Raw genomic sequence first — 506,382 nt, 5'->3', positions numbered from 1 at the left:
TTTATTTTATTTCATTATTTTTATCACAGTGAAATTTTTAATTTTATTAAAATAGTTCTAAGAGTCACACAGTAAGGACAAAACTTCTTTCTCCTGGTCCTGCCCCTCCCATCCCTAATTCCTATTCCTCAGGGGAAAACATCTTGGTAGCTACTTTTTCAGTGTTTACTTCCATATTGCTTTTTCTTGATTTTTAAAAATTTTGACATCATTGTTTTTATTGTAGAAGATGAAGGGCTAAATCTCTTATAGTGCTTCTCCCCTACAAACACATGCACACAGATACATAACATGCACACATGCCCCCCCGACACACACACCCCTTCTCCCATTCAATATAGTTGTATCAACTATTTCACAAATTTTGATTAAATCAATAATGTGTTTAACATATCAAGATTGCATCACTGCTAATCATGCAGAATGCTTTATTATATTTTATTTCTCATCTAATTATTGTATTCTCTTCAGTTTATAATTGATTTTTTGTTTGTTTGTTTGTTTGTTTACTTAACTGTGACAATCACAAACTCATTCCCAAACTATCCTCCAGCCCTGTAAAACCTCAGGACAGTCAAGCCCATGAGGTATTCTATCAGCTCCCTTTTTCCCTGGAGTCATCACTCCTGGTGTTCTCTGCTCTTCTACTCCAGTCTGGGCAATCTGCTTTCCAAGTTTGCTGCAGAGCTGTTGTCCTGAACTTCCCTTCAGCCTCATTGGAGACATTGCTTCATCTCTGTCCTATACTAGACTCCCTCTTTATAGGATCCCATGTCTTCCTCTTGACTGGTTTACTCCAGCAGCTTCCTGAAAAACAGTGCATGGGAAGTAAGTTGTTGTTGTTGTTGTTGTTGTTGTTGTTGTTTGAGGCCTTTCATGGCTGCAAATGTCATAATTCTACACTGTGCATGTTAGTACAATCCATTGAGATTGAAAAATTATTAGAATAGGAAACACCATATTGCAATTATTCATCCCCAGGTCTGGACAAGTGCGACAGGAATTCCAAAATAACAGTGACTTGAACGAAATTGAGGTTTTACCTCTGTCACATGAAGTTGCCAGGGCTTTTGTGCTCGCTCCACAGGCATCCTTTGTTTCATGGTTCAGGATAGCTGCTTCAGCTTCCGGCTTCACATTCTCAGTCTAACTTACAAGAATAAGAAAAAGGAAGGACAAGGACAGGGACCACCCTTTTGGGACATTCCCTAAAAGTTGCATACCTGACTTCTACTTCCAACCCATTGACCAGAATGCACTCATCTGATTGCATGAACAGTCTATCCTTCTTTTACCCTTGTGTTTAACCTTACTTTAATGACACCTCCCACAGATTTTATTGTACCTATATGTCTGTATCATTACTATTATTAGATTTTAAACATATGGTGTGATGTAAACATGCCTCTTAATTTTTATTATATCTTCACTTAGTAACCCAGATGTTGGGTGCCACTAACCACTACTTCTGTTTTGTAGGCTATATTAAGTTTGAAATGCAATATTATCATACTCCCCCAGAAGAAAGTTCACTCCACAAATCATTAATAATTTTTGAAGGTTAGCCTTTTGTCTTCCTAGGGAACTTTGTCCATATTGGTAATTTATGTATGTATGTATGTATGTATGTATGTATGTATTTAGAGACAGGATTTCCCTTTGTTACTGAGGCTGGAGTACAGTGTCACAATCTATAGCCCACTGCAGTCTTGAACTCCTGGACTCAGGCTCAAGTGTTCCTCCCACTTCAGCCTCCCAAGTAGCTAGGACTACTAGTATACACCACTACATCCAATTAATTTTTAAAAATTTTGTGTAGAGATGGGGTTTGTATTAGTCTGTTTTCACACTGCTAGAAAGATGCTACCTGAGACTGGGTAATTTCTAAGGAAATGAGGTTTAATTGACTCACAGTTCTGTTCTGCATGGCTGGGAGTCCTCAGGATGGAAGGTGAAGGGAAAGCAAGGCACCTCTTACATGGCGGCAGGAGGAGCAGATGCAAGTGCCACACTTTTAAACAATCAGATCTCATGAGAATCCACTCACTATCATGAAAACGACATGGGGGAAACCACCCACATGATCGAATCACCTCCCATCAGGTTCCTCCCTTGACACATGGGGATTACCATTCAAATGATATCTAAGTGGGGACACAGAGTCAGACCATATCAGGACCTTGCTATGTTGCCCAGGCAGTGGTGCAATCATACCTCGCTGTAACCTGGAATTCCTGGGCTCAAGTGACTTTCCCACCTCAGCCTCCCAAAGTGTTGGGATTATAGGCATAAGTCACCACACCTGGCCAATATTGGCAGCTTTAGGCTTCAGAACTATTTTTATCTTTTTTGGTGGGGAGGTCATGTAATGTAAAGCAGGGGAAGTATTTTGTGTTTCCCACCATGCAGAGTAAGGTGGTTTGCATCAAGAGAAAATAAATTCTACATTAATAAAAGGGCAGAGAAGAAAGAAGTTTCTTGGATTAGATTGATTTAGTCATTCCAAAATGTATACATATATCAAAATATCAGCCTGGCATGGTGGCTCACCTCTAATCCCAGCACTTTGGGAGGCCAAGGCGGGCAGATCACTTGAGGTCAGGCGTTCAAGACCAGCCTGTCCAACATGGTGAAACCTCATCTCTACTAAAAGTACAAAAATTATCTGGGCATGGTGGCGTGTGCCTTAATCCCAGCTACTCAGAAAGTTGAGGCAGGAGAATTGCTTGAACCCAGGAGGTAGAGGTTGCAGTGAGCTGAGATCGTACTGCTGCACTTCAGCCTGGACAACAGAGTGAGACTCCATCTCAAAAAAAAAAAAAGAAGAAGAAGAAGAGAAAAAACTATCAAGGGTGCACCACCAAAACTATACACAATTTTTACTTGTCAATTACAAATAAAGGACCAGGCAAGGTGGCTTATTCCTGTAATTTCAGTACTTTGAAGACCAAGGCAGGTGGATCACCTAATCCCAGGAATTCAAGACCAGCTGTCTCTACCAAAAATACAGAAAATTAGCCGGGAGTCATGGTATGCACCTGTGGTCCCAGCTACTCAGGAGGCTGAGGTGGCAGTGTCACTTGAGCCTGGGAGGCTGAGGTTGCAGTGAGTTGAGACTTCACCACTGCACTCCAACCTGAGTGAGAAAATGACACCCCATCTCAAAAAATAAAAATAAAAAATAAAGGAAAAGCAGGGAGGAAGAAGACTCTCGGCAGCATTCGAGCCCCTCATTCTGTTTTACAATCCAGCTGCATCTGTGCTCTTCCCATGGTTTGGTTGTTCAATAGTTCCATGGATCCTATTAGTCAATGTGTGAGTCAGGGTTCTCCAGACCAACAGAACCAATAGGATGTGTCTGTGATATGTGAGTGTCTGTGTGGTGGGAGAGGGGGGTGGAGAGAGATATTTATTATATGAAATTGGCTCATATGATTATGGAAGCTGAGAAGCCCCAAGATCTGCAGTTGCTAAGCTGGAGACCCAGAAGAGCCAATGGTGTAGTTCCAGTCCAAGAGCCAGGAGGCTCAAGACCCAAGACAACTAGATGTTTTGGCTTGAGTCAGAAGACAGAAAAAGACTGACTGCCAGCTCAAAGTGGTCAGGCAGGAAAAGTTCCCTTTTTTATCTGGGGGAGGGCCAGCCTTTTTGTTCTATTCAGGCCTTCAACTGGTTGGAAGAGGGCTACTCACATTTGGGAGGGCAATCTGCTTTACTCAGTCTACTGATTCAGATGTTAATCTCACCCAAAATCACCCTTACACACAAACCCAGAAATAATATGTAACCAAATATCTGAGCCCTCCAAGGCCCAGTTGACAAATAAACTTAACCATTACAGTCAGAAAATTCTCCCTTTTAATCCAAGATCATTTAGTCTGGGTTTCAGTCACTTGAAAACAAAGTAATCCTTGCAGTCGGGTGTGGTAGCTCAAACCTGTAATCCCAGCAATTTAGGAGGCCAAGGCTGGAGGATTGCCTGGGCCCAGGAGTTCAGGAGCAGCCTGGGTAACATAGTGAGACCTTGTCTCTAAAAAAAAAAAAAAAAAAATTAAAATAATAATAATAATCCTGACATTCATATTCAAAGTTGCTTATTGTATTTGCAACAGAGCTTTCTTATTGTGCACATGGCTAGTTTCCTATGCAAGTGTGTGTTGCAGGGGGTGATGAGGGCAGAGGATGGGAGGGTAGGGGAGGTTAGGGAGTGATGGCAAAAGGGTATGGATTTTCTTTGGGGGATGATGAAAATGTTTCAAAAGTGATGATAAATATACAACTCTGTGGAAATATGAAAAGCCATTTGTCCTGCAGCAGATTTAAACACAGTTCCTAAAAAAGGAGTGGTGATGGCAATTAATATCCCCACAGAGGACCAGACAAGCCATATTCCTGTAGCAGCAGAGCCAGAAGTGCCAACAAAATTTATCCCTGTGGCCAGAGCCAAGAGGGTTTCTCAATGAGATTAAAGGGCATCAATCACTTTGGTGCCCCTAAAGTAAAGAAGGTCTGCCTGAACGAACATTTTCAATGTAGTAAAAATAAAATAAGAAAGTTTTAAGAAACATTGAGTTCATATCCTAATGTGAATATTAGGTTTTCTTTCACTTAAACTTATCATCAAGAGCACCATCCTAGCAGATTCTTTTAAGGTTTACTTAGAAGGCATGTCTAGGAAATAAAAAATCTACATTTAAAAAAAATGTGTGGATCATTCAACAGTTTCTTGGATAGATATATTTTGACTTAGTCATCCCCTGAACATTACCTGAGAGCCCTCTGTGGGTGAGGAGCTGCCATTATCCCTGAGTACATAGAGATGAGCAAGACATAGTCCAGGAGGAGCTCATGGCCCAGAAGTGGAGTCAGCTCAGGTGATCACAGTCCAACAGGATAAGAGCTGCCTTCGGAAGGGGTTGGGGGCATGAGCTGAGGATCTGAGGGCGTGGAGGACAGAGTGTGCCTGGGGGCCCCAGAAGCAGAGCTGCGATGGTCTACTTATGAATGGCGTATTGTGGTGCTCATTTACCTTCCTGAGCCTCCATTTTCCCACCTGCAAATTGAAGTCAATTAAAGAACGACTGCATCAGTGCACTAACCGGTCTGACTTGAAAGAAACCACAGATCAAATGCAACTTACATAATGCTGTGAGTTAGCTCCCTTGGAAAACTGTGACTCGAAGTATAAATTTCTAGAAAGAGTTACCTAATACAAGAATTCCATTAGTATTATCAGATTTCTCATTCATTTCTTCATTCAATAAACATTTCTTGAGCATCTACTATCCATGCTTCTGAAACTGGAATACACGACATGGGTAGGTGGCAGTGTATCAGATGGTATAGACTCAGCAATTCAACATTGCAGATCTTCTTGCAGCATTAGGTTTACCCAGGGTAAGCAATTCATAACATTTTTATGTTAAAACAAGCACGGATATACTACAGAGAAGAATGCGAAATGCATATGAAGTTTTAGGATAAAGCATTTTGAGTTCATAATAGACTTCTCTGATATGTGTCTTCCAGAATTTGGGGGGAAACTTGTGCATTCTCTGTTGCTATTAATTAAATATCAGTTGTTAAGTATCTTAAAAGATACAAAACATACATCTCTCCAAAAGTGTATAATCTGAGTTGAAACAAGATATCTAAAACTATAAATCAAATAGATATACGTATGTGTATTTTGAGAAGTATGAGATTGCTTCTGTGCCTGTGAAGTCATTTTATATCAGATGCCTGACATGACAGAACTATGAAAAACCAATTCGGGGCCCCACCAGAGAGAATTTGGAGAAGAAAATGAATTTCAGCAGATTGCTCATTAAAGAAACAGATTCAAGAATAGCAGAAGAAGGGTCCCTGCAAAGTAAAAGCTCATATCTACTCAGGCAATCAAGGCAGATGGCTTGGAAGGATGGAGAGGATCACAGAGGGCAGGGATTGGTAGAAGCCCATTCCAGCTGAACAGAGTGACACTGAGAAAAGGAACAAAGTAAAGAAAAGGAAAGTTGTATTTGGGGTTCAAGGATTAATCAGTTGGTCTAAATCAGAAGCTTAACCAAGCATGCCAGTACAGCCTAATGAAGGAACCTTGAAACCAAGGACAAAGAATGTGAAATGTACCTGCCATTTAGCACATGCTCAAACGGAATTTGTTGAATTAAATGAGCAGGACCAGGCAGATGAGATAATGCCCTCCACTGAGCCCTGGCAGGTTACAACCAGTTAGCACCAGAGTCTGCCTTGAAGTGTTTCCAGTCTGCTTGCTCCTCCCCTTTCCTCACCTCCCTGTCTAATCTCTCCCATTCCAACACACATACAGAAAAAAAAAAAATGTTGCAATGCCACTCTCAACATTAGCTTCAATATATGTAGTTAAGTCCACAAGTAGTCCTGTGTAATGGCTCATCCAGAGGGTGGAGTAACTTGTGCTGGGTGAACAAAGGGGTAGAGAGTTGTGACTCCCCAGTTTTGGGTGTGCGCTATCCTTGCAAGTTTGTCATTTTGGGGTCTTCATAGTTGCCAAATAGTCCATTCACCTTGCAAAAGAACTGTGTCTTGGCTAATTTAGCTTCCTGTGGCTAGCACATAGTGTGGAGGTTTGAGAGTGTCAATACACATAACACCCTTCTTCCCCACTCAATCTCTGAACAAACTGAAAGATATAAAGGAATCAAGCAGATAAAGATGTAAAAATCAGCAGCTTAACTGCTCATAAAAGCTGAAAGGGAGTATGTGGCTTAGGTATGCAACAACAATGGGTGTCCTGATAACTGAACCCGAGAATTAGGCAGACTACCCAAGCAGCCACAGGCAGCCCTGGAAAAACCACAGGTCTCACCCACAGGTGCAGAGCCTGTATTTCATAACCTACTGCAGAACAGAGTGTGTGCTCTGGGGCAGGCCAATCCCAAAAACAGAAAAGGAGGGGAAAGGCCTGAATGAAGCAGGCCAGCAACTTTTTCCCAAACCACCAATACCTCCTGAGGGAGACTTAAGCCAGTTGGTATGATAGGCCAGAAGTGTTACCCTAGTAAGTGTCCTTAGGGGCTAAGAGTTTCCCCCAATGTGTGGCATCACTAGCCATACATCTGCTTCATTGTCTATGTAATGGGGAACTTACTAAGGCCAACTTCAAACAAGGCGCCTATTCAGAGAAGGTGTTCAGTTATTCCAGCTGGTCTACTCCCTGCAGATGGAGGCTGCAGCACATCTTCTTGTCCCAGGAAGAATCATTTGATCAGCCCCTCTTGGTTATGAAGTGTGTTGTCCAGGAGGCATTGGAGGATGATAAAAGGTGTACAAAAGAACCCCAGCACTGTTCCTCTTGGAGATCTCTGGAATGCAAAGCAGGTCACTGGGGAGGGATGGTGTCAATTTGCATAAGGGCCTTTGGGGAAAGAAAGAATGGGGCCCAACACCTGCTTTCACAGATCCAAAAACTTAGAAACTGGCTGGTTGCAATACCATGGTGACAATAGCGTCAACCTTTCCCAAGAAACAATAAAACTTTGAAATACAAAGTAGATGACAGCAAATGACTTTTATCTTTTATTTATTTTTAAAAACATACATTTCCTAGAAGGTACCAAATTTTCAACAACAGAAAAGAAAGTCTATTGATTCAAAGGATGCTTTTGCCAAATACTGTATATGTATACATATACACTTATTAATTTGACAATACGGAATCTGTGGTAATCACCACAAAGAGGACTATATGAAAATTGCATAGTATAATAGATGTATTTGAGGTTTTAGGCCAATTAATAATATGCATGACATAGTGACTAGTTCAAACATTTAGTCTATTTACTAAAACCAAAATATTCCAACCTAGTAGCACACTTATAAAATATAATTACACTAATTACAAATAATTACTGCAAGTTCATTTTTAAATTTTAAAGAGGCTTGATGTGCTGTCTTCTTGGAAACAGCCTAGTGTGTATTCTACACGCATATTAAGTTCATAGAGTTTGTTGATGAAAAAAGTCAAACTCTGTAAAATATTTTAAGGGATTTATACTGAGCCAAATATGAGTGACCCGTGACACAGCCCTCAGGAGCTCCTGAGAACATGTGTTCAAGGTGATCAGGCTACAATTTGATTTGATACATTTTAGAGAGGCAAATGACGTAAATCAATACAAGTAAGGTATACATTGGTTTGTTCAGGAAAGGCAGGGCAACTAGAAGCAGAGGGGCTTCCAGATCACAGGTAGGTTCAAACATTTTCTGATTAGCAATTTGTCGAAAGATTTGTTAAGTTACTGTCTAAAGACTTAGAATCGATAGAAATGTCTGGGTTAAGATAAGAGGTTGTGGAGACCACGGTTTTATCATATAAGGGGAAGCCTCCAGGTAGCAAGCTTCAGAGAATAGATTGTAAATGTTTCTTTCCAGACTTAAAGAGTCTGTGCTATCAATACTTCTAAAAGGTGAGGCAAGTATAATGAGGCATGTCTGGCTTCCCCTTCCCAACACGGCCTGAACTAGTTTTTCAGGTTAACTTTGGAATGCTCTTGGCCAAGACGATGGGTGAATTAAAATGACTGGGTGACTTAAAATTTTATTTTTGGTTTACAAGATTTAGAGTTAGAAGGGATCTTAGAAATTATCTACTTGTTTACTTCAGTAGATACTCTAGTCCTCTGATTTTATAAATTAGTATGTGATTTACCCAAGGTCAAGTTATTCCAGGAACAAAACCAGACCAGTCTTTTGTTTTCTAGTTTGTACCTTAAAAAGTATATTTTTAAAAAAAATCTAATTCTGAATTTTTTCAATTTAGACTGACTTTCCATCCACCTGATCTAAATTAAAATAATTTTTTTGTACAGACAAGAACAGCAGAATGGAACCAGTAAGTCATACAAAATTATCCTCAAATTCTGGCACTTCCTGGGGAACAGAAGAATTACAGTGAGATGTGGCAGATTTCCTGTGGAGCTAATGACCGTTTCAAGGGGTCCCAGCAATGTGCTCACCTGGTCATACGTTTACATAAAATTTTCAAAAGTAAGGTATTTTAACCACAATTGGTTGAGACAACTGTCTCCTTTCACTAGAACTTCCTGTCTTTCACATTTGCCTGATGTCTCTGGCATTAGAATGGCTGCAAGCAGTTTTGGGATCCTGCTAAGGAGAAATGGACCGGGGAATGTGCCATTTTAAAAGAAATTTGGAAAGTTCCAGTAAACCAAGTGAAAAGTGACAGACATCATTTGACTTCTTATTATTTGTTTATTGGTTTATTTATTCATTGGTTTCACCAAGTAAAAAGTGACAGACATCATTTGACTTATTATTTATTTATTGGATTTTTGGCTTTTTAATTTTGTTTTGTTTTGTTTTATTTTAGAGATAGGGTCTTGCTGTCACCCAGGCTGGAGTGTACTAGAGCAATCATAGCTCACTGCAGCCTCAAACTCCTGGGCTCAAACAACCTGCCCACTGCAGCCTCCCAAGTAGCTAGGACTACAGGCACGTGCCACCACGCCTGGTTTTTTATTTTTGTAGAGGTGTGGTCTCACTGTGTTGCCCAGGTTAGTCTCAAACTCCTTGCCTCAAGCAATCCTCCTGCCTCAAGCAATCCTCCTGCCTCAAGCAATCCTCCTGCCTCAACCTCCCAAAGTGCTAGGATTATAGGTTTGAGCCACCATGCCCAACTTTGTCATCTACTTATTAAAGAAATGGAAGAAAATTCAGGGAAAAAAAATGGAATGTGAAGCAAAAATGGTTACAATAAAGAATGGAATCAAGAGAAAGTCTAACATTGAGAAGGAAATTATGACCAAAAAATTTCAGATCATAGCACAGAGGAGGAGATACATTTCAAATAGAAATAATAAATAGTTTTTTGGATTGTTTGATAATCCCATTAACGAAAAAGAGCAGACAATATGAACACACTGGGAAAATATTTAAATTTCTTGCTAATTTGACATGATACTGCCATCTTAAAAGATAGAAATCATAGTATTCCACTACAAGGAGGATAGGGAAACAAACTGGGAAATGAATGCTGTCAATGCAAACAGAATTCAATATTAGACACTGCACAAGAAAACTAGAAAACGTCCTGAAATCTTATGGCTAATTACAGAGAGTGCCCCAAATTTGACCACAAGCCTCAGAATGTACATGACATTACCTGTGAATTGTAAAGCTCAAGGAAACTCTTCTCAACTGTCAACAGTAAACAAATTTTGATGAACCATGATAGAGGAAAAGCCAAATGGTCTTTCTATTCTAACTATAAAAAATATTGCCTGACTGGGTATGGTGGCTCACATCTGTAATCCCAACACATTGGGAGGCTGAGGCGGGCAGATCACTTGAGGTCTGGAGTTTGAGACCAGCCTGGCCAACATGGCGAAACCCCTTCTCTACTAAAAATACAAAAAAATTAGCCTGGCGTGATGGCATATACCTGGAGTCCCAGCTACTCAAGAGGCTGAAGCAGAATCACTTGAACCCAGGAGGCAGAGGTTGCAGTGAGCCAAGATCACGCCACTGCACTCCAGCCTGGGTGACAGAGCGAGACTCCAATCTCAAAAAAAAAAAAAAAAAAAAAAAAAAAAAATTGCAAAATTATTTTTATGACGAGACAAAGACAAAGATTTTTTTTAAGTTTAAAGGAAGGATGTGTGTGAGACAGTTAATCTACAAAACACATTTATTTTTCTGTCTTTTGTGGTGTGCGTGGTAATTGTCACCTTTTTGAAATTTGTAACTTGTTGCAATTTTGTTTCTCATTCTGAAATACATATTCTCTTCCATACTTGATATTATGTTTGTAATTTTATATTTTTTCATTTTAAAAAGGAGTCCTAAAATTGAATATGCTACAGTTCCCACAAAAACTTGGACCTGCCTCTGGATATAAGTTAAAAGGCAATGTATTTACTTAATAGGAAGAAATTGGGGCCTGTTTTTGCAACATGGAGGAGGCATTCATTCAGATGCTGACCAGTATGGCCACCAGAACGTTAGTTATACTGCACCATGACCAGCAGGTGGCAGTGAGGTAGAGCAATTCAAAATAATGCCTACATTTGCCATCAAAAATACCAGCAAAATAAAAGATTATTTTTGTATTCTGCCTGGTACCAGATGTTTCACTTTGGTGCTTTGGATTATTTTAGAAGAATGTTACAGGAAAGACATGAACCATAAATATAGCTTCCCTATAGAGTTGAAATGTACCAAAGGAGTTTTACATTTAATAGTACATCAATCTTTACCCATATTTTAATTACTTGCTTTTACTACTGTAAACTAAAAATAAAATTCTAAGTGCCCCCCCCCACCCCATTCATCTAAAGGGACCTCTCCTCTCAGCCAAGGGCATTTCAAAGTTAACCTGAAAAACTAGTTCAGGGTCAGATGCGCTCATGCCTGTAATCCTGGCACTTTGGGAGGCCAAGATGGGATCTTGGTTAGGAGTTCGAGACCAACCTAGCCAACAAAGTGAAACTCCATCTTTACCAAAAATGCAAAAACTAGCCAGGCCTGGTGGTGCACACCTGTAGTCCCAGCGACTGGAAAGTCTGAGGCAGGAGAATCACTTGAACTCTGCAGTGAGCTGCAGTGAAGTCAAGGCTGCAGTGAGCTGAGCTTGTACCACTACACTCCAGCCTGGGTGACAGAGTTAGACTCCATCTCAAAAAAAAAAAAAAAAAAAACCCTAGTTCAGGTCATGATGGAAGGGGGAGTCAGACATGCCTCATTATCTCCTCTTCCCTTCAGAATTCAGGCACAACTGACAAGCATTAACATTAAAACAGAGATCTTAAGACTTTTGTAGCAATAAGACACCAAATTCCAAATAAGCCTGACTCTAGTATAGCATACATGACAGATAGCAGGCCCTGAAAGAAATCAAAGTATTTTACCCCAATGTGTATTTCTTTGACATAGTTTGAAATGGTCCTGCAAACTGTATTTTATGGGGAAAATCTACATTCTGTAGAGAATCCCTTTCCCTTTCCAGGTACTTTCCCTGATCCAAGAGAGAATTAATTAAGGCTCTGTTACCTTTTTAAGTCTGATAAGAAATATTTACAATCTATTCTCTCTGAAGTCTGCTACCTAGAAGTTTCATCTGCATAATAAGAACCTTGGTCTTCACAACCCCTTACCTTAACCCAGACACTCTTTTCTATGGATTCTAGGTATTTAGATAAACTCTTTAAAGCAATTATCAATCAGAAAATCTTTGAATCTACCTATCAGCCTAAAAGCACCCCCACCCCCCAACTTCCAGTTGTCTCATCTTTCCAGAGCAAGCCAATGTACATCTGAAATGTATTGATTGATACCTTATGTCCCCCTAAAATGTATAAAATGAAACTTCAACCTGACCACCTTAGGCACATGTCATCAAGGACTCCTGAGGCTGGGTCATGGGCACATCCTTAACCTAGGCAAAATAAACTTCTGATACAGGAGATAGAAAGAAATTATTTAGGCAGATAGTGAGAGTAAAAGAGTCCTCGATGGAATTTCCCTTTTAACAAAAAGCAGCCCCAAAATCATTCTTTTCTAACAAAGAGCAGCCTGAAAAATAAAGCTGCAGACATAGAAAAGCAAGGTGGAAGTTTGCACAGGTAAATGCCAGCAGCTGTTCCAATAGAAAAGGGCTATCCAAGGGCCAGGTATATTCAACACGGAGGCTCCATCTCCCCTTTTCTATTTCACCGTGTGTACGGTAAAGAAATAGGCAACATGGCCAGGCAGAGAACCCATGTGCAAAATACAAGATTAGGGTGGGGGCAGCCAGATTTTTGTGTGCTGTGCAAATGGCACACCTAGGCCTAAACAGTTTTTTGTGCCTTATGCAAATGGCACACCTGGTCCAACCAATATTTTGTGCTCTATGTAAATCAGACATCGTCTCCTCAGGCTCATCTATAAAACCCCTCACATTTCACTGCAGACCAGAAAACCGACTTGGGACGTCTTTCTCTGCAGGACAAAGTTCCTCTTTTTCTTTCACCTATTAAACCTCCACTCTTAACCTCACTCCTTATGTGTCTGCCTCCTTGATTTCCTTGGTGTGAGATGACAAACCTCAGGTATTACCTCAGATGAACGATGTCACTTCACTTTTAAATTGGTTGAGACTTGCCTAATGCTTTCTAGTTTACACCATCATGAAACCATGCTTCAGAGTTTACTCCAAAAAGGTGTTTTCTGCCTCTTTTTTCTGTGGGATAAGCCATTATTTTTCCATCTAAGAAGAGTCCCTTCTTTTAAGCACAATACAGCAATTTATGCAGATGCTTAAAATGAATACAGAGGGAAATAAAGATCACAAAATTATACATACTACAACAGTGTGTCATATATTAGATGGTATAAATGAATACACCAGAATGGTGTTTAACTAAAGATAAAACTAAATATCCAAAATGCAGCACTCACTGATTACTTGCTTCAACACAACACCCTTTTATACAGATCTAAAAGGTGTCAACATGAGTAGCTGCTGAGTCAATTCTTGCATGTGATTTTAGCTTAAGAGATGTCAGAAAACAAATCTACAATAGCAGTTTTTGCTTTTGACAGCTGTAATCTCAAGATATTCAGAACAAGAAAAATCCTATAATACAAAAGAGTCCAGATGTGTGAAGAGGCTCTTTTAATCTTGAAAAACAAATACTAGTTTGCAGGGTCTGTCACATGCAAAACTAAAAGAATTTCATGCTGATAAAGAACAACCAACGTGATCATAGCAACAACTAGGGCCAGCGGCTGGTACAAAGATTATGATCAATTAAACCCAGGGTACTCTCCAATGCTGATACTCAAGATCCTTGCAGTAACTATTAGTAATAAGAGTGAATACAGTCATAGGGCCATGTAGGGCTATGTAGAACTAGGCATAGTTCCAAGTTCTACATATTATTTTATTAACCTTAATAGTACTTGGCTGGGCGCATTGGCTTACGCCTGTAATCCCACCTCTCTGGAAGGCCGAGGCGGGCTGATCACCTGAGTTTGGAAGTTCAAGAGCAGCCTGACCAACATGGAGAAACCCCATCTCTACTAAAAACACAAAATTACCCAGGCATGGTAGCACATGCCTGTAACCCCAGCTACTCAGAAGGCTGAGGCAGGAAAATCACTTGAACCCAGGAGGCAGAGGTTGCGGTGAGCCGAGATTGCGCCATTGCATTCCAGCCTGGGCAACAAGAGCGAAACTCCATCTCAAAAAAAAAAAATAGTACTCAATCCTGTGAGGTGGCATTATTATTATTGTTGCTTTCAGATGAGAAAACTGGACCACAGATAAGTTAAATAACTTACCTAAAGTCACACAGTAAGTAACACAACTGGGCTTTGGATCTAGGCAGCCAGGCTCAAGAACTAGGGCAATTCACCACCATGCTATATCTTTTGCTACAAATCCAGTCCTATTTTCTTCTTTCCCAAGAGAACATCTTTATAAAATAATCAGTAGGACGCACCCCAAGAACAGCAATATTGCAATATTCTAGTCTTCTAACAATGATAAAAGGGATGTGGCTATTAAGTTTGATTCCTTCATGCTAAGAATACTACATGCATTGTACAAGACTGGAGGAGAAAGAACTCAGCTTCACTCACTTTTCTCTTGTAGTGACTGACCAAGACAGCTGCCAGCTTTACAACTCCACATGAATCTCATAAAGATCTTATTCCACTCGTCCCTAAGGTTATCCAGAGCCTCTACTTTTCTGACTCTTAAATTCTTCGAAAGAATAAAATGAATTCACTTTCCCTACCACTGAATCATCCACTGTCTCTTCAGCCCTCAACCCAGCTTCTGCCCCTTCTACTCCTGGGAAGGTGATCTCAGCGAGGCCACCAAGAACCTTCAGTCAGCCAAACCCACCTCTTCTAGGCCCTTCCCTTGGCATCCATGATCCTTCTCCCTCTGGCTCTCCTCCTACATCTCTGTCCTTTCTTCCTTTGTCTCATTTGCTGATTCTTTTTCCTCTACCCACGCCTTGCCCTCCTTCCCCTCCTTTTCCCACCCTATTCTCTTCTCTCCTACACCTTTCCCTGGTCCTCTCATCCTTCCGGCCTCAGCTGTCCCTTAGAGGCTGCTGATTCCCAGCATTCTCTTATTCCAGTTGCTCTTCTATGTTTTCATCTTATAGCTCCCCCTGTCCATTATACATCTCACTTTAGATGTCTCACTCAAAATGTCCAAAATATTATCTTCCGCCCACTGACTGCATTTTCTTTCATCCTTTGTTTCAGCTAAGGGCATCATCATTCAACGAGGCTGGCAATGCCAGCACCATCTTGCACCCCTTCCCTTCCCTCTAATCCATTTGGTCAATGACTGGTGGTGTATCTTCCTCTGATATGTTTTCAGCCCTTATGCCTCTTCTTCTCCATTTCCACTGCCATTATCCTCGCTCAGTCTCATATTCATCCATATTAGCTCTGAGCAATAGCGTTTCCTAACTCCTCCAACAGCCTACGCTCGTCACTCCCGCATCTACCCCTGTCTGCAGGTTCCATCCTGTTACACTCATCTTCCTGAAAGACAGACTGATGACATCATTCCCCTACTTTAAGATCTTTGGTAGCTTCCTTAAATGACCTTCCATGTTCCCTAGAATGTCATCTTAAGGACTGCTATAGTCCATTCTGACTTGTGTTTCTAAGTTTACCTCTGGCCATAAAACCCCCTTTCACTTCCTCACCTAGGCATCTGATACTTTAAACCACATGTGAGCACTTTCACCACACATCTGGACAAGGGAAAGAACATAAGCTTGTTAGGCAGGCAACTTAGGAGTCAATATTTAACTCCACAACTTCTAGCTACGTGACTTTGGACAATCTCTCTGTGCCTCGGTTTCTTCATCTGCAAAATGGCTACAATGACATTTTCCTAACAAGGATGCCTAGTCACTGAACAAATATGTATCTACTGTGTACCAAATAGTGTGTTTAGAACTCTTCAAATATTAGTTCATTTTCTCTATGTCTACTTCCTCCTCACCTTTGTCAATGTAGTTCTTTCTTACCCGAGCAGAAGAAGCTCACTTCAAAGCCAAGTTCAGAAGTTATTTATGACATTGGTGAAGCCTCTCCTCAAGGCAAGGCTCCACACACTCTCCTCAGTAGTTGGAACCAGTATCACGTAGTGTATTTTGTTACCTTTCTGATATATCTGTTTCCTCCTATAGGCTCTTTGCAAGTAAAAGTAAAAAAGTAACAGTAGTCTCATATATCTTTGCATCTTACACATCTAAATATGCACATAAATACACTGAAGAGGAAAAAATTACAGTGTTATCTATTGTTACCAAGACTTTCTGACCCAGCATGATTATCTGGAAATTAATTATAAATATGTTTTGGGTTTAAGTGTCCCAGACATTTTCAAATTGCCTTTCATATTTTGCTAAATAGCTTTCTGCCTTTGTTACAGGAAAGGGGTCCAGATCCAGACCCCAAGAGAGAGTTCTTGGATGTCATGCAGGAAAGAATTCAGGGCGAGTCCACAGTGCAAAGTGAAAGCAAGTTTATTAAGAAAGTAAAAGAATAAAAGAATGGCTACTCCATAGACAGAACAACCCCGAGGGCAGCTGGTTGCCCATTTTTATGGTTGTTTCTTGATGATATACTAAACAAGGAGTGGATTATTCATGTCTCCCCTTTTGAGATCATATAGGGTAACTTCCTGGCATTGCTGTGGCATTTATGAACTGTCGTGGGGCTGGTGGGAGTGTAGCAGTGAGGACGACCAGAGGTCACTCTCGTCACCATTTTGGTTTTAGTGGATTTTGGCTGTCTCCTTTACTGCAACCTGTTTTATCGGGTTTTATATTTTGTGCTGTTTTATCAGGTTTTGTATTTTGTGCTGACTCCTATCTCATCCTGTCACTTAGAATGCCTTGACCACCTGGGAATGCAGCCCAATAGGTTTCAGGCTCATTTTACCCAGCTCCTATTTAAGATGGAGTTGTTCTGGTTCACATGCCTCTGACACCTTGATAACAATAAAACCTTATTAATTTGACTTCTCTTCTAGAGAAGCTAGGCTTTAAATTCAGAATATTCGAATTTTTGAATATCTGTGTCAGAAAACAGTTGGTGATCTAGTTAGCTAGAAAATAGTCATTATTTATGTTCATGTATTACTTTGAATAGTTTTGCATTAATGATGTTTAATTATACTTGTTTCTGCCACTATTACACACATTTCTGTTTCTGTTACTTTTTTTCTGTCTCCCCCGGCTAGAATGGACAAGTTCAAAAATGCAGGAATCTTGTCTACTGTATTCACTGTTGTGTCCCTAGAGTTTAAAATAATATTTAAATAAGATTTGTCAGCTAGAAGATGAAGAAATGAATGTATACTATATTTTAATTTTTAATAGAATATAAATTATGAAAATGTAAAACATTGTACATAACACTCTACCAAATAAATTAGTTGAATTATAACTGAATGTCTACCATTTGTAGGTATCTCCATTTGTATGACCAACTAACATCTCAAGATCTTTTTTTTTTTTTTTTTTTTTTTTTTAAATGTAGTCTCACTCTTGTTGCCCAGGCTAGAGTGCAGTGGCATGATCTTGGCTCACTGCAACTTCTGCCTCCCGGGTTTAAGCGATTCTCCTGCGTCAGCCTTCCAAGTAGCTGGAATTACAGGCACCTGCCATCATGCCTGGCTAATTTTTGTATCTTTAGTAGAGACGAGGTTTCCTCATGTTCGAGTCCCCAGGTCTCAAACTCCTGACCTCAGGTGATCTGCCTGCCTCGGCCTTCCAAAGTGCTGGGATTACAAGCATGAACCACCACGCCAGGCCTACAAGACCTCATATCTTAATGTCTTTGAGTGTCTAACCCTCATCCTACAGCCAAACCTTCTCCACACTCCTTTAGACCCACATTCCACTCCTATTCCTTTCCTTTTTTGAAGACAACCTTGTTTGTTTCCTTACTCAGAAGGTAAGGCCACCTGATGAGATCCTTTTCAATGTTCCTCATTCTATTTCAAACTCTATTTCAAACTCGTCATTAACTTTACTCAAGGTTCCCTTTCCATGCCTCACACTATTTCGTGTCTGTACATTTTCTTTTTTCCTGTAATTCTCTTTTCAGCTCTTCATGCCTGGATCTTACTCATCCTTCACAGCCTGACACAGAAACCATGCTCTCCATGAAGCCTTCTTGGATTTCTCCAGCCAGAAGAACCCCATCCCTCCTGTGACTTTCCTCAGCAGATTATGTGCACTTCCTGTAGGACATCCTAAAAAATATGGCCATTTTATGCAAAGTATTGTAGGCATTGGGAAGGTTAACAGATGGTTCCAGCCTTTGAGGGGTTTGCTATCTAGGAGTGTAGTCCAATAAACAGCTATGAAGAAATATGTGAGAATGTTTGAGATCCCTTGTTAGAATATAATCCAGCAAAGCAGGTCTTTGGTTTTATTCATGTTTATATTCCACAGAGTATTGTATAGATCCATGACTGGATAAATGCATATTTCAAGATTATTTAAGAAATTCTGGCTTTTGGCTGCACTCAGTGGCTCACACCTGCAATTCCTGCACTTTGGGAGGCCACGGTGGGTGGATCACTTGAGGTCAGGCATTTGAGACCAGCCTGGCCAACATGGTAAAACCCCATCTCTACTAAAATTACAAAAAATAGCCAGGTGTGGTGGCGCATGTCTATAGTCCCAGCTACTCAGGAGGCTGCGGCAGGAGGATCACCTGAACCCAGGTGGTAGAGCCAAGATTGAGCAACTACACTCCAGCTTAGGCAACAGAGTGAGACTTTGTCTCAAAAAAGAAGAAGGAAGGAAGGAAGGAAGGGTAAGGAGGAAGGAGAAAAGAACGAAAAGAAAGAAAGAAAAGAAAGAAAATAAAAGGGAAAAGAAAAGAAAAGAAAATTCTGGCTTTTTGCACTAAAAGTGCTTACCTGCCCTTCACATAACATTATCCAGAGAGGAAACTCTTCACTGTCATGCGCAGAAAAGGAAATCCCTATGATTAGTCAGCAGATACAGAAGAGAAACCTTTCTGCTAAAAAAAAAAAAAAGAGATTTTGTGTGTGTGTGTGTGTGTGTGTGTGTGTGTGTGTGTGTGTTTTAATTAGCCTGGAAGAAATGAGGCCTGGAGCAAAAACGGGGAATGAGGTAAAGGACATGATAGTTAAGATGTACTAATGTCAGAGGTATCCTAACCAGAATGACTTCATCTGGATAAAGGCCAAATAAAGCCAAATCTACTGGGTGACATTCCCAGGAAGTCAGGCACTCTTGGTCACAAGATGGTTGTGGTTGAGGGAATGAGTTAACAATGCTCGCTAAGTAAGACCCAGAACTTAAGGAAATGTCCTGACCTTTTAAGAATAAATAGCATTCTTAGTTTAAGAATAACTTTTGCTTTAAAAATAATAGTACACCCATAAATTCTTGCTGAAATCAATAGTGACACAACAGATGAAAATCCTAATAGCCTGTCACAAGCTGATCACAAGCCTTTATAATAAAGCACATTATTCTTAACCTTAATATCCTATGTAAGCAAACATTATGTTTCAGGTAGGGGTGTTCCTCTCCTTGCTTTATGAGCATGCCTTACTCTGTAATAAAAGCAGTCTCTACTAAAACTCTTAACTTCACTACGTTCTGTGACTCACCCTGAACTCTTTCCTACGCAAGGTCTAAGAACCCACTCTTGAGGTCTGGGATGAGACCCCTTTTTCAGTAACACTGAGACCTGGAGAACAATGAAGAAAAGGAAGATAGTTATTTTCCATAAGAACGAAAGAAGAGAGAGAGAGCAGAGAAAGGGAGGGGAGGGGAGGAGAGAGGAGAGGACAGAAGGGTAGCTAAGAAACCAGAATTTACCCCATAAAGCAAGGCTGAGAAAAGGTACTTTTCTGGGAGGAATGCATGGTTGCTGTGCCTGTTGGGAGCTATCTAGAAGTTGTATTTTTTCAAATGAAGAAGATAAGTGGTTTTTGAAAAAATGCTTTCCTAATATATGCTACAAGATGAACAAACCTCAAAAAAAATCACACTAAGTGAAAGAAGCCAGTCACAAAAGGCCACATGTTGCATGATTCTACTGAAGTTAAATGTATGTAGAATAGGCCAGAATAGGAACATCCATAGAGACAATACTGCTAATGGGTATATAGTTTCTTCGAGGGGGTGATGAAAATATCCTAGAATTAGCGTTGATGGGCGCACTACTTTGTGAATATAATAAAAAAAAAAAAGAAACACTGAAATGTAAAGTTTAAGGTGAATTTTATGGCATGTAAATTATATTTCAATGGGGCTGTGCTTTTTTTTACAGTAAAAATGAATAATGTTTAACATCTCTAAAAGAAAATTTCCAAATATTTACAGAATGCAAAATATGAATATCCTTGTTATATAAACATCTCTTACAAATCAATAAGAAAACATAAATAAAAATACACAAATAACATAATCCTGAATTCTACATAAGAGAAACATATTTGTATTAAGTATGAAAATATGATAAAATTCAAATGAACTGCTAAATAATTTGGAATTATAATTATGTACTATTTTTCACCTACCAAATTGGCAAAGGCTTAAAGAATATTGGTGATAAGTGGATGAAACAAACACTCTCTTATACAGGGGAGGTAGGGGTGCGCCTCCCCTTGCTTTATGAGGATGCCTTACACTGTAATAAAAGCAGTCTTTTCATAAAAATTGGCACAATTTTTATGAAAAGATATTTGAGAAGAATTAAAATTATTAACTACATTCCAATGAAGTTTCACTTACAATTGATTTTAAAAATGCAGCACTAGGATAAAAGGCCATATGCACCATTATAAATGAGAGTCTTAAAATATGTAAGGATATTAAGGAATGTTTCCTTGCATGTACAAAGAGCAAGTTATGAATAGTTTGTACTGAATGATCTGCATTTTATTTTAAATAAAGAAATATATATTAAAAATTAGATACACAATAAAGTGTCAATCTAAACAAATATCAGGGTAGTAAGATTATAAGTAATTTTCTCTGATTACTTAAAGTATAATTTTAAAAAAGATATGTAACATCATTTTTGAAATGAAAAAATAAGTAGGGGCTGTGCTTTTTAAAAAACTATTTCCTTTTTTTTGTTTTTTGTTTGTTTGTTTGTTTGTGTTTGTTTGTTTGTTTTTTGAGAGAGTGTCTTGCTCTGTCACCCAGGCTGGAGTATAGTGGTGCGATCATGGCCCACTACAGCCTCGACCTCCCCAGGCTCAAATGATCCTTCCACCTCAGCCTCTCTAGTAGATGGAACTACAAATGCATGATACCATGCCAGGTCATTACTTTTGCATTTCTTTTTTTTTTATAGTAGAGATGGGATTTTACCATGTTCCCCAGGCTGGTCTTGAACTCCTAGGCTCAAGTGATCTTCCTTCCTTGGTTTCCCAAAGTACAGAGATTACAGGCATGCACCATTGCTCCTGGCTGATTTTTTTCCTTTTTGCTTGAGAAACTATGCTTAAAGTCTACAGAGATTTCTTCACTAGTTTTTACTTGTTTTTAATTGAACTGTTAGGTAATCTTTAGTGATCATTGGGTGGTCTTTAAAAAAAAAACAACAATTGGTGTAAGTATGACTTCTTTTCTCAAGGAGTTTACAATCTGCTTTGATAATGGATAATTCATTCACATGCCAAATGGTAAATAATACAAGAGTTAAACAGTACAGGAGATGACAAAAGGCACCACACAAATACCTCTATTAATAAAGAGGGTATTTCTAACAACGTTACTAGCTGTCCAAAATACTGGGTACAACCTAAAATTCAATATTAGGAATGATTAAATTATGGTACATCCCTCCAAATGGAAAAAATATTTGAGAGAATTTGGAATACATGTAATATGGGAAAACACTGAAGATATTATTATACCATAATGGTCAAAGAAGGTACAAAACTATTTACAAAGCACAATCTCCACTTTATCAAATATATGCATGTACAAGTAGAGAAAAAACTAGAAAGAAATGCTCAAAATATGAACAGAAATAGAATTACAGGCTTTAACAAACTTTTTGATTTGAGCCTGTGGTACTTTAATTTACATTTTTAAAAATTTATATTTTAAACAGAAAATACAAGCATACCATAAAGAATATAAAAGGTATAAATCAAAATGCAGTTTTAAAAAAAGTCCTTTCCCATGACTGTCCCTGCCCCAGAGGCAACCACAGTTATAGGCTTCTTGTGTGTGCTTGGAGAAGTAGTCTATGTACATAGAAGCCCGTATGACCTCCAACCATATTTGGGTTATGGTTTCCTGGGTGAGCAGTTACCCCGGGAAAGAAGAGACTAAAGACTATTTTTCCTAGCTTCCTGTCTTCCCCACAAATTCACTCTAAGAGGATCATAATCAGACAGTAGAATAGAGTTTGGAGACCAGGAAACATAAGGTCTTCAAATGGAAACATTTCAAGTACGAAAGGAAATATCCTCTCCATTTACATAGAGCCTATGCTGAGTAAATGACTTTGTAACTTTACTTCATCCTTTTCATTTACATAGGGTATACACACACCAAGTAACCTCTAGAGGGTGTTTAAACCCCAAAAAATTCTGTCACAAGGTTCTTGAGCCCCTATGTTCGGGCCCTCCCCCACCCTGTGGAGTATGCTTTTATTTTCAATAAATCTCTGCTTCTGTTGTTTCGTTCTTTCCTTGTTTTGTTTGTGCATTTTGTCCAGTTCTTTGTTCGAGATGCCAAGAACCTGGACACCCTCAACCGGTAACAGTAGCATTTGTCTTCCCACAATAAAAAGGCCTGTCCTGGTATTTTGGGACTTCTCTTGTCCTACAAATTTTCTCCATGTTGCTCCCTAATCCTCTGACCAAAGTTTTCATGCACCAGTGAAGATAAAAGGCTAGACATTAAGTTTGGGGTAAGCTGAGCCCTGCAAACTTATTTGAGCTGCCTGCACAGAGGTGAATCAAATGGCTGTTAACCAATAACCAGTCCCCTACTGTCTTGCCCCTCTGACCCAGTGCTTCCCAAGCTTTAGTCATTTACATGCCCACTTCAGGGTTTTTGCTTATCCACCTATTCTCTTAATTTTTTTCTCTAAATTAGCTAACTTTTTCTTCTTAAATAAATATTTTAAAGGAAAATTTTATATTACAAAGTAGTTTTTTCGCATTTGTTTTTTAAATATATAACTTTTAAAATTATTTTAAAAACCCTTGAGTCCTTGGATTGAACTCAACTCAAGGGACCCTCCTGTCTCAGCCTGCTGTGTAGCTGGGACTACTGGCACACACCACTGTGCCTGGCTTTACAGTAGTTTTCAAATGCACATAGGAATATAATTATCAACATTTTAAAATGTGTCTGTATACCTAGTGGTCATATTTGAAATATTTAACAACCCAGAATGATGGAGGCAACATGAACAAGCAGTAGGGCTCTGTTGGCTCTTCCTGCCTGGGTGTCAGCCTACACTGCCTATGTAAAATCACCCTCTATGCCACCAGTGTTGCATTTAGCATATTTTAGAAACCCTGCTAGAATCCATGCAACTTTCTTTTGCTAAATTAATCTTCCTAAAATACAAATCTGATGTTGCTTTCCTGATCAAACATTGTCAATGCCAACTTCTCCACATTGCTTAGAGATGAAAGTTCAAACCCCTTAAGTTGGCATTTAACGCTTCTGAATTTGACTACAGCCTACCTTTCCTTTATTCATGTAGTGGTTATTTATTTATAGAACATCTATTATGTGTCTTTCCAGCTTTATCTCCTACTGTTACCTTTAACATATCTTAAACCCTAGCCATGCTTAAGTCCCAGAACATACCCTACTCCTCATCTCTGTTCTTTTGCTCATACTATTCTATTCTTCCCTGCTATAGCACCCTTCCACATCCAGCCATCTGCGTCTGTCAAAATCCTACATAAACTTCAGGACTCAGTTCATGACTTCTCCTCCATGAAACCATCCCACACACTTCTGGACCAGAAATAAGTCTCTCCCTCCTCTTTCCTCCTATAGCCTTTGTCCATCTACAAAGTATTAAAGCATTATCAGCCTTTGTCCATCTACAAAGTATTAAAGCATTATCAGAGTTACATTCATGCCTGACTTCACTTCCTTGCAAAAACGAGTATGTTCCCAAAAGTGATTTCTTCCCCTGTCCAGCATCTAGCCTACTCCCTTGCCTTATTTAATCATGTTTCTTGAACTAATATGAACTGTCTCCTAGCAACAGCCCTGCCTATCCTACAGTATCTCACATTACAGAAATGGAAATTAGCCCTGGGAACATACATTTATTGCGTTGTCACTTGTGCAAAGATACCTGCACTGGGAAGTTTTCCAAAACTTTGCAATTGCTTTGCAGGCCACCGTGTTCTATTGTTCCATTGGGTTGCATATTGGTGACTAGATAGATTATTTCAAAAGACAAGGGAAGGAAAGTGTTGGAAATAGAAAGATTTGTAAGTTTTATCTGCGTCAACAAGTTGCAACTAGCATTCCATGTAAAAGATGCCAAGAGAGGGAGTCCCTTGTGAGTCAACCATGGTGCCCATAAAAACAAGGGGAAAACATTTCCAGATGCTTAGGCCCTAGGAAACTACACCGTCATTCTCCCTTAATTTCTTATATAACTGGAAAGATCATAAAGTATATTGCATGTCCATTTCTTGGGCTTTTACCCTAGATAGTTTTACTCTTTACCCTTTGTATTTTACCCTTTGTATTTTCTTTCCCAGTTAAACTTTTACCAGCTAAACACTATGAAACTCGCCTTTAATTAGGTCCTTAATTAGCCCTCAATAAATGGATATGGCATTTATTCAGAACTTCTTAGATATGCACCTGCCTTATAGGGAAAAAATCCAGAAACTCATAGGAAGAACAACATAAGCAAAACTACCATGCCTTCTTAAAGTGTCAAACTCTTTGAAGAGATCTCCAGGTGGGAAACAGCTCTGAGTTTCATTTTCCTTTAAGATTCTTCCACTTTGATTCCTACGACACCAACTCCAGCAGCTGCCAAGGCCTGCTTGTTCTTTCTTTAAGGACCTGGTTTATGCATATCCAAGAGACATTTCCTTACCCTTTAACACACTTAAGACAGGAAAGAACTTTCAAAAAGACTTTGCAAAATGCCAAGGGGCACACAGAGGAAGTAAATATAGACAACATAAGAAAAGTTTGGGTAAGTAGTTCTCAACCAGTGCTCCTTTAGGGGGCATTTGGCAATGTCTGGAGACATTTTTGACAGTCACAACTAGGTAGGTACTACTGGTCTCCAGTGAGTAGAGCATCCCGTGTCTCCCTGCTATAGTACCTACAGCAGAGCTGCTGCTAGCCCTCCAACAATGCTCAGAATAGACCCCTGCAACAAAGAATTATGTCAATAGTGATGAGGTTGAGAATCCCTGGTCAGTTTATATGATTCCTAACTCTAGGGAGCCACTTTCTGAGTCCCAGTCCTACCTTATTCTAATTGCCATCTGAGACAACTATGTCCTGGCTCCAAAAGCCTGGGATCTCTTTTTTCTCGGCTCTTAACCTGTCCCCACATGAAGGGTATCATCCTTCTCATAACCCCTCCCTTCATCATCCTCATCTCTCTCTGCTGAAGAACAGAAAAGGAACATCCTCCTGATGTTACTAACCTACACATTTTCCATGCAATTCTGGTGTACGGGCCCCTTGCCTAGTTGATGATGCCATGCATAATCTCACCCTTCAGGTATGACCTCACTCCTTACACCCATGACTATGGCTTTACCCTCCTATCCAAGAGCATAAACACACATTATGCAAAACAATCACAACACCCACTTAACACCAATGCTCCGTATACGGCCCCAGGTAAATCATTCAGATACAAGCTGCCTCTAACATCAACAGTTCTTGCAGCTGAGGAGCAGTGGCCCAGATATTGTCATGGAGAGGAAGAGTCATTCAACAAATCCTGGTGCTGAGCCCTGTGCTTGGTGGTGGAGATAGCACCATGGAACAAGATAGATGCAGACTATACTATATAGATGAATCGATAAACTGGCAGTTATAATGAACTATATGCCAGGCCGGATGCTGTCTGCTTTATGTATGTAATCTCTGTGATGATAATTATCCTGCAAGTTAGGTACTTTAAAGTTGAGAAAATAGGGTTTGGCGGTTAGAAACCTTTCCCCAGTCACACTTTTCTTGAGTTATGGAAGCAAGGTTCAACTTCATATCTATTTTATCCCTCCTGGGATATATCAAGAGGTGTTTTTAGAGCCCAAGCCCCATATTCTCTTCTGCCCCCTTCTGGTTAGCACAAATTTCATATCCTGCAGGAAGAAAAGTGAGAATGGGAGAAAGACACTGACTCGTGTTTCTCCCTGCTCCGCCAGCAAATGCATTGGCTCATTTGCCTGGTGGAAGAATTGATTATTTGTGCTGCAGATTGTATCACAAAGGAGGGATTGGAGATATTTTCCAGCATGGACCTCCATCTGCTATCCACTTTGTTAGAGTCAAATGAAATATAGAGACAAATCTCTAAATCTAAAATATTTCATTGGGAAGCAACAATTGCAATTCAGGGCAGACACACAGACCAGGGGGCCTTCAGTATGTCCAAAGAACAAAGAGAAGGTTGGAAGTTTTATCAGAAAGACAACTGTTACATATTGTTTTGAAAAAAACTCTCACTGACACTGAAGAAGCTTCTGGGAGCTGGCCAGCTCTGACTGGTGAGTGACAGAAGTAGTCTTAGTGTCCTTTGTTTAGGCAGTTACTAGGTAAAACCGATCACAGGGTTACAGCAGGCCATTTCATCAGCTGGGCTTGTGGAAAATTTAATTATTGGAGCAGATACTATATGATCCAAGTACTTTTCACCCAGCCCTCAACTCTGATTTAGTTGGTGATATGGTTTGGTTCTGCATCCCCACCCAAATCTCATCTTGAATTGTAAACCTCACATGTCGAGGGAGAGACCTGGTGGGAGGTGGCTGGATCATGGGGGCAGTTTCCCTCATGCTCTTCTTGTGATAGTGAGAGAGTTCTCACAAGATCTGATGGTTTTAGGGGCTCTTCCCCTTCGCTCACAGTTGCTCTCCTGTCGCCATGTGAAGAAGGTGCCTGGTTCCCCTTCTGCCATCATTGTAAGTTCCCTAAGGCCTCCCCAGCCATGAGGAGCTGTGAGTCAATTAAACCTGTTTCCTTTATAAATTACTTAGTCTCAGATATTTCTTTATAGCAGTGTGAAAATGGACTAATACAGTTGGGTATAACAAGAATGATTCAATTTATATAATCAACCTTCACATCTACTAGCAAGAGTATAATGCTCTGCTGGAAGATCAGAAGATGAGAAATTAAAACGTCTTTACATTATGACCAGACTCAGACAAGAGGAGTCATTAAAATGTCAGACAAGAGGAGAAAATGAAAAAATAGAGACTTGAATCTGCCAGCAAACACATTTATTAAATGGAGCCCAGGAGAGACTTGCAAAACTCCATCCTCACAAATGTCACAAGAATGGTCCAACACGATCATCCGTGGTACAGGGAGCATAGAGCCATCAGGTCTGGGCCCTGTTCTATATCCCAAAGACATCACAGTCAGGAGCAGTTAACCCTGTACTCTGGACCAACCCAAGATGGTACAATTGCTCCCTGTACTTGTGTAACTGCCTTTTCAAGTCTGGAAAAGATTAGAATTGAATAAAGATGAAGAAGCAAATCAAAAACTTAAAAAACTAATAGCATTATGTTCGCTCTAGCAATCAGGTCTGTACTCATTAGGACAACTTAAAGGCTTAATTAAAGGTTTTTGAGAATATAGCAGATTAGAAAATCCAATGGATTAGCTTTGTGACTTTCATTTGAAAAGTGTAATTGACTTTGACTTCTAATTTTAGGTTAAAGAGCATAAGTAATCTTGAACAAATATTTAAACAGCATTTACTATTTAAGAGAACAAAAGGGTAACTATACTTTATAAATATGATTTATTGAATGTACAAGAGTTAATCTAAGTACTTAGAAAGATTTTTGCTTGTTAAGTCATAAATTTTCCTCGTCAGGCATTTGAAGCACTTACAAAAATTAAATTGTATGTATAAGTGTAGTTTCAAATGTTTAAGGAAATTTAATTAATCTTGTAAGTGGGAACAATGTTTAGGGGAACTTAATCTGTTAATGTTGAGTTACTCTAACATTAATCTGAGGCCAATTAAAGGTGATTGTTCTTGTTTCGTTCGCTTTATAAAAAGTCTAACATGATTGCTAAATTTAACATAAAGGCTTTAATACTGTTTTAATATTTGTAATTTTATAAAACATTTTAGTTTTAAGTACAAACAAGAAAATCCTAAAAATAGTTCTTTCCTGACAAAAAGACCCCTCCCTGAGCATTTTTTAAGAATGTAGGTGACAGATAATGTGACTAGGAATGCTTCCCAAACTTTTTCAAGGACTCTGGAAGGATGAGAGATTATTTAAGTTGCCAGCTGCAAATATACATTGGCTTTGACATCTCAAATATTATCTTTAAAAATAAATTTTGTACTTCATTCCATATTAACACTGTACTCTCAACGGACCCAAGATGGTACAATTGCTCATCTTTTTAACATGAAAATATTTTCCCTAAACACCTTTCAAGTACCTTACAAGTACCCTTGCTAGAGAAGCAAAAGCTGAGACCATGAGCCCAGTTCAGCTGGAGAATATGGTTCTTATGACACATACTAACAGGTATTCTCCAGTCCCACCGCCCACCTCTCCATCTCCACCCCAGGGTTACTATTGTGAGAAAGCTGCCTTTCAGATGCCTTGAGATCTTAGATCTTTTGTATAGCAAAGAGGGAGTTTAAAATAAGCCAGCCCTCCCACCTCCCATTTCCTGCCACTGTTAGAGCCCTTCAAATGAGCTTGGGCGTCTCTGGTTTGCACTGGAAACCACCTGTGCTGGTTATTAAAGTATTGTTTCTCATCTCCAAACCTGCCTTTCATAAACTGCTTTGCGATGCTCTGGCTGAACTTGGCAGAAAAAAAAAAAAAAACAAACAAAACTCTGTTCTTTGGCCTGCTTGCTACCCTATTCGGTCCTGCCAATAGGGGGCACTAGAGAGACTGCAAGATTAGCAGGACACTTGTTGCAGACTCCAGCTTTTGTCAACATACCCGGAGCCAGCCTCATTTTACCCTCGCAGTGGTGCCAGCACCACCCGGATACGGCTTCCTCCCCAGGGATCTGCATCCCAGCTCCAAGAGGCTCCTCCTCGAAATTTCTAGATTCTAATAATCCCAGCAACTTCCTTTTGTTCCCACAGCCCTGTGGGGCGGTAGCTACTTCCTGTGGTTATTTCTCTGTTCACACCGGTGTTCCCTTTGCTCCTTTAGCCCTCCAACACCGATACCTCACATTATCTTCTCTCTGTTGTAGTAGCCAATGTGGTTTCTACTTTCCTGACTAGATCCTGACTCATACATTAGATTACACTCCCTGTTGCCCACTCACCTTGTTCCATTGATCCAGGCTCACAAGGAGAAAAGAGGAGTCGCCTCAGGCTCCAGGCCTACATTGAATCCAACCTCATTGGCCAGCCATATTCTGTGGGCACTCAGCAGCAAGCCCCAGTGTGTAGGGTGGTGCTCTGTTTCTTTTAATGCTACCATAGAGAAGTACTTTCTGGGCCTGGCACCATGGCTCATGCCTGTAATCCCAGCACTTTGGGAGGCAGAGGAGGGAGATCCCTTGAGTTCAGGAATTCCAAGCTGCAGTGAGCTATGATCACGTCACAACACTCCAGCCTGGATGAGATAGGGAGACCTTGTCTCTAAAACAGAAAAAAAATATATGTTTTTTTTTAAGAAAAGTACTTTTTGTATATCTTTGGATGTACAATAAAGTAGAATCTTATAAAAGTCCCTGAACTCATATTTTCATAAAGATTCTGTTCTTCCTGTCTTATATTTATACCTCATTTGAATCTCCCAACAAACCCATGAGGGAGGCAGGGTGGCATATCATGTCCATGACCAGGGAGAACCTGAGAGGGAGCTCCCTCTCCTGTCTGCTCTCACCTAGACCAACTAGTGGCAGAACTGAATCTCTTTATTTCTTCTCTCTTCTGCTTCCAAGATGTGCTTAACACAATGATTTTTCTATTAATTTTCTACTGATGCATGACAAATGCCACAAATGTAGTGGCTTAAAACAACACTCATTTATTAGCTTGCAGTTCTGTCCATCACATGTCCAGCATAGAGTGGCTGGGGTCTCTGCTCTGATATCCCACTGATGAAATCAAGGTATCTGCTGGGCTGACACTGAGGAAAATTCATTTCCAAGATGATTCTTGCCATTGGTAGAATCCAGTTCCTTGCAGCTGTAGCCTGAGGTGCCCATTTCATTGCTGTCTGCCAGGCAGGTGCCACTCTCTGTTCCTAATGCTGCTTACGTTCCTTGTCATCCCTTCATCTTCCGGCCAGCAACAGTACATTGAATCTTCCTTGTACTTCTAACCTCTGATCTCTTCTTCTGCCGTCAGTTAAAGAAAACACTCTCCTCTTAAAGAGTTCATGTGCTGGATACAGTGAATCCCACCTGTAATTCCAGCAGTTTGAGAGGCCAAGGCAGGAGGATCGCTTGAGCCCAGGAGTTTGAGACCAACCTGAGCAACACAGCCAGACCCCCATTTCTACAAAAAAAAAAAAAAAGGAAGGAAGGAGGGAGGGAGGGAAAGAGAAAGAAGGAAAGAAGGAAGGAAGGAAGGAAGGAAGGAAGGAAGGAAGGAAGGAAGGAAGGAAGGAAGGAAGGAAGGAAGGAGAAAAGAAAGAAAGAGAAAGAAAGAAAAAAGAAAGAAAGAGAGAAAGAAAGAGAAAGAAAGAAAGAAAAGAAAGAAAGAAAGAAAGAAAGAAAGAAAGAAAGAAAGAAAGAAAGAAAGAAAGAAAGAAAGAAAGAAAGAAAGGAAGGGAGGGAGGGAGAGAAAGAAAGAAAAAGAGAGAAGGAAAGAGAGAGAGAAGGAAGGAAGGAAGGAAGGAAGGAAGGAAGGAAGGGAGAGAAAGAAAGAAAAAGAGAGAGAAAGAAAGAGAGAGAAGGAAGGAAGGAAGGAAGGAAGGAAGGAAGGAAGGAAGGAAGGAAGGAAGGAAGGAAGGAAGGAAGGAAGGAAGGGAGAGAAAGAAAGAAAAAGAGAAAGAAAGAGAGAGAGAAGGAAGGAAGGAAGGAAGGAAGGGAAGGGAAGGAGAGAGGAAAGAGAGAGAGAGAAAGAAAGAAAGAAGGAAAGAAAGAAAGAAAAGAAAGAAAGAAAGAAAGAAAGAAAGAAAGAAAGAAAGAAAGAAAGAAAAAGAAAGAAAGAAAGAAAAGAAAGAAAGAAAGAAAGAGAGAGAGAGAGAGAGGGAGGGAGGGAGGAGAAGGAAGGAAGGACGGAAAGAAGGAAGGAGAGAGAGAGAAAGAAGGAAGGAAGGAAGGATGGAAGGAAGGGGAGAGAGAGGGAGAGAGAGAAGGAAGGAAAGAAGGAAGGAAAGAAGCAAGGAAGGAAGGAAGGAGAAGGAAGGAGTGGGGAGGAAGGGTTCATGTGATTAGGTCAGGCTCCAGGCTTGCTGGGATAATCTCCCTAATTTAAGAGGAATTATGCTTGTTAACATTATCTAATCATGGGGGTAAAATCCACTAAATTCACAGTCCTGGGATTATGCAGGTCTTGTGCAACACAGGTGAGAGATCTTGGTGGCTTCTTAATTCTGCATACCACAGGACTTGTTTCCCATGGTGTTTTCTGCAGACTCCACCATCAGAATAGCTGAAGATAGCGCATTAAAAATGAAGATTCTTTGGTCACAACACAGACCTCTGAATCAATCTCCAGGGAGACTGGATCTAAGAATCTGCACCTAACACAAACTTCTCACATGATTCTGATGCTCAAGAAAATTGAAGAACCTAGAATTTCAGAGTGGCATTTCACAGGCTGGGTTAGAACAGAGCATCATCTCCACTCTGTGTGGTGTGCCACCCAAATGCCATCAGGACCTATGCACTCGCTTCTCCAGCTGGAGAAGGAGAGTATGAGCTCTTCCAGCTCCCAGGTGAGTCCCTCCAAAGGGGTTGCCCTCCTATGAAAGGAGCAGCCTTGTCCTCTCTCTGGAAGCCGCCCATTTCCAATGAACTGTCAATGCGGTGGGTACCAAGACCTACTCTCTCCTTGCTTCAATGTGGGGCATATCTGAAGGGCCATCCCAGCTTTTGCTTTTCCATTGAGATCACCTGAGGCCTCTCCTGTTCGTGCAGTTCAACTTTGTCTCCCCCACCGTGCACCCCTTGCTCCTGTACAGCCATCCCAAGGGCTCTCCTTAAGAAACCTCACACCCAAATCTCCATCTCAATCTGTTCCCAGGGAGCCTGACCTAAGACATACACATAGAGTTTACTGGAGATCTGTCTTTGTCACTCTGTCTCAAATGATATACCCAATCTGTCATCATCTCCATGGCTACCTCATCCAAGCCGCCATTTCTCTTTCTTCTCCTCTCCCACATTATATGCCATTCTCTACACACCAACCCCAGGGAACCCTAATAGCCCTTGATGATTTCTTTGTTTGCTGCCTACTTCCTGCATTAGATGTAAGCTTGAGGAAGGCAGAGACTGTTTTTTGTGGTTGTTATTGTTCACCTCTGTCTCTCTGGCATAGAATAAAGGCTAATAAATGCTTGTTGGATAAATTACTGGATTAAAGCACCAAACTCTCGATGATATGAAAAGATACCATCAGTCAGGTATAAGCAAATTCAATTTTTTTTTTTCAGTCCACCAGTACAACGGGAAGGTAATCTCCCATTGTAGCCAATTAAAATTAGAAAATGGACCTTGTAAGAAGACATTCATACAGCCAACAGACACATGAAAAAATGCTCATCATCACTGGCCATCAGAGAAATGCAAATCAAAACCACAATGAGATACCATCTCACACCAGTTAGAATGGCGATCATTAAAAAGTCAGGAAACAACAGGTGCTGGAGAGGATGTGGAGAAATAGGAACACTTTTACACTGTTTGTGGGATTGTAAACTAGTTCAACCATTGTGGAAAACAGTATGGCGATTCCTCAAGGATCTAGAACTAGATGTACCATATGACCCAGCCATCCCATTACTGGGTATATACCCAAAGGATTATAAATCATGCTGCTATAAAGACACATGCACACGTATGTTTATTGCGCCACTATTCACAATAGCAAAGACTTGGAATCAACCCAAATGTCCATCAGTGACAGACTGAATTAAGAAAATGTAGCACATATACACCATGGAATACTATGCAGCCATAAAAAAGGATGAGTTTGTGTCCTTTGTAGGGACATGGATGCAGCTGGAAACCATCATTCTTAGCAAACTATCACAAGAACAGAAAACCAAACACCGCATGTTGTCACTCATAGGTGGGAACTGAACAATGAGATCACTTGGACTCGGGAAGGGGAACATCACACACCGGGGCCTATCATGGGGAGGGGGGAGGGGGGAGGGATTGCATTGGGAGTTATACCTGATGTAAATGACGAGTTGATGGGTGCTGACGAGTTGATGGGTGCAGCATAGCAACATGGCACAAGTATACATATGTAACAAACCTGCACGTTATGCACATGTACCCTAGAACTTAAAGTATAATAATAAAAATAATTTAAAAAAGAAAAAAAATAATAAATAAAATGGACCTTGTACATTTTTCCCCCAAATTAGGTATATGAAGTTCATCTGGAAACTTTCCTTAAACATGAGGATTTTAGGTTACTTTTGGAAAATGTCAGGGAAAGAAGAAACTGGCCTCTGAGTCATTTTGGATCCCACTATCCAACTGTCATATCTTTTCTGTTACAAAATAGTTATATTCCAGCAATATGAGTTATAACATTAATATCTGAAGAGTAAATCTCATTCTCTCAGTGACTACCAAAATTAGTGGTACATTTTCTGAGTGGGGAGGGAAGAATAATTTCTTGATAGATTCAACTGAAAACTCTTTAGAAGACACATGAGCCTCGTTCTGCATAATTCTGTAAGTTCTAATGCAGGTCCAGTGGATTTATTTAAAATGAGGGATCTGTATCACATTACTTGCCAAATGAGCTCGAGAAATGAAAAACACATAAATCATTCTTACCTATTGCTTCTTTTTTGGAAAGGTACTAATCTTAGCTGCAGTGATTAGTGAAGAAAGGAGTATATGTTCTCTGAGCTAGTAATTCCTGAAACAGGATTCAGGAAAGGGCAGTTCTGTGACTCAAGTGCAGTTTTGGAATGACTTTTATGAAGAAAAAAAGCAATGTTTTCCAGGTAGTCAGAATAATTCAGACTCCAAAAGTATTACATGATTTATAAGAAGTGATTTGCCAGCCTTGGCTTCTTCAGAGGAGAAAAATCCTTGAAGGTATGTATGTATATTATGTATACATTTTTAAGTGCCAAAAAGTGCAAGACATCATAGTTAATTTAAAAGCAAAAATTCAAGATCATAAAAAGAGAGGGAAAGACTTATTCGTTGACCAGAGCAGACTTATGTGACATGCAGAGAATGAACTCTTGCCATATACATTTAGAGACCAATCATTTCAAGCCCATTAATAGTGCAATTGAGTACCCATGGGCACAGAGAGCCTTCCTAAGGTATTACAGCAAGTCACAAAGTCATAAACAAAACCCAAAAAATACACATCTTTGTGTCTGTGTCTCATGGACCTAGTTATTCCTGCCTAGATGCCAACATCAGATTGAGAACCATAAAAATTTATTCGAACCAATAGCCAAGGAAGAAACTGAAAATATTTTCAAGAATTGCCTCTATATATGGGTTTTGGCATCGAGCAGTCATACTGCCTATAGTCTCACACTTGCAAAGAACAATTAATTCCAATGCAATATAAAATGTTCCAGGATTTAAAAAAGAATTACCCAATTTATTTTATAAAGCTAAAATAAACAACAGCAAACCCCAACATGACCAGCACAGAAAAGGAAAATATGAAAACAACATTTATTTTGGAGAGACTTCTAGCATTACATAGCCAAATTAAGTACGCAGGTGCCCTCTGACTCAGAAATTCCACTGTTGAGCACATATCCTGGAAACATTCCCAGGCAGGCTCAAGAGGGAAATGTACATGATGGATCATTGCAGCATGATGGTGGCAAGGAGATGGCATCACTGGGAGAGTAAATGGGTAAAATGTGGTGCAGGCACACCACAGAGTATTTTGCTGAGGGTAGAAGCAATTAGTTGGACATAATTAGAGCAGTAGAAATTGATTTTAAAATATGGTACATAGTGAAAAACACAAGAAACAGAACAATATAAAATATAATATAACTTAACAAACAATATGGCAAATCAGTAATATAAGCTTTTCAAAGACACATTCAAATAGAAATAAACATACTCATTAAAAGTATTGCTGATTGGAGACAATGGGACTAGGATATAAAATAAAGGAAATAAATAAATGCATGGCTGCATTCCAATTTCCATAGTCCCGAGTCCCTTTTGCCTTCATGGGTCCTTTCCTCCATTAGAAAAGTATTTAAAAATCATATTTTACAACTGTGTTGGTATAAAGATAAATATATTAATATTATGTATTAAAACATTTTATCTGGGCCAGGGATGGTGACTCACACCTGTAATCACAACACTTTGGGAGGCCAAGGCAGGAGGATTGCTTGAGGCTGGAAGTTCAAGACCAGCCTAGGCAACATAGTGAGACCCTGTCTCTATTTAAAAAAAAAAAAAATTTCTTTGCCCTAAAAGTACATTTTTACTTCTGACTTACAAGAAATTAAAACACTTTCCTGGGCCCCTAAATGTATCATGAGCCCTAAGATACTGTGCTTTCTGTGCCTGATGTGACTCTGAATAAATGAATGAATGAATGACAATGGGTCCTTGTAGGAACCACTGATAATCGTGTGTCAGGAACTAAGAAGTATGATTCATTCAGTGCTCTGCATTTTAGGTCCAAAAACCTTTACAGAAACAGCAGTTCCTTAAGTGCATTGAAGAACTCTGACTTATGAAAGAAGGATATTACTAAGACTTATGAAAAAAAAAGGATGGTTTCCCAAAAATGTATTCCATGTGGAAAATGCTGAGTTAAACAAAGCTAAGCAGGTTTTTATATCTCACGATCTGTCAGAATCTTTACTATATAGTGTAATATAAGTTATGAATCCCCAAGGAGGTGGGCAGGGAAGTTAACAGGCAGGGTTTCCCAAAGCCATTTGACAGTGACATTCTTCTGCTTTGATGGTAGAGGCACTGAGTGCTGAGAACTCCCTGAGAAGCTTGACCTAGGTCAGTCCCTGCCCCAGGCTCAGGCAGGTGAATTCACTCACAGCTGTCTGAGCCTGGACCCCCATCTGCCCTGCCTGCCCAAGCAGAGCTGTGCTTCCACTCAAGCTAGCAGACTGTGGCTCTTTCAACCTCTAGGTTGCAGGACAGTCTCTGGGAAGCACCGTGGCCCATGTCAGGACGAAGCCAGAGATTGTGGGTATGGTTTAATTTACAACCTCTGAATACTTAGACATAAAGTATGCAGGCTTTCATTTGTACAATCCACTTCCTTGTCTTTTTCAGTTTTAGAGGCTGCCTGCATTCCTTGGCTTGTGGCCCCTTCCTCACATCACTCCAACCTCTTGCTTCTGGAGCCACATCTTCTGCTACTGCCTTTGACTTTATTCCCTCCTTCTTGTAAGGACCCTCGTGATTACATTGGGTCCACCTGGAAAATCCAGATAGTCTCCCTATTTCAATATCCTTAATGTAATCACACCAGCAAAGATCTTTTTACCACGTAAGGAAACATATTCACTGGTTCCCAGGATTACAAGGTGGATATCTTTGGGGGTCATTGTTCTAACAATCCTTGAGAGATTTCATTGAGCAGAGCTCCACCTGCTAAGCTGCATTAGACATGCAGTGAGAAAAAAAAATTAGGGGTGCATTGACTCACTGAGATTTAGGAGGTTGTCTATTACTACAGCAGAATTTAGCACACATTTATACCTCATTTCATTTTTGCCTCCTGTTTATATTTTGCAATAACTCTATGCATTAAGTATGACTTTTTAAAATAAAGTACACTTTTAAAATAATATACTAGGAATAATCAATCTATGAGCAAACCAAAGGGTGTTTTTGTTCTTGAAAAAAGTAACTTTAGAACTGTAGACTTAAAAATAAATATTGCCCACATTTAATATCCTAACAAAATTCTTCCCTGACTCTGAAAAATTCCCTTTGGTCCAAAAGAACTAACAGGTGGCCGGGCACAGTTGCTCATGCCCATAGTCCCAGCACTTCAGGAGGCCGAGGCGGGCAGATCACGAGGTCAGGAGGTGGAGACCATCCTGGCCAACATAGTGAAACCCCATCTCTACTAAAAATAAAAAAAAAAATTAGCTGGGCGTGGTAGTGCCTGCCTGTAATCCCAGCTACTCCGGAGGCTGAGGCAAGAGAATCGCTTGAACCCAGGAGGCGGAGGTTGCAGTGAGCTGAGATCGCACCACTGTACTCCAGCCTGGCGATATAGCGAGACCTCGTCTCAAAAAAACAAAACAAAACAAAACAAAACAAAAAAAAAAAACACAACTAATAGGTTAGCAATGTTGATTTACTTAGATGCTGAACCAGGTGAAAGTAACAAAGAAAACAAACTTGATTGGAAGATTGTTAAATCTAGTCCTGTTTTTCCTAGAAGTTGAGGGGTGAGGATGGAGGGAGTTTTTCCTGATAATGGAAATGCAAATACATTTATCTGACTTTCTAAAGCACAACCCTTTCCCTAGTTCATGTAATCGTGTGTTATAGGTCATAAAACATAGAGTGAGAAATGTTTTACAGTCATGAATTACAGAATCCAAGCTGCGCCACCACCCACATGTCTTCTTCATAAGTTGGATGGACTTCTGGACATGTCAGTCTCAGTACAAATCAGTGGTCACCAGCTTTTTGATTGTGCCCCTCTAATCAGCAAAACATGTTCAGCCCATACTTCCACTATGTATACTTACCAATGTATTACAAGCATTACAATACATGCACAAAAAAGACACTAAAAGATGATATAAAAGTGAGATAAATAATATTATTATTTATTCATTTTGGGGGGGTAGGAAGCAGGTTTTATTGGTGGGTGTGAATAAGGAGGGGCAAACCAGTGGGAGCCCCCATAAGTACACGGCCTGCCACTTGTCCAGGGGGCCATGACTGGGGAGTGTTTGACCCGATAGCTGTCTAGGATGAGCTGCTTCACAGTTACCATGTCTTCAAATTCATCCACATTAATCTTGATAAAACCTTGCTTCTTTGAAATATGGATCTTCTAGCAGCTAGGGAACTTGAACTTGGTCCTGTGTGGGGTCTTAATCACATACTCCTTGTTCTGCAGCTTGGTGCAGATGAACATGAATGACTTGGCCAATGTGGACCTTTCCTCCCATGCCCTGGGGCTTTCAAAGGCACCCTGCATACCTGTCTAGAGCCTAGACTGGAAACATCATCAGGTCAGGGACATGAATATCCATTGGAAAGGGCTGTCTCCAAGGCTCCTTAGGGCAATGCATACAACATACAAGCAACAGGGTGCACACACTACTGAGAAGGCTGCTCTTCACAGCCATGGCACACCGGGCCCTTACAAGGAAAGGAACATGATCGGCTTAACTGACTATAGGAAATAATATTTTTAAATATCTTTCTAATCATGGCAGCATCATGCTACAATCATTAATATTTCAAGGCAAAATATGCCCTTAAGTTGCAGTTCCTCATTAATGATAATGGATGTGAATACAACCTGCAAGCCATCTCCTTGATAATTTTGACTGACTAAATAATTTTGTCAGACTTTTCCTCACATCTCATTTGACCCTTACTGTTTTTGCTTTTCAATGTGGGTATCAAAGAGTTTTTTCTAGGAGTAGCACTGTCTGCTCTATCTTTTTGTTGTTGCTGTTGTAGTTGTTTATTTGTTTGTACTCATGCTATTGTTTTCACCTCAATCCATGGTTTCTTTGCAGGAAATCTTTTTGAGTCATTTGTCTGTTTTTATAAGAGTTAATTTAATTAAAATTAGAGACTGTTGTCTAAAAAACAGTTATGACAATATAGCTGACCATACATAAACTGTAATGCATCACACTGTGCTGAAAGAAAGAGTGAGGAAACCACCATCAACCCATCTTTTCTGGAACTCCCACTCTTCCCTCGGGTGCCTCCGTGTATGGTACAACCACCACACAAAGCCAGGTGACATCTGGATAAAGGGAGGGTGCCATTGTCGATCCATATATTGACTTTCATAATGCTTCTGGGAAGCATGTGCCATACTCTGTAGAACTCTAATATAAGTAGCTGAGGCCAGGCGCAGTGGCTCACGCCTGTAATCCCATCTGTTTGGGAGGCTGAAACAGGTGGATCGCTTGAGTCCAGGAGTTTGAGCCCAGCCTGGGCGACATAGTTTTCATGTCGATGGGGGTTTCATGTAGAAACTCCATCTCTACAAAAAAAAAAAAAAAAAATAGCTGGGCATAGTGGCCACGCCTGTAGTCCCAGCTCCTCAGGAGGCAGAAGCAAGAGGATCACTTCAGCCTGGGAGGTCCAGGCTGCAGTGAGCTGTGATTGTGCCACTGCACTCCAGCCTGGGCAACAGAACAAGAACCTGTTTCCAAAAAAATAAAATAAAGTAAGAAGAAAGAAAAAAATAAGTATCTGAAATGCAAGTTTCTAAAGAGGCTTTTACATGAGCAATCAGTTTAGGTATGTGGCAAAAGACACAGTTTAGGTATGTGGCAAAATCTATTCTAATAATGTTGCCATTACAAAACAAATTACAAAGAAACTGAAGCCAGAAAGCCTAATCCCATAGACGGTTTTTGGAAACTGGGACCAGAAACCAGATAGTCTGAGTCTCGGGCCAACACACTTTCCGTTACACCATGAGATTATGAATGAGTGAACTTAGAAATTTCATGACCGAATTAAGTCCTCCTGGCCTCCCTTCAGCATGCTGTGCCCTGTGATGAGGGGGAAAGATGCAAGCCAAGAACAGGGAGAAGCCAGGAGGCAACAGGTCCAGCCCTGGATGAGGATTTTTAGTTCCCTCCAAGATAATTATAAAGAAAAGATATTTATTTATAAGAAAACATTGAAAGAATACAAGAAACTACTAGAAGTGGTTACCTTTAGGAGTAGGGTGAGGGTGGCAGGAAGGTAGTGGACAAAAATAGGGCTGGGGACCAGACTTCACAGTGCATACCTTATATATAGCTCTAATTTCTTTTTTCTTTTTCTTTTTTTTTTTTTTTTTAGAGGGAATCTTGCTCTGTTGCCCAGGCTGGAGTGCAGTGGTACAATCTCCACTCACTACAACCTCCACTTCCAGGGTTCAAGCAACTCTCCCATTTCAACCTCCTGAGTAGCTGGGATTACAGGTGTACTCCACCATGTCTGGCTAATTTTTATATTTTTAGTAGAGATGGGGTTTCACCATGTTGGCCAGGCTTACCTAGAACTCCTGAACTCAAGTGATCCACCCGCCTCATCCCCTCAAAGTGCAGGGATTTTATGCGTGAGCCCCTGCACCCAGCCTAGGTCTGATTTTTGAGCCAGGCTAGTGTATTACCTATAGAAAGGTATTTATAAAGGTCATGGTTTGCCTCCCATTGTATCTCTAGCTGTATGTCTCACTGAAAAGGATATTCAGATAGAAGAACCTTTAGAAGGTTCTTCTGAAAAGAGTTATGCGTGCCTTCTCTACCAGAAGTTCAAGGATATTATTAATATGGTTTGGATTTGTGTCCCTGCCCAAATCTCATGTTGAATTGTAATCCCCAATGTTGGAGGAGGGACCTAATGGGAGGTGATTGGATCATGGAGGCAGCTTCCCCTATGCTGTTCTTGTGATCGTGAGTTCTCCCAATTTCTGGTTGTTTAAAAGCATGTAGCCCTTTCCCCTTCACTCTCTTTTCCTCCTGCTCCAGCCATGAGGATGTGCTGGCTTCCCCTTAGCCTTCTGCCAGATTGTAATGTTTCTGAGGCCTCTCAAGCCATGCAGGATCATGAGCCAATTAAACTTCTTTTCTTCATAAATTACCCAGTCTCAGGTATTCCTTTATAGCAGTGTGAGAATTGACTAATATATTATATTCAGGGCTACATTGATTATATTGATATATATTGATTATATTCAAGAACAGCCAGCCAGGAAGATGTCTGGTGTGGCGACCTGTAAGAAATGATAAAATGTTCCTGGAAACGTAATAAGATGAAGGCAATTATAGTTCCCTCCTGTACTGGTAGAGTTCAATCAGGGAAGCAAGACCATTACGAGCACTATGGGGTAAGTTATTTACTATGGAGTTAAACTTTCCACAATCTGGGGAAAAGCTGAGGAAGAAAGGTCTGAAAAGCACCAGAAAAAGTCACTAATCAACCCTGGAGCTGGTGAACAAGTCGAGGCTTGCTGGATATGAGGTGCCAACTGACTGCTGGAGGGCAGCCATGAAGGCGCTGGCATACAAGTCTATGGAAGGCTCTTTGTGGCTTCCACCTCTGTGAGTTCACAGCAGAGCATCTTATGGTGGGCCTGGTTCATGGCTGATCAGTAGGGCCAGCAGTCAGGAAGAGCTGGACATTGAGTGGGAAAAATTGAAGACAAGGTGGCACCCACAGGCACTGTTTTGGTTTTGTTGTTGTTATTGTTGTTGTTGTTTTGAGACGGAGTTTCGCTCTTGTCACCAGGCTGGAGTGCAATGGTATGATCTTGGCTCACGGCAACATCTGCCTCCCGTGTTCAAGCAATTCTAGTGCCTCAGCCTCTGAAGTAGCTGGGATTACAGGCGCCTTGCCTCGGCCTCCCAAAGTGCTGGGATTACAGGCGTGAGCCACCTCTTCCGGCCCCCACAAGCACTGTTAACCACACCTACCAATCATGGCCTTCAAAGTGCAATGGCTGCTGCGTCATTCCTGATCTCAAATTTCACACAAGGCACTCACTTCAAAATTGGAATGATATAGAGAACATTAGCATGGCCCCCGCATGCGGTGATGCACAAATTTATGAAGCATTCCATATTTTCAGCTTCCTTTTAATATCATGCGGTTATTTAGGTAATAAGAAATACTAAGTAATTAGCTTTAGATTTTGTAATTTTCTCCCTGAGTTTCCGCTAGATCTTTACATTCTAGTAGTCAATGTATTTTCAGTGAAATGTAAAAATATTCCTGTTCTCTTTGATCAGTATTAATTTCTTGAAATCATATTGTCACTTGAATCCTGTAGCTGTCATTCATCTCTTTTATAAGCAACATTTGATTTTTGATGTGTGTAGACCAGCTCTTCTTCATTTTTTCATCACATTTTCAAGATGTGATTTTACATTTCTGCATCTTAAAAACAGTTTGGTCAAAATTCTAGATACGTGCTACTAATTTATGTACCTACACATGTGACCTTTGTGAACAGAAATTGCCATGTCCAATCTGTGTTTATACACAATTTTCTGGTTATATACTCCTTAGATCTGTGGATTCAAGTTACTGAAGTGAATACCATTAAAATCCTAGGCCATGTTAATTGATTATACATGTTTAGAATGTTAAACAAACAGGCCAGGCCCAGTGGCCTGTAATCCCAGCAACTTGGGAGGCCAAGGCAAGCAAATCGCTTGAGGCCAGGAGTTCGAGGCCAGCCAGACCAACATGGTGAAACACCATCTCCATTAAAAATACAAAAAATAGTTGGATGTGGTAGCACGCGTGCCTATAATCCCAGCTACTTGGGTGGCATGGAGGTTGCAGTGAGCGGAGATCATGCCACTGCACTCCAGCGTGGGTGACAAACAAACAAAATCACACAAGTTTCTCTTGTGGCAACTATAAGTTTGAACCATACAAGGTATCTCTGTATCTAAGTTATCTGGGAAATGTAATTCCAATTTAGCTACCTTGACATTGTACAAAGTCCCCATGGCTCCTCACAGGGACAAATGCAGTGTGGCTAAAAGCAACTTTGATAAGCTGCTTGGGATAGAGTGTAAGACATTCAAGACTCCAGCTCCAGCTTCAATTAACAATGACTACGCTTCCTTCTAAGGATGTGGGGCTGTCTGCCTTCACGGCTTCGGCTCTATGGGTGAAATATGCAGGTTTGGAGCTAGACCTGAATTGCTGAGGACTGTGGAGGAGAGGCAGCAAGGTGCCCCCAGCAGCTCAATGTTGCTTTTGCTGGCAGAGGGCTCAGCTTTGCTAGAAATAAACCTAGAATCATTTGCAGAAAATAAACTTAGAGGCTGGGTGTGGTGGCTCACACCTGTAATCCCAGCACTTTGGGAGGCCAGGGTGGGTGGATCACCTGAGGTCAGGAGTTCGAGACTAGACTGACCAACATGGTAAAACCCCGTCTGTACTAAAAATACAAAAATGAGCCAGGCATGGTGGTGGGTACCTGTAATCTCAGCTACTTGGGAGGCTGAGACAGGAGAATCACTTGAATCCAGAAGGCAGAGGTTGCTGGCAGGTAGAGGTTGCAGTGAGCCGAGAATCATGCCACTGCACTCTAGCCTGAGCAACGGAGTAAGACTCTGTCTCAAGAAAAAAATAAAAGTCAGAGTTTAGCAAGCTATAGAGGCACCAGCATGCCCCCATTGTGTAGTTTTTCTTTAACATTTTTCAGATGCACAAGTATAGACTGAAAACACTCCAGCCCTTGTCATGGCTAAGCTTCTGTTCCTGGAATGTAGCCAGATGGACTCATTAAATTCAGATTTGAATCTTCTGGAACTATGACTTGAAATGTCTACAAGTCCCTAGAAGAAGCAGCTTCATCTCCTGTAGTGTGTACTGCTATGTCCTGCCCCGATTCCCTTCCCCAGGCCACCTCCAGCTACTGCCAGTAACTCACAACTGCCCCTGCTAATGAGAACTGCCCTTGTCCAATGGGAGCCACCTCCCCCAAGAGACCCCTGCCAATCACTGGCTGATGTGTGGAAACAAGAAGCCAATCCATTTGTCTCAAGGGGGAACTCACTGTGGTGCAGTCCACACTCCAGTGCTCCCCCTGGGGCTAGGCTGTACCTGCCGGGGCCACATCCTTACTTAGCTCTTCTGCTCTCTCTTCCTTTCTTCCCTCGTTTTTTCCTGAGAACACATCCTCAGGAAATCAACGGTATTTGAATTCCTGTCTTAGGTTCTACTTCTAAGGAGTCCCAATCTACTATCCCTCTCTATTGTATTCTCCTCCCCAGCCACACTGCCCACTTGCCAGTCCTAGAAGCGAGGCATGTGCCAACCTCAGGGCCTTTGCACTTGCCATTCCTTCTGCCTGGCAAAGCTTTCCACCAAATATCTGAGTGGCTGACTCCCTCAGCTCCTTCAGATCTTTACTTAAATGCCAGCTTTTCATCAAGATCTTGTTTTGGATGTTTTTTTCACAACCCATTTAAAACTACAAACCCATCCAACACTCCTTTATCCCTTTCTTGTTCTTGTACCATTTAGTATAATAACAGCAAGTACTTATGTTGTGCTTAAAGTGTGCCGGTCACAGTTCTAAGTGTTTAACACTGATTAAATGTAATCCTCACGAAAAATCTCAAAAGATTTTATTAACCCAAATTTACTGATGAGGAAACCGAGGCACAGAGAGGTTAAGAACTTCCTCAAAGGCCATAAAGCTTGTAAGTGATGGTGCCAGGCTTTGACCCCAGGCTGTCTGGCTCCAACACTGTGTCACTACACTGCACTATCACATTCACTGACTTTATTTATTTATTTGCTTATTTACTTATTTGTGTTGATTAATGTGTATCTCCTTCCACTAAAATACAAGCTCCTTGAGGATACAGATTTTTGTCTTCTTGGTCCACTGCTGTGTCCCACAGCACCTAGAGAAGTCTGGGTACCATACTCAGCCCTCAAATATTTATTAAACTGTGTACCTTCTGTGTCCTGAAGCCCTTCTTCTTTCTGGATTCAAGAGAGAAAACAAATTATTATAAAGTAGATTGGTTCTTCTACTTTTAGCCAATGTTCAGATTGATAAAATAAGAACCTCTTCCTTCCCATCTTGATTGAGCTCTGTAACAAATTGGATGCAATATTTCATGGCTCACAGTGATAATGTTTAAATATCTGGCTTCCACTGTATAACCATGAGTGCCATGCAGCAATGTTATTGCTGGTTGAGATAACGATCTCTAGCATTCTGATTACCAGAGTTTGCAGTGATGTTGTCAAGTTTTTTTACCAGAGACAATCGAAACTGAGAGAAGACCTGTGTAAATCTAAGCAGAAAGTTCATGGCCAAAGTCATTTATTCACACAGTCTAGTACTGTTTGTTGGGACTTCAGGGAACTCCCAAAATAGCATCACATTCAAGTTCTGAACCACCTGAGAAATAGGCTCAAAAAATAAGATGCATGGAAATCAAAATATCATGTTTACTACTAAAAAGCTGATACTGCAGAAAATGGCTTAGATTTAAGAGCCAACTGGGTTTGCTAACACTAAACCCCCAAACTAGACAAACTTGCCCATGGATGGCCACAGACCTCCCCAGGGAGGGCCCTGACCCTGTAAATCTACAGCATGGAGGAGTAAAAGCAGACACATCTTTTCTACAGGTTTCCAGCTCCCACGAGGACTCAAGAGGACACATTTTACCTTCAGGTCAACAGCTCTCAAGAGGAATTGAGAGGAAAGGGCTGCCATTCTATCCAACTTCTCCTATGCACTCACTAGTTAGACAGGTCACTGCATATTCCCAAAAAACAAAGAAGAGGAGCAAAAAAGAAAGAGCAATGCTAGGCATGTCACATTTACGGATACTCCTTCAAATGAAAGGAATCGTCAATAGTGGGCATTTTATTTCACAGCAAAATGGGCAGTTGGACTACTAAAGGAACTAAAGTTACATTTTTACTTTATGAATGTGGTGTCACCAAATATCTAATAGTTAGATTCTTAGGATTACCATTTTGTTTCTTAGTTATCAGAGCTAAAGCTGTATTGAAACTGTAGCATTATACAGTTAGGGGTAAAACTTCAAAGATAATCAGTCAACTGCTCTCCTTAATGCAGATGGCAAAACAGAAGGGTTTGTCCCATAACAAAAATCTAGGCAGGTCGGAACCAGAACTACATCCCTGTTTATTCTCAGCCCAAATCTTTTATCCATCCAATGGCTGTTTTCAGCTTGTTATCAAATTGTCTCTAGTGTCAAGAAAGAGAGGAAAAGGAAACCCTTCACTAACAGAAAGCAAAAGCATAGCATACGTGTCTATTTCACAGCCAAGATGACAGGGTGGCGCTAAGAAGATGAGGTGTTCAAGAATACAGAAATCATTTCTCTAAATGATGTAAAATAAGGGCTTCATTAGCTTTCACTGTACTTTTCATGATTTGATACCTTGCACTAAAATTTCCCGTCAGTCTAAGTTCATGTGCTGTAGCTAGCTAAGTCTCTCTGTTTTGGGAGAACTTGCTTTTTATTTTCATTGAAGTCAAGAAAACTAGATAGTTCTCTACATAAACATAAACTACAGTATCCTAATGATTTTTGAGTTATATTATTTACATATAGCTCAAACATCCTGGGCAATTTTTTAACTCCTACATATGAATCATATTGTAGCTTTTTTTTCCAATGAATGATAGAAGAAATTAGTGCTAGTCTCAGTATCTCAGAGGAGAGGGAAATCTTATTTCAAGATTCTTTCACTTTCTAGGCCAGGCACGATGGCTCATGCCTGTTATCCCAGCACTCTGGGAGGCCTAGGCGGGTGGATCACTTGAGGTCAGGAGTTCGAGACCAGCCTGGCCAACATGGTGAAGCCCCATCTCTACTACTAAAAATACAAAAATTAGCCAGACGAACCCAGGAGGCGAAGGTTGCAGTGAGCCGAGATTGTGCCACTGCACTTGAGCCTGGACGATAGAGCAAGACTCCATAAAAAATAATAATAAAAATAAAAAGATTATTTCACTTTCTATAATGCAATATGTATGCATAAGAGCTTTAAAATAGGGCACAATGGCCGGGCATGGTGGCTCATGCCTGTAATTCCAGCAGTTTGGGAGGTGGAGGAGGGTGGATCGCCTGAGGTCAGGAGTTTGAGACCAGCCTGGTCAACACGGTGAAACTCTGTCTCTACTAAAATACAAAAATTAGCCAGGTGTGGTAGTACATGCCTGTAATCCCAGCTTCTCCAGAGGTGGAGGCATGAGAATTGCTTGAACCCGGGAGGCAGAGGTTGCATCAAGCCAAGATGGTGATACTGCACTTCAGCCAGGACAACAGAGCAAGATTGTGTCTCAAAAAAATAAAATAAGGCACAAATATAAAGATCAGGAATAACTGGGTTTGAAAATTAAAATAAGGAATTCAGTAGAACTATACAGTATGCTAATAGTAATGGTTTTGATTTTATATATCCATGGTTACTGCTGAAGGTATTTCATTTCTTTGTTTATCCCCATACTTTTCAATTATGAAAAGCTAGTGCTATATTTCAAATTATAGAAAGTTTACATAGATACAGAAACTAAAGGTAAATCTCAACTGTTTTAAAATTTCTTATTGAACTCTTGCCTGTAACTTAATAAGTTACATCCAACCCATGAATTGAGGGTTTGATGTACCCGTGGCTGTGATGTAAGAAGATGAGGGTGCCTCTGTATGCTTGCTCTGAACTGTCAAATAGGTCAGACCATTGCAGAGACTGTCATTCACTGAGGGAAGAGAGCAATTTGGTTGCTAAAGGAGTAAAAGCCTTACCTGATGAACTACAGGCTCCACTAGCAAATACAGTCTATTTTATTATGGAAATGCACTGTGGTGTTCCTTTGTGTGGCAATTATTGCACATATCTATAACAACAACAACAACAACAACAACAAAGTCCAGTGGCCTGGTGATCCTGAATTGTAAAAGGTATGGCCCCATGTTTATAAAGTTTGCCTAGGATGAATGATGCTTCGAAAAGATATCAAGAAATGTGTGTGTGTGTGTGTGTGTGTGTGTGTGTGTGTGTGTGTGTGTGTGTGTGTGTATTGGGGGAATTTAAGGAAATGGTTGCTTCAAAGAGAGTGTGGGGGGTTTTTGGTTTGTTTTTTATTAGAGACAGGGTCTTACTCTGACACCAGGCTGGAGTGCAGTGGTGCAATCACTGCAACCTCAAACTCCTGCGCTCAAGCAATCCTCCTGCTTCAGCCTCCCCAGTAGCTAGGACTACAGGCATGAGCCACCCTGTGGACTAGCTTTTCTTTCTGGATGAGTCCAGATTTAGAGCCAAACTTCTACTCTCCAGGGGACTTATGATCAGCTTTGAGACCTTTGTTTCTTCTGGAAAAACAAATCAGTTTATAGGGTTAAATTTCTAAGTAGAGGGGCTAAAACACTGCCTAATAGTGGAAAAAGTATTCACCAATTCTAACCGCTAGCCTCAACTGTGTGTCAGTAGTTCATAATATTCAGAGCAAAGATTTTGATGTTTTCTTCACATTACTATCTCCACACCTAGAACAGATCCTGTTGCCTAATAAATGCTCAGTAAATATTGGCGGGATGAAGAAGTCATCATTGATTCTAAATTTCAACCTCGCCTTATCACAGCTGCAGTGTGACCTTGAGCCAGTCATTTGTCCTGTCCATTTCAGTTCTCTCAAGAGAAACGAAAGCTTGAGCAGGCCCTAGGTAGTTGTGAGAAGTAGATGAGACATTTCATGTAAAGCACTTTAGCACAGTACTTGCATTCAATGTCAGATTTTAAAAATTATTTATATGTTATTTGAAATAATGTTTAGCTTTAACAAAATTATAATGTAAGCCAGGCGCAGCGACTCACGCCTGTAATCCCAGCACTTTGGGAGGCTGAGGCTGGTGGATCACGAGGTCAGGAGTTTGAGACAAGCCTGGCCAACATAGTGAAACCTCATCTCTACTAAAAATACAAAAAATCAGCCAGGTATGGTGGCATATGCCTGTAATCCCAGCTACTCGGGAGGCTGAGGCAGGAGAATCACTTGAACCCACGAGGCAGGGATTGCATTGAGCCAAGATCACACCACTGCACTGCATCCTGGGTAATAGTGCAAAACTCCAACTCAGAAAAAAAAAGAAAGAAAGAAATTATATTGTAGTATCATCATAACAGATAATGTTCTAATTTCTGAAGTTGTGATTTTGGTATTGCAGACCGTATAAGATAAATGGTTCTCATAACTTTTTATGACTGTAAACTTTAACTCAGCCCTTTAGAATTTGCTCTAATACACACCATCTAATCTTGAAAATTTCAGTTCACTCTAAAATCAATTGATAATAAATTGTGCTGTTGTAACCGGCCAAAAAGTGCTTGCAACTTCTAGAGGTCAAAGAACTCCCTGTGCTTATGTAAGGGAAAGAAAGGAATAGAAAAAATATTATTAATCTGTACTAAAAATCTAACATTGAAAAATTACATGGAGCACTAAAAGATAAAGTCGTTTGTAATTTTAATTAGAGTACAGCATTTCTCCAACTAAAAACCTAAGACACAGTTGTAAAATCATATTTACCCTCTTTCTATTTTGTTGGTGACAAAGATAAATTTTAGTCCTAAATCATCATGTATCAGATTTGCTTGAAGGAATATATTTATAAAGACGTCTTATACTGTGTTTGTTGATTTTTTAAAGGAAAAGATGGATTCTAGACCAGTATTCCTAATGAAGATGTTAAATCTTCTGCCAGAATATTCTAGATCTAGGGGTATCTTCAACTACCTATTGTTTAATCACACTTAAAACTTTAGATTTTTGATGGAGCACTAAGCCAAAAGCCCCATTACAAACAATAAGAGAAGATGCCTTTATGTCTTACCACTCTTCACCAGCCCCTAAAACATGGAGTGGAACACTTCTCAATGTAGTGTAAGAGAAGACTCAAAAATGAGTCCCCAGAAATAAGGAGTTCCCATGGCTACTAGAAATGTACCAGAAAACCCAAGAAGCTGCACTGATTTTATCAGTCTATGCCAACCCTACTAGGATCATATACCTGAATAACTAAAACAAAAACAATGATAATAGGTAAGTCTTATGTATTACTATGTGCCAGGAACTGATTTAATGGCCTTGTGTGTATTAAGTCATTTATCCTCACAATCATCCTGTGTGGTAGGTCTACTAAAGATATGATTTGGCTTATCCCTACCCAAATCTCATCTTGAATTGTAGCTCCCATAATTCCTACATATTTTGGAAGGGACTGGGTAATTGAATCATGGTGGTGGTTTTCCCCCATACTGTTCTCGTAGTAGTGAATAAGTCTTGCAAGATCTGATGGTTTGATTAGGGGGAATTTCCCTGCACAAGTTCCCTCTTGTCTGCTGCCATGTAAGATGTGCCTGTCACCTTCCACCATGATTGTGTAGCCTCTCCAGCCACGTGGAACTGTGAATCCATTAAACCTCTTTTTCTTTACTAATTACCCAGTCTCAGGTATATCCTTATCAGCAGCATGAAAATGGACGAATACAACGAATATACCTATCTTATGGTTGAAGAAACTGAGGCACAGAGAGGAGAAGTACTTTACCATGATCACACAGCTAGCAAAGGGAAAGACATAATCCAGATTTCATGCCCTTTCCCCACCCAAGTGCTCTCTTTACTCGTATACTGTAGTAAAGCAGGCTTTGGGTTGGTTGGGTCAGCCAATAAGGATCTAACGTGTGAAATAATTCTATTCTTTCAGATTTTATTCCTTCACATTCACTTTATTTTGTTATGCTAAAATACTGTAAACTACAGACATCATGACATTTCATCCCTAAATACTTTAGTATGCAGCTCTAAAAAATAAGGACATCCTCCATAACCAAAATCAAGACTATCATGCCTAACGAGCCGTAATAATAATCTTAATGAGTTTTAATATCATTTATGACCCAAGCCATATTCCAATTTCCATAATGTTTCCCAAAATCATTTTTATAGCTATTTAAATCTGCGTAAACTGGAATCTAACCTAGGACCACATGTTATAATACATCTGATGGTTGGGTCACTTAAATTGCTTTTACTCTATAAATTCACTGTTTCTATGATGTTGATTTGCTAAGAGGCCAAGACAGTTGTTCAGTGGAATATCTCACCTTCAGGATTTGCCTGATTGCTTAATCATGGTGTTGTTTAGCTTGTTCCTACTTTTCCAGTTATTACCTGTCTTTTAAATACCCTTCTGATAGTTACAAGGTAAAGAAAATAAATCTACAACACCAAAGCTCTGAGCTATGAAAAACCGATAAATCAAACTTCACTAAAATTTAAAATGTCAAGGCCAGGCACAGTGACTCATGCCTGCCTGTAATCCTACTGCTTTGGAAGGCCCAGGCAGTAGGATCACTTGAGCCCAGGAATTTGATGCTACAGTGAGCTATAATACTGCACATCAGCCTGGGTGACAGAGCAAGACCTTATCCAAAAAAAAAGCCTGCCCTGGCATGGTGGCTCATGCCTGTAATCCCAGCACTTTGGGAGACTGAGGGGGGTGGATCATAAGGTCAGGAGATCAAGACCACTCTGGCCAAACATGGTGAAACCCCGTCTCTACTAAAAAATACAAAAAAATTACCTAGGCATGCTGAGGCATGCCTATAATCCCAGCTACTCGTGAAGCTGAGGCGGAGAATGGCTTGAACCAGGAAGTCGGAGGTTTCAGTGAGCCAAGATTGTGCCACTGCACTCCAGCCTGGCAACAGAGCAAGACTCCCTCTAAAACAAAACAAAACAAAACCAACCTATTCTACAGAAGACATTGGCAAGAAAATGAAAAGACAAGCCACAAACTGGGAGAAAATATTTGCAAGACAATCTGATGAAAGACTACTTTAAAAATATACAAAGAACTCTTAAAACTTAACAAGAAGAAAACAACTCAATTAAAAAATGGACTCAGACCCTAACAGATACCTTACCAAAGATGATATGTAGATGACATCTTTGTGTATGTGTGTGTATATATATATATATATATACACAAACAAATATATATACAAATCTTTGTGTGTGTGTGTATATACACACACACACATATATACACACACACATATATATATATAAAGATACTGAACTTCATATGTTTTCAGGGAATTGCAAATCAAAAGAACAAATGAGCTATCACTATACACCTATTAGGATGGCCAAAATCTAGAACACTGACAACACCAAATGCTGGTGAGGATGTGGAGTCACAGAACGTCTCATTCACTGCCGATGAAAATGCACAATAGTACGGCCACTTTGGAAAATAGTTTGGAGATTTTCTAGGAAGCTGAAGACACTCTTATTATATGATTCAGCAATCACGCTCCTTGGCATTTACCCAAAAAAGTGAAAACTTATGTTCACACAAAAACCTGCACAAGGATGTTTATAACAGTTTAATTTATAATTTCCAAAACCTGGAAGCAACCAAGATGTCCTTCAATAGGTGGATGGATAAATAAACTGTGGTCCAACCAGATAAGAGAATATTATTCAGCACTAAAAAGAAATGAAAAAGCACTATCAGCTCTATCAAGCCATGAAAAGACACGGAGGAAATTTAAATGCATATTAGCAAACGAAAGAAGTCAATCTCAAAAGGCTACATACTGTACAGTTCCAACTATATGACATTCTGGAAAAGGCTACAGTAAAAAGATCAGTGGTTTCGAGGGGTTGGGAGAAAGAAGGGACAAATAGGGAGAGCACAGGGGATTTTTAGGGCAGTGAAACTACTCTGTATGATTCTACAATGGTGAACCATGTCATACATTTTTCCAAAACCATAGAAGTACAACACTGTGAGTGAACTCTAATGTAGACTATGGACTCTGGCCAAAAATGTGTCAATGTAGGTCCAGTTTAGGTCCATCAGTTGTCACAAGTGTACTGTTCTGGTGAGGTATGTCGATAATGCAGGAGGCTATGCATGTTTTAGGGCAGGGTTTTATGGGATATCTCTATACCTTCTGCTAGATTTTTCTGTGAACCTAAGACTGCTCTAAAACAAAAATCTATTGAAAGCAAAAACAAAACAAACACAACAAAACCTAGATAAAAGAACGCTGAAAGAAGTCAAGGGTGAATTCTTGAGAATTCTGGTGGGGGGGAAAAGATAATAAATTGAATCTGCAGCTGGTATAGCAGCCTAGAAAAAACGTCTGAAGACTAGAGGGGAGAATGAGCAGAAACTAAGGACTAAAAGAATGTTGTTTAATTATCTCTAGATTTCATTCATTTAAGTGATCCCTGTATGAATAACCACAAGTAATTGAGACTAGAAAAAAAGTAATAGCCCAAATAACTTACATTCTGAGCAAGAATTAGGAATTGTAGATACAAGGCAGCTTTGTGACATGGATATCAATATACAAAATAAGATTTTGGGTTTTTGCCTTCAAGGCTTTATCGTTTTAGGTGGGGCTTTGTGATGCAAGTTCTCATTGGAGACTTCAATCTATTCATAGACAAAGTGTAAAGTAGCAAGGCTTAGCCACGTTAGCAACCAGCAATGTAATACTGGGGAGATATAAATTCAGTTTGTTGCTAGCTTGCAGTGATAAAAGTCTTTTGAATCCTTGTTCAAAGACAATTCATTCGCATGTGCTTTAAATGCTCAGGAAATGGCCATGGAAAACCTTTATTAAAGGTAGGCAAATAAAAAATGTTGCTATGGGATTATTAAAATAGTCTGGAGAAATTTCAGGGTACTTCCATTATTTACTGACTCACCAAATATTCTACGTGACCTACCTCAGCCAGGACCATGGACACGCTGTAGATGTGAATTTTAGTTCACTTCTTGAGGGTTTCCAAAAGGCCGTGTTCTTTTGTGTCTCTAAATAAAGTTACATTTGTTCAGAGTCCCCTTTCACTCAGGAAGTTCAATCTCAAGAATTTGATGGGGATGGAGAGCAGGAACCCTTATTCCTAGGGTCAAGTGAGGGGATCTGGCACACTCTGGAACATTCTAGAAGATCCTCTGACCTCTTCTGATCACACTGAACTGGTTGACGTATTCAGTGTCAAAATCCACGTGGTACCTTGAAAGCAGTGGCCCAGTCCCAGATCTTTCGATGGCTGGGAAATTAAAGATTTAGTGAACCTTCTCTCTCAGGGGACCATGCAGCTTTTCTGCCGTGAGGTCCTGCCACAGACCAGCTGTGGGAGGGAAGTGCTGGTCTCCAGTACCACAGGATCTGCACACCTCTGTCCCACTCCCAGTCTCTCAAAAAGCTTTCACAATCTTCCCTCCAGAGTTGGCCCACTTCCTCTCTCTGTTGAGGCTTCTTTTTTACAACAAAATTCTATATAGGGGTGACATTCCAGATCCCTGTTTCACACTTTGTCCCTGAACTCTTTGTTTATCCCTATAGTGCCAAAGTCATTAATCCTGAAGTTAAGGACACTTGGTGACTTTCTTGGAATGGAGAAGAGAGAATCCTTACCATTCTTTCAGGCTGCTGAAAGAGTACATAACTCAAATTAAAATCTCAATGTGGTTTTCTAGTCACAGAAGTGAAGGTAAGAAAGACAGCCCCTGCCTTCAGGTATCTACATCCTAGAATAGAGGCAAGTAAAGAGGTAATAAAAATACAGCACACAGGAGAGATTCCTGCCTCAGGAGCCAGGGAGGGAGAGTTTCCCTGGAGGAAATGGTTATGAACACTTAAACAACACTTCCTATGTGCCAGGCACTGTGCCAAGCAATTATTTATATAAAGATATGGAGTGGGGCTATAATTGAGCCCAGGTAGTCTGGGTCCCTGCTTCAATTCCTAGGCTGTAGGGATATCTTCAATGGGACCCAAAGAAAAGGCATAAGCTTGCCATGGCAGAGCGTGTAGGTGCCTGGCAGAGGGTATAGGGTAGACACAGTGCGAAGATGCCCTGAGAGGCACTATGAAGAGGGAAGCTGGAATTGAACTGCCTGAAGGAGTTGCAGCTTAGGCCCCTCCCCAAGTGGACTGCCAGGATACTGAAGTTTGTTTCCCTAATGCTCAGAAAAGTGAATCAGAAAAAGTGGGCTGACTTGGGTAACAAGGGGATTCTCAAAAATTCCTCTGTGAAAGCAAAGCTTCCCCCAACATTCTATCAAGATCTTGATTACTAAGCTTATTAGATTTTGATTACTAAGCCTCTCATCTAAAATGGAATTATGCACTGTAAGGAGCTAAACCTGTGGTTCTCATTTACATCCTGCTGTGAGTCATTTTCACCAGCAAATCAAATTGCTTTTCTCCCATCCTCACCATAGCCAGGTAAGAAGCTTGGTATCTAAAGAGAGGCTCAGGACAGATACCAGGACACAAAACTGACAATGCACACTTGTGATGGGGTGAACAAATTTGCCACAAAATATCACTGACCTCTGCTTAACCACATATTCTCTCTGCTACACCAGGAACATTCTGTTTTTTGCATTCAAAGGTTTTGCATATCATGGACTACGGAAAGCAGTTTTGGAATATTAAAGTAGTAAATTTACTTTCAGAATGTCTATTATCAGCAGTTGTGAGTTAAATAAAGGATAGCCTCTGGGAGGCCTAAGCCAGCAGATCACCTGAGGTCAGGAGTTCGAGACCAGCCTGGCCAATATGGTGAAATTCCAGTCTTTACTAAAAATACAAAAATTGGCCAGGTGTGGTGGTGCACGCCTGTAGTCCCAGCTACTCTGGAGGCTAGGGCTGGAGAATTGCTTGAACCCAGGAGGCAGAGGTTGCAGTGAGCCAAGATTACGCCACTACACTCCAGCCTGGGCAACAGAGTGAGACTCCTTCTCAAAAAAAAAGTGATAACAAAGGATAGGCCTGATGCAATGCAGACTGGAGACACAAGCAAATCAAATATTCACTCATCTTCATTCTTCAGCCTTTCCCCATGTGAGTCAAAATTATGATCACTGGGGTCTGTTTCACCTCTTGCTGAGTCTGGCATTCTGAACATCAAATCCAGATGAAGCTGAAGCAGCCAGAACTCTGGGTTGACGGCCCAAAAGCTCAAGCTGAGAACTGGCAACATGCCTCGCCCAACAGCCATGCCAGTTCATAAGGGAAAGCAGAACCTGCAGTCCATCTTTGTGTGACACCTCATTTAAACCCAACTGCTCTGCTTTTGTGAGACTTGATATAATTTATTCCTCAGAGAGGGAATGAGTGACTCATGAGATCCTGTGATTCACAGAGCCTCTCACAGAGGTACGCAGATGGCAAGTTGAGCTGGAATAAGAAAAAGAATGGCAGGATGCCGAGGGCTGCTCTTGCTACCCCATGAACACCCAAGATGCCCCCGACACACACATGAAACCTCTCCACATCAGGAATCCAGCCAGATCCCCTTTTAGAGAGCAGGAAGAGGTGGTTGTGGGTGAGCTCTGGGCTCCTGCAGGCATCAATCTAGATTTCCACTTGCTTTTTTTTTTTTTTTTTTTTTTTGAGACAGGATCTCCCTGTCACCAGGCTGGAGTGCAGTGGAGCGATCATAACTCACTGCAGCCTCAACCTCCTGGGTTTGGGCAATCCTCCTGCCTCAGCCTCCTGAGTAGCTGGGATTACAGGTGTGTGCCAATACAGCTGGCTGATTTTTAAAAATTTTTTTAGTATTTTGTACAGATAGGGTCTCATGAATGTGTTGCCCAGACTGGTCTTGAACTGCTGGCCCCACATGATTCTCCCGCCTCAGCCTCCCAAGGTGCTGGGATTACAGGTTATGAGCTGCCTCATTTTGTTTTTAATCCATCCCCATCCCTCCCCTACTAGGGCTTGCTATTCTGCCAACCACACTGCACAGCACTCTCTCCTACCCCACCAAGCTGCTTGTCCAGGTCTCTCCAGGTGTCTGTAACTATCTCTTGTTATGCATCAGTCTATGTGTGTCCTCTGCCCAATAAGGCACTGGAGACGTAACATATTGTAGAAGTTAAGAACATGAGCTCTGGGACCAGGCCACTGCAGTCTGAATCATGGCTGTGCCCCTTTCCAGCTATGACCTTGGCCATGTTATTTAACTTTTCTCTGCCTCATTTTTCCTACCTATAATGTTGGGATAATAGTACATATTTTTAGGGTTGCTTAAAAGGCCTTACAACTAATCTGTTAAGAAAGAAAGGAAATTGTTCAGCTCCCTCTTACAAGTGAGAACATGCGGTGTTTGGTTTTCTGTTCCTGTGTTAGTTTGCTGAGGATGATGGTTTTCAGCTTCATCCATGTCCCTGAAAGGATGTGAACTCATTCTTTTTTATGGCTCCATAGTGTTCCATGGTGTATATGTGCCACATTTTCTTAATCCAGTCTATCATTGATGGACATTTGGGTTGGCTCCAAGTCTTTGCTATTGTAAATAGTGCTGCAATAAACATATGTGTGCATGTGTCTTTATGGTAGAATGGTTTATAATCCTTTGGGTATATACCCAGTAATGGGATTGCTGGGTCAAATGATATTTCTGGTTCTAGATCCTTGAGGAGTCACCACACTGTCTCCCACAATGGTTGAACTAATTTACACTCCCACCAACAGTGTAAAAGCTTTCCTATTTTTCCGCATCCTCTCCAGCATCTGTTGTTTCCAGACTTTTTTCTTTCTTTTTTTTTTTTTTTTTTTTTGTTTGAGATGGAGTCTCACTCTGTCACCCAGGCTGGAGTGCAGTGGTATGATCTCAGCTCATTGCAACCTCTGCCACCCGGGTTCAAGCAATTCTCCTGCCTCAGCCTCCCGAGTAGCTGGGATTACAGGCTCCTACCTCCGTGTCCTGCTAACTTTTGTATTTTTAGTGGAGACAGGGTTTCACCATCTTGATCAGGCTGGACTTGAACTCCTGACCTTCTGATCCATCTGCCTCAGCCTCCCAAAGTGTTGGGATTACAGGCATGAGCCACTGTGCCCAGCCAATGATCACCATTATAACTGGCATGAGATGGTATCTCATTGTGGTTTTGATTTGCATTTCTCTAATGACCAGCAACAATGAGCTTTTTTTCATATGTTTGTTGGTCTCATAAATGTCTTCTTTTGAGAAATGTCTGTTCATATCCTTTGTCCACTTTTTGACGGGGTTTTTTTCTTCTTGTAAATTTGCTTAAGTTCCTTGTAGATTCTGGATATTAGGCCTTTGTCAGATGGATTCATTGCAGAAATTTTCTCCCATTCTGTAGGTTGACTATTCACTCTGATAATAGTTTCTTTCGCTGAGCAGAAGCTCTTTAGTTTAATTAGATCTCATTTGTCAATTATGGCTTTTGTTGCAATTGCTTTTGGTGTTTTAGTTATGAAGGCTTTGCCAATGACTTCCACACAGGAAGGGGAACATCACACACTGGGGCCTGTTGGGGGGTGGGGGGAAAGGGGAGGCAGAGCATTAGGATAAATACCTAATGCATAAGGAGCTTAAAACCTAGATGATGAGTTGATAGATGCAGCAAACCACCATGGTACATGTACACCTATGTAACAAATCTGCATGTTCAGCACATGTATCCCAGAACTTAAAGTAAAATTAAAAATAAATAAATAAATAAAACAAAATTTTAAAATGCCATTTTAATATTTAACTTTCCTATTAAACGCTTTTATCTGGAAAAACAAAAAGAAAGAAAAGAAAAAGGAAGTGAGGGAGGGAGGGGCACAAGAGGGATGGAGAGAAGGGAAAGAAAGACAGTGAGCCTCTTGAAATAAATGACCATGTATTACTCACTTTTTATTTTGTGCCTCATTAAATTCATTCATCATCATTGCCATTTGTGAGTTCATACAATATACCAGTTACTGAAGAAGATCAGTGCTTGACTGCCCTCACCATCAAGGAGCTTACAGTCAAGACAGAATGCCAATGAATAACATCAGTTGTTGTAACAGTGTGAGAACAGCCAAAGGACAGCAGGGCCACACTGCTCTGAAGCTCATCACTCTGGAGCCCAGGTTAAAATTCTACTGTCACTTCCTGGCTGCATGACTGAGTAAGTTATTAGCACCACCCATGGGACTACTGTGGAGATGTAGTTAAAAGATGAGAGCCTGGGCAACATAGCAAAACCCTGTCTCTACAAAATAAATAAATAAATAATTAGTTGGTGTGGTGGTGCATGCTGGTAGTCTCATCTACATAGGAGACTGAGGCAGGAGGATTGCTTCAGCCTGGAAGTAGAAGCTGCAGTGAGCCAAGATTACATCACTGCACTCCAGCCTGGGCAACAGAGAGAGACCCTGCAAAAAGAAAGGGAAGGGATGGGAAGGGAAGGGAAGGGAAGGGAAGGGAAGGGAAGGGAAGGGAAGGGAAGGGAAGGGAAGGGAAGGGAAGGAAAGGGAAGGGAAGGGAAGGTAAAGGAAGGGAATGGAGGGGAGGGGAGGGAAGGTAAAGGAAGGGAATGGAGGGGAGGAGAGGGAAAAGAGAGAGAGAGGAAGGAAGGAGGGAAGGAAGGAAGGAAGGAAGGAAGGAAGGAAGGAAGGAAGGAAGGAAGGAAGGAAGGGAGAGAAGGAAGGAAAGGAGAGCCAGGCATGGTGGTACACACCTACAGTTTCAGCTACTCAAGAGGCTGAGGCAGGAGGATTACTTGAGCCCAGGAGTTCCAGGCTGTAGTGTGCCATCATTGGGCCTGTGAATAGCCACTGCACTCCAGCCTGAGCAACACAGCAAGACTCCCATCTCTAAAAAGAAAAAAAAAATAAGGTCATGGGAGACCAGAAGTGCAACTGACACATAGTATTTAATGCATATTAGTTATGAATATTACATTTATGTACATATATATGCATAATAGATACATATATATGCACACACATATGCATAACAGGTATCCACTGCAGAGTGCAATGGGAGCACAGAAGCTGAGAAACTAAACTTGAGTCTACAAGGCTTCCATGAAGAGATGACCTCAGAGCCCAATCTTCAAGAATGAGTAAGAGAGAGGTGGAAAAGCAGAGGAAGACTGATTCAGGCTGACTCCCCAGTGCACATAAAAACATGAAAGGAGAAAACATGAGTCACTCCAGACGGCCCTGGGAGGGCCTCCGATAAATGCATTGGAGAGGCAGGCAGGAGCTGAATCACTCAGGGCCCTGCTAATGAATTCAGACCTTGCCTCAGGTCGGTGTAGGGCTGTGGAAAGAGTTTAAGCTGAAACCTGCCATGGATGGTTTGGCACTTTCTAAATCAACCACATCTTTCACAGTATTAGCCAGTGATAACCAATTTCGGATCAGGTCATGATCCGGAGGCCCTGTAGGATGCTAAACTAGTTCAACTGTTATGGAAAACAGTATGGCGATTCCTCAAGGATCTAGAACTAGAAGTACCATATGACCCAGCCATCCCATTACTGGGTATATACCCAAAGGATTATAAACCATTCTACCATAAAGACACATGCACACGGATGTTTATTGCGGCACTATTCACAATAGCAAAGACTTGGAATCAACCCAAATGTCCATCAGTGACAGACTGGATTAAGAAAATGTGGCACATGTACACCATGGAATACTATGCAGACATAAAAAAGGATGAGTTTGTGTCCTTTGTAGGGACATGGATACAGCTGGAAACCACCATTCTCAGCAAACTATCGCAGGAACAGAAAACCAAACACCGCATGTTCTCACTCATAGGTGGGAACTGAACAATGAGATCACTCAGACTCAGGAAGGGGAACATCACACACCGGGGCCTATCACAGGGAGGGGGAAGGGGGGAGGGGGGAGGGATTACATTGGGAGTTATACCTGATGTAAATGACGAGTTGATGGGTGCTGACGAGTTGATGGGTGCAGCACACCAACATGGCACAGGTATACATATGTAACAAACCTGCATGTTATCCACATGTACCCTAGAACTTAAAGTATAATAAAAAAAAAAAAAAAAAGAAAGACTGTTGAGGGTCATAGACTTCTATGGCAACGTATATTTATTATAATTCTTTGGGAAGTGATAAATCCTTTCTTTGTGGAAAAGACTCATCTCTTTTTCTATTATCTTTGAAAGTACTAGAACAATACATGGACACATGAGATTTGCCCAACAAATACCAATTGGTCATAACCTATGCACATTACATATGATGACTTTTTGCTATTTAAGGTAGTTAACGGCCTCTTTGGTGGAAAGTAGAGATGAGGGTAGGGGGCTGGACTATACCATAGCAAGATGTTAAAGGACAAATGCCACTTAGGGTATTTGTTAGAAGGTTGACTTCAGTGTAATGGAGGGCTGTTCATTTAAATCACAAAACCTATTAGAAAGCTGTTCTGTTCAGACCAGTTGATTTTTTCTGATTTCTGGTAATACAATGTGGAATTAGCAATAGAATTATATTCCCTTTAATTTGGAGGTGAAAAAAGGAGTGAAAACAAAATAAGACACACTTTGGTGGGGAGAAGAACCAGTGAATCCATGGAGGAATGTGGTCTGGAGGATCTGCTAGGGAAATGAACCCTCCAAAACAACAGTATCTTGACAGTCATTGAACCCAGGCTCACTTATTCATTCATTCAACAAATATTTATTGAGCCCATTCTATATCCAAGATGCTACACAACGGTGAACAAAACTGACACCATCTTGTTCTGAACCTCATGAAGATTACACCGAAGCAGGAAAAATAGGCTTTATAAAAATGAACACACTAATAAGTACATAATGAGTTGTGATAAGTGCTATGAAGGAAAACGATAGTGTCCTGTGCTATGAAAAAGAAGAAAGGCCTGCCTTAGGCTGGTGTCAAGGAAGATTTTCCTGAGGAACAGTCAAAAATCAGGAGTAGGAAAAAGCCAGGACAGGACGGATTGGGAGAGGCTGCAGGCAGGGGAGGGCCTCAGGTGGAAAAGAGCTGTGTGAATGTGAGGAACAACAAGTTGGAGGTGTGGATCCTGGAGGCATGAGGAGGAAGGGGCCACAGGTACAAGGACCAATTTGTGCAATAGGAAAGAGTGAGAAATGAAGTGGGCCTTCAGTGGAGGTCCACAGCCTCTCTACCAGTCAACACACTCAGTCAGTCCTGGCAGCTCAGGCCAGAAAACATTGTCAGCCACGGCAGCCGTAACTGTGTCCAAAGGTATTTGAACCAGAGCCACTCCATCTTGAACAGGAACTGAGTAAAATAAACCTGAAACCTACTGGGCTGCCTTCCCAGGTGGTTTGGCATTCTTAGTCACAGGATGAGATAGAAGTTGGCACAAGGTACAGGTCACAAAGACTGCTGATGAAATAGGACTCAGTAAAGAGGCCAACCAAAACCCACCAAAATCTAGATGGTCATGAAAGTGACCTCTGGTCGTCCTCATTACTCATTAAATGCTAATTTTAATGCAATAGCATGATAAAAGACACTCCCACCAGGGCCATGACAGTTTACAAATGCCAAATGCCATGGCAACGTCAGAAAGTTACCCTATATGGTCTAAAAAGTGAAGAAACCCTCAGTTCTGGGAATTGACCACCCCTTTCCCGGAAAACTCATGAATAATCCACCACTTGTTTAGCATATAATCAAGAAATAACTACAAGTATAATCAGCTGAGCAGCCCACACAGCTGCTCTGCCAATGGAGTAGCCATTCTTTCTTGTTGTTGTTCTTGTTTTTTGTTTTTGGGGATTTTTTTTTTTTGAGACAGAGTCTGGCTTTGTCACCCAGGCTGAAGTGCAATGGCGCAATCTCGGCTCACTGCAACCTCCGCCTCCGGGGTTCAAGCGATTCTCCTGCCTCAGCCTCCCGAGTAGCTGGGATTACAGGCGTACCCCACCACGCCTGGCTAACTTTTGGTATTTTTAGTAGAGAGGGCGTTTCAACATGTTGACCAGGCTGGTCTGAACTCCTGAGCTCATGTGATCTGCCTGCCTTTCCCTCCCAAAGTGTTGGGATTATGGGGGTGAGCCACCGTCCCCGGCCTGTTTCTTTACTTCCTTAATAAACTTGCTCTCACTTTAGGGACTCCCCCCAGATTCTTTCTTGCGCGAAGTCCAAGAACCCTCGCTTGGCGTCTGGATCGGGACCCCTCTCTGGTAACAAGTAATGTCGGTATTAAAGGTACCCCCACATGTCAACGGCTTCCCTCCACAAGTCAGAGTTGGGGAGGGACAGGAGGCAGGAGGGAACCGACAAAGAGCAATGGAAAGAGAAGGCCTGGGAGCCAAGCAGGCCTGGGGTTGACTCCGGGCTCCCTTAGTGGCCTGCACGACTCAGATGACCCGTCTGTGAAGTGCAGGTCACAGTGGGCGCCCCACAGGGCTGCAGAAAGGAGTGCAAAGGTGATGCCCACGCCGGCCCAGGGCGGGGGCGCAATACACGGCTGTTGCTGCTGTGATTGCTGCAGGAAGGGAGTCATTTGGAAGGCACAAAGGAACTATAACCTACTTGGTGTCGGGACAAGCCTTAAGGACGGGGCGGGGATTCCAGCCAGAGCTAGGTTCCAGCCTGGGTTGCCACCAACAGCGAAAGTGACTGCCAGGTGGCAGTAGGGTGACTTCACCAGCTTCAGTGCTTAGCGGGCAGGCGAGGAGGCGGAGCAAAAGAAGAAAACACAAAGGACGGGGAGGAAGCCGGGGAGACAGGTGGGGTACTCGGGAGGCTGGAGCTGGCCGGCCGTGCAGTCGCGGAGGAGCGAGGCCTGCAGGGCTCGGCAGCGAGGGACTCGGCCTCAGAGGCGACCCTGACCACACAGGTGAGCCCCCGTCCCGGCGGGTGTTAACGGCGGGAGGGAGTGGCCTTGGGGGAACGCTGCTCCGCAGGGCAGTCCTTTGAAGGCGGCGCGGCGCAACGTTGGCCGCCCCCCACTCCCCCTTTGCTCGGACCCTGGCGACCCCGGCGGGGGCTAGGGGCTGGAGAGCGTGGGGTGGCGCTGGCTGCTTCTGGCCAGGGATGGCGGCGGACTCCAGTAGGCTGACTCCCGGCTCCCCCGACTGGACCAGAAAGTGCGGTGTCGCCCGCCCGCCGTCCAGCCGGGCAGGCGCCCCACTCCACTAAGAAGCACCCCCGCCCCCCATGCTGCGGCGCTCTTTTCTCCGCACGTCCGCCGGTCAGCACCCACGAACCCACGAACCCACGGGTCCCTTCCCCACCACTGAAGACACAGAGGGTCCCCGGACCACCCCGGCGTGGGGGGTCGGAGCTACACCTGCAAGACAAGACCCTCAGAAGGCTTGCTTTTAGGTGTAGACTGAGGACTAAGTGGGTGCCAGGGGACCTGGCCACCGAAGCTGAGAGGTATCTTTGCCTCCCAATATAGGGCAGCGGCCTAATGGCTAAGCAAAGATAATCTAATTTGGCCTGGTCAGCAAAGACTTCCTGGGAATGCTCAGGAAATGGAAGGCGTGCAGGGCCACTCTGACAGCCGCCCCTTCGTGCGTTCAGACTCAGCCTGCTGGGTGCTGAGCGGGGGGCTTTATGGAGCATCCCTCATCCTCATCCTCATCTTCATTCCTGCAACGGCCCCTCACCATTGTTGGTCCATTATGCCCACTTAACAGTGGAGAAAGCTGAGGCACAGACGGATTAAGTCATTTGCACCAAAGCGCAGGGATGGCAGGGGGAAAGAGTCGCGATTTGAACTCTGGTCTCTCTGATCCCAGTACTTTCCCATGCAGGGCACTGTGGTGCCCCTGTAATCACATTAGGCACCTGCGATGAAACTTGGTGTGAGTACGGGTCCCCTTGGCTCAAATGCCTGGAAGTTTAGTAACTGATGTAGGAAACAGAATTGTGTATAAGAGGTTCATTTTGCAGAAGAAAAGCAGAGGTAGTGGTGGAGTTCAGGGCTGCAGAATGCAGTGGCCACCGGGGGCAGGAGGAGGCTCAAAGTCCACCTGGATTATGTCCATAATTGCCAGATCCAGGGTCCACTTTTCTAAGCCATGTAATGATGTTGATGATTCACTGCCTCCTTCAGAAATTCCCTCCCCTCTATATCAGCTATTCCTTCTCAGTCATTTCCTTGGCCTGCTTTTTTTTTTTTTTTTAAATATTTCTTTCTTCTCTTTTCAATATTCCCTTGGGCTCAATGTTCATATTCTCCAATACTGTTTTTAGACACACTTGTTCAAGTTCCCTGCTTTAACTTTCATCTCTATGATGGCAGCTCCCAACTTCATTTCTCAAGCCTACCCCTGTTCTGGAACTCCAGACCCAAATTGTCATATATCAACAGTGGCTAATTCCACTGTTTTCCCCCACAGGCACCCAAATCCAACATTTCCAAACCCAAATTTAGCATCTCTATCAAAGATGCTAAATTCCCACCAAGGTCTTTGTTCAGGTTCCTGTAACTCCTTGCCTGCACTAGTGCACCACCTTCCAACCTCATCCTCCTGCCCCAGAGTCCATCTACCCTCCACAGATCGTCCTGAAAGCTTAGGAGTCCTAGTTCCTTTTGTGACCTGACTAGATGGAATGAACCCTGCTTTTTTTTCTTCCCTAGCATCCTGTGCACACCTCGAGGGAACCCTTTTCATGTTGTGTAACTGTTGACTTGTCTATCTCCCCTTTTGGACTGTGAATTCCTTCAGTGGTGATCTTGTCTTATCCTTCTTCATATCCCCTGGCCTGGCACATAATCGACACTCAGTGCACAGTGTGGTATTTCACTCTATTCTAAATCTGATCTGTCCCCATTAGTGAGTGAATGTGTGTGTGCTAGTGGAAGAGGAGCACTAGAAACTGAGTTTGCAGATGGACTAATGACAAAAGGAAAAATGAGTTTTCCAGATAACTCCAGTGGATCCTCAGGATGCTTTTAAGCTTGATACAAACATTCAGTCATGGCATAGTGATTCTCTTCTAGGTTCCTTACACACTGGGTCAAGGAGTAAGCAGAGGATAAACTACTGGAAGGAGAGCAAATACAAAGTCATCATGGCTTCAGCGTCTACTCGTGGAAACCAAGATAAAGATACCCATTTGCCACCACCAAGCAAGCAGGTATGCTTTTATCTTTATTGATCAATTCATTGATTGAGACACGATCTCACACTGTCACCCAGACTTGAGAGCAATCATGGCTCACTGCAGTCTCGAACTGCTGGATTAAATGATCCTCCTACTTGAGCTTCTCACTTAACGGGGATGAGAGGTACAGGCCCCCATGCCTGGCTAATTTTTTGGGGGGTTAGACATGAGGTCTCACTGTATTGCCCAGGCTGGTCTCAAATACCTGGCCTCAATTAATCCTCCATCTAGGCCTGCCAAAGTGCTGGGATTACAGGCGTGAGCCACCATGCCTGGTCAGGTATACTTTTAATTGCAGGACCTGCCATCTGAAAAAATATATATCATAGAGGATTTTGATTAAATTTCATCTTTAACCAGTCATCTTATTTTTTTCAGTCTGGCACTGTGTTGGATGGGCTCAGGGAAAACAGGATGGGGAAGGAAAGTGTGTTTTCAGCTGCTTTGAAAAGAAGCTGACATTTAAAATTTAAAATTTTATTTACAAAATCCTTTCTATACTCTTTCCTGTTTGGAATCCAGCCTTACTAACTCTTAGATGAACTGTCAGTAACTGAAGAGGTTTCTGAGAGCAGAGCAAAACTCTTAATAGACTCTAACAGAATTATGTATGTTGCTTATTTATTTATATTTATTCATTCATTTATTTTTTAGAGATGGAGGCTCCATTATATTGCCCAGGCTGGTCTCAAACTCCTGAGCTCAAATGATCCTCCCACCTCAGCCTCCCAAAGTGCCGGGATTACAGGTGATATTTTGCTTATTTTTTACATTTTTACTTATTTACATTTATTCAGGGTGGCAGAGTCCTTAATTACTAATTAGCTAGCAGATTGAGAACCGAAGTGTTAACATGGAAATAATTTTTCAATTTGTTAGGAATGGATACTGTGTATTTCAGGAATACGTCAATGAAGAAAAGAGAAAGCATTTGATGGGTCAATGACATTCATGTTCAAGCTAAAAATAGTGTATGGAGGCAGTAATTTTCAAGGAGCAAAGTTTAGGCGAGGCAAACAGAAAAATGATAGAAAGTCACAAGGAGAATTATTTGGACACCTGAGTTGCCTCTGTGAAATGGGGAGTCATCAAACATTCATGGCTATACAGAAAATGATAACCAGAGCTCCTTTTGTTTTTGTTTTTGTTTTTGTTTTGAGATGCAGTCTCACTCTGTCATCTAGGCTGGAGTGCTGTGGCACAATTTTGGCTCACTGCAACCTCCACCTCCCGGGTTCTAGCGAATCTCCTATCTCAGCCTCCCAAGTAGCTGGGATTACAGGAACCTGCCACCATGCCCAGCTAATTATTGTATTTTTAGTAGAGATGAAGTTTCACCATGTTGGCCAGGCTGGTCTTGAACTCCTGACCTCAAGTGATCTGGCCGCCTCAGCCTCCCAAAGCCTGGGATTACAGGTTGACTGCAGGACTGGAAGCAATTGTGATAGCCAGGGTGTGTGCATTTGTTTATTTAGGGGAGGCAGTCCTTATTTCTGCCCCAGGCACTGCCAAGAGCAAGAGCAAATATTCACCCTGGGCATCTGGAGGCATGCCTGTGCTGAGGAAGGAAGGTAGGTAGAGACTGAGAGCAACTCCTTCTCCTGCTGCTGTGACTCACCCTGTGACTTACAGCATCTTTGCACTGTGCCTTGGGGAATTGCAGGGAGAGAAGAGGGAGGTTGCCCACTTGGGCTGCTTGTAGAGCTCCACAGACACTGGTGCCAGAGGGTTTCTCCACCCCTTTCATTGACATCATGCATGTAAAGTGCTTGGCACAGGACCAGGCACATACAAAGTGCTCAAGAAATGGTGACCATCTTATATATTGACATCTATTTCACAGAAAGAGTCTAAAAAGACAGTGGCAAGATCAGCACAATCAAAGTACGCTTCAAGAGTTAAGGAGCTGCACCTCAACCAGAAAAACACTAAAACCCTGGAGATAAATAGCAAATAACCCACATAAATAATTCACAAACAAGGAAACACAAGTGTGACTTCTATAGTAAGGAACAAGTTAAATTAAAAAAAAAAAAAATTAATGGGGCTAGGCATGGTGACTCATACCTATAACCCCAGCACTTTGGGAAGCCAAAGCGGGACAATCACAATCACTTGAGGCCAGGAGTTCAAGACCAGCCTGAGAAACATAGTGAGAACCCCTAACCTATTTAAAAAATGGTTTTTTTTAATTAGTCAGGCATGATGGTGTGCACCCATAGTCCCAGCTACTCAGGAGGCTGAAGTGGGAAGTTAACTTGAGCCCAGGAGTTCGAGGCTGCAGTGAGCTATGATGGCACCACTATACTCCAGTCTGGGTGACAGAGCAAGACCCTGTCTCTAAAAAAAATAAAAATAAAAATAAAAATAAAATGGTCAAAACGGCAAATGTTACAATATGTTATAACATATATAAATGTTATATATGTATGTATTTTTCCACAAAAAAAATTAATGAGCCAATATATAAGAAAAGATTACAACCCAGATCCAATTACAGGAATTGCCTGACAACCAGAGGAGAAGAGCAGTGTAGCTGAAAAATATGTAGAGATAGTCAAACACATTCATTATCAAAGAAGTACAAACAAGATAATAAATATTACTTTATACCTATCAGCTTAGAAAACTGGATAATTCCAAGTGTTAGAAAATTCTTTCTTTAACTTGCTTGGAATCTTCTTTACCCATACCTAGCTCTTACACAGGCTACGTAGCCATAAGGGAATGTTCAGGCCCTGCAGGTAGGAGTGGAGACTGCAGTCATTGAAGAGAGTGGTCAGCAAGACTCTGTCACAGTGAGAATATGCACACCCTGAGCTTTACTTCTAGATTCATGTCTGAAAAATGTTCTCTCATGGGTCCATAGAGGAGCATGAGGTGGTGGGAACTTGGAGGCATTGTGCACAGTTATGTAGCAGTTAGAAGCAGCAGACTAGATGAATACAGCAACATGGGTGGACCTTAAAAGCAAAGAGCTGAGTTGAGAATGTTTTAAGAATAAAATATATAAAACAGTGCTATTTACATTAAAAAGATATATTCACCCAAAATAATGAACATTTTGCAAGAATGGACAGAAATAAAACATTAAACACTCAGAATGGTTGTGATGGGCAGAGGGGAAGGAGTGGAGAATGTGGACAAGAGCGAGTGATTAAAGCTATGTACCTACAAAGCGAAAGGAATGGTAAAAGATGGGAGTTGGTCTAGATGATAGCATATGAACTTGATTGAAAAAACACTGCAAGTCTGGCCGCAGTGGCTTACGCTTGTAATCCTAACACTTTGGGAGGCCGATGAGGGCAGATTGCTTGAGCTCAGGAGTTCGAGACCAGCCTGGGCAACATGGCAAAACCCCATTGTCGCTATAGTCCTAGCTACTAGGGGAGCTGAGACAAGAGGATTGCTTGAACCTGGGAGGTAGAGTCTGCAGTGAGCCAAGATCACGCCCTTGCACTCCAGCCCAGGTGACAAATGAGACCCTGTCCAAAAAACAAACAAAAAAAACACTGCAGAACCTACTATGTACCCACAGCAATTAAAATATTTTAAAATTTTTAAATAAATAAATTCCAAAAAATACTACAGAACTAATAAACATAGTTATGTCAATCATGTCGATAGTTGCACCATAAATTATGTGCACACCACTTATAAATGTGTAAAAAAAAAAGCCTCCAGACTGAAAGTAAACTATGTCAAATAATAAAAAGCAGTCCACAGTCTAAAAATGCATACAGAAGTTCGTGTACATAGGTTCTCTGAGTGTGATGCTCGATGTCTAAATACTGTGTGCTATAGGGAAAATCTCTTTCCTCACCCAGGAGACAATGTTCAGCTGGGTGTTAAGACCAGTCAGGTGACGAGAGTGAACAGCATTCTAGGTACAGTAAACCACATAGAGGCATGGAGGTAGGGAAGGAAATGTGGCCTCAGCAGGGATTCAACCTGACGACAAATTTGCTGCCTGCGCCAGTCAGTGAATCACTCCCACTCTCCAACTAGAATTCTTCTGCTGTCTAAGTCCATCAGTGTTCCCAGTGAGAAAGCACTCTTGGAAATTTATCATTGCTTTGGGCTGCCTCCGGTACAGAACACACATTGTGTTACAAGTGAAGAGACCTCCCTGTTCACTTCTGGAGAAAACAAATGGGTGATTTTCGGATGATCTCAGTTAGCTCACCATATAACTTTCCTTACAGAGCCTGTTGTTTTGTCCAAAATCAAAACTGCACATCCACAGAGCAGAGATCTCAAAGATTATGCGAGAATGTCAGGAAGAAAGTTTCTGGAAGAGAGGTAATTGTACTTAACATTGTATTTGTGGCAGTAAACTGCCTAAATATTCATATTAGAATTGTGGTAATGACTTACGTTTGAGCAGAGACTTTGCATAAATATCTGATGAACTCTGATATTCAGGGATGTTTAGAGTTTAAATCCAAGTTCAGACCTTTTTTAAGGCAGAGATAATATCTGATTAAGGAGCACTTTACCTCACTTAGCAAAAAATGATGCACATGTAATTATTCCCTTTACCAAGAATATGTGACCAAGAATGTGTACCAAGACAATTATTTAGAATTTGTTGATTCCCAAAGAGTAGACCTTCCTACATTCTGCTGGACTCTAAGTTTCACAGGGTTCAGAAATAATGTCAAGTTCATCTGGACCTTCATTCTATAGCCTAGCACAGTGCCCTGTTCATAGAAATACCTAATCGATATTTCTCAAATGAATGAAAAATGGCCACGTTCCATTAATACTTCTCTTACACTGTCTCTGAAATAACATTTTCAGCTGAGTCACTTCCTCTTTCTGAGCCTGCCTCACATAAGACAATCAGGCTGTGCATTAAGGTCTCTTCCAATTAAAAAAATGTGTAATTCAGTATTTGAAAATGGCATAGTAGAACCTGTAGATACAGTCTTGATATTTTGCAACATTGCTGATGTGTGGATAATGTATACTTTGAAATACTCATTTTGATTTCTTAAGTCATTCAAATTTAGTATCACCTGTTTGGGAAATAACACTAGAAGCTGATATTCATTATACATTATAGGATTACTGACTGTGCTTCTAGAAATTATGTGTTTTCTGACAACCTATGAGTTGTCAGAAAATTTAATTGGGCCCTAGTAGACTAACACTTCAGTATGACCCATTTGCCCACTATAGGGTAGCTATGAGTGGAAAAATTGGTTGCTATTTGATCTGTCTTGGTTGAACTAGAAAGAGCTACATGTTTATCACTACTCTCTGCTTTTGAAAGAAGTTATTTGACACATATTGATGGACAGAACTAGAAACTGCCTTTCCCAGACTAAATTTTCTGTTTTAAAATTATAGCTAAACATTACACGTTTAACATGAACATAGTCATCTTGTGATCTTTAATTTGGATCTTCAGGCAAATACAAATTGTAAGACAAAATGTCATGAAAAAGAAAAAGAAAGACAAGGAACTGTCCTAGACTAAATCAAATAGGAGAATATGTGTAATGTATGATCCCTGAATTTCTGAGTTGGAAAAAGCCCACAGCTATTGGGCCAGTTGGAGAGATTTGAATAACGATTGTGTATAAGTTAATATAATTTTTCTTGAGTACGAGTGTTCAAGAAATATAAATGTTTTGACCATGCTAATGGTGGTGTAATTACGTAGGGAAACATTCTAGTTTTTAGAAGACACCTGCTGAAGTATTTAGTGACAGAGTCATAATGTTTGCAAATCTCAAATGGCTCAGACAAAAAAGGAAAAATTAGATAAAGCAAACTTGGCAAAATGTTCACAATTAATGAATCTAGATGAAAGGTATGTAGGAGTTTATTATATTGCTTTTTAACATTTGTGTAGGATTGAAAATTTCAAAATACACACATAGCTAAAGGCAACTCCCAAATTCAACAGGTAAATGTACATATACCCTAATATGCCTTTATTATATGTAGTGCTTAGAATCTTGTGCATGATGGCATTCAGTACAAGTGGATGTTAGACATGAAGTAGAATAGGGTTCAAATTAATGCTGTGCCTCGGGGTAAGTGACTGGGGAAGATTCCAAGAAAATTCTCCATACTGCACTTAATAAATATTTGTTGAATAAGTAAAATAACAAATGAACAAAAATTCACTGCCAAGGAAGGTAAGAGAAAAAACTCAGAATAATTCTCCCTAACTTCTCGGTGAGGTGCCAATTTTTAAAATACCAATATTGAAGGACATTTTTGCTTTACAGCTCTGCCTTTTTCTCTTGTAAGCATGCTTGTCACCCAGGGACTAGTCTACCAAGGTAAGATTCTATATTTGTTAAATAATCTAATTTCAGAGAGCCCAGTTTTCTGTGACCCTCCTGGAAGCTTTTTGGCTCTTGACATTTATTTTTTGGTGAAGGATGTTTTTCCACAGACTTCTGTCTATTTTCAGCCTAAGTCCCTATCTCCCCAGAAAGCATCCTAATCCCCAGAATTAGTGAATATATTAGGTTACATGGCAAAAGGAAATTAAAGTTGCAGATGGAATTAAGGTTGTTAATCACCTGACCTTAAAATAGGGAGAGTATCCTGGGTGATACAAGTGGGCCCAGTGCAATTGAAAGGGTCCTTAAAAGTGAAAGGCAGGATCTGAAGGTAGAATCAGAGAGGTGGCAATGTGAGGCGTCAGCTCAACATTGTTAGCCTTGAAGATGGAGGAAGGGACCATTAGTGGAGGAATGTGGGCAGCCTCAAGAAGCTAGAAAGGTAAGAAACCCTCGAGCCTTCAGATAGGAATGCAGCCCATTTAAGGAACACAGTTAAAACCTTGGTTTTCATCCAGCAAGACCCATTTTGACCTCAAGAACTGTAAGATAATAAATTTGCTTCATTTACAGGAACAACAGAGAAGCAATCCTGTGCCTTTCTCTGTGCCGGAGTCCAGTGTCTCCCAGGGCCTCTGTATGTGGTTAGACAGACGGTTCCCTGCACAAATAAGGATGTTCCACGGAGAAGGTGGGGGAAACTGAAATCCACCCTAAGCTGTGTCCACCATGCCATTTCTTTTGGCAAGAGGCTGCATCTGCCTGAGGAGGGCACCCTGTCTCCTCCATACAAGAGACCGTAAGGGCCAGCAGCTGCCTTGCATCTCCCCACATAACCTCTCCCTGCCTCTTAACATTTTCCTGTTTTCCTCTCTGTTCTTCCTTCTTCATCTCCTCCCTGTCTCCACCTGACCAGAGAACCCAGAGACATTCCTTAGTCCACAGGTGGCAAGAAGGCACCTTATCCTGTTTAAGCCCATTTTATCAAACACTGTTGATTAACAGGATTTTACTTTATTCTTATTATTTTTTTTTAATGAGGCAAGGTCTTGCTATGTTGCCCAGGCTGTCCTCAAACTATTGGGCTCAAGCAATCCTCGCCTCTAGACCTCCTGAGTACCTGGGATTATAGGCACGTGCCACCATGCCTGGCTTCTGATTATCAGGATTTTATGGGGGTCTTGGGGTTTTGTTTTGTTGGTTTTTTTGTTTATTTGTTTGTTTTTGAGACAGGGTCTCGCCTTCATCCACTGCAGTGATATAATAATGGCTCCCTGCAGTCTCAACTTCCTGGGCTCAAGTGACGTTCCCATCTCAGCTTCCCAAGTAGCTGGGTCTATAGACACATGCCGCCACACCCAGCTAATTTTTTTTTTTTTTTAAATTTTTGCAGAGACAGTGTCTCACTATATTGCCCAGGCTGGTCTCAAACTCCTGAGCTCAAGTGATCCTCCCACCTCAGCCTCCCAAAGTGCTGGGATTACAGGCGTGAGCCATCACACCCAGGCTTGATTACCAGGATCTTAAAAGGAACATTTGTACCAGTAAATATGAGGGAAGAAGTCCTAGTTCTTTTCTGAGTCTCAAAAACTACATGTCACACATCTAGGAGAATCCCACTTTGACCAATATCATTCTTGTCCATAAACTCATGTATTAAATATGATTATATTTTTACAATTTGAAGATAGCATTTTTCAGATCATTTTTGACACAGATAAAAGTATCGGGGCTGGGACATCTATGGGGATTATGGGTTTTTTGTTTGTCTGTTTGTTTTTGAGACGGAGTCTCACTCTGTCACTCAGGCTGGAGTGCAGTGGCGTGATCTGGGCTCACTACAACCTCCACCTGCTGGGTTCAAGCAATTCTCCTGCCTCAGCCTCCATAGTAGCTGGGATTGCAGGCCTGTGCTACCACATCCTGCTGATTTTTGTATTTTTAGTAGAGACAGGGTTTCACCATGTTGGGCAGGATGGTCTCAAACTCCTGACCTCAAGTGATCTGCCCACCTCAGCCTCTCAAAGTGCTGAGATTGCAGGCAAGAGCCACCACACCCGGCCCAGATTATGTTTTATAAGTATTAAACTACTCCAAATCTACTGCTTGTGGTGTGAATGTCCCCTTCAAAATTCAGGGTGAAATTTATCCGCCATTGTAACAGTATCAAGAGGTACAGCCTTTAAGAGGTTATGAGGGCTCCACCCTCATGAATGGATTAATACCATTATCATGGGAGTGAGTTCCTGATAAAAAGGATGTGTTCAGCCTCTCCTCTTGCTCTCTGTTTCCTACACTTCCTTGCCATGGATAACCCTCATAAATGCCAGCTCTATGCTCTTGGATTTCTCAGCCTCCAGAAGTGTGAGCCAAGTGAACTTCTGTTCTTTATAAATTATCCAGCCTGTGGTATTCTGTTATAGGAGCAGAAAACAGACCAAGACATCTACCATTTTTTGCGTCTATGCTAACATATTTTTTCGGAGTTTAATATCAGTTTTCTATAACATCTCTAACAAATTACCACAAACAGAGTGACTTAAAACAACACAAATGTATTATCTTACAGTTCTTGGAAATCAAAATTCTGAAATGGGTCTCACTGGGCTAAAATCAAGGCATCACCGCAGCTGTGTTCCTTCTGGAGGCTCATGGGCTTCCTTTTCCTTTCCAGCTTCTAGAACCACGCATATTTCTTAACCGGTGGCCCCTTCCTATGACCGTAAAGTCAGCAACATTGAGCCAAGTTCTTCTCTTGCTGCCATCTCTCTGTCCTGTCATGTTTCCTCTTCCACACTGAAGGATCACATTGGGCCCACCTTGATCATCTCTCTCCTTTAAAGTCATCTGATTAGCAACATCAGTTCCATTTTCTACCTTAATCCCCCTTTTGGGACCTAATACATTCACCTTTTCCAGGAATTCAGATGTGGGTATCTCTAAAAGGCCATTATTCTAACTACCATGAGTTGTACTGTTTGCATTGTAAAATAATGATATACACTGTGAATCTCCAAATGGAAACTCTCTATGTTGAGTTACTTAAAAAGAAAAGAGGGTGCACATGTACCCTAACTTAAAATATAATTTAAAAAAAAAGAGGATGATGACTAATCTCTTTGAACACTGTTGTCAGCCCTACCTTTGCTTGATGTCTTTGAATCAGTCTTGAATTGTCTGTTTCATATTATTTTTCTACACATTACAGCTAATATTTATAATTTGGCTAAAATGACTATCTGGCAGTTAAATTCAACTGAGAGTTGAATCATAACTCCTTTAAGATCCTTTTTTTTTCGTTTTTCCTTTTTTTTTTTTTTTTTTTTTGAGATGGAGTCTCGCTCTGTCACCCAGGCTGGAGTGCATTGGTGCCATCTCAGCTCACTGCAACCTCTGCCTCCTGGGTTCAAGCGATTCTCCTGCCTCAGCCTCCCAAGTAGCTGGGATTACAGGCACCTACCATCATGGCTGGCTAATTTTTGTATTTTTTTAGTGGAGACGGGGTTTCACCATGTTGGCCAGGCTGGTTTCGAACTCCTGACCTCAGGTAATCTGCCCGCCTTAGCCTCCAAAGTGCTGGATTACAGGTGTGAGTGACTGTGCCCAGCCAAGATCATCTTTCTAAAGTCAGAATATGTATACATTTAAGAAATTATATGTCTTAAATTTTGGAGGCTTCTTTATACTTTAAGAATAACTTATAATTTAAGTTATAAAATGAAGTAATAATGTATTTCTGTATTACTCCTTAGGTTATTTGGCAGCTAATCCTAGATTTGGATCATTGCCCAAAGTTGCACGTAAGTCACAGAAATAAAAAAGCAAGCCAAGTGTGGTGGCTCACATCTGTAATCCCAGGAATTTGGGAGGCTGAGGTGGGTAGATTGCTTGAGTCCAGGAGTTCCAGACCAGCCTGGGCAATATGGTGAAACCTTGTATCTATTTTTAAAAATAATAATAAATAAAATTTTGAAAAAAAAAAAGACATTACTAGCAACTGGAGATATGAATGTCCAGCTTAACTAAACTGCCTGTATTGACTTTTTAAAAAATCAACCTCTATTTTCTGCTAGTCTGCATTTCTTAGTTCACTCAACACTTTCTGATATACAGCTTAGCAGTAGGGACTTCTTCTTAGACCATCCTTAAAGCATGGACTAAGAAGGACTGGAAGGATATATAATGAGAGTATCAGTAGCAGAGCCTCTGAATGATAGATCCTTTATGGATTTTTATTTTCCTCTTTTGCCCTGGCCAGTCTTTTCAAAATGTTTTCTACAATGGATATAAAAAATCAGTAATTTTTAAGAATCAGGGGATTTCTAATAATAGAGTAACCACAAACTTGGGGTTTCATCTTCCTTCACCTAGCATCAACAGATGTTTTATGTACAAAAAGGACACATTTTAGTTGATAGTCTGAAACCGCATTCATTCCTAGCAGGAAGAACAGATTTGAGATCTCTTCCATAGGAGGGTCCCTCTCCCTCGTAGGCAAGAGAGACTGAAACTCCCCACTACTCCAAGGCCATAAGGAAGATTAGGGGCATTTCTACCCAGTGATTTGGAAGCTGCCTATAGCCACAACCCAGCCACCTTCCCCTGCCCCAGTGGCCTCAACCATTTGCTTGACAGGTGGGCCCTCTCTGGCCATCTGTCTCCAGGACAGCACTGTGGCTTGCTCTGTCCTGCCCCTTCCACCACCAGTTCAAAGTTGAGATGGGGAAGTCTCCAGTTCCCAATCCTGTTCTTTTCTAATAGAGACTTCCTTCTCAGAGTCTTCATTCATTGATTTAGCATGGTCCTTTTAATTTTAAAATTACCAGCGTTAATTTTTAAAGCTCCGGAAGATAACTAATGGAGAAGATTCTCAACCTTTAAATGACCTCTCCCAACCTGCTTTTACAGTTGCTGGTCTCTTGGGATTTGGCCTTGGAAAGGTATCGTACATAGGAGTATGCCAGAGTAAATTCTATTTTTTTGAAGATCAGCTTCGTGGGGCTGGTTTTGGTCCACAGCATAACAGGTTTGTAATCTGTTTGGTTGAGGGATTGTAATGTAATTATAAGAAATTAAATGAAAGATTATTCATTATTTATAATATTAAACACACTTTTTAAAATTCACATGTTAAAAAAGTTTTAATCCTCAAGTTTAGCAATGACTTTGTTACTACACTTACCAATTTCATTTGTTTGATAAATATTTAATGGGAACCTACTGTGTTCAAACATTGTGTAAGTTTCTAAAGAATTCCTCAATGAGCAGTTATGGCTTCCACCATCACAGAGTTACACAAAACTTTAACAGGTTTCTTTACTGCAGGGCTTCTCAGAGCTTTTTCTATGTTAATACTGTATATATCATGATTCTCTATAGGGGAAATAGGCAATATGACTTTGGAGTTAATGGCATCACCTCTGCTGTTATAGTACTTGGGTTGAAAACCAGTTCTACCGCTTAACTAAGTTGTGTGACCCTGCAAGTTTCTTAAGCTCTCTGATCTTCAATTTCCTTATCTGTATAAAATAGTGATCAGGATAGTTTTTATGAGATGTAAAGAATAGAAATGAGTATTCGTGACACTCAGTAAGTGCTCAGTAAACATTAGCTATTTTTACTATAGTAGTTACCAGATTAGTGTTGGGAACACATTTCTCTAAAGACCCCTCACTGGTCACAGTGGGTTCTATCTGAGAAGCAGCACAATATGATGAAAACAAACTGGACTAGAAGTCAAAACACTCACGTTCTTTTTCTAACTATGTGACTTTGGAAAGCCATGTTCCCTAGTCCTGTAGTAATAGATGGGCCCTTCAATACTGTCTCTTTCTGATGAGCTGCATGAGACCCAAAGAGCTGTAGAGACCTTCTGAAGGTGACATCATTAGCAGTGGGTGGAAAAGGGTCTTTCACCTCAGATCATCTGTTTTCCAAACCTTTACTCTTCCCATTGCAGAAGCAAGGCCACCAGAGAATCATTAATTCCATTTTTACAGACAACACCAACTTCAGTCCATCCTTGCTAAGTTGTGTTTTAGAGTCAGCTTGCTGAGGAGGAATTGACCACATGATTCTGGTCTGTGTAGGAAAAGAAAGAAAAAGTATCACAAGTAAAGGAGAGAATTTTGTTGACTGCTTCCTCTTCCTCTTCAATTTCAGGAGTGTCTTTTGCAATTAACCAACTTTGGATTTCAGAATAATTATGAACACAAGACTGAAATCTACATTTTTCAGACAATGTCCATTGTGAAAGGAGGTGACTGAAGTAACTAGTTTCCAGGGCTCCTTTAAGCTCTGCGTTCTGTGGTTTCATTTTGCCTTCCCACTGCCAGCCACAGCAGCCCCACTCTGGGCTTGCATTCATAGCTGATAACCAATTGCTATGCCCTATGTGAAGGGCCATTATCAGCAAATCTGAGAGGCAATAATTCACAAAGCTATTTGATTTCTTAATTAAGGGAAAGTAGAGTGGGGCACTTAACTAAGTTGAGGTGGAGGGGAGGGTTAAGGAATAGGCATTAAGGACTTCTTGGAGTAGGTGATGATGCTTGACTTGAATCTTAATAGATTCAAGTAGCAGTAGCTACAGCAGAAGCTATGACAAGAGGAGATATAGCAGGAGCTATGGCTATAGTAGGAGCTATAGCAGGAGCTATGGCTATAGTAGGAGCTATAGCAGGGTTGAAGAAGGGGATTCCAGGCCAGGAATAGTATGTAGAGAAGAGAAATTTTCATTTTTAAAGGGAACCATAAATACATCCTACGGCTGGAGCATAAAGAGCTATTGGGAAAGGCAGAGAACAAGCTGGAAGTCCAGGCAGGTAGAAGTCAGCTCCTGAAGGAATTTATGCCATGCTAAGGATTTTCACTTCATTCTCAAAGCAATGGGGGGAAATAAGTGAGAGAAAGGGGTTCCTCATCCATCTCTTCAGGGTTTTACAGTAGCAGTTTCTGGCCTTGCTACCTTCGAAGTAATCCTTCCCACCCAGGCCAGATTGAATGAGTTTTCTATCATTCAAAACACATCCTATCACTGTCCTGCATAAAGTTATCTTGTTGCCAACTCCTCATAGTAGTAAATGTTTGTTGAATTTGTAAGATTATAAAACTTTAATGCAAGAAGGGACTCGACATCTATTCCATATTCAAATGTGAATATTATTCTAGAATGAAGCTGTGCATTTTCCTTGGTATCCTAAGGAAACTGGGACAAGTTCGGCAAACTATAAACCAGAAATTCTGGAAGTATCATTTTTTTAATTTAAAAAATTATGTGTATATATATATATATGTGCACATGTGTGTCCAAACCTAACTCCATAGGCATATAGTTTAATCCTGGATCAACATACTGTGTGTTTATAATTTTTATGCTATTGTTAGAAATTACTTGAATTCAAAAAGAATCAAGATGTTCAAACCCTGCCTGACCCTGACCACAAATACAACCATGTGTTTCAACATAAAGCTCATTATTGGCTTTTTGAGGGGTGAAATATTGGGGGCCATAAACCAAGCAACAACTCCTATTATTTCTGAAAAAACAAGGCTAGTGAACTTTAGCATAGACTATATATCTAATATTGTTTTAAAGGCAGGTGCAGTGGTTCATGCCTGTAGTCTCAGCTACTTAAGAGGGGTGGGTGAGAGGATCCCTTGAGCCCTCGAGACCAACCTGCGCAACATAGATAGACTATTCCCCCATCTCTATTTTTTAAATTATGTTAAAATAATAAGAATAATAATATTATGTAAAGACTAGAGCTTCCAGTGTCAAAGTACAAACCACTGTCTATTTTTGCTTCTCTTCTAGGCACTGCCTGCTTACCTGTGAGGAATGCAAAATAAAGCATGGATTAAGTGAGAAGGGAGACTCTCAGCCTTCAGCTTCCTAAACTTTGTGTCTGTGACTTTCGAAGTTTTTTAAACCTCTGAATTTGTAAACATTTAAAATTTCAAGTGTACTTTAAAATAAAATACTTCTAATGGAACAAAAATATCGTGTCTGTCACTCACTGAAATGTATTCCATGGAAGGCTCTGAAGTGAACTAAACATTACATGTTTTTCTACTCTTTAAGAACATGTTGGGGCATGGCGCAGTGGCTCATGCCTGTAATGGGAGGCCGAGGCAGACAGATCATTTGAGGTCAGGAGTTCATGACCAGCTTGGCCAACATGGTGAAACCCTGTCTCTGCTAAAAATATAAAAATTAGCCAGGTGTGGTGGCACATGCCTGTAATCCCAGCTACTGAGAGGGAGGCTGAGGCAGGAGAATCGCTTGAACCTGGGAGGTAGAAGTTGCAGTAAGCAGAGATTGTGCCACTGCACACCAGCCTGGGTGGCAGAGCTAGACTCCATCTCATACACACGCACACACGCACACACGCAAAACATGTTAGAAATCCTCACACATACAAATGACATTGCCCCCCCACCAACTTGCTTACAGCTAAATAAGATAATTAAGTCTTCTCAGATTAGCCTCTATCCTTTCTTTTACTCTGCTTTTTTTTTTTTTTTTTTTCAGTGTTTTAAGTTCTCTGATAGAGAACTGGAATTAATGTTGAAGAAGTTAGGAAGTCATGACCCCAAGAAAATTAATGTGTATGGAGATAGAAACAGGTCAAGACAGTCTTACAGCTATGAGGAGTGCTTCCTAAAATGTAGGAGCAACATTTTTAACTTAGTGAAAAGTGTTTCATTGGAAAGTGTCATAATATGAATCAACTATCCTTTCAGTGCTCCAGGTGACCTTATGGTTCAACAGTATGGTTCAGCAGTGGAGTCTGGAAGTGACTGTTATCTTTTTTTTTTTTTTGAGACAGGGTCTTGCTCTGTCACCCAGACTGGAGTGCAGTGGCATGATCATAGCTCACTGCAGCCTCGACCTCCCAGGTTCAAGCCACCTCCCACCTCAGCCTCCCTAGTAGCTAGGACTACAGGTGTGTGCCACCATGCCCTCTATTTTTGTAGTTTTGTAGAGATGGGGTTTTGCCATGTTTCCCAGACTGGTATTGAACTCCTGAGCTCAAGCAACCCACCTACCTCTGCCTCCCAAAGTGCTGGAATTACAGGTGTGAACCACCATGCCTGGCCTCATTGTCTTTAGGTTATCTGCTTAGCTAATGGGCACATGCTCGTGGGCAGCCCTCAAGAATGGGGTTCTTTTATATACTACTAGTTGCCTGAAACAAAAAACACAGCTTCCCAAACTGTTTCTCATTTCGCCCAAGGAACAGCTTATTTATGGGAGGAATCACTGGAATAATTAATACATGGAATGATAAATTTAGAATTCTAGGGAGTTCAGAGGTAGCCAATGCAACTCCAGGAGTTGGACTCCTATTCTCCTGTCAGATTTGTTGCATGAAAACAACAACAACAAAATCCGGCAGGGTATGGTGCTCACACCTGTAATCCTAACACTTTGGGAGGCAAGGCAGGCAGATCACCAGAGGAGTCTGAGACCAGCCTGGCCAACATAGTAAAACACTGTCTCTACTAAAAATACAAAAAATCAGTCGGGTGTAGTGGTGCATGCCTGTAATCCCAGCTACTGGGGAGGCTGAGGCATGAGAATCTCTTGAATTGGAGAAGCAGAGGTTGCAGTGAGCCAAGATAGCGCCACTGCACTCCACTCTGGGCAACAGAGTGAGACTGTCTAAAAAAAACAAAAATAGGAAAAAAAAGAAATTCTTCCATGTGGGAACCTTTTGTTTTAGGTATGACAGGTTGTCTGAGCCCTACAGAAACACTACTCTTGCTTCTTTGCAACTTCTCAGAAGAATACTTTATACATGTGTCACCATTTATATCAATATATAGGCAAGGTGCAGTGGCTCACGCCTGTAACCCCAGCACTTTGGGAGGCCAAGTGGATCACTTGAGGTCAGGAGTTTGAGAGCAGCCTGGCCAACATGATGAAACCCCACCTCTACTAAAAATACAAAAATTAGCCAGGTGTGGTGGCACATGCCTGTAGTCCCAGGTGCTCAGGAGGCTAAGGCAGGAGAATTGCTTGAACCCGGGAGGCAGAAGTTGCAGTGAGCAGAGATAGTGCCACTGCACTCCAGCCTGGGTGACAGAGCAAGACTCTATCTCAAAATAAATAAACAAATATATATATACACACACACTTATATACATAAGGGGTGTGTGTACGTACACGTTTGGGATATATATAAGGGGTGTGCGTATGTACACGTTTGGGTTTTACTTAATACATCTTGAACATGTATTTTGGAAGTTAAAAGAGAAACTTTATTAAAAGTTAATTGTTTACATGAAATTATTTTAAACCTCAAATTATACAGAAGTTTTAATTTTTACATGAACATTAAGTGTAAGCCTCTTTTTATATTACGTATCCTATTTTTTTCAGTCCATTAAGTTTTATTTCTGTAAATCGGAATGCAAAGCCAATATCCTAGCATCTTAAATGCAAGTTTAACTCTTGGCTCTGATAACTAGCAGTTGGTGACTCTTTGTTATCTCAGCTACTGGCAAAAATTCAGAATTGGGCACATTTATTTCCTACTTGCCAGAAAATGATTTCCCAGGGATCAGAACATTTCACGTTGCTTAGCACAGCAAGTCAATGTAAAAAATCTATTCCAAGGTACTCGGGAAAGATACATGTATTTTATTTATTTTTATTTATTATTTATTTATTTATTTATTTATTTATTTATTTTTGAGACGGAGTCTTGCTCTGTCGCCCAGGCTGGAATGCAGTGGTGCAATCTCGGCCCACTGCAAGCTCTGCCTCCCGGGTTCATGCCATTCTCCTACCTCAGCCTCCCAAGTAGGTGGGACTACAGACACCTGCCACCAAGCCTGGCTAATGTTTTGTATTTGTAGTAGAGATGGGGTTTCATCGTATTAGCCAGCATAGTCTCGATCTCCTGACCTCGTGATCCACCCGCCTCAGCCTCCCAAAGTGCTGGGAATCCAGGGGTGAGCCACTGCACCCAGCCGATACATTTATTATTGTTGAAAGGAGCATTGTTTTTACTGCTGACATCTTCGTATTTCTTCTCAATCAAATTGGGTTTATTGCTTGGGCTTTCTACTTTTCCTACGTACAGAAGTTATTCATTGAAGCAGTTTATCATGGCAATCTATCTTACAGTGAAAGAAAATCAATAAGGAAAAAACCGGAAGTTCATCCAAGAGGCTTTGATTATTCTGCTGCCTATTTTTGGGGTGGGGTTTTGTTTTGTTTCTTTTTTTGCTGGGGGGAACAGAATCTCACTCTGTCGCCCAGGCTGCAGTTCAGTGGCACAATCTCGACTCACTGCAACCTCTGCCTCCCAGGTTCAAGTGATTCTCCTGCCTCAGCCTCCTCAGTAGCTGAGATTACAAGCACACACCACCACGGCCGGCTAAATTTTTGGCATTTTTAGTGGAGACAAGGTTTCACCATGTTGGCCAGGCTGGTCTCCAACTCCTGACCTCACAGGCACGAGGCACCACGCCCAGCTGCCTATGTATTGTGCATATTGGAAAGCTAGTACCTGGTGGAGAATGTCTGTTTCTTGTGTTAAAGGAACAGCACCTGCCTTTTGACATTTCACCATTACCAACACTCATCACAATGCTGGTCACAAGCTTATGAAAGCAGTATCTTCATGATAAAACAAAACAAAACAAAACAAAAAAGCCTTGGAAAAGAACAGCAAGATAAAATTGTAGATAAACTCACATGAAGGAAAGAATGATGAGACTACACGGTAGTAAAAGTTGGATGTCTAACCAATTTTATTGGCAAACTTTCCCTAGGATGATATGGACTGACATTCTACAGTGAAGAAAATGCAAACCATCCCCTTATTTTGAATTTGATTAATGGAATTTAAAATGTAACATTACTTTGTCCATGGATGCACTTATAAGAAGAGACAAACTTGATATCTGAAATCAGCAAACCTTGTCTAACACATTTGTAGTTCCTCTAGATAACATAATAAAATGTTTTTAACAGAGGGTAATGACACCAATGAAAATAAGATTCAACCAGAAAACACCAAAATGATTTCCTTAATTCCATGCACCCCTGTGGCACTCCAGTGACACCTAGAAATGTGTTTCTTTCTTGGCTTACATACAAGTGGATAACTAGAAAGGATGCTTTCAAGATATTTTTAGTTTCAAAGGCATTAACCAAACATCCCACCATTAGCTATGGTGATCATTTGTTCTAAATTTTGCCTCAGTTTGTGTGATCCTGGAATTCAAAAGTTATTACTATAAACTGTATTCTAATGAAATGTATGTTTTATAATTTAAAAAATAGTGGAATAATCATTTTGTGTTTGTTTCTCTTATCAAAATAGATCAGTGTTTCCAGAAAGATTCGTATGTTATAGATATTATACTATATATTATTACATGTATAAATAATATATGTAGCATATAATATACTATATATAATGCTTATTATATTTTTTAAATTCTCATTTAAACAAAGATATTCTCTTCCTTTGCTGTCGAATAGTTCATCTAGTTTAACATTATGAAAGTAATAAAAATATATTGAGTGATTTGATTAAGTAACAGTAATAAAAATGTATCTTGAATGATTTGATTAAGTAACGAAATGTAATGTAAATGTTGTGTAGGCAATTTTCTTGATATTCAAACAATGCAACCTGTTAATTGACAGAAAACCTCTCCATTTTGGAACTCTGCTCCCAAATTTCAACTATAAAATTCAGTTTTGTTAGACACTTGGAGTTGGCAGAGATTTCAGTGATTAACTCAGAGGCTGCAAAGAACAGGACCAGATGGACAATGTAATTGAGTGAAGCTGAGCTAGTGCATATTAAACAAAGGTGTATTCTTCACTTCCATACACAAAAATAGATAAGCCCACTGTTGCCAAATCTTCCACTTGTTCAATATTCAATGCAAGCAAATGCAAGTTTTTATGTGAAACCTCCCATTTTTAAAATATTCACATTATTTCATATATTTAAATATTGAGCACTTATTCTGTACTAGGAACTGTCCTAGGTCCTAGGAATATAGCAGTGAATACAACCAACAAAATCTCATCCTCCTGGAACTTATATTCTCATCACCAGTTCGTGGCTTGGGATCCAATCCGACCCCAACCCCGACCCCCACAATCGGCAGCACTCACTGTGGTAGTCTCCTCTGTATTGTCCCAGGAGGTGAGATTTCAGGACCCACATATGTAATTCCAAGGGAAGGACACCTACTGCTCAACAATGCAACCCAGTACGCTGCCCAGCTGTTAAATTCTTCAGAAAGTCTTACGGAGAGCCCAAGTTTTCTTCCTTCCTGTTCTAAACTGGAAATTCCTCCAAGATAGAAAGTATACTCATTTTTTCTTATCTCTGAATCCTCAAGCAGCATACTTGCAGAGATGGGCATTTCATAAATGCTTGTCAACTTAAACCTGTAATTTGCCTATGGCTACAAAACACAATTCTCATTCCTCTTTTACAAAACAGCATTGAAATACCGGAAAGCATGCTTCCTGGAATTTGGCTAAAGGGCCCTAATTTTATTCACCATTGGAGTGGGTTTCCAGGCCTGTCACAACCTGGTCTTGGGACAGCTTTGGTCTATGGTGTCCTCATACACAAAAACTCCAAAAATGGACTGACCAGTTCAGAAAAGGGCAGAATTATTATAACTTTTGCTTTAGGCACCAGAACTGTTAGCAAAAGAGGCTCTGAATCAGGCCCTGTGCTTCAAATCCGGACTTCACCACTTACTACCTACTTGACTTTGGGTTGTTATTTATCTGCTCCAGGACTCAGTTTCCTCCTCTGTAAAATGGAAATAATATTAGACTTACCTGATATGTTTCTCACGAGAATTAAATGTGCTGATACTTACAAATTACTTAGAATAGTGCCTGGCTCAGAGTAACCACTCAATGGATGTTAGTTATTACTACTACTACTATTAATGAAATTTAAGAATATGTAATAAGATTGCATAGTAGATTGTTACTGGCCCTAATTATTAATACTCATCTCTCCTATACCCATGCCTTTTGCCATGCAATTTTGCATTACTTTTCTACTGTGAACAGGGGCATACTTACCTATCTTCTTGACCTTCAGCTTGTGGATATGACTTTAGGCAAAATATAGGCCCAAAATGAAGGTGTGCTGAAGTTCCAAACTTAGGCTTAAAGAGACCTTTTCTGTTTCCATTTCTGTCTCCATCATGGCTGTAAGAAAAACATGCCCAATACTAGATACAAAAGCAATAGCCTGAATGATGATCCATCACCTGTTGCCTAAGTTCTAATCCCTGTAATAAATCCCTTACTCTATATCATTGACAGCAGTTCTGCTGTTCTATAAAATCTTAATTCAAAAATTTGGTAGGAGGGCAGAGCAAGATGGCAGAATAGAAGGCTCCACTGATCATCCTCTCATCACAGGAACACCAAATGTAATAACTATCTACACAAAAAAAAAGCACCTTCATAAGAACTAAAAATCAAGTGAGCACTCATAATACCTAGTTTTAACTTCGTATCACCGAAAGAGGCACTGAAGAAGGATGAAAGATAGTCTTGAATTTCCAATGCCACCCTTCTCCTATACCCCTGAACCACCTGCGTGGCAAAGAGAGAGAATCTGTGTGCTTGGGAGAGGGAGAGCACAACTGTGAGACTTTGTATTAAACTCAGAGCTGTTCTGTCACAGTGGGAATTGGCTGAACTCAGCTGATGCCTGCCCACGGAGGCAGCATTTAGACCATCCCTAGCCAGAAGGGAATCATCCATCACCGCGGAGTTCCAGCAAGCCTTCCCACCATGGGCTGAAGTGCTCTGAAACCGTAAGTAAACTTGAAAGACAGCATAGGCCACAAGGACTGCAACTCCAAGGCAAGTCTTAGTGCTAGGCTGTGTTTGGAGCCAGCAGTTGTCAGGGGAGTGCAACTACTGAGATACCAACAGAGCAGCTAAAAGAGTGCTTACGCTACCTCTCCCCAACCCCAGGTAGCACAGCTAGTGGCTCCAAAAGAGACACCTTTCTTCTGCTTGAGGAGAGGAGAGGCAGGAGTAAAGAGGACTTTTGTCTTGCATCTTGGATACCAGCTCAGCCACAGTAGAATAGAGCACCACTCAGAGTCAGGAGGCCCCTATTCCAACACCTAGCTCCTGGCCTACATTTCTAGACACACCCTGCGACATACGAGAACCCATTGCCTTGAAGGGAAGGACCCAGTCCTGGCACAATCCATCACTTGCTGACTAAAAAGCCCTTGGGCCCTGAATAACCAGCAGTGATACCCAAATATTACGTCATGGGGCTTTGGTGAGACTCTGAGACATGTTGGCTTTAGGTGATACTCGCCATATTCTCAGCCAGAGTGGTTACAGTAAGAGACTCCTTCTGCTTGAGGAAAGCAGAAGGAAAAGTAATGGGGACTTTGTCTTGCATGTTAGGTACTAGCTCGGCCACAGTGGAAAAGAGTACTGAGCAGTCTCTTGGGATCCCCAATTCCAGGACTTGGCTCTTGGACAAAATTTCTGGACCTTTCCTGGGCCATAGGGGAGCCCACTGCCCTGAAGAGTGACTCCCAGGCCAGGCAGCATTCACCACAAGCTGAATGAGACCCATCGGTGGTAGTCTGGCAGTATCTTTTGTGTGCACATGGTGGTGGTGGCCGTGAGGTGAGGGTCCTCTGCCTGTGGAAATGGGAGGGAAAAGTGGAAAGGACTGTGTCTCATGGTTTGAGGGCCAGCTCAGCTGCAGTAGAACACAGGTAGACTTTTCATTTTTAACTGCAGTCCCTGGTTCCTGGACAGCATCTCTGGACCTGCCTAGGGCCTCGGGGGATTTGCCACCCTGAAGGGAAGGATACACATCTGGCTGGCTTCACCATCTGCATGATTGTAGAGTCCTAATGCCTTGAGCAAACATAGGCAATAGCCAAGTAGTGACTACAACAAGCCTTAGATTACACCTAGGGCTGTGCTGGCTTTAGGTATAACCCACAGACTCAGTGGTGGTGGCCACAGGAGTGCTTGTATCATCTCATCCCCAGCCCCAGGAGGTTCAGCACAGATAGAGAGACTCTGTTTGGGATAAAGTAAGGGGAAGGAAAAAGAGTATCTACATGGTAATCCAGAGAATTCTTCAGGATCTTATCTAAGACCACCAAAATAATACCTTTATGAGTCTGCAAGAACCATAGCATAACTGGGCTTGGGGTGCCCTCTAATGCAGATACAACTTAGATCACAACACCCAAGTCTTTTTGAATACCTAGAAAGCCTTTCCAAGAAGAACGGGTACAAACAAACCCAGACTGCAAAGACTACAATAAATACATAACTCATCAACACCCAGAGACCAGTGAATATCCACAAGCATCAACACCATCCAAATGAACTAAATAAGGCACTAATGACCAATGCTGGAGAAACAGAGATATGTGATCTTTCACAGAGATAATACAAAATAACTGATTTGAGGAAACACAATGAAATTCAAGATAACCCAGAGAAGGAATTGAGAATTCTATCAGATAAATTTAACAAAGAGATAAAAATAATTTAAAAGAATCAAGCAGAAATTCTGGCAGTGAAAAATGCAAATTTTGACATACTAAAGAACGCGTCAGAGTCTCCTGATACCAGAAGTAATCAAGCAGAAGAATTAGTAAGCATGAAGACAGGTTATTTGAAAACACATAGTGAAAGGAGACAAGAAAAAAGAATTAAAAAAAAAAAAAATGAAACATGCCTACAAGATCTAGAAAACAGCCACAAAAGGGCAAATCTATGAGGTATTGTTCTTAAAGAGGAGGGGGAGAAAAAGATAGAGGTAGAAAGTTTATTTGAAGACGTAATAACAGAGAATTTCCCAAACCTAAAGAAAGAGATCAATATCCAAGTACAAGGAGGCTATAGAACAACAAGCAGATTTAACCCAAAGAAGACTATCTCAAGGCATTTAATAATCAAACTTTCAAGGGTCAAGGATAAAGGATCCTAAAAGCAGCAAGAGAAAAGAAACAAATAACATACAATGAAGCTCCAACACGTCTAGAAGCAGACTTTTCAGTGTAAAACATACAGGCCAGGAGACAGTGGCATGACATATTTAAAGAGCTGAAGGAAAAATATTTTAGCCTAGATTAGTATGTTTGGTGAGAATATCCTTCAAAATTAAAAAGAAATAAACACTTTCCCCAACAAACAAAAGCTGAGGTATTTCATCAAAACCAGACCTGCCCTACAAGAAATGTTAGAGGTAGTACTTCAATCAGAAAGAAAAGGATGTTAATGAGCAATAAGAAATCATCTGGGGGGATTAGCCCAAGATGGTCAAATAGGAACAGCTCCAGCCTCCAGCTCCCAGCGTGAGCAACACAGAAGATGGGTGATCTCTGCATTTTAAACTGAGGTACCGGGTTCATCTCACTGGGGCATGTCAGACAGTTGGCGCTAGTCTGCAGGTGTAGCCCTACCAGCAAGAGCTGAAGCAGGGTGAGGCATCACCTCACCTGGGAAGTGCAAGGGGGAAGGGAAATCCTTTTCCTAGCCAAAGGAAATTGAGACACACAACACCTGGAAAATCGGGTAACTCCCACCCTAATACTGTGCTTTACCAAAGGTCTTAGCCAATGGCACACCAGGAGATTATATCCCACACCTGGCCCAGAGGGTCCCATGCCCACAGAGCCTCCCTCATTGCTAGCACAGCAGTCTGAGATCTAACTGCAAGGTGGCAGCAAGGCTAGGGGAGGGGCGCCCACCATTGCTGAAGCTTAAGTAGGTAAACAAAGCCCCCGGGAAGCTCAAATTGGGTGGAGCCCACCACAGCTCAAGGAGGCCAGCCTCCCTCTGTAGACTACTCCTCTGGGGACAGGACATAGCTAAACAAAAAGCAGCAGAAACCTTGGCAGAGGTAAAAGCCCCTGTCTGACAGCTTTGAAGAGAGCAGTGGATGTCCCAGCACGGAGGTTGAGATCTGAGAACAGACAGACTGCCTGCTAAAGTGGGTCCCTGATCCCTGAGTAGCCTAAATGGGAGACATCTGCCACTAGCTGCAGACCGATACCTCACACCTCACATGGCAGTGTACACCCGTGAGACGAAGCTTGCAGAGCAAGAGTCAGACAGCACCACTCGTTGTTCAGCAATATTCTATCTTTTGCAGCCTCTGCTGCTGATACCCAGGCAAACAGGGTCTGGAGTGGACCTCAAGCAAACTCTAACAGACCAGCAGCTGAGGGTCCTGACTGTTAGAAGGAAAACTAACAAACAGAAAGGACACCCACACCAAAACCCCATCAGTACATCACCATCATCAAAGACCAAAGGCAGATAAAACCACAAAGATGGGGAAAAAGCAGGGCAGAAAAGCTGGAAATTAAAAAATTCAGAGCGCATCTCCCCCTCCAAAGGAACGCAGCTCTTCGACAGCAACGGAACAAAGCTGGATGGAGAATGACTTTGATGAATTGAGAGAAGGCGGCTTCGGCTGATCAAACTTCTCAGAGCTAAAGGAGGAACCATGTAATCAGTGCAAAGAAACTAAAAACCTTGAAAAAAGAATGGATGAATGGATAACTAGAATAATCAAGGCAGAGAAGACCTTACAAGAACTGATAGAGATGAAAACCATAACACAAAAACTATGTGACAAATGCATAAGCTTCAGTAACTGACTCGATCAACTGGAAGAAAGAGTATCACCGACTGAAGATCAAATGAATGAAATGAAGCGAGAAGAGAAGTGTAGAGAAAAAAGAGTAAAAAGAAATGAACAAAGCCTCCAAGAAATATGAGATTATGTGAAAAGACCAAATCTACGTCTGACTGGTGTGCCTGAAAGTGACGGGGAAAATGGAACCAAGTTAGAAAACACTCTGCAGGATACCATCCAGGAGAACTTCCCCAACCTAGTAAGGCAGGCCAACATTCAAATTCAGGAAATACAGAGAACGCCACAAAGATACTCCTCGAGAAGAGCAACTCCAAGACACGTAATTGTCCGATTCACCAAAGTTGAAATGAAAGAAAAAATGTTAAGGGCAGCCAGAGAGAAAGGTCAGGTTACACACAAAGGGAAGCCCATCAGACTAACAGCAGATCTCTTGACAGAAACTCTCCAAGCAAGAAGAGAGTGGGGGTCTATATTCAACATTCATAAAGAAAAGAATTTTCAACCCAGAATTTCATATCCAGCCAAACTAAGTTTCATAAGTGAAGGAGAAATAAAACTCTGTACAAACAAGCAAATGCTTAGAGATTTTGTCACCACCAGGCCTGCCCTACAAGAGACCCTGAAGGAAGCACTAAACATGGAAAGGAACAACAGATACCAGCCATTGCAAAAACATGTCAAAATGTAAAGTCCATCGAGGATAGGAAGAAACTGCATCAACTAGCGAGCAAAATAACCAGCTAATATCATAATGACAGGATCAGCTTCACACATAACAATATTAACCTTAAATGTAAATGGACTAAATGCTCCAATTAAAAGACACAGACTGGCAAATTGAATAAAGAGTCAAGACCCACAAGTTTGCTGTATTCAGGAGACCCATCTCACATGCAGAGACATACATAGGCTCAAAATAAAGGGATGGAGGAAGATCTACCAAGCAAATGGAAAACAAAAAAAAGCAGGGGCTGCAATCCTAGTCTCTGATAAAACAGACTTTAAACCATCAAAGATCAAAAGAGACAAAGAAGGCCATTACATAATGGTAAAGGGATCAATTCATCGGGAAGAAATAACTATCCTGAATATATATGCACCCAATACAGGAGCACCCAGATTCATAAAGCAAGTCCTTAGAGACTTACAAAGGGACTTGGACTCCCATACAATAATAATGGGAGAGTTTAACACCCCACTGCCAACATTAGACAGATCAACGAGACAGAAAGTTAACAAGGATATCCAGGAATTGAACTCAACTCTGCACCAAGCAGACCTAATAGACATCTACAGAACTCTCCACCACAAATCAACAGAATATACATTCTTCTCAGCACCACATCACACTTATTCCAAAATTGACCACATAGTTGGAAGTAAAGCCTCCTTAGCAAATGTAAAAGAACAGAAATTATAACAAACTGTCTCTCAGACCACAGTGCAATCAAACTAGAACTTAGGACTAAGAAACTCAATCAAAACTGCTCAACTACATGGAAACTGAACAGCCTGCTCCTGAATGACTACTGGATACATAACAAAATGAAGGCAGAAATAAAGATGTTCTTTGAAACCAATGAGAACAAAGATACAACATACCAGAATCTCTGGGACACATTTAAAGCAGTGTGTAGAGGGGAAATTATAGCACTAAATGCCCACAAGATAAAGCAGGAAAGATCTAAAATTGACACTCTAACATTATGCAATAAAAAACGATAAAGGGGATATCTCCACTGACCCCACAGAAATACAAACTACCATCAGAGGATACTATAAACACCTCTACAAAAATAAACTAGAAAACCTAGAAGAAATGGATAATTTCCTGGACACTTACATTCTTCCTAGACTAAACCAGGAAGAAGTTGAATCCCTGAATAGACAATAGCAGGCTCTGAAATTGAGGCAACAATTAATAGTTAGCAACCAAAACAAGTCCAGGACCAGGCAGATTCACAGCTGAATTCTACCAGAGGCACAAGGAGGAGTTGGTACCATTCCTTCTGAAACTATTCCAATCAATAGAAAAAGAGGGAATCCTCCCGAACTCATTTTATGAGGCCAACATCATCCTGATACCAAAGCCTGGCAGAGACACAACAAAAAAAGAGAATTATAGACCAATATCCCTGATGAACATCAATGCAAAAATCCTCAATAAATACTGGCAAACCAAATCCAGCAGCACATCAACAGCTTATCCACCATGATCAAGTGGGCTTCATCTCTAGGATGCAAGGCTGGTTCAACGTACGCAAATCAATAAATTTAATCCAGCATATAAACAGAACCAAAGACAAAAACCCCATGATTATCTCAATAGATGCAGAAGAGGCCTTTGATAAAATTCAACAGCCTTCATGCTAAAAACTCTCAACAAATTCACTATTGATGGAACGTATCTCAAAATAGTAAGAGCTATTTATGACAAACCCACAGCCAATATCATACTGAGTGGGAAAAAACTGGAAGCATTCCCCTTGAAAACTGGCAGAAGACAGGGATGCCCTCTCTTACCACTCCTATTCAACATAGTTGAACATGGCTAGGGCAATCAGGCAAGAGAAAGAAATCAAGGGTATTCAGTTAGGAAAAGAAGAAGTCAAATTGTCCCTGTTTGCAGATGACATGACTGTATATTTAGAAAACCCCATTGTCTCAGCTCAAAATCTCCTTAAGCTGAAAAGCAACTTCAGCAAAGTCTCAGGATACAAAATCAATGTGCAAAAATCACAAGCATTCTTATACACCAGTAACAAACAAACAGAGCCAAATCATGAATGAACTCCCATTCACAATAGCTTCAAAGAGAAGAAAATACCTAGGAATCCAACTTGGCAAGGGATGTAAAGGACCTCTTCAAGGAGAACTACAAACCACTGCTCAGTGAAATCAAAGAGGACACAAACAAATGGAAGAACATACCATGCTCATGGATAGGAAGAATCAATATCGTGAAAATGGCCATACTGCCCAAGGTTATTTATAGATTCAATGCCATCCCCATCAAGCTACCAATGACTTTCTTCACAGAATTGGAAAAAACTGCTTTAAAGTTCATATGGAACCAAAAAAGAGCCCGCAGTGCCAAGACAATCCTAAGCCAAAAGAACAAAACTGGAGGCATCATGCTACCTGACTTCAAACTATACCACAAGGCTACAGTAACCAAAACAGCATGGTACTGGTACCAAAACAGAGATATAGACCAATGGAACAGAACAGAGGCCTCAGAAATAATACCACACATCTACAACCATCTGATCTTTGACAAACCTGACAAAAACAAGAAATGGGGAAAGGATTCCCTATTGAATAAATGGTGCTGGGAAAATTGGCTAGCCACAAGTAGAAAGCTGAAACTGGATCCTTTCCTTACTCCTTATATGAAAATTAATTCAAGATGGATTACAGACTTAAATGTTAGACCTAAAACCATAAAATCCCTAGAAGAAACCCCAGGCAATACCATTCAGGACATAGGCATGGGCAAGGACTTCATGTCTAAAACACCAAAAGCAATGGTAACAAAAGCCAAAATTGACAAATGGGATCTAATTAAACTAAAGAGCTTCTGCACAGCAAAACAAATTACCATTAGAGTGAACAGGCAACCTACAGAATGGGAGAAAATTTTTGCAATCTACTCATCAGACAAAGGGCTAATATCCAGAACCTATAAAGAACTCAATCAAATTTATAAGAAAAAAACAAACAACCCCATCAAAAAGTGGGCAAAGGATATGAACAGACACTTCTCAAAAGAAGACATTCATACAGCCAACGGACACATGAAAAAATGCTCATCACCACTCGCCATCAGAGAAATGCAAATCAAAACCACAATGAGATACCATCTCACACCAGTGAGAATGGCAATCATTAAAAAGTCAGGAAACAACATGTGCCGGAGAGGATGTGGAGAAATAGGAACACTTTTACACTGTTGGTGGGACTGTAAACTAGTTCAACCATTGTGGAAAACAGTGTGGCAATTCCTCAAGGATCTAGAACTAGAAATACCATTTGACCCAGTCATCCCATTACTGGGGATATACCCAAGGGATTATAAGTCTTGCTGTTATAAAGACACATGCACACGTATTTTTATTCAGTACTATTCACGATAGCAAAGACCTGGAATCAACCCAAATGTCCATCAGTGACAGACTGGATTAAGAAAATGTGGCACATATACACCATAGAATACTATGCAGCCATAAAAAAGGATGAGTTCGTGTCCTTTGTAGGGACATGGATGCAGCTGGAAACCATCATTCTCAGCAAACCATCACAAGAACAGAAAACCAAATACTGCATGTTCTCAGTCATAGGTGGGAATTGAACAATGAGATCACCTGGACACAGGAAGGGGATCATCACACACCGGGTCCTATTGTGGGGAGTGGGGGCAGGGAAGGATTGCATTAGGAGATATATCTAATGTAAATGACGAGTTAATGGGTGCAGCACACCAACATGGCACACATATACATATGCAACAAACCTGCATGTTGTGTACATGTACCCTAGAACTTAAAGTATAATAAAAAAATAAAAGTGAAAAAAAAATAAAGCCATTTCCATAGATTTAAAAAAAAAAAAGGAAATCATCTGAAAGTACAAAACTCACTGGTAATAGTAAGGACACAGAAAAACACAGAATTTTATAATACTGTAACTGTGATGTGTAAACTACACTTATGTAGACGGACTAAAAGATGAATCAGTCAGAAACAACTTTTCAAGACATAGGCAGCACAATAAAATATAAATAGATACAACAAAAACTTATTTTATATATTATATATATTTTATATGTATTACATATATATTACATATACTTTATATAACATATAATATATAAATTTATTTCATATATATTTTATATATATATTACATATTACATATATAGATATATTTGAGGCAGTCTCACTTTGTTGCCCAGGCTGAAGGGCAGTGGTGTGATCAATGTCTCACTGCAGACTCAACCTCTCAGGCTCAAGTGATACTCCCACCTCAATTCCCCAAGTAGCTGGGACTACAGGCACACACCACCATGCCCAGCTAATCTTCTTCTATTTTTTTGTAGAGCTGGGGTCTCACTATGTTGCCCTGGCTGGTCTCAAACTCCTGGGCTCAAGCAGTCCTTCCACTTCGGTCTCCCAAAGTAATGCGATTACAAGCCTAAGCCACCGTACCCAGCAAAACAATAAAAATTTAAAAAGCAGAGGGATGAAGTTAAAGTGTAGAGTTTTTATTAGTTTTCTTTTTCATGTTTAGTTTGTTTATGCAATGAGTGTTGTTATTCACTCAAAATAATGGGTTATAAGATAGTATTTGCAAGCTTCATAGTAACTGCAAATCAAAAAACATACATTAAGCTGCTAAGATCTGGGTTAATTTAAAAAATACAATGAATGCACAAAAAATAAAAAGCAAGAAAGTAAATCATGTCACCAGAGAAAATCACCTTCACTAAAAGGAAGACAGGAAGGAAGGAAAGAAGGAAGAGAAAACCACAAACAAACAGAAAACAAATTACAAAATGTCAGAAGTCCTTACTTATCAGTAATAACATTGAATATAAATGGAATAAACACTGCAGCCAAAAGACACAGAGTGGCTAAATGGCTTTTTAAAAAGACCCAATGATCTGTTGCCTACAAGAAACATACTTTATATGAAGACCCATGTAGACTGAAAATAAAGGGATGGAAAAAGATATTGCACATCAATGGAAACCAAAAAAAAGCAGGAGTAGCTATACTTATATCAGACAAAATAGATTTCAAGACAAAAACTATAAAAGAGACAGAGAAGATCATTATATAATGATAAAGAAGTCAATTCAGCAAGAGGATGTAGTAATTGTAAATATACATGCAACCAATGCTGGAGCACCCAGATATATAAAGCATATATTATTAAAACGAAAGAGATAGACTATAATAGCATAATAGCTGGAGACTTCAATACCCTACTTTCAGGATTAGAGAGATCTTCCAGACAGAAAATCAACAAAGAAACATCAGATTTAATCTGCACTATAGAACAAATGGAACAAATACATATTTACAGGCTGTTTCATCCAACGGCTGAAAAATACACATTCTTTTTCTCAGCACATGGATCATTCTCAAGCATAGACCATATGTTAGGTCACAAAATAAGTCATAAAACATTTTTTAAAAATTGAAATAATATCAAGCATCTTCTGTCACCACAATGGAATAAAACTAGAAATCAATAATGAGAAATTTTGCAAACTATATAAACACATAAAAATTAAACAATATGCTCCTGAATCAGTGGATCAATTAAGGAATCAAGAAGGAAATTGAAAAATTTCTTGAAACAAATGACAATGGATAAACAACACACCGAAACTATGAAATACAGCAAAAGCAGCACTAAGAGGGAAGGTTTTAGCTATAAGTGGCTAAATTAAAAAAAATTATATATGTATATAAATAAAATATGCACCCAGTACTGGAACTGTGATATGTAAACTACACTTATATATAATAATAATAACCTAATGATTCATCTTAAAGAACTAGAAAAGCAAGAGAAAACCAAACCCAAAATTAGTAGAAGAAATAATAAGGATCACAGCAGAAACAGAGATAAATGAAATTGAAACAAAGAAAACAATATAAAAGATCAATGAAACAAAAAGATTTTGTTGAAAAGATAAATAAAATGGACACACCTTTAGCCAGACTAAGAAAAAAAGAGAGAAGACTCAAATAAAATCAGAGATGAAAAAGGAGACATTACAACTAATACTGCAGAAATTCAAATGATAATGAGTGGCTACTATGAGCAACTATATGCCAATAAATTGGAAAATCTAGAGGAAATGGATAAATTCCTACACAGATACACAACTACCAAGATTGAACCATGAAGAAATCCAAGACCTGAACAGAGTGATAACAAGCAACGAGATTGAAGCTGTGATAAAAACCTCCAAGCAAAGAAAAGCCCAAGACCCAGGGACTTCACTGCTGAATTTTGACAAACTTTTTTTTTTTTTTTTTTTCCCAGATAGAAATACATTTATTCCACTGGCTTCCCCTCTCAGCCCCAAACAGCAGGTCAGGTGGAACAGGACAACATCTGAGGGATTCTGCCAAACATTTAAAGAAGAACTAATACCCATCCTACTCAAAATATTCCAAAAAATAGAGGAGGAGGAAATACTTCCAAACTCATTCTATGATGCCAGTATTGCCATGATACCAAACACAGACAAACACACATCAAAAGAACTACATGCAAATATTGCTGACAAATATTGATGAAAAAATCCTCAACAAAATACTAGCAAACCAAATTCAACAACACATTAAAAAGATCATTATGACCAAATGGGATTTATCCCAGGGATGCAAGGATAGTTCAACATATGCAAATCAATCAATGTGATACATCGTAACAACAGAATGAAGGACAAAAACCTTATGATCATTTCAACTGATGCTGAAAAAGCATTTGTCAAAATTCAGCATCCCCTTCATGACAAAAATCCTCAAAAAACTGGGTGTAGAAGGAACGTACCTCCACATAATAAAAGCCATATAATATACAACAGACAAATAGTATCATACAGAAAGGGGAAAGCTGAAAACCTTTCCTCTAAGATCTGGAACATGACAAGGATGTCTACTTGTATCACTTTTACTCACTGTTATACTGGAAGTCTTTACTACAGCAATTGGACAAGAGAAAGAAACAGTATACAAATTGGAAAAGAAGGAGTCAAATTGTCCTCGTTTGCAGATGATATGATCTTATATTTGGAAAAATTGAGAGACTCAACCAAAAAACTATTAGAGTTGATAAACGAATTCAGTAAAGTTGTACGATATGAAATCAACATACAAAAATCAGTATCATTTCTATGTCCTGACAGAGAACAATCTGAAAAAGAAATCAAGAAAGTAATCCCACTTACAATAGCTACAAAGAGAACAAAATACCTAAGAACTAACCAAAAACGTGAAAGATGGTCAGGCTTGGTGGCTCACGTCTGTAATCCCAGCATTTTGGGAGACGGAAGCAGGAGGACTGCTTGAGGCCAGGAGTTTGAGACCAGCCTGGACGACATGGTGAGAACCTGTCTCTGCAAAAAATTTAAAAATTAGCTGGGCAGCCAGGCGTGGTGGCTCACACCTGTAATCCCAACACTTTGGGAGGCCAAGGCAGGCAGATCATGAAGTCAGGAGATCAAGACCATCCTGGCCAACATGGTGAAACCCCCTCTCTACTACAATACAAAAAAAAAAAAATTAGCCAGGCTTGGTGGCATGTACCTGTAGTGCCAGCTACTCAGGAGGCTGAGGCAGGAGAACCACTTGAACCCAGGAGACAGAGGTTGCAGTGAGCCGAGATCACACTTCTCTCCAGCCTGGCAACAGAGTGAGACTCCGTCTCTCAATAAATAAATAAATACAAAAAATAAAATAAAAATTAGCTGGGCATGGTCGTGTGCACCTGTAGTTCTAGCTACTCAGGAAGCTGAGGTGAGAGGATCACTTCAGCCTTGGAGTTCAAGGCTGCAGGGCACTATGATTGTGCCACTGCACTCCAGCCAGGATGACAGAGTGAAATGCTGTCTCAAAAGAAAAAAAAAAGCGACAGATCTCTACAACGAAAACATTAATTCAAGAAACTGAAGAGGGCTCAGTGTGGTGGTTCATGCCTGTAATCCCAGCACTTTGGGAGGCCGAGTCGGGTAGATCACTTAAGCAGGACTTCAAGACCAGCCTGGCCAATATGGTGAAACCTTGTCTCTACTAAAAATACAAACATTAGCCAGGCTTGGTGACACACACCTGTAATTCCAGCTACTCAAGTGGCTGAGGCACGAGAATCACTTGAACCTGGGAGGTGGAGGTTGCAATGGGCCAAGACCATGCCACTGCACTCCAGCCTGGGAGACAGAGCAAGACTCTGTCTCAAAAACAAAAGGAAAAAAAGTAAAGTGAAGAGGACAACACAAAAATATAAATATTCCATGTTCATGGATTAGACAAATCAACATTGTTAAAATATCCATACTCTCCAAAGCAATCTACAGATTCAATGCAATCTCTATCAAAATACCAGTGACATTCTTCACAGAAATAGAAAATAAAAATCCTAAAGCTTATATAGAACCACAAAAGACCCAGAATAGCCAAAGCTAGCCTAAGGAAAAAAAAAAAGAAAAAATACTGGAAGAATCATATTGGCTGACTTCAAGTTATACTACAGAGCTATATAGTAACCAAAACAGCATAGTACTGGCATAAAAACAGACACATACACCAGTGGAACATAACAGATAACCCCAAAACAAATGCATACATCTACAGTCCACTCAATTTTCAATGAACGTGCCAAGAATATAATGGGGAAAGGACAGTCTCTTCAACAAATGGTGCTTGGAAAACTGGATATCCATATGCAGAAGAATGACACTAGACCCATCTCTTACCATATACAGAAGTCAAATCAATATGAATTAAAGAGTAATTCTAAGATCTCAGACTATGAAACTACTAAAACATTGAAGAAACACTCTGGGACATTGGACTGTGTAAAGATTTCTTGAGTAATATCCCATAGGCACAGGCAACCAACAAAAAAATGGACAAATGGTATCGCATCAAGTTAAAAGCTTCTCCATAGCAAAGAAAATAATCTACAAAGTGAAAAGACAACCCATAGAATGGGAGATAATATTTGCAAACTATCCATCTGACAAGGCATTAATAATCAGAACATAAAAGGAACTCAAACAACTCAATAGAAAAAAATCTAATAATCCAATTTTTAAAAATAGGCATCCTCTGGTGGATGCTGAGATTTAAAATAATAGGCCAGGTGCAGTGGCCCGCATCTGTAATCCAAGCATTTTAGGAGGCCAAGGTGGCCAGATCACTTGAGCTTAGGAGTTTGAGACCAGCCTGGGCAACATCGCAAGACCCTGTTTCAATAAAAAGAAGAAAAAAAGAAGAAAATAATATTATAATAAATGGGCAAAAGCTCTGAATAGACATTTCTCAAAAGAAGACATACAAATGGCAAATAGGTATATGAAAAAGTGCTCAACATTATTATCAGAGAAATGTAAATCAGAACTATTATGAGATGTCATCTCATGTCAGTTAAAATGGCTTTTATCCAAAAGACAGGCAATAAGAAATGCTGGTGAGGACGTGGAGAAAAGGGAATCTTCATACACTGTTAGTAGGAATGCAAATTATTACAACTATGATGGAGAACAGTTTGGAGATTCCTCGAAAAACTAAAAAAAAAAAAAAAAAAAAAAGGGCTATCATATAATCCAGCAATCCCACTGCTAGGTATATACCCAAAAGAAAGGAAATCAGTATGCACTCTCATGTTTACTGCAACACTATTCACAATAGCCAAGATTTGGAAACAACCTAAGTGTCCCACAGCAGATGAACGGATGAAGAAAATGTGGTACATGTACTCAACGGGGTACTATTCAGTCATAAAAAAGGATGAGATTCTGTCACTTGCAACAACATGCATGGAACTTAATCATTACGTTAAATAAGCCAGGCACTGAAAGACAATCTTCACATTCTCATTTATTTATGGGAGCTAAAATTTAAAATAATTGAAGTCATGGCAATAGACAGTAGGATGGTTACCAGAGGCTGGGAAGGGTAGTGGGTGCAGCGGGTGTATGGTTAATGGGTACAAAAAAAGAGTAAGATCTAGTATTTGCTAGCACAACAGAGTGACTATAGTCAAAAATAATTATACATTTTAAAAAAACTAAAAGAGTATAACTGGATCGTTTGTTACATGAAGGATAAATGCTTGAGGGGATGGATATCTCATTTACCCTGATGTGATTACGCATTGCATGATGCCTGTATCAAAATATTTCATGTAACCCATAAATATATATTCCTGTGTACCCCCCAAAATAATACATTTTAAAATAGAAATTTTGTACCTGGAAGTGAGGTTCTGCCATAACAAGAACCTAAGAAATATGGCATTCACTTTGGGACCAAGTAGCAGATGGATGCTGCCAGGATCATGAGGAGACTGCTAGTGAAATCCTAAAGGGCCTCAAGGAGGGCGTTAGCAGAAGCCCAAAGGGCTTCCAAGGAGGATGTCAGAGGGAGGAAAATGTTATTGAAAGCTAAGAGACCCTTTTTAAGCAGTAAAGCTTAGCAAAACTGTTACCTGTGGTATCACCAAAAATAGAAAATGTGCCTAATGATCTAGCTAAGATTTCCTGGCAGTGTTGAATCTGGGTCCATTTGGATTTTTCTACTTATCCAAAATAAAATGAGGAAGAGGTATAAAGAACAAATTATTCCACTCCCAAATGGAATTTGGAAGAAATATTAAGGCTCAGAATAGCCCTTTCAATGGCTCTCAGACAAAGACCTAATCCAAAGTGGGGCAATAAGATCCTTTGCTCAAGACCTCAGGAAGATGACAGTGCCATCTTAAGACATTTCAGACATGTAAATGGCCCACGTGCCTTACCAGCATGCCTTTTAGACCCTGTCCAAGGCTTAGAATCTCAAGGATGTTGTTCATCAGCCTCACAGGGAGCCCAACATAGAAAAAGGACTATTTCCAGTAGACTTTATGAGTGGCTCTTGTGTAATAGATTATAAATTTATACATGAGAAATACACAGGAAAAAGAAATATGTCAGCTTGGACAAGGGTAGTAGTAAAAATAGGCCTATGGACCTCCAAATTCTGTGAGGGAGTAGGCTTTACAAAACAAACAACAACAAAACCTACTCAGCTGCAAACACAAGTGCCTCAATAGAAAAGGAAAAATCAGAGGGCAGGGTCAAAAGCCCCAGGGAACCACCACCAGGGAATACACCTAGATCCCAAAGAATGGCCACATTAGGCTGGCTAGACTTCAGAATTGCAAGCCAAGCCTTTCCTTTTTTCTTTTTGAACAGGAATCTCCAGAGTAGTGATGTTATGCCTAACAGGTGAACAAAGCAGATAACTTCTTAAGTTCAGGCCCTCAGATTGACAGAAATGGTATTCATGACGCTTTTATTTATGAAGCTTTACCCAAGGAGCCTCATCTATACCTTACCCCGATTAGATGATCAGCTCCTAGACTTTGAGCTGTTGTAATGGCATAGGAAATGGAGGTCCTCGGGAGAGGGATGTGAATTACAGCGGCCAAATGATAGACTGAAAGATGGCTGTGGTATCTTCCATCCCACGTGTTCTTTCTAAAATGTGACTAGGTGGGGGTCTATTGGTCCAGGTTCCTAATGTCCACTATAAAGTAGTGTAGTATTTACATATAACCTATGTACATCCTCCTGTATACTTGAAGTCATTTATAGATTACTTGTAATAATGCTATGTAAATAGTTATTACAATGTATTGTTTGGAAATAACAAGAGTTCAGTACAGACACAACCACCCATTTCTCTCCCTCAAATATTTTCAATCTGCAGTTGATTGAATCTGCAGATATGGAACCCACAGATACAAAGGGTCATTGTATACCAATTTTTTTTCTTTTTAACATCTTAGTCTCGGTTATGTATACCAAATTTTTATTGTTTTAGAATTTATAAATTCTTTAAAAATGACAACTTGCTTTTGTAAGGCAATTCCTTATTACTCAATTTATCTACATAAATCATATTCATTATATTTTTACTTTTTTTAGACACAGGGTCTCACTCAGTTGCACAGGCTGGAGTGCAGTGGTGTGATCACAGCTCACTGCAACCTAGAACCACTGGGTTCAACTGATCCTCCCAACTCAGTCTCTCAAGTAACTAGGACTACAAGCACACAACACTATCGCCAGCTAATTTTTATTTTTTTGTAAAGATGGGGTCTCACTTTGTTGCCCAGGTTGGTCTCAAACTCCTGGACTCAAGCAATCCTCCCACTTCAGCCTCCCAAAGTGCTGGGATTACAGGCATCAACCACTGCCCACTGCCTCCAGCCATATATTATTAAATATTATAGATGACTTTATTTCCTTTACCTACATGATTATAACTAGCTTAAAAATAAATCAATAAATTACAAACAATAAAACCATAAAATCAAGGAAGATGAGGGCTGCTGCATGTTCCTTTACATTTTATTTGCATAAACATTAAGATAATACAGCAAATACCGGAGGAAAAAAGCTTTTTAATAATTTCTTAATGTAAAGCTTCACACTTAAAAATTATGCTTGCTCCCCCCACCCACCCCAATTCAACATGCAGATATCATTTATTTTCATATATGCTGATTCTAGAGCACTGTAATCTCTTGCTGGTTTTATGAGTGTCTTTGCCCTTGCAACAATTTCACAAACTGTATACAGTCATGGTATAATACCATCATTCAAATGAATCCCCAAGGTAAGGACATTTACACAATATTAACACTAAAAATCTGCGTTTTTTTTTAACACGCCAGAGAAGTCAAACCACAAAAATCCAGGATCTTGTTTTAAATGTGTTTATGAAGACTGCTGCTGATCTCAAAGCATGCAGGTAATCATGACCACCTAGATGAAGCGGGATGTTGAAACTCCTTCAGTAGGTCCAATGATGTAATTTTTCACTCATCCCAAGTATCTCCATATTTGTTTACTTTGACTAGGAAAAAAGCACAAATAATTGATGATTCCAAGCAATAATAAGTAAAAGATTATTTCAAGTTTGTTGCTATGATGAAAAGTTATGTTTCTCTCTCATTTGAATAAAAGCACATGAGAGTCAAATTATAATTACAAAAAGGGAATGGCAAGACTTTTGTCAACTTGGGGTTGGACAAATGCATTGTATCTAGAATTTTACATAAATAGTTAGTCCTCATAACAAACTTCTAAACACAATTCTCATTTTAATGGTGAGAGAACAGATTAGTAACTTGCCCAAGGTACAAGCCCTAACAAGAACTGAGATTTTAGTACAGGTCTGTTTAGATCCAAAGCCTGGGTACTTTTACATCTTTACTGTACTACCTAAGTAAGTGTGGCACATATTAAGTCATATAAAAAAAAAATTAGTGGGAAATAATAAAACAAACATTTGAATTTTCGTTTTTCACAAAAAATACAGCAGTAGAAATTGTCAAGTGTTCAAGTTGTAATTAATTCAATCTTCTCTCTCAGGGCTGTAAATACTACTATAAGAAGAAAATACTACTACATTTCACAGGTACTCTACATTTTACATTTTGAAACATGCTCCACTGTCTATTCTACTCCTTTACTTTTTTGCTCCTCTTCAACACAGCCTCTGTCTATGAGTAATCATAACAATATAAAGCAGCAGTTATCACAGTGTGGACTCTTTTCAGGGAATACATGAAGTCAAAATTATTTCATTATTATATTGACATTATATATCCTTATCCTTCACATTTTGCCTTTTCCCCTTGCTCTCATTCCCTCACGAGTATATGTTACACGGTTTTCTAGAAGCTACAGGATGTGTGGTGACATTGCTCCGGCAGTTAATAGAATACGTGCTTGAATTTTTAAAATTTCTGAGACTTAATTTCTAATTAGATAAGTATCAACCACATAAGCAAAAGGTGAAAACTTTAAGTGACACTTTCTGACCCTGTGAATCTACCCTGTACTAATTTCAATAATATTTTAGAAAATCACTGAAACTATTTCATAACAAGTCTTTTCTTTAAATTATATAAAGCACACAAAAAACCTTTTACCAAAAAAAAAAAAAAAAAATCATTTCACATTCTTGTGTCATGTAACAGAACTTGAAGACTTCAGTCAAAAATCACAAATGTCAAAATCCAGCAAATACTAAAGGTCTACAAAATTTCCTTTCTTAACCTCTATCACTATAGAAGCCTAAACCAAAATACTCAATTTCTGATACAGTGTAAGGTACTATGCTATGCAGACAATAATAGAAAAGATTACAAAAATAAGAAAAATATTACTTTCTGCCCTCACAGAGCTTACAATCTAAATCCTCAAATTAATTAGCAGAACAAAGTACTAACGAGTCTTTACTTATTACAGAGCAATGGCCACTAGATGCATAGTTTATGCTAAATGTTGTTTGATGACAAACATTCAAAAGTATGGTAGATCCCTAATTTATTTCAAAGGTTGATTTTTTTACATTAATAATATGATGCAGATATTATCTACCATTGTTATAAAAACAGAACTCCAAATGAAGCAACCACTAATGATTAAAAATAAAATTAGCTCTAAAAAATGATCATAACAACAAATACGAAGGACTTCCATGTATTTTTGCATTATCTGTGGCATATGACCTTCAAGAAGGTACCAAAGACCTATTCTTTCCATTTTTAAAGTAGTAAATAGCCGGGCGCGGTGGCTCAAACCTGTAATCCCAGCACTTTGGGAGGCCGAGACAGGCGGATCACAAGGTCGGGAGATCGAGACCAAACTGGCTAACAGGGTGAAACCCCGTCTCTACTAAAAAATACAAAAAAACTAGCTGGGCGAGGTGGCGGGCGCCTGTAGTCCCAGCTACTCCGGAGGCTGAGGCAGGAGAATGGCGTAAACCCAGGAGGCAGAGCTTGCAGTGAGCTGAGATCCAGCCACTGCACTCCAGCCTGGGCGACAGAGCCAGACTCCATCTCAAAAAAAAAAAAAAGTAGTAAATAGAAAACCTTGAAACAATGACACATACTCTGAAATTCCTTAAGAGAAAATCATAAAATCCTATACTGAAATAGCTACAAAACCCTATTCAAATGCCCTCTTCCTTTAGAGGTAAACTTATATCAAAAAATTTACTTTGGCTGATGTATAGCTATTTCAAAGAGACTTAAAAGAAATCAGCATTTAAAAATTCACAATTATTTTTCCAAAGTAGTTTTTTTTGCTTTTTTCCTCTTTAAGAAATGCCTTAGAAGCTGGTGTATATAGTATATAACTCTTTCAATTTCACAAATATACCAGAAAGGTCAGGCACAGTGGCTCCCACCTATAATCTCAGCATCCTAGAAGGTCAAGGTGAAAGGACTCACTTGAGCCCAGGAGTTTAAGACCAGCCTTGGCAACATAGGTAAAAACCCACTGTACCAAAAAAAAATTTTAACAGCCAGGGATGGTGGCATACACCTGTAGTCCCAGCTACTCGGGAAGCTGAGGTAGGAGAACTGCTTGAACCCAGGAGGTCAATGCTGCAGTAAGCCATGATTACAACACTGCACTCCAGCCTGGGTGACAGAATAAAACCATCTCAAAAAGAAAAAACAAACAAACAAAAAAACACAGAACAAAAAAATAAACAAGAGAAAAACCCAAACGTACAAAGAAAATCAATCTCATTACTCAATCATTCTGTGGTTAGGCCACAAGTGGTATTACAGCACAATGCCAACCTCAGGTCACTACAGCAACTTATGTGATAGGTGTATCATTAGGAAAATAAGACTATCAGATCTCCAAGGAGATTTTTTATAAGAGAAAAACAGTCAAATGAGTGTATAATCTCTACCTTGTGTTACAAAACTAATCTTGCTGTCTTAAGTCTTACTATTTGGAGTTCATTATTTTCTTTTTTTTTGGACACAGAGCCTCTCTCCATCATCCAGGTTGGAGCGCAGTGGCGTACTGTCAGTCACTGCAACCTCTGCCTCCTGGGTTCATGCAGTTTTCCTGCCTCAGCCTCCCGAGTAGCTAGGATTACAGGCATGCACCACCATACCTTTTTTTGTATTTTTTTTTTTTTTTTTTTTTTAGTAGAGACAGCGTTTCCACCATGCTGGCCATGGTGATCTCCAATTCCTGGCCTCAAGTGATACACCTAACTTGGCCTCCCAAAGTGCTAGGATTTCAGTCATGAGACACTGCGCCTGGTCTTGACTTCAGTATTTTCTAACACAAAATGGCTTTTGGAACACCTTAAAAATGGAAGAACTGGCAGGTGCAGTGGCTCACGCCTGTAATCCCAGCATTTTGAGAGGTTGAGGCAGGTGGATCATGAGGTCAAAAGATCGAGACCATCCTGGCCAACATGGTGAAAACCTGTCTCTACTAAAAATACAAAAAATTAGCTGGGCGTGGTGGCAGGTGCCTGTAGTCCCAGCTATTTGGGAGGCTGAGGCAGGAGGATTATTTGAACCCAGGAGGCAGAGGATGCAGTGAGCCAAGATCGTGCCACTGCACTCCAGTCTGGGGACAGAGCAAGAGCAAGACTCCGTCTCCAAAAAAAAAAAAAAAAAAAAAAAAAAAAGAGGAAGAACAGATAACTGTAAAGTACTATTTTAAAAATATTTTACTTTAGTTAACTGCTTGAAGAGTTAAATCACATATTAATTAATTTTTTATAGTACTGTTTTAAAGTAATGTTTTAGTTTCCAATCCTAAACAGTAAAGTGATTCAGACTAAACTATCATACCTTCTTTTTTTGGCACTCTTTCATGCATAGGCCTGACTGAGGGGTCAGTCTTTTGTGTTAAAGATACTTCATATGACTCTCTGTTCTTATTCCTTAATTCCTCATATGTAATATTTTTTCTTTTAGGACTTTCTTCAAGGTTGGGATCAGGTCCTAAAACAACAAACAGTTAATAAATGGTAATAAAAGGATTTGTATAACTCTAAAGCAACTAAATTTTACAAATGCTCCTTACCTACAATCAAAATAGTATAAAGAATCAAATTATTACCACCATTTCACAGGTACTATACTTTCACCAAGATAATTATCAAACTGAAATCTACTTCTGCCTATATTTTTAAGCTTTTATTTCTAAAAATTAAAATGGACATCAAAGATTTTAAAAACTAAACCACAGCCAGAAGAAAAATAGGTATCATAATATATAACCGTACAATTTAAACTCATTAAAATACCAGTGTTTTAAACTGGAGTTAGTCATACTGTATACAGAATTAAAAGAGAAAGATATTCTACTAGTGACAACTGAATAACACTTGACATAGTACAGATTTTACTCAATATATACTTAAATAGTCCTATAACCACAGACTCTATGAAAACAACTCCAGCTATTTTCAAAAATCATTTATTTTACCATTTTATGAAATTTAAACAAAAATACTTGAAAACAGGCCAGGCACAATGGCTCACGCCTATAATCCCAGCACTTTGTGAGGCTGAGGCGGGCGGGTCACCTGAGATCAGGAGTTCGAGACCAGCCTGGCCAACGAAAAAAACCCCATCTCTACTAAAAACACAAAATTAGTTGGGTGTCATGGCACACGCCTGTAATCCTAGACTAAGGAGGGTGAGGCAGTAGAACCACTTGAACCAGAGACGAGGAGGTTGCAGTGAGCCGAGATCGCGGCATTGCACTCCAGCCTGGGCAACAAGAGCAAAAATCTGTCTCCAAAAAAAAAAAAAAAAAGTTGAAAATAATTACTTGAAAAGTATAAAACATAGCCTTTAATCAGAATATGTATTGTTTTCATTCTGGTCTAAAAGATGCAACATTAATGCAGAAGAAAGTATCAACTGTTATTTTGGCCTGGGAATTAAAATTTATTCTTTATTTCTCCCAGAGAGTCAAAATGTGAATACTACATATTATCATAGGGTCAAATGTAAATATAATGCAGTGGTTCCTCCTAATATTGGCTGACAGGATCAAATAGTGAACACAGTTTGTAAAGTTTATAAACAGCAACAAAGGCCATATGAACATTAAAAAAAAAAGCTGCTAACATTCAGTGAACAACTATTTAACTTACAAAGTCTTACATACCACATACCACACCAAAAGTACTATTTTTCAAAGATGTTTTCAATGAGACATATAAATTGGGCATATAATTTTAATATTAATTTTTTAAAAAATAATTTTTGTGATACTTTTTTAGAACTCAAAGGTAAGATTCCAGTGAATAATTAGAATTTTCTAAGCAACATAACTATACATTAAATAATGTTTTCAACCATAAGCTTTCTTTTTTTTCTTTTTAAGACAGAGTCTCACTCTGTTGCCTAGGCTGGAGCGCAGTGGCGCGATCTTGACTCACCAGAACCTCCGCCTGCTAGGTTCCAGTGATTCTTCTGCCTGAGCCTCCTGAGTAGCTGGGATTACAGGCATGTGCCACAATGCCCAGCTAATTTTGTATTTTTAGTAGAGACGGGGTTTCGCCATATTGGTCATGCTGGTCTTGAACTCTGACCTCAGGGGATCCACCTGCCTCGGCCTCCCAAAGTGCTGGGATTACAGGCATGAGCCACTGCACTCAGCCGTTTTCAACCATAAACTTTTATTCTGCTAAACAAATATATACTGTACTGATATAAAGCAAAGATGATTTAAATTTCTCCTAATTAGTTCTTGTATTATTATATGATGGTTCAAAACTAAATTTTTCTTACTAAAAAAAGAATGTAAAGAAAAATATTGCAACCTTATATTGGGATTAAAACACTTCGCATAAGTGCATAAGTATTACTTATTACTTATTCAGTAATAAGTAATTACTGAACTCATTTCCCTTCACCATATATGTTATATTAATTCTGAAGGAAATCGTGGGTACTTCAGGAACCTTGGGTTCTTAACCCCACTCTGCTGACAATTAGGAAATGTCCTTGGGCAAATCACTAAGCTTCTTTGAATCCTGGTTTTCTCAATTGTTTAATATGGTAGTTTGAGTAGATGATCTCTGAAGTTCCTTCCAGGTCTAATACTTTTTCTTATAAAAAATATTTTACTGTTATAAAATTCTGGAACAAATAATGAAAATATAAATCAGACAGAAGAAGACAGAAGAGAATTTTCCACATTGTGGAGAGAACATGATTTACTATTTTGAGAAGGTTATAAAGAACTGGAAGGACTAAAAAATGAAAAATGTAAAGTAGCACTGATTTAAATGTAACTGTAATAAACTCTAAGTCTCCTAACAGCAACGAAGAAGTGCTTGCTATTTTAAAAGATTAATAACTCTCTGAATTCCTGGAAAAAAAAAAGCAGAACTAAAGTAGGACTTAAACCAAAGAAGATGCCATGGTAAGGGAGGACAGCATCTGGGACAAAGCAAAAGCAGGCCACTGCTGGCCCATGTGGAGAGCAGTAAAAAAGTAGCCACTTTGATTTTCTCTAGAAAAGTGGGTCAGAAGACAGAGCAGTGGATGGATGGATGGCTGCTGTGGAAGGCATAAAATAATATTAAGACATGGCCTTGCTAAGTAGTCTGTGGGTAGATACCAAAGGGCTTTTTGTTTGTTGGCTTTTGTATGGAAAAGAAACTATATAACAGAATTTCCTAATGCAAATGGTGGGAAGGATGCAAGTCATTACAAGGAGTTAGTGCATGTCTAGAATACAGTAGTGCCCCCTTATCTGTGGTTTTGCTTTCCAGGGTTTCAGTTACCTGCAGTCAACCATAGTCTGAAAATATTAAATGGAACATTCCAGAAATAAACAATTCATAAGTTTTAAATTACACCCTGTTCTGAGCAGTGTGATAAAATCTTGTGAGGTTCCACTCTGGTCCATCCAGGACTTGAATCATCCCTTCGTCCAGCATATCCACACTGTCTACACTACATTGCCTATTAGTAACTTGGTAGCCATCTAGATAAAAAAAACATAGAACATAAAGGATTTGGTAATACCTGAGGTTTCAGGCATCCTGAGGGGTCTTCGAACTTATCCCCCATGGATAAGGGGGGACTATTGTACAAGAATAATGGATTTGAACTTCAGACTGGTTAAATGAGACACAATGAGGAACAAGGACAGCTGCCTTTGGAGATAAGATAGTGACTTTAGCCATTCTCTCCTAATCTGCCCATTCCCTTCCTTCCTTTTCTGACTAATTTGATGCCTTTGCTTCCAACCATTAAAGAAAAAAATAAAAAATCAGAGTTGAGGATTAAGAAGCTCTCAGTAACTTTCATCCAAACTCTTTAATCATCTGAACTTCCATTCTTTCCTGTCTCTTCCTTAATACAAGGGTAATACTCACCCCTTTGCCCTGACTTTTGCTCTGAAGTAGTGCTGTCCAACATAACTTTCTGCAATGATGAAAATGTTCTATATTGGCACTAACATGGTAGCCACTAGCACATACGACTGTTGAGCAAGTGAAATGCTACCAGAGCAATTGAGAAATTGAACTTTAAATTTCATTTATTTTTAATTAATTTAAATAGCCACATATGGCTAGTGGCTACTCTATATTCTGACCTACCTAGAACCCCTTCTGCATTCTCTAGAACCTTCTCTGACGTATAATCAACTTCTCCCTTTCCACTGTATACCCTCCCCTCCCTTTAACTTCTTTCCCTCTAATCTTTTAAAATTTAAAGAGTATACTCTACAAAGGTCCATAATCCCTTATCCAAACCTTGGGGTCCGATATGTTTCACAATTCAGTTTGAGATTTTAGAAAAATACTATAGTAAATACCCCTTATATTACTTAATATCCATCCATTCAGAGGTTTAGGACAGAAATGAGTAAGCAAACACATTAATGGAAAAATCTTATCTGGCAAAGTAAATAAAGTCTACATTTATATAACTTATGTGAATTTAGGTCACGGTATTCTGCTAAATGAATTCAGGTCAGATTTTATTATCAGTTTAATTATTAAAAAACAAAAACAGGCTGGGTGCGGTGGCTCACGCCTGTAATCCCAGTACTTTGGGAGGCCAAGGTGGGTGGATCACGAGGTTGGGAGACCAAGACCATCCTGGCTAACACGGTGAAACCCCGTCTCTACCAAAAATACAAAAAATTAGCCGAGCGTGGTGGCAGGCACCTGTAGTCCCAGCTACTCAGGAAGCAGAGGCAGGAGAATGGCATGAAGCCGGGGGACGAAGGCTGCAGTGAGCCAAGATCGCACCACTGCAGCCCAGACTGGGCGACGGGGCAAGACTCTGTCTCAAAGAAAAAAAAAAAGAAAACTTGGCTTAAACCTTTTTGAATTTCAGGATTTTAGATAAAGAATTATAGACCTGTATTTCCTGTTTCTAATTCCTCATCTTACACTACAGACTAGACTGAAGGAAAGAAACTAATGTTTTTTGAGTCTATTATTTGCCAGGCATTGCCTCTGATTATTTCATTTAATTCCAACAGTTCATTAAGAGAGGTTATTATCATCTCCATTCAACTGATCAAGAAACTGAAAGGATTATAAAGTAGTTATAATAATATTACTATATTATTATAATGTAGTAGTAGTTTTACAAGGTCACATAGCTAGCAAATGTCAATCACGATTCAAATCCAAGCCTTAATCCAAAATTGATGTTGTTGCACTTATATGTGTGATCTTCAAAGCTAGTATTTACAAACTTCACAAAACATTTTCACATGGATTTTCTCACTTGACAACAGCTCTTTCTTATATTATAGACAAGAAAGTTGAAAGCCTTTAAAACCCAGCCTATCAAATGTAACCTTTTTAAATCGTTCCTGGAGCCTCTACTTCCTGGACATGATTTATCATTTCTTCTTCACTATTCCACTAAGCTTGCCTTAGTATTTTCAATTACTGGGACATACTAGTAATTTATCCTTGTATTTCTGTATCTTCTAACAGACTGAGAGTTTTTCAGGCACAAGAACCAAGCGTTATTCATCTTCTTCCACGACTAGCAGAGCCCTCAACATCTACTGGTCCTCAAGAAAAGTTGAATGAATGAAGAAACAAATGAACAAACATGCTGAGGTTAGGTTGATGATTGATGGTAGAACACACAGGTGATATCCAGCAGAAAAGGTCATCAAATAAAGTTTATACATACGTTGGACCATAAAATGTTGAAATTCATTTCAAGAGAAGTTTCTACCTTGGACAATATGATCAGAAATACCAGTGGGCGCAGATTCATTCATAGAAGAACTGAATGGAATTGGCTCATAATGAGGAAGCATTTCTATGTTGTCTGCTGCTGAGGATGTCACAAATGATTGACCACTCACATTTGAGTCATATTTTGACTTCTGGTAATAATGCCTGTAAATGAAAATCATATTAAGAAATATGAGTCACTGCCTATATCTTAAAGAAGTGTTAAAATAACTTCTTTCATATCTTATTTCCATAACTATATATACATATAAATTTTTTATTTTTTTGAGACAGGGTCTCACTCTGTCACCCAGGCTACAGTGCAGTGGTGCAGTCTTGGCTTATTGCAATCTCCACTTCCTAGGCTCAAGTGATCCTCCTACCTCAGCTTCCCAAGTAGGAGGGACTATAGGCATGCATCACTACTTGGTTGTTTGTAGAGATGAGGTCTCACTATAGTTGAGACTCACTACAGTTTGCCCTGGCTGGTCTCAAACTCCTGGGCTCAAGCAACCCTCCTGCCTCAACTTCCCAAAGTGCTGGGATTACTGGCATGAGCCACGCATCCGGCCTCAAAATAACTTTTAACACAGTTATTTATAAACAGTAAAATGAGGTCTGGTCTTTCTGCCAACAAAATACTTTTAAAAAGTCCTGACCCACTTATACATCTTAAAAGCCGTCGCTGTTAATATAGAAAAATAGGAAATGTATACTCAACTTTCTAACTATTAGCCTTTCAAGATAATTTTAACATGTTTGAAAGTTCTTGGAAAGAAAAAGCACTTTAAATCAGGTCTAATTTCAATAACCATGTTCATTTCCCATGTCAATTGAGAAGGTAATGTCACAGCTAAGAATCTATATAAACACTAATTTGCTAAAGCAGATACAAGTAATTCTCTCTCATGGGGATTACATTGCCTGCCTATCTGTTTAAGAAGCACTAAAATGAAAAGTTGAAATCTGTTAAGAGATGAATGGGATTGATAAGATTTGGGAATTCAAAATAAAAGTCCAAACTATAGTAACCAAAGGTCTGCCAAATTGAATCAAGATAAAATCCTTTATTCTAGAACATGTACTCCCAGTAGGATACAACTCTATATTTAAAACAATGAAGGCCAGATGCAGTGGCTCACTACGCCTATAATCCCAGCACTTTGGGAGGTCAAGTGGGGCAGATTGCTTGAGCGCAGGAGTTTGAGATCAGCCTGGGAAAAACAGTAAAACCCTGTCTCTATAAAAAATACAACAAATTGGCTAGGCGTGGTGATGTATGCCTGTGGTCTCAGCTACTCCAGAGGCTGAGGGAGGAAGATCACTTGAGCCCAGGAGGCAGAGGTCACAGTGAGCCGAGATCACGCCACTGTACTCCCAGCCTGGGAGCCAGAGTGAAACTGTCTCAAAACCAAACAAAACAAAAATGAAGACCCAGGCACAGTGGCTCAAACCTTTAATCTCAACAATTTGGGAAGCCGAAGCGGGAGGATCAGTTGAGCCCAGTAGTTCAAGACCAGCCTGGGCAACATAGTGAGACCCCCATCTTTATAAAAAAATTTTTTTTTAATTAGCTGGGTGCAGGGGCTCACGCCTGTATTCCTAGCTACTCCGGGAGCTTGAGGCAGCAGGGCCTTGTGAACCCAGGAGTTCGAGGCTGCAGTGAGCTAGGATAATGCCATTGTACTCCAGCCTGCGCAACAGAAGGAGGCCTCATCATTCATTCATTCATTCATAAATAAATAAATGGTGGCATGTCTTGCTCCAATTTTTGAAACAAACTACTTTTAGCCTACAGCAAATGGCAAGTATCCAGTGGTCCTTCAGGCAATGTTTTTGGGCCGTGAGTTGTAACAACATCTAGTTGTTTCTTAAAAATTAAAAATCTTAAGTAAAGATCAGAATCTGGCCTACCCAGGTGGTGAAGATCGTCGTCCTTGTCCTGATCGTAAAGCTTCTCCAAGGGGGGAATTTTCAAGGTTCTTGAATTTCTCTTGGCAAGTTTTCACATAAGAAAGTTTTCCAGCAAAGTATCCCATGATACAAGCAACTTATTTGTAAAATCAAACAAAAAGTGTAACTGAATGTGCCTTTCAGACAAAAGTATTTTCTAAAAGAAAAACTGAGTGTGATTCTAAATATGTCTTTGGTTTAGAAAGACTGAGATTTCCTGAAATAATGGTAGAGGAAACCAAAACTAAATCAGATCAGAGTTCATAGACAGAGTCTATGGATATAATTCAGTTTCCAAAAAAAAGTGTGCCAAAATAAAGTTGCTATAAATAAATCGAATATGGTATACTAATTACTTTGTAAAATATATAGGAAAGATTTAGTAAAGGTATAATGAGAAGAGGAATGGATAAGAAATAAAAGCATCCAAACATTTATTTATTTCTAGTTCTAAATAAACAGAACTAGATCACAAGGATTTAGGCCATTATTTTCCTATAAAACAGAAAATCATATGCACAGCCATTTTCACAAGATTGTTTTAAAATAAAATTAGGTGCAACAAATCCCTTAAAGTAATAAATTACTAACCATAACCTAAACGTGGCAATTACTGCATCACATGAGTTTCCAATACAAAAGAAAGGCTAACCTCAAAGACTCATGAAAAGCCTCAGGTACTTCTTTTGAAGAGCAATGTAGCTTCTTTTTCTATTAACTTTATTGCAATGTGTAAATAAGTTACGCTTATTTACATATTAAAATGTGAATTAGAGAGATTTCTTTTTAAAATTAAGCTTAATTTTAAATATACTTTGATTAATCAGAATATGTGCACAACTTTCTTTCCCCATAGACAGACCAAAAATTTATTTTCAAATACTTTATCCTTACAAAATAAATTTAAATTAATAGCTCTATTACATTATAAAGACACAAAAAATGCCTATTTCAACTAATGATTTTTTATGCTAACAATAAAATATCCAAGTAATCCACTTAATGAAATGCTTTAACAAACTGATTTATCACAGCACGTAACCACATAACTAATATAAGACATGATAAAATATTTGATAAAATAATTTTATTTAAGTTTTAAAAAGCTATGAAAACTACAATGTTGTTTATACTTACATATAAGTTTAGGGATGGAACCATATTTGGGATGACTTGAAAGTATTCCTAAAGAAAAGAGTTAAGTATTTCTTAGTAACACTGTTAGAGAAAGAAAAATCAGTAAAGGCTATCTTTAAATATAATCTTACAACATTAGCTTCTTCCATGACCCTAGAGAATCCTAGACTGTTTAATAGGGAAAACCAAATGAATTCAGTACCAACAGAAATATGACAAAAATCCAAAAGACTCTACAAAGTATTAGAACAGGTAAATTTAGAAAGATCACTTGATATAAGGTCAATAGACCAAATATATATGTGTGTGTGTGTGTGTGTGTGTGTGTGTGTGTATGAAAAACCATTTATAACAACAACAAACCAAAAAAACAAATGTTTTTTACAAGACAGAATTAATTATAGCACCAAAAAAAACACTCGAAGCCTAGGAACAAATCTAATGAAAGATATGAAAGATCTCTACACTGAAAGTTATAAAACTTACTGAGAATTGAAAGACTCAATATTCTAAAGATGGCAATTCTCTATAACTTCACCTATAAATACAATGCAATTCCAGTTAAAATCAAAGTTTCACAAAAATTGAAGAGTTTATTCTAAGAGTCATGTGGAACACAAAGGGCCAAGGCAACACTGAAGAATCATATTATAGAACTGACTACCACCAGATAGCAATATCTACATGATAAAGCTGTAGTAATTAAGACAGTCTGGTATTAAGTACAAGAACAGGTAAACTGACCAAAACCAAGAGTCCAGAAACAGATCCACACCTGCACACTTGATTTATGAGAAAGACAACACTGCAGCATAGTTTTTTCAAATACAGTGCTGGGTCAATTAATATTCATTAACAGGGGAAAATGTACCTTGATCCTACATCGAACAATAATCCAGATGGCTTAAAAATTTAAATATGAAAGATTTTTTTTAAAAATTTTACAGAAGAAAGCATGAGACCATCTTTGTGTCCTTGGAGTAGACAAAGATCTTAAAGAGTCAACAAAAAGCACTCATTAGAAAGAAGAAACCTGATAAATTGGACTCTATTAACACTGAAAACTACAGTTAAACACAGTGGGGAAAAAATAATCACCATATCTATATCTGAGAAAAGACTCAGTTCTAAAATATACAGAGAAGTCTCACAAAACCAATAGGAAAAAAGACAATACAATGGAAAAATGGTTAAGAGACTTAAACAGATACTTCACAAAAACAGATATGCTGAAATGAAGTATAAACAAATGAAAAGGTCTTCAACTTAATTGGTCACAGGGAACTACAAATTCAAGCCACAATGCAATCAATATTTGTGTTCATTTACCACAACGGCTAAAACATAAGACATAAAAATAGCTAGTGTTGGTGAGAATGTAGGAGTATAAATTGGTCTACAGTTTGGTAATATCTACTAAAGCTAAATAAATATATACAAAAGCTATGACCCAGCAAAATGTCTATCAAAAGGCACCATATTCTTGGCAGAACTAATTGTAACAGTGAAAACTGAAAACTACCGATTATCAATGTACAGTTCAGACAGATAAACTGGTGTATTCACACAGAGGAAAACTATATGGCAACTACATGCAACAACGTGGTTAAGTGCAATGATGTGCTGGTAAACCAGCACTCCCTATAAAAAGCTCTAATTTTAATGTTTGTCAGTTTCCATGGTGTAAAGCTACCAATTCTTTTTTTTTTTCAGATGAGTCTCGCTCTGTCGCCAGGCTGGAGTGCAGTGGCGCCATCTCAGCTCACAGGAACCTCCGCCTCCTGGGTTCAAGCAATTCTCCTGCTTCAGCCTCCCAAGTAGCTGGGACTACAGGCACGCGCCACCATGCCAGCTGATTTTTTATATTTTTAGTAGAGACAGGGTTTCACCATGTTGGCCAGGATGGTCTCAATCACCTGCCCTCATGATCCGCCTGCCTTGGCCTTCCAAAGTGCTGGGATTACAGGCATAAGCCACTGTACCCGGCCAACTACCAACACTTTAAAAATCAGCTTGCCGAAGTTCCTGAAAATTTAACAACCAATTCTCAGGAGCCAGTAGAAACCAGTTTCAGCACACTACTAAATAAATCTCACTATGTTGAAAGAACTTACATAAAAGAATACTTCAGTGTGTGATTTCATGTAATTAAAGTACAAAAACAGACAACTAATCTGTGCCTTTAGCCTCAGTTTCTTCATTTATACCACTGGGATGATAACAGGAAAAGGAAGATGGTAAGAATATATCTCTATTTTTACATTAAAAAGTTGTTCCTTCATACTGTCACCATATAGACCACTTCCAACATAAAGGCACTAAATATTGGATATTAACAGGAAACAAGACACACTCTTTACTCTCATGGAATTTACAATCTAGAGAGAGAGTTAAGACAAAGAGAATAGTGTCACAGTTGCTATCCATCCCCTCAAATATTTGAGTACTATGTGCACTATGTATGCCCTCTGTCAGGTGCTAGAAATAGCTTATTTTCCTAAGGAGAAGTAGCAAGAATGGAAGCAAACAGATTTGTTGAAAGTTAATGCAATACTCTTTGTGACATATGGTTGTGTTAATTATAGTAGCAGTACAGATGAAGGTAGATTGTTAATAAAGACATTTAAGAGCTAAAAGACATTAATTGGACAAGGCAGATAAGGGATAGATGTGAAGGATAATGTCCCAGTCTCCTGGGTAGTACTAATGCCACTCAGTCATGAAGGGAAAGGAGGAATTGGTTTTGTGAAAAATGATGAGTTCCGTTTGAGGAGCCTATAGAAGGGTCATCCATATTATATATTATATCCAGAATATAATAATACCAACATTTCCAAAACAAGTAGACAAAAAAACCCATACAAGAATGTAAGCACCAAGAGGTCATGAATTTTTGTTGTTTAGTTCTATACAACAATGTATAGTACATATCAGACACTCAAAAAACATGAAACAATGGAGGAATCGCCTGAGGTAGGAGAAAAATCTTAGGAATATGCCATCATGGAAGCCAACAGAATAGACTATTTCAAGAAAAACTGGTTAAAGTTATATAATGTTGGTCAAGAACAAAAACTGTCCATCATATGTAAGCAACAAACAGGTTGTTTGTTTTTGAACTTTTGAACTTATAAATGGTAGAATATATGGATAGTCTCACACTGACTGCAATGGGTTAAATAAAGTAAAAAGTGAAGTGCTCATTCATGAAGTCTGGCTCTGGCTTCAAATATGAGGCAGTTGGGAGTAGGTGGAAAAAGAAATGAGGGAGGATTTTTTTTTTTTTAATGTTCTCAAGTTAGAGGAGACCTGAGCATGTTTAAATGGTTTTGGTAGATCAGGAAGAAACAGAGGGAACATCTAAGACCACGTGGAGTATGACAAACTGTGAATGAAAGGAGATACAGGCAGCCCTCTGTATGCACACGTTCTGCAACCAACTGCGGATAGAAAATATTCAGGAAAAAAAAAACTGCATCTATACTAAGCATGTACAGACTTTTATCTTGTCATTATTCCCTAAACAATACAATATAACAACTGTTTACATAGTGTTTACATAGTCTTAGGTATTGTAAGTAATCTAGAGACGATTTAAAGTATACAGGCAGATATGCATGTAAACTTTACTAGGCCATTTTATATGAGACTTAAGCTATCGTGGATTTTGGTATCCTCTGGAGGGTCCTGGAACCAATTCACACAGATACAAAAGGACCACTGTACAAAATGTCAGGGATTATGATTAAATGCAAAATGCCTTGGTGGGTTCCAAATTCTTTTCTTAAAGTCTCTCCCAATTTTTACCTTTTTTTTTGAGACAGAGTATCACTCTGTTGCCCAGGCTGGAGTGCAGTGGCCCCATCACGACTCACTGCAGCCTCCGCCTCCTGGGTTCAAGCGATTCTCCTGCCTCGGTCTCCTGAGTAGCTGGGACTACAGGCACGCGTGACCACACCTGGCTAATGTTTTTGTATTTTTAGTAGAGATGGGGTTTCATCATGTTGGCCAGGATGGTCTCGATTTCTTAACCTCGTGATGCACCTGACTCGGCCTCCCAATGTCACTTCTACCATACCTTCAAGTAGCCCAAAGTCTTCAACTGCACCTAAACCCAAAATCTCTAAAAAACTTTCTCCTCTTCATAACCTAATCCAAATTATAATTTCTCCCGGCTCTACTTCAGCTATTTAATGGAGTTTTCACTCCTCCCTGAATGATTCTGTCTTTTCAGTTCAGTCCTGATTGCCTCTCCTAATAGTCATGCCTATTTGTCTTGATCATCAGGTCCCTCCTTCCTGGTATGTTCTTTCTTCTCTTTTAATCTAAATCCTGCCCATCCTTCAAAATTTACTTCTTTCAAGAAACTTTCCTTGATTACAATAGCCCTACAAAGATTTTTCTTCTTTGAACACCTACAACTCTTAGAGTCTCTACTATACAATTTAGTAGCGTATTAAGTATGTAATTAAATTTTCTATTTGCTTCAACGTATGTTCACATCTACTTGTTTCCTCCAGTGAACTACTAGCAGCTATTAAATTTCTTTTGTATAACCTTCTGCATACCTAGCTCCAATCATTATTAAAAGACACACTGGATTAAAACAGATAAAAGAAGCAGAACAATAATAAACACTGTAATTTCATCCCTGTGCCACTTTTTCCTACAAAGAAATGTAATTCAAGTGTTTTTTTCTCTCTCACAATACAGAACCAATCTCAGTCTATAAAACAGCTTAGTCTTAAGGACATATAAATGCATATATCTTGACTTGCTTCTATGTTTAAGATTTTTGTCATGGTACTATATTGTAATAAAGTTCTTCAGAAGTTCCTTAAACAAATTTTTACCCAAAAAAATCCTCTCATTTGCCTCCAAAACTACTTTTATCAACTAATTGTGTCAAAACTAAGTACCGTACATCATATCCTAATGTAAAAAGGCCATATATTCCAATCATTAAGTCACATTTTTGAAGTTGCCAGTTAATTAAAGCAATAGGCCTCTAGGTCATCCTAAGGTCACCATCCTTTTCCAGGACACCTTCCCATTACCAGATGGATAGTTCATGAAGTAAATGAAATAAGCAACTCTACTGCTTACTCCACTAAATTTTAAATGCAGGACTCAAGACATTTAATACTCAATCTAAACTCAATTCCACATGAATACACTGTACTATTTGAGCCAATAGACTTTAGGACAAGAAAGTCTCCTCGGTGGCTTGTTAAAAATAGATCACCTGCCAGACCCCTGAGATTCTAATTTTTTGAATAATGCTAACTCACCTCCACTCATCCCCACCAAGTGGTCAGACAAAGCTGGTTTAGAGAGCTACTGATCTTTAAATCATTATATAAGAATCACTTGGAGTTTGTTAAAACACAGACTCCTGGTCCCCATGAATGTGCATTCTAACAAGCTCCTAGGCGATAATGTTGCTATTGGCCCACCTAGACCAGATTTGCCCTGCTAATACTGGTGTTTAGTTACTTTATTGCTCTTGAAGGTTGTTAATGATGCTATTAGTGCAGGAGAAATTCTCAAGTCATGATATTTGAGCCAGTGGGTCCATAGAGACAAAATATTTAATATTGTAGAAATTCATCAATGAATTACTACATAGTGTTTAGTATGATACATTGTTACCTTTACTTTTTCTAAAGATCTGGAAAATACCACAAAACAAACATGGTATCCAAAACGCTAAATAAATTCAAATTTTAAATATTTACCTTTACTAATTAATCCTTGAGTAATCAACATACTTGTTGCAGCCAAAGGCACAGCTATAGGAGGAAAAAGACCTTGTTAACGTCAACAAAAGTAAAAGATTTTGTCTGAAGTTCATTAGATAAATGAGTATCAGTAAAACCATCTAGGAATTATACTGCAAAACTAAGATCTTTAAAAAAGACTTCCATTTTTAAAAGCTGTACTGCATACATAGTGGAAAAATTAAAGGAGCATTTTAAATTTAAGAAAACATCACAAAATATTAAACAATATAATTCATTAACCATCTAGGCTTAGGTTCCAAATAGCCAGCTGTTCATTAACAGCATCAATTAAGACAACATAGTAAAAATGACTAAAAATTACTTCTGAAGTTACAGAAGGGGAAAAAGTTAATGAGGGAGAGGTAAGAAACAAGTTACAAACAAGAACCACTACTGAATAATGACTAAATTTTGTGCATCATGCTAAGCGCCTTATGTGCATTATCTCATTTATTACACTTTTTATCATATTCTATAAGGTAGATAATGTTATTACCACCCTTTTAAAGATAAGGAAACTGAAGCTTAGAGATGTTAAGTAATTTGCTCAAGGCCAAACAACTAGTTGAATGGTTGGTCGCAGATTCTAATAAAATCTGTCTGATACCAGATCTCAAGCTTTTAAGCTCTGTATTACACTGTCTAAACCAAAATACAAAATATATTTGACCGTAATCATACGGTGGCTGGGGCAAAAATTAAAAAGCATATATTTTAAACACTAATGTTATTTCTTCTAAACTAGTGAACGCCTTAAACTATATGAAAATATTACATCTGTATATATGCCTAAAACCAAGAGTGAAAAATCCAAAACTCATAATCTTGAAGGGGATTATAACTTAAAAACAGCTATGAATCACTGTTCTGGACAACAGCACTGTCTAACAGAATTTTTTGTGATAATGAAAGTTGGTCTTTGAGTGACCAATCCTGTGATCAACTTGGTCTTGGTACTTGACTTATAAACAGTTCCCCCCATTGATATGTGTGTTGGCTCACTGTGCCCAAACTGTCTGAACAAATACAGTTCATGCCAAACACCTGCTTTCATTCTGGGAGTCTGGAATTTTGGTACCTGTTAGGCAGAGGGTGCATAAGTGACCAGACCCCAATAAAAACCATGGGCACTGAGTCCCTAATGAGTTCCCCTGGTAGATAAAACTTCACACATTGTTATGACTAGCTGTTGGAGAAATTTACACTTCCTGGGAAGTCTCTCCCTGGGGGGAGAACTCTTGGGACCTGGTTTCCGCTGGACTTCCCTCCATGCTCCCTTTCCTTTTATGATTTTGCTTTATATCCTTTCACTGTAAGTTATTTTAAAGTTAAATCACTACATGTGGCTACTGGCTGCCACACTGGAGGGTGCTGTTCCAGACCTGAGGTTGGCAAACACATTCTATGAAGAGCCAGATAGGAAATATTTTGGGTTTCGTGGGCCAATCTCTGTCCCAGTTACTCAACTGCCATTTTAAAGCAAAAGCACCCAGAGACAATCCAAAAACACATGAACATAGCTGTGTTCCAACAAAACTTTATTTTTAGATGCAAAAATACGAATTTCATGTAATTTTCACAGGTAATGAAATATTCTTCTCCTGTGATTTCTTAACCATTTTATCTTATTTTATTTTTTTAGACAGGGTCTCACTCTATCACCAGGGCTGGAATGCAGTGGTACAATCTCATCTCACTGCAGCCTCAACCTGCTGGCTCAGATGATCCTCCTGCTTCAGCCTCCCAAGTGGCTGGGACAACAGGTATGCACCACCATGCCCGGCTAATTTTTTGTCTTTTTTTTTTTTTTTTTGTAGAGATGAGGTTGTGCCATGTTGCCCAGGCTGGTCTCGATCTCCTGGGTTCAAGTAATCAGCCCACCTCGGCCTCCCAAAGTGCTGGGATTACAGGCTTGAGTCACTGCACCCAGCCTCTTAACCATTTAAAAATGTAAAAACAATTCTTAGCTCATGCATACAAAAACAGATTTGGTCCATGGTCTAGTTTGTTCAACTCTGGTCTAAACCATACATGGACAATTTAAGAACCAAAGTAATTAAGACATTTGAATTATTACACAGATTTCATGATTAAAATCCATCGCTTTGGAATAGGGCATTAACTTTGCCACCAGACACAAATTGCACAAACGCTAAGGTTTGAATTCATGCTATCCTACTTACTAACAGATTTTACCTTTGCTGGAAATACGGTTTCTTTAATGTTGGCTGGTTAGAATGCCTTCATGTATTATCATTTAAAGTTTTGCAAAGGACAAATCCCTTTTAATTACAGCACCAGTACAATTTGCAATCATTTTTCTCCAGCTTGACTCAAGGATTGCAACATGAAGCACTGAAGAATCATATAAGAATAAAAGGCAATGAGTTAGTTGTATCCATTATACAATGGATAATGCTTTCCCCATTTAATGCAGAGTAATTGTCTGTTCGAGGAAATTCTAGTACTAGTTCTGCCATTCACCACAATGTCTTTGCATAGCTTCTTCTCATGCTATAAGGGATAATGGAGTAAACCTAAGGTCTCATTCCAACTCAGGTATTCTACTTTATGTCACAGAAAAAGACGATGGTAAGACTGAAAGAGGCTTCAGAGATTATCTAGTCCTCATTCTAATCAGAGTACACTGACATCCAGAAAAGACACATCATTTGCTCAAAGCAACACAGCTGGTTAGTTTGTGGTAATGCTGAGATCAGAACCCAAGTCTCCTGACTCCCCAGTCAGTGGCCTTTTCCACTACATTATGTAATTTCTGTTTTGTTAAATAATCTGTTTCTATAGGCAAATCAATAATACTGCTGACCAAAACCTAGTGCACGTTATTACCACAGTCCCGAACTATATTCAATATGTACAAGAATTCCTACAATTCTTTAAACTCTTCTCCCCTCACAGTAACAAAAAGCTACTCTATATTCCTAACTATAGTCAATAAAAATTTTTATTTCATTAATCACAATAATACTGATAGCTATTTAATAAAGATAGCCAACACTTAATTAAATTGCATTAATCCCTATAATAATTTCATGAGCTAGGCAGTTATCCCCATTTTATAGATAAGGAAACTGTAGCACACAGACCTCAGGAACTTGCCCAAAATCTCACAGCTACTGTAAGTGGAGCTGGGATTTGAATCCAGCCAATCAGGCCCCAGAGTCCATACTCTTTTTTCTTTCTTTTATTTTTTTTGAGATGAAGTCTCGCTCTGTCACCCAGGCTAGAGTGCAATGTTACAATCTCGGTTCAGTGCAACCTCTGCCTCCCAAGTTCAAGCCATTCTCCTGCCTCAGCATCCCAAGAAGCTGCGACTACAGGCATGTGCCACCACACCTGGCTAATTTTTATATTTTTAGTACAGACAGGGTTTCACCATGTTAGCCAGGCTGGTCTTGAACTCCTGACTTCAAGTGATCCGCCCACCTCGGCCTCTCAAAATGCTGAGATTACAGGTTTAAGCTACCATGCCCGGCCCATACTCTTATCACTCTTATACCGTATCATTTGAAAACTAATAGTACACATGTATGAAATATTATTCATAGACTCCAGCTGATACAAATAGGAAATGATACATCTTTTCAGTAATTCTGGCGGTTGAGAACTATTTTAACATGAATGTGCAATAAACTGACCTTATATGTACAGGGTCTTCCCTACCCGTGTGTTTGGGCACAGACATAGTGATTTTAGGTCAGTGCATAGGGTCATGATTTTAAGCACCTAGAAATAAGATGCCTTCATAGTTGTATTTCAGATTAATGGAACGTAGGTCAGTATAGAAACAAAGTTATCTTAAGGAAAGAGAACGGTCCCTAGATCAACAAGTCTAATTTTAAAACAGGATAAGTATATTTAACCGACCTAAAAAATGTATAAAAAATTACCTTAGTAAGTGCTTTTTTATAAATTTGTAAATGCTTTTACCACCTTTTTCTAATCAAGTCACGAGGTGATACTCTCCAAAGTAGGACAGATGCCATTATTTGTTTGCATAAATATGTCACATACAGCACAGACTATCTAATTCGAAAGTACAAATGTTAAAGTACAAAATTTCATAATGCATGATTATCATCCTTCTGATAATTACACATTGAACTTCCTATCATCTGGTTACAATGAAGCTTCTACATTTCAATGTTTGATGCTATAATATGCAACACCTTGGTTATCTAAGAGTCAAATGCTACCTATTAATACAGTAATTTTTTGGCTGCTGTAATTTCTCAGTAATGTAGATAAGGTATAAAATTAACAAGCTGTCTTCAGCCTGTCCTTATTATATGCTTTTTGTCTTTTTGTTTGTTTGTTTTTTGAGATGGAGTCTCACTCTGTCATCCAGGCTGGAGTGCAGTGGCACGATCTCGGCTCGCTGCAACCTCCGCCTCCCGCGTTCAAGCAATTCTCCTGTCTCAGCTTCCCGAGTAGCTGGAATTAAAGGCACCTGCCACCATGCCCAGCTAACTTTTGTATTTTTAGTAGACACAGGGTTTCACCATGTAGGTCAGGCTAGTCTCGAACTCCTGACCTCAAGTGATCTGCCTGCCTCACCTTCCCAAAATGCTGGGATTACAGGTGTGAGCCACAGCACCTGGCCACTTTTCGTCTTTTCAATCTGTGATTTATCTGTTTTAATACACAGAAATTACTTAGCTTTGTACTATTCATATACCACATGTCCCACTATTAAGAGTCTGGTATACGTGAGCATTCTGACATTGTTCACTACCCTTTAATGTATTTTTGGCATAACCTCGTCACAGTTATTTAGAATATTAAACATGTGCAACAGTATACATTTATCAGCCAGAAATAAATCTGGCCACCTTAGCATCTATTTAACCATTAGCCCAACACTAAAATAATCCCAAACTCCCTCTATCGGACTTGTCTTTTTCTTAATCCTGTGTCATCAAGACTTGAAAATAGATCATTTTATCCTATCTACTCCATATAATCTTCAAAGATTTAAAAAAAACAAAACAAAACTGTTGCTACAGTATATAGCCACGTTCTCTAAGAAATTCTTCCCATTCTGGCCAGGCACAGTGGCTCATGCCTGTAATCCCAGAACTTTGGGAGGTCAAGGTGGGCAGATCACAAGGTCAGGAGTTCAAGACCAGCCTGGCCAACATGGTGAAACCCGGTCTCTACTAAAAATACAAAAACTTAGCTGGGCATGGTGGTGTGCGCCTATAATCCCAGCTACTTGGGAAGCTGAGGCAGAAGAATTGCTTGAACTCGGAAGGCAGAGGTTGCAGTGAGTCGAGATCACACCACTGCACTCCAGCCTGGGCAATAGAGTGAGACTCCTTCTCGGGAACAAAAAAAAAAAAGCTATTCCCATTCTATGAGCCATGAAAATTTTATAGAAGTCCTTAATGTATGATAACTATGCATCTAAAACAATTATTCTCAACTTGTTCCAATTATGCTTCCAGTTGAGAATAACTGTTTTAGATGCATAGTCATCATAAATTAAGATGGACACCATCACCTAATTCTTATTCAGGTTCTTTCTAGTTTGAAACATCTGCAAGTCTCTGAATATTGGAGGATAAAATGACAAAGATTCTATCAGAGCTCCTATATCTTCCTAACTGCTCTTGGTCTTTGTTGATTCTTTCATTATCACTTGTTCCCTTATCCATGACTATCCAAACTTTATCCTTTATTCTATCAATCCTAAGTATTAATCACATGGCAGAAACTATTATCAGTTTCACACTTTTATCTCTACACTTAATTTATAGGCGAATTCACCAACACAACTCCACAACAAACTAATTTTTCATGTATACTTTTGTTTCTATCTCTAGTTGCTTAGAAATCTTCCACAATCAAATGTTGCAGCATGAACTCAAAATGTCTGAACTAAACTCATCTTCAAACAAGAACTCCTTCTAACTGAACCTTTTATTCAGTAGTATCATCACTGAGTGTCCTAAGCTGGTTATCTTAAAGCTATTACCTCCCTCTTACCATTCCTTCATTCCCCCTTAGTCGAACTTTTAAAAAAATCCTGTTATTTGTCCTTTAAAAAAATCTTTCGTTGCCAGCTCATCTTTTCCAGTCCAAATGACACAATAATCAACTATATCTCATCGATGACTACATATATATGCCTAAGTTACTGCCAAAAGCTCAAAACAGATTTTACCTAGTACAACTTCTCACCCTTCTACCCATCTTGCACACTGTTAACTAACCTTCCTTAAAAAAACCTTACACATCATCCCCCTCTGCTCAAGAACCTAAACGATATAATGGATCAAATCTTTAACTCATTATTATGTTTTATGTTGTATCCTCAATGAAAGACCTCTGTTCCAATCAATTCAGACTCATGGCTCTAGTAGAGATAAAGTTATTGCAAACTCTGCCTTTGTTCACTACTCCTTTCATCCAAATGCTACTCTACCTTTCCTCTTCACTTCTCTACTATCAATTTTTTCATATTTTTTAAATTTTTTGAGGGGGGTTAGGGACAGGGTCTCACTATGTTGCCAAGGCTGGTCTCAAACTGCTGGTCTCAGGCGATCCTCCTGCCTCAGTCACCCAATGTGCTAGGGCCAGGTTCACTGGCTCATGCTTGAAATTCCACCTTAGGGAGAGGCCAAGGCAGGCAGATCGCTTGAGCTCAGGGGTTCAAGATCAGCCTGGGCAACATGGCAAAACCTAGTATCTACAAAAATAAAAAACAAAAGAAAACCAAGGTGCTGGGATTACAGCCACCATACCTGGCCTATAGTATTATTATAAAGTTGTTAAAGTATTGTTTGCTTAACAAATAAAGGTCTTTTTCCAACTCAGGTATGCTACCTTATGTTACAGAAAAACACAACTGAAAAACTGAAAGAGGCTTCAGTTTTTACCAAATTGAAATTTGGTAAAATTTTGAGAAAATTTTGAGTTTTAAAATGTGAAAAGTTATTCAAATTTTTCAATTTCAGTAAGTCAATTCTAATTAATTTATCTCTTTAAAAAGTCTTCTACAGTTACACACTTAATGTCTAAGTGTTTTACATATTAGTTTTGTCTCACCACATATAAAACTACTTCAGGGCTGGGCACTGTGGCTCACACCTGTAATCCCAGCACTTTCGGAGGCCAATGCGGGTGAATCAACTGAGGTCAGGAGTTCGAGATCAGCCTGGCCAACATGGTGAAACCCCATCTCTACTAAAAACACAAAAATTAGCCAGGTATGGTGGCGCACACCTGTAGTCCCAGGTACTCGGGACGCTGTGGTGGGATAATCACTTGAACCCAGGAGGATGTTGACATGAGCAGAGATCACACCACTGCACTTCAGCCTGGGAAAGAGAGTGAGACTCTGTCTCAAAAACAAAAACAAATAAAGAAAACTACTTCAGGACAAAGACTGTCTTTCATAAAACTTATCTTCCCAACAGGTACCTTGCACAGCTTGCACATTTTAAGCATACATATCAGGCTCACTGATGAAAACATACATCCTCCTTAATGGCTTAAGTTGACCTTTTTTTCTTTGAGACAGGGTCTGGCTCTGTCACCCAGGGTGGAATGCAGTGATGTAATCATAGCTCACTGCAGCAGCCTCTATCTACCCAGCTCAGGGGATCCTCCTGCCTTAGTCCCAGCCTCCCAAGTGGTTGCAACTACAGCTACCTACCACTACACCCAGCTAATTTCTTTCATTTTTGGTAGAGACAAGGCCTCTCTATGTTTCCCAGGCTGGTCTTGAACTCCTGGACTCAAGCAATCCTCCTGCCTTTGCCTCCCAAAGTGCTGCGATTATAGGCATGAGGCGCCGTGCCCAGCCAAGTTGCCTTTTTCAAAAAAAATCTGCTGGGTGCGGTGGCTCATGCCTATAATCCCAGCACTCTGGGAGGCCAAGGTGGATCACCTAAGGTCAGGAGTTCAAGACCAGCCTGGCCAACATGGTGAAATCCCACCTCTACTAAAAGTACAAAAATTTGCTGGGCGTGGCTGCACATGCCTGTAATCCCAGCTACTCGGAAGGCTGAGGAAGGAGAATCGCTTGAACCCAGGAGGCAGAAGTTGCAGTGAGCAGAGATCACACCATTGCACTCCAGCCTGGGCGAAAAGAACGAAGCTCCGCCTCAAAAAAACAAAAAACAACAATAAAAAAATTCATCCTCCTTTTTACCTGAAAGGACTACAGTTTCCAAGTAAAACAATACCAATTCTTTGTTCAATAGTGAGAGTATATTTTGGGTACTGCTTCCAACAATCTCTGTATTTAAAAAATAAAATCTTGATATACACAAAAATATATACGTTTTCCTAGTCAGAAATCAAGAGCTGGTAGTATAACAACATTTCACAATGATAAAATGGGAACTAACCTGTTATTACGTAATGGTTAAAAGCATTAAGAGTAAAATCTGTTTCAGACAGACCTGGTTTCAACTCCAAACATCGTAATTTATCACCGATGTAACACTAAAGTGTTGCCATTTAACATCTCTAAACCTCAATTCCTTCACCTGTAAAGTGTGGGTAATAATAGTTATCAAGCTTATTGAGTTGTTTTTATATAATCCATGTACATACAGTAAATGCTAACTATTACTATTATCAACAAAATTACCTCATGGTTTTGTTAAACAAAAAATCTGGAAATAATTACTTTAAAATGTGTGCAATTCCTTTATTTCCTTAATCAATCTCTTTTAATAACAACCACACTATGCAAAAAGTTTGCTAATTTGTTCTATACGGAGTTATTATAATTTCAGGTTCAAATTCAGGTCAAAATTTCAGGTACAAATTTTGGATCAAATTATATTAATTAGAAAATTGAACTCACATCTGAACCAGAAGCTTTCATCATTGCATTCTGCGAAGACTCTCCTTTCTTCCTCTGTTGGAATGTAATCAGGTCCTATGTCTTTTTACCAGAGAAAAATCAGGAAACATTAAATTATCCACAATAAAACTATGTCTGAAAAATTATCTTAGCCTAAATATTAACAAGAGGCACCCACTTTTTTTTAAACTCAAATAATAAAACAACTGGCTTATGCTTTTTTTTCTTTTTTGAGACAAAGTTTCACTCTTGTTGCCCAAGCTGGAGTGCAATGGCACGATCTCGCCTCACTGCAACCTCCACCTCCCGGGTTCAAGCAATTCTCCTGCCTCAGACTCCCGAGTGGCTGGGATTACAGGTACCCATCACCACACCAGGCTAATTTTTTGTATTTTAGTAGACACGGGGTGTCACCATGTTGGCCAGGCTAGTCTCGAACTCCTGACCTCAGGTGATTCACCCACCTTGGCCTCCCAAAGTGCTGGGATTACTATGAGCCACCAGGCCAGGCCACTTATACACTTTTAACAAACTTTGACTTCAAATAGAATTAATGCTACTATCTGCTAGTCAGGACTGGCTACCTAATGTGCTGGGTCCAGTGCAAAATAAAAATGTGGGACTCCTTGTCCAAATGATTACAAATTTCAAGATAACAAGACTAGAATATGAAACCAAGTATGGGGCACTGTCTGCACATGCCCATGAAGCCAGCCCACCTGCCACTGTTACTCAAGGCAGTGAAATTTCCTTTACATAGGAAGTGCTTCTAATTATAAATACTTAATAGATAGTTACGGGGAATTGGTCTTGGAACCTCTGCATTCGGCTCTCGAAAATCAGCCCTCCCATTCATTTTTCCTGTATCAGAAACATTACATATTAAGTATTAGAAACCATCACTAGATAGGTCAAAGTAAATCAAGACGTATGATATAGTAAAACTACTAGTCTATACAGCAACCAATCAACAAATATTTACTAAACACTACTATATCTTAAGTACTTCACATATAAATAGCTAGATGAAAAAATAACAGACTTACTGATTAATTTGGAACTCACTATTCAGGTTAAGTCCCTTAATTGAAAAAGCATAAGCGTTTTATAAGTTAATAATGTTTTTTACTATCTAGATATCAATAAAATAACAGACGTATCTTTTCCTCCTGAAAATGGGTTCTTTCACATAGTATGTTTTGGTTGTTTCTCAAATCTATGCCCAATGATTAGGATAATTCCCCAAAATAGAAGAGAAAAAAATTTCAAGTCATTTGTGAGCTTCCATATTAAAAAATGAAATAATAATGAGAAACATTCAACCTCTCCCACAAATGGGCACTCAAAAATTACGGAATAACAAGGATATCACATCCTTCTCTCTGTGATGTAAAACTAACAGCAAATTCTGTATCTCCAAATTTCCTTCCTCCCCAAGAATATTAAGAAAAAAATGCAAAAATTCCAAGAATATACATTTTTTTTATTTGGTTCGATTTTTAAAACTCATATATTGGGACTTAAATCAACAGATCAAGTAACTGCATTTTACAGAATGTTTACGTCGGATCATGATTATTCTCATTTTAAAAACAATTTGCATGGAAACAGGAATGGCATGCACAATGAGGATAGCAAGTGAGCTCTTCCATAATTCATTTAGTCAATAAGCCATGAGGGCCTACTACATCCCAATCCCTTAAAAAGAGAAAAGGAATAAAAAGGGTCAGCTGAATTCATGGATGGATGGAGCCTGCTGAATTAACTACTTTTACCCTACAATCGTATGAGAAAAAATGAAACCCTCTTATTTCCCATAACAGCATCCTTCCCAGAAACACCAGGAAGACTGTCAGGGCTGACAAGGCCCTTGAGACAATACCATTTTAAGTTCTCAACACAAAAGAAAGCTGGATTAAAGCCTAAGCGGCCTATAACCGCTGATTCCCGCACTCCATCCTCCACTACTGTGTCCGTCTCCCACCTGCTGTTACAGACTGAGCAACAACCCCACACGCATCCGTGACCACGAACTTCCCCGGCTCACACCCCCAGAAGCACTCCGTCGCTTCCTGCGGTCACGGGCACTCAGGAGGCCGAGACCCGAGCGATCTGTCCACCCTCACAGGCAGGAAAATGGCGGAAGGTGCGAAAGTCGTGGATGGCCGCGAAGGTGGTGAGGGGATACACGGAGAGCAACAACGGGGCTGTCTGGGGCACCTCACCTACCTTCCGACCACAGCAGCAGGCGATGGCAAGGCGAACCCAAGCGATCAGGGACAGAAGGCCCGGAGGGGGGACTCCAGAGGGGGCAAGGAGAGAGAAAAGTGCAAGGTACCGCGGGGAGGGGGAGGGGGCGGACAGCCGCAAGAAGTCACCCAGACAGGGGCTCAAAATGACCGCGACCCGGAGGCACAGTCTACTTACGGCAGGAAATGACGTCAGACCTCACTGCGGGGTCTAAGCGCTAGCAGCCAAGGTACAGACGCATGCGTATACTCGTCCCTCCGCCCTTCTCTTTCAGGCCGTGGCGCTCACGAGCCTTATTACGACTGCGCAGGCGACAGCGGTGGACCAAGAACCGCGCCCCGCCTGTTCCCTGGATGGCGGGGAAGGGCGTTGTGGGGAGGCTTCACTTTGGACTGTTGTGACGCACGTCTCTGGTCTTCTCCTGGCAGGCTGGCGGGGACGTTCTGGAACCCCCTGTTGTCCCTTTTTTCACAGTTAGCGACTTTATAAATTATCTCTTTTATGAGATAATTTCATTCTTCGAGCCTGGAGGCTACGTAGTAGAAAGTAATTTTTTTATTTTTTATTATCCTTTAAGTTCTAGGGTACACGTGCACAACGTGCAGTTTTGTTACATATGTATACATGTGCCATGTTGGTGTGCTGCACCCCTTAACTGGTCATTTACATTAGGTATATCTCCTAAAGCTATCCCTCCCCCATTCCCCCACCCCACCACAGGCCCTGGTGTGTGATGTTCCCCTTCCTGTGTCCAAGTGTTCTCATTGTTCAGTTCCCACCTATGAGTGACAACATGCGGTGTTTGGTTTTCTGTTCTTGCAACAGTTTGCTGAGAATGATGGTTTCCAGCTTCATCCATGTCCCCACAAAGGACATGAACACATCTTTTTTATGGCTGCATAGTATTCCATAGCATATATGTGCCACATTTTCTTAATCCAGTCTATCATTCATGGACATTTGGGTTGGTTCCAAGTCTTTGCTATTGTGAATAATAATAACACAATAAACATATGTGTGCATGGGTCTTTATAGTAGCATGATTTATAATCCTTTGGGTATATACCCAGTAATGGGATGGCTGGATCAAATGGTATTTCTAGTTCTAGATCCTTGTGGAATTGCCACACTGTCTTCCACAATGGTTGAACTTATTTACACTCCCACCAACAATGTAAAAGTGTTCCTATTTCTCCACATCCTCTCCAGCACCTGTTTCTTGACCCTTTTTTTTTTTTTTCTTGAGACAGAGTCTTGCTCTGTCACCCAGCCTGGAGTGCAGTGGCGCCATCTCTGCTCACTTCAAGCTCCACCTCCAGAGTTTACGCCATTCTCCTGCCTCAGCCTCCCGAGTAGCTGTGACTACGGGCACCCGCCACCTCGCCTGGCTAGTTTTTCGTATTTTTTAGTAGAGACGGGGTTTCACCATGTTAGCCAGGATGATTTCGATCTCCTGACCTCGTGATCCGCCCATCTGAGCCTCCCAAAGTGCTGGGATTACAGGCTTGAGCCACCGCACCGGGCCTCCTGACCTTTTAATGATCACCATTCTAACTGGTGTGAGATGGTATCTCGTGGTTTTGATTTGCATTTCTCTGATGGCCAGTGATGATGAGCATTTTTTCATGTGTCTGTTGGCTGCATAAATGTCTTCTTTTGAGAAATGTCCGTTCATATCATTTGCCCACTTTTTGATGGGGTTGATTTTTTCTTGTAAATTTGTTTAAGTTCTTTGTAGATTCTGGATATTAGCCCTTTGTCAGATGAGTAGATTGCAAAAATTTTCTCCCATTCTGCAGATTGCCTGTTCACTCTGATGGTAGTTTCTTTTGCTATGCATAAGCTCTTTAGTTTAATTAGATACCATTTGTCAATGTTGGCTTTTGTTGCCATTGCTTTTGGTGTTTTAGTCATGAAGTCCTTGCCTGTGCCTATGTCCTGAATGGTATTGCCTAGGTTTTCTTGTAGGGTTTTTATGGTTTTAGGTCTAACATTTAAGTCTTTAATCTATCTTGAGTTAATTTTTGTATAAGATGTAAGGAAGGAATCCAGTTTCAGCTTTCTACATATGGCTAGCCAGTTTTCCCAGCACCATTTATTAAATAGGGAATCCTTTCCCCATTTCTTGTTTTTGTCAGGTTTGTCAAAAATCAGATGGTTGTAGATGTTTGATATTATTTCTGAGGCCTCTGTTCTGTTCCATTGGTCTATATCTCTGTTTTGGTACCAGTACCATGCTGTTTTGGTTACTGTAGCCTTGTAGTATAGTTTAAAGTCAGGTAGCGTGATGCCAAAATCTCCTTAAAGCTGATAAGCAACTTCAGCAAAGTCTCAGGATACAAAATCAATGTGCAAAAATCACAAGCATTCCTATACACCATTAACAGACAGAGAGCCAAATCATGAGTGAACTCCCATTCATAATTGCTTCAAAGAGAATTAAATACCTAGGAATACAGCTTACAAGGGATGTGAAGGGCCTCTTCAAGGAGAATCAAACCACTGCTCAACAAAATAAAAGAGGACACAAACAAATGGAAGAACATTCCATGCTCATGGATAGGAAGAATCAATATCGTGAAAATGGCCATACTGCCCAAGGTAATTTATAGATTCAATGCCATCCCCATCAAGCTACCAATGACTTTCTTCACATAATTGGAAAAAACTACTTTAAAGTTCATATGGAACCAAAAAACAGCCCGCATTGCCAAGACAATCCTAAGCCAAAAGAACAAAGCTGTAGAAAGTAATGTTTAAGCATGCGTACCTGGTTATCTGTCACACCTTCTTGAGCCAAGTTTCCAACGAGTTCTACAACCTCTGGCAGGGTACCGTGATCTCTCTGAGCCTATGGTTTTTCTCACCTGAAAAGTGGAATTATGTATAGGGTTGTTAGAATTAAAACAACACATCTAAAAATGGTCTTACGTGCTCTACCAATGTCTATTAATGTGGGGTTCATGACTTCTGCTCATCAGACATGGTGCTGCCACACCCAGCCAATCACTGTTTACTCATTTTCATACATTCCTTCCTTAAGTATTTATTAGTGCCAGGTACTGGAAGTTATTAGTGACTAAACAGTGGGCAATCCCAGCCCTACTCATTTTATTAACCCCTCAAACCTCTCAGGTTTCTCATCTCTTTCTGAGCCCCTTTGCCATTTTATCATTTAACATTTACTCTCCTGAAGACATATTTAAGAGAGACAGTCATGTAAAATTAATCCAACCCTGTGTTTCCTTCCTTGGAGTCTCTTGATAGCTCCAGTCATGCACTGAATATAAGGCCCATCATGGTCTGGCCACTGTGCCTTTTGAGCGTCACTTTCTTTTATTGCAGTGTTCACTAACAAGAAACAGCCTGGAGGTCTCACAGTGTTCTCTGTGCACTGTTGCCCCAGCACAACTCTACTCCCTGCTTTGTCAATTCTATTGCTATTTCAAAATTCTGCTTTTGCATCACCACCTTTGTGATGCCTTCCCTGAAACACACCCCAAAGAATTAATCACTCTTCCTTCTTAGTCCTTAGCTTGTCCATATTGCTGTCACTGCAGTGTACTTTTGCACTATATAGTGATCTTTTTTATGTATGTCTGTCTCTGTTACAGAGCTCCTTTAGGGCAGAGACCTTGGCTTGTAAGTCTTTGTAGAACCAAATAAATCCCTGAGATAATCAGTATTAGTAACTAATACTCATTTTGTTCCTGGGACATGCTAAGTTCCTTCCAGGCCCAGGGCCTTTGCAATTGCTGTTCCCTCTTCTAGAACACTGTTCTTCCAGATGTTCAACATGGCTTCTTGCCTCAGACTTCAATTGATGTCACCACATCAGAGAGGCATTCCTTGACCACCCAATTAACATGGCACCCCAGTCACTCTCCATGTTACCTTGCTTATTGTTTTCATAGTATTTTTTATGATCTAAAACAATGATTTGTTTGTGTAGTGTCTCTCTCTCTTCACTAAAAAGGTCTATGACAGTAGGAGTCGCATTTGCCTAGCATCAAAATTATTGGCACATGATCATATGAAGTCAACAAGTACTTCTTAAATGAATTTGTTGAACACATTTTTATAAGAGAAGAAACAAAAATAAGAAAATTAAAAGACATTCTGGGTGGTGAGCTTTATGTTAAAGCAAAGTCTTTTTTTTTTGGACAGGTCCTTGGTCTATTGCCCAGACCATACAGTGGTGCCATCTCTGCTCATTGCAACCTTCGCCTCCTGGATTCAAGCAATTCTTGTGCCTCAGCCTCCCGAGTAGCTGGGACCACAGGTGTACACCACCACACCCAGCTAATTTTTTTATTTGTAGAAGGGACAGAGTTTCACCACTTTACCAGGCTGGTCTCCAATTCCTGGCCTCAAGTGATCTGCCCACTTTGGCCTCCCAAAGTGCTGGGGTTATAGGCATGACCCACTGCACCCAATCTTAAAGCAAAGTCTTTTTCTTTGCTTCCTGACTAGATTCCAGAATCCAGTTTTATCATATTCTTTATACTTAACTGAGCCAGGCCTAACACATAGCACATGGTAGATTGATGTCTATTTTCTGCTGCCCCCTAATTTCTCAGCAATTAATCAATAAGTTGGGTTTCTGTTGATAATAGGGTATGAGCTCTTTCTGTGGGAACAAATAGGATTCTAAAACATTCAAGTAAACTGTCATTTTGCATTTGTGCTGGCATTTAGAGGTTATTGAGTCCTTCGGTAATTTGGATAATGCAACAATCAGAGAATTCAAATATAAATTGGGCAAGATCCAAAGACTTACTGGAAGTTGATACATATTTGCTAGAGATGGGCTGTAGGATTTATTAGCCACCTCAAACTAATGTGTTCTAATCTGGAATGGTGAGATCACCAGAAATCAATCTACCTGGATTAAATTAAATCAACACAATTCATGATACCTCCCTTGAATTAAGATCTAATGAAATGTACCGTAAGAAATTTCCACTTATTAGACATCACTTTTTAAAAATTAATTATAAAAGGATAATTTATACTCATTAAATTATACAAACGAAATCATGTAGTGAATTTCTACTTGATTTCAGTGTCAATAAAAAATTTCTTTTCAAATGAACTCTTGAACTTCCATAACTGATAACTATTCAGTGATTATTCAAGCAATCATTATTCAATAAATTATTATTCAGTATATTTCTATGTTCCATTAGAGCAGAGAATGTGTTTTATTAGTTCACCAGACTATCTAGTTTAACACATATTTATTGTTCAAAATGTAGCGTCATAGAAGCCAAAGGAAAAGAATCTTATAAGAAGGAAAAAATGGTCAATTATATCAAATGCTGGTAAGGATGGAGAGCTATCCATTACATGCAGTAATAACAAGGTTATTTATAACTTTTGCAAGTGTAGTTTTATTAAAATCTGGATTACAATGGGTTGAGAAAAGAGTGATTGGAGATAATGTGAGGAAAAGTGTACATTACTCTTTCTAGAAGTTTAGCTGTTTGGAGAAAGCAAGACAGAGTGGTAGCTGGAGGAAAAAATAAAAATGGATGAAGGTTATTTTTTGTTTTGGGGTTTTTGCTTTTATGATTTTTAATTGACATAATAATTGTACATACTTATGGGGTACAGTGTGATATTTTGAAATACGTATACAATTTTATACATTGTATAAAATACATATACATTTAAACATTATAATTTATAATGTATAAATTATACATTTATACATTATACATTTAAACATTACCTCAATAGTTTTTGTTTTTTAATTCCATAGACTTTTAATTGTAATTCACAAAGGGAAAAAACCAGTAAAGAGAAGAGTTGAAAATATAGGAGAGAGGCCAAGCATGGTAGCTCATGCCTGTAATCCCAGCACTTTGGGAGGCCGAGATGTCAGGAGTTCAAGACCAGCCTGGCCAACATGGTGAAACCCCGTCTCTACCTAAAAGTACAAAAATTAGCCAGGCGTGGTGGTGCATGTCTGTAATTGCAGCTACAGAGAGGCTGAGGCAGAAAAATTGCTTGAACCCAGGAGGTGGAGGTTACAGTGAGCCAAGATTGCACTACTTCACTCCAGCCTGGGCAACAGAGTAAGGCTCTTGTAAGAAGGAAAAAGAGAAAGAGAGAAGGGAGGGAGGGGGGGAGAGGAGAGAGAGAGAAAAGAGAAAGAAAGAAAGAAAGAAAGAAAGAAAAAGAAAGAAAGAAAGAAAGAAAGAAAGAAAGAAAGAGAGAGAGAGAGAGAGGGAGGGAGGGAGGGAGGGAGGGAGGGAGGGAGGGAGGGAGGGAGGGAAAAGAAGAAAAAAGAAAGGAAAAGAAAAGAAAGAGAGAGGAAGGAAGGAAGGAGGAAGGAAGGAATGAAGGAAGGAAGGAAAGAAAAAGACAGAGAGAAAGGGAGGGAGGGAAGGAAGGAAGGAAAGGAGGAAGGGAGGAAGGAAGGAAAAGAAAGATAAAATACAAGAGCGATAAGGGATAATTAACAGCATAGGGCGAATTTCTTAACTAATATTCCCAAGGATGTGTTATAGGTATGCCACAAGCTATTGATCCACTCATTCAGCCTTTGCAGAAGTCTGTGGGCAGAGACGTTGGGCCAGTTTCCTGCATTATAAGCAACCTTCTTTGGGGGTCCTCTGAGGTGAGTTAGAGGAAAACAAAGTCTAATGGCATTCCTATGTACCCCACAAGTGATGAGAATGATAAGCAAAATTCAGCTCTTCTTTCTCCATACTAAATCTCAGAAAAATCAGCCAAAGGGCACGTTGCTGCCCAGCATGGGCAAGGGGTCTATGGGGCTGCTGGAGATATTCATGTGTCAGATACCCTGGATGCATACCCTAGATACCCTGGATGCATACCCTAGATACCCTGGATGCATGGGATGGCGGGCATCCCAAGGTGCAGCTAGTAGAGTGAGGGCACAAGGAGTCAGGATAGGGTCCCCAGGCAGGTGCAGCTCCAGGGAGTAACCCCAAGGAGCAACCCCATATCTCAGTCTTCATATTAATTGGGCATGTCTGGACTTTTCGGTTTGAAATGTCGTTTTTGTGGTGTCCACCTAGCTGCAGGGGATCTCATAATGCAAATTACAGTTCTATCATTATTTTGACTTTCTTGAAATTAAAAACTCCAGCCAGGCACGGTGGCTCATACCTGTAAGTCCCAGTACTTTGGGAGGCCAAGATGGGCTGATCATTTGAGCCCAGGAGTTCCAGACCCACCTGGGCAACATTGTGAAACCCTGTCTCTACTAAAAATACAAAAATTAACCAGATGCAGTGGTGCAAGCCTGTAATCCCAGCTACTCGGGAGGCTGAGGTGGGAGGACCGCTTCAGCCCAGGAGATCAAGGCTGCAGTGAGCTATGATTGCGCCACTGCACTCCAGCCTGAGCAACAGAGCAAGACTCTGTCTAAAACAAAAAGTTCATTTGAATTCAAAATTCACCTGAATTGTCATTCATGACATTTCTGTTACATTTCTTAATGAAAGAAAAGAGGCCAGTGCAGTGAGCGGTTCACACCTGGCCAAGGCAGGAGGATCGCTTGAGACCAGGAGTTTGAGACCAGCCTGGGCAACAAAACAAAACCCTATCTCTAAAATAATAATAATAATAAGCTGTGTGTGGTAGTGCATGCCTGTAGTCCTAGCTACCCAGGAGGTGGAGTCGACAGGATCACTTGAGCCCAGGAGTTCAAGGTTGCAATGAGCTATGATTATGCCCGTGCACTCTAGCCTGAGCAACAGAATGAGATCCCATCTCAAAAAAAGAAAAAGAAAAAAAAAAAAAAAAAAAAAAACAATTTTAGAGTCTTTGATGTAATTTCAATTGTAAATACTGAATGGTTATAGCATTCCAAATTTCTTGTTAATGGAAACTATTAAAAATTCAGGCCAGGCGCAGTGGCTCACACCTGTAATCCCAGCACCTTGGGAGGCCAAGTCAGGTGGATCACCCTGAGCTTAGGAGTTCGAGGCTAGTGTGGGCAACATAGCAAAACCCCATCTCTACAAAAAATACAAAAAATTAGCCGGGCATGATGGTGCTCATCTGTAGTCCCAGCTACTCAGGAGGCTGAGGTTGGAGAATCACTTGAGCCTGGGAGACAGAGGTTGCAGTAAGCCAAGATCGTGCCACTACACTCCAGCCTGGGCAAAACAGTGAGGCCCTGTCTTAAAAACAAAACAAAAATTCAAAGAAATCCAGGTGTAGTGGCTCACTCCTGTAATCTGAATACTTTGGGAAGCCAGAGCAGATCACATGAGGCCAGGAGTTTGATACCAGCCTGAGCAACATAGCAAGACTCCATCTCTACAAAAAAAAAAAAAAAAAAGTCAGGCATTGTGGCACCCCTGCAGTCATAGATAATCGAGAGCATGAAGCAGGAGCATCACTTATGCCCAGGGATTTAAGGTTCCAGTGAGCTATGATAATGCCACTGCACTCCAGCCTTGGCAACAGAACAAGACCTTCTCTAAAAAAAATTAAAAATAAATAAAAAGAAAAGAAAATTCAAAGAGATCGTCATTTAAAAAAGGAAATCTGTATAGCCATTTCAAATTGTTTTAAGTATGATAATATGTCTTTTTTTAAAAATTTTACTTTAAGTTCTGAGGTACATGTGGAGAACGTGCAGGTTTGTTACATAGGCATACAGGTGCCATGGTGGCTTGCTGCACCTATCAACCTGCCATCTAGGTTTTAAGCCCCGCATGCGTTAGGTATTTGCCCTAATGCTCTCCCTCCCTTTCCTCCCTACCCCCCAACAGGTCCTGGTGTGTGATGTTCCCCTCCCTGTGTCCATGTGTTCTCACTGTTCAACTCCCACTTATGAGTAAGAACATGTGGTGTTTGGTTTTCTGGTCCTGTGTTAGTTTGCTGAGAATGATGGTTTCCAGCTTCAACCATGTACCTGCAAAGGACATGAACTCATTCTTTTTATGGCTCCATAGTATTGCATGGTATATATGTGCCACATTTTCTTTATCCAGTCTATCATTGGTGGACATTTGGGTTGGTTCCATGACTTGGCTATTGTAAACAGTGCTGCAATAAACATACATGTGCATGTGTCTTCATAGTAAAATGATTTATAGTCCTATGGGTATATACCCAATAATGGGATTGCTGGGTCAAATGATATTTCTGGTTCTAGATCCTTGAGGAATTGCCACACTGTCTTCCACAATGGTTGAACTAATTTACAATCCCACCAATAGCGTAAAAGCGTTCTGATTTCTCCACAGCCTCACCAGCATCTGTTGTTTCCTGACTTTTTAATAATCGCCATTCTGACTGGTGTAAGATGGTATCGCATTGTGGTTTTGATTTGCATTTCCCTAATGACCAGTGATAATGAGCTTTTTTTTTTTTATGTTTATTGGCCACATAAATGTCTTCTTTTGAGACGTGTCTGTTCATATCCTTTGCCCACTTTTTGATGGGGTTGTTTTTTCTTGTAAATTTGTTTAAGTTCCTTATAGATTCAGGATATCAGATGTTTGTCAGATGGGTAGCTTGCAAAAAATTTCTCCCATTCTGTAGGTTGCCTATTCACTCTGATGATAGTTTTCTTTGCTGTGCAGAAGCTCTTTAGTTTAACTAGATCCCATTTGTCAATTTTGGCTTTTGTTGCAATTACTTTTGGTGTCTTAGTCATGAAGTCTTTGCCCATGCCCGTGTCCTGAATGATACTGCCTAGGTTTTCTTCTAAGGTTTTTATGATTTTGTGTTTTACATTTAAGTCTTTAATGCATCTTGAGTTAATTTTTATATAAGGTGTAAGGAAGTGGTCCAGTTTCTGTTTTCTGCATATGGCTAAGCCAGTTTTCCCAGCACCATTTATTAAATAGGGAATCCTTTCCCCATTGTTTGTTTTTGTCAGGTTTGTTGAAGATCAGATGGTTGTGATGCATGGTGTTATTTCTGAGGTCTCTGTTCTGTTCCATTGGTCTATACATCTGTTTTGGTACAAGTACCATGCTGTTTTGGTTACTGTATCCTTGTAGTATAGTTTGGAGTCAGGTAGCATGATGCCTCCAGCTTTGTTCTTTTTGCTTAGGATTGTCCTGGCTATATGATAGCCAGGGCTCTTTCTTGATTCCATATGAAATTTAAAGTAGTTTTTTCTATTTCTGTGAAGAAAGTCACTGGTAGCTTGATGGGAACAATATTGAATCTATAAATTACCTTGAGCAGTGGGGCCATTATCACAATATTGATTCTTCCTATCCAAGAGCATTGAATGTTTTTCCATTTGTTTGTGTCCTCTCTTATTTCCTTGAGCAGTGGTTCATAGTTCTCCTTGAAGAGGTCCTTCACATCCCTTGTAAGTTGTATTCCTAGGTATTTTATTCTCTTTGTAGCAATTGTGAATGGGAGTTCACTCATGATTTAGCTCTCTGCTTATCTATTGTTGGTGTATAGGGATGCTTATGATTTTTGCACATTGATTTTGTATCCTGAGACTATGCTGAAGTTGCTTATCAGTTTAAGAAGTTTTTGGGCTGAGATATGGAGTTTCTCAATATACAACTATGTCATCTGCAAACAGAGACAATTTGACTTCCTCTCTTCCTATTTGAATAACTTTATTTCTTTATCTTGCCTGATTGCCCTGGCCAGAACTTCCAATACTATGTTAAATAGGAGTGATGAGAGAGGACATCCTTGTGTTGGTTTTCAAAGGAAATGCTTCCAGCTTTTGCCCATTCGGTATGATATTGGCTATGGGATTGTCATAAATAGCTCTTATTATTTTGAGATATGTTCCATCAACACCTAGTTTATTGAGAGTTTTTAACGTGAAGAGATGTTGAATTTTATCAAAGGCCTTTTCTGCATCCATTGAGATAATCATGTGGTTTTTGTAATTGGTTCTGTTTATGTGATGGATTACATTTATCGATTTGCGTATGTTGAACTAGCCTTGCACCCCAGGCATAAAGCTGACTCAATCATGGCCGATAAGATTTTTAACGTGCTGCTCAATTTGGTTTGCCAGTATTTTATTGAGGATTTTCGCATCAATATTCATCAGGGATATTGGCCAGAAATTTTCTTTTTTTTTGTTGTGTCTCTGCAGGTTTTCATATCAGGATGATGCTGGCCTCATAAAATGAGTTAGGGAGGAGTCCCTCTTTTTCTATTGTTTGGAATAGTTTCAGAACGAATGGTACCAACTCCTCCTTGTACCTCTGGTAGAATTCGGCTGTGAATTCATCTGGTCCTGGACTTTTTTTGGTTGGTAGGCTATTAATTACTGCCTCAATTTCAGAGCCTGCTATTGGTCTATTCAAAGAGTCTACTTCTTCCTGGGTTAGTCTTGAGAGTGTGTATGTGTCCAGGAATGTATCCATTTCTTCTAGATTTTCTAGGTTTATTTGCATAGCGGTGTTTATAGTATTCTCTAATGGTAGTTTGTATTTCTGTGGGATCAGTGGTGATATCACCTTTATCATTTATATTGTGTCTGTTTGATTCTTCTCTCTTTTCTTTATTAGTCTAGCTAGTAGTCCATCTGTTTTGTTAATCTTTTCAAAAAACCAGCTCCTGGATTCATTGAATTTTTGAAGGGTTTTTCATGTCTCTATCTCCTTCAGTTCTGCTCTGATCTTAGTTATTTCTTGTTTTCTGCTAGCTTTTGAATTTGTTTCCTCTTACTTCTTTAGTTCTTTTAATTGTGATGTTAGGGTATTGGTTTTAGATCTTTCCAGCTTTCTGTTGTGGGCATTTAGTGCTATAAATTTCCCTCTTAACACTGCTTTAGCTGTGTCCCAGAGATTCTGCTATGTTGTTTCTTTGTCCTCATTGGTTTCAGAGAACTTATTTATTTCTGCCTTAATTTTGTTGTTTACTCAGTAGTCATTCAGGAGCAGGTTGTTCAATTTCCATGTAGTCGTGCGGATTTGAGTGAGTTTCTTAATCCGGAGTTCTAATTTGATTGCACTGTTGTCTGAGAGACTGTTTGTTATGATTTCCATTCCTTTGCATTTGCTGAGGAGTGTTTTACTTCCAATTATGTGATCGATTTTAGAATACATGCTATGTGGTGCTGAGAAGAATGTATATTCTGCTGATTTGGGGTGGAGAGTTCTGCAGATGTCTGTTAGGTTCGCTTGGTCCAGAGCTGAATTCAAGTCCTGAATATTCAAGTCCTTGTTAATTTTCTGTCTCATTGATCTGTCTAATATTGACAGTGGAGTGTTAAAGTCTCCCATTATTATTGTGTGGGAATCTAAGTCTATTTGTAGGTCTCTAAGAACTTGTTTTATGAATCTGGGTGCTCCTGTATTGGGTGCATATATATTTAGGATACTTAGCTCTTCTTGATGCATTGATCTCTTTATCATAGTATAATGCCCTTCTTTGTCTTTTTTGATCTTTGTTGGTTTAAAGTCTGTTTATCAGAGACTAGGATTGCAAGCCCTCCTTTTTTTTTTTTTTTTTTTTTTTTTTTTTTTTTTTTTTGCTTGGTAGATCTTCCTCCATCCCTTTATTTTGAGCCCATGTGTGTCTTTGCATGTGAGATAGGTCTCCTGAATACAGCACACTGAGGGATCTTGACTCTTCATCCAATTTGCCAGTCTGTGTCTTTTAATTGGGGCATTTATCCCATTTACATTTAAGGCTAACATTGTTATATGTGAATTTGATCCTGCCATCATGTTAGCTGGCTATTTTGCATATTAGTTGATGCAGTTTCTTCATAGTGTCATTGGTCTTTATATTTTGGGTTGTTTTTGCAGTCGCTGGTACCAGTTTTTTCTTTCCATATTTAGTGCTTCCTTCAGGAGCTCTTGTAAGGCAGACCTGGTGGTGACAAAATCCCTCAGTATTTGCTTGTCTGTATAGGATTGTATTACTCCTTTGCTTATGAAGCTTAGTTTGGCTAGATATTAAGGATGCTGAATGTTGGCCCCCACTCTCTTCTGGCTTGTAGGGTTTCTGCAGAGAGATTCACTATTAGTCTGATGGGCTTCCCTTTGTAGGTGACCTGACCTTTCTCTCTTGCTGCCCTTAACATTTTTTTCCTTCATTTCCACCTTGGAGAATCTGACCATTATGTGTCTTGGGGTTGCTCTTCTTTAGGAATGTCTTAGTGGTGTTCTCTGTATTTCCTGAATTTGAATGTTGGCCTGTCTTGCTAGGTTGGAGAAGTCTCCTGGATAATATCTTGAAGTGTGTTTTTCAACTTGGTTCCATTCTCCCCATCACTTTCAGGTACACCAATCAATTGTAGGTTTGGTCTTTTCACATATTCCCATATTTATTGAAGGTTTTTTTCATTCCTTTTCATTCTTTTTTCTCTAATCTTGTCTTCATGCCTTATTTCATTAAGTTGACCTTTAATCTCTGATATCCTTTCTTCCTCTTGATCAATTCAGCTATTGATACTTGTATATGCTTCATGAAGTTCTCCTCCTGTGTTTTTCAGCTCCATAAGGTCAGTTATGTTCCTCTCTAAACTGGTTATTCTAGTTAGCAGTTCCTATAACCTTTTATCAAGGTTCTTAGCTTCCTTGCATTGGGCTGGAACATGCTCCTTTAGTTCAGAGGAGTTTGTTATTACCCACCTTCTGAAGCCCACTTCTGTCAATTCATCAAACTCATTCTCTGTCCAGTTTTGTGCCCTTGCTGGAGAGGAGTTAAGATCATTTGGAGGACAATAGGCATTCTGGTTTTTGGATTTTTCCGCATTTTTGCACTGTTTTTTCCTCATCTTCATGGATTTATCTACCTGATCTTTGAGGCTGATGACCTCTGGATGGGGTCTTTATGTGGGGATCCTTTATGCTGATATTGATGTCAGTTTTCCTTCTAGCAGTCAGGCCCCTCTTCTGCAGGTCTGCTGCAGTTTGCTGGAGATCCACTCCAGACCCTGTTCACCTGCATATCACCAGGGGAGGCTGCAGAACAACAAAGATTTGTGCCAGCTACTTTCTCTGGAAGTTTTGTCCCAGAGGGGTACTGGCCTGATGTCAGCTGGCGCTCTCCTGTATGAGGTGTTTGTCAACCCTTGTTGGGAGGTTTCTCCCAGTCAGGAGGCATAGAGGTCGGGGACCCACTTGAGGAGGCAGTCTGTCCCTTAGAAGAGCTGGTGCGCTGTGCTGGGAGAATCCCTCTTGTCAGGATCAGCTGCTCTCTTCAGAGCCAGTAAGCAGGAATGATTAAATCCGCTAAAGCTGCACCCAAAACCGCCCCTTCCCCAAGGTGCTCTGTCCCAGGAAGCTGGGGGTTTTTGTCTGTAAGCACCTGACTCGGGCTGTCACCTTTCCTTCAGAGATGCCCTGCCCAGTGAGGAGAAATCTAGAGAAGCAGTCTGGCCACAGCTGCTTTGCCACACCCAGCCCAGACCTCCCAGCCTCCTTAGCTCTGTTATGAGAAAACTGCCTACTAAAACCTCAGTAATGGTGGATGCCCCTCCCCACACCAAGCTTGATCATCCCAAGTCGACTTCAGACTGCTGTGCTGGCAACAAGAATTTCAAGCCAGTGGTTCTTAGCTTGCTGGGCTCTGTGGAAGTGGGACCCACTGAGCTAGACTTGGCTTCCTGGCTTCAGCCCCCTTTCCAGGGAAGTAAATGGTTCTGTCTCGCTGGTGTTCCAGGCCCCACTGGGTTATCAAAAAATACTTCTGCAGCTAGCTTGGTGTCTGCCCAAACAGCCCCCCAGTTTTGTGCTTGAAACCCAGGGCCCTGGTGGGAATCTCCTGATCTGCAGATTGAAAAAACCTTGGAAAAAGTGTAGTAACCTGGCTGGGTAGCACAGTCCCAGGTGCCACTGGGGTATGAAAAAATACTTCTACAGCTCACTTGGTGTCTGCCCAAACAGCCACCCAGTTTTGTACTTGAAACCCAGGGCCCTGGTAGGAATCTCCTGATCTGCAGATTGCAAAAACCATGGAGAAAGTGTAGTAACCTAGCTGAGTATTACAGTCCCTCATGGCTTGCCTTGGCTAGGGTAGGGAGGTTCCTGGCTCCTTGCACTTCCCGGGTGAAGCGACACACCACCCTGCTTCTGCTCACTCTCCATTAGTTGGACCCGCTGTCTAACCAGCCCCAATGAGATGAACTGGGTGCCTCAGTTGGAAATACAGAAATCACCTACCTTCTGCGTTGGTCTTGCTGGGAGCTGCAGACCGCAGCTGTTCCTATTCAGCCATCTTGGCCCCTCTCCCACCCCTTTTTTGGGAGAGGAGGGAGTCTCGCTCTGTCACCCAGTCTAGAGTGCAGTGGCCCAATCTCCGCTCACTGCAACCTCCACCTCCCAGGTTCAAGTGGTTATCTTGCCTCAGCCTCCCGAGTAGCAGGATCACAGAGGTGCACAACCATGCCCAGATAATTTTTGTATTTTTAGTAGAGACAGGGTGTTGCCGTGTTGGTCAGGCTGGTCTCAAACTCCTGATCTCAGATGATCCTCCTGCTTCGGCCTCCCAAAGTGCTGGGATTACAGGCGTGAGCCACCGTGCCCTGCCACCATTTCAAATTTAAGCCTAATAGTAAATAGTAAGAAGTTGTATTTTGAAAAGCAAGCCCAAGTTTTAAAAGATATTATTTCAAAGTTTTATAAAATTCCATATTTATTCATAAAAGGCCAGTATTTATTATCTTTTATTATCTTCCTTTTTCTTTTCTTTTAAATGGACTCTTGCTCTGTCGCCAGGCTGGAGTGCAGTGGCGTGATCTCGGCTCACTACAACCTCCACCTCCCAGGTTCAAGCAATTCCCCTGCCTCATCCTCTTGAGTAGGTGGAACTACAGACATGTGCCACCATGCCCAGCTAATTTTTTGTATTTTTTAGAAGAAATGGAGTTTCACCATATTGCCCAGGATGGTCTCAATCTCTTGACTGTATTTTGTATTTTTAATTGCAATTAGCGTATATCAACTAAACGCTATATAGATGTCCCGATCACCTCCAGTTTATTCTAGTGAACTGCACAAAGATTATCGTTTTTCTATGTGTGCCAGGATATAAAAGATATTGGGACATATTGGCATAGAATGTCTAAACAGAGAGAGAGAGAGAGAGAGAGAGAGAGATGCACAGGTGGATAAATAGACATAAATGGGAGAAGGGCTGACCCATCCTGTGTGACTAGGAGGAAGACGGTAATGAAAGTTACAGAATACAGGCTACTTTATACATTCGTGATAGAAAGACAAAGTAGTTGAGGATATTGGCAAGAGAATGGTTGAAATTATGGGCAATGGAAGTGAAGCTGAGTAGGGATGAAAGGAAGATAATCAGATAGGGATAAAGTTAAGAGTATCGAAGATCTGGTAGTCAGTATGATGCCAAAGAACAGGTATGTGTGGGATTACCTATGTGGGAAAGCTGAAAGAATATTTTGTTGACTAGATGGTGGAATGTAAATATTTCATATTCAATGAATTTACGCCTTGGCCATGAAAAGCTTTGTTGTCATTAAAGCAGAGGTAATGGGAAGTGAAAGGGAAAGTAATGTTGGGACCCTGGGGGTTCTGAGCTGCTGGCTAGTTCAACAGTTTGATTTCCTCCAAGCCAATGAAGTAGAGATTTGAGAATTTTACAAGAACGGAGGCAGCCCTGTCCACATTGTTAGAACCTAGTTTAGTTCTTGAGCCACAGAAGTAAAGATTTGTTCATATGTAAGATCCACTATAGTTTTCAGACTCTTTATCAAAGTGCAGCACTTCTTAAAGACCCTCCAAAAAGCAGGCTTACGAAGAAATGTAAATTCCCTGGCAAGTTTTGCAGGTCATTCCAAAAAAGCATAGTTTCATGCAAATGAAGTTTCAAGAAAATTACCTCCCAGATATTTCTTGCAAATACATCGTCAATCCCAAGTGTTGTCTAGAGAGAAATCTTGCATCTGCCACTGTGTGAATTTCTTCTAGAAAAAATTTTTTCTTTGCTTTGCTTTTTTTTTTTTTTTTTTTTTTTGAGATGGAGTCTCACACTGTTGCCCAGACTGGAGTGCAATGGCATGATCTCAGCTCACTGCAACCTCCGCCTTCTGGTTTCAAGCAATTCTCCTGCCTCAGCCTCCCAAGTAGCTGGGATTACAGGTGCACACCACCATATCCGGGTAATTTTTTGTATTTTTAGTAGAGATGGGGTTTCACTGCGTTGGCCAGACTGGTCTCGAATTCCTGACCTCATGATCCGCCTGTCTCGGCCTCCCAAAGTGCTGCGATTACAGGTGTGAGCCACCACACCCAGCCTCTTCTAGAAATGGTTTAAGAGGACTTCAGAAATCCTGGACTCCCAGAATGTATCTGAATATATGGACTATTCTTTTGAGGTATATTTTGTTCTTGTTTTCCTTTTTTCGGCAGAAGATGAAGAGAAGCATCAATAAAATCATGGAGCCCGTGTGTCAGTATTTATATGAACCCAAGAAGAATCTATTAATATCTCTGAGATACTAAATCATATAAAGTTATAAAGTACCTAACACAGCATCCAGGACTTGGTTTGCATGCAGAAAATGTGAATTCTTTTTTGTTTTTCTTGAAGACTTAAAGTACTAGAAAGGAGTTTGGAAAAGAGAGAGACAGAGGTAAGCATAAAAGTGACACACCCTAGACTGTTAATTTAGAACCATTCCTGGTAAACTATTGCAAATAGTTTGTCTAACTTTGTGATTAAAATTTAAAACAAATAGTTCATTTTTAAAGGGAAAATAGGGCTTCCAATGATCACTATTCTAGCTCTAATCAATGCTGTTGTATAAATTATATTATTTTTGGTTTTGCCTTAATTCCAGCTGTATCTCCAGTATTCTGAGTATTGCATTCAAACACCAATCTGTCTACTTTGTTATAAATATGCAGAGTCAGCTCTTAGTTAAAAGTTAGAGAAGGACAGTTTTTTCCACATCTAGGTGACTTTATAAATTCACTACAACAAATATTTGAAGGAAAAAAAAGGCTTTCTGAATAGCCATCCCCTACTTCTCTTTCTTGGACAGTTTCATTTTCAGGCAGAAGCAAGGATTAAAAAAAAAAACCCTCCACAGGAGGGGACCCTTACTACAGTGCTCCTCATGCTGTCAATCAAACCGAGAACCATCTGTCCCACTTTAGATTTCAGGAGCCATCTTGCACATCTGCTGTGCCTTTTCTATTGCCACTTATAGAATGCACTAAGAGCTGTTAGATGAATTAGGGGAACCAGAGTGCAGCTGCATGTAACTGGTTTGAATTTTGCAGCTGGGTCCTACACATCAATCTCAGTCTTAAAAAAAAATGTTTAACGAGATTAGAACTACAAAATAATTTATTTATAATAGTAACTTCTAAGAAAGTGGGTCTTAAATTTTTGTTCTCTGAAAGTTTAAAATATATATTTTTACAACTCTCATCAAATGTTCAAAATTAAAGTCAACTGTAACATTTAAATAGTTATTATAGTTATTCACGAGCTCCTCTTAAGAAAAAGTGTCACATGAAAAAAAATGTTTTTACAACTTTGACTCAAGAGCCAAATACTTTCTGATATAGAAGCAAGTTTGATGCCTGTTATAGGAATGCTAGAAGTTTCCAGGCCACAAAGCTAAAATATTAGCAGCTTTAGGCCAGTTTTTGTTTGTTTGTTCCCGCTTTGGGACAGGGTCTCACTCTGTCACCCAGGCTGGAGCACAGTGTAGCTGATCGTTGGCTCACTGCAACCTCCACCTCCCCAGCTCAAGTGAGCCTCCCACCTCAGCCTCCCAAGTAGCTGGGACTACAGGCACATGCCACTACTCCCAACTAATTTTTTATTTTTTGTAGAGATGAGATTTCATCATGCTGCCCAGGCTGGTTTCGAACTCTTGGGCTCAGGTGATCCACCCACCTCCGCCTCCCAAGGAGCTGGGATTACAGGCGTGAACCACCACCCCCAACCAGTTCCTGCAGCATTTTCATATGCCTGTAAGATAACACTTACCACATCACAGTTGTGTGTTTACCTGTTTTGCCCACAATACCAACTCTTACAAGTAAAGGGACCCCCCACCATATCAACAGTATTACGTATACCAGGCTCTTTCGAAAATGTTTCATTAAATGAAAAATTATAATATGTAATAGAAAAAGTGTTGTGATATTTCTTGAAAGATGCAATTGGAATTCCACAGGCTCTTAACTTGACACCCATCCTGCATCATGCCGGATAGAGGTCATGACAAGAGCCTGTGGAATTCTTCTGCACCTGTACCCATATAGTATCTTTTCCTCCATGGCACACACAGCTCTTCTGCCTGTGCTCTTATCCAAGACCAGCCCTGTACTTGTGAGGTAGATTCCATCCTCTCTCACCTACTCAAGGTATTCACCTACTCAAGGTTGAGCACCTACTCAAGGTACTCATCTCCAGCAGTTCTACCCATTCTGTCTCTCATCCTTGATTTCTCTTCACTATAAGAAAATTCCCATCAGCTTACAAATGAGTTATGATTCTCACCCTTAACAGCAACAAGCAAGAGATCATGGTGATGTGAATCAAGGTGGTAGTGGGAGATCTAATGAGAAGGGATCAGGCCAGGTGCAGTGGTTCACACCTGCAATGCCAGCACTTTGGGAGTCCAAGGCAGGTGGATGGCCTGAGCTCAAGAGTTTGAGACCAGCCTGGACAACATGGCAAAACTCTCTCTCTATTAAAAACACAAAAAATTAGCCAGGCATGGTGGTGTGTGCCTGTGGTCCCAACTACTTGTAAGGCTGAGGTGGCAGGATCACACCACTGCACTCCAGCCTAAGCGACAGAGCAAGACTCCGTCTCAAAAAAAAAAAAGAAAGAAAAAAGAAAACTGCAACTCCTCTCTTCTTTTTCTCCCATCCTCAATCACTACCCATTGCAGACATTTCTCTTGTTCCAAAATTTGGCCCCCTTTTCTTTTTTCCCTCTATCTCACTGACCACTCTTTTTCAGTTTCCTTCGCTGGTTCTTTCTTGTCTTTCTGATTTCCAAATTTTGGGGTGCACTTGGACTCAGATAGACCTTGGACATCTCGGTATGTCTCGGGAGGATCACACCACTGCACTCCCGCCTAAGTGACAGAGCAAGACTCCATCTCAAAAAAAAAAAGAAAGAAAGAAAAAAGAAAACTGCAACTCCTCTCTTCTTTTTCTCCCATCCTCAATCACTACCCATTGAGGACATTTCCTGTCCCACTTCTATTCCCTGCCTTTTTTTTATTGCTCCACTTTGGTAGCACTTACTACAATCTAACCTCTCATTTTACTTATTCCTTGTCCGTCTCTAGGTAAACCCCAGGAGGCAGGATTTTAATTTTTTTTCACTGATGCATCCCCAGTACCTAGAACAGTGCCTGACACTCAGGTGCTCAACTAATATTTCTTAAAAGACTAAATAAATAAATAAATAAATAAATTATAGTCATTAGTGAGTATATATCATATGCCAGGGACAGATAAGAGTATCCCTTGAGCCCAGGAAGTTCGAGGTCTGCCTAGACAATGTGGTAAGATCTCCTCTCTTAAACACACACACACACACACCCAGTTCCTAAAAAGCTAACGCACTCTGCTCCTAAAAATCTAGATATTTTTGGCAGAGATAATAATAATACCTAATATTTCTCAAGCACCAGGCACTGTTCTAAGAATTTTACATGTATCATTTCATTTAGTTCTCAAAATAAGAGGTAGATACTATTAAATAATATTTTACAAACAAGGGGACCAAAGCACTGAAATTAAGAAGAACACTCAATGTCACAGAGCTAGTAACCAGTGATACTAGCATTCAACTCCAAACAGTCTGATTTTGGAACCCATATGGTTAAGTACTTAAGTCTGCAATTTATAATACAATAAAGTCACTACTGTGATTAAAGGGAACCTAGGTCATTAGAGGAAAACATAGCAGGGCAAACTTTCTGGGAGAGGTGATTTTGAGGGACTGCAGTTAGTTAGCCAAGGGAAGAATAAAGGAATGGGTGCTTAGGGCAGAAAGTGCAGCATATGCACAAACAGGTGAAAGAGTGGGGTGCTTGGGCATCCTACAAATGTTATTAGTAATAGCTAGAGAATAAGGTGGCAGAGAGAAGATGATAAGAGCTGATAAGGTAGACAGAGGCCATATCATGAAGGGCCTCAAATGTCATAATTAGGATTTTACACTTTAACTTTTTTTAACTTTTAAAATTTTTATTTATTTATTCATTTATTTATTTATTTATTTATTTATTTATTTATTTTTTGAGATGGAGTCTCACTCTGTCACCCAGGCTAGAGCGCAGTGGCACAATCGACTCACTGCAACCTCCACCTGCCAGGTTCAAGCAATACTCCCTACCTCAGCCTCCCTAAGTAGCTGGGATTATAGGTGACCACCACCGCTCCCAGTTAATTTTTTTGTATTTGTAGTAGAGATGGGGTTTAGCCATGTTGGCCGGGCTAGTCTCGAATTCCTGACCTCAGGTGATCTGCCCACCTTGGCCTCCCAAAGTGCTGGGATTACAGGCATGAGCCATCACGCCTCGCCTTTACATTTTATCTTGAAGGCAATAGGGAAGCCATAGATGGATTTTAAACAAGGAAATGGAAATAAAATAAGCTTTGGGCCAGGCACCGTGGCTCACGCCTGTAATCCCAGCACTTTGGGAGGCCGAGGTGGGCGGATCATGAGGTCAGCAGATCGAGACCATCCTGGCTAATACAGTGAAACCCCGTCTCTACTAAAAATACAAAAAAATTAGCCGGGCGTGGAGGCATGTGCCTGTAGTCCCAGCTACTCCATCTCAAAAATAAATAAATAAATAAAAATAAGATTTGAATTGTAGAAAAATCACTATGAGCTGTGTAGGTAACAGATTAAATTAAAGGAAAGGAGAACAGCTATATTAATTAAGGCTGTTTTAGTAATACAAGGAAAAAGAATAAAAAAGGCTTGAACTAAGATGGTTGAAGTGGTGATAAAGATAGGTGAACAGATTTAAGAAATAATAAAAACATATAATCAAAAGGATGTGGTTACCAACTAAGGAGGGTTGTTAAAGAGGAAGAGGACAAGAATGATTCTCAGGTTTGGTAACAGCACTGGGTGGTAGAACCCCTGACTGCCCTAGAGAATACTAGAGGGAGAAAAATTTGATTGAGGGAGAGAAGTATATCAGCTGAGTGTTGGATGTGCTGAGTTTACAATTGTCTTAGTTCCTTTGTGCTGCTATAACAGAATGCCGCAGGCTGGGTAATTTACCAAAAACGGAAATGTATATCTTGTAGGAGGCTGAGAAGTCCAAGATCAGTGCACCAGCAGGTTCAATTGTATGGTGAGGGCTGCATTCTTCAGAGGGAAGGAACACTACGTTTTCATGTGGAGGAAGGGGTTAGGGCAAGCCAGTCAAATGCTGGGATGCCTCTTCTATAAGGTCCTTAATCCCATTAATAAGGGAGCAGCCCTCAAGGGATCATCCCTTGAGGCACCATCTTTTTTTCTTTTTTATTTATTTATTTTTTTATTTTTTGGAGATAGGTCTCACCCTGTCACCCAGGCTGGAGTGCAGTGGTGCAATCACCATTCACCGTAGCCTCAAACTCTCAGGCTCAGGTAATTGAACCACCTCAGCTTCCTGAGTAGCTGGGATTACAGATGCATGCCACCACACTCAGCTAATTTTTTTTGTATTTTTTGTAGAGATGAAGTTTCACCAACTTGTCTAGTCTGGTCTTGAATTCCTGGGCTCAAGTGATCCTCCTGCCTTGGCCTCCCAAAGTGCTGGGCTTACAGGCTTGAGCCACTGCCCTCAGCTAGCCTCACCTCTTAATATCATCATATTTGCAATACCTGGGTTTTGGAGAGAGCATGCACAAAACATAGCAGAATACCCAAGTGAAGAGCTGTAGTGAACAGTTGGATGTATTGGTCTGGAGCTACTAGCTTTATGACACTGAGTGTGCTTTGGTCCCCTTGTTTGTAAAAATAGTATTTTAATAGTATCCACCTCTTATTTTGAGAACTAAATAAAATGACACGTGTAAAATTCTTCTGATACAAAGCGACAGTGCCTGATCTGGGGCTCAGGAAAACATCCAGGCTACAGACATCAGGCCACAGATGAAGCTGATGTCGTAGTAGCAAAAGAGTAAAATGAACCCTGGGAGACACCCACGTTTAAAACAGTGGCTTTGAGCATCCAATCACCTTGGGAAGTTTTTAAAATACAGATTCTCTTGAGCCCCTCCCCAAATCTACTGAAGCAGAATCATCAGAGATGAGAAGGAGGAATCTAAATTTTTAAGTGCTCTCAGTTGATTTTGCTTGGGCCAGCCTGCAACTGGAAACCAGTGATTAAAATGATGCGAAGAAGAGATCGAGAAACATACTTTTAAAAAGAGGCAAGAAAGGGAATTAATAATAATGCCTAACATTTATTACACACTTAGTGTGAGTCAGGTACTGTTCTAAACACTTTAGAGCAATATAATATGAATCCTTATAACAACCTGATAGATATTTGGTAGTATTATCCTCACTCTATAGATGAGGAAGTTGAGATACAAGGGTGGCATATAATTTACTGTAGTTCATATTGCTAATAAGTGGTAGATCCAGGATTTAGATCTAGTCCCTGCTCTAGATCAGTGCCTCTCGGATTTTTTTCTTTTCTTTTTCTTTTTGGAGACAGGAGCTTGCTCTTCACCCAGGCTGGAGTGCAGTGGCTCAATCATAGCTCACTATAAACCTGAACTCCTCCTGAGCTCCCGCTCAGGCCTACTCAATCAGAATCTGCATTTTAAACAAATTCATAAGCACCATAGTCTCAGCTACTCAGGAAGTTGAGGTGGGAGGATCACTTGAGGCTAGAAGTTTGAGACCAGTGTGGGTAACATATCGAGACCCTGTCTCTACAAAAAAAATTGAAAAAAATAGCCACCTGTTGGTGGTGTGTGCCTGTGGTCCCAGCTACCCCAGAGGCTAAGGCAGGAGAGTCGCTTGAGCCCAGGAGTTTGAGGCTGCAGTGAACTATGATGGCACCACTGCATTCCAGTCTGGGCAACAGAGCAAGATCCTACCTCAAAAAAGAAAGAAATGGGCTAGGTGCAGTAGCTCAGGCCCATAATCTCAGCACTTTGGGAGGCCGAGGTGGGCAGATCGTGAGGTCAAGAGATCGAGACGATCCTGGCTAAGATGGTGAAACCCCATCTCTACTAAAAATACAAAAAAATTAGCGGGGCGTGGTGGCACACGCCTGTAGTCCCAGCTACCCGGGAGGCTGAGGCAGGGGAATCTCTTGAACCTGGGAGGCAGACGTTTCAGTGAGCCAAGATCACGCCACTGCACTCCAGCCTGGCAACAGAGCGAGACTCCGTCTCAAAAAAACAAAAAAAAGAAAAAAAGTTAATTTAAAAGGGCAAGGGCAGTGATAATTCTGTGCTATCAAACAGAGTGTGATGAGCCCAATCAATCTTATGCTGTGTATCTGTGGTCTAATTTAAAAATCCAGAATTTGAAGTGAGTTGTAAACATTCTTTATAAATTTAAAACGGTAGAGTGTTCCTGAGTAGAAAAGAGAAAAAGAAAAAAAAATCATAAAAGTGATTTAAGAATGAAAACTAACAAATGGAAAGTCCTTTTCCAAAGTTGTCCAAAAAACTGTTCTAATAAAGCAAAAAACTGTAATATTTTCTTTAAAATGTTTTTCCAAATTTATTTATTTATTTATTTTTTGAGACAGTGTCAGTGCCACCCAGGCTGGAACACAGGGGCATGATCTCGGTTCACTGCAACCTCCACCTCCCGGGTTCAAGCGATTCTCCTGCCTCAGCCTCCCTAGTAGCTGGGACTACAGGCGCCTGCCACCGCGTGTGGCTAATTTTTGTATTTTTAGTAGAGACAGGGTTTCACCATGTTGGCCAGGCTGGTCTTGAACTCCTGACCTCAGGTGACCTGCCTGCCTCGGCCTCCCAAAGTGTTGGGATTACAGGCATGAGCCACCACCATGCCTGGCCTGTTTTTCCAAATTTAAATGACAAATGCTAAAGAAGCCAGACATGAAACTGAATGAAGAAAATTGAGATGGATTTAATTTTAGAAAACAAGAGTATGAATATTATCTTTTCTAGAGATCATTAGTTTATAAAGCCAGCACACAACTGTCTAATTCATATACCCCCAAAATACAAAAATAAAATTGCTCAGCATTAAACAATTTTTTTTTCTAAACAGCTGTTAACTAAACAGACTGGAATATACAATACAAAGGAAAATTTGCATAAAAGGGACAAGAGAGATTTCTGATAATTTTTTTTCTTTTTTTTTAAGAGATGGGAGTCTTGCTCTGTCACCCAGGCTGGAGTACGATGGCACAATCACAGTTCACTGCAGCCTTGAACTCCTGGGCTCAAGTGATTCTCCCCTGAGTAGCTGGGATTATTACCACATTATCAATCTTATGTCTTTTTTCACATTTATCTAAAGTAAGTTATAGAATTGACCAAACAAGGATTCAAATTGCTTACCATCTGTATAGTCCCTATATTAGTTATCCATTGCTGTGTAATAGAATATCCCAAGATTTAGCAGCTCAAAACAACATACATTTATTATCTCATAGTTTTTGTGGCTCAGAAATTTGGGAGTGGCTTAGCTGTGTGGTTCTGGCTCAGGGTCTCTTACCAGGCTGTGATCAAGATGTAGGCTGGGGTTACAATCATCTGAAGGCTCTCTTGGGGCTGCAGTATCCACTTCCAAGGCAGCTTACTAACATGATTGCTAGCAGGGGTCTCAGTTCATCTCCTTAGTGCTGGTTGAGTGTCCTCATGATCAGGCATCAGGCTTCTGCAGAGTGAGTGATCTGAGAAAGAGAGGAGGAAGCTGCAATGCCTTTATGACCTAGTGTCAGAGGTCACACGCTGTCACTTCCTCCATATTTATTTGCAGTGGGCTACAGTCACACCCCCGTACTCCAGCTTGAGCAGCAGAGCAAGACCCCATCTCTAAAAAGAATAGTTGAACTAAACTGTAATCCAATTGCCAAAAACAACTAGCTCACATCATAAGCAGATCGATATGTACCATAGCAAATGCTTATTGCTGCGGCTTCCCAGATGGCTCTCTTCCTTCTTTTGGTAGCAATGCCTTGATTTTCTTTTGCAAAACAAAGTGTTCCTCACTTTCAGTTAGTGTGGTGATGTTGAGGCTGATTCCACCCCTTGGTTCTACCTATGGGCTCACGACTCAAGCTAGGCTCTTGTCCACACTGAGATTTGAGCTGAAAGTATTGGCAAAAGGCATACTGCTTCCACTGGGATTGCTCAACTGTTAGTTGAGCCTGGGAAGGAAGTCACTACAGAGGAAAGCAGAGACCAGAATGGAAGAAAGAGGTTTCTTGATGCTGTCTTTAGAATAGTTGGATCTAGCTGCACATGGAGTACAGATATACCTCTGGACTTTGCAGAAAAGAAATCCTTTTTTAATCTAATGTAGTTTGAACTGGTGTCTAATTTTTGCTATAAAGAGTCCTGATTAATACATGGACCAACATGAAAAGGTGTCTGTGAAATACAGCAAAGCCAAAAAGGCAAGATGCAAGACACATATAGATGAATTCATTTTTTTGTCAAAAAAGAAACTAAAAATTGTACCTAGTGTGTACCCCCTAAAATTAAGGTAAAAACACTTCTAATAAAATAAAATAAAAATAATAATCCTGGAAGAATATATACCAAACTATTACGAGTGTTCAACTCAAAAATAGAGAGAAAGAGAGAAAGTGGATGGAGTTTCTCTTTGGAGAATGGCATACAGGGGATTTTTGCTTTCTATATATTTCCTTATTTAAACTTTTTTTTTATATTGAACATATATATAGCAGCAGGCGGCCAGGACTCAATTCCTAACCTGATCACCTGACCTATATGACTTTGAGCAAGTTCATGTCTCTGAACTGACTTTTTTTCTTCTGTGAAAAGTAGAACATGGTAATAGCACCTAGGTCACAAGGTTGTTTTGAAGAATAAATTAGATAATTCCTTTAAGGTGCCTGGAAAAAATATGAAAAAAATACACCAAAATTGTAATAGTTGGTTTTTTGGGGGGAGGTGGGGGGAAGGGATGGTGAAGTTACCAATACATTTTATTTTATCCTATAAGCTTTCTATATTTTTAAAATTATAATGAAAAAATGAAATTAGTATGTCTGGTTTCCTATAAAATGCAATAATGGTTGAGAGAAAAAAATGTTAGCAATAATATCAGTATCTCAGAGAACTTTAGCACAATTTCCCATTTAGATGGTAGGTCTGTAACAGCACTACTAGATTTACACCCAGATAAAAATGTGTGGGGCCAGGTGGGGTGGCTCATGCCTCTAATTTCAGGACTTTGGGAGGCCAAAGCAAGAGGACTACTTGAAGCCAGGAATGCGAGACCAGCCTGGACAACATAGTGAGACTCCCACCTGTATAAAATAAAAAACAAAAAATTAGTCAGGCATGGTGGCGCACACCTGCAGTCCTAGCTCCTCCAGGGGCTGAGGCAGGAGGATCACTTGAGCCCAGGAATTTGAGGATTCAGGGAGCTATTACAGCACCACTGCACTCCAGCCTTTGAGCGAGACTTTGTCTCTAAAAAATAAAATAAATAAAAGTGTATTAGGAGGGAAATCCTGGGAAAGTTCACAATCAAAAGAAAACACTTGAAGGAAGTAATAATAATCTCTTGTATTCGTACAGCACTTTTTACTTTACAAATGCCATTGAATTGTCCAAAAAGCCCATATAGGTATTGTTATTTCCGCTTTACCAACAAGAAGCTGATGCTCAAAGAGATTAAATGACAAAAATCACACAATTTGCAAATAACAAAGGTGGGTCTTGAATTCAGGTTTTCTAGGATAAAAAGAAAAAAAAAAGATGAAAAAAAAGGACATAGCATTAGTATGTTTCAGAATCTGGAGAACCTTTTTCTAGAAGTTGCCCATGATCATAACATTGGATATTTTTTCCTGTGACTTATTTATTTATTTGATGTGAAGTTTCACTCTTGTCACCCACGCTGGAGTGCAATGGCACAATCTTGGCTCCCTGCAAACTCTGCCTCCCAGGTTCAAGCAATTCTCCTGCCTCAGCCTCCCAAGGTAGCTGGGATTACAGGCATCTGCCACCACGCTCGGCTTATTTTTGTATTTTTTTTTTAATAGAGACGGGGTCCCACCATGTTGGCCAGGCTGGTTTTGAACTCCTGACTTCAGGTGATCCACCTGCCTTGGCCTCCCAAAGTGCTGGGATTACAGGCGTGAGCCACCACACCCAGCCAGCCGTGTGATTCATTTTGGAAGGTCTTTTCATGCCTTAGGGAAATTCCACACTGTTACTTTTATCCTTTAAAAGTACTTTGTTTTTGATGTTGTTTAGTTTTTAATCAGAAAAAAAATTTTAGTGCATGATTTCTTGTATAGTTTTTCAAAAATAATCAAATTTTGGAATAGCTCCAGAGGTTTTTAGTGTGTGTAGATTTGCGCTGGGATAGAGATGAGAAAGGAAAATAGCAGTAAAATAAGGAACTCTTATTGGCCAAAACTGGAGAAAATATTTACAATGTAAACATTAATGAACATAAAGAAGTCAAGGCATTGAAAGGTAATCAGTCTACATAGAGAGGGAAATGACATGTGGATTTGTAAAAATAGGCAGGAGCCTTAAATAAATCTGAGCCTTAAATAAATAAATAGTGTGTTTGTCCTAAAGGCAGTGCAAGAAGTCTGCCTCTCACACAAAGACCAACAGGGGCCATTAAAGGGAATTTTAGGAAGGGAGTGACATTGTCAGAATGGCAACAGAGGAAGTTGATTTTGGCAGCTGCTTTGGGAAAGGACTTGAGGAGGAAAAAAATCTGGAAACAAGGCTTTTCTCAAGGGGAGTAATGACTATACAATACACATAGGTGAAGTTATAAAGATGGAAAAGATTGAGCACAAAAGAGCCATCTATTTCAAACTTTTATGGAAATGTTCTGGTTTTTAAATCATTTTAATCAAATCTTATTTGTCATCTATCTCTCCACTATACTTTGAATATAGCTTTCATTAAGACTTACTCAAAATCACTACAATAATAGCATATTATAAAATTGCTTGGACCACCTGCACTGGTAAAATCAGCTCTCTTCCTACTATCATACCACTTTTAGCAGGATAGAAGGGAAGGCCACACAGCTGGCAAGGCTGCCACCTGCCTCTCTCCTACTTAGGACTAAGAAATCAGGTACAAAGCTGGGGCTATATATATTAACCGTATGTAGCATTCCAACAAGACTCAAGGAGGTTTGATCAGTATCCTAGTGCAGCCATCTGGGCATTCCAAACTCCAGTAATAAACGTTAACACTTGGACTTGAAATGTTAAAATAAAACACCCATTGTTTCAAATACCATTCTGTGTCATTAATTTATGTTAAGAGTATTGGAGGGTGGGTAAAAGGCTGTTAGACTCAGACTTTTAATACCTTTTAGCTTGTTGGGACATGAGTTTAAATTCTTTGAACTGTAGTCCTCCTTCTATTTATCCAGCACAGTTCATTGTTGGATAAACACTTAGCAGCCTGTAAGTTTTCACTCGGTTTGGTTTTGTTTTAAATCATTGCTAATTTCATTTGCTCTGAGCTGCTTTGAGTTTTTAAACAATATCCAGATAAATGGTGAATGTTAATAAATGTTTAACAGTTAGGAATTAATATTGCAACTGCCAAAAAGGAAATAATATAATAACAACAACTATTTTTTTCTCTTTTTTTCTTTTTTTAGAGGCAGGGTCTTGCTTTGCCACCCAGGCTAGAGTATAGTGGCGTGATCATCGCACACTGCAGCTTCAAACTCTTCGACTCAAGCAATCCTCCCACCTCAGCCTCCAGTGTAGCTGGGACCGCAAGCGTGTGCAACCATACATGGTTAATTTTTAAATTTTTTTGTAGAGATGGGGTATCTCCCTATGTTGCCTATGCTGATCTCAAACTCCTGGCCTCAAGCAATCCCCTCGCTTCAGCCTCCCCAAATGCTAGGATTAGGCCAGGCGCAGTGGCTCATGCCTGTAATCCCAGCACTTTGGGAGGCCAAGATGGGTGGATCACCTGAGGTCAGTAGTTCGAGACCAGACTGGCCAACATGGTGAAACCCTGTCTCTACTAAAAATACAAAAAATTAGCCTGGCATGGTGGTGGGCACCTGTAATCCCAGCTACTCGGGAGGCTGAGGCAGGAGAATCACCCAAAGCTGGGAGGCAGAGGTTGCAGTGAGCTGAGATTGTGCCACTGCACTCTAGCCTGGGTGACAGAGCAAGACTCCATCTCAAAAAAAAAAAAAAAAAAAAAAAGGTACATACACACCATGGAATACTACTCAGCCATATAAAATATTGAATTCACATCTTTTGCAGCAACACAAGTGGAACTGGAGGCCATTATCTTAAGTGAAATAACTTAGAAAGTCAAATACCACATGTTCTCACTTGTAAGTGAGAGCTAAATAATGTGTTCACATGGACGTAAAGAGTGAAATAATAGACAATGGAGACTCAGAAGGGTGAAAGAGTGGAAGGGAGTGGGGGATGAAGAATTACATAACGTGTACAGTGTACACTATTCGGGTGACGGTTACACTAAAAGCCCAGACTTCACTATGCAATATATCCATATAGCAAAACTGCACTTGTACCCCTTTAATCTGTATAAAACTAAAAATAAAGAAAGCATGCTTACATTTGTCTTTTATGGCTGTAAACTCATGTAATATGAACCAAAGAAGAAACATGTTTTTTTTTTTTTTTTTTTTAGATAGTCTCACTCTGTCACCAGACTGGAGTGCAATGGCATGACCTCGGCTGACTGCAACCTCCATCTCCCAGGTTAAAGCAATTCTTCTGCCTCAGCCTCCAGGATGGTCTTGCTCTCTTGACTTTGTGATTTGCCTGCCTTGGCCTCCCAAAGTGCTGGGATTACAGTTGTGAGCCACCGCACGGGACCACATGTTGTAATTTTTTAAGAAAAGAAGACTGATACCCACCTTCCCTTAGGTGACCACCAGAATTAATTCCATTATGCCAAATGTCATAAACTTCAGAGCAAACAGAAGTCCAAACCAGCTGCTTCATTCATTATCATTCAGACAGTTTAGTATATTCATAGATCTGAGCCAATTTCCCACTCCTCCCCAACCAAACAAATTCTTCCACTGTGTGCTTTGGAATTCATGGTTCCTCTTTCTCTAACTGAAGTTTGACTCACCTTTGAAGAAACTACATTCTCAGCTCTCTCAGTGGTCACTATGTTTTCTCCTACATCCTATTTTTGTAGGACCTAGAGGTGATATCCTTGTTTCTTGTCGTTGCTTTTAGGTATTTTTATGATTCCTCTCCCTAAAAATAGAACAAAAGAAAACAAAATAAATAAAACCCCTTAACTTTTTTGAAGCACATGTCAACAGACCACTATTCTTCTTTATTGAGTCATCTACCAGCCACTTACTAACTCTTGCTTATTCAACAACGATTTTAGCATCGAGTTTTCTCTCTCTCTGTCCATCACTATCCCATACTGCTATGATTGGTGACTTTAGCATCCACAAAAAAATAATCCTTGTAAACACCCTACCCTCTCAGTTCCTTAATCTTCTCTCTCCTTCCTTTCCTCCTTCCTCCCTTCCTCCCTTCCTCCCTTCCTTCCTTCCTTCCTTCCTTCCTCTTCCTTCCTTCTCTTGCTCTTTCCCTCTCTCTTTTTATTTCTCCCTTTTTCTCTCTTCTCTCTCTCTCTCTCTCTATCTCTCACAGGATGTTGCTCTGTCACCCAGGCTGAAGTACAGTGGTATGATCACAGCTTACTGCAGCCTTGACCTCCTGGGCTCAAGTGACCCTGTTACCTCAGCCTCCTGAGTAACTGGGGCCACAGGTGTACACCACCACACCCAGCTAATTTTTTCTATTTTTTTGTAGAGACAGAGTCTCACTTTGTTGCCCAGGCTGGTCTCAAACTCCTGAGCTCAAGCAATCCTCCTGCCTCAGCCTCTGAAAGTGCTGGGATTACAGGTGTGAGCTACCACACATAGTCTTCTCATTTCCAATATTATTTTCCTCCACTCCATTTCAACAAAACACCATCATGGTCATATATCTTGATAAATGGGAATTTATTATTACCATATCACTATATCACCCCCAAAATATTGTTTATTTATTTATTTTTCTCTTTTATTGTTCATGACCTAATGGGCAAGAACAAAAATCTTAACTTCTAGAATCCTATACTCTTATGATCAATAATGTGTTCACATGGATCTAGAGAGTGAAATAATAGACAATGGAGATTCAGAAGGGTGAAAGAGTGGGAGGAAGTGGGGGATGAAAAATTATACGTCATGTGTACAGTGTACACTATTCGGTTGATGGTTACACTAAAAGCCCAGACTTCACTATGCAATATATCCATATAGCATACAGCATGATATAGGATATAGCAGGATATAAATTCTCTCTAGTGTCCTCATCTTTTTTCAACTGTGTGGCACAACTTTCTTCAAATGTGGCATGTTTTCCTACTTTCTTTTATAGAAATAGTCCATTCAAAATGTCTATTTTTACTGTCTTTGTCACCTTGCATTTTCAACTTGATTCATTTCTTTTCCAGTATTACAGCGTCCCAACTACTCCATTCCAGCATTACCCTAGAAAACTGGAATGGACTATTTCTCCAAGCCTACTCTTGTCCAGATTCAACAGCAAGCAGGGCACAATGGCTCATGCCTATAATCCTAGCTACTTGAGTATGAGAGGATTGCTTGAGCCTAGGAGTTCGAGGCTCAGCCTGGGCAACATAAGAAGACCCTGTCTCTAAAAGGGTGGAGCTCTTTCTAGCTCTACCCTTATCACCACACTCAACCATACCCTTTGGAGTAGCCAATCCAGTGACCTACCACTTCTTCACTATCCATTCCATGCACATTACTTTCTTTTCTTTCTGGAGAAACCTAACTCTGTCTTAAATGTAATTCTCTGTCTACTTCACACTAGCACTGAGCAGTTGAACATTGCTAGAAAAAATATGTAGCTCCATCCTGGCTAACACAGTGAAACCCCGTCTCTACTAAAAATACAAAAAAATTAGCTGGGCGTAGTAGCCGCCTGTAGTCTCAGCTACTCGGGAGGCTGAGGCAGGAGAATGGTGTGAACCCAGGAGGTGGAGCTTGCAGTGAGCCAAGATCGTGCCACTGCGCTCCAGCCTGGGCTGCAGAGTGAGACTCCATCTCAAAAAAAAAAAAAAAAAAAAAAAAAAAATGGTAACTATGTTGACTGGTCTTCCTTCAAAAATGTTTTAACCATACATCTCAGATCAGCCCTGACTCTGTTTAACAACCTTGCTACATTTTCCCTGGCCTTTTCCACCCTCCCAGATAATTATTTCACACCTTCTCTTCTTTCTTCAAACCTCAAACATACTTACTCCATTTCTAACTTTTAGATAATGACCACCCTTTGAATTGGAGAAAATAGAAGCAATAAGAATAAAAACCACCTCATTTTTTCTTCACTAAATCTATCAGCCTGCCAGGATCTGTAGATATGCACTTTGCCTTCCCTTCTGCTACCTTGCATAAACCATCAGTGCTCCCATCTGAAGCCAACATTTCCACATTAGATCCCATCCCTTTGGCCCACCAACGATTTCAATATCCCCTGCATCCACAATTTTTTCTTCTCTTCTTGACCACTCCCATCAGGATACAGCAGGATATAAATTTTCTCTAGTGTCTTCATCTTTTTTCAACTATGTGGCACAACTTTCTTCAAATATGGCACGTTTTCCTACTTCCTTTTATAGAAATAGTCCATTCAAAATGTCTATTTTTACTGTCTTTACTTTGTCACCTTGCATTTTCAACTTGATTCACTTCTTTTCCAGTATTACAGCATCCATTCCAGCATTACCCTAGAAAGCTGGAATGGACTATTTCTCCAAGCCTACCCTTGTCCAGATTCAACAGCAAGCTGGGCACAATGGCTCATGCCTATCATCCTAGCTACTTGAGTATGAGAGGATTGCTTGAGCCCAGGGGTTCGAGGCTCAACCTGGGCAACATAATAAGACCCTGTCTCTAAAAGGAAAAGAAAAAAAAAAATTCCACCAGTGACCTCTATCTTGCTAAATCCAGCAGTGGCATGTCAGTTCTCATTCGGCTTGGCCTCTTAACAGTATTGGATTTGACGATCATTAATTCCCTCCTTAAACATATCTTTACTTGGCTTCCAGAGTCTCCATTCTTCTTGCTTTTTCTACTTCACTGGTCACTCCTTCTAAAGACTGTCTTTTCATTCTTTCTTTTCCTTCCTTTTCTTTCTTTCTTTCTTTCTTTGTTTCTTTGTTTCTTTCTTTCTCTTCTGTCTTTTCCTTAATTCCTTCCTTCCTTCCTTTCTTCCTTCCTTCCTTCCTTCCTTCTTTCCTCCCTCCCTCCCTTCTTTCTTCCCTCCCTCCCTCTCTCTCTCCTTTCTTCTCCTTCTTTCTTTCTTTTTGAGACAGGATTGTGCTCTGTCTCTCAGGCTGGAGTACAACGGCATCATCATAGCTCGCTTTACCCTCAACCACCTAGGGCTCGAATGATGCTCTCACCTCAACCTCCTGAGTATCTGGGCCCACAGGCAGACATCACCACACCTAGATAATTTTTTCTATTTTTTATAGAGACAGGCTCTCACTTTGTTGTCCAGGCTGGTCTCAAACTCCTGGACTAAAGTGTTCCTCCTGCCTTGTCCTCCCAAAATGCTGGGATTACAGGTCTGAACCACTGTACTCAGCCCACATCCAGTCTTTACCCATGTTTACAAGGCCCTAATGTTTTGATCCACCTCTCTGACCTCATCCTGATAACTCTCCCTCTTCTACTGCTCTTCTTTGAACATGCCAAACTTGTTCCTGTCACAGAGGAAAAACAAGGCTTGTAAAAAAATCTGATTTTGCTTTTAGGATAGACAAAAACTTAGCAGTGTTTGGGTTAATTAAGCATGCTGTGGCCCAAATTAATCTATCAGTTGATGCAAATTGCATTTATTTATTTTTTTTTAATTTATTTATTATTATTATACTTTAAGTTGTAGGGTACATGTGCATAACGTGCAGGTTTGTTACATATGTATACTTGTGCCATGTTGCTGTGCTGCACCCATCAACTCGTCATTTACATCAGGTATAACTCCTAATCTCATATATATTTGTGGATTGATTGTTAAGGTGATGAGACAATGAACTCCATGGACATGTCAGAAGACTCATAATCATATAGTACTTTGGTTGTTGCTGACACTAGTTGCTCTTTAGCCAAGTCCACCTTGATTTGGGTTATTCATGTCACAATGCACTACTTTTTTTTTCTCGTGGGATATGAGAAGGAAGATATTGCTGTCATGATTAATATATTAATAAGCATTCATGAAATCTATCTCGGGGTTATTTTTTAAAAAACTCAAGGCTCTGCTTCTTCTCTGCGCCCTTTTTCTTCATTCCTCCTGTGGAAAAATGCCCACAAATCACTTTTCCCCCTTCTTTTCTCTTCCCTTTATTCTCATTCTCCTCTCAAAACCTGTTAGGAGAATTCAACTTGCCTCTAATTCTAAGCTAGATTAGGCAATAAACAACCTGAGGGCAGAGACTGTGCTTGTGTTGTTTCCTGCATTCACAGTACCTGCCTAATCTAAGCTAGATTAGGCAATAAACAATCTGAGGGCAAAGACTGTGCTTGTGTTGTTTGCTGCCTTCATAGTACCTACCACATTGCTTTGCATATACTTGGCACTAAAAATAATTGTGGAATAAGCATGTGAATGGAAAATGGAAATTGCTAAGGCTGCAGACAGCCTTAGGAGCTAATAGTAAAAAAGATCTCATCTTTGTAGAAATCAAAATGTTTCCTGAAGAAAGGTATTGTCATGTCAGAAAGTCCAGCAACTGTCCTTTAAGAAAATTCCTAGGAGCATACATTACTCCTGTAAGGCTAAGGCCGAGACCTTTGACATGGCCATGATGGTGAAATTTACAACTATTAAATTTTAGCCTTAGCGTAGCCTTGCAGGCTCTGGAATCCAATGTTGTCAACATTCTAAGAAGAGATCCACTCTTTAGGACTGGACTGGCATTATCCAAACTTGTAATAATGGTGTATAAACCGGAATGCCAATTTATTACTTTATAATGAGAACTATAATGACTATAGGAATTGGAATATATGAAGTCTGTATAATCAGTTCATGCCTGTAGGTAGACCTTTATAAAAAGCCATATCAACTAAGAAGGTTTCCTGGTGAGCAGAAATTTGGAGACGCATTGTAGCATAAAGATTAGGACTCAGACAGATTTGCTTTTAGATCCTGAGTTGGCCACTGACTAGCTCTGTGGCCTTGGGCAACTTACTTATTTTCTGAATGCCTTCATTTTCTTATCTGTAAAGTGGGAATAATAATAGTGCCCAGCAAACCAGAGTAGTGGCTCATGCCAGTAATCCCAGCACTTTGGGAGGCCGAGGTGGGCGGATCACTTGAGGTCAGGAGTTGGAGACCAGCCTGGCCAACATGGTGAAACCCTCGTCTCTACTAAAAATATAAAAGTTAGCCAGGTGTGATGATGCATGCCTGTAGTCCAGGCTACTTGGTAGGCTGAGGCAGAAGAATGACTTGAATCTGGGAGGTGGAGGCTGCAGTGAGCTGAGGTTGTGCCACTGCACTCTAGCCTGGGCAACAGAGTGAGACTCCATCCCCCCGCAAAAAAAAGAATAGTCCCTACCTGTACTAGATACTTTTTGGGATGTCTTCACAGGACACCCTGGTTTACTTCTCTAATAATAAACACTTTCCCCCCCTTTCTCACTTCCTCCCTCTATGTGGCCCTCTAGTAACGCTATTTTTATGTTGTGACCTTGCACCACTGTTCACAGGGAAATAAATAAGGGGTGGACTCCTTATTTAGGTAGGGCCAATCAGGTTCCCTTTCATAGGAATTTGCAATTTAGACCCAGAGATTATATCCAGTCTGGTCTGTTTGCTTGAATGAAGTCATGTAAACTTGGGATTGGAGGCTGCCCCTGTGGAGTTAATGATTTCTGTTCACATTCGGCTAGAGTTAGTTGAGTCTGGGTCTGAAGAAAAATGGGAGAGGGGAAGGAAGCAGGCTTGCCCAGAGAAGCAGAGACTGGGACCATAAGCACTGGAGAGAGAGCCTGGAGTATTGCCTGCCACCTCCCTATTCCAGGCCCTTCTGAGGCTCAGCAGTCTTCCCCTATCTTAAGAAGTCCGTGTGTCCTCTCCTAATGCTCCCCTTCTTGCTTTAGCTAGTCAGGGTTGGCTTTTCTCATTTGCAACAGAAGAACCTTGACCAGCTAGGCATGGTGGCTCACACCTGTAATCCCAGCGTGAGGGAGGCCGAGGCAGGAGGATCACTTGAGGCTTTGAGACCAGCCTGGCCAATGTGGTGAAACCCCATCTCTACTAAAATTACAAAAATTAGGCAGTCGTGGTGGTGTGTGCCTGTAATCCCAGCTGTTTGGGAGGCTGAGGCATGAGAATTGCTTGAACCTGGGAGTCGGAGGTTGCAGTGAGCTGAGGTCATGCCACTGCACTCCAGCCTGGGCAACAGAACAAGATTCTGTCTCAAAAAAAAAAAGGAACCCGGACCAATACAGCACTACATGATATTTTGAAGAAGTCAGCAAGTGAACACATGTAAAGCACATGTAATAATAACATTCTTACCACTAGGATTGACAAACTGAGGCCTTCAATCGTGGCATCCTTTCTCCATAAGGGCTTGAATAAAGGCTGCCAGCAATTTTCTATGACTCTCCTATTTGTATACATCTGTAGCTAACCATTCCCATTCTGATGGACATGCATATCTTTTTAGATACAATGGCACATATTATCCTTGCCTGATAAGCCGTGTAGGGTTGGGAGCCATTCTGTCTTTTTATGGTGATTCTGGGCTTCTCTGATTCATTATGTGTTGGCTTTAAAATGAATTCCAAGATGACCTTTAGACCTCTCTTATTTCCAGAATCCTTAAGGATGCTTATGTGTGGTCCATAAATACTGATAATAGTTTGTGCCCCTGTGGGCCTGCCCATTGATAGATACCGAATACATTAAGAGGACTCTGTTGTCTGTCCTAATCTCACCCACCTCAGATTCATTAACAGGTTTCTTTTGAGACAGAGTCTCGCTCTGTCACCCAGACTGGAGTGCAGTGGCATGATCTCGGCTCACTGCAACCTCCGCCTCCTGGGTTCAAGCAATTATCCTGCCTCAGCATCCCGAGGAACTGGGAATACTGGCATCCACCATCTCACTCGGATAATTTTTGTATTTTTGGTAGAGACAGGGTTTCACCATGTTGGCCAGGCTGGTCCCGAACTTCTGGCCTCAGGTGATCCACCCGCCTTGGCCTCCAAAAGTGCTGGGATTATAGGCATGAGCCACCGCGCCCAGCCTTTACTTACAGGTTTCTTAGGGCCACTCGTAGGGGACACAGCCAGACTGTTCTGTCTCCCCAGCTGCTCTCAGTGGACTGGACTGACATTATTCAAACTTGTAACAATGATGTACAAACCAGAATGCCAATGATAAAATATTATACTCTTGCTTTCTCCAATTTTCTGTTAACTTTCTTAGATGGCAGTCTCCCAAGACCTTTCTCTGTGGTGTAGACAAGGGCAGTGAACAAATCTCGGGAATAGTATATAGGCCAGTTTGATTAAAATATCAGAGAACAGTGGGAGATGGCACTAGAAAAACAGCTTGGGTTCTGTAATGTAATTGTCATTAAAGCAAACAAACAAACCAATAATCACAACAACCACCCAGATTCTCTGAGACTGGCAGAGCCTTCATCTATAGATGGGCACGGTGGCTCATGCCTGTAATCCCAACACTTTGGGAGGCCAAGGTGGGCGGATTACCTGAGCTCAGGAGTTTGAGATCAGACTGGCCAACATGGGGAAATCCCATCTCTACTAAAAATACAAAAATTAGCTGGGCATGGTGGCAGGCACCTGTAATCCCAGCTAATCAGGAGGCTAAGACACGAGAATCACTTGAACCAGGGAGGCAGAGGTTGCAGTAAGCCAAGATTGCACCATTGCACTGCAGCCTGGGTGACAGAGCAAGATGAATTTATCTCCAAAAAAAAAAGAAAAACTTTCATATCCAGGGAGAAAGAGATGAACGTGAAACCCAGATACTTTCTCTCTCACAATCACTCAACAACGACTTCTGCCTCTGCTATCTTGGCCATGTGTTACTGCTGTCTCACTGGCACTGCCACTTACGTGCTATTGCCACCATTTTTACTGATTTTGTGGAAATTCTTCAGTCATAAGCTCCCCAATATGAAGGACATTTTTGATGTCAGTACCATTTTGGAGCCTAGAACAAATTGTTTCCTTACTTGCATGAAAATTACCAGGCTGACATTTGTACAGGCTAAAAATGTTCACATAGCAGGACTTCTATAAATAGATCCAAAATACTAAATTGTGTTAAGTGGGATTTCACAACAGCCACCAGATATGTACATATGGTTTGTAAAACTTGTCTATGGAAAATGTGACCTGCCAAAATACTGAGGCATGCAAAGCTGACAATTTTCCTGTGTGGGGTTGGCCCCTCACAGATAAAGATTTATATTGTTTCATTGATTGAGTGAAAGAGCAAAATTCTCTAGAAACATATCCTCCTGCCTCCTCTTTCCTCTTCACTGTTACCTGAGTTTACCAAATAGCACCTTTCATTCTTCTTCTTTTTTTTTCTAAAAAGATCAAGTGATGCTTTCAGCTATAACAAATTATGGCATGTTTACCAAACCCTTCTTTCTTGACCTTGAAAAGTGTAATCAGCTTTAATTCTGAATTAGATTTAAAGGCAAGGTGTCTCTTTGAAGGACAATTTAGATTATTGTTCAGTTATTGTGGATTTTTTTCTATGTTAAAAGGCTAATTTACTGAAAGAGGATTTTCTTTTTTTTAGTTTGTTTTAGTATGTTGGCCCTTTATTACATGTAGCAGATAAAAAATTTCTGGTGTGATAAACATCAGGAAAAAATGACTTCTCCATTATCATTTTGCCAGTCTGGCTACTTTATTACTAATCTGCTTATCGTTTACATAATTAATAAATTAGTATCATACATACATGTTTTCCCAAAGTCCGGCCTAAAATTCAGGCCAGATTTATACTTGCAGAAAGGTAGTAAAACATTAAGGCTTTTATTTGAATGGTTCGAACAAATGAAAAAGCACCCAAACACTACTCAATGGATGAATCTATTATTAATAATTTTCAGATAATTATGGTAAAGCTGTTTTTAAGAGGAGTATCTGGATGACCAAATTATCTTTGTCACTACATCTGTGATAGATGACATCACAGATATATTTATTTATAAGTCTTTGTTGAGTTATTATGCTAATTGGCTAGCAAGATTACTATGTCTGTATACCTTTATGTGGCTTTTGCAATATCTAGGAGCTACCTGGAAAGTGCTGATGAGTAAAGCTAAATTTAGAAGATAAACCTTGGAAAAGATCATGGACTAGGGTCTGAGTCAAGCCTCTGGTCCCACAGAGCCCAACTTCTTCATATCTTCTTGCCTCCTCTTTCCACCTCACTGTTACCTGAGTTTACCTGTATTAGTCTGTTCTCATGCTGCTGATAAAGACATACCTGAGACTAGGAAATTTATAAAGAAAGAGAGGTTTGATGGACTCACGGTTCCATGTGCCTGGGGAGGCCTCACAATCATGGTGGAAGGTGAAAGGCAAGTGTTACATGGCGGCAGTCAAGAGAGAAGAGAGCCAAGTGAAAGGGGAAACCCCTTATAAAATCATCAGATCTCATGAGACTTATTCATTACCATGAGAACAGTATGGAGGGAAACAAAATGGAGGCAACCATGATTCAATTATCTCCCACCAGGCCTCTCCCACAACATGTGAGAATTATAGGAGCTACAATTCAAGGCAAAACTTTGGTAGGGACACAGCGAAACCATAAAATTACCTAACAGTACCTTTCATTCTTTTTTTTTTTCTAAAAAGATCAGGCGATGCTTTCAGCTATACCAAATTATGGCATATTTACCAAAACTTTTTTTCTTTATCTTAAAAAGTATAATGAGCTTTAATTCTGAATTTAAAGGCAGAAAGACAAATAAACAGGCTTATCCAGAATCTATAATGGAATCCAAAATGCTGCCCGTTAGAGTTTTTCCTGAACTTGTATTGCACCTAGTCACAGGGCAAAAAGCAATTGAATGTCCTCCAGGAGAATGATGATGTAACTAATTCAAATGGGTCCCATTGGATACAACTGAAAGAGAGATCCTTCTTTTTCTTGCATGCTGGCAAAAAAATGATACCATTGTAATAATTTAATAAAAAATGTTATTGTCTTAACTTCTGGCATCAGAATTCTTCTCAGCAAGAATTTCAAACTGTTTTTGTTTGGAAGAATGTCTCAATAAATGATTAAGACCCTGAGGTCTTGGCTATCAGCTGGTTGCAAAACTTGAGAGAGGAAGTCAGAATTGTTTAGTTTAGGAATTTGTTCTCTAGGAGGAGAGACATTTTCGGCTACTGAGAGAATGTTGAGAATATGACAGAGGAGGGAAAAGGGTGTGTCAACAGAGTGAGCATGACCCAGAGGTTATGGCAGAGGACCATGAGAAACCATTGGTGCTAGGTGGCCAAAAGGACTCTAAAAAAGAGAATATGTTAAATCCTACCCCAACAGCGGCTGATGCCTGTAATCCCAGCACTTTGGGAGGCCAAGGTGGGAAGATCACTTGAGCCCAGGAGTTTAAGACCAGTCTGAGAACAAAGGGAGACTCCCGTGTCTACAAAAAAAGTAAACAATTAGCTGGGCTTGGTGGCATGCTCCTGTAATCCTAGCTACTAGGGAGGCTGAGAAGGGAGGATGGCTTGAGCCTGGGAGGTCGAGGTTGCAGTGAGCTGCGATCATGTTGCTGCATTCCAGTCTGGGCGACAGACCGAGATCCTGTCTCAAAAAAATAAAATAAAATAAATAAATAATAAATCCTACTTTGAGTTTTTTTCCAGGCTATGCGTGATGTGACAGCTCTCTTCAACTCCTAACTCTCCCGTGAAATCTGCCACACTTACAGTGTTTCTGTACATTGATTGGAAGAGTCTCAGAAGTGAGTCCTGAGGAGAGAGAGAATGAGCCTGGAGGCAAAAGTGAAAACATAATTCCTCAGTCCCACATTCCTGCCCTGGTAATTCACAAAAATCCTCCAGAGGGCTTTTAGAGTTGTTTAAAGTACACACTCTGGCTGATTTTCTAAATCTTAAGGGGCCAGGTGTCTCCAGCTTGCATCTAGGAATATGGGAAGGAATGTGCTTCCCTACGACTTCCAGATAAAATACAGGACACTCAGTTAAATTTGAATCTTGGATAAACAGAGCGTACTGTTTTAGGGTAATTATGTCCTGTGTATTGCATTGGGTATATTTTTGCATCGACTACAGATAGTCCTTGAATATTAATGGTTCAATTTATGACTTTTCAACTTAACTGGCAATAGGCATTCACTAGAAACTATACTTCGAGAACCAATACAACCATTCTGTTTTTCGCTTTCAGTATAATAGTCAATAAATTACATGACATATTCAACACTTTTTTTTTTTTATATGAAGTAGACTTTGTGTTAGGTGATTTTGCCCAATTTAGGCTAAGTACTCTGAGAATGTTTAAGGTAGGCTAGGCTATGGTGTTCGGTAGATCGCAGGTATTAAATGCATTTTCTATTTATGATATTTTCAATGTATGATGGGTTATTGGGATGTAACTACATCATAAATCAAGGAGCATCTGTACTTTCATAAGGGTGTCTTCTGATACCCAAGGCAGCTACCTTGTTGAATTTGAGTCTCTTTCCCAGTAAACAATATAATTTCTTGGAAAAGAGACTAGGATCTGAACGAAGGCTGTAGTTTCGTAGAATACATCTTCTTTATTTCTTTCTGCCTGTCTTTCGACTTCACTCTTATCTTTCTCCTGCAATTATTTCCCATAATTCTTTAAACTAGAGGCAACTGGGGCTATACTAAGGTAAAAAAATTGAAAGGCAGCCTGTAGTTAAGTTTCATCCTCTGTAAAGTAGTGGATAATAGTTCCTATCTATGGAATTGTGAACTTTCAATGAATTGGTATATTTAAAGCATTAAGAACAATAACTGGCATTGGTAAAATGCTAGTGTTGGACTCTAGAGCCTAGAGTCTAGAGTGCAGAGTCTAGAGATCTAGCATCTAGGGTCTAGAGGCTTTTGACTATTGTAATAACTACTCTTGCCTCCTCACTAATCCATTCTTCACATTGTAGCTAGTGATCTTTTAAAAATGCAAATCTGAGCTGGGTGTGTGGCATGTGCCTGTAATCCCAGCTACTCAGAAGGCTGAGGCAGGAGGGGTGGCTTGAACCCAGGAATTTGAGACTAGCCCAGGCAATATAGTGAGATTTCGTCTTATAAAAACATTAATAAAAATAAAAATGCAGACCAGGCGCAGTGGCTCACACCTATAAGCTAGCACTTTGGGAGGCTGAGGTAGGAGGATCATTTGAGCCTAGGAGTTCAAGAGCAGTCTGGGAAACACAGTGGGACCTCATCTTTACAAAAAAATTTTAAAATTAGCTGGGTGTGGTGGTGTGTGTCTATAATCTGAGCTAACTCAGGAGGCTGAGGTGAGAGGATTCCTTGAGCCCAGAAGTTTGAGGCTGCAGTGAACTATGATTGTTCCTCTGCACTCCAGCTTGTGTGACAGAGCTAGACCATCTTTCTGAAAAACAAAATAAAATAAAAATAAAATGCAAATCTGAACATGTCATGGCCTTGATATTAAGCTTTCAATGACCTTCTACTACTCTGAATAAAGACCTATTAGGTGCTGAAGGCTTTGCTTTTATCCATTTCTCCAACTTCACCGCTTTCCTCCCTCCCCTTCACTTTGCACTTTCCAGGCACACGCCTTATTTCAATGCCCCCAGAGTGCTGCACATGCTGTGCCTTCTGCCTGAAATACTTTCCTCTTTCCCATCTCTCACTTCACTCATTTTTCAGTCCTTGTCAAAGAATTATTCCTCAGGGAAGCCTTTCTAGATTGTCTGGTCTAGATACAATTCATAGTGTAGACCCTCTGTACTTTTCCCTCAGAGCCATTTATTATAGTTCTAATTATTACACCATAAGCTCCATCAGGACAGGGACTATGTCTATCTTGTTAAACATTATAGTCCCAGGTCTAGCATAGTGGCTGACACATACCAGGTACTCAACTAAAAAAAAAAAAAAATAGTTTTTTAAAAAGGATTTCGAGTTACGTTAAATCAGAGGTCCTCACACTACAGCTCATGGGCCAAATCCAGTCCACCATCTGTTTTTCTATGGCTGGCAAGCTAAGAATGGTTTCTACATTTCTTAATGGTTGAAAAAAAAAATTAAAAGAATCGTGATATTTCTTGACACGTGAAAATGACAAGAAATTCAATTTCAGTGTCCATAAATAAAGTTTACTGGAACATAACCCTACATATTAATTTATAAGACATTGTCTTTGACCACTTTCAGGCTATAGCAGCAGAGTTGAGTAGTTTTAACGGAGACCATATGGCCTGCAAAGCCAAAAATATTTACTACCTGGCTCTTAACAGAGAAAGTTTGCTGACCCCTGTGTTAGACAATAGTATTTTGGGTCTCTGGGGCAGTTGGTATTCAAAAGCACCTGGAGGTGGCTTTTCTCAATTGTCAACAGTTTGCTTCTGTTGCTGAAACAAGTGGTCCATTTATTTTGCTTAGTTCGTAAGATTAATTAATGAGGGTTTCCTTTGTCCTTTGTTTTTCTGCTTCTCTGTCAACAGACAGAAGCCCCCCAACAGAGATCAGTCACATGGCATACTCCTTTGCCAGCGGTATGCTCATGTAACTGATTTACCTCCCAACCAAAAAATTTCCCAGTTCTTTGGATAATTCATGAATTCTTTTTCAAATGGGATAATGAGTTGATAGGTGGTGGCAATACATTTAAATAGAGCATCTACTTTTTTTCATCTCTTTTCTGTCAACTCATAAACTAGGAACAGATTAAAAACTGCTTTCTGTCATCTTTTAAAGTTAGAAATTCATACTTACTAGAGCAATACTTCAAAGCATACATAAATCTAATAGATTATAAGACAGTTTCAAAATGATTTCACCGTAGTACTAGATAACCATTCAAACAGTGGCAGACTAGCTGAGCTCAGTGACTTGTGTTTGTAATGCCAGCTACTCAAAGAGACCAAGGCGGGAGGAACACTTGAGGCCAAGAGTTTTAGATCAGCCTGGGCAACATCGAAAGTCCCTATCTCAAAGCCAAAAGAAAAAAAAAGAAAGAAAGAAAGAAAAAGAGCAGTAACAGATGAACTGTTTATTCCTCTAAATAATTAAACAGTCTAATCTGAAAACCACTTTATATGCTCTTGGGTCCTGAATTCAAAGATATTTTTAGTAATAGGTAGACAAAGGGGGTTAAACTGAAATAGGTGTCTTTATTTATATAGTGCCTTTTACTTCTCACTCTGTTGTCTGGGCTGGAGTGCAGTGGCATGATCTCGGCTCACTGCAACCTCCGCCTCCCCAGTTCAAGCGATTCTCCTGTGCCTTTTATTTATATAGTGCCTTTTACTTCTCACTCTGTTGTCTGGGCTGGAGTGCAGTGGCATGATCTCGGCTCACTGCAACCTCCGCCTCCCCAGTTCAAGCGATTCTCCTGCCTCAGCGTCCTGAGTAGCTGGGACTACAGGCTTGTGCCACCACGTCCTGTTAATTTTTGTATTTTTAGTAGAGATGAGATTTCACCATGTTGGCCAGGCTGTTCTAGAATGCCTAACCTCAAATGATCCACCTGCCTCAGCCTCTCAAAGTACTGGGATTACAGGCATGAGCCAACACATCTGACCAGGAATATTCTAATTTCTAAACCATCCTTTAAAATAGATGCAAAGAGGCTGGATACAGTGGCTCATGCCTGTAATCCCAGCGTTTTGGGAGGCCGAGGTGGGTGGATCACTTGCAGATGAGCAAAGAGGGGAAAGCTATTCTACGCAAAGGGAATGGCATTGAAGCTTGAAAGAGCATGATAGTTGATATTGAGAGAACAGACACTTCCAGTGTCAAACGAGGGAGTGGTCACAGAAGAAATTTGAGAAGAAGCCCATAGTCAGATTATAAAGATACTTGTATGTTTTGCTGTGGTGTTTATATTCAGAATGTGCCTAGAGAAATCTCTAAAGGGTTTTAAGCAAGAGATAATTGGAAAGCTTTCTAAAAATGCATTAATATCCACTTTCTACCCAGTAGGTGACATATACTGAACACAATTGAACTTTTTCCCAATAATGACATACTCAATGAATATCAGTTCTCATTTTACAAAGCAAGACATTTAACTTTAGAGAGTGAAGTACTTGGACCTCCTCTAGGAGACCTAGGAGACTGAGGAAATATTTCCTGAAGTTTTTTCATTAAATAAAACTACTGTGTACTTATTTTCTTTTAACTTATTCTTGTCAATATTAATGGGACAGGTGAAGTGATTTTGGTTGACAGCTTCTATTAGTTGGATTTTTTTTTTTTTTTTTTTTTTAAAGACAGGATCTTGCTATGTCACCCAGGCTGGCCTTGAACTTCTGGGCTCAAAGCAATCTTCCCATCTCAGCCTCCCCACTAGCTGAGATTACAGGTGTGCACCACCACACCATGCTCTGGATTTTAAAAAATTTTACTATAGAAAAATCCCTGGTGAATACATAGTCTCCACACATGAGCTTTGAAGGAAATAAAGGGTAAAAACTGTGCCCCTTATAAGTGGAGATTCATGACCGATACTCTCTGTAGAATGGATACATATTCATCATTTTCTCCCTATTCTTTTTGTTTTTAGACGGAGTTTCACTCTTGTTGCCTAGGCTGGAGTGCAATGGCGACATTTCAGCTCACTGCAACCTCCACCTCCCAGGTTCAAGCGATTCTCCTACCTCAGCCTCCCAAGTAGCTGGGATTACAGGGGCGCAAATAGCTGGCATTACAGGTATGCACCACCACGCCCAACTAATTTTGTATTTTTAGTAGAGGCGGGGTTTTAACCATGTTGGCCAGGCTGGTCTCAAACTCCTGAGCTCAATTTAACTGCCTCAGCCTCCCAGTGCTGGGAATACAGGCGTGAACCACTGTACCTGGCCCCCATTTTCTCACTATTCTTAACACATAGTAGTCGTTATATAAATGCGTGGTGAACTGGAAAGAATTTCCAATAGGAATGGTAACACAATTTTTCAGAGGAAAAATAATTAATAGTTAAACTATGGTACCTCTTTGAGGGGTACGTTTGCATATAAAAAGGGAGAATAGTGATCATAACATATTTCACTTTTTTTTTCTATTTTTTATTTTTGACATGGAGTTACGCTATGTCGTCCAGGCTGGAGTGCAGTGGTGCAGTCTCAGCTCACTGCAACCTCTGTCTCCCGGGTTCAAGCCATTCCCCTGCCTCAGCCTCCCGAGTAGCTGGGGTTACAGGCATGCGCCACCACACCCAGCTAATTTTTGTATTTTTAGTAAAGGCGAGGTTTCACCATGTTGGCCAGGCTGTTCTTGAACTCCGAACCTGAGGTGATCTGCCTGCCTCGGCCTCCCAAAGTGCTGAGATTACTGGCCCGGTGAGAGCCACTGTGCCCGGTTGTATTTCACCATTTAGAAGACTCTAACAAACATCTATATACAAGAATTTAAAAAGCTTTATTTGCATTAGCACATTGGAGAAGGGTGTGTGTGTGTGTGTGTGTGTGAGACAGAGTGACACTCTGTCGCCCAGGCTGGAGTACAGTGGTGCAATCTTGGCTCACTGCAACCTCCATCTTTCAGGTTCAAATGATTCTCCTGCCTCAGCCTCCCCAGTAGCTGGGATTACAGGCCTGTGACCACCCCTGCTGGCTAATTTTTGTATTTTTTGTAGAGACGGGGTTTCACCATGTTGCCCAGGCTGGTCTTGAATTCCTCGCCTCAAGTGATCCACCTGCCTTGGCCTCCCAAAGTGATAGGATTACAGGCGTGAGCGACTGCACCCAGCTGAGAAATATTCTTTTTTTAAGGAGTGGGGATTGGGCTTAGAATGGGAAACTAAGGTAGGGAGATAAAGTCTCTCTCAATGAGAAAGTACAACTTGTAAAATTCTCCAGGGTTAGAACTGGGGCTGTGTTCATCAACACTGAACATTCTTAAGAATAACCTGTACACTGTAAGCTCCAGGTTTGTAGATTTTTAAAATTCTTCTTTGCTGTGAAATGCCAGTAGGAGTATTAGTACCAGGAAGTTGCATGTGTGGGCTAAAAAGTGATAAATGATCCTATTGTGGGCAAATATGAAATATTTAGAGAAAAGAATAACACAAATTTATATTTGAAAGGTGATGATCTCAGCATAGTTGGTTCAACACAAGTAGGAGAATCTAGAGGTTACTGTAGACTGCCTTCTCTAGTTTAATTGCCCAGTCTGCTAGTGCAGCTAAAGAGGGCAGCAACAAGTTGGTTATCATAGGGCAGGTGTTTTAGAAAGAACCTGAAAACATCACCTAGACCTTGAACAAAAGCTGCAGGCATGTATATACCTGAAATACTGGATATCTTTATCTCCAGAAGATCGTACTAGATATCAGTACATAGAATCTTCTTCTTCTTATATTCTAATGTAGAATATTAGAACCCAGAAGCAGTCTCAAAGTTTGAGAGTGGTAAATGAGTAAACCAGAAGTATTAGTTTAGCTTGGCTGCAGTTTTAATATACAGTACAATCAGAATAGGCCAAGCATAGGGGTTTAGTTACAGGGACTTAATAGGGAGGATGTGTGTATCTGTGAAGGCCATATAAATGCAACCCAGATGGTTCTTCGTCTCTTGCCCCCATTAGTGAAACCTAAACCACCTTCCTGCAACGTTCCCTTTTGTCTCCTGCTCTTTCATATTTTTGGGAATCCTCATGAAATTTTTCACCTGTACTTGGGGAAAAGTCCTATGGACTACCAACTGATGTTTATTTACCCTTCTCTGTCATCATCAAGCCCCTTTTCTAGGGTACTGACACTTCCTTGGCATCATTAGATTCTACTGTGGGTGTCACTGCAAATGTTCTAAACTCCCCGGAGTACACAGTCTTCCAAGCTTCATCCGCAAAGAGGGAGAGAACACATAACCATTTTCCATTAACTTTCTTAGATGGGTACCGAAGCTGTACCTGTACTCAATTTTAGCGGAAATAAACCTTTTAGTTCTTACAGCTTCCATGGGAAACTGGGGAAACTCTAATGCAGACCCCGCACTAGGCTTCCCCATAATTTCTTCTCTTTTCAATGGGTGAGGTTCCGCTCCATGGTCCAGCTTCTGGTATCAGACTCCCTCTTTCCCTTAGAGAGACGCGTTTTCTTCTGAGAAGCACTTCAGTCGTTCAAGAAACAGCCGTATGGTACCCTCTTGGGTTCAACTGACCTGGGGTGTTTTTCCTACAGTTCTAGCAAGGGGGAACGAAGTCCTACACTTTGAGGATGGCATAAGGGTACCATCTACTTAATTTTTTCAAAAAAGTAGCAGGTCTCGTGGAAACGCCGGAACGTCACAGAAGACGTGACTTAAACGGAACTTGTGATGGAAATGATTTTCTAAATTAACAATTGCGAGACAAGCAAGGAAATCTCCAGGTTTGCAGATAGCTTGATTAAAGCTCTTCCGGGTGGCAAAATGCCAGTGCAATCAATGGTATGAGTAGAGCGGACAGTGGATGAAATTTGTTGAGTACATCTCAGGACGAATTAGCACTGGACTTTCAGGTATTCTAACTCAATTCTAATCATTCCATTCACTGGATCATTGGATAAGGTTCCGCAGGATCCGGGCGCCAGCTCTGGATACATTACTCATCGGGAGAAAATTTCGAATTTTTCTCTTATCCCTTTCCAGCTTTCCTCAATATAGGATATGAGTTTGTTCTCGACCCCTAACAACATTTAAAGGGAAAGTCGCTCCTAGCAGGCAAAGCGGGGAGGACTTTGCGGCTGTGTTTCTCAAGCCCGTAAAGGGAGAGTAATAATGGTAGGGGGCGTGCAGACTAGCTCTTTCCTTGCCCAATCAAGTGTACAGGAAGATGTCTTTTCACCAATAAAAATAAAGTTCGCTTTCCAGGGGCGGGAGGGTGAGCCACTGCTCCGAAGCGACATTTGAGGCGAGGGCAGAGAATGATTAGAGGGAGGACCAACCCGGGAAAAGGGGCGGGGAGAAGGTGGGAGCAAGTTTGAGCGGCGGCTGGCCAGGCCAGTGGAGGGGGAGGACTGTGTTCCTGTTGTAGTGTCTCTCGCCAATCAGGAAGGCCAGAGGGTGGGCGGGGCAGGGAAGGGGTGGGAAGAGCTCGCAGCACAGCCGGGCGGCCGTCGGGCTTTGGGAGAGAGCGAGAGAGAAATCCGGTTAAAATCAGAGTCGGAGGGAGGTTTAACCAAAGATCGGTTCCGTTCGGATTATTCCTTAAAGGGGACGCGCCATTGTCAAGAGAACGGAGCCAGGGGCCCGAGGGCGGGGACTGGCGGCGCTGGAGGAGCGAGGCAGCTGTACTAGGACTGGGGACGGGTAGGTGTTGACTAGGGAAAGGCGCTTCATTTCACTTTCTCTTCCAGCTCGGGGGCAGGCGCCGGGATGCCCGCCGCCGGCAGCCCAGCCTGGGCGGGAGACGAGGTGGTCGGCCCTCGCCAGCTGCCCTTCCTGGTGGGCGCTGTGGGGAGGCGGTCCAGGATGGCTGGCAAGCGGCGCGGCCCGGGCCGGCGCTCGTAACGGACACCAAACCGCGGCGCAACCCCAGCCTCAAACGAAAGCCCGCCCGAGCTCCGGCGGTTCCGCGGGGACCGCCGCGCGCCCAGCTCTCCCGCGCGTCCCCTTCCCCTTCCGTGCCTGGCTCTTCTCGCGCGTGCCCGGGTCCCCCTTGCTCGCCGCCTTCTCGCGCGTCCTGCTCTGCTCGCGCGCCGCCTAGCCACCGACTCGCGGTAGCCGCCCCGCGGGAAGGAAGGCGGCGGCGGCTGCAAAGGTGGAGGAAGACCGGCGACCACGGCTCAGCTACCCCGGCTCCACCGCCCCGGCTGGGAAGGGAAGGCTGAGGAGCAAACTTAGCGCGGCGGCTGGTGGGCCCCGGCGGGCAGGGCTGCCGGGGACCGGCGGAGCGCGCCAGCCCGGCCGGGCATTGTCCGCCTTTTCCCTTGCTCTGGTCTCTCCGCCCACTGCTCGCGGCCCTGGGGAGGGGTGCGGGCGCTGTGCCCGCGCCGCCCCGGGCCGTTGGCGCACCCCGGGACCCGGAGCTTTCCGGAGCCAGGGCCAGCCCTGCGGCCACCGCCCGCGAGCTGACTCGGCCTGTGGAGTGCCTGCTGCTCTCAGTCTCGGCACCGGGCAGGGTGCCTGGGCGCTGAGCTCTTTACAACTTTTCTTTGCCGTTTGATGGAAGTTGTTGCTTCCGGGCGGCAGGTTCTTTGGGCATAGCCTGGTTTCCTGCGTTCTGGAGAGGCTGGTTTCTAGGGCGAAATGATTGGTTGCTGCTGGTATTTCCTGCCATCCTAGTTTCGTTCCTCGCCACCTGAAATCGCGTTTTTATGGATTTGCAATGATATGGTTGCATTAATCTTTCCTAGGCCAAGATTTGAAAAGAAAAAAGCTGGGGGGGGGGGGCGTTAGGGTGTGTGCTTGTGAAAAACAAGAGTTCTTAGTAGAGCTGAATTTGCCCTTACCTTTGAACTGCAGAAAATACTACCTCGATTCACTGGCTGGCGTTCTTTTGGAAGGGTTGGGGAAAAAAGACACAGCAAAATAGGTTGCCGGGGTCTGTCGGATTGCGGGGGGAAAGGGGTTTTGATGGAAATAAGGTTGGTTTTATAAAATGCTGTGCTGCCTAGGAGATATCGTCTGTAAAGTTGATTCTGCTACTGAATTTATAGGCATTATAATTCGTACCAACAGCTTTTACTATTGATAAAACTAGTATAAGACGTCTTTTCATCTTGAGTATTATCACTCTGCTTAACCTGTCAATACTTGCTGAGGAAATCAGAGATAGCACATTCCTTGTTAGAGGCCTTAGTGAAGAATGTTTTCATAAGCATTCATTTTTGACAGTTTCTCCTTGTGCAATACTTTGTCGAGTACCTACATGTGCAAGTTACAACCGTATAAACAAAGTAGCAGTGGGTGTGTTATTCTCTGGTCTTTTTTCTGCTACTCATTATCAAAAATAGCATTCCATCGTGTCTTTTCTTACACTCTGAATTATTTTGTAAAATTAGTTCTCTAAAAGAGGGAATTTTGTTGAAACATGTGACCCAGTTTTTTTTTTTTTTTTTTTTTTGATTAAAGCAATCCAACTTTTTAAAGTGTTCATTGATTAATTTGCTGTCTAGTAGCTTCCGAGTGGTGTGGAACATTGTAAATTCACAGGCTCAGCAGTAACAATAGAGAAACTACTTGGGAAATTGAAGGCCAATATCAGATAATGTTTGAAAGAAAAATCTATTCTTCTCACAGAATTTAGGAAATGAAGACACACAAAAACAAATTCTTTGGGTTCAAGTGATCATCCTACCCCAGACTCCGTAGTAGCCGGGACTACAGGTGGGCACGACTGCGCCTAGCTAAAATTTTTATTTTTTGTAGAGATGGTGGTTTCACCTTTTAATTTTTTATATAGACGGCTAGTCTCCAACTCCTGGCCTCAAGCGATCCTTCTGCTTTGGCCTCTCAAACTGCTGGGATTACAGACTGAGCCACCGTGCTTGGCCGTTTGTAGTAATCTTGATGGTATCTGGAATTGTTTCACCTAATATTCCTTCTTTTCTATTTTTTTCTTTGATCCATTTCTGTGATAAGGATATCAGGTAAGCAGCTAGGCATAATCTTCCTTCCCATCTCATAGTAAGTAGACGGTTAAACCAAGTTTTTTAAAGTCTGTTTTTGTTTACTTACTAATTTATTTAAACAATAAAAGAATTTCTCAACTTTTAAAAGAGCACATATAAATAAAACATTCAGAAATAATTATCTTTGAAATATCTAGACTGTATTTTCTGAAAAAGACTTTTTCCTCTTTTGTGCTTTCTACATTGTTTTAAACACATTGTTTTATATGAACACATTTCTTGAGTTATGAACTGTTTCTTGAGATCTTTGGGAGCTAGGATTATCCTCCATTTCTGTGCAGATTCACTGCATCACCTCGGACCTTTTTAGTACCCAGTAAATGTGTTATTTTAGGTCTTTGTGACAGAAAAAGGTAATGTCCTGTAAAGGCCGCTTCAGTTATTTAATTTTTTAAATAAACACCTTTCAGAAGATTTTATACTAAAGGCCAGCAATTGGCTTACTGTTGGGGGAAGATATGTCAATCTAGAGGTTCATTGTTTTTTTTTATAACAAAGAATTTTGTGAACAAAATTGTGATTTGTTTATAATATCTGTTCCACAGACATCGTTTGTGATGGTGAACACATTGTCACAATTATTCAGAACTAGGTTGTATCTGTCAATAACATCTGTTGAGTATACTTTTATTTAAACAGTACTATGTAAAGTAGAATACTCAATAACATCTGTTGAGTATACTTTTATTTAAACAGTACTATGTAAAGTAGAAACTGATGACAGAGTATTTCTGGAGATAAAGTATAACTGGATGACAGTCTTGCTCTCAATATTTTTTTTTTTTTTTTTTAAATTAGACCCAGAGCCAGCAAATCAGATGTATACAGTTTAGTGAGAAGGTGCAACATTAAGATTCTTAGGAAAAAGACAGTGGGTATGTCAGTGCAGTAACAAGTACAAAGTAACAGTGACACAGGATTCACGTAATTGAAATGATTGAAGTGGACAAGTTTTCATGGGTTTAGCAGATTTTAGAATATGTTTTTAAATACATTTAAATAAAGCAGTTTTGGGAGTAGACTGGGTTTATGTTCTCTACTAGAGCTATTTTTATGTATAAAATATTTTGGGGAGATACAGTATGTGCTCTGAATTTCAACTGTTGTTACATAGTGACAGGGATCATCCATCTGGCCCTGCTCAGATGTCACCTTGTCTGCAAGCTCTTCCTCTGTTCTCTTAATCCCAAGTGATTGTTCTTTGTTTTTACTCCTGTAAAATCCTCTTACAGTACAAGCCATGGTCTGACTTACAGTATGGCTGTGTGTATATTTCTTTTATTAGATTGTGGAGTTTGCTAAAATTAACAGAAGTTAGAGCCGTTTCATTTTTACTGTTGCCTAAAGTACTTGGGCAGTTTTAATAGCTCACCAGTATTCTGGAAAATCACTTACTGTAAAGAAGTTTAAATTTAGTTCTATTTGGGGGAAAGTGTGTATGTGTTTAAAGGAGAAAACGTTTTTCCTTATCAAAGTTTCACATGCTCGTTGTAAAATATTAATATGAAAGAAATGCATAATTTCAAAATTAAAAGTGGCTAGGCATGGTGGCTCACACCTGTAATCCCAGCACTTTGGGAGGCTGAGGCAGGAAGATGGCTTGGGCCCAGGAGTTGAAGAGCGGTCTGGGCAACATAGGGAGACTCTGACTCTATTTTTAAAAAGAAAAAGAAATGAAAAGTGTCACATAACACTGCTCCTATCACATTGTAACATTGTTAATGGTTGTTTATTCTTTCAGTTTTTTTTTCCTTTTCTTTTTTTCTTTTTTTTTTTTTTAACCTCTGTGTAGGACTGTCTTAAACTGTCTCTCATGTTTGCAAATTTTAGTTAGTAAATTATGTTTATTGGGAGTGGAGAAAACTAATCATTTTTTATATACTTATCTTTAAAAATAATTTCTCCAGGACTAGTAATTCCGATTCCTTTTACCTTTTCTTAGGATACAAGGCTGCCACTAGTATGTTTGTGTTCAAAATGTAGACTTCATAATCTTTGCAAAAATTGATCAAAACCTGTGTGCCTGAACAGTTTACCCCAGAATATTTTTGGAATACACACTTTAATTTCTTCTCATTTCTTGATTCTTCTTCTTCTTCTTGAGAGAGAGGATTAAAAATTGCTTTGAGACTCCCAGCAGGCACTCCTCATATTAGCCCAAGGAGAAATATAGATTTGTTCATGGTGGAATCACTCAAACGTTAGGTTGCTAATTATAAAAAGGGGGCTACAGTTTAGGCTAGTAAAGTAAGTGAGAAGAGTCTGTTGTTCCACGTGCTTCTTTAAGCTACCCCAGAGGGCAGAAAGGGTTTCCAAAGAATCCTAAATAGAAAACCCAGCTGTAAGCAGCCAGGCGGCCTAATCAGCTGAAAAAAAAATCTCCTTTCATTTAGAAGACTTTTGAGAACTGCACTTATAGTGTGTATCATGCTAGGCATTGAGGGTAAGATTAAGTTTGTCTCTGTCACAAGTTACGAGCTCCTCTGAGCAGGAACCTTAAATAGACCAGTGCAGAGTGGAACATGTGGATTAAAGGTAGCTTAGATGAAGTGCACCCTTTGGTGAACTTATTATTCACTCATTTGTTTATTGTTCTGCATAGCGTCTTCCAAAATAGCCTAGCACACAAACCTGGTCTTCCATGGAGGTGGGTTAAGGTCCATGGAACCTGTTGAATTAAACTTGTTAGCTTAGAATTGTTTTTTGGGATTGCAAACACTGCTGTTGCTGTGGGGCAAAATATTTCTGAAATTCTGCAAACGTAGTTGTGTCTTTCCTTATGCTTTACAGAAATCATGCATTTCAAAGAATATTGTGAGACTACATTGGTATCCTAGCAAATAACTCATATTTTGCTGACATAGTAGTAATACATTCTTTTAAGCTCAAAATGCTATAATAAATAGATGTCTTTACCAGGATTTGTGCTTTTTGTTATGAAAAATCATTGGCTGGACATGGTGGCTCACACCTGTAGTCCCAGCACTTTGGGACACCGAGGTGGGCGATCACTGAGTTCAGGAGTTCGAGACCAGCCTGGCCAACATAGTGAAACCCCGTCTCTACTAAAATACAAAAAATTAGCCGGGTGTGGTGGCACACACCTGTAGTCCCAGGTACTCTGGAGTCTAAGGCAAGATAATTGCTTGAACCCAGGAGGCGGAAGTTACAGTGAGCCAAGATCACGCCACTGCGCTCCAGCCTAGGTGACAGGGCAAGAGTCCATCTCCCAAAAAAAAAAAAAAACATTATTTGTATTAAAATTCAATGTGAAATATGTTTAACTTTGACAAAATAGACCCCCACCACCCTCCTTCCCCCATTCAATCTTTATATTTGTGGGGGAAAGATTGGAGTGTTAAGAAAGGGACCATGTAACACTGTCAGTGATGGCGTCAACTGGGCCAGGAATAATGTCTGACAGAGGGGTAGTAGGTCTTGTGGAATTTGACCATAATGCAGCAGTTTTGATTTAAGTTTTGTGAAGAGTTAGGATTTTAAAGTGACAGCTTTTTGAAATATAATTCATATGCCATATAATTTACCTATTAAAAAGGTACAATTCAGTGGTGTTTAGTATATTTGTGTACCATAATCTCAATTAATTTTAGAACTTTTTCATCCCATCCCCACCCCATCTCCAGCCCTAGGCAACCACTGATCTATATTCTTTGTTTATACATTTGCCTATTTTGGACATTCTATATAAATAAAAAGTAACATTTTATTAAATGTACATTCCTGTGTAACTTGTTCCCTCTCAATGTGTATAAGTATTGTGAATAGATTCAAGTACATCATTCCTTGATGTGGGTAGCTCCAAGTTTAGAAAGGTACTTATTTATGTATTTATTTGATACAGTGTCTCACTCTGTTTCCCAGGCTGGAGTGCAGTGGCACAATCATGGCTCACTGTAGCCTCTACCAGCTGGGCTCAAGTGATCCTCTCACCTCAGTCCCCTGAGTAGCTGGAACCACAGGCATGTACCACCACACCCGGCTATTTTTTGTAGAAAGAGGATCTTGCCGTGTTGCCTAGGCTGATCTTGAACTCCTAGGCTGAAGCCATCTGCCTGCCTTAGCCTCCCAAAGTGCTGGAAATACAGGCATGAGCCACCGTAGAAAGGTTTTAAGAGACAATTTAACCCATCGTTATTCTACTTAAGCCTGGAGAATAATAGGAAAAGATTTCTTTTTTTCCCTATGAAAATCATTAGACTGATTCTGGTAACACTTCCTTATACTAACATAATCATTTGATGACTCTCTTCAAGTAAACAATTTAGGTTTCAAGTTCTGTAGACTGGACTCAAATAAAGGGCAATACTTTAAAGGAAGTTAAGAGTACTTAGTTCTAATCGTTGATGAATGTGATGTGACATTTGCCCCTTACTGGTTAAAAAATAGTCCTTCTTAGATTGATCATGATGGATTTGTAATACTCTTGCGTATTGCTGGTGACCTGGTAGACCCTTAAGAAGTGTTTATTGATTGGCTGATCACTATGACCAGCAGATATTTTCATCAGCTTGACTAGTCTTTATCATCCATCTTATAATAATAGCTAAATCTGTTGACTACTTGCTAAGGAGTGTGATAAGTAATTTATATGTACTATCTTTTAAGGTAGGAGGATGCAGTTTACATTTCGAGAAATTTCTGTAGTTGTCTCTGTTGATTATACTTTTATAGGCTTCTGATCATTTCTTTGTCTTTTTTTAAGACTATTTTGAGTGACTATTTTTGATCAAACCTAAGACACTTTGATGCTGGTGCTTTCCTGATCTTTCCAGGAGGAATCACCCAAACGTTTTCACCAACTATGTCCTGCCATTGGATGACAGTAGTTGTAAGATACACCTCTGTTTCAGCGTCCATGCTTCAGAAAGGTTAAAGTGTTGTTGTTAAGAACATCTGAAAGTTGATGAAAAAGGAACATTAATTTGTTTACTTACTGCAGTGCAGCCTTGCTTTTTAGGATATAAACCATTTGTATGTTCTTTGTTGCCTGAACGAATTTCAGTGTAATATTTACACTTCTCGGAATTCCTCATTTTGTTCTTCTTTTTTTTTTTTTGGTAGGTCTCTTCATTTCAGGGTAAGCTTCAGATGTGATTTAATTTAATTCAATAGTAAAGAATGCTGGAAAGATAATTTGTAATTTTATTTTTCCATTTTAGAACTTAAGATGGGTTTTGCCATCTATAATACTGGTTAAAAATATTAGTTTGGTGAATGTACATCTTAATAAATGTACATTCCTGTGTAACTTGATCCCTCTCAATGTGTATAAATACTTTGAGTAGATTCAAATACATCATCCCTTGATGTATGTAGATCCAAGTTTAGAAAGGCGTTTATTTATTTTTTTGACATAGAGTCTTGCTCTGTTGCCCAGGCTGGAGTGCAGTGGTGCAATCACGGCTTACTGTTGCCTCTACCAGCAGGGCTCATGTGACTATCAAGTGAATGACTATCAAAAATAGTCATTCAAAATAATCTTAAAAAGACAAAGACTTGCTAGCCTATAAAAGTATAAAGCATAGTTAATGGAAACAATTACAGAAAATTCTCAAAATATAACCTGCATCCTCCTATCTTAAAAGATGGTACATATCCATTATTAATACTTATCACCTTACTTATTAAGTAGTCAGTAGATATAGTGACATTCGTATGTCTGGGATGTCAGTGAACTCACAATAATTTATTTGCAAAAGGAACTTCAGCCAATTAGTGTACTCAGCCAGCAATATACAGACAATCATATTTTGTTTGTGTGTTGGTGAAACTATTCCTTTCTAAATCATGTCTGCTTTTGGGGGTTGATTTGCTTATTACTTTATTGTTAACTGTTATCTCTTTGCTCTCATTTTGTTTGCTCTCATTATGCCTGCCCATAGTAGTCTCCTCTTTCTAATTCAATGTTTTTCGGTATACTGTGGGAACAGAACCCAATACAGTACTTGTTGAATGGTGGATAAAAATGACGGCATGTTCCTCTGGGTGAGGAACCAAAAGACTTCCTGTGCATGGAGCTTTAGTGCTAGGGACTTGTTTTTTACTGCTTAGAGGCCTTGTGCTTTTTTTCTGGTTTTTGACTCTGTTTTGGCTAAGTGATGCTTCTGTATAGCCGAGGGTGGTATTAACAGGATGGTAGATACTACCTTGTGGATGGTTAACTTCCTCTGAATAATGAACCTTTAAAAATTGTCTTGTTACATCTAACCAAGTGGATGGAGAAGAACTGTTTTTCCTGTTAGAATGACTTGCTAGTCTACTTCTTGTAAGAACCATCAAAACCCTAAGCGTGTATACCAGGATACTTAGATGTACTGGTATATTGTTTGTTACAATATAATTCAAAAAGCAGAAATTAAAAGTCTTAAAGCACTATGAGATTGCATGTAAAATAGCCAGATGTGTCTATTACTTAAATATTTTTATTTAAACTGGATCTTAATCTGTTTTCTTTGAGGTAAAATTATCTTTATAGATGCCTTTTTCTGTATTTGTGTTGATAGAATTTAGGCCATATTTTGTATGTAATATTCCTGACACTTCTGAGCCCTTAATATACTTTCAATAAATACTAGTTATAGTTTGTCATGCATTTTTTCATTGTTTCACTTTTTCCTGCCTTAGAGTTAATGTTTTTGGAGCTAGAATGTCCTTAGGAATCATACAGTAGAATTTCTGCATTTTATAGATGAGAATGAGGTTGTGACTTGTTTAGAATTGTTTTTTTTCTGCAGATGTAGATTTGAAAGGAAATAACAAAAAACGAACAAAAAAAAAATAATTGTGCTTTTGATTCTTAGTATTTTTCTTGTTCTAACATTTTTCCTGTTTTAATGTTCTTCCCCAAGTAAAAATTTTAAGGAATGGATAGTAGTTTGGAATTTTGTAGCCTCTGTAACAGAGGTCTGCAAAAATTTTATTTCGGCAGTATAAAAAATTGAGTCTTCATTCCCAGTATGTGTATGCTTATTTATTGTAAACTAGATACTATAAATTATGCTCATAATAAGACATTAACCCGGGCGTGGTGGCTCACACCTGTAATTCCAGCACTTTGGGAGGCCAAGGCGGGCAGATCACCTGAGGTTGGGGAGTTCGAGACCAGCCCGACCAACGTGGAGAAACCCTGTCTCTACTAAAAATACAAAATTAGCCAGACGTGGTAGCACATGCCTGTAATCCCAGCTACTCAGGAGGCTGAGGCAGGAGAATTGCTTGAACCTGGGAGGTGGAGGTTGCGGTCAGCTGAGATTGCACCATTGCACTCCAGCCTGGGCAACAAGAGCAAAATTCCATCTCAAAAAAAAAAAAGACATTAACAAAAAAACAATGTGATAAGGATGAAAAACATTTTTGAATAATTTAAAATGTATTAGTTCCATGTTTTTGATCCCACTTAAAATATTAGTAATTTGTAAAATAAGAAAAATGTGATTGAATGTCACCACTTAAAAAATTTTTTTTTTTTATCTGAAGTATTTATCAACTCATGGGAAGTTGTGAGAATAGTACAGGGAGTCCTGTGTCACCTTAATTCAGCTTCTCCCAGTTGTAACATCTTACGTAAGATACCATATTAATAACCTTAGACTAGGAAACTGATACAATATTGTTAATATTCAGATTTCATGTTTTTAATGCGCTCACTTATATGTATATGCGTGTGTACAGTTCTGTGCAATTTGATAAAATTTTTGTAGATGCCTTTAGATGCGTATGTACAGGTAGATTTGTATCACTGCCATCACCACAGTCAAGATATAGAACCACCACTGCCAAGAAACTCCCTCATGAAGCGCAAGGTTCCCTCCTACCTCCTTTTCCCTATTTACTGGCAGCCACTAATTTTCTTTTTACTCTATCATTTTGAGAATGTCTCATAAATGGAATCATACTGTATGTAACCTTTTGCGATTGACTTTTTCACTCAGTATAAAGTCCTAGAAAACCACCCAACCTATCTCACGCAATAGCTCATTTCTTCTTATTGCTGAGTAGTATTTATTGTATGAAGGTAGCACAGTACATAGTTTAACTCTTCACCTGCTGAAGAACATAAGAGCTATTTCCAGGTTTTGGCCGTTAACTGTTACAAAGCTGCTGGGAATATTTATGTACAGTTTTTAGGTTTTCATTTGTCTGGGATGAATGACCAAGAGTGCAATTGCTGGGTCATATTGTAAGTGTATGTTTAGTTATGTAAGAAACTGCCAGACTATTTTCCAAAGTGGCTGTATGTTTTCACCAGCAATAAATGGAAAGTTACATTTCGTATTAAAGTTTCTCTATATCCTTTCCAGCATTTCATATTATCATTATTTTATATTTTAACGGTTCTAATAGTATTGTAGTGATAATATTGTGGTTTTAATATGCCTTTCCCTAAATTAACTGTTTCCCTAAGGGGCAAATGGGATTGTTTTTTAGTGTAGAGTTTTGAGGATTCTTTATATATTCTAGGTAGAAGTTCTTTGCCAGTTATGTGGTGTGTAAACATTTTCTCTGCATCTGAAACTTGTCTTTTTATCCTCTTAATAGATCTTTCACAGAACAAAACTTTTGCATTTTCATATAGTCATCTGTTACTTATTTTTTTTGAAACAGGGTCTAACTCTGTTACTCAGGCTGGACTGCAGTGGTACAATCATGGTTCACTGCAGCCTCTACGTCCTGTCAAGTGATCTTCCCCCCTCAACCTCCAGAGTAGCTGAGACTACAGGCCTGCACCACCACCATGCCCAGCTAATTTTGTTTTTGTTTTTGGTAGAGACACGGCCTCGCTGTGTTGTCCAGGCTGGTCTTGAACTCCTGGCCTCAAGCAGTCTTCCTGCCTCAGCCTCCCAAAGTGTTGTGATTACAGGTGTGAGCCACCGTGCTGAGCCATGTAATGCATTAATCAATTTTTTTCTTTTATGAATTGTACCTTTTTTTTTTTTTTTTTTTTTGAGACAGAGTCTCACTGTGTCGCCCAGGCTGGAGTGCAATGATTTGTTCAACCTCCGCCTCCCAGGTTCAAGTGATTCTCCTGCCTCAGCCTCCTGAGTAGCTGGGATTACAGGCGCCCGCCACCACACCCGGCTAATTTTTGTATTTTTAGTAGAAACAGTGTTTCACCATGTTGGTCAGGCTAGTCTCGAACTCCTGACCTTGTAATCTGCCTGCCTCGGCCTCCCGAAGTGCTTGGATTACAGATGTGAGCTACTACAACTGACCGAATTGTACTTTTTGTGTCAAGTCTATGGACTCTTCAGCCAGTCCTAGGTCCTGAAGATTTTCGCCTGTTTTCTTCTGAAAGTTTTATGTTTTACAAAATAATCACTTTTTTACCTTATAATTTTTGATAAAGCACTAATATTGGTAACAGAGCAATTGCCAGCTCTGCCGTTTTCGTTCTGCTTGCTTGTATTTTTTTCTTTATTTTTGATGTATTAATAATATGCATAATATGTCCTTCTTTGTAAAAATCTTTTAAGGATCCATTTGTCCGTTTGTGAGTGCTGTGATAATTCAAATGAGATCTGCAAATCTACTTAGTTGGGCACCCGTAAGCTGCAATGTGTTGCAGTATACCAGAAGGGAACGAATGAGAGGACATCACAAGCCATCCCTCAGGGTGTGCAGCTGCCACCTTTCCTTTAGGAAACATTTATGTACTGTATTCATTGTCAGGAAAATAAACCCCCCTGAGTATTTTAAGCTAGAAGAGGTTTAATGCAAGGTATTAGGTGCTTACTGAATTATTAGAAGGGCCAAGCAGCAGGTTTTAAGGTGGACTGCCACATTTGACTCCAAATCGATCAGAGGTTACCCACAAGGAGAGCTCTGAGGGCACCGCTGGGGCGGTGCTGGAATCTGGAGCTTGTGCTGTTGCTGTCCTTGCCTCTGGATACTCTAGAGACTGGAGAATGGACCCGTAGTTGCAATCCAGGATTAGGAAGTTGGGTGAAGAAGCCTCTACTGCTGCCACCACTACCACACTGCTTCCCATCACCCAAGATGAGAAAACCCATGCTGTCCATTAGGTTTTCAAAACTTGCTCATCTTATAAACGGAAAGTTTGTACCCATTCACAAATATTTCCCCCTTTCTCCCACCCACCGGTTCCGGCAACACCATTCTACTCTGTTACTCTGAGTTTGGCTTTTTAAATTTTAGATTCCATGTATTAGTGAGATCATGCAGTATTTGTCTTTTTGTGTTTGATTTATTTTACTTAGCATAATGTCCTCCAGGTTCATCCATGTTGTTGCGAATGGCAAGATGTTCTTCTTTTTTAAGGCTGAATAATAATCTGTTGTGTGTGTGTGCATGATATGGTTTGGCTCTGTGTCCCCACCCAAATCTCATGTCGCATTGTAATCCCCAGTGTTGGGGGAGGGACTTGGTTTGAGGTGATTGGATCGTGGGGTCGGATTTCCCCTTTGTTCTTCTTATGATAGTGAGTGAGTTCTCAGAAGATCTGGCTGTCGTCATTTGAAAGTATGTAGCACATCCCCCTTCCCTCTCTCTTTGCTGCTGGCCATGTGAAGGCTGTGCGTGCTTCCTCTTCACCTTCTGCCGTGATTGTAAGTTTCCTAAGGCTTACCTGGAAGCAGAAACCTGTACAGCTCGCAGAATTACGAGCCTTAAATCTCTCTTCTCTGTAAATTACCCAGTCTCAGGTATGTCTTCTAGCAGTGTGAGAACAGACTAATACAGTGGAGATATATAAAAAATATATTATATATATAATAGATAGATATATATTATGATTTCTTTATCCATTGATCTTTTTTTAACATCCAGATACATAATTTTAATTAATTGAAAAACATTAAATCTATGGAAATCCATGAATCTACAGAAGAAAATGCTCATTTGACATCATTTAAGGTGACTCTTAAATCAACTCCTTACTTTGAAAACTGGTATTTAAAGGTAAAGAATTAAGCCTTTGTACTACTTGGTGAATGTCTTGACAAAAAAAAGATAAAAGAGTGAAGCCTTTGTTCTGACTTCCTAGCACTGATGATTTTGAGGAATTTAAATTGTATTGTATGTGATATTGTTTCAGTTGAGTAGGTAAATCTTCTTGGTTTTTGAGATGCATCCTGTGAGCCTGTTCTCGGTTCCTCCTATTCAAGGCCCCCTGTGGCTGCGTGGACCATGGCTCTTTGCCTTGCTCTAGCTGAGATATCGGAGCTGGTTGGAGGTGGGTGATGTTGGGAAGGCCAACAGCCTCAAAACCCTCCTGCATCACATCCCTGTACAAGGTCCTCTGAGTAGGCAACAGGCTTGCCCATTCTACTTAGTGAAGTATACCGGCATGTCCCCAAAAGTCACTGATTTTTTCTTTAACAGCCTGGCTGTTAAGGAAACGAAACAGCTGTCATCATCTGATCTCTTTTATTTGTGTCCTGAAGAAAGGTAAAAGTCTCAGGAGTATGGACTCTGACTAGCCCCTGCAGCTTCTCAGGGAACAGAGGTTGTAGCCATTGTGTATAGTTCCTCACAAACCAAACTCACAACAGCACGTTATGGCTATTGTGAATAATGCCACAATGAACATGGTGGTACAGATAATTCTCTGAGATTGTGATATTATTTACTTTGGATATATACACAGTAGTGGAATTGCTGGATCATTTGGCAATTATATTTTTAATTTTTTGAGGAACCTCCACACTGTTTTCCAAGATGACTGTGTGAATTTACATTCCCACCAACGTATGCAAGTGTTCCCTTTTCTCCACATCCTCACCAACACTTGTTATAGTTTGTCTTTTTGATAGTAGCCATTCTGGATGTGAGATACCTCATTGTGGTTTTTGTATGTCTTCCTTTGGAAAAATACCTATTCTGTACCTTGCCCATTTTTAAATTGGGCTTTTTTACTGTTGTTATTGAGTTGTATGAATTCCTTATATATTCCGAAAAATTAACCTCTGTTTGGATATATGGTTTGTAAATATTTTCTCCCATTTTGGGGTCTTTTCATTTTGTTGTTTCCTTAGTTGTGCAGAAACTTGTTAGTTTGACATAGTCCCACTTGTTTTGCTTTGTTGCCTTTGTTTTTGGTGTCAAATCCAAAAAAAAAAAAAAGAAATCATTGCCAAGACCAGTGTCATGGAGCTTCCCCCCTATGCTTTTTCTAGTAGTTTTATGGTTTCAGGTCTTATGTTTAAGTCTTTAATCCATTTTGAATTGATATATGTGTATGTATAACATAAGGATCCAATTTCATTCTTCTGCATGTAACTATCCAGTTTCCCCGAACCATTATTGAGGAGACTGTCCTTTCCCCCTTGTATATTTTTGGCACCTTTGTTGACAATTAGTTTACTGTATATTTATGGGTTTATTTCTGGGCTATTTTGTTCTATTGGTCTCTACCTGTTTTTATGCCAATCCCATACTGCTTTGATTGCTATAGCTTTGTAATGTGGTTCAAAATTAGGAAGTGTGATACCTTCAGTTTTGTTGTTTTTGGTCAAGATTGCTTTAGCTATTTGGGGCCCTTTGTGGTTCCATATGAATTTTAGAATTCCTTTTCCTGGCTGAGCATGGTGGCTCACTCCTGTAATCCCAGCACTTTGGGAGGCTGAGGTGGGGGGAATCACGAGGTCAGGAGTTCAAGAGCAGCTTGGCCAACATGGTGAAACCCTGTCTCTACTAAAAAATACAAAAATTAGCTGGGCATGGTGGTGTGCGCCTGTAATCCCAGCTACTCGGGAAGCTGAGGCAGGAGAATTGCTTGAACCCAGGGGGTGGAGGTTCCAGTGAGCCGAGATGGTGCCACTGCACTCCAGCCTGGGCAACAGAGCAAGACTCCATCATGCTCTGGGGACAAAAAAAAATTGTTTTTCCTATTTCTGTGAAAAATGCCATTGGAATTTTAATAGGGATTACCCCAAATCTATAGATTGCTTTTAGTAGTATGGACATTTTTACAAAATAATATTCTTTCAATTCATTAACATGGGATATTTTTCTGTGTATTTGTGTCATCTTCAGTTTCTTTCATGTACATCTCTATCCCTTCCAAGTTTAAATTTATTCCTAAGTATTTTATTCTTTTTGATGTTGTAAACAGGATTGTTTTCTTTTACAGATAGTTCATTGTTAATGTATAGAAATGCAGTTAATTTTTTTCTATATATATTTTTTGAAACAGGGTCTCACTCTGTTGTTCAGACTGTAGCACAGTGGCATGATCATGGCTCACCGGAGCCTTGACCTCCTGGGCTCAAGTGATCCTCCTGTGTCAGCCTCTCATGTAGCTGGGACTATAGGCACACACCATCATACCCGGCTAACCTTTTGATTTTTTGTAGAGATAAGGTCTCACTTTGTTGTACAGGCTGGTCTTGAATTCCTGGATTCAAGCGATCCTCCTGCCTTGACCTCCTAAAGTCCTTGGATTACAGGTGTGAGCCACTGTGCCTGGCTTCAATTAATTTGTGTTTGTTGATTTTGTATCCTGCAACTTAACTGAATTTATTTTATTTTATTTATTTGTTTGTTTGTTTATTTGTTTGTTTATTTATTTTTGAGATGGAATCTTGCTCTGTCGCCCAGGCTGGAGTTAAGTGGCACAATCTCAGCTCACTGTAACCTCCACTTCCTGGGTTCAAGTTATTCGCCTGCTTCAGCCTCCTGAGTAGCTGGGATTACAGGCACCTGCCACCATGCCGAGCTTAATTTTTATATTTTTAGTGGAGACGGGGTTTCACCATATTGGCCAGGGCGATCTGGAACGCCTCACCTCACGTGAGCCACCCGCCTCATACTCTCAAAGTGCTGGGATTACAGGTGTAAGCCACAAAGTCCAGCCTGAATTCATTTGTTAGTTTAATTTTTTTTGGTGGAATCTTTAGGGTTTCCTATATATAAGATTATATAATTTAAAAACATACAGTTTTACTTCAGCCTTTCCTATATGGACTTCTACTACGTGTCAAATGGAAGTAGTAAGAGTGGGTACCCTTTTCTTGGCTGATCTTAGAGGAAAACCTTTAAGCTTTTCAGTGTTTAGTATGACCTTAGCTGTGAGCTTGTCATATATGGCCTTAGTAAAGCTCAAATTTTAACTTTAACATAACAAATACATGTAATCTTCTAGGATTTTCTTTTTACTCATTGCCTTGATCATCTTACTTTTAAGGGGTACATGTACTCCACTTTGAATTTAATACATTTTGAATGATTAAGTGTTAGGAACATAGATCTGGTATGATTTTTTTTCCAAGTTTTTTTTTTTAAGAGACAAGGTCTCACTCTGTCACCCAGGCTGGAGTACAGCGGTTGTGAACAGAGCTCACTGCAGCCTGGAACTCCTGGGATCAAGCGATCTTCCTGCCTCAGTCTCCCGAGTAGCTGGGACTGCAGTTGCATGTCATCATGTCCAGGTAAGTTTTACATTTTTTGTAGAGACAGAGTCTTGGTAAGCTGCCCAGCCTGGTCTCAAACTCCTGGCCTCAAGCAATCCTCCTGCCTCAGCCTCTCAAAGCGCTTGGAATTATAGGCATGAGCCACCTTGCCTGGCCTCCAAGTATTTAAATTTATCCAAAATTTCTGAAACCGTATCTTTTTTTTTTTTTTTTTTTTTAACAAATATGTACAAATGTAAAATGTTGTTGTTTGGGGAAACACTCATCAAATTCAGTCAACATAATTCTTTCCTTACTGTTAGGACCTGAGCCTTGTCACTGTTTAACACCTGCGTTTTTCCTAGCTTTCCCTGGAGAATAGTATAAAAGGTTGGGTCTTTTCCTAGAACCATGCTTTTGTGCCAGAAGTCATATAGCCAGAGTCATCATTATTTTGGTATATTTTTGTTGAAAATAATTAAAGCTTGATTTGTTTTATTGTATACTTTGGATTTTATTCCTGGATGGAGCAACTTTTGGCACAAAACTAAAAATGAGACATGCAAAAATTCTTGCAAAGACTAGTTTTATATGGTCTGTGATGGTGATCAATTTAAAATCCAATAAAATAAGTTGTATGAAAAATTTTAGTGTGTGTTCATGTGCATTTTTCCAGTGAGAGGTTTGTGGTTTTTATCAGATTCTCAGGGCAGGGCCCAGGACACAGGAAAGATTAAAAATGGCTCCTCTAGAGGCATAAGTTACATCAAAGACATTTGCCAAATCACTTCAACACCAAAGCTTCTGCCATCTGTCACATACCCTCTCCCTGATTTCCATCCTGTGTCTGTAACCTTTCCTTAGGAACATTAAAAGTATAATTTATTGTTACCCAAGTGTTTAGGAATGGGCCAAGAAGCAACACAAGAGTTCATTATTAGAGGAGAAGGGACACTTGGAAGTCAGTTATATTACCCTAGTAATCATTTTTTAAGAAGGATGTTAATACATTCACATATGGTTGATGGGATCCTGCAAAACAATAGGCTCAATGTGTCAAGATATGTTAAAATGTTCGTAATCTTGAGGGCAATATATTAAACTTTGGGGAATGTCTTTGTCAGTTCTGGCTGCAGTAACGAAATCCCATAGACTGGATGGTTCATAAACAATAGAAATTAATTTCTTATAGTTCTGGCAGCTGGAGTCTGAGATCTGCATGCCAGCATGGTTGGATGCTGGTGAGGACCCTCCTCCAGGTTGCAGACTTTGGACTTCTCTGTGCATCCTCACTTGGTGGAAACAGAGCTAGTGAGCTCTCTTGCCTCTCCTGATTTGGGCACTGATCCTATTCATGAGGGCTCTACCCTCATAACCTAATTACTTCCCTCAGGCCCCACCGCCTGTCATCACTTTGGGCAGAGATGTAGCCATACGCCTAACAATGGGCATACATTCTGAGAAAGGTGTCCTTAGTGATTTCTATCATTGTGCGAACATCATAGAATGTACTTACTCAAAACCAAGATGGTACAGTTTGCTACACATCTAGGCTGTATGATATAGTCTCTTGCTCCTAGGCTACAAACCTTTACGACATGTTACTGTACTGAACACTGTAGGCAATTGTAACAAATAAGTATTTCTATGTTTAGATACTTGTTTAAATACTTTTCTATGTTTAGATACTTTCTTGTATCTAAACAAAGAAAAGTACAGTAAACATAGGGCATAAAAGATTGAAAAACCTACATAGGGCACTTATGAATGGAGTTTACAGGACTAGAAGTTGTTCTGGGTGAGTCAGTGATGGTGAAGTGAATATGAGGGCCTAGGATATTACTGTACACTTTTATATGACTGGCAATACAGAGGTTTGTTTATATCAGCATCATCTCAGACACATGAGTAGTGCATTGCCCTTCAGTGTTACTATGGCTACAGTGTCACTAGGCTTTTGGAAGTTTTCAGCTTCATTATAATCTTGTGGGACCAATTATAATCAATCATTGATATAACACCATTATACACCCACAATTTTATATAAATATGTTGGATAGTCACATCTGTGTCACCTTTTCATATAATTTTACACTTGTTTCTTAACTTATGGCCTCTTCTCATTCACCAAAGCCTACATGGAATATAGCATGGTGAAAAGTAGAAATGTAAAATTTTTCTTTCAAAGAAAATTATGCACAGAGATCTCAAATATCAGGAGACAGAAGGAGAAAGTGGTTTTGGTTGAAGTAGAAAGCAAGAAGATCCTTTTTGTATATTTTTATTTTCTCTTAGACACACACACACACACACACACAGTAATAATAGAGAGTAGTGAGGGTGGCTGGGGTGGCCGGGGGCGGTGATTCGCGCCTGTAATCAGTCCCAGCACGACTGTAGTCCCAGCTACTTGAGAGGCTGAGGCGTAAGAATCACTTGAATCCAGGAGGTGGAGGTTGCAGTGAGCTGAGATGGCACCATTGCACTCCAGCCTGGGCGACAGAGCGAGAGTCTGTCTCTAAATAAATAAATAAACAAACAAATCTGCAGTTAACATCATACTCAATGATGAATGACAACATTTTCCCCTAAGGTCAAGAATAAGACAAGGTTATTCTAAAAGTATTCAACATTGCCCTGGAGGTTCTAGTGCTTGCAAATAAGGCAAGAAAAACAAACAAACAAAACAAAACAAAACAATACAAGGCATGTGAACTGGAAAAGAAGAAGTAAAACTCTTTATTTGCAGATGATGTAATAGTGTGTATAGACAACCCTAAAATAAATTCTTCAGAATCTAGAAAAAATGATTAGAATAAATGAATTTAGCAAGGTCACAGGATTATAAAATCAATGTAAAATGAATTTATTTCTATATAATAGCAAAGAACAATTAGAATGTAAAGTGAAAATTAATACACATGCCATACTTGGGAGGTTGAGGCACGAGAATCTCTTGAACCCAGGAGGCAAAGGGTTGCAGTGAGCTGAGATTGCACTACTGCACTCCAACCTGGGCCACAGAGTGAGATTCTGTCTCAAAAAAAAAAAAAAAAAAAAAAGTGAGGGCTTCAGAAATAGACTGATGAAGGGTGCAGTCTCTGAATCTTGATTCTATTGTACTTCAGGTCAAGTTATTTAAAGTGTCCAAAAATAACATGGGTAGCCTTAGATTCTACATGTATAAAATGAGAAAAAAATTTCCTTTAGCGTTATGAGGATCAAATAAGATGTAAAGGATGCACATAACATACTGCTTGTGCTAGGCAGAATAAGAACCCTCCAAAGATGTCCACACCCTACTCCCTGGAACCTGTGCTTGTTATGTTCCATGGCAAAAGGAATGAAGGCACTATATGAAATTAAAGTTGCTCATCAGCTGACCTTGTAATAGGGGGGTTAGTCTGGATTACTGGCTGGGCGTAATGTCATCACAGGGGTCCTGAAAAGTGGAAGCAGAAGAGTCAGAACCAGCAAGACGAGACGCGGGATGCTCACACCTGGAATCCCAGCACTTTGGGAGGCCGAGGCGGGAAGATCACTTGAGCCCAGGAGTTTGAGACCAGCCTGGGCAACACAGCGAGCCCTTATTTTACAAAAATAAATTTAAAAAATGAGCCAGCCATCCCTGAGTCAAGGAAGTGGGGCAGCCTCTAAACTTCTAAAGCCAAGAAAATGGATTCTTAGCTGACATCTTGAATTTAGCTGTGAGACCTGTTTTGAACTTCCGACCTCCAGAACTGTAAGATAATATATGTGTGCTGTTTAAAGCCACTACATTTGTAGTAATTTGTTACAGCAGCAATGGGAAACTGGTATAGTGCCTACGACATACATATTGGTAGCTAAATAAACATTTTATTTCTTAACAACCTGCTAACCTTAACCCTTGTCTACTACAACACATCTAGTTTCCCTTTTTCAGAGAAAAAGGTGTCCATTTTCTTTTCACTTGAACCCCAGAAGGCTGTTTCTTTTACATTTTTCTTCACCTCTCATTTTCAGTTCTTTTCTGTTTCTTTTTCTTTCCCACTACCTTGAAATATGCACAGAGCTGCCTTGTCTTGGGGAGTCCTCTGCTTGAGCCTGCTTTCCCTATTAGTCACCACACTACAGTCACCCAGGTGAACCAGACAACCTTAAATGTCTTCAGAGATATCAGATGATTTTTACCTTAGAGTCTCACTCCGCAGCCCAGGCTGGAGTGCAGTGGCGCAATTATGGCTCACTGTAGCCTCAACCTCCTGTGCTTGAGCAGTCCTCCCACTTCAGCTTCCCAAGTAGCTTAGACTACAGGTGTGTGCCACCACACCTGGGGGCTTTTAAAATTTTTTTTAGAGACAGGATCTCACTGTGTTGCCTAGGCTGGTCTTGAACTAATGAGCTCAAGCAAACTTCCCACCTCCGCCTCTCAAAGTGCTGGGATTACAGGCATGAGCTACTTCTCCTGTCAATTTTAATTCTTTATTGGATTTATTATATGTGATATAAACTACTGTAAGTATTTGAGTGCATGTCCTCTAATAAACACTATGTTGGTTGTGGTGAAGTTAGAATAGTATGAGAGGAGTCACTTCTCTGAAGGATCCAGTTGTAGACAATTAGCAATTTATCAGACAGTTAACAAGCAACAAATACCAAACATCAGATGGCTTAGTGTCAGAGTGAGTGATAGAGACAGTAGGTATCACAGGAAGGGCAAAATAGAGGTCATTTTAGACTGGAACAATATCTGACAGTGTTGTGAGAGTGATTTGAGTGAGGAATGTGCTCTTAAAGGAATTAATGGAAATTGGTTTTAATAAAATCTACATTATTAGAAACAAAAGTTTACCAGTTAATTTTTTTTTTTTTTTTTTTTGAGAGAAAGTCTTGCTCTGTTGCCTAGATTGGAGTGTGGTGGTGCAGGGTTGGCTCACTGCAGCCTTGACCTCCCAGGCTCAAGCAGCTCTTCCCTCCTCGGCCTCCTGAGTAGCTGGGACTACAGGCATGTGCCACCAGGCCTGGCTAATTTTTCATTTTTTGTAGAGACGAGGTCTCCCTGTGTTGCCCAGGCTGATTTCAAATTCCTGGGCTCAAGCAATTCTCTTCCTTGGCCTCCCAAAGTGCTAGGATTTGATGGCATGAGCCACCAAACCTGGCCTTTTTTTTTTTTTTTTTTTTTTTTTTTATTGAATTTTTGATGTTGAGGAAAGACTCGTAGAATTTAAATATAAACTTAAGTTGCAATAAATTGACACATTTGTCTTGATAATCTCAAGTAGAATGCATGAGATAATTCCTTGTGTTGCCTTGAGTGATACATACTGTTTTTTTAAATTTTAATGCTGGTATAAGAATCACAGTATGTTTTGAAGCCTAGTATGATCTAATCTAAGGTTATTGTGCTTTATGTGCTAAAAATATTGGCTTTGATTACATTTTTAAAGAAAAGTATCACATGGCCTAAGTAAAGACAATTAGGTTAGCCTTGTTTTTAGAGAGGATAATTAGAGTGTGGGTCAGGAGAACATATAAGATACAGTATAACTGGATTTCAGCTGGAGATTTTGCAAAGTTTCTCTCTGACAAGGGAGATAATGTCAGGTGAATAATGTTGGCTGGCTGACCATACAATTAGGTGGAAGTGTGATTGGTTGAGGCATACCTCAAAAGTCAATGAGTAATGAATTGGTGACAACTGGAGAGAAATTTCTAGTGGCATGTGGAAATTCACTATTTTTTGTAATGATGTGAATGAAAATGTTGAGGCTATGTGTATCAAATTTCTGGATGAAATGAATTTTCTAGGGTTAACTGAATGGAGATAGTATTTCTGAGTGAAATAGTGGGCCGTGGCTAATGGGATAACTTACTGTGGAGCTGGATGTGAAGTTTCATATATGGGTTAAAAAATCAACTACACAGTTACAAGAGTGAGGGAGATGTGACTGAATACAAACAACTTTAATATTTTAATTAATAAACTCAATTTGGATATAAAATGTGACTACCAGAGGGCTTCACAGAATCATAGTCTAGACTAATAGAAGGAGGAGGTTGAGAAGAGGGAGAGTGCTAGTCTTACATTACTCTGCAATGTACATGATTCTGTACACAATGCTACACCCAGGGTATTGTGTTCAGTTCCAGTTGTCACAATTGAAAACGATTCAGGGCCAGGGGCAGTGGCTCATGCCTATAATCCCAGCACTTTTGGAGGCCGAGGCGGGTGGATCACCTGAGGATCAGGAGTTTGAAATCAGCCTGGCCAACATGGTGAAACCCCATCTGTACTAAAAATGCAAAAATTAGCAAGGCCTGGTGGCTCACGTCTGTAGTCCCAGTGACTTGGAAGGCTGAGGCGGAGGCTGCAGTGAGTCAAGATCACACCACTGCACTCCAGCCTGGGCAACAGAGTGAGACTCCGTCTCAAAAAAAGTAAAATAAAATAAAGAATAAAGAAATAAAAATAAACCCAGAAAATAACAAGTGTGAGCAAAGATATGGAGAAATTGGAACCTTACACATTGCTTGTGGGAATGGAGGGTGGTGCACTTGCTGTGGAAGACAGTTTGGTGGTTTCTCAGTTAAATGTGAAGTTATCATATGACTCAAATATTCTACCCTAGGTATATACTCCCAGATAATTGAAAACAGGTATTCAAAGAAACACTTGTACATGAATGTTTATAGCAGCCCTTATTTATGTTAGCTAAAATGTAGAAACAACCCAATGTCCATCAGCTGATGAATGAGTAACTGAAATAGGGTATATCCATGCGATGGAGTATTATTCAGCCATAAAAATGAAGTACTAACTGTTACAAAGTGCATGAACCTTAAAAAAAAAAATCACATATTGTATGATGCCATTCATATGAAGTATCCAGAGCAGGTAAATCCATAGAGACACAAATTTGTGGTGTGGTTACCAGCAACAAGGAAGAATGATGACTGCTTAGTATGCATATGGGGTTTCCTTTTGGGGTGATGAAAATGTTTTGGAAAGAGAGAGTTGTTGGTTGTAAAATGCGTGTACTTAATGCCACTCAATTGCACACTTTAAGATGGTTAGTGGATTTTACCTTCGTTTTTAAAAAGTGTCAATACATATAGATTAATTAAATAGCATTGAGAGTTTACAAATAAGTCTTTACATTTATGGTTCCTTGAATTTTTTTAATTAAGAATTTTTTTTCGGACAGGGGCACCAAGACAATTCAGTGGGGGAAAAGGGTGATCTGTTCAGCCAACGATGCTGAGACAACTGGATTTCCACATGCAAAAGAATGAATTTGGGTTCTTTTCTCATACCATACATAAAAATTAACAAAATGGATCATTGACCTAAATGAGAAAGCTAAAATTATAAAGTTCTTAGAAAATATGAGCAAATCTTGGTGACTTTGGGTTAGGCAAAGCTTTCTTAAGACATCAAAAGCACAGACAACAAAGGATTAAATATTAGACATAAATTGGATTTCATCAGAATTAAAAACTTTTGTGTTTCAAAGGGAGACTATCAACAAAGTGAAAATGGGAGAAAATATTTGTAAATCGTGTCTAATAAGGGACTTGTACCTAGAAAACTCTACAACTCAGTAATAAAAAGATGAATAGCCCAATTAAAACCCCCAATTAAAATGATGATTAAATTGGTGAATTTTATGGTATATGAATTATATTGCAATAACAACAGTTAAAAAATGAGTCACCTAGAATATGTTCAGAGAAGATTCCTAGTCTTGTGACGGGACTCAAATTGAAATCCTTCTTTTCTCCATCTTCCCCCGTAACTTATCTCAGTTGTACCTTTTATACTGACAAGCTTGTAAACATTACTTCTGTAACTTTGAAGTCACTGGTGCTTTATTTTTATGTTGAGCCTAAATTTTTTATGTAAATACTTATTGTAGAGCTGAGTAGTAAGTTATAGGCACATCCTTTACTTGTTTAATGTCATGACCCTGTGCCAGTAGAAGAAAGATCTCGTATTATCAAAGTCAATGGATTTTCTTTCCCTGCAATCCATCGGTTGTTAAAAATCATGTCATATTTTTTTCCACACTTGAATTATGACTTTCTTGAATAATTCGTCCTCCCCTTCTGCCCTGCCCACTCTCCCTGACCCCCCAACCACCATATCATGTTGGTTGTTTTTGGCTGCAGTTAACAGACTCTCCAGCGATAGGTGCCATCTGATTTCCCTAACCTTCTCTTACTGCTAGTAGCTGCTGTAGCTCCCAGCATCTGTTTCTCACATTGTGCTAAAAGGCAGGAAGAAGGGAATAGAAGACGTTGGGGGCTGCTGCTTCTGGATCTTCCCCTTTTGTAAACATACTTTTGAAAAACTTTAAAACTTACAGAAACGTTGTGACAATAGTAATGTGAACTCATCTAGCTTTCACCTATATTCATGAGTTATAAACATTTTATCAAGTTGCTTTTTTCTTTATCTTTGCCTGTATAACTAGTTGTAGATCTAGAGTTTTTATCTTGGTGAATCTTTTGAGAGACTTACAGATATCATGACTCTTTACCTTAAATACTTCAGCACATATCACCAAAGAAAAAGGAGTTTATCAATGTGATCATTTGTGCAACGATGATTAAATTCAGGAAATGTAACATTCATTGTTAATTGTTGAAGCAAATGCCAAGGCAGAATTATGATTGCACAAAAGTAAAAGGTGGAAGCAGGGTTGGACAGATGAGGCTGTCAGATTGTGATTATACTTTGTCTACCAGCTCCAGGGGCAGATCCGGAGTCAAGATGGTTCATTAGAGGAGTTTCTCATTGAGCAGAAATTGGTCTATACCACTACCTTTCTTAGTTATAAAACAGCTGGAGGCTGTCCAGAGAATGTGCAAGTCTCTTGAAAACTAATGCCAACACAAATAAAGCTAACAGCTAGAGCTCTCAGTTTACCCGTCCTCCTCACACCTGCCAGTGAGTCTTTTGGATGCGAGTGGTGCACCTCCATGTCCACTACAATATAATACTATTGTCCAGTATATAGTCCATATTCACATTCACTATTTGCCCAATAATATTCTTTATGACAAATCCCCCACACCCTCCATCAGATCTCTCATCTTATCCTTGAGGAAAGTCTTTCAAGAAGCTTCCCAGATGACTTTCCTGTATGTTTCATTGGTTTAAACCAATCACTGGCAAAGGAGAGTGGGATTTTCAGGATTAGTTCAGACCTGTAGGATTCATCCCATGGGTTTAGGGGAGAGGCTGCCTTTCCTAACAGGTGCTTAGGAAATCAAGTGACCAATAAATAAATAAATAAATAACAAATAAAATTGAATCTCTTTAGCAAGGCCTAAGGGAGGAAGGCTGTGGATATATAACCAGCAACATTCTGCTGCAGTTTTCTGTTGTGTGTCTTTTATTTTTAATTGAAATATGCGTTCCTGTCATTAAGCCAGCTTGCTAATTATTCTGTCTTTTGAACAGAATCCATTCCTTTTTTCCTTTCATGGAACTCACTCGTTTTCTGTTTTAATGGGATGAATTATTGTCTATTCCTGCTGCACAGCTGCCATTCTGGGACTTCTTTTTCATTATACTCTTGGATTATTTCCACTGTTTCTTTTGTATCTCTTGTCAGACTTCATTGGTTTCCATCCTTGTTTCGCTAAAGGACTCCCCAAAATGATGTCCTGGAAATGTCTTCATTCTGCCTTCTCACTTGTTTAATCGTTTGGGATATATAAGTTTAAGCCAAATTATTTTACTTTGGAAATTTTTCAGACAGTGCTCTCTGTCTTGTACAGTTGAGAGTTTCTGATTTTAGTCAGATTCTTAATTCATATTTTTTTCCTCTCAAATTATTTAGAATCTTCATCAGTGAAAGTTCATAGAAATTGTCTAGATTTTTTTTTTTTTTCACAGAATAGAGGGGAGGTCATTTGCTCTCATTTATTTTTAAGCTGATTCCCTATCTTATTTTGTACATGTATTTTATTACTGATTTTCTTTTTTTTGGGATGATTTTAGCATCTATATGGATTGTCCATCTAATACCCTTGGCCTGTCTAACAGGTATTGCACCTGTTAGTAATTCTTCTCTTTCCTTTGCTAATTTTGTCTAGGCATTTAGTGCTTGTATGTTTCACGTGCTCCTTCTCAGCCCAAAGGGGGCAATTATAAGTGTTGCTCAGCCTGAAGTCAGTTCCATTCCCCTTGCCAATGATTGGTTTAGGTATAGTGATACACAGGGGAAGTCTGCTGGGAGTCTGGTTTCCTAGAATTTATAAGGTATGCACCTTTTGGATATAGTAATGTAAGCTCATGATAATTGGAGCTGCTGTAGCCATCTTGGGTCATAGGGGAGAAAGTGAAATGAAGAATGACTCTTAACTCAAGATTAACTTGTCAAATGGAACTCTTGATCCCCAGCTCCCTCTCCATATTTTTTTGTTTCATCTTTCTAGTTGCTTGGGCCAAAAATCTTGCAGTTATCAATAACTTTTCTCTTTCTCTCACATCCCCCATTCAGTTCGTTAGAAGAACCTATAGGCTCTTCCTTTTAATTTTATTTACAGTCTTACTACTTTATTATTTGCACTGCTAGCATCCTCTTCCAGGCTGCTACCATTGCTTGCTTGGGTTACTGCAATAGAGCAGTGCCTACCCAGAGAGTTTTAATTTTCTTTTCTTTTCTTTCTTTTTTTATTTTCATTTTTTTTTTTTTTTTTTTTTGAGATGGAATCTGACTTTGTCACCCAGGCTGGAGTGCAGTGGTGTAATCTCAACTCACTGCAGCCTCAACCTCCCAGGCTCAAGCAATGCTTCTGCCTCAGCCTCCCAAGTAGCTGGGACTACAGGTACATGCCATCACGCCTGGCAGATTTTTGTATTTTTTGTAGAAATGGGGTTTCCCCATGTTGCTAAGGCTGATCTCGAACTCCTGGACTCAAGCGGTTTGTTCACCTCAGCCTCCCAAAGTGCCAGTATTACACGTGTGAGCCACTGAGCCCAGCCTCTTCCTCTTCCTCTTTCTTTCTCTCTCTCTCTCTTTCTTTCTTCTTTCTTTCTTTCTTTCTTTCTTTCTTTCTTTCTTTCTTTCTTTCTTTCTTTCTTTCTTTTTTCTCTCTCTCTCTTTCTTATTTTTTAATAGATGGAGTTGTCTTCTGTCAATCAGGCTGGAGTGCAGTGGTATGATCGTAGCTTACTATAGCCTTGAACTATTGGGATGAAGTGATCCTCCTGCCTCAGCCTCGTGAGTAGCTGGGATTACAGGTTCATACTACCATGCCTGGCTAATTTTAAAATATTTTTTATAAAGACCAGGTTATCACTATTTTGCCTTGGCTGCTCTTGAACTTCTGGCTTCAAGTGGTCCTCCTGCCTTGACCTCCCTAAGTACTGGGATTACAGGTATGAACCACTGTGCCTGGCCCAGAGAGGTTTCTTAGGGTTCAACTAGACAGACCTACGGATTGCCACAGACCACATTTGACATCAGATTCACTTGGGAGGATATGGGACATGAAACACGGCTTACCATCAGGGAAGCTCCAGGTCTTCTCTTTGGTGGGAGTACTTGTAGCAGTCCACAAATAGAACAGCCAGAACATTCTCTGTGCCACTCCCTGCTTCTGGGTGAAGCCCAGCTGTGAGTAATGAGGCTCACATAAGTAGGTATATCACTAACATGGCTTAGGAGCCCCATCCTCCACAAGTTATTATTTCGCTTGACAACCATGAGCTTCCAGGATCCTGACAAGGCACATGGCCAGTTACAGGAGTCCTTACAGTAAGAGAAGCCCTAAGCTATGGCCAGCGCCAGGTGCTTTATAGTTCTCCAAGTCCCTTCGCAGTTTACCAGTGGGTCATTTTTACCATAAGCAGTGTTGCCTAGTAACACAGCTGACATTCTGCCTGTATGGTTTCCAGGGGAACAGAGGTAATAGCTGGGTTAAACTGAATCCAAACCCAGTTTCTCGTGCTGAAAGACAAGAGTTTTGCTAACAGTTCAGTCACAAATAGCCTCTTATCCAGAGGTCTCCCTGCTTCTGTGCTTCTCTACCCTTTGCTTGGTTTCAGCAGCCAGAGTGATTCTTTCAAATGTATGGTGGATCACATTACCTGCTGTCCACCCTGCAGTGGTTCTCTCCTTCCCTCGGAGTGCAGTTGTCTACAGGCCTTACCTGATCTGGCCCCTCTCGGCCTTTCTGACCTTTTCCCCTACGGTTTTCTTGCTCATCTGTTATGATGTTGCTTATCACCTTGCTGTTGCTCTAATATGCCAGATGTGTTTCCACTTTCGGGCCTTCCTTGACTCTTCCCGTGGCTGGAATGTTCTTACTCCTGATGTCCACCTGGATGACTCTCTTGCTTCCAATCTTTGCTCAAATGTCACCTTTTTGACAACTTGTATTCTGACTACTTAAAAATTGCAACCCCTGCCCCATCTCCCGCACTTGCCACTGCATGATTCTTCTCTACTTTTTCTTCTGATAGCTTCACAATCTACTTATTATAATATCTTGCTTATTGTCTGCCATTATTAGCAATGGGGCTTCATGAGGGCAGGATTTTGCATCTATTTTGTTCATTGATACATATCAACTGCCTAGGACAGTGCCTGACACATAGTTGATGCTTGGGTTTTTATTTTTTTTCTTTTTATGTGGCTTAAACAAGGTAAATATCTACTTCCCATCTGTGGCTGGGGAGAGGTGGAGGGAAAAGTGATGTAGTTAACATGTGTCTTCCGTGTCTGGGCAGTTGTTGTCTTGTCAGGAGGAAGGAGGAAAGAGATCCCAGCCAGGAGGGTACATGTGCTCCTTTCCAGATGCCAACCTGCACTTTTTATCTTTGCTTGGCCAGAACATTGTCATATTGCCATAAGCAATTATAAGGAAAGGTGGGAAACGTAATGTTCAGGTGGCTAGCTATATCTATAGCTAAAACTTTGGAGTTCTGTTTTTTTACAGGAGTGGGGAACGGATGTCAGAGTCCAATTTGATGCATATATATATATATATATATAATTTTTATTTAATTATTATTATTTTTTGAAACGAAGTCTCGCTCTGTTGCCTCGGCTGGAGTACAGTGATGTGGTCTTGGCTCACTGCAACCTCTGCCTCCCAAGTTCAAGTGATCCCCCTGCCTCAGCCTCCCAAGTAGCTGGGACTACAGGCACACACCACCACACCCCACTAATTTTTGTAGTTTTGGTGGAGACAGGGTTTCACCATGTTGGCCAGGCTGGTCTCAAGCTCCTGACCTTAAGTGATCTGCCCACTTCAGCCTCCCAAAGTGCTGGGATTACAGGCGTGAGCCACCATGCCTGGCCTGATGCTTAATATTTTTAAGTAAGCCCATCCTTACAGAGGGCTTGCAACATTCTTAATCTTCATGAAACCCTCTTAAAATAGCACTTTTATTATCCCTTTTTTATAAGCATGGAATTTATGAGTAAATTTTCATGGGAAGACTGGTTTAAGTTGAGATCATGGCCATTTCTTTGATATAGCAATACATATGTTATTTTTTATTTCCCAACAATTTCACCCTTTTGTTTTAATGGCAACCAAAGCTGAAAACATGATTTGTAAAGATACGTGGGAACAACTGGAATTGGAGCCAGATGAGGTAGAACCCTACCTTGTCAAAAAAAACTGTCAGGATTCTTCACAACTTTTATGAACTGAATTCATCCTGTTTTATTTTCTTTTTCCTCAAGTTAATGAGATGATCTTTGGTAAAGTCCATATTGCTGATGTATCAAGAAATAGATTATGAATTCATATATTGATTTTAATCTGAGTAAAATATAAACTTGAAAAAATAATTGTAAAAGTAATATTCTATCATGACTGCTTTTTTCGCACTGGCATCCTGTTTACAACAGTACCAGTTTTTGTTTTAGGTGAGAAAAACATTTCCATACAATCCTCACTCCTGAGGATTTTTTCTATTTCTTGGGAAATAACCTTTGAGAATTTTTTTCCCCCATCACTCACTTTAAAATTATCTCCAACAAGTACTGTCTTATGAGGTTTTAGTTTAAGTCCCCAACATATGAATTACAAATGCAAGAGTGTTGTTACTTCTCTTCTTGGAATCTTTTTTTTCGGGGGGGATAGGGGAAATATATTTGTTTGAGGGAACCTCCCTGTCTCATTAACTAATCTCTTCTCCCCAATCTCCCAGCCCATTGTAGGATCAGGGAAGGGTTTTGCTCTTTTTCCAGCAGTTGGCTTGTCCTTGGTATCAATATTGCTTTGTGAAAAACTACCCTAAAACAGTCGTCTTTAAAAGACACAGTAATTTATTTTGCTCACAAATGTGAGAGTTGCCTAGGCTCCACCAGGCATTTCTCATGTGGGTTCTCTTGCAAAGCTACAGTCAGACCATGGCTTGGGCTGGGGTCTTCATGCGCATGTCTAACACCTGGCCTTGGAGGAGTCAAACAGCTGCGACTTTTCTAAATGTCTCTTAATGTGGTCTCTCTACATGGTGTGTGGCCTCAGAGTAGCTAGAATCCCAGCAGCCGTACGTGCATAGCAGTAGCTGTGTGGCGTTTTCTGACCTGCCTTAGAGGCTGGCACCACTTCTGCCACATTCTGTTTGTGGAGGCAGTCACAAACTGCCCAGGGTCAGGGGACATGGATCCAACTTTTGGTAGAAAGAGCGTTGAAGAATTTGCAGACCTGTTTTAAAACCACTGCTTGACTCTTCAACTGCTACCTGTCAAAAGTAGACCAGTTAGTACTAGTGAATTCCAGATCGTTAGAGAAGAGGGCTGTGCCGACTCCTAACCACAGTGACCCATCGTGTGGGAAATGCAAATGTACGTGCCTTTGCTGTTCATGTACGGAGGTGCTTGATTGATTTGAAACATTCATCAGTGATTTTTAATGAACTTATATCTTACCAGTAGTTCCAAATTTTCTTTTTGACATTGTACTTAATTCAGGACTCATGGAAATCAAGTCATCCCTCTCTTTAACCACCATATATATATTTTTTATCTACTCCAAGATACTGAGTACCTACATTGCATTAGACATCTTTAGATCGATCATCTTCTAAATGTCTCAATCTATTTTCCTTCCTTTTCAATTTCATAGTCACTGTCCTATGACAGGCCTTTATAATTTCTCATCTAATTATTGTCCTCTCTTAAGTCTTTCTTCCTCTAGAATCTGCCACTGTATATATCTTTCTCAAACTCAATTCTGATGATTTTGCTCCCCTGATTAAAAGTCCTCTTGGACTATCTAAATTCCTTGACATGTGCATTCCCATTTTTTGCTTTCTGATATATTCCAGCCTAGCTTTTTGACTTTATTTCTTGCCAATCCCTACAAGTGCACAATTTGTTCTAGCTATGCTGAATTTCTCAATGTAATCATAATTTACTGGGACATCTATTACTCTTTGTCTTCTTCTTTGTACATAGAAGCACTATTCATACCATATTCCTTTTTTAAAAAATCTGTTTTTCATATTGAGTACCTATCACTTAAGTTCACACTATATTATGGGTGGGAGATATTGAGGATTTCATAATATATTTTAATCTTTGCAAATAGTGTGAATATGGTAAATACACTAGAAACTTTTTGTTGTTTGAAATGATTCCTGTGATTTTACTAAGTATGGGGAGGATTTTTAAAACAGTTAAAGTTATTCCAAGTGAAAGATTTTAGTTCTCTAGTTTGGTTTTACATGTCACCGTTAACTAAGACATTTTTCCTTAATGCAGTTTATAGTTGATCTCTCAGATGTCACAGCTTTTATTTAACTGCGTTGCTGCCTTTGATTTAAGAAAAAGGAAAAAATCAGGCTTTTGCAACTATTTGTTGGTTTTCTCTGATTCCATTCTCTAACATTTCTTTGGGGCTCCCTGTGTAACTCAATGACTTTGAAAGAGTAAATATTAATTTATGAAGTAGTTGACATTTTTTCCTTGTCATTTATAATGCTTCTTAGTTTCACAGGCTGACTGGCTTTCTTTACTTCTTTTCTTCCTCCCTCTTCCCCCTCCTTCCTTTCAACAATATATAATAGCTTTATTAAGCTACAATTCATATACCATAAAATTTACCTTTGCAAAGTATACAATCCAGTGGATTTTAGTATTTTTACAGAGTTGTGTAACTACCACCACTGTCTAATTTCAGAACATTTATATCACCCCCAGAAATAAATTTTTTACTTATTAGCAGTCACCCCCCTGCCCCACTAATTCATATTATTTCTATATATTTAGTCACAGACTTAACATTCTTAGTAAACACATGTATATGTGGGTGGTGGGAAGACAGAGGGAAAGGGAGAGTTGTTAAATTTTTAAGAATTGGCCCAATTGATAGTGGAGGGTTGACAAGTCAAAAATCTACAGGGTAGACTGGAGACCCAGGGAAGAGTTGCAATTCAGTCTGCTAGCAGAATTCCCCCTTCTGAAAAGGTCTTTCTCCATCAGGGCCTTCAACTGATTGGATGAAGCCCACCCTTTTGGAGGGTAATCTGCTTTACTCAAAGTCTACTGATTTAAGTGTTAATCTCATGTAAAAAATATCTGGACAGAAACATCTAGAATAATGTTTGACCAAACATGTGGGTACCATGGACTAGCCAAGTTGACACATAAAATTAATCACATGAGTATTTACTGAAATGTTTAAAGGTAGAAAAGTAGAAAGAGCATTGAGTTAGGGAACAGGAGAATTACTTTCTGGTCTTGGTATTACCAGTGAGAGCTCTATCCATGGGCAAGTCTCTAAACATTTCTGGGCTGTAGGTTTCCCTATCTGTTAAATAAGAGGTTCATCTTGATCAGGTTTCCTTTCTTGAGTTCTTATATGGAAGCTTAATATTTAAACAAAAAAGCTTGAAAAAAACAAGCTAAGTCATCTCTAAGCCCTTTTGAACTTATTAAACACCTGTAATTGTTATGGTTCTGATTCTGGATTTGAGATTTTTAGCTGTGACATGCTTTTCTAGGAAAAGTAACACCTAGATAAGAATTTAGTGAAAGACTTGTAAATTCAGTATTCTTTCTACTTTTCTGCCTTTAAATACATAATAGATTAGCATTGCCCTAATTCAATTCTCTTTCTACTTTTCTACCTTTAAACATCTCAGATTGTCTGAGTGTGGTGGCTCACACCTGTAATTCCAGCACTTTGGGAGGCTGAGGCAGGTGGATCACTTGAGGTCAGGAGTTCGAGACCAGCCTGATTGACATGATGAAACTCCATCTCTAGTAAAAAACAAAACAAAACAAAACAAAATTATCCAGGTGTGGTGGCACACACCTATAATCCCAGCTACTTGGGGGGCTAAGGCAGGAGAATCACTTGACCCCAGGAGGTGGAGGTTGCAGTGAGCCAAGATCGCACCATTGTACTCCATCCTGGGCAACAAGAGCGAAACACTTGTCTCAAATAAATAAATTAAATAAATAAATAAAACAAATCTCAGATTACCCTCCAAAAGGGTGGGACAAGTAAAATCATTCTTGGCAAATTGAAATTTCTGTAAAAATTGGTATTGTATGTAGTTTTAATGATTGGAGTTTTTTTGGTGCTAGTGGTGGTACCTGAGAGCACTTTATTTTGTTCAGGCATGAATAATGCCTGAATTGAATTGTGCTAGTGCATGACTAATACTAAAAATGAATAGCAGTCCTGAGTTGGTCTGTTACAGTAGGGAATAACAGACAATATCAATCTGTTTTAAATACCATAAAGATGATATTCAGAGCTGTGAGGCTGGATAAGTTGGAGTATAGATAGAAAGGAGGTCCAGGGACTGAGTCCTGGGGCATCCAACATGATGAAGTTGGGAGAATAAGAACTAGCAATGAAGATTGAGAAGGACTGGCCAGTGGAGGAAAACTTAGGCAATGTGGCGTCCTGGATGCCAAATGAGGGAACGGTTTCAAGGTCAACAGCATTTTATGTGCTGATTGGTTAAGTAAAATGAAGACTCTAAATTGTGTTAAGTACAACTTCATGCTAATAAAAATTAACATCAGACTTTAAAAGGTACACAGGGTATAAAGTAAAAATTTCTTTCTCATTAAAAAAAAGACAACTTTTCAGAGTAGTTTCAGGTTCACCGCAAAATTGAGAGGAGGGTACAGAGAGTTCCTATTTCCTCCCTGCTCCCACACATGCATAGCTTCCATTGTCAACATACCCCTGCAGGGGGGTACATTTGCTACAATTGATGAAGCTATATTGATACATCATCTTTACCCAGAGTCCATAGTTTACATTAGGTCTCACTCTTTGGTGTCATACACTCCATGGGTTTGGACAAACTTCTAATGACATGTATCCACTATTATAGTATACAGAGTAGCTTCATTGCCTTAAACATTCCCTGGGCTCCACCTGTTTATCCCTCATCCCTCCTGCAACTACTGAAGTTTTAATTCTCTCTGTAGTTTTACCATTTGCAGAATGTCATGGAGTTGAAATCATCCAGTCTGTTTTCAGGCTGACTTCTTTCACTTAGTAATATGCACTTAAGTTTCTTCCATGTTGTCTTCTTTCTTCTTTCTTCTTCTTTCCTCCTCCTCCTCCTCCTTCCCCTCCTCCTCCTCCTCCTCCTCCTCCTCTTCTTCTTCTTCATTATTTTCAGACAGGGTCTTGCTCTGTCGCCTGGGATGGAGTGTAGTGGTGTCATTTCGTTTCACTGCAACCTCCACCTCCTAGGCTCAGGTGATCCTCCTGCTTCCAAATAGCTGGGACTACAGGCATGTCCCACCATGCCTGGCTAATTTTTCTTTTTTCCTTTCCTTTCCCCTCCCCCCTCCCCTCCCCCTCCCTTCCCCTCCCCTTCCCCCTCCCCTCCCCCCTCCTCTTCCCTCCCCTCCCCTCTCCTCTCCCCTTCCCTCCCCTCCCCTCTCCCCTCCCCTTCCCTCCCCTCCCCTTCCCTTCCCTCCCCTCTCCTTTTTTTCTGAGATGGAATCTCTCTCTGCTGCCCAGGCTGGAGTGCAGTGGTGCCAGCTCTGCTGACTGAAACTTCCACCTCCCGGGTTCAAGCAGTTCTCTTGCCTTAGTCTCCTGAGTCGCTGGGACTCCAGGCGTGTACCACCAAGCCCGGATAATTTTTTGTATTTTTAGTAGAGATGGGGTTTCGCTGTATTAGCCAGGATGGTCTCGATCTCCTGACTTTGTGATCCACCTGCCTCGGCCTCCCAAAGTGCTGGGATTACAGTCATGAGCCACCATGCCTGGTCATTTTTCTATTTTTTAAATAGAGAATGAATCTTCGCCATGTTGCACATGCTGGTCTCAAACTCCTGGGCTCAAGTGATCTGCCTACCTTAGCCTCCTAAAGTGCTGGGATTACAGGCGTGAGTCACTACGCCCGGCGTCCATGGCTTTTTATGGCATATTTCCTTTTAGTGTTAAATCATATTCCATAATCTGGATGTACCACAGCTTGCTTTTTTTTTTTTTTTCCCATCAAATCTATTCACCGACAGAACAATGTCTTGTTTGCTTCCAAATTTTGGCAGTTATGAATAATACTGCTGTAAACATCCATATGTAGGCTTTTGTGTGGAAATATGTTTTCATCTCCTTTGAGTAAATAACGACGAGTAAGTGCTGGATGAGTTAAGAATATGTTTAGTTTTGTTAAAAACCACCAAACTGTCTTCCAAAGTGACTGTTTCATTTTGCATTCCCACCAGTTTCTCTTCTCTCACATCCTCACCAGCATTTGGTTTGTCATTGCTCTGGATTTTATCCATTCTACTAAGTGTGTAGTGGTATTTCATTGTGGTTTTAATTTGCATTTCCCTGATAGTGTATGATATGGAGTATTTCTTTGCATGTGTATTTGCCATCTGTTTATCTTTGGTGATGTGTCTGGCCCTTTAAAAAAAGCAGGTTGTGACCGGGCATGGTGGCTCACCCCTGTAATCCCAGCACTTTGGGAGGCCGAGACGGGCAGATCACCTGAGGTCAGAAGTTTGAGACCAGCCTGGCTAACATGGTGAAACCCCGTCTCTACTGAAAATACAAAAATTAGCCAGGTGTGGTGGTGCGCACCTGTAGCCCCAACTACTCAGGAGGCTGAGGCAGGAGAATCACTTAAACCTGGGAGGTGGAAGTTGCAGTGAGCAGAGATCGCGCTACTGCATTCCAGCCTGTGAGACAGAGCGAGACCCCGTCTCAAAAAAACGAAAAACAAAAAACAGATTGTGTTCTTATTGTTGAATTTTAAGAGTTCCTTACGTATTTTGGATGCTACTTTATCAGATGTAGGTTTTGCAAATATTTTCTCCCATCTGTGACTTGTCTTTTCAATCTCTTGACAGTGCCTTTCACAGAGCAGAAAATTTTAATGAAGTCTGGCTATCTTAGTCTGTTTTAGTCTGTTTTTTATTGCTTCTAACAGATTACCTGAAACTGGGTAATTTATAAAGAAAAGAATATTTTTCTCAGTTGTAGAGGCTGAGAAGTCCAAGGTTGAGGGACCACATCTTATGAGGACCTTGTTGCTAGTGGGGACTCTCTAAAGAGTCCCAACGTGGTGCAGGGTATCACATGACTGAGTGTTCATCTGTCATTTAGAAGTGTGTTGTTTAATCTCCAAGTATTTTGGGATTTTCTACCTGTCTATCTGTTACTGATGTTTAGTTTAATTCCACTGTGGTCTGAGAGCAGATATTATATATTTGTATTCTTTTAATTTTGTTTTATGGCCCAGAATGTGTTCTATCTTGGTGACTGTTCCATGTGAGTTTGAGAAGAATGTGTAAACTGCTGTTGTTGAATTAGTCTATAGATGTTAGTTATATTCATTTGATTAATGGTGTTGTTGAGTTCAGCTATGTCCTTACTGATATTCTGCCTGCTTCTGATTCTGATCTGTTTGCTTCTGATAGAGGAATGTTGAAGTCTACAACTCTAATAGTGGATTCCTCTATTTTTCCATGTAATTCTATCAGTTTTTCACTCACAAATTTTGATGCTCTGTTAGGCATGCACGCACGCACATTAAGTATTGTTATGTCTTTTTGGATAATTGACCATTTATCATTATGTAATGCTAATCTTTATCTTTGAGAACTTTCCTTGCTCTGAAGTCTGCTGTGTCTAAAATTAATATAGCTACTCCCACTTTCTTTTGATTAGTGTTAGCATGGCATCTCTTTCTTCATCCATTTACTTGTAATCTATATGTGTCTTTATATTTAAAGTGGGTTTCTTGTAGACAACATAGTTATGTCTTGTTTTTTTATCCACTCTTGACAATTTTTCTTTTCTGTTTTTTTTTAAAATTACACTTTAAGTTCTAGGGTGCATATGCACAACGTGCAGGTTTGTTACATATGTATACTTGTGCCATGTTGGTGTGCTGCACCCATCAGCTCATCAGCACCCATCAACTCGTCATTTACATCAGGTATAACTCCCAATGCCATCCCTCCCCGCTCCTCCCTTCCCATAATAGGCCCTGGTGTGTGATGTTCCCCTTCCAGAGTCCAAGTGATCTCATTGTTCAGTTCCCACCTATGAGTGAGAACATGCGGTGTTTGGTTTTCTGTTCTTGTGAAAGTTTGCTGAGACTGATGGTTTCCAGCTGCATCCATGTCCCTACAAAGGACACAAACTCATCCTTTTTTATGTCTGCATAGTATTCCATGGTGTATATGTGCCACATTTTCTTAATCCAGTCTGTCACTGATGGACATTTGGGTTGATTCCAAGTCTTTGCTATTGTGAATAGTGCCGCAGTAAACATTCATGTGCATGTGTCTTTATAGTAGCATGATTTATAATCCTTTGGGTATATACCCAGTAATGGGATGGCTGGGTCATATGGTATTTCTAGTTTTAGATCCTTGAGGAATCGCCATACTGTTTTCCACAATGGTTGAATCAGTTTATAATCCCACCAACAGTGTAAAAGTGTTCCTATTTCTCCACATCCTCTCCAGCACCTGTTGTTTCCTGACTTTTTAATGATTGCCATTCTAACTGGCGTGAGATGGTATCTCATTGTGGTTTTGATTTGCATTTCTCTGATGGCCAGTGATGATGAGCATTTTTTCATGTGCCTGTTGGCTGTTTGCATGTCTTCTTTTGAGAAATGTCTGTTCATATCCTTTGCCCACTTTTTGATGGGGTTGTTTGTTTTTTTCTCGTAAATTTGTTTGCGTTCTTTGTAGGTTCTGGATATTAGCCCTTTGTCAGACGAGTAGATTGCAAACATTTTCTCCCATTCTATAGGTTGCCTATTCACTCTGATGGTAGTTTGTTTTGCTGTGCAGAAGCTCTTTAGTTTAATTAGATCCCATTTGTCAATTTTGGCTTTTGTTGCCTTGCTTTTGGTGTTTTAGACATGAAGTCCTTGCCCATGCCTATGTCCTGAATGGTATTACCTAGGTTTTCTTCTAGGGTTTTTATGGTTTTAGGTTTAACATTTAAGTCTGTAATCCATCTTGAATTAATTTTCATATAAGGAGTAAGGAAAGGATCCAGTTTCAGCTTTCTACTTATGGCTAGCCAATTTTCCCAGCACCATTTATTAAATAGGAAATCCTTTCCCCATTTCTTGTTTTTGTCAGGTTTGTCAAAGATACTCCAATCAATAGAAAAAGAGGGAATCCTCCCTAACTTATTTTATGAGGCCAACATCATCCTGATACCAAAGCCTGGCAGAGACACAACAAAAAAAGAGAATTTTAGACCAATATCCCTGATGAACATTGATGCAGAAATCCTCAATAAAATACTGGCAAACCGAATCCAGCAGCACATCGAAAAGCTTATCCACCAAGATCAAGTGGGCTTCATCCCTGAGATGCAAGGCTGGTTCAGCATATGAAAATCAATAAACATAATCCAGCATATAAACAGAACCAAAGACAAAAACCACATGATTATCTCAATAGATGCAGAAAAGGCCTTTGACAAAATTCAACAGCCCTTCATGCTAAAAACTCTCAATAAATTCGGTATTGATGGAACATATCTCAAAATAACAAGAGCTATTTATGACAAACCCACAGCCAATATCATACTGAATGGGCAAAACCTGGAAAAATTCCCTTTGAAAACTGGCACAAGACAGGGATGCCCTCTCTCATCACTCCTATTCAACATAGTGTTGGAAGTTCTGGCTAGGTCAATCAGGCAAGAGAAAGAAATCAAGGGTATTCAGTTAGGAAAAGAAGTCAAATTGTCCCTGTTTGCAGATGACATGATTGTATATTTAGAAAACCCCATCATCTCAGCCCAAAATCTCCTTAAGCTGATAAGCAACTTCAGCAAAGTCTCAGGATACAAAATTAATGTGCAAAAATCACAAGCATTCTTATACACCAGTAATAGACAAACAGAGAGCCAAATCATGAATGAACTTTTATTCACAATAGCTTCAAAGAGAATAAAATACCTAGGAATCCAACTTACAAGGGATGTAAAGGACCTCTTCAAGGAGAACTACAAACCACTGCTCAGTGAAATAAAAGAGGATACAAACAAATGGAAGAACATACCATGCTCATGGATAGGAAGAATCAATATCGTGAAAATGGCCATACTGCCCAAGGTAGTTTGTAGATTCAATGCCATCCCCATCAAGCTACCAATGACTTTCTTCACAGAACTGGAAAAAATTGCTTTAAAGTCCATATGGAACCAAAAAAGAGCCCGCATTTCCAAGACAATCCTAAGTCAAAAGAACAAAGCTGGAGGCATCACGCTACCTGACTTCAAACTATACTACAAGGCTACAGTAACCAAAACAGCATAGTACTGGTACCAAAACAGAGATATAGACCAATGGAACAGAACAGAGCCCTCAGAAATAATACCACACATCTACAGCCATCTGATCTTTGACAAACCTGACAATCTTTCTTTTAATCAGTGCATTTAGACCATTGATATTTAGAGTGATTATTGATGTAGTTCGTTTAATATCTACAATATTTGTTGTTCTTTTCTATTTGTTGCCCTTGTTCTTTGTTCCTATTTATGTCTTCTACTCTTTTTATGCCTTTTGTGGTACTAGTTGAGGATTTTATATGATTCCATTTTCTTTCCTTTTTTGATATATGAATTATATTTCTTTGTTGCTTTTTTAAGTGGTTGCTGAGAGTTTGCAATGTACATTTAGCGGTATAGTATTATTTCTAAGTTGTTAGTGGTATAGTGTTACTTTTAAGTGGTTGCTTGAAAGCTTGCAGTATGTATCAGTAGTGTGAGTACCTTATTATAGCGAAATAATCCTGATTCCTCCCTCCTCTCCTTTGTATCATTGCTGATACATGTCACTTCTACATAAGCATGTACATATATATGTGTATATATGTACACACATATGTATGCATATATAATTTAATACATTGTTGCTGTTGCTATTTTGAACAACTGTTTCCTGGTAAGTTAATTAGGAGTAAGAAAAAGAAAAGTTTTTATTTACCTTCACTTGTTCCTTCTCCAGGGTTTTTCCTTGAGGATCTGAGTTTCTGAGCTATGTAATTTTCCTTTTCCTTTTTTTATTTTTTATTTTTAAAGAACTACTTTTAACATTTCTTTCAAAGGAGGTCCACCAGCAACACATTCTGTCAATTTTTGTTTCTATGAGGAAGTTTTTATTTCTTTTTTACTTTTGAAGGATAATTTCACAGGATACAGAATTCTAGGCTGGTGGGTTTTTTTTTCCCTCATTTTTTTTATTTTTTATTTTTCTTGAGATGGAGTCTCACTCTGTCACACAGGCTAGAGTGCAGTGGCATGATCTTGGCTCACTGCAATCTCCACCTCCCAACTACAAACGATTCTTCTTCCTTAGCCTTCCGAGTGGCTGGGATTACAGGCGCCCACCACCAAGCCCAGCTAATTTTTGTATTTTTAGTAGAGACGGGCTTTCACCATGTTGGCCAGATGGTCTCGAAACTCCTGACCTCAAGTGATCTGCCCACCTCGGCCTCCCAAAGTGCTGGGATTACAGGTGTGAGCCACCACATCCAGCCTTTTCTCATTACTTTAAATATTTCATTCCACTGTCTTCTTACTTTCTTCTTCTTTCCTCCTCCTCCTCCTCCTTCTCCTCCTGCTCCTCCTCCTTCCTCCTTCCTCCTCCTCCTTCTGCTCCTCCTCCTTCCTCCTTCCTCCTCCTCCTTCCTCCTTCCTCCTTCTTCCTCCTTCTTATTCTTATTCTTATTCTTATTCTGGGTTACATGTACAGAACTTGCAGTTTTGTTACATAGGTACACATGTGCCATGGGGGTTTGCTGGATACATCAACCTGTCACCTACCTTAGGTATTTTTCCTCATGTTATCCCTCCCCTAGCCCCCAACCCCCCACAGGCTCCAGTGTGTGATGTTCCCCTCCCTGTGTCCATGTGTTCTCATTGTTCAGCTCCTACTTATGAGTGAGAACATGTGATGTTTGATTTTCTGATCTTTTGATAGTTTGCTGAGAATGATGGTTTCCAGCTTCATCCATGTGCCTGCAAAGGACATGAACTCATCCTTTTTTATGGCTGCATAGTATTCCATGGTGTATATGTGCCACATTTTCTTTATCCAGTCCATCATTGATGGACATTTGGGTTGATTCCAAGTCTTTGCTCTTGTGAATAGTGCTGGAGTAAACATAGGTGTACATGTGTCTTTATTGTAGAATGATTTATAATCCTTTGGGTATATGCCCAGTAATGGGATTGCTGGATCAAATGGTATTTCTAATTCTAGATCCTTGAGGAATCGCCACCCTGTCTTCCACAATGGTTGAGCTAATTTATACTCCCACCAATAGTGTAAAAGCATTCCTGTTTTTCCACAACCTCTCCAGCATCTCTCGTTTCCTGACTTTTTAATAATTGCCATTCTAACTGGCATGAGATGGTATCTCATTGTGGTTTTGATTTGCATTTCTCTAGTGACCTGTGATGATGAGTGTTTTTTCAAATGTCTGTTGGCTGCATAAGTGTCATCTTTTGAGAAGTGTCTGTTCATATCCTTTGCCTATTTTTTGATGGGGTTGTTTGCTTTTTTTCTTGTAAATTTGTTTAAGGTCTTTGTAGATTCTGGATATTAGTTCTTTGTCAGATGGATAGATTGCAGAAATGTTTTCCCATTCTGTAGGTTGCCTGTTTACTCTGATGATAGTTTCTTTGGCTGTGCAAAAGCTCTTTAGTTTGATTAGATCCCATTTGTCAATTTTGGCATTTGTTGCCATTGCTTTTGGAGTTTTAGACATGAAATTTTTGCCCATGCCTATGTCCTGAGTGGTGTTGCCCAGGTTTTCTTGTAGGATTTTTTTTGGTCCTAGGTCTTATGTTTAAGTCTTTGATCCATCTTGAGTTGATTTTTGCATAAGGTGTAAGGAAGGGGCCCAGTTTCAGTTTTCTACATATGGCTAGCCAGTTTTCCCAACACTATTTATTAAAAAGGGAATCTTTTCCCCATTGCTTGTGTGTGTCAGGTTTGTCAAAGATCAGATGGTGGTAGATGTGTGGTGTTACTTCTGAGGCCTCTGTTCTGTTCCATTGGTCTATATATCTGTTTTGGTACCAAAACCATGCTGTTTTGGTTACTCTAGCCTTGTAGTGAAGTTTGAAGTCAGGTAGCGTGATGCCTCCAGCTTTGCTCTTCTTGCGCAGGATTGTCTTGGCTTTGCAGGCTCTTTTTTGGTGTCATCTGAAGTTTAAAGTAGTTTTTTCCAATTCTGTGAAGAAAGTCTGTGGTAGCTTGATGGGGATAGCATTGAATCTATAAATTACTTTGGGCAGTAAGGACATTTTCATGGTATTGATTCTTCCTATTCATGAGCATGGAATGTTTTTCCATTTGTTTGTGTCTTCTCTTATTTCCTGTTATTATTGTGTGAGAGTCTTAAGTCTCTTGATAAGTCTCTAAGAACTTGCATTTTGAATCTGAGTGCTGCTGTATTAGGTACATATATATTTAGAATACTTAGCTCTTCTTGTTGCATTGATCCCTTTGCCATTATGTAATGGCCTTCTTTGTCTCTTTTGATCTTTGTTGGTTTAAAGTTTGTTTTATCAGAGATGTGGGTCTCCTGAATACAGCACACCAATGGGTCTTGACTCTTTATCCAATTTGCCAGTCTGAGTCTTTTCACTGGGGCATTTAGCCCATTTACATTTAAGGTTAATATTGTTATGTGTGAATTTGATCCTGTCATTATGATGCTAGTTGGTTATTTGGCCCATTAATTGATGCAGTTTCTTCATAGCATCGTTGGTCTTTACAATTTGGCATGTTTTTGCAGTGTCTGGTATTTAGTGTTTAGTGATTCCTTCAGGAGCTCTTCTAAGGCAGGCCTGGTGGTGACAGCATCTCTCAGCATTTGCTTGTCTGTAAAGGATTTTATTTATCCTTCACTTACGAAGATTAGTTTGGCTGGATATGAAATTCTGGGTTGAAAATTCTTTTCTTTAAGGATGTTGATTGAACCCCACTCTCTTCTGGCTTGTAGGGTTTCTGCAGAGAGATCTGCTGTTATTCTGATGGGCTTCCCTTTGTGGGTAACTCAACCTTTCTCTCTGGCTGCCCTTAACATTTTTTCCTTCGTTTCAACCTTGGTAAATCTGACAATTATGTGTCTTGGGTTAATCTTTTAGAGGAGTATCTTTGTGGTGTTCTCTCTATTTCCTGAATTTGAATGTTGGCCTGCCTTGCTACATTGGAGAAGTTCTCCTGGATATTATCCTGAAGAGTGTTTTCTAACTTGGTTCCATTCTCCCCATCACTTTCAGGTATACCAATCAAACGTGGATTTGGTCTTTTCACATAGTCACATATTTTCTTGGAGGTTTTGTTTGTTTCTTTTCACTCTTTTTTTCTCTAATCTTGTCTTCTCACTTTATTTCATTAATTTGATCTTCATTCATTGATACCCTTTCTTCTACTTGATTGACTCAGCTATTGAAGTTATTGTGTATGCTTCATGAAGTTCTCATACTGTGGTTTTCAGCTCCATCAGGTAATTTAAGCTCTTCTCTACACTGATTTTTCTAGTTAGCCATTCGTCTAAGCTTTTTTCAGAGTTTTTAACTTCCTTGCGATGGGTTAGAACATGCTCGGAGAAGTTTGTTATTACTGACCTTCTGAAGCCTACCTCTGTCAATTCATCAAACTCATTCTCTGTCCAGTTTTGTTCCCTTGGTGGCGAGGAGTTGTGTTCCTTTGGATGAGAAGAGGCATTCTGGTTTTTGGAATTTTCAGCCTTTCTGCTGTGGCTTCTCTCCATCTTTGTGGTTTTATCTACCTTTGGTCTTTGATGTTGGTGACCTACGGATGGGGTTTTGGTGTGGATGTCCTTTTTGTTGATATTGATGCTCTTCTTTTCTTTTTATTAGTTTTCCTTCTAATAGGCCTCTCAGCTGCAGGTCTGTTGTCTGTTAGAGTTTGCTGGAGGTCCACTCCAGACCCTGTTTGCCTGGGTATCACCAGTGGAGGCTGCAGAACAGCAAATATTGCTGCCTGATCCTTCCTCTAGAAGCTTCATCCCAGAGAGGCACCCGCCTGTATGAGGTGTCTGTCGGTCCCTACTGAGAGGTGTCTTCTAGTAAGGCTACACGGGGGTCAGGGACCCATTTGAGGAGGCAGTCTGTCCGTTATCAGAGCTTGAACACCGTGCTGGGAGAACTACTGCTCTCTTCAGAGCTGTCAGACAGGGATGTTTAAGTCTGGAGAAGCTGTCTGCTGCCTTTTATTCAGATATGGTCTGTCCCCAGATGTGGAATTTAGAGAGGCAGTAGGCTTTGCTGAGCTGTGGTGGGCTCCACCCAGTTCGAGCTTCCCTGCTGCTTTGTTTACACTGTGAACATAGAACTGCCTACTTAAGAGTCAGCAGTGGCAGATGCCCCTCCCTTCACCAAGCTCCAGCGTCCCAGGTAGATCTCAGACTGCTGTGCTAGCAGCGATCAAGACTCCATGGTCATGGGATCTGCTGAGCCAGGCACGGGAGGGAATCGCCTGGTCTGCATGGGAAAAGTGCAGTATTTGGGCAAGAGCGTACTCCTCCAGGTACAGTCACTCATGGCTTCTCTTGGCTAGGAAAGGGAAATCCCCTGACCGCTTGCACTTCCTAGTTGAGGCGACAAGCTGCCCTGCTTCGGCTCGGCCTCCCTGGGCTGCACCCACTGTCCAACCAGTCCCAATGAGATGTACCAGGTACCTCAGATGGAAATGTAGAAATCACCTGTCTTCTGCTTTTATCTCGCTAGGAGCTGCAGACCGGAGCTGTTCCTATTCGGCCATCTTGGAAGCGACCCCCTCTTCTTACTTTCATGGTTTCTGGGGAAAAATTCTGGGGATGTAAATCTTATCTTTGTTCTTCTATAGGTATGGTGTTTTAATCTTCTGGCTTCTTTCAGGATTTTGTCTTTATCTTAGATTTGCTGTAGTTGAATATGATTTGGCATATCTAAGTGTAGGTATTTTGTTGGCTTTTTTTGTTTTTATCAGCATTTATTGTGCTTGGTGTTCTCTTAGCTTCCTGGATGTCTGGTTTGATATCTGACATTAATTTGGGGGAAATTCTCAGTCATTATTATTTTAAGTATTTCTTCTGTTCCTTTCCTTTCCTTCTGGTACTCCCTTTTCACACATTACACTCTTTGTAATTGTCCCACAATTCTTGAGTTTTGTGTTTTGTCCTCTTTTTTTTCCCCACTCTTTTTACTCTTTGCTTTCCAGTTTTTGAGGTTATTATTGAGATATCCTCAATCTCAGATATATATATATATTTGGCTTTGTCATCTGCTTTATTGATTAGAGCTCTTAGCTTAGCATATTAACCAGAGTTGTTTTCAGTTCTTGATCTGATAATTCCAATGTCCTGCCATATTTGAGTCAGGTTCCGACGTTTGCTCTGTCTTTTCAAACTATGTTATTTGCCTTTTAGTATGCCTTGTAATTTTTTCTTTGTAGCTGGACATGATGTACTGTGTAAAAGGAACTGTTTAATGTAGGGTTTTATAATGTGGTGGTAAGGTGTGGAGGAAGGGGAAGTCTTCTATAGTCCTATGGTTAGATCTAAGTCTTTTAGTGAGGCTGTGCCTCTGGATTATCAGCTTCACAAATGCTTTTCAGTAAGCTTACTCCCTTAGGTGGGACAGTATAGTTAGAGTAGACTAGAGTTGGGTATTTCCTGTCTTCCACATGGAAGGCTAGAACAGGCTAGAGTTAGGTATTTCTTTTCCTCCACATGGAAGGCTAAAGCTGACTGGGATTAGGTATTTCCCTACCCCCAAGTTAAAACCTCAGCAGGATAGTCTCTGGCTAGATAGTTTTTCCTGAGGGCAAGCCTTGTTAAAAACCGAATGTTGTGGTATATTTCAAAATGGTTGTTTTTCCTCTCTCTCTGTTGGAAGTAGGGGGAGATTTTTCTGATATTCACTGTGAGAACTTAGGTATCGCTCCTGGAGGTCAAAGTAAGAAAAAGTGCGATAGGCCCCTTCTGACTGGGTTCCCTGGAGTTTTTGACTCTCAGACTTTCTTACATTGATCCTCCAACCATTTGTCAATTACAGGTCAGGTTTTTCTTCGCTGGCACTGGTTCCCTCAACCCTTCTGCTCATGGGTTGGTAAGTTGTGATTCTCTGTATCCTTCTGTATGTCCCTCCAATTTTGGGGGCAGTGGTTTCCCTTGTGACCTCTTTTCTTTTAAGGAGCTAAGATGAGTTGTTGATTTTTTTTTCAATTTGTTCAGGTTTTTACTTATTTTGGAGTGATGACTTCCAAGCTTCTTTCAGGTCAGATCAGAAACCAGAAGTCTCTTCTTCCCATTTTTTTTTTTTAGTTACTATACAGTATTCTTTGCTGGAGGCAAATGGTATTAATAAGTTTTAGTGCATCCTTGCAGAGGTAGCCTACTATTTAAACATTTTTAAACATTGAGATGAGATTACTGATTCCAAAGGCACATTCCACTAAGAAACCTTTGTTTCTGTAGTTATAATCCATTTCTCGTTATTGATGTCATAGTTACATGTTTTTCTGTCCATCTCTCAAACTACTAGCCCCTGTCAGATTTTCTTGATTTGCTGAATTTTGATAATTTTATTGGAATTTTCAAATAACTAACATATTAGTCAAGGTATGTTAGCTTATGCTGCAATAAGAAAATAATCATCCAATTATCAGTCGCTTAAAACACAAAGATTATTATTTCTCACGTATATCAAGTTTGTACCTTTCAGGGAAAGTTGTCTTTCCTGTAAAGGCACACATTGCACTTCTAGATGAAAAAATGAGTCATCGATTACTGAGACAGCAGTAGAGAGAGGTTCACAGCCAAACAATTAAATGCATCTGTGGAAGTTTTTTGTTTGTTTGTTTGTTTGTTTTTGGAGATGGATTCTTGCTATGTCACCCAGACTGGAGTGTAGTGGCATGATCTCGGCTCACTGCAACCTCTGCCTCCTGGGTTCAAGCGATTCTTATGCCTCAGCCTCCCTAGGAGCTGGGATTACAGGCACACGCCACCATGCCTGGCTAATTTTTGTATTTTTAGTAGAGACAGGGTTTCACCATGTTGGCCAGGTAGTCTCAAACTCCTGACCTCAAGTGATCCACCCGCCTTTGCCTCCCAAAGTGCTGGGATTACAGGCATGAGCCACCGCGCCCAGCCGCATCTGTGGAAGTTTATAGGTCACTTCTACTCACATTTCATTACCCAACAAAAGTCACATGACTGTGTCTAACTTCAAGAGGGAAAAAGAAAGTAAAATTCTTCATTGAGCCCAGAAGGAGAGGGGAAAATGGATAGTGTTGTTAATGGCCTCTGTATCTTGATCTTTCTGATTACTTTCTTTGTGTTTTCTTGAAAGTGTCTTATCATCTCTAACGCTGATTGCAGGTGCTGTTTTGGTAAGCCTGACCACCTCACCACCTACCGCCACAAAAAGAACTTCTATCTTAGAAAAGCAAGTAGTTTTGCCTTTCACATCTTTGTTAAGAATTTCAAGGTCATTATCTCTGAAATTCTGAGAATTTCACCAGTCTTCTGTCTTTGACAATTCATGTCGTAAGATTGGTGATTTTTTTTTCCTATATAGTAGTTTCCCCTTATCCTCAGTGGATGTGTTCCAAGATCCCAGTGGAAGCCTGAAACCTCAGATAGTGCCAGATCCTATATATACTACATTTTTTTTCCCATACATACATACCTCTGATAAAGTTTAATTCCTAAATTAGGTGCAGTAAGAGATTAACAACAATAATTAATAAAATAAAACAATTATAACAATATGCCAGCATCACTACTCTTGTGCTTTGGGACAGTTGTTAAGTAAAATAAAGGTTACTTGAACACAAGCACTGTGATACTGTGACAGTGGATCTGATAACTGAGACTGCTTCTAAGTGACTAATGGGTGGGTAGCATAGACAATGTGGATGTGGACACACTGGACAAAGGGATAATTCATGTCCTGGGCGGGCAGGATGGAGCAGGACAGTGTGACATTTCATCGTGCTACTAAGAATGATGTGCTATTTAAAACTTTTGAATTGTTTATTTCTGAAATTTTCCATTTAATGTTTTCAGACTGAGGTTAACTGAAACCTTGAAAAGGGAAACCCGGATACGGGGGTAAGGCTGTACACTTTATTTAGTGTTGATAAATAGCACAGGCTGTATCACAGCTTGACACGAGATTGTATTCTCTCTTTCTCTTGGAGGCTAGATGGAGTCTGTTGAAGATTGCAGTCGGTATTTAATGCAGAGAATTTGATGGAGGGGAGCGATTAAGTGTGGGCCATTTTCTTCTGTGCCTCACCTTTGTGGAGTAGACTGGCAGGCAGGCTCTTAGAGTATAGCACAGCAGATATGGCTGATGTAAGGGCAGATTGATTCTCTTTTCTCTTACCTCAAAATACCTTTGTGAAAATTCAAACGTTTCAGGTGAGGGGTGAGACTCCTTTCTAATTTCTAATGATGCTTGAATTTTTTCTTTCACATTGATATAATCATCTTGAGGGATAATGGAAAAGGGAACTAAGTCAAATGTGTATTCTTAGGTTTTCATCTGAATATTGCTTCTACTTTTAAGCTTGTTTGGATAAAGTTTGATTCCAGTATTTAACAGGAGTAAAAACAGTTTCAAATCTGTTATTTTTTTGAGACATTAGGTTCCATCTCAACGTGGATGTAAAATAAGATATTCAAATATATTGGATTTATGTGCTGAAGGCAACAAGTTTCCCTCCCTTTCCCTATTATTCTACACTACTCTAAGGTCCTCTAAAGGCAGCACGATGGAAATTTATGAAGTTGTTAATATGCATTTTATTGAATAAACTGAAAATACGCATATTGGTGTTTTTCTTTGATGCATGTCATTTGTTATCATGGGCATCGTTTGTTTAATCAACAAATGTTTATTGAGATGATGTTGGGGATTATAAATATCCACAAGACAGCTCCCCCCTCCAACTCCTGGAACTTGTTTTTTAGTCAGGTAGACAAACAGTAAACAAATAATGGATGATAAATTCTATGATGAGAAATTAAGTTTGCTTAGAGAGTGATGGTGTCCATTATTTTAGATAGGGTATGTGGGAAGTCCTCTTTGGGGGGTAGTATTTGCAATGATCTGAATGAAGCGAGGGAGCAGCCATGCCCAGGGGAAAAGCTTTCCAGGCAGGAGGGTTAGCAACTGCACAGGCCCAATGTGGAAATAAACTAGTGTGGCTGGAATAGGGGAAAGGAAAAGTCAGAGATATTTGACCATGGACTTTTTCCCCTGTATTTTATGTAAAACTAGTGGAGGACTTTGAGCATTGGTGGAATGAATACATTTATATTCTATTTATTTTTAAATTTTAATTTTAATTTCAATTTATGTTTTGAGATGGGGTCTTGCTGTGTCTCCCAGGCTGGATTACAGTGGCAGGATCATGGCTCACTAAAGTCTTGACCTCCTGGGCTCAAGCAACCCTCCTGTTTCAACCTCCCACGTAGCTGGGATTACAGGTGTGTGCCACCATGCCCACCTAATTTTTGTTGTTATTATTATTATTATTATTATTTGTAGAGTTGGGGTCTTGCTATTATGCCTGGGCTGGTCTCAAACTCCTGGGCTCAAACAGTCCTCCTGCCTTGGCCTCCCAAAGTATTGCGATTACAGGTGTGAGCTACCATGCCTGGCTATTTATATTTTTAAAAGATCATTCTGGTTACTATGTGGAGAAATGGGAAATGAGGAGATGCAGGAGTATCATCAGCTAAGAGTCTCCTTGAATTGTTTGGGCAGAGATGATGGTGGTTCTGTCTAGAGTGGCAGCAGTGGATTTGGAGAGAAGTGGTCTGAGTTAGGATATGGGGTATTTTGAAAATCGGGTTGACAGAACTTGTTGGTTTAGATGTGGGGGTGTGAAGGAAAGAAAGGAAGTACATGTGACTGTTAGGTTTTTGGCATTAGCAACTAAAATAAGGATAGCATTATTTAGTAAGGAGTTTAGTAAGGAGCAAGGCTGGAAGCAGACAAAGATTTTGGTATATTAAGAGTTAAGGCTGGGAACAGTGGCTCATGACTGTAATCCTACACTCTGGGAGGCTGAGCTGGGTGGATTGCTTGAGGCCAGGTGTTCGAGACCAGCCTGGGCAACATGGTGAGACTCTGACTCTACTGAAAATACAAAAATTAGCCAGGCATGGTGCCATATGCCTTTAGTTGCAGCTACTCAGGAGGCTAAGGTGGGAGGATCGCTTGAGCCCAGGAGGTCGAGGCTGCAGTGAGCTGTGATCACACCACTACACTCCAGCCTGGGTGACAAAGCAAGATCCTGTCTCAAAAACAAAGCAAAACAAAAAAACCAGTTAGGTTTGAGGTCCTTTAGATGTCCAGGAGGATATTTGAGTTTGCTGATGGCATGATCTCTTAGGAGGAGGGAAAAGATGTGAGATTTTTATCGCCTTGAAACTGATATTCTCAGTTTAGAAAGGTAATATTAAGTGATAATTGATGTAAGCTGGAAGTATTTTCTACTCCACTGTCCTCAGTGAGCCATTATAATTTTCTTTTATTTTTCTCCTTTTGGCTTACTTAGTCGTATTGTGTATCATGATGATTTTTTTCTTTCACATTTCTGGTAAATGGTGATTATTAGGAAGTTGAACCAATTGTGTATAAAATATGTAAAAGACATTTAACAGGGAATGTGCTTCCCAAGGCCCATTGTTTACCACATAAAGGAAACCACTGACTTTTTGTTACATCAGTGAAGATAACATTATTTTGTGAACACAGTACTCCTATAACTTGAGAAAGTAATATGTATTCAGTCATTAATTTCTTGGGTTTTAATAAAATGTTTTAACAAATGTTAACAGAAAATGTAGCAATGCATGGTAGTGGGAATATTCACTTTTATTCTGAAGCAGAGGAAGGAAGTCTGTATTTTGGTAAATATAGTTACTATTCTAGTGAGCATATATTTATGGTGTAAGTAGACTATCACAACTTAGTATCTGCTTCCCATTGTTAATTCATACTTAGTAGTAAAGTCCTCAGGGGCACTACCCTTGATCTTAGCCAGAAGGCAGAGAACAATTCCTTGGGTAAAGTTTGATGAAAAACAACAAAAATTCATAGAAGACAAGGATATAATAATAGAATATGGGCTCACTGGAGACCAAGGAATTTTATCTTCTACCCTTTACCCAACTTCCCACTCCAAAAACCAGAACAAAAACCCATCAAAATGGATCTTTGGCCATAAAAAAGCCTCCCCATTTCTGAGCATCTAAGAAACGTACATGTGGGCTGGGTGTAGTGGCTCACACCTGTAATCCCAGCATTTTGGGAGGCTGAGGTGGGTGGATCACCTGAGGTCAGGAGTTCAAGACCAGCCTGGCCAACATGGTGAAACCTCATCTCTACTAAAACACATAAATTAGCTGGGTGTGGTGGCAGGTGCTTGTAATCCCAGCTACTCGAGAGGCTGAGACAGAGAATTGCTTGAACCAGGGAGGCAGGAGTTGCAGTGAGCTGTGATCATGCCATAGCACTCCAGCCTGGGTGACAGAGTGACACTCCGTCTCAAGTGTACACGTGGAGGCAAGAATCTTAGAACAGCTAGAGATGATAAGATGTTCAAGTTTTAAGCTGTGTATATCATAGACACAATTTTGTTGTAAAAATGTGACCCTTCCACTAGTATAATGACCTCAACCTTTTATTTTTTTAATTTATTTTATTTCTTATAGAGATGGGGTCTTCCTGTGTTGCCAAGCTGGTCTCAAACTCTTGGGCTCAAGTGATCCTCCTGCTTTGGCCTCCCAAAGTACTGGGATTACAGGTGTAAGCCACCATATCCAGCCCGTCTCAACCATTAAAAAAAAAAAAAAAAAATCTGCATATAGTGTGCACGTGTGGCACATTTCCCTTATGACATTACTTGTTTTGTACTTCCCCATTCCTGCCCCTCCACTCTCTACCTCTCTGATTCTGAGCTGGTTAGAGGATACAGTGGCCATAGGTGCTTACGTTCTAGGTAGGGAGAAAGGCAATAAGGAATTAAATAAGTATATAAAACCAAGCATATATTAGTGATGAGTTCTATAATGAAAACAAAATGGAAATAGGATAGTGACATGGGAGGCCTGCTTGCTATTGTGTGTTCTTCTGAACCTTTTTCTCATTTGTCAGTTGGGAATGATAATCATCTACCTCCTTAGAGTTGTTTGGACTTAATTAGGTTCTGTGTGAAGTGCACCTAGCAGAGTAACTGGCAACATACCTAATTATCAAGTACATGCTATTTTCCCTTTCCCTTTCTTTCTGTAATTTGAGCCTTCCAAATCTGTGGTGTAGTGCCATAGAATGAATCTACCTTAGCTAGAGTATGTTTAAACTATGTCCCTGTGTGATTTTGGAGTTCTTACGGAAACAGTAAATAACGACATAGATGACTCTTGAGGACATCACACTTAGTGAAATAAGCCAGTTACAAAAGAACAAATATTGTATGATTTTACTTAGGCCGATAGAGACAGAAAGTAGAATGGTGACTATCAGACTGTGACAGAGAGAATGGGGTTGACCGTAATGGGTATAGAGTTGCACTTTTGTAAGATGAAAAGAGTTCTGGAGATGGATGGTGGTTATGGTTGCCCAACAGTGTGCATGTATTTAATGTACACTTTTTTCATTTTAATTTATTTATTTATTTTATTTTTTGAGATGGAGTCTTGCTCTGTTGCCCAGGCCTGGAGTGAAGTGGCGTGATCTCGGCTTACTGCAACCTCCACCTCCCAGGTTCAAGCAGTTCCCCTGCCTCAGCTACTCCCTGAGTAGCTGGGAATACAGGTGCGTGCCACCACACCTGTCTAATTTTTTGTATTTTTAGTAGAGATGGGGTTTTGTCGTGTTGGTCGGGCTGGTCTTGAACTTCTGACCTCCTGATCTCCCCGCCTTGGCCTCCCAAAGTGCTGGGATTACAGGCGTGAGCCACCGTGCCCAGCCTTAATGTACATTTTAAAATGGTTAAGATGGTAAATTATATGTGTTTTCCTGCTTCTTGTTTTCTTTTTTTGAGACAGAGTCTCGCTTTGTCACCAGGCTGGAGTGCAGTGACGCAATCTCGGCTCACTCCAATCTCGGCCTCCTGGGTTCAAGCAATTCTCCTGCCGCAGCCTCCTGAGTAGCTGGGATTACAGGTACACACCACCACACCCAGCTAATTTTTGTATTTTTAGTAGGGATGGGGTTTCACCATGTTGGCCAGGATGGTCTCGATCTCCTGACCTCGTGATCTGCCCACCTTGGCCTCCTGGGTGGGATTACAGGCGTGAGCCACCACACCCGGCCTTTAGTGCAGTTTTTAATAAAGTAAGTGATAAAATTATTACCTTGCTCCACTCTTCCCATTTTGGTAGATATCAGTGAATCAAGTTGTTCCTGACGAAATCATGAAATAGAGGGTGGTTGTTTTTGCATCATAAATCTATGTGAGAGTTCCAAAAAATGAAAATGTTGTTAGGAATTTTTATCATCTTAACTTCCAGAGGTGTCAAACCTTAAACTGTTAATTGGTGAGCAAAGAGCATAGTGTGGCTGGAAAAGATATTTCTATTGTTTTGTTTTGTCAATTTATAGTATATTTATTGGGCACTTAATTGTCTTTAGTGAACAAGAGTAATAACATTTGTTGAGTATTATCTACCAGCAATTATTCTAAGTTTATGCTTAACAATACTTGATACTAATAATGGTTTGTCATCTTTATATAGCAGCCTTGAAGGTGTTATTCTCATTTTCTAGTTGAGAAATCTGAGGCTCTGAGTGCTGAGTGACTTTCTACTTTAAAAATGATTTTAGAGGAATTTCAATACATAGAAACGAAGGGAGGGCATTCCAGATGGAATAAAGCATGCGTTAGATCTGTGTGATCTGTGTGTAGGAAGGCATGGGATATATTTGCACAGAGCAAAGAGTTCAGCCTGACTGAAGTCTGGATAACATTCGGGAGATGGGCTGGCAATTTAGTCTCTTCCATTAGAATCTTGATAAGGTGAATGAATTCCTGAACAATTTTCTGTAGGCATTGGGATACACCATTGAATTACCAAGCCTGGGGTAATCAGAGTTATGTGCTAGGAAGCAATATCTGAGGTGCATTGGAGTAGTGAGAGAGGGGAGGCCAAAGATCGGTTAGAGTGACCACTTGGAATTCTTTTGCAGTCATTAGGAAGTAGTTGGCGTCAGAGTGCAAATGGCTGGTAGTTGAGGAGTAAGTTGAGAGGTGAGAAGGAAGAAGCACAAATGTAAGTGGAAGTGAAGTGGAAGGGAGGAGTCTATGGAGCATGAGTGTAAGTAACACTTTTTTTGTGTGTTGGGGGAGCATAATGGTCACCTGAATATGTAGGTCAGATGTAGGATCAGCTTTGAAAAGGGAGGATTCTGAGAGATACTTGAAAAAAAAATGCCTTCACACATAGAGTCTATGAGCACAAGAAGGAGGGACTTTAGCAGTCTTGAATTTGAAGGGTTGACGTTGGGCAACCTTTTTCAGTTTAGCAGATGAAGATATCTGTAGAGAGTATGGGACTGTAGTGGGCCTGGAGACTTGAAGAGTAGACAAGTTTCAACTTCTGTAAGAGAGAATTCAAATTTAATAGGGTCAATTTTCACACTTTAGAGTGTGACGTGGAATAATAGTAGTGTACTTACGTTCGTCTTTTATACAAATAACGTATAGAGTAGAAGCTCTCTTAAACAATATTGGCTATATAATATACCTGCAGTTGGGTTGGCTGAATAGATGTTGTTTAAAATGAGAAAGAAAGATACATACCTTAAATGTTTTATAAGTGTATGAATGCTTATATTTCACCAGTCTTGTGATGCATAGCCAAGACATTTTCTTTAAAATGTTTTTAAAGTGGCTTCCCTTAATTAAATTACACGACCTAATGTTTAGCAACAAAACATTTTATTTTTGCACTCATTTTTGATGTAATATGCAACTAAACTATGTAATTATAGTAAATACAACAGACATAGCTGATTTTAGAATAAACACAATTTACTCTAGGATACTACTGTGTTATTGGGAGAAAAATGAGGTGGTGTACCAAAGAGGACTCCCCTTTCCCCTACAAGGAAATTGAAGCTCAGAACTTGTTACTTGACTATGGTTTTAGGATTGCCAATAATCTGGTTTTATCACTGAATTCAATGCTTTTCTCATTATATGGAGTTATAAGGTGAAATAGAATAATATGTCAGATATTGGTTAGTAGTTAGGAAGTTATAGACTGTAGTTTTTTAAAAGTAGCAGCTTTATTGAGATATAATTCACATGCTGTTGAAGTCACCAATTTAAAGTGTGCAATTTAAGGCTATGCGTGGTAGCTCATGCCTGAAATCCCAGTACTTTGGAAGGTGAGGGAGGAGGAACACTTGAGGCCAGGAAATAGAGACTGGTCTGGGCAACACAGCAAGACCCTATCTCTACAAAAAATTAAAAAATTAGTCGGACATGGTGGCATGCTCCTGTACTTCTAGGTACTCTGGAGGCTGAGGCAGGAGGATTGGTTGAACACAGGAGTTTGAGGCTACAGCGAGCTATAATTGCACCACTGCACTCCAGCCTAGGTGACAGAGTCAAACCTGTTTTCAAATAAATAAAGTGTACAATTAGAGCCTTTTTTATATTCCATTACTATAATAGACTTTTAGAACATTTTCATCACCCTCTGAAAGAAACCCTCTACCCATCAATAGTCACACCTATCTTTTGTCTCCTGGCCCTAGGCAACCACTTACCTGTTTTCTCTTTCTTAGATTTGTCTATTATGGACATTTCATATAAATGGAATCATATAATATGTGGCCTTTTGTGAGTGGCTTCTTTCAGTTAGCATAATGTTTTTAAGATTCATCCACGTCGTAGCATGTGTCAGTACTTTATTCCTTTTTGTGGCAGGGTAATATTCCATTGTGGATATACCACATTTTATTTATCCATTCATCAGTTGATGACATTTAGGTTGTTTCTGCCTTTTGACCATTACAAATAATGCTACTATGAACATTTGTATGCGTATTTTTATGTGGGTATGTTTTCATTTCTCTGGGATATATACCTGAGTGTGGAATTGCTGGGTCATGTTTAACCTTTGAGGAACTTGCAGACTTTTGATTAGTGATATATGGAAGCTGCTAAAATGTTAAGATGTTGTAAGCATGGCTGTTACTAATAACCAACCATATTTCCTATTTTTCAATCTTCCAGCCTAGAACATTCCATATTCTATTTCACACACGGTGACTCACTCACTACTGCTTTGCACCAGTGTGCCCACTTGAGTGCCTGTAAAGTACAAGCTCCAGATTGAAAAAGCTTCTAGATGGATCCTTTCCAAACTTGGTGTCTTTTCTACAAACTCTGTGCCTCAACAACCATTTCTAAGTGGTAAGGACATGTATAGTTCCTCTTTTCTAGGCCTTCTGTCCATTTTTATACATGAGTTAATACCTGCACTTTTTGTATTTTTTCTAAATCAAATATAAAAGTAGCAAAAACATCAGATTTTTTGAGACCCGAAAACATTTTTTACATATTACATTCTGTGCACAGAACATGCATGTTTATAAAGAATATAAACACATGTGAACAACTTTATGCCTGTGCACTTTATGTGCCTTATTTGTACTCTGTAGTCCCTTATTGTAAGGCTGAGATAATTTATCTTGTTACTGTCTTACCTATTTAGGGATTTTGAGCCCATTTGTTGAAGAATATCCTCCTACTTCCTGGCAATTGTAAATTATGTATACATTCATGGAGATGATAAGAGAGGTGTGCAATGCCAGCTCTTCTTTTTATATCATAGCACTATGTGTGCCTTTTCATATGCTGACTTTTTTTTGGAAGCATAGATGTCAGTTAGCCAACAAGTTTTCTAGACAACTCTGAGATTTACTCAGAACACATAGGGTTGGTTGGTGAGGGGAGAGTAAAATTGAGCAGAAATGGAAGACGTTTAAAAGAAAATGATTGAAATAGACTCATTTTGAGCCAGTCAACCAATGCCTACTGTTTAAGAATGAAAATATATAATGACATTTAGCATAATAAAGAAGTAAGTTACCAAATGGAAACTGTGGTATTAGATAAAGATGAAAGGCAGGTAGATAGAGTGAAAATTGGGGTACATTTTAGCTCTAGTTCTAATCATTAATTGCCTAGTTTTCTTGAATGCCGGTTAATTAGCCTTGGTAGACCCAGTTTTCTCATCTGAATTGAGTGAATTAGACTAAATGATTTGTAAGGATTTTTGGTGCTTTCATAATCCCAACACTTTATGAACTATAATGAACAAATTTATAGATTTTTGTTTTTTTTTTTGAGGTTATGCTTTCTTCCCTAACCTATCTGATAGAGACACTTTAGGTCTATTTTTGTTGAATTGTGGGGCAAGAATAAGGTCTCCACTGTCAGAACACTTTTCAGTTAATCTTTCTGTTTTGAAGTTGGTGTCTTTCATTCTCTTTCTTTGCCCATTTTTATCCTTTTCTCCTACTGACCTCAAGGACTTTCCTTCATTTCACTCAGACAAATCTCTTTCTGTCCACTCCTATGTCATATTAGTGGCTCTCATTATGCTTCCTTAACGTGTCTAGCATCCATTATTTTCACGTTAGCAATTTTCCAGGGTCACTACATCTTAGATCAGTGATTCTAATTCTGGGACCCTTTATAAAAACACAGATACCTTTTGAAGCTAAGTGTGATGGCTCATGCCTGTGTTCCCAGTGCTTTGGGAGGCCCAGGTGGGATGATGACCTGAGGCCAGGAGTTTTGAGACCAGCCTGGGCAACATAGCAAGACCCCATCTCTACAGAAAATTTAAAAATCAACCAAGTGTGATTGTTATACACCGTTAGTCCCAGATACTTGGGAGGCTAAGATGGGAGGATTGCTTGAGCCCAAGAGGTTGAGGTTGCAGTAAGCTATGATTGCGTCACTGCATTCCAGCCAGGGTGACAGAGCAAGACCCTGTCTCTTAAAAAGAAATACAGGCTGGGCGTGGTGGCTCATGCCTGTAATCCCAGCACTTTGGGAGGCCGAGGCAGGCTGATCATGAGGTCAGGAAATCGAGATCATCTTGGCTAACACGGTGAAACCCCCTCTCTACTAAAAATGCAAAAAATTAGCCAGGTGTGGTGTCACGTGCCTGTAGTCCCAGCTACTGGGGAGGCTAAGGCAGGAGAATTGCTTGAGCCTAGGAGGTGGAAGTTGCAGTGAACCGAAATTGTACCACTGCACTCCAGCCTGGGTGACAGAGTGAGACTCGATCTCAAAAAAAAAAAAAAAAAAAAAAAATAGAAATACAGATACTTTTTGAAACAAATTTGGGAGAAGGTTGTGATTCTTTGGCAGGTAGTTAAGGCCAGCACTAGTTTACCAGGACTGGAGCCTCAAAGTTCTCTTACTTCTCACTTCAATCCCTTCTTGCCTTAGACCTCATTATTACCCGGAACAGTTTCTTTTCTAAGGTCTTGGAAAGAGGATCTTCTTTTTATTTCAGGATTTTTTTTTCTTGTGTCTGTAAAAGAAATGTTTTGTCTTATTTATTTACAATTTTTATTATGGAAAATGAGAAACATATGCAGAAATAAACGGACTGGTATAACCAATCGCTTTGTATTCAGACACAGATTCAGTAATTATCAAGTCATACCCACATTGTTTATCTATACCCCACCAACTTTTCTCCCACTCCTGATATTTTAAAGCAAATTCTAGACATCATGTATCTTATTTGTAAGTATTTCAGTATGTATCCTTAAGACCCTTTAAAAAAATAATGATAAAGTTGCTATGAACACTCTTGTACATATCTTTGGGCATATCTGCGTACTTTTTTTTTCCTTGAGTATATACTCAGAAATATAATTTGCACTTCTGTATGTTCATATTATAAAAAATCATGAAGGGAATAAAAATAATTTAAAAATGAAAAAGAATTTGCAATATTGTTTTGGAATTAGCAGCACATTCTCTGAGCAATGTTTAGTCAAATTACTATATATATTATTATCTATTACTGTATAACAAACTATCCTGAAACTTAGTGGCTTAACACAATAACATTATTATCTCACAGTTGCTGTGAGTCAGTTTCTTTGGGGTGCAGCTTAACTGGGTGCTTTTGGCTCAGAGTCCTTTGTAAAGCAGCAATCCAAGTATCTTCTGGGGCTGCATTCATCCCGTGACTCAAGTAAAAGAGGCACAAAGGAGCAGCCTTCTGGGGTGCTTTCAAGCTCACTCATGTGATTATTGACAGGTCTCAGGTCCTTTCTGGCTGTTGGCCAGAGGCCAATTCCTTGACGCTTCCATAGGGCAGCTAACAACATGGGCAGCTGGTTGTTAGTTCAGAGCAAGGGAGAGAGGGCATCCAGATGGAAACCATGCTCTTTCTGTAACTTATTGTTAGAGTGAGAGCCCATCACACTTGCTGCATCCTTTTAAAAAAAATTATTGTGCTAAAGTGTGCAAAATGTAAACTGAACATTTTAACTATTTTAAGTGTACAATTCAGTGGCATTACATACATTTACATTGTTGTGCAATTATCACTATCATTTATCTCCAGAACTTTCTCATCTTCACAAAATGAAACTCTATACCCATTAAATAACTCCCCATCGTCGTCTTTGCCCAGCCCCTGACAGCCACCATTCTACTTTCCCAAGAGTTTGACCCCTCTAGGTACCTCATAAGTGGAATCATGCAGTTACAGTATTTATCCTTTTGTGACTGGCTTTTTTCACCCAGGATAATGTCTTCAAGGTCATTCATGTTATAGTATGTGTCAGAATTTCATTCTTTTTTTTTTTTTTTTTTGAGACGTAGTCTCACTCTGTTGCCCAGGCTGGAGTGCAGTGACGCTATCTCCGCTCACTGCAAGCTCTGCCACCTCCCAGGTTAACGCCATTCTCCTGCCTCAGCCTCCCTAGAAGCTGGGGCTACAGGCGCCCGCCACCACGCCTGGCTAATTTTTTTGTATTTTCAGTAGAGACAGGGTTTCACCGTGTTCGCCAGGATGGTCTCGATCTCCTGACCTCGTGATCCACCTGCCTCGGCCTCCCAAAGTGCTGGGATTACAGGCATGAGCCACCGTCATTCTTTTTTAAGACTGATAGTATTCCATTGTATTTACATGCCACATTTTGTTTATCCATCCATCCACTGATAGTTGAGTTCTTTCCACATTTTGGCTGTTGTGAATAATGATGCTAGGAACAAGGTATTCAGTTGAATTCTATTCCTAGAATCAAGCCTTTCAATTCAGTCTACACTAAAAGGGAGGTGAGGCCAGGCGCAGTGGCTCATGCCTGTAATTCCAGCAGTTTGGGAGATTGAGGCAGGTCCCCTGAGGTCAGGAGTTTGAGACCAGCCTGTCCAACATGGTGAAACCCTGTCTCTACTAAAAATACAAAAATTAGCCAGGAGTGATGGCGGGTGCCTGTAGTTCCAGCTACTCAGGAAGCTGAGGCAGGAGAATCGCTTGAACCCAGGAGGTAGAGGTTGCAGGGAGCTGAGATCACACCACCGCTTTCCAGCCTGGGCGACAGAGTGACACTGTGTCAAAAAAAAAAAAAAAGGGGGGGGGGTGAATAGTGAATACCTACAGGTATGAATACCAGAAAGTATGATCATAGGGGCTGCTCTCAGAGCTACCATACTGTTTAAGTTAGTCTTAATAATTGTTCTCTGTATAGTTATGCCACCAACTGGATATACAATTAAGTTCATTATCTTTCATATTAATAACTGTTCTAAAATGTAATTTTGTTTTATAATCATGTATAATAGTTTTATGGTTCCAAAGTCAAATTCTGTTTTCTCCTCCATGTAAGTAATCATATTCTAGAAACTTTTTTTTTTTGAGAAAAATATAAGCAAGCTACATATTCATATTTCTCCTTATATAAATGATAGGATACTATATACTTTTTTTTTTTACTTGATATATTCTGGGGATCACTCCTTATCTTTTTATAGCTATATAATAACCCATTGGGTGAATGTGCCATAGTTTATTTAACCAGTTCCCAATTGATGGGGACTTGGATTGCTTATAATCTTTTGCTAATATAAATGGTATAATATCAATGCATAACCTTGCGGATATACAAATCTTTTTATATCTTGCCATTGTATGTTTGGGACAAGTTCTTAGAAGTGGAATTGCCGGGCCAAAGGGTAAATGAGTATGCAGTGTTTGTTTGTTTGTTTGTTTGTTTGAAGACAGTCTCACTGTCACCCAGGCTGGAGTGCGGTGGCATGATCTCAGCTCACTGCAATTTCCACCTCCCAGGTTCAAGCAATTCTTGTTCCTCAGCCACCCGAGTAGCTGGGATGACAGGTGTGCACTACCATGCCTGGCTAATTTTTTTTTTTTTTTTTTTTGGAGACGGAGTCTTGCTCTTGTTGCCCAGGCTGGAGTGTAGTGGCTCAATCTTGGCTCACTGCAAGCTCCACCTCCCGGGTTCAAGCGATTCCTCTGCCTCAGCCTCCTGAGTAGCTGGGATTACAGGTGCCTGCCACGATAATTTTTTTTTTTTTTTTTGTACTTTTAGTAGAGACTACTAATTTTTGTACTTTTAGTAGAGACTGGGTTTTGCCATGTTGGCCAGGCTGGTCTGGAACTCCTGACCTCAGGTGATCTGCCCACCTCAGCCTCCCAAAGTGCTAGAATTAAAGGTCTGAGCCACTGCACCTGGCCTATTTTTTGTATTTTTTAGTAGAGACAGGGTTTTGCCATGTTGGCCAGTCTGGTGTGGAACTCCTGGCCTCAGGGATCTGCCTGCCTCAGCCTCCCAATGTGTTGGAATTACAGACGTGAGCTACCATGCCCGGCCTTGTGTTTTTTGGGTATTGCTAGATTTATCCTCATAAGAAATTGTACCTCTTTGTGTTCCCATCAGTAATGTATGAGAATGCCTATTTTTTCATACATAACCTTGTCAGCAGAATATGTTGTCAAATTTTGAGGGTTTTGTCAAATGGAATTTCATTGTAGTGTTAATTTCCCCCTCCTTATGGGTGATATTGAATATCTTTTTATATGGCTAAGAGGCATTTGCATTTCTTTTTATTTTTCCAATTGTCCATATTTTTAGCCCCCTTTTCTGTTTGTTGGTATTTTTTATTTTATAAGCTCTTTACACATTAGAAATATCAATCACTTGTCTCTGTTTTCTTTTTCCTAACAGCTAAACAGAGGTATTCTGTATTCTGCTTTCAACTGGCTTCATTTTTTCCTCATTCTTTTTCATTAATGTTACGTTTATTCTTCTGGATAAGTGATTGTTTGACTGCACTTGTACATGCGAGACCTATTTCATTATTTCTTCAAGTTCAACATGCTTTAGATAGAATGTGACTTTATCCACAAACCTGTGTTCCCTTTATCAAGTAATGGTATTGCCATTTTCCCAGATGAAAAATTGAAGTGACCTTTTTGACTTTATTTATTATTTATTCATTATTTATTCAACAAGTATTTGTTGAGTACCTATCAGGTTTCAAGTACGGGCTAGGAATTAGGTGGCAAATAGTATAATCCTAGCTCTCAGGGAATAGTCTAAGAGGGGAGTAGGTGTTCCACAAATACACAAACCATGTCTAAATATGTGGTTAAGAATTCCAAGAGAGAATGTAAAAGTGGGGACACATTATTACATTGGAGAGGTTGTGAGTTGCCTCTTTGAGAAAATGACACTTAAGCTAAGATTTGAAGGACGTTTAGGATTAGCTTGGTGGAAAAAAGTCAGTGTGGCAGTGGAAACAGTGTGTAGAAGGATCCTGAGGCAGAAACGAAGTTGGACTTGTAGGAAATGAAAAGACCAGTTTAGCTGGCATGCAGGGAGAAGGGGTGGAGGGGCCTGAGATATCCGATTGCTTTGTAAAGAGATCACTCTGACTGTGGCAGGGGTAATCCATTGGAGGGGGTCATGTAGAAGTCAGTCAGGAGCTGGTTAGCAGACCGTTGTAGTAATTGTGAAAGGTAATGATGCCTATTTGTTCAGTTATAAAATTCTTTCAGTTCTAATTCAGGAGTTTGTTCATTCCCTCTCTTGACTACTGGGATAGATTTTAAAAAATTGATCCCATACTGTCTTAGTCCCTGTTCCCCATCCAGTCTGCTTCAGAAGACAACTTTTAGAGTCAACAGTCTGTTCATATCACTTCCTTTCTCAAAAACTTATGGTGGTTCTATGATTGTGGAAGAATGAGGTCCCACCTGTTATTGAAGCTTTTATCATTTTCTTTAGGTTTCAAGATCTGCTCTCCTGAGACAACTTTCTTTGGGCAGCCAAGATGGGTACTTTTCTGCCTCTTTTCTTAGCTCATCTCCAATCTTCCATCATGACATCTGTACCTCTCTTCCCCACCAACCCCCACTATTCCCTGATCCTTCTTAAATCCCAAGATTAATTTTTTTAACTCAATATATACTCAATTTTCTTTTGCCATGTCAATTCTAAGATTTATCATAGTTTATGTTGAGAAATATTCGTGTATTTATTTGGAGTGCAAAGAAATTATATATATATGTATATTTGAGACATCACCCTGTCACCCAGGCTGGAGTGCAATGGTACAATCTTGGCTCACTGCAACCTCCGCCTCTCGGGTTCAAGCGATTCTCTTGCCTCAGCCTCCTGAGTAGCTGGGATTACAGACATGCGCCACCATGCTTGGTTAATTTTTGTATTTCTAGTAGAGACAGGGTTTCACCATGTTGGCCGGGCTGGTCTCAAACTCCTGACCTCAGGTGATCCGCCTGCCTCACCCTCCCAAAGTGCTGGGATTACAGGCATGAGCCACTATGCCCGGCCTATTTTTTATTTTTAAAACTGATAGGAACCCAGTAGATATATGTTGAATTGTATGAGATTAGGGAGCATTCCATGTGGTGGATCAGTCATTCAAATTTCTTATAAAAGAAGGAAGTCTCAAGTATAATTTTATAAATATTTTGAATAGAACTTTTGGGAGTAACCTCATTTAGAAACAGAAAAATGTTATTTGCTGTTTGAAGCAGCTTTTATAGTTCAGTGCACATCAAATAATGCTTATATTGTCTACATTGAGTTGACAAAAATGTGTTTATATGGCGATATTAGAGTTCTTATGACTTACTGGGGGTAATGGCATATTTAGGGCATTAAATATTTGATTGCCAGGTATCAGAAAATGGTCAATAAAATAATGTATATGTAAGTATTTGAATGCACCTCTGCTTTTATCTGAGATACCTTTGAACTCATTGTCCCCTTAGCTGACTTCTTAGTGTGTATCTGTCTAGAGTAAATGTAATAGTCTGCCTATTGACAAGGATTAGTTTACTTGATTCTCATATTTGATTTTGTTAATAGATCAGTGCCAGCCAGCATGTTTCTTTTGTAAAGAGAAGAGTACTAATATTATTATTTACTGCCTACAACTTGCAAAATGATTTCACGTACTCTCTTTTTAAAAATCCTTACAGGTTTCCTTCTGTCTCTCTCTTACTCAGTTTTTCCTTCTCTCCCTTCTTTCTTCCTCTCCTTTTCTTCCTATAAATGAGGTTAAGTGACTTTGTCTGGGTAACTATGGCTTAGTATTGTGTAACTGTACTACATACATTGTGTTGCCTTCTGATATGAAATATTTTCTCTGAAATTACATTGGAAATGGGGTTTTTACAGATTTGTTGTAGATATGACTTTACAGATATTAACCTAACTTTTAGTTTCTTTGGATCACCTCTTGAATTAAATAGTTGTTTTTGTCTCCTAATACATATTGATGCAATAAAAGGGTTGGGCGGTTATAATAATTTTGGTCCTATACTGAATTTTTGTTATCTGAAATACAGTAGAAACTAAACCTTTTAAACCCATTTAAAAGTCAGTTTTCTAAAGTCACATTTAACAGTTTTGGTGTTGCAATGTTAACTAATGAAAACTATTTCGGTTGTATTATTTTAAGGTAGAAGTATCTTAATGGAAATTTTAAATGAGCTTGCTTAAGATTAAGCACCTTGAGTCTAGTTTCTGGAATGTGATTTTAAGTTTTTTTAAAAAATTACTTTGAAACAGTAACTAGGGCAAGTACTTACAGGTAAGAGTGAAATTATTTGGTACAATAAGCTTCAATTATAATGCATTTAGTTTGCAGTGATGAAAGTTTTTTTTTTTTAACTTTAATTTTTTTGAGACAGGGTCTTGCTCTGTCACCAAGGCTGAAGTGCAGTGGTGCAATCATAGCTCACTGTAGCCTTGACCTTCTGGGCTAAAGCAATCCTCCCACCTCAGCCTCCCAAGTAACTGGGACTACAAACACACACTACCACGCCTGGCTAATATTTTAATTTTTTTTAGAGATGGGGTCTCACTATGTTGACCAGGCTGGTCTTGAACTCCTGGGCTCAAGTGATCCTCCCACCTCAGCCTCCCCAAGTACTGGGATTACAGGCCTGAGCCACTATGTCTAGCTGAAAGTTATTATTTTTAAAACTGAGAATCTATAAAAGCAAAAATATTCATTGTAGCTCATGGTTTGACAGGTCTATGAAAAGCTTAAAATATAAAATTGTCAGAAGTAAAATATTGCATTTCACATAGGATTTATGTAACTAGTAGTGAAGGTGAAAAAAACCTGATGAGGTGGGAGAAATGACCCAATGTCTCACTTTGCCCTCCCTGTGTCTTACTTCCCCTCTCATTTTAAGTTCTACATGAGTATTACAGCTTCAAATATAATCATGGCATTAATTCAGAAGCCTGATATATTAAAAAAATCTTTTATTTTTCTGTGATAACTGCATTTGTACTGTATTAGAACTTTCTACCACACTCTCCTTCTGAGACAGTACAGAGCTAGCTGGGTGAGTCACACCACGCCACAAATTCCTTAAGGTGGTAGGTGGTGTCTTATTCATCATTCGTGTCCCTCACTGCCTCGTGCAGTGCTTGATAGGCAGTCGGACTCTGTTCCTTTATTATACTATACCTGGTGTTAGGTTTCTAGAGCACTTAAATTTTTTTTTTTTTTTGCCTTTTTGCTTTACTCTAATAAATCTTCTAGTTAGCATTAATATCTAGCCTAAATATGATTTAAATGTATGTTAAAATTCTTAAGAAGAGTAGCAAATCTAGATTGGGAACTGGATCCGTAGACAATATTCAAAAGATACAATTCAGATGACCCTGAACACCACTAAACTGATCCAGGGGCCAAATACTCTCTCAAAATAGAGGAGGAGAAAGGAAAAGAGGCATGTAGGGATCCAGGAGAAGAAGGACGATTTATGTGGAGTGGAGGGAATTTTCATTTTAAACCACAGGTAGGGCTGTTGATCCTTGTTTACTTTGTCAGATTTTCCCTATAATAGAGAAACTGCTGAGTCAGAATTGTGCAACTGATTGAATTAGCACCTTGTTTAAATTGTTAACATCCATCTTTGAGAAGCATATATTTTAGATAAAAGATTTAAAAATCTTGGCCGAAACAAAGGATGGTCTCTTTCCTTTATGAAGGTGTTCATTGAACTTTAAATAGGAAGATATTAACAGAAGAGAATTGAATTTAGTCTTCAAGTAAGTATCTCTGTGATTTGTTGGTCACAGTCTGATTTCTTCCCCACCCCCCACCATTTTTTTACTTGTGATAAGACAAATTCTTATCTTTTCATGAAATGCTTAAAGCAAATTAAGTGTTAATTATGTTTATCCTTTTTGAGAGCTGTCTAGCTTTTTCGGTTCTGAGGTTCAGAATCAATATAAGAACATATTGAAATCATAATTGCATTTTATTTTCCAAACAACCATTGGAAGTAATTGCATTTTAATTTGAGAATTTTATCTCAAATAACTCCATATAACAGCTTATACTTTAAAATATAATCCAGAGGTACAGTATTTTTCAATTCATTTATTAGCTTTGTCAGTTTCCACATCTGTAAAGTTGCACATTTACTGAAATTATGGGCTGGTTTGGGTTAAAATGAAGTAACATGTGAAGCATCTAACTTAGTTGGTCACGCATAGTAGGCCCTCAGTAATTAGTTGTTGCTGCTTTTATTATGGGTATTTAATTAACTTGGATTTCTAGAGCACCATTTGTTAGGGTGCAGTGAACCAATTCTGAATTCTACCCTCCTATATTTGTTCCTTGTTTAGACTAAACCACTGTGGAGAATAAAGCCTATTTGTGGGGTGGGGTGGGGGTGGTGCCTACTGACTTTTGTATGCATGTTTTTTCAGAGTTACGGGATGTGTACTGGAATGTGAAGGATTCAGCTTTTTGGTGGCATGTTCTATATGGTCATCCATAGTGACCAAACTGATTTGGAATGTTGTTTTCTTACTGAGTTGGAAATGTGTTATTTTCTCTACAGAGGATGTTGATCTGAATAAACTGCTTATTATGCTTTATACATTTCTAGAGCGAGATGAACTGTCAATCAGTGTAAATCTCACCCAGCACAGTATTTTCTTTCACAAACATGGGGAGGAGGCAATACCAAGATAACCACTTTTTGGACAGAACCAAAAGCTGCTGTGTAACTTAGAGGGTGTGTGATAGCATCCAACTTTGGAGCCTGTCATGTCACTTTGGGAAATTGTGGCATGGAGGCTTACAGGAAAAAAAATCTTGTTTATTAACACCTGAATATGTTACTTATATAGCTTTTTTACAAGTCATCAGCTAGCTAGCTTCTCAAAGAGAGGCAAGAACCCATTTGCATAAAGATTGTGGCTATAGTCAGTCTTCTGGTAACAGGAGCTGTGAGCACCACTTTTTTGATGAAGTCTTTCCTGTTCCCTCTTCCACTCAGGTTGATGACTGTCTCCTTTGTACCTGGTTACAGCTTGAACATATTTAGGTAACTTCTCTCAAAGCCCTTGAAACATGCCACTGCCCATGTCTCCCTTCCAGCTTGTCTGTAAACTCCTTGATGGTAGCAGTTGTGTGTGAGTGCCACTGAGTATGGATTCCTGGAGCTTAGGTTGATCCCCAGTAAATGTTAAATGCAGGTCTCCCTGTGCCTGTGGAAATGCCTCAACATCAGTTGGTTCAATTATATCCTTCAGCTTAATCACTAACAAGTCGTTAATGAAAAGCCTCCGGAGATGCTATTCCCATTCTGTACTATCCTCATCATTCCCATTCTTATTTCTTCTTTGCCAATGCAAATTCTCTATTTCATTTTTTTTCTTTAAATACTTCTCTATGAAGTACTTCTCTAAGTACTTTTTAAAAGTATGCTTCATTTTAGGGCCAGACGTGGTGGCTCATGCCTGTAATCCAACACTTTGGGAGGCCAAGATGGGTGGATCACCTGAGGTCAGGAGTTTGAGACCAGCATGACCAACATGGTGAAACCCCATCTCTACTAAAAATACAAAATTAGTCAGGCGTGGTGGCGTGCACCTGTAATCCCAGCTACTCAGGAGGCTGAGGCAGGAGAATAGCTTGAACCCAGGAGGCAGAGGTTGCAGTAAGCTGAGACACTGCATAGCCTGGGGGACAGAGTGAGAATCCATCCCAAAAAATAAAAATAAACGTATGCTTCATTTTAGTTAGTTTATAATTAACATTGAGAAATCCAAGAAAGGTGATAAATGTGAACTAGAGCTGGAGATTTAAAATTGGCACCTGTAAAAATACATTATTTTTTGAAATAAGTTTGTAAACATTTCCCTTATTTAAAAATCTGAAATTATATTAATTTTGATAAAATTCTAGATTTTTTCCAAATAAGTCAAAACCTAAAAAGAATGGAAATTTTAGGTAAAATTTAGGTAAAAATGGAAAGAAACTAAGAGTCATATTATGATTTTCAGGCTGTTATAAGAAACGTCTTTTACTGTATCATATGGTATTTTATAGTATTTTATAAAAATGTAGGGATTGACCTTATTATCCTTATTATACAAGGTTTTATTGTGGTTTAAAATTCCAAATCTTTTATGTAGCTTCCCTTATACCTCTGCTTCAATTACAAGTAATAGTTTATTGAAATTTAATGTATATATGAAAAAGCCTTGTCATTGACTTTTTTTTTTTTTTGGAGAAAAATTATTCATTTTAAGACAAAAACAGAGACTATTTGAGCCGAGACCTGATGGATTTAAGAGTGCTGTTGATCATGGTTGACTTGTGAAAGTGATAGATAGATAGATAGATCTTTTATCGTTATTTTTCTTTTGTACTGGGCTTATGTTTTGTTTTTTTTCTTATTTTCTTGCTTAATAATAGTATCATTAAGCAGGCAGGAGAAAAATAATACCATTGAAACTAAAAGTAATTTAATTTGATTGAGTTGATTGAGTATATACATATATATACACATATATATATTTATTATACTTCTAAGTTCTGGGATGCAAATGCAGAACATTTGGGTTTGTTATATAGGTATATGTGTGCCATGGTAGTTTCCTGCACCTATTCCCCCATCATCTAGGTTTTAAGCCCCACATGCATTAGCTACTTGTCCTAGTGTTCTCCCTCTCCTTGTCCCCCACCCCCCAACTGACCCCTGTGTGTGATGTTCCCCTCCCTGTGTCCACATGTTCTGATTGTTCACCTCCCACTTATGAGTGAGAACATGCAGTGTTTGGTTTTCTGTTTTTGTGTTAGTGTGTTGAAGATGATGGCTTCCAGCTTCATCCATGTCCCTGCAAAGGACATGAACTCATCCTTTTTTATGGGTGCATAGTATTCCATGATGTATATGTAGCACGTTTTCTTTATCCAGTCTGTCATTGACAGGCATTTGGGTTGATTCCAAGTCTTTGCTATTGTGGACAGTGCCACAATAAACATACATGTGCATGTATCTTTATAGTAGAATGATTTATATTCCTTAGGGTATATACCCAGTAATGGGATTGCTGGGTCAAATGGTATTTCTGGTTCTAGATCCTTGAGGAATCGTCACCCTATCTTCCACAATGGTTGAACTAATATACACTCCCACCAACAGTGTAAAAGCATTCCTATTTCTCCACAGCCTCACCAGCATCTATTGTTTCTTGACTTTTTGATAATCGCCATTGTGACTGGCATGAGATGGTATTTCATTGTGGTTTTGATTTGCATTTCTCTAAAGATCGGTGATGTTGAGCTGTTTTTCATATGTTTGTTGGCTGCATACATATCTTCCTTTTTGAAGTGTCTGTTTATATCCTTTGCCCACTTTTTGATGGGGTTGCTTGATTTTTTTCTTGTAAATTTAAGTTCCTTGTAGATTCTGGATATTAGATCTTTGTCAGATGGGTAGCTTGCAAAAATGTTCTCCCATTCTGTAGGTTGCCTGTTCACTCTGATGTTAGTTTCTTTTGCTGTAGAGAAGCTCTTTAGTTTGATTAGATCCCATTTGTCAATTTTTGCTTTTGTTGCAATTGCTCTTAGCATTTTAATCATGAAGGCTTTGCTCATGCCTATGTCATAATTTTGCAGTTTATTGTATTTATGGACAAAGTAACAAGAATAATATTTGTTCTGCGGCATTTGTTTTATGTGCTTTGTCACACATTATACCCACATACAAATATATATACATTTACAGTAAATATATTTTAACGTCTTAATGCTTACGAATTTTCAAATGATATTTTGTATCATTGATTTTTACCTGTAATCATATGTGGGAAACTTACGTTTAAATGACTGAGACCTTTATATATATGCGTAGTTTGCACATTATCAGTTGAAGTTAGTACATTTTTATTTAGTACTCTTATTTTTCCGAACGCCACTTTTCTAGTTTCTGTGGGAGATGTAATGATGTATGTACCCTTTAGAGGATCACAGTCTCAAAGCAACTCTTACAGCACCACAGAGCTCTAGAACAGGAAGAAACTCTGGAGGTTATCTTCTCTTAAGGGTATGTTTAAACAGTAGTTCTCTGATTCTTATGCATTTTCTCCTTTGCTCAGTAAGCAGGAGATGTGGGCCAATTTTTTGTTTGTTTGTTTTTTTGAAACAGGGTCTCACTTTGTTGCCCAGGCTAGAGTGCAGGGGCACAGTCACTGCTCACTGCAGCCTCTATCTCCCAGGTTCAGGTGATCCTCTCACCTTAGCCTGGGACTACAGGCTAGCATCACCATGCCCAGCTGACTTCTTTTTACTTTTACTAGAGATGAGGTCTCACTCTGTTGCCCAGGCTGGTCTCAAATTCCTGAGCTCAAGTGATCCTCCTGCGTGGGCCCCGCAAAGTGCTGAGATTACAGGAGTGAGCCATCATGTCCGACCATGGGGCAGTTTTTTTAGTTCAGGGATTTACAAATTATGAAGTCAAGAAATAATTTTAGTGGGAAATGACTAGAATATAACACTTGTTTTTCCTGTAATTAGGTTAGAGACTACCAAAGCGTATTGCAGATTATTTCAAATATATCATATTATATTGTGTAGATATATACTGGGTTTTAAAAAATGTATTATAGGTTGTGCGCAGTGGCTCACACTTGTAATCCCAGCACTTTGGGAGGCCGAGGCAAGTGGATCACCTAAGGTCAGGAGTTCAAGACCAGCCTGGGCAACATGGTGAAACCCCGCCTCTCCTAAAAATACAAAAATTAGCTGGGTGCGGTGGTGCATGCATGTAATCCCAGCTACTCAGGAGGCTGAGGCAGGAGAATTGCTTGAGCCCGGGAAGCAGAGGTTGTAATGAGTTGAGATTGGGCCATTGCATTGCAGCCTGGGCGACAAAGCGAGACTGTCACAAAAAAAAAAAAAAAAAAAAAGTTACATAAATTTTTAAATACATTTTTAAATGTATTTTTTTTATTGAAGTGAAAAGATTTTAGAAAACATATCTTTAATGTGTCTTCTCCTCCACCTCCCACTCCCGACTTGAAACCTGGGGAGCAGCCAGTGTTCTTCATCCCTAGATATGCTACTTAATCTCTTTGCTGTGCTCTCTTGCTCTCATGCCTGATACCAAAGTCAAGTGTTTTCTACCCAGAAACCAGGTGATATTTCCCTGTGATAGTAAAAAACATGCAGTGAGATAGTTTTTTCATTTTGCTGGTCTTGCTTGCATGCCTTTGGGCAAAAATAAAACACTTTGGTGGCTCTGCTAATCTGTAAGTATTGCTTATGATGTGCCTATCTTGTTACCAAGATGTGATTTAGTCACCAAGAGAATTTGGATATTTAATACTAGTACATAACAAAACTCCTTATCAAGTACTCATGTGGGCACATACAGAGGCCTAATTGTATTCTTGTAATGCACAATATAAATACTAATATTGTTTTGGAGAATCAGCATGGTATGCCAAAGCCATGGTTTGGAAAAATGCATTGTAGTATGTTTTTATCTGTGGGAATTACTGGCAAATATAATTGAGAGATTCTAAATACTGTAGTTGTTTCCTTCACTTTTGAATTTGGCTTAAGTATTTTTGGTCTTTTTTGTTTTAAATCGCTGAATTATTTTGTTGTATCAATGGTTGAAGCTAAACCGTGATTGTCATTTTAATATTTATGTCTTCTTTTAAAGGTGTATTTTAAAAACAATTTTCTCCCACTGAGAGGGGTTAAAAAATAAATGGGGAGAATAGTAGAATAAATGCTCAGGTGTCCATTCCTCAGCTCAGACATTTATGAAACCACTATTACCCACTCCCTTTCTGCAGGTCCCAGTTATTTTTGAGGCATTTTCTTTGTCACAACATTTCACCTGTAAATACTTCAGTATGCATTTATAAGAGACAAGGACTTCTGTTTTTAGATAGATAAAGAAGAATCTTAAAAACCTTTTTGAAGAATGTACTGAATTATGATCATTAAATTTGTGTATGGGATGTTAGAGTGATATAAAGGAAAATGAGATAGTTTAAATGGAGTAAGTGGAAAAAAGAAATACCCCACAAGCAGTTGTACCAAAAAACAGTAGAAAAATTACAGTGAAAAGGCCAATTAACAGCTTTTAAAGTACTCATGGAGAAAAGGAAGACATTTGCATTTTATAACCGCCAGTATGTGTCTACATTCCACATAGGTCAGTAGGGGAGTAAAGCCAAGTGTATTTCATACCATTTGAAATAGCAATTCTGTTTCAAGACTTTTTCTTAAGGGAGAAATCAAAGATGTGTACAAGATTGCCAATCAAGATATTCACTACAATATTACTTACAGAAATGGGGAATTGAACCTTTTTTTAAAGAGATCTTTTAGTCCATTCTTTTATTTTTATAGATAATAGTACAGGTAGTTTCCATTTATTAAGTACTTCCCGTATTTCAAGCATTTTGCTAACACCTTAACGTGAATTATATGATGTAAACCTCTAACAACAATAATAAGCAATATTTATTACAACCTCCAACTTTCACATGAGAAACTAAGGCTTGGGCCAGGCGCGGTGGCTCATGCCTGTACTCCCAGCACTTTGGGAGGCGAAGGCAGGCAGATCACCTGAGGTCAGGAATTTAAGAGCAACCTGGCCAATATGGCAAAACTTTGGCTCTACTAAAAATACAAAAATTAGTCAGGTGTGGTGGTACGTGCCTGTAGCCCCAGCTACTCGGGAGGCTGAGGCAGGATAATCACTTGAACTTGGGAAGTGGAGGTTGCTATGGGCGACAGAGTGAGACTCTGTCTCAAAAAAAAAAAAAAAAAAAAGAAACTAAAGCTTGAGTTTAACTAACTTGTCCTAGATAACTCAGGAAATAAGCATAAAGGAGAGTTCTAAACTTAACCTAATTCCAGAGCCTTTGTATCTAAACATTATACTGTACTACTTCCTGACCTAGTCAAAAAGGTGATTTAGGCCCATAATAAGAAATGGGAAGAAGGGACTCTGCTCCAGGTCACAAAAAATAGTGCAAAAGTGAGATTGAAAAATCCTAACTCAGGGCTAAATACAATCTGTTGCCTCCCCGCATGAATATGGCTAATAAAAATAATTGCTCCTTTTTTCTTCTCTTTAGTATCTTATGTTCAACATTTCCCCATCTACTGTTTATGAAATTATAAGTTTCTAGTCTTTATTTTCTTCTCTGAGGAATAATTTTCTGAATCATATTTGCTCAGCAACATTCATGAAATAGCACTGCACTACTCATGTCCTGAGCCTAAATGAATTGAACTTAATGCTCAATATTAGTGGAATGATTAAAAGAAGATTATTTATAAAATAATGTTTTGTAACCACTAGATAGTGTACAATATGATTCTGGTTGTATGCAATACAATGTTTAATTTATATAGGAAGACCTGAAAGAAATTAACCCAGATGGTAAAATGAATTCATAATGGCTACCTCTAGGTGTTAGAATTATGAGTAATTTTTATTTCTTCATTACTTTTTTGGGAAATTGTTGCAAATTTTATCAGCTTTTGTTGTATAAGTTAATAACTATTACCATTATTGGGTACTTACTGTGTGTCAAGCACTCTTTAAACACTTTTCATTTTTTACACTTAGTTCTGAAAATAGCCCTAAGAGATTTTATTATCCTTATTGTATAGATGAGGAAACAGAGGTTGAATACTTTGACAATTTGAGTGTATCCTTCTAGGTGTATTCTTGGCTTCCACTTTTATTTCCAACAGTTGGGAAGATACTATAAATACTATTTTTTTCACTTTGTAAAAATGTGTGTTGAATATTATCGCAAAGTAGTCAATATATTTTTAAAATATTGATGGATAACATTTCATCTTAGGAATGTGACATGATTTTTTTTTCCAACTGGTCCTTTTTGTTCTTTGCCTCTACTACAATATTCTGCTCATAGGAATAATAGTACAATGAGCATCTTTCCCAGTAAATTTGTATATACATTTCTGATTATCTTTCTAGAATTAACTCTTAGAAGTGGAGTTACTGGGTCAAAGATCATAAACATTTTAGAGGCTTTTGGTACAAGTTGTGAGATTGCAGTTGACAAATGAACTTCCTTCCTTAAATTTCGAAAAGTTGTTTTGGGGCTATAAATTTGGGAGAAATGGGTCATCTAAGTCATCTGGGGGAATTTGTTCTTTCATAGTTTCTCTTATAGAAGTCAGGCTTCTCTAAGCTTGCTGGAGGCAGTAAACACAGAAAAAGAGGAAAGACAAACTTTGGAGATTAAATTGTAGCCATTTACTTGGTTTATGACCTTGAGCAGCTATTTATTCATTTTTCTCTTTTAGTTAACATTTTTATTAACTTAGAAACCTTTTCATTGCAATTGTTTTATAAAAACATGTAAAATATACCTATCATCTATACACATTTTCTCTGATGTTTGATTTTATGGGACCTTAGGGTCATAATTAGCTAGAATAAGTCCCATTGTATAATTTTAAAAAACTATACATATAAAAGGTTAACACATTGATTACAGATGACTCTAGAAAGCATTTTAGATGTTGCATCTTTAAAAAGAATTTTTCTAAGGGGTCACATGTTCCCTTCCTCTGACAAGCAAGAACAGAAACTTTTGGATGAATTAATTGAAATTTCTGTTAAATGGTTAAAGAGTTATTGTGTGTTTCTCTTGGGCATATCATCTTCCAGAGACTTTGTAGGCAACTTCTGCAGACTTTAATTCTAGGTTTGGGTGGTAGGCAGAAGAGCATTTTAACTTAAGGGGGTTCAGAGAATAATTAATGAAATCAGTAAAGAAAGTATCCATATGAAGCCACTGAATACATTAGGGTTGGTTATTCTAGAAAAACCAAGGTTGATAATGGGTAATCTGACAGTCTAGAAATTCATGAGCAGTACAAATGGAATAAACAGAAAACATTCTATTGACCGTTGAAGGTTGTAATTGCTTTAATGGAAAAAAAGAAGTACTACTTTTTTCTATGAATAGTAAAATTGTAAAACAATCTACTGGCCCGGCGCGGTGGCTCACGCCTGTAATCCCAAGACTTTGGGAGGCTGAGGCAGACGGATCACGAGGTCAGGAGATCGAGATCATCCTGACTAACACAGTGAAACCCCATCTCTACTAAAAATACAAAAAAAAAAAAAAATTAGCCGGGCATGGTGGTGGGCGCCTGTAGTCCCAGCTACTCTGGAGGCTGAGGCAGGAGAATGGCGTGAACCCGGGAGGCGGAGCTTGCAGTGAGCTGACATTGCGCTACTGCACTCCAGCCTGGGCGACAGAGCAAGACTCCCTCTCAAAGAAAAAAAAAAAAAAAAAAAATTAAAAAACCTACTATAAATGGTAGGCATAGAAAATAAGTATAAGGAGGATTTTTATCAGAGGCTCTTAATCCATAATTAATGGTTGGATTAGGAAGGCTCAACTCTTCAAAGTTATAGAAATGTGCTTTTTGGAAGATGACATCTCCACCTCTTTCAGATTTCTAAAGCAGTAACTCCAAAAGGCTTAAGCTCCCACTGGAATATAAGCTCCACAAGGATAGGGATTTTTGTTTTATTCACTTTTTTTCTGTCATACTGGCAGATAGTTCTGTTTAATAAATATTTGGCGAGGGTATGATTTCTGTAAACTGATGTGTGGTAGTCCAAAAATTTTCTCTTGGTTCTTAACTCTAAATGTAGAATGGAAAGATTTATATTTCATTTATATTCCATTTTTCTGTGCCAACATGAAAATGTAGTATGAAAATTATTCTAAAAATACATATTCATTCATCAGTGTATAAGAAAATGTACCACTGTGATGCTGTTTTCATTTGATTTAATGAATGAAACTTTTATAGAAAACTTCCTCTTAAAATTGTGAATGGAAAATTTGCTGCTTGTTTTCATTAGATCAAGTAGTATGACAATAACTGCTGTTCTGTCTAAAAATGTAAAGTCAATAAAATGTTGACAAGTTCACCTGCAGAGAACATTGGTTTATCAGCAAGAAATTTAGATTTTTGCAGTGAAGCCCAAATATTCTGGCTGAGTATCATTACACAGCATTTTTAGCAGGTCATGTAATATAATCTGTAATTATATTAGTTAGTGTAGTATGTTTCCATACTTTTTAAAATTGAAATTTGGGAGAAAGTTAAAAAGAGGCTGGCTGTGGTAGCTCACGCTGTAATCCCAGCACTTTGGAAGGCTGAGGTGGGTGGATCACTTTAGGTCAAAAGTTTGAGACCAGCCTGGCCAACATGGTGAAACCCCATCTCTACTAAAAATACAAAAAATTAGCCAGGCATGGTGGCACACACCTGTAATCCTAGCTACTTGGGAAGCTGAGGTAGGAGAATCGCTTGAATATGGGAGGCGGAGGTTGCAGCGAGCCAAGATCGTGCCACTGTACTCCAGCCTGGTGACAGAGTGAGACTCCATCTCAAAAAAAAAATTGACTAAGAGAAGGTTAAATGCAAGTTCATTTTTTAAAAATTTAAAAAATTACAGCATTTCTCAAGAGAAAAAGTGAATTACTTAGCAAATGAAGAGTGATAAAACCACTGTTAATTTTACAAATAATGAAATTTCTTTGGTAATTAAAGGGATGACCATAAATTCTTTTTTAAAATGATTTTTACTAATGAGATATAAACAATATTTGACTAATTGCTGCCTGCATTTGATTACTTGTAAGCAAATTTTTCTTGTTTTTACACAATCTTTGGCAGATTAAAGAAGTTACTGCATTTTGTTTTCTATAATTATGTTTGTGTTACAGAAACTATGATCATTTAAAATTTATTTGAAAACTGTTGCATCCTCACTCTAAAAGGCCGTCAGAACACTTGTGTCATTTTGGTTTTTGCATCATTTTAAGAGGCCTTGCAAGATTGCCAGAATTAATTTTAATAGAATGGCAGGAATTGACCCTCATAGATTCCGTGTCTTATAATGCGATTTCTTGCTTTAGTTGAAATATGAATTTCTAAGTCACCACACCCTCTAGTATTCAAGTATAATATAAAATACATTTTGAAGTTACATTTAGAGTTTTGAGCTTGGATCTTTGAGGTAATTTACCATAATCTTTTTACCTGGTGGCGTAATCACTTTTATAGCATTCTGTAAGAATGTTAGCATTCCTAACAACTGTTGCCTAAAGATTCACTGAGCAGGGACCCCAATCTTTTATGAAGCAGTCTTTTTATTACTTACGTACTATTTAAGTTGTTGTTCCTTATGTCAAGCTCAAATCTACCATACGCCAGGCACCATAACTTCTCTGTTCAAATTGTGGAGTATTCCTGTCATACAGACAAGTATTGCGAATACTATATTGAACATCTCTGAAATTCATTTATCCTTAATTTTTGCTCTATTTGCTTGGGATTATTGTTTCCTGTATTAATGTATATCAGAGACGACACACATCAGATGTCTTCCTAAAATTAAGATAAATTTGTGGCATTTCTGTTATTATTCTAGAAATTCTGTTCAGAAAGGAATGAGGTTCATGTGTTATTTGAACACCCATTCAGCTTTCTTTTGCTTTCTGTACTGAAGTGAAATGAGGCTTCCTGCCCCGAGGGACCTCATTTGCCCTGAGGCCCTTCCAAGTACCAGAGCTGGACCACTGTTCACTATTACACATGGAAGCTTCTACATTATTACTCTCTGTGGGTGAAAAGTCTTGCCCTTCAAGGCTTGTGCTGTTGGGCTGTTTACAGTCTTCTCTTCAGTGTTGTCAAATACCAACTGAGGTCTGTTTTTATTTGAACTTTTTTGTTTTAAATAAGAAAGAACAGCAATGATTATTTGTGTAGCATGACCATGTAGAATTACCAAACCTCTCTGACCTTCAGTGTCTCAAAATAGTATTGTAAAAGTAGTAGTAAAAATTACTCTTCTTTACAGATAAAATGTTCTCTGATCAACTGGAATGAAAATAAAAATTAATCCCATATTAAGTGATACATATGGAGAAAAGATGAAAAAGTGATTGTCATGCAAGTAAACAGACCAAAAAAGTCCCAGAAAGACCCACCCCCACCAAGCCAGCCCTGCTAAAAGTGATTATAACCTATGAAGAAAGCCAAAGAAGTATAAACCACATATTTTCCAGGGTTACCAAAAGATGCATTTATTTTATCTTATCAAAAGTGAAAAGTTGAAAATAGGAAGGTTGTGTGTCTACTGAAGAAGTGTTACAAACTCTGGACAAATATTGAGAAGTCTTAAAGTGACATAGTGCCATGACAGTGTGATTACAAGAAATACACATACAACAAAAGCGTGACATTAGCACTTGCTATGTCTGAGCTGAAGACTGCAAGCAAAAGCAAAGCAAAATGAAATACCTAGACATGGTGGTACAAATCGGTCCTAGGTAGGATTTTTGCTGTATTCCTAAAACTGCACTGTACTTCAGTAGTGACTGGTTTTGTAATTTGTCCCAGAAGATGAAATGAAAGATAGCTTAAATCTCATGAAATATTGTCCAGTGGGACCATGCCCACAAGACATGACATGCTGTTTGTCACATTAGTTTTTTTTAGGTTTGAGGGAGAAGTGATTCCATGAACCTAAGATAAGTAAAGTATCAAGAATTATGGCAGGATTGTATTGATAATAAATTTTAGAAATATTTGCTGGAGCAGTAAAAAATTCCAGTAAGTTCGAATGATACTGTGAACAAGCACAAACAAGTTAGTATTTTATTCATATTTCCCAGATTTTTGGCTTTGAAAATTTGGCTTTAGTGATGATTTAATTGTTTACACCTGTGAGTAAATGAAATATTACGTTTTTCTAACTTGCCTAAAGGAATTTCAAATTAAGAGTTTTTGGTACAAATTAATACTTCAGGATATTTAACCCTTTCTGTTCGGTTGGGGATTAAATTAATTAAAGAGAAAAACTAATATGCAACTGGTTATTATTTAAAATAAGGCTAATTTGAGTTTCAATGCCAGATTTAAAATTTGTCTTATTTTAGCTATAGAAAAATGCTAAGACCGCCAGGCGTGGTGGTTCACACCTGTAATCCCAGCCTTTAGGGAGGCTGAGGCGGGTGGATCACCTGAGGTCAAGAGTTGGATACCAGCCTAGCCAACATGGTGAAACCCCATCTCTACTAAAACTACAAAAACTTAGCCGGGTGTGGTGGCGGATGCCCGTAATCCTAGCTACTCAGGAGACTGAGGCAGGAGAATCGCTGGAACCCGGGAGGTGGAGGCTGCAGTGAGCGTGAGCTGAGATCGTGCCACTGCACTCTAGCCTGGGCAACAAGAGTGAAACTTCGTCTCAAAAAAAAAAAAAAAAAAGCCAAGGAAACATGAAATGTGCCTGATAACGTGGAATCTTTATAAATGGTAAAAAGACAATTCCCTGTGGTCATTTTCTTTATTCTTAGTAACCATCCAAGTATTACAGATATGGTACTGTTGTTCATGGTTCATGACCCCCTCAGAGTTATTGCAGGTAGACTTTGAAAAATATGCATCCCAAATGTTATCTGTAGATGTGATAAATATCAGGCCTAGCAGATACATGAACTATTTTACAAATCTATATTTATTGTAGTGAATAAAATAATGTATTATTGAATAATTAAGTTGTGTGTTAGTTTAACCATTGACTAGTAAAAGCATTGTCACTATACAGAAGAAAGGGAGGAGAAAAACTAGAGATTAAAATTTATTTAAGAGATACTGTCACAATTGCTTGTATGGATTTTGTTTAAATTTAGATTAGAGGAAACTGTTAAAAAGACACTTGAGACAATTGGGGAAATTTGAGTGCTCATTAGTAGTTGATATTGTATTATTAATATAAATATTATAATGGTATTAACTTATTTTTACAAAGTAAATCCTTGTCTTAGAGAGATGCATAATGAATTATCTACAGATGAAATGTTATAATGTCTCGAATTTGCTTTAGAATAATCCAGAGTGGTGGGATAGAGGTTGGGGGAAGTGGATGAAGATATGAATGAAACATGATTTGCCATGAGTTAATTGTTGAAGCTGGGAATGGTGGGGGATTCATTATACTACTCTTAATAATTTTGCACTAATTTGAAATTTTCCATAATAAAAAACTTAGAAAAAATGTCATGCAACATTATTGAAGGGGAGGATATCTGCAGCACTAGGTGACACTGGTGTATAAAATGTGTTCAGAAGTAGGGATGGACATGAGTAACATACAGGTGTACTTACTATAAACACACCTAATGTGTAAATGTATTTTGTTTTTCTTCAGAGCTGAAGCCATTTATTGGTATCTTGGATGGGTAACATCTAAAGGCTTAATTCCTGAAACCACTCAAGAGTCATAGGATTAGACGATCCAAGTTACCACCAGGAAATTACTGTCTCAAGTGATACGGTAAGATTATAGTAAATATTCTCAAGGTTTACATAGTGATTGAGGTCTGAAAAGATTTTTAAATGCTGTATTTTAGCTGTGAGGTTCTACTATAATTTCTTGATCCTATAACTATTATACCAGGAGTTAAAAGTTGTGGTAATCGTTAGCTAAAGTACTTAGAAGTATCAACATGTAAACAAGGCTTTGTGGCATTTCCTCCTCATAGATCCTGTTAATAATAAATACAGTTTCATTACTGGAGTGCTTCCCCTTTGTTGTATGTCTCAGAGTGGATCCTTTCGATGTTTATTAGCAATCAACACCTTTAACGAGGGGGCTTAGGAAACTGATGAAACATAGAAAATTGAACTGCAGTGCAGGCTTAACAAAGGTTTGGCCAACCCTAGGCAGAATATTGTAACTGTGAGAGTTTATTTCCCTTTTTAAGTAGCCAGCTTTTTGGGTAGAGAGAGACGTATCTTCAGTGCCTGTGTATCTTGCACAGATCATTAGAGAAGCTATTCAACAAATATTTGTTGAATGAAGGAAATCAGAGAAAAATCTATGGGCTCTTCTATAACACCTAATCCTGTCCCTATTACCTTAACCCCTTCCTCTCTCCAGTTTAAAGTGCAGTTGAGAATGGTGAGGTTAACAGTGACACAAATGGTTGTCTTGCATGTCATGAACAAACATGAATTAGCATTCTATGTACCACTGTGTTTCTGGGCTTCATAGATAAGGACGACCTGCAGAGAGACCTGGGGAAAACCACAGACATAAAATGGAAATAACATGGGATCATATCGAGAGAGAGAGGGAGGGACAGAGAGAGAAAGGAATGAGTTTTAGGTATATTAAGGCATGCAGTTTACCATTCTAACCAGTTGTTTTTTCTGTTTGTGGGGAATAGACTGATTGGATCTTAATTTTGACACTTTTATGCTTGAAGATTAAGAGACAATCTGCTTCTAAAAATCAGTGCTTTTTTTCCTGTTGAATATATATCTGCTTCAGGGCAACAAATTTGTGTCTTTTACTTGACTTTGTTGTTTTTTTCCTATAGGAGTTCTTGAGACAAGATTTGTATTAATAAATCCTTAAACTTTCTCTGAACCTTAATACTATATTAATGCTTTACATGGAAAGAATCTTTAATTAATGCTTTTTACATAAATAAAAAAAGGATAGTTGACTTAATAAGTAATGTGGCAGGAGAATAAGGATTAAAAACAAAGTAATTCAGAACCAGAAATTTACTCATTTTTCTTTTTTTTCTAATTTTTATTGTACTTTTAAGTTCCGGGGTACATGTGCAGAACGTGCAGGTTTGTTACATAGGTATACACGTAACATGGTGACTTGCTGCACCCATCAACTCATCATCTACATTAGGTATTTCTCCTAATGCTATTCCTCCCCTAGCCCGCCACTGCCCGACAGGTCCCGGTGTGTGATGTTCCCCTCCCCATGTCCGTGAGTTCTCATTGTTCAACTCCCACTTATGAGTGAGAGCATGTGGTGTTTGGTTTTCTGTTCTTGTGTTAATTTGCTGAGAATAATGGTTTCCAGCTTCATTCATGTCCATGCAAAGGACGTGAACTCATTCTTTTTTATGGCTGCATAGTATTCCATGGTGTATATGTGCTACATTTTCTTTCACCAGTTTATCATTGATGGGCATTTGGGTTGGTTCCAAATCTTTGCTATTGTGAATAGTGCCGCAGTACACATATGTGTGCATGATTCTTTATAATAGAATGATTTATAATTCTTTGGGTAGATACCCAGTAATGGGATTGCTGGGTCAAATGGTATTTCTAGGTCTAGATCCTTGAGGAATCGTCACGTTGTCTTCCACAATCTTTGAACTAATTTACACTCCCATGAACAGTATAAAAGTGTTTCTGTTTCTCTCTATCCGCTCCAGCATCTGTTGTTTCCTGACTTTTTAATGATCACCATTCTAACTGGCATGAGGTGGTATCTCAATGTGGTTTTGATTTGCATTATCTAATGACCAGTGAAGATGAGCTTTTTTTCATATGTTTGTTGGCTGCATAAATGTCTTCTTTTGAGAAGTGTCTGCTCATATCCTTTGACCACTTTTTGATGCGGTTGTTTTTTTCTTGTACATTTGTTTAAGTTCTTTGTAGATTATGGATATTAACCTTTTGTCAGATGGATAGATTGCAAAATTTTTCTCCCATTCTGTAGGTTGCCTTTTCACTCTGATGATAGTTTCTTTGGCTGTGCAAAATCTCTTTAGTTTAATTAGATCCCATTTGTCAATTTTGGCTTTTGTTGCTATTGCTTTTGATGTTTTAGTCATGAAGTCTTTGCCCATGCCTATGTCCTGAATGGTATTGCCTGGGTTTTCTTCTAGGGTTTTTACGGTTTTAGGTCTTAGATTTAAGTCTTTAATCCATCTAGAGTTAATTTTTTCAATGATTTTTTTCTGATTTCTATGTAGACCATTTGTGCTTCATCTTTTGAAATACTGTGCAAATCATTTTCTTCATGTTGAGCATTGGAAGAATGAGATTGTATTGTATTTCACTAAGTGAATCAGATTTTTAAAATTATGTGTCATTCGAAGTTATAGATATGATTGCTTGGGGGTTTTACCCTGTTACCTTTGTGTTTTCATTTCCTTCTTGCTCACTTAACAACCCCACCAGAGCGCAGGCAAAGGAAGGGAGAGAACTTTCAGTTTTCAAAGTCTTTTGTAGGTATTTCTTTATTGGATTCTCTTGTTATACTTCTCAATTACATTAAGGCAGTAGGATTGGCTACTTTTGCTATTTGAAAATATTTTGTAGGGTGCTTAATTATTTTGAAAATCATATAATGTTATGACTGTGTTTCTTGAATTTAAGAATTTATACTTTCAGTTCTTCAGCTTTATGTTTTTAGATCCATATATTTAAAATTATCAAATTTTTTTTGGTTCTTCATGCCAAAGTTTTCACCATTACTATTGATAAGTATCATTGATTTTAATAGGGAGGTTTTTTTTGGCATTTAAAAGTCACCTTAGAATGTTCGTAATATAGAATAAAGTTTTAAATGACTCCTTTTCATGTTTTATAAAAGTTGACATTCCTGAGGTGTGTTAGTGAATTTTCAAAATGATAAGAATTATCTTTTGAATACAAGTTACTGTTTTACACGTCAACTCTAAACTTATTTAAAAGAAAGACACACCTCAGGCCAAAGTAAATTTCTCTTTACGTGATCACAGTGAAAGTTTTCAAAATGTAAACGTTAAACTAGTTGGATGCTTAACATTTTATGGTCTCAGTATTGTCGTTAACACCCATCGTACATGTAGGTGTACATGAAGTGCAGTTTCATGGTCTATAGCTGTTTGGTTTGTTATCAGCATGAACAGTAAATGTCCTAAAAATCAGCTTCAAAACAGCTGGCAATTGACTGGGGTTTAGCACCGCCTAAATTCACATGACGTTTATTTGCTCTTTGACACAAATAGTGTACCTGAACTTCTCATCGAGGAAGTTGGTATAAGCACCTTTCTGTGTGCTTGTGAGTCTAGTAATGTAGAAGAACCTTGAAATGGATTTTTTAAAGAGAGTTGTTCCTTCCATTCTTTCGGGAGATGTGGTTTTGGATACTAGTACTCAGGAAAGTTCCCCAAGATTAGTTAAGATGAAATATCTGAGCTCGCTTTCATCTGAGAAGATGGTAGATGAGCAAGGCAGAACCAATTTCTGTCATAGTAATTATGACAAATACGAACACCAACAACTAGGTAAAGTAGAAACATATTTCTTTCCATCCTTTAAAAAAGTATTTTAGGAAAGTAAAACTATTTTTGCAAGTATGAATTCTAGTGAGCACAACTATTTTGAAAATCAAGTTTAAATATTAAAATGTTTAATGAAGTATATAGTTGGCCTACTTTTTTAATAAAATTTTTCTTCAAGTATAGCTGGAGAAATATTTATGCTGTAAGTCAAGATAAAACTTAATGCACTTAATAGTTTTGATGATCTTTGGAAAATATTTTTGAAACGTTATTGACAATATATTAGTTATGCCTATAGGATATGCAAACAAAAAGTAAGATACTGAATTTTATCTGTTACTATAGAAACCATTTAAATTTTGTTTAAAAATATGTTCCATTGTTTTATTTTAAAAGATAATATTTGGGGTGAAATATTAAAAAGTTAAATCTTTGAATAGAACAAGGATTATTTTGTATCATAGTATTTTTGTTATGTGTAATCCTGCAAAGTTAAATATAATGTTCTTTAAAGTTTGAGAGAATAATAGTTAATATGTTTTAGGATAAACATCAGCTTGCATATAGTAACTAACAAATATTACAGGAAAGGAAAATTACTTAGGAAAAAGATGAAAAAATGCTTCATGTTTTCAGATATTTGATTAACACAGTTTAAAATGTTCTCTATTTTTTTTTTTAATTTTAGGGAGTAAATAGCTGTGCCTATAAATTAATGTGCTATTTAGTAGAAGGGAGTTTCTGTAAACCTTCTGCAAGTTTGATATGTATTATAGTTGTTTTCTATGCATATTTTAATATGTATACATATGTAAGCATGCACATACACATTTTTATTAGCAGAATTTGACAAAATGAGACTTATTGTCCAAGTCATTCTGATACTTGCTTGGGTATCTTCCTGTCTCATTTGAAATGCGCTTTGTTGTGTGAATGTAATGATTTATTCAGTTCCTTATAGAGGAACATTTAGAATGACTACTTTTTAGTTATTAAAAATAATTATGTAATATTCATTGATACTTCATACCTTGGGATAATTACTTATTAGTATAAAATTTCATATTAAAATTGTTTTACATTTTATTTTTTAAAATTGACATCATAATTGTACATATTCATGGGTTACATAGCGATGTTTTGATACTTACAATGTATATTGATCTTATCAGAGTGATTAGCATATCTATCATCTCAGATATTTTTCATTTATTTGTGTTAGAAACATTCAGTATTTTCCTTCTAGCTATTTAAAACTGTATATTATTACTATGGTCATCCTACAGTGGTATAGAACACTAGAACTTATTTCTCCTATCTAGCTGCAATTTTGTATCTTTTAACAAATCTCTCCCTATTCCCTCACCTTCCCCCTGCTCTTCCTGGACTCTCCTATCTTCTGTTCTACTGCCTTTTAAGTTTTGATAGACAATGCCATTACCTTTGAAAACATTATGATTTTAAGCTCCTTAGGGTAGGATGTGAGAATTCCTATTACCTTATATTCTCCCTAGCATCGTTTCGTGTCAGTTTAAAAAATAGTATCATATTTATGAGAAACCATACTTTCTTTTTAAAAAATACCAGTTATGTAAAAGAATAAAGAGGGAGCTTTTACATTTTAGAAAGAAATATATATTGATGTCTACTGTGTACTGGTATTAGGAGATACCAGTTTTTTATACTGTTCGCTTATTTGAGTAGAAGTGGAAATGATGCCACTGATGGGTTGGCACCTCCTAATTTTAATTAAAAAATTTATAAATCAGCCAGCACTTGGTTTTGTGTTCAACAGTGTATATGCATAAGTGAAAATATGTGTATATTAATATGTGCAGTTACTTGAATCATTTAGTTGTTTTTTTCACTTTACTACAGCCTACGTAATTGAACTTGGTATTTAAATGTAATATGGTATGCCTGTTTATATGACTCCTTAGTTTTATCTCTTAACTTGTTTTTTTTTTTTAAAGACTATCTTATACTCTTAAATACAGCACACATGTTACAAGGTATAATAATTAGATTTTATAATTTGTATTAATTTGCAAATTTGCAGTCAGTTTCTGTTTGATTAAGAATTTCCCATGGTATATATGTTTTTACTAATCAAGATCAAAATAAAGCATAATCATGAAACAACAAATAATCTGATGTCTGTTGAAATTTCTGAGGCTAGAGGTTCTTTGTGGAATAACTCTTGCATGATTTTTCTCTTCAAAAATAAAATTCAGGCCTGAGGATGGGGAAGCAAAAAAAAAATAGAATTCAACCTTAGGAAATGACTATTGAAATTTTTAAAGAACTTATTTGGCAATTTATGTAGAGAGATTTGGTTTTAAAGTGTCTGGCTCTTCCATTTCAATGCACTGATCAATTCCTTCTCTCTTTCTCTCTCTCTCTCTTTTTTTTTGTTTTTTGTTTTTTGTTTTTTTGAGACAGAGTTTTGCTCTGGTGCCAGGCTGGAGAGCAGTGGCACGATCTTGGCTGACTGCAACCTCCACCTCCCAGGTTCAAGCAATTCTCCTGCCTCAGCCCCCCCGAATAGCTGGGATTACAGGCACATGCCACCACACCCAGCTAATTTTTGTATTTTTAGTAGAGACAGGGTTTCACCATGTTGGCCAGGATGGCCTCGATCTCTTGACCTCGTGATCTGCCTGCCTCGGCCTCCCAAAGTGTTGGGATTACAGGCATGAGCCACCCCACCCGGCCAGTTCCTTCTGTTGAATCTCAAGATTTGATACTAAATTTATATTGCATATACAAATTGTAAATACAACCGTTCATACCAATGTACACATAGGTTACTTGCATCTCAACATAAGTGAATCTTACTTCCTATTTACTGGTGGTTCTGGGATAGAGATAATGCAGTGGTTTAGCCAGAAGTCATAAAAATATGACTAGTACAGTTCACCTAAGGGGTGTTCCAGTTTTGTTCATTTAATGAAAGGAGAAATCGATGATATGGAGAGATTTCACGTAAAAAGATGCAAAGAAAGAGCTATTAGAGAAAAACTGGCGTGTAATCTCAAAGCTTTATACTTGAATCAGTTGTTTCCAACTTCTTTAATTACTAATTCAATATTTAAAAAGTTATTTTTTCAGGCTGGTGCGGTGGCTCACGCTTGTAATCCTAGCACTTTGGGAGGCTGAAGCAGGCGGATCACCTGAGGTTAAGGAGTTTGAGATCAGTCTGGCCAACATGGCAAAACCCTGTCTCTACTAAAACTACAAAAATTAGCTGGGCATGGTGGCAGGCACCTGTAATCCCAGCTACTTGGGAAGCTGAGGCAGGAGAATCACTTGAACCCAGTAGGCGGAGGTTGCAGTGAGCTAAGATCGCACCATTGCATTCCAACTGGGCAACAGAGGGAGACTCTGTCTCAAAAAAAAAAGTTATTTTTTCTAAGAGATTTTAGATAAGATTGTAATCTGTATTGACAGTTGTACATTTGTGAGAGAATCAACCGTGAATAAGTCTAGCTTAGAATATGTAGAAATCTACCTGCAGCTTTTAACTACAGAATTATTTATAGATGTTTATGATTTAACAAAAATATGTGTAATTTGCAGGGAATGATATTTTAAAGATTCTTTGCTATTGATAATTTTTTTTAAACTTTCTTTAAATGTTAAGTAGCCTAATATTTTAAAAATTTTCCTAGAAGTTCTCAAACAACTCTTTGGTTTCACCAATATCCTCTATTCCTCTGTAAAATATATTTTTAAATGCTTGTAGCACACTACTACATACTGATGAAATTCTCTGGTACCATTTCTGCTCCTAATAGGCTAAGTTGTGGGCTTAACAAGAATCGGTTATATTTTTAAACAAATCTGTTTATGCCAGTTATACTTATTATTGTGATTGTGTAATTCAATTAAATATTACATAATTCAGTAAAGTGTGCAATTCAAAAGCAAGAGTTGTTTCAGTGTAAACGAAGTTGAATGCTTTGGTTAGACTTCATAAAGATGAATTCCCGAAAAAAATGTGCATTTGAATTACATATAGGCCAGGAAAGTATACAAGATTGGAAGGATTTTGCCCTTGGATACCTTCAGTTTCTTGTGCCACTTTAAAAAAACTGAAACTTGGCTGGGCGCGGTGGCTCACACCTGTAATCCCAGCACTTTGGGAGGCCAAGGTGGGCATATCACGAGGTCAGGAGATCGAGACCATCCTGGCTAACACAGTGAAACCCTGTCTCTAATAAAAATACAAAAAAATTAGCCGGGCATGGTGGCGGGAGCCCGTGTAGTCCCAGCTACTCGGGAGGCTGAGGCGGAAAATGTCATGAACCTGGGAGGCAGAGCTTGCAGTGAGCTGAGATTGCGCCACTGTGCTCCAGCCTGGGCTACAGAGCAAGATTCCGTCTCAAAAAAAAAAAAAAAGAAAAAAGAAATTGAAGCTTGAAGTCATAGCTGATGTACATGGGTTTTGTTTCGGGCAAAAAGACAATGATGTAATCAGCGTATCTGCCTTGCAAGATAAGGCCTTGGCACTATATCAAAAGGCTGGGGAATAAACATGAATTTTATATTTTAAGTTAAAATACAACTTTTAGTGAACCTCTTGATCTGTTTTTCCCCCCTGATTTCTACTTTAATGGAGTTTTGGATTAAATAATTAGACAACAGTTGTGATTTACAGCAAAGGGCTTCTACTATATATTGCTGTATGTTGCAATTTTTTTTTTTTTTTTTTTTTTTTTTGGGGATAGAGTACGGTGGAGCGATCTCTCGGCTTACTGCAAGCTCCGCCTCCCGGGTTCACGTTATTCTCCTGCCTCAGCCTCCCAAGTAGCTGGGACTACAGGAGCCTGCCACCACGCCCAGCTAATTTTTTGTATTTTTAGTGGAGACGGGGTTTCACCGTGTTAGCCTGGATGGTCTCGATCTCCTGACCTCGAGATCTGCCCACCTCGGCCTCCCTATGTTGCAGATTTTAAGAGAAATAAATCATTTATTTGCTGCTACTACTTAATAAAAAATAAATCAAAATGATCACATATATATCATATTATATGTGATATAATCTTATCCCATTCATGAGATGCTTAAATATCCTTAGGCTGTTTTTTTGTATGTGTGTGTGTAAAGTCCTAATCATGTGATCCAAGACAGGTTACACTGATAAATACTAGTAGAATTGGAACATATAATATCTATATTCAAGTATAAAGGTTGGTGGGAGGAAGATATTTACTGATTCAGAATGTACTACAATGTTTTCTGACTGTTGAAGAGAGAATTATAGGTATAGTCATGAGGAGATCCTAAAAACCAGGCAGTGTGTGTTTCCATAGACTTTTGGGTAACAGCTGCGAAGTCCTTCTATCTCTAGGATTGGGTTATTTTATTCTGATGGAATCAATATTGTTGTTGTTCATTCCATTTGGAATCAAGGATAAGGGTTAATGTGACAAAAAACAATTTATTTTAACATTGATTTTTATAAAATTCATCAAGAACAGAGACAATGATACATTTAACAGAAGAAGATATATACTACCGTTAAGAATGAAAGAAACATATGAGCACCATCTATATTCTGGACACTGTTAACTTGTTTTATTTTACTAATAACTGAAGTGATCTCATTTGTCTACCTATTTAGTACATATGTGTTCCATTCCCCCCATCAAATAGAATATAAGCTGAGCATGAACTTTGTTTTGTTTGATGTGTTTCAAGGCTTGGGACATAATAGTTGCTCACTGATTAAAGTGAGTGAATGTTATCTATCTAAGTCCTCTTGACAACCCTGTGAGACAGGTCGTTATCTAGAATTTGAAACATTCATGGAAACTTAAATTATTTGAGGCCTTTGGATTACTATGTGGTATAGCCATGCCACTGTTTTAAAATAAGGCATTTGCTCCTTCTACTCTGTTGCATTGCATTATTGTTTGATGTTTTTGAATATGTATACAGTATTTTTTTTAAAAGACTAGTGTGTCTGATGGGTGCAGTGTCATGCACCAGTAGTCCCAGCTACTTATGAGATTGAGGCTGGAGAACTACCTGAACCCAGGAGTTCCAGTCTGCAGTATGCAACGATGGCACCTGTGAATAGCCACTGCATTCCAGCTTGGGCAGCATAGTGAGACTCTGTCTCTTAAAAAAATAAAGACGGCCGGGCGCGGTGGCTCAAGCCTGTAATCCCAGCACTTTGGGAGGCCGAGACGGGTGGATCACGAGGTCAGGAGATCGAGACCATCCTGGCTAACACGGTGAAACCCCGTCTCTACTAAAAAATACAAAAAACTAGCCGGGCGAGGTGGCGGGCGCCTGTAGTCCCAGCTACTTGGGAGGCTGAGGCAGGAGAATGGCGTAAACCCGGGAGGCGGAGCTTGCAGTGAGCTGAGATCTGGCCACTGCACTCCAGCTCGGGTGACAGAGCGAGACTCTGTCTCAAAAAAAAAAAATAAAATAAAAAAAAAAAATAAAGACTACTGTATCTATTAAGTTTTATTATTCTATTAAAGAACGTATACATTTTTGGTGCTTTCATTTTAATTAAGATATATTTTAATAGGAAAAAACTTTAATTCTAGTGTATATTAAACATTACTCTTTGAAACTGTCTTTTACTTTAATGATCAGTTGATAATTAGTTTTTGTAGCACTGTGGTAAGATAAACTGATTAAGTAAATGACTATTTTACATGACTATTACAAAACAAGACACACATATTGTATTGGTTCCATTTCATTACAAAGCGTTAATGACTTCATGATATAGAAATGTTTAAATCGTATACTGGTATACCTCTCTCTAGGTATTCAGCACAGCTCACTAGCAGGGACAACCCACAATGTAGCACTTATTTTACTAACTGGATTTCCTTAGTAAGTGATCTTTTCAGTTTTGTTTTCGTAGAACCATTGCTCTCAGTTGTTAACTTGTGTTAAGTCCAGATTACAATATTTTTGTTTGATATTCTTAATATTGGGTAGAGGAATAACATGACAGGCCACTTTCTTTTTAGAAGGGAACAAAGTGGGTAATGAGTGACTTAAGTCTTCATTGAAGACCAGATTATTCTTAAGGAGTTTAGAGAAGGTCCTGGGAGAAAATTGAGTTGAGGTTTCTGACATTTCAAATGCTTATGATATTGATACACTGAAGGAGATGGAGAATTGTTTGGAATTCAGAAGTGATTAAAAAAAAAAAAAAAAAGGTTGCTGGGCAGCGCAATGCCAGGAAGAACCTGAGCTCCAAATTGTAATCAGTTTGTTATGGAACTTTCAGCCTGACCAAGATAGAACCTCACACTTACTATGTAAGTGTGTGAAGGAGGTCAGGACTTCTTTTTCCTGCTACAAATAAGATTTGGAAGCACTGGGCTTTCATAGTGTCCTAGTGTGAAGTAAGTTCCTTTTCTTAACAGGGTCTTCAGAGTACTTTTCAGACTGTAATCATTGGAGGATTTAGGAGAAGCCTTATTGGGTTGTTGTATTCGTGTCTTCTCTTATTTTCCGGGAATTCTCATGACAAAGGAGGGATACTGGGAATACCTACAGTCATGATGGGGCACCAGGCAGTGAAATGTTGAGAAAGGAGGGAGATGAAGCTTCCATCCAGACTAAGCTGAACTGTACCAGTGACTTGCCTTGAATCGGCTACTTAATCGCTCTAGACTAGTTAACCTCACCTATCAATTTGAATCATATCTTTCTAGCATTGTTTTCAAGATTATAAAAAATTGTCAACAAAATTGACAATTGTTCAGTAAATGGTGGCTATTGTTATTACAAAGACTTTTTGATTTTTATTTGGATATAGATGAATCAATTTAATTACAAATTTAACCTTGGAGCATTCTGTCATAGAAAATATTCTAGGAATTTGGATCTAGGTCTTTTATTATGCATAACTCCTGAAAATTTTAGCACTTATAGGACAGTTAATGGGGGCTTGAAACAGAGCACCTTTTCCTTTTTTTTTTTTTTTGAGACAGAGTCTTGCTCTGTCGCCCAGGCTGGAGTACAGTGGTGTGATCTTGGCTCACTGCAACCTCTGCCTCCCAGGTTCAAGCGATTCTTGTTCTTCACCCTCCTGGGTAGCTGGGGTTACAGACGTGCACCACCAGGCCCGGCTAATTTTTTTTTTTTTTTTTTTTGAGATGGAGTTTTGCTCTTGTTGCCCAGGCTGGAGTGCAATGGCGCGATCTCGGCTCACCACAACCTCCGCCTCCCGGGTTCAAGTGATTCTCCTGCCTCAGCCTCCTGAGTAGCTGGGATTACAGGCATGTGTTACCATGCCCAGCTAATTTTGTTTTTTTGTAGAGAAGGGGTTTCACCATGTTGGCCAGGATGGTCTCGAACTCCTGACCTCAGGTGATCCACCTGCCTCAGTCTCCTTAAGTGCTGAGATTACAGGTGTGAGCCACCACACCTGGCCCTGTCTTTCCTTCTTTGTTCATAATGTGTGTCTTCCATATAGCTACTGCCAAATGATTGTGTGATTCACATACAAAGGTTTTTAAAGAACTTCGTGCAACAGCACTGTATCAGTAGTTTTTGCTAGGTGTTTTAATAGTTAATCTAATCACTTCTTAAGTATCTTTTTAAGGTGCTTAACATCACAGATGACCAGAGAAGTGTAAATCAAAACTACAGTGAGATATCATCTCACCCCAGTTAAAAATGACTTTTATCCAAAAGACAGGCAGTAACAAATGCTGGTGAGGATGCGGAGAAAAGGGAACCCTTATACACTATTGGTGGGAATGTACATTAGTACAACCACTATGGAGAACTGTACAGAAGTTCCTCAAGAATCTAAAAATAGTGCGACTATATAGGATCCAGCAATCCCAGTACTAGGTGTATACCCAAAAGAAAGGAAATCAGTATATCAAAGAGATGTCATCACTTCCATGTTTATTGCAGCACTATTCATAATAGCCAAGATTTGGAAGCAACCTAAATGTCCACCAGCAGATGAGTGGATAAAGAAAATGTGGTACATACACACAGTAGAGTACTATTCAGTTATAAAAAAGGATGAGATTCTGTCACTTGCAGCAACACGGATGGAACTGGAGGTCTTTATGTTAAGTGAAATAAGCCAGGCACAAAAGACAAGCTTCACATGTTCTCACTTATTTGTGGGAGCTAAAAGTTAAAACAGTTGAACTCATGGAGATAGAGTAGAAAGATGGTTACCAGAGGGCTAGGAAAAGCATTGGTGGGATTGGAGGCTAGGAGTGGGGAAGTGGAGTTGGTTAATAGGTACAAAAATATTAATAGAATGAATAAGATCTAGTATTTGCTAGCACAGCAGGGTGACTATAGTAAAAAAAAATTATATATATATATATTTATCCCAAGATGGAGTCTCACTCTGCCGCCCAGGCTAGCAGTAGCGCAGTCTCGGCTCACTGCAACCTCCTCCTCCCAGTTTCAAGCAGTCCTCCTGCCTCAGCCTCCCAAGTAGCTGGGATTACAGGTGTGCGCCACCATGACCCGCTAATTTTTTTATCTTTAGTGCAGATGGGTTTCGCCATGTTGGCTAGACTGATCTCGAACTCCTGACCTCAAGTGATCCACCCACCTCAGCCTCCCAAAGTGCTGGCATTACAGACATGAGCCACTGCATCAGCCTATTGTAAAAAAATAATTTAATTGTACATTTAAGAAAACTAAAAAGGTATAATTAGATTGTTTGGAACGCACAGGATAAATGCTTGTGGTGATGGGTACTCCATTTACTCTGTGATTATCACACACTGCATGCTTGTATGAACATGTCTCATGCACCCCATAAGTACATAATACATAATACATAAGTACATAATACACCTACTATGTATTCATAAAAATTAACAGTAAAAAATGATTTCAAAAAATGTAAAAAAATTAAAATTAACAGTAAAAAATTATTTTAAAAGCTATCTTTTTAGACTGCCTCCCAAAGATACATGGATGTTTATTATTAAAAATCGGGGCAATTAAGGATGGTTAAAGTTAGGGTCAGGATCTTTATTTCTTTGGCTTTTAGAAAGAATTTGCAGGAAACTTAATTGAAGTAAACGTACATCTGTCTCCTCCGTCTTTTAAAAATTTTTATGTATTAAATATATATGTAATAATATGAGGGATATATAAAGAGGATATATAATTAATGATATATAATTTTTATTTAATAAGTTTTATTAAATAAAATTTAATTTAATTTATTTATTTTTAAATTTTTAACAATATATTTTATTTAACCCATTATATCTAAAATGTCATTGTAACATGTAATCAATGTGAACTTTTTAATGGAATATTTTACATTTTTTTAAAAAATAAGTCTTTGAAGTCCAGTGTGTATTTTACACTTAGGGCACAACTCCTCGATTTGGACTAGCCACATTTCAAGTGCTCCACAGGCACATGTGGCCAGTGGCTTCTGTTTGGGATATTTCTAGAACCTGAGAATCAGAAAGCGGGAGGAAAACATCACTGAGCAGTCAAAAGCGTTACCACCGTGTCCATACACCACTACTGCATTTTATAAATAGTTACAGCTAATATCTTTGAGCATTTAATATAAGCCAGACCTTGTGGCTAGCACTTTAAATTATTCATCTGTTGAATCTTCATGATAACACCATGAAGGATCTATTAATATTACCCCATTTTTTTTGATGTATATATATATTTTTTATTATACTTTAAGTTCTAGGGTACATGTGCATAACGTGCAGGTTTGTTACATATGTATACTTGTGCCATGTTGGTGTGCTGCACCCATCAACTCGTCATTTACATCAGGTATAACTCCCAATGCAATCCCTCCCCACTCCCCGTGATAGGCCCTGGTGTGTGATGTTCCCCTTCCCGAGTCTAAGTGATCTCATTGTTCATTTCCCACCTATGAGTGAGACCATGCGGTGTTTGGTTTTCTGTTCTTGTGATAGTTTGCTGAGAATGATGGTTTCCAGCTGCATCCATGTCCCTACAAAGGACACAAACTCATCCTTTTTTATGGCTGCATAGTATTCCATGGTGTATATGTGCCACATTTTCTTAATCCAGTCTGTCACTGATGGACATTTGGGTTGATTCCAAGTCTTTGCTATTGTGAATAGTGGTGCAGTAAACATACGTGTGCATCTGTCTTTATAGCAGCATGATTTATAATCCTTTGGGTATATACCCAGTAATGGGATGGCTAGGTCATACGGTACTTCTAGTTCTAGATCCTTGAGGAATCGCCACACTGTTTTCCATAATGGTTGAACTAGTTTACAATCCCACCAACAGTGTAAAAGTGTTCCTATTTCTCCATATCCTCTCCAGCACCTGTTGTTTCCTGACTTTTTAATGATCGCCATTCTAACTGGTGTGAGATGGTATCTCATTGTGGTTTTGATTTGCATTTCTCTGATGGCCAGTGATGATGAGCATTTTTTCATGTGTCTGTTGGCTGTATGAATGTCTTCTTTTGAGAAATGTCTGTTCATATCCTTTGCCCACTTTTTGATGGGGTTGCTTTTTTCTTGTAAATTTGTTTGAGTTCTTTGTAGGTTCTGGATATTAGCCCTTTGTCAGATGAGTAGATTGCAAAAATTTTCTCCCATTCTGTAGGTGGCCTGTTCACTCTGATGGTAGTTTCTTTTGCTGTACAGAAGCTCTTTAGTTTAATTAGATCCCATTTGTCAATTTTGGCTTTTGTTGCCGTTGCTTTTGGTATTTTAGACATGAAGTCCTTGCCCATGCCTATGTCCTGAATGGTATTGCCTAGGTTTTCTTCTAGGGTTTTTATGGTATTAGGTCTAACATTTAAGTCTCTAATACATCTTGAATTAATTTTCGTATAAGGAGTAAGGAAAGGATCCAGTTTCAGCTTTCTACTTATGGCTAGCCAATTTTCCCAGCACCATTTATTAAATAGGGAATCCTTTCCCCATTTCTTGATTTTCTCAGGTTTATCAAAGATCAGATGGCTATAGATGTGTGGTATTATTTCTGAGGACTCTGTTCTGTTCCATTGGTCTATATCGCTGTTTTGGTACCAGTACCATGCTGTTTTGGTTACTGTAGCCTTGTAGTATAGTTTGAAGTTAGGTAGCATGATGCCTCCAGCTTTGTTCTTTTGACTTAGGATTGTCTTGGCACTGCGGGCTCTTTTTTGGTTCCATATGAACTTTAAAGCAGTTTTTTCTAATTCTGTGAAGAAACTCATTGGTAGCTTGATGGGGATGGCATTGAATCTATAAATTACCTTGGGCAGTATGGCCATTTTCACGATATTGATTCTTCCTATCCATGAGCATGGTATGTTCTTCCATTTGTTTGTGTCCTCTTTTATTTCACTGAGCAGTGGTTTGTAGTTCTCCTTGAAGAGGTCCTTTACATCCCTTGTAAGTTGGATTCCTAGGTATTTTATTCTGTTTGAAGCAATTGTGAATGGAAGTTCATTCATGATTTGGCTCTCTGTTTGTCTGTTACTGGTGTATAAGAATGCTTGTGATTTTTGCACATTAATTTTGTATCCTGAGACTTTGCTGAAGTTGCTTATCAGCTTAAGGAGATTTTGGACTGAGACAATGGAGTTTTCTAAATATACAGTCATGTCATCTGCAAAGAGGGACAATTTGACTTCTTCTTTTCCTAACTGAATACCCTTGATTTCTTTCTCTTGCCTGATTGCCCTAGCCAGAACTTCCAACACTATGTTGAATAGGAGTGGTGAGAGAGGGCATCCCTGTCTTGTGCCAGTTTTCAAAGGGAATTTTTCCAGTTTTTGCCCATTCACTATGATATTGGCTGTGGGTTTGTCATAAATAGCTCTTATTATTTTGAGATACGTTCCATCAATACCGAATTTATTGAGCGTTTTTAGCATGAAGGGCTGTTGAATTTTGTCAGAGGCCTTTTCTGCATCTATTGAGATAATCATGTGGTTTTTGTCTTTGGTTCTGTTTATATGCTGGATAACGTTTATTGATTTGCGTATGTTGAACCAGCCTTGCATCGCAGGGATGAAGCCCACTTGATCATGGTGGATAAGCTTTTTGATGTGCTGCTGGATTCGGTTTGCCGGTTTTTATTGAGGATTTTTGCATTAATGTTCATCAAGGATATTGGTCTAAAATTCTCTTTTTTTGTTGTGTCTCTGCCAGGCTTTGGTATCAGGATGACGTTGGCCTCATAAAATGATTTTGGGGGGATTCCCTCTTTTTCTGTTGATTGGAATAGTTTCAGAAGGAATGGTATCAGCTCCTCCTTGTACCTCTGGTAGAATTCAGCTGTGAATCCATCTGGTCCTAGACTCTTTTTGGTTGGTAGGCTATTAATTATTGCCTCAATTTCAGAGCCTGCTATTGGTCTATTCAGGGATTCAGCTTATTCCTGGTTTAGTATTGGGAGAGTGTAAGTGTCCAGGAAATTATCCATTTCTTCTAGATTTTCTAGTTTATTTGTGTAGAGGTGTTTATAGTATTCTCTGATGGTAGTTTGTATTTCTTTGGGGTCGGTGGTGATATCCCCTTTATCATTTTTTATTGCATCTATTGGATTCTTCTCTCTTTTCTTCTTTATTAGTCTTGCTAGCGGTCTATCAATTTTGTTGATCTTTTCAAAAAACCAACTCCTGGATTCATTGATTTTTTGGAGGGTTTTTTATGTCTCTATCGCCTTCAGTTCTGCTCTGATCTTAGTTATTTCTTGCCTTCGGCTTGCTTTTGAATGTGTTTGCTCTTGCTTCTCTAGTTCTTTTAATTGTGATGTTAGAGTGTCAATTTTAGATCTTTCCAGCTTTCTCTTGTGGGCATTTAGTGCTATAAATTTCCCTCTACACACTGCTTTAAATGTGTCCCAGAGATTCTGGTATGTTGTATCTTTGTTCTCATTGGTTTCAAAGAACATCTTTATTTCTGCTTTCATTTCGTTATGTACCCAGTAGTCATTCAGGAGCAGGTTATTCAGTTTCCATGTAGTTGAGCGGTTTTTATTGAGTTTCTTAGTCCTGAGTTCTAGTTTGATTGCACTGTGGTCTGAGAGACAGTTTGTTATAATTTCTGTTCTTGTACATTTGCTGAGAAGTGCTTTACTTCCAATTATGTGGTCAATTTTGGAATAAGTGTAATGTGGTACTCAGAAGAATGTATATTCTGTTGATTTGGGGTGGAGAGTTCTGTAGACGTCTATTAGGTCTGCTTGCTGCAGAGATGAGTTCAATTCCTGGATATCCTTGTTAACTTTCTGTCTCGTTGATCTGTCTAATGTTGACAGTGGGCAGTTGAAGTCTCCCATTATTATTGTATGGGAGTCTAAGTCTCTTTGTAAGTCTCTAAGGACTTGCTTTATGAATCTGGGTGCTCCTGTATTGGGTGCATATATATTTAGGATAGTTAGCTCTTCCTGTTGAATTGATCCCTTTACCATTATGTAATGGCCTTCTTTGTCTCTTTTGATCTTTGATGGTTTAAAGTCTGTTTTATCAGAGACTAGTATTGCAACCCCTGCTTTTCTTTTGTTCTCCATTTGCTTGGGAGATCTTCCTCCATCTCTTTATTTTGAGCCTATGTATGTCTCTGCATGTGAGATGGGTCTCCTGAATACAGCAGACTGATGGGTCTTGACTCTTTATCCAGTTTGCCAGTCTGTGTCTTTTAATTGGAGCATTTAATCCATTTACATTTAAGGTTAATATTGTTATGTGTGAACTTGATCCTGCCATTATGATATTAACTGGTTATTTTGCTCGTTAGTTGATGCAGTTTCTTCCTAGCCTCAATGGTCTTTACATTTTGGCATGTTTTTGCAATGGCTGGTACCGGTTGTTCCTTTCCATGTTTAGTGCTTCCTCAGGGTCTCTTGTAAGGCAGGCCTGGTGGTGACAAAATCTCTGAGCATTTTCTTATCTGTAAAGGATTTTATTTCTCCTTCACTTATGAAACTTCGTTTGGCTGGATATGAAATTCTGGGTTGAAAATTCTTTTCTTTAAGAATGTTGAATATTGGCCCCCACTCTCTTCTGGCTTGTAGAGTTTCTGCTGAGAGATCTGCTGTTAGTCTGATGGGCTTCCCTTTGTGGGTAACCCAACCTTTCTCTCTGGCTGCCCTTAAGATTTTTTCCTTCATTTCAACTTTGGTGAATCTGGCAATTATGTGTCTTGGAGTTGCTCTTCTCGAGGAGTATCTTTGTGGTGTCCTCTGTATTTCCTGAATTTGAATGTTGGCCTGCCCTACTAGGTTGGGGAAGTTCTCCTGGATGATATCCTGCAGAGTGTTTTCCAACTTGGTTCCATTTTCCCCGTCACTTTCAGGCACCGCAATCAGACGTAGATTTGGTCTTTTTACATAATCCCATACTTCTTGCAGGTTTTGTTCATTTCTTTTTCTTCTTTTTTCTTTAGATTTCTCTTCTCGCTTCATTTCATTCATTTGATCCTCAGTCGCTGATACTCTTTCTTCCAGTTGATCGGGTCGGTTACTGAAGCTTGTCCATTTGTCATGTATTTCTCGTGTCATGGTTTTCATCGCTGTCCATTCGTTTATGGCCTTCTCTGCGTTAATTATTCAGGTTATCAATTCTTCCACTCTTTTTTCAAGATTTTTAGTTTCTTTGCGCTGGGTACGTAATTCCTCCTTTAGCTCTGAGAAGTTTGATGGACTGAAGCCTTCTTCTCTCATCTCGTCAAAGTCATTCTCCATCTAGCTTTGATCCGTTGCTGGCGATGAGCTGCGTTCCTTTGGAAGGGGAGATGCGCTCTTATTTTTTGAATTTCGAGCTTTTCTGCCCTGCTTTTTCCCCATCTTTGTGGTTTTATCTGCCTCTGGTCTTTGATGATGGTGACGTGTGGGTGTCCTTCCTGTTTGTTAGTTTTCCTTCTAACAGTCAGGACCCTCAGCTGTAGGTCTGTTGGAGATTGCTTGAGGTCCACTCCAGACCCTGTTTGCCTGGGTGTCAGCAGTAGAGGCTGCAGAAGATAGAATACTGCTGAATAGCGAGTGTACCTGTCCGATTCTTGCTTTGGAAGCTTCCTCTCGGGGTGTACTCCATGGTGTGAGGTGTGGGGTGTCGGTCTGCCGCTAGTGGGGGATGTCTCCCAGTTAGGCTACTCGGGTCAGGAACCCACTTGAGCAGGCAGTCTGTCCGTTCTCAGATCTCAACCTCCGTGTTGGGAGATCCACTGCTCTCTTCAAAGCTGTCAGACAGAGTCGTTTGCATCTGCAGAGGTTTCTGCTGCTTTTGTTGTTGTTGTTTAGCTGTGCCCTGTCCCCAGAGGTGGAGTCTACAGAGACAGGCAGGTTTCCTTGAGCTTCTATGAGCTCCACCCAGTTCGAGCTTCCCAGGGCTTTATTTACCTACTTAAGCCTCAGCAATGGTGTGCGCCCCTCCCCCCATCTCGCTGCTGCCTTGCCGGTAGATCGCAGACTGCTGTGCTAGCAATGAGGAAGGCTCCATGGGCGTGGGACCCTCCCAGCCAGGTGTGGGATATAATCTCGTGGTGTGCCCGTTTACTTAAAGTGCAGTATTGGGGTGGGAGTTACCCGATTTTCCAGGTGTTGTGTGTCTCAGTTCCTCTGGCTAGGAAAAGGGATTCCCTTCCCCCTTGTGCTTCCCAGGTGAGGCGATGCCTTGCCCTGCTTCTGCTCTCGCTGGTCGGGCTGCAGCAGCTGACCAGCACCGATTGTTTAGCACTCCCTAGTGAGATGAACCCAGTACCTCAGTTGAAAATGCAGAAATCACCTGTCTTCTGTGTTGCTGGTGCTGGGAGCTGGAGACTGGAGCTGTTCCTATTCGGCCATCTTGCTCCGCCCCTACATTTAATTTAATTTAATAAAATTTATTAAATAAAATTTATTTATGAAATAAAATTTATATATATCCCTTTAATATAATTTTATATATATAATATATAAAGATAATAATATTATAAATTATAATGCAAATTATAGTAGTCACAAGACTAGTGTATATCCAGTATGTATGGGTATGGTGACACTGGTTGTTAAAATATTACAATTTGTCATGTTAGTTGATATTTAGCCACTACTAAATCTCCTCCCCCAGTTGCTCCTGATGCTCAAATACCCCTGCCCTCATCCCAGGACCACCATATGTTTCATCAACTAAAGGATGAGGCACACCATACGGCTCCCAGCACTCAGCTCCACTCTGCGGCTGCACCTGCTCTGATTGTTCAGTTACTGCACCTTGCTGGTGGATGACTATTTTGATGATCACAGCTGCTTATACTTCACTTAAGAAGCAAAAGGAAAGCAGTATTGAATCTAAGGTAAAATAATTGAAACCAAAGGGATAAGAAAAATGTATTGCTAAGTAAATATATCACAAATAAATAGCAAGTAAAACATACTAAAATAATAAAGGTGTAAAAAGATGAGTAAGACAATAAAATGTCTATCTCAAAATATTGAAAAAATAAAGACAGTTTTAAAAAGAAGAGTAAAAATAGGTTAAGAAGAATAAAGCTAAGTTGAAGTTTAAAATGTAACTAAAGGAATATACTGTAAAGGTTAAACAAAAATAAAGTGCTATAAAGGGAATTCAGGAACCAATATTCAGTCCAAGGGTTAACCCCACCCAGGTACAACTTGTGGCCTTTGGGTTGAGGCAACTATAGTTATAAGCCTCAAATTCTGGTGACTTCCTGAAACTGGAATCTGCAAGGGGAGTGGAAATCTCTTGTATGACTATCCTTGGGGTTAATAAGTTTTCCTCACCCCCTAACCTCAGTTATTATTCTATTTAACATGAAAGTATTGTTTCTTTTTACCAGATAGTGGGTTTAGGACTGAGTTGGTCTGACTTTTGTGGGTACCCCAGAGTTTAGCCCAGTGGCAGGCACTTCTTAAGCAGTTAGTAAACGTTTGTTAAATAAATGTTAAGAGTCCTCTAGCCTTTATGTACCAGAGCAAGTTTTTACTTGTTAACAAGAAGTGCTGTCAGTTGCCATATTTAGCTTACTGACTTGTCCTTCAAAACCATCTAGTACATTGCTCAGTAGGCAATGGTTCCCTAGGCAAAACCAGTCTTAGTTTCTTTCTTTCTTTTTTTTTTTTAAGTTTTTTGAGATGGACTGTTCTTCTGTCGCTCAGGCTGGAGTGCAGTGATGCGATCTCCAGCCTTAGTTTCAAAATGAAAAAAGAAAAACAAAAAAACCACCTCAAATTAAGCAAACGATGATCAATCTAGAACAGCAGTTAGTAAACCTTTTCTGTAAAGGGCCAGATAGTAAATATTTTAGGCTTTGCAGGCCACGGGTCTTTGTCACAGGTACTTAGCTCTGGCTTTGTAGAGCCAAAGTGGCTCTAGATGATATGCAAGTGAACGTGTGTGGCTGCGTTTTACTACAACTTTATTTAAAAAAACAGCCGTTGGGCCAAATTTGGCCATGGGTGTCAGTTTTCCAACCCCTAAGCTAGACTACAGAAAAGAAGATTGGTAATATCAGAGAACTATATCCAAGTAACTTACCTGGGAAATAGAGAATGGAGGCTTTGGCCAGACGCTGTGGCTCTCGCCTGTAATCCCAGCACTTTGGGAAGCCAAGGTGGGCGGATCACCTGAGGTCAGGAGTTCAAGACCAGCATGGCTAACATGGTGAAACCCTGTCTCTACTAAAAATATAAAAATTAGCCAGCTGTAGTGGTGTGCCCTGTAATCCCAGGTACTTGGGAGGCTGAGGCAAGAGAATTGCTTGAACCTGGGAGGCAGAGGTTGCAGTGAGCTGAGATTGCACCCACTGCACTCCAGCCTGGGAGACAGAGCAAGATCAGTCTCAAAACAAAAAGAGAATGGAAGCTGTGAAGAAAGAGTCCAATATTATACTTAGTTCTATTTTTTGTAACCCTTAGAATAGTGTTTAATCTGTAGTAGGTGTTCAATAAATATTAATTTGATTTGAGATCCTACTATATTGCTTATCTTCCTTGGTCTTCAGTTGTCTCATGGAATTTAAGAGATTATGATAAATGATTGCTAAAATGTTTCCAGTTCAAAAAAAAAAAGGGGGGGGGGGGCGCAGTCTGTGATTCTGTGACTGTTTTTGGAAGGCCAGATGTTTTATTCTTTAAAGATAACAATTATTGGCTTAACACATTTCCTGTATGTGCCCGGTATCCTGATTTGCGGTTCTGAAGTGGTTGCTTTTATTAGTTATATTGTTGCATGGACCTGTCCTCAATGACCTGTCTGTCCTTAATGGAATGGATTGTCTGCTAGGTTATACCTACGTACCTTCCACTCATCTGTCCCACCCCATCCTGCTACATATGGGGGTAGAATACATACTTTGCTTTTTTTTTTTAATAATAAAATTTATTACTCTGAGTCATTTTGTTTTGTTTTAAAAAAAATTAGCTGTAAAGGTAACGTAGATCATCTCAGATGATTCTTTGCAGAAAGATGGCAATCAGGATGAGGATTAGTTTGGCTTTTGGAATTATATTTTTCTAAATTCTATATCTAGCAAAGCAAACATGCCATCACTGACTTATTTAAACTGTTAAAGATAAGCAATCCAAAATAATTTTAGTTATTACAAAGTAAATTATAGTCACCTTACCTAAATTCTTCTTTTACTTAGTTCTTTTACTTAGACTTTTGATGGGTTTTTGTGTTTCTAAAGAGTGAGTTAAAATTAAATGGGCCCTTTGATGATCTCTTACACTGTCCTCAAGAGGAAGTATAAGCTGATACACATTTCTAGCCTACTTGATGAAGAAACTTAAAAAAAAAAAAACTATGAAAAGTTCATTGTAATGAATATAGAAAATTTCTCTTTGTTATTTCTTAGGCTTCCAAAATTTCCTGTTAAGTAGCCCTTAAACTTGGACGTGCTTAAGAATCACCTAAGGGATCTTATTAAACAATGCATTCTGGTTTTCTAGGTTTTAGAGTGGGGGTTTAAAGAATATTAAGATTATGAAGTTAGCTTTTTCTAAATTACTTTGAATACAGTGCATTTTGATGAAGGTTAACCATGCATAAACATTTATCTATGTTTTGGACTCACCCATTTAATTTTACTGGATGATCTTTTCATCTTTCCTTTTTAACCCCATTGGTTCTCTAATTCTTATTTATTTATTTATTTTATTATTATTATTATTTTGAGACAGAGTGTCACTGTGACATCCAGACTGGAGTGCAGTGGCACAGTCTCGGCTCACTGCAACCTCCACCTCCCGGGTTCAAGCGATTCTCCTGCCTCGGCCTCCCGAGTAGCTGGGATTACAGGTGTGTGCCACCATACCCGGCTAATTTTTGGTTTTTTATTTTAGTAGAAATGGAGTTTCACCATGTTGGTCAAGCTGGTCTCGAACTCTTGACCTCAAGTGATCTGCCCGCCTTGGCCTCCCAAAGTGCTGGGATTACAGGCGTGAGCCACTGCACCTGGCCTGGTCCTCTTTAAGAGTAATTTTTGCTCTTACATTTGGTTGCCTCTGCAGTTTATTGGCTCTTCCTTTCCTGGTTTAGACCTTTACTTTATTACAGCCTTGCTGACTCACTCCTCTGGTTTAAAACTAGAGTGATATCAAAGGTGGCTTTAATGGTAAAGAACCTATAGTTGGTTGAAAATGTAGTTTACTACTGACAATTTAGGAAACAAAAAAAAGGCAAGTTTTGGCAGTAAATAGTGAGCCTTTACTTTGTGATGAGTGCTTCATGGAGAAGGTGACTGTAAGACGTCTCCGTACACCCTGGGTAGTTGCAGTTTATGTCTCCTTTCTGGCATCATTATTAATAGTACCTACTTCATGCTCAAAACAGCTTTGCTTTGGGCAGCAAATTATATATTCACACTATGGATGCATAGAGTTTTACTCGTTCTGTTCCGTTAGGACTAGCCAATTTTGATGGCAGATACCCCTTTCTTCCCTAAACATCTGTATTAACTATACTGTCAGTGAAACTGTGTTGGTATTAATAATTCCAGCTTCAAGACAATAAAATAAATATGCATTGTGTTATAAAAATACAAATCCAGTAACAGGGAGCTTTTTGAATAGAAATTTTAAAATCTGGGTTTTAATTAACAATATCTTCAAAAACTGTTGTTTCAGGCAATGAAATATTTCTGTCTCTATTTCTTAGGACCTTGAGAATGATTTTTAAATATATTTGGAAAGAGCAGATTTTTTATCTTTGAATAAATAATATCTTAGCACTGTGCCAAATTTGTTAGGCAATTGGTATGGTTTGTGCGGGCAAAGAAGAAAGTTACGATTACAGGATCTTCTAGACTGTTTCATTCTAGCAGAGGAATGTGTTTTAAATGTGTGAAATATATAAAAAGTACTAAAACCAAAAGCCAGGAACAATTTGGGTTATTAATGACTACCTGTGTCAGGAACGTGACAGTAATTGTACCTTATGGCCTACACAAGCAATGTAATTGCTGCATAGGTAACCACACCCCAAATTATAGCGCTTAGTTAAAATACTTCCTTACTGGTTTTATGTTGCTAACTTATGACTGTATTATTGCATTGGTCCAATCTGTAACATTTGTATAAACTTACCTTTTTTAGAAACCCACTTATAGCTATGATTAGAAACTTGATTTATACTTCTAAATATAAGCAGTTAATTTGGACATGACCTGAAACCTTTCTATTTAGAATTCTAGGCAGAATGCTGGTCCAACTGTTTCAGCAACAGATTCTCTTCATTATTCAGTGGTTTATTTTGTTTACCTTTGATAGTGCTATATTTGAATTATTGTCTCTTTATTGCTTTCTTTTTCCTCAGTTCAGCTGAATTCATTAAGTGTGGTTATTATTGGCTAGCAAGCACTTGAAAATAATTAATTCACTTTTCCCCTTCATAAATAACGAAGATGCCTTGAGAGCTTTGTGGGACTGGTAATCTGTCTACTTCTCTGCTGTCTAGTCTTTTCATCCTTTTGTGTTTCAGATTTTTTAATATGTAGCCTAGACTCTTCTTTATGTGACCCATACTGGGCTATTCCACATTCAGCATGACCTACTGAGTCCCCTAAGCCTGGGGGTCACCTTTGAATATTTTAACTTTACTTGTATTTTTCCATTTTGTTAGTCACCAAATACATCAGGAAATATCTAGCAGGAAAAATTGGAAATGTTTCCTTATTTTCATTCTTACTGCCTTCTTCCTAATTACTGTCAGTATACTTTTTTTTTTTTAAAGTAATTGTCTTTCACCTCAGCAATTTAAATAGCCCGTTGACTTCCACTGTGTCCTCTGCAAGTCCACTCGCCACCTAACCAGTCAAGTGGCCTGTCTGATCTTGTTCCTTCTCAAAACCTTTTTGGGCATTTCAGTATCTACTTTAATATTTCCTGGAACCCTCTGGGTATTTCAGAGGTTTTTTGAGAATCATTTCAGGTAAATGGAAGAGCCCAGTGGATAGGACTCTGGTGCTTTAACCCTGGTCAGCCAGAGTTACTTTGCTTTTATCCTTTTTTCTTTTTGGGGTTGAGCATAAAGGTTCATTCTTCAGAAGAATACCCACCTGCTGAATAGTTTCATGTTTGATGTTGTTTCCACAGAGTGGCTTTCCCTGACCACCCTATTTCAGGCACCCTCTGGTTTCCTCTGTGAGTATCCCCTTCACTGCCTTCACAGCCCTTCATCACAGTTCGTAATTTTATATACATGTTTGTATGTGGGAACACTTGCACACACACACTTCTAATACCACTATTGGATTCTAACCTCTCCAAGGGCACAAGGGGATCTCTTTTATTTACTCAATTATCCTTTGCAGTTTTTAGACCACTTGTATTGAAGGTAACCACTGACATGTCTGGGTTTAAATCTATCTTGCTGTTTGTTTCCTATTTGTCCCATCTGTTGTGTTTTCTTCCCCAACCCCCTTTTCTTTCTTTTGGACTAATTATGTATTTTTTAGTATTCTAATTTATTCTATTCTTGGCTTATTTTATGCATATATAAATTAAATTAATTTAAATTAATTATATATTTAATTAAAAAGTAGCTGTTCTGGGGTTTATAAAATGAATTTCAGCTTTTTACAGCCTACTTTCAAATAGTAGGATAACATTTTACATATGAGAACCTGAAACCTTATACTTCTGTTTGTCCTCTTATGTGCTATTGTAGTCAATTATTTTATTTCTACATATATTATAAACCCAACTGTTCATTGTTAATTACTTTTACTTTAAATAGTTAATTAACTTTGAAAGGACATTTAAAATGAGAAATAAGTATTTTAACTACATATTTACTGTTTCTGACACTCTTCATTCATTTGTATAGATTCAGGTTTTCACCTTGCATGATTTTCTTTCCACCTGAAGAACTTACTTTTTATTTTTTGTAGTGCAGATTTGTTGGTGACAGTATTTTAGCTTTTGTCTCTCTTGGAAACATTTTTACTTTTCTGTTATATTTGAAAGATTTTTACTGGATATAGAATTCTGGGTCAGTAGTTTTATGCTTTAAGCTTTTCATTGATGTCATTCTAACTTCTGCCTTGTACAATTTCCTGCCTTTTTTTTTTTTTAAGAGCTGGGGTCTTGCTATGTTGCCAAGGCTGGTCTCAAACTGCCAGGCTCAAGTGATCTCCCCACCTTGGCCTCCCAAAGTGCTGGGATTACATGCATGTGCCACTGTGCTGGCTAATTTCTTGCTCTTAAGATTCTTTCTCTGTCACTGGTTTTCAGCAGTTTGATTATGGTGCACCTTAGCATGCTTTTTCTTTGGGTGTTCGTTTGCTTTTCCTTGAGATTTTTGGATTTGTGGGTTTAGCCAGTCAATTTTAGAAATTTTTTGATCATTATTTTTTCAAATAATATTTTATTTTCTAAATTTACTTTATTTTAAAAATATTATTGTTATTGTTATTTTTTAGAGACAGGGTCTCGCTCTGTTACCCAGGCTGGAGGGCAGTAGCTCACAGTAACGTCAAACTCCTGGGCTCAAACAGTCTTCCTGCCTTAGCCTCCTGACTAGCTAGGGCTACAGGTCCTAATTTTTAAATTTTTTTGTAGAGACAAAGTCTCACTGTGTTGCTCAAGCTGGCCTTGAACTTTTGGCTTCAAGCAGCATTCCCGCCTTGGCTTTCTGAAGTGTTGGAGATTACACGTGTCAGCCACTGTGCCTGTCCTTAATTAATATTTTCTGTTCACTCCTTCTGAGATTCCAATTCGATATATATTAGACCATTTGCTGCTGTTCCATAAATCACTGAGTCTAGGTTCATTTTTGTTTGTTTGTTTCATTATGTTTAGTTGTTGGTGCTTCACTTTGGAGAGTTTCTATATCCATTTCTCCAAGTTTACTGATTTTTTTCTTTGGCAGCGTCTTCTCCTCTGTTAGTTCTACACAGTGAATTTATTGTTTTAGATATTGTGTTTTTCTTTCTCCATTTTATTTGAGTCTTTTATTTTCTATTTTTTTCATTGTATTTATTTTTTCCTTTACGTCCTTGAACTTACATAAACTTACCTTTTAAAGAACCTATCAATTCTGTCATCTCTGTCATTTCTAGGTCTACTCTATTGACTGGTTTTATAGGACACATTTTCCTACTCCTTGACACATTTAATACATTTTAATTGGATGCTGCCATTTGTGACATCATTGAGTGCTGGATTTTGTCACATTATTTTAAAATGTGTTGTTTGTTTTGGAAGGCAGTGACTTACAGATCAGCTTGATCCTTTGTAGCTTGGTTTGGAGGATTGTTTTGGAGTCTTTGAAACTACTTTAAGGAGTGCTTAGATAGTTGCTAGCCCCATTATGAGGCATGAGCTTCTGGAGAATCTACAGAATGCCCTCAGTATTTAATGGGGACATCTCCTGTGATTTGTGGGACTTCATGGGATCCCTTCCTGTACTGTAGTCCTAAAAGTGCCCCTAGGCCCAGAAGTTGGGGTGCTTGTAGTGTTCTTCTTATTTGTCTCTCATCTCTCAGCGGTCATCATTCTCCTTTATCATGTCTGAAAACCTTGATCATATACTTTGTACAATGTTGTAATTATTATGGTAGGAGAATAAGCCCAATTCCAGTTACTCCATCAGGGCCAGAAGTAGAAGTCTTGAAAATGAAATTTTTTAAACCAACTATTCATTTTGGAATACTTTTAGATTTATAGAAAAGTTGCAGGGATAATACAAAGAGTTTACGTGTACTCTACAATCAGTTTCCACTACTGTTACTATTTTACATTATTGTCACACACTGTTTACAACTAATAAACCAATGTCGATGCATTATTATTTACAAAAGCTCATACTTTATTTGGATTTTTCTTATTTTTATCCATTGTCCTTTTTCTGCTTCAAGAAACCACTTTACATTCAGTTGCCACATTTCCTTAGGCTCCTCTAGACTGTGACAATTTCTCAGATTTTCCTTGTTTTTAATGATCTTGATAATGTTGGAGTATTGGTTGGGTATTTTGTATACTGTCCCTCAATTTGGATTTGTCTTATGTTTTTTCTTTATAATGGTTAGACTGGGCTTAAAGGTTTTTGGGAAGAAGAATATAGATTAAGTGCCATTCTTATCACATCATATCAAAAGTCTGTAGCATTAAAATAACTTATGTCAATTTAATAAATAAAAATGACTTAAAATGATAATGTTAACCTTGATCTCCTGGATGAGGTGGTGTTTGTCAGGTTTCTCCATAATAAAATTACCCCTTTATCCCTGCTTTTATTTCCCTGGGATTTATTTCCCTAGGAATGAACTGTGACACCACAGGTGAAATGGTGCCAACCCTGGAAGCTCATTAGAGACAGTGCTCAGGGTTTTTATTAGCGCTATTCGTGTAGACACCTCCTTAGCTGGCATAAACTCAAATTTTAGACTCCCAGGAGGAAAGCAGGTGTTTGATGTAAATTGTATTATTTATGCAAACAGTTTAGGCATAGTGGAGCCACTCTTATCAGTTCTGGGAGTGGTGGGTCCCTCCCAAAATCTAAGTTTTCAGATGTCAGCCAAGGGCCAACCTTGTAAGGCCTTTCAAAGGATAGCAGTCAGGCCTGGTAGGTTAACTCCTTTCCCATACAATGAAAACTTTATCTCTTCTCCCCTGTTTATTTACTTCTTCAGTCATTCATTTATATCAATATGGACTTACAAATTTTAGTTTTTTACTTTTCATTATATTCTAAACCTATGTTGTTTATTTTGTTGCTCAAATTTGTTTTAGCTTTGACCATTAAGAGCTCTTTCAGTCAGCCCCTGTATCTCTAACATACCACATTGTTTTATTTTTTGAGCCCTTGTCTTGCTCTACCTTCTCTACTTTCTTTGTTTCTGATACTCTAAGATGCTCCAGGCTTATCTTGTATATTTTCTGCCCGAGTCCTAGAATCAGTATTTCTTCAAGGAGCCCTGCTTCTTCTTTTTTCTTCTTCGTCTCCGTCTCCTTCTCCTTCTCCTTCTTCTTTTTTATTTCTGTTTTTGGAGACAAGAGTCTCACTTAGTTGCCCAGTGACTGGAGTGCAGTGGTGCGATCTTGGCTCCCTGCAACCTCCGCTTCCGGGGTTCCAGCAGCAATTCTTGTGTCTCAGCCTTCCGAGTAGCTGGGACTACAAGCGCACACCACTATGCCTGGCTAATTTTTGTATTTTCAGTAGAGACAGGGTTTTGCCATGTTGTCTAGGTTGGTCTTGATCTCCTGGCCTCAAGCGATCCACCCACCTTGGCTTCCCAGAGTGTTCGGATTACAGATGTGAGCCACTGCACCCAGCCCCTGCTTTCTTTTTGTAGTAAAGTTTAAAAATGTTAAAACATTTTTGAAGAAAATTTGAGAAATATAGGAAGGCATAAGTAAAATAGAAGAAAGAAGTAAGTATATCAGAAAGTTAATCAATGCTATAGGTAGTTACTATTAGCATTTTGTTGTGGTATTTAATGAGGTTTCAAAGAAAAATATGAAGTGATTGTTATAACCTTTTTTTATTCTTGTTTATATTTCACATGTGGTGGTAATTACATAATAGACGTAAAAGCAGTTTTCCTTCTACCTAAAACCTTTATTTTCTTATTTATTTGTTTATTTGAGAGGGTCTCACTGTCACTCAGGCAGGAGTGCAGTGGCGCATTCATGTCTTACTGCGGCCTCAACTTCTGGCCCCGTTGATCCTCCCGCTTCATCCTCCTGAGTAGCTGGAACTGCAAGCGGGTGCCACCACACCCAGCAAATTTTTTTTTTTTTGTATTTTTTTGTAGAGATGGGGGTTTTGCTATGTTGTCCAGGCTGGTCTCAAACTACTGGGCTCCAGCAATCCTCTGTCTTGGCCCCTCAAAGTGTTGGGATTACAGCTGTTAGCCACCTTACCCAGCCTACCGAAAACCTTTCAGTCTCTTTTCTAAACTCCAGAAAAGAGAGGACTCTGAAAAGCTGAACTCTCTGGGGGCTGTAGAAGGTTCTAGCATTGATATGGTATTTGACATCTGTATAGAAAAACTTGCCAATTTCTCTTTTTTCTTGTGGTAATTCTGGATACCAGTTTAATAATTTTGGAGATACTTAAAACTCTCAATATGAGGAATAATTCATATATTTTTACTTTTTTCCTATGAATGAGTAATTGAAGAATTTTGTTTAGCCAGATTGTTTAATTCTCATCAATTACATAATATTTCTAGTTAAATCCAAACTTCATTCTATATTAAGTAACATTTTATTCAGATCCATATCTAAATAGCAATATTTTGTAAGATTTACTAAGAATTTTTCCTGGTATGTATGGTTTTGGTGTATTGGAATGTACCTCTGTTAACTCTCTGCTTAAAAATGTAAAGCAAGTAGCTACTTCAGTGAATCCTCAAAGTGCCAGTTAAATGGGCATAGAGTTAAGTGGAAGTTGATTAAAAGAAATAGGGAAACCTACTTTTTAACATGTTGAGGGCAAGAGAACTTCCATGGTCATCTTTTGTGTCAAATCTTTTACTAAATAGTATTTGGCTCATGCCAGGAGGACCTTATTCAATAAAGGCTGATAATATTGAATTTGGAATTTCTTAAAAATGTTTTAAAACTTATCATTTAAAAAGCCTTCTTTAATATATAATCTAAAAGTGGGGAGGAGTATAATTGAAGGAAATTATCCAAATTAGATTTTTCTGCTTTGCCAAGGATATGCCATCAAGAAACAATTTCTGTGACTTTTTATGGTGATGAGGTATGTGATACAATTTGGAGAATTCTGAATTTATAAAAAGAATAAAATCGAAAGTTGGCATCGTTTGTCTTTTGACAATCTTGCAGTAAGCTCTAGGCTGTGACTTAGTTTCTGTGATTAATTGGCAGGTTAAGGATAGAAAACTCATTTGAAGATTGATAGCAGTATCATTCTTTGTGTAATTTAAAAACAGGATTAGTAGCTGGAGCAACATGGCAAGAACCTACTTCTCCAAACAAAACAAAACAAAAAAAACAAAAAAAAAAAGAAAAGAAAAGAAAAAAGAAAAAAAAGAAAGAAAAAATAAGCTGGGTGTGGTGGTGTGCGCCTGTCTACCCAGCTACTTGAAAGGCCGAGGTGGGAGGATGGCTTGATCCCAGGAGTTTGAGGCTGAAGTGACCTTGTTCGTGCCACTGCACTCCAGCCTGGGCAACAGAATGAGACCCCATATCAAAACAAACAAAATAGGATTAGTAATCAAAGGATTGTAAAAGCATTCAGAATATAGTGGGACTCTTCCATCATCATCTAAAAGGTTTGATTGGTTGGATGCATATGTAGTCATCCTAGTTAATACTTTGCTAATCTGGATGATAAAAGTTTAGGAAGGATTAGAAAGAAAATACTTATTCCACTAAGCTTTGCTAAGATGTTTGTGATTAATAGTTGAAATAGTAACTATTTATTTTATTCTTTACATTTCAGAATTGAGTTCAGAGAGAGAATGAGGCTCTGCCCACATAGGCCTATGGACTTAATCTCCATATAAATGGGAAGTGCCATAGTCACCTGCTTTGTGTATATGATAAAGCCCTGATGTAAAATGGAACTTCCAAAATAAGCTCTGAAATTAATTTCTTGCATTTATGTTCCAAAGAAACTATTAATTTGCCTGGGAGATAAATATATATATACAGTCAGTCATATATATCCATTATATATACACATATCTGTATCAGTCATATATACATACACATTATATATATAATGCACACATGTATAACGTATATATACATTATATATAATGCACATGACTATATACATTATATGTATGATCATATGTACTTATACATGATTACATGTACGTTATATGTACATGGTTATACATTATATATTATACATGATTATACATGGATATATACATATAATGTATATACAGTCATGTGCATTATATATAAGATATACGTTATACGTATGTGCATTATATGTATATATAATGTGTATGTATGTATATATGACTGATACATATATAATTATATAAAATATATATGTTTACTATATGTAACATATTTATATTATATATTATATATTTATATAATGTATATTTAAATGTATTTTGAATGTATATTCATATACAAATTTTCATGAATGTATAATGTAGTCATGTGTAGATAATGTATGATGATACATTATATATAATGTATCACTATATACATTATATATAATGTATATATGTATATATATGACTGATTAGATAGACAAGAAACTTTAGGTTCTGATTTTTTTTATAGACCCATATAGACAAAACTTAAGCAGAAGACAATTCATTTTTATTAAAGTTGTGAGAAAATCGCCTATTATTTGACCCCTTCCCTCCCCCCAAAAGTTATCATACTCTAACATTCTGTATGACAAATAGTTTTGCTTGTTATAGTTTGTAAAGGTTTACTGGAAATGAACCTCAGTTACTTTGATGGAACATTATAGCCAAATAGTAGTAAGTAGCTTTTAAGATTCATATGATAGTAATAGGCTTAGCTCAATAGGAGTACAAAGAATATGGCAAAATATCTAGACTTACGCCTACTAACTTGTCTACTTACTGACATGGTTCAGTTCTGAGCCGTGGCATTTAACAATGTAGTTTGGGTCTAATGTAGTTTGGCTTATTTCCTGAATTTGTTAACAACTGTTTGATGAAAAGAGGATTGTATTATGAAATCACTTTGGGGGATAAATTAATCAGAAAGAAAAAGTATACTAGTTTCTGTAAAACATGGAATATTTTGCATGTTGACATATATTGTTGATGTATAAGAATGGGATGTATTATAGTATGTAATGTTTCTGAGCTGTGGGATGCACTTTTTTCATTCAGCATCTTAAGGCATGTTTTCCATTATATGAGGAGAAATCCTGGTGTCTAAACTAATTCTGAAATGTCTCTAATCGCGATGTACCCAAACAACAGTATTGTGGTATTATGGTTCTGTGTTGGTTAGCCTTTGCCTTCCTGATTTGAATTTACTTTTTAGGTCACCTTAGGAGTAGGGATGGCCATATTTCTTGGACTGCTCTGAGAAAAAATATACCTTCAAATGACCCCCACCCCTTCCAAAAAATACCACTACCACTGAATATCTCTTAATGAATTTCCCATAATGTATAATAGTTTTTTGTGAAAGGATGTTATTTTAGCTTCTAATATAGTGCCTAGCCATTTGGCTGTGAATAAATTTATTCAGTTATTACTTTGATCACTGCATTTCCTTATTCTTTGTGTTACTTAAAGGGTACAATGCTATAGATGGATTGGTACAAATGTATTGCTACATATGGAAAAAAACAACTCTAAACATGTGACCTTCAAAGTCACAGTAAACTAATATGAGGCCAAGACATTTTTCTTCTGATAATGACATATTATTTGTTCATTTTGGTTGTGAAATTTTTCTACTGTTTTCTACTGAAGAGCAGTTAGGCTTTAACAGCGTCTGCTTTCAGTGTAGAACAGCTTCTATAGAAGAAAGTTTTACAGATGTTTAGTATTTTATTTGACCAGAGGATTTCTCGCTGTTCATTGACATTTTGACTATATGATTTTCAAGAGAATTATGTGCTATATTAAGAATAGAAGACTGTATTTTTAACTAATCCCATTATTATAATAGAGTTATCTCTTTTGAATAAGTTGCGTGCAGCAGAGGAAAGTTTGTCCTGAGCTGAGCAGTTTTAGAGGCTGATGGAGGCTCAGCCATAGTGTTCATTACATCATCTTTTCATTCCATTGGCCAGCGTGATCTCTAGTGGGGTAAGTGAGACAGTGGACTCTGCATCATCACAAACATGCTGAGAAAATCACTGCTTACTGCCTGGGTGTGTAGAGGGGTGGAGAGAATTTACTACTAAAGTCACCTAGAGGAAACTGATATTGAAGTCAGTTAAATACCTCCAGTTTTTTTTTTTTTTTCCATCAGCTATTAAAGGAAAAGATTTAAAGATTTTATACTAAATCCTAATTTATTTATTTATTTTTAAATTCTAAGGCCCTTAATGAGAAAAGTTGGTACCCAAGGGCAGAGCTTCTTACCCTTGTCTGTATACTAGCAGTGGTGATTACACAGCTAGAGACACTGCTCCTCAAAACTGGTTAACAGTAACATAAACAGAGACGATAATCTTGGCCATGTGTATATCTGCATAAAGAAAGGTGAGGGTGTCCTTCTGGGCACTTATAATAAACTCGTAAGCTTTTATTCAACTGGATAGTTCATCTGCATTCAGCGGCATTTCCACTATAGTTGTGCGTCACTGCAAGACTGCATGGTAATGAAGCCAAGGCACTGTGGGCCAAAACTCTGCTGCCTGTGAGAAGAGAAGGGACAGCGGCTTGGAGAGATAGAACGGCAAAACCGCTGCTGCTGCTGCTTCTGCTTCTGCTGCTGCTGCTGCTGCTGCTGCTGCTGCTTTTGCAGCTGATTGAGACACTATGTTGAGTCTACAGGATTCTGTGTTTTTTGAAATTAGCATAAAGTCCTTGTTAAAGTCCTGGAGCAGCAGCTGTAAGTATATATTCCTACATGAAAAAAAAATGCTGAGGTGTTATTATCATTGCCATTCCTTGCATGCTGATTCTTCGGACCAATCCAAATAGATTAAAAGCTGTTGAAAATAGCATGAAGAATATTTTCTTGAATGGTAATCAGTAAGATAGAAAATCTAGACATGCACACATCAGACAGTTGTAAAATCAGTAGTTAAATTTTCTTTGATGAAAATTTACCAGCCTTGAATTTCTTGGTAATGTGTGTTATTCTGGCAAAGTTTCTCGCAATTAGTCATAAATGGGGGTTGGGGGGTGGGATGGGGGAAGAAGACCACAGATTCTAATCTCTGCAGGGTTATCAGATACCAGTACTCTTCCATACTTCTGTTAGCACAGAATGTTGTTTGAATCAACATCAGCTATCTTAAGGCACTAGAAACATAATATAATGATAATAGCTTTCCCTCATTCTTCTAATTGAAGTTATAAAGTGTAATTTTCATATGTAGTAAATTTTCTGATAAATAACATTCAGGATGATATACTTAGATCTCAAAGTTCAGTTAAGTCAATACAACTGATGCCATTGAGCTATTATTCTGTCCATAACTCTCTTCCTAACATATGAATTTGGCAGAAATACTGCTTTTGTTCAATATTTCAATCACACTTTTTCCCTTAAGATCTCAAAACACTTACCATAGTCTGTTTACTTTTTTGCCAAAAGTATAGTAATACGATATCAAACTCATGAATTAAGCAAACACAGGTTCTATTATCATGTTTGATTTTGGTCAAAGAAAATTGAAGTATAGAAAAATTGTGACTTTTCCAAGGTCATACAGTGGCAAAGAACTGGAATAGAACCTAGTTGTTCTTGCTCCCAACTGTGCTGCTGGTGCCTGAGCAAACTAATGAATAAAATATCAGAAATTACATTTACATTTTTCCAGGTTAACTCTTTACCAAAATATTTATTTAGTGTAGTTTTGTTTTTTAAACAAATAATATAAAAGAGAAAATATTGACATGAGAACAAAAACCCTCTTAAGATAAAGTCTTATTGAATATAGTTTGAGAAGGTTTGTAAATGCAGCCAAATATACTGCATTTACAATCTATTTCTTTTATTTTTGATCTGTAAGTAATTCTTCCATATGGAGATACTGTTGTGCCAGATGGCAGAAAATTATCTTAGTTCTAGGAAAGTTTTTAAGTGACTATACATAGTTAAAATATTGGGAGAATTGTAATTACTGACTAATTAAAGTTAAATACTTTTACTCGTTAAAAGGGAGATAGTAATGTAGAATACATTTTTGCTCAAGTAAACTGGACTGTAGTTTCTAATCTTTCTCTCAGTACTGGTTCCACTGCTTCTCCCATCCTCGCCATGTACTTTTTTAAAAATAGTAAGACAGTTTTATAGTGAGAATAAAGCTATAATTAACAAGTTCTTATAGAAGAACAGTGTTACATCACAGCACAGCAGCTTGCCTTGTAAAAACTTTGTTTAGGTACTTGTGAACTATGTGGTTATCTTGTTTTGAGACCATTTAAATATTTCTACATGTCGTTGCCTGAACTCTGTAACCAGCCACAGCCAAATCTTGTTTAATCGTACTCCTTGAATCCAATAGTGAACCAAAACCAGATGTTTGTAAAGCCTTTGTTTTTTAGCACTTGGTAATATACTGATTCAGTCAGTCTGGGGTATCCCGTTGCCCTTGGGCATTCATAGTACACTTCTCATGAAGATGTTTTTACCATTCTGAAGCAATAGGTTAATACTGGAAAGAAATTGCTAGTCTCAGTGTTCAGTAGGGCTCTGTCCTTGTCTGCCGTAGCCCTGGAAAGTGGAAGAATGTTTTTATTTCACCATTACCTGTGGATGTCTTCTTTGTATTCACTTATCTTTGTTGTATGAAAGAGTTAAATACAACTCATGGGGGGAGGGGTTAAAATATTAAGATCCTAAAAAAGGATAGTAGTTAGCTGTTCTTCCTAGGAATGTTTTTATAACATCAACACTTTTGAGTCACCAGCATTTTTAGAGTGTATACTATTGTGCTGTGGCAGATAGAAGTATAAAACGTGTTCCTTTCTCTCGAGGAGCTTAGAGAAAGTATATGTGAAAAGTTATAGTAAGGAAGTCAAATGAGAAATGTTGTATGTGCACTGTGACTTACCAAATGACTGTTACAAATAAAACAAACGAGTCCAGAGATAGAAGGAATCACATTGGTCTGTTGGGCACGGGAGCTCACATTGGTAATCCTAGTACTTTGGGAGGCTGCGGTGAGAGGATCACTTGAGCCCAGGAGTTTGAGTCCAGCCTGGGCAACATAGTGAGATCCTGAGATCCTGTTTCTACCACTACACAGACACACACACACCAGGTGTGGTGCGTGTGGTCACAGCTACTCAGGAGGCTGAGGTGTGGGAGGATTGCTTGAGCCCAGGAGCCCTGTTCATGCCACTGTACTCCAGCCTGGGTGACAGAAGGAAACACAAAAAATAAGAAGGAATCACATTGAACTACAGGGTTGTGGAGACTTAAGAGGGAAAGGGATTTTTCTGAGTTTGGTGTTGAATGATAGGATGCTCTCCACGATGGTAGGTAGTACTGATATCCACTGTCTCCCCAAACCAGAAACCAGAGGTTGGTTAACACGCCTCTTTCACCCCAATCCATTTTGGTCCTTGACCGCAACTTGCCATTCTGCCTACTCAAATTTCCGTCGTCTCTCCTTCTCTCCACAGCCACTGCCCTAGTTCAGGCCTCTCTTCATGATCACCTGGAATATTGCCACAGCTTCCGTATTGGTCCTGTTTGCATCTTCCACATTGCCGATAAGGGTTCCTTTTAAAGGCTGGCTCTTCATGTCCCTCCCCTCCTTACCTAACAGACTTTCTGTCTTCCGTGGGGGGAGGCCTTTCATCATCTAGCCTCTGCTCATTTTGCCTGTCTCTGTTCTCACCATGCTTTGCCAGTTCTGGAAGCATTCTGTGCCTTCATATTTGCTGCTACCTTTGCCTGGAATGTACCCCCTCATCTCTCTTCCTGCATCACAATGATTTTTACTCCTCTTTCAAGACCCGTTATTCCTTTAGTCAGCCACATAATGCTTCATCTGTTCTCTTCTTCACTTTAAACATCATTGCATCATTATACTCATCATCCTGTTCATGTCTTTCTTTGCTACTTGAGTGTAAGCTTCTGGAGGGTATTGGTTGATTGTCTTTTTGTTCTTTGTGTATTTAATGCTTATTTAAGCTCTGATAAGTGTGCACACAAGTAAGATATTGGGTAGGGCTGCAATAATTTTTGTCGGAATGAATTTATAATAGAAAAGAAGGTAGGAGCACAAATACATGACCCCTTTTATAATTTGATTATTAATATTATGCTACTGATGTCTCTCAGGGGAACAATTCCTGAAGTAGGAATGCATAAAATGATTTTTTAGTGATTAAAAAAATAAAATTTCATAACATTTTATTTAGTGAATTTCTTGGAAAGAACAGAGGAAAACCTGATTTATTAATAGCCTTTATAAAAAAATGAAAAATGTTTTTTCCATTAAATAAATTATATATTTCAAATTTCTCCCCTACGCTCCTGAAGAAAAAGAAAAAAATCTATGGGTTTTGTCATCGAACCTAACTTAAAAGCAGTGTATATTATTATAGTTCTTCATCATTAATTATATTAGTGTTTCTTATTTATAAGATACATTTGCATGCTTTGTATTAATGTTAAATGATACTTTTTATATTAGTCGCTAGAGGCCCTCTGGTTTCAGGGCCTGCTTAGCTGGCAGAATGTTGATGCAGTGCTGCTGAAGTTTGATTATAGTTGAGCTTATTTCTTTCAGTAACAACAATGAAGTGACATTCATATGGCCTAAATTCAGGATTTTGTCTTTGTGCCAACAGTTTTAGGCATTACTCCTTTTAAAAACTGAATCAGGAACATTCTGTTAAACCAGCTGTGTCGTGAGGATGTTATCATTTAAAAGATTGGCTTAGTTCCCTAAAATTGATAAGACAAAGCAAGGCTCAGTACTGAGATCTGTTGGTGTAATGCTAAGATCACAGATGCATTTACTGTCCATATAATACCTCTTGTAAGCATATTAATTTATAGAATTTATTTTGCACTCATAATTTTATGAGAGCTGATGTTTCAAAGAATTTAGTTTTTATCACAGACATAAAAAGGATTGACCTTCTTAAACCATAATTTTATAAGTTAAAATGTGAATAAGATATGGTATGTTAAGAAACTATATTTGCATAGATTACTTGCATTTTTGCACAATGAGAAAAGTTCATAAATTGTTTTTAATACTCAGATTTTTTTTGGATTGTAAAAATAGTAAAAACCAACCCCAAAAAGCACATTATACATTCATCTAAATTTCAGTTAAAATCTGTGTGTTATTTGATTGCAATAATACCATTTGTTGAAGTATTTATAGGTCGGTTATTGTGGTAAATGTTTGCACATGTATCTGTGTATACTCACATTATATGCACATACATTCATTAAATCTCTTGTAACCTTCAGCATGAAAATCTCAAGAGGAAAGTTATTGCTGTTTTTCAAAATAGCAACTTTATTGTGAGATTCACATGCTATAAAATTCATAAAGTATTCAATTTGGTAGTTTTTAGTGTATTCCAAAATTGTACAACTATCACCACCATCTAACTGCAGAACGTTTTCATCTAAAAAAGAAACCTCATTAATCTACTTTCTGTCACTATGGATTTGTCTATTCTGGACATTCATTTACATGGAATCATACAATGGGTGTTCTTTTGTGACAGAGTTCTTACACGTACTGTATTTCCAAAGTTCATTTATGTCATAACATGTATTGAATAATGTTCCATTGTATGGATATATCACAATTTTTTATCCATTCTTCAGTTGATAAATTGCTGTTTTATAGAGTAGTAAATTGGGGCTCAGATAAGCAAAAGAACACTAAGAACACTCCCTCACCCCCCAGAAAATCCCACACTCAAACTCTTTAGCTAACTTTCTCTACTGCTTCATATTTTAATTGAAGGCTTCCCTGATTAAGTGATACCTTAGCAAGATCTGAAGGAAGAAATAGTTAACAGTTTGGGAGATAGGTGGGTGGGCAGAAGGGATATCAACTGAGGCTGGAGGGAATGGCCGTCTTGACTGGAGCAGAGAGCTGTGGAGAGCATGGTGGAAATGAAGCTGGAAAGTTAAGCAAGGACTAGACCCTGTAGAATAGCAAAAACCTTGTTGTGGATTTTGGTCTTAATCCTAAAATAAATGGGTAACCATTGATGGACTTTGCGACAGTGATTGGGGTGATTTCATCAAGTTTCTGTCTTTGGGGTGGTGCCAGGAGACAAGTTAGGATGCTATTGAAATAGACCACATGTGAGATAAAGGTTGAACAAATGGAAGAAATGTTATTTATTTAGCAAACAAATATATAATACCCATGACATGCATAGGTACTCTTCTAAGCACTTTATGAAATATTAGCTCATCATAGTTATGGGAAATATTTAAGAGGTAGGAAAAATAGGACTTGGGTTAGGTACAGGAGGTAAAGGAGATTTTTAACTAGCTGTTTGCACAACTAATTTTGTAGGGTCATTTACATTCTCATTGACATCAGTTTCAGAAGTGTATCTGTTGAGAGTTAATGTTGGTCATAGTGGAAAAGAGTCACCTGTTGCTTATTGTCAGAATACTCTTATCATCCCTCAGATAAATGTGTCTGCTTTGAGAACTAGATCCTCGACAAGAAAGCCAGCTCATTGTACTGTTTAGTAAACAACGTGAACTTTTCATGATGGTCCCTGAAAAGTGGGATTTCTAGCTCCAAGTGTCATTGGATTTAGAGTCATGGGCCTGCTTTATCTTTTTTTTTTTTTTTTTTTTTTTTTAATTCTAACTTCTTAAGCTAGGTTCACCTCATTTGAGAAAGGAAACATTCAATTTTCGAGACTAAACATTTAGTGTTGTGAGAAGTACAGTGTGTGATTATTGGACTCATTATGTATTTGAGTTTCACAACATGCTTTAAAAATTGTTATTGATAAATATTAAAGACATAGTTTACTAATGAGATTTAAAATCAAGAAAATCCAACGTAGGTGGTCACAATATTCATAGGTGACTGAGAGTATCCAAATCGGTCAGGTGACTGAGAATATGCAAACAGGCCAGAATAATATCTCTGTTACATTTGACCCTCTATTTTATTAACATTTCTGTCATGACCTTTCTCTGTTTGTACCTGCTGTAGTACTCATATATAGACTCAGTCTTATAGCAGGCCCTGGGTCCTATCCTGTGCTAAGATAGGGAGTTTGGTACAGCCCTAGTTCATTAGTTCAAGAGACTTACCATCAGCCCAACCTCACTACAAATTTGGAACTGACTTTGTTCTTCAGTTGTAGTATCTGGGCTATCCATTCTTGTGTCAAAGCCTCCATCTGTAATTATTGGTATCTCTTCGTTCCTGAACCTTTCCTGATCAAACTTTGGTACTCCATTTCCTTCAAATGTGGAACCCTGCTCTGATCTTGAAGAGAATGAAGTTCTGCTGACATACCTTTTTGTTGATTAAACCTACCTCCCTAGCTGTGTGCCTATATATTTCCTGTTCATAAACTTTACATTATTCATCTGTTTGCTAGGATAACATCTGCTGTTCTGCTGGACCTCCCTGGTGCTTTTTACCTGTTATCATATTCTCTAGGTACCATCTTCTGCCTCTATAATTAGATACCTTATGACCTCCAACAATGCTGGTATTCAGTCATTAGGCATCTTTCTGGCTGTAGCTCTTCTGATAGCCCCTCTGTACTGATGGCTTAATATTTTAAGTATTATACCTGCCAGCTCTCTTGCGTATTATAGGCATAGCCTGTGCCAAAGTCTCAAATCACTGGGCTCTGGCCTATTCCACTACTGGTCAAACTCTTAGTCTTCTTTTCTGGAAGTAACTGTTCTGCAGTTGCATTGTCACATTGATAAAACAAGCTTGCTAGCCTTTTGCAGGATGAGAACAGGTCGTGTTTTTTTGGTTATTCTTCCTAGTCTGTTGATGTGTGATACCACAGGACATTGCCTGTTTGATGGAATTTTTGACAATTTTACATCTATTAGTTGGTTTTCATTAAGCGTGCTATTTTCCAATTTTTAAAATTTTGCTAAATGATTAAAGTTTTAAGGGTTTTAACAGAAAGATAATCAAAGAGAAATTCATTTGAATGGGGAAGGCTGTAGAATAGAATTTCCAAATTGTCAGACCTGTTCTTCCCAGGAGGTAATGACTTGTAAATGTCATAGAAAATCTTGTAAATTGTTTTATAAGCTGTATTTTCAGTTACATTATTGATATATGACACAAAGTAGTCAAGGCATTCATAAAAAATGAGGAATGAATTATTAATATCCATTATCATGCAATATAGTAACAATATAACAAATACAGACTTACATTTGATACATTAAGTCGATCCTTTTCTCTTTAAAATAAGCTGATTATTTTAAATGATATAAATGATTTTGGAACAATATCTGAATGAGAGATTTTTATTATAGGGAGACTATATGGAAGAAAATAAAAAGATGATTCCAGTAACATAGCCTTAGTAATATCGTTGAAGATAAGGTTAGTAGTGTGTTTTTATGTAGAGAGTGCAAGGGCATTGTATTGCCATGATTTGATGTGTAGGGCTTTAATATGGTTGGAATAGAACTACTTGATGGCTCTTATTTGTGGTATTATAATTACAGGTTTCCTTATTTGTGGTGCTCTTGAAACCTTTTAATGATCACAATTAACTTTAAGTAAAATTATTGTGTAGAGCCAACTGTTCCATTTTAGAAGAATAGGGTAAAGCAATAGTTCACAACCCTGGCTGCATATTAGAATCAGCTTGGGGAGCTTTCAAAAACATACACATGCCTGGGCGCCACTCCAAAGATTTTGATTCTGACTTAAGGTATGGCCAGAGATGGGCAGCAAAGTTCTGGGTCAAGTCAGAAAGCTTAGCATTGTCAGAATGCTGAGAGTATATATGAAATATTTTCTGTGGGTGGAATCATCATAAACAATATGACAGACAAATTCTTATATGTTTGCCAATTTACTAATTTACAGTGAGAAATATGCCAAGTGGATATTAATGCTAGAGTTGGCAGGCCATCCTTTGCTCTCCTTGTGGGATAAGCTTATACAAAGCTAAATTATTATCAGAAGGTTGCACAGAGAGCCTGAAGATCAAAGAAATGTATGCCCTGTTCTAGGGGCCAGAATATTTATCCTTTTAAGAACACCTTTTCCACAGGGCATTACCTTTTTGTCAGTGCTGTGTTAAATGTTTCATTTCCCTGTACCTTACCTGCAGTAGGTGATATAAGTATTCTTTTTAGTATTTGCCAATCTGATATATATATAAAATAAAAGCCCATTGCTAGTTTAATTTACATTTTCTGGGTACACTGTTTGAACATTTTTTTCATATGCCTGTTGCCTTTTTAGACTTGCTGTTATGTGAATTGCTCATGTATATCTTCTGGCACCTTTTCTTTATTGTGTTGTCTGTTTCTTGTTATTTTATAAGAACTCTGAATGTTCTATATTTTCTGTCATCTACATTATAAATATTTCTCCAACTTTGTCTTGTTTATGGTATAATTTACCCTAAATATTTTAAATTTGTATTTGGTTAAATGCATTTATCTTTAAAAAATATACAATTTTGGGTTTGCTCTCTAGGCTACAGGTCTTTTCACCCCTTGATTATATAAGAAGATTCCTAATTTTTTCTAAGGTTTTGAAAAATGAATTTTTAACTTCATGTCCATCTCTGGACTTTGGTTTTTTTGTTTGTTTGTTTTATCCAGTCAGGTTTGGAATCTGATGGACTTCGGTTTTTGAGTATAGTTATTTATTTTTTCTTTAGATGAATGGCCAAATGTTTCAACATTATTACTAGATAATCTTTTCCCTTCTAATTTTGCCAATGTGAATTCTTACTCTGTAATGCAGGGGGTTCTCTTTTCTCTCTCTCCCTTTTTTTAAAAAAAATTATCTGATTTATCTACACTTGTATCTACTGTGTTGATTATTGTTATATTGTGTTCTGATATACTCATACTATGTTTTGATATATGTCTTGATTATAGTTATGTTCTGATTATAGTTAATTTCAAAAAATATTCTTTGTATTTTTTAAAGTAACTTTTTCGGCTTTTCTTGAGTGTTTATTCCTCCATGTATACTGTAATATAGATTTATCCAATAAACCTAGACAAAATAGTATCAAAATTGTAGTTGGATGGCCGGGCGTGGTTGCTCACACCTGTAATCACAGCACTTTAGGAGGCCGAGGTAGGCAGATCACCTAAGGTCGGCAGTTCGAGATCAGCCTGACCAACATGAAGAAACCCTGTCTCTACTAAATACAAAATTAGCCAGCATGGTGGTGCATGCCTGTAGTCCCAGCTACTTGGGAGGCTGAGGCAGGAGAATCGCTTGATCCTGGGAGGCAGAGGTTGCAGTGAGCCGAGATCATGCTATTGCACTCCAGCCTGGGCAATAAGAGCAAAACTCCATATCAAAAAAAAAAATTTTTTTTTAGTTGGAGCTTTGCTAATTAATATATTAATTTTATGAAAATTGACACATGATAAATCCTTCCATCTATGACTATGTCTTTCCACATGTTCAGATCTTCCTTTGTATCTTCTATATTAAGAAGTGCTTGTCATTTCTTCTGTATAAAGTCCTATGCTTTTCTTATTAAATTTATTTCTACTGATTTTATTTTTGCGAATAAAAGTTTTTTTAAAAATCAATTTCTATTTCTAGGTGATTATTGCTAGTTAATAAAGTTTCATATCTTTTTTAATGTTGGTAACAGTGATTTAATTTTTTAATATTATTTCATTTACTTACAATCTCCAGGATGGTGTTGAATAGCAAGGCAAAAATCAGCACTTTAGTTTCTGTTTTTAATCGAAACAGGTTTGTTTTGAAGCCTATATTATTTGCTGCTGATGTTTGTTAAATATTTTGTTTGTCTTCTTTGTCTCTGGCTGCTGGATACCATTAGGTGTACAGTTATATTACTTTGTTTGCTAATTGAGTGTAGGTCAGACTGCTACTGTCTTTTAAGAAGCAATCCCAAGAGTGATGGAAGGGAAAGTAGCCTAAGTTAGCAGCAGTTAACAGCCTGTTAAGATAGTAGGAGGGAGCCCCATTGCTTCTTGTCTTTTCTCATCATCTCACCCTCTGAGCTACAGAGGACTTATCCCATCTTTTTCGATTCTGCTCAGCTTCATAGCAGTCAGAGAAAAGGGCTACACATCTCTATGTAGTTGTCAACCTCCCCCAGTCCCTGGGTCCAGGTATGTTTGCTGGATGAGGTCCTGCAGGATTCTGGTGTTTACAGGACTATTTTATGTTGATTCGCAGGTCCATTTCCAGCTCAAGGAGAAAGGCAGCCACAATAGCTTTTTCACTGGCAGTGAATATTTATATGGGGGGAGGAGTGGAGAACAAAAATGAAAACAACATTCTTGTTCTTACACATACTCATGGTTGCAATGTAATTCAGCTTGTTAATTTGCTAGAAGGGAAGCAAAAGAGGTTAAATTTGACCAAGATTATAACGATAATGAGTAGCCAAGTCAAATCTAGAGCCCTTGTCTTCTGGCTCCCAGGTCCATGCACATTTTTAAAATATTTCATTATCTCTAGGTTTTTAGAATAGTTTCTTAGCTGAGCTCCCAAAGGTTACCAAAAAAGCACAAGAAAATAATAACCTAAAGGAAATTATAGCTGAGTGAATAATAGATTATTTGGACAGTATGTCATTTTTCTTGAGCTTTATAATAAGTGATACTTCTGTAGTAGACTTCAAGTAAAAAACATTGGACATATGCCAAAGATGTCGTAGGACTTCTATGTTTAGAAACTCTTTTCAATGAGAATAGTTCAGGATAAATAAACGTTTTAGGGACAGCTGTCCAAAGAACAAGCAGAAGTAATAATTTTTCTGTCCATTGAAATGGAACCAGAAGCAAAAACATTGAACTGGATAGTGAGGGAAAATGATTTCATTTGCACAAAATAGAAATATAAAGTATTTAGGAATAGAATTAATAAGAGTTAGATCTCTCCTCTGAAGGAAAGTATACATTTTTTTCCTCTAGGTACACAAAAGAAGATGAGTTAATGGAGGTGTGTCAAAAGCCAAAAAGTTTTACAATATAAAGATGTCAAGTTTTTTTCAAATAAGTTTGTGAAGGTATGTGTAAGCTTGAAAGTATGAGTGACAATAGCTGAAGATGGTGAATACATAGGAATATTTGTCTCCACAAATAATAAAACCTATTATAAAGGTGTAACAATTAAAAGTCTGGTACTAACACAAACACAGATTTTTAATGAGCAGAATGGAAAGCCTAGAAAAGCATATTTGAATATGGATTTAGTTTATGATAGTGAGTAAATCAGTGACAGAATTTCAGTAAATGAACCCAAGAGAATTGATTAAATATTGAGGAAAAAAGATAAAATCTTTATTTTGTATCAGTAGCTCAAGTAAGTTACAACTGGATGACAAATTTAAATGGAACAAATAAAGCGAACTGAAGAAGAATTAAAATATAGGTAAGTAGTTAATCAAAATGGGGAGGCTTTTTTGCTCTTTTTATGCAAATGAATTAGAAGATACAACCAAAATATTAGATTTGGGAAATATTTATTTTAAGCAAACAGTGTGATAAGAATTTGGACCTTTAAAGCAGAGAAGCATCCATCCGCATTTGGTGATTATGGAAGAAATGAAGTTATTGATGGGAAAGTTCTTAGCAACCAGGACCCAAGTTTGTGTTCCAGCGCTGCCACTCCCACGTGACAGTAGCTTTAATTTGGAGTCAGTTTCTTCATCATAAATACACTATAACTAGGAGTAATGTTCTGGATCTAATTCCTACAACCCAGTCGTTAAGCTATTAATGGCTTAAGAGCCTCTGGGGTGTGAATATTTATACCAGGGATATTGGCAAAAGCTACAAATTGGGACCCTCTCCCCTGCCTTTTGTTTTCTTTTGTTTTTAAGAGAGCCATTTACCAGCATATTACTTGAAATAAGAATAGATTTGTTAGACTAAAAAGATAATATTTTATGTATTAAATTATGTTTTGTTCCCATTGGAAATAAACAGCATCTGGTATGCTTTTCACTAACATGGAGGAATTTTGAGGTATCCTTGCCTTCTAAAGCCCACTCTCTGCTCTTGATAAGCTATATCTGTACATCAAATGATATTTTCTGTTACAACTCTCAACACACACAGCATACACATTACTTATATTTCCTTTTTTCCTCTTCACATTAGTTGCTTTCAAATGTACGTTTTTCCTCTGGATAGGTAGTTGAAAGGTCTGGTACTGACACCAGTTCAACTGACCTCACCAGAAATTGAAATTTGCTATTTGCTCTTATTCCCCAATGCTGATTTTGCTTTTTTTGTTTACTACTTGTAATCTGTCTACCATATAAGCCAATCAGTGTTTTTGACATTTTCATTTTAATTGACTTATAAACTGTGAACTGTCTTTGAGTGTGATCCAAGTATGTTATTGTTTTAAGCTCCAGCTTGAGCTGTTGTTTATTTTCACTCTTCCCAGGCACTTTGGTTGTGGCTGACAGGGATAGGATAGGCTTGTTATTCTTTTCTTTGGCTTTTATTTTGTAAATTAATCAGCTTTATTTTTTAACATAATTTCAGGTTTACAGAAAACTTGAGTAGAATATAGTGAGTTCTCATATACCCTCCCTCCACTCCCAATTTCTGCCTTTTAGTGTGGTATGTTTGTTACCATTGATGAAATAATATTGAAACATTATTATTAACTAAAGTTTATGTTCCAGTTAACTCTTTGGGTTGCACATTCTGTAGGTTTTGACAGATGTATAATGACATGTATCTACCATATACTGTCCTACAGAGGAGTTTCACTGCCCTAAAAATACTGTGTTCCACCTGTTCATTCCTCCCTTCTCCCAAGCCCTGGTAATCATTGATCTTTTTATTGATTCTTTTCCAGAATGTCATATAGTTGTAGTCATACAGTATGTAGCCTTTGCAGATTGGCTTCTTTCACTTAGAAATATACACTTAAGGTTCCTTCATGTCTTTACATAACTTGATAACTCATTTCTTTTTAGCACTGAGTAATATTTCATTGTCTGAATATATCACAGTGTATTCATTCACCTACTGAATGACAGTTTGGTTGCTTCCAAGTTTTAACAGTTATGAATAAAGCTGCTGTAAGCATCCATGTGGAGATTTTTTGTGGACATACGTCTAAAGCTCCTGTGGGTAGATACCAGGGAGCATGTTTCCTGGATCGTGTGGTAAGAATATGTTTAGTTTTGAAAAAAAATGACCGAACTATCTTTTAAAGTGTCTGTACTATTTTGCATTCCCATCAGTAATTAATGACAGTCCTTGTTGCTCCATGTCCTCACCAGCATTTGGTGTTGTCAGTTTTGGACATTAGTCATTCTAATCAGCATATAGTAGTGTATCATTGTTGTTTTAATTTGCAATTCCCTGAAGACATATGAGGTTGCACATCTTTTCATATGCTTATTTGCCATCTGTATGTCTTCTTCTGTTAAGGTGTATTAAATCTGGTGCCCATTTTTCACTTGTGTTGTTTGTTTTCTGGTGGTTGAGTTTTAAGAGTACTTTATGTATTTTGTATACCAGTCTTATATCAAGTATGTATTTTGCAATTTTTTTCTCCCAATCTGTGGCTTGTCTTTTCATGCCCTTAACAGTGTCTTGCAGAGCTCGAGGCTTCATTTTAATACTTTTTTTTTTCCTGGATCATGGTTTTGACTAAAAAGTCACCCGTCAAACCCAAGATCACTTAGATTTTCTCCTATCTTCTAGGGGTTTAATAGTTTTGCATTTCGCATCTAGATCTGTGATCCATTTTCAGTTAATTTTTGTGGAAGGTATAAGTTCTGTATCTAGATTTTTCTTTTTTAACATGTGGATGTCTAGTTGTTCCAGCACTATTTGTGGCAAGGTCTCATTTCTTCATTGAATTGCCTTTGCTTCCTTGTCAAAGATCAGTTGATAGTATTTGTGTGGATCTGTTTCTGGGCTCTCTATTCTATACCATTGATCGGTTAGTCTGTTCTTTAGCCAGTACCATACTGTCTTGATTACTCTTGAAGTCACATCCTGTCAGTCCTCTGACATTTTTTTTCTGCTTCAATATTGTGCTGGCTGTTCTGGGTTATTTGCCTTTCCATATAAGCTTCAGAAGAAGTTTGTTGATATACATGAATTAACTTGGGGGGTAGGCTGCTTTCTAAACTAAAAATTTTGTGTTTGCTTTTTAAAGTCAGATTTTTTTTTTTTTTTTAATTTTACTTTAAGTTCTGGGATACACGTGCAGAACATGCAGGTTTGTTACATAGGTATACAAATGCCATGTTGGTTTGCTGCACCTATCAACCCGTCATCTATGTTAGGTATTTCTCCTAATGCTATCCCTCCCTTAGCCTCCCACCCTGCAACAGGCCCCAGTGTATGATGTTCCCCTCCCCGTGTCCTTTTGTTCTCATTGTTCAACTCCCACTTATGAGTGAGAACATGCGGTGTTTGGTTTTCTGTTCTTGTGTTAGTTTGCTGAGAATGTTTTCCAACTTCATCCATATCCCTGCAAAGGACATGAACACATCCTTTTTTATGGCTGCATAGTATTCCATGGTGTATTTGTGCCACATTTTCTTTACCCAGTCTATCATTGATGGACATTTGGGTTGGTTCCAAGTCTTTGCTATTGTGGACAGTGCCACAATAAACATACGTGTGCATGTGTCTTTATAGTAGAATGATTTATAATCCTTTGGGTATACCCAGTAATGAGATTGCTGGGTCAAATGTTATTTCTGATTCTAGATCCTTGAGGAATCGCCATACTGTCTTCCACAATGGTTGAACTAATTTACAGTCCCACCAGCAGTGAAAGCGTTCCTGTTTCTCCACACCCTCTCCAGCATCTGTTGATTCCTGACTTTTTAATGATTGCCATTCTAACTGGCGTGAGATGGTATCTCATTGTAAAGTCACAGATATTTTTTACTTTTGTTCTTGTTCCAAAGCCTTTACCTTCTACTTTTTCTTTTGTAGGTAGTCATCAAAATTTTTATTATTAGACAATATGGTGTATAAATAATAATTATAATACTAAGCAATTGTATGTTATGTAAAAATTTCTGTTATGTAAATCTATTTATAAATATATGCATATAATATGTATGTACCTATGTAAGTTTGTGGCTATGAGGTAGTAGCCCAAAGATTTTTTTTTTTAAATCCTTAACGACCTCTTCTTGGGGATGAGGAAGCTAGAGGCAGCTTCCACAGTCTTCACTGTGGTTATTTTAGACCACATCTACCTGTAGGGATTTAAAAATACCCCAATTGTTGAGAACCAGTGTGTATTTTGAGGGCTGTTACTATTCAGAATGTTGTGTATAAAAGTATAATGGAGTCAGAAAAAAGCTGAGATCTGCTGCTGTAATGAACTCAAACACACCTAATTGTAAGAATTATACATTATTTCTCTTCTCACTTTTCTCTTCTTTTTGACTGAATTTAAATTTATTTTGTAATGGTTTAGGAGTCTCATCAGCGTGAAAAAGACAATTGTTTTATTAAATATACTAAATACAGTGCTATGGAGAGCGTAAGCCATCCAAAAATACTGATATTTAGTTTTTATTTGAGCTTTAAGAGACAGAGCAGGAATGCTAACTTTTAGATTCCCAAATTTTAATTATTCAGGTCCTGGTTTATTCTTATTATTAGCAGTTAGAGTTTAGTAGATTTATATTCCAAGTATGTTTAATACGACATGAGGTTTTTCCAGTTTGTAATTCAATGCTTGAATTGCAGTCTTAAGACTTAACAGTTATGTCTTTCTTCTCTCATAGGCTTACATAAATCTTTAAAAATTTTGGGTTAGCATGTAGAGAAATATTACAACTTAGCATTATAAGGTATTTAATGCAAGCAGTCAGGTAACTTAAGTTAATCTAGTTATATGGAAGCTAGCCTTTCTTCTTCTGCTTGGAGTGATCATCCCTGTTTCTCTCCTATTAGCAGAAAATGAAAAGAATTCACATGTCTTTACTAAGGCTGAACATTATGACGAAATATAAAGTTGAGGGGGACAACTTTGATGAAAAATGTTACCTGATTTTTATTTGTGTTTAGAATATTAATGAAATGAAATATTACCAGACTCCTCCATTTTATTGTTTGTAACTTGTTTGCTCATGTCCTTGTCCTTATTTCAGTTTGGGGGTATGGGTGTTTTGCTAGTTGATTTCATCGCAGCTTTGTGTGTAGAAACAAAAGTGATTAACTGTGTGTTTATTATATGCCCACATATTTTTTCCTGCTGTCTAATTTTACTTTGGTTTTATATACATACTTTTAGGATCTTTACTCACCTAATACTGTATTTTGAACACTTTCCTGTGCCATTTGGTATTTTTTGATAATGTAATTTCAAAGATCTGTTTAGCATTCTGTTTATATTAGATTATAAAAATAATTTATTTTGAATAAAATAAAATTTGAAATTTAGTTTGAAATTTCAATCAGTAGATTCATTCATTATTACTTTTTTATATTAATAATTTCAACAAGCATTTATTAAACATCTATGAAGAAATAAAATTTAAATAAATTATTTAATCAAAAACATTTGTTTTTTCCATAAAAATTTGAGTTATCAAATGAAATATTTTTATCTTGACAGATAACTTGTAAGTAAAGGTTTGCCTAAAATTTTTGGCTTTATTGGCACATTTTTTAATGTATGCAATTATGATACCTAGGAATATTTGGTTATGCTTTATTTTTAAGAAAGTAACAGTAAAGGCAAGTTACTTGTGAACTCATTTTAAGTAAAGTTTTTTTCTTTGTAGGAAAAATGTTTAAAGGCTAAAGTGTCATTTTAAAAGTTTTTACTTCATTAAAATTTAGAATTGAAGTACTAGGTTAGTTACAAGGTTCTTGTTTAGTTACATTTACTGTAAAGTTAAAGCTAGAGAAACTTTGTAACTGTTAAAACCTTGTGAATCTTAATTAAAGGAAAAGATATAGTTTGTATCCACTACCTTAAATTATAGTACTCCTAATGATCCAAAATAATTTTTTAAAAATTTGAGAGCTCTTCTTTTTTTCCACAATGACATTTGTTAACAGATTCCCTCTTTGATAATACACAATGTTGGATCATGAAACAGAGTAAACAAACAGGTCATTGTTTAAAATAATGTACACTGTGTTCAGAGGACTATGAGTTTTTGTTTTGTTTTATTATATAATTTTAGTTCTAGAATACAGTACATAATGTATTTTAACTTGATATGATACAAAGATACTTATTTTAGATATATTACCAGTTTGTGATATTCTCTAGATTACTTTTACAGATTTGTGTATTTTGACCTATGTGGTAGACTAGGTTTTTTTTAATTTGACAGAAAAAGTTTTTAATACGTTTTGAATTTATGTATTTAGAACAAATTTATTATCCTATAGTTATATAAACATAGACGCAAACACAGGAAGTCAGTATTTAAGTAATTGTGTTCTGCTTCCTCTTTAAAGGAAGGGGTTCAAGGGCAGTCTCTGGAGTTCAGGTTGAGGTGGAGAAGCACAGACTTGCAGATTCTCCATGAATATTCTAAGCTGAAAAAGGCAACATAAGCTGAAGTTAGAGGATATGGGATCAACATATCAACATATGGGATCGATATGGAGGTGACTGGAAAACTTGTATATAGGAAGTCAAGTAGGCTGCCCAGGCAGTCAGAAGAACAGAGTAGGTGAAGCCACACAGCATGCAGTGGTGTGTCTTCTTTTGGGGCCAAGCCTGACGCAGCTTACTATTTGCCAGCACCGTGTCATCTCCATCTGAGTAAATGGCACCACTATCCTTTGAGTGATTCAAGTAGAAACGCTGTGAGTCATCGTTAGTTCCCTTCTCTCACTTCACTGATTAACCCACTAATATATGACAAGTCTTAAATACTTTTCTTTGTTTCCTGTGCTGTTGCCATCCTCCTAGTCCAAGCTGCGATTATCTCACCTGGATTTCTGTAATGGCTTCCCTGGGTCTACATTTTTCCTCTTTCAATCCATTCTCCAGAGGTGCCAGAGAGATTTTTATAAAGAGAAAGCCAGATCCTATCCCTCTCCATATGAATGCTTTCTACTGAATTTTAATTGCATTTGGAATAAAATCTAATTTTCTTACAAAGTTCTTAATTGTTTTCTGTGACTTGCTCCCTGACTACTGATTCTGACCTTATCGCATATCCCCTTCCACCTCTGCTTCTTCCCTTGAGCGCTAGCCATACTGGTCTTTCTGTTTTTTAACCAGGCACATTTAGTCTTGTGTTTTCTGTTCCTGGTGCTTTGTCTTGCTCCCTCATTTTAAAAATCATTTAGGGCCGGGCGCGGTGGCTTAAGCCTGTAATCCCAGCACTTTGCGGGGCCGAGACGGGCAGATCACGAGGTCAGGAGATTGAGACCATCCTGGCTAACACGGTGAAACACCGTCTCTACTAAAAAATACAAAAAACTAGCCGGGCGAGGTGGCGGGCGCCTGTAGTCCCAGCTACTCGGGAGGCTGAGGCAGGAGAATGGTGAAAACCCGGGAGGCGGAGCTTGCAGTGAGCTGAGATCCGGCCACTGCACTCCAGCCTGGGCGACAAAGCGAGACTCCATCTCAAACAAAAAAAAAAAAAAAAAGGAAAAAAGAAAAATCATTTAGGCCTGAGTTTAAATGTAGCTTCTGCAGTGAGGTCTTCACTGAGCGTATTTTCCAAAGTAGTGTTGTTTTTCAGTTCCCCAGTCCCATTCCTGTTTCATTTATTCACATCTGTTTTATTTCCTTTATTGCATTTGACTCTCTGATTAGAATCCATTCATTCATTCAGTAAACACTGTGCACCTAATCTATGTTAGGCATTGTTCTAGATACTTGGGATTTACCGTGAACAACAACAACAAAAACAAAAAGAGAATCCCTGTTCTTACTTTCACATTAGTAGGATGGAGAGAGAAACAGTACATAATATACATGATATGTAATTAAATTATAAATATGTTAGTATGTTAGAAAGTGACAAGTGAAATAGACAAAATGGACTATAGTAGAGGAGACTGGGAGAACTGGTTGAGGGTTAGAGGCAGCTTACAAAGGAAATAGGGTAGCTATAGTAGGCCTCTTAAGTTGATTATTAAAGTGGAGTTCTTTTGTTTCTTTTACTTTTAGCTTCAGCACCAGTCAGCAAAGTGAATAAGTACTGTGCTTCTTCCAACTTTCATTCCACTTGGGGAGAAAAGAACATCATCATGTCAAACATTACGATTGACCCAGATGTCAAACCTGGGGAATATGTCATCAAGAGCCTTTTCGCAGAATTTGCTGTTCAAGCTGAAAAGAAAATTGAAATTGTAATGGCTGAACCCTTGGTGAGTAGAGCTGACCTATAAATCTGAAATATTTTCTTGACTTTTGTATTAGCCACTATAATACAGATTTTTCAAAGGAAATAATATACTTGAAAAAATATTAAGGGATAGTGGTGATATAGAAAGCTGCACCGACTTTAGAATCCACTTTGATAAGTTACTGCAGGTCACAAAAGAACAAAAAGGAACTTCAACAGTGGGAATTGTAGAAACAGATAAAACATAGGAAATAAAGGAAAATTAGGATATACTGTGAGTTAACACTAAGATCACAGCCAAACTTACAATAAAGAAGAGAACATATTTTTACATGTGTACTGTATGAGACATACTTGGAGAATGTGAGTAGCTCTATTTGATTAGAGCCCATGATGAGGAGGAGGGAAGAGAAAGACTGTAAACAAATATGAGTCAGTTTCTGAAGAGTTGTGAATGCTATTGTGATGGATAATATGGTGGTTGAACAATAGAGGGAGAAAACATTGAGAGCAGAGACTATTTAGCTATTGTACATAGTTCAGGCTGGAATGAAAGGGGTCTTGAACTATGGTATTAAAAGTAGAAAAGGTTACAGAAGAAAGAGAATTAACAGAAGTAAAAATCAATAGGACTTGACAAGTAAATAGGGGGCATTTTGAGTGAAAGTTAAGGGTTAAAGATGTTCTGGAGTGTTAGTAAAGTTGATAATATATTTACTTTGGTAAAGTACACAGGAATATCTTTGGGTACAAAAGGTGGATAAAATAATTTTTCGTTTGTGTACCTTAAACTTGAGATACTGGTAATCTCACCACATGGAATTAGTTGCTTGATTGGTAGTTGGAAGTTCTTTTTGAGAACTCAAGAGTTGGTAACTAGAACTACAAATTTTGGTATCATCTATATGAGGGTGTAAATTGAAGCCACAAGAGCAGACGATTTCAAGGGAAAGAAAATATAGAATTATTATTGCCAATAATGTAGAGCAGCAGAGTACAATGAACATTGAGAGAAGTGGTTATTGGATTTGGAAATAAGCAGAAATAAAACAGAACAGTTTTACCTTCTTGATATAACTGCAGGAAGTAACTTTAACTCTCTGCCACCTTATAGAAGCGACAGTTTAGGTTACTCTTTGGGCTAGAAGGAAGTGAGTATGTGATGTACTAAGAACACAGTGTAGGTTCAATGTAGGATGATGGTAATTAAGAGGAAGGTGAAGGATGTAACAGCTGAAACTCACTCCTTACACAACTGAATTAGGGATAGCTATTCACCACCAATTTGAGATTCAGAGGGTTTGTTACGGCTGACTAAGGAGTTAGGCACAATAATATATTGGCTTTAGAACCTGTATACTTGCTCAGCCTGTTACAGTTCCTTAAAAGGATGAGAGAGGGAAACAACAGAAGGGAAGATAGGGCAGGAAGAAAGTTGAAGGTGGTATTGTCAGTGCTCTTATTTTCTTAGTGAAGTAGCCTTGAAATTGCTGTGAAGGTGAGTTTCTTCCCACTGATTAAGTAGAGAAAACTACTCTGAGGAAAGCGTCTATGAAATAATGTGTTCTGGGATCTAATACATTATAATAGCCAAATGTATATTTCAAAATTGTGCAGATATTTATATTCAATTTAAATCATCCCATGATTGCTTTCCACATAACAAATTATTTTTGTACTAATGTATATATATTTGTGTATATTGTATAATGTATATATAGTATATATATAGACAGCATATACATTATTAATATAAAGTTCTGTTTTAGAAGTAAGGATTGCAAAAGCCTATAGCATGAGTTCATGATTATAAGATTTGATTATAAATATGCTTAAGCTACAGAGTGTTAGTTTTCTTTTTCAGTGGTCTCTGAATTACAAGATAAATTACTACACTAGTAATTTAAACAGCATACAGTAAGAAAGGGAACAACTTTAAAAAAATCTAAGAATTTATTATGGAAATGTCAAACATATATAAAACTATTATGATAAAATGAACACTTGGGACCCATCACCTGTCCTCAGCAATTTTCAAGCCACACAGCACATTTTAAAAACACTTTCTTTTATAAAATATTTTATAGTAGTATCATGTGATACAGTCCTACCAGTTCTCAAATTTTATATATATAAAATATTTATATAAATATATAAAAATATATTTATTTATAATATGTATTATATTATATTTATATAAATATATAAAAATATATTTATTTATAATATGTATTGTATTATATAATATATTATTTGTAAATATATATAATATATTATATTTAAATATATTTAAATATATAAATATATATACTATAATATATTTTATATATATATATATTTTTGGAGAGACAGGGTCTTGCTGTGTCTCCCAGGCTGGAGTTCAGTGGCGCAATGTTGGCTTACTGCAACCTTTGCCTCCCAGGCTCAAGCAGTCCTCCCATCCCAGTCTCCTGAGTTGCTGGGACTACAGGCATGTGCCACCACACCTGGCTAATTTTTGTGTTTTTGTAGAGGTGAGATCTCACCCAAGCTGATCTCAAACTCCTGGGCTCAAGTGATTCATCTGCCTTGGTCTCCCAAAGTCCTGGGATTATAGACCCACCACTTCTGGCCATATTATATATTCTCATTCCAAACTTCCCATATATTCCCTCTAACTTAGTCATCCTCCCCTAAGCTAAATGAATATGTATTTTACTGTAATAATTTGTACATACTTTTAGATTATGATGATATCATGTTATGGTTAATTGCTTACATGTTTATCTTCTCTGATGTGAGTTACTTGATACCAGAAACCAGGTCTCTCTTATCTCTGTATCTGCAGCACTGCTTGTGGTGGTGGGTACTCAGTAGAGGGTTTTTGTTAAATATTTGTATTTTAATGAATGTAGCCTTAAGAAGTATTGCTGTGGTGTGTGCCTTTTGTTTTTCTAATAATAATAATAATGTCTTTATTCTAGCCAGAGCTTCCAATAGTTCTTTCAGAATAGCCTGATGCTATTCATTTATTTTATTAGCTAATTCATTTATTTAATAGTTAATTTTAGAGACATCTGTTATGTAATCTGAGATTATAAAATTATGATTAATAGTGGTGAGGATTTAATCAGAACATAGATGTTTCTACTCTGCCATCACAAATAGAAGACGTTGCTGCTCACTCTTCCTGACACAGCAGGAAAACCCCCAAATCACCATCATATTTTACAGATTTTACCCCTTACACTCGTATATACCAAGATAATTTCTTCTTATCTAGAGCAGAGTGCCAGCTTTGTTTTTATTTATGTCCAGGTCTGGGTAAATTGGGAATCCATAGCTTCAAGATTAGATAATGAAAAACATGTAATCTAATATTGTCACAATGTTTACAATATAGCTTCAAATGCTTTTATTGGAATTTCATTTATTTTGAAATTTATTCTGTACCCTTTTAGGTAATAAACAACCATCTAAGATGATTCTCTGGGTTCTCGAATGAAAGTCTTACACAGTCACTTTATAGAAAATAGCATCCAGGGCTTGTCAGATACAAGGAGGCTGGCCTTGCTCATGGTCACTCAGATAGTAGGTTTCAAAAAAAGCACAAATGTGAATGGCTTTTGCTGAAAGAATTTAATCTACCACTAAAATGAGAGAATTGGCTTTTTCATTCTCATATTAGAAACCATAATAAAAGGAGATTAAGGAAGCCAAAAGACTCAAAGATTAGCTGATTTGGATTTTTAGTCACAATTTCATTTTCATTTTAGAAGGAAGATTCAAGAAGGGCAATCAGTGATTGAAATGGCAACTTGCAGGCTATGCAGTCCAGTATCTTAGGTCCTTTCTTCCTAAAGGAGATGGATCAGTCCTTGGTAATAACCTAGGCATATCCAAATTTATCTATTAATCTTTTAGATTGCTGTGGGCTAGAAAAGGAAATAGAAGAAAAGCCATTTACCCATCTTCTTCTGATTTAGACCTTATGTTTTGATTTAGGCCCAGCATTTTAAAAACTCTTAAAATTTTCACTATTTTTTAAGAGTATATATATATGTGTGTATTTTATATATATATTATATATGTATATATATCATATATATGCATATATGTATATATGTGTATATATGTGTGTGTGTGTGTGTATGTGTGTGTGTGTATATATGTATTTTAAAGGGTTTCTTCTCCCTGTATGGTCAGTTTCCTCCAAACTGCATTTTTCTGCTGGTTTTACCTTCTCCTCACATGTTTATTTTAACTTGTTATATTTTTAAGAATGAAGCACAGTTGATTGGCAGTCCAGTGTACACAGAAGAGCCTTTTTGACTTATGATCTTCTGTGTATTACTATCAATGGACCATCAGTGTCAGATCTTTTTTGGGGGACTTGTCAGAGTCCCCAAATAAGGTACCTGCAGTACTCTGAATGGGAGAGTTTAGGCTTTAGCTGCAAGCATTCTGGGGAACTAGACTCAGAAGATCTAACTGGGGTTTTTGATACTTGATATATATATTCTTGCTTAACCTCCCTGTCTTCAGTGTGGTACCTCTTCAACCACTGTATGCCCCAGTCAGTATCATTGTATCTTGTCCTTTCCTAAGAAAGGCAACTCCTCTGAAGGTAAGGTGAAAGGGAGGGTCTAAATCTTTCCTCAACAACCTTTTTAAAACAATCTTTCAACCAGTCCTCTTATTTTTATCCTCACCTTTAGCCATACTTTCAGAGTACCCAAGTTCTCCAATTCCTGAGCCTTCTGGGTAGTTCTAAAGCATCAATTGGGTTATCTTTCCTTTGCTCTCTGTGGGGCAAGCTCACTCACTCTCTGGTTGTGCCTCAAGTGTCATCTTCTCTATGATCATGTTATCTGAAATTTCAGTCCCCATTTCTACTTCCTATCCTAAATCTGTCTAACATAACATACACTACTTTTACTCTCTAATTAGACTGTCAGCTCTATAAGAGCGTGAGTTATTTTCTGTTTTGTTTGTGGCTATATCTCCAGAACCTATAACAGTGTCTGGCATACTGTGAACCCAGTAAATAATTTGGATGAATGAGTGAATGACTGACTGAATGAACAGACTGCCGACTTTCCCCTTTGCTTACTCAGGAGTCACCGTTGTTTTGTGAGATAATTAGTTATGATCTTCTCTGCTTTTCACCTCCTCTCCCATCCTTTTTGTTCTTTTGTTTTAGCCCTTATAAAAATTATTTCACTGTTCTGTTTTAGGATAGAAGGTTGGCTATAAAAGTGTTCAACCTGCCATCTCCAATTACAGCTTACTGAAATATTTCAGTGTCATTGTTATGGTTTCAAAATTTTTCCAAAAATTATCTTGCTTTCTCTGGAAGCTACATATTGCTGTTGGTATCCTACATATGCACTACATGTAGAATTAAATTATAAAATACAGGATTGTGAGCCTTGGAATCATTATTATAATGTATAATATTATATTATAATACATTATTATAATATTATAATATTAGTATAATATTATAATATTATATTATACATTATAATATAATATATTATAATAATATATTATATTATACATTATAAAACTGTATATTATAAAGTATTATAATATTTTATAACTATAATATAATATATAATACTTTTATTATTATGAAAATACTATAAAAAGTAGAAATAGTTTTAAAGGTTATATAATAAAAACATCTAATCACTGTCAACAGTTTTTAGTCTACCAGTTTTTCATGTCTATTACTTATCCATCTCTGTAGCACCTGCCACCTTTAAAAACTTTTTATTCTTTACATTTAAAAATGTTTAATCTTAAAAATAATTGACATATAATAATTGCAGATCTCATGGGAGTACATAGGGATGTGGTAATACGTATGGTGATCAGACCAGGCTAATTAGCATATCCATATCTCACGTGTTTATCGTTTTGTTTGTTTTGGGACATTCAATATCCTCCTCCTCCTACCATAGCTATTTGAAACTATATAGTGTATTATTGTTACTATAGTCATCCTGCAGTGGTAGAGAACACTAGAAATTATTCCCCCCACTCTAGTCATAATTTTGTATTCTTTAACAAATCTCTGTGCCTGTCTTTTCCCTACCCCTCCCAACCTCTCGTATTCTTTGTTCTATTTTTTTTTTTACTTATATGAAATCACCTTTAAACACACACACACACACACGCGTGCAAATGAAGGGGAGATATATATAAAATACACATTTTTTCTATACCCAGATATTTTTATTTTAACAATGTAAATTGGAGATTATTATATATCAGCCAATATAAATTAATCTCATTCTTTCTGACAGTCGAATATTATGTATATAGTTTTAAATCAGTCTCTATTGAGAGGCAATTTTGGTTTGAGGCTGCTTTAAAGAAATGCTATAGGACATATTGCTGTATACACATCTTTGCATTCATTCATGTTAGTGTAGAGAATAATTTTACTTTTTAGTTGTTTTTGATGAGTTACATAGACAATAAACGTTTTTTAATAGTTTGTCTTTTAAAAATACTAATGTATTGAGGCCGGGCATGGTGACTCACACCTGTAACCCTAGCACTTTGGGAGGCTGAGATGCGTGGATTACCTGAGGTCAGGAGTTCGAGACCAGCCTGGCCAACATGGTGAAACTCCATCTCTACTAAAAATACAAAAATTAGCTGGACGTGGTAGTGGGCACCTGTAATCCCGGGTACTGGGGAGGTGAGGCAGAAGAATCACTTAAACCCAGGAGGCAGAGGTTGCAGTAAGCCGAGATCGTGCCATTGCACTCCAATCTAAGTGACAGTTTTTTTATTAAAAAATAAAAAAACTTACATATTGAAAGACATTACATCTACTTGAGCAAGCATTAGGGCATCCTCAACTACACTATAATGAACCTAAGAAGTTAATACGAAGTCTTTGATTAGTAATTTATATTTAGTGTAGTATATTTCTTCATGTTTTCTGTTTGTTTTTAATTGATGATAACGTATCCTTTTGCATTCAAAAATCATTTCTGAGTTCTTATGGAAAAAACAGCCCACCCCCATTTTCTGCTTCAGGAAAAGCTCTGTGAGGATGTCACATCTTCAGAAATCTTTCAGGAAGTATGGATTTGTTATGAAACAAATAAATGTTAAATATAAGGCAACAGTGTGTTTCTGAAAAGTTTATCACTCTCTCTTACTCTTCTAGTTGGCTATAACTGTGTTGAATAAATATGCTACATGAGTAATAAACTACTTGAATCGGCAGTCCTCACAATATTAAAGCTCTTTAGACTTAATATTTATAGTGAAAAAAGGGGATCAAATAAATCAAATAAGTTAGAAAGAAACTGCTTGCTGTATTCCCTACCCCCAATCTTAGATACATAGTTCACATTAGAACAGTAAAATCCCTTTTTAAAAAAGCTCAAATTTTTCAGTATAGTCACTTTTAGAAACAGTGTTCTACAGGACTTATTATGGGACATACTCACTGTTTTACTGAAGTGTTAGAGCTAGTTAATTGAACATATATTAGTTTATTGTACAGAATCCTTATGTTGCATGTGAATGGTGTGCAGTTTGATTTTAGAGATAAATGTCTTGTCCTACAAGATAGCTGACCAAATGTGCTTAACCTGAGAAGCCCAAGTGCTAAAGATGTTCTCCAAATCTCACCTTATTAAGAAAGTAACGGTAATGTGGCTTCAGGTGTAATCAAACATTATTCTCTTAAGTTAGATTGGGAATTTTTGTTTCAATGGTAAATACATGTGTGATTTTGTTTTCATAAAGATTAATCATACATGAGAGAAAAAAATGGGGACTATTGGATAGAGAAGCTTCATAAATCTCTATATATTTACTTCAGAGAATGACTTTTTCTGTGATATGTATTTAATATAAATTTCAATTAAAATACATGATATAGACAGTTTAGAAAATCATCCTGAAAATCTCGACAGAAAAACCAACTATCATGTATTTATAAACATAATCACAAACATCTCTTGTGAATATATATATAGTAAGTTAGGTAACCCTATGTGGGGCAGCCAGTGAGGCAAGTAGGTAGAAAGACTGACAAAAAGAATCACATCATACATGCTATTTTAAGTTAAACTAATTATAATGGTTTAATTAATTTGATTAATTATGTTTATCAATTAGCTGATATAATTTAGTTATAATTGTTAATTTTGTTTAAATTAACAGAACATAAAACTAAAATGAAAATGATTTAATTTTTACATTCAGATAATGTTTTTATTACAGAGCGAATAGTTCTTAAGATATCTTTAAAGTTAAATATAAACATAAGCATACATATACACATGTATACATAAAACACACACACACATAGAGAGAGAGGTTTATTGACAAACAGATTTGACAATGAGGAAATTAAACCACCTCACTTCTCCATACTTCCTGGTTTTTGTTGAGGTATATTGTTATTTTAATGTTTTAAAACACTTTTATTCTGTAACCATAATTTTCGTGGCTATATTGTATTCTATAATTAAATGGATTTGCTGGATACCACCAAGTACCAGCAGCAACCCTCGAGTTTAAGGATGAGAACAAGTCATCTGTGTTCTTTGTAGAAAACTCAGAAAATGAAAATGAAGTTAATAATGGTGTAATGAAAAAATGACTTATAATTGTGCTTTACATATTAATGTATGATATATATATTCCTAGAGTTTTAAATTTATATGTATTAACTGCCATAGATACATACTTTCTTTCCTTTTATCTGTTATTCTCTAATTTATATATTGAGAACATTCTGGTCAATCTATAAATTTATGTCTACCTGTTACTTAACTGACTACACAATATTCTAATACAGTTGTCCGTTGGTGTCCATGGGGGATTGTGCCAAGACCTCCCTTGGATACCAAAATTCATGAATGCTCAAGTCCCTTATATAACATGGCATGATATTTGCATATAACCTATGCACATCCTCCCATATACTTTAAATCATCTCTGGATTGCTTATAAGATATCATGCAATGTAAATGCTATAGAAATAGTTGTTATACTATATTGTTTAGGGAATAATGACACAAGACTGTACATGTTCAGTATACAGATGCAATTTTATTTTATTTTTTACTGCTTTTAATCCAAGGTTGGTTGAATCCATGGATGCATAACTCAAGGATATGGAAGGCCAACTGCTTAAGAATATGCCATGACTTATTGACCCAAAGTTTTATTGTTGTACATTGACGTTGCTTCTCATTTTTTCCATTGATAGTGAATGTCCTTCTGTACACTTTTTTGCAAATGTGTGTACATTTTTTCCCTGGGACATGTTCTTTTCTTGAGTCAAAGAGGAGATTAAATTAGAAATTATGTTTGTATTGTTTAGGGTTCTCCAGAGAAGTGGAACCAATAGGGTGTGTGTTTGTATGTATGTAGAAAGAGAGATTGATTTATTATAGATTACAAGGAATTGGCTCATGTGATTTCAGACGCTCAGAAGTCCCAAAATCTGCAGTCAACAAGCAGGGGACCCAAGAGAAACAATGGTGGAGTTCCAGTCTGAATTTGAAGGCTTGAGAACCAGGAGAGCCCATGATATAACTTCTGTCTGAAAGCCAGCACACTCAAAACCCAAGAAGAACTGACGTTTCACTTCGAGTCTGTAGGCAGAGAAAGACGGATGTCCTAGCTCAAGTCAGTCATGCAGGAGGAATTCCCTCTTACTCATGGGAAGGTCACCCCTTTTGTTCTGTTCAGGCCTTCAGCTGACTGGATGAAACCTACCCACATAGGGGAAGGCAATCTGCTTTACTCAGTCTCCTGATTCGCATTTTAATCTCATCCACAGATACTCTCACAAACACATCCAGAATAATGTTTAATCAAATATCTGGGAACCCCATGGCCCGGTCAAGTTGATATGTAAAATTAACATTACAGTATCCAGTATCCATCTTAACTTTTATTTGTCCAAGATTTTCTTTACTCCCACTTTCTCTCAACCCATTGCAAAATAGCATCATAGTCCATTTCTTCAGTCTCCTGTTTCCTACTGGGTGGGAGCCTCTTTATGTACCAATGGTGATTTTTCTATACTAATTTTAGACAGTGATGTAGACTAACCCCTTTTGGGCATTTCCTCATACAAGCAAGAATGAGTACATATGCAGATGAGAGAGGGTAGAGAGACTTATCTGTTATGCCCCCTAGACTCAGTGGTTGAAGGATAGAGGGTCTTGCTTTCCACAGTGAGTCCCACCAAGTCTTCTGTGTTTTGTAGATGTTACTTGCCCATAGAAGGAACTTAATATTTGTTTGTTCAGTAAAAAAATCAACAGATGCAAAGTTAAAAAAAAATTCTGGTATGTGATAGGAGAGATTGTTCTGTGCTGAAGCAAGATATGCCACTAAATCAGAAACTTCTCCTGGTGTCAGTTAAATTAATAGGAAGCAGTCATACTGGAAGGTTACCTCATGAAAGTATTGTACTGGCAATATACTATTTATTTTTAATGAAATACTCTTTCTTCTTGGCTTCTGTAAGTTTGTGCAGTAACAACTTTCCATCCTCAGGCCCCAACTTTTATCTCTTTTTCTAACTATCAAGTTTCTCTCTCTACTGGTAAAGACGTGATTCTTTTATATATACACACAAAATATATTTTTACATACACATATAAGAGGTATTTTATATTACTAGCCAATGTTAGCGAATGTGTATATACAATATATTATACCCAAAGTATTTCTTTGTTTTTTTTTAACTTATATTTCTCTAATGAGTGAGGTTAAGTATTGAACAGATATTTAAAAGCTATAAGCTTTTAAACAGAACGGGCATATTGCTGATTCCAGTATTTGACAACCACCTTGTTTTTTCAGATAAGAAGACTGAAGCACAGAGACCATAAGGCATCAGTCTATGGTCATTCACTTGGTGATTGTCAAGCCAAAGGTCACACCAAGGTCCTCTGGCTAGTGATAACCTTTGTACTAGGCTGCTTTTCTGTAAACTCTTGAATGAATGAAAGAAAGAACACATCCTGTTGACTTTTGAACTTGAATCTAAACAAAACCTATGTTGAACTTTAAGTTTGTAGTCTAAGAACTTTCAAACTTAAACTTGTTACAAAAGGAGATCATGAGCACAACCACTTTCTTTGGTATGGAGAGTATCACAGTGAGAGCCTTGCCTCTGGAGCTACACTTAAATTAGCCATGTGACCTTGGGCAAAGAGGAGGCTTATCTTTCTTTAAAACAATTTAATAACAAGAGTGAAAACAAAGGCAAAACCAAAGTCACAAATCGAAACTGTTTATTATATAAAAGATTTCTAATATTTTATATTTGTGCTTTATTTTAATTTTTAATTTTTTTTTTTAATTGTAGGAGAAGCTATTGTCCAGATCTCTTCAGAGGGGTGAAGATCTTCAGTTTGATCAGGTATGCCAATTTTGGGAGAATTTTTTTTCCCCCTGGAAATAGTGTTCATCCTAATAGTCTGACCCAAATATATTCAATATTAAGGAATTCCTTAATTTTGTTTCGTGATGCTATATATCCTTGTATGCTTAATTCATTCTAGAATTGATAGTTTTTAAAAATAAGTAGTAAAATGAACTGTGATTAGTTTCACTTCATTTAGCTTTTTACAACTTTGCATCATTAATCTCTTTAATGTGCCCTTTCATATTTTTCGTTTTCAGTTACATCCCTCAGTCTTTCCTTCTATATCAATTGCCACACTTTTTACATAATAATATTTTACCTTTTAACATTTATTTATTTGTCTGTTTTGACTCTCAATCTGCATGTAGAATGCCAGTGTCTAACAACTTTTGTGCTGATCTTCTAATGTTAATTCTTCCTCTTGCTTGGATTAAATGTTGGATCAGTTTTGTTATAAGTATTTTAATATATGGTTGTTGTTTTTAAAAACCAGTAACTTAAATTAGCTTTCTTTACTATATAGTATTCCTAGGACACTGACCCAAAATTTTATATCTCAGAAATAGAGTTTAATGTTCATATTAGGCTAATTGACTAAATAAAGAAGAGTGGTTAGAATTACTTGGTGGAGACTTACCAAAATACTGTGTTCCAGGATCCCACTCCAGTTCTGCTGAAGCAGAATCACTGAGGGTGGTGCTGTAGTCCCCTGTATGTATAACAGCTTCCTTAGTGATTCTGATATATACACTTAGTAAATAGCCACTGGTCTAAGAAGAAACCATAAATAGGGCAGTAAGACCTCTGTTACAATAAGACTATAATAAGATTACCTTATACAGTGCTTTTCAAGTCTCATGCCACTACAAAATTATTTAGATTACTCACATCTTGAATCCATGTACTAATCAATCCATAATCAGGATTTGAAATCTGATTAAACAACATTTTAAGTACAATTTTCATTTTTATTGTAAATGATTAATAAACTATAAATGATTGTGCCTCATAGCTTGATTTTTTTTGGAAGGGTGCTCACAGTAAAAAGTTCTGTGTGGTATAAACTGTTTTGTGTATGTTTACGATAGTTGATGGGTTTTATTGTTCCTTCTTTAGATATTACAAGGGATTTCCTCTGAGTGATAGTGTTCATTGTTAATAAAATAATAGATTTTTTGAAAATATGGTTAAATAAAATTAGAGCCTTGTTTTTACCTTAGTTTTCTATATTAGAAACTACCTGTCAAATTATGATAATTTACAATAAAAGGATGATTAAAGGAGAGTATAAGTACTGAAAATAAGAACAGCCAACAGAATCAGATAAACTGTTTCATTCTTTTCTGTTTTTTTCTGGATGAAGTTTTATGCAGAATATGAAATAACAGGAAAATTAAATGTTCAATTTACAGAGGTATCAATTTATCTTCTTCATTAACTAACTCCTGCTCTAGTTATGGAACTAAAAGAGACCTTGAATATCCTACAACCCATACTTTTTAAAATAAGTTAACAGAATGAAGCATATTTAATTGTATACTGATTTCAGAATATTAATTTTATGAGAAATGGGTTGAATTACATGCAGAAATTTTTGTGAAGAGAGAAAAATTTTCTTGGGATCCTCAAGATGAAGAGTGACCTTAGGGACTGCTGATGGTAGCCTGTCCAGACAAGTTGGATTCATTCATGAAATGAATCTGTGATGTTCACCTAGAATTCAGACTGTTTCAAGGATGCCCCAAATTTAGTAACATTTGTTCATCACAGTACACTTACCATTTATGTTGTACTTTTATGTAGTCTAAGCCTTACACACTTGTTTACATGTTTCTAACATGCTAATTTGCAGATAGCAAAGTAATTATAATTCTCCTCTTTGTCATAGCATAGTAAATTGGAGCTTTCCCCACAGCTCTTATATAATGTAGTCTTTGTTTCTGTCTTTTCATCCATGTAGTGGATGTAGTACCAACATTTTAGAATCATTTGTTCACATGAACACATAGGAGTTGCCGGGGCAGGAAGTACATGTTATTTGTAATGCTTCCCCCTAAGATATCTGTGTATTTAATCAGGGATGTTACTAATGGGCATGTTTTCACAGATGTGAGTGGCATATGGAGGCAGGGAAAAGGTTGAAAGCCATTAAGCTAAACCGTGTGGATTTGGATAAAATTTAGTAGTGGGTGAAACTTAGCCAACTTTATTACTTGGCTAAACCCTTGACCATTATTTTAATTTTAAAGCACATTTATTGCATTGAGTTACTGTGTTTTTTCATTTCTAAATGATAGCTAATAGAACTAAGAGTGTGGTACATTCAGTGTTACACTTTATTTTCTGGTAATATCTTGTGTTTTCAGTTGATAAGCTCTATGAGCTCAGTAGCAGAGCACTGTCTCCCTTCCTTACTTCGCACCTTGTTTGACTGGTACAGACGCCAAAATGGAACGGAAGATGAATCTTATGAATATAGGCCTCGGTCTAGCACAAAGTCTAAGGGGTAAGTGGTTTATTTTACACTGTTTTACCTGAAATTAACACACTTCCAATGAAGGGGTGATATTGTTATCAACTGAAGGTTGTTATTGTTTGATTGCTAAGCCAAATGCGTTGATTCCTTTTGTTACAAAGATGGTAGTAAGGGAGAAGGATAGTTCACACATAAACTATAAATCAAGAGAAGGTACCAGTTAAACTAGGTGTAGCCGTACAGTACTCATACTGGGTATCATGCAAAAATTAGTAATACAAAAACCTATTTAGGAGTGCCATTTCAGCAGTTCAGTGAGGAGCTTTTAATAGTCATAAAGTTAAGAAAATATTCAAAGAAGTTCCTGTTCATATGGCTTATGAAGGGAGGCAGTTATTATAATACAGGAAGACTGCCAAAACCCTGTGTTATAATAGTACTATGATACTCTTCTTGGAGCTCAATTCCTAGAACTTGTTTTCTCCTCCTTCAAATTTCCCAGGATAATCTTGTCATGCATGTAAGAGCCACCTGTGTTCAGGTGATTGTCCATGGTTTAGTGTTGGACTTCAGTAGATGCCACTTGCGATTTTTCAACTTAAATTTGTGAGAAGGATACCTTGTACTGTATTTTCATGTTGAAAAGTTAATACTTTTGTTTCAGTTCTTAACAAAAAAAATTAGTAATCAAATATGGAACAATGCTAGGTTTTCTAAATGAAATTTAAAATACTTTTCTTCTTCTTACTAATTCTTTTAGGTTAGGTTTAAATGCTAACAGATAAAATAGTGAACTTTGAATAAACACCCAGTATATAAAAAGGGAAAGAACATAAAAACATGTTAATGCGTATGTTGGATTATTAAAAAGCTTTAGGCCGGGTATTGTGACTCATGCTTGTAATTTGCTTTGGGAGGCTCAGGCAGGAGGATCGCTTGAGCCTAGGAATTTGAAACCAGTCTGGGCAATATAGGGAGATCCCTTCTCTAAAAAAAATAAATAAAATTAGCTGGGCATGGTGGCATTTGCCTGTAGTCTAGCTACTTGAGGTGGGAGTATCACATGAACTCAGGAAGTTGAAACTGCGGTGGGCCATGTTTGCAGCATTGCACTCCAGCCTGGGTGACAGAAGGAGACCCCTGTCTCAAACCAAAAAGACAAAAATAAAAAACAAAAAGCTTCTAATTAACAATTGCTGTAGCACATTTTACATAGTAGGAAAACAGTAAGCAACATGAGCTATTAACTAATAGGTATTTTTAAAGTTATAATCTTAATGCAGTACTAATTTTGGGTTCTTGTTTCAGGGATGAACAGCAACGTGAAAGAGATTATCTTCTTGAAAGGAGGGACTTAGCAGTAGACTTCATTTTTTGTTTAGTTTTAGTTGAAGTTCTAAAGCAGGTAAGCTCTTTTATTTCTGCTAAGTCTGTATTCCTTATTCTTTGCTTACTGTGCCTTCATGTTTCAGTTACTTTAAGATGCTGTGTCTAGAATTTTAGTCCACATAAACTAAATTCCTGTAATTTAATTATACTTCTTTCAGTTGCCCGGGGCTTTCCTGCCCTGTACCTAGCTGTCATCCTCTCTTTTTTTCACTGTTATATGCTATCTAAGATATAAAATCTTGTTAGCAAAATGGAGCTGAATGGAAATTGTGTTAATACTGGCTTTTAGCTGTAAATGTATTTGCCTGCCATTCAGCTACTTCAATCCATTATTCCACTTTATTTCTCCTCTAAGCCCCCAAGGCTGCATTCCAACATGTAATAATTGTGCACTTTTAATAGAGGAATGGGGTGATTTGATAAGGGTACTGAATTGTCATGTGCAAAGGGTTTTCAGTCAAGTGAGAATACCTCAGATAATAAGTTATGAATGTTTACTCATTCAAAGAATATTAGAATGCCTACTGTGTGCTGGAACTGCTTTAGGCACTAAACTCATGAGCTTACACTTCAATGGGATAGATACACAGTAAAGATATGAATATATAATATAATGTCAGGTATGGTCTTAGTAGTTTTACTACTCTAGATCAGTATAAATGCCTGTGCTGAATTTGAAAGCTTTTTTTTTTTTTTTTTTAAAGATCATGGTCTTTGAAATTATATCATTCAAGGATGATCCATATATTTCCAGGCATGAACACTGTATTATTTTAAAACAAGTTAGGAAGCCTAAAGGTCAGAATCATAGCAATATGTGACAAACAGCAAATGTAAGATATAAAATTAATTGACAGTCTATTTTTCTCATAGTATAAAAATAAATGAATTGTATAATCAGTTTTATTTAGCTTGTGTTTTTATAAGGAATATGAAAAGACAGTTATTTGGTACTCTGAAATCTGCAAATAAACATTTTAAATATGTAAAATAGACAAATGAGTTAATTAAAGGTTAAATCACTTAAATGTATGCATTTCATAAAAATTTTTTAGTAGAGATAGGAAAGAAATCTCCTCTGGGAGTTGTGCTAACAAGCCAAATTTGACATCTGTGATCTCTTGCTTTAACTGAGTTACTAAGACTTTAAGGCAGCAGTAACTAGGGTAGGAAGAGCTAAGGACTGGAAATGGCCACAGCCCAGCAATGGACTCTGACTGCTGCTCATTGCGACTTATCCCTGGTGTATCTTGTGTGCTAAATGTAGGTCATTTAAGTGGATTGGTAACCAGTATTTGTACTTTTTTGCTTAAACAGTATAGAGTTTCTTCCTCCAGCCAGAGAAATGGCAGACTCCCTACACTGGCATTCAGGAACCCCAGTGACCTGGCCCCATTGTGCCTTCCTCCTTCGTTCATTTCCCATGGCATCCTTTTCTTAGATGTCCGTCTCACTCCTCATCCTAAAGTTGCCCAATTGCACTGGCTTCGGAACTTCAATTCACAGGCAACCCTGTGGAGGCATTTTTCCTGTCTCTTCCCCCTCATCCTCCCTATCCTCTTCCCCTCCTTGTTGCCTTTGTAGCCCTCCTCCTCCTCTTTTAACACAGTCCAGATAAGTCTTCATGTGGGGAAAAAAAATCTATAAACATAACACTTTTTTTAGTAGCGGGACCCCATCTCTACAAAATATTTTTTAAAAAAATTATCCGAGTGTGGTGGTATGCGCCTATAGGCATAGCTACTCTGGAGGCTGAGGCAGGAGGATCACCTCAGCCTAGGGATTTGAGGTTATGGTGACGTATGATTGCACCACTGTACTCCAGCCTGGGCAATAGTGCAAGACCCTGTCTCTTAAAAAAAAAAAAAATTTTTTTTTTTCTTTGGTGGACACATTGTTCACATTCACTGCACTGCACAAAATCATTTCTGACCCATGGTTGACATGGACTCAAAGTGAAAAAGAAATACAGTGGCCTTGATAGCTAACTTTGTCTTTGGATCTGTCACCATATTATTCCAACCTATAGCATCCTTTGTACTTACTTCTTCCCCTCTGTTACTATTATCCCCATACGCTAATTTAAATGCACTCGTCGAAAAAATATATATGTTTATATGTATCTCACCAAGAACATAGATACACTTTATTCATCTGAAATCCAATATAGGGATTATTCCCCCTGGTAAAAGGCAAGTCTTTGTAGCTTCTCTAATAAAACTAGAGAAAATGACGTAAAAATCAATAGAGCTTTCTGAAACATCACCGCTGACTAACCCAATTTTCTTCTGTCAGAATAACGTGAGGTTTAATAGATCCGGAGAGTAAACAATGTAATATATCTAGAATTTAATAGGACTTTAACTTTTGCCACATATAATACACCTATATTAAAATGTGGTTCAGGATTATTGTGATGAGGCGCACAGTCTCCAGAGGATTGAACTGTTGATACATGGTTGTTTCAGTCTTGAGGAGTAAATATTCCTTATAGGTTAGACCTTGACCTCATGTACTAGAAATTATTTGTTTCTTGAATAATTTGTTTTGTCTCTAATAATCACACATTTGGATCTCTTCAAAATGTATGAAGGACTCTATATCCTTTGCGCCAACTCATCATCGTAATAAACCCTGGGAGATGGCCATGGCAAGTACTATTAATATGCCAGCTCTCTTGCTTGCTCTGTAACTTGGGGCAAGTTACTATCCCTGACTCTCCCTTCCTCTATAAAAATGTATAATATCATTTTTGTAGAATCATAAGAATTAAATACAATAATGTCTGATGCATGAAAAGTCCTCAATACATATTATCTGTTATTTTCATTTTACGGGTGAAGAAATGTTCTTAATTGTAGTGATTTTCTGAAGATTATAAAGCAAATTCATTTATTTTACTCCAAATTTTCTCTCTTTAATGATAAAAATAAACTTAATTCTCATTGGTAAAATATGTGATACATTAGGTTGAAATGGTCAGTATTTTAAATTATTATTATACTTTAATAATATATTATTAAATATATTATTATATTTATAATAAAATAATAATATTTCTGGGGTACATGTGCAGAACACGCAGGTTTGTTACATAGGTATACACATGCCATGTTGGTTTGCTGCACCCATCAACCCGTCATCTACATTAGGTATTTCTCCTAATACTGTCCCTCCCCTAGCCCCCGACCCCCCAACAGGCCCCAGTGTGTGATGTTCCGCTCCCTGTGTCCATGTATTCTCATTGTTCAACTCCCATTTATGAATGAGAACATGCAGTGTTTGGTTTTCTGTTCTTGTGTTAGTTTGCTGAGAATGATGTTTTCCAGCTTTATCCATGTCCGTGCAAAGGACATGAACTCATCCTTTTTTTACGGCTGCAGAGTATTCCATGGTGTGTATGTGCCACATTTTCTTTCTCCAGTTTATCATTGATGGACATTTGGATTGGTTCCAAGTCTTTGCTATTGTGAATAGTGGAAATGGCCAGTATTTTATAAAATTGAATGAAAGTTTTTATTGTAACAAGTTAGACAAAGAGCTAATGTAAATATCATGAAATTAAGTAGTGGAATTCACCTTGGAAACAGAATTAATTCCAGATAATAGAGGACTAACTTTACTTTTCTAAAAAAGTCATTAGAATAAATTTGGGGTAGTGCCTAACTAAAAGTAGTATGTTAGAACTAAAAGTAGTATGTTAGTACCAAAGGACTTAGATCCATGATAAAAGCATGTTTAAACAGCAGTATCACATTTATAAAGTTTGAAGCAATACTCTTTTTAATATTGAATTTTAGTCATATGTTCATTCTTTCAAACAAACAAGAAGTTGAGAAACGTAGTTTGTGAGCCCTTTCAAGCTCTTAGTTTTATTCATACTATTTTGAAGTGTCAGAAGGTGGTGATATCTTCTATGTCTACAGAGTAGATTGTTTGCATTTTCAGACTTAATAGCATTTTAGATATTGATGAGCAGTCCCAAAGGTACACATGGGAGGGGATTTGTCATTCTGCTAATGTGTGATGTTGTTTACACTCCTTGGTGCTGAGAATTGGTCATTTAGCTAATGAATGGACTAGTCTAACTTCCCACTATCTTAAGCTCTTTTTTTTTGTTCTTTACTTTCATAATGTGATAAAAGCATTAAATTTTTGGCAGTGGTAGTGGAAATAGCCTTAGAATAAACCTGAATATTTGTTATTATAGTTTCTTTCTTTCTTTGTTTCTTTTTTGAGATGGAGTCTCACTCTGTCGCCCAGACTGGAGTGCAATGGTGTGATCTTGGCTCACTACAACCTCTGCTTCCCTGATTCAGGCAGTTCTCTTGCCTCAACCTCCCGAGTAGCTGAGATTACGGGTGCGCGCCACTACACCTGGCTAATTTTTGTATTTTTAGAAGAGATAGGGTTTCACCATATTGGTCAGGCTGGTCTCGAACTCCTGACCTCAGGTGATCCGCCTGCCTCGGCCTCTCAAAGTGCTGGGATTACAGGCATGAGCCATCGCACCCAGCCTGTTACTATAGTTTCTACTAGATTTTCTTGAATGTTGAAGTTGAATTAGAGCTGCGTCTAAAATCACACCAGTGACAAGATCTTAGAAATTCTTGATACTCAAGATGGAGATACTACTCCGTGAAAGTAGAACTTTTTCTTTGTGAGCTGAAATGAGATTCTTTTCTCTTTCTTCTTAGGAGATTCAGTTTGAGAATTTTTTTTGTGTGTGTGACACTGAAAATAAGAGAAGAAATAGGGACTTTCAGGATGTCTGTGTTCTGATAATGTTCATTCTTAAAGGAAAATTTTTAGAACTTATGTATTTTTTATCACACCTCGAACTCTGTCTCAGCAGAACTTATGTATTTTTAATTAAAATTAAAGATGAGATGTATTTCTTCTTTTACTTCTCTGTGTTTCTCTTTCTTTCCTGGCAGTAATATGATAAGACCAAAGTTTTCTTGCTCATTTGTTTTATTTATTCAAATGCCTTTTTTCTTTTTCTTTTTTTTTTGGATGGAGTCACTCTCTGTCGCCCATGCAGGAGTACAGTGGTGCAGTCTCGGCTCATTGCAACCTCCACCTCTTGGGTTTAAACGATTCTCCTGCCTCAGCCTTCTGAGTAGCTGTGATTACAGGCACGTGCTACCATACGCGGCTAATTTTTATATTTTTTAGTAGAGACAAGGTTTTGCCATGTTGGCCAGGCTGGTCTCGAACTCCTGACCTCAGGTGATCCACCCACCTCGACCTCCCAGAATGCTGAGATTACAGGTGTGAGCCACTGTGCCCAGCCTTAAATGCATTTTCATATATCAGGATCTAGGGACATAGTATATTCTAGAGAAGTACACAGCAACCTCTTAACTTCATTTCCCTCATCTGTTAAATAGGAGGTATACCTGTATCTTGTAAGACTGCTGCAAGTGTTATAAACACAGAAAGTGTAGATGGTGGTAGTAGGGTGGCAATAAAGAACACATAGCATGGCTGAGTGTTGTCTTTGGCCGTCATTGTTAAACTTCAGTCATAACTGGAGCAAATATAGTAGTCTCCCTTTATTCTCAGGGAATATGTTCCAGCACTCCTAGTTGGTGCCTGAAATTATGGATAATATCAAACCCTGTATATACAGGTTGAGCATCCCTAATCTGAAATGTCCCAAAATCCAAAACTTTTTGAGCACCAATATAACACTGCAAGTGGAAAATTATACACCTCACCTCATGTGATGGGTTGCAGTCAAACACAGTCAAAACTTGGTTTCATGAACAAAATTATTTAACATATTTTATAAAATAACCTTCAAGCTATGTGTATAAGTTGTATATGAAACAAACATATTTTGTGATTAGATTTGGGTCTTATCCCCAAGATAGCTCATTATGAATATGTAAATATTCCAAAATTTAAGAAAATCAGAAATCCAAAACCCTTCTGGTCCCAAGCATTTCAGATAGGGGATATTAAGCCTGTATTATGTTTCTTTGTGTACATACATACTCACAATAAAGTTGAAATCATAAACCAGGCACAGTAGAAGATTTACAACAATAACTAATAATAAAATAGAACAGTTATAACAATATACTATAATAAAAGTGTATGCATGTGGTAACACATACACACACACACACACATGCACACACAGTATTTTCAAACCATGGTTGACCTTGGGTAAGCCACAGAAAGCAAAACTGTAGATACAGAAGAGCTACTGTATAGGGGAAGAAAAAACTTTTTGCTCTACCTTCTTAGATTTAGTGCCTGGGGCCCTACAAACTAAACTGACAAGAGAAGGATTACCAGGGTCAAAAGGTTTATTACGAATGCACATGGATGCCTCGTAGTAAATATGTGAAGATCCAAAAATTAATACACTTTTTTTTTTCAAAGATCCAGGTACAGACTGGAATATATACCATTTTAACAAAGAGTGATAAGTTGTAGAGTAGTGATAAGACAAAGGAAAAAGGTTTGGGCTTCTAGAAACAGTAAAATTGTGGGAAGGTAAATATATGCAGAAAACTAATGAAATGTAATAGTTATTTAGTAAGGATTGTAGAGGAAACTTTTCCTGATCTGCTCTTTCTCAATTGCCTTTAGCTCAAAATAATCTGCATGCCAAATTATATATTGTAGGGTGACATACCTGATCTCCTTCACTAGATTGCATGCTCCTTTGCAACAATATATACAAAACCTCACTTTTTTTTACGTTATCTCTACTATTTGGTATTTTCAGACTTAATTTTTTTCCCATCAATTAGGTATAAAATGATGTCTTGCAGATTTTCATTCTCCTTACGATTAGTGAAATCAAGCACCTCCGTCAAAGCACAAAACCGGAAAATTAGAAAATATACTAAAAGTTATTTCACGTAAATATATACAAATATAGTTACTTCAAATTGTTTTATAGATGCATTGCAGCTCTAATAAAAATCCTAACAGTTTTTATGGAACTTGAAAAGGTGACTGTAAATGGAATATGGAAGAATAATGGCCAAGAATAGCCAAGCCATCTCTGAAGAAAAGTAAGGAGAGGACCTGCACTACTAGATATGAGAACTTATTATTAAACTCTAGTAATTAATAAGATGGTGTGGTTTTGGTATAGACACATACAAATTGATTGATAGAACATAATGGAGAGCTCAAAAATAGACCCACATAGTCAGGGCCTTCATATCTCTGTAAGTTCCACATCCATGGATTCAGCCAACCTTGGATCAAAAATATAAAAATGCCCCATAAATATATACACCTGGTAGGTACCCACAAAAAGTAAAAATTAAAACAATATATATAAATAAAAATGATAATACAATAATAAATAATGGAAAATACAGTATAACAACTACTTATGTAACATTTACATTGGGTTACATACTGTAAGTAATCTAGATAGAGATAATTTAAAGTGTATGGGAGGATGTACATAGGGTTATATGCAAATACTACACCATTTTATATCAGGAACTTGAACATCTGCAGATTTTGCTATCACGGGGGTCCTGGAACCAGTGCACCATGTATACTGAAGGTTATGTAGAACTGTGTAGAACTAGAATATGTGTTAGCAATGACTTGTAAACTCTTTAACCCAGCAGTTCCTTCTTTCGGAGTCTTTCCCATGGAACTCTACAAGTATATAATGTTAAATGCACAAGATGTTTATTGTAGTACTACTTGAATATTGAAAATCTGGATTGAAATGTTCATTAATAGGGGGCTTCTCAAATTGTGATATATACATATTGAATATTATGTGGTTGTTAGAAAGTATAAGGAGGAGCTCTAAATACTGACATGGAAAGATACATTATTCGGTTAAGTAAAACTAAGGAATGCACGCATGCCTGTGTGTGAGGATGTGTAGGAAAAAGTCTGGAAGGATGTACATGAAGTTGTTAATAGTGATTATGTGTGTTGGAGGAGTAGGGCTTTTATTACTGGTTTAAATTTTTAAAATTTGTTTTACATAATAGGAACTAGCATATACTTTTTTTGAGTTGAAATGAGAATATTTAAATGTCAGGTTTTTAATAATAAGTCCATAAATAGTTTAAGATTGTTAGAAAAGATAGTGTCCCTTGTGGCCATTTTCATGATAGTTCAAAAGTGGGCTATATGAAATGTAGGGCTGATTCATTACAAAGGTGCTTTTCTGTAAGTGTTACAGGGAGGTGTACGTGTCTCTTTAGCTTTCTGACAGTAACTATTAAGCAGTAACAACTATTGCTTTTCCCACTGCATAGTCCATAGTTTAGTGATTTGTGATTATAAAACTAGTATTCTTAAATTTAGAACTTGTGAAATTTGATGAGTAACCAAATTCTTAGAGAAAATGAGATTCTCAGAAGATTGACAGATTAGTAATAATCCCATGAAAAGTAAGATTGATTATTGATTTAATTAGTTGAATTGATGAGAATACTCATGAAAAACCAATAACTTATTTAACTCTTACTTACTTGATAATGTTTTTAAATTCTAGATTCCTGTTCATCCTGTACCCGATCCCTTAGTTCATGAAGTTCTAAACTTAGCTTTTAAGCACTTTAAACATAAGGAAGGGTAAGTAAAATACTAACTTGGGATTGTTGCCTTTTTTTTGCAATCCAGGTCTGAGCTATTTGAATTCTTATTGATGATTTGTTTTGAGAGTTCAAGGCAATTATTATCTTCCTTTTTTTTTTTCTTCTTTCTTGAGACAAGGTCTCACTTTCATCCAGCCTGGAGTGCAGAGATGAGATCATGGCTCACTACAGCCTTGACCTCCTGGGCTCAAGTGATCCTCCCAACTCAGCCTCCTGAGTAGCTGGGACTACAGGTGCATGCCACCACACTCAGCTAATTTTTGTATTTTTTGTAGAAACAGAGTTTTGCCATGTTGCCCAGACTGGACTTGAACTCCTGGGCTCCAAGCGATCCACCCAGCTTGGCCTCCCAAAGTGCTGGGATTATAGGTGTGAGCCACTGCACCCAGCCCCCATCTCTTTTAAATCCACAAAAAATGCTGATTAGAAAGATTTTGTAAAAATATTTCTTAGTACTATAGATTGGATATGTAAGAACCAGAAGGTTAAATATCATAGTAAAGTAAAATTGAAGGTAGAATACAACTAGTATTGCTTTTATCATATAAATGAATATTCAGAGAAAATTATGCAACACTCTGATATGAATTTTCAAATGTATTAGGAAAGAGAGGTTGTAGAAAAATTTAATGAAATGTTATGTTTGTTCTTTTATTATTTTAGATATTCAGGAACCAACACTGGGAATGTGCATATTATTGCGGATTTATATGCAGAGGTGATAGGGGTTCTTGCCCAATCAAAGTAAGTTTTATAAATCACCCATTTAGATTTTCTTTGCATTTTAGAATGCTTCATTACCAATGAATACAGTAGATACTGATAGTTCTAAATCCACCATTTTCATCATAGCACTAAGTCAGCCCCACCTTTTATTACTTTACTGCTCTGTTTCTCAGAAACTCTTTAATAGTCATATCTCAATTTCACCACTTGTTTTAATTTTATTTGGGGTTTTCTATAAATGTCTGAATCGAACAAATCAGAAATTGCCAACCATAGTTAGGACACTATCTTTTTCCCTATTTTTAACAATTCTGTTAGAAGCTTTTTTTAGAGACTCTTTACAGAGCTAATAATTATTTTCCAGGTGAGAACTTTTATTCCTCAGATAGCAATGCAGTGTTTTCTAATCATATTTGTTTTAATGCTAAACAGAGTTTGAACTGGTAAAAGAGACACCAAAAAGGAAAGATGAAAGATACCAGATTACTCAGTTAAAAGTGTTATTCATTAGGAGTTATACACACTGAGTTGTACTGAGCCATCACTTTAGTAAACAGTAAAATATATTTGTCATTAGCAACTTGTGGTTGCTGTAACAATTATGGGAGATTTTGGATTTCCTTTGTTACTACTGGGAAATTTATAAGGAAAAAAGTATCAAATGGTATTTTCTTGGATGTGTTTTAAAGAGTCTTTGGCCCTGAAATCATCATATAACAAACAACCTTTCTAAATTCTAAGAAGGCAGGTAAAATTATTATTAATGTTTAAGTAGTTTGCATTTTAATATTAAGTGAAATATTTTATTTAGCATATTTTTAAATTTTTTAATATACTAGGAACCCTTGTATAGCCAATACTATAGAACTTAGAATATGGTTTGAGTATTTTAAGTAATTTAGAGATAGATGATAATTTTTTAATATCTTATGGTTTTAGTATTTCAAATGATTTAGACATCGACAGTATCATATTAATATCTCACATGTAATTAGATTGACACAAAAACATAGATATGAGCAGTGATGTATTTCTCTTTATGTCAGTTTGTTTATGTTATTTTTATTTTTGTCAAAACTGAGTTTCTATCTCAGGAATATAGACCAGAAATTCTAAATAATATATTAGCAAGTTGGATCCAGGAGACACTCCATCATGGCTAAGTTAACTCTAGATGGCAAGGATAGTAAGTCCAAACAGCCAGTAAATAAATGTATGAAATGGTACTCAGCCTCACCTGGCTAGTGGTAGGAGAAATGCCACTTTAGAGCAATGTTAAGGTGTTTTCTGCTCATGCGTGTAATAAGCATGGGAGAAAATGTGAAAGGATCCACTTTGAGTTAGGCTGATAGCACCTAAGGGGGCAGGTGGTGGGGTTGAGTGGGAGTGGGGAAGAGAAGGAGATAAAGGTTGGGGGTGTATTTGAATCTTGGTGTATGTGTTTTCTTGGTTTGTAGTGACTAATAATTTTTATAAGTAGTTTAACAAAAGGAAAAAATCCTTAGATTCTAATATTTCAATGGAAAGAGTTTATCCATTTTATAAAAATTTTCTTAATGAAGTGCTAAAGAATACAATCGTGAAAAATGGTATCATAGTCTCCAAGATTAAAATCAAAATAGATGTTATATTTCAATCATGTATCCATATTTTGTTAATTTTTTTTGTTGTTGTTGTTCTTCTCACTGTAGTCAGTGACCATTGGAAAGCATGCTTTGAAGTTTTTTTAACTTTAAGAAACTGGCTTCCCCAAGTAACATTATCAGTAAAATCTTTAGTTGTTTCATAATATATAGGGGGGAGGTGGATAATTAAGTATTATTGATTAATAAACTATTAGATGTCCTTTTCAAATGTAAGCTAAGAAAAGCTTACTAGCTTTAACAATTGTGATTTGAATCCAGGATGATACTCACATTTCAAAAGCCTTTTGCCAGTGTAGTGATGTATTGATTTTAAGTGATAATTAGTACTGTAGGATTGATTGGCTTATCTCTGTGAAAAACTTTATAGTCTTCAATATGCTCTCCATATAACTAATTGCAGATTTTATATAAAAAGAGCCTTAAAAGTTGGAGACACTGATTTACATGGTGATGTTTTATGGGTGGATTTTTTGATTTTTTTTTATGGTTATTAATTAAATGGTAATGGTGGTATATTGTTAATATAGGAATAACGAAATCCTATTATTTCTCCTTCAGAAACTTTTAATTTAATTTTAAAATAAATGAACAGCAAATTTATAGTAGCAATTTTTATTTTCCTCTGTGTGCCTTTCTGGCAATTGTAATGAAGGTAGAGAAAGGAGATGATATTTAGGTAGCATACCTTTTGATTTTTACCCTTAAATATCATGTGGAAATTAGTGTTTTTAATTCAAATCAAATGCTGTCTCCATGTATATTAAAGGTTTCAGGCTGTAAGGAAGAAGTTTGTGACAGAATTAAAAGAACTGCGACAAAAGGAACAAAGCCCACATGTGGTACAAAGTGTCATCAGCTTAATAATGGGAATGAAATTTTTTCGAGTAAAAATGTATCCTGTAGAAGATTTTGAAGCATCATTTCAATTTATGCAGGTGATATACCTTCTAAATGACACTAAATAGAGCAAGCCTACAGTTCTTGCTCTTCATGACTTTTTAAAAGAAACAAAATATACATAAATGAATGGCATCAATTTTAGTCTCATTCCATGTGTTAAGTTGTCATAAGTGTAAATTATTTTTTTTGTTTGTTTTTCCTTGAGACAGAGTCTCACTCTGTCACTCAGGCTGGGGTGCAGTGGCATGATCTCGGCTTACTGCAGCCTCCACCTTCCTGATTGAAGCGATTCTCCTGCCTCAGCCTCCCAAGTAGTTGGGATTACAGGTGCCTGCCACCAGGCCTGGCTAATTTTTTTTTTTTTTTTAAATAGAGACGGGATTTCACCACACTGGCCAGGCTGGTCTCAAACTCCTGACCTCAGGTAATCTGCCCGCCTCAGCCTCCCAAAGTGCTGGGATTACAGGTTTGAGCCACCACGCCTGGCAAACTTTGTTTTTTGACTTGAAGATGCATTGACCTTAGTTTTTTGGTAAAATGGTAGAGTGTTCACAAAATTATTGTGATATTACAAATTCTTTAACCTTTCCTCTTTTGTTAATCTAAGTATATACCCTCTTTCCCTTTAAGGAATGTGCTCAGTATTTCTTAGAAGTGAAAGATAAAGACATAAAACATGCACTTGCTGGTTTATTTGTGGAGATTCTTATCCCTGTAGCTGCTGTAAGTATGTTTTTTTATTTTCGTACAATTTGTATGTTATACAAGAACCTTATCAACCTCATACTTTCATTTTTTTCCTAAAAATACTTACATGACAATAAGCTATGGCCATGGGAGGACTCATCTCATTTGCTTCCTGTTGCTCAGAGGTCTCTTCCTTTTGTTGATCATACAGTGTTTTAGATATCATTTCATGTACTTTGTTTTTTTGGTTGTTTCAGATGGTAGGGGAAATCCAGCTCCCTTCACTCCATCTTGGCTGGAAATGGAAATTAATTACATTAGTTTTGTTCAGATTTTATTCTAGTTAAAATCTCAAAAAATGAAGAAATGTATTACATATTGAAAAATTGAACTGTTTTGGCTTTCACTTTTAAACATTGAATTCACTGACTTGTGACCTATGGACTTATATGAATTGGTTTATAGTATTCAGATCCTGCCTTTAAAGCATGTTTAGAAAAGGTGAACAGAGAATTGTTTTAAAAGTTAAGAATTTAAAATATTAATGGGAGTGACTGACATGTTTTTTTAAAACTTGTTTTGCATTGAAGATTTTAAAAAATGGTGACACACAAAACTCATAAGTTAACGGTTTACAAGTGGTTTATTTGAGTTACACAGCTCCCGTTTCCTCCCACCCAGTTTTTAGCCATATGAATTGGGCTCATTTTATAAAAAAGAAAACAGGCTATCATGTATAAGTCATGTCAGTTTTAGTCTTTTATTAGATATGCACTTTGATTTCTTTTCCTGTAAGTTGTTTGAATTACTGCTTATTCCTTCCAAATGATCATTTGCACTTCCTCCTTTGTTTGATCATCCTTTTTTTTTTCTCCCAGATGGCTGAGATTAGGTTTTAGTTTTTAAGGCAGTTCATCAAAAGGAGCAGGTTATAGGAAGAGAGGCTCTTGACAATGGTCCATTATCTTCATGTTGCCTGATTCTTTTATATCATATTTGCTTTTGTGTCCAGGTTTATTAGCCTGCTAGGGCAGCCGTAATAAAGTACTACAAACTGGATAGCTTAACAACAGAAATGTATATTGTCTCATATTTATGGAGGCTAGCATGTGAAATCAAAGTGCCAGCAGGTTGGTTCCTTCTAAGGGCTGTGAGGAAGAACCTGCTCCATGCCCCTCGCTTAGCCTCTCGTGTGTACTGAAAATCTTTTGTGTTTCTTGGCTTGTAGAAGCATGGTTCTGCTCCCTGCCTTCATTGTCACATGGCATTCTCCTTGAGTGTATGTCTCTGTTCAAATTTCCCCTTTTTAAAAGGACACCAGTTATGTGGATTAGGGTCTTCCCGATCCTAACTTAATGTGATCTGCAATGACTTATTTCCTAATGAAGTCACCTTCTGATGTGTGTGGGGTTAGGACTTCAACATGAATTTTGGGGGATATGATTCAACCCATAATACTAGGCCTCTGCACATACAGCTCCTGCCTGGAACATTCATGCCTCTCTGGTAACCTCCCTCCCCTCTTTCTCTAGCTGGCTTCTCTTTCTTTACTTATTTATGTATTGAGTGCATTCTGTTTGTCAGGTCTTCATCTATGCACAAGGGAACACAACAATATATGATAGGAAAGACTCCCTAGTACCGTATATTGCAGGAATAGAAAATAAACTAGTGTATAAAATAGGTAGTATGTCAGATTGTGGAGAGTAATGTGAAGAAATGTAAACAGGGTAGAGGGCATAGGATTGCCAAAGGGGTGAGGGAGTTGAAATTTTAAAAAGAGTATGCTTAGGAAAGACCACCACCTCAAAAGAGTTGGTAGCAATTAAGCAAAAACTAAAGGAATGAGACAGTAAGACTTCCTGTGTCTGTGGGAGGAGCTTCTCGGGCAGCAGGCCCCAGCATAGACATCCTAAGGCAAGAAATGCTTTGTTGCGTTTTAGGAACAGCAAGGAAGCTCCTAAAGCTGGGTCCCCATGCACATGGGCAGAGGGTGGGAGATAAGGCCAGCAAGGTTAAATGGGAGGCTTTAGCAGTATTTCTGGTAAGAGATGTTGGATGCAGCTTAGATGTTACTTCCTTGTTGAGTTTTTCCATAGGGGCCCCTTTTGAGTGCTCCAGGAGCGCAGAGAATTTGCCCTCAGTGGACCTGTTATACTGTGTCCTCTTAGCTTGTATTCCCACTTTGTGCACTCAGGGCTGGGACCAGGTTTATCTTATGTACTTACCATTTGGTCACTTGGCACATTGTAATACTTCAGTGAGAGTCTCAGTGAATTATTAACCAATTTCAAACCTTACAGAAAGTTCTTGTAATCTTTGTATAGTTTAATCTAACGTCTGTAATCATTTTCTTTGTTTGCATTATCTTTTTACTAGACTGTTAAAAATGAAGTGAATGTTCCCTGTTTGAAAAATTTTGTGGAGATGCTTTATCAGACTACTTTTGAACTGAGCTCAAGAAAGAAGCATTCATTGGTATTAAGAAACATTTCAAACCTTTTCATATTTAATTGGGATTTTTATAATTGATTTATGAATTCAGTGGAGATTAAAGAGAATGGTAAAATCTGAAATTATAAAATCCCTGAAGTGCAATACAAGGGCAAGTTTTACATACATATTTTTTGCATTGCTCTATTTAAATGTTCTGTTCTGAATTTTACTAGCTCTGCGTTTGTTGAGTTGTTCAGACTTCCTTCTAGGTAGTCATGCATTGCTTAATAATAGAAATATGTTCTAAGAAATGTGTCGTTAGGCTATTTCATTGTGCAAACATCGTTGAATGTACTTACACAAACCTAAATAGTATAGCCTACTACACACCTAAGTTATATGGTATAGCCTATTGCTCCCAGGCTGCAAACCTGTACAGCATGTTACTGTACTGATTATTGTGGGCAGTTGTAACAGAATAATATTTGTGTATCTAAACACAGAGAAGGTACAGTAAAAATATGTTGTAACCTCAGGGGATCACTGTCATAAAGTGATTTTAGCAGCTGTTTTCTGTCTGTTTACATCTTTTCTATTCAGAGAGTAAAGGCATTTTTTTCTACCTGTCTGTTTCACATAACTTTTATGTAGCTTGGAGAAGGTTTGGAGAATTGGTCAAATATTTGACCATCTAAACTAGAGATACAGTAATAGTAAACATGGATTGTGCCAGGCATTGAACTAAGTACTTTGTACTTTTTTTGTCTTACTTTAAGCTTCACAACGCTGTAAAATATTTGTGATTATTGTCCTTCACTTTATGTGTCTGGAAAGTGAGGCTTAGAGTACTTAATGTAGCCATCGGGAAGTTACATATTTGACAAACAGAAAGCTAAACCTTTAATGCTGTCTGTTATCTGATCCCAGGGACTAGTCATAACCACAAAATGGATGAGGGACTAATGGGTTGAGGGAGAACTAATAGCATGTTCTAACTCAGAGAGGTATGCTCAGTCAAGGAATTTTCCTCATAGAAAATTTACCCTTTATCTTTCTGTGTTAGATTATTCTATGAGATTATATTTCTTATTACAAATTGGAAAACTGCTTAAAAGATTTGTTTCCTTGCTTATGAGAATAAATGAAATATAAAATTTAAAAGTCCAGTGCTTTTCGATGAAAAATGTTAATTCTGTCTTTTCCCTGTCTCCTATAGGCTTTATATCCGCTAATTACCTGCCTTTTATGTGTCAGTCAGAAACAATTTTTTTTAAATAACTGGCATATTTTCCTACAGAACTGTTTGTCACATTTAAAGGTAAGATGTAATCACACTTCTGATGTGTAAATACTGACTGGTATATTTTGTTTATGCAATAAATTGGTTATAAACAGTGCATAATGAAACTTTTGTTACTATTGGTATACTTGAATAGTAACACTTTGCCACATTCCTTTTCTTATACATACTTTATTTCTTCTGTAGGGAATCGTGTATAGATATGAGTAAACTTTTGATTGAAAATTTAGTTTGTCCTAATGAATGCAAAATTGTACATTTTTTAGTGATATTTATCTTAAATCTAGGAATATTTGTTAATTCTTTTAGAATTATAGAGTATTAATCTCACAAAACCTTCTAGATACTTATTTTGTCTTTTGAGAAAATCAGTAATGTTGGTTTAAGTCTGAGCGATATGAGAAAAAGCTTTGATAATATCAGTAAATTCACATTTAAATATGCCCAGCCATATCTAAAAGTTGGTACTGGATCCGCACAGATGTAAAAGCTCCTGAAATGATTCTGACTTGAATGAAAGGGTACTTGTCACTAACATTATTTGGCACATCCATATTCAGCCTTTCTTAGTCCTGAAAACAAAACTGTGAGAGATAGAAGGATCATTTTCTTCCCAGGATGCTCTGCTGGCAGGATCCTCTTTTCTTCTCTGGGTAGGAACACAATTCTGACAAAGTGTGGGAATATTCTTCAGCTGCATGTCGTGTGAATGCTTGATTTGAATATTCTTTTGATATATACTTAGATGAGCCTATTTGAGTATTTGCTTGCAAGTTATAGAAATATTGCAGACATGACATTCCATTTCCTGGCATTCCTCTAAGTTAGATTTGAGACTGAAAACCTTATACTTTGAAGATAACGGAACCAAGGCAGATAGAGTAAGTGATTTGTCTCTGGCTATGCAGCTTGTTGTGCTATTGTAGAAATAGGACTGGCTCTTCTTTCATACTTCAGGAATGATCCACTGGATGTTATCCTGTACGTCTTTTTCATGATTTTATGTATCATTTTCAAAACTGCCTCAGTTTCTTAGGTATATGGGATATATGCTACTTTGAGAAATGTTTTTGTCTATTTTCCTTCTAGATAAACATTGATATTACTCATGTTTGGATGAGAATTTATATACCTTCTTTGACTATTTATGAAAATTTCCAGGGCCAAATCAAATTGATTAAACTCTTTATGTCATGCAACCAGCAAATAAATTTTATTTAATTAATTACATTATACTTGTTTCTGTTCTTAGTTTTGGTAATTTGTACAGGTATAGGGACTAAAAGAGAATTGATCATTTTTCTGAATAGTATGATTTTTCATACATTCATTAAAATATTTTTAAGATACACATTTAAATGTTTCTAGAAGACTGCTTTGTTTCATGACAGTTCATACTTTTCTGTTGCTTGTTGGAATTTTTATATATATACGTTTCACCTAACATATTTGCAATACTTCACAGTACCTTAACTTTTTTTGTCTTAAGGCTTTCATTTAAATGCTCTGTTTTCTTTGAACCCTTACCTCCTGTTAAATATTTCTGGCATATTGTTCATTTTCATTAATGGCTATGTGAATCTGCCAGGCTAAAGGAGATAAGAACCACTTAGCATGAGGATTTGAATATAATTGTCTTGGCCATTAACCCTTAACTTACATTAAGGCTCTATTCAGCAGAAATTTTATGAATTGGCTCATGTTTATTAAGTCTTAGATAATGTGGCTGCTCTGCGTAGTTGAGGTAAGGAGTTGAGCCTTGAAGGAAAAGCTATGCTAGTTATCTGTTGTAACAGTTATTTATTTTATGTATAGGGAAAATTGATCCAAGATAAAGGCGTTACCTAAATTATTTTGAGATCCATTTAATCTCTTGATACTAAAAGCCTAAAACAATTTCCTTTTATTAGATCTATACCTTTTTTTTTTTTTTTTTTCTTTTTGAGATGAAGTCTCACTCTGTTACCCAGGCAGTAGTGCAGTGGCATAATCTCGGCTCACTGCAACCTTCACCTCCTGGACTCAATTAATTCTCCTGCCTCACCCTGCTGAGTAGCTGGGATTACAGGCATCTGCCACCACCCCCTGCTGATTTCTGTATTTTTAGTAGAGATGAGATTTCACCATATTGGCCAGGCTGGTCTCAAACTCCTGACCTCAAGTTATCCCCCTGCCTCAGCCTCCCAAAGTGCTGGGATTACAGGTGTGAACCACTGTGCCCAGCCTAGACCAATACTTCTTATGACTGGTTTTTATTACTTTTTAGGATGCTGCATCCTCTAAGTACAGAATCTCATTTGATTTTTACTGTACATGAGGCTGAAAGAAGACAAACAAGTAACCCATGTTTCGGGAGCCAGCATGGATTTGTGTCCATATTCACATAGTTCCATAGCTCTTGCTCTTCTGGTCCACCATGTTACTTCTGAATGTAGTATAAGGAATGTTGTTGGATATAAGCACTGAATATTTTAAGAAAACATGTTAGCAATAATTTGAGGATATTAAAAAGGCATTATTCTCTAGAATCATAAGAATAAATATGATGAAGTTCAAGACACCTTATGATATTACACAGTTTTAAAAAATTATCATACCAGGTTTTAAAGTTGATGACCGTGAAAAATGAGCTTTATCCCTATATGCCCATAAATAGCTTGTGACACAGTGTCAACATTATTTTCACTGAAAAGTTAAATCTTTAATTTTTGTCCCAAGCAGAATTTGGTAGTCTCCCATTCCCATATCTATATCAATTTAGGTGCTTGTGTGAAAAGTGATTGTTTAAAGTTTCTGGAGAATTATTAAGAGAGATAGGTAAATAATAAGAGTAGATATCATAGGAAAATAATTTGGAGTTTTTTTCAACAATCTATACTTATTTTCATTTAAAAATTTAAAGTTGTTTGAACTGAAATACAGTGCTTTAAGAAAAATTCTAAGAAAAATTAGGGAGTTAAAACTTTGTTTTCTCTTAGTTGGAATATTATAGGTGTATCTCACATGATGCCCAAATCGTGAAATTTTTTTTACTTAGTGTTTTTGGCCACTGTCTTGGACATTTCAAATTTCTTCTAAATAGAGACCTTGGTGAAGAGCTATCTTGTTTTGTGCTTATTTTCATCTAACATGCATGTGCTGCATCTCATGTTTATGTTTGCTGTCTCACATTGCTTTATTTAGATGCCATCTAACAACAGTATCAGAAAACAAATAGAAACACTCCAGGTGAGTTGTGTAAACATTACAAAGTAAAATACTGCTTTATTTCCTTTAAGCGTGGCATTTGTTTTTCCTTTTCCCATCGTTGCATTGCATGTCTAATGTATTTATTCCAACCTGCTTCTAATATTTTAAGAGAAGAGTAGCACACAGCAGAAACATTCTTCAGAGGGTTTAATATCAGTGTAGCCTCAAGAAGTTGAATTTAAGAAATAGAACTGATACTGAATGCTGATTCTTCACCAAAATTCCTAATTTTAAAATATTCTATTTAACAAACATTTTCTAGCTGCTATAAATGAAAATGTTTTAAAAATTTCCAGTGAAATTAAGGGATAGTAGCTCAGATTTTTGAATATAGTTTGTTGTTGTTTTTATTTTTAATTTTTGTGGGTACATAGTAGGTATATATATTTATGGAATACATGAGATGTTTTGATACAGGCATGCAATGTGAAGTAAGCACATCATGGAGAATGGGTATTCATCCCCTCACGCATTTATCCTTTGTGTTACAAACCAAGTATACTCTTTAAGTTAATGGAATACAATATTGACAAATTAATTTTTAAAACTTTATCCTATTGATTTGGGGTTTTTTTTGTTTGTTTGTTTTAATTTTTTCAGAGAGAGAGTCTTACTAACCCAGGCTAGACTCCCAACTCCTGGGTTCAAGCTGAGACTACAGGCTTGCACCACCATGTGTGGCTTTACTGGTTTGGGTTTTAAACAAATCATTTTTTTAGTTCACGGTAGAAAAAAAGGAAGAAACATTAAAATGATGGTGGTCAAAGACTATATATTACTGACATACCAAAATTTTGTTTTATATTAAGTTCATTAGATTTTTATTTGTATAATTATTCAAATTAGATTGAATATCTTTGTTTAAAGCTCAGATAAATTTAGGATGATTTTATTATTCAGACATATAGCAGCATTGTAGCAGCTGAAAAAATAATAATTGATTTTTATCACTTCTCACCTTGCTGTTTTGTCATTGTGTGAATGCCAGCTTTGTTTGAAAATCAAGTTTTTTCATGCCAGAGACCTCATCACTTAAGATAATCCAAATACTTTTATATTTAATCATTCATATGGTAACAGTTTTTATGTAGAATAGGACTTAAATATTTTTAATGTATTATTTTTAATAATATTTTGAAATTACAGTTTAACAGTATGAAAGTGTTATGTCATGTGTACCTAAAAACTAATGGGACTTATTTAAGACTTTATTTTTTTAGAGCAGTTTTAGGTTCACAGAAAAATTGAGAGGAGGGTACCGAGATTTCCCGTGGGTAAATTTCCCTACCCCCCTCATACCTAGCTTCCCCCATAAGCAGCATCCCCCTTCAGAGTGATACATTTGTTAAAACTGGTAAACATACATTGACACATCTTTATCACACAAAGCCCACAGCTTACATTAGAGTTTGCTCTTGGTGTGTTGTACATTTATGGGTTTGGACAAATGTATAATGACATGTATCTACCATTATAGTATCATGCAGCGTATTTTCGCTGCCCTAAAAATCCTTCATGCTCTGCCTATTCATTTCTCTCTACCTTCCTATCTCCTGGCTGAACTATTTTGACATGTGATATCTTAGATTTAAATGATAGAAAAGAAAATTATGTTTTCTTAAAGACATTACTACAGAATGCTTGGTTGTTATATTTGTAGTATACATTATATGTTACTTTAGTTACATTAGTAGCAAACATAATTGGAAATTACTGGGGGAGTATATTGGAAATTTGGGATCATTATGGATCTGGCAGTGGAGAGAGGGATTGATACTGAGAGTCTAATCAGCACAGTAACTGATTCTCCATTTTTAATTATGTCAAATCTTTATCCAAATAGATGTGAAAATCTAAAATGTAAATTCACAACAATTAGTACATCTAAAACTAATCAATGGATGTATAGTTTCTCTGTGAAAAAAGGAGATTATTAGCTACATTTCAAAATTTACAATTAAATCTCATTGCTTTATTGGTCATTTGAGGACTTTATTTCTTAAAACAGCTAGAATGAAGAAAAAGTTCGCTGATCAAATTGTAATTGAAATGGAATGACTGATTCTAAATAATAATAATTTAAATAATGTCCTCATTCTAAATAAAAATTGTAACACTTAATAGTCAATGAACGTTTAATACATGCCAGGTACTCTTCCAAGTGCTTTACAGATACTAACTTTACCTCTGAGGTAGGTACCCTATTTTCTCCATTTTAGAGATGAGGAAATTGTGACTCAGAATAATATAACAATGCCCAAGGATGGAGCTTGGATTTAGTCCCTGTTTTTCCCAGTTTTAGAGTTCGTGCTCTTAACTCACTATTCACTCGTAAGGATATACACTTCATAATATTCTGCATTATTTCGTAAATGCAAATGACTATAATACCATTTGGTGTTCCAAATTTTAACTGTATATGGGCTACAAATGAATTATGCCAAAAATGAATGATCCTTTTTCAGTCGTTATGTCAGTATTGGAGTGTGAACTGTTTATCATCAAGTAAGCTTGTGTGTATAATTTTAGAATTCTTAGAAATACTACTATAATTTTATTTACTAAGTAAAATTTAGTAAATAAAATTTTAGTATTTTCTTTTGAAAGTATAAGAAATGACTCAATTTCCACATTTATGGTTACTTTCGAGCCATATACTTACCCTATGCCAAATACGTACCTGTGTATTTAAACCTATTTTAGACTGAATACAAAAAAGATGGGCTTTTAGTTGTTGGCAGAGAATATGTTTACTCTTAAGTGATTGCAAATATTTTAATAAATTTATTTTTATTCTCTTTTGTTTTCAAACAGAATAAAGATCCTAAAATGTCTCGAGTTGCACTGGAATCTTTGTATAGATTATTGTGGGTTTATGTAATTAGAATAAAATGTGAAAGCAACACTGTAACTCAAAGGTGAGCATCTTTGCTTTAAAGTGCATTAAAAATAAATTCTTGTTTTTAAAAAAACACAGTATTGGGAATTTTAGTAAACATTATACTTTGTGGGTGAAATATGAATTCTGTCAATATATTATGAAGAATAGGAAGAACTTTTTGCTAATATGCTGTTGATGTCGTGATCTCATTATGACTAGATCTTTTTCCCTGTAGTCGTCTTATGAGCATAGTGTCAGCACTTTTTCCAAAAGGCTCACGAAGTGTGGTTCCTCGTGACACACCTCTCAACATATTTGTGAAGATTATTCAGTTCATTGCTCAGGTGAGTGCTTCACCTCATAGTATGTATGTATGTAAATTGTTAGAGTAATCTATTGTAATCACTTGGAGCTTTGAAATTTTTTATGCATCTAAAAACATAACACAACATTGAATAAGTTTATTTCATTAATCTACACACTTGTAGATAGAAAGAAAACCCACAAGTGGAAGCACTTTTTTTTTTTCTTTTATTATTATCCTTTAAGTTCTAGGGTACATGTGCACAACGTGCAGGTTTGTTACGTATACATGTGCCATGTTGGTGTGCCGCACCCACCAACTCGTCATTTACATCAGGTATAACTCCCAATGCCATCCCTCCCCCCACCCCCCCTCCCCATAATAGGCCCTGGTGTGTGATGTTCCCCTTCCCATGTCTAAGTGATCTCATTGTTCAGTTCCCACCTATGAGTGAGAACATGCAGTGTTTGGTTTTCTGTTCTTGTGAAAGTTTGCTGAGAATGATGGTTTCCAGCTGCATCCATGTCCCTACAAAGGACACGAACTCATCCTTTTTTATGGCTGCATAGTATTCCATGGTGTATATATGCCACATTTTCTTAATCCAGTCTGTCACTGATGGACATTTGGGTTGATTCCAAGTCTTTGCTATTGTGAATAGTGTCGCAATAAACATACGTGTGCATGTGTCTTTATAGCAGCATGATTTATAATCCTTTGGGTATATACCCAGTAATGGGATGGCTGGGTCATATGGTTTTTCTAGTTCTAGATCCTTAAGGAATCGCCATACTGTTTTCCATAATGGTTGAACTAGTTTACAATCCCACCAACAGTGTAAAAGTGTTCCTATTTCTCCACATCCTCTCCAGCACCTGTTGTTTCCTGACTTTTTAATGATCGCCATTCTAACTGGTGTGAGACGGTATCTCATTGTGGTTTTGATTTGCATTTCTCTGATGGCCAGTGATGATGAGCATTTTTTCATGTGTCTGTTGGCTGTATGAATGTCTTCTTTTGAGAAATGTCTGTTCATATCCTTTGCCCACTTTTTGATGGGGTTGTTTGTTTTTTTCTTGTAAATTTGTTTGAGTTCTTTGTAGGTTCTGGATATTAGCCCTTTGTCAGATGAGTAGATTGCAAAAATGTTCTCCCATTCTGTAGGTTGCCTGTTCACTCTGATGGTAGTTTCTTTTGCTGTGCAGAAGCTCTTTAGTTTAATGAGATCCCATTTGTCAATTTTGGCTTTTGTTGCCGTTGCTTTTGGTGTTTTAGACATGAAGTCCTTGCCCATGCCTATGTCCTGAATGGTATTACCTAGGTTTTCTTCTAGGGATTTTATGGTTTTAGGTCTAACATTTAAGTCACCAATCCATCTTGAATTAATTTTCATATAAGGAGTAAGGAAAGGATCCAGTTTCAGCTTTCTACTTATGGCTAGTCAAATTTCCCAGCACCATTTATTAAATAGGGAATCCTTTCCCCATTTCTTGTTTCTCTCAGGTGTGTCAAAGATCAGATGGCTGTAGATGTGTGGTATTATTTCTTAGGGCTCTGTTCTGTTCCATTGGTCTATATCTCTGTTTTGATACCAGTACCATGCTATTTTGGTTACTGTAGCCTTATAGTATAGTTTGAAGTCAGGTAGCGTGATGCCTCCAGCTTTGTGCTTTTGACTTAGGTTTCTCTTGGCAATGCAGGCTCTTTTTTGGTTCCATATGAACTTTAAAGCAGATTTTTCCAATTCTGTAAAGAAAGTCATTGGTAGCTTAATGGGGATGGCATTGAATCTATAAATAACCTTGGGCAGTATGGCCATTTTCACGATATTGATTCTTCCTATCCATGAGCATGGTATGTTCTTCCATTTGTCTGTGTCCTCTTTTATTTCACTGAGCAGTGGTTTGTAGTTCTCCTTGAAGAGGTCCTTTACATCCCTTGTAAGTTGGATTCCTAGGTATTTTATTCTCTTTGAAGCAATTGTGAATGGAAGTTCATTCCTGATTTGGCTCTGTGTTTGTCTGTTACTGGTGTATAAGAATGCTTGTGATTTTTGCACATTAATTTTGTATCCTGAGACTTTGCTGAAGTTTCTTATCAGCTTAAGGAGATTTTGGGCTGAGATGATGGGGTTTTCTAAATATACAATCATGTCATCTGCAAACAGGGACAATTTGACTTCTTTTCCTAACTGAATACCCTTGATTTCGTTCTCTTGCCTGATTGCCCTAGCCAGAACTTCCAACACTATGTTGAATAGGAGTGGTGAGAGACAGCATCCCTGTCTTGTGCCAGTTTTCAAAGGGAATTTTTCCAGTTTTTGCCCATTCAGTATGATATTGGCTGTGGGTTTGTCATAAATAGCTCTTACTATTTTGAGATGCATTCCATCAATAGTGAATTTGTTGAGAGTTTTTAGCATGAAGGGCTGTTGAATTTTGTCAAAAGCCTTTTCTGCATCTATTGAGATAATCATGTGGTTTTTGTCTTTCATTCTGTTTATATGCTGGATTACGTTTATTGATTTGCGTATGTTGAACCAGCCTTGCAAGGTGGAAGCACTTTTAATTGAAGAGGGATAAACAACATATCTCATAATCCTAATCTTAGTGCATTTACTAATTACTTCCTGAGTATCTTGAAGGATTTCTTAGAAAACTATTTTCATAGTCTACATTAATCTCAGTTCTTAGGTACTGATAATAGAATCCACTGTAGGTAGTTAAACCCAAAGGGATCTTGAAAGGAATATAGATAGCTCAGAGAATTTATAGTAGGGCTGAAGAAACGAATTCTAGTCTGAACGACAAAGAGGAAGCTGCCACCTTGGCCAAAATGAAACAGCCACCAGACAAGGAAGTCACCACATGTGGGTATGCTTCAGAATCATGCAGCATCTGCTAAGGTCCTCACCAGTAAAATAGATTCATTTCTCCCTGTCTTCCTCCTCCTCTTTACATATCCCAGTTCCCAAAGAGACTCACATGATTATATCACTTGGCAGGGTTTGAATTATATCCTCAAGTTTTTTGTTATATGGGATCCTGAGAAGTACAAGTTTAGCTTTCTAGCCTTTGCAGTAAAGGAAGGATTATTAGAGGGGGATTAAATGAGTGTTAATGAGCCAATACAAGGTTTTGGTTACATTTCCTTTTGGGACATCCACCTTGGAGAAACATAGGTAAGGTTACCTCCTCAACATGGGAAAATGCTATGATTCCAGAATATTAATTTTATTCTCTTTCAACTGAAACTGTAGCAATCTAGATGATCCATAATACAATTGTTTTTGACAGTGAAGAAATAAAGAATATTTAAACAGAATTAGTACATTGTTATTTACTAGAGTACAAAAGTAATGATAATCGGATAAGTATAACAATATCAGTAAGATTGATAAAAGCAAATTGTGCTTTAGATCAAGTGTTCAGAAAACTTGCGACATTAGATTGCATCTGTTCTTTTTTTCCAGAATTGTACCCACTCCCTTGAATTAGTTACCTTCCTCCAGCACTCCACCAGAATTATAAAACTCCTTTCAAACATCGGTTAATCTTGTTAGTTAACTTTTTTACCCCCTGGGAGATTTCCTTCCTAGAGCCCCATTCTTCCTGACCCAATATGAACTCACTGCTCTCTAGGCCTGCTGCCTGGCTATTGTCTTGGGACTTCCTTTCATTGTCATCCTAGGAATTCTTTCACTCTGAATTTAATATGATTTTGGTGAATGAATGTTTAAAACTTTTATTCTGTTGGTTTGGGTATTAAACAAATTATTTGGTAATTAAATAATATAATCATGTATTTTGACCTTAATTCATATGTATTTTTCTTCTGTTCAAGTATGAACTTTTTTAGGGCACAAACCTGTGTTGTTGTCATTGTATGTTATATTTATAATTCTTAGCGTGATGCCTAACACATAGTGGAAAGTTATAAGGATTTTTTTTTTTTTTTTAAGGAACGCTTGGATTTTGCAATGAAAGAAATAATATTTGATCTTCTCAGTGTTGGAAAATCTACTAAAACTTTCACCATTAATCCAGAGGTAAAAAAAAATTATAATGTAATAATGTAAAATCCTATACTTTTTTTTTTTTTAAGAGCATGATTTCTGGAATCAGAACTCTTAGATTCAAATCCCAACTCTACTTCTAATAGTAGCTGTGATTCAGGACAAGTTACTTAACCTTTCTAATAGCTGGCCAAATGATTTAATAATAGGTTTTTTTTTTTTTTTGAGACAGAGTTTTGCTCTTGTCGCCCAGGCTGGAGTGCAAATAATAGTGTTTAAGTGTGGTAGAAAATAAAGAGGCCGGACGTGGTGGCTCATGCCTGTAATCCCAGCACTTTGGGAGGCCGAGACAGGCGGATCACCTGAGGTCGGGAGTTCGAGACCAGCCTGATCAACCCCGTCTCTACTAAAATACAAAATTAGCCGGGCATGGTGGTACATGCCTGCAATCCCAGCTACTAGGGAGGCTGAGGCAGGAGAATCGCTTGAAGCTGGGAGGTGGAGGTTGCAGTGAGCCAAGATTGTGCCATTGCACTCCAGCCTGGGCAACAAGAGCAAAACTCTGTCTCAAAAAATAAAAATAAAAATAAATAAAGGAAAATTTTATCAGGTTAGTCAGCTCAGCTGGCTCCTGGTAGTTATAACGTGCTTAGGTTTTTTTTGTTTGTTTGTTTGTTTTGCTTCACATTGTTTGTATTTAATGTGTTCTTCAATAAATCTCATTCATTCAACATTTATTGAGCACCTGAAATGTGCCAGGCAATGTTCTAGGTGTTATAGAAAAAACAAAAATTTGTTCCCCCCCCTGCCAAAAAAAAGTCAACATTAAAAAAGTGATTGTTATATCCTGCTTCCATGGTCTCATTATTCATAGTAAACTCTAATTCATTCTTTAGACGTTAGATTTTCAGGGTTTTTCAAAATATTTCATAAATTCTTTATTGGAATCTAATTACATTTGAGAATATAAAAAGGCAAAATAGGTGTTATCTGTTTTCTTTTTTCTTATTTATTTTAAATTATGATCTTGATCCTAGATATGTGTAGTCAAATCCTAAGATATGTGTTTATGTAGTTAACAATGAGTTGGAAAGATAATGCAGCTTTTCATTTGTAATATTTTTAAGATAGTTTAATAACTATTTCCAGATTTTGAAAGTGAGCAAACACAATTGTTTGTATAGCTGACATACCTAACATGTTGGGGGTACATGTATCCCAGTGGGTGTAGAAGGTAGTTCACTGGAATCCGGGAAGAAAATAAAGCTTTTATTTATATATTTTTTTGGTTTCTACCAACAAAAATGGTTTCCAGCAACAAAAATTATGAAACAAAAGATATTTTCTTGAACATCCATTTTAAGAAAATATTCACCCCATTGAATAAATTTATTTCTGAAAGTAAGTTTTTTTCTTACTGAAGTTCTCATACTAGGAGTAAAAAAAAAATCAGTTCTGGGTTTTTTTGTGTGTGTGGGCGTGGTGATTGTTATTTATTAGGTTTACTTTGTTAGGATTATCTTAAATCCGTATTTTCTTTTCAAGAACTTTTGTAAGAGCTAGTTTAGTTAAACATAGATAAAATTATCCATTAGCCCATTTAATCAAATACATGCAAATTGCAAGACACTGAAAGAATGTATAAGTGAAGCTACCTCTGTCAACTCGACTACATTGTGGAGTTTTTCTGCTGCTTTCAAGGTGTCATCTTTGACTATGTGACATGTGACTGACTTTGTGATACTTAGACCAAGGGAGGGCACCAGTACTATGTCGTATATAAAGATGAGTGAAGCTTAAAATTTTAATCTTACTTAGATAAAAAATATATATAAATAAGAGCTTTATTTTCTTCCCATATTCCATTGAGCTACCTTGCACACCCACTGGGATATGTGTACCCCACTTGAGAGACCACTGGTGTAGATCAAAGATAATGACAGCTCGGGCTTAGATCGTAGTGGTGCAGATAGAGGAGCATTCACTGAGAAAATAAACATTGAGAAGGAATCAAATCTGGGGCAAAGTCATGCATTTGGTTTGAACATGTCTAATCTGAGGCATCCAGGTAGAGGCATGCAAGTAAGAGATGTCAGATGGGTCTGAGGGTCTGAGTTCAGAGAGAGGCCAGGCTTAGAATTTGTGGGTGATCTGGTATGGGTGGTAATTGAAGTCATGTAAGTATATGCAGTTGCTTTGGGAGGTAATAAATAATGATAGGAGAAGGCAGCCTAGGAGAACCTTGCCTTGAAGCAGTCTAACATTTAATACCCAGGTAAAGGAGGCCAAACCTGAAATGCAGATAAAGATGACACAGCCAGCAGTGGAACATAGATACCAAAGGAAGGGAGTGTTTCAGGAGAGAATGGGTACTTGACCTTGTCCATGTTGCTGGAAAATCAACTAGCATGCTATAAATAGGCCCGCTGTTTTTAGCAATATGGTCACTGATGAGTGAGAATGGCTTCAGGGAAGTATTTGGGGAAAGTTTATTCCATTAAGATAGCAAGTATACTTAAGAGAAATGGGATATACTCAGTTGAAAGGAAAATGTTGAAGATGCAAGAAAGAAAAGATGTAATTGGTGCTATAATGTTTCCAAACATGCAAGAACAGATGAGATTCCAACAACTAGGAAGACTGTCACTCCCTCACTATACCAAGAGCAAAAGGGAGGGAGAAGAGGTCCAGGTATAAGTAAATTAGTGTGATTTGTAAAGAGAGATTGAAGAAAGTTGATGATTTTTTTTTTCTTTCCGTGAAGTAGAAGACAAGTCATTTGCCTAGAAAGGGGAGGGGACGGGACCATAAGAGGATAGGAGAGTTGAGGAAGAGGATTGCTATAAGCCTTAGAGACAGTAAGGAAGCCAGTCAGCCTCAGAAGTAAGTGAGTGGCATTTGGGGATTTGATATTAAAGCAAACTCTAATGCTTCGGCTGGTTAAAAATGTTGGACAGAAAGGTTAGTGTTCCTTCTATCTTCCTTCCTTCCAGCCCCCCGCACTCTGATGTTACTGATGAAATATTTCTAACATGCAAAAAGGGTAATTTATGACACTCATCTCTTCCTTTTGAATTTTTTTTCCTTTGAAGAGAATGAACATAGGCCTCAGAGTCTTCCTTGTAATAGCAGACAGTTTGCAGCAGAAAGATGGCGAACCACCCATGCCAACAACAGGAGTTATTCTTCCCTCAGGAAATACTCTTCGTGTAAAGAAAATTTTTCTCAATAAAACCTTGACAGATGAAGAAGCAAAAGTCATAGGTTAGTTTAACTGAAGTTAAATAAGTTGCTTTGTAATACAGTTTCATATTCTTTTATAAAAGTCTGATCAAATCTAAAATGTATATAAATTTGCCTAATACAGTTTTTCCAGTATATACAGCTGTACAAAATGAATACTTCTTTTATTTGTTTATTTACTTTTTTGAGATAGAGTCTCACTGTGTTGCCCTGGCCGGAGGGCATTGGCACAATCTTGGCTCACTGTAAGCTCCACCTCCCAAGTACAAGTGATTCTCATGCCTCAGCCTCCCGAATAGCTGGGACCACAGGCGTGCACCGCCACGCCTGGCTAATTTTTGTATTTTTAGTAGAGATGGGGTTTTGCCACATTGGCCAGGCTGGTCTTGAACTTCTGACCCCAAGTGATTCCACTTGCCTCAACCTCCCAAAGTGCTGGGATTAGAGATGTGAGTCACTACATTCAGCCCACAGTGAATACGTTTTTTTGATAATAGTCATGAGTCTTCATGTTAAGAGTTTTCCAGTTAAATCTTTATTTTATCACAGGATCCTATTCACTGCATTCTGTCCTTTCTTCAACTTAATTTTAGTCCCCTGCATAATTTTCACATAATTTCTCCAATTAGTCAAATATGCTGAAGCTGATCATCAGGGAGATATGTCACAGTTGAAACCCGTTTTGTGGCAACAGTAAGCTATCACTTAAAGATTATTAGGCTTTTACTATAGAAAGTAAGTATTCTTTATCTAATTTCAGATATTTTATAACTGTGAAGTTTTTTCCCCTAGGAATGTCAGTTTACTATCCTCAAGTAAGAAAAGCATTAGATAGCATCCTCAGACATTTGGACAAAGAAGTTGGGAGACCAATGTGTATGACCAGTGTGCAGATGTCTAATAAGGAGCCTGAAGACATGATTACGTATGTAGTAAATTATTTGCCTTCATTGCTATTTCAGTTTTTCTAAGACAGTACGGGTGGTTCTTGCTTACCTGTCTCCTTACTTTGTCTTTGGAGTTCTTCCATGTTTCCATCTGCTGCAGTTTTCAATACAGTGATTCCTTCCATGCACTCAGTTTTATTCTTTAAAGTGCTGTCAAACTGGTATAGATAGCAAAACTCACTCTGGATCCCAGTCTGGTGTGTTGTCAATGACAAGGCCCTACACTTACTCCGTGAGCAAAATATGAATCCTAGGTACCCCGGATGTATGTGGGCGTGATTGGTTTATTACATCAAATAAATGCTTTTACTGCCAAAGCCCTAGTTAAAAAAAAAAAAAAAATCCTGAAAATCTGAACTCTGATTATTTTTGACTCCTAGGAACTAAGGGGTGATATAGAGAGGAATAGCATGAGTAGTTTTTTTAGAAACAGTACCTCATCCCACCCCACCCCTAGGGCCTTGTCATTATTTGTCATCTCAGCATCTTTTTTTCTTGTTAGGGACTTCCTCCTCAGGAAACTGTATGTTATGGCAGTAACTTATTTTATTTGCTAGAAAACATCTACATATTCTCTGTAAGGGAGGAGATTCTTTTGGATATTAATGTTTGTATTATAGGTCTTAGAATACCAAATTTGATATTTAATCTCTAAATTTATTTAATATACAATTATTATGTACTACTATATGCTAATATCTCTGAGAGTTTCTTTAATGTGAATTTTTTTGCCAATGTTACTTCCTGTGGGAAATCTTGTTTTTCATCACAACCACTTCCCTCATTTAGTCAGTAAGTGTGCTTTCACCCAGTTCCTCTGATACCTATATAGCATATTTCTTCTGTAACTCCATTAACTTTCTCTTCTATTTCAGTGTGCTTTAATTTAGGATCTTTGAGATAGAGAGCACCCTCTCAGTGACTAGGAGAAAAACAAGATAGCAATAAGGATTTTATTACTTACACGTGGGTGGGGGACACTGCATATGTGGAGGCCACGCTCACGGAGGTCAGGAAGCATATGTAGAGAGAGAGAAAGAGGCCCATGGGCCGATGACTTTTTTGGGTTGAGCGTGTTATCCAAACAGTTACCTAGGGGTAATTCTAATTGGTGGATTGAAAGCAAGCAGGCATGAGTTCAGGAGGTCATGCTGTGCCTGAGAGGTGGTCACTGGAGCACATCTGCATAGTCCATGTGGGGTACGCAGGTCAGTGGGGCCAGTCAAGTAGGCTGCATCTAAGTATCCATAGAGAGGTGATTACCAGGAAGAAGTTGTGTAAGACAGATACCTGAATCAACCACATTAAAGAACTGGGGTATGGAGTGGGATGTAGAACTGGAAACTGTTTCAAGGGTGACTGCACCCTTTTTCTGGTGTGAGAAAATCAAACATTTAAAATGGGTGCCAAAGCAACATAAAATTATAAGAACACACTACACAGTGATGTTACTTTTTCTTTCTTTGTGGTACTTCCTCTTTGTTAGCCAATACCCTCTTTTGATTATCTATTTTTGTAACATGTCATGTGAGTTATCCTGGGAGACCAGGAGGCAACACCATTGCACACTTTGCTGTCTGTGTATGAACTGAATAACAGATGCACCTTGACCAATCACTGACAGCCTTGATGGAAATGACAGTGATTATGATGTGCAGTGTGCTTTATGGACCAAAGAGCCAAAGCAAAGTTTATTTATGCCATTACTTAACATATGGTAGCTTAAATTTCAGCTGCCTTTTTGGGGACTGGTATTATTTACCTAAAGTATGGTAACTGAAATTCTTGCATTTTGAAACCATGTAAAAAGAGGACTGGCCATATGAAATCTCTAAAAGGATTAGTGAGTCCATTGCCACTATAACAAATACCCAAGGCTGCGTGTGGTGACTCATGCCTGTAATCCCAGTAATTTGGGAGGCTGAGGCAGATGTATCACCTGAGGTCAGGAGTTCAAAACCAGTCTGACCAACATGGTGAAACCCCATCTCTACTAAAAATACAAAAAATTAGCTGGGCGTGGTGGCAGGTGCCTGTAATCCCGGCTACTCAGGAGGCTGAGGCAGGAGAATCGCCTGAACCCGGGAGGCGGAGGTTACAGTGAGCTGAGATCACACCATTGTTGCACTCCAGTCTGGGCAACAAGAGCAAAACTCCATCTCAAAAAATAAAAATAAAATAAAATAAAATAAAATAAAACCCAGAACACTGAGAATATCCAAATTCTTTTCTACATAAGGATTATTTTATTAGGCCAACTGAAGAACAATTTAGATGAAAGAAATTTAAAAGGCCTCACCTTCAAATACAGACCAAAATAAAAACCAGTATATTAAGAGGTTAGACATTTAAAATAAATAAAACTATTGAATAACTAGAAGAAAATATAATAAAATTAAATTGTATTAAGCCTCTAGAGGTACCAGGATTTTCAAAAACCTGGCTTATTTTATTTCATATAAATTTTAAGTATGTGTATTTATGTGTATATATCACATGCAAGACAAGGACAAACAATATAAACACCTATATATGAGATGAATGTTTCTAAGACCTTTGTTAGTGGAGGATATTAAGTGAAAAACGATGTGGCTAATTTTGTAGGCCCCCCAAAATAACCAGTATTTAGTTATTTAATGATATCAATGTTATTATTTATTATTTTAATATTTATGGGAGGCTAAATATTAAATAATCATCTTAAATATTAAGATTAATTATAAATAATCTGTTTAGCTATTTGTTATGTAATAATGGTTGTAATGCTTCTTGTCTAGTTACTGAAAACCTTTTTGTTTGCTGGCTTTCTTTTGAATTATTTCTGTATTCTTTTGTCCATATATAGACTAATAATTATCTACAGGATTTATATGTATTTTTTTAATATTAAATACATTAACCTTTGGGGGAGGGCTCCCACTTTCTGTAGCTATTTTTCCAAGTTTGATTTCATTGTCTAGCATATGTATTATGTTTCTTATTAAATCCTATTGTATTTTTCAGGGGGGAAAGAAAACCCAAGATTGATTTGTTTAGAACTTGTATTGCTGCAATTCCAAGGTTGATTCCTGATGGTATGAGCAGAACTGACCTCATTGAATTGTTAGCAAGGTAAATGAGGATTACTGTTTGCTATGTTAAGTTTTATGTCTTCTGCTCCTTTATATTTCTAATATACCTTTGTTACTGTTATCACTAAAAAGGCGATGATAAAGACATTTCTAATCCTTTATCTGATTTACTTTCTAAATTTCTATTTTGTCTTTTTTTGTTGTTATTAAACACATTTTCCTCACTAATTTTTAACTTCTCAAGTTCTTCTAGATTCCCCCCACAAATCCTATCTTTCAGTTCCCTATTTTTCCATGTAGTATTCTTTCCTGGGATTTCTGTAACACATTATCCCTTAACATATGGGCATTATCAGTGTATGGTAATTCCCAGTTAGGCAATTAATTATTGTGTTTACTCTTACAGTCATTTCTTTAGTATCTCTGGTGGTAATTAGGTCTCATTTGTGCTTTTTTCCCCCCATGGCAGAACTGTGGCATTCAAGTTTCTCTCTCTCTTCTATTAGGCATGTCATAGCTCTGTAAAATGAGTACATAACCTGACAACCAAACTTAAATACTAGCTCCTGATTCTAAGTTGAGGCAATAGCCTGTTGAAAACCTGCTTTGCTGATGTAGTTAGGGATTCCCTACATAAGAGATCAGCACATTTTTCTGTAAAGTACCAGATAGTATTTTAGGGTTTTGCAGATCATTATGATCTTTGTAATGGGTCCAATTATACAGTTTGATAGAAGTAAGACCTAGTGTTCAGTAGATCAGTACAGTGACTGTAGTTTACAATAATCTGTTGTACATTTCAAAATAACTAGAAAAGAGTAAAGGTTTCTAACATAAAGAGAAGACAAGTATTTATGGTGATAGATATCCTCGTTACACTTATTTGATCTTTACAAATTATATGAATGCATTAAATTATCACATCTACCACGAAAGCATGAACAACTATTGGGTATCAGTAAAACAAGCAAACACATACTCATCTCTGCCATTATAGTACAGAAGCAGCCATAGACAATAGAGTGTGCATGACTGCATTCCAATAAGCATCTGGCTGGATTTAGCCCTTGAGCCACAGTTTGCCAGCCCCTGTCCTAGATGGACAAAACAAATACAATGACTATAGCAGAGCAGCGATACTTGACTATGTTGAAAGGTGTTTACTTCTTGCTGGGCATTTATCACTTCGGTGTAAGTTAAATTCATAATAAATAAACAATTAATAGACTGTTCCAGCAATCCTTTCTCCACTTCCGAAGCTTTTCACACACCCTGGCACTACCTTATCCTCAACTATTACCTGTTGTGATCAGAGATTTTATGTCTCCTGTGATGATTGTGAAAGAAATGGGTTACTTTGCATTATATAAATTTGTTCCCTTCCCACAGTCTCCTAATTTTTTTGTGAATTAGATTGCAGAGTTACAGAGTTCATGCCAGCATTGGAAATAAGAAACATTAATTATGTATAGCACTATTCCTTGAGAGAGCAGTAAACAACTACTGTTCAGTTCTGCTCTTACTCCTCCTATTTCAACATAACTCATCTACATCTTTGTGGGTGTTGATCCACAAGAGTAGATCTCCCATCTTTTCCACGAGAATGAAACTGCAACTATGAGGGCCAGGGATGGGACAGCTTAGTAAAAGAGCAGACAGCTGAACAGTGAATGACAATTTGCTTTGCTGTTCACTTCGCTTCTTTCTCCTATGATATTTGTTTACTAATAGTTTACCTCAGTGGAAAGGAAGATCCCAGGGTCTGTTCTGTTCTCTCCTTTCTTCATATCATTTGGAATTGTGCTGTCTAAATCTTACTTACTTTACCATAAAGGAAGCAAGCAAACAAAACAAAGATGCTTTGTAAATTTGCAGACCTGTATCCTGTCCCTAAGGAAAGTTAATTAATTCCCCTGCCTTTAATTAACCAAGCTTTACTGTTATTCTGCTCTGTACAATGAGCAGTTAAGTCACACATGTATACCCTGTATCACACAGATAGGAGTTTAAGATAGATATTTACATATTCATGGATTTAAGGAATGTTGAAATAACCTTTAAAGTCAGCATCATTGAGGACTGTCACTCTCTTCTCCCATATTGTGTCTCCTGATGTCACTATTGGAGACAGAATACTGGGCTAGACATGCTTAATTTGACCCTGTTTATTTCTCAAGTGCTGATGGAACTGCTGCTGCTTTGTTGCTTACTCCTCAGTCTGTCTAGCTATAATACATCTCGTTAGTCTCATTGTCAGTTGAAAGTTGGCTTAGTGATGACTAGAACTAAGTTCAGCAGGGTGAATACTTATATCTCCTTTCTCCTAAACTGCACAACTTTCCACCTCTGTCTTGGATAACTCCATTTTTCCAGCTTCCCAAGCATGTAATTGTATATTTAATATTATGTACTTACCTTATTCATTCAGACTATTTCTAATTCTGATACATCTGTCTTTGTAGTCAATTACTAACATAATTCTCTTCAGACCCAAATCAGAAACTCTTTATTTATATAATATTATTATATAATGGTGGCTCCCACTACTGTAGCCATTTTTTTTTAAATTTCTTATTTATCATTCTCTTTTATATTCTGGTAAACTTCTTAACTAAAATTATATTCAAAGCCCCATTTTGATGTATTTAAAAGCAAACTGTATATAGCGTCTCCTAATTTGTTTAAACTCTCTTTAGGACCTTATATGCTGAGTCAACCCTTTTTTTTTTTCCTTTTTTTTTTTTTTTTTTTTGAGATAGTGCCCTGCTCTGTTGCCCAGGCTGGAGTGCAGTGGTGCAATCTTGGCTCACGGCAACCTCTTCCTTCCGGGTTCAAGTGATCCACCCGCCCCGGCCTCCCACAGTACTGGGATTATAGGTGTGAGTCACTGAGCCCAGCCTTATTTTTTTTTCTAGGCATGTACCGTTTATGATATTACTCCTAAATTTACTCTCATTCTTACCTTCAATAATTATTCTATTACATTGATTCCATCTTCATTTGTTGTATATTCTTCTTCACAATCAGCCATCTTATATTTAACTGTAACTTCAGTGCATATAAAGAATGATTGAGCAGTGGCTCATGCCTGTAATCCCAGCACTCTGGGAGGCTGAGGCGGACAGATCATGAGGTCAGGAGATCCAGACCATCCTGGCGAACACAGTGAAACTCCATCTCTACTAAAAATACAAAAAATTAGCTGGGTGTGGTGGCGGGCACCTGTATTCCCAGCTACTTGGGAGGCTGAGGCAGGAGAATGACGTGAACCCAGGAGACAGCCCTTGCAGTGAGCTGAGATCATGCCACTGCACTCCAGCCTGGGTGGCAGAACGAGACTCCGTCTCAAAAAAAAAAAATGATTTGAGATAAATCGTGTCCTTACCAGTGATAGCAAAGATTAAATAAATGTGAAGATAGTGCTAAGATATCATATGATTAGATACAATTTTTGATTGATTATAGGATAACCATACAGTATTTTAAGGATTAAAGGATTTTAAATGGAATTCTAATGTCATTTGTATCAAACTTATTCAGATTATAGTAAAAACACCAATAATAGGAATAGATTCATATGTGAATTTAAACAAATGAGATTATAAGCTAGCATAAAGTTAAATATAGCATGAAAAAGTGAACATTGGTTGTTATCTTCGTATTTCTTACAAAACAACTAGAGGACATATATTTTAATGTCATAGTGTTAAGTTTTAGATGATAAAACTAATTGAAAGGTATTGAAGTTTGCTAATGGAATTTTGTTCTTGGTAGGCTCACAATTCATATGGATGAAGAACTGCGTGCTCTGGCTTTCAATACTCTGCAGGCACTAATGCTTGATTTTCCAGATTGGCGGGAGGATGTTCTTTCAGGATTTGTTTATTTTATTGTTCGTGAAGTGACTGATGTCCATCCCACGCTTCTTGATAATGCCGTAAAGATGTTGGTACAATTAATAAATCAGTGGAAACAAGCAGCCCAAATGCATAATAAAAACCAAGACACTCAGGTACCAGATTCTTTTCTATTGTCCCTTTGTATGTGGTCAGTGCTAAATGACCAATAATGATTTTAATACAGATTTATTTTATCAAACACTAACACTATTATTAGTTCTATTCACTCTCAATGTGTTCCTAATCCCTTAAACTGAACATTCCCATAGTTCATGTAGTAAATATATAGTGTTTATGCATCTAACTTTTCTAATCTTCTTCTTTGGGTAACAATTAGTTTTTAATGAGCATGGAAATTAGAGATAATTCCAGCTCATTTTTAGGTTGTTTCCAGTATATTTAAAGCCAATACAATAAATTTTTGGTAGTCTTCCATTTGGGTCATTTGATTGTTTTATCCATGTCACCAGTCCCTGTTTCACGTAAGACAGTAACTGTGCTCCTTAACCATAAAAGATGCTCAAATCATTGATTTATGATAACGTATAAATCATAGAACCTTGGAATTTTAGACCCAAGCCATTGAAGTTAAACTAGCTTCTCAACCTTTAATGACCATACAAATCAGCAGGGCCCTAAGAAAGAGTTTCTTTTTTTTGTTTTTTTTTAATTATTATTATACTTTAAGTTCTAGGGTACATGTGCATAACGTGCAGGTTTGTTACATATGTATACTTGTGCCATGTTGGTGTGCTGCACCCATCAACTCGTCAGCACCCATCAACTCGTCATTTATATCAGTTATAACTCCCAATGCAATCCCTCCCCACTCCCCGTGATAGGCCCTGGTGTGTGATGTTCCCCTTCCCGAGTCTAAGTGATCTCATTGTTCAGTTCCCACCTATGAGTGAGAACATGCGGTGTTTGGTTTTCTGTTCTTGTGATAGTTTGCTAAGAATGATGATTTCCAGCTGCATCCATGTCCCTACAAAGGACACAAACTCATCCTTTTTTATGGCTGCATAGTATTCCAAGGTGTATATGTGCCACATTTTCTTAATCCAGTCTGTCACTGATGGACATTTGGGTTGATTCCAAGTCTTTGCTATTGTGAATAGTGGCGCAATAAACATACGTGTGCATGTGTCTTTATAGCAGCATGATTTATAATCCTTTGGGTATATACCCAGTAATGGGATGGCTGGGTCATATGATACATCTAGTTCTAGATCCTTGAGGAATCGCCATACTGTTTTCCATAATGGTTGAACTAGTTTACAATCCCACCAACAGTGTAAAAGTGTTCCTGTTTCTCCACATCCTCTCCAGCACCTGTTGTTTCCTGACTTTTTAACGATCGCCATTCTAACTGGTGTGAGATGGTATCTCATTGTGGTTTTGATTTGCATTTCTCTGATGGCCAGTGATGATGAGCATTTTTTCATGTGTCTGTTGGCTGTATGAATGTCTTCTTTTGAGAAATGTCTGTTCATATCCTTTGCCCACTTTTTGATGGGGTTGTTCGTTTTTTTCTTGTAAATTTGTTTGAGTTCTTTGTAGGTTCTGGATATTAGCCCTTTGTCAGATGAGTAGATTGCAAAAATTTTCTCCCATTCTGTAGGTTGCCTGTTCACTCTGATGGTAGTTTCTTTTGCTGTGCAGAAACTCTTTAGTTTAATGAGATCCCATTTGTCAATTTTGGCTTTTGCTGCCGTTGCTTTTGGTGTTTTAGACATGAAGTTTTTGCCCATGCCTATGTCCTGAATGGTACTACCTAGGTTTTCCTCTAGGGTTTTTATGATGTTAGGTCTAACATTTAAGTCTCTAATCCATCTTGAATTAATTTTCATATAAGGAGTAAGGAAAGGATCCAGTTTCAGCTTTCTACTTATGGCTAGCCAAATTTCCCAGCACCATTTATTAAATAGGGAATCCTTTCCCCATTTCTTGTTTCACTCAGGTTTGTCAAAGATCAGATGGTTGTAGACGTGTGGTATTATTTCTGAGGGTTCTGTTCTGTTCCATTGGTCTATATCTCTGTTTTGGTAGCAGTACCATGCTGTTTTGGTTACTGTAGCCTTGTGGTATAGTTTGAAGTCAGTTAGCGTGATGCCTCCAGCTTTGTTCTTTTGGCTTAGGGTTGTCTTGGCACTGCGGGCTCTTTTTTGGTTCCATATGAACTTTAAAGCAGTTTTTTCCAATTCTGTGAAGAAACTCGTTGGTAGCTTGATGGGGATGGCATTGAATCTATAAATTACCTTGGGCAGTATGGCCATTGTCACGATATTGATTCTTCCTATCCATGAGCATGGTATGTTCTTCCATTTGTTTGTGTCCTCTTTTATTTCACTGAGCAGTGGTTTGTAGTTCTCCTTGAAGAGGTCCTTTACATCCCTTGTAAGTTGGATTCCTAGGTATTTTATTCTCTTTGAAGCAATTGTGAATGGAAGTTCATTCATGATTTGGCTCTCTGTTTGTCTGTTACTGGTGTATAAGAATGCTTGTGATTTTTGCACATTAATTTTGTATCCTGAGACTTTGCTGAAGTTGCTTATCAGCTTAAGGAGATTTTGGGCTGAGACAATGGAGTTTTCTAAATATACAGTCATGTCATCTGCAAAGAGGGACAATTTGACTTCTTCTTTTCCTAACTGAATACCCTTGATTTCGTTCTCTTGCCTGATTGCCCTAGCCAGAACTTCCAACACTATGTTGAATAGGAGTGGTGAGAGAGGGCATCCCTGTCTTGTGCCAGTTTTCAAAGGGAATTTTTCCAGTTTTTGCCCATTCAGTATGATATTGGCTGTGGGTTTGTCATAAATAGCTCTTATTATTTTGAGGTACGTTCCATCAATAGTGAATTTATTGAGCGTTTTTAGCATGAAGGGCTGTTGAATTTTGTCAAAAGCCTTTTCTGCATCTATTGAGATAATCATGTGGTTCTTGTCTTTGGTTCTGTTTATATGCTGGATTATGTTTATTGATTTGCGAATGTTGAACCAGCCTTGCATCCCAGGGATGAAGCCCACTTGATCATGGTGGATAAGCTTTTTGATGTGCTGCTGAATCCGGTTTGCCAGTATTTTATTGAGGATTTTTGCATCGATGTTCATCAGGGATATTGGTCTACAATTCCCTTTTTTTGTTGTGTCTCTGCCAGGCTTTGGTATCAGGATGATGTTGGCCTCATAAAATGAGTTAGGGAGGATTCCCTCTTTTTCTGTTGATGGGAATAGTTTCAGAAGGAATGGTACCAGCTCCTCCTTGTACCTCTGGTAGAATTCAGCTGTGAATCCATCTGGTCCTGGACTTTTTTTGGTTGGCAGGCTATTAATTATTGCCTCAATTTCAGAGACTGCTATTGGTCTATTCAGAGATTCAACTTCTTCCTGGTTTATTCTTGGGAGAGTGTAAGTGTCCAGGAAATTATCCATTTCTTCTAGATTTTCCAGTTTATTTGCGTAGAGGTGTTTATAGTATTCTCTGATGGTAGTTTGTATTTCTGTGGAGTCGGTGGTGATATCCCCTTTATCATTTTTTTATTGCATCTATTTGATTCTTTTCTCTTTTTTTCTTTATTAGTCTTGCTAGCGGTCTGTCAATTTTGTTGATCTTTTGAAAAAACCAACTCCTGGATTCATTGATTTTTTGGAGGGTTTTTTGTGTCTCTATCTCCTTCAGTTCTGCTCTGATCTTAGTTATTTCTTGCCTTCTGCTTGCTTTTGAATGTGTTTGCTCTTGCTTCTGTAGTTCTTTTAATTGTGATGTTAGAGTGTCAATTTTAGATCTTTCTTGCTTTCTCTTGTCGGCATTTAGTGCTATAAATTTCCCTCACATTTAAAGCACAGTGTGTACTGTTTTAAATGTGTCCCAGAGATTCTGGTATGTTGTATCTTTGTTCTCATTGGTTTCAAAGAACATCTTTATTTCTGCCTTCATTTCGTTATGTACCCAGTAGTCATTCAGGAGCAGGTTGTTCAGTTTCCATGTAGTTGAGCGGTTTTGATTGAGTTTCTTAGTCCTGAGTTCTAGTTTGATTGCACTGTGGTCTGAGAGACAGTTTGTTATAATTTCTGTTCTTGTAGATTTGCTGAGGAGTGCTTTACTTCCAATTATGTGGTCAATTTTGGAGTAAGTGCGATGTGGTGCTGAGAAGAATGTATATTCTGTTGATTTGGGGTGGAGAGTTCTGTAGATGTCTATTAGGTCTGCTTGCTGCAGAGATGAGTTCAATTCCTGGATATCCTTGTTAACTTTCTTTCTCGTTGATCTGTCTAATGTTGACAGTGGAGTGTTGAAGTCTCCCATTATTATTGTATGGGAGTCTAAGTCTCTTTGTAAGTCTCTAAGGACTTGCTTTATGAATCTGGGTGCTCCTGTATTGGGTGCATATATATTTACGATAGTTAGCTCTTCCTGTTGAATTGATCCCTTTACCATTATGTAATGGCCTTCTTTGTCTCTTTTGATCTTTGATGGTTTAAAGTCTGTTTTATCAGAGACTAGGATTGCAACCCCTGCTTTTTTTTGTTCTCCATTTGCTTGGTAGATCTTCCTCCATCCCTTTATTTTGAGCCTATGTATGTCTCTGCATGTGAGATGTGTCTCCTGAATACAGCAGACTGATGGGTCTTGACTCTTTATCCAGTTTGCCAGTCTGTGTCTTTTAATTGGAGTATTTAGTCCATTTACATTTAAGATTAATATTGTTATGTGTGAACTTGATCCTGCCATTATGATATTAACTGGTTATTTTGCTCGTTAGTTGATGCAGTTTCTTCCTAGCCTCGATGGTCTTTACATTTTGGCATGTTTTTGCAATGGCTGGTACCGGTTGTTCCTTTCCATGTTTAGTGCTTCCTTCAGGGTCTCTTGTAAGGCAGGCCTAGTGGTGACAAAATCTCTAAGCATTTGCTTATCTGTAAAGGATTTTATTTCTCCTTCACTTATGAAACTTAGTTTGGCTGGATATGAAATTCTGGGTTGAAAATTCTTTTCTTTAAGAATGTTGAATATTGGCCCCTACTCTCTTCTGGCTTGTAGAGTTTCTGCTGAGAGATCTGCTGTTAGTCTGATGAGCTTCCCTTTGTGGGTAACCCGACCTTTCTCTCTGGCTGCCCTTAAGATTTTTTTCTTCATTTCAACTTTGGTGAATCTGGCAATTATGTGTCTTGGAGTTGCTCTTCTCGAGGAGTATCTTTGTGGCGTTCCCTGTATTTCCTGGATTTGAATGTTGGCCTGCCCTACTAGGTTGGGTAAGTTCTCCTGGATGATATCCTGCAGAGTGTTTTCCAACTTGGTTCCATTTTCCCCGTCACTTTCAGGCACCCCAATCAGACGTAGATTTGGTCTTTTTACATAATCCCATACTTCTTGCAGGCTTTGTTCATTTCTTTTTCTTCTTTTTTCTTTTGGTTTCTCTTCTCGCTTCATTTCATTCATTTGATCCTCAATCGCTGACACTCTTTCTTCCAGTTGATCGAGTCAGTTACTGAAGCTTGTGCATTTGTCACGTATTTCTCGTGTCATGGTTTTCATCTCTTTCATTTCGTTTATGACTTTCTCTGCATTAATTACTCTAGCTATCAATTCTTCCACTTTTTTTTCAAGATTTTTAGTTTCTTTGCGCTGGGTACGTAATTCCTCCTTTAGCTCTGAGAAGTTTGATGGACTGAAGCCTTCTTCTCTCATCTCATCAAAGTCATTCTCTGTCCAGCTTGGATCCATTGCTCGCGATGAGCTGCGCTCGTTTGCCAGGGGAGATGTGCTCTTATTTTTTGAATTTCCATCTTTTCTGCCCTGCTTTTTCCCCATCTTTGTGGTTTTATCTGCCTCTGGTCTTTGATGATGGTGATGTACTGATGGGGTTTTGGTGTAAGTGTCCTTCCTGTTTGATAGTTTTCCTTCTAACAGTCAGGACCCTCAGCTGTAGGTCTGTTGGAGATTGCTTGAGGTCCACTCCAGACCCTTTTGCCTGGGTATCAGCAGCAGAGGCTGCAGAAGATAGAATATTGCTGAACAGCGAGTGTACCTGTCTGATTCTTGCTTTGGAAGCTTCCTCTCAGGGGTGTACTCCACCCTGTGAGGTGTGGGGTGTCAGACTGCCCCTAGTGGGGGATGTCTCCCAGTTAGGCTACTCAGGGGTCAGGGACCCACTTGAGCAGGCAGTCTGTCCGTTCTCAGATCTCAACCTCCGTGTTGGGAGATCCACTGCTCTCTTCAAAGCTGTCAGACAGAGTTGTTTGCGTCTGCAGAGTTTTCTGCTGCTTTTGTTGTTGTTTACTGTGCCCTGTCCCCAGAGGTGGAGTCTACAGAGACAGGCAGGTTTCCTTGAGCTTCTGTGAGCTCCACCCAGTTCGAGCTTCCCAGGGCTTTATTTACCTACTTAAGCCTCAGCAATGGTGGGCGCCCCGCCCCCCATCTCGCTGCTGCCTTGCAGTTAGATCTCAGACTGCTGTGCTAGCAATGAGGGAGGCTCCGTGGGCGTGGGACCCTCCCGGCCAGGGGTGGGATATAATCTCCTGATGTGCCCGTTTGCTTAAAGCGCAGTATTGGGGTGGGAGTTACCCGATTTTCCAGGTGTTGTGTGTCTCAGTTCCCCTGGCTAGGAAAAGGGATTCCCTTCCCCCTTGCGCTTCCCAGGTGAGGCAATGCCTCGCCCTGCTTCAGCTCTCGCTGGTCGGGCTGCAGCAGCTGACCAGCACCGATTGTCCGGCACTCCCTAGTGAGATGAACCCAGTACCTCAGTTGAAAATGCAGAAATCACCGGTCTTCTGTGTCGCTTGCGCTGGGAGTTGGAGACTGGAGCTGTTCCTATTCGGACATCTTGCTGCGCCCCCCAAGAAAGAGTTTCTTAGAAGCTCTCAGGTGTTGCCAGGCTGCTGGTCCACACTCCGGGTGTGAAAGATACACTACAATCCCCTCATTTCCCACATAGAAATTAGGTGAAGACCGATTATCAGTTCCAAGGTTACAAAATAGAGAATGATAGAAGTTAGATACAGAATTCATATTTAGACTGCCAGTGAAATGCTTTTTTCACTGTGCACACTATTCCATTTTTATAAATTACATACTATTTAAGTTGCTTGAGCCAAGGCAGACCTGTAGTCATAATCACTATGATTTGCTTTATTCTTTATTAATTGTTTTTCTGGAATGTCTGTACATACATATTTTTTATTTTATTTTTAACTTCTGTTTTTCAAGCATGGTGTAGCTAATGGAGCTTCTCATCCCCCTCCTCTGGAAAGGAGCCCATATTCCAACGTATTCCATGTGGTCGAAGGCTTTGCACTTGTCATTCTCTGTAGCAGTCGACCTGCCACTAGGAAACTAGCCGTCAGTGTCCTTAGAGAAATACGGGCTTTATTTGCACTTTTGGAAATACCTAAGGTAAGATTTAGGTATTTCATTCAGTTATCTAATGAAAGTACTTAAAAACCATCTCTTTGTCCGTCCTTATCCCATATAGGTAGGTTACTACCATGGATCTAAACTAACTTACTGTTCTCAATTGAGAGGCTGAGGCAGGCGGATCACAGGTCGGGAGATGGAGACCATCCTGGCTAACACAGTGAAACCCCGTCTCTACTAAAAATACAAAAAAAAAAAAAAAATTAGCCAGATGTGGTTGCGGGTGCCTGTAGTCCCAGCTACTCAGGAGGCTGAGGCAGGAGAGTGGCGTGAACCCAGGAGGCGGAGTTTGCAGTGAGCCGAGATCGCGCCACTGCACTCCATCCTGGGTGATAGAGTGAGACTCTGTCTCAAAATAAATAAATAAATAAATAAATAAATAAAATAGCACTGAAGTGAATTTTCGGTGTTTACTTGGGTTTGGCTACTTTGCTTAAACATTCCTAATTTTTTTAGACATATGATGTCTTTTTTACAGGGTGATGATGAATTAGCCATAGATGTGATGGACAGGCTAAGCCCATCCATTCTTGAGAGCTTCATACATCTCACTGGGGCTGATCAGGTAACTATAGTGACTTCATTCTACCCAGTCTTGTTTTGAGACTTAAGACAGACACACATATATATACATGTATACATGCATACATAAAAGAACTTCCTTAACCAATGTAATGTGTTAGAAAGTATTTTTGAAAATTAGAAAATGCTTAAGAATAGTACTTAAAAAGTGACATTTATTTATACTTGGTTAAGTACTCTTCCACATAGAAATAAAAATAATTTTATGTTTGTAAAATTATAATCCTTCCAATCTAAGAAGTTTCTGTTAAATTGAATCTTACTTTATGCTACTGTTTGCTGTTCATTATGGCGTATAAGATTCTTGAGATAGAAATACTTGTTAAAATGCTATGGGAAAAAAAATAGTGATACTCAAAGCAAAAACTTATACCCTGCTTTTTTGGCAGCTATTTTTTGTGTATCACATGAGTTTAAGTATAGTGGGTTAAGTGCATAGTGTTTTATACCAATGTCATATGTAATTTGATTCATTAAAATGGAGAGAAACACTTTGTCCACAAACACATTACTAAGAAAGTTTATGCAAACTTTCTTACTTGGTCTTCACAGGGTAAAAGGTCATATATTAAGATTCCAAAGTTGATGTAAGAATAGCTATAAAACCTTACTATTTAAAAATTATTTCCTCCTATTTTAGAATACATGGACAAGAGGTTAATGCATAACATTAAGAGCTTTCTGCATAACACCTGATTCTTATAATTCATGAGTTTTATGTAGCCAAGGAAGGTAATAAGATATTATAAGCCTAGGAGATTATTAGAAATCTGTACAGTTCCCCCCCATGACGCTACCATGATGCTAAACTTTTTAAAAATTAAATTTTTATTTTTATTTATTTTTAAATAGACATAATTGTACATATTTATGTGGTGCAATTTGATGTTTCGATACATGTCTATATTGTATAATGACCCAATCAGGCTAGTTAGTGTATCCATCATCTCATGTGTTTATCATTTATTTGTGGTAAGAACATTTAAAAGCCTCTCTTCTGGTTATTTTATGAAAGGATCTATGCAATTCAAAACATTTTGTTTTAGATATTAACTATAAATTATGAATTATTCCAAAAAGAGAGTAATGGATTACTTGTTTCTAGTGCCTAAAGCAGTGCTTAATATACTTTTCTTTGAACATAAATGTTTATCTCTTTAGTGGAAGAGTTCAAATATTGAACAAGTATTTAAGAATATATACCTCTGGAGCAAAGAGCTCATTTTTGGGTCTGTTCCACACATACATAGATACAGGTCAACATGAAAGTTAATGGTTCACTTCTTAGAGAACTAAAAAGCAGCTTTTGGTATACCATGAAATTTGGATATTTATTTAAGAATTACTTAAATAGTGGTCCTGAACGTATTTGGTTTATAGATCCTTTTGAGAACAATGAAAACGTGGAATCCCTCTCCCAAAAAAAGACATGAATGCACATACACAAACATGCAGTTTCAGGAATTCTCTACTCCCCTCAACCTACCATGGACTTTATATTATCTTGTTTTGGAAACTACTAATAGACCACTTTCAGTTTAAAGCAATTTATATGGTAAAATTTTCAAAGTTATTGAAATGTGTAATAATCCATTTTTTCCTCTCCATATAGACTACTTTGCTCTATTGCCCTAGCTCGATAGATTTACAAACATTAGCAGAATGGAACTCTTCTCCCATTAGCCACCAGTTTGATGTGATTAGTCCATCACACATATGGATATTTGCACATGTGACCCAAGGCCAAGACCCATGGATTATAAGTCTCTCCAGTTTTTTAAAGCAAGAAAATCTTCCTAAACACTGCTCTACAGCTGTGAGCTATGCTTGGATGTTTGCATACACAAGACTTCAGTTGTTGTCCCCTCAGGTCGATATAAAGTAAGTTATTTTCCTAGTGTAAATTTAAAAATGTGTAGACTGTCAGCTTTCGTATGTATTTATTTGAAAAATACAAAAGTATTACAGATTGGAAGGCCCATAAATAATATGTGATACTGTATTGATGTCTTAAGGAGGGAGAAGAATGTTGTCAAGGACATAGTGTCATAACTTCTTCATCCTTTTCATGTAATACAGTCTCACCAAATTTTAATTGTTTACTTAATAACACTGTACTTGGTACATAGTTGTGTCCATTGAATCTGTGTTAAGGGAAAAAATTAGGAAAGGATCTGAAGATGAGTATGGATGTAGATACAGAAGTTTGTAGATAAAGGGTGAGAAGCAGAGCGAAACAGCTCAGTGGCCTTACTTTTCCTGATGACAGTATAAGGAAGGCCACCTTCTGGTGGGGAGTGGTAGTAACACACTGAGTAGTGGATGTGAGGATGTTGGTAAAGTTTTGGAGTAACTGATTATGAAATGGAGAGTTGACCAAGGCCATTATAAATTTTAGTTAATTTTTTTTTTTTTTTTTTTTTTTTGCTCTTAAATACAGAGGAGAATTTTTGAATCTGGGTTTGGGTTCCTGATTTCCCCTTACATAGATCACATTGAATGGAATGAGTCCTCTCAGCATGTAACTTGCCCCTGCAAACCCAGCATCTGTACTGACCTATCACTTGAGGCCTACATTAAAGGCTCTTCAAATCTGACTTCACTCTGTACTTTTTTTCTTACTTTCTATCAATACCTTCAATGTTGGAACCAAATTATCCCCTCAAAGTTCATTACATGTGGTTGACAGTTTCCATTTTGTGAGCTTTTGTTCACATGAGCATAGGATACCTTTTTTTTTTTTAATGTTTGCGTATCTATGTCTGATATAGTTCAAATTCAATCTTATTTTTTAAAATCTCTTAAACTTCCTACCCAGAATAGTCATTCTTACTTTTGGATTTGAAATACTATTTCTACTAATTGTATATATATGGTCTCAGGTATTGTGTATTGGATTTCTTTTTTGTTTTGTGTTGTTTTTCTTTCTTTTTTTTCTTTTTTTAAAGAGACAAGGTCTCGCTGTGTTGCTTAGGCTGGAATGCAGAGGTGTAATCATAGCTGATTGCAATCTCAAACTTCTGGGCTCAAGCAGTCCTCCCACTTCAGCCTCCCAAAGTGCTGGGATTACAGTTGTGAGCCACCACACCTGGTCTAGTTGTTACTTTTTTAATAAAGATTGACATTTGCCACCTTGCATACCATTTATGACCTTATCTTAAGTAGCCTTCTCTAATTACCATATTTTAAATTATAACCCCATCTCCTAGCAGCATTCTTTATCTCCCCTTTCTGCTCTATTTTTCTTCATCAAACTTAACACCATCTGACATTGTTTTATTTATTTCTTTATTGTATGTCTCCCATAGCCCACATGGGGGCAGTGATATTTTTGACAGTTTTTTTAAACTGATATGTTACCATACCTAGTATGTTAACATACTAGGACATTGTTCTATGATACTCTTACTGAATTAATGAAGTGGTGTGTTTGCATTACTTACCTTAGCATATTACAAAACTTGTTGAAGGCAAAGATTATATATTTGTATTTTTCCTCTTTCGCTTTGCTTTCAGTCCTTAATTCTTACATAATTTTGGTATTTGGAAAGATTTATGGAATTGTTTCAAAATATTTTATTGGTGTAACCTTTCAAGACAGAAATTTGGGAGAAACCTTGAAAATATGTATCTTCTTTGACTCTGTGATTTCATTTTCAAGAATTACCTAAGAAAATAATTAACCATATATTCAAATGTATAGTATTGTGTATAATAGGGAAAAATTGCTATTAGCTAAAATGTCAAACAACAAAAGCTTGGTTATATAAAATATGATACTTTATATTTATATAGCATATGATAAATAAAAATAATGTCACAGAATATTAATTTACATAGAGAGGTGAAAATACTTAAGTCTAAAAAGTTGATACAAAATAAAATAAACATTTAATTTGTATAAATTAAAAGATGTATTCATGCATTTATGGTTCATGTATATGAATTAAAGATATATAGAATATGCAGTGTTTATTTTCATGTGGGATTAAAGATGATTTTGATTTTTGTTTTATTTTCTTTCTACATTGAGGATACATAATAAGTTATAAAATACGGCCCAATAAAATATTAACTTTTATCACAGGAATAATAATGTTAAAATGATCTGGTAATATATTTTAATTTTTAATCCAGTACTTTATTCATTGATATCAGTCCACAAAAACAGTACTAGTAATAAAAACCTTATGCTAACCATCTCTCTAATTAGCATTAGGCCAGGAATGGTGGCTCACCCCTGTAATCCCAGCACCAGCACTTTGGAAAGCCGAGGCAGGTGGATCATCTGAGCTCAGGAGTTAGAGACTATCCTGGGCAACGTGATGAAACCTCATCTCTACCAAAAATACAAAAAATTTGCTGGGCGTGGTGGCGCACACCTATAGTCCTAGCTACTCTGGAGGCTGAGGTGGGAGGGTCACTTGAGCCTAAGAGGTGGAGATTGCAGTGAGCCAAGATTGTGCCACTTGCACTCTGGCCTGGGTGACAGAGAAAGACTCTGTCTCAGAAAAAGAAAGAAAGAAATACAGCATTAGTTAAAATAAACTTTTAAAAATGTGTTGTGTTATTCATATCTGCCCATTTTTCTTTTTTTTTCCTTAGTAGCCCCATCAATGCTAAGAAAGTAAATACCACCACAAGCAGTGACTCATACATTGGCCTGTGGAGAAACTATCTGATCCTTTGCTGCAGTGCAGCAACATCGTCATCTTCCACATCTGCAGGTTCTGTGAGATGCTCTCCTCCTGAGACGCTGGCGTCTACCCCAGATAGCGGCTATAGCATTGATTCCAAAGTAAGTTTCTCAGATCCACTGTTGGATCTGTGAAATCTGAATGGCCCCATAAAAATAAGATTTTAAAATTTCTTTTTATGGACAATAAAGTAACTCAGTTGAAAGTATATTACTTACTTGCAAAAAGGAAAATACCTCAAGAAAGCCCATCATTGTTTTTATGGATTCCTAGTCGGAATCAATAATACGTACATAGTTTTCCATTGGAAAGAAAGACCCATGCCCATTCAGTTTATCATACTTGTTATTTTAAAAGAAATTGTCATACCTATTTTCCCATATTCCAGTTTTTGTAGTTCTCACACTTCTGAGAACCCAAAAGGAATCATTTACATAATTAAATGCCTTTCTAGAATTTCCCTAAATCATGTAGTGATCTAAAGGGTACTGGATAGGAGCAGTGGTTTTGTTTTCATGAAAATGACAAAACTTAAGACCAGAGTATCTGATTTTAACACTGATGACTATTTTAGAAGTCATTTTGTTTTCTTCATGTTCATGGATCGAAAGGTACAGAGTATCTGATGAAGGGAGTCAGCCTATTATATGATTGTGAGTGAGGGTAAGAAATTAGGAGCCCCAAGTTTTGTTAATGAGCTTGCATTAAGCCATTGGATAAGTTATTTAACCTTTTAAATTATGTACACCACAGGTGAAATTTGAGGTATCATTCATAGTAAAGTTTCATCTGTCCATTTATCCTTGACCTACGACTACTGAAATCTCAGATTATCTAATTGGACATAGTATCATTAGTGGCTGTTATAAATATAGTATTTTTTTTTCCAGATTATTGGCATCCCATCCCCTTCATCCTTGTTTAAGCACATAGTTCCAATGATGCGCTCTGAGAGCATGGAAATCACAGAATCCCTTGTTCTAGGTCTTGGCAGGACCAACCCAGGAGCTTTTAGGTAACTATGTTCATACTGTTTTTTTTTTTAAGCACTAAAAGAATAAATGTGCTACTTAGAAGGTGTGGTAGGGTCAAGCAGAGTGCTTATTGGGATGGTCACATACCAGGCCTAACTTTCACCAATTAACTAGCCATGTAACATTTAGCAAGTCATTTATTGTAAGTTTTATTTCCTCATTTTGACTGAGCAGATTAAAACTTATCTATGTATTCTAGGAATAATGAAATACCGTATAAATATTTAGTATTTTCCTACTATATTTATTTATGTAGTCATTCTTTTAATGTGTAATCTTGGTCTAGTAGTTAAAAATCCAGTTTTCCCCCTGCTTATCCGAGAGAATTAGAATATCTTTCAAAAAGTATTTACATAGATGTTTGATATCATTCGTGATTTTTTTTATATTAATGAAGCAAATTCTTCAGTTTTGCCTGAAGTTCTGCCTTGTTGTCTCCTGGGCATGGAATTTATTCTTTTGAGAATTTCCTCAATTAATGTGAGAATGGTATCTGATGTTTTGTCTCCAAGATAACCTGTACAACCAGGAAATAGGTTAATACCCTGGTTTATCTTCAGATTGTATAAATCTTCTGCCTTTTGCTAAAGATTTCCATGGAAAGGAACATTTAAGTAAAAAAGAATAGGTTAATAAATTGTAATATATCTATAGGTGTGGGATAGCATTTCTTATAAATGAAGTTTTGGAAAAACTTTCAGATTTTCCCAATCTTAAAATAAGCACATTTTCAATTTAAAATCAAAATATAAATAAAGATAAATTTATCATTTTTACAAAGTTCATACCCTTTGACCCGTTAATTTAATTTGTAAAATTAATCCTAAGGAGATAGAAAACAATGATAAATATACGAAGTTGTTCACAGAGGCAATATTTTTAGTAAGAGAAAATTAGATAAAATATAATGATTCATTAATAAATGAAAATGTCTAGGAAAATTATGGTACTCCACTCTGTGTTTGAATATCATGAATTAGTTATTGGCATATAAAATTAACTATGTTAGTGTAAGAAAAGAAAAAAGGAGGCCGGGCACGATGGCTCACACCTGTAATTCTAGCACTTTGGGAGGCTGAGGCAGGCAAATCGCCTGAGGTCGGGAGTTTGAGACCAGCCTGACCAACATGGAGAAACCCTGTCTCTACTAAAAATACAAAAAATTAGCCAGACATAGTGGTGCATGCCTGTAATCCCAGTTACTCGGGAGGCCGAGGCAGGAGAATCACTTGAATCTGGGAGGCGTAAGTGGCAGTGAGCCAAGATCACGCCATTGCACTCCAGCCTGGGCAACGAGAGTGAAACTCTGTCTCAAAAAAAGAAAAAAGGATACCATTTTATATAAAATAGTTTGAACTAAGTAAAATGTATGTCACTTGCAAACTGATTGAATAAAAGTATTGGTAGTATTCCCTCTATAAATTAAAATAAGGGGCCTATACCATTTTTTTCCTGGTTTCCAAATAATCTATAATATAATGTGTTATTTTATAAACAAAATAAAACAATAGACATTGCATTTAAAACAGTAGGATTCGAATTAACACTTGTCAGTTTACATCATATCTTTACATATTTACATGTGTCAAATTATATCTGTGTAGCTATTAATAGAGTATGTACCATTTTTCTTCTAGGGAACTAATAGAGGAATTACATCCCATAATTAAAGAAGCACTCGAAAGAAGGCCGGAGGTGAGCTGTGTTCTGCAGCCTTCTATTAGTGAACATTTATTTTTCTGCCATATTTACATGTTGTATCAAAAGTTAGAAATTAAGACGATTATCTAGTGTATTCTTCTTTTTAAGATGCAGACACTTCCCCTCCCCCCAGAAGATCTTATGCAGAAACCCATTATGTAAAATGAATGAACAATTGCTTTAACTTAAGTAAGGGCAGAAAATAGGGTCTAGGTTGGAGGTGGCAAACTTTTTCTGCAGATAAATATTTTCGGCTTTACAGGCCTCTACTCAACCTTGCCTTTGTAGCATGAAAGCATTCATAGACTACATTAAAAAAAGGAGTGTGGCTATTTTCCAGTAAAACCTTATTTGCAGTAACAGGTAGCCGTGGGCCAGATTTGGCCCATGGGCTGTAGTTTCAGTTCTGAGCAACTTTCAGAAACTATAGGTCCAGTGGGACAGATGGTTGCATAACCTTAATTCTAGCAATTTATTACGTACTCAAATAAAATCATAGAGAAGGGATTCTAAGAACTACAGAGAGAGAAGCCTGGGACTCTGGTTTCAGGGTAAGGAAGGCATTATAGATGAAGTGCTGATATTTGAGATGAATTTTGAAGCATGTTTCCCAGTGGACAAGCAAGGGAAAAGTATTCTAGGTGAAGAACAGCATTTGCAAACTTTACAAAGAATTTTGAAATGGCAAATTTTTCTGTATAATTATATTATGGGGGAAGTGATTGAATATTAGGCTGAATAGCAGGATGAGAAATATCTCATGAAAAACTACTAGTTTTAGTTTTAACCAATAGACCAGTAGTTCCTATGCCTGTGGCATCTGAGAATTACCTGGGGAGCTTGCTAAAAATTTTAGACTCCTGGGCCTATTGAATGAGAATCCCTGGAATAGGGTCCAGAAGTCTATTTTTGTAAAGCATCTTAGATGAGTCTGCTGTAGAACATTGTTTAGGAATCAGTGCTGTTAATGTCAGGGATCCCCTGAGGAATTTAAGCAGGAGAGGGAGATGGTGATAATCCCTGCAGTTTAGGGACTTTGAAACATCATCTGCAATTCCTCACTCTCCTTTAATTCAGCACTGTAGGGTCATGATAGTATTCCCATTTTGTCATTGATTTGATTTTTGTTTCAGAATGATCAGTTTGGTTACAGTGCTGGATGACTTATTAGAGAAATGTAAGCTTGAAACAAAACGAAATAGCAGTATTTATTTTTCTGAATTTCAGAAGGAAAGCTATTAAACACATACGGTGATGTGCCTTGAATATGAGTTATAGTTTAAGAGCTTTAGACTCACACTGTTTCTCTGAAGACAAAATGAAAACAGGCCAACCAAACTGCAAAAACGAGTTGCAGTAATCTTCAAAGACTGATAAGAAATCATCCTGTCCCAAATGAATTACTGTCAACTTTAGAAAGAGCCCAGAGAAGAGTAAATGTAATTGATTAGTCATTAGTAAAATGTCACGCACCTGGAAGGCAGAAAAATTGGGTCATGGACGAGAAAGTGAAAGACTAGTAAATATGTTTTTAATTGCTCTGTAATTTGAAAATTACATCACAAATGAAATAATGAGCTATTATTAGTAGAAGGTGATATAGGTGATCGATATCTCTTACATGACTTTCTGCTAGAAGCGGAATCAAGTTGAAATGTTACAACTATTATTCTAGGCATTATTCTAGTTCTTTGGACCTAATAATACAAACATATTTATTCATATCGTAATGAGTAAGGGAGTTTTTCTCATATTTGTTTATTTTTTTGTGCCAAAATTAATCGTTGTGTAGAAAACTGTGGCATGAGCAAAATCTTAAGTTCTTTTTAGGATTGTTTTCCCTACACTTATGTCATATTTTTGGGAGGGTATTAGGGATTCTTTATTAGTCCATGATAACGGTTTACTAATTACTTCGATTCTAAAACTGTCTGATTAGCAAATAACCTAAAAATGTAGTATTTTACTTCCCCTGACACACAGGGGTTGTCAGCATGTAAGATGTCATGTGACTTTATTTGACTCATTCATTTCAGACTGTTCACACATATCTCTTTGAGGCAGTAGCTACCAGAGTACCTACAGTCTACATTGTACAAGCAAAATAACTTCAGTGAGCCCAGAACCTCTCTCTGAGACATTCACATTATTCTTTCCAAGTTACACCCGCAAGATTTTAATTAATATGTTTGTATCTTTGGAATAGAATATGAAACGGCGCAGGCGTCGAGACATTTTACGAGTACAACTGGTACGAATATTTGAACTGCTGGCAGATGCTGGTGTCATTAGTCACAGGTCAGTATTGGATTCAGATTGTTAAAACTTTGGAATGATCCTAGAGAACGTAATCTCTTTTCACTCATGAAATGTATAAAAACAGAAAAGCACCATTGCAACAAGAAAACCTGTATGTATCACTATGAAAATTATTTAACAAATATTCGATACACTAACCAATAGCTAAAAATGTATTGAAAAATCTACCACCAGAATTGGATTGCTTCTGGCAAAAAATGGATATAATGTTCCTATGATTTTGATATTTGTTGGAACCTAGTTATCTTGGCAAGTGGATGGTAGTAGCTTTTTCTTCACAGATTTTCCTGTTTTTTACCTCATTTTAAAAATTTTTTCTTCTGAGCTTGAAAAAATAATATATTCACAGGTTAAACATTATAAGGCTTACAAATTTATTCCAATGAACTTGTTAATCCTGCCAGGAAAAATTATGAAATCTACAAATATAATTCATAACAGTTTTCCACCCTTCACAGACAAAACCATGAAACCTGGAGATATTGCCGCAGTAAAGGCATCTTCACACTAAGCCTAGCCCCTTGAGGAAAATTCCATCAGCCGAATGTTGAAAAATAACTATTTCCTTAGGAGGATAATGGTGTTACCTGACCATTGAAGGAGAAAAATAATAGATCTGACCATATCCAAAAAAGGTCACTGAAAAGATATCTTAAGGAAAAAAAAAAATGGACCAGGTGCAGTGGCTTACGCCTGTAATACCAACATTTTGGGAGGCTGAGACGGGTGGATCTCTTGAGCCCAGGGGTTGGAGACCAGCCTAGGCAACATAGCAAAATCCCCTCTCTATAAAAAATGCAAACAATCAGGCGGGAATAGTGGCAGACCAATAGTCCCAGATACCTGGAAGGCTGAGGTGGAAGGATCACCTGAGCCCAGGACATTGAGGTTGCAGTGAGCCTTGACCATGCCACTGCACTCCAGCCTGGGAAAAGAGCGAGACTCTGTCTTGAAACAAAAAGGAGAAAAAGAAGTATTAATAATACAACAAGTGTAGTAACTATGGTAACTGCATGGCATTATTCCTTTAGCATTTCTCCCGATTATTTATTTTACCTAACACCTTTCATATGTAGCATTGAATGCTTTTGACAAATGCTTTCAAAATAGATTTTTAATCAGAGTATTATTTAAACTATTGATTTGCTTTTCTTTCCTAGTAAAAAGCAAATAAAGAAATATTGGCCGGGTGCAGTGGCTCACACCTGTAATCCTAGCACTTTGGGAGGCCGAGGAGGGCAGATCACCTGAGGTCAGGACTTCGAGACCATCCTGACCAACATGGTGAAACCCCATCTCTACTAAAAATACAAAAATTAGCTGGGCATGGTGGTGCATGCCTGTAGTCTCAGCTACTCGGGAGGCTAAGGCAGGAGAATCGTTCAAAACCAGGAGGCAGAGGTTGCTGTGAGCCAAGGTAGTGCCATTGCACTCCAGCCTGGGTGAGAAGAGCGAAACTCTGTATCAAAAAAAAAGAAAAGAAATGCCATTCTCTTTTTTTCTTTCACAAAAAATAAGAGTTAGGAAAAGTAAAATTGAAACTTGCTGGCTTGATGCAAAAAATTAACAACCTGATAACACATCTGAATCTTTTTTTTGGTTGCTTTAATTGTAGCGTTAGTAGAAGAACCTTTAAATGGTTCTATTTTAGGGAATGCAAAATGTTGCTCTATTTAAAGTTAACTACCAAAAACTATATGACTATTAAGCAATAATGATCTTTGAAGCCAGTTGTGTGTTTTGTTTTGAAGTATTTTTAAAAAGAGTTATTGATAGAAAGTTATTGCTATTCTAGATTTTTAAATTTCCATGGCTAAGGAAAATAATGAGTTCTGAATGCCAAGAAGACAGGGAACTTTGTTTTGTTCACCTAGTGGATTTCATGTACCTGACACATAGGAGATAATGAATATTTGTTAGATTAATGAAGATTTTATTCTGGTGCAGGTTGTAGTCCACTAAATCAGTTTCCTATCCACTAATAGGTCATGATCCAGAGCTTGAAAAACACTCATTTAAGGAATAAAGGAAAAAATATGAAAAGCACCTGAAAAACACTTGTTTAAGGAATAAAGGTCATACATTGATTCATTCAATACGTATTTATTGTTGTAGACTGATATAGTCAATATACTATAGTATCATTGCAACTCCTAACTCTTGTTTTCATAGGTTTAGGATATTTATTCCAAAGTTACTAACTATTAAAAAAAAATTACCTTTAAAATAATATATATTAGAAGTACTTTTCAAACATAATAAGAAAAAGCTGACCTAAATAAATGCATATGTAATAGCTAATCATTTATATAGCACTTATTGTTTGCTAGGCCTTTTCATATATAGCAGTTCATTTACATCCTTCTAAAACACTCTGAGGTAGATACGGGGTATATGCTTAATGATTGATGAAACAAGACAGGAATCCAGGACTTCTGACTCTAACCAAATACTCCCCTATCAGTCAGTCAGTGGTTTCCAGGCACAGACATAGATCCCTGCCTCAAAGAAAACCTCATTGCAGATATATCTTTCCTCCTTGAGACAGGCTCTTACTCTGTCACCGAGGCGGGAATGCAGTGACTAGATCACAAGGCTCAAACAATCCTCCCACCTTAGCCTCCTGAGTAGCTGGGACTACAGGCGTGCACCACCATGCCTGGCAAATTTTTGTGTATTTTGTAGAGACGGGGTTTCATCATGTTGCACAGGCTGGTGTCGATCTCTTGAACTCAGTGATCCACCCACCTTGGGTTCCCAAAGTGCTGGCATTACAGGTGTGAGCCACCGTACCTAGTGCATTGCAGATACTCTTAAAGGCAGTTCCATAGGTCTAGAAAGAGGTTTTGAAACCCAGTACTCTACCCTATTCTTACCAGAATTCTCTCAGATTTTTGCATCCCTGATAATACCTATCCCAGAATCTTACTGAGAATAAGTGACTAATAGATATTTGATTATACTGAAGGCATAATATGAATAGACATGGCAGCTATGAATAAATAGAACTAGTCTTTTTCAACTTTTCTAAACTGATCCTCCCCATTTCATATGCCTCCTGTCTCTTTGTTTAGAAATCCATGTGTTTCACAGAGAGGAAACAACATTTAGCACTGAGTTGATTTAAGTTAGATATGGAGTTGAATAATATAAATTGCAATAGCAGTTCCTAGATTAAGAAGCACCATCTATTTTCATATTAAAGTAAGCAAAATCGTATTCATTTAATTTTCATATATTAAGTTGCATGCTGCCATGAGCATGCAAAATTAACATGTATTATTCTCATTTTGAGTATTAAGAATTTTTTATTTAAATTATAATTTAAAGTCCCATTTGCTTCATCATTTGTTTTCTTCAATATTTTCAGTGCAAGTGGTGGCCTTGATAATGAAACACATTTTCTCAACAACACTTTATTGGAGTATGTAGATTTAACTAGACAACTCCTGGAAGCAGAAAATGAAAAAGACTCTGACACACTGAAGGATATACGATGCCATTTTAGTGCCTTAGTGGCGAATATTATTCAGAATGTTCCAGGTATTATTTTCAATTTCTTAAAGCATTACTGAGTATTAAGGAACCGTCATATTTTTTCTTTCCTTGAGGTTTAATAATCTAAGTTGATAAAGTAACGTATGAACATACTGGAAAAATATGTCAGCGTAACCTGGATGGCTGGAGTTTGTTTTCCCTTTGAATTATTGTCAGTGATTAGAAATAAAAAAGCAACCCAGCATGGAATTTCAATAATGATCAGGATACTGACACAAGAACCTAGAGAAATCAATAGAATAAGCTCTTTAGACAACCTTGTTTTAGATGCAATAAGCAGAGTGCAGTGTTTCAAATGATAATTGAGAATAAAATTAAGAAGATACTTTTGAATAATGGGAAAAGAATATAGGCCATAAATACAAAATGTAACAAGGATTCCATGTTATTGGTTTACCAGATATGTTCTAATTATTGAGTAGGTTCTATATTGACAGATATTGGTTTAGATAGTAGGAAGATTAATATACACAATTACATTTTTAAAAGTTAAATTCTTGACAACTGTAAGAAGTAATGTGACTCTAGCCTTTGGCATACAGTATAAATACAAATGTTTCTTTTTCTCTCTGAAAAATTAAAGTCACATTGTTGCTTTGAATAGTATATACAGACAGTTGATGCCTGAAGAACATGGGTTGTATTTTATAACAGGGTCATTAAGCACTTAATTTCATATGTCAGTTTCAACTGTAGGAGCCTTGTTTTCATCTTTGAAAGGAAAATGATACTGTCAAAGGAAAAGAGCATTTTTTTTTTCAAAATTTTCTGATCTGAAGCTCACTAATGTAAAGATGTGGTTTAGTCTATTACTAAACACTTTTTTACAACTTCCAAATTGGTTTATTGTGATACTGCTGAGTTTCTTCAAGAAGGATAGATATAGAGAAATTATATAGTAGAATTTCAAAATGGGGGAAAAAATCCTTGGAGATCATTTAAACCAGTGGTTTTCAAACTTTGCTGTTTCTCAAAGCCCTGAGGTTGTCCAGTGCCATCAGCAGAAAGCAGCACAATGTGTTTGGACGCTAGGCCTCAACTCCGCTTTTATCTGTTTTATGTATTGAGATTACATGTAAGCTTCCTTTAGCAGGAAAAGGCAGCTTTCCTGCTGAAAAAAAAAAAGTACAAAGTTTGAAAACATGTATCTTGTCCAAAGCCCTTACTTACCAGTGAACCAAGATACAGAGGTGTGTCTGTGTTAAAATCTTGGCCAGTCTCACCATATAGCCAGTGATAGCCCAGGGAGAAATGGGCTCCTGGCCCCACCTCTGTGCCAGCTTTCATGTGCCATTGAGCCTGTCATGGAATTTCTGCTTGCAGAGATGCTGTATGTCATGTAATGCTGCCACAGAGTGACACAGACTGCAACTTTGTTTCTGCGATTTGCATATATATAAGTGATCCCTGCTACTGTGGAGGTTTTTGATAGTTTAAAATGAAAAATTTTGCTTTCTTTTTTACACTGTTACACATTCAGTAACATGTCGGTATAAAAGTTAAAGCAAAAAGAAATGGAAATAAATGTTTTCTATCTTTTCTTATTTGCAGTGCACCAGAGAAGAAGTATTTTTCCTCAGCAGAGCCTTCGTCACAGTCTATTTATGCTGTTCAGTCACTGGGCAGGTCCTTTTAGCATCATGTTTACGCCCTTGGACAGATACAGTGATAGAAATATGCAAATTAATAGACATCAATACTGTGCATTAAAGGTATTTACTTAGAAACCTGATTTCTTTTTTTTTTAAGAGCAGAGATGAATATTTTTATGTCTCTCAGTCACTAGTATTTTAAAGAGGATAAGAATTTCTTCACAGTATCTGAGAGTATTAGAATATATGTTTTTCTGCCGTATTCAAAATTTATACCAAAAGTTATATTTAAATACATAAAATACAATGAAAAACACTTCCAGAATCTACTCAAATTTGATCACTATTATCTTAAATAACTGAGTATTACTTGAAAGGAATGCCTTTTTTCCCGTTACTTAAGTACTTTTTCTTGGTCTTTTTATCTTCCTTTCCAGTATTGTTCAAACTCCATGTCTAATTTGGTGTCATATTTACTTACTCATAATAAATTTCTTAGTTTTAAAAAATAATTTGTAAAGAAAAAAATTAAAGTATTGTGACTAGATACTAGATAAGTATTTTGCCTCTTCTCATTAAGCAACCAACATTTAACCTCTTAAATTTGTTAAATATAATTCTAATATTATTATTTGAAGGCTATGTCTGCTGTACTATGTTGTGGCCCTGTTGCAGATAATGTAGGACTTTCATCAGATGGCTATTTATACAAATGGTTGGATAACATTTTGGATTCTCTGGACAAAAAGGTAATTATGACAGTTTCCTTAAAGGTTCATAATAAATTCTCATTGTATTATTAGCAGTTCGTGTATGTTGCTCTAAAAACAAGTCTTTTTTAAAAAATAAGATAGGTTAGGATCATATGCAAAAAGCATATTATATAAAGTTAAATAGGATCTCATAATGTAAAAATGTTCCAATTCTTACGTATCATTAATTTGAATAATTTTAATTTCCCTTTTAATATTATAGGATTAATACAGTGGTGTATGTCTCTCAACAGGGTTCTAAGTCAATAAATAAAATACTAACATAGAACATATTGAGCTGCATGGGAGAAATATGTTATTTGCTATGTTTCATTTCATTTTTTTTAACCACTTTCCATTTAATCATTCTTCCTTGCCCTCCACACCCTTTGCTTTCCTTACTCTCATATTGTACATTTACAGACTTCACAATTTAACATAGGACTTCCATCTTTTTCCCCTCACAACAATTTTTGTATTGGGTTATCAAAAACAAGAATAAAGCTTGATAAAAATAATTAGAGAGCTTAATGACTCATTTTTCTGAAAGCACTTAATCACTATTCATATTCATTAACCGCCTTCAGGGCTCTGTTGGAAGACAGAATCATACTAGAGAGGCTCGTGTAAAAAGCAAGAGGCCAAATTCAATTCATCTGTGTGGTTTTTTTCTGCTGGCTGAGTAAAATGAGAGGGAGGTGAACAAAAGGAGATGGAATTTTCCTATTAATTACAATGAATATATGCACCATATTACCTTAGTAAGAACTGTAGGGAAACAGACAAAAAATATGTAACGTTCTGTCTCTATTGAGCAATTTCACAACCTTTGCCTAGGTTCACCAGCTGGGCTGTGAAGCAGTTACGTTGTTGCTGGAGCTGAACCCTGATCAGAGCAACCTGATGTACTGGGCTGTGGACCGCTGCTACACGGGCTCCAGGAGGGTGGCGGCCGGCTGCTTTAAAGCCATTGCTAATGTTTTCCAGAACAGGTACTTTAGATACGGGTTTCTTGTTTTGTTTGCTTAAAGAAAAGTTTTTCTTTGAATTTAAAAATATGAAGACACCGGTATAGTTGTCCTTCAGTATCTGTAGAGGATTGGTTCCAGGACCCCTCTCAGATCCCAAAATCCGTGGATGCTCAAGCCTTCTATATAAAATGCTGTAGAATTTGTATTTACTCTATGCAAATCCTCCCATATACTTTCTTTTTTTTTTTTTTTTTTTTTTTGACATGGTCTCGCTGTCACCCAGGCTAGAGTGCAGTGGCATGATCATAGTTCACTGTAACCTCAAACTCCTAGGCTCAAGCGATCCTCCACACCTCAACCTCCCGAGTAGCCAGGACTGTAGACTCCCACTACCATGCCTGGCTAATTTTTAAATTCTTTGTAGAGACGAGGTCTCACTACGTATGTTGCCCAGGATGGTCTTGAACTCCTGGCCTCTCACCTTGGCTTCCCAAAGTGCTGGGATTTCAGGCATGACCTGCTGTGCCTGGCCTTTCCCACATATTTTTGATCCACAGAGGGTTGACTGTATTTTCTTTTCTTAAGCTCTAATGCAGCTGTGTCTAACCCTTTGAATGTGAGGACTTTTTTGCTTATCTGTGGTGGTGGATATTACAAAAATTATGCATGGATTTTTTATTTTTCATCAGCATTTTTTAGTGTGTTTTATGTGTGGCACAAGACAATTCTTCTTCTTCTGATGTGGCACAGGGAAGCCAAAAGGTTGAACACTTGTGCTCTAATGGAATTTAACCAAAATAAGGACAATTATCACCACGCATCTGTTGTTGTACCTATTGCCTTGAAAAAACCAAGTCCCCTCATAGACTTAGAAGATAGGTGCCTACAAGCCTTGCCCTTTGCATATCATATTTATTAAATGGTGCAAAAGTCTCTAAACATTGTTATTTACCTAATATGTAAAATTTATTCCTAGGGATTATCAGTTTGACACAGTGATGCTTCTAAATCTGATACTGTTTAAAGCAGCTGATTCTTCTAGAAGTATCTATGAAGTTGCTATGCAACTTTTACAGGTTTGTAAACATGTGAATTTAAATATTTTTTTACTCAGGATTTAATGAAGCCCAATAATTTAGTCTTGCCATTAAAGCACACTGATAATAGTATTTAGCTTTATTTATAATAATGAAGTTATGGTATTAAGTCCTAATTATTATTAGAAATATAAGACCAAGATAATATAGATATTTAAATTTATAAATAATGCAAACTATTCCTAAGTGTATTGTAGAAGCGTTATTTATAGTAACACGTGTGTATGTATATGAAGGTACTTAAAATATGTGTCCATGTAAGTATTTCTGTTCAGCAGATGAGAACAATGTGTGTCCCAGTTTTTTTGGAGAGACATATGAAAAATAATTAGCTCTTTTTGTCATATTCTCATGTAAATTTTCTTTATTTGATTGAGGAGAAATAACTTAGAAACTTAGCAAACACGGATATATTATTAGTATACAGTATTTAATTCATAATAGGGCAAGATTCTTCCATCTTAACCAAGGGCTAAGAATAGGATTCAAGCAGATGCTTTTTTCGAAGGCTCTAAAGTGGTTCTGATGCCAGTAGATCCATCTTAGGAATTATACCCTAATGCCTTTGTTAATTAAGAGGAAAGTTCAGCAGTACAGCTCTAAATAGTGTAATGTCAAAAGGTTCTCCTTGAAGGATTTTTTTTTCACTTACACATATATTGTACTATCGTATTTTTGAGTGAGAAAAGTGGTAAATCTTTTTCAAGTAATTGTATATTAAGTTGCTGGAGTTATTTTCAGACAGTATTATTAACCTGGATCATTGACATTAAATATGAGGAATGTAAGTTCTTTTAGTGAGAAAGGGTTTTTGTTTGTTTTGTTTCTTTTTGTTTTTGAGATAGGGTCTCACTCTGTCGCTCAGGCTAGAGTACAGTGGCACGGTCATGGCTCACTGCAGCCTCTACCTCCTGAGCTCAAGTGATCCTCCAACCTCAGCCTCCTGAGTAGCTGGGACCACAGGCACACACCACCACACCTGGCTAATTTTTAAAATTTTTGTAGAGATGAGGTCCTGCTATGTTGGCCAGGCTAGTCTCGAACTCCTGGCCTCAAGTGATTCTCCCACCTCTGCCTTCCAAAGTATTGAGATTACAGGCATAAGCCACTCCACTCAGCCTGGGAGAAGAGTTTTTTTTTTAATATAAAATTATAGTTAAACTTTAGAGATTACAGGCATAAGCCACTCCACTCAGCCTGGGAGAAGAGATTTTTTTTTTAAATATAAAATTATAGTTAAACTTTAGAGAACCCATAAAATCTTAACCTAAGTTGATGGAATCACATTCCTATAGATTCTGGAACCGAAGATGTTTCGCTATGCTCACAAATTGGAGGTTCAGAGAACAGATGGAGTACTCAGCCAGCTGTCTCCTCTACCACATCTCTATTCTGTTTCATATTATCAGTTGTCTGAGGAACTAGCAAGGGCGTATCCTGAGCTAACTCTCGCTATATTCTCAGGTATGATCAATGAACTGGTTAGTAGTTTCTCTTTGTCAATCATTTCTTCAAAAACAATTTTTAGAAAATTATAAATTTATTAAATTACAGGTTAAATCAAAACCAGACATGTCTTTACATAGAATATTTTTTCTTCAATAAGAACTCTTAATTCTGATCTGTCACAGTATTTAGGTTTTTCTATCAGCGGCGTCCTTGTAGGGTTTTACACCTTACCTTCCCTTGCTCCCTACTCCATCAAAAAGAAAAAAATACAAGAGGGAGGACTTTCCATATGTGACTTAAAAGTATTTCTTAGTAGACATAGAACTTCTTGAATACATCGTATTTTGTGTATTGGCATATCTTTAATAATAAAAATAGGCAGGGATAAGTTGTAGGCAGTTTTCCGTGAGTGAAACCCCTAACCATAGGAGCAGGTGGTACAATGCCTTGAGCAAAACTCTTTCTAGTCTCCCACATGTTGCCTGTCACCTACATCAAGATCTTGTTCCAGTGTAAATACTGGACATGCACCAACACTAGGATCTGGGAGATTGTGGAGTTCTGCTGTGGGTCCTTTCTTTCATTTGGGCTCAAGAGTTAGTGGCCTTAGCCTACTTGGGATCTTTGCATAGCACCTATTTTAGCAATAGAAATAGTTTATTTCCCTCCCTAATTTACCTGAGTGGGAGAAAAAAGCAACAACAACAACTTAAATTCTCCTAACATTTAGTTCTTGAAAGCAGTAGACCTGTTTGGTTTGCCCTAGTAGTTGGTAGCAATTATGCCCCTTCCTTTTTCCCAACCCCCGCATCCCTGACAGCCCCTCCAAGATGGATATGAGTGGTCATCAACACAAAATAGCAGCCACCATGAACACAGATTTTGTGGCTGCTGAGCTGCTGCTAGAGGCTTCTGCGCAGAAAGCCGGGGAGTCCAGCTAGGTCTCAGAGATCATGTAACTGTTTAGAATGCCATGTCATCGCCTAGGATGTCGGCTGGTACAGGTGTCGACCGTGCCCACGCCTCCACCACCACCACCTTGTCATTCTTCCTTCAGTTCTATCTTCAGACACTCTTGTCCTTAGCATCAGCTAATTTTAACTCCTTTGCTTAAGGTAGTTCATTCTAAACCAAAACATAGCCTCTCAACCTGACAAATTCCATAGCTAACCTACATTTTCACTTTCACTGTTTCCAAGGCGAGACAAACACAATATTCATTCAGAATTTTACTGCACAGATACAGATATCAGCATAAACTTTGCCACTTTAAAATTTGAGGGTCCTGATCCTTTCTTTCTCCAGATTCAATGCAGTGGTCTTAAATGTTGTCAGCTCTGAGGCCCTTCCCATTCTTGCTCCTCACATCCTTTCCCTCCTTCACACCTGCTCCTAACCCCTTCCTCACCCCTATGCCTTGCCTCGAGTGCATACACTCACTATTCCGTATTCTCAGTCTTCATGCATGCCTTAGATCTTCACAGATGGCCTTCACAGTCCACTAGTGTCAAATTCCTTTCTGTAGCCTCACCAGGTACCTTCCAACTGCTCAGTCTAGTCACTGGCTAATAGTCTTCGGTCTGTTTGCTACTTTCCACAGCAATTGGTGTTAGCCATCTTATATATTTTTAAGCTCTAACCTCGCTTAATTTCCAAAAACTTAGTATTTCTTGCTTTTTCTTCTACCATTGAGTATTCCTTTTCTGTCTCTTTTGGTAGATTCTTACCTTCCGTCCCTTTTTTCTTTTTTTTCTTTTTGAGACACAGTCTCTCTCTCTCTGTCTCTCTCCCTCTCCCCGTCTCCCTCTCTCCCTTTCTCCCTTCCTCTCCCTCTCCCTCTTCCTCTCTCCGTCTTGTGATTTATGTTAGCTGTTAATATTATGATGTCATTGAGGTGAAAGTTACTAAAAGAAAAAACAGTACATATAATTGTTAAGTGTAATGAGTAAAATGAATAAAATCCAGCTTCTGAAATCTGTTGGAATTAATTACCAGTCAGAGGAAGCCGAAATTACATCAGTTCTCTTTGACTTGTTTTCAATTTCAGAGATAAGCCAGAGAATCCAGACAGCTCACCCTGCTGGACGGCAGGTGATGCTGCACTACCTGCTACCATGGATGAACAACATCGAGCTGGTGGACTTAAAACCTCTCCCCACAGCAAGGCGACATGATGAAGATGAAGATGATTCCTTGAAAGACCGAGAACTTATGGTGACTAGTAGGCGCTGGTTACGGGGAGAAGGATGGGGATCTCCACAAGCCACTGCAATGGTTTTGAACAATCTGATGTATATGACAGCAAAGGTAAAATGAGTTTTGTATTTATAATTGCTGCACAGAATTATTGAGTAAGTAGATGTGGTTAGAAACAGATGAAGAGGCTCCATAATCCTGTGATAACCAAGCAAAATGCATTATAAATTTCTTTCTTTAAAAAAGACTGATGATATATGAATTTTTTTTACTAAAACCATATATGATTAATGATATTTATGTTTAGATTTGTTGAAAGAAATTATTGTTTCTGTAAAGTGTGGAAATGATTAAAGCTATCTGTGGAAAACATTGTTTTTTAATATTTCATGGTATGACAAGTTTGGTTTTTATAATAGGCAGTCATGACTGAAGTATCTTTTGTGCGTATTGCATCTAGTATGGCGATGAACTGGCCTGGTCGGAGGTGGAGAACGTGTGGACCACACTTGCAGATGGCTGGCCCAAAAACCTGAAAATAATTTTGCACTTTTTGATCAGCATTTGTGGGGTGAATAGCGAACCAAGCCTCTTGCCTTACGTATGTATTCAAGTTCATTTAACTTAAAAAATATATATATATATTTATTTACTAGTATCTTATGATGTCAGAGTATGGGCAGCAGTTGCCCAGGAGAGGCAAGGCAAGGGCCAGGATGAAGACAGTCAGGAAAATAGCACATGGATTTATTCACTGATTCAGTCAGCAAATGTTTTCCATCATTATGACAGACCAGGTGCTCTTCTGGGCATTACAATCTGATGGGTAATACAGAATTTATTTGTTGAACCTACATCTGATTTATTTAATGAATAAATCAGTAAGTTAATAAAGTATAGTGTGATAAAGGCTATTAAAAAATTGCAGAGTTCTGAGAGTAAAACTTAGGAACCACAGCTGTCTGGAAGGATTCAAGATGACACTTGAGAGAAAGTGATATTGAAGCTGAAACCACACATTGCGGATGTTTCTGGTTTCTGCTAGGCAGAGCTGGCATTTAGATACGAGAACAGGATGGTGAGTGAGAGCTCAGTGCTTATAGGATTGCCCTTCAGGCTGCTGGAAGCAAGGGAAAGCATGGTAAGAGATATGAAACGAAGAAGATAACATCTTTGCCTTCCAGGGGAGAAAGCAACATCCAGATCTGCCCAAGTCAAGACGACACGTTTGATATGAAACTGTCAAACGTGAGGGTTAAATGTTCACACGTGCATACGTCTTTTTAGATGCAGATGTAGATATCCATCCCGTGGCAGCATCCCCCAAAAGTGTGGTCAACGGAAGACTAGTTCTACAGAACGTTATCTAAAAGTTCTTACAGGCCAGGCACGGTGGCTCATGCCTTTAGTCCTAGCACCTTGGGAGGCCGAGGTGGGCAGATCACCTGAGATCAGGAGTCAGAGGCCAGCCTTGCCAACATGGTAAAACCCCATCTCTACTAAAAATCCAAAAATTAGCCAGGTGTGGTGGCTCATGCCTGTAATCCCAGCTACTTAGGAGGCTGAGACAGGAGAATTGCGTGAGCCCAGGAGGCAGAGGTTGCAGTGAGCTGAGATCTGGCCACTGCACTCCAGCCTGGGCGACAGAGCGAGACTCCATCTCAAAAAAAATAAAAAATAAAAAAATTAAATAAATAAATAAATAAAAGTTCTGCAGATTCTATTTTAAACAAACCACTTAATAGCTTTGCTTTACCCAGCGTTCCCCAAGTTCACTTGGTCACTGAAAGCATCATTGCCAAGGTGTACCACAGGCGTAGTGCCTTTGAGGAGTGCTTAGAGAACTGTAGGTGTATAGTACAAGACAACGTTACCCCACGTCACCTCTCTGGCTGTGTCTCCTATATTCTCCCTGGTGCTCCCACCCTTCAGCTGTACTGGCCCCCCTTTGCTTCTAGCCCTCTCACCAGGCATTCCCTCCTCGGTGCCCTCACACTCACTTGCCTTCTCTTTCCCCAGTTAGCCACGTTACTTACTCCTCGTCTCTTTCAGGTCCTCCTTCAGGTGTCAGTGCCCACTGGGACTTCTGCTGCCCATCCTGTATAGAACTGCAAATGCCCTACCTCCACACACACACTCCATTTCCTTTCCCTGCTTTATTGATCTTTCTGGCACTTAATCATCACCAAACACGTGATATATTTTACCTATTTACCTCTTTAGTTTTGCATCAACCAGTAGATTGTAAGCTCCTTAAGAATGGTAGTTTTTGTCTATTTGATTCACCGCTAAGTTCTTATTTAGTAGTGCCTGGCACATAGAAGATGCCCATTAATTGGATGAATGAATGGGGGAGTTAGAGCTGGAACCAGAAAAAGCATGAGATTATACTTTTAAGAGGCCAAATGGAAATTTGGGGAATAGCCATTTTCCAGGAATTTAAAAGGAGCCATTTTTTAATGTCAATAATAATAATGTATTGGTTATTATTTTTTAAGCACTTATGGGTGCTTATTTTAGGCATGGTAAAAGCACTTCATCCACATTATTTAATTCTCAGAATAAATCTATGAGTTTGGTGAGATCACTGCAGTTTTACAGATGAAAAAACAAGGCAGAGAGAATGGTAATTTCCTCAAGGTCTCACTCTGTCACTTAATAGTTCTAGAATTCCAACCCAGATCTGGTTGTGAAGTCAGTAAAAGCTTCTTGGAGAAGGGAGTAGAGTTAAGGTAGGGGATGGGGCTCGAAGACTTGAAAGGATTAGGGTTGGGAGTGTCAACTCGGAGATCCCCAGTTTGGCAGAAGGAAGCCACAGAGGCAGGAATGCACACAGCATGCTCAGAGGAGATCAAACCTGAAAGCAGAGAGAATTAACAAGTAGCGCCCATTGGATGGAGTAAAGAGCCATACATAGAATGGTATCATTGGGTAACCATAATAAGAGTTTTGGCCGGGTGCTGTGGCTCACACCTGTAATCCCAGCACTTTGGGAGGCCGAGGCAGGAGGATCACCTGAGGTCAGGAGTTCGAGACCAGCCTGGCCAAGATGACAAAACCCCATCTCTACTAAAACCACAAAAATTAGCCGGGTGTGGCAGCAGGCACCTGTAATGCCAGCTACTTGAGAGGCTGAGGCAGGGAGAATTGCTTGAACCAGGGCGACAGAGGTTGCAGTGAGCCAAGATCACCCCATTGTACTCTAGCCTGGGTGACAGTGCGAGACTCCATCTCCAAAAAAAAAAAAAAAAAAAAAAAAGGAATTTAGTTGGGATATAATAAATCATGTTTTAAGATTAATCCAGGGGTCATATAAAGCAGGGCTTTTCATATGTCTGTAAAAATATGAATCATTCTGATTCTGGAGGTGGAGTGGGCCTAAGATTTTCTATTTCTAGCAAACTGCAAATGATGATGCCTGTCTTGCTAGGATCACATTTTGAGTAGTAAGGATTAAAGTAGGGAGAAAAAGAGATAGGCTGGTCAGTTATGAAGTTATTTCAGTAATATACATTACCAAAACATATATATAATATATACTACTGAAAAGTTTTTCTACTTACTTATACTGTGTTACTAGCCATTTGTAAAGTGCACTGTAAACCTTAACTCTTTTAATCTTCCTAACAGCTATATGAAGTATAGCTTCAACTCAATGATAGAGTTAGTGAGTGGTATATACACATTCCAAACCAGGCAATGTAGTTTGAGTTCTAGTTTAGTTCTAGTTCCTTGCTCTTAATGACTACTCTGTTTGACTATAGGGAATGGGGAAGGCAGAATAAAAGATAAACCCTGGGTTTGGAGGCTAACTAAAAATCAGAGGAAAATCTTAGGATGTTATTACCTGGAAGTGTTTCGATTAAAAGAGAAATTTTTACAGAAAAGTATTTTTTTTGCTTTTTTTTTAAAAAAAAAAAAAAAGCAAAAATAAAGAAAGTGCATAAAGTGGAAACCACTAAACATGTTCAGTTCATCCTAATTAGATCTAATGTTGAGAGTTAGAGGGAGGACAGTATTGATAAAGCTGATTAATGTCTTATTGTTGATCAGTGCCAGTTTTGATTTAGATTGTGTTTATTCATCTAGCACTTAAAGTTGAACTTACTCTGATAAAATTTGTCTCAGGAGAAATTAATGAGATAAAAACTTTGCTTTTTCTTTTCTGAATGATTTCTTTTGTGACAGGTAAAGAAGGTCATTGTATATTTAGGTAGAGATAAAACAATGCAGTTGCTAGAAGAGCTGGTGAGTGAGCTTCAGCTGACCGATCCTGTCAGTTCAGGGGTCACTCACATGGATAATCCCCCGTATTATCGCATCACTTCCAGCTATAAAATCCCTTCTGTCACCTCAGGTGAGAAATTTGTTAACACTGCTGTGTGAGATGATAGGTGTCTTCATCTGCTTCACTGTGGTAACCATTTTAGGGTCTCTGTGTCCCATAACGTCTTGTTACAAATCTCAGATATATGCAATAAAATTTATTGAAAAAAACACATCTTCCTCAGTATTGAAAGAGAAGCTTAACATAGTTGTTAAACAAGAGTTTATTGTGTCTTTAAATATTATTGTTGAGAAAACAAAAGCAAATGTGAGTCATGTATGGTAATTAATTTGATAAGACTTTGTAAATCCTCATGAGAAAGCAATTCGACAATGTAAGTATTAATATACAGAAAAGCAATATTTACATACTTATTCAGAGATGGAATATAAATTTATTCCCTACATAACACATACCTTTTTTTTCTTTTTTTTTTCTTTTTTTTTTGAGGCAGAGTCTTGCTTTGTCACCAGGCTGGAGTGCAGTGGCGTGATCTCGGCTCACTGCAGCCTCCATCTCCCGGGTTCAAGTGATTCTCCTGCCTTAGCTTCCCAAGTAGCTGGGATTACAGGTGTGCGCCACCATGCCCAGCTAATTTTTGTATTTTTAGTCGAGATGGGGTTTCACCATGTTGGCCAGGATGGTCTCAATCTCTTGACCTCATGATCCACCCCCTTTGGCCTCCCAAAGTGCTGGGGTTACAGGCGTGAGCCACCGCACCCAGCCAACACATGCATTTTTTAATGGGTATAATTACCATGTTAAATTTAGAAAATGCTTATATGTTGAAATTATTTGTGTAATTTCACATTATAATTATTTGAGTATATATTATACATCATATCCAATCAACTGAGTGTGTGTGTGTGTGTGTATATATATATACTTATATGTATGTACGTATATTAAAATTATTATAGTATTTTGAGTTTGAAGAAACTATGTTCCTAATAGAAGAACCTCCAATGAAATTCAAAATAGTAAAAAGGCTATTGTAGATGAAATTTCTATTAAACCCTTTGTTACTCAGTTTAAATGTTTTCAGCATGCTAATAACAACATTGTAAAACTAGAAATATTTTAAATTATCTCTTTATAATTTATTTTTTACCATCCATTTTCATCACTTAGTCCTTTTGTTTTATTTTCTAGGAGATGTCTAATAATGCTTCTATTGAATTTTTCACATCTGCTAGAATGTTTTTAATTCCAAAGTTTCATTTAATTATAATTTTTTAAAGTAGCATCCTATTCTTGTTTCATGGTTGGCCTGTTGTTTTGTATCTGATACAGTTATAAAGTTTTCTTCTCCCAGCAGAAGTCTTCATTTTCTCTACATTGTTGTTTTTGTCTTGATACAACTTTTCTTGAAAGCCTACCAATTCTAGATCTGTCTTTTCATAAAGAGTAGAATATTTTAAAAAAAAATAAGTTCTATAAGCATATATGGAACTTGTTGACTGTATCCTTTGTTGTACCGTGATTTCAGTGAAGCCAATGTCTGTAGGTGCTTTCTCCTAGATTTATCAGATTCCCCAGAGAAAATTCTTTCTAGTCATTTGCCAACAGAGGGTGTGTCTGTGAACATACACACACACACCCCTTTGGATTGTATATATTTATACACACACATATACACAGTCTTCAAACTTTCTGGAAGCCCAGTGGGGTGAGAAGGATGTAGCTGGGGGTGCAGTCTCAAATTTTAGCCTGTACATTTTCATTTCATTTAATGCCCCTGTTCTTTGTAAGGTGCCTCCTCTTTCAGGAGTATGTGGCGTGCCCTAGTTCAGGAATCTTCTGATTTTCATCAGAAAAGACTTCTAGAAGTAGGGAAAGACAGCCACCCAGCTGCAAGAGGCAAGAAAGTAGATTTGGGGAACCAGTTACTTCTAAAATAGATTGACTTTCAGCCAGGTTTCCTATTTTTTAGCACCACCTTCAACCTCTGTTTCCGGAGGTTATTGATGCTACTCATCCCTGAGACTTTCGGAAGTTCAGCAGTATAAATATGGCAGTTTCTTGATTTCCCCCCCCACCACCTTTGGATTCAGCCTTCTTAACACTTAATTACTTATTGTCCATTTGTATTCTAGCATCCAAAAATTTGTTCGTCGTGTCTCCTTTCCCTTTTGGTAATTATGAGTACATTCCTTTTTTAAAATGACTTTGCTCTCATTTTAGTTCAGTTTTGATATCTATAATTTGAGATCTTTTGTTCTTATTGGGTTATTCCAGGTTTGTAGATTCACAAGTACTGCTTTGTCTTTGATTACAGGAACTACTTCCAGTAGCAATACAATGGTAGCTCCCACAGATGGCAATCCTGATAATAAGCCCATTAAAGAGAATATTGAAGAGAGGTAAGTACTTCTCTGTTCTTTATTAGCTGTTCAGTTTGACAGATACTGGTTGTCATCAGAATAAATGATATTTTCTGCATTGAAATGTGGATGTTGCTGTGTTAAAATTCAAGTGAAAAAAATGTAATTCCATGCTGGAAACTTTCAACATTGAGAGTTTCAACATTAAAGATGCTATCCTGCTAGATTTTTTTATATGCTCTAATGTATGAATAGGTGGTATATGGTAAGTCACTTTTTGTATTGCTTAAAGTTTTAGACCTATATGAATGTATTTACTCCACCTGTTTTATATGCCAGAATATTATTTTAGGTAGAAATAGCTGATTAAAAGTTTAAGCTTTTGGATTATAAGGTGGAAATTAATACATATCATAGTAAACTTTTGTTAATATTTTGTGTACTGTGTCCTTTTTTTTTTTTTTTTTTTTTTTTTTGAGACGAAGTCTCACTCTGTTGCCAGACTGGAGTGCAGTGGTACGATCTCAGCTCAACCTCTGCCTCCCAGGTTCAAGCAATTCTCCTGCCTCAGCCTTCCGAGTAGCTGGGACTACAGGCGCACGTCACCACGCTCGGCTAATTTTTTGTATTTTAGTAGAGACGGGCTTTCACCGTGTTAGCCAGGATCGTCTCGATCTCCTGACCTCGTGATCTGCCTGCCTTGGCCTCCCAAAGTGCTGGGATTACAGGCTTGAACCATGGCATCTGGCCTCCTTTTTTAAACATGGAAAGTGAAACATAAAGTATAAATACCATTGCACCGTCAACTGTGACTAACTTCAGTGATCATTCCCATAGCTATGTGCACCTGGACATTTACAGTGGACTAAACAGTCATTTGAATCGGCAACATCACAGACTAGAATCCCGATACAGTAGCAGCTCTGGAGGATCTTATGAAGAAGAAAAAAGTAATAAATTCCAAACGTTTTCAATATAAATATAAGGTTGAGGTGTATTGTTAATTACATTAACGTTAATAAATATATATTTTTTCAGTAAATTGTTTTTAAAAAGCGTATTTAACTGCCACTAGTGGTGTTCCAACATAATCTGAAACATCTTGATTTTAAGAAGCAACATATTTGGGTAAAATTTTTTTAAAGCACAGGTTTCCTATAGATAAATCACAAGGAACATAAGAACTGGTTCTCAGGAAGCATCATAGAACAAATACTGGAAACAGGCTGGTTTTTTTTTAGCAGGATTGCTCCTTCTGCATGGATTCACATTTTCCTAAAAAGACTGTCCCTTGGCAATTGCAAAGTGAATAATCTACCCAAGTTTCACTATAACGTTAAGGTAGGGTGTCATAGAAGCACAGGCTTTCAGACTGGGAAGGGACACTGAAGATGATCTGGTCCAATCTCCTCATTTTGCACATGATGGAACTGAGGTCCAGAGAGGTTAAGTGACTTACCCACGTCACACAGAATTCACATTTCCTGACATTTTTTATTGCACCCCGCAGCCCCACTGTGGTAGAGCAGAGTTCCTTTCAAGATGGAGCTGTGTTGGCCCTATATCAGGATATTTAGAACTGAATTAATTTACCAGAAGGCCCTTTGTTACAAGGCAGCTTCTCCAATAATGTGATCTCCTGGCTTGGACATCACTGATGGAATCATGATGAAGAGCTAATATAATTTTGCTTTGACATACAGGGTGGAACCTAAATTGATCTCTCTCTCTCTCCCTCTCCCTGGTTTGCTTAATTTGATAATATTTGTGCCTAGATTTTCCTAGCAAACATATGTTGAAATAGTGGGAAATTTTTTTTTTATCACTTTCTAATACTATATAAATAGTCGGGATCTTACTAGAGTTTGCTTATATTGGCAGAAATTAGATGGTGTAGAAAATGAGATCATTTTATCTTGATAGGTGATTCAATGCCACTTTATTCTAATTGGCGACTGAAAGTGATGGAGCATAACCAAGGAGAGCCACTGCCCTTCCCACCAGCTGGAGGCTGCTGGTCACCACTGGTGGATTACGTGCCTGAAACGTCATCACCTGGATTACCTCTTCACAGGTGGACTACAGCGTCATTCCTTTTACATATGCACCAAGTTGCTGCTGAACACTCTCGGCTTTCTTTGTGCTATCTGACAACACAGAATAAAAGCAGTCTTCTTTATGGAGATACTGCACCGTAGATCAGTGTGTTCTAAGAAATCTGAAAAACTCAGAGTTCTAACTTTATAAAATTAATATTATTAAATCTAATTATGCTGCTGCTTTTCTGGGTGTCTGGCATAGTTACTTGACCTTTCTGGGACCCAGTTACTACATCTAAAAAATACGGCTTTCCTATGGTAGGCACTATTATTTTGCATCGAGTTGAATTCTACTTAGCAAAATCACAATAGAGCAATTACTGCATTCTTTCAAAATGTATTAATGCACCAAACATATATTGAACACCTACTGTGGCAAGCAGTGTGCTAAGTCTCAAGGTTGAAAGATGAAGAAAATGTGGCTCCTGAGTTCAAGGAGCCCTTAGCCCTTATGTTCTGTTCCATCTCTTTAACTTAATGGTTAATGTTTTCTTCAGCTGTATTTGTTTTTCCTCCTTTTTCCTGGATAAGTTGTATTTTTCCATGAAATGTGATATTAAAATCTTCAAGTAATTTTGTACCAGATTCTCTCTAGGTTTACCAAGATCTAGTAAAACGTTAATGAAACTCTTATTAACACCTCTTGTCATAGGTGTAACATAGCAGTGATCCTTTTGACTGATCTGATCATTGATCATAGTGTGAAGGTGGAATGGGGAAGCTACCTGCATCTTCTTCTTCATGCAATTTTTATAGGTAATAAATATTTGGTTCTAATTCTTTCATTTTATATTTTTATGATAATTTAAAAGCAGTATGGTTTTATGACAGTTTTTATGTGTTTCTGTTTCCTGTTATTTTTATATTATTTCTATGACACTTTTCATTATGATTCCTCTGGTCTCTTGGGGAGTTATTTGTGGCACCTCTTCTAACTACAAACAAACATGTCTATTCCCCCCCATTCCTATTCCTATCTTACGGCCTCGCCTGCCCACACACAAACACACATAAACTGTACTGAGGAAAAATTCTGTGGCTGTGGCAAGAGTCAAATTAACTTACCTCTGGGGATTGGGAACTTTCAGAGTGAATGAAAAGTTGAAATAGGTTCTAAGTATTTCCCAAAAGAATTGGATTGTTGGATAGCCTGATTATTACAGCTGAAACTCCATCGTGCCTTCTGTAGCAAACATGAGGAATCTGTCATATCTATAATACATTTGATGCTTATAGGATTGGCTTCCTGAAGCAAGTCCAAATAGCCATCTCCTTATAAATTTTCCTGATGTGCACACTTACTGTTGGTGTGTTACATCATTCCTTTAGCTAATCATGTACTTTCTGTTACGTGCTAAGTACACAAAAAAGCCTGCCTTTTAAAAAAACTTCATTTCCATGAATTTTTTGTGTTATGTAACAGTAATAATTTTTAGGAGATCACTAAATTTTAGACATGAAACACATTTAACTTATCTTGAGTCTCCCTAGTACTATAAGACAATAAGCTATTATAAAAGTATATAAGAACTCTAGCACAATAAAAAACCATATAATATGTCACCTTCCTTGAAATCTTTCATATAATCCCTCCTTTTCTTCAAAATGTGAGTTTGATAGTAAGAATACTCATTATTTCTCTTTATTGATAATGTTTTTCTACCGTCCTTTTTAGGGTTTGACCACTGCCACCCTGAGGTGTATGAACATTGTAAACGTCTGCTTCTGCACTTATTAATAGTAATGGGACCCAAAAGTAACATCCGAACTGTTGCTTCTGTCCTTCTCAGGAACAAGGAGTTTAATGAGCCCAGGGTGCTTACAGTCAAACAAGTTGCACACTTAGATTATAATTTCACAGGTATTTGCCTTAAAAGTACAATTTGAAATTAGAATTATACTTTATTAATTTGGAATCCTGCATTAGAGAAAGTCATAAAAGTTGAAATACTAGAGAACATTTTTAAAATGTAGTTGTATTATTTTAAGTACCATTTAAATTATTTACTAATAAAAGAAGGGAGCAAATCTGAAATAATTGAATCTGCATTACCTTGAAGGATCTTTATCACACAAGAGTTAAGTTATGAATATGAAGTTGAAGACATAATGAAACAGTGCTTAATATTGAGGACGAATTACAAAAAAGATATTGAGCTTGTATTAGATTCCTCTTATTTGCAGGATCTGAAAACTGATAAAGTAAGGCATTTTAAATTTTGTTATTCACGTGATTATATTTACTGCATTAAAAACATACATTTTGAAGTAGTGAAGTCCAAATTAATGAGACTTAATTTGGTTTATTTTACTGTCAATGCTAATTTTTCTTTTTTACTTTTAAGGTATATTTTCCTATATCCTGTAACTCTAACTTATTTCTTTCATCAGTACCATCAGGCTAGTGACAGGTGATCTAGAAACTTTTTTTGAAATTGAAATAAAACTACCTTTTTTTGTTCTAATCATACAGTATCAGATACAGGGTCATGAATTTTAAAGCTAGTTAAAACCCTGTTACTTGTTTAAAATCCTATAGTTAGGAAACAGTTATTAGGAAACTTATTAGCCTTTTAAAACTATGATTGAAAGAAAAATGGAATGAAGTTTACTGCCTTTTTATATTAAGGTGCCATTCTTCAAAATTCCATAGCTTGTTTGTTTTTAAGGCTTCTCTTACCAATTTGTAAATATGGGCATTAGTAATAACCTTTTAACAGTTTTTTAAAAAATAATTGACGCACTATGTGTATTTCAGATAGATGAGTCTTTCTGCAATGAAAATGGATCAAAAATTCTAGAAAATTTTCCATAAAAAGTTAAAAATCTGTTCATGTTATAGAAATGTAACCGACAAGCAATGTTGACAAAATATGCCAAAATATTAGGAAACTGCCACTTGCAAGTTTCTTCAGCAGATGGCGGCAGAGGACTGCACAGTACTTCCAAATTGCTAAGTTTTCAAGCTGTGAAACGATGTTTGCCCGAAAACTTACTTGCTGTAATTTGATGTTTATGAGGATCAGCAGGAGCACAGATTCATATCACCTTGCACTGACAGATTTCCTCATGTGTCCCATAGAGTCTATAAGGAATGACAGTTTAATTCTATAGGTATTTTGTGAGATTCTTTCATGTTTTAGGTATTCATGACGATCTTTCTCTTTCAGCAGGCATTAACGATTTTATACCTGATTACCAGCCCTCCCCTATGACTGACTCAGGGCTTAGCTCAAGTTCTACCTCTTCTAGTATCAGCTTAGGAAATAACAGTGCTGCCATTTCACATCTGCACACCACTATCCTCAATGAGGTTGACATCTCAGTGGAGCAGGATGGAAAAGTCAAAACCCTCATGGAATTCATTACCTCAAGGTAACATTGGCAGCCCTTAGCATCCCAGCAGTGTATGTGTTAAGTCATTCTTTCATTGGTCGGGTATTATGAGCCATATTTTTGTTTTCTGAAATGCCATTGATGTGAAATACACAGGTTTGTATTGTACAGTATTTTGAAAATTAGGATGCAATCAAAGACTTCTTTTGTGCCAGTGCAGTTATACCTCAGAAGGACTTTAATCATATCTGGCTATTTTATGCCCAAAAAGAATGCAGTATTATCTGAATATATATTTAACTTTTATTAGCTACATTATCATTCAATCATCAAATATTTATTTATGGTCTACTCTTTGCAAGGCGCAATAAATAGAGAAGGAATATAGGTGGGAGAAAGGGCATGATATTCCATTGCAAGAACAAAATCACAGGAGCACAAGAAAACCGTGTGTTTGGAAATGGTGAGGAATCCACTCTGACTGTAATGCAGAGAAAAGAGAGTTGTTCTAGACAATTCTGGAAAGCTTGGGGGAGTTCAAACTGGAGGGCCATGAAGCCCAGGCCATAAAGTTGTAGATTATATAGAAACTCATTAAGCTGGGGGGACAGTGGGAGGCAGCATTTTATAAATATGTGGAGAAAATCAGCCCCATAACAGTGTGGAGGATGCATTAGAGGAGGAAGGAACCAGAAGCAGTGTGTAGCAGGTTCTCAGGGCACTTTGGGCCTGTGTTAATAAAGAGCTTAACCGAGGTGGTGGCCGAGAACACAAAGTCATTTTAAAGAAAGTATCAAGTGGACCTTATTCTGTCCTAAACTTTCCCTATAGTTTTAGCTAGTAAATTATTCTCATTGCATTTCACCAGCAAATTATTTTCTTTGCATTACAATGTAAATACAGATTATATTTTGACCTGGAACACATAAGCAGTAACCAATATGCTTCTCACTTGGCAAAAGTTGACCTCTTTTTCTACTACGTCTGAGAGAATTTGACTGGTGTGATGGTAGACACTGAAATGAGATCTTTCTCTCCTTGCTGTAGATCATTACATATTCATGTGCCTAAGCAGTAGTAGTAGACTGTGACCTATTTATTCAACTACCATCCTTTCTAATTGTGAAGGCGTAATTTAGGCAAGTGTGAGTACAACTGTTAATCACAAGTGAAAATCCAAGGAAATTACATCTGTTCTCTGTTTTCAGAAAAAGAGGGCCCCTTTGGAACCATGAGGATGTTTCTGCCAAGAATCCTAGCATAAAGAGTGCTGAACAGTTAACTACATTTTTGAAACATGTGGTTTCTGTTTTTAAGCAGTCGAGCTCAGGTATCTTTTAAGAAATATTTTAAATAATATTTAATGTTAGTGACATTTTAATGTGATGCCGGTTTCTGATAATGCTTTGCAAAAAGTTAATAGTTGATATTGTGATACGTCTAAAAGTTTTAGACAAGTTTTCTTTTTAAATTTTTTAATGATAACAGATCTGTTTTCACTGAAGAAAAATTAAGTTACTACTTAAAAATGAGAATGCTGTCTATGAAATGCTGGGCTCCTTAGTTTTGTGTTTGATGGCATCATAAAATTACAATACAATTGCGTATTATGAAAAAATTACATTAAACGGACATATATAGAAATGGGAAACTTAAAAAAATTTTGTGCTGGTATAGTCTTCAGTAATGTAAAATTAACACATTCTGAAAATCATAGTCAAATTGTATTTATCTAGAGCAGTGGTTCTCAACTAGGGGACATTTGGCAATGTCTAGAGACAATGTCACAATTATGGGTTAGGAGCAAGGGGTTACTACTGGTATATGGTGGGTTGAGGCCAGAGACACTGCTAAACATCATACCCTGCTCAGGGCAGCCCTTCCAACAAAGAATTTTCTGGCTTATAAGGTCAGTAGTGCCAAGATTGAGAAACCCTGGTCTCAAGCATTGCTTCTGTAAAGATTAAAGGGTCATCTGAAATGCAAATGGAGTTTAATCAAAGAAAAAGCATTGACTTATAAAATGTGAGTGCCAGTCTGGTTTGCCAGGTAGTGTGCTAGCTACTAGCTTTAAAATGATTCACTTCTGATTATAACCCCAATAGTATTCTAAAGAACAAGAACAACCTACTTGTTTCCTTCGCATTCACAGAAGCAATTCATTTGGAACATCATCTTAGTGAAGTTGCTCTGCAAACAGCACTTTCCTGTTCTTCTCGACACTATGCTGGGAGATCCTTTCAGATTTTCAGGGCCCTAAAGCAGCCTCTGACTGCAACTACACTTTCTGATGTTCTCTCCAGACTTGTAGAAACTGTAGGGGATCCAGGAGAAGATGCACAGGTATTTCCTTATATTCTTTCAGCAGTTATTGAGCAGCTACTAGTTGTCAAGGATTTATTGTCAATATAGATTGCTATAGCTAGAGCAAGATAATGGGCATCTAGAATTATAGTCAGATGTTGAGCAGGCAAAGAATTAAGAGCCAAAGCTAATTTTATAATTTATATCTAATAACCTACTAATTAAATCGACTGTTCTAGTGCCTATCAGAAAAAGCTTTACACTCACCCACTCACACAGCGCCCCCCCTGCAGATATTAACCTGGGATGATCACAAGGTAAAAATGATAGGAAGTTAAATTTAAATGTAAAGTGGAACATTGAATTTTATTTTTTAAGATAAGTGAACTATTGAACTAGAGAACTTCAGTTTGTACAGACAAATGGTTTTATTAACACTGTTATAAATATCAGGGATACAGTGATGAATGAGACAAAGTTCGTGACATTCTAGAGCTCATATTCTATTGAAGGAAACAAACCTTTAGTCTTCCAATTATACATAACATAATTTATCCTACTGATAATGTTGTGAAAATAGTAAGATCATAAGATTAAAGGAGAAGGAATTGTTTTACATATGATAGTCCATCTGAGAAGGTGATTTTTGAAGAGATACTGAAATGAAGTAGTTTCTGTTATGATCTGGGGAAGAACATTTCAGGCATAGGAAGATAGGACTAACAAGTGCAAAGACCCTGAAGCAGAAGCAGTAGGGCTTTTCTGAGGAACGTCAAGAAAATCAGTGTCGCTAGAATACATTGCAGGATATGTAGCAGGAAATTGATGAGGTAGGAAGGCTCAAATCATGTAAGGCCTAGTAAGCCCTGGTGAGAGGCAGGACTTCACTCTGAATTGATGGGAAACTACTCAGACATTTTGAGGGAAGGAAGGTGATGGATGTGATTTGTTTTTTAAAAAACTCATTCTGACATTGGGGTGAAATCTGTAGGGAGGGCAAGAGTGGAGGCAAGAGAGGTTAGGAGGTTAAGAGTCCAGCTGAAATGGTGGTAGCTTAGATTAAGGGAAGTTATGGAGGTAAAGGAAAGTGGTCAGATTTTTAGTGTGTATTTTAAAAGTGATATTTTCGGTCAGGCACAGTGGCTCACACCTATCATCCCAGCACTTTGGGAGGCTGAAACCAGTGGACCTGAGGTCAAGAGTTCGAGACCACCCTGGCCAACATGGCGAAACCTGTCTCTACTAAAAATACAAAAATTAGCTAGGTGTGCAGGCACATACCTGTAGTCCCAGCTGCTTGGGAGGCTGAGGCAGGAGAATCACTTGAATCCGGCAGGCAGAGGTTGCAGTGAGCCAAGATTGCACCACTGCACTCCAGCCTGGGCAATAGAGCACGACTATGTCTCAAATAACAAACAAACAAACAAAAGTAATATTTTCAAGACTTGCTGAAGGATTCAGTTTAGATGTGAAAGAAACAAGTATGGTTCCTAGGTTTCTGACCTGAGCAATTTTGAGTAAATTGTGGCACCATTACAATCAATTTATACACTATTAATTTGATGAGTTTGCATCAATCAGCAAGATCATGTTGTCAAGAGTTTAATCATTTTGTAACGTAACATAGAGTTTGTTCTATTTTAAAATCCCATTAGGAAGTCCATTGCAGTTTCTTTATTCCAGAGCATAATTAATTAAAATCTGCCTTTTTCCCTCCAGGGATTTGTGATTGAGCTTCTTCTCACATTGGAATCTGCAATTGATACTTTGGCTGAAACCATGAAGCATTATGATCTTCTTTCTGCCCTTTCTCAGTAAGAATTTAAACCAGGCAACCTAATATATAGAGAACTTGAATAGTTAACTACATATAGCTCTAACTTTTTAAATTCTAATATTGTTAGTAAGCACAATACCACCCAAATTATATGGATTACCATTCTGTGGGAGATGGGCCACAGACAGTGAGGACTTGTGAAAAATCCAAGTGCTGATTTTAGCAGTGCTGTTCTTCTTCTAATGTGCTGGTTAGAGATTTTTCTGCTGCGCCACTTCATTCCTGCCACATTCAGCATCCTATTGCTTCCCCAGCTGCCTGGGAGCCTTAGGGCTCTCCCACCTTTCACATATTGTTCCTTCTCCCTGCAGCAGCCTCTCTCCCCAGTTTCTCTGCCTTGCAAGCCCAGAATTGATTAGTCCTTCAAGTCCCGTCCCAAATGTCACTTCCTAGCTAAGCATTTCTAACTCCCTCAGGATAGTGCTGATTATTCCATCCTTTGGGTTCTCACAGTGATTTTTTCATATTTTAATAATAGCAATTAGCGAGCTATAAATTTATCCATTTACATATCTATCTCCTCTTTCAAAAGACTTGTCTAACATTCCTTCCTTTTCTGTACAGCTGGCAAACATAAAAAGCATTCAGTCAATATTTTCTTAATAAAAATTGGATGTGAGGGAGGAGGAGAAATCAAAAATTTTTGAGCTTAGTTCTTTTGAAAAGAGAGTATCATTGACAGAAATAGGGACATGAGGACCATCATGTTTGAGGATAAGACAAATGAAGTCAGCTTTGAACTTAATGTATGCCTAAATCTCAGAGCTGAATGTTGTTAACGTTGAATTCTGTAGCAGAATTTTCTCAGCAAATAGAGCCTCATCTCACCTCAAAGGAAACTGTTAGCCACAGGAGAAAAGGTACTGTTGTACATTTTGTTTGAATTTGGAGGCAAAACTGAAATTTGATTCAACAAAGTCAGGTATACTGAAAAATGATTTTTCTGGTACCAGTTACTATTTTTCAGTGTTTTCAGAAGTAAAATTAATTTAGCAAAAGAAGTGACTGGGTATGCATTCATCTATTTTTCTTTCTTTTTTAAGAACCTCATATCATGATCTTATAATGGGAAACAAGTATGCAGCTAACAGGAAAAGCACTGGACAACTCAATCTAAGCACAAGTCCCATTAATAATAGCAGTTATTTGGGATATAACAGTAATGCAAGAAGTAACTCTTTGAGATTAAGTTTGATTGGTGACCGACGAGGTGACCGGCGGCGGAGTAACACACTGGATATAATGGATGGACGGATAAACCATAACAGTAGTTTAGCAAGGACTAGAAGCCTTTCCTCTCTAAGAGAGAAAGGAATGTATGATGTGCAGTCCACTACTGAGCCTACCAACTTGATGGCCACCATTTTTTGGATAGCAGCATCTTTATTAGAATCAGATTATGAATATGAATACCTCCTGGCTCTCAGGCTTCTCAACAAACTGCTTATCCATTTGCCTTTGGATAAATCAGAGAGTCGAGAGAAGATTGAAAATGTACAAAGCAAATTGAAATGGACTAATTTTCCAGGACTTCAGCAGCTCTTCCTTAAGGGTTTTACCTCAGCATCTACACAAGAAATGACCGTGCACCTCCTCAGTAAACTCATTTCTGTCTCCAAACATACATTGGTGGATCCTTCCCAATTGTCAGGTGATGTTAATATAATTGCACCAGCACTTTGCATTTTATGTAGTGAAATGTAAACTAATCATTTGTTTTGAAATCTACTAATTTCTGCTTTTCTGCAAATAGTCATAGTTTTTATACGCTAGGTAGCTTAAATTATTTGGTGAATGCCAAAAAAGAATTAGAAGATTGAGTATCCCAGGAAATGAAAAGAAAATGGTTTCTGTGAACCATCTAAAAAAAACTTTAACTTTTAAAATAATGTGCAATAAAATTGGTTATTGTTTGCTTTTTTTTTGTTTTGATAGGCTTTCCTCTTAACATCCTTTGCTTATTGCCTCACTTAATCCAGCATTTTGACAGCCCAACTCAGTTTTGCAAAGAAACAGCTAGTCGAATAGCAAAGGTAAGCAAATGTTATGCTGAAAGATAACACTATAGGGAAATTATTTTGTAGTCTATGTTAAAGAAGGGGGAAATCTCTTAAAAATCCTTTTAATGTCACTGCCCATATGAATTTTGCATTTAAATTTTTATTTTTATGCACATAAAGGACTTGCATAGTAATGGTGTAAGTTACAACTGCTCAAATGACAGTAAATAAAATTATTTAATTAGAGTAACGCTCCTCTGAGTCTGAGTCTTTTTCTGCTCTTTTTCCCTACTTTTGCCTCTCTGTCTGTCTCTCATTCATTCGTTTATTCATTACCAAATAAATATTTACTAAGCACTGGGTTAGATGCTACAAATACATGTTAAACAAAGTAGATAGTGTACTTTATCATGGGGAATGCAGTCAAGTAAGTAGACAGTAACCAGAGAGTCTGATTTGGTATTTTATCAGGGCGGGGGGAGTATGGGGGGCAGAATACTCAAGGAGCACACAAAACAGAAGTCTTGCTAGAGGAAGTGATATCTAAGCTGACTTAGATCACTATCAAAGAATGGACAGGAATAACCAAAGTAAGATCCCTGGATGAGAGGCAAAGAGTGGGGTTCAGGGTTTGAAGTTTTCTAGGCAGAAGAAATTATAGATGCAGAGGTTCTGAGGAAGAAGAGGGCATAATATATTTTAGGATTTGGGAAGTTCTCTGTCCCTTTTTGTTTGCCTTTTTTCCTTTTAACACTCTTTCTCTTCATCTTTCTCTACTCCATTCTTTTTTTCTTCCTTATTTGGCTCTTTTACCTTCAAAAATCATGCTGTTTTAGAAGCAGTAATGTAGCTATTTGTAAATCATCTGTTAACATTTGTTTAAAAGTATTATGACTCTTAACCTTAATGTTAGAAGAATGTGATTTTGACATTTTATTTTTTTTTGTAAATCATCTGTTCACATCTGCTTAAAAGTATTATAGCTCTTAACTTTAATGTTAAAAGACTGTGATTTTGACATTTTATATTTTTAGTAGTCCCCTCTCAAGAACAATAAGGAACTCTCAAACAGCCTGCCTTTTGCTTAAATATAATTCATAACTTTTTTCGGTCAGTCATTGAGTCTGGAGGAAAAAAGGCTTTTCAGACTGAAAATACGAACAGTTCTAAGAGGGAGTTATATAAATTTACAGGTAGCATACATATAATAGGAAATCTGGTGAACTTGGGGAGGTGAGTGAATAGGACGATAAGTAAGAGAACTTGGCTAAAGTACTGGGAGGAAAAAAAAAAAAAAAGGAAGTTTTCTACAGAAGAGAACAAGCAAATAAAATCCCCAGAAAAAGCTTTTTATGTAAGCAATTTTTTTAAAAAAAGCTGAGATTTGATTAACAAGTAGCACAGCAAGGAGAAAGAGCAAGCATGCAGGAAGCCAAATAAAACCCCCACCTTTCCATGGCCCAGGTTGCAGCACTGCTAAGTGCACATTTATCTCCAGGTGCCAGCATAGTAAAGAAAGAAAATACTGGCAACCCAGTGAATCCCATTAGCAGTAGTAAGAGTAAGAACCTTTTCACATCTTGATAAATAACATTTAATAAATGATATGAAAATATTTAATAAAATATGCCCTTAACACCATCCCCAATTAAATTTCTAAAAAAATTAGATAGGGAAAAGTTCTTAATACAATTATTCTAAAAGCATATATTTTAGAAGAGCTATTATTTTAGCTAATGGAAACATCTTCATTTCTTTAATAGAAATGGTGGTGGGAGGAAATAAGCCAAAAGTTGTCTTTTATTCTTGGTTTTTATTAAACTAATCCAATAGAACATTAAATATCAAGAGAGGGTGAAAATTATGACTATTAGAAATATTGCCTTTTGGAAATGATTACTCATCTAAAACCAACTGCTTGTATTTGCATTAATAAAGTCTAATAGTAATACAGAATTTATTAAAGAAACTTTCATTTTAATATTTTAATGACACATGATTAGAAAATTTGTGTAAACGAAGTTTTTTGCCCTATATGAGGGGTTGGAAAGCAAATATAAGGGGGGAAATGTATATTGGTTTACTTGGGGGTTTCAAGAAAACAAAAGGCATAAATCCCCTAAAAAGGAAAGTAGAAGCATTTAAAAGTAGCAACTGGAATGCGTTAAATGATTACTGCCTGCTAAATGCTGGGATAACTAAGGAGTGTCGCCTCCTAGCCTAAAGGATGTTATAGCTCCTTGAATATCGAGCTGCTGATATCATGACCACAGTAGGGCCATGGAAATTCCCAAATTTCTTTTATGTTTTTAAGAAATCAGATATGGTCTTCTGTGATTCATAAATTGTTTTTAAGTCTGTTTTCTTCCTGTTGGACAGCACACAAAGGTTCCCTCTCTGTATGCTTTTAGCAACCTGCAGGATGTGAATTAAATTGGTTCCTTAATTACTCTCTCACTTATAACTGTCAAGAGTAATTTTCTGCCATTATGTGCTCCTTCGTTATGCAAATATCCCTAGTTCTACTGTTTGTGCCTTTGGAGAGCACAGAATTTCAAAATGAGGCAACACTTAGGACAAATATTTTTCTCTTTAGTGATTCATTATGGCAAAAATAGTATGCTAAAAAAGTTAGTTATAAAACACTCTTTTTGGATCATATTTTAACCTGGCATTTCAAAAATTCCAAAATTAAATCTGTCACTTGTTCTATTATTAAATTCCACAGTATATATTCCAAGGAATTTTCTCCCTTTTCAAAAAATAGGTTTTTTAAACTCATTCCTTAAAACAATTATTTAAGAATATAAGAATTCTCTAAGAATGTTTTATTCTTCAGGAAAGTTTTTTATGTTTTAAAGAATTTAACAAATTGTGAAGTTATAAAATTATGTGATTTTTAATAATATGTTAAATTATTATATTTTGAAATGCAAATAAGAAATACTAACCCATTTTTTCTTTTTCTTTCTGGTGTCTGTTTTATGGGTAAAAGACTACTGCATGAAATCAGCTGGTTTTAATGATTTTATAAAATAACTTCCCAGGTACTACTGGGTTAATAGTCTATGCATGACGTTGCATAACCTTTATATTTTGTGCTTGTTCTATGGTAGTGTCCAAATGATGAATTTGAGGCACTCCAAGCCTATTAAACATCTTCTGAATTACCAAAATTAGTGATATTCATTTGAAAGTTGAAGATGTATATATTTAAAAGGACAGCTTCCTTACCAAATGCTGTAGGTAGTTGTAAAAACACATACAAAACATCAATAAGATAGAAGAACAAGGAGAAGGCAAACTAAAAGCAGAAATGGCAAGGAGGCTAGCCTTTTATGACAGATTGGTATGTAAGAGTAGCATGGCCCTTTTCCAGTTCTGCACAGCTCAGGTATCCCCTGGGAGAGGCCAGGGAACATCCTCACCAATAACCCAGGAAACAAACAGACTAAGAAGTGCATTAGGTCAGTAAAATTCCCCCCAAACATTAGTTGGTTCAGATTCTTTAACATTGTATCAAACAAACTTGAGAGTCAGTACATTTTGGAGTAGCCTCTAAAAGATTGACCCAGGATCTTAGAGCAGCTTTAGGTGATTTCCTGAAAAGCAGTTTGGGGTCCACCATGCAGATAGTCATCCATTGGAGATTCTGGACTCCAAATTTTATCAGAGCCCCAATGATGTCCTGTGACTATGTCACACATGTTGAGGCTGTTTGCAACTGACTGCTTTACTGAGACACCCCAGACACAGCTGGAGGCTGAAGCATTTCCTCCCAGTCACAGCAGTTCGGAACCTCCCTGAGAATTCCCTAGTTGTGTCTGCCTGTGTAGGTGCTTGTGCACTGATCCATCCTGGATTTGACAAAACAATTCCAAAATGATGTCCCGAGTTCACAGAAACCGTACATGGTTTCTGCCAGAGACAGTTTACAGATCTTCAGACTGAAGAAGGCCATACTATTTAGTACCCACAAAGACATTAATCCTCTTCCTATATTATCTCTTACTAGTCTCTGAAGAATGCCTTGTGCTTTTTTCTCATTTCACTTTTCTAACGTATTGAAGTAAAATGCATTAAAACCAACATACATCTAAATTATTTCATTAAGCAAATACATTTAGCATAAAATCAAGTTAAACTTGTGTCTTTATTTTAGGTGAATGAAATAATTTTATTTGTTTTCTAGGTTTGTGCAGAAGAAAAATGCCCAACACTTGTCAATCTGGCACACATGATGAGTTTGTACAGTACACACACATATTCCAGAGACTGTTCTAACTGGATCAATGTCGTGTGCAGATACCTGCATGACTCCTTCTCAGATACAACGTTTAATCTTGTGACTTATCTTGCAGAGGTAAATTTACCTAAAATATTTTCTTATTTACTATATATATATATATATATATATATAAATTTTTTTAACTACTCTGTGGCACCTTATCAAGTGGATTTATTTGCAGAAGCAGCAGTGGTATTAACTGATACTCAAATTGTCTGAGAGTCAATATAGTTAACAATTTTTTAAGATAAAAATGTAAGTACTTTCAAGTGTAAAAGAAGTTTTTATAAAGGTGGGTTTTTTTTCCATGTCCAGTGTTTATATCCTTATTTACTGTCCTTAAGTCACATGAAACTCAAAATAATATACACTTTACCTAATTAAAAATGGAAAATGAGTTTTTAGTGGTCCTGATCATAGAGAATGGTTATAATTTTTAGTTTTACAAAATTAGGTTCTAGCTTAGAAATCTTTTCTAGAATAATAATTATAGCATACAAAAGTATTTCTTCTCGAAAAGTTTTAACTTTTATGATATATTTGCTTCCTATCTAAAATAGGAAGCAAAAAATGGATGATAAAGTAACCCTAGAATAGCACAAAAAGTTAATATTTATTTGATGCCTAAGAAGTATCTTTATGCCCAGAAAAGTAAATTACTAAGTAGATAGGCACAAAGAAAAAGTTAAAAGCAAGAGATTCCTAGTCACTGAAAATGTTTGTCAGTTTATAATAAAGTAATACCTATTAAATTAGTTAAGGAAATAAAACACCATGATTTAGATGAAAAGTTATGGTCTAATTCTGCTTTCTGAACCAAGGAAAAATAACAGTAATAGACACTGCCTTTCACTTTATTAGTCTCTAGATTTCTAATTCACCTAACTGTAAACTCATAGACTAAGTCTATGTTTTTCCGCCTCTTAAATGTAAATATTGAGTTTTTATTCAACCTGATTAAAGTATACTTTAATATTACTTTTAATATTATTTTTAGCTATTAGAAAAAGGATTGTCCAGTATGCAGCAGTCATTACTACAGATTATTTATAGTCTATTGAGTCATATTGACCTGTCTGCAGCCCCAGCCAAGCAGTTTAATCTGGAGATCATAAAGATTATTGGCAAATACGTACAGGTGAGTGACCACAAAACTTACATATAACATTGTTCATCTCAAAATGATTTATAATCACACAATATTAGAAATGCCTTAAGTGTTGAAGAATAGGGAAGTGGTTCAACCATAAATAATGTTTTCAGGATATTTGTAGTATGCAAAATGTTCTCAATATAAGTGACAAAAACCAGAATCTGAATTAGTATGATTTCTAGTTTTCATATTAACAATTTCTATAATGTTCTGTAATGACTGGAAGGAATGCATATTCACATTGCAGCAGTCAAAACTCTGGCAATTAGGACTGTGACTCATTGGTTGTTCTTGTTTTTGTTTTGAGATGGAGTCTTGCTCTGTTGCGCAGGCTGGAGTGCAGTGGCGCAGTCTTGGCTCACTGCAGCCTTTGCCTCCTGGATTCAAGCGAGTCTCCTGCCTCAGCTTCCCAAGTAGCTGGGATTACAGGCGTGTACCACCACACCCAGCTAATTTTTGTATTTTTAGTAGAGATAGGCTTCGCCATGTTGGCCAGGCTGGTCTCGAACTCCTGACCTCAGGTAATCTGCCCACCTCAGCCTCCCAAAGTGCTGGGATTACAGGCATGAGCCACTGCACCTGGCCTCATTGTTCTTTCTTTCTTCACACCTTTCTGTTTTAACGAGATTCTACATAGTAGGTATACACTACCTTTAGAAACAGAAAACCTCCTTGAAGAGTTTGCATTTTAAAGATTTTTTTGTGTGTCTGATAAAAAGTGCCAGATATTTAAAAAGTGGAAAATTAAACTTGATTTAAATGTAAATGATGACAAGTCGGCCTGGTCTTAACTGAATTTCAAAGGTGAAATTTGAGCTAGCAGTTTGAGCTAGCAGTTAAGAAAGTCATTGCTGAGCAGATCAGTAGGATGGATACAACTCACCAAAGAGAACAAGCTCATTAACAACCTTAATAGATTAATATGTTGTGTTTATACTCCAGTTATGTTTGCATTCACTAGAGTAAAACTTAGAATGGGATATACTTAGCTGGCAAGGAATTTATTCTAGTTCATATCTGAAAGCAATAAAACTGTATTAAAATGTTTTCAGTGATTCAGTTATGTAATCCAGATTACCTCTAACATTCCCTTGAAAATCAGTGATGGCCGATATCCAAAAAACGGAAGATTTTCTGGTGGCCCTGTTTATCTTGTGGCTTCAATGAGTGAGGCTTTACCAGATAGCAATTATATCTCTTTCTAAAGCAGATTTCTTTTCTTCTTAAACCTTAAAGAAAAAAACATATAAAATATTTGCTATATTTCACATAGAAACATATACCACATTGAATTTACTACCTTATGAACCATAGGTACATTTATTATGTTCAGAACCACAAGCTCAACTTGCCAGTGGACAAGCAGGTAACCAGAAGGAGCATAGATTTGTGGCTAAGTGAACTGCACACTCTCCATCTCAAAGAAGCAACACAACTTAGCTTCCCCTGGTGGTTTTCATGTTAGAATATGGGTCCAGTGTGGCCAGACTTCTCATTTTAAGAGAAGCTGGAAATCTACATTTTTCTGTAAAATCTCCTGATTTTAAAATGTTGACTTAATTTTTTTTCCAGATTTCCTTGTAAATGTGTGAATCAAGATCATGTTTAGCTGATGGCTCATCACAGCGGCTGGCTTGTGCTCTATTAAACAACTGAATATTTCACAGAATTGAATTATTGATAATCTTTTACGTTTAAACACAACCAGCAATATAATTTATGAAAACATCCTAAAGTTTAGCATTTCATGATGCCCAGAGATAGTAAAAAAAGTGATCATTATTTCTACTTGGTCATGATTATGTTAAATATAAACTTTTTTTTATTTTTGTTTTGTTTTTTTTTTGAGATGGAGTCTCACTCTGTTGCCCAGGCTAAAGTGCCGAGGTGTGATCTTGGCTCACTCCAACCTCCGCCTCCTGGGTTCAAGGATTGTCCTGCCTTAGCCTCCCAAGTAGCTGGAATTAGAGGCACATGCCACCATGCCTAGCTGATTTTTGTATTTTTAGGGGAGATGGGGTTTTACCACATTGGCCAGGCCGGTCTCAAACTCTTGACCTCAGGTGATCTGCCGCATTGACCTCCCAAAGTACTGGGATTACAGGTGTGAGCCACTGCTTCTGGCCTTTAAACTACTTTTTACAGTGCTGTTCTTAAAATGTCACAGTGTCATGTAGACCTTTTTATTATCAAGTATTTTGTTTTAGGTGTCTTCATAGCAAGATGTTACGAACTCAGTTGGATAGCCCAGTTCTGCCAGAGATTTTTCACTTCCTTTTTTTGGTGTCTTAATGGTTATTTTTCTTTCCTCAGATATCAGCTGTGAAAGAATATGTATAATATAATACAAGGTTGAGATGTGATTTTTGGTATCCTAAATAAGAAGTAGTTTTTTCTATGTATCCTTTTCAGTGGGTGGTAAAAGAAAGATACCATAAATTCTTTATCAACATTGACTCTTCTCTACATGTACATCTATCTCATAGATCATCCCTAGATTTTATTGGTAGGAATATACAAAACTAAGTCAAGCAGAAAAATTTTTTTTAAATAGCCAAAATATGTAGGGAAAAAAAACCTCACCCTACACAACTCAGTAATCCCTGAGAACATCACTTTAGCATGGTATCTACTGTCAGTATTTGGGGCCTGGGCCATCAAGAAAAAAAGTCTTAACTGTATTTTAGTATTTTAATATCTTTTTGTCTAAAAATGAAGGTATTTGTTAAAAAATTTTTATCTGCAAAGTCTTAAAATACTTAAATTTTAGAGTCTCAAAGCTATAAACTTCATTCACCTAAAAGTTGATGTATATACAAATCTTTTGTTTACTACTACTGCCAAGTTACTATATTAGTCTGTCCAAATTAATGATAACTACAAAGCACTTATTGGGAGAAAAGCAAGATATTTCAGTTGGGTAGCATTATTACACATACGGTATCTGATAAATCTAACAGTACAAATAATAACTTGTGTTTTCTTTCCTTTTGTAACTCAGACCTTTCATTAAGGATCTTAAAAATGAGTAATTTTTACAAGCATTTTTGTAGAAATAATATTTTCATGGTGTACAGTAAATTGTTATTAGTTGAATGTGCATTTGTAACTTTTACGTGTCAATTATTTTTTAAACCAGAGTCCTTACTGGAAGGAAGCCCTTAACATATTAAAGCTGGTGGTGTCACGCTCTGCGAGTCTTGTCGTACCCAGTGATATCCCCAAGACCTATGGAGGAGATACAGGTTCTCCTGAAATATCCTTCACTAAAATTTTTAATAATGTTTCTAAGGAGTTGCCTGGGAAGACCTTAGATTTTCATTTTGATATATCTGAGGTAAGATGCTTAGAAATTGATGAAGGTACTCTACTAGGAATTTTCTTTTATTTATTCATTCTTTCATTTAACAAACATTGATTGAGCTCATACCCAGTGTTAGACAATATGATAGCTGTTATGAACAACAAAGTGGGGTTTGGGGGAAGGCCTACTGTTAGAAAGCTTACTGTCTGTTAGGGAAACAGACTGTATATTCCCCATCTAAAAGAAACGTCACAACTTAGCTTCCCAACAGTGTTTAGCTTAACAACTAAACATTGTGATCAACACTCGGCTGGAATAAATTAAAAGTGCTCGGGGAATATGTAGCATCCATCTAAAGGAGTGGTTTCAGAAAGGAGTCAACATCTGAGCTGAATGTTGAAAGACAAGTAATCCTAGACAGGCACCTATGGCAGTTTGGGGAGGGTAGGTTAAATGCAAAGAAATGGAGAATGTGTGAATGAAGGCTTGTAAGTATGAGAAAGAGTGGTGTTCTGGACACTTCCAAGTATTACAGCATACCTTGGTCACAGAGTTCAAAAAAATGCAACTAGAGTGTGATGAGAGATGAGGCTGAAGGCATAGGAAGGGGCAAGCTCATGGGGATCTTGCATTTCATAGTAACAAGCTGGTTTTATCTAAACCAGCAGGAGCTCTTAAAGGATTTTTAGTTGGCATATTAGGGTTTGTGTTTTAGGAGGATCACTCTAGCCATAGCATAGAAAATAGAGCAGGGAGGAGGAGAGGACAGTTGGTTAGGAATCTGTTAGAAGAATTTGGGCAAAAGATAATGTAGGACTGTCCTAAGACAATTGCAGGGATAATGAAGAAGGAAGAGAGATGGTTTACAAAAAGACCAAGGAAGTAACTGATGGGATTTAATGGGAAAGTGGGGAAGAGGTATCAAGGATTTGATGAATGGCCTTGACAGGTAGATGAATGTTGCACCATTCAAGAGAGTGGAATTGCAGGAACAGATCTTATAGCAAGGAAGGAGAGGGCAATGAGTTCCGTCTTGGACATGTTGACTCAGAAGTGACCCAGAAACATACTAAAGGAGGTGCCTGGTGGTCAATTAAATTTTGGGATCTGAAGTTTTAGAGGAAAACTTGGGTGGAAGTAACAAATTAAGGGTTTCAGTCTTGTGTAAGTGGATGGCTGAAACCATGGAAGGAAAACTAAAAAGAACAGAAGGCAACAACTAAAGGAAACCTGAGAAACTGGATATTTCAGGACTAGACAGAAGCAGGGGCCACCAGTCTGGAAGGAACCCTGGAGCCTGGCTATGCTGCATATTAATAAAAATCTCATTTAAAGATTTTTCATCGTCGCTGAGAGTCCCAATTTTTTTTCCCTCTGACACCTGAGCCCACTCTTGGTGCCTTGGTGCCATTGAAACGGTCTTTCAGAAACCAAGGGAGGAGCTTTTCAAGAAGGAAGTTATCGATCAAGTATTGTAAGGTTGAGAAAGATTAAAAATTGAAGCTCTACTTACTTTTTTGTTGATTAGAATTATATAGATAAATGTTTTATTGCAGTTTAATCTTGGCATTAGAATTTATCCTAAACTTTATTTTTTTATATAGAAAGCATATTTGTTACTAATTTTTTAGTTAATAATATCTGAGAATTTCTAGCAAGATGTATGTATAATAGCATGGGAATATGATAGAGAAGCTTGGCTTTTCTTTTCCTTCTGATTCAGAAATTGATCGTATAACTTAATTATGTTATTTGAAGCAGTGATGCAAATTCTCAAAACATTTTGTATACTTAATTTCAGTTTGTTTCATCAAAAATTCCTCAGTACCTGCCATGCATAGGCACTGGAGATATACCAGAGGTATAGAGGCAATCACACATGGTCCAATGGATACATGTGTAGTAGGGAAGTCAGGCACATAAACAGTTTACAGTCAGCATGTTAACTGTCCAAGTTTGATTACACAGAGGTGGTGGTAGAAGAGAAGGCCTCCTTAGAAGTCTGGAGTCATCACTAAAAGATGATTAGAAGTTTACTTAGTGGATATTCCATGCAAAGGAGCAACATAAGCTAAAACATGGGTCTATAAAAGAGCATGGTATGTTTGGAAAACAAGAGCAAGCTCAGTTTTGCTGCTGTGTGAAGTTCAGAGAGGGGGAAGTGGTCGTATTTGAGGCTAGGGAGAAGAAGGATGATCAGTTGAGTATAAAGGGACTCGTATGACATGCAGATGAACTTGAATTTTATTTTCAAATGCAAATTTAAAACACTTTACAAAGTCAAATATAAATGAGTTTTTGATTATCATAGAATTTTTACTGAAATAAATTTTGGAAGTATTACATATCAGATTTGTAGTAAGAATCTACATGGAAATGTTCCTCTTTTGTTACTTATCTTCAGTATTTGCTAAACCACATTGCTGAGGCATACTTAACAATATGCATTGAAAAAGCGCCAAAATTTAACAAATATTAAGTCTGAGTGGTAAGAAAACAGATGATTTTATATTTAAAATATAAATCTTTTTTATATTTTCTGAGTCGGGTATATTTTATAATCATGATGGGGAAAGGTGGAGGTGGTGGTTTTTAAAGAATGCAGATTATATTTAAAATAGGAATAAGCTTTCTGATAACCTCAGGTGTAAAATTATTATTTCTAATAAAGCCTCTTGATTAAAAATGTATATATCATTACCTTTGATCTTTGTTAACATCTACCTCATGCAAAGTAATTTCTCTCCTCATGTTGTTTTTTTGTTTGTAAAAAATATTATAGGTGCACTGTTAACCCTTTTAAGTTTCTTTTATGTTGAAATATTTGAGCCAAACACTGACATTTTGTTTCTGTGTAGACACCAATTATTGGAAACAAATACGGTGATCAGCACAGTGCAGCTGGAAGAAATGGGAAACCAAAAGTTATTGCTGTCACTAGAAGTACTTCCTCAACTTCTTCTGGTTCTAATTCTAACGCCTTGGTTCCTGTTAGTTGGAAAAGGCCACAGTTATCACAGGTACATAAAGAATATCAAAATGGAACATTCATAGAAGAATCAGTTTTGTTATATATATGAAAACTTGAGAATTTGTCTTATTTTATCAGTAGTCCTAACATTTTAATTTTTTTTTTCTTTAGCGAAGAACAAGAGAAAAGCTAATGAATGTGCTTTCTCTCTGTGGTCCAGAATCTGGCCTTCCAAAGAACCCATCAGTGAGTAATCCTGAAGGCTTGTGTCAAGGTCTTAAATATCATGTTATTCCATGAAGAACTGATCTGTCTCCTTTCTTGCCTTTTCTAATTTACCTTACTTACGGTATTAACTCAGAATGAAAAAAAGATTTCTTGTCTCTTGTGACACCTGGCAACCAACTAGTGTAGCAACTAGTGTTGCTAACTGGGTGTTCAACTAGTTAAACATGAAGACCAAATTTAAGCTCTGAATGCATTGAAAAATGAGGTCTGCAGTGGCTTTGGGGTACTGATATCTCATATGCAGAGTGACAAAGCTGATGGATGGACTTTTTTTTTTTTTTTTTTTTTTATCGTTCATCAGGTTGTATTTTCTTCTAATGAGGATTTAGAAGTCGGTGACCAACAGACTAGCCTAATTTCTACAACAGAAGACATAATTCAAGAGGAAGAAGTAGCTGTGGAAGATAATAGCAGTGAACAACAGTTTGGTGTTTTTAAGGATTTTGACTTTTTAGATGTTGAACTGGAAGATGCAGAGGTAAGGATGTGGGCTTTCTCTGTTAATATTTATAGAACAGTTGTATGAGAATTAAGGATTTGATCAGAGGATCTTATTGAGGTCAGTGTAAGGTCAAAAAGGTAAAAATCTCAATTAGGAACTAAATTTGATTACCACAATTAGTCAACAGCAGAATAAGTCTGAGATAAAAGAGAAACATTCCATTTTTCATCTTTATCTTTAAAAATATAAAATTAAAAAATGGATTTCTTCAAAATCATTTTCAGGGTATGCTTAGACTTAAATGTTTTGCATAATTTGTCTTATAAACTAATATGCAGCCAAATGGTAAAAATTTATATGAAAATTGATTAAGGACAACTTTAAAGAAAGTTGCACTTACCACTAAATTGACTATCACAAAGGGTTTGGCTTTCTAGAACTCTTCCCTTTGGCAAATGACTGAGATTCCTTCTTTGACATTCTGAATCACTTTCTTCTTTATGATGTAGGTAACTCTCTCAAATGCCTGATTTCATTTAATACTCAAAGCATTTCTCTTCTAAATTGATTGGTCTGGATTATATTATATTGGTAGTTATGTCAATTTGGATGCTTTCTAAATGGAATTTATAACTCAAAAAGTAGATTTATTAGCCCACAAAACTAGTTCAGAATTAGAGCTTATATTTAATAGATATGGTTCAATGAAGTTTCTGGCTGTTTATCTGCAGTTCTCTAGGCTCTCTGCTTCTCTGCAAGTGAGCTTGACCTCAGACAGCAGCAAAACAGTCATCATTGCTGGGTAATCTTAGCCCCACAAACAGCAGTGTTTGAAGGAAGTGAGGGTCACATCCAGAAATGCTCTCAGAAAAGTAAAGAAGTTGCTTTCGTAAATGCTCTTAGCAAACTTCTTGTCACATGTCATTGGCCCAAGTTAGGACACATGCTACTTTCTGAAACAACCACTCTGGTAAGTAGAATAGGATTGCCCTGATTGTCTTAGGCTATTAGAGATCCATTCCTGTAGCTGAGCTCAGTTCCCTAAACCACAGTCTCTTAACCCTGAAACTTTATATCAAATAGATTTTTTTTAAAATTCTTCATTTTAAAATTGCTACAAATATCTGTATGCAAGAAGACCAAAATGCTTTAATACCAAGTATCTATGTACCATATATTGATGTATCTTTTTCTGAAGAATCAAAACTCATTCATATAGCTCAAATACATTCAGCTCTCATATACATATACATATACTACTCATATACAGCTGATACACATCATCAACTCTCATATACATACACATATACAACTCATATACAGCTCATACACATTTATCAACTCTCATGTACATATACATATACAACTCATACAGCTCATACACATTTATCAACTCTCATGTACATATACGTATACAACTCATACACATTCATCTACTCTCATATATATATATATGCAACTCATATACAGCTCATACACATTCATCAGCTCTTCTTGTAGGGGTGTTTCCTTTGGCTATAATAGGTGAGGTGGAGGAATGAAATGTAATGCACTCTCCCATATCACACTGTTCATTGTCCATGGAAGACCAGTTTAAGGAAGTAAAGTTTCCCCTCCTCAACATGCCTCAGTACCCCCTGCAGATGTGAGGATGTGACCATGGTGCCTCTAAGTAATGCAAATGCCTTCATGTCAGCTTAGGAGCTGTGTAGGCTCCTATGGAATACTCCACCATTTACATTTTCCCAAAGACACAATTGTATAGGTTCACAGGAACTCAAGAACAAGTATTATTCAGCACCTTTCAGAGCAGAAGCCTTTAAACTTTTTTTGACACTAATCCACAGTTAATATATTTTGTATCACATCCAAGTATATATATCTTTAAAAATAAAAGTTTCAAGAATATGCATCCAAACTCACTGCTATGCATACTGATATTTTCTATTCTCTTCCTTTCCATTCTTTTTTTTTTTTTCCAAAAAGTGTATGTTACCACCCTAAAATTAGTTTCACACTCATCATTTGAAAAAATATATGGTAGGAAATAGAACAGACTTGCACAACCAAGTAACAGAGTGGAATAGGTTAAAGAGACCTGCTGCCCTACCTAAGACCAGGAGCATCTTCTAAACTCTTCTGTAGTTCTTTGCTTTTTTCAGTCCAGAATTTAGATTTCTAAAGGCAGGCTCTTGACATTTTTGTAATGGTAAGGTTATTTTTCTTTTTGTTTGCCTCTTTTTTGTTTAAAGAGAACTGTAAATGCTTTCAAGTTCAATCAGTGCTCTAAAATGTCAGTGGTAATAAATAAGGCTTTTAATAGAACCTTAGTCAGAACGAACTAAGGGTGTTCATTGTAGTTCTGTCTTTAATTCAAGTCACAGTAATCAGGGCTGGGGTGGAGCATGCTAATGTATCCCCATAATTAGGCCAAATCAGTGATACAAATTTTCTAAAACCTGGATGTAGTCTTGTTTAAAACATGGTAACAGGAAATACTTTGATTGCTACAAAACAAACTTAACCACTAATGAAAATTATAGTAAAATATCTCCTCATTTTGAAAGCCCACAGTGCATATTCGTTCACTCACCAAATATATATTGAGGGCCATTGCCATTATGTGTTTTGATACATAATAATATTTGAAATGATATGTTCTAAGGAGGGTGGTTTTCAAACTCTGACATGCAGAGCCCTAGGGCTTCCAAGATATCTTCAGAAACAGCAGGGACGGATTCAGAGACCCAATGGAACAACCTCCTGTACACCTTCAACCAGAGGAGCTCTGGTTTTCTTAGTTTTGCACCATTGAATTCCATCTAAAATTTCATTTGAAATAAGTATTCTTCTGCTTAAAAAAAAAAAAAAAAAAAAAAAAGATTTGAAAACTTCTAATCTGGACAATTCCTGTGTAAAGGCATACAGAAAAAAAAAACATATTTTGCTAGCCAGCTCAATATGGTTTGTTTTATCAGGGCCTAAGAAAAATTGTAAGGATTATATCCTTACAAAAGGAAGAGCAGCTTAGAATAACAGAAACATAACTTATATAAATCCTTAAGTGGGAGAAATTGAAATTTGTCATATTTCCTCTTGACCTTTTGAAATTGGCAACAGTTATGTTTTGTTGGCTGTGATCTTGATTTTAAATTATATTTTATAGCAAAAAATGACCATTGAATTTAGCCAGAGCCATCCTACCAACTAAAATAATTTGTGACCTTGTATGTTGTCAACTGCATGTGGGTATTTGAAGTCAGTTTTTGCATTGTACTAAGTATTAAACCTTTGTAAATCTTGAAGATTTTCTTAAAAGTTTGTGTTGCCAAAGTGTATCATAGAAATGTTGTTTTAAGTGTCTGTCTCTGACTTTTTCATAGCATATTTTGCATAAAAAAAGGTTTGAATCACATGTTGACTTTCTGCACAAAGCTTAATCCAGAGCTTGAATCAGTCTTTGGGTTTGAGAAATCACAAAGAGTTTGCCCCGAAAGTGTAGTGTATATTTAAATGTTTGTCTTCGTTTTTTTCTAATTCTGTGTGTTTTCCTTTTTGCTAACCAGGAGCTGCAGGTAAGTTGCAGCCTGGTGTTGTGTATTGTTTATTTGTTGTCATCTGTGATGTATTTGTCTTCTTTGTGGTCTCATTCATGTTTGTATATTAGAATAGAAATGACTTAGATAGTAGATTTAATTGGTCCCCAGTAATACAAGATAGAAAGTCAAGAAAATTATTTAGTTAAAACACGTTATCAACCAAATAATTTTGATCTTTTTAAATATAAATATTTGATGGTATGTTAACAGTTTAAAGAAATTGAAGGGCTGATTGAATCTCTGCTTTTAATGATGCATTAAGTATTTTTCATCTTGGTATATGTTTTTCTGGTATATTACATTTAGTACATTTAGAAGCATGTATTTAAGGTTTTAGAAATCGTGTCTTGCTTTTCCAGGGTGAAAGTATGGACAATTTCAACTGGGGAGTTCGCAGGCGCTCACTAGACAGTATTGACAAAGGGGACACTCCATCCCTCCAAGAGTACCAGTGCTCTAGTAGCACCCCCAGCCTGAACCTCACCAATCAGGAGGATACGGATGAGTCCTCAGAAGAAGAAGCGGCACTTACAGCAAGCCAGATACTCTCACGCACACAGATGGTATACAATTCACTTTTCTTACAGTGACAGTTGGTCTCATTTTCCTCTTAACTTCCAACTTCATAATGATTATTTCTTGATTTTCCAGTTTTCATTTCAGTGTGGGTGAAATGCACACACTGAAATGAATCTACAAGATTGCAGCAGTAATGGAGTACCGTGTTGTTATTCGTGACAGCACTAAACTTACTAGGTTGATACTGCACACCTGTTAGCTGCTAAAACGTAATTTCTCTTGCTTCTTTCCTAATCACAGTGAGTTGTTTTAGGCCCTATTAGAGGCCTTCAGTGATAACATACTTTTGGTATCAGTGTGAGCACTAACACCGTTTAATTCACTGCCTGCTTTTCTTTCCTAGTTAGTGTAGTGTGGAAAGACAGAGCACAAGTTTGGTCCCTTTCAAGATCAAGTAAACAGTGAGTGGAAAATGAAAGCTGCAAGAGTAGGCTGTTATTTCAGAAGAGTCAGGGTGCAAGAAAGCCAGGGGTAGGGTTGGAACTTGAAGATGGCACTGTAAAGAAGGAGAAGGCACATGGAATAGCTACCCTGGTACATGTAATAAGGAAGCAACCAGTGGAGACCAGGCACCAGCTATGGTTACACAGCTCTTACATGAATGCCTCCTTTTTTTATTCTTTAGGGACAGGGTCTCGCACCATCACCCAGGCTGGAGTGCAGTGGCGCAACCATAGCTCACTGCATTCTTAAACTCCCGGTCTCAAGTGATCCTCCTGCCTCAGCTTCTCAAGTAGCTAGGACTACAGGTGCACACCACATAGGCACAGCTAATTTTTAAAAATTTTTTGTAGAGATGGGGTCTTGCTATGTTGCCCAGGTTAGTCTTGAACTCCTGGCCTCAAGTGATCCTCCCGCCTTGGCCTCCCAAAGTGGCGGGATCACAGGCATGAGCCACCGCACTCAGCCACCTACCTTTAATTTAGATCCATTTGTTCCACTCGACCTGCTGGCAAAGTGCTGACAGTGATGTTGAATGGCAGGGCCTGAGCTGCTTTAGGCACAATGTCAAGTTGTCGGTTTGTAGTTGGCGTCCAGTCATCTCTCGTTTTTTTTACATCTCATTGGTGTCCCGTTTGTCTTTCCACTAACTGCCCCTCTCCCATTTAAGTGTTCAATGACCAACTGCTGCTAACAGCAGCAATAATATGTTACCACTTACTGACTGTCTACGATGCACCTGGCCCTGTTCAAGGTATTGTACATGTATTAGTCACCATAACTCTCCTCCCAGCACAAGGCAAGTATGGTTATTGCACATCTGCAGATTACATGTCTCAGGACACATAGCTAGTAAGTAGATTTGAATCAAGCAGTCTATCTCTAGTGCCCATTCACTTAACTGTTCCACATAAAGCTTGGTCCTCCATGAATGAATTTGAATTCAGCTCTAATATGAATTTCAGCTCAAGGTTATCATAGTTACATAGAGTTCTTCCACTTTGATAGTTTTTGTGTAGCAAAATTTAGCCCGTATTAATGCGTACTTAGTTCTACCGAGGGGTTAGCTGCTTACCCTAACAACACCCATTCTGGTATAGACTGGAAGGAAAGAAAGATGATTTTAAGAATCTCAGAAACTCTTTATAACGAAGCCCCTAAAATATTTTATGATAGAGAATGTTTCTTGTGGCTTTTGTGACCATCACTGACTCATAAATGAATTCCTCATTTTACTGTTTCTCTTTTTAGTTAAACAGTGATTCTGCCACTGATGAAACAATGCCAGACCATCCTGACTTACTTCTCCAGTCTCAAGATTCCATTGGCAGCATCACAACAGAAGAAATGCTTCAAATCAGGGATGAGACCCCAACTTTGGAGGCTTCTCTAGATAATGCTAACAGCCAGCTGCCTGAGGTGGGGAGAAATGCGGGCTGGTGCATGGCCAATCTGGGCTCTTTTTAGCACTCTTTTATAGCTCCCACTTTTCTTTCAAAAGAGTTTTGAAATTGATTTGTTTCCAGTATTTCTAACCTGTTGAGTTATTTTAAATGAAATAGTCAAATCTGATTTTTTCTTAAGTTGATAGATGAAGGAAATGACCTACAGGTTAAAAATAATCTTGAATGTTTTTAACGAGCAGTTTGCATTGCAAAACGTGGTGAGGTAATGTACAGACGCTTCTATGGGGTTGGCGAGCATCATCTATTGCTCTGTATTTTCTTAGAAGGACCACTTTGGGTTTTTTTTCTCTTTCTGCTTTGTGTTGGGTTTATGTGATTGGTGCTGTGATTGGGATTAAAACCTCAGGCCAGCTGTGTTAGCAGTTGTTAAATGAAATCTTTTAAAAAGACTTTGGAACCACTAGTATTGTGTTTTTTGGAAAGGCCTATGAGAAGTAAGCCAGATTTGAAGCTAATGACTGACCAAAAATAAGTAAGTATTAGTGTTTTTTTTTTAAGATTATTATACTTTAAAAAAATGTAATTGCTATAGCTCTGTCATATGTGCTTTTTTTATTCCTTGGTAAATATTAGGAAATGCTATATTTTGTCACTGTCCATCAAATTAATGTAGTTATTAAATCTAATCTAGGTAACATCTTACTATTTTTGTAAGGTGATAAAACACTGTCATGTTCTTGTTAGGCTGACTCTTGTACATATTTCAACTTTAACAGTAACCAGACGTATTTTGAAATGAAGGCATTTTGGCTTCCTTATTAGCAAGCCATCTTTAAAATGCTCATACTCATATGGCTAAGGTTTAGATAATTCAATTCAACAGATATTAATTGTGGTTTCAGTAGATGCCAGGCATTCAACTAGGTGCCAGAAAGAATAGGGCATGGATGGCCCTGTTGTCAGAGAACATTCTCTTGCTGTCTATTAAGGAAGACAGAGAAGGCTTTTAAAAAAAATTGCATTTCAAGTCAGGCACTGTGGCTCACTCCTGTAATCCCAGCACTTTGGGAGGCCGAGGCGGGTAGATCACGAGGTCAGGAGATCGAGACCATCTGGCCAGCATGGTGAAACTCCATCTCTACTAAAAATACAAAAATTAGCTGGGTGTGGTGATGCGTACCTGTTGTCCCAGCTACTCGGAAGACTGAGACAGGAAAATCGCTTGAACCCAGAAGGCAGAGGTTGCAGTGAGCTGAGATGTCACCATTGCACTCCAGCCTGGCAACAGTGCGAGACTGTGTCCCAAAAAAAAAAAAAACAAACAAAAACAAAATAGAGAGATCAAGACCATCCTGGCGAACATGGTGAAACCCCGTCTTTACTAAAAATACAAAAAAATTAGCTGGGCATGGTGGCATGCACCTGTATCGCTTGAATGTGGGAGGCAGAGGTTGCAGTGAGCTGAGATCACACCACTGCACTCCAGCCTGGCGACAGAATGAGACTCCGTCTCAAAAATTAAAAAAAAAGAAAAAAAGAAATTACATTTCAGTATGGAAAATTCAATAATAGGTTCAAGGCTTTATGAAAACTGAGAGAAAACTGATCAGCTGTGCACTGGGGGTGATGGTAAGAAAGGACAGGTTTCATGGCAACTGGGACATTCCAGGCAGAGGAACACAATGTAGAAAGGGATGGCAGTGTGAAATAGCATGGTATGTCTAGCTAAAAGCAGGAAATTGAGTATTTCCAGAGAATAAAATGGGAGGAGGAAGAGGAAGAGCAATAGGAGCGATGAATGGGATCCAAGACAGGAGAAGTCCTATATGCCACACTACAGACTTAGACTTTATCTTGAGGTAATAGACAGGAGAAGTCCTATATGCCACACTAAAGACTTAAGACTTTATCTGGAGATAACAGAAAGACATTCAAATTTTTATTATTTCAAGAGATACCTATTAAGTAACAAGCACTGTACCAGATACCAAGATGGACCCACATGGCATGTGAGCATTCATTTATGTGACCAATATCTACTGAGCCGCTACCTTGTGCTAGGCACTAGGCTAGGCATGGGGCCCATGGCAACTGTGACACAAACAAAGGCTTTTGGTTTTATGGAGCTTCATTCTAGTAGGAGAGACAGATAATAAGCAAGTAAAACAAAATATAAATAATATGTCAGAAAGTGCTTATCTTTTTCATCGTACTAAAAAAGTCTTAACAGTAATGTGGACTTGAGTGAAGGAGAAAGTTAGGGGTAGCATTTAAGGTGAAACCTAAATGACAAAAACCAGCCCACCCCTTGAAGCTTTGGAGGGAGAAGGTTCCAGGCAGGGGAAGCAGCAGTTTAAAAGGCCCTGATAATCTGAAGTACAGAAAACTGGCCAATGAGGCTGGAATGCAGTGAACAAGGAGAGGGGTGGGCCAAGGCGCTGTCATGACATGTGTCACAGGCCACACAGCAGGTAACCATCGAAGAAGAACATGATCTGATTATTTCTTAAAACTTTGGCCTTTTTTGTCAAAAATGGAAAGTAGGTTCTAGTCCCTGACAAATAAAGCTTGCAGTTAGGGATAATCACAGAAGGGTTGCAGCCTCATTGTTGTTATTGAAGTCTCTAAGGCACAGGCATTGAGGGTGGATTGGAGGAGATGAAGGAGCTGAGCTGGAAAAATATTAGCAAGAATTTAGCAGGGCCTGACTAAGGGCACAAACATGAGAAATGTTTACAGGAGAGAACTGACAGAATTTAGAGATGCATTTTAAATAGACTATATTCCTTTCAGTTGTTGGGAGGTTTATTAGTTATTAAGCCAAACTACAGTGCCTAGTTTGGATCACACCATACACCGTAACACCAGTGGATGAGAATGAAAGGGATATTTTGAAAGCATGGTATTTCATTTAGAAACAGTTCTACTGATACTAAAATTATCACCAAAAGAATGGCTATCCACAGGGAATATGACAGCCTTATATCTGTTGGATATATTGGCCTAATTTGTTTTTCTCTGTTTTGCCAAATAGTGTCAAATGACCCAAAATTGCCTCTTGTACCAAAAAAAAAAAAAAAAAAAAAAAAAAAAGTAGAAAAGCACCAAGATATTTAAGTAAAACCATAATTATTTTTAAAGCAAATTCTTAAGACAAAGAATATAATTAATTTTAATGGGTGAAATGTTTTGTGAATTAAAGGAATAAATCCACTCCTAAAAATGTTTATTTGAATTTCTTCCCTTAAATTATTTTAATATTGGAAAGATAAAATGGAGTAGACTAAAGCATCTCTTGTCATGACAAACTTTAGAGCTGGGTGTCCCTTTCTTCTCCGTAATAGACACATGTTACACTCTGATCTCAAGAGGGGATTAAGTTCTTCACTTGTATTTACTCACAGAGGGTTTCTTTTATTATTTATGATAGCTTCGAATCCAACTCATGGATGACAAATTATTCCTTATAGGAAAGAAATCTCTGTAACAAAGCATGTGTGCATGTGTCATTGTCTAATAAGGTGAAGTACAAGAAAATTTGATTTCTCATAATCTACATATAAACAATGGAATCCATTTTATCAGCCCCAAAAGTACTTTCTTCATTACATGTAGGCATTACTAGAAAATTTCATTGTATATTATATGATACTAACTACAGATAAAATATCATCTTGAAATTATTATTCAAGAAAAAATGACAATCCACTGCAAGTGTGAACTAATGAAAAGTGAGGGCATCGAACTAAGTTTAGGTTGAGATAACACTATGTTCGTGTTGATGTAGAAGGAAAAATTCATGCCAATAAATATTCTAGGTATAGAAATGTCTCTAATACTGTCACATAAATTATCTTCCCAAATAATGACAAATTTTTTTTAGAAAATTCATCTGGAAACCTTAGGGTATATTGAATATAAACTGGTGGAAGAATTAAGAAATAATTGTACTATATTATATTCAATGCTAAAGACAAGACTCAGAGTTTGCTGCTTTCCATGCTTAACTAAATCCAGACCACTTTGTGTTTTTATGGCATATTTCTATGCCTTTGATATCTTCTAATCACTTTCCCTGCAATACCATCCCTACCTCATATTTGTCAAAACATGCTGTTTCCTCCAAGGAGACTCACCTCAGTTGCCTCAACCAGATGTGAGCTTTCCCATCATTGAGTACCAGCACCCATTTGTATGTTGCTGATAGTACTTGCCTTACATTTACCATTACTCTGGTATATGTTATTGTCATTCACTTATTAGCCTAACCCGGTTATCAGATTATAAACTAATTGCAGTTAGGAATTATTTATACCAGAGCACTCAGCCCAGAATCTAGTCAAAATCCTTCATTTTATAGATGAGTTTTACATATGAATAAGGCCCAGGCTAGTGTAGGGTCATAGGCTCTGACTTTCTCTTACTTTTCTTATTTTGGAAGGAAATTCTATTTTTATCCATGAAAAAGAGATAAGAAGCTACTCTACAGCTGAGAAGTAACATAGGTCCAAATACTCAAAAGAAGCTGATCTTTATTCCTAAAACTATGACCATTAGTACTTATTTTCTAATTGATTAATAAACTAAAAACTAGTGTTGATACTATCATCATATATGCTTTGAAGGTGTTTTCATTTTTTAATAGTAGCAGCTCATTGAGCCTCTACCACTTCTGTATCACATAGCAACATTGTTTCAGTAATATTACAGTAGATAGAAAGGGCACACCACAGGTATGCTTTATAACATATTTTCGTTATTGTTTACTTCAAATTAGGAGAATATACTCTTTTTTGATAATGAGCTTGTAATAGTTTAATTTTCAAAAGTATAATTATCTAAAATGTCCTAATGTCTTCTGAACTGTAGCTCAGTGATGAAACTTTATCAATACTCAAAGCCAAAATGAGGTCTTATAGTAAAGCCACCCTAGTTGTCTGGGTTCGGCATCCTTCTGATTGGTCAGTACCTATTCCTGCTGTATGGCAGCCCCACAGACCAGTGGGTTAATTACTTTGAGTCATCTCCCCTACTTATATCCAGAATATAATGTGTTCCAGTGTAATGAAAGAAATGACATTTCAAACAGGAGACAATTTATACTAACAATACAACGTTGTACTTGTGTAGAGTTAGAGCATATATGAGAGAAGATATTGTACCAAAGCACATACTTCTTTTTTTTTTTTAATTTATTTATTTTTTATTATACTTTAAATTCTAGGGTACATGTGCACAACGTGCAGGTTTGTTACATATGTATACATGTGCCATGTTGGCATGCTACATCCATTAACTCATCATTTACATTAGGTATATCTCCTAATGCTATCCCTCCCCCCACCCCACCCCGCAAAAGGCCCCAGTGTGTGAGGTTCCCCTTCCTGTGTCCAAGTGTTCTCATTGTTCAGTTCTCACCTATGAGTGAGAATATGCGGTGTTTAGTTTTCTGTTCTTGCAATAGTTTGCCGAGAATGATGGTTTCCAGCTGCATCGATGTCCCTACAAAGGACATGAACTCATCCTTTTTTATGGCTGCATTGTATTCCATGATGTATATGTGCCACATTTTCTTAATCCAGTCTGTCATTGATGGACATTTGGGTTGGTTCCAAGTCTTTGCTATTGTGAATAGTGCCACAAGAAACATACCTGTGCATGCATCTTTGTGACAGCATGATTTATACCCCTTTGGGTATATACCCAGTAATGGAATGGCTGGGTCATATGGTATTTATAGTTCTAGATCCTTGAGGAATCGCCACACTGTCTTCCACAATGGTTGAACTAGTTTACAATCACACCAACAGTGTAAAGGTGTTCCTATTTCTCCACATCCTCTCCAACACCTGTTGTTTCCTGACTTTTTAATGATTGCCATTCTAACTGGTGTGAGATGGTATCTCATTGTGGTTTTGATTTACATTTCTCTGATGGCAAGTGATGATGAGCATTTTTTCATGTGTCTGTGGGCTGCATAAATGTCTTCTTTTGAGAAGTGTCTGTTCATATCCTTTGCCCACTTTTTGATGGAGTTGTTTGATTTTTTTTCTTGTAAATTTGTTTGAGTTCTTTGTAGGTTCTGGATATTAGCCTTTTGTCAGATGAGTAGATTGCAAAAATTTTCTCCCATTCTGTAGGTTGCCTGTTCACTCTGATGGTAGTTTCTTTTGCTGTGCAGAAGCTCTTTAGTTTGATTAGATCCCATTTGTCAATTTTGGCTTCTGTTGCCATTGCTTTTGGTGTTTTAGACAGGAAGTCCTTGCCCGTACCTATGTCCTGAATGGTATTGCCTAGGTTTTCTTCTAGGGTTTTTATGGTTTTAGGTTTAACATTTAAGTCTCTAATCCATCTTGAATTAATTTTTGTATAAGGTGTAAGGAGGGGATCCAGTTTCAGCTTTCTACATGTGGCTAGCCAGTTTTCCCAGCACCATTTATTAAATAGGGAATCCTTTCCCCATTTCTTGATTTTCTCAGGTTTGTCAAAGATCAGATGGTTGTAGATGTGTGGTATTATTTCTGAGGGTTCTGTTCTGTTCCATTGGTCTATATCTCTGTTTTGGTAGCAGTACCATGCTGTTTTGGTTACTGTAGCCTTGTGGTATAGTTTGAAGTCAGTTAGCGTGATGCCTCCAGCTTTGTTCTTTTGGCTTAGGGTTGTCTTGGCACTGCGGGCTCTTTTTTGGTTCCATATGAACTTTAAAGCAGTTTTTTCCAATTCTGTGAAGAAAGTAATTGGTAGCTTAATGAGGATGGCATTGAATCTATAAATTACCTTGGGCAGTATGGCCATTTTCATGATACTGATTCTTCCTATCCATGAGAATGGAATGTTGTTCCATTTGTTTGTGTCCTCCTTTATTTCATTGAGCAGTGGTTTGTAGTGCTCCTTGAAGAGGTCTTTCACATCCCTTGTAAGTTGGATTCCTAGGTATTTTATTCTCTTTGAAGCAGTTGTGAATGGAAGTTCAGTCATGATGTGGCTCTCTGTCTGTTACTGGTGTATAAGAATGCTTGTGATTTTTGCACATTAATTTTCTATGCTGAGACTTTACTGAAGTTGCTTATCAGCTTAAGGAGATTTTGGGCTGAGACAATGGGGTTTTCTAAATATACAATCCTGTCATTGCAAACAGGGACAATTTGACTTCCTCTTTTCCTAATTGAATACCCTCTATTTCTTTCTCCTGCCTGATTGCTCTGGCCAGAACTTCCAACACTATGTTGAATAGGAGTGGTGAGAGAGGGCATCCCTGGCTTGTGCCAGTTTTCAAAGGGAATGCTTCCAATTTATGCCCATTCAGTATGATATTGGCAGTGGGTTTGTCATAAATAGCTCTTATTATTTTGACATACATTCCATCAATACCAAATTTATTGAGAGTTTTTAGCATGAAGGGCTGTTGAATTTTGTCAAAGGCAAAATTTGCATTTTCTGCATCTATTGAGAGAATCATGTGGTTTTTGTCTTTGATTCTGTTTATATGCTGGATTACGTTTATTGATTTGCATATGTTGAACCAGCCTTGCATCGCAGGGATGAAGCCCACTTGATCATGGTGGATAAGCTTTTTGATGTGCTGCTGGATTCGGTTTGCCAGTATTTTATTGAGGATTTTTGCATTAATGTTCATCAAGGATGTTGGTCTAAAATTCTCTTTTTTTGTTGTGTCTCTGCCAGGCTTTGGTATCAGGATGATGCTGGCCTGATATAATGAGTAAGGGAGGATTCCCTCTTTTTCTATTGATGGGAATAGTTTCAGAAGGAATGGTACCAGCTCCTCCTTGTACCTCCAGTAGAATTCAGCTGTGAATCCATCTGGTCCTGAACTCTTTTTGGTGGGTAGGCTATTAATTATTGCCTCAATTTCAGAGCCTCCTATTTGTCTCTTCAGGGATTCAACCTCTTCTTGGTTTAATCTTGAGAGAGTGTAAGTGTCCAGGAAATTATCCATTTCTTCTAGCTTTTCTAGTTTATTGGCATAGAGGTGTTTATAGTATTCTCTGATGGTAGTTTGTATTTCTGTGGGGTTGGTGGTGATATCCCCTTTATCATTTTTTGTTGCGTCTATTTCATTCTTCTCTCTTTTCTTTTTTATTAGTCTTGCTAGCGGTCTATCAATTTTGTTGATCTTTTCAAAAAACCAGCTCCTGGATTCATTGATTTTTTGGAGGGTTTTTTGTGTCTCTATCTCCTTCAGTTCTGCTCTGATCTTAGTTATTTCTTGCTTTCTGCTAGCTTTGGAATGTGTTTGCTCTTGCTTCTCTAGTTCTTTTAATTGTGATGTTAGGGTGTCAATTTTAGATCTTTCCTGCTTTCTCTTGTGGGCATTTAGTGCTATAAATTTCCCTCACATTTAAAGCACAGTGTGTACTGCTTTAAATGTGTCCCAGAGATTCTGGTATGTTGTATCTTTGTTCTCATTGGTTTCAAAGAACATCTTTATTTCTGCCTTCATTTCGTTATGTACCCAGTAGTCATTCAGGAGCAGGTTGTTCTGTTTCCATGTAGTTGAGCAGTTTTGATTGAGTTTCTTAGTCCTGAGTTCTAGTTTGATTGCACTGTGGTCAGAGAGACACTTGGTTATAATTTCTGTTCTTTTACATTTGCTGAGGAGTGCTTTACTTCCAACTATGTGGTCAATTTTGGAATAAGTGTGATGTGGTGCTGAGAAGAATGTATATTCTGTTGATTTGGGGTGGAGAGTTCTGTAGATGTCCATTAGGTCCATGTGGTACAGAGTTGAGTTCAATTCCTGGACATCCTTGTTAACTTTCTGTCTCATTGATCTGTCTAATGTTGACAGTGGGGTGTTAAAGTTTCCCATTATTACTGTATGGGAGTCGAAGTCTCTTTGTAAGTCTCTAAGGACTTGCTTTATGAATCTGGGTGCTCCTGTGTTGGGTGCATATATATTCAGGATAGTTAGCTCTTCCTGATGAATTGATCCCTTTACCATTATGTAATGGCCTTCTTTGTCTCTTTTGATCTTTGATGGTTTAAAGTCTGTTTTATCAGAGACTAGGATTGCAACCCCTGCTTTTTTTTGTTTCCCATTTGCTTGGTAGATCTTCCGCCATCCCTTTATTTTGAGCCTATGTGTGTCTCTGCATGTGAGATGGGTCTCCTGAATACAGCAAACTGATGGGTCTTGACTCTTTATCCAATTTGCCAGTCTATGTCTTTTAATTGGACCACTTAGTCCATTTACATTTAAGGTTAATATTGTTATGTGTGAAGTTGATCCTGTCATTATGATGTTAGCTGGTTATTTTGCTAACTAGTTGATGCAGTTTCTTCCTAGCCTCAATGGACTTTACATTTTGACATGTTTTTGCAATGGCTGGTACCTGTTGTTCCTTTCCATGTTTAGTGCTTCCTTCAGGATCTCTTGTAGGGCAGGCCTAGTGGTGACAAAATCTCTAAGCATTTGTTTGTCTGTAAAGGATTTTATTTCTCCTTCACTTGTGAAACTTAGTTTGGCTGGATATGATATTCTGGGTGAAAATTCTTTTCTTTAACAATGTTGAATATTGACTCCCCACTCTCTTCTGGCTTGGAGAGTTTCTGCCATGAGATCTGCTATTAGTCTGATGGGCTTCCCTTTGTGGGTAACCCGACCTTTCTCTCTGGCTGCCCTTAAGATTTTTTCCTTCATTTCAACATTGGTGAATCTGACAATTATGTGTCTTGGAGTTGCTCTTCTTGAGGATTATCTTTGTGGCGTTCTCTGTATTTCCTGAATTTGAATGTTGGCCTGCCTTACTAGGTTGGGGAAGTTCTCCTGGATGATATCCTGCACAGTGTTTTCCAACTTGGTTCTATTTTCCCCGTCACTTTCAGGCACACCAGTCAGACGTAGATTTGGTCTTTTCACATGGTCCCATATTTCTTGAAGGCTTTGTTCATTTCTTTTTACTCTTTTTTCTCTACACTTCTCGCTTCATTTCATTCATTTGATCTTCAATCGCTGATACCCTTTCTTCCAGTTGATCATGTCGGTTACTGAAGCTTGTGCATTTGTCACATAGTTCTTGTGCCATGGTTTTCAGCTCTTATCAGGTCATTTAAGGACTTCTTTACATTGGTTATTCTAGTTAGCCATTCGTCTAATCTTTTTTCAAGGTTTTTAGCTTCTTTGTGATGGGTTCGAACTTCCTTCTTTACCTCGGAGAAGTTTGATCATCTGAAGCCTTCTTCTCTCAACTCGTCAAAGTCATTCTCCATCCAGCTTTGATCCATTGCCGGGGAGGAGCTGTGTTCCTTTGGAGGGAGAGAGGTGCTCTGATTTTTAGAATTTTCAGCTTTTCTGCTCTGTTTTTTTCCCATCTTTGTGGTTTTATCTACCTTTGGTCTTTGATGATGGTGACGTACAGATGGGGTTTTGGTGTGGATGTCCTTTCTGTTTGTTAGTTTTCCTTCTAACAGTCAGGACCCTCAGCTGCAGGTCTGGTGGAGTTTGCTGGAGGTCCACTCCAGACCCTGTTTGCCTGGGTATCCAGCAGGGGAGACTGCAGAATAGTGAATATTACTGAACAGCAAATGTTGCTGCCTGATCCTTCCTCTGAAAGCTTCGTCTCAGAGGGGTACCCAGCCGTGTGAGGTGTCAGTCTGCGCCTACTAGGGGGTGCCTCCTGGTTAGGCTACTCGGGGGTCAGGGACCCACTTGAGGAGGCAGTCTGTCCGTTCTCAGATCTCAAACTCCATGCTGGGAGAACCACTACTCTCTTCAAAGCTGTCAGACAGGGACATTTAAATCTGCAGAGGTTTCTGCTGCCTTTTGTTTGGGTATGCCCTGTCCACAGAGGTGGAGTCTACAGAGGCAGGCAGGCCTCCTTGAGCTGCAGTGGGCTCCACCCATTTGAGCTTGGAGACTGCTTTGTTTACCTACTCAAGCCTCAGCAATGGTGGGCGCCCCTCCCCCAGCCTCGCTGCCACCTTTCAGTTAGATCTCAGACTGCTGTGCTAGCACTGAGGGAGGCCCCATGGGCATGGGACCCTCTGAGCCAGGCACGGGATATAATCTCCTGGTGTGCCGTTTGCTAAGTCCCTTGGAAGAGTGCAGTATTAGGGTGGGAGTGACCCAATTTTCCAGGTGCTGTGTATCATAGTTTCCCTTGGCTGGGAAAGGGAATTCCCTTACCCCTTGTGCTTCCTGGGTGAGGCAATGCCTCGCCCTGCTTCGGCTCTCACTTGGCGGGCTGTATCCACTGTCCTGCACCCACTGTCCAACACACCCTAGTGAGATGAACCCGGTACCTCAGTTGGAAATGCAGAAATCACCCATCTTCTGTGTCGCTCACGTTGGGAGCTGTAGCCTGGAGCTGTTCCTATTTGGCCATCTTGGACCAAAGTGCGTATTTCTAAGTAAACACCTAAATCCTATTACTGAAGAGAAAAGAAAAAGTCTTCAATATTTCTATACAATAATAGGTGATATATTTTAATTTCAAAATATTTTAAACCTATGACCGTTAAAAAAGTTTATAACTGGTTCAAAAACTGTAAAAGTGGCCGGGTACAGTGGGTCACACCTGTAATCCCAGCACTTTGGGAGGCCAAGGCGGGTGAATCATGAGGTGAAGAGATCGAGACCATCCTGGCTAACATGGTGAAACCCTATCTCTACTAAAAAATACAAAAAAAAAAATTAGCTGGGTGTGGTGTCATGTGCCTGTAGTCCTTACTGCTTGGGTGGCTGAGGCAGGAGAATCGCTTGAACCTGAGAGGCAGAGATTGCAGTGAGCCGAGATCACGCCATTGCACTCCAGCGGGAGTGACAGAGCAAGACTCTGTTTCAATAAAATACATATACATATATGTATTTATACATATAGTTAGACTGTATAAATGAACACCACTTAATAAAACAGACTTAGATGGATGGCAATACTTATTTATTGTGTTGTAAAATTCTTTTTTATGTTTTTATAGTTCACTAAAAATATGATTGTTTTGTAGGATACAAGTTCAGTATTAAAGGAAGAACATGTTACAACCTTTGGAGATGAAGGGTCCTATATAATTCAAGAACAGCAGGATTCTCTTGTGTGTCAAGGAATTCTTGATTTAGAAGAAACTGAAATGCCGGAGCCTCTAGCTCCTGAAAGCTACCCTGAGTCAATCTGCGAAGAGGATGTTACCTTAGCTCTGAAAGAGCTAGATGAAAGATGTGAAGAAGAAGAAGCAGATTTCTCCGGACTGTCTAGGTGAGAATACAGTATCATAAACACCATAGTGAGGTGATAATCTCTCCCCCATTCCTTCCAAAGAGTGCCCCTGTATTCCAGTTTACTTACTTTCATTTCTTTGTGCGTTTCAGTCTGTAATCATACTTTGTGTGTTTTAGTCTAGAATCATACTATCTTCATTTTTAAAGATAGAATGAATGCCTTACTCTAATGGGATATTTCTTCGATTATGGACATTCCCATAAAGAAAAACAATTAGACCATTTTCAAAGCATAGTAAGTGGTATTCCACATTTAGAAGCACACCAAATATCTATTTTGGCATGCTAGATGGCCAAATGTTAAAATCAATATTGGAATGAACTTCTGTGATACCAGAATTTAAATCTAAAATATATCCAAAAAGTTGTTTTTACAGTTTCATGATCAGTGGTCATATTTTTTAAGTTTTATTTCTATTATAGGCAGATTATTTCTTAGATGCTAGATTGCTCCTTTTAAATGTTTATGCTCCATACATTAAAAACGTATTACCAAAAAGTATGAAGAATTCTCAAATGGAACTTTTTCTTTACTCATGGACTAACTTGAATAATCAATTATTTATAGTTTTTAAGGGAAATTTTGGTGGCTGTTATGAAACTCATATACCAAATAATTCTGTAACACATAGAATTAGAATATCCACTATTTAAATTTCATAAATATTTGTGGTTCAATATTATGTTTTTTATAAAGGTATCTAACTTCATGCACTCTGTGCGTGTATCTATTTCCCCATTCAACAATTTGAGCTCCTGGATAAATGTTTTTATATAAAATTAATATTTAATAATCAGCAAGTATTTCAGAATTTTACTTTTACAATAAAAATTACACCTTTATACTTCATGTGATAATAGAGTTTTAACATATACAACACATTGGAGATTTTTTTTTACCGTCAACATATGAAGAATACTTACCTATATTTGAAAATATATAATCAGATATTAACAATAAATCTTAGTGATACACCTTTTTCATATTACTGATTTGAATATGGCAGTAGCCCATGCAACCATTCAATCATTAATCATGCACAAGTTCAGGAATGCCAGAAACGATGCTATTCAGCTAGTTGGCTTTCTAAAAGGCTGAAGCCAAACAGTCGACTTTGGCCAACTACTGCAGCTGAAATAGAATGGAGCATTCCTACTAAGCAAACAGGTTATCTACTCTAGCTTATAGTATACGTGTTAAAATCAGTCACCACAGTGACAGTTTTAAAATTAACCTTTTTGAGGTCTCATTTGTTTTCACTTCAGATGTCTGCTTTATTTTGATGGTTTTCTCCAGTCTTTACTTGGGTCCCTCTCTTCCATATGCATTGCTCCAAAATTTCGATAAAGCCTTATAGAACCAGCTTGTAATGCGAAACATTCAATCTTAAGACCTTGAATAACACATGTCTTTTTTATGGAGTGTCAGACTCAAATATTTCTTCATATTTATGGCCGAGAGTTGTAGAATGTCCAACCCAAATATATCTTCATCTTTTTCCATTGTTCCGTTTTGGTTTGTATAATCTGACTTTTGGGATTATAAATTATTTGAAGGAAATGGCCAGGTCTTATGTTTCTTTGGATTCCAATCTATTATTGGCCATATTGCTAGGAACATAGTATGTGCTTATGAAATAACTGAGCTAGCTATGTGTTTCCTGGCTAATAGTAATTGGACCCGTAGTCCTGGGTTCAAATTCTGGCCCTGTCATTTCTTACCCAGTAACTAGACATATTATTTAACCTTACTGAACTTTTTGTTTCATCTTTAAAATCAAGATAATAATAGAACCTAATCCTCATGTAGTTGCAAAGACTGAATGAAATTATCCATATAAGGCACCTAACATAGCCCTTAACACAAAAGATCATGATCAAAACTTTAAAAATATTATCACCAATGTGAGGCTGTTCAAATAAAAGCCTCCAAAATTGACCATTGAAAATGAAAACATTCTCATTGGTATTATTCATAGAAGTTACTAAAATTAATCCATAGTGGTGGCACATTATAGGACTTGGGTTATTTTAAGGTAGTTGCTTGAAATTAGAGTTCTAATTCTAAAAATGCTAACTAGAAAGAACAGGAATTCACTTATTCACACTTTCTTACAAGATTTAGGTGGTTGTACATTTTCTAAATCAGTGTGTATATATGAATAAAAATAACCTGTCAAATGACTTAAGCTGTCTTACGTGATTGAGCCTATTCTTTTTTTCTGAGATAGTGTTATGATATTTGTGATATCTGTGTTAACAGTCAAGACGAAGAAGAGCAAGATGGTTTTCCAGAAGTACAGACGTCGCCTCTGCCATCACCATTTCTTTCTGCCATCATAGCCGCCTTTCAGCCCGTGGCATATGATGATGAAGAGGAAGCCTGGCGCTGCCACGTCAATCAGATGCTGTCTGACACCGACGGGTCCTCTGCAGTGTTTACTTTTCATGTGTTTTCTAGGCTTTTTCAGGTCAGTGAGGTTCAGGGTTTCTGAATTTATATTATAGTTACCTATTCAAGTTACAGTTTTTCTTCTAAAATCAGCATCTCCAATTTTAATATTCCTACCAGTTTTCTTTAATAATTTTTTTTTTCTAAGCTAGTAGTATTACTTACATTGACACTGTGACATTGTGGTACTGCTGGTACATTATACAATGACTGGTACAGATTTCTCCCTTAAGGCAATTAGAATAAAACTTCAAAACAACATCTGATATGTTTTCTGCAGTATGCTTAGGCACTATCAGGATACCAAAGAAATAAAGGCCTAAGCTCTGCCTTCAGGGAGCTTACAGTTAATATATCATAAATCAGTTTATAATCAAGGGTTAAAGTAATGGACACTTTTATGACTCTGTGAGGACCTTAAAAGTTTTAGCTGTTAAGGTTGCTTCCTCCCCAACAATGACGATAATATAAGCTAAAATTTATTGACTACCCACTACGTGCTAGGCACTGTGCTAAATGGCTTTATAGTAAGTGTTCTCACACCACAACTATCGAATGTAGATTTGATTTTTAGCATTCAGTGGAGAGGGAAACTAAGGTACAGAAAAATGCCACCATTTAAGTTATATCCTCTGAACTATCTACTACCTTTCCTCCCTTTTCTCCTCCCAAATTTTGCCCATCTTGGAAGACTCCGCTAAATACATTTTCTTACCAAAGCTTTCCCAACCACTCCAACCTCCAGTCTCTCTCTCCTGGAAGTTCTTTAGCACTCATTAACGGGAGCGCTTATTTAATTCTGTACTTACTGCATCACTACTTGGTTTTTCTACTCATATTCTTACTGATGTTGTAAGTTTCATGATGGCTGAAAGTGTGGATTTATGCTTTTTATTTTAATCATAATGCCACCTAACAGTGCAACACATATATAAGTAGGTATACTTTAACCATTGATACTACTGATAATGTAGTCTAATTGATTGACTTACTGTGAGTCAGGCATTGTCTGTTTTATGGAAATGAATATTCTTGGACTTGGAGAAAATATTACTCTTAATACATTTTTTATGACTTTACCTAAAGTTAAGCCAGATGGCAGCCCATAGTCAAGAATAGTAAACTACATTTACTGAAAGTTTCTTTCAGGTAATAACTTTTGATGAACAACTTCCTCAAGACAGGCAAAGACTTTGATTGCTAAGAATGTACAGCATGCATCCATCTGTCTGCTTCTGATGAAAAAATCTCAGGAATAGGGAGATGACTGGCATATAGCATTAATTTTTTCAGTAATATTATTTTGTAAATTTTTGTTTCTTTTTAGAAATTAATATGTTTCCTAAGGAAATACCTAAAAATATGGATTTACAGATCAATGGTTAAAATTCTATATATCATTATAATTTTAAAATAAAAGTCTACCCTATTATGCTTCTTTACTTTTAAAGGTAAAAAAAGGCTTTCTTATGAAACACCAAACTCTTTTGCTTTTCCCCATAGACAATTCAAAGAAAGTTTGGAGAAATAACTAATGAGGCAGTCAGCTTTCTTGGTGAGAGTCTGCAACGCATTGGTACCAAATTTAAAAGCTCCTTGGAAGTGATGATGATATGTTCAGAATGCCCAACAGTCTTTGTGGATGCTGAAACAGTAAGTTTTTACATGCACATTTATTATAAAGACTACATTTGAATGGCATCATTCAGTAAGTCGTCTTTTTTTTCTAAGTAATTCTGAATTTTATGGTATAAAGGTTCAGATTTTCAACAGGATTATAAATATTTGGCAAAGTACAATTCTGGTATATTAGATGCAGCAACTTGTGACTATTTCTGATTCTGACTCCTTCCTGCCCTTACCCTCCACAGAGTCCTAGATGGGAAAGCTAAAAAGTCATGCTCTAGAGATGGGTAATTTTTTTATTCTTAAATAAAAATGCGTAGGAGATACCTAAACCTCCCCCCGTGAAATACTCAGGCCTCCTGGTTCATTTCCTGATTTATTTCCAAGCACACTTCTAGATTATATATTAAGGTATTTAAAGAACTAAGGTTTAAAAATCTTCAAGGTTGAGGTGTGTACTGGTCTTGCCTGACGTCTTTGAAAACACTTGAGGATGTCCTTCCTGAGACTTCTGAAGTCCCACTGCACTCCTACTCTGTTCCAGTGAGAGCTCAGCTCTTAGTAGGGGACAGAGTAGAGTAAGAGAATATCCAAAAACCAACTAATAGGTATTCCATAACTGAAAAGTCTCATGATTTTGTGAGTCTCGTGATTTCAATCAGAAATGGTAACCTGGGTCAATATTTCTGATTTCACAGCTGATGTCATGTGGTTTGCTGGAAACCCTCAAGTTTGGTGTTTTGGAGTTGCAAGAACACCTGGATACATACAATGCCAAAAGAGAAGCCACTGAGCAGGTCAGTCTCTTTTTACCATATGTGAAAAGTGGTTTGCTCTTGACACTGGAAGGGTAATCCTGGCAGCAGAATAGCCCAGACAGAAAAGAAGACTTCTTAGCACCTGCCTCAGGGTTTTCCTGAGAGCAGCAGGTTCTTTGAGCTCTCTATCCAGCGAATTCCTACCTTTGGCTTTTAAAAATCAGCTCTCTAACAGCACAATGGAAAACCATAGCTTTGTAAAAAGCTCTGTGGAGACTATATTGCTGCTGTCAACATTCCAAGTGGGGAAATTGAAGCAGTATTTCTCAGTGCATTAGAGAATTGTGGTCTAGGAAATCCACAACCTCTGACAAAGCTATGATCTTTTTCCCATGATGTGTACATGTACATGGGCAAGCAATGGGAGAAAAAAGCATTAGATAATCACCTCCTAAGAAAGGCCTCTTCAAGTCCAATCTGGCATCGAAAACAGAGTAGCTCTGTTCCTTCCCTAAGAGTAAATCCAGCACGTTTTCAATTGGGAGGGGCAGAAGAACAAAAAATAGTTTCTCTCTTTCACACAAACTGCATACAGTAGGCAATTATTTTTCTAGGAGATGGGTCTTTCATTAATAAGTAGTAAATATCTATGACATGTATAGGCCTATGAAAAATGAAGTGTGTGGTGGTATCTCATGGTACTATTTTGCATTTCCCTGATGACTAATGTTTGAGCTCCTTTTCAAATGGATCTCATTTAAGATGTTTTGTGAATTGTGGCTTCAAGTACGTTGTTCATTTTTGTAAATGGGTTGGGTTTTTCTTATTGATTTGTAGGGGCTTTTTATCCTAAATGGATATATCCTCTTTTGGATATATGTATTGCAAAGATTATTCCTTCTCTGTGGCTAGCAGTTTTGCTATCTTAGTAGCATTTTTTGATGAACAGAAGTTTTTAATTTTAATAAGTCCAGGTTATTGGCCTTTTCCATCATGGTTATGGTTTTTGTATCTTCAGAAATCATTGCCTACTAGAAGCAAAGGTAGATTGTTAAAATACTGGTCCCAATGAATCATGCTTCTCTGTGGCCACACCCCTTTGCAATGTGACTTTCCTGTTCTTCCCATGAAGAGACAGAGTCCACCATTTCACCATCTCTTAAATTGGGATGGCCTTGTGATTTGCTCTAACCAATCAAGTTCAGAAGCAATGCTGTGTAACTTCCAAGACTAGTCCTGAAGTGGTCTTTTGTGGCTTCTGCTTTTGCCATCATACTGGTCAGAGTGCAAACTGGGATAAACTCTGGGAAACTATTTGACCTCTAGCCTGCTGGAAGATGAGGCCATGTAGGGGAGAACAGAGGCATTCCAGTTGACAGCCAGTGTGCAAGACATGAGTGAAGCCAACTTGGAACTTCAACCCTGCCATTTCCCCAGTCAAGCCATCAAATGACTATAGACTCATGAGTGACCCTAGGCAAGGCCAGAAGAAAACTCCCAGCCAGCACATAGATTCATTTTGGTGGTTTGAAGCCATTAAGTTTCAGGGTGGTTGGTTTTAAAGCAATAGATACAATTTATAATAGGAAAATATCAAATACCTACAAATATATCTAAAGATATGCTGTACCTCTATACAGAAAACTGCAAATACTGAAAAAATGAAAGACCACCTAAATGGAGGACTATATACCATGTTTATCAATTAGAAGACTCAATATGGTAAAGATGTCATTTTCCCCCAAAATGGTCTATAGGTTTAATGCAGTCTCATTCAAAATCTCAGATGGCATATTAACGGAAATTGACAGGCTGATTCTAAAATTTTTAGGAAATTCAAACAACTAATAGTGCATACAAACTTCTTGAACACAGGTTAGCAAACTACAGCCATCAAGTCATATCTGGCCCACTGCCTGGTTTTGTAAATAAAATTAGTAGAAAACAGCTATCTGGTTTACTTACATATTGTCCATGGCTATGTTTGCACTGTAATAGTTCAATAGTTACAACAAACACTATATGGTTTGCAAAGCCTAAAATATTTACTGTCTGCCCTATTTAATTTTCCTATGTTTTTGAGTTATACATTCTTTTTATTATTCTTCAAGACTTCTAAGGCTCACAAGTGAATTGAATGATTTTTCTCTCTCCAGCACTGAGAGAGCAGCAGTCTCTGCCAACCTTCTCAGTCTCCCAGGGGCTAGTGTGTGATTTCGTAGCCTCTCCCCCTGCAGATAATAAACAGGAACAGCAAATGTCCCAAGGGGAAACTGCACAGAGACTATTGGGGTCACTTCTCTGCAGTTCTCTTTTCTCCAGGATATTGGCCCTCAATATCTCACTATCTATCTTTGAAAACTGTTTTCCCAGCCCAGTGAAACTGTAGGGCAGAAACTCTAGGCCACTGCTTTCTGTTCAGCCTCTATGCGCAGGGACGTGAATATGAATACACCTAGAGTAAGCACTGGGGCGGGTATTGGGCTCACTTCGGTACTTTTCTCTAACTGTTTGAGTTTTCGCTGATAGGATTCAGCTTCCATAGTTGTCCTTGCAGGATTGTTCTTATATAGGCTACTCCATCACACCCAGAAGTAGAACCTCGACAGTTAAATTTTAACCTTCGTTTGAACCTTGAATAAAGAAAATGCCGTGACAGGAAAACTGATTAGATGTGAACTGGAGGGTGCTCTGTGCACAAACTACCGTGTTTTGTATGCTCTGGCTGGAAAGGTGTGGACCTGTATCTCTCAAGCCATTGTGCAGCCACAGGACTATATGGTTGGGGTTTGTCTTTTAACAGAATAAAAATCAGCAATAATTATATTGAATAGTACCCCCCAAAAGGCTGTATCATTAAGTACACAGTACAAAAATAAGCCATTAGTCAACTGAAATTATTATTTTCAAATTTATTAGTATACTTGGACAAACTGGACAAGATAAGGGATAATTAAGATTTTAACATTTTGTATGAATAAAGATTAATGCACAGGTTCCATGTTAGATGTCAACTGCATTTTACTAATACAAAGAAATCCACTGATAGCTTTTGACAATGGCTGCCATCAGCTGTATCTCACTAGAAAAGCTTAACATGTTTTCCTTCAGAGATGCTGTCAAGCAAATAGCCTAAGGGCCGGTGAAACCTGAGAGACTGAAATAAAAGGAAAATAAGGTCAAAGAGATCATTTTTGAAATAACTGAAATGTCTAATTTTAATTCTTTGTGGGTACAATATAAGCTACAATAGAGAATGTTAAATGTCGAATACTAAAATACTTTCAGAGTAGCTGCTTAATGCAGCTAGTTTGAGTTTCTCAAAGTCCTAATGATTTCATATATCTATATATATATTAGTTGTATTGTTTAATAGTATAATTAAAAAAAAGAACTTAGAAGTCAAAACAACTGATAATATCAAACTGTCCAAAGCTAGGAGCTTACCTTGAACACACTTAACTTTTACTTCAGCCTGGAAATTCTGAGAGTCCAGCGTTCTTTTCTACTATACCACAGTGCTATTGTTTTATTTATATTTTGCTGAAGAAAATGTACTTTAAGTTATTTTTAAAGTATTCCTTTTTGTAACTATTTTTTTAGAGACAGGGTCTCCCTATGTTGCCCAGGATGGTCTTGAACTCCTGCCCTCAAGCAGTCCTCCCCGCTCAGCCTCCCAAAGCTCTGGGATTACAGGCAGGAGCCACCACACCCAGCCTGTACTTTTATATCAACATTAGGAATACCCCCAGAGAAGGAAAAACCACATTTGGCTTCTACATCCAGTATTGTTTGGAAATAACATGTTTGTCATTCATTACTGTCCAAAAAGAAAGAAAAGAAAAACAAGATTTAAAATGGATCTTGATTGCCAGTTCACAAATTTAAAACTGACACTAGTCTTCTGAGAATTATACTTCTCATAAGCAACAGACCTGCTTAATTCTAAGTTGCCTTTATTATATTGACTAGAGGGGAAGCACACCTTTCATTTCCCTGTCTTATGTTACACAAAGGTCAGGCAAAGGTTGTGAAGATTTTCATAAAACCTGCAAAATGAAGAATATCCTTTACTGAAATGGAACATCACAGGTCCCTAGAATGGAATGGGTTTTGTTAGTATAGCTGTCACAAGTGTGTGCCTCTTGTTATATTAACGCTATCCCTGCTTTTGTTAGTTCCATGTAAATGATTTGGCTTGAATGGGGATAAAATTCTAGGTCTGCAACCAATCCTAGAACTTCAAGTTAGCTTTAAGTTTGGTGTTGTATATGGACGGGCTGTTACATTACCCATTTCATTGTGCATATTAAATGTTACTGTTACTTATTTTTAGTGGCTAGATGATTGTAAGAGGACATTTGGTGCCAAAGAAGACATGTATAGGATAAACACAGATGTACAAGTAAGTTTCTTGTTCTTGTTTTTGCTGTATTTCTGTATCAGGTAAAACAATGCATATGTTCAAATATCCTTATTTGATTATTTCTAAAAATAAAGAATATTTGTAAAACTTTTCATTTTGGTTATCAAACAATCTTTGTAAAAGCTCAGTGAAATACTGGTTTCGTAATGAAAAATTCACTTTAATAAAAATGAACGACCAGGTTGTGACTGAAGCTTAATAACATTCAATAGATAAGCTTGATGGATATCTGGAAAGCCCAGGTCAGCTTTTAGTTGCATGTGCCTCTTAAAGAAAAATTTGTTCCATGTTAGTATTCTGCTATTCTGTTAGATAAATTGGTCAAGAAAGCAACCCTAAGAATAACGTGATATAATACATCCATACTAAAGGTAAAATTAGAATTGGATAAATTATAATGTTTTTCTCTAATATAAGACTGAGTGAAAATAAAGCATTATATTTTCTTAGAAAGGTGCACATACATAAACACATACATTGAAGTGAGGATAAGTTAGGGCCTACAAATTATTCTAATGGGAGTGCAGCTTCATAGGGGAAAATACATTCATCAACTGAAAATTATTTCCATTTGACATCAGAATTCCAGTCTTTTATATTCTACCTTTGGTTATATTATTACAGATTTCTAGTCTCTGTAAAGGTTATACTATTATTAGGTTATACTATTATAGTAAAAAGTTGTTTTGCAAAAACTGCAGTGTTGAGAAAATAACAGTATACTCGCTAAGTGTTAACTATTTGCCAGCCTCTATCGTTATCTTTATCCTTACAACTCAGTCAAGTAGTTGCTTTAATTATCCCGGTTTTGAAGATGAGGAAACTGAGGCTCAGAGAAGCTGATTTATCTAAAATCAGCAAATAGTGAAACCAAGATTGAAACCTAGGCAGGCTGACTCCAAATCCTGCACTAATGATAAAAAGAAACCGCAAAGTCATCTATGTAAAGAAATGAAGATAAGGAATTCTAGACCAGAATTAGATCCTTTGGTTCTAATTCTGCCTTTGCCACTGTTTAACTGCATCGCTTCAGCAAGTAATGCAACCTTTTTTCCTACAAAAACTAGGTGTTTATATTAAGTGATTTTTTTTATATCCCCTCTACCTTGAAGAAAATTATATCCATCTTAAGACCAAGTCAGTTAACATAGCTTGAGATTTTCTACTAAGTGGAAACTGAACATTTAACACTTTCATTTATATTTCAGCTCACCTTTCATATTCAACTTTTTTGAGGGTGGAAGATCCTTTTTATGCAACTCGATCTGTCCTTGTGTACCAGTCTTGTCTTTTGCATAATAAGCAGTCAAATATTTGTTAGATGAATAAAAGAGAATGTGCAAATTTTAATATACTTTAAAATGTGCATATATATATACACACACATTCATCCACAAAAACTGCCCTGTTAGCATATTTAGAGTAATTGCTGGTAATTCAGAGCTGTAAAATTCATTACATTTGTGTTATTTCCTATAATTATGATCATAAACTTTATCAGCAGTTTATGTTCCATTACATCCCAAAGTAGAGGCTATGCATATATGCTTGTAGAATCAGTTCTACTTTATTTGTGCTAATAGAAGTGAGGAAAGGTATTTACAATTCAAATTGTTAATTTCCATATGAAATAAACTGTATGAACTAAACCCTCAGAAATTTAGATACGGAATATGCTTGACCTTGGATTGTGCTCAACCGATGTTTACTGGATGAGCATCCACGTAATTTATGGTAAGCAGCGTGGAGCTAAAGTTCACCTTTGCTTATTTAGCAAATCCCTTCTAAACTGATAGGAATACACTTTATGAAAAACAGCCCTTCACAGGAAAGTATTTAGAAAAGCAGGCTTAAGAATGACTTTTAGAAGGTACATTTACAGTATAACAATTGCTGTTTTAATTAGAAGTCATTCTCCTCGTAATGAGACCAGATCAGTTGCTGTACATGTGTTCATATAGTTTTTAAGATGGTTCATAAATTTTTACTGTGTTTTACATACATTATGTTGATTCAAACCTAGTCGGGTTAAGTTTCTGAAACCTACTGAAGTACCTTTGGAATGCAATTTAGAACACGCATCTGCTTTTGATATTTCACCCTGTGGCTCAGCACCAATTATGGCAAAGTAGGACCTAATTAGACCATAAAGGATAGGAAGCCTGGAATGAGCCACCCCGGAGATAATCTTTTGATGGTGATGGATAAGTATTTATTATGTACGATTATAAGCCAATTCTTTTCTGAGAAGTAATAGTAATTAATTTGTTTCTTATTTTCTAATCATAAGTTTTCCAGTTTACAAATGTAAGTTTTATTACAGTTGGGTTTTGTTTTGTTTTTTTTTAACCTGGATAGCCAAATTTGCCAAGATCACAATAGTTCAGTTTTATACATTGTAGCTTTTACACAGAAATAAGTCATAGCCTAAATGTAATTTATTATTTGGCAGTGTTTAAAAACACCCTGAATTGTTGCAGTAAATGTCTAAAAAGTTTTATTCTGGACATAACTTCATATAGTTTTCTTTGGGGTATAAATATATGTTCTTCAGTTTACCTGGAACATCTATGACCCTAGTTAAAATGATTTCTTACACTAATTCTTGGTCTTTTTCTTTCTTTGTATTTTTTGTGACCTGATCACCTTCTTGCTTAGCAAATGGAAATACTAGCAGTAAGTGACCTGTCTTGATTTATAGACCACTCACCCTTGCCAGACAAACTGGTTTTCATCTGCCATTTGTCCATTTGTGACCTAGCAATGTTTTGTCATGGACTACTTTACAAGTAGTATGTGCTTCAGTTTTGCAAAGCCCTAATCCATGAAATGTTGGTTCTATTAAAATAGATGTTAAAATACATAAAATTAGCAGTCACCTTTTTCTTAAACATATCTCCTTTTAAATTTCTTAATTTTAAAAAAGTACCTTTTTTTTTTTTTTTTTTTTTGAGATGGAATCTTGCTCTGTTGCCCAGGCTGGAGGGCAGTGACATGATCTTGACTCACTGCAACCTCTGCCTCCTGGGTTCAAGCGATTCTCCTGCCTCAGCCTCCCCAGTAGCTGAGATTACATACACCCACCACCATGCCCCGCTAATTTTTTTTGTATTTTTAGTCGAGACAGGGTTTCACCACATTGGCCAGGCTGGTTTCAAACTCCTGAGCTCAAGTGATCTGCCCGCCTTGGCCTCCCAAAGTGCTAGGATTACAGGCGTGAGCCACCATGCTCAGCCCACGTGTTAATTTCATAGTTTCATTTCAATGAGATTACTAAGTAGTTTTCTTTAGAAAACTGATCTCACTTTAAAAGACAGCTTTTCTTACTTTTTAGGTAAGCGGTTATCCGGTTTCACTTTGCTTTATCAAGCATTTGTTGATAAATGCAGTGAGATCTACATCTCAATGAGGGCAAAAGTCTTTGCATTTGTAGATTATTTTAATTATGAATTTAAAGTTTTAAATTCTAATGAATCCTTTTTAAAGTATCCTATTAATTGCCTGCTGAAACAGTCTATTTGTAGAATGTGAAAATGTGCTTAACATTAAAACTGAATTACGTAACCAGCAGTGATACTTGTTTTCATTTTAATCTTAGTCGTTAAAGCATATTTCGCCTGCCTTTCATCAGCTTCACACCATATTAACTTGCTTACTGCAGAAAAATAAATGACAAGACAATTTTAACTATAAATTTTCATTGGAAATATGCTGTCTAGAAAACAACACCTAAATTTAATGTAATGTTATTTATTTCTAGGAATTGGAGCTCTGCCGAAGATTATACAAATTGCATTTTCAATTGCTGCTTCTGTTCCAGGCCTACTGTAAACTTATCAACCAAGTAAATACAATAAAAAATGAAGCAGAGGTAAATATTCAGTTGTATTAGGCATCAGTAACTGATTCTAGAAAATTTTTAAAATATACATTTATTAGTTGTTAGAATAGCTTAAGTCAAAAGTCACTTAGAGTGGTCTTTTTTTTTCTTCAGTTAAGGAATAATTTGTTTTTTAATGATGTGCTATGTCAGGACCTATGAGTAAATAAGACAGCAGATACCCAGCAGTTGTAAAAGGTTCCACACCTTAAAGGCTTCCATAGCAGAAACAGATCATCTATAATCAAAAGTCAAGTAAAAGCCAGGGATGGTGGCACATACCTGTAGTCCTAGTTACTTGGGAGGCTGAGCTGGGACAATGACTTGAGCCCAGGAGTTAGAAGCTGCAGTGAGCTGTGACTGTAGCACTGCACTCCAGCACAGGTGACAGAGCAAGACCCTGTCTCAGAAAATCAAAATAGTCAAATAAAGCACATCAGTTCAATACAGACATAAAACTGTATCATCAACCCACCTCCCCCAACATGTTGTTCATATTTCTATAGTTTGTTTTTGTTTGTTTGTTTGTTTTTTGAGGCAGAGTCTCCCTCTTTTGCCCAGGCTACAGTGCAATGGCATGATCTCAACTCACTGCAACTTCCACCTCCTGGGTTCAAGCAATTCTCCTGCCTCAGCCTCCCGGGCAGCTTGGACTACCAGTGTGCACCACCATGTCCAGCTAACTTTTTTGTATTTTTAGTAGAGACAGGGTTTCACCATGTGGGCCAGGCTGGTCTCAATCTCCTGACCTCAGGTGATCCACTGCCCGGGCGTCCCAAAGTGCTGGGATTACAGGCATAAGCCACGACACCCAGCCCATATTGTTATAGTTTTATTAATGCACACAAGAATAAACATGTTAAAAAATATAGCCTCAAAGATGCTAACTTTAGTCTTTTTCCCCCCTTGTCATCTGCTGGTAATAAAACTATCACTGGGGAAATGATTTAATTTCTTAGTCATTAAATCTGTAAACATATATATATATATATATATATATATATATTTATATTTATATTTAGATTTATATAAATACCCTGGGGTAAATCATCTTTTAAAATCTAAAGACTTTACTGTCACATAGTTTTCATGATCCCCCATAACAGTAAATGTACTTTTACTATCCAAAATGTAGTAATATTAAAACCAATATAGACATCCGTTTATTACAACTTGTTGCTTTATCAAGAACATTTAATTTCAAGACTACTATTTGGTGGAATTTATTTGCTCCTACAGAATGGAGTACTTGAAATATTAACTGCCCTTTCTTCCAAGGCAAACATTTTTAAATACTCTTTAAAATAAGAGCAACAATGGTACTACCATCAGGTATATTCTTGTAGCCAACTAAATGTTTTTGTTACCAAACATACGAATAGATCCTTAAAGATGTATTTGTTTTAGGTCATCAACATGTCAGAGGAACTTGCCCAACTGGAAAGTATCCTCAAAGAAGCTGAGTCCGTTTCCGAAAATGAAGAAATTGACATTTCCAAAGCTGCACAAACTACTATAGAAACTGCCATTCATTCTTTAATTGAAACTTTGAAAAATAAGGAATTTATATCAGCTGTAGTACAAGTCAAAGCTTTCAGGTAAAACGTGACAGGATTTAAAGGTGATGCCTTTAAATTAGACAGGAAGTTTAGTAATACTAGGTTTTCATTTTCAATTTGCTGTTTCCATATCATGTCTTTATGAAAGGAAAACATGAGTATCTTTAACAGTTGCCATTGAAATGATACCAATTTTAGATTTCTTTTCACTTTCAGGTGGTACTTTGAGTAATATTTGCTCAAATATTAAAACAGATCATGTTATTCACAAGGAAATGTTGTTGTTATAGGTATTTAACTTAAATTGAGTTAGTCTTAACTAATAATTGCCTAAGTCTCAGAACTGAAAAACTATTGTGTATTTTCAGATCTCTCTGGCCCAGTGATATCTTTGGCAGTTGTGAAGATGACCCTGTGCAGACACTGTTACATATATATTTCCATCATCAGACGCTGGGCCAGACAGGAAGCTTTGCAGTTATAGGCTCTAACCTGGACATGTCAGAAGCCAACTACAAACTGATGGAACTTAATCTGGAAATAAGAGAATCTCTACGCATGGTGCAATCATACCAACTTCTAGCACAGCCCAAACCAATGGGAAATATGGTGAGCACTGGATTCTGAGACACTTCAGGCCTTTAGGAAAGAAACTAAACTGAAGATGATGAAGAATATTAAACCAAGCACCTTTTATGGACCCTTGCATTCACTGATAACTTTCTGGCAGCATCTACTTTTTAGTTTAACTAATGTCAAACTGTATCAAAAACAAAGATCTGAAAGAAAAAAAATCTGGTATTTTAACAGCTGCCAACATCTCCCACAATAACTGTATGAAGAAGGAATTTTTTAATTACTTAACCTACGTGAAAAGAAAAGGGCTAAAAGTGATGCCTACAAATACATTACTTTCTGGGGAAAGAAAAGAATTCCAAGAATGTTTGCAATAATGGCCTCCAATACTGAAACATCCAGAAGCGGGTGAAATGAGGCTGAAATCAAGGCTGTTTCATTTTAGCTGAAGACCTGCAAAGCTGCTTGAATTTCTAGCAGTCGAAAACCTAACCTGCAATTGATGCTTAATCATCCAGATGAACATGCAGTCAGCTATACACATCAAGACTCATTTACAAAAACCATTGATTTTTCAGTATGTGGGATAAGGGTTTGGGGTTTTTTTGGTTTGTTTTTTGGTCTGTACAAGGAATTATGTGTGTGTGAGTTGGGATGTGTGGATATGTGATATTTTCAAGGTATGGATGTTTGGTTATAACGTCTCAGAGCATGCCTAAAAGAGCACTGCAAGATTATTTTTGAAGAAATGTTATTTTATTAGATCTAACTCTTCATAGTATGTAAATGTTAGAACATTTTAATAATATTTTAAAACTGGGCTTTCCCAGTATTTCAAAAAGAAATAATATATCTGTTAACGTTATTGGAATGCTGCTCAGTTCTCTGATCAGTGCTTATGTTACGATTGTTGATAACTAACCAAAGTAGATGCCTGCAGAGACTTTAAAATGTAAAATAAAGATGTATGCTGCCTGTCAGCTATTCTCATTAGAAAAGTTAACTTATTTTACTCCATATAGAAACTGTAGAGACTAAAACCAGTATTTTCTTGTACATTTGTGCCATGCACTGTTATATAAGAATAGGTGTACAAAGCTAAAGAAAAAAATGTGGTCACTGATGATGGAATATATGACTTGCAGGCTTTGAAGTCTGCAGAATTCAAGAAAAGAGCTGCAAATGCATTTTTTATATGTTTATTCAGGACTCACATGTTTTACCCTAAAGAAAGAAACCTAGGGCTAGGGGAAATGAAAGCAAGCCTGAAGACTGACTACCAAAACATGCAGTATACTTATTCACTGTGTAAGTCTGTAGTATAACATGAACTGGAGTCTCTACCCTTTTTTAAATCGCATTTTGTAAGAAAAGAAAAAAAAAAAAAAGAATGTAGTCCCACAACTCCTGATTTGAAAGAAACACCTTGTATTTTTTATATACATCTCTTATCCACTGTGATCCACTGTGACTTTTCTTTTAAACTGGGCTCTGTGATTCCAGAGTTTAGAATGTAGAAATGAAATGCTTAGCTTTACCTTTTCTTGGGGGTGTGGACCCTGCCAGAAATGTAATTACGTATGCTCAAGTGCATTAACTGAAGGCACTGTGCACACCATTGGACTGCTGACCACAGTTACATATCCAGTAAAATTCCATATCTGGTCACGGCTCATTCATAATCACTGTATTTTTGGACCCTGATAAAGACAATTATTTTGATGGTGTTCTGGTACTGTAAGTGGTATCCTTTAAATTATTTAAAACTTTTGGGTGTGGGGCAGGCAGAGAGGGATGGTGTCCAGAGATACATTACACTTTACATCCTCTCTTACTCTCCCCTGTTTTTCTCACCCTCCTTACATCCTTTTTGTTAAAAATAAAAAGCATTGTAGCTGTTGGTTTGTGTTGTATTTTAACAAAGAATGAATGATTAGAATGTGCATCATTTAGAAACCTTTCAAATGTTACCCCGTTGAATTGCCTTAAAAAAGAACAAAATCAGTTGACTACCCAACCAAACCTTTCAGTTGATACTTGCTTTTTGCGTTTATTTATATGTAACTAAGTCTATTAATAAAAGTGAATATACCTCCAGCAATCAAGATGCAAACAAATTCATGAGGATGGCCTTCTGCAACAGCATTTTCCTCCAACCTACACTTCTCTGCTCCTCAGCCTCTGAATCCCAAGTTAGTATTTATTAAATATATCCAGTGCTTAATTTATTACCTGATTTAGTTCTATTTGGAGCCCAGTTTTTGCTACATACAACCTTTTTCTTTTGCACACTACAGTTATCATTTTTAAATAGTATACTTACAAGACAACAGTAAAAGCAGCAATCTGGCAGTTTCTTCATGCTGCTTCTAAAACAAAACCACAGGATTTCTTATTTTAAAATATATTTTCTACTTTTAGTGATGTAAAATAGAGGGTGTGGCAAAACACATAACCTCCCTTAAATTTAGGAAATCATTACATGCGTTCTTAGAAAAAGACTCAAGAGAAGAGTAAGGATCCTCATTCAGGCCTATGAGTAAATACTGCTCACATAAAACACCAGGATAACCTAAACAAAAGGAGAGAGACAGCATTAAAATCCATTTATTGGTATTGTATAGCATTTTCTTCCCTGATTTTTCAAAGTAATCCATGGTTCCTTTAGAAAATAAAGGACATTTGAAGAAAACTACAGTTACTTCTCTTGATACCCAGAGACATCCTGGAGTATCTCCCTCTAACCTCTCTCAACCTGTCTTAAAATCCATTCACATCTTGTAAGTGTTTGGATTGTACACATAAAGAGTTTGGCAGTGCCTTTTCATTGCTCGAATGTAATCACCATAATCTGAATGGCATGTTTTTGTGCCACTTTGTTGAATATCTGCATGCCCACCCACCCTAAGTAAAACAGTCTGATCCTTACTTTCCTCAGCTGAAAAATAGGGTTAGCTGCTATGTTAGGAAAATTAATAGCAAGCAATATTAAAGAACAATGTAACCATATTAATAGCCAGTGGAAATTTCTTAGGACTCAATGCAGGTACCTTTTATGTAATTCATTCATTGAGCAAATGCTATTGATCACATTATGTATCACTTGCACGCCACAGTACAAATGGGTTTCCTACCCCTGTACCTACCCCCAACCAAACAGGAACATGTTAGAACCAATAAAAAACACATCGCCTTTACCCACACCAGTTCTTGTCATTTCTCTTTAGCCTTGCCACCACTTTATCTGGTCCCTGCAAGTCTCCTTATCTACAGGTATCCACTGTATAGCTGGAGTGGTTTTTTTAAAGTGAGTCTATATGTCACCATGCCCTACTATCTCCAGCATACCTTTAAAACTTTTTAGTGCAGCCTGACAAAGTGCCTGTAGTCCCAGCCACTTGAGAGGCTGAGCCAGGAGGATGGATCACTTGAGCCCAGGAGCTTGAGGCTGTGGTGTACCCTGATAATGCCTGTGAGTAGCCCCTGCACTCCAGTAGAGACCATCCTCCTAATGAAGGCCTAAAACACCCCTCCAGTCTGGCACTGCTAGATTCACCTGGCATGTCCTCCAGAGTATTCTCCCACTGTGGCCTCCTCCTGGTGGTTTTCTACCACAGGGCTTTTGCAGATTGTTGCCCTAATCTGGAAATTTTCCCCTCGCCATTTTTGCCTCATTCAACTTATTTGAAATGGAGTTCAGCTGAGGTGTCATTCTTTTAGGCAGGGTTTCCCTGACCTAAGTCAGGTCCCTTACTGCAGAGGCACTTTAGCAGATTGTCCTTATCACAGGTCAGAACCTCGGTTTTACATTGATGTAAAAACTAGTGGCTATCTGCCTGCTGTACTAGAAGCTCCATGAGATGCCACCTCTTCTCTGCTGAGCACAAGTTCTCATGCTTCAATTCCATTAGTAACAGCTGGGGGTGCCTGTTAAATGTAGGTAGGACAGGTATCCAGTAATCTGCATTTTACACGCACCATCTCCGTCCACATCGATGCAGGTGGGCCTTTCCCCTCGAGATACAGATTCTATGGAGACCTCAAACCCACTTTGGCCCCTTTTAACAAGTGTCCAAGAATGTTAAGACTTAGTGCTATGGCCTAAGGTAGTAAGGAGTTCACTTAAGTGGGATGTTAGACAATTGGAGGCATAATTAGCACATGGTTCCAATTATATGGTTTCTCTAATTAAACCAATACTACAACTTTAATTTCATCAGATGCACTTGAGGCTCTAAACTCAGTCCCATCCTCAACTAGGAGCATTCTGGCAGTGGGGCCTCAGTGTTGTCATGAGAAGCTACTAGATGCAGTTAAGAGTCTGGCATCCCAACTAGCACCAAGTCAGTGAAGACAAAGGCTAAGGCCTACGCCTCTAACTTGACATCTTATAAGTACATTTAGGAGGCCTACTTTAAGAAAAAAAAAAAAAAAAAGCTTTGAAGAAACACAAAGTCTACTTGATGGGTTATTCAGTGTCTTAAAGCAGCCATTTGCCCACAGCCACCCTGTTCCAAGCCCCACTTTTGCCACATTTGTGAAACTGACTAGTCAGTCAGGTTAGTTTTCCCAGCCTTCCTCTACCTAGTAGCTTACCTCCTAAAGTCACCCGGACACTAAAGCCTTTACCTACCCCATCACCGCCATTCAGCATTCTTACTCTACCGTTAACCTCCCAACAGTCTCATGCAACCAAGAAATGGCTCTGCCTCCACCTCTCCCAAAAGAATGCCTTAATGTTACAGCTAGGCAGCTTTTTTTTTTCTTTTTGAGACGGAGTCTCGCTCTGTCGCCCAGGCTGGAATGCAGTGGCACAATCTCTAGGTGGCTTTTTATTCAGTTAACTTCCTTCTAAGCTTCAGTCTTCCAGAGCTGCCTAAATAGTAGACCTCGTCTACGAGCCCCCACTAAATTGTTTTCCAAGTAGCCACAGCCTAACTCAGAGCCTGGCCCACTCTCTGCCATCAGCAAGCATTCATAAAGGTGAAGTGACAGGCCCAGACTGTTAGCACAAGACAAGCGCTCTTGAAACTTTATTTTCAAAGACAGATTTTATGCAATATCTAAATTGTGTTGCAATACCTTTATTTGAAGGCTTTTTCAGAATACACTGCCTTTCATGAAGTATTTTGAGAAGGGAGAGGTGGAGAGGAGAGGCACGGAAAAGCTCACTCATCTACTCCATCAGTGCATGCACAGCAACACTGACTTTCACCTAAATGATGTATTTGAAGCTGAAAGTGCTGTCACAGGACAGGCGTTTGCCTTTGCATCTACCACACAAATCTTGACGGTGGGGCCGTTTAGGGTCCACGTGGCGAAGTTTTACTGGGCAGGAACATCTAGTTTGTTTACAACTCTGGGGGAAAAAAAAATACAGAAGGGCGTACAGAAGATAAACCCTTAGTGATTTCCTAGGACTTCAACATTTCTCTAGTCCATTCAAGTACTTATTGAATGCACTCTAAGCAAGGTCCCGTAGTAATCTTGTTTTCCCTCTACATCCCTACCTACCTAGCAATGACAGGGCTAGGAATAGTGAGTGTTTAACCATGCTGTAGTGCTGCTAATATTGCATCAGATCCAATTATGAGTTGTGAAGTTTCTTTTGCAACTTTTTAAGAGGAAGGGTAGAGAACAAGTCAGGGATGAATTTGACAACGAACACCAAGAGCAGAGTGGTTAAGGCATCCCCCTTTACAAACATGCCCGGCCCTGATCTAAGTGATTCTAAGTGGCTTGCCATACTTAGTTTCTCTCCACCACCCCAGGGTGTTAATGCTTCTAAATATCCAACGTGGGTCAAGTGTATTGATTAGCCTGTCTCAATTGGCAATTCAGACTCCATTAGCTGTGTGATAAGAGGCGAATTTAGACACTTTCCTCTTAAAGATTACCTAAGCCCCTTAGCACAGTTAATAGCAAGCAAGTACTTAAGCAATGCTTAATTAACATATTGCTTGCTTACCGTTACAGTCAACTCCCCATAAAGCTAGACAACTTAGATTTATCTTAAACTGTCCCCCTTTGTGAGCTTTCAGGCAAGACAAACTAACCCCATGTGCTTAGACTCAATACCTTGAGGTTGTGCTTCCTAAGAGGCATTTCGGTAAAACAGTCAACCTTGACTACTTCATGTTAGCTGACAAGCATGTTTTTGTTAATTTTCTTATATATCTGACTAAGTAGCAAGTAAGGCAAGTATTCTTCCATATTGCAAGTGAGGTTAACAGTTTTAGAAGAGGTTAACAAGAGCAAGATTTGCAAGGGCAGAAAGAAGCTAACACCAAGGCCCCGTTTCCCAGGTGAGTATTGTTTCTACCACTCCTAACAAAAGCCAGTTGAAACCTAAGGTCTGGGGACCTGGCCTCTTTTTGGAAGTATACTCAAACTACACTAAAAACCTCTACGACAGCCCAGGTCAGACAAAATGCAAAACATCTGACTTACTTGACAGGTGATATCCTCCACTCGGTAAGGGTTATAAGACTTCTGACAAGTTCTGCAAAACTGTTTGAAGTAAACCTGTGATGAGAAAGAAAATAAAACAAAATTGCCTTGACACTTTTAGCAAGAAGATGCCAGTCACCTGGTATTTCTTACCTTGTTAGTTCCCTGTACACACCACACATAAGCACTCTCCCAGCGGATGTTGCAGTCCTTGCAGTGGTAATAGCCATATTTCTGCTCTAAGAACTGAACAACAGGATATGTCAGTTTAACCAACATAAGACCTGAATTATCCTTCATTTCCAGACATTGGGAAGGATCTACTTGATATCTGCAACTGTCAACTTCACTCCAGATCAGGAAAGAAAGCAGGGTCAGGTTTGGGTATGCCTCTTCAATACAGTAATGGAGTGAGCTAATAGCCTAGTCAAACAATTAAGCAAGCATGGGCCTTAAAGTTCATATACCAGATTCACTCAGTTCATAAGGCTGGCTGATAAATGAATAATTAGGGACATAATAGTTAAACAGTTCTCTGAAGTTTGGGATTCTTCAGGGAGGCCTTTTAAGATGAAGCCTGATCTTAGACTATGCACACATGAAAGGTATTAAGCTGAAGAAAAATAAGACTCCACATCCAAGGAACTTTAAGGGGTTCACCAAGATCACATTCTTCATGCTGCTAGTTAATTCCCAAACAGTAGAGCCAGGAACCGAAATTGTACGTAAGCCATAATTCATATTCAATATGAACAAAAGTAGTGTTATCTAAACTTCCCTTCTTCCCTCCCAGTGAGTAACCAGTTATACACACGTTTTTAGAGTTAGGCTTTTAGAATTGGAAGGAACTCTGGGGAGCACTTAATTCAGTCTGCTCACCTGTGAGACTGACTGTTAAGTCCAGGAAGGTTATGACTGGCCTAAGATCACACACAGCTCGTGCATGGCCACGCTGGAAAGCCCTGGCCTCTCGAGTCACTCCTCACACAATCAGCCTACCGCCACCAACACCGCCCCTCAAAAGGAATACCAGCCTGTGATGGCCGTGGAAGAGACCGCGAAGGACTCCCTCGGGCTTCTTACCACCTCTTGTGCCTTTCCACTTCTGCTAGGTCACAACTGCCCTCTGCGTGCCCCAGCCCTTTAAAGGTTCGGCCTGCTGCTCTTGGGCGGCAGTACTGAGCAGTCCAAATGCTTTCACAGTATTGGATTTCTGAGGTGGGGGTGCTTTTTAAAAGCAAAGCAAATTCCTAGGAAGGGGCATTTTAGGAGCTCCAGCTTTCCAATAGCCTGGAAGCTTGTAAAGGAGAAGTCAGAATTGCTAACCAGAATCTCAGCAGTTGAAGGGTTTTTGCCACATCTAGTGCAGAAATGGGAGAGGGGGATTCTTCGGAATCGACTCTCCTGCCTGCAAGTGCTCCCGAAGTTCAGTTGTGCGTACTCATAGGTCATCCAACCACGCGGTCAGGACTGGCCTACACGCCCACTGCCCAAGGTTTACAGTGCAAATATGAGGGTTGTGAATGTCCCAAGGGCGTTGCCCTGGCCAGCCTGTGGAGCAGCCGCGGCGAGTAAGTCAGGCTGTCGGGACAAGAGACTGCTGTGGGGGAAGACACCTGTCGCGGGCATTGGCTGTTTCGGAAACACGGAAGTGGCCACGCTTAAGGAAGCGCCACACCTTCAAGTGTACCCGAAGCAGTCACAGGGCCCGGCCCCAGGAAGACACCCGCATCCCCGGGCTCTCCTGTGCCCTCACCGCCCCAGGCCTTACTTGGAAGCGCAGCCGCTCCTTGCCCGGCTCCGGGCTCCGTGGCGATGGCCTCTCTCCCGCGGCGGCCGCCTCCCGTCCGTCGCCGCCGTCTCGGGCCCTCCCTGCCGGCGGAGGTTGCCCGGGGCTCCTTAGCGCCGACCGCGGAGCCGCCTCCCCCTCCTGGGCCTCTCGCGACGGCAGCTCGGGACCGTCGGTCGGCTGCTCCCAGCTCGCTCGGACAGCGGCCTGGGCCTCGCCGTCGTCGTCATCGGACTGCGGCCGCCGGGGCGCCTTCCTCGTCCACACCTCCCCCTCCTCTGGGTCTTGAACCCTCGCGGGCGGCGGCCCCCGCTCTCCATTCGACGCCCCGGACCTCTGCTCGCCCGCCGCAGCCCCGGGTCCCTCCAGGAAGGTGGTGAGACGGCGCGAGGCCACGGGCGAGTACACGGCGACTGTGCGCGGGAAGCGCAAGGGCCGCGGGGCGCCGTTCTGGGGGCCGCCCTGCTCCAGGCCTCGACAGGCTGACTGCTGGGAGTTAGAGCCGCCGCCCGTGGTGCCCTCGGCCATGGGGCCGGCCGGGGACTCGGGGTCGCGGGCCCGGCGCTGCAGCGTGCGCCTCCCCAGCGAGCACTGTACCGCGGCGTCGATGCGCGGGCTCACCTGCACCGCCACGTCGCAGCTGCCGGCCCTCCGGGCGCGCGGCCCGAGACCCGGCCCCACCTGCGCCAGGAGAGCCATGAGCTGCGCCCGCTGGTAGCTGTCGAAGTACTCGGCGGCTGTCAGCCTCCCTCGGCCCGGGAAGGACGACGAGGCCGCGCCCACCGAGGATGGGGAGGCGGCGGGAAGGCAGCCCGCGCCGCGGTGCTGCCAGTTACCGCCCGCCGCGCCCTTGCCCTTGGTGGCCGCCGGGTACGGGTACGAGCAGGGGGGGCACGCCGGGAACACGTAACCGTCCAGCACCTCGTCCCCCAGGGCCGCCATGGGCGCACCGCTGCCGCCCGCCGCCGCACCCTAAATAGGCGACTCGCCGGGGCAGCCGAGCGGAGGCGGGGACGGCCCTCGGCTGGGGCTCGCACGCTGCACCGCCCTCCACGCCCTTCCAGCCATCGGCCCGCGTCCCCGCCGAGGGGGCCCCTCTCCGTCCTTCTCCCTACGGAAACTCTCCACGCCCGGATGTTGGCACAATGACCCTTAGATTATCTGGAGAGAGGGCTTTCTTTGTGATGAAAGGGCTGATTCGTAAGGGAACCAAGGCGCCCGAGATGGGTAGGATTTCAATTAGAGAAATTCATCACCGGCATCAGCTGAGTCGGCTACTCCCGGTGCCCTGATTGTTCCAGGTGCCTACGCACCGCCCCCCTCCCCCCGCTCCCCCTTCCCCTCGCTCCCCGCTCTCCCACATTCCCCGCACCAGAAAGCCAAGGCTAGGCCGGGTGCCTCTGGCTAAATGAGCGAAAGTGCCAAGGTTTGGGAACTGTTCTGGGTCTGTTATTACTCATTGACTCAGATGATAGTTTAGTCTCAGAGCTGCTCGAGAGACTACCCACTAAGCCCCCTCGGCGAGTTCATGGAGAACCGCCCAGGGATCTTCGTCCAGGCGAATTGTTTTCTCCCCTGGAGCGTGTCCTTTCCCCCAGTCCCAGTGATGACCCGAGGTACCATTTTGCTCTGCTCCAGAGTGGTTCTGCAAAATTTCCCAACCAAATCATTCCTCCAAAAGATAAATTGATTTGGGGTGTGTTTACATAAATGCAGAAGACCAATCGAAAAGAACATGGCCTGTCCACTAGAAAAAATGTTGATTATTCATTACTAAGTAGATACCAGATCAAATAATCAAATACATTAATGTAACTTTTCTCTGATACTGGTTTGACAAATAGTATATTTCCTTATTTAACTGACCCGTTTTGGAATTTTTCTGAATACAGGTTAAAATTCAACATTGTCAGGAATTTTAAGTAGAGCAAGCACACTTTTTTTTTTTAACAACAATTACACTAAACTCAATTATGCTTAACAAAGATAGCTTGGTTTTACTCATAAGATAGTGCGCCAAAATTCTACATTTCCAAGACTCTGTTTTCTAAAAGTTTCTGAATTTGCAACAGTCATAGAAATTGGTGATGGTAAAAACTAAAAAGCACATTTAATTCAGACTTCAGGTTAGCCATCCCAGGTGCAAATTATATTACAGCATTGATTTGTAATTTGTGACAACGTTTGGTTAATACACCAGCAAACCTTAAAATGAAAAGATCAGAATTGTGACATGTATGATGTGAACCAGTGTCATCTTTTATGTTAACCATGTGCACTACCACACGCCATAAATATGAAGCAATATTTCAGCAAGACGAAGCTCCCGTGTATCTCCACATTTAGAGAGAAGTCTGAGTGGTTTCCATCATTATATTTTCTGCTTTCACTGTGCCATAGGAAGTGTCTGCCATTTCCTCTTCTTTTAGTTTTTTATAAGAAATATCTGTATCTTCATCTTCATCTAGAGGATCTCGCTTGTGCAACATTTCACTTCCATACATTTTATAGATTAAAACAAAAATCCCTGCTTCTGCAGACTGGAAAAGCGCATAGAGCAAAGGAAACATGTACATGCTTCCTATGAATTGCGGCGGAAAGGCCAGTTTTAGAATGGCTGTACAAAGCTGCACATTCTGACTACCTGTTTCCAGACATACAGTCCTCTTGCAGTTGGGTGGAAGATGGAAGAGAGTAGCTAAACCATAGCCTGAGGCGTAGCCTGCCAAAGGCATAAAAATTGCTATCACATAAACAGCTGCGGGAATACTTGCCAACAGTTGAGGTCCTAACATAGTGCCGGTCATTATGAAAAGTACCACCAGAGTCACCAGCAGAGACCACAGGGAAACCTAGTAATAGAAAATTACAATGAGATGGTTGTAGATGAATTCAGGCGAGAGAATCCTAAGCTCAGGGAAGAAAACACCAATCTAGTATGATCTCCAACACAAAATGGAGGACCTTTGACAGAATATTTCTGAAGACGGGCAGGCCACCTCTTCAGGAAGCATCCAGAGCCACATTGGGCAGCTCTGATTGTTTGGAGGCCTGTCCTTATGTTGAGGGACAATTTGCCTTCTATAACCTCTAGCCATTGACTTGGATATAGGCTGTCAGGAGCAACAAAGACCAGCTCTTAAAAAAAAAAAAAAGCTTTTCTGAAAAACAGCTCTTCAAAAGCTTTAAAACCGGTTATCAGGGAAGGCTACTCTTCTCCAGGCAGATAGTCCCCAGATTAAAGCCTCCATCACCTAACTTTGTTTTGGTATCCTGACTGTTCTGAACATGTGTTTCGTTTGTGAATGTGCCTCTTAAAAACAGGGCATTTAGCACTGAGCCTAATACCCCAGGTATGGTCTGATCATTAGAGCAGACAAGTGTATATTTACTTTCCCTGAACTGAACCCCATGTTTTCCATAAGAAATTGGTTCTCATTTTACGTGAGTTAAAACTTGTGAAACTTGATTAAAATGTCTGAAGCTCAGTGTGTGATTTTTTTAACCCTGAAAATATATTGCAGAGGATTGCTTGCAATATTGAAACAATTACCTATTCTTAGATTATGTAAGAGAAAAAAATGTAAATAAAGATGTGAAGAATTCTTTGCAATTTGGCAACTTTCCCCTTTTTCATTTGTTCATGAGAAACCTCCCATCTGTAAGTCTCTAATGATGCTTAGGTATTATTACAATAGATGAATTTTAGATACAGTACAATTGACATCTGTATAAAACATGTAATCTTGATGTTCTGACTGGTACATTTCACTCATTCAAATAAAACAGGCTGTATGAATAGTAAGGTGGAAACCTAAAAATTCCTCTCCTACTCCTCCTTCTTATTGGTAGTTAACTTATTATTTTTAATGAGGAGTGGGCAGGGGAAGGAAACTCGATCCAGAGAGAACAGTTTAAATGTTGCTTCTGGTTCCCTGGATAGCTGTGATATCCCTTTTGCAGTCTTTGGGACTGGCATGACTCTACACTCTTAAAAAGTTATTTAAAATTTATCAGCTGGTCACAAATTCTACCCTAGAGGATGCCGCAATAATTATTATATAAGGTACAGATACTACAGATGTACAATTGGCAGAAACCAAGCTATTACATGTAAAAGCATACCATTTCAAAGTATGTCACATTAAAAGCATTGACAATCTGATTTCTTCATTTTGAAATATTGGCTCCAAAATCCCTTAGAACTTTTAAATCATTTGGGCAAGCATTGACATTGAATGCTCATTTTGAAGTATTTGCAAAGGTGTAACAATTATATAAACCGTTTCTTAATAGTGTGTTAAAGAATAGGGCGAGGTTAACCTTAAATTCAAAGGTAGCTAATCTTATTGATCTATTATATTTGAATATTAAATACATTAATTTATTAATATATTTATATTAAATATACTTCTGTTTTTGGTGTGTAGGTCATTTGACTGACTTTCTCTTAGACTTCCTAAGGTTTTATAGTAAATGCCATCACGTTAATAGCATTAGCTTAATGATTAAGATTAACAAGTTCTTAATGCATCTCAAGAGTATGAGTATACATAACAGGTATTAATATATGCGTATTTACATGTACACATATATTTTTACATTCACATATACATGTTTATTATGGAGCAGGATTTCTTTTACTCAGGGCTGGATATATGCACAGAAAAGAACTCTCTACTTTTCATATTAATAAAAGCTGACTATATAATCAGATTACTTTAGAAAATAAGTAAAACAAAAGATTATGTCTTCTTGAATCTACATAATTGAAACATTAAGGTGGCTCTTTTTCTCTTCATTTGTCCAAAGGAATTTGCCTGTGCATTTTGCAGTAATAGTTACGTATTTTATTTGATTAATTACCTGAAGTCAGCATCCTGGTCATGGTTTATTCTTTTTCACTACTATTTTTGAATTTTCAAAGACAGCTTAATTTTACAAAGATTTTTTTTCCTCCAGTCCACTACTAGAATCTACTAAACTACTACTAAACTACTAAAATCTCTACTGCTACAGAAAGCATTAATTTTTTAAAAAATCAAAGCCTTCGGAGAAATATTGCACAAATTATAGAAATCCCCCATCTTTTCACTAGCTTTAGAAGCCATAAATATTGCAATGGAGAAAGAAAAAGAAACACATTTAGTGAGGGCAATATAATCTCCATTATTTATCCAGGACCCAATTTTATTTTGTGCTTTAAAGTGAATATTTTGTGTGTTCTATTACTACAATGTCACTTTTCCATTACTTTTGTCCTATTAGTATCAACTTACTTTAAAAAATTTAATAAAATGTTAAAGGAACCTACTATGGAGTTTCTCAGAATTCCAGTTCCATTTTTGAAAGATAGCCATGCATTTCTAAAATAGTGCACCAATTCTATTAAAGTAATTATATTTAATCTGCTTTGATTTTTAATTATATACAATTAGTGGAAAATATGTTGCCATTTAATTACACTGTCATCTTCCCCACCCCTCTATGATCTGTTTCCTCCCGATGAGTACTGATAGTTCTTTTATCCTGGTTTTGATTAAGCTGTGTCTTAATTAAAGCTATTATTCTAGGAATCCCAAAAGTGGAAGTTATCTTCGTAGCATAAACCTTTTTTAAAAAATTTTATACATGCAACTACTTCCAAGGCCTTTTCTTCCTTTCCCCCTTCTCCAAACTTCCTCACATTTCTGCTGTGGGTCAGAGATCAAGGGCTCTCCAAGCTAGTATGGAAAGGGAAGAGGGGCCTTACCTTCACAATGTAGTCAGCCACCCGGCTGTATTTGTAGCGAATGAAGACGCCCAACCCGATAGGGATGAGAGTGCTACAGAGTGTCAGGGTCACGGTCCCTAGGGGTAGTAACTGCACGATAGGGGTGTTGATCCAAGCCCAGCTGTAGATCCACAGGCACAGGGGCATCAAGACAAGGGCCAGAAGCGTGGAGGAGATGGTCATGATGATGCTGCAGAAAAGGGAATGAGCAGAAATCAGAACGAGCTTTGAGTCAAACAGCCAGCCAACCTTTTTATTGTATGTTGAGAAGGTGAAAGGAGTCCCAGGGTTGAAGTCTGGGCAGAACCTACATCATCCAAGGAGAGTGCCAAGAGAGCAGCACGTTTAAGACCAGTGGAATTATGAACCCAAGGCAGGGGGGAGAAATAAGCCCCCTGTCTCAGTACTGCTGCCCTCGGCTTTATAAAGTCTATTGAGCCTGGATGATTCTGAGGGGAAGGAGCGTTCTTCCTTGCAAGCCTGCGGCAAGGTAAGCCATGGTAAAGCTGCTGACTGCTACTTTTGGCTGAACTCAACAATCCTGCCCTCTATGTGAGATTAGTTTCTCCGACGGGCCAGTAGCCCTATTTTACTTTTACGTTGCCGGCGAGTTCTAGTTCAGCCTTCCCCTTCTCTTTGTCTTCCACTGGACAACGACCTGCGCTGCCAGCCCGATGCTAGGAGAGGACGGCGAGGGACCCTGCTGAAGGGCCGCGCTGCGCATGGAATCCCGGCCTTGGAGCAGCCCCTCGCCGTCTAGCTAGCTCCCCCAGCAGCACAATCTGCGGGTCGGCCTTGACTTCTAAAGCCTGGGGGTCATCATCTTCCTCTCCTTTCCTCCTCCTTCCTCCACGCCTGATTCCAACCCCTCCACTGCCTCTGCCCTTCGTCCTGAGCCCACGGCCGTAAACGCGCGGCTGGAATGAGACAGATGCCCAAGGAATAGACAGATCCGTACCTGAGGTTCATGTCGCCGTCAACCAGCAGGGACATAAGATTTGAGAGATTGCCGCCGGGACAGCAGCCACACAGGAGCACCGCCACGGCAGCCACCTCGTCCAGCTTGAAGGCGAGGGCCAGCAGGAAGGCCAGCAGCGGCAGGAGGCCGAACTGACAGAGCGCGGCCAGCAGCGCGCCCACGGGCCGGCGGACGTGCGCCCCGAAGTGGTTTACGTCCACCGTGCAGCCCAGGCCCAGCATGGTGATACACAGGGCGGCGCCCACGAACACGTTCAGCCCGTGGTTCAGCGGCGTGTCCCAGAACGGGGGCGCGTGGGGCGCCCAGGGCCGAGGGAACGGGGAAGGGCCGTGGCTCGCCGCGCCGCCCGCGAGGCCGCTGGTCGTGGGCTCCGGGGTCTGAGTGGGACCGGGGCTGAAGCCGAGGCTCGAACCCGGCCCGAGGCTGAGCCCGGGGCCGGGGCCGGCGCTGGAGGCAGGGGCGAGGGCGAGGTCCGTGCCAGGGCCCGGGCTGCTGGAGTTGGGCGCCAGGGTGAAGTTGTCCCGCAGCAGAGGGGCGAAAAGCAGAGTCGCGTTGTCGGTGCCGTCCATGGCGCGGCCCGAGCTGCGGATTCCGGTCCCCTCCCGCCGCGTGACTCTCTCCGTCCCGCGGTCGCCGCAGCCGCCGCCCGTCGTTCTGCCCGTCGGTCTCCGAGCCGCGGCTGCGCGCAGCTGACTTGCTCGGCGGCGTCGGGGACGGCGGGCCTGTCTCCGCTCCCGGGTCTGCCGCCGCCCGCAGCCTGGCACTCTGCGCAGCACGGCCCCCCGGGTGAACCCAATCGCTGCGCAGGGTCCGCGTTCCGGCCCCGCGCCCCGCAGGCCCCGCCCCGCCCCGCCACCCGGTCCCCTCCTGTGAATCGCCAGTAAGTGGTTCTGTTAGAGTGTAGCCAGGGGCGGAACAAAGACCTGACAAAGGACCGGAGCAAGAAAAAACCGTTCCTGGCTGCCGATCAAGTTCTCTGATGGGCTCTGCCTCTTTATAATGAAATCTGGAGACCCAGACACACAAAGTGGAGGGGGTGGGTGGATAACCTCATCGATGCACGCGCATAGACCATAGAAACTGTTCCTATAGCCTGCAGCCCTAAAAGGGGTGCTTGACTTAATACCATCGCTTCTCTGGTAAGCATGACACGATATCTGGCTTGAATTTGCAAACAATTTTTTGCATGATTTTCATGTTCAGTCTTAAAGTAGAATGTAATAATAATATAGCGAGTTTTGGCAAGTGCGTGTGCATTATTTCATTCGATTCTTACAGCAAAGCCGTGAGATAGATATAATTTTTACAAGCTCGATTTTTACAAACGAAGAAACTGAGGCACGGGGAAGTGTCAGTCTTGTCAACCGAACCCACAAGTACCTGGCTGAATCTGCACGGTGATGTGTCCTTAAAGAGGGCAGAGAAGAGCTTGGTTAATAACAGTCTCCATGAAAAATGTGTATTTAAGAAGGTATTGGCAGGTAGAGAGAGGATATTTCAGTGGTCACAGATTTACGAAGCTTTGTGAGTAAAGCCCTGGCATTAGGATTAAAGGGCTGAAAAGAAATAAAGTGCTGAGATTCCCTGCTTGAGACAGGTTTATCCCAAAACAAATCAAAAGCAGAGCTCTTATGAATGGAGATGCAACAACGTTTAAGTTAGTCACTAGATGGCATGTAGAAAGGAAAAGAATTTCTCTGCTTACCAACCAGGTGGGGTCTCTTGAGGAGGCATCTAGCTCCCTGGGGGTGACCATAAAGTGATAGTCACTTAGTTGTGAAAACCAACAGGAATTTCTAGAGTGAAATCAAGGCTCAGTCTTAGCCCAGGGTTGCTTTCACAAGGAGCCAAGATACAGTGAATTCTTCTATCCAGGAACTTTTCCCTAATTCCTGTCCTGGCACAGAGTGACTTCTATTACCCAAGGGTGGACTGAGCCTTTCCTCCTCCCCAAATCTCAGAAAGATGACAGAGACTATGAAAAGTAAGACTAAATGCAAAGCATATTGCACTCTTCATCACAAATAATTTATTTTTCTTCATTGGACTGTAAATTCCATGAGGGCAGAGCTTTTACAAGCATTTAGGAGGATAACGTACCCTTACACTTTTCCGAAACACTAAATCCAGAAAAAGAAAAACTTCAGTGAGCTCTGTAGAGCTTTAAGGGACCAAAAATATTTTAAGCTTACATGTCAGCTTATGCAGGTAAAAAGAAAGATATTCAGATATACGACGATCCATGCTACCCGACTTCACGCTAGTAGACCCCAGGGAAGGTGTGTGGAGAAACAGACAAGATAAGGAGGGAAGGCACTGCTGAGCTTTCACAGTCTTGAAACCACAGGATGAGATAAGCCAAGAATACAAATGGCAAGGGATACAGCTGAAGCCAACTGTGCAGGCACCACTCCTATTTGCCTCAGAACCCCTTGTTGTGTTAATGATATTAAAATTCACAATCACATTAAATAAGCAGTAATTAGAGGCAGACCAACTCAACTCATCCAACTACCTCCTCTCAGGGTTTAGGGAGGGACCTGGGAGGCAACTTGTGCAATGGGTGAAGACTGAAAAGAGAAAGGGGGCTGGCACGTGGCTCTTGTCTGCAATCCCAGCAATTTGGGAGGCTGAGGCAGACGGATCACTTGAGGACAGGAATTTGAGACCAGCCCGGCCAACATGGTGAAACCCCATCTGGACTAAAAAGACAAAAATTAGCTGTGTGTGGTGGTGCGCACCTGTAGTCCCAGCTACTCAGGAGGTTGAGGCAGAATTGCTTGAACCTGGGAGGTGGAGGTTGCAGAGAGCCAAGATGGTGACACTGCAGTCCAGCCTGGGTGACAGACTGAGACTCCATCTGAAAAAATAAACAGAAGGGGATGATGGGCTGGGATTGTAAATCATGACGCATGCTGCACCTGCAATCTTGGGGGCTTCTTGGGACCTACAGACCTGATGTCACTCCTGCTGATGGGGTGATTGTCAATGTGAAGAAAACAGGTGTTCTGGCCTCCCCTTCTTTCTCATCTTCCTCGCTATGTATGAGAACACGCTAGGATTAGGATTAAGCCCAATCTCCAGGTGTGATGACACAGTGTGATGACACTGGTGTGGTGACACTGGTGAAGTGTTCTTTTCCCACAGGGGAAAGCATATGTAAAAGGGAGAGATAACATAGTACTTAGAAAATATGGCCAGGCACGGAGCTCATGCCTATGGGAGGCCAAGGTGGGCAAATCGCTTGAGCGCAGGAATCTGACACCACCCTGGAGAGCATGGTGAAACCCTGTCTCTACAAAAACTACAAAAATTGGCCAGACGTGGTGGCACATGCCTGTGGTGGCATATGCCTGTGGTACCAGCTACTTGGGAGGCTGAGGTGGAAGGATCGCTTGAGCACAGGAGGGCAAGGCTGCAGTGAGCCATGATCGTGCCACTGTACTCAGGCATGGATGACAGCAAACCCTGTCAAAAAAAAAAAAAAAAAAAAGGAAAAGGAAGGAAGGAAGGAGGGAGGGAGGGAGGGAAAGAGGAAGGAAGGAAGGATGGAAGGAAGGAAGGAAGGAAGGAAGGAAGGAAGGAAGGAAGGAAGGAAGGAAGGAAGGAAGGAAGGAAGGAAGGAAGGAGAAATTAAGCTAGCTATTTGGGGAAAAATAAATTTAGAGCTTTGTAGCACAGTGTATACCAAAGCTAATTCCAAGTAGATTAAAGGGTTAACTATTATAATAATAATAATGCAACAAAATACTAGAGAAAAAGATTGGCAAGTGTTTATCTCATCTTTGGATAGGGGACATTTTTCTAAGCAAAAAAGTAAAAGAGGAAATCATAATGGGGAGCTCAGTAGATATGGATACATAAAAACTTTCAACTTTGTTATAGTAAAAACATCATTTAAGAAATTAAGAGAAAATTTATGAGTAATTTATAAAAGTTTTATTGTGTTATTTTATAGGAAAAGAGGCAAATGACATGAATAGACACAAGATCACAAAAGAGATGCAAGCAGCCAATGTCTATGAAAATATTCACATTCACTAGTAACCACAGCAATTAAATTGAAGCAATTAGATGCCATATTTCAGTACTGGGAAATATTCAGATATATGCTATTATGCTATAGTGGCAAGGATACAATCAACTTGGATATATCCTACCATAGAAACAATCATGGAAAGAGAGCACCAACTTCCAGGAGTTCTCATAAAAGTCCTGGGATTAACTTGGGATTAATAAGGGAGAACTATCGTACAATAATGTTTGGCCACTTTTCTTGAAGCTAGAAGGCTTTTTAAAAATAGAAGTAATTAAATAAAAAATTAAATAGAAAATAGACAAGAGAAGTGTACCCATCCTTCAACCAATCACTGTGGCCACAGGATGGAATGCTTTCACTCAAGCAAGGGAGTGGTCTCATCCCCACTCAAGACACATCAACTCAAATTTGGGGAAGGGATTCCCCAGAGGAATAGTGGGTGCTGTTAACAGAAAGAGGAAAAATGGATGTTGAGTAAGTAGAAAAGCAAAAAGGGTTCACAGAAGTTATATTCAGTACCTCAGCACCCTCGAAGGTGTTTGAGGGCTTCTTCCATTGTATTTCCAGAAGCAAGTACTACTACCTTAAGAATCTTTGTCAATATGCTGTTTTAAAAGTTTCGTATTTTGTGCTTATTTAACTACTAGTGAAATAGAACTTTTTCAGTTTAATAATAAAAATACTTTATTATAAATTGTGTATTTTGCCTATTTACAGAAATCATCTGACTTGTGGAAAATTTACGTACAACGATAAGACTGGTAGAAGAAAAATTAGAAATAACCTAAGTATCCAACAATAGGCAAAGGGTTGAGTAGATTGTTTTTTATTTATATGATAGAATAAATACTATGCAACTATTTTAAATTTCCATTGTATATTTTTATGTGAAAAAAGCAAGTTATGTACAGTTTTGCACCGATTTCTTTCTTTTATATTTTGTTTTTAAAAAAACATTGTAGAGATGTTACATTGTCCAGGCTGGAGTGCAGTAGCTATTCATAGGCACGGCCATAGCAGACTGCAGCCTGGCTCTTGGCCCCAGTTTCTTTAAAAGTACTTTTATAGTTACATTCAAAAAGACTGGGCCAAAATATGCTGGATTATGGAGGATTTTTGCACTCCTTTTTGTTTTCTTTTCTTTCTTCTTGAGACAGAGTCTCACTCTGTTGCCCAGGCTGGAGTACAGTGTCATGATCTTGGCTCACTGCAACCTCCGCCTCCCAGGTTCAAGCTATTCTCCTGCCTCAGCCTTCCAAGTATCTGGGATTACAGGCACCTGGCACTAATGATGGATATAACCAAGTATTATTTTCTGTGCCCAAAATGTATAACACTCTTAAAACACTTACTAATCCCTAATATTACATTTATACACTTGGCACGAAAGTCTGGATACTCTAAATCAGTGAGGGCCTGGCTTGTCTGCTCATGGTGAACTCAAGCATATTAAAACCTGCTCAGGAATGTCTGGGTGGCCTGGTGGACCAGCCAGGCAGAGGTCATATTTATGGAAGCCTCACTGGTAGATACCAAATAAAAATACAAGACATCCAGTTACATTTGCATTTCAGATGAACAACAAATATGTTTTTAGTATAAAGATGTTTCAACTATTTCATCTGGCAATCTTACCTGGAGACAGATGATTGTTAGAAAACTGAAATGGCATGGTGGCCTCCAGGGGCTAAGCTCTCCAAGCATTTAGGAAATAAACCCTAAATTCCAAGAAAAATACTAGGTGGGCAAAGAGGAGGTGCACAAGCCTGGACTAGGGATGCTGTCTGGGGATTGGTGAAGAGGAGGCAGTATGGGTTGAGGCTCTCTCTTGTCCCCTAGGGAATTTTGGCCTGGTTCTGTGTGGAGAGGGCAGCTACAGTATCAGAGATAAATATGTTTTGTACCTGAATAACAGTTTAATATGAGTGGGAGGAAGACATTGGGACACAAGAACCTTAGAGCAGGCAGTACTTTGGGAACAAAGTGAATGTAGATTGGACAATGACAAAAGTGGTCCTGGTCTCTCAATGGGACCAGGAAGCCATGAGGTGAGCCACAGGGAGGAGCTTTGGGGAAGTGGACCCATGACTGTCAAAATGGAGGAGGGTGCTTAGAGACACTTACACCCTCAGTGAACGCCTCTAGAGTGAGTCCAGTGTTGTTTATCTCAATTATTTTGCTCCCAGCACTGTTCCCCTATTCTTCTGGGAAATAGGCTCTCCCTTTTGGGAGGAATCACACCTCCAATGGCTCCTACCATAAAGTCCAAATGGAAGCTGCTCCCTTCCTACAGGACCCCACTTCTGAGTTGTCAGTGATAGCTTAGGGATGGGCATCCCATATCCACTCTGAACCCATCTTAATAAGAGTTCAAGGTAGCCCTAAGCAGGGCTCAGATTTTAATATTAGTTTGTGGGGAGAAATTCATTTATAAGTAAGTAAATTTGCCCTTGAAAATCCTTTAAATACCTATAACAATAAAATAATCTTTATTCATCAAAGCCACAATGACATTCTTTCCCCAGTATGGGAATAGCTGATTACCAGGTGGAGTGACCAGCTTTGGGGTCATAGTATAAGAAAGAACCCTCTGATCTTTCCTCCAGATGCTCAGACCATGATAAGCACAGGGAGTTGAGGCTGACCTTAGTAGCTGCAGATCCATATTTCCTGGCTCACGTATCATTCATGCGATCTCTCTCTTGTTTTATCCCTCATTTAATTCTCATAGTTGAATTTGTGAAAGTTAAATTTTGCATTTGATGTGATGCCAGGAACCAACATTCTACCCTCAGTGACTGATTTGGAGGTGGAGAGTCATCCACCCTGGCCTGGGATCCTTCCCTGTGATTTTTTTTTTTTTTTTTAATAAGAGCCACGGGGAAGAGCCCTTTCCTCTCTAGTTAAGAAGTTGGGAAAATGTGAGCTCAGAAACTGCTACTAACTATGGTTCATTTTATGATATCACCCAGCTTGGGAGAACAAGGCAAAAATAAAAGCTGAATTAAGGGAGATGAGAGGAGAAAAGAGAAAGTGCAGGCATCACCAAGACCCTGTTCTGGTCCTTTCCAACAACACTCCTCACCTAGCTGGTTATATGAGCTGTTAAATCTTCTTTTTTTAGCCAAGCTAGTTCAAGTTGCAACTGAAGGAGTCCCTAAGTAATAAGGCCATTTCCATGAAATGGTTACAAAAAAAAAAGGAGCATTAGGTATCCGATAACTTTCTAGGTGGTATTTCTGAGTCCAAGGTTTTACTGTGTTACCTTCGGGGTGACCCATATTCCTGGATTGCAGCCTCAAACTCATGTGGCCAAGGGGAAGTATGGGCTACATTCAGTTTTTCCACAAAACAAGCAATTGCTAACAGCATAATCTATCATCAAGGACAACCAGCTTTCCATACCTAGAGACAATCTTAACCATTATCAAATACACCTAGAGCTAACAGGTAGCTATGCATAATGTAACTTTCTGTGCCTTGTAACTAATCTAGCTCCTGTGTTGAGATCATCTTGGCATCTCAAAGTTGATCTGTGTGTAGCTGTTGCTTCCAAACCTCCTGCTGCATTTTTGAAGCTGTGATTCCTCATGTCCTCGCATGACTATCCCCGGCCTATCCTGTTTGTTCTGATGACACGTCAGATCTCATACAGCAATCAGCTTTGTAAAGGTACCAGCTCATCGGCTCTCAAATCATATGATTCAATTGCCTAGTCCTTACCAAAAAGGCATCAACTGAGGTTTCGTTTACTCCAGGCCCTCCTTTCCTGTTATCTCCAAGTCTGTACCATAGGGGTTCAGCTTTCTACAGATTTCTTCAAGGCTTAAGAAAGGTTTGCTTTAATGGGAAGATTGTTTTCACTCTCTCTTTTCTCTATTAATCTTCTATTCTTTGATCAATCCCATCCTTGTTTTCATCTATTCTTTAACCTAACATTTCAACTTGTTTTCAGTGCATGTTTTTGAAGCCTTTCCTGGGGATTTCACATGACTATCTTTGTACGGCAGAAAATCTTGTATCAGGAGGCATTTGTCGTCTGATAAACTGAAAAGGAAAAAACAATATCTACAAAGCTCTAGCAGGATATTAAACTGAGAATTTATTTGATCTAAACATAAAAAAACTCCAGTGATATGTTTCAAGGCTCACTACTGAAAAATTACCTCTTGTTGAGTAACCAGACTACACAGTGAATAGCAAAAATGAGATAAAGAAATTTTATTAAAATTGGACTCTACTAATTGGTCTGGGTTTGGACTATTTAATTTTCTGTCACACCACACAAAGTTGATAAGCATTAACATTTTTTATTTTAGAAAGTGTTATTTTGAAACCTTCCTTAAAGGTAGATTTTTCTTGAAATAATTATAAATGTCTCATCCATTATACAGGAATCAAATCACAGAAACAATCTCTTGCTCACTCACTGGTGTTGGTAGAATTGTAAAGAATGCTGATGAACCACGATCTGTTAATAATGTTATGTTTTTTACATCTTTTCTAACTCCAGACATTGAATTGGTCTTGCCATTCAAGAGATCTGGGAATTATTACCCAACGCTGCTGTTCACCAGCACCTGTCATTGCTATCCATTGCCCTGCCTTGTCTAGAATATTGACTGGGGGACAGTGGAGAAGGTCACTGCTTTCCCCCACTACTTCTGCAAAACAATGCCTGACTTAATGGGGGCTGGATACAGGGGATTAAGAATTGGTCCTGAGCATTTTTATCATACTTGCTTAGGCTCTCTCTTAACAGCTGACCAAATGTAAACAACTTAAAAGAAAAACTGATATTTTGCAATATATATAATATATTTTTCTCTTCTATTATTTTTTAGTTATCTGTAATTAGTAGACATTGACTCCTAAACTTTCAGAGTTCTTTTTGTAACACTGTATTATAACCACTCAATTTAACAACTGTATATTAATCTCCCAAAGTTTTGCTAGGCAGTAGGAATGATAGAGAACATTAACCATGTCTAAGATATGTTTTGTGTTCTCAAAGACCTTGAAGCTCTAAGTATAAGTCAACTGCAATGTGAGGCACTCTGTGATGAACTTTATATATTTAGGTTCAAATAGAGATGGGAATGATGAATCCTAGATGTGGAGTCTAAGCATCATTAACTAGGAAGCACTAGACTTCAACATGTGAAGAAAGGCAAAGGCCATTCCAGGGCAGGAGAACACCTTGAGCAAAGTCATGGAAGTACATCACTTCCATGTTGGAAACAGAGAGTGGAGACAAAGTGGCAGGGACAGGCCGGGTGCAGTGGCTCACACCTGTAGTCCCAGCACTTTGGGAGGTTGAGGTCAGGAGTTCCAGACCAGTCTGAGCAACATGGTGAAACCCCATCTCTACTAAAAATACAAATATTAGCCAGGTGTGGTGGCGGGCACCTGTAATCCCAGCTACTCAGGAGGCTGAGGCAGGAGAATGGCCTGAACCCGGGAGGTGGACGTTGAAGTGAGCCAAGATCAAGATCCCACCACTGCACTCCAACCTGGGTGACAGAGCGAGACTCTGTCTCAAAAAACAAAAAACAAACAAAAAGCAAAGTGGCAGGGACAGGAAACAAGCTATGGAAAAGTGGGTAGTAGGGCAAATTATTTAGGGCTTCTATTGCACGTAAAGCACTTGGACCTTAATTTTTCTGAGAGCAGAAAGTTAGCTAAGCTTTCTATGCAGAGAAGTGACATCTCCAGATTTAAGACTCAGAAAGGCAGGTCCAGAAGTCCTGGACAAATGGATAGAGATAAAGAAAGACCAGCCAGGAGTCAAACTAGGAGGCTATGATGATAATGCCAGTGGAAAATAGTGGCAGTTTATATGAGAGAAGAAATAGAAGTTGAGAGAAGATACATTTGTGGAGAAGGAGAGAGATAATTCAAGACAAAATTAGGCTTTAATTTGGAAAACTGGGTGAATGGGCATGACATTAACTGAGATAGAGAACACATAGGGAAAGTGCATGCTTGAGACTTGGGTTTTAGATGTGTTGAGTGTAAGATGTTTGTGATGCCCTCTTGGAGTCTAAAATGCAAATGAACTGCAATTCTGAGGCCTGGTAGAAAGAACTAGGAACAGAGGGAAATTAGCAGCCAAGCTCATAGCCGTTATGGACTTCTACTTTCTGGCAATATGGCTGACTCAGTAACCTGAAAACCCTTGTTTTTCAAACAATACCCAGATATGTTGCATTAAATGTAACAAACATACTTTTTTATTCATTTATTTTATTTTATTTCTTTTTTGAGACAGAGTCTTGCTCTGTCGCCCATGCTGGAGTGAAGTGGTGCCATCTCAGCTCACTGCAACCTCGGCATCCCAGGCTCAAGCAATTCTCCTGCCTCAGCCTCCCAAGTAACTAGGATTACAGGCATGTGCCACCACACCCAGCTAATTTTTGTATTTTCAGTAGAGATAGGGTTTCACTATGTTGGCCAGACTGGTCTCGAACTGCTGACCTCAAGTGACTTGCCCACCTCAGCCTCTCAAAGTGCTGAGATTACAGGTGTGAGCCACCTGGCCTTGTGGAAACATCCTTTTAAAGGCGCAGACAAGTCTACAATAGGGTAATAGAAATCCCCAGGAACCCCAACCAGAGGAAACTGAAAACTTAAAAGGTAAGCAGATGGTTTTGGGCTCCATATTCAAGGGGCTCACCCTTAAATGGCCACATGGGCACAGGACATGGAGCCCTGGGCTTATGGCAAGTAGAGAGTTGAGACTGATCTGTGTATATATGGGACTCTGAAAAAACTACACTCTTTGTAAAAATCTGAACTAGAAAAGAACATCTACCCATTAACCAAGAGGGATGGCCTTGTTTTTCATTTCTGTTTTGGCCCAGATGGCTGGGTCAGGGGGAAAAAATGCTTTCCCTGAGAAGTGTTCAGTGTAAGTCCAGTACAGTGCTGGAGCTGGCTTGTAGTAGTTTGCAAGAGCTGAAAGTGCACATTTCTTCCTAACTCCTTCAGTACCATAAGTTGGCTGCTTAAAATCAGCAGTTATGTAAATATTTGCAAAACAATTGACAAATGCTCCAAATCAGGGCTTTTTCTCAAGAGAGCTAGCTGGTTGTCAAATATTTCTCTGTCTCCCACTCTATAGGCCTGTCTTCACACAGGTTTGAAGTTATAATTTATAATAGTAGCGTGACCTAGGTGTACCCAGCCTGAGAAATGGATACAACATGTGATCTCAGGATGGTAAAATCCTAGGGTACCCAGCAGAAGTAAAGCAGAGCCTGTCTGGAGGGACACACCCTAAACCCAGGCCTCAGAGTTCTCAACAACAGTCACAAACATGAGAAGGTAACTACCCATGAGGAAACATCAAAACAGCTGGATCAGATTCCAAGGGCCACAGAAAATAGATGTTTTGGCTAGAGACCAAAATATAGAAAGGAAATACATAATTAAAGACAGAAAATAAAACATTAAAAGGTAAAAAAAAAATTGCTCCCAGAAGACGAGGCCGATTTGAAAGATAATTTTTTAAAAGATAGAACACTTTCAGAAATGAAAAGTTTAACATTGAAACGAAAATCTCAGTCACAGGTTAAATAGCAGGCTAAACATGGCTAAGGAGAGAATTTGCAAACGGAAAAATAGATTTGAGGCATTACCCAGAAGGCAGTATGGAGATGAGGTAATAAAAATATGATAAATTATGAGGGATTGAGGATAGAATGAAAAACGTCTATGCACATCTAATAGGCATTCCAAGAGGAAAGAAAATACAAAGTGTAATAGTTTAAAATATAATTGTTGAGAATTTTCTTGACTCAAAGAAAGACATGTATCCAGGTTCAGGAAGCATAGTGAGTCCTGAGACGCGTAAGTAGAAATAAATTCAGGCCGGGTGCGATGGCTCACGTCTGTAATCCCAGCACTTTGGGAGGTCAAGGTGGGTGGATTACTTGAGGTCAGGAGTTTGAGACTAGCCTGGGCCAACATGGTCAAACCCTGTCTCTACTAAAAACACAAAAATTAACTGGGTGTGATGGCGAGTGCCCGTAATTCCAGGTACTCGGGAGGCTGAGGCAGAAGAATTGCTTGAACAGAGGTGGAGGTTGCATTGAGCCAAGATTAGGCCACTGCACTCCAGCCTGGATGATAGAGCAAGACTCTGAAGAAAAAAAAAAAAAACAGAGAGAGAGAAAGAGAAGAAAGAGAAGAAGGAAGGAAGGAAGGAAGGAAGGAAGGAAGGAAGGAAGGAAGGAAGGAAGGAAGGAAGGACTTCATACCTAGCTATATCATAGTGAAAATTTTTAAAAAGATAAAGAAAATATCTTAATTACACTAATTACATAATTTTGGGCTTTACTTTTCTCATTTTCAAGATAAAATTAAATGGGATCATATCTAAAGTTACTCATTTAATAGATATCTGAATGATTATCAGGTACAAAGTATGCTACAATGAGGAAGACAGTTTCTGGGAAAGCAGGGCCTTGTGTATCTGCCGCGTACTTCTCTTTTGTGCTCCTTCTACACTCTCACACCTCCTTCTGTGTCCTTTTTCTTTAGTCAGATCCTTAAATGTTCCAAAGACTCAGTCATGGACTCATTTTTCTTCTCACTCTGCACATTCTTAGGTGATTTTTCCTTTTTATTTTTCTTTTTTTGAGATAGGGCCTCGCTTTGTTACGCCAGCTGAAGTACAATGGTGCAATCTCAGCTCACTGCAGCCTCAACCTCCTGGGCTCAAGTTACCCTCCCATTTCAGCCTCCTAAGTAGCTGTAACCACAGGCATGGATCTAATTTTCATATTTTTTGTAGAGATGGGGTTTTGCCCTGTTGCCCAGGCTGGGCCCCGGGCTCAAGCAATCTGCCCACCTTGGCCTCCCAAAGTGCTGGGATTACAGGTGTAAGCCACCATGTTCAACCTCAAAAATGATCTCGTTAACTTACAAATCTCTATTTCTAGTCCCAAATCTCATCTGAGCACTAAATCAACCAGATACTGCAAACATGACATAAAGTAGAATTCATGGTCTCCATCCCACCCTGTCTCCTTTCTACCTTAGTTGCCAACATCAGTCTCTTGCCGTTGCATATGTATCTCCTTGCTGGGGGATATATGCATTCCTTTTCTTCATCTGGAAATATCCAGTTCATCCCTCAAAATATAGTTTAAATCTCACTTCCTCTGCAAGCCCCTGCAACTCCCCTTTGGTTTCTCTGTTAGTGTTCAGTGCTATGTTCTTTGGTTTTCCAGACAACCTGCAAATAATTTTTTTGAAATCTACCTTTTCCAACAGACTACAGGTATGTTAGTAGCAGGAGCTGTGCCCCTAGTGTTTTATGTCTTAGCATTGCCTTTGCATGGTGCCTATCATGAAATAGGTCCACTTTGAATATAATTAAATGAATGAATGGATTAATGAATGAAAGCATCTTATCCAACCAACAAGAGTGTGGCTTGATGATCACATTCGGTTCTGTTCAGTTGGCTCCGATTCATGGTCTGGTATTGAGAACAGAGATATTGCTAGGAGCACACTAGCTGTTTTTCATGCTGCCTGTTTTTCAACAGCAGGGTGTTGCCAATCATTGTCATATAAAGCAGTCTCAACAGCTCTGCTCCAAATGACCCAATGTGAAACTGTCTGGGCTGTGGGTTGGAATATTAAATGACATTGTGTTTCTGCAGCTAACTGAGCTGCCTGAGTCACAGCTGCAGTAAAAACGTTTTAACAAAATTAAAATCTCCGTGGGGGCAGGGGAAAGCAGAGAATAAAGAAGGTTGGCTAGAATGCTGAGATGAGAGCAGCAGCAAAACAGGAGACATTGGTATTGCCTGATTTCTAGATTTAATTGCAATAGGCAAGTAGATATTTTAGACTGAGAGGTTTGCATTTGTGATTTAAAACAGCCTAAACAGTCTAAAATTTGCTCCCCTTTGAATAAAAAAAAAAGATAAAAATTCTTGGGAAAATACATACACTAAATAAAAAGAGGCCATGGGGCAAAGAAATAAAAGCTAGCTCTTGTGAGAGCAAATTGAAATAGATCAATTACTTCTTGTCACTTCCTATTTCCAAGCTAATGAATTATGTTTTAAAAGCCTGGCTCTGTGCAGTACTGAATTTGACATGAAGAAGGAAATTCCTGATGTGTATCTCATGCAAATGGAAAATGACCGGAATGATAAAGTACTGGTGCTTCTTGATGGAATCAACATAAATCATTCTTGTTACAATAGAAAAACTAGAACTTGAAAAATCTTTCTGATAAATTAGAGCCCTGAGGAACACACTGTATTTTATTTTCACTCAAAGGAGTGTTTTCATATGTCGCCTTCAGCAACGGGTAGAAAGAGGGCTCTAAACACCCTAAAACAAGATGTTGTTTCTTTAGTTTGCTCCATGTGGAAAGGGAGAAATAGCTTGTTGTCCTACTGTGTTCCAGTCCCTGGGGATACAAAGATGAGTGAGGTTAGATCTCTGCCCTTCAGCAACTCACAGACAAACATAAAAGGATGCAATAGACCCCAACGTGAGGGCAACAACCAGTATCAGAGATCCCAAAGGCAAGCAGAACGGCCAGGCTCCAGGAGGGATTACAGCCAGGCACTGAAGGTCAGGATTCATCATGTCTCTCTGGTTCTCTTTTTCTAATTCTTTGCATACCCAAACTTCTCTCTCTCTTTGCCCATCTCCTTCTCTCTCCCCCTCTCCTCTATTCCATTCACTTACTCATCCATTCATTCACTTAACCCTACTTCGGGATAGGCACCATGCAAAGCAATAGGGGAAGTGAGGGGAATATCATTCAGGACACAGGCATGGGCAAAGACTTCATGACTAAAATACCAAAATCAACGGCAACAAAAGCCAAAATTGACAAATGGGATCTCATTAAACTAAAGAGCTTCTGCACAGCAAAACAAACTACCATCAGAGTGAACAGGCAACCTACAGAATGGGAGAAAATTTTTGCAATCTATCCATCTGACAAAGAACTAATATCCAGAATCTACAAGGGACTTAATCAAATTTACAGGAAAATAAAAACCCCATCGAAAAGTGAGCAAAGGATATGAATAGACACTTCTCAACAAAAGACATTTATGCGGCCAACAAATAATGAAAAAAAGCTCATCATCACTGGTCATTAGAGAAATGCAAATAAAAAACACAATGAAATACCATCTCATGCCAGTTAGAATGGCGATTATCAAAAAGTCAAGAAACAACAGATGCTGGTGAGGCTGTGGAGAAATAGGAATGCTTTTACACTGTTGTTGGGAGTGTAAATTAGTTCAACCATTGTGGAAGACAGTGTGGCAATTCCTCAAGGATCTAGAACCAGAAATACTGTTTGACCCAGCAATCCCATTACTGGGTATATACCCAAAGGATTATAAATCATACTACTATGAAGACACATGCATGTGTATGTTTATTGCAGCACTGTTCACAATAGCAAAGACTTGGAACCAATCCAAATGACCATCAATGATAGACTGGAAAAAGAAAATGTGGCACATACACACCATAGAATACTATGCAGCCATAAAAAAGAATGAGTTCATGTCCTTTTCAGGGACATGGATGAAGCTGGAAACCATCATTCTCAGCAAACTAACACAGGAACAGAAAATCAAACACCTCATGTTCTCACTCATAAATGGGAGTTGAACAGCGAGAACACATGGACACAGGGAGGGGAACATCACACACTGGGGCCTGTCAGGGGGTGGGGGCCAAGGAGAAGGAGAGCATTAGGACAAATTCCTAATGCATGCAGGGCTTAAAACTAGATGATGGATTGATAGATGTGACAGACCACCATGTATACCTATGTAACAAACCTGCACGTTCTGTACATGTATCCCAGAACTTAAAGTAATTTTTTTTTAAAGAGATATTTCCAGGCAAGCTGGCCCAGTGACTCATGCCTGAAATCCCAGCACTTTGGGAGGCTGAGGCAGGTGGATCACTTGAGGCTAGGAGCTTGACACTAGCCTAGCCAATATGGTGAAACCCTGTCTCTACTAAAAATACAAAAATTAGTTGGACATGGTGACGCATTCCCGTAATCCCAGCTACCCGGGAGGCTGAGGCAGGAGAATCACTTGAACCTGGGAGATGAAGGTTGCAGTGAGCTAAGATTGAGCCACTGCATTCCAACCTGGGCAACAGAGCAAACTTCTGTCAAAAAAAAAAAAAAAAAAAAAAAAAGATGTTTCCAGGCAGAGGAACAGCACCTGGGAAGACACAGACTCGTGGAAGGTCTGCTCTGTTTTGGCATGAGGGGACTGGAGTCCTAGAGTCCTGGAGAGGTTGGGAGGAGTGGGAGAGAGATAAGCAGTGGGAGAGAGGTAAACAGATTGGTCGTATTAATAATTCTGTAGGCCGCGGAGGATGAGTTTATAGGCAAAAGGAGTTATAGCTTTAAGGAAGCTCTCTCTGGCAGCAACCTGGAAGCCAGCCTAGATCCATGACTCTTGACCTTTTCCCACCACGACATCCATGGTGACATCTTCCCATTTTCCTGTGTATATCTAATATTAGCGCTTTCATCCTAAAGAAAGTATATTGGAATGCAAGTGAGAGCATGACTTCGATCCACTCCCTCCAAGTTATTTTAAACTAAATTCATCACAAACATTTGTACTTTCATTATTACTAAATCATATGCAATGCATCACATAATTGATTTTGAAAGGGTCACAGTGCTGTGGCAGAGAACTGGGAGAGTAAGCATGGTCATCTGTGCTCCACAGACCGCCGGGAATTCACAGGAAGTGTCTTGGGGATTCTGGGGGGAGTTAAAAAGACCGAGCTCTGACCCCACCCTCCACTGTGCACACACTTCAGCCGAAGCAGTAGCACTTTAATTATTGTAGGTTTTTCAACAATATTTTATTTCAATAATGTGTTCCACTGTTTTTTTTTTTTTAATCTTTTCTAGCAATAGATTAAAAGACAGGAGAGACTGAAGACAGACAAACCAAATAGGAGATAATTTTAAGAGTCTGGGTGAGAAATAACAAAATTAGTTTCACTAAATCTAGTTGAATGGATGAATTAAAGCTCATAAACCAATAGGAATCACATGCAAGCTACAGTATAAAGTATTTCCATAATATATAATAGGAAATGACATCAGTAATTTATTTTGGCATGAGATGAGGGTACAAATGAATAAATAAAATATATTATCACAGTGCTACTCAAACTTTCATGTGTATAGACATCACACAGGTATCCTGTCAAAAAGTAGATTCTGATTCATGGGGCCTGGAGGGCTGAGAGTCTACTTTTCTAACATGCTCCCAGAAGACTCCGATGTTACAGGTCCATGGACCACACTTTGAGTAGCAAGATATTAGAAACTCCTAAAATAATTTAAAGATTTAAAAGCTATCCCTAGCCCATGAAAGAATGTGGACTTTGCACGTCAGAGGCCTTTGTTTTTAAGGCCAGGATTCATCATTTACAAGTTCTAGTTGACGTCTCAGCCTGTGTCCTCAGCTATAACTGGATGAGCTCTTGTGTGGGTTAAGATAATACACCTAAAGGGATTAGCACCACTGTTAGCTCATAGAAATATTTAGTAAATGTAACTACCAATTTTATAAAAGAGTCATTTACAAATTGCCTGTATCAGAATCCCCGTGGCGCTAATTTAAAATGCAGATACCTGGACCCAACAGCAAGTCTACTGAATCAGAATCTCTGAAGGAGGATTGGCATTTTTAACAAACCCTTGGTACTCTCAACCTGAAGGAAGGGACCCTGCTGGAAGCCATGTGCACGCATGGCTGGATGTGCTCAGAACCACTTCCAAAGAGACACACTTAGCATGTAGAGTTAAGTGGGAGTGTGGTTGGAAGGCTGGGGTGCAGAAAGGAAGGGTGCACATTTCCACTGGGCTACAGAGATCTAGAATGACTGCAGTGTTAGAATTGAAGGAGAAATCTATGCTCTGCTTCACCACATTCCTTGTCAGCTAAGAAGCTCATGTCCCAGGACAAAAAAAAAAAAAAAAAAAAAAAAAAAACCAAAAAAAACATCTTGCACTCCCTTCCTTGCCCAACTTTCTCTCTCTTTTTATTTGTTTATTTATTTATTTATTTATTTTTGAGATGGGGTCTCACTCTGTCACCCAGACTGGAGTGCAGTGATGCAATCTCAACTCACTGCAACCTCCGCTTCTGGAGCTCAAATCAATCCTCCCACCTCAGCCTCCAGATTAGCTAGGACTACAGCTGCATGCCACCATACCTGGCTAACTTTTGTAGAGACAGAGTTTCACCATGTTGCCTAGGCTGGTCTCTAAATCCTGGGCTAAGGGATCTGCCCATCTCAGCCTCCCAAAATGTTGAGATTACAGGTGTCAGTGACCTTACCTGGCCCCCTCACCCCACTTTCACACAAGCTTTCCTGCCAAGATAAGTCAAGAGAAACCGCATTTTTTTTTTCAGGCTAACTGTAGGCAAAATTGACCCTATTTATCCAAGTAGGCCCAAGTTATTTCTGAGGCCTTTGCACTTTGTTCTTTTTCCTCCCTTTATCCCACTTCTTAGCCCCATTCTCTCTTCTAACTCCCTGGAACCTTGTACCACGTCATTTTTCTAAATCCCAACTAAGTGTGTTTTCCCTAATCTACATCTCATGCCTCCCTCCTACCAAGTAGAGGAGGGAAGGATAGGCAGAAGCAGGTGTGGGGGATGGGGTGGACATTAAAGGGAAACAGATCCAAAGCCCCATCTGGAAGGAATTCCACCCCACTCTGTAACTCTGTCTAGGAGAACCAAAGCCAGCAGTACCTACAGACAAAGCTAGGACTTTACCTAGAAAACTGGCTGAACCCACTCCAACTCATGGTTCCATGATGAGTGAGACCCCCAAAGATTCAGAGGATAACTTAGAAAACTTTGGCCTAGAAAAAGGCAGATGTTACAAGTTGTCTACCACAGCCATAGAAAAATCTCAAAAGTGGTCTGAAAGAAGATCTGTCTTCAGCAGTTGAACTTTATGAACCTACCAGAGCCCCATATTCATTTTTTAAAAATCCCTCACATCTATGCATATTAGTCAGTTCACAAATTATTTACAGAATTTTGTCATGTGGCATCATCCTAGATTCTGGGAATGCTAGTATGTAGATTGCATTACGTTTTTGAAAATAAACTAACTTTAGGTGATTCTATAATCATATGCTATGAGGAAGAGAATATTTGGATAACCTGGCTGGGCATGGGTGGGGGTGGTTAGGAGAATCCTGTCTCTGAAGGCAGCATTTGAGTTGGGACCTACCTAAGAGGAAAGTGGTAGCCATGTGAACTTCCAGGGGAAGTACATTCCAAGCAGAAAGAAAACAATTACAAAGACCTTGAAATGGGAAGAAGCTTGGCAAGTTTCAGGGACAGAATGAAGGCAAGCAATACATGTTTGTATTGAATGTGTGTATATTGAGTATCTCATAACACACACGACTGGGAGCGAACCTTGGTAGAATTGGAACCATGGCATTAGTGCATTATCAATTACTTTCTCTTAATTCAATGAGTATTAAGAATTGTCTCTGGAGGGGGGGCGCACCCAAGATGGCCGAATAGGAACAGCTCTAGCCTCCAGCTCCCAGCGTGAGCGACACAGAAGACGGGTGATTTCTGCATGTTCAACTGAGGTACCAGGTTCATCTCACTGGGGCATGTCGGACAGTTGGCGCTGGTTCTTGGGTGCAGCCTGACCAGTGAAAGCTGAAGCAGGGCAAGGCATAGCCTCACCTGGGAAGCGCAATGGGGAAGGGAATTCCTTTTCCTAGCCAAAGGAAATTGAGACACATAACACCTGGAAAATCAGGTAACTCCCACCCTAATACTGCACTTTACCTAGGGTCTTAGCAAATGGCACACCAGGATATTATATCCCACACCTGGCCCAGAGGGTCCCATGCCCACGGAGCCTCCCTTATTGCTAGCACAGCAGTCTGAGATCTAACTGCAAGGTGGCAGCGAGGCTGGGGTAGGGTCTCCCACCATTGCTGAGGCTTAAGTAGGTAAATAAAGCCCCCAGGAAGCTCGAATTGGGTGGAGCCCACCACAGCTCAAGGAGGATGGCCGGCCTCTGTAGACTCCTCCTCTGGGGACAGGGCATAGCTAAACAAAAAGCAGCAGAAACCTCAGCAGAGGTAAATGCCCCTGTTTGACAGCTTTGAAGAGAGCAGTGGATCTTCCAACACGGAGGCTGAGATCTGAGAGCAGACAGACTGCCTGCTCAAGTGGGTCCCTGACGCCTGAGTAGCCTAACTGGGAGATATCCCCCCACTAGGTGCAGACTGACACCTCACACCTCACATGGCAGGGAACACCCCGAGACGAAGCTTCCAGAGCAAGAATCAGACAGCAACACTCACTGTTCAGCAATATTCTATCTTCTGCAGCCTCTGCTGCTGATACCCAGGCAAACAGGGTCTGGAGTGGGCCTCAAGCAAACTCCAACAGACCTACAGCTGAGGGTCCTGACTGTTAGAAGGAAAACTAACAAACAGAAAGGACACCCACACCAAAACCCCATCAGTACGTCACCATCATCAAAGACCAAAGGTAGATAAAACAACAAAGATGGGGAAAAAGCAATGCAGAAAAGCTGGAAATTCAAAAAATAAGAGCACATCTCCCCTGGCAAACGAGCACAGCTCATCGCCAGCAATGGAAAAAAGCTGGACAGACAATGACTTTGACGAGTTGAGAGAAGAAGGCTTCACTCTATCAAACTTCTCAGAGCTAAAGGAGGAACTACATAACCAGTGCAAAGACACTAAAAACCTTGAAAAAAGAATGGATGAATGGATAACTAGAATAATCAATGCAGAGAAGACCTTAAAAGAACTGGTAGAGATGAAAACCATAACACAAAAACTATGTGACAAATGCACAAGCTTCAGTAACCGACACAATCAACTGGAAGAAAGAGTATCAGCAATTGAAGACCAGATGAACGAAATGAAGTGAGAAGAGAAGTGTAGAGAAAAAAGAGTAAAAAGAAATGAACAAAGCCTTCAAGAAATATGGGATTATGTGAAAAGACCAAATCTACGTCTGATTGGTGTGCCTGAAAGTGACGGGGAAAATGGAACCAAGTTGGAAAACACTCTGCGGGATATCATCCAGGAGAACTTCCCCAACCTAGTAAGGCAGGCCAACATTCAAATTCAGGAAATACAGAGAATGCCACAAAGATAATCCTCGAGAAGAGCAACTCCAAGACACATAATTGTCAGATTCACCAAAGTTGAAATGAAGGAAAAAATCTTAAGGGCAGCCAGAGAGAAAGGTCGGGTTACACACAAAGGGAAGCCCATCAGACTAACAGCAGATCTCTCGGCAGAAACTCTACAAGCCAGAAGAGAGTGGGGGCCAATATTCAACATTCTTAAAGAAAAGAATTTTCAACCCAGAATTTCATATCCAGCCAAACTAAGTTTCACAAGTGAAGGAGAAATAAAATCCTTTACAGACAAGCAAATGCTTAGAGATTTTGTCACCACCAGGCCTGCCCTACAAGAGATCCTGAAGGAAGCACTTAACATGGAAAGGAACAACAGGTACCAGCCATTGCAAAAACACGTCAAATTGTAAAGTCCATCAAGGCTAGGAAGAAACTGCATCAACTAGTGAGCAAAATAACCAGCTAATATCATAATGACAGGATCAACTTCACATATAACAATATTAACCTTAAATGTAAATGGACTAAATGCTCCAATTAAAAGACACAGACTGGCAAATTGGATAAAGAGTCAAGACCCATCAGTTTGCTGTATTCAGAGACCCATCTCACATGCAGAGACACACATAGGCTCAAAATAAAGGGATGGAGGAAGATCTACCAAGCAAATGGAAAACAAAAAAAAGCAGGGGTTGCAATCCTAGTCTCTGATAAAACAGACTTTAAACCATCAAAGATCAAAAGAGACAAAGAAAGCCATTACATAATGGTAAAGGGATCAATTCATCAGGAAGAGCTAACTATCCTAAATATATATGCACCCAATACAGGAACACCAAGATTCATAAAGCAAGTCCTTAGAGACTTACAAAGAGACTTACCCTCCCATACAATAATAATGGGAGACTTTAACACCCCACTGTCAACATTAGACAGATCAACGAGACAGAAAGTTAACAAGGATGTCCAGGAATTGAACTCAACTCTGCACCACGTGGACCTAATGGACATCTACAGAACTCTCCACCCCAAATCAACAGAATATACATTCTTCTCAGCACCACATCACACTTATTCCAAAATTGACCACATAGTTGGAAGTAAAGCACTCCTCAGCAAATGTAAAGGAACAGAAATTATAACAAAGTGTCTCTCTGATGACAGTGCAATCAAACTAGAACTCAGGACTAAGACACTCAATCAAAACCGCTCAACTACATGGAAACTGAACAACCTGCTCCTGAATGACTACTGGGTACGTAATGAAATGAAGGCAGAAATAAAGATGTTCTTTGAAACCAA

At 38.5% G+C, this 506,382-nt stretch overlaps 5 protein-coding genes, 2 long non-coding RNA genes, 2 other non-coding genes and 1 pseudogene across 55 annotated transcripts; 4 read left to right on the top strand and 6 right to left on the bottom strand.

Moving 5' to 3' along the window:
- Window positions 1-38,612: 38,612 nt before the first annotated feature.
- LOC123573783 (small nucleolar RNA SNORA70) lies at window positions 38,613-38,754 on the bottom strand (annotated as a pseudogene).
- Window positions 38,755-42,057: 3,303 nt separating this feature from the next.
- On the top strand, window positions 42,058-42,160 carry LOC123573752 (U6 spliceosomal RNA). The gene has a single exon (XR_006698488.2). It is a non-coding gene; the product is annotated as a U6 spliceosomal RNA (small nuclear RNA).
- Window positions 42,161-63,641: 21,481 nt separating this feature from the next.
- OCIAD2 (OCIA domain containing 2) lies at window positions 63,642-80,345 on the top strand. 9 transcript variants are annotated; one of them, XR_012434824.1, is made up of 8 exons: window positions 63,642-63,761; window positions 65,877-66,013; window positions 70,246-70,342; window positions 72,286-72,339; window positions 72,919-73,036; window positions 76,098-76,145; window positions 77,254-77,371; window positions 80,162-80,345. XR_012434824.1 is itself a non-coding variant. In XM_065544998.2 (7 exons), exons 3-7 carry the CDS (start codon window positions 70,314-70,316, stop codon window positions 80,241-80,243), a joined length of 309 nt encoding a protein of 102 aa, XP_065401070.1. In that variant the 5' UTR covers window positions 63,642-63,761; window positions 65,877-66,013; window positions 70,246-70,313; the 3' UTR covers window positions 80,244-80,345. The 9 variants fall into 9 exon arrangements, 7 of the variants coding, with proteins under 7 accessions (XP_065401070.1, XP_005554937.1, XP_073895869.1 ...); XR_012434823.1 differs by having other exon boundaries at window positions 72,919-73,144; XM_065544998.2 differs by lacking the exon at window positions 72,919-73,036 and having other exon boundaries at window positions 72,308-72,339.
- On the bottom strand, window positions 77,473-86,562 carry LOC135970914 (uncharacterized). Its single transcript, XR_010586819.2, has 2 exons — window positions 86,432-86,562; window positions 77,473-78,426 (listed from the first exon to the last, which is right to left on the bottom strand). It is a non-coding gene; the product is annotated as an uncharacterized lncRNA (long non-coding RNA).
- A 17,577-nt stretch (window positions 86,563-104,139) lies between these two features.
- OCIAD1 (OCIA domain containing 1) lies at window positions 104,140-133,947 on the bottom strand. Of its 8 annotated transcripts, none has more exons than XM_005554876.5 (9): window positions 133,518-133,947; window positions 132,332-132,394; window positions 131,534-131,614; window positions 122,647-122,700; window positions 116,909-116,956; window positions 115,733-115,868; window positions 113,817-113,983; window positions 108,429-108,581; window positions 104,140-104,665 (listed from the first exon to the last, which is right to left on the bottom strand). In XM_005554876.5, exons 2-9 carry the CDS (start codon window positions 132,387-132,389, stop codon window positions 104,628-104,630), a joined length of 735 nt encoding a protein of 244 aa, XP_005554933.2. In that variant the 5' UTR covers window positions 132,390-132,394; window positions 133,518-133,947; the 3' UTR covers window positions 104,140-104,627. The 8 variants fall into 8 exon arrangements, with proteins under 8 accessions (XP_005554933.2, XP_073895864.1, XP_005554931.2 ...); XM_074039763.1 differs by having other exon boundaries at window positions 132,253-132,394; window positions 133,763-133,947; XM_005554874.4 differs by having other exon boundaries at window positions 133,763-133,947.
- A 50,305-nt stretch (window positions 133,948-184,252) lies between these two features.
- On the top strand, window positions 184,253-470,862 carry FRYL (FRY like transcription coactivator). Of its 29 annotated transcripts, none has more exons than XM_074039749.1 (66): window positions 184,253-184,446; window positions 238,660-238,776; window positions 241,857-242,036; window positions 266,722-266,847; window positions 321,912-322,111; window positions 333,440-333,493; window positions 335,866-336,005; window positions 337,284-337,380; window positions 345,865-345,944; window positions 346,631-346,711; window positions 349,106-349,274; window positions 349,870-349,962; window positions 352,306-352,404; window positions 353,579-353,680; window positions 356,846-356,890; window positions 359,726-359,829; window positions 360,028-360,136; window positions 364,058-364,144; window positions 367,204-367,375; window positions 368,147-368,279; window positions 371,305-371,412; window positions 375,147-375,384; window positions 382,481-382,666; window positions 383,166-383,252; window positions 384,882-385,150; window positions 387,875-388,067; window positions 388,857-388,981; window positions 390,638-390,695; window positions 392,908-392,999; window positions 396,391-396,563; window positions 398,130-398,290; window positions 398,809-398,919; window positions 399,760-399,914; window positions 400,870-400,969; window positions 402,286-402,454; window positions 404,487-404,746; window positions 405,096-405,236; window positions 408,824-408,992; window positions 411,241-411,325; window positions 412,124-412,236; window positions 413,210-413,360; window positions 414,038-414,141; window positions 415,061-415,246; window positions 416,556-416,760; window positions 417,930-418,051; window positions 418,874-419,064; window positions 420,745-420,839; window positions 421,906-422,513; window positions 422,798-422,895; window positions 427,055-427,225; window positions 428,148-428,288; window positions 431,443-431,640; window positions 434,466-434,627; window positions 434,750-434,824; window positions 435,168-435,344; window positions 439,267-439,470; window positions 441,179-441,346; window positions 453,298-453,545; window positions 455,832-456,039; window positions 457,524-457,673; window positions 458,345-458,443; window positions 462,741-462,809; window positions 465,489-465,506; window positions 466,591-466,701; window positions 468,118-468,308; window positions 468,638-470,862. In XM_074039749.1, the coding sequence occupies exons 5-66, from the start codon at window positions 321,992-321,994 to the stop codon at window positions 468,894-468,896; spliced, it is 9,087 nt and encodes a 3,028-aa protein (XP_073895850.1). In that variant the 5' UTR covers window positions 184,253-184,446; window positions 238,660-238,776; window positions 241,857-242,036; window positions 266,722-266,847; window positions 321,912-321,991; the 3' UTR covers window positions 468,897-470,862. The 29 variants fall into 29 exon arrangements, 25 of the variants coding, with proteins under 25 accessions (XP_073895850.1, XP_073895853.1, XP_073895851.1 ...); XM_074039752.1 differs by lacking the exon at window positions 356,846-356,890 and adding an exon at window positions 238,301-238,426; XM_074039750.1 differs by lacking the exons at window positions 238,660-238,776; window positions 241,857-242,036 and adding exons at window positions 201,060-201,178; window positions 287,631-287,856.
- On the top strand, window positions 389,541-389,660 carry LOC123573857 (U5 spliceosomal RNA). The gene has a single exon (XR_006698570.1). It is a non-coding gene; the product is annotated as a U5 spliceosomal RNA (small nuclear RNA).
- On the bottom strand, window positions 461,451-471,275 carry LOC135970913 (uncharacterized). Its single transcript, XR_010586818.2, has 4 exons — window positions 471,169-471,275; window positions 466,993-467,110; window positions 464,044-464,118; window positions 461,451-461,561 (listed from the first exon to the last, which is right to left on the bottom strand). It is a non-coding gene; the product is annotated as an uncharacterized lncRNA (long non-coding RNA).
- A 35-nt stretch (window positions 471,276-471,310) lies between these two features.
- ZAR1 (zygote arrest 1) lies at window positions 471,311-478,032 on the bottom strand. 4 transcript variants are annotated; one of them, XM_065544994.1, is made up of 4 exons: window positions 477,067-478,032; window positions 475,449-475,541; window positions 475,296-475,370; window positions 471,311-471,417 (listed from the first exon to the last, which is right to left on the bottom strand). In XM_065544994.1, exons 1-4 carry the CDS (start codon window positions 478,024-478,026, stop codon window positions 471,379-471,381), a joined length of 1,167 nt encoding a protein of 388 aa, XP_065401066.1. In that variant the 5' UTR covers window positions 478,027-478,032; the 3' UTR covers window positions 471,311-471,378. The 4 variants fall into 4 exon arrangements, with proteins under 4 accessions (XP_065401066.1, XP_065401067.1, XP_045248285.2 ...); XM_045392350.3 differs by lacking the exon at window positions 471,311-471,417 and adding an exon at window positions 473,864-474,204; XM_065544995.1 differs by lacking the exon at window positions 475,449-475,541.
- A 795-nt stretch (window positions 478,033-478,827) lies between these two features.
- On the bottom strand, window positions 478,828-484,624 carry SLC10A4 (solute carrier family 10 member 4). The gene is made up of 3 exons (XM_005554850.5): window positions 483,816-484,624; window positions 482,837-483,047; window positions 478,828-479,936 (listed from the first exon to the last, which is right to left on the bottom strand). Exons 1-3 carry the CDS (start codon window positions 484,403-484,405, stop codon window positions 479,427-479,429), a joined length of 1,311 nt encoding a protein of 436 aa, XP_005554907.3. The 5' UTR covers window positions 484,406-484,624; the 3' UTR covers window positions 478,828-479,426.
- Window positions 484,625-506,382: the final 21,758 nt, after the last annotated feature.

This window comes from Macaca fascicularis, chromosome 5 (genome assembly GCF_037993035.2).
Source record: "Macaca fascicularis isolate 582-1 chromosome 5, T2T-MFA8v1.1".
NCBI lineage: Eukaryota > Metazoa > Chordata > Mammalia > Primates > Cercopithecidae > Macaca > Macaca fascicularis.
This window is presented reverse-complemented; position numbering and strand designations above follow the sequence as displayed.

What these genes read in the sequence shown, in the direction of transcription:
- OCIAD2 (XM_005554880.5), top strand. Translation starts at nt 65,948, where the DNA reads ATGGCTTCAGCGTCTACTCGTGGAAACCAAGATAAAGATACCCATTTG. An exon ending in CCAGGGACTAGTCTACCAAG is followed by an intron (nt 72,340 to 76,097) that starts GTAAGATTCTAT and finishes ATTACTCCTTAG; the next exon opens with GTTATTTGGCAGCTAATCCT. An exon ending in ATCATTGCCCAAAGTTGCAC is followed by an intron (nt 76,146 to 77,253) that starts GTAAGTCACAGA and finishes CTGCTTTTACAG; the next exon opens with TTGCTGGTCTCTTGGGATTT.
- OCIAD1 (XM_005554876.5), bottom strand. Translation starts at nt 132,389, where the DNA reads ATGAATGGGAGGGCTGATTTTCGAGAGCCGAATGCAGAGGTTCCAAGA. An exon ending in TTCCATCCCTAAACTTATAT is followed by an intron (nt 115,869 to 116,908) that starts GTAAGTATAAAC and finishes TTTACAAATAAG; the next exon opens with TTGCTTGTATCATGGGATAC. An exon ending in CGACGATCTTCACCACCTGG is followed by an intron (nt 113,984 to 115,732) that starts GTAGGCCAGATT and finishes TTTCATTTACAG; the next exon opens with GCATTATTACCAGAAGTCAA.
- FRYL (XM_065544987.2), top strand. Translation starts at nt 321,992, where the DNA reads ATGTCAAACATTACGATTGACCCAGATGTCAAACCTGGGGAATATGTC. An exon ending in TCTAGCACAAAGTCTAAGGG is followed by an intron (nt 336,006 to 337,283) that starts GTAAGTGGTTTA and finishes TTCTTGTTTCAG; the next exon opens with GGATGAACAGCAACGTGAAA. An exon ending in GATTTCTCCGGACTGTCTAG is followed by an intron (nt 453,546 to 455,831) that starts GTGAGAATACAG and finishes CTGTGTTAACAG; the next exon opens with TCAAGACGAAGAAGAGCAAG.
- ZAR1 (XM_045392350.3), bottom strand. Translation starts at nt 478,026, where the DNA reads ATGGCGGCCCTGGGGGACGAGGTGCTGGACGGTTACGTGTTCCCGGCG. An exon ending in GTGTACAGGGAACTAACAAG is followed by an intron (nt 475,371 to 475,448) that starts GTAAGAAATACC and finishes TTCTCATCACAG; the next exon opens with GTTTACTTCAAACAGTTTTG. An exon ending in TGGAGGATATCACCTGTCAA is followed by an intron (nt 474,205 to 475,295) that starts GTAAGTCAGATG and finishes TTTTTCCCCCAG; the next exon opens with AGTTGTAAACAAACTAGATG.
- SLC10A4 (XM_005554850.5), bottom strand. Translation starts at nt 484,405, where the DNA reads ATGGACGGCACCGACAACGCGACTCTGCTTTTCGCCCCTCTGCTGCGG. An exon ending in GACGGCGACATGAACCTCAG is followed by an intron (nt 483,048 to 483,815) that starts GTACGGATCTGT and finishes CCTTTTCTGCAG; the next exon opens with CATCATCATGACCATCTCCT. An exon ending in TGGCTGACTACATTGTGAAG is followed by an intron (nt 479,937 to 482,836) that starts GTAAGGCCCCTC and finishes TTCTATTACTAG; the next exon opens with GTTTCCCTGTGGTCTCTGCT.